Source organism: Rana temporaria, chromosome 5 (assembly GCF_905171775.1).
Source record: "Rana temporaria chromosome 5, aRanTem1.1, whole genome shotgun sequence".
Taxonomy (NCBI): Eukaryota; Metazoa; Chordata; class Amphibia; order Anura; family Ranidae; genus Rana; species Rana temporaria.
The window spans coordinates 141,820,585-142,397,300 of NC_053493.1; the positions used below are offsets into that span (position 1 = coordinate 141,820,585).

Consider the following 576,716-nt stretch of genomic DNA (forward strand, 5'->3'; position numbering starts at 1 on the left):
CGAAGGGAGCCATGTATTCTCCTAGGCAGAAAAAAACTGAACTGCTTGGTGAAGGCTGAGGGGATATAGTCAGTAGGACCGCACCCTGGGTGGGGCTGTTCAGCTTTGAAGTGTTCACACTTTCTGCCTAGTCATTCCTAAAGGAAGGCTATTTCCCACTTTGTGCGTCCATGACCGAAAGAGAAAATAGCACATTGTACAAGAACAAAAAATATGTATCTTTCTTCCAGCCAAATGTCACGCTCATACTTCTTTGATGTCTGAACTCCAAAAAGAATTGTTTCCAGTTTTATGCAAAATCCTATAGTGACATTACACATCTGATACCAAATTTGGTGCAGTATGAGAATACAAAATGGCATTTCATATCAAGAAATCCAGATTTTTTATATAAACTGTAATCTATTGTCACTTACAGTTAGTTCAGAAAGTATGGACAATGCACACCAAAGGATCAGTTACAGGTGATGAAGTGGCCCTTGTAAGGATCTTTACCTGTTGCCACAGTGAATAATACTCTACAACCATTAAAAGGCGGTGTTATACAAACCAAATCTATAAAAAGCAAAAAAATCTTGGGTAATGCACTAGGTGTTTTCACCCCCCGTTTGTGTTATTTTTTTGCAGTGTATGCTTGGATTCTATAAGTGTTCATGGTGTGCTCAAATTAATTTTAATTCAATTAAGTTTTGAGTGCTGCAAGAAAAAGGTGTGTAAAATATATAGAATCATAAAAAAATAGTCTACAATATCTACCATATACTGTAATCAACAATGTCTGCTATAACAAATGAAAAAGCATAACAATAAAGTTTATATACAGGGAGTGCAGAATTATTAGGCACGTTGTATTTTTGAGGATTCATTTTATTATTGAACAACAACCATGTTCTCAATGAACCCAAAAAACTCATTAATATCAAAGCTGAATATTTTTGGAAGTAGTTTTTAGTTTGTTTTTAGTTTTAGCTATTTTAGGGGGATATCTGTGTGTGCAGGTGACTATTACTGTGCAGAATTATTAGGCAACTTAACAAAAAACAAATATATACCCATTTCAATTATTTATTTTTACCAGTGAAACCAATATAACATCTCAACATTCACAAATATACATTTCTGACATTCAAAAACAAAACAAAAACAAATCAGTGACCAATATAGCCACCTTTCTTTGCAAGGACACTCAAAAGCCTGCCATCCATGGATTCTGTCAGTGTTTTGATCTGTTCACCATCAACATTGCGTGCAGCAGCAACCACAGCCTCCCAGACACTGTTCAGAGAGGTGTACTGTTTTCCCTCCTTGTAAATCTCACATTTGATGATGGACCACAGGTTCTCAATGGGGTTCAGATCAGGTGAACAAGGAGGCCATGTCATTAGTTTTTCTTCTTTTATACCCTTTATTGCCAGCCACGCTGTGGAGTACTTGGACGCGTGTGATGGAGCATTGTCCTGCATGAAAATCATGTTTTTCTTGAAGGATGCAGACTTCTTCCTGTACCACTGCTTGAAGAAGTTGTCTTCCAGAAACTGGCAGTAGGACTGGGAGTTGAGCTTGACTCCATCCTCAACCCGAAAAGGCCCCACAAGCTCATCTTTGATGATACCAGCCCAAACCAGTACTCCTCTCCACCTTGCTGGCGTCTGAGTCAGACTGGAGCTCTCTGCCCTTTACCAATCCAGCCACGGGCCCATCCATCTGGCCCATCAAGACTCACTCTCATTTCATCAGTCCATAAAACCTTAGAAAAATCAGTCTTGAGATATTTCTTGGCCCAGTCTTGACGTTTCAGCTTGTGTGTCTTGTTCAGTGGTGGTCGTCTTTCAGCCTTTCTTACCTTGGCCATGTCTCTGAGTATTGCACACCTTGTGCTTTTGGGCACTCCAGTGATGTTGCAGCTCTGAAATATGGCCAAACTGGTGGCAAGTGGCATCTTGGCAGCTGCACGCTTGACTTTTCTCAGTTCATGGGCAGTTATTTTGCGCCTTGGTTTTTCCACACGCTTCTTGCGACCCTGTTGACTATTTTGAATGAAACGCTTGATTGTTCGATGATCACGCTTCAGAAGCTTTGCAATTTTAAGAGTGCTGCATCCCTCTGCAAGATATCTCACTATTTTTGACTTTTCTGAGCCTGTCAAGTCCTTCTTTTGACCCATTTTGCCAAAGGAAAGGAAGTTGACTAATAATTATGCACACCTGATATAGGGTGTTGATGTCATTAGACCACACCCCTTCTCATTACAGAGATGTACATCACCTAATATGCTTAATTGGTAGTAGGCTTTCGAGCCTATACAGCTTGGAGTAAGACAACATGCATAAAGAGGATGATGTGGTCAAAATACTCATTTGCCTAATAATTCTGCACTCCCTGTAGTGCTGTGATTCTTCAACATCGTGATGATTCCTTTAAAGTGCCATTCATGCACAAAACATTATTTAAAAGTGCAATCCATGCAGAACAATATGGCAACAGTGATGGAAGTGCTATGCTCCCCTTTCTCCTTTGCCCTCACTCACCAGCTTTCCATAAAAAGATTGCCTGTACTGGTGAAATAGATCTTTCATAGATGTGTCTTTTTCCTTTTCCACACGTCCCAATTAGTTAGACATACTCATAGGGTAAGAAATATAGCATCCATGACATGATACAGTTTAAAAAGGTTTTATTATAAAATAATATCCACTCACATGTTGGTCTTTCATGACAAGCATATAAAACGCTGTGCAATCCACAGTTTGCTTTCCAAAATCCAAGAACTGATGTCACCAGAAGCCTCCGTACCTAATGCATTTCAATCCACCCCGGGAGCGTGCAAAGTGAAGTGACTTCCCCTGCAAAGTAAACAGCCTAAGTAAAATTAGTAATTCAACCCCTTTATGCTTTACCTCTTGATAAGTTCCTGACCATCAGACTTTTGCAACCAGTGTTTGATGATTGCAACTGCTGCCTAATGCCTCTCATGAGTCAGCTGAATGGATCTTTTGTGCAATTTATAAGGCATAAAAATATATTTCAAACACAAAAATCATGGTCCTACAATTGTACAATTTCAGACTTAACCAGTTAGCTTTCCTAGATGTATTCCTTATTCATGATAATAATGGATACATTTTCAGTGACATGCATTTCAAGCCAATCAGTGGAATATTTTACCTTCATGCCAATAGTTGCCATTACCCAGTTTTTCAGATTATGCAGGTATTATTTCAAGGATCTTGATTACATTTTTGAAGGTCAGCTTCTACTTGCACTAACAAAGAAAGGCTACAAAGAATCGTCTTTGACTGCTTTTAGCAAATATCACCCAGACTTAAACAAGAAAGGGGATCCCTTGTTAAATTCCAATCATGCGGAGGACATAATCATGCTGTGGAACTAGCATTCGATTCTGATCACGGCTTCACAGATTGGCCGTATTTTAGACAAACTTGTGCCTGGACATTGCATTTCCTATAGACTTTCCCACCCTGACAACCAAGCTATAAAGGTAACGTGCAAACCCAAAATTTAACCAGCAGCTCCTTTGGGGGTAGTGCTACATTTATTAAATACGTTCTTCAGCTCTGTGTATACAAAGAATCATTGAGGAGTACATGTCCATAATGGGGATGGTATTGACACAGTCCCATAAGGTCCATAATGGCTCAAAAGTGATATGGTCCAGAAATATTTAGACAGAATCAAGGTGGGTCAAACACCAGGGCCAAATGACATCCACCAACAGATCCTAAAAGAATTGAGCTCTGTAATTTCAAAGACATTGTTTCTGATCTTTAGGGACTCATTAATGACTGGAATAGTACCACTGGATTGGCGTAGGGCCAATGTGGTGCCCATATTTAGAAGGGGATCAAAGTCTTTAACCAAGTAACTCTAGACCTGTTAGTTTATCTTCTATAGTTCTGAAGATACTGGGGAGTTTAAGTAAAGACCACATAGATAAGTTCTTGCTGTAAAAAAATATTTTAAGCACAAGATAGCATACATTAATGAAAGACAGAAGTTGTCATTCAAACCTGATTTATTTGTATGAGGAGGTAAGGTTTCTTCACAGTAAGAGCTGTAAAAATGTGGAATAGACTCTCTCCGAAGGTGGTTCTGGCCAGCTCAGTCGATTGCTTTAAAAAAGGCCTGAATTCTTTCCTAGGTGTACATCAGTGCTTTAACTGGGCCGGAACGCGGCGGTACTCAGTACCGCCACTTCCAAAAATGGCCCTGGAGAGTACCAGCACCTCTCTGTGCGCCCAGTACGTGGGTTTCCCATACCGGAACCAGGCGCGTCGTTAGGCCCGGGCTAAGAAGGCTGGAATGGCCCGAGTGTCCGAGCGCCGCTGAGCAATTTGTCGGAAGAGACACAGCAGGTCCCGCCTATGATGGATGGACGTCACTGCCAGCCACTGTCCAATCCGGGACCGCGGGACGCGTGACACATGACGTCCGTCATAGGTGGGGTAAGCTCAGAAGGCGGGAATTACAAATTTACACTGCCGCCCGGCGCGCCATGATGCGGCTCTCCTCCTCGGCTCCAGGGTCACGGTTGCCCGGGCCAGGCACATTCGGTGCGACAGCGCTGCACCCCACATCCCAGTTTGCTTCATCAGCTCTCCTTTCCTCTGAGCCTCCTCGAGTCCTCTCCTCTGGCTGCATCTCTACCACCACGGGCTGAGGTAGGTCACTCAGTGTTCCAGTGTTTTATCCACCTGTAACTGTAATAGATAGCAATGCTTTGTGTGATCCCGCCTGTAATAGATAGCAGTACCATTTTTTTTACCCAATTTCTGATCTATAGTTGTGCCAGTGTGTTAGAGTGTGCAGAATGACACTTAAATGTTTTCATTGCAGTGTCAGTGTGCATGCTAGTTACGCTATAATATGGAGTTGTACCAGCGTGTTATCAATTCTATTATTTATATTGTATAAAGCTGTGCCAGTGTGTGATCCATACTAATGGTATATAAAGCTGTGCCAGTGTGTGATCCATACTAATGGTATATAAAGCTGTGCCAGTGTCACACTGGCACAGCTTTATATATCATTAGTATGGATCACACACTGGCACAGCTTTATACAATATAAATAATAGAATTGATAACACGCTGGTACAACTCCATATTATAGCGTAACTAGCATGCACACTGACACTGCAATGAAAACATTTAAATGTCATTCTGCACACTCTAACACACTGGCTCAGCTTTATATAATATTTGATGGATAGCACACTGGCACAGCTTTAATTTAGGATGCACACTGGCACAGCTTTAATTTAGGATGCACACTGGCACAGCTTTAATTTAGGATGCACACTGGCACAGCTTTAAATATAGGAATAGCAGCCCACTGGCACAGCTTTAAATACCATTAGTATGGATCACACACTGCCAGTGTGTGATCCATACTAATGGTATATAAAGCTGTGCCAGTGGGCTGCTATTCTTATATTTAAAGCTGTGCCAGTGTGCATCCTAAATTAAAGCTGTGCCAGTGTGCTATCCATCAAATATTATATAAAGCTGAGCCAGTGTGTTAGAGTGCGCAGAATGACACTTAAATGTTTTCATTTGTTCCAGGATCAATGTAATATGAAGAAACTAATGAGATGAATGAGTCTACAATGTAGGTCAGGGTCAGTGATTGTGTATGTAGGTCAGGGTCAGTGATTGTGTATGTAGGTCAGGGTCAGTGATTGTGTATGTAGGTCAGGGTCAGTGATTGTGTATGTAGGTCAGGGTCAGTGATTGTGTATGTAGGTCAGTGATTGTGTATGTAGGTCAGTGATTGTGTATGTAGGTCAGGGTCAGTGATTGTGTATGTAGGTCAGTGATTGTGTATGTAGGTCAGGGTCAGTGATTGTGTATGTAGGTCAGTGATTGTGTATGTAGGTCAGTGCATGGGTGTAGGAACCCTTACAAATCTGGGGGGGACAGCATTTTTACTCGCCACCTACACTGACCCCCGACACCTACCTGACACATACACTGACCCCCGACACCTACCTGACACATACACCTACACTGAAATATGTAAAATGAAGTACAGCGCTAAATGAATAAATAAATGAATGTCAATAGGTGTAATTATTAATCCTCAGGAACCGGATGAATAATTTACTGATTTTCATGATGTTATCCCTCAGGGCTTTCAGCATGTAAGCCTGTGAGGGAGACAGAGCAACCGCCGGTCAGCAGCAGTAAGGCCTCTTTCACACTGAGGAGTTTTTCAGGCGGTACAGCGCTAAAAATAGCGCTGCTATACCGCCTAAAAAACTCCTGCCCAGCCTTCTCAATGTGAAAGCCCGAGGGCTTTCACACTGAGGCGATGCGCTGGCAGGAGAGAAAAAAATCTCCTGCAAGCAGCATCTTTGGAGCGGTATGTATACCGCTCCTTCCCATGTAAAACAATGGGAAACCGCGGTAATACCACCCGCAATGCGCCTCTGCAGAGGCGCATTGCGGGTGGTATTAACCCTTTATCAGCCGCTAGCGGGGGTTATCAGCGCCACGTGTTAATGCACAGATAGTACTGACAGAGACCGTTACATGCCAAAAGCCCCCTCCAAGCCCCCCCTTAGGAATCAGATTAATGATTTACTGAGCTTCATGATGTTATCCCTCAGGGCTTTCAGCATCATGTAAGGGGTTAAATTATTAATCCTGCTAGGTATTTGGCATGTCGAATTCCCTGAGGGATGCATTATATAGCAGGATTAACCCCAAGGGGTTAAATAATCTAGCTATATGATGTATCCCTCAGGGAATTCGACATGCCAAATACCTAGCAGGATTAATAATTTAACCCCTTACATGATGCTGAAAGCCCTGAGGGATAACATCATGAAGCTCAGTAAATCATTAATCTGATTCCTGAGGGGAGGGGACTTTTGGCATGTAACGGTCTCGCTGTCTATACTCTCCTCTCCCTAACTAACTGCTGCTGACCGGCGGTTGCTCTGTCTGCCTCCCTCACAGGCTCACTCGTGACTCACTTTTTGTTGTCCATCGATCTGGTCCCAGATGAAGGCTCTGAGCATTTCCAGGTCCGGTCAGGGAGGAAGGGTGGAGGAGAAGACGGCGGCGGCTTACAGATGCGCGGGCGGGCCTTCGCGCATGCGCCGCCCGTGTTCAAGGACTGGCCAGCCCCGTCGGAGCACCTGATCACATTCGCCCAATCCCAGGGTGCCATCTGCCGCAAAATGGCGGTGACAATAACGATAACGGAGCTTAGAAAAGTGACACAAGTCCTCCTACCTGGGGGGGATTTTACAATACCTGTCCCCCCCCGCATTATTTCCTGGGGGGGATCCGTCCCCCCCGTCCCCCCCGGTTCCTACGCCCATGGGTCAGTGATTGTGTATGTAGGTCAGGGTCAGTGATTGTGTATGTAGGTCAGTGATTGTGTATGTAGGTCAGGGTCAGTGATTGTGTATGTAGGTCAGGGTCAGTGATTGTGTATGTAGGTCAGTGTCAGTGATTGTGTATGTAGGTCAGTGATTGTGTATGTAGGTCGGGGTCAGTGATTGTGTATGTAGGTCAGGGTCAGTGATTGTGTAGCCAGGTCACTGGTCAGTGTAGCCAGGTCACTGGTCAGTGTAGCCAGGTCACTGATCAGTGTAGCCAGGTCACTGGTCAGTGTAGCCAGGTCACTAGTCAGTGTAGACAGGTCACTGCTCAGTGTGTGTGTACTGACACACACTCATGTATGTCACTCTTTCTACAGTAGCTCTTTTTCAGGGTACTTTCTAAGGGTATTTTCATGTTCAGTATTGGGGGGGGGGGGAGCACCGGCGCCTAATAGAGTACCGGCACCTCTTTTGGCCCACTTAAAGCACTGGTGTACATAATATAACTAGATACTAACATTTAGAGGTAAAGTTAATCCAATTGCCTCTCAGGGGATCAGGAAGGATTTTTTCCCCTGCTGTAGCAAATTGGATCATGCTTTGCTTTGGTTTTTTGCCTTCCTCTGGATCAACTGTGGGTGTGGATTGGGTATATGTGATTGTATGTTTTCTTTTTGTGACTAATAGAATGCCTAATAGAATGCTCTTTCTTATTACTAATTTCAGAGGTTTACAACCACTTTTAGAAGGACTGCATTCCTAGTATTTTATCTGATTAACCCATAAACTTCCAAAAGCTTAGTTACTCCAATTAACATTATTGCCATTAGCAGGTACAAAACATTGTTCTCTTCTGTGGCAATCTCTATAACATTCTTTAATACATGTGGGCCCTTTCAATTGGGAAAGTTACATTTTATTTGGTATATATGATTTTATATCACATAGAGAAAAATCAATTTACTAACAATAAAGATAGCATCTTTAAAATGAAACATTTCATACACTGCTTATCTTTTGTGTGTCATTTAGTGTTTGACAAGCTTCTGCGGCCTAAATTATATTGGATGCACACTTTTTACACTTATATTTGGGAAACACAAAAGAAAGATAGCTAATAAAAAAGAAGATCACAGTGCCTGCCTGCTGGTTTACTATGTGCTTTTCAGATGTTGGCATCTTTGCTTTCTTCAAATTGTGATATCTACCGAGGCAGAGTGAACATAGTAATTGTTGCTGTGACTCCACAGAAGGAGGTTTAGCTTGGTTTTATAGCTAATAATAGTCAATTTTTGTAGGTGCAACTTTTATCATTTTATGTATGTTTTACCTGCATCATCCCGTGTGTATTGTTTTGCACTTTTTTTCATGTTATCTGGCCCTTGGATGCTTATAGAGCTTGAAAGGATAAGCATTTTTTGCCTGGGTACTAGCAAAGGGTAACACATTTGAAGATTTCAGTAACATTTTAACTTCTGATAGACAGGTGCACATTTATTCCATGCTCAAAGCCAAATACATTTCCTTAGCTTTGATCTTACTATCCTCTGGACCAGGGGTCTCCAAACTATGGCCCTCCAGTTGTTCATGAACTACAATTCCCATCTTGCCTAGTCGTGGCTGTGAATGCCAGAGTTTTACAATGCCTCATGGGGCCTATAGTTCTGCAACAGCTGGAGGGCTGTAGTTTGGAGATTCCTGCTCTGGACCAACATCATTCCCTGACAGGACATAAGCCAATAAGACCGGGTTCTCTTTTTTGCATGTTTCCTCCATAAAAAATTTAAAAAAAATAAAACATATTTTGTTTCATAATAAAATATATTTGTGCACACTTCTGCCTATCTCTCATCAAACATGTTTTTTTTTTTTTAACATTAAGATTTCTTCTGTGAGTTTAACAAGAGAAAAAAAAAGTAAACAAAGGTAACAAAAACAACAGTATATATTGATTACAGTAAATTTATAATGGGATGGCTGTACATATTTATGACACGTTTTGTAATTTAATTCACTTACAGTATTCAGGAGAGAGGTGGGCATCTGTAGTATATAAAAATACAATAAATGAATCACAACGTAATGACATATATTTTTTCGCACCAGAACACCACAAACAGGCAAAAAGTTCTAGCAAACATGCAAACCCTAATAAAGTCTTTGGGACACAAACATGAAAAATCTAAATTGCTCCTTTTAAAGGCTTATATTTAAGTTATTGCCATAAAAACTGTATGGAGACCTGGGTACTGCCCCAGGGGACATGTATGAATGCAAACAAAGTTTATAAAACAACCATTTTTTCAGGAGCAGTGATTTTAATAATGCTTTAAGTGAAACAATAAGGCTTCATTTCCACTGGCGTTTTTACAGCCACTTGTGTTAGCCTTTTTTACAGCTTAAAAACGCCTGTCCATGTTTATTTTGTAAAAATAAAAACGCAGCGGTAGCGTTTTTGAGCATTTTTGAGCGTTTTTTAACGTCTGGCGTTTTTACAGCTCTACTCTGGAGCTTCAGAACGCCCTGGTCCTGCGTTTTTTTACAGCTCAAAAACGCCTATGCCATTTGAAGCTCAAAAACGCCTATGTGGGCATGATGCCATAGAATAACATGGACAGGCGTTTTTAAGCTGTAAAAAACGCTCAGAAAAGTGGCTGTAAAAACGTCAGTGGAAATGAAGCTTAAAAATGAAATATTCCTTTAAATATCATGCCTGGGGGGGGGTTCCCTTAGTAAAGTGGTGCATGTGTACAATGTGTAGAACAGTGCCGCAGCAAAATTACATTTCTAAAGGAAAAAATGTCTTTTAACCACTTAAGACCCGGACCAAAATGTAGGTAAAGGACCAGGCCCCTTTTGCGATTCAGCACTGCGTCGCTTTAACTGACAATTGCGCGGTCATACGACAGAGCTCCCAAACAAAATTGCCATCCTTTTTCTCCCACAAATAGAGCTTTCTTTTGGTGGTATTTGATCACCTCTGCGGTTTTTATTTTTTGCGCTATAAACAAAAATAGAGCGACAATTTAAAAAAAAAAAAAAATATTTTTTACTTGTTGCTATAATAAATATCACCCAAAAATATATAAAAAAACAATTGTTTTCCTCAGTTTAGGCCGATACGTATTCTTCTACCTATTTTTGGTAAAAAAAATCGCAATAAGCGTTTATCGATTGGTTTGCGCAAAATTTATAGCGTTTACAAAATAGGGGATAGTTTTATTGCATTTTTATAATTTTTTTTTTTTACTACTAATGGCGGCAATCAGCGATTTTTTTTGTGACTGCGACATTATGGCGGACACATCGGACAATTTTGACACATTTTTGGGACCATTGTCATTTTCACACCAAAAAATGCATTAAAAATGCATTGTTTACTGTGAAAATGACAATTGCAGTTTGGGAGTTAACCACAAGGGGGCGCTGAAGGGGTTAAGTGTGACCTCATCTGTGTTTCTAACTGTAGGAGGGTGTGGGTGTAGGTCTGACGTCATTGATTGTGGTTTCCTATATTAGGGAACACACAATCGATGACGGCGCCACAGTGAACAGCTCTCCCCGTTCTTCAGCTCCAGGGACTGATCGCGGGACTCCAGCGACGATCAGGTCCAGGTCACGGAGCTTTGGACCGGGTCGCGGGTGCACGGCGCGGATGCGCGGTGCGGGCGCGCGCCCGCGACCCACAGCTGGACATTTAACAATCACATACAGGTACGTGATTGTGCCCTGCCGTGCCATTCTGCCGAAGTTTATCGGTGTTAGGCGGTCCTTAAGTGGTTAAACTTGCTTGTGGCTGTAATGTATTGCTGCCTCCCGGCAATATAGAAGAAAAATCCCCCCCCCCCCAAATCTATACCAGACCCTTATCTGAGCATGTAGCCTGAAGGTCAGGATAGGGGGGACAAGCGAGCGGCACCCCTCCTGAACCATACCAGGGCACATGCCCTCAACATGGGGAGGGTGCTTTAGGGTCTCCCCAAAGCACCTTGTCACCATTTTGATGGGGACATGAGCCTCATCCTGCCAACCCTGGCTATTGGTAAAAATTGGGAGGAGAAAACGCGCTGAACAAATCAATATATTGTGAAAACTTAAAAAGTGATAGTCAAGCAGCTGGCAAAAAACAGTCAGATGCAGCGTACAAAAAAATCTAATACAAAATATTGCAGCGCTAAAAGTCCATGACAATAATACGATGTGCAAGTGAAAGCCCAAAAAATGTAATCCAAAGAGGTAATGAAGGCAAATAAAGTTCATATATTCGTGCAAAAAGAAATTGTGCATGATCCAGAAATCACCAACTTGCTCCAACACCCAGTGTAAGATGGACTCTTATCAGAAAAGGAGGACTCTATCACGGAGGCAAAAATGCTCAGCAATGTGAATCAGCTGTCACAGATCCTTCCAGGAACAAACACTATTCAAATGATCCCATTAGAGGCAATAAACGTGGGGCAAATGATGTATGTCATAAATAAAGGAGAGCATCCACATAGTGTAATAACGTAACTACTAGTTTATTGCACACATACAGGATAAAAGATACGCACATTTGGAAAATTAAAAGCAGGCATGTATGCAATGAATCATGCATGGAGATATATCAATTAGTGTACACAACAGAGGAAGCGTGGCGACGGCATGTACATAAACTCCGCCCTATATGTTTCGTCACAACTGATGTCATCAGAAGCATGCATGTAAAAATGCCCACTTACATTTAATTGTGCTAAATGTCAGAACCAACATGTAAAGCTTAAATTGAATAAGCACACCTTCCTACCAGACATGGCGTGCATTTCAAATCCCAGTGGTTGGAAACCAGCAGGACCAGATATGATGTCAGTGAAAGATGCACCCCTGGGATTTGAAATGCAAGGCATGGCTAGCAGGATGGCATGCTTATTAGTGTTGCTCAAGAATATTCGTATTGCGAATATTCGTTATGAATATTGCATATTCGAGTATTCGCGAATAACTTGAATATCGCGGCCAAAATTCGCTATTACGAATATTCATATTTTTTCAAATTTATGTTTAAAACAGATCACATCCTAGTGATCTCCATCGACGTCTAAAAGCATTGCTGGTATGATTAGAGACCCTGGGCCGAGTAGCTGAGGCGATCCTTTTATGTTGATGAATATTCGCTTTCGCGAATATTCGTATTGCGAATATTCACAAATACTTTCTCCGCCCTTCTTTTGCATTAGAGCCAATCAGAGTTCTCCTACCACAGTTGTCAGAGGTTAGCAACCTCCATAGCAACCAATAGGAACCTGCCTGCACGACCAGTATATAAGATCACTCCCAGCAGTATTTCAGTGCAGATTCACAAGGTGGCTAGAGAGAGTGGAGTGTTTCTGTGCGTTTTTCCAGTGTATTGCGATCTTAGAGCTTAGAGCATTGTGCTTCCTATAGTGCTTTCAGTTCTGAGTTTCCTGCTTCTATAACCAACTGCTTTTTTCAAAGCAAAAGACCCAACAGCTTTTCTAAAAGCTCAGATTTGTGTTGTTTTGTCCAGGTTAGTGTAGCTTAGTGTTAGATAGATTTCTGTGTAGTTAGTGTAAGTGTACATTTCTTTAAGGTAGCTTAGTTTAGTGTGTGTTTAGTCTCTGTGTTTTGTGTATAAAAAAAAAAAAAAAAAAAAAAAAAAAAAAAATTAGCTTTAGTTTAGTCATATAAGTTTGTGTAAGTAGAGTTAGTGTTTAGTGCATATTAGTTTAGTATTTGTAGTCCTCGTCTTTGTCCTTGTCAGTCAGTGTAAAAAAAAAACAAAAAAAAAACAAAAAAAATTTAGCTTTAGTTTAGTCATATAAGTTTGTGTAAGTAAAGTTAGTGTTTAGTGCATATTAGTTTAGTATTTGTAGTCCTCGTCCTTGTCTGCGTCCTTCAGTCAAAAAAAAAACAAAAAAAAACAAAAAAGTTTTAGCTGTAGTATTTTAGTTCCTGTTTAGTAGCTGTCCGTGTCATAGTCTACGTCTTTGTCCGTGTAAAAAAAAAATAAAAAAAATAAAAAGTTTTAGGTGTAGTAGTTTTATTCTAGTTTAGTAGCTGTCTACGTCTTTGTCTGCGTCTTTGTCTGCGTAGTTGTCTGCGTGCCTGTCTTGCTAAAAAAACAAAAAACACTCCTTTCTCACATTTCCCCCCCAATAAAGTTTACCCCCCCCACATCAGCAAGTATGAGCAGCATACGTGGCCGTGGCAGCAGGGGTAGGGGAGTTACTCCCAGTGCTGGGTCGCTGCCAGCACGGGGTACCTCTCGCGCCCCTACTAGTGGTAGTGGATCAGGTGGAAGGGGAGTCCGCCTCATCCGCAAGTTTTTTCCCTCGGGCAGCCGCCCGATATTGCCTTCTCAGGCTCCAGTAGTGTTGGAGTATATGGGGCACAGCAGTGCCACTGAGTCGTCAGTCCCGACTCCCAGTAGCACCCCCAGTCCCCCCGGTGCCTTTAGGACCCGCCCCCAGCCCCCAAGAGTCCAGCCTCTTACTGTTTGACAGCGACAGTGAGAGGGATATCTTGGGGGAGGCCCTGCATCAGGCAGACATCCAGTTCTGTCCTGATGGCAGGACCTTTTTGAAGGGATGATGGAGGAGGAGGATGGGGTACCTGCTGTCAGTATCCCAGAGACATCCCTTCCAAGTGGTGCTGGTGTTTTTGGGCAGGAAACACCCGCACCTAGTCAGACCCAGGCGTCGGTGAGGGGTCAGCGGAGCCAGGCTAGCGGCTCCATGTCAGCTGTTTCCCTCAGACCACCACATTTCAGCCCTGGGTCTGACATATCTGGGGGCGAAGAGGAGGGTGACCCAACATGGGTGCCACCTGCCTTGTCGGTTCACAGCAGCAGTGACGACGAGGAAGGTAGGCACCCTGGGGAAACGGTGCGCCAGGTCACCAGGGAGACCAGCGTCAGGGTCTCCACTGGTGATGGCAGCAGGAGGTGTCAGCAGCAGCAGCAGCAGGCAGCTCCACCTGTGCGCACCGAGTCCCAGCAGGTGCAAGTCAGCGTCACCCCATCTGACAGGAGGGCGGCGCTGAAGTCACCTGTCTGGGCCTACTTCACCCTGGTAGCAGATAACCAGACCATAGCCATCTGCCATATCTGTCGTGCCAGGGTGAAGAGAGGGAAGTGCTTGGCTCGGGTGGGTACCACAGCTCTGAACCAGCATCTGCGAATCAACCACTGGCGGGAGTATGACCAGATGAAGCGTGGTGGTGGTAGCAGCGCCACCACCACAAGTGTGCAGGGTACAGCAGCCCCTGCCACAGCTTCATCTGTTCCCAGCAGGTCATGCCCCCCCGCTCCCGTACCGGTAGCCAGACCTCTACTTCCACAGCACCCTCCTCTTCTGTGTCCTGCACTGCCGTCCGCCGCCAGGCGTCGCTTTCCGACGCCTTCAAACGCACCACTCCCTTCCCCCCTGGAGACCGACGTGTGCGTTCCCTCAATGGGCTCCTGGCAAGGGTTATTGCCCAACATCTGCTTCCCTTCAACATTGTTGACTGCAACCCCTTCAGGCAGATGTTGGAGCAGGCCCAACCCCAATGGCGTGTCCCCAGCCGCCATTTCTTTGCCAGGACTGGTGTCCCTGCCCTACACCAGCACATTGTGCAGAATGTAACCCTGTCGCTGGATCACGCTGTCAGCGACAGGGTGCATCTCACAATGGATGGCTGGACCAGCAGGCATGGGCAGGGCCGGTACATCAGCTTCACGGCCCATTGGGTTTCCCTCCGAGGCGCCGGGGAGGGATCGGCGGCATCAGATTTTTTGGTGCCGCCCCGGGGTGTCCAGGGGAGAACTGCTGGTCTCCCTCAAGCCACTGTCTCCGCAGCTGCTGAGCCTCACAGCAAGCGCCCCCGTAGCTACTAAAGTGTGGGGCACGTGCGCTGTCAGGCCGTGCTCCAGCTTGTTAGTTTAGGGGACCGGAGACACACTGGACAAGAAGTGCTGACCCACTTCAGGCTCAGGTCCAGAAGTGGCTGACACCCCGAAGGCTCCAGGCAGGTATGGTTGTCTGTGACAACGGCAGCAACCTACTCTCCGCCCTCCAGGCTGGCAGTCTGACCCACGTGCCCTGTCTGGCACATGTCCTCAACCTCGTGGTGCAGAAGTTCCTGCGCACCTATCCCGGGTTGAGTGACATTGTACTAAGGGTACGTAGGATTGCTAGCCACTTCAGGCGCTCCCCAACCGCTACCGCGTCCCTGTCCAAGTTGCAGAGGGACAACAGCCTGCCCCTTCACAGGCTGATTGTGGACAGTGTGAAGCGGTGGAACTCCACCCTCCACATGCTGGAGAGGTTGTGGGAGCAGCGAAGGGCGGTGAAGGAATACCTGCTGGAGCAAGGCACTGCCGGGCCATCACAAACACTCCCGTACATCACCAGTGCGGAGTGGGGGCAGATACACCAGGTCTGCCATGTGTTGGTCCCTTTCGAGCAGGCGACCAAGATGGTCAGCAGGGAGCATGTCGGCCTCAATGACGAGCTCCCTATGTTCCTGCTGGACAGGGCACTAGATCGCCTGCTCGAAGCTGGGGAGAGTGCCTTGGTGGAGCAGGAGGAGGCAACACTGCTCCACCAAGACCAGGCCCAGGACGAGGAGGAGGAGGATGATGATGATGAGGAGGTTACTGGTGATGTCCTGGAGTCAGGGCCTGGTCAGGAGGGAGAGCCGGTGTTGGGGGCACCGATAGTCCGGGGGTTGGGCATCTCTGAGCGCGAGCAGCAGCGCCTCCAGCATGAAGAGTCAGACGTCATGGACCCGGGCAGCCATGAGGAGTCACAGCGGGCTGTGCTCTTCCCCATGGCTGCCCACATGCTGAGATGCCTCAGGAGGGACCCCCAGGTTAAGACTATCAAGGAGAGGGATGAATTTTGGATGGCCACCCTTTTAGATCCAAGATGCAAGGGGAAACTGGAGCAGTTCCTCCCAGCCAGCCGGAGGCATCACCGGATGGAGGAACTGCAGGCACGCATAGTCAGCCGGTTGGAGCAGGCAACTCCCCGGCCTCCAGTTGTCCCCCCTCATCTCACCCAGCAGGTGGCTGCACCCAGCAGCAGCAGCAGCCGAGCAGGGGACCTAATGGGTGAGATGAGGATGTTCTTCCAATCTGAGCGACCCAGTACCAGCAGCAGCAGCAGTCACCACCAGCGGCCGCATGGTGGCAGACTACATAGGGTCCGTTGGTGCTTCTGACAGTATGAGCACCGACGACCCCATGGAGTACTGGGTTGCCAGATTGGACACCTGCCGCGAGCTCGCTCAGTATGCGCTGGAGTTATTGTCTTGCCCCCCTCCAGCGTACTATCTGAGCGGACATTCAGCGCTGCAGGTGGGGTGGTCACGGACAAGAGGACCCGTCTGTCCACAGACTCCATGGACAGACTCACATTCATCAAGATGAATGAGTCCTGGATCGGCGTTGATTTTCTGGCACCCGCCGACGGTTCAGGGCGCTGAAGGGTCCCTTGTCATTCATTCCCTCTCCTTGGCTCTCCCTCCACTCTTGCCCGAGTGATTTGACACTATATTGTCTACTATTACTACTACTGCTGCTGCTCACGACACCTATGTCACAAGTTATTTGCCACTATATACTACTATTACCACTACTGCTGCTGTCAAGTCTTGCCCAAGTGTTTAGATGCTATCTAGTACTATTACCACTACTGCTTGTATATGTTGCCTGTGTGATAATTACATTATATTTTAATACTACTGCTGCTGCCTTCATGCTGAGAATGCTTCATGACCTCTCTGGCACAGCGGATCCACCAACAGCCTCCGCTACAAGCTACCAGACCGGATCGTAACAGCAAGTGTGACTAAAACACTGAACTTTATGTTAAACCCTGGTTTGCGGCCTTTATACTGCAACCATTAGCCTGTCTGCAAGAGCAAATCAGCACTCTCTCTCTCTTTCTCGCTCTCTCTCTCTCTATATCTATATATATATTGTAGCTTTTGTTATAGTAATTTTTAAACAGTTTATGTTGTGTTAGTAGTGTCTGTGTCCGTGTATTTTAGTTTGTCTTAGGTTTGTGTTAAATAAAATAATAGTATAAAATGTTTTTGGTTATTATGAAGTTAGATGTGTTGATGTTGATGTTGATGTGTTAGATGTGAAGTTAGATGTGTTGAAAAACCTAACGATCTCAATAAGAAAGGAAACATTTTAAAAGAATAACATTTTTTATAACAAGAAAAAATTTTTACATATATTTTTGCACGAGCTTGTCAAGCTCAGCCATCGCGTCCAAATTCTTCCTCTGCTGTTGCTCCAGCTGTTGGTTTTGGAGGTCTAATATCCGCATTTTCCGGCGATTTGAGCGGATTTTGTCATTGGTCCTCTGGATGAGACTGTGGTTTTCTTCCATGTTTTTGAAAACTGTTAGGATATAAGAAAAAAAATTAGGATTAAATGCTGTCCATTTTTATATCTACATCTTATTGTTGAAATGTTATTAATCTTTGTGCACATATTTACCCTCCTGCCTGGGGCTCACAGGAACCGTCTCATCCTCCTGCTCCTCTTCTCCATCACCCGATTCACCAGGAGTTTGGGGGGGGACCCGATTCACCAGGAGTTTGGGGGGTTGCAGCTCCTCCTCTTGCTCCTCAACAGGAGCTGGGGGTGGTAAACACTGGGAGGGCCCTGGCTGCTCCTCATCCCTCTCCTCCTGTGCATCCTCCTCCTGCTCCTCCTGTGCATCCTCCTCCTGCTCCTCCTATTCATCCTCCTCCTCCTCCTCCTCGTCTGCGGCATGTCGCCTTGTGCGCTTGGGGCGCACAGATGGTAGAGGAGCTCCTATAATAACACAATGTTCATATATGTAAAAATTATTTCTAATAACGTATGCAAATTCTGTGTACTGTACTGCTGTATTGTATATGAATACAAATTTATTTATATAGACAGTTAACCAATGGGATAATGTTATATTAAAGGGTCTTGCTGGCACTACAGGGGACTGAGTGTGAGCTGGGCTGCCACCATGGTAAAATGAGCTGTTTGTGTTTCCTTTGTATTATTCTGACGATCTCATGTTAAAAAAAGGGCCTGATGGAGTACACGGGATTACTATGATAATCCCACGCCTAGCACATGAATTTAGTGGTAATTGAGTTATAAAATACCACCCCTTCCCCTTTAACCCACCACACCACCACTTTAATTCCATGGTTTAACTTGATGGAATAATGTCTTTTTTCAACAGTACTATGAATACCTTGGATGGTGATATATGTTACCACAACATGGCGTCTGGGTTAACAACATCTGCCCTAAGGTTAATTACATATGACCTTACATAACTGTCACCAATAACTTACCTGGATGAAATTCATCTCGGATCTGTCTGACCCGGGCCATGTGGCGCCTCTTTAGGTCAGACCACTTTTTTAGGATGGCCATGTGGTCATGTGTGCGGCCATGAACTTTACGTAACTCCCGCAATAGGGAGCGGACTATTTTTTTTTTGTCCTGCTGGCTCCGGGTTTGATCATATCCCTGTTGCAGGAACCTCTGCAAGATGAAGAACAAAGTATATTATAATACTTTTGTTTAAACCCTTATGGATATATGACGTAAATGTATGGTATTCAACAATTGGAAGCATTCTCGCCTTATTAATCACTGACAGGGGTAACATGACAGATTTTATGTCTTGCCATTTTGGTCGCCACCTTTTTTGCATAAATATAGCAGCCATTATTAGACATGTGCACAACAAAAATTTTTGTGTCTTTTTGTTCCGTTTTGTATTGTTACGTGGATTCGTAATGATCCGTAAAGTTGTATACCGTCAATTCTCCTATTCGTACTCGTTCGTACTTTCGTAAAAGTTAAATTTCCGTTCATACCGAATGATTCGTAATTCTGTTTAATGTTTTTCGTTTATTCGAAATTCGTAATATTGTTTGATAATATTTTTCGTTTATGGAGATTGCTTTGCCTTTTCGGTTGATACGTAACATTATGTTGTTTCCGTTGATTCGTTATGTTGTTACCGTTCTTAGAATGGATTCGTAATTTTATATTTTCGTAAATACATCGCGGCGCGGACATTCACAATCTGTTATTATTTTGTTGCTATATCCCGTTATCCCGTGCTTTCAATGCATTCGTAATTCCGTAAACACATCGCGGTCAATCACAAACAATCTCGTATTTAAGTTACGTCTTCATGACGCGGCTACGGCTAGACGGTCGGCTATATCCTATCCTGTGCTTCGAATGCATTCGTACTTTTGTAAATACATTGGGGTCATTCGCAATTCGGTTTTAGTTTTGTTTTCATTTTCAACACGCGGCTACTCCCTCCGCCCCTGTACTCTATTTTGTTTGGGTGCACATTGCACAGTGTACACTGGTGTGGAAGGAGCAAGCTCAGTCAGCGAGCAGAGAGAGAGCAGAGACAGTCAGATTTTGCTTTTTGTAGTTGTTGTTGTTTGAATTTGTTTGGTTTGGTGTTTTTTTCTTGCAATTAGAATGTCTGGGAGTGAGAATGGACGTGTGAGTCTTCTGAGTGAGAATGTTGGTGTTAGTGAGTGTGTTGGTATGAGAGTTATTGGTGGTGTGACTGAGAGTGGAGGGGAGCAGAGGAGTGGAGGAGGGGACTCAGAGGAGAGGAGTGGAGGTGAGGGGAGGCGTGGAGGTGAGGGGAGGCGTGGAGGGGAGGGGAGGCGTAGAGGTGAGGGGAAGCGTGGAGGGGAAGGGGGACGTGGAGGGGAAGAGAGTCGTGGAGGGGAGGGGAGGCGTGGAGGGGATGTGAGGCATGGAGGGGAGGACAGGCGTGGAGGGGAGGGGAGGCGTAGAGGGGAGGAGAGTCATGGAGAGGAGGACAGGCGTGGAGGGGAGAGGAGACATGGAGGGGAGGACAGGCGTGGAGGGGAGGGGAGGCGTAGAGGGGAGGAGAGGCTTGGAGAGGAGGACAGGCGTGGAGGGGAGAGGAGGCATGGAGGGGAGGACAGGCGTGGAGGGGAGGGGAGGCGTAGAGGGGAGGAGAGGCTTGGAGTGGATGGCAGGCGTAGAGGAAAGAAGAGGCGTGGAGGGGAGAGTATTGTTGGTTAGAGGAGGAGTGGAGGGGAGAGTAGTGGATGTGAACGGAGGCATTTAGTGGAGCCAAGGCCTCGAAGGGAGTGTGGAGGTGTAGTGGAGCGGAAGCATGGTCAAAAACGGAGACATGTTTCCCCCCCTACATCAGAGAGTGCTGAATCAGACATTCAGCAACCCCACCAAAGCAAGCAAGAAAGATCAAGGGGGCCTGTATATACCCAAGAGGAGAATGCTGCATTGGTTGCTGCAGTTATACTACACAAAGTGACACTCTTCTGCCAAACCGTGCCAACATCCGATAAGGCAGCAGGCTGGGGACGAGTCCGTGACTCCGTGAATGCGGTCTCCAAATTTTGCAGGCCCACCACTGGCGTCAGACACAGGTAAAATTATTTGAATATTCGTATTTTTTTGTTTACAATCTTTTTTATTGTGTACAAAAGGGTGGTACAATTAACGAATTGACATACGTATATGTGGCACTACCCCTGAAGGATCTGCTGTTTTTTTTTGGGTGGCATGTTACCTCTATTCCTTAGCCGTCCAGGGTACTTGATGAGAGCTGAAAAAAAGTTCTATCTCCACGCGTTGCGCTTCTTTACCTTCTTTATTTATCAAACGTTTTAAAAGACCAAATATTGTGGTTGAAGGTTTAAAACTTTATGCGGAAACACTCCTGCTTCCAGCAATGAAGCTTTCATTGCCACGCTAGCCATAGTTGGAATTGTGCGGCTGGATAGGCCCCTTTCACACTGTGGCTGACTGGCTGTATGTGCTTTGTCAGTAGAGCGCCAATAAAAATAGAGGCACTATATCGTTGGAATTGGCGCGGAAATCCACCACTTGCCTTCGAAAAATTGTTAATAATACTGCCCACAATGCACAGAGGCGCATTGATGGCGGTATTACCGCGGTTTCACACACCGCTCCTCTCACTGCTCCAATGATGTTTCTTACAAGAGATTTTTTTCTCACGCCAGCGCATCGCCTCAGTTTTAAAGCCCTCGGTGCTGGGGGTGGACTTTTTCAGGCGGTATTTACTATTTAGGCACTATTTTTAGCGTTACACCGCCTGAAAAACTTCAGTGTGAAAGGGGCCTAACCTACCAGCCACGGCAATTTGTTAAAGTATCTGCCACGACCTTCCCAATTTGTTAAAGATGTATTTGGTCCAGAATCCTCTCAGCATAGGATAAAGCACCCGGATCTCTTCTTTAACAAAATCCTGTGAACTCAGAACTGACAGGCGACTTTCACTCAGACCCTCCGTAATTGTGCGTCCTTCAGTTCCAGGCCTCTCCCCCCTTGGTACTTCATTAACCACTTAACCCCCGGACCATATTGCTGCCCAAAGACCAGAGCACTTTTTGCGATTTGGCACTGCGTCGCTTTAACTGATAATTGTGCGGTCGTGCGACGTGGCTCCCAAACAAAATTGACGTCCTTTTTTTCCCACAAATAGAGCTTTCTTTTGGTGGTATTTGATCACCTCTGCGGTTTTTATTTTTTGCTTTATAAACAAAAATAGAGCGACAATTTTGAAAAAAAATTCATATTTTTTACTTTTTGCTATAATAAATATCCCCCAACAATATATATATATATATAAAAAAAAAATTTCCTCAGTTTAGGTCGATACGTATTCTTCTACATATTTTTCTTAAAAAAAAATCGCAATAAGCGTTTATTGACTGGTTTGCGCAAAAGTTGTAGCGTTTACAAAATAGGGGGTATTTTTATGTCATTTTTATTAATATTTTTTTTTTACTAGTAATGGCGGCGATCGGCGATTCTTTTCGGTACTGCGACATTATGTCGGACACTTTTGATACATTTTTGGGACCATTGGCATTTTTATAGCGATCAGTGCTATAAAAATCCATTGGATTACTATAAAAATGCCACTGGCAGTGAAGGGGTTAACACTAGGGGCGGGGAAGGGGTTAAGTATGTTCCCTGGGTGTGTTCTTACTGTGGGGGGGGAAACACTGATCTTCTGTTCATGCATTGTATGAACAGAGGATCAGCGTTTCCCCCCCTGACAGGACCAGGAGCTGTGTGTTTACACACACAGCTCCCGTTCCCCGCTCTGTAACGAGCAATTGCGGGTGCCCGGCGGCGATTGTGCCCGCCGGGCACCCACACGGGAGTCACGGACGAGCCCCTAGTGGCCACTAAAAGAGCCGACGTAGAGCTACGGGCTCTCGCCCAGGAGAACCGACCTGCCGCCCTAGAATGACGGTGGATGGTCGGCAACTAGTTAAGTGGCTTCCTCCATTTAGGACGGACAGCACAGGACCACCTTGTAAACGTAGACCCAGGCTGACTACTTTTGGCCTAGCTGGTAGATCACGACTCTGGACCAACAAAATATGTAAAACACAACCACAGCCAGGAGGGCCACTCACAGGGGGTTGATGGGACAACTAGCCAGGGACAAACGATGACCCTGAACTAGTGATGTCTGTCCCTTAAGTACTCTTTCCCGGCATGCACAGTGAGGCGATCAACCCCCACTGATTGTCTGCCGAGGAAAAACACACAATATACCACTCTTGGCCTGGGGTGGAACTGACTGAAAACAGTACAGTCAGAAGTTGTGAAATCTCTGACTACCCTATAAATTTAAAGCAGATCCAGGGAAGAGAAATAACAGGCCGCTTCATATAGAAAAATTCCAAAGAGCCATTTTACATAAAAGGACCTTATTCCAAAATTCTTTCACTCTTACAACACACATTTGTAAAAATTACCCCATCTAGTAGTCCCAAAAAAAGGTAACAGTGCAACTTTTCAAAAACAATTTATTTGGCACAGCCATATACAGAAGAGAACATTTAACAACATTTAACAACATACTTTGAAATATAGTAACGTGTATATATATATATATGACATCATTGTCATTTTTCTACAAAATAAATCAGTTTGTTTTCCAATTTATGTAACTAATTTATTTTTTGCATGTGCAGATTCTATGACTGTCGTACAGCAGTCATCAAAAAGATGAAGAAGCAGCTACAGGGAGAGTATATTAGGGGGAAGCCTGTAGAGTTCCGAAAGTGGGAGGCAGAGCTGAGAGATGGCCTTGGCCTTTCGGCAGAGGAAGTCCCTGGAGTCAGCAGCAGGGGTCCACATCAGAGAGCTGGTGGTAAAATGAAATATATTGTTTTATATTGGAGTTATATGGTTGTTTCAAGCTCACTATTATTTTTTATATGACTACGCATGTGAGACTTACGTTTGTCTTTACATTCATGTTTTCCAGATCAAACCACATCATCTGTAGAGCAATCAGCTCCAAGTCCATCCCATCAACATTCTGGTGGTGAGTACCTAACACAAAGACAAAGGATGTATAATGCTGAACTACTATTTAACATTTAAAGCGGGCATCACTAAATGGCTTTACAGTGTGTAAGGGCACTCTCAGCATAAGCAGATAATAGAGGTCTGATGGAGGATCTTCTTACACTTAGGGCTGCACTCACAAAAAAAGCATGTTATTATCATAGTATCATATCATAATAGTATCATAATATCATAATAAAAGTATCATAATATCAATTATCAGAGCTGTGTCATAATCTGCAGTACAGGATACGGGACCATTAAATTCCCTGTAAGCTGCTGAGCGGTTAGCATAAACCAACCAGGCCAGTGATGAACAAATCAACCTCCATCCATCACTGGCCTGGTTGGTTTAATATGCTAACCGCTCACCGGCTTACAGGGAATTAATTTAATGGTCCCGTATCCTGTACTGCAGAGCTCAAACTGATTAAACTCTATATGTCTAGGACTTTCATGCCTGTCGGACCACCTGCATTACCCATGATTCTATGCTTTTACATTTAGCTGATCCTGTAAGTGTTTAAAATTGTTTATGTTGAAAATAAATATCTCTTAATCCTGCCTCTCTTTTTTTGTCTGTTTATCAATACATGGAGGGCCAGATGTGGACCGAGTCACTGTGCCGTCCGCATTCCGGACCACCACAGTGCAGCCATTTAGGTGCCGGTTCTGTCTGCCTCCCTATGCCACTGTCACTATCGCATAGCTGCTGAAAATAGATTCACAGTTTAAACAGCAGGTGATTGGTTGCTATGCGGCCCTACCAACCAATGAACTGCTGGTTAACTTCAGCAACTCCTGCTCCCGCCCATTTGTGTAATGTGAAGGGGACAAGAGTTGTCGTGGCTGTGATGTTAAGGAGGTCGAGTTGCGTGGGGGTTAGTATTTGAAGGGGGAGGGCAGAGGAAACAGGTGTGCTCAGGTCCTATGAAGGTGGGGTAGAATATACCATTGTGAAGGTGGTTCAGATCAGAAGACTACTGTGAGGGGGAAACTTAAATAATAATGGGATTGTGAAATAAAAGAGGAGGCTGTAGTGTAGTATAGTATATGTAAAAGTCTTATCAAAAATGTTCATTGGTAAATTAGTCTAGAAATATAACATCTGTTTTAAGACATCAGCAACTTCACATTAATTTTACAGTTGAAGTGAAAATTAAAGTGGTAATAAACAATGGCAGAAAAAAAAAGAAAGCTGCAACACAATCCCATAATGTGCTAGTATGCATCGCACACTAGCACATTATGAAATACCATAAAACGAGGCCCCAGCTGCCCGACACGGCCAGCGCTAATGGGGCCTGACAAGTTGCCTCGCCGTCTCTTCCGGGGCTGCGGTCTTTGGTGCTGTGAGTGGCTGAAGGTGCGATGAGGTCTCTTCCAGGCATGCGTGTGGGAGTACTGTTTCTGGCGAGGAGCTTTGAATTTTCTGGAGATTCCGTTGGAACTTCAGAGCACATGCAGTCATGCACCACCACTGATGTCTGTGACTGGCTGCATCCGAGGTGGATCTATTTCTTAAACCGTACAGGTTTATGGGATAATCTTTTTCCCTACAGGTAATCCATAGGATTACCTGTAGGTAAAAAAAACACAAAGCGGGGTAGAATTCACTTTAGTTATCCTCAGTGCACTTTTTTACGCTTTGATTATAAAATATGTTGTTGTCGTCCAACATATACTAGTAGTCCAAAAAAATAAATAAAGCTGATAATGACTTTATCTTGGGCATTATTATTACCTTGACTCTCGTCTTTTCTTGCGTCTTAAACAGAAAGCACGATCCATATCGTGGACTGTCCTGAAGGTGAAGCATCATCTTCTGGAAGGACGCAGCGTAACATTACGGCCCAGGGTAAGTAGTCTACATCATCTGTAAAAAAAACAGGACACACCATCATTATTATTCATCGTCTGTAAATCCACAGCAGGCATTATCATCATACGCCTCGTACACACACGCACGCACGGTTTTCTCGGCAGGAAAGCTGCTGTTAGAGCTTTTGGTCCACAAAAACATGCGTGTGTATGCTATATCGTTTGGGAAAAATACTGTGAATCTCGTCTTGAAAAAAAGCAAGATCCTGCTCTCTATTTTTCAGGTCGAGATTCTCTGGAGTGTTTTCCTGCTGAGAAACATGGGCGATCGTCTGTACATTAGCGAGCGAGCGCCATAAGTACCTGCCTCCAAGGAAACCCGCGCATGCTCGAAAAGACTTTGACGCATGCACGGTAGCTTCCAAGGGCAATGTGATGACTTTATCTTGGGCATTACCTTGACTCTCATCTTTTCTTGCTTCTTAAACAGAAAGCACGATCCATATCGTGGACTGTCCTGAAGGTGAAGCATCATCTTCTGGAAGGAAGCAGGGGAACATTACGCCCCAGGGTAAGTAGTCTACATCGTCTGTAAAAAAACAGGACACACCATCATTATTATTCACCTACATACGCCTAATGTATATACCCACAGCAGGCATTATCATCTTAGCCTCGTACATACATGCAAGGTTTTCTCGCCTTCGTCCCCGAGTCAGTGAATAAAGTGGTAGGAGGGACCGTGGAAGTAGTTTAGACAAATACAAGGTAATAATTTCTGATACTAGTGCCTCCAAGGATTGTCAAACAAAATTGTTATGTGTTTGTTCGGTAATATTGGTTTACAGAATTGTTCTTTTTAATAAATGGGCCGAAGAGTAGACAGACATTTTACTATGAATTTTGTGGTTATATTTTTTGTCAATTAGAGTTGGGGCAATAATGGGGATACAGTAATTTATTTCCCACACAAAGAGTGTGCTTTGCTTTGATGTTGGAGTACAACTTTTAAAAGGCAAAAATAAATATCACTGTGTTGACTTTACTGTATCTGTAACATTACCTTGACTTTAACAGAAAGCCTGAGCTGTATCCCTCCAGGTTCATTTGGCATAACACAGTGGCCGAATACTCCTCCAGGAAAAGTACACAAGCTGCCATTAGAATAACAAACAGGACACATCATAATCAGCTACACATTCCACGCAGGTCAGGCATTAACATAAACAAGATAAATCACTCCACCCGGAGTGGGAGTCCCACTCCAGGGGGTTACTTTTTCATGACCATTATTTTAGGGATGCGGCCATTACATTTATTTCATTGAGATTGTGAGTGATCACCTACTCTTTTTTCAGGCATTAGTGATATGTAAAACATATTGCCATGTTATTCCAAATTCATATACACAGCTCATAGTTCAATCATTTCTCCATGAAATAAATTATACTGAGAAGTGTTGTGTTTTAAAGTTGGAAATAATGAACTAAGCCAAAAAATTACATTGAAAAATAATGTTTGTATGTGTAAACTAGAATTGTTTATGAATGATATGATATCATCCAATCTGCTATCTCCTCTATTTCAGATCAACAAGACCAACCTGAGGGGAGAGTGCAGTGCAACCCTCACTCGCCTGTCATTATTTTGGAGGCTATAGAGGTGCACAATGTGGCAGAACTGACCCCTCAAATGGCACATACACCTGCCTTCTCCCCATGGTCAGAGGAGGAGGTCAGGGCCCAAGCTTCTGCTATGCTGGCGCCATCTAATGCTGCCCCCAGTGTGCATGCACTTGCGTCAACACAGCAGTCGCCAGCTCCTGTGCAGGTGCCACGTGCTGTACCGTCTGGCTTAACTGGGCAACTTGAGAGGCTTTTTGGAGAGGTGAGGAGATTAGCAAGGGAAAATAGAAGGCTGGTGCGGACCATACATCTTCTAAACCGACAGCAAAATGACCATTTTGAAATAATGTTGACCCGGGCCAACCAACAGCACCACCAGGCAATGGAACAAATGAGGATTTCATTACTTGAAGCTATCTCCCGACACAGTGCTCCATTGCCTGGGATATCCTCATCCTCAGGTACTTTAAACAGCGGAGAAGATTCTCCCTCTGAAAGTTGATTGTACTCCACCCCAAGACCTAAGCCAGGGGTCGACAAATCCCGGGCGCCAGGTCGCCATGGCGACTAGAAATAGGGTCCTGGCGACTTGGCTTGGAAGGGGGGGCACCATCTGGTGGTGAGCCGTTGGTATTACAAGTTATTACCACCAGATGTGTAAGCTGGCGCCATCTGGTGGTGGCCGTTGGTATTACAAGTTAAGTATTACAAGTTAAACAGCAATTCTAATGTAATTTTTCACTATTTTCACTGCCATCTTCTTCCCTCTAATTAGAACCCCCAAACATTATATATATTTTTTATCCTAACACCCTAGAGAATAAAATGGCGATCGTTGCAATACTTTCTGTCACGCCATATTTGCGCAGCGGTCTTGCAAGTGCACTTTTTTGGGGACAAAATTACACTTTTTTTAATTAAAAAATAAGACAACAGTAAAGTTATCCCCATTTTTTTTAATATTATGAAAGATAATGTTACGCCGAGTAAATTGATACCCAACATGTCACACTTCAAAATTACGTCTGTTCGTGGAATGGCGTCAAACTTTTACCCTTTAAACGTCGCCTATGGAGATTTTAAAAAAAACTCTACAGGTTGCATGTTTTGAGTTACAGAGGAGGTCTAGGGCTAGAATTATTGCTCTCACAATACCAATCGCGGCGTTACCTTACATGTGTGGTTTGAACACCGTTTACATATGCGGTCGCTGCTCATGTATGTGTTCGCTTCTGCGCGCAAGCTCGTCGGGACGGGGCGCGTTTTCTGGCTCCTAACTTTTTTAGCTGGCTCCTAGATTCCAAGCAAATTTGTCAACCCCTGACCTAAGCCATTTCAGTTCACCTTTTCATATACATTAAAACGACTACCAGTCTTGTATATATACCTAACTGTTTGTTATTTGTGTACATTTTTGGTCACTGTACATAAAAATATTTTTGGAGTAATACTTTGACTGTTTGTATTTTTTTTTTTTTTTTTTATACAATACATCACATATCTGGTTAATAACTCATTCTAACACACACACAGGCATATGGTAATCATCATTTATAATTTCTCACAATAGTTAAAGGAACCCGTTTTATTGAAAGTTCCTGAACTATTAATTTAATTTTATTGTGCCTCACTGCTCTTACCGATCTTTTGACATATGTCAATTGATTTTCCAATTTGTTTCAATAAGTGGGGTACAATATATTGGACAAGTACTCATGCAAGGGGCTGTAGTGTTTATTTAACGTTATGAGAGTATGAAATGCATGTTGTTGCATGAATTGAAAGGTACCACTACCAATTGTTAAGGATGTTATTTTTTTTGCATGTTTTAATACAAATATAGTCATATGACATTTTACAACGTAAACACTTGGGATAGTTGAGCAAAATCTGATTTTAGATTTGAGTTGGTCTAATATTCAAAAATGTTTACACACCGATGTAAACTAAAAAAAACAGTGCTCCATTGCCTGGGATATCCTCATCCTCAGGAACTTTAAACAGCGGAGAAGATTCTCCCTCTGAAAGTTGATTGTACTCCACCCCAGGACCTAAGCCAGGGGTCGACAAATCCCGGGCGCCAGGTCGCCATGGCGACTAGAAATAGGGTCCTGGCGACTTGGCTTGGAAGGGGGGGCACCATCTGGTGGTGAGCCGTTGGTATTACAAGTTATTAAACTAAAAAAAATAATAAAACTTTATTAAGTATATATGTAATTAAAGTAATAAAGTTTATAAACTTAATATAAACTATATAAGGTTTATTTTTAATGCACACCCACTGACTAGATCAATCTTGGTGACAGCAGAGAGATAAGGGAAAAAAATCCTTCTGACCTGATCTGCCTTGAGGGAGCCACAGTGCAACTTCCTGATTGGTTGGGAAGACAGTTCCATGCTCCCCCACAGCACTGCATGTCAGAGGGAGGATTTGAGATCTTACTTTTTTCGGGGAGATTTAAAATAATCTACCGGTTTTGGATGGAGTACTTGCAACTTGCCCATGCCCAAGTGCTGACTATTCTGCAGTTATACTATCATTGGTATAGGTGTGTATAATATATATATATATATATATATATATATATATATATATATATATATATATATAATATACACACACCTATATCTATCTATACACATCGATAATAACAGTGGTGTGTACTGGACTTACCTGTGAACTGAAGTACTTGATGACCCATATAGAAGAACCAAACATCAAGAAATAGGGGTATTTTCACTGAACTCTGAAAGAAAGAGACAGAGGTCGATAAACTGAAATAATTATAAATGGAATAAAGTAAAGGGAATAAGGATAAAAAATAATGAGCCACTTACTTGGTTGTGGGTGGATTAGGGCTGATTTGTTCCATTCTTCCATCCAATAGTATGGGGAGAGGTCTGTACCTTCCCCATCCCCCAAATCCGACCGATTTTATCGTAGCTGGTAGCAGGTGCAGTCTTGCCTACAAGTCAGTAGACAGAAAGAGGAGACAATACAAGGGGAATACCACTTTTTGGGGGAGTTTGGGGGAGTATTGGTATCCATCTTGGCAGACTGATAAATCTGAAGTGGTCCGAAATGAACTGCCTGAAGATTTTACTTGTGATGTTTTCCCATACCAAATCCACATCAAAGAAAAGGTGATGAAATAAAGGCCAAAAATATACCATTCTATAAAACATTGAGACTGATCCCAGCTTTCAACTTTCATGATGATAAACAAACATATTCCTTTACTTTTGGGATAGATCATATCATGATGACCTGTCCTGCAGCTATTTTTGGTTTTGATTATGTTGATATTTATATTTGGAATCTAATTTTAGAAGAGGTTGAATTAAAGATAGACTTATGTCACCTAGCTTATGGTTGAAGTTAAAGCCCAAGTAGCAGTTAACTCTCATAGTCTAGGGCAGGGTATCCCAGTTTTGGAAGGTTAACTTTCAAGAATGCCATCTGCTCCATCAGCTGTGGAGCCAGTTGGGATCGTTGCAGGGAGAGAATATTACCAGTGATGGAAAATACCCGCTCACTTTGGACTGATGTTGGGGGGCAGGATAAAAGCTCTTGGGCTACATTGGAGAGGGCAGGCCAAATACCCTTCTTTTCATGCCAATATTGTAATGGCTCGGTAGTAGCAGGCAAATTTGGCTCGGAAAGGTAAGCCTTCACTGTACCTGAGACACCACTTTGTTCCCTGAGGGGTGGTCTCGTGGGTCCAATGAAGCGATGTAATGTCTGTGCCCAAATTGTGTCTGCTCTGGTTGTCTTGGCAGCAGTGTTAATGATATGTGTTGACACAGTATCATCTGCAGGCTCCCCCTCTTCTTCCTCCTCCTCTAATGGCATAAATAATTGTCTTTGCCTGTCACACACCCTCTCAATTAATTTGTCCCTCCAGGTGGTTAGTTGATTGCTGTGCATGGGCATTTTGCCCTTGATGCGAGGATCACATATTGCTGCCAACATCAACTCAGGGCAAGCTTCTTGGAGGTCATTGATCCTTTTGGTTAATTGACCCTTAAGCCTCATTACAAGTGCAGCAATGTCTGCAACTAATGCCCCAGCAGGTAACACCTCTCTATTGCTGAGAATGTCATCCAGTGTAATGCTGAGATTTGTCAATAGGGGAATAACTTGAGACAAGATGGCATTCTCTCGGCTCAAGCTTTCTGTGGCAGCGCGGAAGGGACTGAGCACTGACACCAACTGAGAAATGATTGTCCACTCCTCCCTGGTTAATGCTCTAGGTATGCCTATGTGATGTTCATGTGACATGGCATGAATTGCCTTTTGCTGCTCAAGCATTCTCTCCAGCATTTCTAAAGTGGAATTCCACCGTGTACTTATGTCCTGCTTCAAACGTTGCTGACTAAGGCCAAAATGAATTTGCTCTTTCCGCAATGTGTGGCTGTCTTTCACACTTCGGTGGAAATGGCCTGCTATCTTACGACAGTATTGGAGAATTGTTGACAACTTTGGAATACTGTTGTCATCCAGAGCAGCCTTAATGACAAGGTGCAGGACATGTGCAGAGCAGCGAACCTAACTTTGGGTGCATGCCTGCTTGGTCTCCAAGCCACTCTGCCACCATTTTTTGTAGTGCATGCAAAATATTATGAGCTCTGTGTTGCTCATCTAGAACCTCTGCGTGCAAGAGGAACGATCAGTGCCCCTGCTTGGGAATTACTGCCTCAGCTCCTGTTCTTCTTGACCCTGGTTTTTGATGGATTGGTTCAGAGACATTGGGCTGCCACCAGTGCGCGGTGAGTGACAAAAAGGCATGCTGCCCACTGGGAGCACTCCACAAGTCAGTGGTAAAATGCACAGATTGGCCAGCAGCTCTGCCCAATTCCTCTTTCAATACCCTTACACACGAATTGTACAAAGAGGGTACTACGTTACGGCTAAATGTAGTACGGGAGGGTACAGTATACTGTGGTGCGACAGCCTGCATGAGCTGCTTAAATGCCTGCCCTTCCACCAAATTAAAGGGTGCTCCACCAACAGCAATTAATTGGCCAATAAGGCGGGTAATTTTGCACGACATCTGCCTAGACATCCCCCTTGAATGAAAGCCGCTAAATTGCTGAAGGGTAGGCTGATGACTGGGATGCACAACAGTTGCACAATTGGTTGGATCCCCTTGCCCCTTGTCATGCCTATCAGTGGTAGCACTTGTACTGGTGGTTGCACTCTTTTTTGTAGATGGAGCTGCCACCCCACTTTCCTCTCTCAACAGCAGAGGCTGATGCTGAGAGCGCATATGATGGCCCATGCCAGAATTTGAGAGATGCCCTACATTTCTCCCACGGCTCACTTCTTTGCCACATATTTTGCATTTGGCTATGCGGCCATCCCCAACATATACAAAATGATCCCACAGTTTGGAGCGCAGGTGGCGTTTATTGTTTTCACTGACACTGGGTGGGGAAGAATCTTCTACAATTTTTGGTACTGTGGCACTGGCTTGTCGGGTTATAGGAGAAGATGGTGGCATAACAGTTGTTAATGTTGCAAAAGTTAAATGTTCATCTCCTGAGACAGAAGAGGCATGTGATGGTGGCTTTGACTCCATTTGGTCTGGGAATAACAAAGGAGACAGAGGAGCGCAAACACCAATATCTGTTGCTGCACTAGCAGACAGATATTGATTTTCATCACAGTCCAAACCAAATCCTGTTTCATAATCATCATCACCAAAACCTAAAAAGGTGGGATTTATGTCATCAATTTCATGAATTTGCTCCTCAGCAGCAGGTTCAGGTAGTAACATATTAGCCACTTCAAATCTTTCTGTAGAGCTGCTGCTGCTAGCACTTTTGGTGTTGGCAGTGGCAGATTTACTAAGAAATTCAGCAATATTTTCCTCCTGCATGAGATGACAAATCTCCTTTTTAGGCTGCTTGTAATTGTGGCTACTAGCCACAGCCTTTGCAGGAAATTCCCGAGATCTCTTGTAAAAAAGAGATGGTGTAACAATAGGCCTGCTAGCAACATCTTTGTTAGAAGTTGTTGCTGCTGAAACTTTAACAGACACATTTTGCTCCCTTGCTTGAGCTTTCCTCATGGGGAGAGGAGGAGAAGCATCCATTCTATTAAAGTTATTGTTGGTTTGGTTTTAAAGAATAAAATAACAAATTATGTATTAACCTTAACCTAAACCTTCAAAAATGCAACTGCAATAATAAAAAATCTCAGACAGTTAACCAAAAAAAAGTGCACAGTCAGTCACTGTCCCACAAAACAATAGCATAAAATGTTTTAGAAATGCAGGAATAGGAAAAAACGAATTGCAATCCTTGCTTATTGAAATGCTTAGTGCTTAGTTGATATTAATTTCATTTCCTTTTCATAAATCCTGTACTTACTAAGTTAGAGTAGACACTCAGTCAGACAGACACTCCACTGACTCCCTTAAACAGTCACGAGACCTGACTTGTCTCCTCCTCCTCAACTGAATCTAAGTAGATTCAGGAATGCAGCATGGCATGACTTGTGAGTGTGACTCAGCAAAAAAGATAAGAGGTAAAACAATGATTGGCTAAAATATCAGTAAGAAACTAAGAATGATGACTCACTCAGCTAGCAGTGCACTGCCCATTCAAAAGAACGATTCAGGAAGGTTCCCACATTTACGAACAGAACAGACAGCAAGACACATTTACAAAACATACGAATGAATAACGGAAATACGAATTACGAATGAAGAAGCGAAATTACGAATACAGAAATCAAATAAGAAATTACGAATACAAACAAACAAGCGAACGATTTAAAATACGGGATGCAAATCATTCGTTATAGTTGTCATTTTCGTTCTTTTGCTTTTCTGTTTTAGTCCAATCGTAAGTTCGTATTTTCGAGCGTTCGTTATTTTTCTATTCGTAATTACGTTAATTTCCTATTTTGGTTCTTTCAACCATTCGGATGCTAAGATAGGTACGAATGTACGAATACTAACAAATCCGTACGAAAACCCATTCGTTACGAACGGGAACGCACATATCTAGCCATTATCATTTGCATAATTATGTATATATGAGTAACATCACAGGATACACGTATAGGGGAGAAATGAGTTGCTATTCATCTGACCGCTATAATTATTTTTTGACCCTTATACTGGGCCTGTGCAATAGATTATTTTTCTTTTCATCCCTATCTTTATATATGAACAATAATATGTTTGTTTCTTTTGACTTTTTGATGAATTAATTTTGAATAAATAATGGAGTTGATGTTATTTAAAAACTACAACTACCAGCATGCTCTGATACACCATGTAGCTCACCGTCACCAGCTGTACCACAATTATACTTTAACTCCCAGCATGCCTGGACAGTCAATGGCTGTCCGGTAATACTGGGGAGTTGTTTTGCAACAGCTGTAGGCTCCGTTTAGGAAACAGTGCTGTACCAGACATTTTTCTTTTTTATTGTGGAGGGGAGGGGAGCAATGTAGGGGTATGTGTATATGTTGTGTTTTTTAATTTTTATTTAGTGTGGTGTAGTGTTTTTAGGGTACAGTCAGAGGGGCGTGGGGTTCACAGTAGTTTCCCGCTGAGGGTTTGAGCTGCAGCGCCAAATTTTCTTCAGCTAGAAGCACACTGTAAGCCCCAGCCCATGTGAATGTACCCTGTACATTCACATTGGGGGAGAGGGGGGGTTATTGCAGCCAGTTGCATGCAGGGAGTTGTAGTTTTGCAACAGCTGGAGACACACTGTTTGGGAAATACTAATATCTGATCTTATATCCTAACTTTTAAACTAGTCTAAAATGCAGTTAAAGATAATGAAATAACAGTGGTGAAATTACTTACACTAATCAGCAGTTTTTCCTCACTGGATGAAAAGTTACTCCCCACCATGTTCGCTTCGCTGGGCAGCACAAAATAGCGATCCGAAAATCGACTGGCAAAGATCCAGGAAATGATCTCCGTTTTCGCGTGTTCTTCGCGCGCATGCGCGGACGAGAATTTCGCAATCAATTTCGCATTCGCATTAGTGAAATTTCGCAAAAAAAAATGTTTTGATAAAATATCACGAATATTCGATTTTAACTAATATTTCATGAATATTCGTCTATATATTAGTGAAATATCGCGAAATCGAATATGGCGTATTCCGCTCAACACTAATGCTTATTCAATTTAAGCTTTAAAAGTTGGTGCTGAAATTTGGCACAATTAAATGTTTGTGAGTAAGATGTTGGTAGGCAAATCTGTTGAGCCCTTCTTAACTTAAAAAAATGTACTTTTGTTTCATGGGTTGGTATTTTTATTTATTGAGTTTATTTTATGTTATTTTGATCTTTATGTTAGATTAAACTGCTCTTTTTTGGTTCAAGTCTACCCTTTAAACAAAAAAGTAGTATTTTATGTTATGTTGATAGGACTTTTATTTTTTTATTTGATGTGCAAATTTTACTCCCCTGGTCAAAACAGTCTATTACTTTTTGTCGCTGCTAAAGCTCCACTATTGCGAATTGGATGCGAGTTTCCACTCATCCAATTCACTTGTCCGGAGACTGTGGCTGTGTCTCAATGGAGCCGGTTCACACAGCTCCAGGATGGCTGCAGAATGAATAGCACAGGAGTCCTGTGTGTCTTCTGGTCCATTTTGGGTCTGAATTCAGCCAAAAATTCGGACCGAAATTCGACATTAAACTGAACAAGGACGCATCGGACACAGCAGTGTGAGCCCAATTAAAAAAAAAAAAAACGTTTTTTTTACCAAACTGAAAATAATTATATTGAGGAGCTGATACTGCTGTATATAAGCCAAGCTAAAACAAGTTAAGCCAAGCTAAAAAAAAAAAAATCTTTAGCCAAATATGCCCTGCCAGAGTACGCTGTCATAGATACTGTCTGTAAAAATAATACTGTTCTGTAGCCCCATGCACAGATTTAAGGCAGCCCCTAAACATATTATTTAAAAGATTGAATTTCTAATCTTGATGTAGAAGCCACATGAAAAAACCCTCTACCAACTGTGCATTTTTTTTTGCATTGGAATTCTATGGCAGTGCACAGCTTTGAATGCACTTTTGACAGTAATTTGCTTAATGCACCTAAAAATGCCTGGCATTTAACTACCGGTACATTATTTGACCCTATAGACTTCAAAGTTATTCACCTTTTTGGTCAGTTGTTGAAGGATTCGTCAAGCCCCAAGTCAAATTCAGGTGCTTACACTGCTTGCACTTGAAAGATATGTATTAATAAATACAGTTTCATGAAGGTGTTTCCCTTTTATCTTTCTAAATTTCATATCAATAAATGTAGAAAGTAAATTTATCAGCAGCAAACTCGGATGAGGTAAAAGTTGATACAGCTCTTCCATCCCTCTTTCTGTAATAACATGTCAAAATGTTAGTGATGCTCAGCAAGTGGAAAAGGTCCTTAACAGGATTTGTGTTATAGCAAAAATGTAGTATAGCCTTCCAGAAGAGTAGGTTTTAGTTGATTTAGTAGGTTGTTAAAAAAAAAAAAGGTAGATGTATTTCTTACAGTAAAATTTTTCCTTAAAATTTGCATCACCATGAATCTCTACATGCTGATATTAAATATCCTATTGTTTTATAAAAAAAAAAGGAGGGATAAGGTTGGGACTTTACATGAGGCATATGCTAGAACTACCACAGGCCTCCATCCCTGTACATAGATAGAAGGGGGGGGGGAGGATTTGGGACTTTAGATGAGATGCGTTTTTAGCAGTATGCAATTAAATATACAGTATATATGGAATATAAAAAATGTTTCCATAATAACCAGGCTCAAAGTTACCAACCAAAAAAGAAATAAACCAAATTAACCTGTCTATCTGTATGCATTAAAAACACAGGTTTAGTTTCATGTATTTGCAAATACCTGTGTAAGCTGCAGGCCCCGTCAAGGCACTCCGTGTACTGCAGTCCTAACTATGAATTTTAAAGTCTCCTCAATAGGAGCACAGGAGTGCTAATCAATAGATAAGGGGCAGGTGATCACCTGACCATGCCCCTACCTATAGTTGGTCTAACAAAAGAGAGCACTGAAAAAAAAAAGACCAACTATAGGTAAAAACGCATCTCATCTAAAGTCCCAAATCCTCCCCCCCCCTCTTCTATCCTATTGTTTTATAAGAAAAATGTGTTTTTGCTTTATATGTGTGCACACTGCGATAATGAAAAACACCTGTTTGTGCTGCCACTTAATGCTCAAAAAACATGCAAATGAGGTGAATTGTCAATGTAAAAAAGAGAGAGGGAGAGAAATAATTCCACAGTAGCACACTAATTTAATAAACAAATCTCCTAAATATTAGCATTGTGAAACACAAAACACCCATACATAATGAAAAGTTTCCATATGGCATATCGCCCCTCCCAATTTTTTTATATATATATATATATATATATATATATATATATATATATATATATATATATATATATATTAGGGCTGCGGAAATTAACGATTAATTGGTTGATTAATCGTTAATTTCTTTGATCGATTAAAAAAAAATTGATCGAGGAAGATCCACGGAGTGAGCTCCGCGGTCTCGCCCATAGGAAAGGCCGCGGCTTCAGCCTAGCTCCGGAGCCGCGGCCATCTTGGTCCACCCGGCGGCAGCTGAGTAGCGGCGCGCTGATGTCATCATCACCCGTCTGCCTGCTTGTATCATCTTCCCTTGCGCACCGCACGTGTCCATCAGCTACTCTGCGGTCTGCCTGCCTGATGTATAGTCAGGTAAGAGTGGACAACCATCCTGTGTGTGGTAACATTATGGGGGCAGATGTATATATTCCTGGAGTATGGGGGCAGATGCTTCATTTATACTTATGAGCCGGTGTATGTGTATTCTTGCAGTATGGGGACAGATGTGGATATTAAAGCATGGGGGCAGATGTGTATATTACAGCATGGGGGCAGATGTGTATATTACAGCATGGGGGCAGATGTGTATATTACAGCATGGGGGGCAGATGTGTATATTCTTGCAGTATGGGGGGGAGATGTGGATATTACGGTATGGCAGGGAAGATGTGGATATTACAGTATAGGGGGCAGATGTGGATATTACGGTATGGGGGGGAAGTCATGGATTGTGGAAACCAACTAGTGTCGGGTGATTGTATATAGTGTATACCACATTTACCACTGACTAATGCAGAGTTGCAATGCAAGGAGATCAGCTAAAAGTAGTTGTATCTGTATGTGCGTTAATTAATCGAAATTAGTCGATTAATCGATTAAAAAAAAAACGATTAATCGAACACAAACATTTTAATCAGTAACAGCCCTAATATATATATATATATATATATATATATATATATATATATATATATATATATATATATATATATATATATATTCTCCAACATATGCAAATCAATATGATAATACAGTCCAATTTAAAGTGATGAAAAGACAGTGAAAACAAAATCTTGTTGATCCACCAAAATCCTTCACCAAAAGGATGTGTGCCAATTCCACTCTGTTAAGAATAAAGCTCACCAGATGCTGTTGCATTCACTAGGTGGTGCATGAGTTTTGTCAGGCCTAGGGCAGCACATAACCTAACTACACCACTGATTCATACCCCTTGAAATGTTACACTTTTTGTCATGTTACAACCAAAAACATAAAGGTTTTTTATTGAGAATTTATGTGATAGATCAACACAGTGGCACATAATAGTGAAGTGAAAGGAAAATTATGTTTTACAAATAAACATCTGAAAAGTGTGGCGTGTGTTTGTTTTCAGCCCCCTTTACGCTGATACCTCTAACTAAATCTAGTGGAACCATATGCCTTCAGAAGTCACCTAATTAGTAAAAAGTGTGTAATTTATTCTCAGCCATTCTGTGAAGCTCTCAGAGGTTTTTTAGAGAACCACAGTGAACAAACAGCATAATGAAGGCCAAGGAACACACCAGACAGGTCAGAGATAAAGTTGTGGAGAAGTTTAAAGCAGGGTTAGGTTATAAAAAAAAAACATCCCAAGCTCTGAACATCCCACAGAGCACTGTTCAATCCATCCTCCGAAAATGGAAAGAGTATGGCACAACTGCAAAATCTACCAAGACATGGCCGTCCACCTAAACTGACAGGCCCAGCAAGGAGAGCATTAATCAGACAAGCAGCCAAGAGATCCATGGTACTGTAACTCTGGAGGAAGATGAATATGGGGGACAGGGGGGGGGGCAACTGTATGAATTCTATAACATTTAGTTTAAGAAGTGTGCAAAAGGAACATTTACAGTCCAAGGAGTAAAGGATGCCCATCAGGGAATGATCAGTCCTGAGGTACTCAGATGCTGCTCTGTGGGTTCCACTGGCCGGTCCCCCAGTTGTTAGAATAGTGGATCTTGTCTCTGACTGTCTGTGTAATCCAGAATGACAGAAAGCTCCATGCTGACCAGCCTGGAATGTGGAAGCGAAAGTGACATCACCGGGGCAAGGCGGGCATTAGAGCTGATGATTGTCAAGCAGGCAAGGATACAGGATACAGGTTACATGCTCTGAGCTCACAGCTCCTTCTACTGGCCTAATTCTGTTGAAAGGAGAGCAGTTTAAATACACAGGCATGATGTCCATAGCCGTGGGACTAGAACGGAAAGTGGACCAAAAACAGTTTAAAAACATATGTTTAATAGAAAATGAAAAAAATTGTTAACAAATTATTAAAAAGGATTAAAAAATGCACCATAAACATGTAATGAACACACAGTAAATGCATATTTTCTGGGCTAGATTGGAATATCACAAAAATATACACAGTATTCAATTACGGGGGATGGAGGGAGGGGGTAAAGGAATTAATGCTACTTACTATGCTTGTATGAAACCACCACCCCCAACTTGAGAAGTTTTTTGTTTTTCTTCTATTGACCATGATGATGTCAGAGAACATAGGGAAAAATCTCCTCTGGATGATTTGGGGATCTTGTTTCTGCATGTGTGTCCTGCTGTACCTTCTGGAGCTATTTTAGTAATATCACCATTTTCCCTTTTTCTTATACACTAATTTGGTCTTTGTTCACTCATTTTTTTGGATTCACATTTGTACTGTCGACTGTGCATCAAGTATCTATGGATTTTGTTTGATTATTTATATGTTTATTCAATTCTGTTTTTTTTTTAGCACTGCACTTTGTTCTTTTGGGATTCACTTGATATTACTGCAAAGATTGCAAATAGTAAATAGTGATAGTAAATAGATACCCAACATATCAGAACTTAATTTGTGTGCGCCTGTGAAATGGCAACTAACTTCAGTACCCTATATTTTCTATAGGTGACGCATTAAAAGCCCTTTATAGATCATCAGTTTAGTGTTTCGGAGGAGGTCTTGTGCTAGAATTATTTCTCTCACTCCGGCGTGCTCGACTATATGAAACATGTGTATTGCAATCAATGTTTTCACACATAGGTGCCCCCGACGCATTATTTTACGTTCGTACAAGCGTATATATGGAGGGGGGGTTCAATTTTGGGGGTGGGGGGATTTTATGTGTTTTTGCTTAACTAGTGACAGGTTCTCTTTAACAAAACATACAGGGTCTAAAACACCCTGCGTGTCCCCTGTGGGCTCATTGCAGATTTCATGGCAAAACATCATCTCCCGGCTATGCTAGCCAGGGACACTGAGAAGCTGACCTGAAAGTAACATCATACACGTTGCTTTCTGGGTCTCGGCAAGAAGAGGAGGACAGCATGTGTGTTCGCTCTTCTCCTTCCCCTCCACCTATTGGCAACTACCATGTCAGCCCTGGGCCCACAGATGGACAAGCAGAGGCTGTAATACTTGGTGGGGGCATGTATCGGTACTGGGGGGGGGGTGTGTGGAGGCAATTGGGTGGTAGAAAGGTATTAATATCTTCAGAGGAAGGTTGATGTGTAAGAGGGTCTAGGTTAATTAATGTTGTATAGGTCACTATAATATGAACTGAAGGCATCTGCAATATCTTGAGGGTTTACTTTATTTTCTGTGGTGTGAGGGTGAAACAAATATGCTATTTTGGATTTTTGCCAGGTATCCTTTGAGGCTTCAAGCCAGGGCCTTCCCCGCTTTATTGGAAGGGGATTAGGCTGTAGCCTTTAATTTGCGCTGTATTTTTTTTTGAAGGAGTGTAAGAGTAGAGTTCTGAGCTCTTGTCTCAGGGATAGCAGCTTTGCTGATAATGTCACTTGGAGGTTTGTTTTGTTTTGTCTTTCTAATTTGGATATGTCAGTCATGAGAGAGTCTAGACGCTGCATCCTCTCTTTTTTTATACAAGAGTTCATTTGCATTTAAACACGACTGATAACTGCTTTGTGAGCATTCCATACCATGCCGGGGCCGGGTACCGAACCTACGTTATTGGCAATAAATTCAGGAAGTAGGGTGTTGATTTCCTTAATATATGTTGGTTGCTGTAGCAGAAAGTTATTTTCCCGCCAAAGGCTGGTTTTGGATCAAAGGGGGGTGGGGGGGGGATCTCTGCAATGGAGATGCTAATAGATGCATTGTCTGACCACAACATGGTATGAATGGATGAGGATGTGGCTTTCTAAAGAAGCCATTTGTCTGCAAGAAAGAGATCAATACATGAATATGTTTTATGCAGTTGAGAGAAATATGGAATAGGGATTCCTGTCTCTTGGATGCATTGGAAGCGTCTATGTGAAAGATTGGGATTAAGTCAATTAGGACTCCTCGTTTCTTCGAGGAAAAGGATGCTTGAAAGATGTGTGGATAATGTTTGTTGGAACGTTTTGGTGGTGCGGTGGATGAGAAGTGTGCTTCTTGAACACATAAAATGTGCTAGTTGTCGAATTGGCTGGTTTTCCACAGAGAGTGTCGCTTTGCAGGGTGGTTTATTCCATTTGCATTTATAGAAAGGATGTTGAGTGGCATCGTTGGTTGAGGACGTGTGGTGTTGAGCGTTTAGGCATTCAAAGTTAGTAGCTGCATAGGAAAGCAGACCTGTTGTTCTTCTGTTGCTCTTAGTTGATGCTTCTTGCTGTAAGGGTTTCACAAAACTTCACGTCTAGGCTGAAAAGCTAGATATTAAACACAAGTCAGTAAACTTAAAAGAACAAATGGCAAATTAGTTTGAGCTAAGTAGTGTAGCCTGTGTGGATCAATTCAGCTATGTTTAGCAGATCCGCTGTGGCAATGTTGTCTGTGCCATTTTTTTTAAATCATCAGGGTTGTAGGGTGGCGCCATTTATATTTAATTTTATGGCTGTGAAGTGATTTAGTGACAGAATTTAGTTGTCTGTGCAGTAGAAGGGTATATTTAGAGAGCTCTGTATCTTTTCAAATTGAGTGGGGAGGGTTCCTGCGGTTCTGGCGGACATTAAAAGCATTTATTTTGCTTGGAAGAAGTGTACTCATTAGTGCATCCCTTGGGACAGAGACTGCTAGATGAGGTGGTTTGAAGATCCTGTGGATGTGATCGATAGAGATTTAAAACAGTGTGGCATTAGGGAGGACAGCTTACATTGTCCTCCTGGGATTGAATTCTGGTTATTTTCTGCTTTATGTGTTTGATGTTGGCTCCACCCTGGGACCAGCTGTTTGTAGTCCCTCCACCTGATACTGGGATAACAAGACTACTGGTCAGGAAAGCGGAGGGGCGGTTGTAATTTCCTGGCAGACCTGACATGCATGAGCTCAAGCAAAATGTTTTGGAGGTTAGCAGCTGCTACTGATTCAGGAAGTCCTTGTATTTTCACGTTATTACGGTGAGACCTGTCTTTCAGGTCCGCCAATTTGGCTCTGATCCATAATTGTTTAAAAGATCAAAATATAAAAGAAACAATCAACAATAAAGTGCTGGTGCCGAAATATTCAACATGAAGGTTGTGCAGACAAGGACTTTTATCTGTATTGCCGAGATCCGACAATTCATTATAGCCGCAAGTAGTTTTAAATTACTTTTTTTCCTTTAGAAATGTAATTTTGTGCAGGGACTTTTCTAAGTGCGGGAAACATGCACTACTTTACAGGCATAATATAGACACCCCCAGGTATGAAATTTAAAGGACTATTTCACCCTTTATTGTTTCACTTTAATCAACATTAGAATTAGTGCTCCCTAAAAAACTGACGTTTTTTAAACTTTTTTTGCATTGATACATGTCTCCTGGGGCAGGACCCAGGCCCCCCAAACACTTTTTATGACAATAACTTGCATATTAACCCCCCATAGACTTTTAAAGGCTGTTTCACGGCTTTCAAATTTGCCGCAAACACCCCAAATTATTTGGCGAATGGGCGAACAGCCAATGTTCGGGTCAAACTCATGTTCAAGCCGAACATAAATCTCATCCCTATCAGGCACATATCCTCCATGGGTGAGGTGTCTTGCTGTATAGCTTCAATACATTCATGTTTTGGGGCTACCTAATCCTCCTCATTTGTAAGTCCTAGGAGAGCATTCAAGATTGGGGCTGGGTCTGAGGTGGGGGAGGCATATTTTATTTCCAAATAAGGGTTTAAGAGCAAAATTATCTCATACCCACTCAGCTGCTGTGTGGACATATGTTGGGTGACCTAAGGTGAAAGATGTGGCCATTTTCACAACCATAGTACAGGATGAAAGAGCTCTTTGACACGCCAGCATACCCTGAACTGGCATAGGCACCACTCTTGAGAAAAAAGTTTGCCCCCATGTTCTTGCGCTAGGACTTCTATCATGGTTTTACAGCTGTCCCTAGCAAATAGGTGAAACCCTTTGCTATACTCAAGGAGGCCATTACCAGGAGCTGTTATAGATGTTTTGAGGTGTACAAAAGCATTTTACATTTCATCATTCCATTTTATACAATCTGGCATGTCAGTACCTGTGGTTTGTCTCAAGATGTTATCATAGTAGGAACAGTCAGGTATCCATTGGAGACAGTAACCAATCATGCCAAGGAAGTACAACATATCCTTCTTGGTCTGTGGGTGGGCTAGTTCATCAGGCTTCTTTACAGGATTTATTGGTGTGTTCCATTTATTTCCAGTGATTTCTCTCACTATGCCTTGTTTCAGAAACTTTTCGAACATAGGCAGAATTCCCTCTTCCTTTTCTCTAGAAAGAGGAACTTGTTTATGATAAATGAGTTGGGCTCCAGGTTTCAACATGTCTGCCTTACCTTACAGACTTACTGACAATGGCCCGGATTCACAAAGCACTTACGCCGACTTATCTTGAGATACGCCACGTGTAAATATGTGCCGTCGTATCTATGCGCCGTGCCCACAAAACTAGATAGGCCTGAAAATAGACTTCATCCGACTGACGTAACTTGTCTACACCGGCGTATCGTGGGCGCATATTTACGCTGGACGCATCTGGCGCTCCCATTGATTTTCTATTCAAATATGCAAATGAGGGAGATACGGCGTTTCACAAACGTACGTGCGCCCGGTGCAGGCTACGCGCGATGCGTGTAAGTTCACAGTCCGGCCTAAAGTTATTTCCCATAAAGCAGGTGTAACTCAGCACCAGACGTGCGCAGGTCAGCTGGACAGCAGCTGCAGCAGCACCGTTACGGACGTGCTGAGCAACCACACTTGCAGGACAACACATCTGTATGCCAACATGCCAGGCAGGGCCGCCATCAGGAATTATGGGGCCCCTTACACAGCTTCAGGCATGGGCCTGGGGGGGTGCTGCAGTGAATTGAGAAAGACGAAATTAAGAAAAATATATATAAAAAAAGGAACTAAAAAGAATAAAAAAATAAAAAAATATCAAAAACATTTTTTTTCTTAAAAAAAAAAAAAAAAAAAGTGACTTGCCATCTGGGGTCCTGTGCGAACACATACCACATCCACTTCACATTGGTTTAGCCCAAGTCCACCATGCAGGACTTGGGAGCAGCAATGCCACGCCAAGGCCCCAATGGTGTTGCTGTCTATTCATACCACATTCACACGGTCGTGGGGATAACCTCTCCCCGACAACCCAAGGTGATACGCCTTGCTGGCAGGAATGTCACCCACATTCACACACCAGTCACACTGTAGCCTGCACTACTGACCGTGTGCAGTCTCTCCAAAAAAAAAAAAAGCTCATAACCTGAGCAAACAAAAACAAAAAGCTCATAACCTGAGCAAACAAAAACAAAAAGCTCATAACCTGAGCAAACAAAAAAAAAATCATTTTGCCCTGTCGTGGGCCAGGCTTGGTGCCACGGCTCCGGCTCCTCAGTTGTCTGGGGGGGCCTCGGGTGGGGGGGGGGGCCTCGGGTGGGGGGGGTGGGGCATCAGGAGGAGGATCATCCCCTGCTCTGTCACTCCTGGCAGATGTGGGCTGCCTGCCCTCCAACGCAAGGGAAATGCGGGTGAGGACTGCGTTTGTCTGTGCCTGCATCCGCAGCTGGCGGGTGGTGGTGTGCCGCTGGTGGCACCTGGTCTGCCGCCCCTCCGCCTCGATGGCAGCAGTGTTGGCCTGTATAGCCACTCCCAGGCTCTTCACCTCTGCCACGAGGCCTGTTGTTGTGGCCTGCAGCTCCCCAATGCAGGTCACCATAGCAGCGCAGTTAGCACTGACATCCTGAAGGCTGTCAGAGATTGAGGTGCTCTTCTCGGCCTGCTGTGTATAGGCACTGCTGCACAGTCAGTGTGCATTCAGCCTGGGTCTTGGCTGAAGAGGCCAGGCTGTCTGCCACACGCCGTAGGTCACAGGCAATAGCACCCATGTGGCGCATCTGTTCCCTCGCAAGCCCTTGTTGGAGGGATTCTGGAACACCCCTTGTCTTCTGCAAAGCCTTCCTGCGGCAGGAGAGGCTTGGGCCCGTCTGTACGGGGAGGCCCTTGAGGGGCTTTTCCTGATGGGGGAGGCCCTTGAGGGGCTTTCCCTGATGGGGGAGGCCCTTGAGGGACTTTCCCTGATGGGGGAGGCCCTTGAGGGACTTTCCCTGATGGGGGAGGCCCTTGAGGGGCTTTCCCTGATGGGGGAGGTTAAGGGGCTTCCCCTGATGGGGGAGGAGGTTTGGGAGGGTCCAGGGATGATGTTATCCTCCTGGAGGGAAAACACATCCCTCAAGATCCACATGCTCCTCCTCAACTTTCTCTAGAGGAGAGGTGTGGGAACTCTCCTCCGGGGATGGCATGGGTCGTCCAGCAGCTGACGATGGCCCCGCTCTGCTCCAGCACATCTGTGGATTACACAAAGCATTCACATGTTGGTGGACCCACACACTTGTCACATGTTCCCTTCCACGTCCTTATTGTGCAGGGACTTCTTCTGCGCAGGGATGGAAGTGCTGTGGCATGTTCTATGTAGGTAAGACCAAGCGGCCCTTTTTTCATAGAATCAGGGATCATGTCAAACTGATCACTGCAAAGAAATTTGAAAGTCCAATTAGCTGCCACATGGGCCTGTATCACCAATTTGAAGCAACAAAAATAAGGTTCTTTGCCCTAAAGTATATCCCCCTAAATGAGTGAGGAGGTGATGTGGATAGGCTGTTATTATAGTGAGAAACTAAATGGATTTTTAATTTGTCTGCTACAAAATATCCAGGGCTTAATGAGCTTTAAGCCATTCCTCTAGGATAGCACTATACTTAAGGGGTTTACTGATCATTCATGTGCCTTCCCTTTCTCCTTCTTGCTCTTTCCCTAGAATGTCTTCTGTTCTATACTTTCAAGGTGGGGGGCTAAGTTAAAATACTGGGTGTTGTCATATATTTTGAATTTGTTTGTAATCATCTGGTTGATTAACATTTGGGCCCTCTGATGCGATTGGGTTCTTGTGTGCAAACTTATGAGGTTGGCCTTGACATATAAGATTGTATAAAAAGTATCAGTGAACGTGAACTTGTGTTCAAACAGATAAAAACAGCGCTCAGAGTAGAAGAAATCTAACTCTAATTAGAAAGGTGAAAGAAATCCTAATAATCAGTGATTTGAGGTAGGTGATCGGACTATGGTATATGTGCACCAAATACCTATGGATACACCATCAAGTGTGGATAAATCCCCTGCACGGGTAGGCTTAACACAGCAAGTCACTGAAAAAACTTGCTCTCAAATCAGTAGATCATCCAGGAATGTAGGGGTTAAATAGCTCAAGCGGAGGTACATGAAAGGACAAAAACACAAAGATCTCTCATAGTGTGATAATGTCTTACACTGACCCCGAATAAGTTGGGTGAAGCCCACTAATAAATGCCCGTACAATGTTTAAACTGTGTATAAACAAAATTGAAAAAGGTTTCACCGCCATCACTGTAGACCTCCTGCCCGAAGGGGCCGCGCGAGTGCTGTGGATTCGATGTGTAGATCTTCCTCGCTGACGATGGTGGACGGTGGAGCGCGGTGGAACGCAATTGAGATTTCTGTGTAGCGCTGTCTGTAGCCACGCCCTGACGCGTTTCGTCACTTCCGACTTCAACTGAGGGCGCTACACAGAAATCTCAATTGCGTTCCACCGCGCTCCACCGTCCACCATCGTCAGCGAGGAAGATCTACACATCGAATCCGCAGCACTCGCGCGGCCCCTTCGGGCAGGAGGTCTACAGTGACGGCGGTGAAACCTTTTTCAATTTTGTTTATACACAGTTTAAACATTGTACGGGCATTTATTAGTGGGCTTCACCCAACTTATTCGGGGTCAGTGTAAGACATTATCACACTATGAGAGATCTTTGTGTTTTTGTCCTTTCATGTACCTCCGCTTGAGCTATTTAACCCCTACATTCCTGGATGATCTACTGATTTGAGAGCAAGTTTTTTCAGTGACTTGCTGTGGTAAGCCTACCCGTGCAGGGGATTTATCCACACTTGATGGTGTATCCATAGGTATTTGGTGCACATATACCATAGTCCGATCACCTACCTCAAATCACTGATTATTAGGATTTCTTTCACCTTTCTAATTAGAGTTAGATTTCTTCTACTCTGAGCGCTGTTTTTATCTGTTTGAACACAAGTTCACGTTCACTGATACTTTTTATACTTATTTAAATGGTTTCCATTTAATTTTAAATAGCTGCTCTTTTTTAAACAACACCAATTTCACTCTTTTGGTGTCGTTTTTATATATTATCATATAATTTTATTTATATATTGATAGTTTTTATCCCACCTCACTGTCACTAGGGTGAAGCTGTTATATAGCCACCTGGCGCCGGAAGTGCATTAGTAGGCCTTTTTTCACTGCACCTCTCTTCCATATAAGATTGTATGTTCCTTGCTCTAATAGGGGCTCAATTCTGTTCTACTAGTCCTATTATGGTGAGGATTAGTGTTTCCCATTAGGATTTATGTCCTTATTGAAGGAATTCAAATTCCTTATAGTGCTATGTAATTACTAATTCAGTTCCTATCCATCTTTGTTAAGCGTTGAGGACCAGTCTGAGGTTCCTAATTATGTTGAATAAATTAGTTCTTTACTTAGGCTTTATATATTTAATGGACCAGCTGGGGCTACAAATTTGAAGAAATCAAATATTTTGTGTGTAGTGACTCTTTTATTGAGGGGGAATCCGACAGGATTTCTTACCACCAACTACTTTTTTGTGACTATCGGATTAACTGATTAGTTTTTCTATTTTTAAATGAAGGTGGCAGGCTGTACCATCTTTTGTATGGTTTTTGCAGCTGAAAAGCGCAATTCAGGATGGTCCGTGTTGGGCTGGCACCTACTTGAATTATTGTGGCCAATGTGGGCAGCTGTGGCATCAATTTCTATCTACACAGGAATACTTAAGATGGCCATGGTGGCTTTAACACTTTCTCCACATTTCTAGTAAATTAAACTGTTGTATAAATAACCTAACATTAGCAAATAATCACTTACTATTGTCTTAAAGCCATTATTAAATATATAATAATACTTGTATCACTATGCAGTGACTGCAAAAGGTTAATACCAGTCACCCCTTTCATTTTTGTTCACAAATTTCAGAAGTCTGGGAGCTCCTCTTCTGGAAGAGTTAGAAGCATTTCCCCTTTGAAATATTAGGAAATGGTTAAAACCAATTTTTGTCAGTCCATCTGTGTTCCATTTAAGAGATTTCCCTTGACTTTCTTTCTTGTAGACAGAGTGTAAAGTGAGAGAACATCTCTCCAAAGTGAAAGGAACCCCCATTTACACGGCTATCAATGAAACTAGTGTTTTCAAAGGTTTTCCTCTTTTCTTGTTCTGGTGACAATTTAAAAAGGGGGAATTTTACTCCCTTTTTGTCCAGTGTAAGTGGTCAAGAGGAGTAAAATAAAGAGTAAATATCCCTAGCAGTGAAACAGACAATCCTCATGCTTGTCTGCCCTGCTCTGCTAGATTGGATTACCTTGTTGATGACTTCAGATTGGATATCGAATATTCTCTGAATCCTGCCTGCCTTTTGACTTCGGACATTGACCCTGACTATTCTGAACCTTGCCTGTCTGCCATCTGAGCATACTGAAAAGTTCTAAAAGCCGTTTTGTTTCTATATGGGGACACACTGAACCTGTTATACCTCTATGAGAACCACCACCACAAGGCTGAGATGTCCGGTGCACGGCACTAAAGACCCAGGGTTGGGTTATAAACGACAAGCGCCTATTGATCTCCTATAATTAAGAGATCACATCCATCCGGTAAGCGGAAGTGTGTAGTGGAGGCACTTCTCTATCCTCACTTCTTTTTTGGTGTTTTAGATTACCTGTCAACGTGGATGTTTTACTGATAATTTTGTATGGACCTTTTTTTGGAGATTACAGTCACCATCATTGTGTCGGTTATTGTGGGTTGTTATTTCCTCCCTCCTTCTCCTTTTATTTTCTTTTTCACTTTTTATATGGACTGATTCATGTATTTTTATTATCCACTGATGATGATTATTATTATTTTTAAGTAGTAATTTCATGAAGTTTAATGGTACTGTGTGTTATTTGATATTATTTTCATATTGACAGTATATTTATATTTGCACAATTAGGATATGTATTTTTTTGGTCACTATTCCTTTATTTTATTCATATGTTTTGTTCACATCATTCACACTTATTGACACAATTTTTTTTCATTATTCTTTCTAACTGTGAGTGCATTCATACCAGAATGGTTGGTCAGTGAAGCACAGGTTCATTTATATAGCACAGCTTTTTTCTTTTTATATTCTTTTGGTGTTGTATAACATTTCTAGTTGTAGCTTGATTCACCCACTCAAATAGCACAGTTTCTTATCTTTCCAGACAATCAAATTGAATGGTGTAATGGCACTACTGAAACAGTAAAAAGGTAAACATGTATAAAAACGTATTAAAATACTTTGTTATAGGGCAGTTTAAAGAAGCCTTAATTAAAAATGCAGATGGACCTAGTAATTGAAGACAATACAGAGCTTATTCAAAATACTCATATAATGCAGTGGTTCTCAACCTTCTAGTGCCGTGACCCCTTGATAAACTTTCCCAAGTTGTGGGGACCCCTAACAGTAAAATTATTTTCATAGCTTGGGTTAAAAGCACCCAAGGCAAGACAAGTAATTTGCACCCCTAATCCGCGGACATTTAGTGCTCCCTGAGTGCCTTCCACTCGTACAGTATTAAAACACTTAATAGTACATTTTAGGATGTACCACTCTTTCTCTTTGTTCTCCTTTCTTTCCCTTTCATCTCTCTCTATCCTAATTCCTTGTTTCCCCCCCCCCCCATCCCTCCCTCTAACTGTCTTTCTTGCTCTCTTGTTTTACTTTCTCTCCCCTTTTCTTTGTTCTTCCCCTGCTAATTATCTCCCTTCCTGGGAGAACAGTGTGGGCTTCAGGAAAAGACCAAGATTTGGTGACTCCTGGCAAATCATCATTTGACCCCCGAGGGAGTCCCGAACCCCAGGTTGAGAACCACTGATATAATGGAAAATCTAGGTAATAATGACCACAACATACAGTATGTTTATTTAATTTAAATTTTAAACAACAAGAATATACTAGAAAGGAGAAAACAATTTAGGAGTACACATTTTCCAATGATGAGGGCTGTTCTTAGACCTAAAACTTAGACAGGGAAGAAATATTATATCAAAAGACACTCAAAAGACTGAAATGCTAAAGTTTTTAGTTTACTGTATGTAATCACATTGCAATATTTATTCCCATAGGCAACCAGTTTAAAAACTTAAATATGTCTGACTTCCAGAAGAAGTATACAACAGCTGTAAAATAGAAATAATGGTGGAAAATGCAGATTAGTAGGCAGGTTACTGAAGAGAGTAAGAGAAACCACCAAAAAATATTTTAAATATATTAACAGCAAAAAATGTAGCATTGACATATATATGAAGCAATGAATGCAATCCTCACCAAATATTCACTGAGGGTATATTTTCCAGGTACACATTTCAATTACAGAATATTTAGGCATGGTAGACAGGAGAACTTCTACCATGTTAGCAAAGGAGATTAAGGGTGGATATTATTAACATGTATAATCTCCAAATATGGAAATGCTTCTTCACAGTACGAGCTGTGAAAATGTGGAAGGGACTCCCTCAAGAGCTGGTTCTGGTCAGCTCAGTAGATTGTTTAAAAAAAGGCCTGAATTCTTTCCTAAATGCACATTTTATAAACTGGATATTAATATGTATAGGTAAAGTTAATCCAGGGAATATCTGATTGCCTTTTGGGGTAGCAGGGAGGAATATCCCCCCAGCCCCACTGGAGTAAATTGGATCATGCTTTTGTTTTTTTTGTTTGCCTTCCTCTGGATCAACTCTGGGCATAGAATTGTGTATATGGAGGTTTCCTATTTTGTGTGTGTGTGTGTGTTTTCTGTTAGTTGAACTGGATGCACAAGTGTCTTTTTCCAACCAGATTAACTATGTAACTATGTAACTCAGTTTATCATCCTAGCCATATATTTGATCATTTTATTGACAATTTTCAAGAACAGAAATCTGAAATCAAATAATTGCAGCAAGCGTGGGAATGATCAAATATATAATCTGACATTGTTTTTCAGTACTTTCAACAGTTTAGCTTGAAAATCTAAAATAGCTGAAATTTAGGGAGCACATTGCCATGATTCAAAGCTGACTGATATCTCTTCCCATTGAACCCAGCTTACTGTCTTGCTGCCAAACAATCTTTCTTTATATACGGCCAAGTTTCGACTTTTCCAATATAATCAGTTTCAGAAAATGTAATACATTTTCCTTACATAGACTTGCATATCACAATATAATTGACAATTCTTCCTTTGTTAGTTTTTGTTTCTTTGTAGATTGCAAGCTTTGTGTAGCTTGTCATAGCTTAAAAGAAACAATAGATACTGCAACATAAAAATGATATAAAAAGACATCATATCATATGTAAAGAAAGAGAGATGAAGAAAACTAGATACCTAAAAGGTAGGCAAAATATTAGTTCCTAGTTTAAAATTTTGCAGAAACAGCAGAACCTCTAAAACTACATCTTGATATCCCCTGTTATAAACAATTTGATTTATATAACTGAAAATAGACATATGTTGAAATTTTAAAGATACAAAAAAAAAACATGTGCACATATAATGTATTCATAAATGCTGTTGTACATCATAAAATTAAAAAAACCAAAACCTTAGTTCAACCTCCAGCATATTATACTGTAAAAGGACCCAGACCAATATGTTTCCCAAGTCTAAAAATATATTAAGGGATAAAAAAGAATATGTGTTGGTGATTGGACTTTTTAGGAGATTCCAATTGTTACAACTGTGCAGCAATGGTGCTTACAGATATAAATTTGCACCTCTGCTGTTTCATATCTTTTTTTTTTTTTTTCAAACTGTTTATCTCCTGCTGTCAGTCTTGGAGTAAAATGATAATCTGCAAATATACCAGCTTGGGGTTTGGATTCATCCTCAAAGATTTGTATGGTGAAATGAGTACTGGCAGGGTGCTCATATACACTCAGATTCCAAGGAATGCAACCAATTCAAGCATGATATTGCAGAGAGCTTACAGTTTTTTGGGGAAATAATGTACTTTTGCTGCACTTCCACAGATTACTAAGGGCATTTAGATCACCTATAACCATAGATGCAGTATATTAGTGTTAGCATAGTTTTGTATAAAACAAAGTGTGTTTATTGTGTTTTAAATGTTGGTGACTTATTGCTTTATTTTTATTATTCAGACCCTCTTGCTTAAAGAAAATTTGATCAGGATGTGTACATATTTTTTAATCAATTAAATAAATATAATGCATATAAATATCTTATGTTCTCCTTTTGAAACAGTGGGTGGAAATCTTATCTCCTTTTTTACACTGTAAGCCATCTCAACTTTCAAAGTTTTGTTGTTTACAAATCTCAGTAGTTTAGGCTAAATGGGTGAGAGTAATGATTCATCCCAAAATGAAAGATTAAGGTTTTAATTAAGCAAATCTTGCCTCAAGACAGGCAGCTATCATTGCACTTTACTTTATTTAACACCTAGCTCTCTGAGCAGGGCTGTGGAGTCGGAGTCGGAGTCGAGGAGTCGGAGTCGGGGGAAATTTTGGGTACCTGGAGTCGGAGTCGGCAAACAATGCACCGACTCCGACTCCTACTAAATTTAGATTGGAATAAAAATAAAAAAAAAGCAAGTTTAAATGTCCCAATTCACAAAAAGTTATAATTAATGACTTCTCTACTGTAAGAATAAAGACCAATGCATGCAGTGCCTCACGTAACCGCAAAACGAACACGTTAAGTGACCGTGAAGAAGCATGCTTTTCATGTGCTTCACTATATGGCACGCAACGCACAATTAGGAGCTGCAATACTTATACTTTCCATAGTGTTGTGTTCTGCTTTTACAGGGAACGCATGTTAGAGAACCAGTAAGTGTCCAAATAAAAAAATTCCAACAGGAGTTTTATAAAGCACTAAAAGAAGTTGAAAAGTATGATCGCTCATCAAAACTTACTGTTGAAGAAGCCATCCTTGTTTATCCAGAGATCGTTAGTGATGTGGCCAGAATAGTTACTGCAATGCCACCCACCCAAGTCAGTGTCGAAAGATTATTTTCAGCCCTAAAAATAATAAAGTCTGACTTAAGAGCCTCTATGAAAGAGGATCTGGCAGAGGCAATTCTCTTCCTTAGAACTCTACATGAAAAGGTAACCCATACTGTACCTGGCCTCGCTGCAAAGACCCTCTTAACACATCCCCTTATGTACAACCACTATAGATATTAACTAGACTGACACAAAATGTTGGGAAAAAATTGTCCGTTGTACGGCCCCCTTTATTAAAATAAAATAATTTAACAATAACCAAAAAACCACAAAGTAAAGCATCTTATTATGGCTGCCGATCCCTGGAGGCACTAACTAGCAAACTATTTTCCCTTATATCTGCTTAACCACTACCTGGTCCCTGCCGCATTGCACCGACTCGGGGACGACCACCTTCAGCAGATATATACCATTCCTTTGCCAGTTAATCCACATAACTGGTATTCACCGGGGACCCATACCTGAGATGTGTCCCCACCCATTAAATTCCATAACCTTTTTTACCATGCCTCCAAAGACCCAACCACCTCCCACGTGACCGTACCAAAAGTAAAACAAAATCAAATCAATAAAAAGAAAGATCACAAAAACAGGGGCACCCCATACTCACAAACCAGACTCCGAATAATGTAGGGCGGGTGGGCGGGAACTTTTCTCCTCCTTGTGTGCCGACCTAACGCTGTGCAGCGCGCCGTAACTCCCCCACTGCCCCTCCTACAAATATGAATTGGCCAATCCCCTGCCTGCCACCTTCCTGCCGGAAGGTTAACCCTTTCTAGCCCAGGCTGCTGGGCACCTTTTCATGCCGCCCTGCGCCTATGTCTTTTTTTTTTCTTGCTCCGGGCTTCCTTTGAATTGATTTGCATTTGCTAAGCCTATAACTACATTTCAAGATTCATATAAACCATTTCTAGGTTTTACAGATTTTGTTTTTGGTTCATTATAGATAAGCTTTGTTTTTGTTCTAAAACAACCAAATAATGTGGTTTGTATTTTTGAACTGGTAAAGATCCTGTTCCTGATGTTCTTGCCTGCTGCTACTATCCAGCCACTTGATTGTTTTCATTGTGTTTGTCTTTTGCTTAAACTGTGCAATACAGTAGACTGTTGGCTTCCCAGCCAGTAGTCCTGTGGTAGGTTGCGTTTATTTCCCTCAAGGAATGTATAAAATACATTTGCATATTAATACAGAGGAGTCGGAGTCGGGGAGTCGGAGTCGGAAGTACATAAAACTGAGGAGTCGGAGTCGGAACATTTATCTACCGACTCCACAGCCCTGTCTCTGAGGATGCATTGCAATGTATAAAAACATATTTTTAAATCCAAGATTGCATATATTTCGATAGAGACAAACATATAAAACAGCAATTAAAAAAGTAAAGTAAAAGTAAAGTTTCTCTTAAAAGTAATTTCTTGTTTTACTTTATCCCTTGCTTGGGGATGTCACCCCACTAGCCTGGCAGATTGGGCTGGTTAGTCTGGAGTGGGAGAGAAACACTTTTTTTTAAAGAAGATCTATATTATAATGATTTTGTTGCAGTTTTGTTCCCCGTGGGCAAAGTATACAGTATAAAGTACTTTTAGGTGCTTTCAAACCATAGTTATAGTTATGGGGTCTGACCTGCCCCCCCCCCCTTTTCCTCTCCTCCCATGGTCAATCTGACAACAGGTTTGAAGAAGACAGCTGATTCATGAGTGTAGCTTGTCTCAGCTGTGAGCACTTTTCACAGACAAGCAGCGGCAAGAGGAATGCAGGGTGAGGGGATGTGTCAGCCTATGCATTTCTCTTGCCCCCGTTTGTCTGTAAAAAATGATTACAGCCGAGACAAGCTGCACTTTTGAATCAACTGTTTCCTTCAAAGCTGTTGTCAGATCAGCCATAGCAGTAGGGTAGGAAAGCAGTTCATACTGCATAACAATGATGAGCAAGAACTTTTCAACATGGGGCAAAGTGTAATATCTACTTTGTCCAAAAGGGGACAGAACGGTAACAAAACTTATGACAGCTCTTCTTTATTTTTTGTTTAACTTAAAACATAACAAATAGCCATCCTAGTGCTGAGAATCATGTATGAAGTTTCCGCACCACAGAGAGCTACTGTTGGCAGATTTGCTTGTTGGGGAAATCCTATTCTTCACAGATACTCTATATGAGAGCTACAGCATTCACCTGATGCACATTCATCCAACTGTAAATAAGGTGAGTGTGACTGTTGAATCAATCAATCAATCAATCAATCGGGTCAATCTGAGAAAGGATTCATCTGGTTTGTTTTTTCAGTAAATACTTTGCAAATAGACCCAAAGACTTGTATTGTGAGGAACAGTAGTAAATCAGAACCATTGTCTAACACTGCAAATGAGGAAGCAGAGCCTGTGTGTGCAATGAGCAAACATCATTGCACCCATGTTCATATGCAGTATAATCAAAAAGTATACATAAAAAAAGTTTAAGACGTTAATGGGCAACATTATTTACATCAAGCTACTGTAATTCCTCTGCACTCCATGTGGTAGCACTAGTCAATGCTGTCACATGGAGTGAGTGACATGCTCTTCCAATCCTGGAAGTATAGGGAATTTTCTTCACTCCCATGAAAGTGAATCAAGAAAGATAAATACAGTTAGGTAGATTCACAGAGAGCGGGTGCACATTACGCCGCCGTAGGGCAAACAATGTACGCTACGCCAACGCAGCGCAGAGAGGCAAGCATGGAATTCACCAAGCCAGTGCTCCCAACGCTGCGCTGGGTTTTGAAGGCGTACGCCGGCGTAGGTGGAAGTCGGCGTGAGCCATGCAAATGAGGCGTGACCCCATGCAAATGATGGGCCGAGCGCCAGACAGATACGTATCACGAACTGCGCATGCGCCGAGACGTGGACGCATCCCCCTGCGCATGCTCACAACCACTTCGGAACAACTGCCTAAACTACGCCGGATCACTGCGTACGGCGTGAATGTAACCTACACCCAGCCAGACACGTCCAACATAAAATATGCCGGCTTGTGTTCCATGGTGCAGACCTTTGCATGTCTGCTGCTGGGTTACACCTCCTTTATGGGGAATAACTTTAGGCCGGACGTACAACTTACGCGCACTGTGTCGGGCGCACGTATATTATCGTGAATCGCCGTATTTCACTCATTTGCATATTTGAATGGCTAATCAATGGGAGCGCCACCATGCATCCAGCCTAAATGTGCGCCCCCCCCCCCTACGCCGGCATAGGCAAGTTACGTCAGCGGGATGAAGCCTGTTTTTAGGCGCATCTTAGTTTGTGGGTCCGGCACACAGATACGACGGCGCACATTTGCACTTACTTTGGCGTATCTTGTTATACGTCGGCGTAAGTGCTTTGTGAATCTGGGCCAGTATGTGCTACTAGGGAATCAGGCTTTAACCCTTTTGCTGCCAGAGCCAATTTTATGTTTTTTGCATACATGTTTGAAAAATTGTTTTAACTCTGAAGATTACATAAAACTCACAAACAGTATATGTTTTATGAACACCTTAGAAAATAAAACGGTAGTAATTCCAATTTTTAGTGTTACACAGTATTAAAAGTAAATTTTAGGACACACAAACACAATATACAGTATTTCACAATTTTATGTTAAAATATAAACAATTAAATAGATACCCAGCATGTCTGCGGCAGATTGGCTCTCCTGGGCAAATCGGCATAGGTGTACGTCTGCCGCTTTAAGAGAGATAGGGGCGCGGGCCCATGGTGTGACATCAGAGCCGAGGCACGTGGCCGGAGGCCACGATGTCCTTCGACCATGATGTTCACCGGCTACCCACGATCGCTCCACAGAAAGCCAGAACGGGCATCTGTCAATGTAAACAGACAGTTCCCCATTCTGACAGGGGAGGAGAGAGAGAGAGAGATCTGATGTTCCTAGTGATTAGAAACAGCAATCTCACTCCTCCTCCAGTCAGTCCTATCTTTCCACAGTTAGAAACACCTCCTAGGGAACACATTTAACCCCTTGATTGCCCCCCCTAGTGTTAACCCCTTCCCTGCCAGTGACATTTACACAGTAATCAATATGTTTTTATAGCACTGATCGCTGTATAAATGTCAATGGTCCCAAATATGTGTCAAAAGCGTTCGATCTTTCAACCACAATGTCGCAGTCCCGCTAAAAATCGCAGATCACCGCCATTACTAGTAAAAATATAATAATAAAAATGCCATAAAAACTATCCCCTATTTTGTAGATGCTATCATTTTTGCGCAAACTAACCAATACTGTAGATGACCTTTCTCGGCGAGATTGACCACCTACGAGCCCCGTCGCGGGAGCCAGTGCCGAGCCGGCTTGCCGCGATGGGGAAAAAGCCGTCATAGAAGCGATGGGGATCCGACTTGGATACCAGCCAATTCTAGCCGTCGCGTTTGGTATGAATCATGAGGGGGAACTCCACGCCAAATTTTAAATAAAAAAACGGCATGGGTTCCCCCCAGGGGCATACCAGGCCCTTAGGTCTGGTATGGGTTGTAAGGAGAACCCCCCTACGCCAAAAAAACGGCATGGGGGTCCCCCTACAATCCATACCAGACCCGTATCCAAAGCATGCCGCCCGGCCGGTCAGGAAAGGTGTGGGGACGGGCGAGCACCCCCCCCTCCTGAGCCGTACCAGGCCGCATGCCCTCAACATGGGGGCCCCCCACCCCAAAGCACCCTGTCCCAATGTTGATAAGGACAGGGCCTCTTCCCGACAACCCTGGCCGTTGGTTGTCGGGGTATGTCAGGGTATGCGGGCGGGGGGTTTATCGGAATCTGGGAGCTCTCTTTAATAAGGGGGCCCCCAGATACCGGCCCCCCACCCTAGGTGAATGAATATGGGGTACATCGTACCCCTACCCATTCACCTGGAGGCAAAGTGTCAAAATAAACACACAACACAGGGTTTTAAAATAATTTATTAGTCAGCTCCGGGGGTCTTCACGCTCTCCGGGGGTCTTCTCCGCTCTCCGGGGGGTCTTCCCCACTCTCCGGGGGGTCTTCTTCCATCTTTTCCACTCTCCACTGTCATCTCTGCGCTCCCTGGTTCTTCTCCTGCTCGCTCTCCGGTGCCTTCATTCCGGGCTGGTCGCCGTTATCTTCTTTTTAGTTCATTTACTAGCGGCGGCGCAAGCCCGCTCTTCTTTGCCATCTTCCGCCTTCTTCTTTTCTTCAGATGTTGATGCGTCGCTTCCTCCCACTGTAATGCCAGGTGCCTATATAAATCATCACGCACCGGACACCCGGCATTACAGCGGAAGGAAGTGACGCATCAACATCTGAAGAAAAGAAGAAGGTGGAAAACGCAAAGAAGTGCGGGCTTGCGCCGCCTATTTGTGGGGAAAAAGGACATCAATTTTGTTTGGGTACAACGTTGCATTGTCAGTTAAAGCGACATAGTGGCGTTTCGCAAAAAATGGCCTGGTTATTAAGGAGGCAAATCCTTCTGGTCCTTAAGTGGTTAAAAAGCAACAAACTTTGGTTCTCTATATTTTCCATAGGCAAAGCTTTAAAACGTTCTACAGGTCATCAGTTTGGAGTTAAGCAGGAGCTTTGGTGCTAGAAATATTATTCTCATTTGGGCATGTGTGGCAATATGTAACATGTGCAGGGCAATCAGTGTTTATTTGCTTAAGCGACCCATGCATGTGCATTTACATTCATATTTGCATTTCTGTGGGAGGACCTCAAAAAATTGGGGGGGGGGGGGGTTAAGTGCTTGGCTGTAACTTGTTTTATTTATTTTTTTATTTACTTAACTTTTTTGGTGCCAGGTTCTCTTTAATGAGACACCAGGGGTCTAAAGGACCCCTGATGTCTCACCTGTCCTCCAATGAGACTGGAGAATGCAGGCTGAAAGTGAAGAGGGGAACCATAAGTGATGTTTTACACCGTGCTTCTGAGTCAGCAAAATGAAGCGTAGCGAGAGCAGGTGGATGTCCACTCTGCTCCCTCCGGTCTATCCAGTGGCACCCGCCATGCTGGGCTCGGGCACACTGATGGGCATGTGAAGCCCCAGACACTAGGGGTGGGTGTAAAACTCCCACCTGCTACTGTTTTTTTGCCCCATTATGGACAAGGTACAGATTTGTTTAAAAGAGATCCCATCATCAAAAATGCAGTGAAAAGCATAGAGAAATCACGTATTTTAAATACTTACAGAGGTTTCAGTAATAAGCCTCTGGACTTTAAAGTAAATTTGATTGAGTCAATTCCAGTGAACAGCCCCCTGGCTTTAATAACTTTCTCTTGTTCTAGGAGTATGTAATTACTGTTTATTCAGGACACACATGTCTACAATATGTTAAAGTGATTGTAAAGTTTTTTTTTTCTTTAAAAATAAAATACATGGTATACTTACCTTGTATGTTGCAGTGGATTTGCACAGAGCAGCCCGGATCCTCTTTTTTTCGGGTCCTTTTTTGTGCTCCTGGCCACTCAATCCTTTTAAGTGCTCTCACAGCAAGTAGCTTGCTATGGGGGCATCTGATCTGAGTCACAGCTCTCTGTGTCCGGCCCCGCCCCTTCTCGCCCCTGATTGGGTGAATGAATTTTATTGACAGCAGTGCAAGCCAATGACATCACTGCCGTGCCTCAGCCAATCAGGAAGGAGAGTCTCATACAACTGAGACCTTTGTGGACATCCCTGGACAGAGAGGGGGCTCAAGTAGGTATTGCTGCACACAGAAGGCTTTTTATCTTAAAAATCTAGAATCTATAATCTAGAGTGCATTAACCACTTGACCACCGGGCACGTAAACCCCCTTAACCCCCTGGCGGTATGATTCTGTCTGGAATTACATACCAAAAGCGGTACCATTATTTGCAAGGAAATTTGGCGTTTTATACTGTAGGCCTGTAATTCTTAGAAATAACTCACTTAAATCTGACCAAACAAAAGTCTAATAGGCATCCCGGGTATGACATTTTTTTTAAAAACAAAATTATAAATTATAATATAATAAATAATTATAAATAATTATAACAAATAATAATATAATTCTAATAAAAAATATTCAATAATGTAATCAACTCAAAATCATTGAAATGTGCTCAGTTGCAGAATTGTTGCTGTCATTATTTTATTTTTTTTATGACAAATTTCCCCACAAATCGCTATCGCACAATTCTTCAAGTGATTATAATTTATTATCGCTGTTTTCTAGCTGCTCTAAAACCATTTTTGACATAAAGGGACACTTTTGGTTGCTATGGACAATATACAGTTTGCAGGGAGAAAGAACCGTTTTTATTATATAAAAGAACATGTAGGGCACTGGGCAGACCACTAGGGACAAGGGGGATGTGTATTTTTTACATACAGTACTGTAATCTTTAAGATTACAGTATACTGTATGTATAGTGTTTGTTTACTTTTTTGAATTTGGCGCCGATCTCCGCCCACGTGCGTCGTAACGTCGCAGGGAACGGAGATCGGCAGCACACAGAGGCACTGTGTGAATCGAGCGAGCACCCGCTCGCTCACACAGCGCGGTGGCATCGCTGGATCCAGGAACAAGGTAAGCCAGCGCGTTGCAGGCTCTGCATAGCTAACCCGAGCGTGACTCGGGGATACCGATTTTAGCACAAAAAATCCACCCCGAGTCACGCTCGGTAATACCGCCAGGGGGGTTAATGACCAGACCAATTTTCAGCTTTCGGTGCTCTCACATTTTGAATGACCATAACTCAGTCATACAACACTGTAACCAAATGAAATGTTTGTCCTTTTTTTCCCACAAAGAGAGCTTTCTTTTGGTGGTATTTGATCACCTCTGCGGTTTTTATTTTTTCCGCTATAAATGAAAAAAGAACGAAAAATTTGTAAAAGAAATAATTTTTCTTAATTTCTATTATAAAATTTTGCAAAAAAGTAATTCTTCTTCATAAATTTGGCCTAAAATGTATACTGCTACATATCTTTGGTAAAAAAAATGTGGTTATTATTTAGTCTGGGTGAAAGTTATAGGGTCTACAAGCAATTTGATCACACCAGAAGTACTGACAGCCTCTCTCGTTTCTTGAGACCCTAACATGCCAGAAAAGTAAAAATACCCCCCAAATGACCCTTTTTTGGAAAGAAGACATTCCAAGGTATTTAGAAAAAGGCATTGTGAGTTTTTTGAAGTTGTAATTTTTTCCCACAATTCTTTGCAAAATCAAGATTTTTTATTATTTTTTTCACAAAATTGTCATATTAGCATGTTATTTCTCACACACAGCATATGCATACCACAAATTACACCCCAAAACACATTCTGCTATTCCTCCCGAGTATGGCGATACCACATGTGTGAGACTTTTACATAGCGTGGCCACATACAGAGGCCAACATGCAGGGAGCACCATCAGGCGTTCTGGAACACCCAGACCAATTCTGACATTCCTCTCCTACATGGAAAAATCATCATTTATTTGCTAGAAAATTACATAGAACCCCAAAACATTATATATGCTTTTTTTGAAAAGACCCTAGAGAATACAATGATACAATGGCGGTCGTTGCAACTTTTTATCGCGCACAGTATTTTCGCAGCAATTTTTCGAACACGTTTTTTTGGAAATAAAACAGTTTTGTGCTTTAAAAAAAAAAACATTAAAGTTAGCCCAATGTTTTTGCATAATATGAAAGATGAAGTTACGCCGAGTCAATAGACACCCAACATGTCACCCTTAAAAATTGCACACGCTTGTGGAATGGCGCCAAACTTCGCTACTTCCCCATAGGTGACGCTTTAAATATTTTTACTGGTTACATATTTTTAGTTGGAGAAGAGGTCTAGGGCCAAAATTATTGCTCTCGCTCTAACGTTCGCAGCGATACCTCACATGTGTGGTCTGAACACCGTTTTCATATGTGGGCGGGACTTACGAGTGTGGTCACTTCTATATACGAGCACACGGAAACAGGGGCGCTTTAAATTCTTTTTTTTTATTGTTAATTTTACTTTATTTATTTTAGTTTGACACGTTTTCCCCCAAAAATAAATGTTTTGATCACTTTTATTCCTATTACAAGGAATGTAAACATCCCTTGCAATAGGAATATAGCATGACAGGTCCTCTTTACAGTGAGATATGGGGTCAATAAGACCCCACATCTCACCTCTAGGCTGGGAATCCTGAAAAAAAAATAAAAACGATCCTGGCTTCGATCGTAGCGGTGAGTCGGAAGAAGCCCCGGAGGGAGAAGGGAGGGGGGACGTCCCCTTTCTCCTCCCGTAAGAACAATCAAGAGAAGGAACAGCTGACATGATTGTTCTTATGGTGTAGAGAATCGCCCACTGAAAAAGAGGATATCTGAATGATGCCTGTAGGTGCAGGCATCATTCAGATATCCTTGCACAAAGTCAAGGACGTCATATGATGGCCGGCGGGCAGGAAGTGGTTAAAACTATTTTTTTTCCCAGAGAATTTTCCGGGTATTGCAGAGTATTGTGCGGGGGTATTGCAGAGTATTGTGCGGGGGGTATTGCAGAGTATTGGTGCGGGGGTATTGCAGAGTGTTGGTGCGGGGGTACTGCAGAGTATTGGTGCGGGGGTACTGCAGAGTATTGTGCGGGGGTATTGCAGAGTATTGGTGCGGGGGTATTGCAGAATATTGGTGCGAGGGTATTGCAGAGTATTGGTGCGAGGGTATTGCAGAGTATTGGCGCAGGGGGTATTGCAGAGTATTGGCGCAGGGGGTATTGCAGAGTATTGGCACAGGGGGTATTGCAGAGTATTGGCACAGGGGGTATTGCAGAGTATTGGCGCAGGGGGTATTGCAGAGTATTGGCGCAGGGGGTATTGCAGAGTATTGGTGCATGGGGTATTGCAGAGTACTGGCACAGGGGGTATTGCAGAGTACTGGCGCAGGGGGTATTGCAGAGTACTGGCACAGGGGGTATTGCAGAGTACTGGCGCTGGGGGTATTGCAGAGTATTAGCGCAGGGGGTATTGCAGAGTACTGGCGCAGGGGGTATTGCAGAGTACTGGCGCAGGGAGTATTGCAGAGTACTGGCACAGGGGGTATTGCAGAGTATTAGCGCAGGGGGTATTGCAGAGTATTAGCGCAGGGGGTATTGCAGGGGGTTCTGCAGAGTGTATTGCAGGGGGTATTGCAGAGTGTATTGCAGTGTATTGGGGAGGGGGTTGCAGGGATGGCTGAGCAGGGATGGATGGATCTGTGACTGCAATAGTCACAGATCCAGCCACAGCGCTGCTGACACCTGCGCTCCCCCTCTCACACTGTACCGATCGGTACAGAGAGAGGAGGGAGGAACCGGTGTCATCAAATGATGCCGGTTTGTGTACATGTGATCGCTCCGTCATTGGACGGAGCGATCACGTGGTAAACGGCTGCTATCAGCGGCAATTTACCGCGATCCGTGATGCGCCGGGTCCTCTGGACCCGGCGGTCACGGACACTCCCATGTGCGGTAGCGCGATTCTGGGAGGACGTCCATGGACGTCCTCCCAGAGTTAAGGAACCGCCTTGTAGCCGTATTTCGGCTATAAGGCGGTGATTAAGCGGTTAAGATAAGAAACCTTCTGACTTTACAACCCCTTTAAATACAGATATAATCTTATGTGAAGTTGCTGTTAAAATGAATGGTTTGGCAATAGAGTCACTTTAAATTTGCTGCTGCTACATTTGCAGGAAAGCACTTACAGTTCAAATAATCATTCCAAGCACATTTTCACAACAGGAATCAACAAGAGTCAATGAATATATCTAAAAGTTAAATATAAAAGCCTTTAATTAAGACATCATCACTATCATGTAACTGAAAAGTTGTCAGTTAGCTGTTTCTATTTATGCCACAGAATATCAATAAATGTATGCAGAACATAAGGTCATCTGTTTTACTGAGTATATGAAGAATGAATTTATTGTTCATGGACAGTCCACTGCATGTTTATTACAGGAGGAGAATAATTCTTCTCTCATGACAGAAGAGAATTTTAAATAGGCATTGAAGAGTATTTACATTCAGTACATATAGTTTTAAACTACTCTAGTAATCTAAAACTTCAAAGTTAGTTCACAGCATGACCTTAAAGTATTCATACCCCTTCACATTTTCCACATTTTGTCATGTTATAACCAAAAACGTAAATGTATTTTATTGGGATTTTATGTGATAGACCAACACAAAATGGCACATAATTGTGACTTGGGTGGAAAATGATAAATGGTTTTCCAAACTTTTTACAAATAAATATTTGAAAAGTGTGGCATGCATTTGTATTCAACCCCCTGTACTCTGATTCCCCTAACTAAAATTTAGTGGAACCAATTGCCTTCAGAAGTCACCTAATTAGTAAATAGAGTCCACCTGTGTACAATTTAACCTCAGTATAAATACAGCTGTTCTGTGAAGCCCCCAGAGGTTTGTTAGAGAACCTTAGTGAGCAAACCGCATCATGAAGGCCAAGAAACACACGATACAGGTCAGGTATAAAGCTGTGGAGAAGTTTTAAGCAGGGTTAGGTTTTAAAAAAAATATCCCAAGCTTTGAACATCTCACAGAGCACTGTTCAATCCATCATCTGAAAATGAAAAGAGTATGGCACAACTGCAAACCTACCAAGACATGGTCATCTACCTAAACTGACAAGCCAGGCAAGGAGAGAATTAATCCGGGAAGCAGCCAAGAGGCCCATGGTAACCCTGGAGGATCTGCAGAGATCCACAGCTCAGGTGGGAGAATCTATCCATAGGAAAACTATTAGTCGTTTTGCGAGAAGCCATGTGGGGGACACAGCAAACATGTGGAAGAAGGTGCTCTGGTCAGATGAGACCAAAATTGAACTTTTTGGCTTAAAAGCGAAATGCTATGTGTGGCGGAAAACTAAATTTACCCTGAACACACCATGCTTTTCTTCAGCAGAGACAGGAAAGCTGGTAAGAGTTGATGAGAAGATGGATGGAGCCAAATACAGGGAAATCTTTGAAGAAAACCTGTTAACATCTGCAAAAGACTTGAGACTGGGGTGGAGGTTCACCTTCCAGTAGGACAACGACCATAAACATACAACCAGAGCTATAATGGAATGGTTTAGATCAAAGCATCTTCATTAGAGTTGAGTGGACACCTGGATGTTCGGGTTCGGACCCGAACTTTAAAAAAAACGTTCGGGTTCGGGAACCTGAACCCGAACCCGAACTCCGAACCCCATTGAAGTCAATGGGACACGGACTTTTAGTAAAAAAAAAAAAATGTGTGGAGGTCCCCCCAAATTCAATAACCAGACCCTTTAGGTCTGGTATGGATAATAAGGGGAACCCCGCTATCAATTAAAAAAAAAATGACGTGGGGTTCCCCCTAAATATCCATAACCAGACCCTTCAGGTCTGGTGTGGATTTTAAGGGGAACTCCACCCCAAATAAAAAAAAATGGCGTGGGGTTCCCCCTAAAATCCACACCAGACCCCTTATCCGAGCACATTGACCTGGCCGGCCGCAGAAAAGAGGGGGGGACAGAGTGCGGCCCCCCCTCTCCTGAACTGCACCAGGCCACATGCCTTCAACATTGGGAGGGTGCTTTGGGGTGCCGCCCAAAGCACCTTGTCCCCATGTTGATGGGAACAAGGGTCTCATCCCCACAACCCTTGCCCGGTGGTTGTGGGGGTATGCGGGCAGGGGGCTTATCAGAATCTGGAAGACCCCTTTAACAAAGGGGACCCCCAGATCCTGGCCCCCCCCTGTGTGAAATGGTAATGGGGTACACTGTACCCCTACCATTTAACGAAGGAAGTGTAAATAGTCGTTTTCAGAAAAAAAACACACACACCGTAGAACAAATTACTTTATTAATTAAACCAAATAAAAATCCAGCGGTGAAAATAGACAATCGATGCTGCTCCCTGCTCCAACGTTGTCTCTATCCAGCGCTGGGTGATCTCTCCGGCGACGGACGATTGGTCCAGCGATGAGAACATCCATCCATTCAGAGCACAGCTCAGCGAATGACGCGCCGATGCTTTGACGTTTCTTTTATAGGGGAGGCGGGCCACGCGTCACGTGACCCCGTCCCCTTCTGACGCACACTCTGCTACATCACTGGGACAGCCCAGACATGCCCCTTGCGTCAGAGCGGGACGGGGTCACGTGACACGTGGCCCGCCTCCCCTATAAAAGAAACATCAAAGCATCGGCGCGTCATTCGCTGAGCTGTGCTCTGAATGGATGGATGTTCTCATCGTTGGACCAATCGTCCGTCGCTGGAGACATCACCCGGCGCTGGATAGAGACAACGTTGGAGCAGGGAGCAGCATCGATCGTCTATTTTCACCACTGGATTTTTATTTGGTTTAATAAATAAAGTAATTTGTTCTACGGTGTGTGTGTTTTTTTTCTGAAAACTACTATTTACACTTCCTTTGTGAAATGGTAGGGGTACATTGTACCCCATTATCATTTCACACAGGGGGGGGGGCAGGATCTGGGGGTCCCCTTTGTTAAAGGGGTCTTCCAGATTCTGATAAGCCCCCTGCCCTCATACCCCCACAACCACTGGGCAAGGGTTGTGGGGATGAGACCCTTGTCCCCATCAACATGGGAACAAGGTGCTTTGGGGGGCACCCCAAAGTACCCTCCCAATGTTGAGGGCATGTGGCCTGGTGCGGTTCAGGAGAGGGGGGGCGCACTCTGTCCCCCCCTCTTTTCTGCAGCCGGCCAGGTGAACGTGCTCGGATAAGGGGTCTGGTGTGGATTTTAGGGTGAACTCCACACCATTTAAAAAAAAAAAATTGGGGTGGAGTTCCCCTTAAAATCCACACCAGACCTGAAGGGTCTGGTTATGGATATTTAGGGGGAACCCCACATCATTTTTTTTTTAAATTGATGGTGGGGTTCTCCTTAATATCCTACCAGACCCGAACTCCGAACCCAGACCCGAACTTTCAGCAATTATTCGTGTTCGGGTCCGGGTTTGGGAAAAACCCAAAGTCCGTACCGAACCCGAACTTTACAGTTCGGGTTCGCTCAACTCTAATCTTCATGTGTTAGAATGGCCCAGTCAAAGTCCAGACATGAATCCAATTGAGGATCTGTGGCAAGACTTGAAAATTGCTTTTCAAAGATGCTCTACATCCAATCTGACAGAGCTTGAGCTATTTTACAAAGAAGAATGGGCAAATATGTCACTTTCTAGATGTGCAGAGCAGGTAGAGACATCCCCAAAAAAACTTGCAGCTGTAACTGCAGCAGAAGGTGGTTCTACAAAAGTATTGGCTCAGAGGGGCTGAATAAAATGCACGCTACACTTTTCACAAAATTTTGAACACCATTTATCATTTTCCTTCCCCTTTACAATTATGTGCCACTTTGTGTTGGTCTATCACATAAAATCCAAATACAATACATTCATATTTTTGGTTGTAACATGACAAAATGTGAAACATTTCAAGGGGAATGAATACTTTTTCAAGGCAATGTAAATCTAGGACTTTCAGTTCACTTTAAGGGCTGTTTTAAATACAATATTTTGAAAGCTTCACAGAGTCAATGATGTCAATTTAAGCAACCTGACAAACCAAAAAGAAAAAAAGATATTTCCATATTTAACCCCTTGTTAACCCTGTAAAATGTAAATATTGCTGTGGTCTATAGAGAGAGAGTATAGGTGGGAGAACAAAACGGGTTAATTACCCTTGTAAAGGTTGCATAGCTCTGATGTTGGTTCAACAATTTTTCAATGTTCTGTCTTGCCTTCAGCTGTATAGTTTGGAATATTTGTTGCATAAGGCTAAATTTGGATGCTACAGCTGAAAGATTCATTATTTGATTAACTATATAGCAGACTTATCTGGTATAGACTAGCATGGTACTTTTTAAATATGTTTATTATTTACACCCTATGTATAAAATGTTTGTGAAAAAGAAAAAAAAAAAAGACTTGCTTGTTTGTACATGTCTTGCACTAAAATTGCTGATTAGCTAGAGGAAATTAAAGAGGTACAAGCTGTTGGAATAATATTTAAGGACCATAAAGGATTTGCCCCCTTAATACCAGGCCTTTTTTTTTGCGACACGCCACTGCGTTATTTTAACTGGCAATTGCGCGGTCATTTCGACGGTGTACCCAAACAAAATTTGATCTATTTTCCCCCCCACAAATAGAGCTTTCTTTTGGTGGTATTTGATCACTTCTGCGGTTTTTATTTTTTGCGTTATAAACAAAAAAAGGGACAATTTTGACAAAAACACAATGGGTTAGATTCACAAAGCCTTTACGTCGGCGTATCTATAGATTTACTTGTAGAATATGTAAATGACCTAGATACTCCGATTCACGAACGTACTTGTGCCCGCTACGCCATTTACGTAAGGCTTACGTCCGGCGTAAAGTTTTCCCTGCTATATGAGGCGTTGCCAATGTTAAGGTATGGACATCGGAACAGCCATCAAATTTTACGTCGTTTACGTAAGTGGTACGTGAATGGGGCTGTGCGTAGGTTACGTTCACATCGTAAGCATTGAGCCGACGTTTCTTAGGGAGTATTTGCGACGTGATTCTAAGCATGCGTGCGCATGCGCCGTAAGAACGGCCATTCATTTACATAGGGTCACAGCTAATTTAAATGAGGCACGCCCCCTACCTGCCTATTTTGAATTCGGTGGCCTTACGCCGGCCTATTTACACTACGCCGGCGCAACGTACGGCGCGAGATATTAGAGAATACTGTTCTGGGCTCCCTGATTTATGTCGGCGTAGCACATATGAGATGCGCTACGCCGGCCAAAAGGTACGCCGCTGTACCTGAATCTAGCCCAATATATTTAACTTTGTGCTATAATAAATATCCCCAAAACATGTTTTTATCAGTTTAGGCCAATATGTATTCTTCTACATATTTTTGGTAAAAAAAAAATATCGCAATTGGCATATATTAAGGAAACAGGACCAGGTGAATATAGGGTATTGGCTGCTTGATGCCAACTAACCCATCAATAGTCACAGGTCAAAGAGTGTTGACTAGGATTTTCTAGGCACTGATAACAAAAAACATACAATAATGTAAAAAATATTTATTAACATAAAAAACTATACAATATAAAAAGCATTTTAATCCTAGTATTCTGGATGATGGCACACTGATATATACCATGTATTATTCTTATTATGGCCATAGTCAAAGAATTGGCATATATTGATTGGTTTGTGCAAAAGTTATAGTGTCTACAAAATAGAGGGAAAATGTATGGCATTTTTATTTATTTTTTACTAGTAATGGCTCCGATCTGTGATTTTTAGCAGGACAGCAACATTGCGGCTGACAGTTCAGACACTTTTGACACTTTTTTGGGACCATTGACATTTATAAAGTGATCAGTGTTATAAAAATGCACTGATTACTGTATAAATGTCACTGGCAATCAAGGGGTTAAATGTGTTCCCTGGGAGGTGTTTCTAACTGTGGGGGATGAGACTGACTCGAGGAGGAAATAGATTGCTGTTCACAATAGGAACTGCAGATCTCCCTCTACTCCCCTGTCAGAACAGGGATCTGTCTTTTAACATTGACAGATCACCATTTTGGCTCTATGTGGAGCGATTGTGGGTGGCCAGCGGACATCCCGGCCGCCGGCCGCATGCATTGGCTCCAGCATCATGCTCCCTATCGCTCTTAAACGCCTGACATATACCTATGGCGATTCACTCAGGAGAGCCAACCTGCAGTAGTATAATGACAGTGCCTAGTCCTTAGTTAATAACAGTATTGGAAGTGCAGAAAGGAAGCTTGTATCATTGCTTCTATTTAGAAAAGTAAGAAATGGTCATTTTGTCTTGCAATTTAAATTACAAAAGTGGAATTTCAAGCTCTCAATCAACATTTACTATTTTTAATCCTTATGCTGCTAGCATTAATAAATTAAAAAATATCATATTTACTTGTTTTAAACTTTGTTTACATTTCTTCAGTTACTTCCTGGTATCCTGGAGTAGGCAAATTATGTCATACATCCCAGGAGTCTTCTGGAGGGGAGGAGGGGTTTTCTTAGCTAAGCAGCCAAGAGGAGATAGATTCCAGGAAATAAATGCTCCACGAATCATCTGCACTGGGTAGAAATGCGAGACAGTGTTTTTCAAAGTGATTTATCAGCAAAATAAAGCATGGAGACATGGCTGGATAGGCGAGTTTGCTTTGAATATCAGAAATTAACTAAAAAGCAGTTTTGGTTTGTGATGATCAAATTCAGTGTAGTTCCACTTTGAGAAGCTTACTGGGCATTAAGGCAGGATTTAGATTATTAAAAGATGAAAAAGTAAGAATGACATTCTATCTTGAGTGTAAGTTATCCATTGTGCTATTGGATGATTATCTATGTGACATGAAGTTCTTGAAACATAATTTTAACTAACTAAAAATTTGGTAAAGTATATTTGTGGCTCGTGCTCATGCAAAGGGCAAAAGCCATTTTGAGGCGTATACAATTTCCTTTATCAGAGATATAAAATATTATGTATATCAACTACTACTAGAAGGGGAATTCATATGCCCCAAAACATGTTGGCCAGAAAAACTGTATAAGACATCTATCTACCAGCAAGTAAAATCTTGATTGCTCTTAATTCACAATAAGTTTTCATTCTCCAAGCTGGAGTAGTGGGTGTGCCATTCCAATCATGCTATTAAGGCTACCATGTCTTTAGATGCAATTTTGCCAAAATTCTGAATTATGAAGAATTACTTTTGCTTTTTGGTTTCAATATTTTTCTATACAGTGGGTAAATGGCATTTGAGAACAGGCAATGTGGAACCTACTAAGGAAACTATTAAACTCACCTTAACTTCCGTTTGTGAAAAAATGCTTGGACTTCCATTAGACAAATGTTACACTGTGTCTGATCCTTCATTACAAATATGCAGAGGATAACTTCATCAATATGATAACATGAGTGAAAATCAAATGTATCATTATACAAATAACTTCAACCTTAGATGGACTGTATTATATTTCAAAGAAAGTTGTGCAAGGAATGTTTAACAAATTTCTGGCCATTCATCTATTAAAGTGTTTTTTACCCTAAAAAACAAACAGTTCCTGTTCCCATAAAGTGCTTGTGCTGTGTAATTTGCCCCCCTGTATATGAAATACCTGGCTCATCCTGCCTGGCTATGTCCTCCCCCCTGTAAACTGACCATGGTTTATCATGGCTGCTGAGCCCTGGCACCGTGGTCAGTTTACATGCCTCCATCATCTGCAGCACTCCTCTCTGCTTTCCTATGTCCTCCTTTGTCATCCTCCCCCTCCCCTCCCTGTCTGTCATCTCGTAAAAGTGCTCCCCCCTCCTGCTGGTATCATAAGTTAGTTTTGTTGCTACAATCCCCTCTGTTATAATAAATGCTATGCCCCACTGTACGTGTTTTGTAAATAAAATCAGCTGATAAATACCTTATTTTATAGCCCCTGCTCGGCTCTCACGTGATCGGCTGTCTCTTTCTTCCTCTCCTCTCCTCCTCCTGGCTGACGTCAGTGGGGATTTCTCAGCTCTGTTTGCTATGCTCTCAGACCTGGAGAGGAGAGAGACGGTCAGTCACATGAGTGCAGAGCACTATAAAATACAGTGGGGCACAGCATTTATTATAACAGAGAGGATTGTAGCAACAACACTAACTTATGATACCAGCAGGAGGGGGGAGCGATTTTACGAGCTGACAGACAGGGAGGGGAGGGGGTGGAAATGTAACATGCAGTGTAAGGTACAGGAAAATATGGAAAAGTAGTAATTCAGTTGTGTGGGGATCAGGAACAGGTCCATTAGAAAATATATTATCTCACATACTGTCACATCTAGGGTTGCTGTTCAAATTCGGCTCTGATATGGTTCTGAAAACCTGGAACTAAACATCTGCTATGTGCAAGTGCACTGAATTCAGCACCCCAGCAATAATCTACCCAAGAACTTGCTGCCAGAGGACCTGGTAACTATGATGCAATTTCATTATGCCTTGGCATTTAGTTTTTTATTTTTTCTATCTATTATACCCTGCTGCCCTATAGAACTGATTTTTTCCTGAGCCATGTCTCACTGTGTGCCTTTCAAGAGCCTTCCTCTGATCTCCACTTGTCAGGACCTCCAAACTAGTTTTGCGTAGCCTTCTTTGCTATATAGGCTTCAGCCTCTGGCCTGATCCACTGGGCTGTGTTCTACAATCATATGAAGTACCATGTCAGGACCAGGATCACCTGCTGGTGGCGCTGTGGTTCCCAGAGTGGAATACTGTAGTTCCGGTGGCCACAAGTGGGTGTCTCCCAGTAGCCATCTGATCCCAGTAATCAGTATGACCTGAAGATGGCTGCTAGGAAGGTATATAACTCCTTCCTTAACTTACTTTCTTGGCTCTGTGTTTTACTTGTGTGCCTTCTACCTGGTATTCGATATGCTGCTCCTGACCTAGATCCAGACATCTGTTACGATTCTGTTTTAGGTACCTGCATTCTGTGCCCTGCTACTTCATATCTACTTGTTCTTAAAGCCACTCTGAACTTATTCCTGATTAATCTCCTTGCAACTCCTGTCTTACCCTTTTTATCTGTGTTCCCCATTTTTTATATATTGTACTATAGTTAGGTTGTTTTTTAGGTATTTTGTCAAATGGTTTATGGTTCACATACATCTTCACATCTGTTTGCTGGTGTTGAATGGGTTTTGGTTTATTAGTAATAAATCTTACGTTCCTAAGTACAGCTACACTGCTGTACCTCTGCTATTGCTGGATACCTGCACTTGTTATCCCTTACATACCATCTATACACACCCAGGCCATTTTGTCTTTCCCACAATTACCACTAAACATACTTGTGGTGATCTCCATGCATCATGGGCATTTGCTTACAGTTTCAGTCCTCACTGGGTACATAATTTGTACTTTTTCTCATAGACATTCAGATCCTTGGCTACCCCATTGACATCTTTCAAACACAAGCTTATGCCCTCGAGGGGAGAGGGGACATTACTATTCCTGTGACCTGGGAAGTCAGGACTGATTTTATGATCCTTGTACAGCTCCTCTATGGGCAGCCAAGTGAAAAGCTCACATGCACGTCACTTGTTCATTTACTGTTTGCACCATGCTCAGGTGTTTGGTTTAAACGTTTGCCAACTGCCTGCAAACGAATGACAGCGGCAAAATGGCACTCCTGAGCAAATTGCTGTAGCTGTATGGCAGGCGCTTTAAAGGGTATAGGGGGTGCACGCGGGCCCATCGCGTCCCTAAGGAGCTCATGCCCGGCGGCCGCGATGTTCGTCACATGAGTATTTTTATAGCTCTGATCACTGTATAAATGTCAATGGTCCCAAACATGTGTCAAAAGTGTCTGATCTGTCAGTCGCAACGTCGCAGATAGGCGCCATTACTGGTAAAAAAAGGATAAAAAAATCCATAAATCTATTCCCTATTTTGTAGACGTTATAACTTTTGCGCAAACCAATCAATACACGTGTATTGCGATTTTTTTTTACCAAAAATATGTAGAAAAAAAATATCGGACTAAGCTAATAAAGAATTTTTTTTCAATTTGGAATATTTATTATAGTAAAAAGTAAAAAATATTGTGTTTTTTCTAAATTGTCGCTCTTCTTTTGTTTAAAGCGCAAAAACTAAAGACCGCATAGGTGATCAAATAACACCGAAAGAAAGCTCTATTTGTGGGAAATAAAGGACATCAATTTTGTTTGGGTACAACATTGCACAATGCTGTATCGCAACAAATGGCTTGGTCAGGAAGGGGGTAAATCCTTCCGGGGCTGAAGTGGTTATACTGGATGGGAGGAAGGAAACTGACATTGTTCTCACTGTCCTGTGATGAGATTAGTGTTATTATGACATACACACTTTTTTCTCTGCCAATGCATATTCTGTCAATCCTCTTTCTCTTCCTTTTCACCTCCACTAGCTTTCCACCATAATTTTTCTCTAATGCCTCGTACACACAACCGTTTTTCTCGGCAGGAAAAAAATTATGTTTTTCCTGGCAGGGTTCCTCTCAAGCCTGGCTTGCATACACACGTTCAGGCCAAAACCCACCCGTCCAAAGCGCGTGACGTACACCATGTACAACGGGACTATAAAGGGGAAGTTCCATTCAAATGGCGCCACCCTTTGGGCTGCTTTTGGTGATCCTCATGTTAGTAAAAGTTTGACAAGAGACGATCCACGCTTTTCAGGTTTCATGCTGTTTAGTCCGTTACAGCGTGACGAATCTCCTTTCCGAACACTAGTTTTACCGTAACGAGCGTTTCCATCTCATACTTGATTCTGAGCATGCGCGTTTTTTCCCCTCGGGAAAGCATACACACGACCGAATTTCCCTACGGGAAAATGTCAGCCGGGAATCCCGACAGGAAAAATAAAAACATGTTCTCTTTTTTTTTTCACACAGTTTTCTCATCTGCGGTGGAGCATACACACGGTTGGTTTTCCCGGCCAAAAGCTGTCATGCCAGTTTTCCCGATGGGAAAACTGGCCGTGTGTACGAGGCATCACCCTTTCATATCCTCTTTCTTTCTCTACTTTTTTCCTCTACCCACCTTATTTGTCCATCCCTGTGGTCCTTACCTTAATTCCTCACAATCTCCCTCTTTCCAACCCTCTTCTCCATTTCCATCCCCCCCATTCCTCCACTATTCTTGTCCTTCCTTTTCTTCTACTTCATCCCCCCTTCCCTCCTCTCTTTGTGTCACCCCTTTCCTCTTCCCTCTGACCTTCATACCTTCCCTCTTCCACCCTGTCACTTCTCTTGTCCCCCTTTCCCAACCGCATTGAGGTTGTAGTGTCCATACTGGGCAATCCTTCCTTAATGTAAATCTCTGACTAAGAAGTCAGTTTGTTGATCAAAATCTTCTATATCCTCACAATTCCTCCTAATCTGTATTAGCTGACCCTTCAGTATCCCCCCCTATCCACTTGGTGTAGTCACAACTGTCTATGGGGATATAGCTGTTTCTGTCAGTCTCCTTAAAATACGTATGGGTGGTCAACCTATTTGCCTGTTTAAATACCACAAGATCCAGGAAATTAAATCGTTTTTTATCCCAGGTGCCTGAAAAGGAGATATTATACCAATTCTTATTGATAGTGCTTAAAGCGGAGTTCCACCCTAAAGTGGAACTTCCACTCATCTGATTCCTCCCCCCATCCGTTGCCACAATTGGCACCTTTCGGGGGGAGGGGGGACAGGTATTTGACAGGAATTCTTTCGCACTTCTGGGAGCCTCAGCCGCGGGTAGTGATGTCACGGCTGGGGCGATTTTGTGCCTGTAAACACACTGCATTTGCAATCTGCATTTGGGATGCCATTAACAAAATATTGGCACCCACATGCAGAAGATTACAAGGGTAGTGTGTTCACCTGCTGCATTGGAAATGCACAAACAGCCCAACTTAGCCGTGAACCAGTCCTCAATCAACCTGGTATAATAGGGAGCCCCCCAGACCCCCACAGATGACATGAGCATAACATATACAGTCAACTTTACAATTTACAATCAATCCCTCATACAGCCCATGGATCTCAATGGTCACATGCAGTCTCCTCCAGAGAAGAAGGACAGGACAGGTTGTAAGTGTCCTTGTTGTCTGTCCACTCCAGCATTGTGCCCAGCGGGCGGCGGGTGTGATAATGGGGAGTGTTACAGTCACAAGGCTGTGGTGGCTGTGGCTCCACCTCCTTCCCTAATCTGCCTTCCCCGGAGCCTGTCTGTAGCGATGCAGTCCCTCGTCTGGCTGGGAGGAGGGAGAGGTGGTCGATCCCTGGTGCCCAGAGGGAGCTCTTCAATTAAACAGATCACGAGGCATAAGGCATCTGCCTAAGTTTCCTAATTAGCAATCCCAAGTAGCAATCTCTATATTTGCCAAGCCTAGTGAATAGAGAGTCCACTCCACTTAATATAGGTCACCTTATTGTTATGAATTTTTGGTACTTGATAAATAAATGGCAATCTTGGTGCCTCCGGTATCAAGTATCTAGCTTTTAATTTTGCAGAAGAGCTGACAATCTATCAAGGTACAAAGGATGATAAAGAGGGTGAAGGAGATTACCTATTAGAGTCTGAAAGTGAAAAAACTTGCAATATATTATGCTTTATTTACATCTTTGCATTGATTATGCAGTGTGTTTTTTTTTTCAAATCAGTGTTTATTGAAAGGGGTAGGGAATAACAATCTCTAGTACAAGTCATGCCACTTCACAAGCAAAACAACTTAAAAATATGAAAAACAGATAACAGACTTTCATGCTTTATGGAATTGCTCAGACTTATCATTATCCTGTGCAATCTTCCAATTCAATCATATATGTTCACTTAGGACCACCACCAAGGTAGGTATAACTTGTGATTTCCAATGTCACAGAATGATGTGTCTGACTGCAATTTTTGAAAAAAAAAAGTTGTAGGAGCAAAGCATTTCACCAATTTCTGTAATTTTTGAGAAAACAGTCATATATATAATTAAAAAATTGTGTCCCAGAAAACTCCACCAAATACTGATGTGGATGCTCTCATGCCAATGGCATCACCAACTGGTATTTGATTGAGTCGGGAAGACTCAATTGCACCCGGAGCATGATGGGACTGTGACGTCATAAGAGACCTATAAAACTGCGAGCCGCCGCACACGGCATTACAGCGGGAGGAAGCGACGTGTCAACAGAGAAGAAGAAGGAGAAGAAGGCAGAAGGAGATGGAGAAGGCAGAAGGCGACAGGCTGGGTTCACACTTGTCCGACAAACGGTCTTACATTGGGAGCCTCATGTAGCATGATGTGTGAAAAACAATGTTTCCCTATGAGAGCTGTCTTAACTGGTCCTACACAAGTCGGTCCGACTTTGAAAATGCTCCCTGTACTACTTTTGGTCCTACATTGATCCTACTTCAACCCATTGAATATCATTGAAGTCGGATCAAAGTAGTATCCTGTTCATGAAAGTAGGATGGATGTAGGACCAATGTAGGATAAATGTAGGACCAATGTAGCAGAGCAAAGTAGGATGAAAGTAGTGTAGTAGTGTGAACCCAGCCTGAACCATGCTTTGAGGAGAAATTACTTAAGCAGCCAGGTGAGAGTCGATGGCCTCTTAATCTGAACACATGGGGAGGTAAGCTGACAGACAAACATTACTGCATAACCATGACAATTCTTTGGCACATAATCTGTTATGCTGTGTGATATTTAGATCTAATAGTGTGTAATAATCTTAGTCAAAATACAAATAATAATAGCAAACCATTAGGCTCGTGTACACAGTCTAGACTTTGAACTATGTTTTCCTTATAGTTTTAAGGATAATTTAAAAACTTGAATAAAGATCTATTGCACAGAAAATAAGAAATATGGTAAAAACTCTTTTAGACATACCTCCCCTTGGGGTCACAAGAGTGCACTTACTTGTGCTCTCAGGTGACCCAGAATCAGCTAAAAGAGGGTTATAGACATGTACAGTTTATTTTGCTCCCAATTAAAATTCAGACACATTTTCATTACTTGCGAATTTTCGAAGTAGAATAATACCGAATTGAAACAAATCCGAAAAAAATAAATTTTAATTCGGATGAAATTTGAATAGTTTTCAAATAGTTTTCCAATAGTTTTCCAATTTCCAAAGAGAATAAATATAAAATAAAGAATAGAAAATAAAGGAATAGAATAGAAAAAATATATTTTTGTATTTTCTATTCTATTTTATTATTTTTGGAAATTGGAAAACTATTCAAATTTAAAAACTTTTCAAATTCGAAAATTATTCAAAATGTATTCGAAAACTTTTCGAATCGATTCGAAAACGAAAAAAACGAAACAAGTCCCAAAAACAAATTAAACAAATGAAACAAATCTACCTAAAGGAAATCATGTACATAACAAATGGAAATGAAACAAAACAAAAACATTTTTGTTCTAGTGAGTTAAAGCCTGCTAACAAAAACAAAACTTTTCAAGGCTCTGGAAAGATCTCGTCCATATTATCAGGATTCACCCAGGTGCATGATCAGCAGCTGTCTTAGTCTCTCTGCGTTAGATCCAAAGCCAGTGGCTCCCATCCCTTCCCTGTGCTCCAATGAGTGCCTAAGGGACAGAGCAGACAGCTCAGATCTGACCGAGAATTGAATGATCAGTTCTTGATCTTAGAGCCAGTGAAGGGGAATTGCAGTATCAGACCAATGCTGAGGCATGGAGGGAAGCAGGGTCGATGCCAGCATATAGGCAAGTCAAGCAGCTGCTTAAGAGGGCAAGAAAAAAAAAGTACTCTGGGTAAAAGGAGCCTCTAAGGCCACGTACACACGGTCGATCCAAACCGATGAGAATGGTCCGACGTACCGTTTTCATCGGTTCACCGCTGAAGTGGCCTGATGGTCTGATGTGCGTACACACCATCAGTTCAAAAACCGATCGGGTCAGAACGCGGTGACGTAAAACACACAATGTGCTGAAAAAAACGAAGTTCAATGCTTCCAAGCATGCATCGACTTGATTCTGAGCATGCGCGGGTTTTGAACCAATGCTTTTGTGTACTAACCATCGGTTTGGACCTATCGGGCAGCGGTCCATCGGTTAGATTTTAAAGTTCTAAAAATTTTGACCGAAGGACAACGAACCGATGAGCCGTACACACGGTTGGTTTGAAACTGGACTTCTGGTCGTTTTTATCGGTTTGGACCGACCGTGTGTACGCGGCCTCACTGTTGCATAAAAGCAAGAATGTTTGTTAAAAACAAAAACGAAATTCAGTCAGAAAAGGAGAAGCTATCAAGCATAAAACAAAGCTGTGCGGAAAATGAGTGGTGTGAGTCACAACGGGAGATCTGTTGTCTGTCTTCTCTCCTCCTGATTCAGGCTGTGATCCTGGAGCAATATACCATCTCCTGCACAGCTATGTTTTATGACGGACTGCTTCTCTTTTTGTGATTGCATGTAGATCTTTTATTTTTAGTATAATTTTTTTTTTTTATGCTACACTTGTATCGCACGGGAACATGATGTGTGTTTCTGTGCAATTCACATGCAATACGGGTGAACTGCAGTTTCAGCCCATTCATTTAAAATGAAATTGCACTGCGCTGCACTGCACTGAAAGTAGTGCATGCGCTACATTTGAAAAGGCTCTGCAACTGGATAGCATGGTACTTCTGTACCATGCAGTGGTGTAACTTGGGTTGGTGTCACCTGGTTCACACATATGGATCCCTATATGTTTCCTGCACAGCATTGCAATCATATTGTGCTTTGTGATCTGCTGCGGATGTCAGATCAAAGTTAACAACACCCCAAAAGCAGGTCGCAAACGCAATGCGATCCAGTTCCAGTGTGACTCAAAACAAATGTGTGGAAGGTGTTGGGGGGGTATGTGTATAGATATACAAACACATTATAAATACCTTTTTTTAACTCTTTTTTTATAGTGTTGGGGTAACAAACACTTCAAAAGAGAAGTATTTTTTTTTTCTTTTTTTGATTCATACTTACCTAAGTGGATGCAGCATCGGTCCCCCAGCGCCTCTAACACTGAGTACTGAACGATTGAAAAAAGCTGGTGACTGTCAGTAACAGCCAGTAACAGCTCTCTGCTCTGCCCCTCCTTGCTCACTGGAACACTGGGCTGTGAAGGGGGTGGGAGCGGCCGGCTTAGCCTCTCAGCGGCTTGCTGAGAGGCTGAGCTGGGTGTCAGTCCAGGGATCTGGCGAATCCCAACTCCATGGTCATGATGACACAGAGCCTGGACCGACTGCTGTGATGTCAGCAGAGAGCGGACTTCAATGAAAATGGGTCACATAAGTGCAGAACAAACTGCACTCCTGTGATCCACAGGAGAAGTACTGCCGAATGAGCGGTGGCTGTACTTCTCCTTTAAATTTTTGTAAGGTAGTGAAAGCCTCTAGACACCTTTAATTTGTTACTGCTTTTGTGTTCTTTCTGAAATTTCTCCAAGTTCTTGTTGTAGTGACACAAAGAGAAATCAATATCTTATTATTTGAAAATACTACCACCTTGTACTAAGGCCAAAAGCACGAGTGCAGGATAATTTTTTTTCTGTTTATACCTACAAAGAGAAATCAACCTTTCCGCTTTTTAATTCAGATTTAACATATTATTTCAAAGGACCCCTTCAGAAGGTTCCACTGATTTATTCAATGAACCTTTGCTTGTATTTTACCATAGCTTTAAAGGAAATTACTATTGTTTATTACCGCTAATCTTCAGACTAACCTTTATACCTGTTTAGCTCATGACGTGTAGTTTTCCTTTTTAATATGCATAGTATTGCACATGAAGATCCACTCAAAGTTTTTTTTACTCTATAATGTTAAGCTGGCCATACACTAGCAGATTTTCTAATGAATGGTTGTATGAATATTTATACAAACTATGTTTGATGACTTTAGTTTCAAAGTACTTCAAAAACATTTGCTGTTAACAATCGAGTTTTGGAGCTAGTGGACTTTTCCAAGTGAAAACCATATTTACTTTTAGAATTTTGTTTAGAATTTTCCATCCTGTTCCTTCAAATTTTCTCCCCACTAATAATAAAAAAATTGAACCAGAATTCTTAAAATAGATTTTTTTTTATAGATTTACTAGTTTTACCAGTATGTGGCCAGCTCATTTGCAACTACCTTGAAGACTGCCTGATGTCCTCCTTATCAACCGATGACATTATTGGCTGTTTGAACACTGGCAGTTAGAAGTTTGCAATGGGGCACAATAAAAGTCTTTGTATAACTAAAAGGCAGGCTTGATCCACCTACTGACTTGCATAACATTTTTGGGCAATTTTTAGGCATTTTGCCAAGGCACCCCTGAAGAAGCCTCAAGGCACCCCAGGGTGCATGGGAACCCTGGTTGAAAATGGCTATTATTCTGTATTATTCTCTGATATTTAAAACAAACAGTTCTTATGTTTCCCAGTGGTAATAAAGTTATCAATATATTTCACTTCATCTTCACTTCTTCAAGAGTGATTGATGAACTGACATCCAGTGTTGTCAACCACCTGAAGTGACAATTACTGACAGGAAAGCATATCTTTCCATTCCACAAAGGTCAGGTTAACCACTTACCCCCCGGACCATATTGCTGCCCAAAGACCAGAGTACTTTTTGCGATTCGGGACTGCGTCGCTTTAACAGACAATTGCGCGGTCGTGCGACGTGGCTCCCAAACAAAATTGGCGTCCTTTTTTTCCCACAAATAGAGCTTTCTTTTGGTGGTATTTGATCACCTCTGCGTTTTTTATTTTTTGCGCTATAAACAAAAATAGAACGACAATTTTGAAAAAAATGAATATTTTTTACTTTTTGCTGTAATAAATATCCCCCAAAAATATATAGAAAAACATTTTTTTTCCTCAGTTTAGGCCGATACGTATTCTTCTACATATTTTTCGTAAAAAAAAATCGCAATAAGCGTTTATTGATTGGTTTGCGCAAAAGTTATAGCGTTTACAAAATAGGGGGTATTTTTATGGCATTTTTATTAATATTTTTTTTACTAGTAATGGCGGCGATCAGCGATTTTTTTTTCGGTATTGCGACATTATGGCGGACACTTCGGACATTTTTGACACATTTTTGGGACCATTGGCATTTTTATAGCGATCAGTGCTATAAAAATGCATTAGATTACTATAAAAATGCCACTGGCAGTGAAGGGGTTAACACTAGGGGGCGGGGAAGGGGTTAAGTATGCCTGGGTGCGCCCCTAGTGGCGGCTAATAGGCAGGACGTCCATTTACGTGGTCTCGCCTAGGAGAGCCACCTTGTGGACGTATTTCGGCGGTGCGGCGACGGCAAGTGGTTAATATAACCCATCAGCTCACCTGTGTCCAGCTGGCAAGATTTCCCTTCAATTTCAGTCCCATAGACAATTAGCCACCACAGAAATATAGGGGAAATCCCAGGATCAATAGAATAGAGGTCCCCCCAATTTCTGTTATGTAAAAAAACTGACATAGTTACTAAAGATACAGTAGTGCCAATGCATTGTTCGAATAACACATTTGTTAAAGGAGCTTGCAACAGTTTTTAGTCAAACAAGAGTCCTGTGTGAGATTTTCCCCTTACCACATGTTCCAGTGAAAACTGTTGCAAGACTCCGATATAAAGAAAATGGCAGAGTAATACTAGCAAACATAACATCTCTTTGGTCTGTGCAAGTAGAGTTAGTCATAAGTATAGGCAGGAAAGAGGCGTGGCCTTTTTGCATTCTCAAACTGGACTTTCATGCACATGAAAAATACCCCAAATACCTGTGAAAGAGTAGTGCTAGCAAACATACCATATCTGTCACCTGTGCGAGCAGAGTTCCACAGGCACTTGTTCTGGAGCAGAGCGGTATGGGAAAATCCTTCTTGCTCAAAGTGTGGATGGAAGTGACAAATTGGAAATGGGCGTGTGGTTTTATGGATCCTGAGCGCTGTGGGTGATACATCACTAAAACAACCTTTGCAACCACTGCGCATGCAGTGTGCAATGCTGCCACAATGCTGCCACAATGCGCATGCATGCTGGAGATGGCCAAATATCATTCGGCCATCTCTGGCACTGTACATGTGCAGTGTAAATTCAAAATATTCCTTAACATTTACAGACTGTCCATACATTTACGGACAGTTAGCAACCCTGTGATATAAGATTGGCCTCTACAGGATACATATGAAGTAAAATTAGTTAAAAGTACCATCATCCAGGATTCTAAGTTGAGTAAAGATTGGAATTTGGGTCCCAAACCAAAAACCAGGGGGATTGTGGGCGATTGGACTATTACGGTACGGTAAACGGTAAAGAAAAATACATTTTTTATTAATATTGATGTAAAACAATAAAGTACAAACAAACATGCGATAAAAAAAGTGACACTCCATATGTATCACCACAATAATCGACCCCAGGAAGGGGGAAGGTCATAGTGGGAGTAGAGGTCACTATGAGTTTCTCTACTAGTTTCGCGGGCTTTTCCGCTTCTTCAGGAGAACAGTCTGGAATAAATTAACAAACAAACAATAACTAAACAAGTAACAGGCATAAAGATGAAATCAAGCCTGACTTACATTAGATAAAGGGGGAAACAAGGGTTGAGCTGCTTACCTACGACCCCCATCATCCGCGGGGGCAGGAGTGACCAGGTGAGGTCTCCTGCGGCGACCAACGGGGGACATATGTGTGGATGGACTTAAAATCTAGGCAGGGTAACAAATGGAAGCGTGTAAGATAACCGTGAACATTGTGTGGCAATTAACAAAGGCACTCCAGAGGGAGGTGCACAAAATGGCGACGATCTAGTGCCCGCCCGATTGTGGTTAACAACCCACGCCCCGGGCCTGCGCCCCACTTACTCTGGACTGACAAGGCTACGCCTTGGTTGCAGTACACGGGCGCATGCATGGTTGCGATCACCTCCAGACCACAGCATGTGGGCGGTCAATCCGAGTGACGCTGTGCGCCAACGTAGGCTGCCGTGCACTGACGTCACTCAAGCGAGGGATATTTAAGCAGACACAGTTTGCTCTATGTGTGACGGACGCTGGGTCCCGGATTGCTGCCACTCTACCTAGTGCCCAGTAAGTCATACTTTCTCTATTCTGCGTATCTTTCCATCACATGTTAGCCCTCAACCCGGCTCATGTATTCTGGGGATTAACCCCTCGTTCTCCCCCCATGTATCTAGGTTACCCTGGCTATAAACTCCAGTTCCAGGTACATTTGTTTGTGATATGTATGCACTAAGCAGTACCTTGCTGCCTTCAACCACCATGTTGTCCCAGCACCAGTTCCGGCTGGGTCCCCCTTCCCTGGGGACCCCCTATTCCTGCTACTTACCAGTACAGGTACTCCCCCCCCTTACACATTGCTGTGTTTCCAACATCCACTCCCCCGCCCTCCCTTCCCCTCTCTTTCCTCCCCCCCTTCCCCCTCTCTTCTCCCTCCCCTTCTTTCCTTGCCCCTCCCCCCTCCCCCCTTTCCTGTCCTTATCCCTGGTTTCCCCTTTTCCCCTTTTCCACCCCCCTTCTTGTCCCCGTTCCCTCTTGCGTTTTCCTCCCTTCTATTCCTTCCCCACCCTCTTTTTCCCCCCATTCCCCCTTCCCTTCCTTCTTTCCACCCCTCCTTTCTTTTCTTCTCTTTTTTATTGTCTCACCCTGCACTCTCACCACCCTCACTCACTCATCTTTTTATTGATTATCACCATTTTGTGCACCTCCCTCTAGAGTTCCTTTGTTAATTGCCACACAATGTTCACGGTTATCTTACACGCTTCCATTTGTTACCCTGCCTAGATTTTAAGTCCATCCACACATATGTCCCCTGTTGGTCGCCGCAGGAGACCTCACCTGGTCACTCCTGCCCCCACGGATGATGGGGGTCGTAGGTAAGCAGCTCAACCCTTGTTTCCCCCTTTATCTAATGTAAGTCAGGCTTGATTTAATCTTTATGCCTGTTACTTGTTTAGTTATTGTTTGTTTGTTAATTTATTCCAGACTGTTCTCCTGAAGAAGCGGAAAAGCCCGCAAAACTAGTAGAGAAACTCATAGTGACCTCTACTCCCACTATGACCTTCCCCCTTCCTGGGGTCGATTATTGTGGTGATACATATGGAGTGTCACTTTTTTAATCGCATGTTTGTTTGTACTTTATTTTTTTACATCAATATTAATAAAAATTGTATTTTTCTTTACATGTGCATGTAATAGTCCAATCGCCCACAATCCCCATGGTTTTTGGTTTGGGACCCAAATTCCAATCTTTACTCAGTTAGCAACCCTGCTGACAGCACTCTTTCTTCAAAGTCCTCTGCATTTCATTGTTTATAATGTTTTGTACTTCAAAAACAAAAACATAATAATCTAAAATATTAATTTATTGGTGATAACATTTCCTTGTAAACAGATAGTCCGGTCTGCAAGTCAAAACAGGCCCCTGCATCTGTAATATGACACATTCAACACCTATGCTAAGCAAGACAAACAATAAAGTGATTATAATCACAACTGTCAAGCTCTCCAATCTTTGCCTGTGTGATGTCACACAAACCCCTGTTGGAACACATGGGGAGAAAAAATAGTGTTGATTTTTTTTGGTCTTGAATTTCGATGTGCTAATCTTAGCATCATTTAGGGGCCTTTCACACGGACGGATAGAATGCTTTCCTATGGCCCCATTTACACACAACGTTTAGCTGCGATTTCATTGCATGCGGTTTGGTGCGAATAGAAAAAATTGAATTGAATGCGTCCAGGTGCGATTTAGCACAGCTATATGCACTTAACCGCAGGTAATCGCAGTCTTTTGTGTCAACTGCGGATAGCAGCGTGAGAAAAAAAAAAGAACAACAGGAAGCACATCATAATAAAAACAAATAAAAAGGGTTGCTATGGAAATGACTACCGCAGCTAAACGTGGTCGCATGTAACCGCACGTAATCGCACGTAATCGCAATGTACAAATGCAGCTAATCGCAGTGCCCAGAGCCTTGAATTTCACTGAAAATGTACATGCTTTTAATTGCGGCAAAACTGCCATCCGTCTGAAAGGGGCCTTATAATTTGAGAAGTAACCTGTGCCTTATTATAAATTGGGGATTGGAAACATTAGTTATAGCTACTTTGAAACATTTTTGTGTAGTGTAACAGAATACCAACAATGGTAGAAAATGAAACAATTTCTATGGATTTCTTGCAAGTAGATAGTTGAAATGCTATTGATATTGAAAAAGTACATACTGGCAAAATACAGAGAAAATAAACTGCATGCGAATCCTCACTGAGGATCATCATTCAATTGACTCTGTAAGTACTTAAACTATGGATCCAGTTCAGAAAACAGCTCTGGAAGAGAGACTAACTTACTATAGAAGTTGAGAATCTTTGCTGAACAAATTACAGTTGTGTTAATTTTGCATACTCAGTCAAGAACAGTTGAAATAAATAAACAGGAATTTGCTTTTCACAATATTGTATAATTGAGATGTTTCTTCACACAATTTAATTGACCACTTCAGCCCCGGAAGGTTTTACCCCCTTCCTGACCAGAGCATTTTTTTGCGATTCGCACTGCGTCGCTCTATCTGACGATGCTGCACCCAATCAAAATTGACATCCTTTCTTTCCCACAAATAGAGCTTTCTTTTGATGATATTTGATCACCTCTGCGGTTTTCATTGTTTGCGCTATAAACAAAAAAGAGCGGCAATTTTGAAAAGAAAAAAGCAATATTGTTTACTTTTAGCTATAATAAATATCCCCCCACATAGAGAGACATGAAGATTCGACATAGAGAGACATGAAGATTCGACATAGAGAGACATGAAGATTCGAGTAGCTAAAAACATACGATCGCAGCAAGCGGACATTTTTGGTGAAATGCTCTGCCCATAGGCTATAGAAGAATTCTAATGTTGGTTGACTAGTCATAATAATTTATAAATATAATTATTATTAGTCATACAACATTAGAATTCTTCTATAGCTTGTAGGCGGAACATTCGATGCGGAATCGTACAGTTTCGTTGCTCCTTCAAATCTTTTTTTTTTTTTTAGATTCTGTTGAATCTTTTTTTTTTTTCTTAGAACATTCGACAGACACCATAAGCCTTCAATGACAGATTCGACCTTAATTAATTTGGATTTTCGGACAAATGCATTTTTTTTTCGTAAAACAAAATAAATAAAAACGAATTTCGGTAGTAACTAAATAAATTTATTTTTTGGATGAAAACAAAGTTACGAAACAAAATATTTCAGTGTGCACATGTCTAATGTCTATGAAAGAATGGGTGACACACATCAATCACATTGCAGCGATAGAGGAGCTAATATACATTGCACAAAATAGAATCTCCAGTTTCTCCAATACTTGGGAAGACTGGTTTAAATTCAGAAATTCTGCAGAATACCATGACCTATTACAAAAGACTGGTTGACTGGGATTCCTTAACAGAACTCTGTCTGAATGATATCTGGTACACTGTAACCTAAGAGCGCTCTTTCTCCAATAACGGAAATAGATGGAGAGGGTAGCTGGTGGTATCCCCACCCCCTCTTCAGGCATTCGCCTTCAAGACTCTCCCTCTTCCCCCCTCCTTTTTTTTTCCTTTCGTTCCTAATCTTTATCTCTTCTCTACTTCACCTCTGGTACTTCTTCCCTTTTCCTTTCTTCTTCCATTAATACTTGATTCTGAAGAATGGAGACTTTGGGAAGACGGGTCTACTCTTGGTTGACCTCTCTGCCCATCCTTTCCAGGGTATGCAGGTGTTTAGAGATAGATATAGAAATTAAAACAAAGGCTCTGAGCTAGTGTAACAAAGGCTCTGACTTGTCATTAGTCTTGAAGGGTGTGGAAACATCTGATTACACCCGTAATGACATGATCCTTCACCGATAGCATGATGTATGTCTTTCTTGTTTCATGGGGTGATGTTGTTTAAACTGTATGTTTAGAGTACTTCATGGGTTTTACCACGATTGCATAATGTGAAGCCGGAGCTCCCTTGTCTTTGCGGTTTCTCTTACTCCTGTTAATATTCCTGTAGTATCTGAATTTTTCAATAAAATCTTTAAGAACCAAAAAAAACCCTGCAAACTATGTCAAAACAGGCCCCTTCCATAAATAACATGTATAAAGTCACAGAGTCACTGGTATAAATTTAACTGTACCGTTACACCTTCTTTGCCACAATTCATCCACAATATATCTATTATCAAGCCAATAAACATAATAAAATATTAGGGAAAGCAGGCAAACCAGGAATCAGACCATATCTACCTTGTACTTGCCACCCAACTGTCTCAAAAAGCCCTTCCAATTGCTGGTGTAAATGCTCCACATCAGCAGATGTGTGGCCCTTTATATCTATTTCCTTCCCCTTTCTTCACCCTCTATCCCCTCCCTCCCTGTTTGATGTCTGGTACCATGTATTGGCACTTTAGCTATACATGTTAAAGTGATAATAAAGGATATATATATTTTTTGGCTTAAAATAAAAAAGATTATTCTTACCTGATCTTTGTAGCAATATTGCACATAGTGGTCCCTTACCTCCATTTTGGCAGTCCCCAGCAGACTCTGTCCAATCCTCCTTCATCTTTAACATGTTAAATGCTAAGGGAGCACCTGCATTGCATATTTCCGAGACAGGGTGTTTGTGTCCATAGTGTCACAGTATGAGCTGTGCCACTGTTTAAGGCCGGGTTCCCCGCATCAAATTCACAATAGCAGAAGATTTTGACAGGCTCTCTAAGGAGCCAGTTCACATATCTCCGCTGCAGCTCCAGTTCAAATTTGCACAGGAGCCCTGTGCATATTTTGGTTTGTTTCAGGTCTGAATTCAACCAAAAATGTAGTCTGAAATCAGACCTGAAACTGTGAATGAGGACGCACTGTACCCCTGCTGTGAGACACATGTGAAGATAGTGTGAACCCAGCCTAAAAGTGTGGTTAATGCCATATTGTGTGAGAAGAAAGTACATTAATGGCACAGGTGTGTGCTGGCTTCAAATGAGAGCCAGAGATAGACTGCAGAGCCCTACCCTCCTGAGGGAGTCAGTGTGTGTGAAGGGATCTGTTAGAGGTGCTAGTATGCACCATGGTGTCCAGGTTGTAACCATGAGGGACAAAGCAGCTACTGTAGGAAGCTGTAGAGAGTGTCCATGAGGGACAGAACAGCTTGGAAGGTGTAAGGAAGACACAGAGCTGAAGTGTAGTGAAAAACTGGCATGTGTTTCATGATCGGGAGGACCAACAAGGGAACTGATGGTCAGGAGGACACTGAAGAGGTACTCAAAGCAGTGAAGCTGCCACAAGAGAGCCAGGAGGCTAAATGTTTTGTTTGATTCATTGTGATGGTGAGCACCTCCTGTGTGGGAGGACAGACCTGTATGAATTTTGACTTTCTTTAACCACTTCCCGACGGCCGTACGACTTTGTACGGCCGCAGGTTGGCTCTAATTCTCTGAGTGGCCGTCTTTTTACAGCCTCCACTCCTCCTGGGCATTGGGGGGCGCGCGAGCGCACGCCCCCCGCATCACTGAGATGCCAATGCACGTGCCTGGCGGTCGCGATGTCCGCTAGGCACCCGCGATCGGTGGTTACAGAGACAAGGACATGGATCTGTGTGTGTAAACACACAGATCCATGTCCTGTCAGGGAGAGAGGAGACCGATCTGTGTCCCTTGTACATAGGGACACAGATCGGTCACCTCCCCCAGTCAGTCCCCTTCACACACAGTTAGAACACTATGCAGGGTACACATTTAACCCCTCCCTCACCCCCTAGTGTTAACCCCTTCAATGCCAGTCACATTTATACAGTAATTAGTGCATTTTTGTGGCACTGATCGCAGTATAAATGTGAATGGTGCCAAAAATGTGTCAAAAGTGTCCGATGTGTCCGCCATAATGTCGCAGTCCCAATAAAAATTGCAGATCGCCGCCATTACTAGTAAAAAAAATAATAATAATAAAAAAAAAAAATTCTGTCCCCTATTTTGTAGGTGCTATAACTTTTGCACAAACCAGTCGCTTATTGCGATTTTTTTTTTACCAAACATATGTAGAATACATATAGGCCTAGACTGAGAAAAATAAAATTGGGCTATTTATTATAGCAACAAGTAAAAAATATTTATTTTTTTCAAAATTGTCGCTCTTTTTTTGTTTAAAGCGCAACAAATAAAAACCGCAGAGGTGATCAAATACCACCAAAAGAAATATCTATTTGTGGGAAAAAAAGGACGTCAATTTTGTTTTGGAGCCACGTCGCACGACCGCACAATTATCAGTTATATGTGCCCAGTAAGCAAGTGGTTAAAAATAGTGGTCAGGAAAGCCCTGAAGTTTTCATGTCCAGAGGTCAGGTTTGAACTCATGTTTACTATTTACTATCCACCAGACACACTTTGACGTTCTCTCTCCTTGGCTGCATGATTCATATAAAGTTCCACATGTCTCTCCCTTTCCCAATTCAACAGGGATGGAGGCTACTGTCTATTTACGAACATAGCCTCATTTAAAGTCCCATTTAGTTTAGCCTAGGCCAGTGATGGCGAACCTTGGCACACCAGATGTTTTGGAACTACATTTCCCATGATGCTCCACTACACTGCAGTGTAGCTGAGCATCATGGGAAATGTAGTTCCAAAACAACTGGGGTGCCAAGGTTCGCCATCACTGGCCTAGGCTCTAGCAATTATCAGGTTTAAACTCAGTTCTCTCTATTTTTCCTTCAAGGAGCAGAGAAGGTGTTTTGTGAGTTACTGCTTGATGTTTTATACTATGTTGATTTTTCAACTTTCACACCCCCTTCTTTTTGTTTTCTTGTTTATTTATTTATTTTATTTATTTTTTTCATATATTTCCAACATTTTTACTATCACCATATGTATCCACATATTCTTTGATGGTCCACGTAACATACACATTGTAATGTGTCTCACACATCCCCACCCTTGTACACGCACCTTTTACCAGACTAATAAAGTCTCTTAATCACTTTTGTCTGCCATTGGAGCACTCTTATACTATTTTTATATTAAGTACCTTAATATACACATCAATTCGTGACCATTATTTATTGACCAATTACCCCTTCGGGTCATCAATGAGTAGATCTAATTCAATAAAGAAGAAAAAAGGAAAAAATATTTTTTTTTTTTTGCTTTTTTTTTTTTGTTTTTTTCAGATAAAATTACAAACCTGCTGCCAGTCCCTCTCTTTTTTTATACACATGCCTTACCCACAGATAATCCTACACTTTAGCACAATATGCTATGATTTAATATTTCTAATTCTCTTCAATTACACAGGGCTAACCCATTGGGGGCACTCTGCAGGCACCGGCTCCCCTGATCCTCGGAGGGCGTCCACTGTGCGGCTCCTTGCAACCCCCCTGGGGTCTGTTTTGGTTTCCCTCTCTCCCCCATGGGGTTGTGGGTGGCGCTCCCTTCGGTTTTTCTAACGGCTCTGCACATCTCTGGTTATTACAAAACCCACTTCATTCGTTAACGGTAAACCTTATTCTTGGGTCAATTTATGTGATTTATATTTATACTTTTTTGATCGCAAATTTATGTTATGTATATTTTTGTAGAATCAACCATCCCCCTGAAGAGACCACTTAGAGGTCGAAACGCGTCGGGGAACGCACATCACACAGCATAAAGCAATGTTGTATACATTTGTCCAATATTGTGGAATATGTATCGTATCACCAGATCCGTAAAGGGTTTTCTTTCAATTTGTTATTGCATTTAAAATGTATGTTATTGACAACCATAAAATAAACCATGCTTTATTATATTACATTTGTTACACTTTTATACCTTTGCTGTCCAAAGCCCCGTGGGGTAAATTTCTTTTTCTACACGATGTTTTATACTGGGTATTCTTATCTTGGCATCATGGGCATTTCTGCTTTTAGTAAATCTGGTTCATGCAGGATGTATTAAATAAGGATAAATATATCTATGAGGCCCCGTACTCACGACCAAACATGTCTGCTGAAACTGGTCCGCAGGCCAGTTTCAGCAGACATGTTTGGTCGTGTGTGGGCGCGAGCGGGCCGAATTCCAGCAAACATTTGCCCGCCGGGCCTTTTCCCAGCAGACAAATATTCCTGGACTTGTTTTAAAACAGTCCGCTGGAATTCTGCCCGCTCGGACATGTACGGTCGTCAGTACAGACCTACCGTACATGTCCAGGCGCCCGCCGTCCCTCGCATGCGTCGAATGACTTTGACGCATGCGTGGAAGCATTTTAAAGGCGGGCCGCCCACGTCGCTGCGTCATTGTCGCGGCGACACCGCGTCATCGACGCGGCGACACCGCGGACACGCCCCGCGTATTGTTTACGCGCGGACTTCTGTACGATGGTGTGTACAACCATCGTACAGAAGCCCTCTGGCAGACATGTATGGTGAAAACGGTCCGACGGACCGCTTTCACCATACATGTTTGGTCGTGAGTACCCGGCCTTAGATGAGAAGTAGATGTTTTTTCATACACTTAATGGGCCAGATTCACGTATAGCGGCGTATCTTTTGGCCGGCGTAGCGCATCCCATTTGCACTACGCCGACGTAAGATAGTGAGGCAAGGCCAGTATTCACAAAGCACTTGCTCCCTTTCTGTTCCAACATGCCTGTGTACCAGTGCACAAAGCAAGGTCCATAAGGACATGGATGAGTGAGTTTGGAGTGGAGGAACTTGACTGGCCTGCACAGATTCCTGACCCCAACCTGATAAAATACCTTTGGGATGAGTTAGAGCAGAGACTGTGAGCTAGGTCTTCTCGTCCACATCAGTGCCTGACCTCACAAAAATTCCCATAGACACACTTATAAACCTTGTGGACAGCCTTCCAAGAAGAGTTGAAGCTGTTATAGCTGCAAAGGGTGGGTCAACTCAATATTAAACCCTACCAGCAGGACCCCCCTCTTCCCTAGGGCTTGAACTGCATCCCGGTAGCTACCGGTGCACGATTCCTAGGAGTAGGACGTGTGGCCCATGGGATGTAGATAGGTAGGGCCCCCCGATTTATCGCCGCGACCTGCCAGCTGTTCATCAATCCCCCCCGGACACCAGCTGGACCCCCCTCTTCCCTAGGGCTAGAACTGCATCCCGGCAGCTACCAGCGCATGCTTCCTAGGAGTAGGACGTGTGGCCCACGGGATGTAGATAGGTAGGACCCCATCCCCCCCCTTCATCGCCGCGACCAAGTGGCCCCCCGCTGCTCCCCTCCAGATACCAGCCTGCTACCCCCTTGTAGCTGGGTCACATTCCACCATCTCCTGACTCAATAACTACAAGTTGGCAATCCCCCCCTGCCCCCCCCCCTCGAGGTCACCACCTTGGCTCTTTGCAGCCGGAGTGGTGGTCATCTTGCAACACCCTAGCCCCACCCCCCTTTCTAAAATACCATTTGTACTTGATCCAGGGTTCGCCCGATCGCCTCTCAAGGGGTCAGGAAGGAATTTTTTTCCCTGTCGTAGCATATTGGCATAGCACAACCAGGTTTTTTTTTGCCTTCCTCTGGACCAAGTCAGGACCGAGGATTAAGTTAATCCTTGATAATCCCCCCCTCCCTCCTCCCCTTGGTGTTTGGCGACTATGGTTAATCTGCAATATTCTGCAGAAACCATTGGGGATTTGAGGCAATTTGCCGCAATACTACCAGCCATCACTAAAAAAGCCCTAAGAACTGAGCGACTTTTGAGAATCGATCGACGATCGACTATCAAAAATCTCAGCCGTTTACCCCAGCCTAAGCATATATCATGTGCTTTGATCAACACAAGATCGGCAGTAAAACACCAACTGGAAATTCATGATTTCATTCTACAATACGATTTAGACTGCCTCTTTATTACAGAGAGCTGGCTTACAGCCGACTGCAACACCATTCTAGGAGAACTGGTGCCAGAAAACTATCGTATCATAACTGAAAACAGAATAGGGCAAAGAGGAGGAGGACTGGCGGTGATCCATAAGACTCATCTTGCAATCACTAAACCTGTCATTCAAAACCCTCTTCCATTCATGGAAACCCTTACCCTGCAACTACAAACAAATTCCCAGGAGACCGTCCAGATTCTACTCTGCTATAGGCCACCTGGCCCAAAATCGCAGTTTCTCCCATCATTGACGGACTTTATCTCCACCTATACCCTTAAAAGCAAACACCTTTTGCTGCTCGGGGACTTCAATCTCTGGTCCAACTCCCCGCAAGACCCAGTTGCCGACGCCTGCATTAATCACTTCGAAGGATTAGGGCTACAACAACTAGTATGTGGGCCCACACATGTTTCAGGTCACACACTCGATCTTATTTTCAGACAAGATCTGGAAATAAAAATCTTGGAAAATGAACCATTGCCATGGACAGATCACCATGCAATTAAATTCATTATTTCCGATTTCCCACCCTTAACTAAAACATCAAATCCAGTGATAACACACTGGACTAGATGTCAGAAGAAGCTCCACTCGGAACTCTTCAAAGCCACGTTAAGGAAAAAAATAAATACAATTCAGCCGCATCAAACGGCTGAAAAAACACTGGATTCCATAAACACAGCCCTATTACAGTCAGCCGACTTAATAGCGCCGAAACGTAAAACCCGCATCCGGAAAAATAACTCCAGCTGGTTCAACAACCAACTGGCATTTCTGAAGCAAGAGCGCAGAAGGGCGGAAGCCGCCTGGAAAAGAAGCTCTTCAGATGAGAACCTCACCATCTACAAAGCAACAACAAGAAAATACCACAAAGAAATCTCCAAAGCCAAGAAAAACTATTTTTCCGAGGCTATCAACAGCGCCCTGAATCGCCCACGTGAACTCTTCAAGTTGGTCACTCAGACCATGAATCCAGGATGTTTTGAAGCCCCCAATTCGGACTCACAAGAATTTTGCAGTGAATTGTCGGATTACTTCATTAATAAAATCGAGGGGATCCGACAAAGCATTCAGCAAAATAATTCCCCCCTCAACCCTCCCTGTAATGATTTACACAATACCTGCAGTAATTCACCACAACCAGGTAAGTTCACGCTGGAACCTATCTCTATCCATGCCACAAAAAATATCATCGGTACTCTGCGTAACAGCACCGCGCCGAATGATATCATCCCCACTAAACTGCTGAAGGAATGCGCCGACATCCTGGCACCTCCTATCACGCAGCTTATCAACCAATCCTTCAGGGAAGGCATAGTGCCCTCCCAGTTGAAGGAGGGTATAATTCGACCCATCTTGAAGAAACCCAACCTGGACCCCAAGGACCCACTCCACCGTCGTCCAATAACAGGCCTAAATGTACTCTCAAAGGTAATGGAAAAAGTAGTGGTACAACAGCTGCAACAGCATCTAGATACCCACAACCTACTTGATCCATTTCAATCGGGATTCCGGCCTGGACACGGGACAGAAACCGCATTGCTCAAAATATGGGACGACGCTCTCGAGGCCGCAGATGAAGAAGAATCTTGTCTTCTGGTTCTGTTGGACCTAAGCGCAGCCTTCGACAAAGTAGACCGCAGGCTTTTATTGACTCTGCTAGCTGAAGTAGCCAGAAGGCGATTTATCTTGGTTCTCCTCTTTTTTGGAAAACCGATCGCAAATAGTGAAGTTAGGACCTTTCACTTCTGAGAAACGCACATTATCGTGCGGAGTCCCTCAAGGATCGCCTCTGTCGCCGGTGTTATTCAACATCTATCTTCGCCCTCTTTTTGAGATTATTAGCAGTCAAAAACTGCTCTACCACTCATATGCAGACGACACGCAACTATATTTCCGCATTTGCAATAAAAAGGATCATCACCTCAATCTAGAGACATGCCTCTCTTTGATAGAGGACTGGATGACAAAGAGTTATCTTAAACTCAACGGAGCGAAAACAGAACTTCTCCTGTTTCACACCATACGTATGAATCAACCTGCAACAACTTGGACCCCCCGCCCATTCTGGGCAAAATCATCACCCCTAGCGCCAAAGTCAAAAGTCTTGGGGTCATCTTTGACTCCTACATGACAATGGATGCACAAATAGGGTCAGTAGTCAGCGGATCTCACCATCTGCTGCGCCTACTACGCAGACTTACTCCTTTTATTCCCAAGGAAGACATAGCGGTCGTAGTGGGAGCTATTGTAAACTCAAGATTGGACTATGCAAATGCCCTTTACCTCGGACTCCCCAAGTACCAAATCGCTGGTCTACAAGTCATTCAAAATATGGCCGCTAGACTTGTGACTGGGAAAAAACCTTGGGAATCAATCTCACCTTCACTGAGAACCCTTCACTGGTTACCAGTAAAAGACAGAATCACTTTTAAAGCACTCTGTCTAACGCATAGATGTATCTATGGGAATGCTCTCCATTATCTATGCGAAAAAATAAAAGCTCATAATCCCAATCGCGTTCTGCGATCCACCAATCAAAATCTCCTCCAGATACCAAAAGCCAACTACAAGTCCAAAGGAGAAAGGAGATTCGCGGTCCAAGGGCCTAGACTATGGAACGCTTTACCAACCAGTATTCGGTTGGAGGAGAACCACTTGGCGTTCAGGAGAAAGATCAAGACTCATCTCTTTTGATACCAAAGGAGACAGGAACAACAAGCGCCCAGAGGCGATTAAGTTCGCATGTGTTGCGCTATATAAGTTTTCATTCATTCATACGGACTAAGACTGGGATGCCATTAAAGTTCATGTGCGTGTAACGACAGGCGTCCCAATACGTTTGGTAACATAGTGTACATACACACGCGTTGGACTGGATGGCATGTTGTCTTTATTCAACCTTGTCAAATATGTGTAGCGCCTGTGTACTTTCAGTACAGGTGTTATGTTAAATTTAGAGGGGGATGAGAGAGTTACTCTGCTCTCATCCATGTTGATTTGTTAAATTGGGTTTCTGCCAGGCTGGGCTGTTCTGCGGTTCCATTCTGTGTTCCAAAGATACCGTTCCATCTTTGGATAACAGGTGGTGCCAGAGGGGTCCAGGCGGAGGCGATTTTCTCCAGTAGCCAATCAGAGGAGTGTTTTCCTCGCAGGGCATGCTGGGACACCATTTTGTGGGGTCTTCGCTCGTTTCTGGTTCCAGGTGCGGCACCCACCTTTAGGGTGTGTGCACAGATCACGGGCCTCAGCGAGATGGCCTACCAGGCCGGGGCGCACGTGCTATGCGGGGTTCCTGACTCTGGGCCCTCATGGCCCAGAGCAACTAAAGCTGCAAAGGGGCCCCAGTGACTTACTGGGTCCCCACACTTCATGAGGAAGATCCCAAGCGAGTTATGCTATTCCGTGGGGAGTCCGTCTGAGGTAGCCCGGAGGCAGGTGATTCAACAGGGCTTAGACGATCCATCAGGGATCTGGGTGGCCGGACACTGAGAAGTTGTATGCTGCAACTTGTCAGTCGGTGACCCCAAAACGAAGAAGTCTACCTGAGGTAGATTCAGGCAAATTATATTCACTGAGAGGATTCGCTCTACTATCCATGTTCCTGATTAAAGGGCCTGTGGCAGAGGTTCCACTCCTAATTCTAATTCCATTAGAGCCAAGTCGGTGGCAGAGACTTGTTCCTTCTCAGGAGTTCTAAGTGATACTCTGGCTGCCAGGTAAGTGATACTCTGGCTGCCAGGTCTGTGAGAGAGGCCTGTCCAGGTACACTTTACCCACTCCGGCTGGAGTGGCGACGTGAGTTAAAGTCCCATTGGAGGCAGGACTGCTTCCATTATCCATAAGCCTGAATCTGCAAATTCTCCTTTCACCAACCTATTTCTATCTACCTCAAGTTAACTATGTGCCATGTTGGGCAAGAAATAAAAGCACAGAAAACGACACCCTGCTGTTTGGACATTCCGTCATTGCATCTCATCATCATCATCCCTAGACACATCACAGAGGTAACATAACATGCCATCCCATTTCTAACCAGCGGCTTCTGAGTGGGTAGCGCTACATATGTATGTAACTATGAGTTGATTTGATAAAAGAAAATAGGCTGTTTCCTTTGCAAGAGAATTTTCCCCTGAGTTTAGTGGATGTGGTGTAATTTCACTTTGCAAAGAATATCCAATCATATACAAGGGGGAAAAAAATACAGTATTTTTGCTTGCACATGATTAGATGATGGATTGCAACATGGTTTCACCAAATTTAAGCTCGAGAGAATATTTCCTTGCAAAGTGCAATCTCCCTTGCAAATTAAACATCCTATTTATCTTTAGTAAACTTTCTGCTGTTCAGGAGACAGTGTTGCGTGGCAATTGTATCATATAGGAAATGTTATACTAAAGGTGAATAGGTTTAGTGTTAAAGCCATAATTTATGGTAATAGAAACCAGCACATGATCTGACCAATTTAATATTGATTTTACAAGTTTAAATCCTCTGCAAAAAAACACAGTAAGCCTCGAGTAAGAGTTATGTGTATGGGAGAAAAGGGTTATTTTCTGTGGCATGTTAACATCTCTACACATCTAAAGCCCTGTACACACGATCGGATATCTGATGGAATCTAATCCGATGGATTTTTTCGTCGCATATCTGATGAAGCTGACTTTCACCCGTCTTGCCTACACATCATCGGTCAAAAATCTGACCGTGTCCAACGCAGTGACGTAAAAACACTACGACGTGCTGAGAAAAATTAAGTTCAATGTTTCCGAGCATGAGTAGACTTGATTCTGAGAATGCGTGGATTTTTGACCAATGGACTGCCACACGGACGATCTTTTTTTTCTATCGTTTTTTTAGCCATAGGAAAATTTTAAAGCATGTTCTATTTTTTTTCACCGATGGAAAACAAACCGATTGGGCCCACACACAATCGGTTTGTCTGATGAAAACGGTCCATCGGTCTGTTTTCATCAGACAAACCGATCGTGTGTAAAGGGCTTAAGAGATCTTCCTTAAATAGAGAAGATTGTATAGTAAGAAAAGTTATTTTAATAGTTGTGAAGGTATCCAATTTGGAAACATAAATGAGACTGAAACCTTCACATATAATAAGTGATCCCTGATTTATTGTTTTAATCTTTTTAAACAGGCCATTGAGAAACTGAATTGTCACTGGTTTGGAGCATATATATGGTTGGTTGTTGATTGAGCATATAATATGACATTTTTTTTGTAGCAATAAATACCCCTTTCTGCATGGGCACATTTGCCATGAAGGAAATCCTTGTGTATAAAAGTGGAGATCTTTGTTTTATAAAAAAGTGTCTCTCGTAAAGATAAGACATTGCAGCTAATGTGGCCAGTCAATTTCCAGATTGAATGCCTCTGTGATTTAGCATTAGCATTGATTGAGATAATTTTGAATCCCATACAGTAAGAAGGTGAAAGTCGTTAATGCAATGGCGGTAAAACTATTGATGCTAACCCTTGGACTCTCTTAGAGTATATTGTGCATGGGCAAGTCCTGGACCTGTGGATGATGTAAAAAAAAATATCAGTAAAAATAACAGCAGCATAAACTGGAGGTATAAATCTGTTACAAAGAAGGAGACTCATACGAGGGTATGTGTGCAGTGTAAAACTGTGCAAGATCATGGAGAATACTTATGTGGTAATGTGATGCAATGCACATGCATTTGGGTATGTTTGCAATGTACTTTGGGGTGAAATTCTAAATTAATGGCGCCACAGCACTGATTCTGCATTGCAATACCTCATCAATAATTGTATTTTTTACTGCAATAAATAGATGTAAAGCTGGCCAAAATCGAACAGCCTAAAAATCAGCTTCCTTATTGACCTGTAAATAGAAAACATTGAAAAAAATTCATAGAGAGTTACGCCGGCGTATTAGTAGATACGCCGTAGTAACTCTGAATCTATGCCGTCGTAAATTTAAGCGTATTCTGGAAACCAGATACGCTTAAATTAGGCTAAGATACGAGCGGCGTAAGTCTTCTACGCCGTCGGATCTTAGGGTGCATATTTACGCTGGCCACTAGGTGGCGCTTCCATCGATTTCAGCGTAGAATATGCAAATGAGCTGGATACGCCGATTCAGAAACGTACTTGCGCCCGGCGGAATTTTTTTACGTCGTTAAAGACGTCATTTACGTGGGGTCATGTTTTATTTACATAAAACACGCCCACCTGTTCTCAATTTGAATTTGGCGCGCTTACGCCGGCTGATTTACGCTACGCCGCCACCACTTACGGAGCAAGTGCTTTGTGAATACTGCACTTGCCCGTCTAAGTTGCGGAGGCATAGTGTAAATAGGATACGCTACGCCCGCACAAAATTACGTCCCCCTACCTGAATCTAGCCCGATGTTTTTCAGGCTCTAGAAAAAACAATTTTTTTTTCAAAATGATCATTAAAACGGCCTTGCCTACACACGATCGTGAAAAAAAAATGCTCTAGCAAAACGCGGTGACGTACAACACGTACGACGACACTATAAAGGGGAAGTTCCATTCAGATGACGTCACCCTTTAGCTGATTTCGTGTTAGTAAAAGACGATTTGCGATTTTCTGTCTGTTACAGCGTGATGAAAGTGCTTACTCCATTACGAACGGTAGTTTTACCAGAACGAGCGCTCCCGTCTCATAACTTGCTTCTGAGAATGCGCGGATTTATCACGTCGTTAAAGCCCACACACAACCGGAAAAATGACAACTTTAAAAACGTCGTAAAAAAATAGAGCATGTTCGATTCTTTATTTTTTTTTGCCCGTTTTTCAGAACCCGAAAAATGCTCTGAAGCCCACACACGATCGTTTTTAATGACATAAAAAAAAACTTAATTTTTTACAACCCGAAAAATGATCGTGTGTACGCGGCATCACAGTCAAGGCAGCTGGTTGGAGGAAAGACAGACACCCCCTCTCCTCATAGGAAGAGACTTTCAGCTCTGTCCCTTGAATCATTCATCTCTATGCTAATCTATTTATAGCCTCCTCCCCCAACACAAAACTCTGGCTGCTTTTATCATATGTGACGGAGAACTTGTTAGAAGTTATCAGGCTGATAACAGAAGAACGAAGCAAGAGACAGCTACGGGTCAGTGTGTTAAAGATAGATAACAAAACTCTGCAGATATATGTGCCCAGCTCAAATTTCATGAATCGGGTTTATATCCACTTTAAGCATTTCATTAACCACTTAAGGACCGGACCAATATGCTGCTAAATGACCCAAGGGGTTTTTACAATTCGGCACTGCGTCGCTTTAACAGACAATTGCGCGGTCGTGCGACGTGGCTCCCAAACAAAATTGGCGTCCTTTTTTCCCCACAAATAGAGATTTCTTTTGGTGGTATTTGATCACCTCTGCGTTTTTTTTGCGCTATAAACAAAAATAGAGCGACAATTTAGAAAAAAATGCAATATTTTTTACTTTTTGCTATAATAAATATCCCCCATAACATATATATAAAACAAAATTTTCCTCAGTTTAGGCCGATACGTATACTTCTACCTATTTTTGGTAAAAAAAATCGCAATAAGCGTTTATCGATTGGTTTGCGCAAAATTTATAGCGTTTACAAAATAGGGGATAGTTTTATTGCATTTTTATTTATTTTTTTTTCGTTTTTTTTTCGTGACTGCGACATTATGGCAGACACTTCGGACAATTTTGACACATTTTTGGGACTATTGTCATTTTCACAGCAAAAAATGCATTTAAATTGATTTTTTTTTTTTGTGAAAATGACAGTTGCCGTTTGGGAGTTAACCACAGGGGGCGCTGTAGGAGTTAGTATGCAAAAAGGGGGGGAACTAATGCGCAAACCAACCTAACCCAGGCACAATAAATAGATAAATGAATAAAATAAATACTAAAATTAACTGAGCAGCAGCCACAACTAATAGTGCTCACGCACTGGTAACAGATATAAAATGGGGGGGTGTAGTGGCGCTTGCAAGTAATGAAGAATATGCTGATAACAATTTAAAACCAATAACGACTATAATTCCTAAAACATAAGAGTGCGTCCGTCCCCTGCTGGGGTTAAATAGTGTTCCACTCTAGGTCTTAACCAAAGTTACCACCCAGCATCGATGGCTAGATGTGGAAGGTAATGCGAGTGAATAAATACTGAAATCAAATAGACAGATGTGCCTAGTGACAGCACAATGTAGATGAGATGCTGGCAATCATCATCAATGAGTATCATGTATTAACTAGAACAATAAAATATACTGTGCAATCAAATCCTTAAAGTGCTTCATCCAAAGAAAGTGCAATGTGCAAATAATCAAAAAATAATAATAAATAAGTGAAAATAAAGTCCAAATTCCTGGAAAAATGCTCAATAAAAAGCATGCAGGGGAGATAAAAAAAAACCAAATGAATAGTCCTGCAGTGCAAGTGTCCCATATGAACCAAACACAAGGGTTAAACCAAAAAACGTATTGCGTGTCAATGAAATATAGAAATATGATCTATAAATAAAAATAACTTAAAAATATATATATCCAATATATAGATGAGTAAAGACAAAAATGTGAAATGACAGTAAAAATTAATAAATAGCTGTGTCCAGTGCACAATCGTGCAGTAATGAAAAATAAAAGTCCAAAGTAAATTCAATCATATAAGTGCAAGGTGCATCTGTGCTCCATTCATAAATGAAAAAGTCCACAAGTGGTTACTTCAGTGTAAACTGGTGAGATATGCCCACATGCTTGTACATACAAAAGCCAGGCTTTCCTCAGTGTAAAGATGTTTGTACCAGCCTCTTACCTTGATGAGGCTTTTACCAAGCCTGTAACAGCAGCTGCTCAATAACCGTAATACTCCACTCCAGAACGGCTCACAATCTCTCAGCGCTGGCTCTCAAAATGAAACACAGGGAAGCCTCCATAGCATAAAACCATATGGTAACATTTAATGAAGAAAACAAAAACAATTGCACTCACAAACAGTGCTGTTTGAGACAGCGTGTGTACTAACGTGTGTCTCCGCTCTGCGGCCGCGAGCGGATGACGTCACCAGCAAACCCTCCGAGTCCTCACGCGTATCGTGACAGACCGACGTCACTTAATCATCTAGTGTGTGTTTACAACTGTAGGGGGGTGTGGCTGTAGGACTGACGTCATCGATCGAGTCTCCCTATAAAAGGGATCACTCGATCGATGCGACGCCACAGTGAAGCACGGGGAAGCCGTGTTTACATACGGCTCTCCCCGTTCTTCAGCTCCGGGGAGCGATCGCGACGGAGCGGCTATAAACGAATAGTTCCTGATAGGGGCCCCAGTGACTTACTGGGTTTCCAACTCTACTGAGGAGATCCCAGGCTGTGTGCCGTTCGATGGGGGGTCGGCTTGAGGAGAACCCGGAGGCAAGTTGTCCAACAGGGCTTGAATGAACCATCGGGGATCTGGTGACCGTGACATTGACAGGTACACTTCAGCTGTCACCCGGTGACCTATGCTTAATCTACTGTGAGGATTCGCTCAATCCGTTCACCTCATTCAAGTGTTAGGCCTGTGGCAGAGGCCCTAGAGCCAGGCCTGTGGCAGAGGCCTGTTCCTCCCAGCAACCTAAAGTGACACTTTGGCTGCCAGGCTTGTGGCAGAAGTCTGTCCGGAGGCACTTCAACCACTCTGGCTAGAGTGGCGACGATACTGCAAGGTTCTCTCTCGCTTCATTAACCTTCTTGCTCTACTTTATGTTGATGCTGGCCATGTTGGGCCTGGAAATAAAGCATTTGAAAACCTTTATTCATTGACTGGACATTCGCTCACTACTCTACTCTTCAACTTCACCCCTAGACAACACTGAAAGGTAACTTAATATGCTGGTCCCAAAAACAACCAGCGGCTCCTGCGGGGGTAACGCTACAGATATATTGTATTTCACGTGTATCATTTTTTATGCGTGTGTTTATGTGTGTCTGTATTTCTATAATATTAAAAAAGAAATTACAGATTTGGAGCTTAAAACCAGAATTTTTTTTTTTCAAGTGAAATGCTTTATATGTAAATATTTTTGTAATGCTCTTGCTTTATAAACTCCTACTCTAACTGGTAACATATCAAGTAATGCTTTTCTTAAAATTTGTTTTATTTAGATGGAACAGTTAATCACACTTTGGATTTTATTTGTCATCATCATAATTGGAAATTCAGTAGTCTTGTACTTAACAACGAAGGAGAGGGTTCGAAAGAGGAAATCTCGAATGACATTTTTTGTTATACAGCTTGCTATTACAGGTAGAAATTTATATAAGTTTTATAAAACAGTATATTTCTATTGTTTCTTATGTGTCTCACTTAATATGTATTCTAATTTAAATTTGTCAAAATGATTAGGCAAAAACCATGCTTGGTTAGAGACTCATATCAATGGGTATAACATACCAAGTGTACAATTCTCATAAAAAATATACTGTATATACAAAGCTAATAAAAAGTCACACGAGTGAATAAAGTGCTCGTGCTATAATATAATATTGGTGCTTCACTGTTCAGACAACGTGAACCACATGGATGTGCATTCACCCTGGATGTGGACCACCTATTGCTAGAGTGGTCACTTTCACTTTGTGGGGAAAAGACCCCTAGTTGATATGTTTTGAGGTCAGCTGTTAATGATCCTCCATGGATATGGAATAAAAATGACAGGGGGGTATCCATAGCGTAAAACAGTTAATTTATAAAAAATCCCAGCAAAAGAAAAAATAGACGCACTCACATGCTAAGGTGCCTAGTCCTGGCACCTGGTGTGATCAGCGTGTGTTTAATGTGTTTTAATGGGGTGTAATCCGGCCAATTTCCATTAAACGCTGCTCTATGGCAGTGAGGCTCAATTTGAAGTGCAGTCTTGAACATGCAGTCACTTACAATATATATATATATATATATATATATATGTATATATATATATATATATATATATATATATATATATAATTTCTGCACCAAAAACACTTAGGGCCAGATTCACGTAGAATTGCGGCGGCGTAACTTATCCTAGATAAGTTACACCGCCGCAATTTTTCATCGCAAGTGCCTGATTCATCAAGCACTTGCGATGAAAACTACGCCCGCGGCCTCCGGCGCAAGGCGGGCCAATTCAAATGGGTGTGTGCCATTTAAATTAGGCGCGCTCCCGCGCCGGACCTACTGCGCATGCTCCGTTTCCTAACTCCCGCCGTGCTTTGCGCGCCGTGACGTCATTTTTTTGAACGGCGACGCGCGTAGCGTACTTCCGTATTCCCGGACGGCTTACGCAAACGACGTTGATTTTTAAATTTCGACGCGGGAACGACGCCCATACTTTAGACAGCAATACACTTGCTGACTAAAGTTAAGGCACCAAAAAAAAAGTGTAACTTTGCGACGGGAAACTTGACTAGCGGCGACGTAACGAACGCGAAAAACCATTGTGGATCCGCCGTAACTCCTAATTTGCATACCCGACGCTGGTTTACGACGCAAACTCCCCCCCCCCAGCGGCGGCCGCGGTACTGCATCCTAAGATCGGACAGTGTAAAACAATTACACCTGTCGGATCTTAGGGATGTCTATGCGTAACTGATTCTATGAATCAGTCGCATAGATAGAAACAGAGATACGACGGCGTATCAGGAGAAACGCCGTCGTATCTCATTTGTGAATCTGACCCATAGTTACACATATGTGTCACAAAACATTAATTTAAAGTTTTTTGTTAATTCAAATATTAGTTTTTTTTTAATAATTTTTTGAATAGTTTTTAGATAGAGACATTTCACATTCCAATAGATGTGTTCATTACAAAAAAAAAAAATGGTCCTGAACTCAGCAGTAAGGATTTTCTCCCTTATTAGGGAACATCTATGAATATTAAATGCGCTTAAGCAGATCTTGGAAGATATACATTTTGGGCACGGCGCATAGATACGACGGCGCACATTTACACTAACGCGGCGTATCTGTAGATACGTCGGCGTAAGTGTAAATGTGCGCCATCGTATCTATGCGCCGTGCCCATAGAACTAGATACGCCTGAAAATAGGCTTCCTCCGACTGACGTAACTTTCCTACGCCGGCGTATCTTGGGCGCATATTTACGCTGGCCGCCTCATTGCAAATATGCAAATAAGTTAGATACGCCGATTCGAGGAACGTACTTGCGCCCGGCGCATTCATATACGCGGTTTGCGTAAGGCTTACGTCCAGCGTATAGTTAAGCCTCATAAAGCAGGTGTAAGTCATGTACGTAGTACGTGAATAGGGCTGAGCGTAGGTTACGTTCACGTCATAGGCATTGAGCCGTCGTATCTTAGGGAGTCTATTTGACGTGATTCTGAGCATGCGCACTGGGGAACGTCCACGGGACGGCGCATGCGCCGTTCGTTCGGCCCATCATTTGCATGGGGTCACGCTTCATTTAAATGGATCACGCTCACTTTCACCTACTTTCAATTGGGCCGGCTTTTGCCAAAGAATTTACGTTACGCTGGCGCAACGTTGGGAGCAAGTGCTTTGTGAATACTGTGCTTGCCTCTCTTTGCTACGTCTTATATGCGCTACGCCGGCAGAAATATGCGCCGATGTATCTGAATCTGGCCCTTTGTTTTGAATTTCTCCCAAACAAAAACACTGCACTTCCTGGAATGTTAATGTGCTTAGAGACTCCTGTACCTACAGAGCTATATACTGCAAATTTTGATTGTCATTCTTATTTTTTGTGTGAAAGATGTGATTCACATAGGAGTGCAAGCTGGCTCTGAAAAAAAATAGCAGTTAAAAATGATTGTTGAACAAATACTGTATTAACAGGATATCCCTTGAGGGAATTTGACAGCCCCTTAAGAGCTAGAGGGGCAAAAGGGAAAAATGATATTAGTAAAACATAACAAAATGCACTGTTCTGTCCATGTCACACATGGATCGGGAGACAAACGAGAGAGTGTTTTGTAAAGGGTAGGGAAGCTACCCGGGTCAGGGAGGGCGAGAGTATTTGGACTGCTTTGGTTGTTACTGCCGCCACACAGGGCTACTGGACTTGGTGGAGAGGGCCTCTTTGATGATCCGGAACTCCTGTGGGAACATGCTGTAGGGGGGTACTGGGAGATCGAGGCCAGCTGGAGTAGGAGACGTTCGACATCGAACAATGAAGAGAACCCATAGGTTTTCTATTGAAAAATTAAGCTTACGTGGAAGGCGAAAGACCACCAATAACTAATGGATTTCTGTGTGAAAACCTGGAGAAAGGGCTTTAGGGTATGCCTTTTCTGAATGGCGGTGGGTGAGAGGTCTGCAAACACTTGCACGGGATGTCCTTGGATGGCCAGTGTTCCTAGATAATTGCATGAGAGTGGTGGCTTTTGCTTCATTGGCCTGGGGAGTGGCAAACAGACATCTGCCCCCCCCCCCCGGTTGCTTCACCCCACACCAATCCCCCACAATCGCCGGCTCTTTGCCAATCGATCACCACTTATTCCATCCAGGCCATGGCTGCGGCTTTCCCCCTTTGTCTCCTCCATGACCCGGTGGTCACTGCTTCTCCTCCCGGCCAATTGGGTCTTTGGACTCCCAGTCAATCAGGTCTCAGAACCTGCTTCCTAATTGGCCAGAAGGAGAAACAAGAAGATATTAGCAAATATTAATTTGCTAATGTCACACAACTGGGTGGGCTCGGGGTGCAGTGATCTGCACCACAAACCCACCCTTTTTAAAGGCAATTAGAGCCTCAGGCTCTAATCATGTGCTTAACCACTTCCCGCCCGGTCAATAGACAATTGACGTCCGGGAAGTGGTTGTGAAATCCTGACTGGACGTCTATTGACGTCCAGCAGGATAACATGCCGATGGGTGATGCTGGGTGTCAGTCTGACACCCTGCATCTCTGATCTCGGTAAAGAGCCTCCAGCGGAGGCTCATTACCACTTGTTCAGCCGTGTCCAATAACGGCTGATCACAATGTAAACAGGAAGAGCCGTTGATCGGCTCTTCCTCACTCGCGTCTGCGGCTCTCCTGACAGGGGGGTTCGCGCTGATTGTTTATTAGCGCAGCCCCCCCTCGGATGCCCACACTAGACCACAGGGAAGCCGCCAGGACCACCAGGGAAGGGGGCAACATGTGGATGGCCAGGTACATCCCCCTGGCCATCCACATGTAAAAAAAATAGGCGCAATAAATGCCAATCAGTGCCCACAAATGGGCACTGACTGGCAACATGGGCACTGATTGGCAAAACAGTAAATAAACAAGTGCCACCCCTCAGTGTCCATTATTGCCACCCCTCAGTGTCCATCAGTGCCACTCCTCAGTGCCCATCCAAGCCCAGTGCCCACCTATCAGTGCCCATCTGTGCCACCCATCAGTGCCACCCATATGTTCTCATCAGTGCCACCCATATGTACCCATCAGTGCCACATACCAGCACCGCCTATCAGTGTCCATCAGTGCCACCTATGAGTGCCCATCAGTGCCGCATACCAGCGCCGCCTATCAGTGTCCATCAGTGCTCATTAGTGCTGCCTCATCGGTGCCCATCAGTGCCACCTCATCGGTGCCCATCAGTGCAACCTCATCGGTGCATGTAATTGAAAAAGAAAACGTACTTATTTACAAAAAAATTTAACAGGAAAAATGAAAAGTTTATTTTTTTCAAAATTTTCGGTCTTTTTTTAATTGTGCAAAAAATAAAAATCGCAGAAGTTATCAAATACCACCAAAAGAAATCTCTGTTTGTGGGAACAAAATGATCAAAAAATTGTTTGGGTACAGTGTAGCATGACCGCGCAATTGTCATTCAAAGTGCGACAGTGCTGAAAGCTGAAAATTGGCTTGGGCAGGAAGGTGCGTAAGTGCCTGGTATGGAAGTGGTTAAAAAAAAAAACTGAACCCGATAGGGGTAGGCTGGTACAGGCTACCAAGCACTGTATTGTTATAAGAACAATCTCATGACCCAAGGTAACTCGGTTGGTTACTAAGGATTAATGTGACCATTTTAATCTGTACTGTTAAGTAAATACTTTCAATAAAAATCTATTGTTTAAAAAAAAAAAAACTGAGTAGATGTAGATGAAGATTAGGGGGGCGGTGCGCCTGCACCCCTAATAGATGGGCCGTCACTGTTGCATGACCTCCTCCTTCACCTTGTTAAGGTAAGGCTTAACAACGATATCCGTCAGAAGGCCATCAGGGCGGGGTTGCGTTAGGGCTCTGTGGGCCTTTTCCAATTCCAGGCAGTGACTAGCTGTCTGGAACAAATGTCTGGAAGCATTTTATGAAGGAGCAAACTGCAGAGGAGGGATTAGCCGAACACCCTCCCATTCGGTTCGCACCAGAACCACTGAACGTTCGCGCAAACTTTAGAACCCCATTGAAGTCTATGGGGCTCGAACGTTCAAATTCAAAATTGCTAATTTTAAAGGCTAATTTGCAAGTTATTGTCCTAAAACGGGTTTGGGGACCCGGGTCTTGCCCCAGGGAACATGTACCAATGCAAAAAAAGTTTTAAAAACTAACATTTTTTCGGGAGCAGTGATTTTAATAATGCTTTACGTGAAAAAAAATCCTTTAAATATCGTACCTGCTGGGTGTCTATAGTATGCCTGTGAAGTGGCACATGTTTAGAACTGTCCCTGCACAAAATTACATTACTATAAGAAGAAAGTCATTTAAAACGGCTTGCGGCTTTAATGTAATATCTGGTCCCTGCAATATGGATGAAAATCATTGAGAAAAATTGCATGGGTTTCCCCCCCTCTCCCCAGGTTATTACCAGCCCGTTTGGCCCTATATACTTTGAACAGCAGTATACAGGCGGTGCAAACAAGACCGGGACTGTAGGTTTGTTGTTAAGTAGAGTCTGTTTGTAATTTTGAACCGGTACTTTTTTTTTAAGTGTAGCTCCAGCCAAAAAATCTATTTTTAAGCTTTTCGGAAAATATAGAGAAGGGTTATCACCCCTGTAACATTTGTTTTGCTGTCTGTGCGCATCTGTTCAGAAGATTGAACCTCACTTTCTGTCCCAATGACAAATGATTTTTTGAAAATTTGGTTTTTTTAGTGAAACAAGGATTGGTGATAAAGCATCACTGGACAGGAGACACCTCTTACAGAAGAAGAAAATTTCCCTTCCTAGGGGTAAATTTCCTCTCACTTCCTGTTGTCTCCTTCCGTTTGCAAGTAGGAGTCGTTTGTAAGTTGGATGTTTAAAAGTAGGGGCCTGCCGTATATACTCTGCTGAAATTTGGGCCCTAGGTGTTGGTGTTGCCACAACACTGTAAGCCCTCACAGTTAGTCTTGGTGGGCGCTGGAACGCCCTGCTGTGAACTATTATATCAAGAATTGTAATTACTGTATTTGCCGGTGTATAAGGCTACCAGGCGTATAAGACGACCCTCTAATTTTAAATTTTTTTAAGATTTTTTGCCTGTACTCACTGTATAAGTTGACCCCCCCTTCCGATGCTTCCGATGTTTCATATTTCTTCCGTCTGCAGCCATATTCTTCTTCATTCTTGCTGGAGTTGGAGCCATATTCTTCTTCCTTCTTGCTGGAGTTGGAGCCAATCACGGCAAGCAAAGTATTCTATTAATGAATAGAAAGCCTGCTTGGATTGGCAGAGGCTGTAACATCATCAGCCCACACCTCTCTGACTCTCAAAGTCAATCTGAGCTGGCTACTATATGTAGCCTGCTCAGATTGGCAGAGGTTGTTACTCCAATCCGAGCAGGCTCTGTATTCATTTGAATACATCGCTCACCGGGATTGGCTAAGTGGTATATACTGTATGTAGCCGAAGCTACATCCAGCAGGCATCCGAGCAGCTGACCCGGAGTATAAGACGACCCCTGCTTTTTGGCCATTTTTTTTAAGTGTAAAAGGTAGTCTTATACGCCAGCAAATACAGTACATGCCATTGTTGAACAGTGGTAGAAAAATTGGGCCTTTGGTGCTGGCACTGGTGCCACAACACTGTAAGTCCTCACAGTTACTCTTGGTAGGCGCAGGAATGGGCCCTGCTGTTTAATATTAGATCGAAAATTGTAATTAAATGCCCCTGTTGAACAGGGACAGAAAAATTGGGCCTTTGTTTGTGGTGCTGGTTCCACAACACTGTAAGCCCTCACAGTTACTCTTGGTGGGCACATGAATGGGCCCTATTCTGTAGTTGGGCTTTAAGGAAGGTTTAAAACATCTGTCCGATTTTTTGCTAATAAAAGAGATCTGAAAGCATACCTTTATACCTCTGATTGAAGAAAGTAAATAGGACTTAACACTCCAATTTTCTCACAAAATTCTGAGCATAAGAAATGTAAACATAGTGCAATGTAAAACACTTTTTAAAAATCTACAAACAAGCTATATGGACCTACAGAATTGTAGGGACCAGAATTGTACCACCACTAAAAAGAGATTGTATAAAGAGTCAAGATATAAGAATAAAAATGTGTTTCAATTTGGAATAAAAGTCTTTCCTATGGACTACTTTAAAAATAGTTAAAGCAGAAAAAAATATAAAATATAATATACTCTATTCTTTAGCTCTGGGGTTTTAGAGCTGTCTGGGTCTCAGCTAGGTATTTTACCTTCTCTATATATCTTTGTTTGGTGATCAGTCACTGAGAAAGCGATGAGCAATTCAAAATTTAAAAAGTGTTGAGAAATGCAAAACTTTAGGGTCATTACATGAACAGCCCATGAAGATACATTAACATGTAATGATTAGTCGCACAGGTTGGAAATGCAATGTGCGTCCATAAAAGAGTTCTTTTGAGCTTGGTTAGCTCTGTATGAGAAGAACAGTCCAAGATGACAGGGCAGCCTTGCAAGGGGAGCTGAAGCCACTCTCAACATGGAAAGAGAAAACAAGAACAACAGGCGCCTCTAAAGTAAAGCCCCATACACACAGTCAGACTTTTTGCCAACCAACTTCAAAATCTGCAAGTTTTCTACTTTGTCTGACCGTGTGTACGCTCCATTGGACCAACTTTTTCGGGCTTCATCCAACAAAAAGTTGGGTCTGCAAACAGACCAACTTTTCGGCAACAAAAGTCCGATGGTGCCTTGTCTGACTGTGTGTACAGCAATCCAACCAACTTTTGGACAAAGTGCAAATATGCATGCTCAGAACCAATGTTAAAAGCAACAAACAATAGCAGAAGTTAACCAAAGGGTGGCAGTAAAGAGCAGAAAATAGCAAAAAAAACACGTGATGTTAGGAAAGTTTTAGAAAAGTTTGCAGAAAAGTCTGACTGTGTGTATGCTATGGGTGTGGCCGGACAAATCAATTAGGAAAAAAATCCAAGGGCAATTTTGTTGGATGTCTGACTGTGTGTATGAGCCTTAAGACTGTTTTAAATTTAATCAGCAAGTGCATTAAAGTGTGGCCACACATGGAGGAACAGAGTGAAAAACATTGCTGACAGCCAAGACAGAGATTGAGTACACTGGACTTCACTGTGCCTGTCTAAAGATACTACTATGTAAGTTTTTTAATGCACTTTTTGATTAAATTTAAAACAGTCTTACTTAAGAGGCGCCTGTTGTTCTTTTCTCTTTACATGAAGATACATTACCTGTTTCTCTGTCAACTATCTGAGGAAGGATTCTGCTACTTTGAGATTATCTCCCATTTCCTTTTGCATCTCCAGCGCAGGAAGTAAATGAAGGAAATCACCCCGATGCAACAGATAATATAAAATATACTGACAAATATGTAGCGCAAATAAAATAATCATAAAAAATATTGAAAAATGTACACAAATAAATAAAGGTCCAAACGTCTGATGATCATTAGTCTATCACACTTGCAAATATGTGAAGATTTCTATAAACATCCCAAAATGTTGTGATCTGTCTCCAGCCACCAAGTGCTCACCTCCAAATGTGTACCTCAATATAATATCAAGGTCATAAAAGCTTAAATTATCCACACCAAGGGGGCGTCTCCTCCAGCAGCTCCAAACTCACAGGTAAGGATACATGCAAACACAAAATAAAAATGCAAACCGAGAACTTTACTTGACATATAAATCTGTAATTTTTTTGCTGACTTATGGTGCTGAGGAACATTCCATAAATCCTTACAAACACACTGATGTGATAGCTAGCTCATAAAACAACTGGCCTCACAAGTTTTTATTGCATTCATTTATAGCCATATAAGACAGCATAAGCATTGTTGCTGGTTCATATACTTGTGTCTCTTCATCCACAAGTAGGGAAGACCTTCGGTCAACCCAAACCAGCCTGTTCACAGTTTGGCAAACCACCCAACAAACTGACCATATTTGGCCATAGGTTGCCCTCCTGATTCCCCCGATGCCAAACCACAATAAAATCAATGTGAACCGAAGCTGTCAAATTAAACACATTCTGGGTTAATATGCAAGGGGGCAAAAACGAAAAAAGAAATTGCATAGAATCACTCCAAAATTCATACCAGACCCTTTGAGCATTTTTACTGCAGTATATTGAACTGCCTTAGTGCACTTTTATGGCATGTATATTGAAGTGCATTTTTACTGCACTTTACTGCAGTATATGTAATTGCATCAGTGCAGTTTTACTGTAGTATATTGTAGTATATTGTAGTGTGTCAGTTGATGGTGTCTTTGTCTTTGTGTGCAAGTTAAAGTGCACCAAACATCACTTTCCATTGATTAAAGTGCATCCAAGCACACATTTCCCCTTCTCTCTTACATTTCAGCAATAGGCCCCCCATCATGTCTGGGAGTCCAACAAGAAGAGTTAGACGTCCCTATGGCTTTGTGGGGGGAAGCAGCATCTGTGTCCACAGGCAAAGGAGGACATGGTCTGCCATCAGGTAGGGCACCATTACCTCTGTTTAGTGATTTTGCCCATGCAATCCAGCAGGTTTACTGCACTATATTGAGGTGCATTAGTTCATGTTTACTGCAGTATATTGACAAACGTTAGTGCACGTTTACTGCAGTATATTGAACTGCATTAGCACAGGTTTACTGCAGTATATTGACGTTTGTTAGCGCACGTTTACTGTAGTATATTGAACTGTGTTAGTGTACATGTACTGCAGTACATTGAGGTGCATTAGTGCATGTGTACTGCAGTATATTAACACACGTTAGTGCACATTTACTGCAGTATATTTAATTGTGTTAGTGCATGTGTACTGTAGTATATTGAGGTGTATTAGTGTACGTTTACTGCAGTATATTAACACGCGTTAGTGCACATTTACTGCAGTATATTGATGTGCATTAGTTCATGTTTATTGCAGTATATGGGCGTGCATTAGTGCATGTTTACTGCAGTATATTGACTGTGTTCGTGCACATTTACTGCAGTATACGTCCACAGGTAAAGGTGGACATGATCTGTCCTCAGGCAGGGAACCATTACCTCTGTTTAGTGATTTTTGCCCATGCATCCTCCTTATCCTCTGTCACCCAAGCAGAGACTAATCCACAGTCCGGAGAAAGGAAAGTAGCCGCTCCAGGAAGGAAATGTCTTATGCTGATCCTCCTCACAGAAACCACAGGTTTAATCATAGGCTATGATTAAACAATAGGAATAGTGTGAAACACATCAGCTGCCCAGTTTGCTGTGGCTTGTAGTGCTGTTTTTGATTTTACTTAATAAAGGCAATGATTATTTGAAGTGCGGCTGTCCAGAAAGATACTTTTTCTTTTTCTGCCTTACTAATGCACAGTCCACCACAGCTGCTAAAGTAGCTTATTCTGCCTCCATATCCACAGCTACTCCTGCTACAGCCTAAGCATCATGCATGGAGGAGTCCACTGAGTTATTTGAACACATCAGTGATGCATTTTTTTTAGTCCTCTACACCCAGGGCTTTTAGCACCCACATCCCATCGGCAACGTATGCAACATATGATGGGAGATTATCTAGGGGAAAACCAGACATGGAGAGCTTTCCAATTGATGATCCACTGGGTTACTGGATCATGAGAATAGACAACTGGCCAGAAGCTGCCCAGTATGCAATTGAGCTGCTGGGTTGTCCTGCATCCAGGGTGCTTTCCAAATGGGCATTCAGTGCTGCCAGAGGTTTTGTGGCAGATACAAGAGCGTGTCTGTCCACAGATTGTGTTGACTGACTGACATTTATCAAAATGAATCATTCCGGAATTAGCAGTAGCTATCAGGCCCCTGATGTCGATGTTGTCCATTAAGGCCCAGATTCACGTAGATCGGCTCATCTTTATGCCGGCGTAGCGCATCTCATATGCGTTACGCCGACGTAACTTAGAGAGGCAAGCTCTGTATTCTCAAAGCAAATGCGTCCAATTTTGCGCCGGCGTAACGTAAAATCGTCGGCGTAAGCCGGCGTAATTAAAAGTAGGAAGGACGTGGGCGTGATACATTTAAATGAACCGTGACCCCATGCAAATGAAGGGCCGAAAGAACGGCGAATGCGCCGTGACGTGATCGTATGTTCCGTGCCCCTCTGCGCATGCTCACAACCACGCCTGGCGTAAATCATGAGATACGCCGGCCCACCGTTTACGCCCAGGGCATAAATACGCCCAGACATGCGCCCGTCAAGTGCAAAAGTACATCCGTCTGATTGTTAGTGGTGTAGGTACTTTTGCGCTCTTCCTGTTGACCATGTCTGCTCGGCGTAGTGGAAATAGGAAGAAGAACTTCTCCCCAGAGGAGAAGGCCATCATACTAGCCTCCATGGAGAGATATGACGCTCGCCTCCATGGGGCACGGAGCAAGGATACGAGCAAGGGCAAAAGGGATGAGATCCTGATGAGGATCACCACCCAGGTGAATGCCGTAGGCAATGAGGTGAGGAGGCCCCAGGACATCACAAAAAAAATGAATGACATACGCAGGAGGGTCAAGGAGAAGCTGGCCAATATGAGAAGGCATGCCAGGGGCACTGGTGGTGGACCAGCCCCCTGTATTCAGCTGACTCCTGATGAGCAGGTGGTTGCCCGCTGCATTGAGAGGGAGCAAGTGGAGGGAGTTGAGGGCTATGACTCAGTTGAGCAACCCTGTTTTTTGTTTTTTTGTAGCACGTGAGGGGGTGGAAGGGAACATGTGACAAGTGTGTGGGTCCAACAACATGTGAATGGTTTGTCATCCGCAGGTGTCCAGGAGGAAGCTGGGCCATCTGATGCCTCTGCCCGTCCCACACCTTCATCCCCTGATGATCATGCCCCTGGGAAGCCAAGAGGCATTGGTGGAGGGGAGTGGTGCCCAGACCTCCACTGAAGAGGTGATTGAGGAGGATGCGGAACATCTGGGTGAGGAGGTGTCCCTATATCTTGATGAGACCTCCCTATCGGCTGGTCCATCCCGGACGTCAAGCCTCCTATCATCCAGCCCCTCTGGATCCATCCCCAACCCACCCACGCCCTCAAGTCCCTCCCCCTATGCCAGGCCTCAAGCCTCTCCTGGCCCCAGGAAGGCAACCAGGAAGACCAGGAGGGTTCCTGACTTCCTGCCTGAGAATCTGACCAGTGCCCAGGACTCTCAGACCCGCCATATGGGTGAGATGGCCCAGGAGATGAGGCGAGTGGCCGACAGCCTGGCCTCCACGGGCCACATCAATGATGGGCTGCAAGATGTGGCTGGCAACACTGCAGCTGTGATCACCTGCCTGGGTGAGCTGCAGGCCACAACGGCTACCCTCGTGGCAGAGGTGCGGTCCCTGACTGAGGCTGTCTAGGGACACACAGCTGCCATTGAGGCGGAGGGGAGACAGTCGCGGCAGGTGCAGTCAGAGACTAACACCATCCTGACCCACATTGCCATGGCGTTAGAGGGCAGGCCTCCAGCCATGGAGAGACCGGTGGATGCTCCTCCACCTGATGCCCCCCCCACCTGAGCCTTCAACCAGGCAGTTACGGAGCCGTGGCCGTGGCTGTGGCCGTGGCAGCAGCCAGGGCAACTGATTATTTTAGGTTTGCCTTTTTTTGTGCTCTAGTTAAGAGCGTTTATATTAATTTTGTGCTCTAGTTAACAGTGTTTATATGTATTTTGTGCTCTAGTTAAGAGCGTTATTATTTTGTTTCAAATACTGCACACGGTGAGGCGTGCAGATTACAGTGTGAATGGGGGGGTGACACTCCTGCCAGCAAAGGGGTGTCACCCTCGGTCGTTGGGGAGAAGTTATCCCCACGACCCCTGTGAATGTGGTATGAATGCTCAGCAACATAATTGGAGCCTTGGCGTGGCGTTGCTGCTCCCAAGTCCTGCATGTTGGACTTGGGCTAATCCAATGTTATGTGGATGTGGGGTGTGTGCTAGGGACCACAGTGGTGTGCATTCTCCTTGTGCCATGATGAATGTGTGTGTTTAACGTGCAAAGATGCGTTCCACGAGACAACTTCTGACTGCTGTTCCCTCAGCAGACGGGGTAGCCTCGGGCAGGGGGGGAATGTCTGGTTCGGGGGTCAGGTCATCAGGTATGTCAATCTCCAGGCCCTTTCTCTCAGCAAAGTTGTGCAGAATGCAACATGCCCCGATGATCTGGCACACAAAGTTTGGGGAATACAACAGGGTCCCCCCAGACTTATCCAGGCATCGGAAACGGGACTTCAGGATGCCAAATGTGCGTTCCACCACTGCACGGGTACGTATGTGTGCAGCATTGTAGTTTTGCTCTCCTGTGGTTTTGGGGATCCCAGAATGGAGTCATGAGATGGGGTCCAAGTGCATATGCAGAGTCACCTGGAAGGGAAAAGACAGGAGGATTTTAGTCGTGCATGTGCCCCTCGTGATGTCTGCATCATGGGGTCGGACAGTCATGCCTGACACCCATGTCACTCACCAACCAGCCAGCTGTCCCCATACACGTTCTGTTCAAATTCTGTTGGGATGGTGCTTTGATGGAATATGTAGCTGTCGTGGCTGGACCCTGGGTGTTTGGCACGGATGTGCCATATGAGGCCTTGGGCATCAACTATCACCTGTACGTTGATGTAATGCCAGTGCTTACGATTGCGTTATATGTGCTCTGTGTCACGGGGGGGCCGTAGTGCCACATGGGTGCAATCAATGGTCCCCACGGTGCGTGGGAATCCTGCAATTCTGACAAAATCCGCCATTGCCTTATTCCGCAGGTGCTCCTGGGTGGGTCTGATGAAGTGGTGGGACATGCGTGTGAGGATTGCGGGGACAACCTGGTGCACACATCTGCTCATGCTGGTTTGTGACATCCCAGCCACGACTCCACTTGTACGCTGAAAAGATCCACTGGCGAGGAAATGCAGTGTTGCCAGTACCTTGACCAGTGGCTGCACTGCATGTGAGCGGTGTGTCTGGCTGGTGTCATCATGCAGGGTTGTGGCTATTTCCTGGATGGCATCAGTGTTGAATCTGAAGATGCGATACACCTCCAAATCCCCCATGCCAAAGACGTTCATGCGCGTTCGGTATATCCTCTCCCGTGCCCTCCTCCTTCTACGCTCCTGGGCACACACTAGTATAGTTATGACCATGCCTGCCCCTGGCATGTTGGCATACAGAATTGTTATCCTGCAAGTGTGGTTGCTCAGCTCGTCCGTAACGGTGCTGCTGAAGCTGCTCTCCAGCTGACCTGCACACGTCTGGTGCAAAGTTACCCCTGCTTTATGAGGGGCAAGTTTAGGCCGGATGTACAGCTTACGCGCACCGCGAGTAGCCTGCGTCGGGCGGACGTACGTTCGGGAATCGGCGTATCTCCGTCATTTGCATATTTGAATAGGAAATCAATGGGAGCGCAAAATGCCCCCAGCGTAAATATGCGCTCACGCTGCGCCGGCGTAGAAAAGTTACGGCGGTCGGAAGAAGCCTATTTTCAGGCGTATCTGGTTCTGTGGGTACAGCGCATAGATACGCCGGCGTATATATACACTTACATCACGCATCTCGAGATACGGCGTAACTTCTTTGAGAATCTGGGCCCAAGTGTTTTTGGGATGTGAAATCTGTGCAAGACTGTCTAGGCTGCCTAGCTTTGTGGGTGTTGATTTTATCTTGAAGAAACATTTGATATAGATTTCATGGGCACAATTAACAACCAAGGACCAATTCTTCAATACCTGTTTGACTGGTGCATATCATTAAAAATTTTGACAGCAAGTCAAATTCTTGCTTTCATCAAGAGTACCTCAATAAGGTGACAGATTGATGGGGCCATCAACACCCAAAGCCCAGTTTTTCTGGGCTTTGGCATTCCCAAAGGCATTCCCAGTGGAGGTAGAACTCATTAATGTGCGTTATTTGCCGACGACCTTTTATTATTTATCACGGATCCAAATTCGAGTACATCTCATGTCTGATGGTAAACTACTCTAAATCAGAAGTGTTAGCTATAAATATCTTGGACCAAATGAGGGATGCAGTGCAGCAGTCCTTCCCCTTTAAATGGTGCTTTCAGACGTTCCCATACCTTGGAATCAAACTCACCTCTGATATCTCCACACTGTATCAGGCCAATTATGCCCCCCACCCTTTATACCTCAATAGAACAAGGTCTAAAACAATGACAGGCCTATGATCTTTCCTGGATGGGTACGATAGTGGCTGTTAAGATGACAGTCCTCCCTCAAGTTTTATATTACTTCAGGTCCCTACCAATCCCAATACCATCTACATTTTTCAGGAAACTCCAATCACTGATTTACACATTTATATGAAGCAATGGTGGCTGCAGAGTGGCTCGGTCTATGCTATACACCTCCAGGTGAAGGGGTGGCCTGGGAGTCCCACATTTTCTGTGCGATTACACTCAGTTGGTCCAGCTACATCAAATCTTCTCAAAAACATATCAACTTGACTGGGTTCGGATGGAGGCACTAGTACTGCACTTCCTATCGACCTCTTGATGTGGCTTTCCCCAAAAGGAGCGTTATCCTTCCTCATCCCACTCTCTACATCTTTGGGACACAGTGTGCAAATTATATCCCATGAAAACCCCTCATTCTCTAATGGCTCCTCTTTTTAACAACTCATTTCCCCCCGGGACAGGATCACCAACAATTTGCATGGTAGATTAACAAGGTCCTCTACAGGGGGGGCAGAGCTAGCCGGGATCCGAGATGGCCGCGTGTTAGCCTAGCTCCTACACCAGCGGCGTTAACCCGGCTCACAGCGGACCTCAGAAGGGATTGATTCCCCTGCAATCGCGGCGTTCCAGCTCTGGGAAGTCCAGGGACCATATCCCTGCGATGACGAGGCGTAAAAACGCCAGTAACCGGCCCACCAAACTCACCGAGTTCTTCAGCATGGAGCGCAGACAAGATGGCGCCGGATCTTCCTCCATGCCGCTCACAGGCCTCAAAAACCATTCGGCCACTACAGGGAATCCGCACAAATGGAGCAGCCCTCCCAGATGCATGTTCTCCCAGCCGGCCACCCCCTCATCTGGGAGCCCTGAAAAACACAGATTTAGGATGGACACACCGGAGGCCGCACATGAGGTGAGCACACTATTAGACTCTGAGGAGGACACCAGGGAGCTGCCAGACTCCATAGAGGGGTTCCCCACCACTAACAAACCGGTCATGGACACTGTGCTAAAAGAGATGTTGGTCTCATTGAGGAGCTCTCTCCACTCGGACATGATGTCCTGTGTCCACAAATTTAGCACAGAACTCAGAGGGGTGGCAGACAGGGTGTCTCACATAGAGGACAAGATGGGAGATTTTGCCTCTACCATTAATGACCTAGTGGATGCAAATGATGGCAAGGATGATGATATTGAGGCTATTAAGGCTAAGATGGCAGAAATCGAGGACAGATCTAGGAGAAATAATGTGAAAATGAGAGCTGTTAAACCTCAGGAGCTCCGTAAATATGCCTCCCAATTGTTCTCTGCTATACTGCCTGACCTGTCCGAGCTGGATTGCACTATTGATAGAATACACAGACTTCCCAAACCTGCGTTTCTGGCTGAAGAAGTCCCTAGAGATGTGATCCTGCGCCTACATTTTTATCACGCTAAAGAAAAATTGATGGCTGCATCCAGACAGAGGGATAACTTCCCGCCAGCTTACGCGAATCTCCAATTCTACGCAGATCTCTCGCAGTTTACACTGCAAAAGCGCAGAAATCTCACAACTATCACCAAGGCTCTCAGGAACCATAACCTGATGTACAAATGGGGGTTCCCTACCAAACTTATAGTCACTAAAGACAACCGTGATTATGTGCTGGACTCAGTTGACAAGGGCATGGCCCTACTGAAAGAGTGGGGGATAATCCCCGAACCGCACAATACATCACGGTAGAGAGGGGGAGTAGGAAATGTTGATGCTGGATGGCAAGTGGTGGACCGCAGGAACGCCAAATCCCATAACTGACCCTTCTGGAGGTTCACAATGATGCAACAAGACCGCTGAGGAGGAGTTGCTTCGGCTGGCTTAAATCTCAAGTTTTACTTGAGTTTCCCCGTTCTAGTTTATGAGCGACTATTGATAGTCGCACACAGTTTTCTCTTTAACTTTTTGGCAGCATGCTGGCGGTATGTTGCCCTGTTAATCACCTTGTTTTTTTCTTTTTATTTTGCTGTCTTTTTCGTTTTTTTTTTCATTATGCCCTTCCAAGTAATACTTCTCTCCACACCTGGCTGCTGATGAGGATGGACTCACCTGATCCGAGTGGACTGAGAATGGTTTGGATGCCTGATCACTGGCCAATGGGTATGCCCACTGGATCATCCACTGTGAGTACCTTATTGAAAATCTCAACTACACCCACACATGCCATCTATGTACTAAGATGATACAATTCCTGACTGTTAATGCTAAAGGACTCAATCACCCGGCGAAAAGGCGATCCCTCTGGAAAGAGGCCTTACAACAGAAAGCCGATGTTTTATGTGTCCAGGAGACCCACTTTGATAAAATAGCCCCTCCGAAATGCTCACACCCCAAATACCCATTCACTTTCTTTGCTAACGCAGACACCAAAACAAAAGGGGTGATGATTGCGGTGAGAGACTCTGTTCACTTTTCCCTGCATAAGTCTATCATTGATCCACTGGGAAGATACATAATCTTGTTGTGTGACATTGACCTAGTGTCATATACGGTGGTCGCTCTGTACGCCCCTAATGTGAAACAAACCAGATTCCTACAGAGAGTGACTAAGATCAGGGCGGAACAGAAGGGACTGCTCGTGATATGCGGGGACTTCAATATCATACCTGATCCTGTCATGGATTCCACCTCTTCTCCGAGGCGCACTCCCCCTTCCTTGGCTCCCATTTTGAAAACACACGGACTGTTTGATGCGTGGATATGCATGAATGCTAATGAAAAAGACTATACTTTTTTTTCTTCCAGGCACAGGTCATATAGCAGGATAGATCTTTTTTTGGTTGATAGAAAGATGCTTTTGAAATGTAAATCTGCTCGAATCAATAGTATCACCTGGTCGGATCATGCTTCGGTGGGACTCGGCTCCCAACACTCCGGTTTTCATGTGGAGATCCAATCCTTCGCTATTCAGGAGCGGTCCGACCAGGTCATACATTGAAACAAAGTTAAAGGAATTTTTTGATAACAATGTAGGGTCGGTCACAAGCCCCTTTACCCTTTGGAATGCTCACAAGGCATGCATCAGAGAGATCATGATTCAACAGGGGGCAAGGGTTAAGAGGGAAAGGCAGCAGCGCACATTGCACCTCCTGGCTCAGATAGATGACTTGGAGACGCAGAACAAATCTAAACCATCCCTCCCCCTGACTGAACAGTTGGCACGCCTCCGCACAGACCTCAGGACGTTGTTTCTTGATGAGTATGAAAAGGCCTCTAGGAAATTTAAACTAGCTTTTTTTACTAGTGGCAACAGAGCAGGCAAACTTCTTGCGAGCAGGCTTAAGGGACACAGAATTAAATCTAAGATTCCCTTTATTCATCACCCTGAGACCAAGGTGAAACATTTTCACCCACAAGCAATAGCTGACGCTTTTAGTCACTATTATGGATCGCTCTATAATCTCAAAGATGATCCAACAATAACCCAACCCTCTTCAGACTCTATCAAAGCGTTCCTAGACAAGACTAAACTCCCGACCTTGACCTCTGACCAGCTCCTGGAGCTAAATTCCCCTTTTACTGAAGAGGAGGTGAAGAAGATTATACAGTCACTCCCGTCGAATAAATCCCCAGGCCCTGACGGCTTTATTGGAGAATACTTTAAGACATTCCAGGACGTACTCAGTCCATATTTGGTTCAGGTATATGATGCCGCTGCTGCCTCATCTTCATTCCCAAGGGAAATGTTGAGCGCCACTATTGTGGCTATACCTAAGCCGGGGAAAGATCCGATCACGCCTCAAAATTTCAGGCCTATATCATTGCTGAACAATGATGTCAAAATATACGCTAAACTTCTGGCCGCCAGACTAGTGGACATACTCCCGGGTTTGATTAATGTGGACCAATCAGGATTCACCAGGGGGAGACAAACTGCGGACGCCACTAGGAGGTTGTTAAACATAATACATATCACAGAGCAACGTCGGACGCCTTCTCTGCTCCTTGCGCTGGATGCGGAGAAGGCGTTCGACAGGATTCACTGGAGGTTTTTGGAGCAGGTCCTGGGGAAATTTGGGTTTAGGGGTCACATTTACTCTGCCATTATGGCGTTATATTCCCATCCATCGGCACAAGTGTTCGTGGCAGGCACTCTATCTACTCCATTTGACATAACAAATGGCACGAGGCAGGGGTGCCTCCTGTCGCCTTTAATCTTCAACCTCTTGATGGAGCCTCTGGCGTCACATCTGCGGTTGCATCCCCATATTTCTGGGATCAGGGCGGGAGGGAAAAACCATGTGATTAGCTTATTCGCAGATGACATCATACTGATGGTCACTGATGTAGAAAAATCGGTTTAAGCAATATACTCCTCTCTCAGGGCATTTAATGAAATTTCATACTACAAAGTGAACGAATCGAAATCGCACATTTTAAGCTTGGGAGTCCCTAAAGAAATTAAACGACGAATGGAACAGAAGTTCCCTTTTGTATGGCAGGAAGAAGGCGTTAAATACCTCAGAATTGTCCTGACCCCTAAAGCCAGCGGGTTGATACGGGCCAACTATGCCCCTTTCCTGTCCTCCTTCCAATCTAGACTGGATGCTTTGGCCAAAACTGAACTATCATGGTTGGGCAGGTTGGCGGCCTTTAAGATGCAGGTGCTACCTCAGCTCCTGTATCTTTTCAGAACGTTGCCTATCCCGGTTCCTAATTCTTATTTTAAGCCCCTCCAATCTATGCTAAATAGGTACCTATGGCAGGGGAAAAGGGCTAGATGTGCTTTTAGTAAACTGACTAAACACAGAAAGGCAGGCGGAATTGGGCACGTACACCTCCAGAGCTATTACTTTGCCACCATACTTTCACAGCTGCAATACTGGCTAACACCGGCCTCGGGAACACTGTGGGAAGGCTTAGAACAGTCCCAAATTAAAAGGAGTTACGCTACAAGACTTTCTACTGACCTCTCACATAAACACGACACTGGATCCACACATTGCGCCTACCATTAGGGCTTCCCTGAGGGCTTGGGGACACCTTCGTAACTCTTACAAGTGGACGGGGCCAACGTCTCCGCTCCCTATTACTGCCATAAATAACATTATACCTGATATCAGCCTAGATGAATGGGTCTCCAGGGGTATTCATCACCTCGAGGATATAGTAGTGGGGTCTTCACTAATCTCGTTCAGGGAGATGAGGGACAAGTACAAGATCCCGGCGACTGACCAATACAAATACATTCAGCTGTCACACCTGTTCAAGGGGAAGGCACAACTTTTCACGTCACTTCCCGTCAAGATCTGTCAGTTCTACCAACAACCCAACGTTACCTCCAAAGGAATCTCAATATTGTATATGGGAATACAGGAAAAGCATAAGTTAGTTAAAATGCAACACATGGAGGCCTGGGAAAGGGAGGTTGGGAGGGAATACACTATCCTTCAGTGGGAAAAATCCTTGAGAGTTGTGTACTCTTCTACCAAGAGTACTAACTTAATGGAAACTCACCAAAACCTACTGTTGAGGTGGTACTTAACCCCCTATAGATTATCGAAGGTATTTGGTGGCACTTCTCCTCTGTGTTGGAGACAATGCGGTGAGGTAGGGACACTGGTCCATATCATGTGGTCATGCCCGAAACTGAATCATCTGTGGTCTGGGGTATCGCCAGGGATATTCTGAACTCAATTGTCCCGCTGACACCTGGATTGGCAATCCTCTCATTGGAAATTGACAACGTCCCAATCTTTTGTAGAACTGTAGTGTCGAACCTTGTACTGGCCACAAGGTTGGTAATATTGCGCCACTGGAAGAATGTAGCACCGCCCTCACTCAATGAGATACTTTCTACAATGCATACACAGGGCAAATATGAGATTATGCACTCACATGCGATGGGTTCCTCCGAAGCCATGATAACATCATGGTCCCTTTGGTCACAGTGGTATTCGAACCTTACAGGGTATTGAAATAATCTGAAAAACATATGAGAAGAAAGTATTAGTTAGAGATGGCTAGCAATTGTGGAATGGGCATATGCATTCTGTTAATCTGTTTATCTTTTATTTACTTTTTTTTTATTTTTGTTACTCCGCTCATAATGCTTATCTGCAATATGGATAAGTTTGAGGCACCTGAACTTCCCTGATTTTGTTACTGTTATCTGGTTTAGACCTCTGTATGGACATATATAAGGCGGTTGGGCCCTCCCGTCCGCTCACCAAATGCAGGGGTGGGGGGTCCCGGACGGGATTGCCACTCTGACCAATTGTGAGGGATCGAAGGGGGTGGTCTGGTGCTGGGACCTTCTGCATCCGTGGGCTTATGCAATGTGGTATCACTGATGGGGAAGGGGGGGCTACTAAGCCATGTCTACACTATGTTGATGCATTTCTGGTTGCACAATTGTGACATGCAGGGGTATGTTGTATACTACTGTTCAAATGACTTGTGGTGCTCTCAAGTGTTTTTGCATTCAGTGTATTTTTATCTCTGTTTAATGCACTGTAACCTTTCTAAATTTCTCAATAAAAAACATTGTTCAAAAAAAAAAAAAACAATGTCCTCTACAGGGTATCACATTTTATAGATCATAAAGGGATCATAAAGCTTGTCTATTTCAGAGAAATATTAGAGATGCCCCCTGGTGAAAAATGTTGATTGTGTCAAATTACCCATTTTATTCAGTCTTTCAATAAGGACCAGGTAGACATGGAGACTAGAACCATATTTAAAAATAGATATATACATGGTCCCGAATTAAATATCTCCTTTTCAGAAGCCAAAGTAGTAAACCTTCATATCAACTGGCATGGGAATAGGATCTGGGTGAGCAAATAGAGGAAAAGGTGTGGACGCAGTGGTCAACCCTAGTACATAAAGGAATACTCAATACCTCTATAGTAAATGGGAACTTTAAGGTGTTATTCAGATGGTATCTTGTTCCCGTGAGGTTAGCAAAAATTTTTCCTGGAGCCTCACCCAAATGTTTTCGTGGCTGAGGCCAGGTAGGAGATATGTTCCATGTTTGATGGTTATGTCCAAAGGTCCAAAGATTTTGGATTAGAGTATTCAATCTAATTTATTCTGTGACGGACAGAACATACTAAAAAAAAACCAAGACCGCTCTGTTCGCTGACCTCTCAGGTGAGATCCCCAGGTACCTTCAAACTCTTATCATTTTTATACTTACAGCCGCTAAAATTATGACAGCACGGGCATGGAAATCACTCATGATCAATATCACTCTGGTTAAACAGAAAATATCCAGGATTATGACTAATGAAAAACTGACAAGTATTCTTAGAAACAAACAACCCAAATTTGAGAGGGTGTGGAATCCCTGGATTAGATATCTCCGGGCCCCTTAGAGGCTGAGGCACCGGGTGGTTGGGCAACAGGATCAAGAGGACTGTTGTTAACGTTCCCCCCCCCCCCTTTTCTCTTTTTCCCCCTTTCTTTCTTTTTTCTCTTTCTTCTCTATTTTTTTATCTATCTTTTTTCCCCTTTTCTTAACCACCATTGTTTATATATATATATATATATATATATATATATATATACAGATACATATGGCAGATCTGTAGAGCCTCCCTCATTCCTGATCATTTAGGGAGTAAGGCATTGTGCCGTGCGGTACTGAACGTAATCTCTGTTGTTATAACTCCCATGTTTTTCAGATTGTAGTTGTGTTACCATTTGACCAATTGGCAGATACGTCTTCTATGTCTGTAAAAGGATGACTACTCTCAGAGTTTTTGCTTTTGGTAATAAGATGCTTTATTAAGGGGGCTCAGCCTTCTAGGTTTATTTAAATGGATTCTGTCCATAACACTCGGACTCTTGATTGCATTGGAGGGCAAACCCCTCCTTGATATTTGTCTAACTACATTGGTCTGTCTGTACTTTGTTAAACTTTTAAATAAAAACGTATTACAAAAAAATAAATAAGACCACTATGCATTACATAGCTTCAAAGGCCTGTTTTTTTCCGTGGCTTAAGGGTTTCCCTTGAAATAGAAATTGTGTTGTGCCCAATGAAGGTACTTTTACAATTGGTAAGTCAGGCACAGATTTAATTATGTTTTAATATGGAAAAGTTCTGACCTGTTATCTGGTCTGGTGACATTCCAAATGGGTATGTTAGGGCAAATTATGATTCTGGCTCTTTAATCCTGGATATAGAGTGAATGGGGAATTTACTGATAACACATTAAGCAGGAAGTATCCACAATCATCTGACTCCCTGATTTGGGTGACACAAAAGTCACTAAGCAAGGGGTCCCTAAGCACCGCTGGAAAGGGAAAGGCCATCCAGGAACAGAGCATTACAATAGAGGGGGTGGAGGTTGTATGTGAAACCAGGTGAGGTGGAGGAGTGCAGATCCCACCAGATGTCAACCAAATGATATTAATCTAAAAACCAAAAAATTTGCAGTGAAACTTGTATCCTATCTTTATCCCAAGGTGATTGCAATGCACTGCTGGAGAGGTTGGGGTGGTTGTTTCAAGAGGAGCATGCCCATCTCCTCATAATTAACATGAATGCCTAAGATTAAAGCTTGAAAATAAAGTCAACACTTATGTTTTTTTATCAACCCTGGGGATAACCTAGAAAAAAAACAATAACATGGAGTGACATAATGCATCGAACATAGCTCGGCACCAACTTAGGTCTCCTTTTTATCTACTCTTTGCACACTTCAACGTGTCTAGATACTTGGGTCACGTATCTTTAAAAAAATTGAAAATCCACTTTTCTAAAATACTGTAAATCAGACACTTTCTCCCCCAAACTGACTCTTAAACACAATATAACTTTTTTGTGACTATTGCTGCCCCTTCTTCTGATCACATGCCTGAATGTTAAAAAAAGTGTAAGTGCCTTTTTTTAATTACTTTTCATCAAGTAATACAGCCATTAAATCTGAAATAATAGACTTTCATACAAGTGGAACTATATGATAGCATTCTAAAGCAATTTAATCAGAAATAATAAAAGTTAGTACAAGAAGTGGTCAAAGGTAAGGGCCCTACTGCTGATGAGATCTCAGTTATAACTGTTTAACCAGGCAAAACCTCTTGAGAAAATTATTTTACATTTAAACCTATTTTACCTGAACACCACAAATAAGTTGCTAATTTTATCTGCACAAGAAAATGTGTATTCATTATAAATATGCATGAAGAAAACACTTAAAAGGAAAAGGGCATAGGGAAATATGTTTTACTAAGTGAATCAAATGTAAAGATCTTTTTTAAAAAGGCATTTCTGCAACATTTTCTTTCAGTCTGTGAAGAGATTGCATACATTTTTATTTTATATTTATAATATGGCAGGTGAAAGCATTAAAAATCCAATAGAAAAGTGCGCATGCGCAAGAGCTCCAACATGGACGCCTAGCATCGGAGCTCTGCACTGCTTTGGACCAACGGTGCCCACAGTGCCTAGACCTAGCTACCGGGACCTCTAAAATCGGGGCACAGGACACCCGCAATCATTTCCATGCACCCACGGATGTTGGAGGTGGGCACTCAGAGGGATCTCAGGCCTCAATTCTACTCCCAGGCTCCGGACGGTTATACCAAGATGGCTGCCGCGGCCAGAATAACACAGGCCCTCAGTGCTGAGGCCTCAGGGCTTGCTGAAGTGAGGCACATCATCTCTCCTGCTACCCTCACCTACACCCCCATCTACCAGGTAAAAGGACAGCATCTCCCTGCCCCTTCCCCAGCATCCACAGAATCTCTACTGGGCCACACAATGGAGGACTATAACTTCTCCCCAGCAGGGCCTACCTCATCCTGCCCACCGGAGATCTTCTCCCCAGGTCTAGGAGGCATAGACACTGCCCTCCTTACTGCAGATCTTTTGCGCAAAATGTTGGATTTACTGGACAGGGGCCTAACCAATACAGCTGCTAAAATAACGGGAGACATTAAATTTGACTTTCAAAACTTGGGTGCCACAATGGATGCCATAGAGCAGAAACTGGACAGCACGGTCTCAAGGGCCAATTAGAATTCCGACCACATCCAAGTATTACAAGACCAGCTCGATACGGCTCTTTCCAGATTAGATGACCTTGAGAATAGGTCAAGAATATATAATTTCAGGGTCAGGGTTCTCCCTGAGAAAATTACTGACATCCCAACAGTGATCCAGGACCTCATACAGAACCTGATACTGGGCATCCCCCAGCATCGCCTTGAACTGGACAGAGCCCACAGAGCCCTTGGCCTCCCAGGAAGGACGGATCCCCCAGGGATGTCATAGTCAAGCCCCACTTTTATACCACAAAAGAGGAGGTGAAGCGACAGACTCGAGTCAAAGCCCAGGTGATGTGCCAGGTTTATCAGATCCAAATATTCGTGGATCTTTCTCCCACAACTATTCAAAGAATAAGATCCCTCAAACCCCTCCTGAATGTCCTTTTCCAAAGGGAAATCAAATATTGGTGGGGATTCTTGTTTGCTGTGAAATTCAATTTTAAAGACAAAACATACTGCTTCAAAGACTTCCCAGATGGAGTAAAAACCCTGCTGTACCAGAAACTAATCCCACAAGAATCGGCGATGGATTTTACTAATGCAGCATTCGGAACCTCCAAGCGTCTCCTTCCAGCCAGCCTGGTGGTCCCAGTTTGGAACAAAAAAACACAGATTCAAGACCCCCCTAATCAAAGAACACCAGGGCCTCATAGCCCTTCGCTCTTCCACGTCTACTGGACTCACTTTACCCTCACTATCATCAGGGGCCTGACCCATAGTTGGAGCTTCAGATCTCACCTTTACTGAACTTCACGTTCCTGACACGGTCATCGGACACTTTGACCATAGTTCTTTCTCCCTAGCCCACTGACCGATGCTCCTTCGAACAAGCCTCATGTTCCTGTTACGCTACAGTTTCCAAAAGTGGATTTTTCAACCCATGTTCCCACTGCTATCTCAGGAACTCTGCCCACTTAAACCTATCCTTTTAGTTGGTTGGCGGAATGGGCCTGCCCGGTACTGCCTATCTGGATACAGACAACCCCAATCGAGCAATAAAGGGCAAGGCCGATTACCAACCATGTCCCCTTTTGCCAGTCCAGGTTTTGGGGACTTGGACATACCCTGATAAATGTTTGTTATTGTTTTTGCATTTAAATGATATTGTTGTTTTTCATGAGTTTTAATTGGGGTAGTCCGAGGTGGCCAACATGTGCCTTCCCCTACCCCATAGTTACGGGATTCCAATATTGTGGGATAGGTCGCCAGACCCACCTTCGAAGGCTGGCGCATTTATGTTGTTTAGATTGACAGACACATATCTGCCAATACGAGGAGGTCTATGGAACCTCCTCCTCTTCCTCATTGGTTTCTCCTCTTCCAGCTCTAACCTATTTCTCCTAGCCAACGACCTGGAACGTAATCCTTTTCCATCTTCTTTTTTATTTTTTTATAAATTGTTTATTTATAGATTTTCAAATCAGACAAAGTAATTACATAATCCAGACATTCGAATGATTAAGAGTGCAAGAAATAAACAGTCACACTTTCAGCAGGAAACATACAAGTCTGGTCGTATACAAGTTAGTTATACCATAAAATAGAAATTAAGTGGCGGGTTCAACAAGAACAACTTATCATGGCTCTGCTGAGCAGAAGCAAACAGGTATATCAACAATCTATTACCTATATATAAAAAAGAGAAAAGAAAAAAGGGGAATCATTCTATACAAATCTGTAGGGGATATGGGCAATGGGTAAGCAGTTATGGTGGGGTGGAATGAGGCTCTGTGTTAAAATCAGAAGAGTCCCATCTCTCCCAAATAGCTTTGAATCTGGGTAGAGAATCATCTGTAACAGCTGTAAGACATTCCATCCTTCTAATATCAGCAATTGTCGATAAGAATTGTGCAAAAGTGAGAGGGGAGGTAGCTCTCCAGCGTTGAGGAATGACATGTTTGGCTGCCAGTAAAAGAAAAGCCATCAGTTTGCAGAGATTTTTTGAGATTTTCGGAAGAGGTAAGTTACTAGAACTTTTTTTTAAAGGTTGAAAGGGTAAGTTGATCTCTAGGATCTTCTCCAGGAGATCATGGACTTGTGACCAAAAGGGAGTTATTACCGGACAGTCCCAAAAGATGTGGAGGTGGGTACCCACAGAGGACCCACATCTCCAACATTGGCTATGTGGGGTCAATTTATGTGCTGCTAAAAATTTGGGGGTTCTGTACCAGAACATAAGTATTTTATAAATAGTTTCTTTCTGGGCTACACATCTAGAGATCCTAGAGACAGCGTCCCAAATTTGTCTCCAATCTTCCAATGAGATGGGCTTACGTAGTATGTGGGACCATTTCCTCATATATGAATGGGTGTTTTCAGAGAGGGGAGAAGCTGAATGTAAGATTTTGTAGATAGTGGAGATCCTTTTCCATCTTCTCCCCGGAACGTTCTCCACTCAGCATCCCAATTGGCCTCATCCCGAATAAAACAACAGAGGGTAAGTGTCGGTGGCTTCCTTTGCATTTCATCCCTGATTCCCCATGGCTGACCTACACACCACGATTCCACTGCTCAGGATTGCCTCACACAATACACATGGGCTAAATTCCCCATTTAAACGGAAAAAAAAATTCTTTGACAGATACCGCTCTCGAAAGTTGGATATTGTTCCTATCCAAGAGACCCACTTCCCAGTCCGGTATAATCCCAGTTTCCAACACACCGACTACCCCACTTTCCTCCTTTCTAATGCAGAGGTCAAAACCAGGGGAATTGCTATCCTCTTCTCCAAAAACAGTAATTTTACCTGGCAATCAGATCTCAGAGGGGAGGTTCATCCTGGTCAAGGGCACGATCGAGGGTCACCTATACTCCCTAGTTTCGTATTACGCTCCCAATAAAGAGAAGGTTGATTTCTTTAAATCACTCTTCACAAAGTTACTCCCGCATCTGGAGGGGATGGTATTATTCGGCGGGGACTTCAATGTAGCCTTCGACCAAGGGTTGGATAAATCCAAACCTCTTTCTGCCCGTTTCACTCACCGCACGAGGGCCAGCCTCAGGTTAGCCAAACTTTTACACTCTCACAATCTCGTTGACACTTGGAACTGAACCCTGGCAAACGGGATTACAGCAATTTCTCTAGCCCTCATCAATCATACACCAGAATTTACCACATTCTGATGCACCCCAGTCATATACCTTCCACACAAAGCGCAGCCATAATAGATACTCCCCTATCAGGCCACTCAATAGTAGTCATCTCCCTACTGCCCCTTTCAGCCAAAAGACCCATTTCACACTGACATCTCAACAAATCAATTCTAAGCAACCCTATCCAAACTCAAATTATTGAGAAGGCCCTCAAGGAACACTTTGTGCTAAATTATGTAGACAACATCTCCCTGGAATCTCTATGGGCAGCCCATAAAGCGACAATTAGAGGCAAAATTATTCAGATAGCAACCCAACTCAAGAGAGAGCACCAATCCACCATAGCAAAACTTGAGCAGGCCTTCTCACAAAAGGAACAAAGAGCATAAGGAACACCCAACAAAGGAATCCCTAACACTTTTAGACAAGGCCAGACTAGAGCTTAACTTGGCCCTTACGGTTAAAGCAGAAAAACAGATCCGTTGGAGTGGAGCTAAGTTCTACACAAAGAAGGATCGTATAGGCTCTAGGCTGGCCTCCAAACCTTCTCCCCGACCAAGATCTTACGCCTTTCCCAAAATCAGATTCCATGGGTGCCCCCCACCACCAACCCAAACAAGATTTTGGAAGAGTTCCATGAGTTCTACTGCAAGATCTACAGCTCAAATTCCAGAGACATAGGACCAAGATTTTCTGAATTCATAAAGCATCTCCCTTTGCCCCACTTTTCCCCTACTCATAGAAATTTGCTGCAAGGCCCCTTTATAGTAGAAGAGATTCTAGAGGTCATCAAAGACCTAAAAAAGGGATCTGCCCCTGGCCTCTCAGCCCCGTATTATAAGGTCTTTGCAGAAACCTTAGCCCTATTTATGGCCAAATTGTTAAACTTTAAAATGAAAGGTAACCCCCTAAATCCCGCTCTAAACACTGCCTTCATCACGGTTCTCCCCAAACCAGACAAAAAAACTGAATAAGTTGGTAATTATAGACCCATATCCCTCATTAACAATGACTTGAACATACTCCCAAAGATTTTAGCTCTTTCATAGGTCGCTACATTCATAACGAACAGGTGGGATTTATCCCGAGCAGAGAAGGTCCTGACCAGACCAGAAGGGCCATAGATGTAATTTCCATTCTTCAATCTAACTGGGTGGAGGGCCCTAAACAGAAAGGAATAATACTCTCCCTAGACTTACATAAGTCATTTGATTCCGTGGAGTGGCCTTACATTTTCTCACTATTTGAACACTGGGGTTTCGGTCAACGATTCTTGGGTATCCTCCATGCTCTATATTCCTTCCCTAAAGCTATGATCCACATCCGGGGCCACTATTCTGCTCTGTTAACCATCTCCAGGGGTACTAGACCGGAATGCCCTCTCTACCCCCTGATTTTGAATTGAAACTCTAGCAGTAGCCATCAGACATAACCCAAATATACAATGGGTTTCCTCTGGTCTCCAGACCCACAAATGTGCCTTGTTTGCAGATGACATCCTCATGTTCATTACTTCCCCCTTAACTTCACTCTCCAACCTTTGCAAAGTCCTTGCAGGTTTCTCTGTAATCTCTGGCCTTATAGTCAACCATTCTAAATCCCAGGCCCTCAACATTTCACTGTCTCCAGAAGAAGTACGTCCGCTACAAAATTCCTTTGAGTTTGCTTGGAGCAAATCATCGATCAACTATCTGGGAATAACACTTACAGATAAAATTGAAAACCTATACTCTCCCAACTACCCCCCTATGTACAAAAAAATTAAATCAGACTTTAAAAAATGGTCCAAGGGGTTACTATCCTGGCTAGGCAAAATTCACTTGATTAAGATGACGCTCCTTCCCAGATTGCTGTACTTATTCTAAGCCCTCCCCATTTTAGTCAGGATGGATCATCTATGATCCTTCCAAAGCAAAATAATTTAATTTGTCTGGGGTGGCTCGGGTTGCAGGATTACCTGTAGGACCTTATTTCAACCTAAACTTAAAGGAGGGTTGGGCTTATCCAACCTTCTTTGGTACTTCCAATCAGCTAGATTAGCCCAATTGTCCACAGTATACTCTAAATTTGAAAAACCAGACTGGATCCAACTTGAAAGACAGGCAGTCCCTTCCTTTACTCTTGACTTCCTCCTCTGGATACCACCCAAGAAACGACCACCAATCATATCACAAGCCTTTGCCCTTTGGGACAAATTGAGACCCTCGACCTCCCTAACCTTGGATTACTGCCCACTGGCGCACATTTCTCACAACCCAGACTTTACGCCGGGCCTATACATGAGGTCTTTCAAGTGGTGGCTGGACAAGGGAATGTACCGGATTGGTCACATTTTAAATTCCATGGGCCCTCTCTCCTTGAGCTATTGTGTGAGCACTCTGGAACTACCGGATCTCAGAAAGATTCAGACACAAACAAATCACTAATTTCCTAAACAAAATTTGGACCAACAAACCAACCCCCCCCCACCTTACAGCTTATGAAAGATGGTGCAGTCAGGGGAACTGAGGGGTGAAATCACAGTAATCTACCAGTAGGGATGAGCTTCGAGTTCGAGTCAAAACCATGTTCGACTCGAACATCATCTGTTCGGGCATTCACAGAATTTCGAACATCATGGGCAGTTTGCGCCAAATTTGAGTGGTGCGTCACAGCCCATAATTCACTAAGGCATCGCAGTGCATTGCTGTCTGATGATTGGCCAAGCATGCACTAAGACCCGCATGCTTTGTCCAATCATCAGCCAGCAATGCAGTTTAGCTAGATCCATTGCTGTTATTCTCTTCCTAATATACTGACAGGCAAGCAGGTGATTGTGCTAGCTGCAGTATTTTCACGTAGGCCTCGTACACACGAGAGGATTATCCGCTGGAAACGGTCCTCCGGACCATTTCCGCGGATAAATCCTCTGGCGGATTTTGATCTGATGGTTGTACTAACCATCAGATTAAAATCCGCGCGGAATTCCCTCCGCGGTAACGTGTCGCGACGTGCGCGACACTGTAATATAAGGACTTCCACGCATGCGTCGCATCATTACGACGCATGCGAGGGAGGGAATCGGACGTTTTGATCCGGTGAGTCTGTACAGACCAGCGGATCAATCTGCTGGACTGGATTCCAGCGGATAGATTTCTTAGCATGCTAAGAAATTTTTATCCGCTGGAAATCCATCGGCCCGAAAAATATCCGCGGATAAATATCCGCTGGGTCGTACACACCAGCGGATCTATCCGCTGAAACTGATCCGCAGATAAATTCCAGCGGATAGATCCTCTCGTGTGTACGGGACCTTAGTGTACTGTGTCCTTTGCACAGTGTGCACCTAAAGCTACCTGAATACAATTTCTGGTGTTCTCATACTAATACAGGCAGGGAGCTGCAGTATTTTCATTTAGTATCCTTTGCACAGTGTGCACCTAAAGCTACCTGAATACAGTTGGTGATGTTCTCATACTAATAAAGGCAGGGAGCTGCAGTATTTTCATTTAGTGTCCTGTGTCCTTTGCACAGTGTGCACCTAAAGCTACCTGAATATCATTGCTGGTGTTCTCATACTAATACAGGCAGGGAGCTGTAGTATTCTCATTTAGTGTACTGTGTCCTTTGCACAGTGTGCACCTAAATCTACCTCAATACAATTGCTGGTGTTCTCATACTAATACAGGCAGGGAGCTGCAGTATTTTAATTTAGTGTACTGTGTCCTTTGCACAGTGTGCACCTAAATCTACCTGAATACATTTGCTGGTGTTCTCATACTAATACAGGCAGGGAGCTGCAGTATTTTCATTAAGTGTACTGTGTCCTTTGCACAGTGTGCACCTAAAGCTACCTGAATACAATTTCTGGTGTTCTCATACTAATACAGGCAGGGAGCTGCAGTATTTTCATTTAGTATCCTTTGCACAGTGTGCACCTAAAGCTACCTGAATACAATTGGTGATGTTCTCATACTAACAGAGGCAGGGAGCTGCAGTATTTTCATTTAGTGTCCTGTGTCCTTTGCACAGTGTGCACCTAAAGCTACCTGAATATAATTGCTGGTGTTCTCATACTAATACAGGCATGGAGCTGTAGTATTCTCATTTAGTGTACTGTGTCCTTTGCACAGTGTGCACCTAAATCTACCTCAATACAATTGCTGGTGTTCTCATACTAATACAGGCAGGGAGCTGCAGTATTTTAATTTAGTGTACTGTGTCCTTTGCACAGTGTGCACCTAAATCTACCTGAATACATTTGCTGGTGTTCTCATACTAATACAGGCAGGGAGCTGCAGTATTTTCATTAAGTGTACTGTGTCCTTTGCACAGTGTGCACCTAAAGCTACCTGAATACAATTTCTGGTGTTCTCTTACAAAAAATACTACAGGCAGGCAGTTGATTCTGCTAGCTGCAGTATAATCATTTTATATATATATATATATATATATATATATATATATATATATATATATATACATCCCAGCTTTGTGCAGCTACATCTCCCTGCAGGCCATTAGTATGTCTGGAAGGACAACATGGAGAGGAGATGATAAAAGAGGGCAAGCAGGCTCTGCGTCTAGTGCTGGTCATGGACACGGTACATCCTCATCAGCACGTGGCCGTGGGACATGCTTGTCTTTTTTTCCGGCTGCTGGCCACATTGAGTCGCAACATGCCGAAGACTTGGTAGAGTGGATGACCAAGCCATCCTCATCCTCTCACCCAGGCTCAGGGTACATTGTCTGGCAAACCAGCTTCCAACTCTGCCTCTTCCCTAGGCTCAATGGCATCAGTCACTCCTTCCCTAGCCCCACCATGTACTCCTGAGGAGTCCCCAGAACTGTTTGACCACAGTGTTGGGTACATGCTGCAGGAGGATGCGCAGCATTTTGAAGGCTCCGATGAGGGTACCCACCTAGAGGAAGGCAGTAACGTGAGCCCAGAGAGAGGGGGTGACCAAGAAGGACAGCAATCTGGCAGTCATGTACCCCCAGCTGCAGCATACGGCCAGGTTTGCTACAGTGATGAGGAGGGAGGGGATGATGAGGTCACTGACTCTATGTGGGTGCCTGATAGGAAAGAGGAGAAGGAGGCACATCTCCAACGAGGCACGATGCCCTCCAGGAGCCATCTTAAGGGCAGCACACTGACTGCATCACACCGCAGAGCTCCACATGTGTAGGGCGCTGCTGTCTCTCTGCATTATTCCAAAAGTTCTTTGGTGCAGGCCTTTTTTGAGACGAGTGCATCAGATCGCACCACTGCTATTTGCAACATATATCTCAAGCATATCTCATGTGGCTAAAACATCACCCGCTTGGGCACCACATGCTTGACCAGACATATGTCAACCTGCCATGCATTTCGTTGGCAAGCGTACCTGAAGGACCCACACCAAAGAACAAAGCAGACCTCTCCTTGCTCCTCAACAGCTGGGATCTCTAACCCTACTATACCTTCAGTCCTCTCTGAAGCCTGCACTGAGAGAAAAAGGTGTAGAATTAGGTGTGTCACAGCCAAGTACTTGCGGGCAATCTGCTATCGGTACACCAACGTCAGATTGTACCAGGCAATTTTCCCTGCCCCACCAAAATAAGTTCTCTCCCAGCCATCCACATGCCCAGCGTTTGAATGCTAGCTTGGCTAAATTGCTAGAACTTCAACTGCTGCCTTTTCAGTTGGTAGACTCTTTTCCCTTCCGTGAGTTTGTGGAATGTGCGGTACCTCTGTGGCAGGTTCCCAAACGGCACTTCACAGAAGGCGATTTTGGCTCTCTACCAGCATATGGAAGGCAATGTCCATGCCTCGCTGGACAGGGCGGTCAGTGATAAGTTGCATATTACCACTGACTAATGGTTCAGCAGGCATGGACAGGGACGTTACCTATCTTTCGCAGCGCATTGGGTGACTCTGCTGGCAGCTGGGAAGGATGCATGACAAGGTACAATAGTGTTGGAAGTTGTTTTCCGCCACCACGCCTCCAAAATGCTACTACTGGTGATTGTGACACACCTCTCTTCTCCACCCCCTCATCTTCTTATTCCTCCATGGTCTCTTCCTGTGCTTTGTCCTCAGAAACAGCGGTGCTCCGTAGGTGTTCAAGAGGCTACGCAAGTACGCAGACAAAAAGATGCCATGTGGTGCTTGAGCTGGTGTGCTTGGGGGACAGGAGCCACACTGTGGCAGAGGTTCTGTCAGCTCTGCAGGGGCAGGCTCAGAGGTGGTTGACGCCACACCAGCTTAAGCCAGGAATAGTGGTTTGCAACAATGGCAGAGGATGAAACATCTTCGGGAGGCCTTGCAGAAAGGTCTGTGCAACGCGTTTCCAGAGACTGGGAGGTTAAAAAATACTTGTCCTGGACAACGTGTTGCTGAGGCTTCGGTCAGTCAAAGAAGGAGCTGTGGAGAAGGTGGCCGTCTGACCGATGCATTCAGACAATATTTTAGTCCGCAGCCCCAAGGTATGATCGGTTCCAGCAATAATCGCCAGCTTCTGTTTTACATGATGCAGGAATACCTAGGGGCAAGATCAGACTTGGACACCTTTCCCACCGAAAATCCTCTGGGTTACTGGGTCTTGAGGATGGATCACTGGCCAGAGCTTGCACAGTATGCAATTGAGCTACTGGCCTGTCCTGCATCCAGCGTTCTTTTGGAGCACACATTCAGTGCTGCTGGAGGCTTTGTAACCGATCACAGGGTGCGCCTGTTCACCAATTTGGTCGATCGACTGACCTTCATAAAAATGAATCAGTCTTGGATCACCACCAGCTACCAAGCACCTGATGCTGATGTAACCAATTTTTTTTTTGAAATGTCAGATCCCTTCAAGACTGCCTATGCTGATGCTGAGTGACTATCCTGTTATGCTGAGTGACTATCCTCTTCCTCCTTAATGATCATGCTGAAGAAATGTAAGAAAATGTTTGGTTCTGGGCACCGCCACCAGTGGCTAAGGCCCAATTTTTCTGACAGGGGCATGTAATTACAATGTTTTATGCAATACTTTGTAGCAGGGCTCATTCCTGCACTCCAACTAGAGTATCTGTGAGGGGTTGCAGTTTTGTGGCACCAGCACCAGTGTCTAAAGCCCAATTTTTCACCCTCTGTTTAACAGGGGCCTGTAATTAAAATGTTTGCTGCAATACTTTGCAGCAGGGCTCATTTCTGCTCTCCAACTAGAGTATCTGTGAGGGGTTGCATTGTTTTGGCACCAGTGCCTAAGGCCCAATTTTTCTGCCCCTGTTCAACAGGGGCATATAATTACAATTTGTCAGGTCACCTGTGGCAAGATGACAAGTGCACCCCGTTGGGGTCAGGGATGCACCACAGGGTAGTGAACCCTATAGCCGACTGCTGCTATCAGAGAGGAAGCGTGAACCGAAGATTCCCCAGGGCACGGAGTCTGATGCCGCATTCACGCGATCATTTTTCAGCATGAAAAAAACTTTGTTTTTAAAAAATGTCATTTAAAATGTCATTTCAGGTTCTGAAAAACGACAATTTGTTTTTCGAACATGCTGCTTTTTTTTACGTCGTTTTAAACAATGTCATTTTTCAGGTTGTAAAAAATGATCGTGTGTGGGCTCAAACGACATTAAAAACCTGTGCATGCTCAGAAGCAAGTTATGAGACGAGAGTGCTCGTTTTGATAAAACTACCATTCATAATGGAATAAGCACATTCATCACGCTGTAACAGACAGAAAAGCACGAATCGTCTTTTACTAACACGGAATCGGCTAAAGCAGCCCAAAGGCGAATGGAACTTCCCCTTTATAGTGCCGTTGTACGTGTTGTACGTCACCACGCTTTTCTAGAGCATTTTTTAAAAACAATGGTGTGTGGGCAACGTCTTTTCAATGATGAAGTTGGAAAAACAATTTTTTTTCTACATGCTGAAAAACGCAGTTTTTTTTCATGCTGAAAAATGATCGTGTGTATGCGGCATAAGACCCAGCTTTGTGTTCACCAGAGCCTCTAGTGGTGAGGATGGCCTTCGCCGCAGCTGGATCCAGGTCTCGACCCCTGGGATCCCCTAGGTCACGCTCCGCAGGGAAAGAGGGGAAGCAGCAAGCAGGACAAGCGATAGTAATGGATAAGCCGAGGTCAGGGCAACATGCAGACAAGGGTAACCGAGGGACAGGCAAAAGGTCAGGGTCACAGGCAGACAGGAGAAATCAGGGACGAGCCAAAAACGGTACACAGGAAGGTAATCGTAGCACACTGCAGACAGGAACTTAAGCTAACAACACGGTTGAACAGCACTGCAGACCTGTAGTGCAACAGTTAATATAGACTTCCTGGGATGGCCTGGGCGGGGCCATACAGGAAGGAGAGGTGATAAAAAGGCAACCAGAACAGAGTCAGGCCTCTAATGAACAGATGGAGGCAGGTAAGCTGCCAGGCTTATTGCAAATCCATGACACAATTATTAATTTAATATTTCAAAGCAGGGCCCATTCCTGCGCCCACCAAGAGTAACTGTGAGGGCTTACAGTGTTGTGGCAACACCACCACCAAAGGCCCAATTTTACTGCCCCTGTTCAACAGGTGCATGTAATTACAGTTCTTGATATAATATTTCACAGCAGGGCCCGTTCCAGCGCCCACCAAGAGTAACTGTGAGGGCTTTTAGTGTTTTGGTAACACCAACACCTAAGGCCCAAATTTCTGCACAGTATATACGGCAGGCCCCTACTTTCAAACATCCAACTTACAAACAGCGCCTACTTGCAAACTGAAGGAGACAACAGGAAGTGAGAGGAAATCTACCCCTAGGAAGGGAAATTCTCTCCTGTAAGAGTTAATATGGGAAAACATGTCTCCTCTCCACTGATGCTTTACCACCAATCCTTGTTTCACTAAAAACCCCAAATTTTCAAAAAAACATTTGTCATTGGGTCAGAAAGTGAGGTGAAATCTTTCGAAAAGGTGCATAGACAGCAAAACAAATGTTACAGGGGTAATAACCCTTCCCTATGTTTTCCAAAAAGCTTAAAAATAGATTTTTTGGCTGGAGCTACACTTAAAAAATTTACCAATTCCAAATTACAAACAGATTCCTCTTAAGAACAAACCTACAGTCCCTGTCTTGTTTGCACTGCCTGTATACTGCTGTTCAGAGTATATAGGGCCTGGGGGCCCCACACCTTTCCTTTTTTTATTTGGGTGTGGGGTTCCCCTTAAAATCAATACAAGACCCAAAGGGGCTGGTATCAATGATTTTCATCTTCATTGCCGGGACAAGACATTACATTAAAGCCGCAAGCAGTTTTAAATGACTTTTTTTTCATTTAGAAATTTCATTTTGTGCAGGGACAGTTCTAAACAGGGGAAAATTGTGCCACTTCACAGGCATACTATAGACACCCCCCCCCCCGGTATGATATTTAAAGGAATATTTCACTTTTTTTTCTCTTTAAGCATCATTAAAATCACTGCTCCCGGAAAAACTGCAGTTTTTAAAACTTTATTTTGCATTGATACATACATACATGTTGGGGACCCGGGTCCCCAAACCCCTTTTAAGACAATAACTTGCTTATTAGCCATTAAAATTATCACTTTTGATTTTGAACGTTCGAGTCCCATAGACTTTAACGGGGTTCTAAAGTTTGCGCAAACTTTCGGTCCATTCGCAGGTTCTGGTGCGAACAGAACCGGGGGGGTGTTCGGCTCATCCCTATCTACCAGTCTCTCCCCAGCCCAACTGATAAATCCTCTTACAGCCTAGGAAGATGAACTTCCGTTTCACTGGGATATCGAAAAGTGGCAGAGGGTCCACTCTAGTTCTTATACTGACTTACTAAATATCTCCCTTATTGAGGCTAACCTAAAAGTTATGTCTAGATGGTATCATACTCCTTCAAGGCTGGCTTCCATCTTCCCAACAGCTAATCCCCTATGCTTCCGAGAATGCCACCTTCAGGGTACCATGTCCCACATTTGGTGGGATGCCCTTGTATCAGACAATTTTGGAAAAAGATCTTTAACATCATCTACAAAGTGACTGACTGTTTGCTTCCTAGAACCCCAACCATAGCCCTCTTGATCGACGACTTGCCTAAGACTCACAAACACACCGGTAAATTAATTCTCTTCATCCTGACTGGTTCCAAATATCTATTGCTAAAGCTTGGAAGCAACCCAGGGTCTCACTTGCAGTGGCCATTCGCAAAAGCTCATGGATTATGACCCAAGAAAAATTAGCCAGCATATTAACAGACTCCTCATCCAAATTTGAAGCTATTTGGGATCTCCATTACTACGATCCCCCAGGTTCCCAATTCCTCCCCAATTCCATCCAGGTGATCGACCCATCATCCCTCTCCCCCTCGCTCCCTTATTTTCTTCTTACCTATAACTTTCCTTTCTTTCCAATTTCATCTTGTTCAAACTATTGTTGCCTAATTCGGTTTACTAGGTTCTACAGGACCTGTACTTTCGGATTGGTCTTATTATCTGTAATAGATCCTTCCAGCCAGTCGCAAGGTGTGAGGGAGCCCCCCTAGGGCACAGTATACTCTCATTAGGGGTGCCTCCTGGGGACCTTCCATCTTCTCTAGCCTTCTCTGTTCCTCAAAGTTTTCAGCAAGTGATCCTAAATATGAAGTTGTTAGCTAGATTGTTCCATTTTGTCTCTTGACTTTCTGTTGTACAATATGTGCCTTATGCTTGTTTCAACTGTGTGTTTAATTTCAATAAAAAAAAAAATAAAAAAAATCCAATAGAACAAATAAATCTCAAAAATATTTAAATTTGCATTTAGACCTGTTGATAACCTTGTTCATGTGCTCGTCTATCCATTATAGTCTTTTAACTTTTGTATAGGCTGCTTATATTCTGTACTATTTTTATACAGCATTTGTTTTTTACAATGTTTAACATTTTTACAGGGCCTAGTACAGAGCTATAATATCATACTTGTACAGAAGGAAACATAAAAACAATTCAACATATTGGCAGCATGAGATATATAAAATTGAAAGTAAAGAAGAAAGAAATACTGGAATCCAGGGGTATTCTGCTAACTTCAGAAAATACCTGAGGCTGCATCATCATATCATACGAGCCTCACAGTAGAATTCTGCAGAAAGCATTCTGCATCATTACATTAGCACCACTCTTTGCAGCATTAAGTACCATTTGCTGTTTTCAATAGAAAAGAAGGAGCTTTAAATGGCAAGCTAGGAGTCACAAGCTTAATGTATGTAAAACCTTGGAGATATGAACTGAGTTTGTGCCTATGGAGATAAAAGAGTCCACACATTTGTTTTATTTTGTTAAAAATAAATAAATGTATTAAATACAAATTCTGATGGCAAAAATTAGATAATGCAATGTTCATATATTAAAGTACAGACCTAAGTTAAACTGAAACATGAAATAATATCTGCTACAACTACCTAAAGAATGTAAATAATCATAAGAAAAATCAAAAAGACTAAACTGCATATCTAAATAAACAGTTACCGTAATATATATTTGGAAGGTGTTTTAAGTTACCAAAGGATTTTTATTTATGTTCAGCCAGTCTTGAAATCAATAAAATCAATAAATCCCTGTTAGAGTGCAGCATTAGGTTCATTACATTTTTTTTTAGTTCACAACTACAGCAGCTATACCAGCATTTCCTACCATTCTAGGGGATGGCATGGGGGGGGGGGGTAGGCACACCACTGCCAAGCAGAGTCTGCAAACTATGGGCATTTGCATTGCATCTTTTTACCTGGTGCCATGAGTGCCAATGTCTCTGTTTCTTGCAAAGTTTATTTTCTCTGCAGATTCCAGTGTGGCACCAAATAAGTTTTGGAGATGTGCACTGGACAGGTAGGGGCATGTACATCAAAGAAAAATTCTGTACATTGCAGATGCTAACTGTAAAATACATGGCTGAGGTGAGAGAGTGGTAGAAGTAAAAAATTCAAAAAGTGTAGAGGAAAACCATGGAAGCTGTAGATGAGGGTTGCAGAGATGAGCTGTGGATGAGAGGTGCAGATTTGGACTTTAGAAGATGAAAGTGCAAGGGGTACAAAAATGAGCTGTGGAGGAGGGTGCAATGGTTAGTGGTAGACAAGGGGTGCAGAGGTGAATGATGGATGAGGCGCACCGAAGTACAGTAAGCTGTGGACAGTAAGTGACATTTCCTCAGTTTTTTCAGGTTATAACATTTGTACAGCATGGGTGGGTGTGAATGACAATACAACTGCTTCAAAATTGAAGTTTGACCAAAAAAGCTGGAGAACTACTGTACTATGCCAAGCTATATAGCTTGGTCACTTCCCTGTAACTGGCAAGTGAAAGATCATCAAAATACTCATGAGTGATCAGTTTGCTATATCCCCATGTAAGCGTTTTTTTTTTGGTAGCACAGCTTTATGTAGTGGACCTGAATGGTTAATAGTTCTGTCTCTCTCTCCCAGTATAAGTACTTGTCAGGATCACTTAAGTGCTCCTGCTTCTCATTCCAGCATCTGGGTTTTGGGTATTGCATTCTCCCTGCCTGTGTCCACCTGCTAGGTGATTGATATGGTCAGTCACTTGTTATAAGCAAGCAAATCGCTTAGTCCTTTACTTGTGATAGAGACAGTGATACCTGCATTGTTCCTGTTGGAGCTCCCCCCCCCCCCGTTTATCTGCTTTGCTATACTGGATTTCCCTGTGTATGACCTGGATCGGATATTGGACTATTCCCTGAACTCAGCCTGCCGTTTACCTGGACTGTCATAGAACCATGCTATCTGTCTGTTAACTGCAAGTTGTCTGTTTGTTAGCTCTGTTTGCATCTGCCCTGGCGTGGTGGCCAGGCAATATAGCATTGTGTATAATTCCTGAGGGCAACCAAGTAACGGTAGGCCTGCTTACCTTAAGGGAAAGGGGGCTGCTATAGGTGAAGCACACAATAGCTAGCTATAGTGTCTGACCACCTGCGTTGGGGGTAGATGTGACATTATCACAAGCCTTTAACAAAAAAACTTCTGTGAAGATGAACACTACACAGGCCTGTTTATTTGCTGAGAAAACTGCAAACTGACACGCCAAGTCCAGGAACTGTCTTTGCATGTAAACACACCTCCAGCAGTAATGCAGGAGCCAGAGCCTGCCTGACCGTTTTTCTGGTGACCCCCCATATGTTTTCCAATTATAAAAGTAGTTGTATGCTACACTTTAAGCTTAAAGTGGTACTAAAGGTTCATTTTCTTTTTTTTTAAATAACAAACATGTCATACTTGCCTCCACTTTGCCTCCACTGTGCAGTTCATATTGCACAGAGTGGTCCCAATCGCCCTCTTCTGGGGTCCCACAGTGGCTCTCTCGTCTCCCCCCCACAATATCTAACCCCCTCTGGGAAGCTCTCTCCCGAGGGGGTTACCTTGTGGGCGTGATCCTGTGTCATACACTCGGCGTCCATAGACGCCAAGTGTATGAGTCCGCCCCACCCCCGGCTGCTGCGTCATTGGATTTGATTGACAGCAGTGGGAGCCAATGGCTGCGCTGCTATCAATATATCCAATCAATGCAGAGACTCGATAAGCCCTCCCGCCCACAGACCCCCACAAGGGTAAGGGTTGTGGGGATGAGGCCCTTGTCCCCATCAACATGGGGACATCCTTCCCATGATGAGGGCATGTGGCCTGGTATGCTCTCTTGTCCCCCCTCTTTTCCTGCAGCCTGCCAGGTTGCGTGCTCGGATAAGGGTCTGGTATGGATTTTGGGGGGGGGGCAACGCTTTTTTAATTTTGGTTCAGGGTTCCCCTTAATATTCATACCAGACCCAAAAGGCCTGGTAATGGACTAAGGGGGGAACCCATGCTGTTTTTTTTTCAACGACTTTTATCTGTATTGCCAGGACTCGGCAATTCATTATAGCCGCGAGTAGTTTTAGATGACTTTTTTTCCTTTAGAAATGTCATTTGGTGCATGCGCTAATTTACAGTCATACTATAGACAACCCCCAGGTATGAAATTCACTGCTCCCGAAAAAAACTTTAGTTTTAAAAACTTTTTTTGCATTAATACATGTCCCCTGGGGCAGGACCCGGGTACCCAAACACTTTTTATGACAATAACTTACATATTAGTGCATAAACAAACAATAAGTGAAATAATTGATAGTGACACCAAAATATAAGGAATTGATAAATTAATAAATTAGTATCCAAAAACCCCCCAATGGGAGATTGTGAAAAATATGCAAGTGCAGAAAAAGTATATGAATACCAAAACTACAACTATAAAAATAGAAAGGAATACTGATATATAGGTGATTCATGTAAACCAAACTATTTAAGTGAGCTAATAAGTAATCCTAAAAATAGGACCCCCGGAGAGCGGAGAAGACCCCCCGGAGAACGGAGGAGAACCAGACGGCGGTGAAGAAGAAGCCCCCCCTGCTAAAAGAGCTAAAGAAGACAAGGGGGCCCCCAGATCAGACTAATAAATTATTTTAACCCTGTGTCGTGTGTTTATTTACTTTTACACTTTGCCTCCAGGTGAATGGGTAGGGGTACGATGTACCCCATATTCATTCACTTAGGGTGGGGGGCCGATATCTGGGGGCCCCCTTATTTAAGGGGGCTCCCAGATTCCGATAAGCCCCCACCCGCAGACCCCGACAACCAACGGCCGGGGTTGTCGGAAGAGGCCCTGTCCTTATCAACATGGGGACAGAGCACCCAACCCCCCCATGTTGAGGGCATGCGGCCTGGTATGGCTCAGGAGGGGGGGGCTGCTCGCTCGTCCCCACCCCCATTCCTGACCGGTCGGGCAGCGTGCTTTGGATACTGGTCTGGTATTGATTGTGGTGGGACCCCCACTTCGTTTTTTTGGCATGGGGGGGTCTCCTTACAACCCATACCAGACCTAAGGGCCTGGTATGCTCCTGGGGGGGAACCCATGCCGTTTGTTTATTTAAAATTTGGCGTGGAGTTCCTTTTCAGGATGCATACCAAACGCCGCAGCTAGAATACCAAATACCAAACGCCGCAGCTAGAATCCAAGTCTGATCTCCCGTCGCTTCTATGACGCGCTCGCTGAAATGTGCTTTGTGTATTCCAGCGAGATGTCGGCACCCTGTCCCCGAGAATCAGCGCGATGCTGTCGTGCTGGAAACACATTCTCGGCAACAGGTACAGTAGCTTGAAAGTGAAACTAACCTGCAGGCACATTATATGATTGATTTTTATCTATTTGTAATCATTTTTAAAAGGAATCAATTAACTTTTATGTCTCTATACCCTGTAAACAGTCATTTCAGCAAAAAATGTTTTTTCCTTTAGTGACCCTTTAATGTATATAACATTTTCTCCAGATTACTGTACTAATCTTAGTGAAATTGATTTATGATGCAGGGCTCCACTGTTACATATGTTTTTTTTTAACCACCTCAATACCGCATGCCATCATATGACATCCTGGTATTGAGGTGGGGGATATCTGAATGATGCCTGCAGCTACAGGCATTCAGATATCCTTCTTTTCAGCCAGCGATTCTGTGCACCATAGGAACAATCATAGTGTCAGTTCCTCCGATTGATCTTTCTTATAGGTGGTGGGAGGGGATGTCCCCCCCTCTCACCACCATCCGGTGCAATCTTCGGGCTCTCCTGTGCCATCGGGGGCCCGGAGAACAAATCACCTGGCATCGGCTCACGATGATAGAGAGTTCAGGTGACCAGATGGTCACCGGTCATCTCTATGACCGCCGGAGGCCCGGGTGCGACGTTATGACGTCATACCCGGGAGTAAACAAAGCCGCAATCTCGGCTGTCGGCATGAGATCAGTGAATTTTTTTTCATGTTTTCAAGCCTGGAAAGAGAGATGTGGGGTCTTATTGACCCTGCTTCTCTCCATAAAGAGGACCTGTCACAGTGATTCATACTACAAGGGATGTTTACATTCCTTGTAATAGGAATAAAAGTGATAAAAAAATGAATAAAAGGTGTAAAAAAATAAAATAAAGTAAAATAAAAAATTTAAAACGCCCCTATCCCCGGTAGCTCGCGCTCAGAAGCGAAGACACACGTAAGTCCCGCCCACATATGTAGATGCCGTTCAAACCACACATGTGAAGTATCGCCACGTGGGTTAGAGGGTGGGCAATAATTCTAGCACTAGACATCCTCAGTAACTCTAAACTGGTGACCTGTAAAAAAAATTAAGGCGGCGCCTATGGAGATTTTTAAGTACCGAAGTTTGGCGCCATTCCAATTCTCTGCACAATTTTTAAGCGTGACAAGTTAGGTATCTATTTACTCGCGTAACATCATCTTTCACATTATACAAAACAATTGGGCTAACTTTACTGTTTTGTTGTTTTAAAAAAAAAAAGGCATTTGAAAAATGATTGCGCAAATACCGTGCAAGATAAAAAGTTGCAATGACACTATTCCCTAGGGTGTCTGCTATATATATAATGTTTGGGGGTTCTGAGTAATTTTCTACAAAAAAAAAATATGATTTTTACATGAAGGAGAGAATTGCCAGAATAGGCCCGGTATTGAGGTGGTTAAAAGCAGTATTGAACCCAAAAGCAAACATCTCTAATATTGCAGCTTACCAAATCTTAGGTTTAGTGGCTGCATTAGCTTTCTTTTTTAGGCTTTCTTCTATTTGTATCTGGTGATTCTGCCAGAAAGTCTGTTTAATAAAAAAAAAAAAAAAAAACACACACACGCTCTTTTCCAGATATACAGAGATGAGAAAAACCATGTAAACCCTTTATGCCAAAAAGAGAAAACTGTTTTCAGTAACGAATTATAAACTGTGAGCTGGAGTTTGGTTTCAATATGATAGTGTGTTTAAATCTGCTAATACAGTTACCTCTGCCTAACCCCCCCCCCCCAGACTGACAATGCTGCTATCTGTTGTGCAGTCTGTTCTCATTCATCCAGTGTGGGGTACTCTAATACAGGAGGTGTGTTACTGGTCAGATCACCAGGTTAAAATAAAGGGGAAAAGCCTAAATAGGAAAATGACTGCAACCACTACATCTAATGACCAGTAAGCTGCAATATATTACATTTTTAGTTTTGGGTTTAATAACGCTTCATTTTTTTCTGTTTGTGTTTTGGGGGTTTGTTACACAAATTATTAACAACATGTTATTTTTTATTATTTATTGGTCAATAATAATTGGGTGTTATCTTTTTTTGTGCCAGCTTTAATCAAAGGCCTATAGAACGTATTCCTTTATTTATATTTCTTACTGATCTGACATATGCTAAGAAAAATATGGTTACTTCCACTGATAACCTCTTTTAGTCAATGCTAGTTGCATATTCTGGCTTTAAGAGGCTCACAGAGCAAGCAATTTCACAGAACAAGTATGAAGCTAGTGAAGTCAGATCTCCAGATCTGCATGCTTATAACAGGTTGGCTAATCAGTAATGAAGTTGTTATATCGGCATGACATGAGTGTAACTAGACTTTTCAGAGGGGATGTCTCCATGTTCCTTCAGTCCAGATACTCTGTAATAACATTGAACAAAAAGTAATCAAGTGTAGTAAACTGTAACATTTCCTAAGACATTTACACTCATGTAGTCACACCAAAGAAGGATCATTTTGACTGACTCTAATTAGCTACTGCAAATTGCACATTGATCTTGCTTGTGTATCTAATTAACCACTTAAGCCCCGGACCAATATGCAGCCTAAAGACCCAAGGTGTTTTTACAGTTCGGGACTGCGTCGCTTTAACAGACAATTGCGCGGTCGTGCGACGTGGCTCCCAAACAAAATTGGCGTCCTTTTTTCCCCACAAATAGAGCTTTCTTTTGGTGGTATTTGATCACATCTGCGGTTTTTAGTTTTTGCGCTATAAACAAAAATAGAGCGACAATTTTGAAAAAAAAGCAATATTTTTTACTTTTTGCTGTAATAAATATCCCCCAAAAACATATATAAAAACATTTTTTTTCCTCAGTTTAGGCCGATACGTATTCTTCTACCTATTTTTAGTAAAAAAAATCGCAATAAGCGTTTATCGATTGGTTTGCGCAAAATTTATAGTGTTTACAAAATAGGGGATAGTTTTATTGCATTTTTATTTTTTATTTTTTTTTTACTACTAATGGCGGCGATCAGCAATTTTTTTCATGACTGCGACATTATGGCGGACACTTCGGACAATTTTGACACATTTTTGGGACCATTGTCATTTTCACAGCAAAAAATGCATTTAAATTGCATTCTTTATTGTGAAAATGACAGTTGCAGTTTGGGAGTTAACCACAGGTGGCGCTGTAGGAGTTAGGGTGCACCTAGTATGTGTTTACAACTGTTTGGGGGTGTGGCTGTAGGAATGACGTCATCGATCGTGTCTTCCCTATAAAGGGAATGACGCGATCGATGCGCCGCCATAGTGAAGGACGGGGAAGCCGTGTTTACACACGGCTCTCCTCGTTCTTCAGCTCCGGGGAGCGATCGCGACGGAGCGGCTATAAACAAATAGCCGCGCCGTGGTCCCGGATCGCTCCCCGAGCGGACCCGACCTCCGCATGTAGCGGGGGGGGTCCCGATCGGACCCCCCACCCGCTAATAGGCGAGGACGTACGTGTACGCCCATGTGCCTGTACGTGCCATATTGTGGACGTATATGTACATGCGGGGGTCGGGAAGTGGTTAAGAACTGAAAGTGATAAACCTCTTGCTTGAAGGATACTCCAAGTGCAAGGAAAAGAAGAGAATAGTGAACATGCCTGTATTGAAACAAATTCACAATGTTCCATAAATTATATATAAAATATGTGCATTCATGCATTTATTTAACTTTAATTAAAAGGGTTCCATACTAGTTAGTAGTTACTATGATGCAATATTTTTTTCAGAAAGTATGTATTGTGGGGAGATTGATCATTAGAGATGGCCTGCCGGTTCACCAGGTGGTCGTTTCGCAGCAAACTTTAGTCGTTTGCGGTCCGCCAAACTGTCGGACATCTGGCGATGTTTGCGGTGGTCCGCAATGTTACATGGTTAAGAACTTTGACCTATGACACATCCATCAGGTGGTGCAGGACAGCCAATTGAGACATTTCAGCACATGGACATACCCCCTACCTTATAAATAGACCTCATCTGGCGTCCATCTTACATTCTGCTGTTTGTCAGTATAGGGAAAGGTGCTGTCATGATCTGTGTTGTGACTTCGGTCACCTGCTGGTGGCACTATTACTTCCAGCAACAAAGGGTGCAATTCTGGTGGCCACCAACGGGTGTCTCCCAGTGGATGGACTCTTCATTAATCAAGCTGCACTTGATGTAAGCTGCTGGAGGTATATAAGCCCGCCCTTCACTGAGGTTCAGGGCTTCAGTATTCTCTCTGCTAGTCTTGTTCCTGCCTGACCTGATTTGTTGCCTGAATCTGTTCCTGATCCGCTTCCTGCCCTGTCCTGGAGTCTCTTTCCTGTACCTTGTACCCAGTCCCTGAGCCTTGTGCCCTGATTCCAGCTTCCCCTTGCCACTGCTCCCTCCATCTGGCTGCCTGTTCCCCCTTGTCTCTCATCCCTGCTTGATTATGTATATATGCTCTTGTTTTTGTATATATTAGTTAGTATGATTAGGTGTTTTGAGGGTTGCTGTGTCTTGTATGCTTTGCTTGTTTTGGGGTGAAGTGATAAACCCCTGGACTGCTGGGTGGGCAGACTTGACCTCTGGCCAGAGCTTGCACAATTTGCAATGGAACTGTTGGCTTGCCCCTTATCCAGTGTCCTGTCTGAAAGGACGTTCAGCGCAGCAGGGGGGGTCGTGACCAATAAGCGCACTCGCCAAGCTCACAACAGTGTTGACTACCTCACATTTATAAAAATGAATGAAGCATGGATCTAGGAGGAATTCAAAACATGTGACCAGTAGACCATGTTTCATTCAAATTCTAGTGAACGCCTGTGGGCTAATTTTTGGGGCCTGTAATTGCCGACACTTACTTCTGTATCCGTTGAATGCCTAATGTACCACCAGCCCCAGAATCCAAAGTTGTTTGCTGTCCGGTGAATGCCTGTGGCAGTGAGCTAATTTTTTGGGCCTGTAATGGCCGACACTTACATCTGTAGCCATTGAATGCGTAATGTACCACCAGTCACAGAATACAAAGTTGTTTGCTGTCCGGTGAACGCCTGTGGCCGTGGGCTAATACTATATGTACTCTCAAAGTACCTGAGCTATATTGCCTCTCATACGCAATTAATACTTGTTACTACTAATACTATATGTACTCTCAAAGTACCTGAACTATATTGCCTCTCATATGCAATTAATATTTGTTACTACTAATACTATATGTACTCTCAAAGTACCTGAGCTATATTGCCTCTCATACATTTCTATTAGTTGCCAGTACAACTTGTGTATTATACGTGTATCCTCAAAGTACCTGAGCTACACTATCTCTTGTATGCAATTAATACTTGTTACTACAAATACAATTTACTACGTGCTTGACAGAAGTATAAAGGGCCAGATTCACAAAAGGAATACGACGGCGTTTCTCCTGATACGCCATTGTATCCCTGTTTCTATCTATGCGACTGATTCATAGAATCAGTTACACATAGATAGCCATAAGATCCGACAGGTGTAATTGTTTTACACTGTCAAATATTAAGATGCAATACCGTGGCCGTCGCTGGGGGGAGTTTGCGTCGTAAACCAGCGTCGGGTATGTAAATTAGGAGTTAAGGCGATTCCCGACGGTTTTTCGCGTTCGCTACGCCGCCGCTAGTCTAGTTTCCCGTTGCAAAGTTAGTCTTTTTTTTGGTGCCTTAACTTTACACAGCAATCGTACTGCTGTATAAAGTATGGCCGTCGTTCCTGTGTCGAAATTTAAAAAATAACGTCGTTTGCGTAAGCCGTCCGGGAATACGGAATTACGCTACGCGCGTCGCCTTTCGGAAAAATGACGTCACGGTGCGCAAAGCACGGCGGGAGTTCGGAAACGGAGCATGCGCGGTAGGTCCGGCGCGGGAGCGCGCCTAATTTAAATGCCACACGCCCATTTAATTTGGCCCGCCTTGCGCCGGAGGCCGCCGGCGTAGGTTTTCATCGCAAGTGCTTGGTGAATCAGGCATTTGCGATGAGAAATTGCGGCGGTGTAACGTATCTACGATACGTTACGCCGCCGCTCATCTACGTGAATCTGCCCCAAAATACTTATAGGCCTCATCCTAATTGTTGAACATGTTCGCTCTCACTTTTCTATGCTAAGGGTTGATGCTATTTCATAGCATCTCTCCTAGTGGCCTAAATACATCTCTACATGCTAAGGTTGATATGATGTAGAGAACCCCCAAACTCCTGTTGCTAGGAGTGACGCCTGGGGTCCCTTACTGATAATCACCTGCACGTAGTTGTGTATTGGGATATTGACCTTGAACTAATTTTAAACGCTAAGCCTTGGTCGCATGTTGTAATGTGTCCATGCTTAGTAGCTCAACGCCTTTCTTTATGTGACACAGAGATGATGTATAGATTCCCCAAACTCCTGTTGCGAGTGACGCCTGGGGCCTAATACTGAGTTGTCACATAGAGAATCGCATTGAATTCCTTGCTAACCGCAGTTGTGGTTCACTCCATTCACCAGTGCTGTTACAATGCCTAATGTGCCACCAGCCACAAAATACAAGGTTGTTTGTTGTCAGGTGAACGCCTGTGGCCATGGGCCAATTTTTGGGGCCTGTAATGGCCGACACTTACTTCTGTACCCAGTGAATGCCTAATGTACCACCAGCCACAGAATACAAGGTTGTTTGCTGCCAGGTGAATGCCTGTGGGCTAATTTTTCGGGCTTGTAATGGACAGCACTAACTTATGTATCCGGTTTTTCACTTAAAGCGGAGGTTCACCGAAAATAGCAACTATATTCTATCTTAATCAATGCATCATCTACATCACTGAAAGCCACACAATTTTTTTTTTAAAACATATAAATACCGTATTTTTTCGAATCGCAGTTAGACTTTCGGGATTCGTCTCCTGCGGGAGTAGGCGTTTCCAAGCCTTTCCCCGGGCGCTGCAATATATTCTGGGAGCACAGTTCCAAGATACATTGTGCAACACCATAGGTGAAATCTCTCGAGATTTCGCTGCACTAAGTGACACGTGACACCGCTTTCAGGAAATGATAGCTTGTGGGCTATACAATGCCCACAAGCAAAATGGAAACTCACAGGAACGGATTTTATAAAACTCCTTTTTTCACACAAAAACGGACAGCGGATAATTGCAGGGACCAAAGAAGTGAGTGTACCGTAGTAATGTTAATCCCCATAGAATGCAAAAAAAACGATCTGCCGCAGAACCCCCGCTTTAATACTTCTGGTAGGTCAGTGTCCATGTTATGGGACTATTTGTGCACAGCTAGTAAGTATTTTGTGGCAGCAAATATGACCTGAAGGTTTTTAATATTCGCCTGCCATTAAAGTCAATGGGGCCCACCGCAAACTTGCGGTTCGCGGACATTTGCGATCGTTCGCGGTTAGCGTTCGCAAACCGTCCTGTCGGATGTTCGTCCATTACTATTGATCATGCAGTGTTGTGATCATAGACATATTAGTTCAGTGTTTCTGTGTTCTCTAAAACATAATTCCAACCTCTAGCGTTTGATAATTGTTGGGTAATCATTTTGACTTTGAAGCAAAGTACTAAAGGCTCTATAAATGGCTTCTGAAGTACATAAAGAGCATGACTCCAATTCCATCCATATACATTACAAAAGACACTGGAAAATACATGTAAATTATACTTCAATATATATGTTTTATAATCAAAAAGGGCATTATACTAGATGTTTCTTGGAAAATAATGAAATGGAATAATATATTAATACAATGACTTGGATTATTTTTGGTGTTGGTTTTGCATAACTAAAATATAATAAACACAGCATAAAGCAGATTTGCAAATGTTTTGGCAGTCCAATGCACATTTGTTACTATTAAAGGATAACTGCACTTTTAATGTGATGATTTATAAGGTTTTTTATTGTGTTCATATTTTTTTATTGAGCCCAGTTTGTGAATGGATACCAGTTCCAAAGGACCCAATAATTAGTTTAACCAGGGTAAGTAGCAATTAGGTAATTAGTTTCAGCTAAAGCCCGTTGTACACGGGCAGAATGTCAGGAGACATTTGCCAGTTAAAAACAAAAATGGCCGACATTCTGCCTGTGTGTATGACGGTCTGTCATGCGTGCATGCTGGAAAACCAGCATTCGACTGGCTCCCGTTCAGCGCTCTCCAATGGCAGGGAGCGTTGATCAGAGTGTTCTGGCGAGGGGCCGTCCCCCTGTCACAACACAAGAGCTCAGCGGGAGAGATGGCTGAACTAACCTTCCATGGTTAGTACAGCGACTCCGACCAGAGCTGGGGGTGCGTGCCTCGCGAGTGTGTTCGTGGGTCCCGGGAACTCGATCTTTCCGGGCAGCACGCGATTGCGGTCGGCAAAGGCAGAACAGGGGGATGCCTTTGTGAACAACGGTGCTCCCCGGCATGATCTGTCACCCACCGTGTCCACCAGACATGGCCAAAGACAGATCCCTGTACCGGCCCGCTGCCTGTACCATGTAACCTCTGTGGCCAATCACAGCAGGTCACATGACAGTGGTACACAATGAAAGGCTTTGATTCATGCCTTTCATTGTGTAGAATTGTAATGAGCTCTGTGATTGGTCACAGTCATCACATGGTACAGACAGGGCCAATTACAGCCCATCTGTACCATTTGTTTAACCACTTAAGCCCCGGACCATTTCACTGGCCAAAGACCAGGCCACTTTTTGCGATTCGGCACTGCAATTGCGCGGTGACCAGTGACATGTCACTGGTAGCCACACCCCATAACAGTAAGAATCACTTCCTAGTACTGACTTAACCCCTTCAGCGCCACCTAGTGGTTATCCCCTTCACTGCCAGTGTCATTTTTACAGTAATCAGTGCATTTTTATAGCACTGTTCACTGTAAAAATTACAATGGTCCCAAAATGGTGTCTGATGTGTCCGCCATAATGTCGCAGTCCCAATAAAAATCGCTGATCGCTGCCATTACTAGCAAAAAAAAAATATTAATAAAAATGCATAAAACTACCCCCTATTTTGTAGATGCTATTAGGTAGATTCAGTAAGAGTTAGGCCGATTTATCTACAGATACGCGGCGTAGGTGTAAATGTGCGCCGGCGCGCTTTTGTTCCGTACCCACAGAACAAGATATGCCTGAAAATAGGCTTCCTCCGACCGACGCAACTTTTCTAAGCCGGCCTTACTTGGGCGCATATTTAGGAGCGACGTATCTTCCGCTCGCATTGATTTCCTATTTAAATATGCAAATAAGGGAGATACGCCGATTCGCGAATGTAAGTGCGCCCGACGTAGGCTAAGTCCGGTGCGCGCAAGTGTTACGTCAGGCCTAAAGTTATTCTATCAAAAAGGTGGAATAACTTTGCACCAGACGGACACAGGTCAGCTGGAGAGCAGCTACAGCACCGTTACGGACGAGCTGAGCAAGCTGAGCACCCACACTAGCAGGACAAGGGGATGGTGTCAGCCTCCTGAAGTCCAGTTTCAGATGCCTGGATCAGTCTGGGGGTACCCTGTTTTATTCCCCAAACTTTGTGTGCCAGATCATCGGTGCATGTTGCATGCTGCACAACTTCGCCGTGAGAAGGGGCCTGCAGATTGACATACGTGATGACCTGACCCCCGAACCACACAATCCCCCCCTGCCCGAGGGTACCCCCCGTCTGCTGTGGGAGCAGAAATCAGAAGACGCCTCACAGAAGACATCTTTTCACGTTAAAAACACACATTAATCATGTCACAATGAGAATGCATGCATGCACACCACTGTGGTCCCTAGCACAGACACATCACATCCTCATCGAATTGGATTAGACCAAAGTACACTGCACGGGACTTTGGAGCAGCAACGCCACGCCAAGGCTCCAATTATGTCACTGTACATTCATACACCTTTCACACGGCAGAGGGTGACACCCCTTTGCCAGCAGGAGTGACACCCCCCCATTCACACACCAGTCACACTGTAGCAGATCTGGAGGGGGCTCTTCCGCAGGTGGCCCAGTCCTGGCAGGTGACGCCTGCCTGGCCTCCAAGCCAACGGCTATCCGGCTGAGGAACAGGTTGGTCTGGGCCTGCATCCTCAGCTCGCGGGTGAGGTTTGCCCTCTCAGTCCGCTGCCTCTGTCTCCCCTCCTCCTGTACGGCAGTGGTGTTTTCCTTAACAGCCTCAATAAGGCAATCGACTTTGGTGACCGTCGTGGCAGTGGTGGCCTGCAGGTCAACCACACAGGTGGCTACTGCAGAGCTGTTGCAGCTCACCTCCTGCACTGCCTCCCTTAGTTGTCCAGCATTCTCAGCCATCTTCTGCAGATGCCCGGCGATATCCCCCATATGCCGGGTCTGCTGGCTTTGATCCTGGGCAATCTGGTCCTGTACGTCCACCGCTACACCCCTCGTCTTCCTGGTCGCCTTCCTGGGGCCAGAAGAGGCGACTAAGCGGGTGTATGGGGAGCCCCTTGAGGTGGTTCCCCTGCTGGTGGGTGATGCTGAGGGGCTTCCTATCATGGGGGTGGAGGTGTTAGAGGGCCCAACCATCAACATGGACTCCTCAATGATAAGCCCAATCTGGCCAAGGTCCACTGAGTCATCCAACACCACCTCAATAGGAGAGGTGTGGACAGTCCCCACTACCACAGCATCTTGGGGGTCTTCCTGAGGCTCCTCGGACGATGTGGTGGGATGGCCACCGACACCAGATGTGCCCGCCCCTTCCTGCACATCTGTGGATGACATAAAGCAGTCACATGTTGGGGGACCCACACACTTGTCACATGTTCCCTTCCCCCACCCACACATGCTACACACCAGATAGGAAACATAAAACACACTTACCTGTCCTCAAGACCTCTTCCCGGGAATCAAACCCCTCAACACCCTCCACCTGCTCCCTATGCAGACACCGGGCGATCCGCTTATCCTCCGGGGTCAGCTCTACATCACAGGGTGGTCCACCCCCAGTGCCAGTCCGGTGTTTGTTTATTTTGGCAAGTTTCTCCCGCACACGAAGCCGCATGTAATTGATCTTTTTGGAGATGTCCTTTGCAATGCGGGGGACATTGCCAAGGGCATTGACCCTAGTGGCTATGGTGTCCAGGATCTCCTGCTTCCTGGCACGGGTGGTATTTCGGCTTTCAGGTCCATGGAGGAACTCATCAAACTCATCCATCCCAGAGATGATGATAGCCCTCTCCTGGGCAGTAACATTTTTCTTTCTCTTGCTGACAGGAGCAGCCATCAGACAGAAAAAAAAACAAGCCGGGGGCAAAATTACCACGCTCAGGGGGGGGGGGGAAGCAGGATGTAATTTTGCGTCGGACTGACGCATGTCTGGGCGTATTTATGCGCTCAACGCAAGCCAATAGGCCGGCGTACAACGGGAAGTTCGGCCGACCTAGATACGTGCATGCGCACAAGAAAGCGCTCCGGCTAGCTATATATCTTTTGCGCAAAACAATCAATAGACGCGTTTTGCGATTTTTTTACCAAAAATATGTAGAAGAATACATATCAGCCTAAACTGAGGAAGAAAACATTTTTTTTATATTTTTTGGGGGGGATATTTATTATAGCAAAAAGTAAAAAATATAGCCTTTTTTTTAATTGTCGCTCTACTTTTGTTAAAATGGGTGAAAAATTGATTATTTATTGGTCAGTACCTTTAAATCTTATACACAGAGACACCTTAAAAATATGGATAGGTTCATTAGGTATTAGGCTATTTAACTGCCAGACTGTGATAATTACTGTAGAGAGTCTTGAACATCAGACTGTATTTGAGGGATAAATATAACAGCCATATATACTTTTATGTCTTCTCAATAATGTAGTACTAATTTAGCTGTCAGCACAGCATATAATATAGGGGTACCTGCAAGGGTAAAAGCATTAGAAGGAAAGAAACGCCCAGGTGTCAAGGAAAGGCTGCATTCTGCACTGCTATATATATATATATATATATATATATATATATATATATATATATATATATATATATATATATATATACCTATATTTTAGGTGAAATACTTGTGCCATTTTCAGTTGAAAGAAAATCTTCGGAAATGCTCCCTTCAACTGTACAGAAAGTCAAACAAACGTAGCCCTAAAAAATAAATAAAATGAAAAATGGAACAAAAAGCATGACATGTTTAGAACATGGAGTGCTACAGAATTTAAAGTTTTTATTCATTTGAAGTGAGAATAACGTAAAACTATTTTAGCAAATTAAAAAAGAAAATGATCAGCAGTTGCAGCAGTTGGGTCTGTTCTCACTGCATTTTTTTCACTGCTTATTTTGTGCCCTGCTTTGCTCCCCTTTGGCCATTGGACAACAGCTGATGTGTGCATTAGTAACATTACTTGACTGTCTAAATGGAAAGATGAGCAGACTATCAGAGCTGTACTGTATAAGGCCCCTTTCATACATGCAGACCGTTTATCCATTTTTCATCCATTCGTTGATGGATGAAAAACGGAAATCAATGCATCTCTATGGAAAAAAGGATGTAAATGGATGATCATCCACATTTATGTCCACATCGGTCAACATCCATTTTTTGGGAATTGTTTAAAGTCTTTTTTTTGTTCCGTTAAAAAAAAACAGAACGAACGAAAAACGCATGTAAACTGACAAACTATCTGTTTTTGCATTGGTAGTGGATGTAAAAAAAAAAAAAAAAAATTGATGAGATACTGATGAGATATTGATAAAAAAACTAATGTAAACTTCATCCATTTTTTCTTTGAAAAAAAACATGACTGAACTGATGAAATAAATGGTCTGCATGTATGAAAGGGGCTTAAGTGGGCTACTGTAACATCACCTGAAAGTAATACCAGAGAAACTAATTATATAATACATAAATGAACAGACTCAAACTGTACATTTTAGCCTGGGAACTTTGTAAATGAAAACTAGAATAACAAAAAATATTAATAATTACACACACATAAAAAAAAACTGTAATACATGTGTTCATGCATAAAGAGATTAAAAATAAAATTCCAACGTGAAATTACATTTCTTTTATAAAATGTCATGTTTTTTACCATGATTTTCAGTTTATTTTCAGTACATCAGAATATCAAAAAAAAAATAACAATATTTTATTATATATTAAAGCTCACCAGTCCCTAGATGTGGGGGCTGTATTTGTTTTATATATTTCCAGGCCAATTACATACTCTGCAAATACAGAAAATACCTGTTGCTTTGGACACAAGTGCAGTGTCCTTGTCATTGTCCTTGTCATTTCCTGTGAGCTGAGCTGAAAACCCAAACAAATCGATCTGCCTTCTAAGCATTCAATATTCTATAAACTACAAATACCCCCATTCCCAATGTAACTCAGATAAAGAGAGGACAATGTGTTTTTAGTCCAAAGCAGAAGGTGTCTAGGGTGGCCAGCCTAGTCATCCTAAGATGGAAAGTGTATTACTAGCAGAAAAAGCAGGTGAAAAAAAGTAAAAACAAGAAAACTGATAAAGACAGCCACCACATCTAAGGACTGCTAAGTTTTTTCATTAAGATATACTTTAATCCTATGCCAGGATTCAACATATTATTCAGCATATGTACTCACAGAGAAAGCCTAATGCCGCGTACACACCATCGTTTTCTGCGATGGAAAAATGCGACGCTTTATGTGCTTTAAAAAAACGTCATTTTTCAAACTTCAATTTGAACTACGACGTAGCATACACACCATCGCTTTTTCACAACGCTCTAGCACAGCGCAGTTCCGTCAATCACGCACGACGTCACTATAAAGGGTCGTTTCCAAGCGGAAGACGGCCTCTTTTGCTGATATCGTGTTGCTGCGTGTTAGTAAAAGTTTGGTGAGATACGATTCGTGATTTTCAGTGACTGTGCTTTAAATTTCGTTTTCTTGTCTATAAGCTGAAAAACACCTTAACGAATGTGCTCATTCCATTCTGAACAGTTGTTTTACATGAATGAGCGCTGCCGTCTCCTAACTTGCTTCTGAGCATGCGCGGGCTTAAATCGACGTTTTTACGTACACACGGTCAATGTTTAGAACACAGAAAACGACGTCGGCCAAAAACGACACATAAAATTGAAGCATGCTTCAATTTTTTTCTGTCGTTTTTTAGAAGACATAAAACGACGTTTTTGCCCACACACGGTCAATTAAATTGACGTTTTTGAAAATGACGTTTTTTTCCATCGCAGAAAACGATGGTGTGTACGCGGCATAAGAAGACAACAAGAATATCAATTGTTTGGTCATTTCTTTGAGTGAAACCCAGCTGGCCAGCTCAGTAGATTGCTTTAAGAAAGGCCTGGATTCTTTCCTAAATGTACATAATATAACTGAGTACTAAGGGCCAGATTCACATAGAATCGCGGCGGCGTAACGTATCGTAAATACGTTACACCGCCGCAAGTTTTCATCGCAAGTGCCTGATTCACAAAGCACTTGCAATGAAAACCTACGCTGGCGGCCTCCGGCGTAAGCCCGCGTAATTCAAATAGGCGTGTGCCATTTAAATTAGGCGCGCTCCCGCGCCGGACCTACTGCGCATGCTCCATTTTGAAATATCCGCCGTGCTTTGTGCAAAGTGACGTCATTTTTTCGAACGGCGACGACGTGCGACGTGCGTGGCGTACTTTCGTATTCCCGGACGTTTTACGCAAGACAAAAAAAAAATTACATTTCGATGCGGGAACAACGGCCATACTTTAAACAGCACATACGTGTGCTGTCTAAAGTTAGGGCAGGTCAAACAACGCCTAAAATTGCGATGGGAAACTATACTAGCGACGACGTACCGAACGCGAAAATCCGTCGTGGATCGCCGTAACTGCTAATTTGCATACCCAACGCTGGAATACGACGCAAACTCCCCCCAGCGGCGGCCGCGGTACTGCATCCTAAGATCCGACAGTGTAAAACAATTACACCTGTCGGATCTTAGGGCTATCTATGCGTAACTGATTCTATGAATCAGTCGCATAGATACTCTGAGAGATACGACGGAGTATCTGAGATACTCCGTCGTATCTCCGCTGTAAATCTGGCCCTAAGATCTGTAGGTAGAGTTTAGCCAGGGTAAATCCGATTGCCTCTCGGGGGATCAGGAAGGAATTTTTTCACCTGTTGTAGCAAATTGGATCATGCTCTGCTGGGGTTTTTTGCCTTCCTCTGGATCAGCTGTGGGTATGGAGTTGGGTGTACAGTATGTGATTGTATTTTTATTTTTATTTTGTTTGTTTATTTTTTTATGGTTGAACTGGATGGACTTGTGTCTTTTATCAACCTGACTAACTATGTAACTATGAAACCCATTGGATTGCAACACAAGAGAATATTACATATGACCAAGTTTTTTGTCTTTACCACTTGCTGACCAGCCGCCGCAGCATGGCATGGCTGGGCGAAACAACATGTTACGTTGCTTTGCCCTGTGGCAACTAGGGGTGAGTCCGATGCTCACCCCTGGAGCCGATGCGAGTGCCTGGTGGGTACGATGACCACCGGGCACCCGCGATGGCTCGTGACATAGCGAGAACCGGGATCTGTGTGTGTAAACACACAGATCCCGGTTCTCTGAGGGGAGAAGAGACTGATCGTGTGTTCATACAAAGTATGAACACCTATCTCTCTCTTCCCCTAGCAAGTCCCATCCCCCCCTACAGTTAGAACACAGAGAGGGAACACAGTTAACCCCTTGATTGCCCCCTAGTGTTAACCCCTTCCTTGCAAGTACATTTTTTACAGTAATCAGTGCATTTTTATAGCACTGATTACTTTATAATTGTCAATGGTCCCAAAAATGGGTCAAAAGTGTCTGATCTGTCCGCCGCACTATCGCAGTCACGAAAAAAAATGCAGATCGCCGCCATTAGAGTAAAAAAAATAACAATAATAAAAATTCCATAAATCGATCCCTGCGCTGCACAGTGCATTATGTGACCTGATTGGGAAAAGCTTTGCCCAATCAGGGCACAATGTAAGCTGGTTGTTAAGGAATAGGGATGGGAAGATGGCCGCAGCATTCTTAACAACCGATGAGTCATCAGCTGCCAATGGGTTTCCCCGAAGACAGCTGAATAAAAAAAAGTGTTGGTAAAAAAATAAACGCATCATATGCAAGTGATTGGCCATAAAATGGGCATGGGGGTCTGAGTACTGCCTTGGGGGACATGTATCAATATATAAAAAATATATAGAATTATTTAATATAGCTTACCTGTAAAATCCTTTCCTTGGGAATACATCATGGGACACAGAGCCTTAATTACTTTATGGGTTATGTAGTCACCACAGGTGATTGCACACTGGCAAACCCAATTAGAATTGAGTTCCTCCCCTATATAACCCCTCCCAAATAGAGAGTACCTCAGTTTTGTAGAAAAGCAATAGGTGTCCCACGTTTAACTCCGAAGAGGGGCAGGAGCTTTGTGTCCTGTGATGTATTCCCAAGAAAAGGATTTTACAGGTAAGCTATATTAAAAATCCTATTTTCTTGCTCATACATCACGGGACACAGAGCCTTAATTACTTAATGGGATGTCCCATAGCAATGCTAAAATTGAGGGAAGGGAGACACAGATCAGAAATAAGACCGCCATTGGGCCAGAGGATCTATACCGCTGCCTGCAGTACACTGCGCCCGAAGGCAGCATCCTCGTACCCTCTCACATCTACCTGGTAGAACTTAGTAAATGTATGGACGGAAGACCAAGTACCAGCCTTACAGATCTGAGCCATGGAGGCCTGGTGATGCACTGCCCATGAAGCACCAACTGCTCTAGTAGAGTGCGCTTTCACCATAAAAGGAGGGATCTTCTTTTCGAAACCATAGGCCTGAATAATGACTTGTCGAATCCAACGCGCAATAGTAGATTTCAATGATGCCTGGCCCTTCCTTGGGCCCTGTGGCAGAATAAACAGACAATCAGTCTTCCGTATCTGAGCCGTAGCTTGCAGATACATTTTTACTGCTCTTACAACATCTAGACAGTGTAGACTCCCTTCCTCCGCAGACTGCGGATCTGGAAAAAAGACAGTAGGACTCTATCTTGATTCAGATGAAATCCTAAAACCACCTTAGGTAAAAAAGTCGGGTGAGGACACAGCACCACCCTGTCATCATGAATAATCATATACAGCTCTTTACACGAAAGAGCTGCCAATTCCGATACCCTCCTTACTGAGGATATGGCTACGAGAAAAAAATGATTCTTTGTCAAGCATTGTGTTATGGTTCAAAAGGTAGTTTCTATAAAACAGACAATACCAAATTTAAATCCCATGGGCACACGGGAGACTTAACCGGTGGATTCAAGTGCTCCCTGAACAAATGCCTGGACTAGGGAATGAGAGGCAAGCGGTCTTTGAAAGAATACCGACAAGCCAAGATTTGGACCTTGATAGTGCTCAAGGCCAACTTAATTTTGAAGCCCAACTGAAGAAAGACAAGAATCCAATAATGACATATTTTCTAGGATGCCATCTTCTGGGTTCACACCACGAAACATATGCCTTCCATTTTTTTGTAGTAGATGAGCCTGGAGGCTGGCTTCCTAGTATTAACCAGAGTGGATAGGACTGGGCCTGAGAGCCCACGTTTTATCAGAATGTGGGTCTCAACAGCCAAACCGTCAAACTTGGACTTTGTAAGGCAGGATGGAATATTGGACCCTGTGATAGTAGGTCCGAGCGTAGTGGGAGAACCCAAGGTCTTCCTTCTGCCATCTTTACAATTTCCGTGTACCAGGGTCTCCTGGGCCAAGAAGAGTGACCAAAATCACCGGCTTTCCTGCCCTCTTGACTCTCTGAAGGAATCGTAGAAGAAGCGTGTAACGGTCACCACCGTTTACGATTTTCCATTCCATCGCCCCATGACAGCTTATCCGACAATCCAGCCGACAGGACCCATTCCATTTCCCAGAATAAGGACGAGACAAGCTCTGTTCTCTGAGTCAAACGAATGAATCTTTAATGGTGCACTCTCAGGTTTTTATACAGTTACAAGCATGCTACAGTAGTTACAGGGACAATGAAACTCTCCACCCAAAACATCACACAATGGGTGGTTAACGAGTTCTCCCTCCAATCCATCTTCCAGACAGACATTCTGGCACCGCATTTAGAGGAGGTAATTACTACAGTTGACAAGTCACATTCCACATCTTATCATCAATAGACTTTTCACACAAAACAGTGTCATTAGCATCACACAATGAAAAGGTCTGTAGAAGCAGACCTAATTAGCACCTCAACAGTCTATGTTAAGCATTGAAGGAGACACTTTCTTATTGACCTGTTGTGGACAGAATTAACCACCTGTAATATCTCAAGATATCCTGCAATGCATGAATTATCATTAATGTCCCATCTCATGTAATCCGAGATACCAGTTCTCAGTCATCCTATGCCCAAAAGGGACATAGGATGACCCTAGACCCAAGAGTCATTAGTGAAGCTGGCACAGGAGTACCCCACATCCTTCAAAAGTCTCTGGGTGTCACGGGCCATTCCGTTACAAATCGGATCTGGAGGGAATGCATAAATCAGAGAATATTAATCTCACGAAATTGTCAGGGCATCCAACCCTTGAGCAAAATGATCTCTTGTCCTTGACACAAAGTTGTCCAGTTTTGTGTTGAACCTGGAAACCAACAGGTCCCCATCTGGGGTACCCCATTTCTGACATATGATCTAAAATACAGTACAGACCAAAAGTTTGGACACACCTTCTCATTCAAAGAGTTTTCTTTGTTTTCATGACTATGAAAATTGTAGATTCACACTGAAGGCATCAAAACTATGAATTAACACATGTGGAATTATACATAACAAAAAAGTGTGAAACAACTGAAAATATATTTCATATTCTAGGTTCTTCAAAGTAGCCACCTTTTGCTTTGATTACAGCTTGGCACACTCTTGGCATTCTCTTGATGAGCTTCAAGAGGTAGTCACCTGGCGCAGCACCCCATCACTCTCCTTCTTGGTCAAATAGCCCTTACACAGCCTGGAGGTGTGTTTGGGGTCATTGTCCTGTAGAAAAATAAATGATGGTCCAACTAAACGCAAACCGGATGGAATAGCATGCCGCTGCAAGATGCTGTGGTAGCCATGCTGGTTCAGTATGCCTTCAATTTTGATTAAATCCCCAACAGTGTCACCAGCAAAGCACCCCCACACCATCACACCTCCTCCTCCGTGCTTCACAGTGGGAACCAGGCATGTAGAGTCCATCCGTTCACCTTTTCTGCATCGCACAAAGACATGGGGGTTGGAACCAAAGATCTCAAGTTTGGACTCATCAGACCAAAGCACAGATTTCCACTGGTCTAATGTCCATTCCTTGTGTTCTTTAGCCCAAACAAGTCTCTTCTGCTTGTTGCCTTTCTTTAGCAGTGGTTTCCTAGCAGATATTCTACCATGAAGGCCTGATTCACACAGTCTCCTCTTAACAGTTCTAGAGATGTGTCTGCTGCAAAAGGTGGCTACTTTGAAGAACCTAGAATATGAAATATATTTTCAGTTGTTTCACACTTTTTTGTTATGTATAATTCCACATGTGTTAATTCATAGTTTTTATGCCTTCAGTGTGAATCTACAATTTTCATAGTCATGAAAATAAAGAAAACTCTTTGAATGAGAAGGTGTGTCCAAACTTTTGGTCTGTACTGTATGTCAGGGTGAGGAGACCATTCTCCTGGACTCAGTTGCTGGCGGCTTAAAAAATCCACCTGCCAATTTTCTACAACTTGAAATAAAGACCACAGACAGGCAAGAAATACTAGGATTTTATGCTCACCGTAAAATCTCTTTCTCTGAGTTCATGGATGGACACAGCCTTAATCTTGACTTAGTGGGTATTAGCCTTCCTTTAGGAGTTGACTAGGCAGAAACGTATATAAAAGGTTAACTTATCATACACACCCTATAGCCCTGTGCAGGGGGTGGGCCCTCTGGGTTTAACCCCTCTCTCTGCATCCCGCAGATCAGTTCGTCAAAAAGTAGTACAAACATAAAAAGGAGGGGAGGGTGCTGTGTCCATCCATGAACTCAGAGAAAGAGATTTTACGGTGAGCATAAAATCCTATTTTCTCTTTTCATGGACAGATACAGCCTTAATCTTGACTTAGTGGGACGTCCCAAAGCAGTGTCAAAATGAGGGGTGGGAACAGCAAAAAAAATTAAACTTCACCCCAAAACAGAGCTCCTCAACTGAGGAGTTGTAACGCTAAACAGCCGCCTGCAAAACCGAAGAAGCATCCGAAGATGCACTCACATCAACTTGTAAAGTTTAGTGAAAGTGTGACCGGGCGACCAGGTCACCGCCTTACACACCTAGGAAACAGACACTTGATGAAACCCCAAGAGGCACCATTGCCCTGGTCGAATGCATTGTGATAGGGAGGCGCCCAACCCTTTATGGCGTAAGCCTGATCAGGATCTGTCGGATCCACCTCGAAATGGTGGCCGATGAGACCGATGGGCCCTTGTTGGGACCAGCCACCTAAACAAACAGTGAGTCTGAACTCCGGAACGGAGTAGTAACAGACAAGTATATTCTCGGAGCTCGGACAGCGTCTGAGGCATGCCACGTCGTCTCCTTAGGATTCGACGGATGAGGACACAAGTATGGCAGCACCATCTTATCCTTGTGGAAGATCAGATAGGGAGCCTTTCATGACAAGGCTGCCAGCTCAGAACCCGTCTTAGCTGACATAACAGCCGCTAAAAGGACCACTTTCTGAGAAGTGTCAACAAGGGAACTTCCCTAATGTTCTCAATAGTGGTTCTAAGGCAATACAAAAAATATCAGATATAATCCTAAAATCACTCTAATCCCAGCGCTCAATGGTGTAATCAAATATAACAATGTTTATAAGGTATATAGCAGCTATTATAAAATCAACAATTACTAAAAAATATGTGTTATCAGAGGAAAACTTAATAAAACATTAACAGCGCTTTCAGGTCACTACCGTGACTCATGAGTTCAAAAGAATCTCATAACCTTAGATGAGATGATAAAAAAGCTCTCAGGGTCAAAACACTTGTTTGGCGGCTCCTATCAGTCTCTTTACATAAACAGCTCAGTCAAAATAACCAAACTGTATGTGTGATGAAGTGTCAATTCACATATCACTGCTGAAGCAGAAAATGTGGATAAAATCTTCTCCAAGCACTACAGGACTGTATGCTTCACACTGCTATCTTCCCCCCATAGGTAATGTACTCACCAGATATTAGGTGAAAGACAGCATAATAAATACTGGATCTCAGCTTGTTTCCTCAAAGCACTGGATGGATGTCAGCTGTGGTGGGATCCTGGTGTTGAATCACTCTGCTACAGCTTATCTCTCTGCAGTTGTAAAGAGGTGTTTCCTTGGAATATTGATGCAGCACAACGGACATGCAGGGAGAAAAAGGGAGACTAGATAGTGTAAAACCCTTTTATTTTTAATAATAAACCCCTGCTGCCCACATATGCTTACACGCTTTAAAATCATAAAAGGCTTGTCACTCAAAACTATGGTATCAGCTCACACAGGGAGGATGTTCACAAATCTCTATCCCCTGTTTTGTAAGTCCCGGGTAAATACCAGCCTTGGTGCTAGCGAGCTTGTCGTGTAGTCACGCCCTGACGCGTTTCGTGATTGGCTCACGTCTTCAGAGGGCGTGGCTACACAATACGACTGCTCCTTATTTAAGGGAATGGACAAGTCTAATTGCCCGCCCTTCCCTAAGTGTGATACGTCCCAACATAGTTAGCTCCGCCCCTGTTGGACTCGTCACAGGCTGCCGCTGCCAATCCCGAGCGTCTCAGGATCGTCAGCAACAGCATGCGTCCCGGCCAATCCGCTCCACCTGCTCGTACCCTCGTCACTGGCTTAATCGGCCAATCGCGGGCAACAAAATATTTGCATATGTTGTCAATGCTTGGAAGTCTCGATCAGCTGGGACCTACAATTCATTTATAACAGATGGTAACCTCCGATGCTATAGCGGGTCCATACTTTAATACAGATCCGCTGGCATCATTGTACCATAAGGTAAAGAGGGGGAATGAACTAAAAATACATTATAGAGGAAATCACATCTAGTATAGCGCTAATACATAATCATGACTGACATCCTTTTGTACAAAATCTCAGTGGTATATATTAACAGCCAAAATAATGTGTCATGTGATCCATATCATTTAGCTTATATTCCTCATTTAAATGTCTTGATTTGATAATAACAATGTATACATTTAAAATCCAACATGTGTGTTGTTAAAAGTCTCTATGTACCTTATATTTGTTAAAACAGTATAAAATAAAATCTTCATTAAAAAATGATTACTGTATTGTATAAACATACATAATGGAAACCACATACTAATTAATTAACCTCCTCATTAATTATTAAGAAAAGTAAAATTATATAAGGTGTCATTTTCCTCAGCGATGACAAATATATATATTAAATATGTCCAAACTTATTTATAGACACTGCCATTGGACAAGTTTAGACATATGTTAAGTGAACACAATGGCCTGTAAGGTCAAAAACATGACCAGTGTGTTCAACTTAAATTTATTATGCACATCCTATTGTCTGGTCGTGTGATGTGCACCTCTAGAGGTGGAAATATTGTTTGAATATCACATCACACAAACAGCAATAATAATTGAATATCGACAAAGAACTTAAATCAGAAGAGCTCCCCTTACTCCCCTAGTGGTCACTGATGAAACAATTGAGATCTACATCTATATTGAGGCCATTAGGGCTTAAAGTATTAGTCCAATATAGCCACTGGGTCTCACGTTTGGATATCTCACGGACCATATTAGCCCCCCTCCAGTTACGATCTATACGGTCTATACCCCAAAATTTAAGTCCAATGGGATTTTGTTCGTGTTTGTCCCTGAAATGGAGCGAGACGCTGTGATCTTTGTAACCTATAGTGATGTTATAGATATGCTCCGATACCCTCTTGGTTAGTGTTCTTTTTGTGCGCCCAATATACATTAGGCCACAAGGGCATTCCAGAGCATATACCACATGTGTAGTCTTGCATGTGATACATTCCTTAATCTCGAATTCTTTTCCATTCGCAGTGGATGTAAATCTGGTGAGTCCTCTCAGATGAGTGGATACTTGTTGGCATGACTTACATCTCCTACATGCTGTGAATCCTGCTTTGTCCCAAAACATCTTGACTTTTTTGGGGGGATCCAATACCTTTTTTACTATTTGGTCTCCAAAAGAAGACGTTCTTCTGTATATGAAGCGTGGATTTTCGGGCAATGACATCTTTAGTACTCTATCCAAAGTCAGAATGTTCCAGTGTTTTCTGAATATGGCTTCTATTTCATGATATTGTTCATGATAGGTAGAGATAAAGCCCCATTCATGGGCTTGATTTGGTGCACGTTCTTTTGGTTCCAACATATTTTGCTGTGTGTTCTGTCCCACCTCTTTCATCCAATTATCTAGATGCTCCAAATTATATCCTTTCTCCACGAATCGTTGTTTAATAATGGAGGCTTGGGCCCAATAGTCATCATCTTTAGTACAGTTGCGCCTAATACGTGTAAATTGGCCCTTAGGTATATTTTTGAGCCATAGTGGGTGGTGCCCACTTTGTATTGGTATGTAACTGTTCCTGTCTGTGTCCTTGAAATAAGCTTTAGTGTACAGTTGTCCGGGACCCTTGATCACTGTAACGTCAAGGAAATGGATTTGTAATTGATTCCAATTAAAATCTAGTTTAATGCTGTTCTTATTACTGTTAAGCCAGACTGAAAATGCTATAAGAGATTCCTCCGGACCCTGCCATATCATAAACATATCATCTATATAGCGTTGGTAAAAAATAAGCTCCTTTTTCTTGTTGTTATAGATCCACTTATCCTCCCATTCACTCATGAATAGATTGGCTAGGCTTGGCGCGAACTTTGCGCCCATAGCTACACCAATCTTCTGGGTGTAGTACTGTCCCCCATACCAAAAATAGTTATGGGTAAGACAGTAATCTAATGCCATTTTGAGGATTTTTTTCTGGATGAATGGTAGCTCCTCTCTCTTGCTTAGTGCCCAATTAAGAGCTAAGAGGGCGTCATCGTGTTGAATATTGGTGTACAATGCTGAAACGTCAGCAGTAACTAAAAACACTTCTGATTCTACAGGAAATGTAACTTCCTTTACTTTTTGAATAAAGCTGGTGGTATCTTTCAAGAAGGCTTTTGTGGTGACAACGCTACTTTGCATAAAATGGTCTAAATATTGACCAATCCTGGCTGTAACAGAACCTATTCCGTTCACAATAGGTCTAGCCGGAGGTGCAATTGGATCCTTGTGAATTTTGGGAACTGTATATATAGTGGGTGTCCTGCTGAAGCTTGGGCACAGGTACATTTTTCTTTTTTGGTAATAACCCTCATGTAGTACCCGTAATCCACCAGATTATGCAAATCCACTCTATATTGTTTGGTAGGATCATTCTTTAGAAGTTGATACGTACTTTGATCTTCCAGCATCTCCTGTAGTTGGGTGTGGTAGTATGTCTTATCCATTACCACCACCCCTCCTCCCTTATCTGCTGGTCGGATTATGATGTCTTTTCTTTCTTCAAGAGCTTTTATGCCTTCTTGTATGTGTTTGGGATTAAGACTCTTTTTTATCGGCATTGCTTCTAAATCATTTAGTACCAACTGCTTAAACACCTCCACATGATGGTTACTAGGTTGGGGTGGATTAAATAACGATTTATTTTTGAGTCCACTGTCCAAACCTATTACTTCTTTCTGTTTGTTGTTCCTTAAATTGAAATTATTCGACAAAAAATACTTTTTAATATTGACCTTTCTAATGTATTTTTGAATGTCAATATAGACATTAAATTTGTTTAGGGGTTTTGTGGATGTGCATTTTAATCCAGCATTTAGTATGTTAGTCTCTTTTTGTGTCAATGTGGCAGAAGATAGATTATATATCCCACTTAATCTACCTGTCTTGGCCTTTTTCTGCTGGATTCGTTGCCCTGCTCGGCATCCTCTCCATTGTGGTTTCTGTTGTTCCTGATAGGGCTGTATGTTACTTCTCGTTGTGGGGGGTACCACCATTCCTGGTTGGGGTTGGCATTGTGGGGTTGCTGTCCCCGTCCCCTCCAGGGTCTGTTGCCTCTGCCCCGTCCTCGTGAGTGGTTCTAAGGCACCTAGAGGTCAAGGCGTTAAGCCATTGACTGTAAAGCAGGATGACCTATGGGACCTTGCGACAGCAGATCCTCTCGTAGCGGTAGACGCCAAGGTGCTATTCAAATCCCCACAGAGGTAGTGGAGGACGGACCGGAGGGGCCACCTGCCGAACCCCCTGTAGAAATGTTCTCACTAGAGAGTGAGTCGCCAGGGGTCGCTGAAAGAAAACAGCCAGGGCAGATATCTGTCCCTTAACCAAATAAGTCAGTGGATTCCACTTAATTTCCTCGCAAAGGGCTAAGTAAGCTCTCCAAGTGCGATAATAAATCCTCCTAGAGGATAACTTCCTAGCCTTCCTTATGGTAGGAATCACAAAATCCGACAGGCCCCGGTCTCTATGCACCTGGCTTTCAATAGCCATGCCGTTAAGCCAGCGACTGTAAAGCAGGATGCAGTATAGAACCTTGTGACAGCAGGTCCTCTCTCAGCGGTAGACGCCAAGGGACGTCTGCTACTAGCCGCACTAGATCGGCGTACCAAGGACACCGAGGCCAATCCGGAGCAATTGGGATCATAGGAATCCCGTCTGCCTCCACTCTGCAAAGCAGAAGAGGCAGGAGCTTTAGAGGAGGGAAGGCATAGATTAGCCAGTACTGACTCCACGGCGCATCTGACTAACGCATCTGTCGCATCTGGCCATGGGTCTCCTGACCTGGCCACAAACCTCAATACCTTCCGATTGAGTCGAGACGCCAGGAGATCTACGTCTGGTGTGCCCCATCTTGGGCAAAGGAGCTGAAACACCTCCGGGTGCAGAGACCATTCTCCTTGGTCCAGCATCTGGCAATACAGGTAGTCCGCCTGCCAGTTTTCCACACCCGGAATGCAGTGCCGGTATGCTCCTTTCTGCCCACCTTAGGATGTGAGCGACTTCTGACGCTGCAGCTGAGCTACTTGTTCCTCCTTGATGTTTGACATATTCCACCACCGTGCCGTTGTCCGACTGGATCCTGACTGGATGCCCTCGTAGCCTCTGAGGCCATGTGGAGAGGCACAGCCTGATCGCCCGAAGTTCCAGGACCTTGATCGGCAAATGGGAATCCTCTGGAGATCAGCGACCCTGGGTCGATTGAACCCCCCAGACTCCCCCACCGGTAAGGCTGGCGTCCGTCGTGATGACTATCCAGTAATAAGGGAGGAACGACTTCCTGGACAGAAGTGCCGGTGAGGTCAGCCACCACACCAGGGAGGGCCTTACCAGGTGGCTCACCCGGATCTGATAATCCAGGGATGATGGGCACTTCTCCCATCTGGACAGAATTTTTCTTCTGTAGTACTCGCGTGTGAGATAGCGCCTATGGTACCGCCTCAAAGGAGGCCACAATGAGGCCCAGGACTCACATGCAAAGCGGAGTGATGACCCTTCTGTGATGTCAACTACCGCACCGCAGCCCAAAGGTCTGCAACTTTTCCACAGGGAAGCAAACCTTTGCCACTGAGGAGGCCAGAATCAATCCCAGATACACTAGGCGTTGAGTCGTTACCATTACTGACTTTTGAATGTTCAGTAGCCACCCAAGTGTCTGAGGGTCTGATGTTATAGACATGCTCACCTCTAATTCTGAGGCTGAGACAGCGATGCCATGTTGTCTTAGTAGGGCGAGAATTGGGGCAATCACCTTGGTGAACACCCTTGGTGCCGATGCCAGGCCAAAGGGGAGAACCACAAATTAATAGTGGTCTTCCCCAACCGCAAAGCGCAGAAGTTTCTGATGCTTTGTGCATATGGGGACATGTAGATAGGCATCCCTGATGCCCAAGGATGCCAGAAAGTCCCCCGGCTGGAGGGTAGTAACGACAGAGCGGATTGATGCCATCCGGAATCCTTGTACCTTCACAAAGCAATTGAGGGCCCTAAGGTCCAGGATAGGACAAACACCCTCCTTCATTGGTACAATGAACAGATTGGAGTAAAACCCCTGAAACCGATCCTGTACTAGGACAGGGATAACCACCCCGCGTTCCAGCAGGTCCGACGAGCAGGGAGTAGTTGGAGGTTGGAGGGAAAAAATCTGTTTGGTGGGCAAGATAGGAGCTCTATCTTGTACCCTGATGAGACTACCTCACAAACCCACTGGTCGGGGACATGAGATGTCCACCGGGCCGCGAATTTGCGAAGACGTCCCCCCAACCGGGTGATGGGTGGGGGCGCACCTTCATGCGGACGTGGTCTTGTTAACTGGTTTGTTGGGTTTGCGAAACCAGGGACGTCTCTGTCTCTGAGCAGGCGCTTTATTGGCCTGTGGTTTTCTTCCCGCAGCGCTGGAAGAGGTGCCTGTTGATAAAATCAAGAACTGGTCTTGCTGTCAAAAATTTCAATGATATGCACCTGTCAAACAGGTGTGGAAAAATTGGTCTTTCTTTGGGTGTTATTTGTGCCCATGAAACCTACACCAAAAAAAATTCTTCCAGATGAAATCAACACCCAGAACGCTAGACTGCCTAGAAGTCCTGCAGAGATTCTACATCCCAAAAACACTTATAGCTGGATTCACGTAGGGCGGCGTATGTCTGAGACAGCGTAGCGCATCGTATTTACGCTACGCCGCCGTAAGTTAGAGAGGCAAGTGCTGTATTCACAAAGCACTTGCATCCTAAGTTACGGCGGCGTAGCATAAATGTGCCGGCCTAAGCGCGCCTAATTCAAATTGTGAAGAGGTGGGTGTGTTTTATGCAAATGAATCGTGACCCGACGTGATTGACGTTTTTTACAAACGGCCCCAATGCGCCGTCCGTGGACATTTCCCAGTGCGCATGCTCCAAATTACACCGCAAAGACTTATTGGTTTCAATGTGAACGTAAATTACGCCCAGCCCCATTCACGGACGACTTACGCAAACAACGTAAAAATTTCAAAATTTGACGCGGGACCGACATCCATACCCAACATTGGCTAGGCCAGCTTTTTGTTGGAATAACTTTACGCCTGAAAACGCCTTACGTAAACGGCGTATCTTTACTGTGACGGGCAAGAGTACGTTCGTGAATAGGCGTATCTCGCTGATTTACTCATTCTAGGCGTAAATCAGCGTTCACACCCCTAGCGGCCGGCCTACATGGAAAGCTAAGATATGACGGCGCAGGCCGTCGTATCTTAGCTAGATTTAAGTGTATCTCATTTTGAGAATACACTTAAAGATACGACGGCTTAGATTCAGAGTTACGACGGCGTATCTACTGATACGCCGGCTTAACTCTTTCTGAATCTAGCTAATAATCAGCAACATTGGCATCAGGGGCTTCATAGCTGCTGGTATTCCAAGACTGATTCATTTTGATAAATGTCAGACGGTCCACCCAGTCTGTGAACAGACACACCCAACGGCATACTGGGCAAGTTCTGGCCAGTGGTCTTTTTCTCATGACCCAGTAAGCCAGTGCATAATTGACTGGAAAGCTCTCTATCTCTGTTTTTGCCCCAGGTAAACATCCACCATGTGATGAAGATGCTGCAGATGGGATGTGGAAGCTGGCAGCCCTGGGCAGTGAGGACTTAGGCGGCCACCTTCTCCACCCTCCTCCACTGCTCCTCTCTTGACCAACAGAAGCCTCAAAACTACATAAGCTATCAGAGTCAGGAAACGCATTAGATAAACTCCTCTTTAATTTGTCCTCAAGAGATTTCATCCTCTGCACTCTCTGTGGGGATGCGATGAGTTCTGAGACGTTCCCTTTGCAACAGTGGTCAATGAGGGTTGTCAACCAATAGTGATCCTTCTCCTTTACGGCAGGTACGTATTCCTGGGTCCTTTTTTTTCTGCAGCTTAAAAATGTTTCTCCATGTGTTTCTATGTATCCATGCACACAATAGGCGTTTAGGAGCTTTAAGTGGCATAGGTGTTTTCAAGCTGCAAAAAAAAAACAGGACCAGCGCGTTCTGAAGACCAGAACGTAAAGCTGTACAAACGCCTGACACAGTTGAATGCGTCTTAATGCTGAATACAGTGTTAAGCCACGTTAAGAGTTTTTCTTTTTGACATGTCAAAATGAATGGTTCGCTATGAGAGTCATCTTAACTGATCCAACTTTCAGGATATTGATTTGAATAGAACTCGCATCCAAGTCGGAACATCATGATCTGACTTGTGGCATGCAACTTGTGCTCTGAGAATCTTCAAGGGGAACCCCATTCCCTTTTTTTTTTTCATTTTAGCGTGGGGTTCCCCTTTTAAAAAAGCCTTCCACCCTCAGGAAGCAGCTGTCTGGCCATTTATGTACAATGGCTGGAGAGAAAGGGATTAAGAATGTTTTTTTTTAACTGTGTTATCTTGGTCAGAAAAGAAACATCAGCTCTTTGTCAGTCTGTAAGGCCACCACAAAAGCTGCCAGCTTAAACTAATAGTACTTACAATAATGTCAGGGAAAATGACACAATATCCATGCTGCTAAAGGAGGGTGAAGCTGTCAATTAGCAAAGCCTTTAGCTTCTTTTCATGTAACCCTGACAACAGCTTTGTCTTATGGCAGTTATTATATTAAAGTTATCAGCAATACACTTAGATTGGAGATATGATATCTACAAAGGCTATCACAGAGCCTGACATTTCTGCCCTCACCAACAGAAATTTTAAGTAAATAATAAAATAAAAAGATAATCCCTAGAGGTAAGGATGCACTGTAAATTTGATTTAGACTGTTACAGGTGCCATTTAGTGACTAATCCTTTTTAATGGCACATGGAAATTTTGAGAAGATGACTCCCTTGTGTATGAAGACTATATGAAGAGAAAAGATAGGGAAAAGCACTATGGATAAAAACAGAAGAATACATTGCACTCACATTTTTTGTGGAAGGAAGAGCATGCAAATCATCACAAGTCATATGAGAATGAAAGCAGACACCATGAGCAGTGATGCAAGAATGAACAGTAGCTTCAGAATAATCCTCACTAACAGTCCTGGCAGGCTGGGAAAAGGAGACTAGAATGCATGCTTGTCTGGAAAAACTTCCCTGGCAAGTCACAGTAGATGGTGACACATTTTTACCTCCAACACACATACACTTACTGTATATGCTGTTGGCTTTGGCACGGGGGGTGGGGGTGGGGGGGGGGGGGTATGGTCTGTGTGTTTTAGCTAGATGTAAGCTGAATGTACCTTTGTGTGATTTGAAGCAGGTTCCCAGAACATGACAAAAGCTAAAGTAAAGAAGCCAAACCCCCTTCAAGTCAATAGGAGTCAAGTGTTAAAAAACAGTAATGGACATTTTCTAGGTAATAGGCACTGCCAGTAGTGTATTTAGGTTTTGTGCATCCCAAGGCCTGACTAAACTTGTACACCCCCTAATTTAAATATAACCCACCCCTTTCTGTCAAGGCCACACCCCTTGCTCTTTAAGACCCGCCCTGAAATTTTCTAGTGGGTACATTAGTTCTGAGGGGGGGGTGGCAATGAATTCCCTTAGTTTGCATAGATTTCCTCTCACTTCCTGTTTGGCTATGGGGCAGGAAGTGAAGGGAAATCTCTGCAATGAGTCAGGGATGGTAAAAAAAACTGACAGGGGCTATAACCCTCCCTTACTCTATCCAAAATAAAAAAAAGTGTTGCCTATAGTTCTACTTGAAGCACAAATTTCTGATAATTTTATGGAGAGGACTAAGAAGACATAACCATGCCAAAGGTGCAGCAGAAAACATAGCACAGCGAGGAAGGTTTGTTGTCCAGGGTGATAGGACAGTCAAAATTAGAATCAGCGCCCCCCCCCTACAGTTGCGGAATGCCGGCTGCCTGCACACCGGAAGCAGTGCCGCCGCTTTATGGGGCGCTAGACTAATTTTCCTCTCAGCCCAGTTCGCCCCATAAGACTGGCGCACAGTGTAGCACAAGCCGGCAGGGACTTTTCCGTGCTGTGCCCCTGTAAAGTGCTGCCCTAGGCCTTGTTGGCCTAGGCCAGGATACAGCGTTGGGCACTGCCCTATGGAAAGTGCATCAAACAAATACAATATTTAAAACTCATCGGTTTGCTGAAAGCAGCAATTTTAGCCGCTTCAGTCCATCATGAATGCTGCTGCCAGACTTATTTACCTTACCAACTGTTAAGTGTCTAGTACCCCTCTCTGCCAATCCCTCCACTGGCTTCCGATCACCAAACAAATAAAATTCCAAGTGATAGCAACAACTTACAAAGCCATCCACAACTCTGCCCCCAGCTACATCACTAACCTGGTTTTAAAATCAAATCCAAACTACTTTCTATGGTCCTCCCAAGACCTCATGCTCTCTAGCTTCCTTGTTACCTCTCCCATACTTTCCTCCAGGACTTCTCCCAAGCTTTTCACAATCTTTGGAACTCCCTACCCAATCTGTCCAGCTATCTCCTAATCTATCCATCTTTAGATGATCCCTGAAAACTCTTCTCTTTAACCACTTCAGCCACCGGACCATATTGCTGGTCAAAGACTAGAGCACTTTTTGCGATTCGGCACTGCGTCGATTTAACTGACAATTGTGCGGTCGTGTGACGTGGCTCCCAAACAAAATTGGCGTCCTTTTTTCCCAACAAATAGAGCTTTCTTTTGGTGGTATTTGATCACCTCTGCGGTTTTTCGTTTTTGCTATAATAAATATCCCCCAAAAATATATAAAAAAAAACAATTTTTTTCCTCAGTTTAGGCCGATACTTATTCTTCTACATATTTTTCGCAAAGAATCGCAATAAGTGTTTATTGATTGGTTTGTGCAAAAGTTATAGCGTTTACAAAATAGGGGGTAGTTTTATGGCATTTTTATTATTTTTTTTTTTTACTAGTAATGGCGGCGATCAGCGATTTTTTTTACAGTACTGCGACATTATGGCGGACACTTCGGACACTTTTGACACATTTTTGGGACCATTGGCATTTTTATAGCGATCTGTGCTATAAAAATGCATTGTATTACTATAAAAATGCCACTGGCAGGGAAGGGGTTAACACTAGGGGGCGGGGAAGGGGTTAAGTATGTTCCCTGGGTGTGTTCTAACTGTAGGGGGGTGGACTCACTAGGGGAAATGACTGATCGCGCACCCCTATTGGCTGCCGTATAACTGCGGTGGCTGGTCAGCAAGCAGTTAAAGAAGTCTATCCTGCTTCTAACTAATCCTCTGTGTTTTCACTTACTCCATCAGCTCATCCTTCCACAGTTATTACCTTTTGCATCATTTGACCCTCCCTCTTAGATTATAAGCTCTAATGGGCAAGGTCCTCCGATTCCTCTTGTACCAAATTGTAATGTAACTAATGTCTGATTTCATTTTTTAAAGTGCTGAACAAACTGTTTGCGCTATATAAATGCTGTATAATGATAATAATAATAATAATAATAATAATAATATTAATCTGGAAAGATATATCCAGGTTTTAGAGTAGCATATGCTCCCATCCAGATAACTTCTTTTGCAGTCAAAGGCATTGCATATTTCAGCAGGATAATGCTAAACCACATACTGCTTCTATGACAACAGCATTGCTTTGTAGTAGAGGAGTCCAGGTGATTAACTGGCCTTTCTGCAGTCCTGATCTTTCACCAATTAAAACTATTTAGTGCATCTTTCAAATAAACATATGACAAAGAAATCCCAGAACTGTTGAGCAGTTAGAATCATATATCAGGCGAAAATGGAACAACATTCCCCTCCCCTGTTTCTTAAAAAGTTAGATTTTCTCAGTTTAAACATTTGCAATGTTTTCTATTTTCTTTTGTGAATAAAACATGGGTTTACACCATTTGCAAAATTATTGCATTCTGTTTTTATGTAGATTTTACCATGTCCTAACTTTTTTAGAAATTGTTTTCTACATTGGTATATGGTCACTGATATTCACATTTTGATCTGATAAAAATAAAATACTCAGACCATAGGCATCTAAATCACCTATTATATCTGGTATTTCATTCAGCATTATATCTGGTATCTCATACAGTGTTTCTACATTGCTTATATTCATGTTTGGTTTCTAGTAAGGTGGAGTACTAGCAGATAGCATAGATATGTTGGGTCTCTCTCCTGTATTTTCTGTTTGAATGACACCGACAGTTTTCTGTGGAATTTTGACAATTTAACCAAATTCCTGCACTGTACCATGTCTGCATGGCATACTTCATATTTTAATTTGAGTGCATGTTGTGATATTTCCATAGTTGAATTGGTATTTTCATAATTACTAATATTAGACTTCAGTAGTTCAAGCTAATTTTTAAGATAAATATATAGAACATTCAACGCTTGATACCCAACGCTTGAAGTCCACAAAGCAGAATATAGAGAAAAGTCCTTGGGGAAAAAACAGCCAGAAGAGAGAGTATCCCAGCACCAGCCTTAGGCCCCATACACACGATAGAATCCATCCGCTGAAAAATCTCAGCGAATGGGTTTCAGCGGATAGATCCTATGGTGTGTACACTCCAGCGGATCTGTTTCCGCGGATATTTATCCCCTGGGATGGATTTCCAGCGGATAAATATTTAATGACATGCTATCAAATCTATCCGCTGGAATCCATTCCAACGGATGGATCCGCTGGTCTGTACAGACTCACCGGATCCATCCGTCCCAAGGGATCCCCGCATGCGTCGTAATGAATCGACACATGCGTGGAATTCCTTATATGACAGCGTCGCGCACATCGCAATCGACGGCGCGACACGTCATCGCCAGAGGATTTCGGCGCGGATTTCGATTCGATGGTGAGTACACTCCATCGCATTGGAAATCCGCGCAAATCCTCGAGAGGATTTATATATCCTCTCGTGTGTATGGGGCCTTAGTGTGATAGATGGAACCACACATCACCAGTAATCAACCAATTCTCCTTGCCAGAAGGCGTAGACCCTTATATTGTAGAGAGGTCAAACTTGTTGGATGAACATCAGATGGAACCAGGTTTGCCAACCTCCCGTAGCATTTTTTACTGACAAAGCAAGGAAAATTTACAGACGGAGTACATTTTTTACTGGCAAAATTACAGAACTCCTATTGAAAACTAACACAGTGAATATTTGAACAGTATAAACATGATATCTGAACACTGACAATACCTATAACTAACAAAGTAAATTTCTTTGTTTACACTTAAAAAGTCAACACAGCATGAAATTATCAGCCCCTGATATTTACTGGCAGTTGTAAAAAACACAGGGCCAGATTCACGTAGAATTCCGGCGGCGTAACGTATTGCATTTACGTTACACCGCCGCAAGTTTTATGGGCAAGTGCTTGATTCACAAAGCACTTGCTTGTAAACTTGCGGCGGCGTAGCGTAAATCCGTCCAGCACAAGCCCGCCTAATTCAAATGGGGCGTGTATCATTTAAATTAGGCGCGTTCCCGCGCCGAACGTACTGCGCATGCCCAGTTTTGAAATTTCCTGCCGTGCTTTGCGCGAAATGATGTTGCACCGACGTCATTTTTTGAACGTCGACGTGAGTTACGTCCTTTCCTATTCACGGACGACTTACGCAAAAGAAAAATTTGGAAATTCCACGTGGGAACGACGGCCATACTTTAACATGGCAAGTGTAAAGATAGGCCACGAAATACCAGCTTTAACTATACGCCGGGAAAAGCCGACTAGCGACGACGTAAGAGAATGCGACGGCCGCGCGTACCTTCGTGAATCGCCGTAAACAGCTAATTAGCATAACCGATGCGGAAAACAACGCGATCTCCACCCAAGTGCACCAAAGTATTACACCTACGATCCGAAGGCGTACGAAGCCGTACGCCTGTCGGATCGAAGCCAGAAGCCGTCGTATCTTGGTTTGAGGATTCAAACTAAAGATACGATGCAGCAAATTTGAAAGTACGCCGGAGTATCAGCAGATACTCCGGCGTACTTCTTCTCTGAATCTGGCCCACAGATTTTTACAAACTGTCAGTAAATTTACTGGCGGTTGGCAACCCTGGATGGAACCCTCAATCCAGAGAAGCAGTGACACTTCATATGAGAGACTCCAACAGGGATAATAAACACAGTACCCCAAGGACCACCTCATAGACCTCGAATCTCCAGCAGTCAAGCACGCATCCGCTTCTGATAATAATGCAATTGACCTCATAAGAGCATAAAAAGTACCATAGTGCAATATGTACTAAAAATCAATGATATCTTTATTGTACAAAATGCACACATGTGTAGTACAATCAGTAAGTGCTATGTGTATACAATCATAAAAGCCGTGGCATCCGGCGTGCTTGCATCATGCCTAGGGCCCCAACTTGCGTGTTTCTTCATGAAGTGACATTGTCAGAAGCGTGCCAAGCATTCACAAGCATGCATTAAATAACATGAAGTGACAAAACCGGAAGTTATGTGCAACCACAGATGCGTTCCAAGGTCTGGAAGAGGCACTCTATATACCTCTTGAAATCACGTTCACCAGAGACATCCGAAAGAAAAATCAATCATGATGTTATTAGCTATATAAGAATAATCAATCACTAATGATCAGAAGAAAAGGAAAAGATCAAAAAGTAAAAAATATATATGAATATATAAAAAAAAAAAAAAAATTATAATCTTTATCTCATTCAAGACCTCATAGAGAGAAGATCTTTTTTGTCACCATTTTCTGGATGCAACATAAACTACTTCACCCTTATACAATACATATTAAATAATGACATCAAAATTAAGTAATGGCAAGACAAGAACTGCACACGCTACATACATATACTGCCATTCTTAGGGTTCTGTTCCTGGCTAGCAAACTCATCGCTAGAAAATGGCTCTTTACGGTGGCCCCCACACACACAGAATGGATTGCATCTGTAAATGACTCTCTTATTAGAGAACAACTCACATACAAACATCGATGCAATCCAAGGAAATTTGAGGATGTATGTGGGATCCCTGGTTGGACACCACTGGACTAGCTCCACCACGCCTGGTCCACATTAGGATCCTCTGGGGCAAAACCACATCAGCGAATGCACCACCTTAGAGGTCAGCAATCGGTGAAACTTGCTGGTTTAGAGAGCAGAGGAGAAACTACTCCTGCACTTATATGGCTGCTCCGTTAGGGGGCTATTATGTAAATACTGGGTCCTGCCGAGATGTTTTTCCCATCGGTTAATATATGATAATGCTGCCCACCGCTCCCTGTTGTTTAGGGGATGGTGGTACCCTGTTCTGCCTATGGACCATGGTTGGGTCGGGGGCAGAATGGGGAAAAATGCCATATGGAAGACACTCATGACATACAAAGTGATCAAAGATCTACATCCACAGTTGCCTTATTATACTATCATATATTTGTATCTAAATGTAGTGTTATATTTATTATTGTATGCATAAATGACAGATTAGTCGGTCCTTCAAAATTGAGGCTGCATTCACACCTAGGTGTAGGCGATTTGCAGCGTTTTTTACCGCGAATTGCCGTGACAAATTGCAGCATTTTTTACTCTGCATTTTTTACCGCGATTTTCGCTGGAGGGGTGATTACACATTGTGTAATATGGCCGAACGCCGAAGACGCCTGAAAAAAAGGGTCAGGGACTTGTTTTGAGCTTCAGGCGTTTCGGCATTCGGCGTGGAGATGTGAACCATCTCCATAGCCAACAATGTTAAATCACCCCTCCAGCGTATTGCAGGCTGCAATAGCGGCGGGCGTCGGGCGTGAAAACGCCTAGGTGTGAATGGAGCCTGATACCTAAGTGTCCTCACCAATATTGGATTTGTTTTGTGTAGTGAAATGAAAAAAAGTTGTGTGTTTTTGTTTGTTTTTAGTGTTTGTTCTCAATAAAAAATTATCTGCTAAAAAAAAAAAAAAATAACCTACTAAGATTTTTTTTTACGATAAATAACCACTCTTGTAATTGAATTAAGGCAAAATGATAAAGACAGTAAAAGATAAAAAAAAATATCTAAATATATATGAAAACCCACGAACCTAAAATGAGCTTAGCTGTTATTCTGGAAACAATTAACGTCTCATAGCTAACATCAGGAAGTGCTTTCCTGCCCAGCACCATGCAAAGAATCCTGAGAGTACCATTTTTTTCGCTATAGATAGGTTTACTCCTCATTGGAGGAAGAGCTTTATTTGGCAGGAGATATCTAGGAAGGAAACCCGCTGGATTTATGAGCTCAAGTCCTATGTTCCATTCGGGCTTAAAGTGGATGTTCACCCAAAAACTCAAATTTTAACATTAGATTGAGGCTCGTTTTGTGAAGGGGAATCGGGTGTTTTTTTTTTTAAATCGAAGCAGTACTTACGTTTTAGAGATAGATCTTCTCCGCCGCTTCCGGGTATGGGCTGCAGGACTGGGCTATCCTATTTGATTGACAGGCTTCCGATAGGCTTCCAACGGTCGCATACAGCGCGTCACGATTTTCCGAAAGTAGCCGAACGTCGGTGCGCAGGCGCCGTATAGAGCCGCACCGACGTTCGGCTTCTTTCGGCTACTCGTGACGCGATGTATGCGACCGTCGGAAGCCTGTTGGAAGCCTGTCAATCAAATAGGAACGCCCAGTCCCGAAGACCATACCCGGAAGCGGCGGAGAAGATCTATCTCTAAAACGGTAAGTACTGCTTGGATTTAAAAAAAAACACCCGATTCCCCTTCACAAAACGAGCCTCAATCTAATGTTAAAAATAGTTTTTCGGGTGAACTCCCGGTTTAATGTAGAATGGGACATTAATTGTTTCCTGAATAACAGCTAAACTAATCACACTGAGGTGGGTCTTGGGATACTCTCTCTTCTGGCTGTTTTTTCCCAAGGACTTTTTTCTATATTCTGCTTACAGACTTGTATCAAGCGCTGCATGTTCTATATACTCATTGTTTATTTGTAATCAACAAATATGATGCTAGCTGCTGATTTATACATTTCATGTAGATTTAGCATGGAAAGTTCCTTTGTCTTTGATCATTTTTAATATAATTTCACAGTTGGGAAGATCACAACACTAACATTGCTTGTTTTAACATGGTGATCTCTTAGGTTTTTTTACATTCAACCTGCTGGATTGAACAAAAAAAACTTCTAGTGTGTACCGGACTGTGTATCAGGTTTTAGCTTTGAATTTAGGATGAGCATTAGATATTAGCAGGGATTTGTACTCTTGGTCCCCTCTGTGTCCCTTCCTTCCTTTGTCTACATAGTAGGCTGACCATAGCCTGTTTGCATAAGGTGGATTCTCATTATTTTTCTGCTTTGTTCTATATGCTGTTTTTAAACCTATGTCAAATGAATGTAATACTTTTTTTAATCTATACATTTTTATTTTATCAAATAATATTGTACAACCATATAACAAATGCATAAGGGACAGAGTTGCAGTTCAAACAATATATTGTTGTTATACATATAACATACAATGATACAGCCTGTACTAACTTTAATTAGTATGATAGAGTCAGACTAAAATATAAAAAAATAAAAAATAAACATAATAAACTTAAGGAATTGGTAGATTTATTATTGTTCTACACCTACATACTGCTTAATATCAAGCATAAAGGTTTTCAAACAGTCAAGTGAGAATTCAATTTTACAATCTTTTAGGTAAGAGGAGGCTCTATGGTGGGTAGTGATGTCGCGAACCCAAAATTTTGCGTTCTCGAATGGCGAATGCGAACTTCCGCAAATGTTCGCAAACGGGCGAACCGGGCGAACTGCCATAGACTTCAATGGGCAGGCAAATTTTAAAACCCACAGGGACTCTTTCTGGCCACAATAGTGATGGAAAAGTTGTTTCAAAGGAACTAACACGCAGACTGTGGCATGCTGGAGGGGGATCCATGGCAAAACTCCCATGGAAAATTACGTAGTTGTCGCAGAGTCCGTTTTTAATCCTTAAAGGGCATAAATCACCTAACATTCCTAAATTGTTTGAAATACCGTGCTTTAAAACATCAGGCATGATGTTGTATCGATTCAGGTAGTGTTAGGCCCGGTACACACAGGCAAACATGTACGATGAAACCGGTCCGTCGGACCGTTTTCACCGTACATGTCTGCCAGAGGGCTTCTGTACGATGGCTGTACTAACCATCGTACAGAAGTCCGCGCGTAAACAATACGCGGGGCGTGTCCGCGTCGTCGCCGTGACGATGACGCGGCGACGTGGGCGGGCCTGCCATTTAAAGGCTTCCACGCATGCGTCAAAGTCATTCGACGCATGCGAGGGACGGCGGGCGCTCGGACATGTACGGTAGGTCTGTACTGACGACCGTACATGTCCGAGCGGGCAGGATTCCAGCGGACGGTTTTAAAACACGTCCAGGAATATTTGTCTGCTGGGAAAAGGTCCGCTCGCGCCTACACACGACCGAACATGTATGCTGAAACTGGTCCGCGGACCAGTTTCAGCATACATGTTTGGTCGTGTGTACTGGGCCTAAGGGTTAGAGTTAGGGTTACAGGTAGGGTTAGGGTTACAGACCGGGATGATGGTTAGGGTTACAGACCGGGATGATGGTTAGGGTTACAGACAGGGTTAGGGTTACAGTTAGGGTTAGGGTTACAGACAGGGTTAGGGTTAGGGTTAGGGTTCACAGTGACAGACCAAACTCTGAAAGACCAAACTCCCCGTTTAACGCACCGCAAACAACCGCAAACAGTCCATTTGCACAACCGCAAACTCCCCATTTACACAAGGTTGGATACCAAGCTAGCCATGTCCCGTTCCTTGTCCTCATTGAATGTCTCTTCCTCCACCCAGCCACGTACATTACCAAGGGTCCCTGAAAGGTGACAACAAGCCCCCTGGGATGCCTGCTGTGGTTGGTCTTCCACCTCCTCAAAGCCACCTTCCTCCTCTGACTCCTCTTCTTCAGACTCCTCTCTCTGCATTGCCCCTTTACATTACACAGCCCCCTGCACCTCTGGACACCTTTATATTACACAGCACCTTGCACCTCTGGACCCCTTTACATTACACAGCACCCTGCACCTCTGGGTCCCTTTTTATTACACATCACCCTGCACCTCTGGGCCCCTTTACATTACACAGCACCCTGCACCTCTGGGTCCCTTTTTATTACACAGCACCCTGCACCTCTGGGCCCCTTTACATTACACAGCACCCTGCATCTCTGGACCCCTTTACACTACACAGCCCCCTGCACTACACCCTCCCAGCTTGCACAGAGTGACATTTTTATAATTCAGGGGTAGGTTAACGTAAATATGATATACCTGTTTGATCCAATTGTCTACTGATAGTCAAATTTTACAGTGGTTAATCATTTCTATAGGAAGGTATAATTTGGATATTTTTCTAAATGTCTAGATTTAGAAAGTATGTGTTTCCAAGCATATAATGTGGACTTAATACTTAGTAGATTGGGATTGACTTATTTTGGGAGTACAGCATTAGCTAATGCTAGAGCGTACAAGTCAGAATTCTTGGTGGAATCTTGTTCTATGTTCAACCATAATTTGTCTTTCTGGGGGGACAACCAATACTTCATCTGATCTAGGATGGCTGCATAATAGTAATTCCTGATATCTGGTAAGTTCATACCACCATAAGTTGTAATGGTGGTTAGAATTGAAAATGCGACCCTTGTTTTTTTTTTATTTTTTATTCCAGATAAATTGTTTAAGTTTAGTGTTTAGTTGCTTGAAGAATTTTGCAGGAATTGGTATAGGAAGACATCTAAAATAGTATAGAATTGTCGGTAATGTTTGCATTTTAAATTCAGCTTTTGACAGAACCCACTGTCACTGTGTGTTTTGGAAGGGACTGGAGGCGGGCCTCCAACCGACAGACTATGGGCCAGAAAAGATACTGGGGACCCGGGACATGCTGGCACTGAGAAGGGAGGGGTTACCCCGGGAGACAGACCTGGAACCTTAAGACTACTTTTCCAACATCCTCGAGTTGACCCGTTTGGGGTCCCACTGTGGCTGTTGGACTGTTTCCCAGGGGAAGTATTGTCATGGACCTTGGAATGCAGAAGTGTTCCTCCTTGAAATCTGTTACACAGTGGGGGGTCTTCTGCTCTGTCTTAAGGCTCCAGACGGCTCCATTGTTCTGTGTCTGGCTATTGTGTACATTGATTGCCCCCTGGGGCTTCTGTCTCATTACACATAGCAGTCCTTCTATTCAAGCTATCGGACCTATCCCTGCTGACTCATTTTCAAGTCCTCATTTGCATGGCTAAGAGAACCTGAAGGAGAACTACATGTACTTTACAATTGACCAATAGGAAAGCGGTTGTTGGGGGCGGGATGTTCCAAATTCTGTATAAAAGTGTGTTGTGTGCTTCCAAAAAAGGTCTTCCTGTTTGAACTTACATACAGCCTGCCTGGTGTTTTGTTCTAATCGATTCCGAACGGCACATAGCTGTAGTTTGGATCCCGGAGCCTTGGATGACCGAACCATCAGACGTTGCAATCTGCAATCTGATCCAATAGTAGCAGAGGAGTGTCGGGAGAGCGGAACCGAGCGAGCAAGGGTCTCGTTACACAGCTATTTTCCCGACCCATGATAATTGAGTTTTCTGCATTTTTGATAGGTCGTTACTTATTTGATCTAAGAGGGGAGGGAAGTTAAGTCATATGTTTTGGTTGGCTGTGATGCTAGTCGTATTCCTAAGAATGCTACCGAGGTATTATTCCAGATTAAGCCATACTGTGACTTAAGGCTGTCTATTATTGGAAAAAGAATATTCATGGGTAGTATGTAACATTTATTTTCTTTCAAATCGTTTTTATTGATATTTCAACATATACAGTAGCATAGCAATGCAATGATATGAACAGTATAGACATAACAAGTGGTGGAACCCATCATTAGGAGACGCATAACTAGCTGGGGATGCGTGTTCCGAAGAGAGAGAAATATAACATATCATTCGATAAAATGACACAAGTCGAGTAACAATAAACATCAAACAAACCAGTTGGTATCAGTATATATATATACCATAGGAGGGGAGACGGGAGGGGCGGGGTAGGTGGAGAGAAAGAAAGAAAGAGAGAGGGAGAGAAAGGAAGGGGGATGGAAGAGGAAGAAGAGAAGAAGGAGGGGGGGTGAGAGGAGGAGGGGGAGGGAGGGAGTGGGGGAAGGGGGGGGGAATGGGAGAGCATCAGTCATGGAATATCGGAATATAGTCAAGAGGTGATTAATGGGTGTGAATATTTGTGTACCAAAAGTGCCAGGGGTTCCAGAGGGTTAACAGGTTAGTATAAGTGGGTTTTCCACGCGAAAGGACAGTCTCATAGGTATAGTGAGTGTGTACCAATGCAATTACTTCCGTAAGAGTAGGGGGTTCCGTCATTTTCCATTTTCTTGCTATCAACAATCTTGTTGCCAGGAGAATGTGAGTCGTCACCAGTCGGAGATTGGGCGGTATATCATCAATAGTCAGGTTGAGAATAGCCAGTTGGGGGGTCAGTGTTACAGGGATGCAGAGTACTTCCCGTAGTAGTGACTCAACGTCAGTCCAGAGATGTTGTATGTGTGTGCAGGACCAAAGGATATGTATTAGGGTACCTGATGAATTGCACTGTCTCCAGCAGTCACTCGAGGAGTGGCTATAGAATTTGGCTAATTTGTGTGGTGTCAGATACCAGCGCATCAGTAGTTTTTGAGCAAGTTCCCATAAGGAAGTGCAGGATGTGTATTGGTAGGTAGATTTGATCGCCCTCTGCCATTGCAGGTCTGAGAACGTAGTGTGGAGATCAGTTTCCCAATCAGTGAGGGGTTTGTTTTTTGAAAAGTGTTCTTGTCATGCAGGGTGGAGTATATGACTGAAGTGCCTTTGGTGGTCTGCCTATCTGAGAAGAAATAATTCCAGAGACGTATGGGTAGAGAGCCTTCCAGGGAAGGGTTAGCTAGTAAGCATCTTTGTAGTCTATAGTTAACCGTTCCTGGACTCGTAAGAACGAGTAGTTTGTCGCCACAGTGTGGAGATCGGATGTAAAGGACATATGGTCAATCATCCAAGTCGGTATGCGCAAGTCAGGTGACATTAGTTGTAGCGTCCCAAGGGGAACGGGTATGGGTTTGGTCAGGGGGTCAGTCCATGTAGAGTGATGGATTGTTTTCCAAGCCTTGACAGTGGCCTGAATGGTAGGGGAGTAGATGTGGAGCAGAGTAGGTTTAGCGGTCATATGGAACAACCAGTTAGAAAGGTTCGGTCCGGGTGTCATAGCGTTTTCAATATCGCTCCACAGCGTGCGGAGTGGCGTGGTGAACCAGTCCTTTGTTTGTGCTAGAATAGTCGCTAGGTAGTAGTCCCTGACATCAACTTGGCCCATTCCACCCACTAGCCTATGTTTGATAAGTCTTGTATGACTACATCTAGACTTTTTGCCCTGCCATACAAACCTCGTGACGATGGATTGCAAAGAGGCAAGGTATGAGTGAGAGAGGGGTATAGGTAGCGTCCGAAACAGATAGAGCATTCTGGGCAGTAACATCATTTTAAAAGCCGCCAAACGACCCACCCAGGAGAATTCGTGTTTGGAAATGTTTGTAGTTTCACGTATCAGCATTTGCTTAAGATTCAAGTAGTTATGTGAGAAGAGACCTTTTGGGGATTTAGTAAGTGTAATGCCTAGGTACGATATTCCAGATTCAGCCCATGAGTATTGGTGCGCATTCCTGAGGAGATTACTCGTGATTGCATCCAGACCCAGATCCAGAATATGGGACTTATGACTATTCGCCTTATAGTAGGACACAGCGCTAAATCGTTGCAATAGGAGTTGTACCGAAGCCAGGGAGGAAATTGGGTTTGTGATCATCAATATCACGTCATCCGCGAATAAATTGATTTTGTGGTGTGCAGCACCCACCAGGAAACCTGTAATTGAGGGGTCTGATCTGATATGTTCGGCTAGTGGTTCCATGACTAAATTGAATATGAGCGGGGATAGCGGGCAACCCTGTCGGGTACCATTGGAAATAGAGAATGGTTTAGAAAGTATTTCAGATGTGTACACTTGTGCTGAGGGGGAGGAGTATAAGGCCAATATGGCGGACAGAATATGTCCCCGGAAGCCAAATTTAAGGAGAGTGGCCCTCATATAGTCCCAGTGGACTCTATCGAATGCCTTCTCTGCATCCAGGGAAAGAAGCAGAGAAGGCGTTCGGGTGGACTCGGCAGTATGAATAATATTTAGAATCCTACGAGAAGCATCATATGTTTGTCTCCCCTTCGTGAAACCAGATTGGTCTCTATGAATGAGAAGAGGCATCAAGTCCACTAGCCGATTGGCAATAAGTTTGGCATAGATTTTGGTGTCCAGGTTGAGGAGAGATATTGGTCGGAAATTTTGCGGGCACGTGGGTTCCTTTCCTGGCTTCGACAGTGTGACAATTAGGGCAGACAACATTTCTGGAGGGAGAGAGGAGGACGAGGCAGCATCATTACACACCCTAGTCAGGAAAGGGGAGAGGATCGTACTGAATTTCTTATAATACTCACTAGTGAGTCCGTCCGGACCCGGTGATTTGTTGGGAGGCAATTTAGAGATAGTGGCCATAATTTCTTGGGAGGTGAAAGGGGCATTCAGCGTCTCAAGTTGATCCGCAGATAAGGAGGGGAGGTGAATCTCCTCAAGGAACAAAGCTATATCAGGTAGGGAAGGTTGCGGGATCGAGGCGTCATCCTTCAGGTTGTAGAGATTGTTATAGTAATGTCGGAAGGCATCTGCAATGGCTGATGGGTGAATAAGTTTTTGATTTGAAGTGGGGTGGTAAAGGTGGGAGATCTTAGTTTTAGCGTGATGTCCCTTAATTTTATTGGCCATGGCTCTCCCTGCCTTATTGCCAGTGGAGTATAGTTTGGCTTTGAAATGAGTATGGGCTTTTTCAAAAGAGTCTAACAAGTGGGATCTCAGTTCTTGCCTAAGGAGGCCTAGCTGGGCTTTGGTATCGGGGTTAGGGATGGATTGGTTTTGTCCCTCAAGGGTTTTAATCTCGGACGTAAGGGCATCCAGGCGCTGTGATCTCCTCCTCCTCTCTCTAGCTCCCAATTGAACAAAAATACCCCGTATGAATGCCTTATGGGCATTCCAGAGAACAGAGTTATCCCCCACAGAACCGTCATTAAGGAAGAAAAATTCCTCCAAGCGATCTTTGATGTAGCCCGAGTAAATCGGGGAGTGGATGATAGTGGCATTAGCACGCCAAATCCGCGAAGCGGAGGTAGATAGAGAGTCATTGATAGTTAGTGCGACTGGAGCGTGGTCCGACCATGTAATGTTAGAGATTTCGGAGGCTGATACTGTGGGCAGAGTCCATTTGTCCACTAGGAAGTAGTAAATGCGGGTATATGAGTTATGCTGTGGTGAAAAGTAGGAATAGTCTCTCTCGGTGGTGTGGTGGCAACGCCACACATCATATAAGTCATTGGTTTGTATAAAAGAGCCCATGGGTGACCGAAGTCTACTGGATCTGGACGAAGTATCCATGGAGTTGTCGGGAACTATATTGAAGTCACCGCAGATGACAAGGTGACCTTGTTTGAAACGTGTGATCTTCTTCATGAGCTTGTTTAGGAAACCAATTTGTTTCTTGTTAGGAGCATATACCGTTACAATGGTATACCTGGTATTGTTTAGAGAGCAGTCCAGAGCTAGGTACCGGCCGTCAGCATCGACCATGCTATTACGAAGCGTGAAAGACATTGTGTTTTTGACTGCTATCAAAACCCCATTCTTCTTATCAGGGCCCGATGCCTTGAAAATGTTGGGAAAGGTCCTATTGGTGCAGGAGGGCTCTGCAGCGAGCTTGAAATGGGTCTCTTGTACACAGAGAACGTCGCAAAGGGAGGTTTGCGCTGTCTTCCATAAAGAGGATCTTTTTGCAGGGTGGTTGAGGCCCTTTACGTTTAAGGAGAGGAATTTCGGCATTGTATCTTGTGTGGTGCGGTAGAATAAGGAGTGGTACTACTCACAGTTCGTGGGTGGTAGGTTGTGTTTCAGCAAGGAAGTCTGTGGTACCTCTGGAAGTCCAAGAGCAGGTGAAACTGTGTTACTCGAGAATGTTCGGATCTCAGCAGACTGGAGCTCTCCGTGACACGGACAAGAGGGGAGACAAGATGGAGGGTGACAGTTAATAAAGGAAAACAAAATAAAATGTAAAAGGGAAGCAGGCAGGGTAAGCGTAAGGGATGAGGATCAGTAGTGTGGTAAACGGACTACTGATGTCGTGCCGAGGTATAAGTCCATGGACAATCTGCAACGAGCAGGCACTGACCGGAGTACTTAGTCGAACTTTAGAACAATAAAGCCACTGGCCACACATTCATCTGGCGGTGTTGGTACAGGGTCCAACGTTGGACGTCTGACCCTCATCGGCGTGGGACACCTGCATTGGAGTGGTTCCATCTGGAAGAATTTTCCATTTCTTGAGCAGTTGTATGCCTTCCTCTACGGTATGAATACTGTGTTTCACTCCATTTTTAGTAACCAGAAGTTTGGTCGGGAAGCCCCATTGGTACGGGATCTTGTGGTTGTTCAACGGTTTGGTAATGGTTTGAAGCTGGCGCCGCTGTTGGCGGGTGTATTGGGAGATGTCAGCAAACAGTTGCAGCTTTGTATACGGTGATGGTAAGTGATCCAGGCGCCTTGATTTTGCCAGGAGCATGTCCTTGGCATGGAAAAAATGGATTCTCATGAGTGTATCTCGAGGAACCTCAGCCGGGAGATGCGGGGGTTTCGGTAAGCGGTGGATGCGGTCGATGATAGTCTCCATCGGGGAGAGATCGGGCAGGAGAGTGGAGATCAGCTTCCTGGCATAGGAATTCAGGTCCGCCGGCAAGACCGATTCCGGAATGCCGCGGACTTTGACGTTATTGCGTCTCGAGCGGTCCTCGAGGTCTGCCATCTTGGCGCGCACCCACTGTTGTTCGTCCCTAGTATGGTCATGAGCATCTACTAGATCATTAACTGTAACTGTCATGGCGCCCATCTGTTTTTCAACATGGCTCAATTTAGACCCCATATGCATCATTTCTGATCTGAATGCAGAAAACATTGAGGAAATGTCATTATGCAGTGAACTGTGAAGGGAGATCAGCATCTCCTTTAACATTGTGTCTACGACTGGCTGGTTAGTGGTGTGGAAAACTGCAATGGGGGATGATGCAGGAGCTTGCGTGAGGAGAATGTCCAGAGCAGGCCTTACCTTTGAGGCCTTGTCCTCCGTGTCCAGGCGCATCCGCACTTTCGCTGGGCTGTTCTGGGAGGAAGAGGGATCCGATCCGTGAGAGGGGTTCAGCCCGGTGACATGAGGCAGGACGGGATTTCAGCATCCGTCGGAGCTGTGCAGGGCCTGTCACCTCGCGGTGAGCGGTCGCGGGCGCCATCTTGGCTGTATCCGCCCGGGGCCTGAGAGAAAAAATCTGTCAGTTTTCGCGGCACCCGGTATTCTTTTCGTTTCCGGGAGGACCCGGACTGATTCCCCAGCGTGTGAGGGTCAGGCTGGTGCATCCTGGTTGCGTGGGTCAGCGATGATAGGTCTGGTATCTCCGGTCAGTGCGGGAGCTGAGGACTCAGGCTTCCATTCAGCTCGGCGGTTAGCCACGCCCCCAGTATGTAACATTTATATAGATTGATTTTATAGTATGACACTTCCTTGAATTTTTCTAGTGTTGTAATTACTGATGGTAAGGAAATTCAGGATTGGCTAAAGTCAGTATAATGTCATCAGCATAAAGGCCTAATTTATGTTCATCCTGACCAATTGTAATACCTTTGATATATGGGGAAGAGCATATATATTACGCTAAGGGTTCTATCGCAAGGGAGAATATTAGTGGGGATAAAGGGCAACCCTGTCTGGTCCCGTTAGTTAGTGCAAAATTTCTAGAAAGCACACCTGATGAAAATACCTTAGCAGTGGGATGAGTGTATAATGCCATAATGGCAGAGTGTATAAATCCTTGAAGGCCGAATTTAGATAAAGTTTGTGAAATATATTCCCAGTGCATTCTGTCAAATGCATTTTCAGCATCTAATGTTAAGATCATTATGTATTCTATTAATAATACAGTATTTAACATTCTTCTATTGCTATCGGGAGCTTGTCTACCTTTAACAAAACCTACTTGGTTGGGTCTAATTAATGAGGGGGTGATGTTAACTAATCTATTTGCCAGTATTTTCGCATACATTTTAAGATCGGAGTTTAGTAAAGATATGGGTCTGTAATTCAAGGGAGAGGTAGGGTCCTTATCAGATTTTGTTAGTGTTATTATTACAGCTTCTAGAAGGTCTTTTGAGAAAGTTTTTGAATTTGCTGCTTGGTTGAATAGTCTGGACAAGTATGGGATTAAAATGTCTTTGAAAGACAAGTAATATTCTCCTTATAGGCCATCAGCACCTGGTGCTTTATTTTTTGGAAGATCATGTATGACTTTCAAAATTTCTTCATTGGAGATTGGTTTATTGAGTTTATCTAAGGACAATGGGTCAATGGAGGGTAATTTAACATTATCTAGAAATGCTTTTATTTTAGTAGTACCAGGTTGAGGGGTGTTTATGTCTTCTTTAAGGTTGTATAACGCTTCATAGTACTGTGAGAATGCATCTACAATTTCTTGGGGGTTGAACATCACTTTACCCGAGTTGTGGTGGATTAATTTAAGAATTTTATTTTTTTGTCGATGTTGGCGTAATTGGGAAGCTCATGCCCTGTACACACGATCGGTTCATTCGATGAAAACAGACCGATGGATTTTTTCATCAGATATCTGACTTTCATCAGTTTTGCCTACACACCATTAGTTAAAAAAACTATCGTGTCAGAACGCGGTGACGTAAAACACAACGACGTGCTGAAAAAAATGAAGTTCAATGCTTCCGAGCATGCGTCAACTTGATTCTGAGCATGCATGGATTTTTGACCAATGGATTTCTCCACAGACGATAGTTTTTTTCTATCGTGTTTTTTTCTATCGTTTTTTAACCATCAGATCATTTTAAAACAGGTTCTACGTTTTTTCACCGATGGGGGAAAAAAAACGATGGGGCCCACACACGATCGGTTCGTCTGATGAAAACGGTCCCGTTTTCATCAGACGAACCGATCGTGTGTACGCGGCATAAGAGTTTACCCGCTCTGTTACCTTCGGAGTAATATTTTTAATTACGTTTTTTAAAGTACTTCTCTTGATCAGCTATTAAGATAGATTTGAGTTCCACTCTCAGATTGGAAAATTGACGTTCTAAATTAATGTCTAGAGGATTTTTTTAATGTAACTTCTTGGTTTGCTATTTCTTTTAGTAATGAGTTTATTTTGATGATTCAATTTTTTTTTCTCTGGCGGTTAATTGTATTAAGAGGCCCCTAATATAGGCTTTCTGGGAACACCATAAGGTAGTATCGTTAACATTGTTATTGTCGTTCAGTTAAAAAAATTCTTCAATGTATTTCTTCATCACAGACTGATGTTTCTCCTGAGCAAGAATAAATGTGTTATTCTTCCATAAATAATTGTTGGGGCAGATTTGATTTGAATCGATTTCTATTGTAATTGGTGCATGGTCTGACCACGTTAAATTGTGAATTTTGGTGTTCACTATTTTTGGTAGGAGATTTTTGTCTGTGATGAAGTAATCCAATCTGGAGTATGATTTGTAAACATTAGAAAAAAAGGTGAAGTCTTTCTCTGTAGTGTGTAAGCATCTCCATGGATCATACATATCTTCTGTTGAGAAAATGTCAGCTAGTCCTTTCCTGGGATTTTTCCCTTTTCTTGACGTATCTATGTCTGGGTCCAATGGTGCATTAAAGTCTCCACAAATAATGAGATATCCCTTCTGGATATTCTTTACCTCTTTTTGTTGGGGGCATAAATGTTGACAATTGTATACATTGAATTATCTATTGAGGCCACTTGTATAATATATCTTCCATGGGCATCCATTTTAATGTCTAATTGCTGAAAGGAAACCATATCCTTTATAGCCGTAATCATTCCAATTTTCTTTTTATTGTTGTTGGATACGAATATTTGTGGAAATTTATGGTGTTGAAATTATAAGGGAGACTTATCCTTAGCAAAATTAGATTCTTGGAAACAGATGACGTCGCTACCAAATTTATTGGCATCTGCCCATAAAGCTCTCCTTTTGTATGGGCTATTGAGGCCCTTCACATTCATTGACATGAGTTTAAGAGTCATTGTTGACAAGGGAATGATTGCTGAGGTGTATATTTGTGTATAAGTTGATTGATGAAATGTGGAAAAAGCAGCGTGCAGTTGTAGTTATACTTTTCCTCCAGTAGGTGGAGGTGTTGTATCAGATAAAGTAAAATGGTACAAATAAAATAGTGGAAGTCAAACAACGAAAACATAGAACAAGCGCACCGCTCCGCCCTACGTCCGCTTTGTAAAATATTACTTCTTCCAGGGGCTCCGTAGGGTGGAGCGGCGCGCTGTCGTCACCCAAGAGCTCCAAACGTTCCCCAAGTGGACGGGTGTCTGGTAATTTGTGTTCCGGCCGACACATCAGATTGGAGGCATTTTTGTACTGCATGTTTGTAAGTGCAATACAACTTTTAATAAATTGTTTTACTCATTTAATGCGCTATGTGGAGCTGTTATTGTTTTTTACATGGTGGGCATTGATGTTGGTGAAGTTTAATCACTTGTGGATGAGACCCAATGTTAAGGATCGCATCTGTCTGAACTGCAAGACTGGGAGTGACTACCTGTTATATGCTGTTCATGATCCCCTGTCATAAGGGATCATGGCAACTTGGTAAGGAGCCAATCTATAGTTTAGTGGAGGATACATCACTTTTCTTTGGACACGTTTTCAACTGATTTTGGAACTTGGCACAGAGCACGGGTGTTTGGCATTTCATGTGTTAAACATTTATGGACTTTATTGCTACAATATTTGTTTTATTTATATGTCTATATATATTTTTATTTGGTTAATATTTATTGATCTAATGATATGATCCAAATTTATTTTGATGTTCATTTATCACTGTTTCACTGTTATTGAGGGACTTGAGAGTGCTATATAGTGCCCTCTAGTGGCTATCAACCTCTCTTGTTTTTTTTGGTATATTAGTGATTTATATATACCATCATATACCACATCGTTTCTGATTTATACCAATATATATCACATAGTTTTGTGTGTTTTGTGATTCAAACATTTGTTTCACACGGTTTAGAGTTAGCACGATTTATATTTTTCTCACAATTTAATACTATTGCCTTTCTTGCATAGAAGAGCAACAGGCCCACCTGTGTTCTTCTTTCTATAGGGGCCATGTTTTCCTCTACTAGTCCCAGTAGGCAGACCTCTAGGTCAAGCTAGACTGACGTCACTTTATCGATTACTCTCAAGACCTCTCTCCAGAATCTTCGGACAGGACCAAATTATATGGATACAATTTCCTGGGGTGCCTGCACATCTCAGACAGTTTTGAGGATTTGATGGAAATATTTTGAAAAATGTATACGGTGTGTAATAACTCCTATGTGTTATATTACATTTAATTAATTTGTCTTGAAGTGAGACTAGGGGCCAGATCCACAAAGCAGATGCGCCGACTTAACTCGAGATACGCGGCGTAATTGAAATTTACACGGCGCGTATATTTGCGCCTGATCCTCAAAACGAGATACGCCTTAAAATCAGGTTTTTCCGTCCTACCTAATAAAATTACACCGGTGCTTTTCTGTGCGCAAATTACGCTAGAAACGCCGCTGTTTTGATAGGCAAAAATGCAAATGAGGGAGATAGGGCGATCCACAAAATTAAGTGTGTGCGCCGTAGATTACGCCCTGTGCGCTTCTGTTAGTTTCAATGTGTAAATTTACACATTATAAAAGGTGCCCTAATTTTACACATGCCGTGTAAAGGTCAGCTAAAGCAACACCATTAAGGAAGAGCTGAGCACACACACTTGCTGGACTACAATCTGTATGCCAACATGCCAGGGGCATCCATGCGCATAGCTAGACTAGTGACTTCAGTGACCGAGGGTACCGCCTCTTCTAAGGGAACAGCAGTCAGGAGACGCCTCGCAGAATGCATCTTTGCACAGTAAACACACACATTAATTATGTCACAATGAGAATGCATAAATGCACACCACTGTGGACCCTAGCACAGACATATCACATGCACATCTAATTGGATTAGATCCAAGTACCCCCCCCATTGGTACTTGGGAGCAGTAACGCCACGGCTCCAATTATGTCACTGTGCATTCATACACCATTCAGGGACCTGGGATCACTTCTCCCTGGTCCTGGGGATCCCTTCTCCACCAAAACTGAGGGTGACACCCTTACTTAATCAGGAATGCCACCCCCCACATTCACACATCATTCACACACATAAACCAAATCATAAGTACAGTATACCAAACAAAATCATAAAAAAATCAAAAAAATCAAAATCAAAAGTACCCCTGCAAATTAAAATCGGCGGCGTTTGCTCAGTCTGGGCTGCCCACGGACACGGGCAGGAAATCTGGAGGATCTTCATGGGGGGGGGTGTTAGCAGGGGAGGGAGTATCTTCATGGGGGGGTGAGTGAGCAGGGGAAGGAGGAGCCTCCCCTGGTGTCTGTCCTCCTGCTGGCCTGCCCTCCAAGGCCACTGCTATCCTTGTGAGACAGACAGTGACGGCAGCCATATTGGCCTGGCCAGCCCGGGTATTGTCCTGGACAGCCCGGGTATTGTCCTGCACAGCCTGGGTCAGGGCAGTCACCTCCTGGGCCACGCCTGTTGCGGCGGTCTGCAGCTCACACAAACATGTGATGACCGCCAATGAGTTGGTGGCCACATCACCGAGTGACTCCTTCATTACACCCAGGCTGTGCTCCATCTGGGTCAGAGTGACTTTTATCTGACCCAGAGTGCGGGTCTGCCGGGCATTGTCCTTCTGCAGACTGGCCGGCAGACGCTCGGCCACCCCCCTGGTCTCCTGGGTCGCCATCCTGCCTGCCCCTGAGGCTTGTGGCCTGGGAGGAGGGGGGAGAGTGACCCTTGTGGGTTGCGGCCTGTTGGGGAGGAGTGGGAGGGGCTACCCCTGATGGTGGCCTGACTGCTGCCAGCCTCTGGGGTAGCCTCTGGGGTAGCCTCAGGGGTAGCCTCAAGTGTAGCCTCAAGGGTATCCTCAAAGGTCATCATATCAGAGGCCAAAAGGACTTCCCGGCCAATTTGAAGATCTTCTTCCTCCACCCCCTCATCCTCTTCCCCCTTATCCTCCTCCCCCTCCTCATGAGGGGAGGTTTGGCCACTCCCCTCCCCTGGGGACTCCTCAGCAGCCTCTTGTCCTTGGGGTGGTGCAGCAGCCTGGCCTGATGGGCCAGCAACCTCCTGGCCTGATGGGCCTGCAATCTCATGGTCATCTGTGGAGGACACAAAACAATCACAGGTTTGAGGATCCACACACTTGGCACATCTTCCCTTCCCCCACCCACACATGCTAATCACCAGATAGAAAAACCAAAAACGTACCTGGCCCCACAGAAACACCTGATATCCACGCAGGCCCACCACCTGCTCTGGCTGGAAACACCGGGCCACTGCCCATTCCTCCTCACTCAGACGGATGGGGCAGGGCCCCCCTCCTCCAGTGCCCCTGGCATGGGCATTGATCTTAGCCACCTTGTTCCGGACCACGCTCTTTAGATCGTTGATCTTTTTTTGGATGCCAGCGGGGGTCCTCGTCTCCCCCCCCCCCCCCCGCCGCATTGATCTGATCCGTTATCTTCTTTAGAATCGCCTTCCTTTGGGCCGGGGAGGTGTTCCGGCTCTCAGGCCCATGTAAATAGCGCCCATATAGGACGATGGACCTAGCAAGGATTTGCTTCTCAACCTGATTAAAATTGAGCTTCCTGCGCTTGGGTGCCATCACAGACACCACTCAGCAACAAGAAGAAACTCACAGGACAAACAAACAAAAATACACACACAACAAACAAACAAAAACACTCACAGAAGAAACACACAAAAAGCAAAACACACAAGCAGACAGCTACTACAAATTCAAAAACAAACACGCAAAAAACAAACACAAAATACAATCAGAAAAAAACAAACACAAAATACACTCAGAAAAAAACAAACAGAAAATACACTTAGCAAAAACAAACACCAACTACTATCTAATACTCCTCCAAAACTTCTCTATCACACACAACTCACCAACAAACACCGACAAACATTCAGAGCAGAAGCAACTTGCTCTAGGAAGGGTAACACAGGGAAATACTTTTGCAAGGGAAGTGTGTTTGACTTGGGATATTTATACACAGAGCGATCCTCAAACTAAGTACGCTTGGCCTTTTACCTATCTCACTGATTGCGCCGAGCAAAGTTCTGCACATGCCCAGTGAGAAGCAGATTCGTGCGCGCATGCGCAGTACAGCCGGCCCTTCATTTGCATGGGGTCACGGGTTATTAAAATGAAGCACGCCCACTTCCTTCCCACTTGCAATAACCCCGCCTTACGCCTTGGGATTTAAGTTACGCAAGCGCAATTTTGTGCGCAAATGCGCTGTGGATACGGTAATTACGACACCAACTTATTGCGCCGCAACTTAAATGACATAAGTTTTGAGTAACTTAATTTGCGGCACTGGCTGTGGATCTGGCCCTAGAATCTGAAATGGAAATTTATATATCTTTCCCCAATTTTTCTACTGAATAGTTTTGGGACATCTCTCATTCAACATTCACACAATTTATTCATATCTAACACTTCTGTCTCTAGTAAATAGGTATATAAAATTGAAATTGTCCCTTTTTTCCTTCTCTTTCTCACTATTTGTTCCAAACCTGATTCTATTAACAGTGGGATGCCTTCAGAAAACTGAGCCCACAGGGCATGTGCCAACTGCATACAGTATGTCTAAAAAAGTAGCTCTCATGCACATTCCATTTTTTTCTCATATCTGCAAATGAGGATATTTTCCCCTCATGTATTACTTGTGATATTTTTTTAACTTCATATTTTGTCCATGCTCTAGGATCTTGAATGGAAGCTAAATGTGTAAACTCGGGATTTCTCCATAGTGGAGTGTTTGGAGATATATCTGTTTTTGAGTTACTTTCCCTTGCCATACCGGCTTTCCATGCTTTTACTGTCGTTATCATTGATGGAGTTAGATCTCGCCTATTTTTTAGCCCGCAAAATGGCATTGCCTGCAGTGTCTCCACAGACTGGACCACTGCAGCCTCCACCATTGTAGCGGGGTCATATCCATCGGGCTTCAACCACCTTCCCACTGTCACCAGCTGTGCTGCTAAGTAATATTTATGAAGGTCTGAGAAGGCTAACCCCCCTGTGCCACTGGGCGCATAAGTGTACTTCATTTTATACTAGCTGATTTATTTTGCCATATAAATGATGATAACATACCATGCAGCTGTTTAAAGAAATGTTTTAATAACCATTGCGGCGAGTTTCTAAATAAGTATAACAGCCTTGGAAGAATCTTCATTTTTATTAAATGTATGCATCCTAGTAGTGACAGAGGGAGAGTCTCCCATACCTTTATTTTTTTCTTATATTCCTGCAATACTGGGTCTAAATTCAACCTTTTATATTCTTCCACCTGTCGCGATATTATTATGCCTAAATATTTGAATTATGTTACCGATTTTAATGGCATAGTTGGGTTCGCTGTATCCTGTGCTCCTTGATCAATGGCAAATAACAGTGATTTACCCCAGTTTACTTTAAGTCCTATAAACAATGAAAAGGTGTTCAGTAATTCCAAGGCTCCCTCCAATGATGGACCTGCATCCCCCAAAAACAACAACATATCATCAGCGTACCCTTACCTTCAGCCCCCCACTCGAAGTCCCTGGATCTTATCTTTTGCGAGGTCCTCAGAGTCTCTGGCACTGGCTCTATTGCTACTGCAAGTTATGTTCATAAATAGTCTACGTAGGTTAACATCTGTCGTTCTTTGACCTTAATTCTAAGCTGTCTTTTGTGCTATTCTATCAATTCCTGTTGAAATGCATACATGCACTTCATCATATTGAAGAAATATTAATATTTTTTTTTTAAATAGGCTGTATCTTTGTGCATAAAAATATTTGGCAACAGATCTCTTCATCTCATTATTGTGGATCTGTATTTTATATACACATTCTATATCATATTTAGCATTTAAAATGTACAACTAGAGATATGTATTGCTTAATATATTAACAGTATGCTACCAATTGAATACAATTGCACTACACATTTTCGTATAGCCCATTTCTATATCAAGCATATAGCGCACCCAATGTTCATTGTTAGCATTTAATAGAAAATCATTCTAGTGTGCTTTTGTAAATATTACAACCACAACCACAACCAATATTGCTGAAAAAGACTACCAATTTTTCATCCAATGAGTAGTCGCCATTTGTTAACTAAGTTAGGTGTATGGATGGCTACACTCCAATCTTTATTGGAATATTTTCAGATATACAGCTAGATCTGAATATTCTTGGAAAAAAAGAAGAGGTACTGTAGTTCCAACTGCAATATACAGTAAACATTTTCTTATAATTACATAATATATACAAATTACATACTAAACAGTATTTACAAAAAGTACAGCAGACACATTGGAATATTACACACAAAACCATATTTACAATTCAATGTAGACTACACGTATGGAGGTATTTTACATCTCAGCTTCAGGTCTGGTCATACTGAGTGCTTGTGTGTTCAAAGACTAAGAGAAAGCATTGTCTGGTAACAATTCATTATATCCCCCACTCCTAGGGATGGTTTAATGCTGAAACACACTTAGGCCGCTTACACACGACCGGTCAAAACCGATGAGATTGGACCGAGGTTCAGTTTCATCGGTCCAAACTGACCGTGTGTACGGCCCATCGGTCTTTCGTCCTTCGGACCAAAATTTTAAAACTTGCTTTAAAATCGAACCGATGGACCGCTGACCGATCGGGCCAAACCAATGGTTAGTACACAAAAGCATCGGTTCAAAACCCGCTCATGCTCAGAATCAAGTCGACGCATGCTTGGAAGCATTGAACTTCGTTTTTTTCAGCACGTTGTGTGTTTAACGTCACCGCGTTCTGACCCGATCGGTTTTTGAACTGATGGTGTGTACACACATCAGACCATCAGGCCACTTCAGCGGTGGACCGATGAAAACGGTCCGTTGGACCATTGTCATCAGATGAACCGGTCGTGTGTACAGGGCCTCGTGGTTTAAATATATTCCCATCTAACTAAAATATGTTTCTAATTACAATATTATTTACATCTGTTAATGGAGATTTAACCTACACTCATTATCTAACAATAACTCCCACCACTGGTATTAATACCATTAACCCCCCCATATTGGTGGTCAGTGTCAGTTAAAGTTAACTCCCCCTCTCCTCGCATTGGTGGTCAGTGGCAGTGAATATTAACCACCCCCCCCCGTTTCAGTGGTCATTGCAGTCAAAGTTAGCCCCCCTCCTGTATTGGTGGCCAATAGGAGTGAAAGAAGTTAACCCCCACCCCCTGGTCAGTGACAGTGAAAGTTAAGCAAGCCATACATTATACAATTTTCTTTCCTTCAACCATAAGTTGAAGGAAAGGAAATTGCTCAATTGCCTCATCAGCACAGTCAGTATTGATGGGGGAATCCCTCCCACTGTGCTATTGTACCCAGACAACGGAAGGTTTTCCAGTTATCAGAATGCTATTATTACTACAGCTATAGCCTCCAGCAGTGATCACACAAAAAAAAAAAACACTGACAGGCTGGTTTTACTGAATTTGAATCTAACCAGCCTGTCCATAGACACATTGAAATTTGTCCGGTTCCTGCTGCAGCGGCTGAATTTTGATCCATCTATGGCTGGCCTTAATCGATCCATTGGTGGTTATTACCTGGCTACAGGTTACAATGCCACTCTCCCTCTGAGGGTAGGACTTTACTTGTGCTGTGGGTGGAGAAAACTCTGCCTGACAGACAGTATAGTCTTCCTTTCAGTGCTGGAACACAGAGAGCATTCCAGCATCCTGCTGCCTGAATGGTGCCCAATAGCATGCAGAGGGTTGTGGGCTGGATGTTAAGCACCAGGGCTCTAAAATATGCTGCTTTTTCTTAACAGCATTTCTCTCTATAATAAAAATGGTGTCACTCTCTTTAAACCTCTATTCAGTGTGGGGCTAACAGGTTTTTTTTTTTTTTAACTATAATCCAAATTATTTTCAGTGTAAATGTACACCTAGTGGGGATTTAAACGGATTCTTTTAGATATTGTACTTCTGCTTATTAGGTGACACATACAATAAAAAGTTTGGACATTACAGTATATAGCAAACATACTAAGCAATTAAATGTTTCCAGCTATTACCCATGCATCTAAATTTGAATCTTACATCCTGGGTAATTTTTATAATAAACATTTTCTAATGAACACAATTGAGATTGAAATGTAAGATTGGAAAATTATTGTCCTAATTAGCTAAAAGCACAGAAGGAAAATAATTGGGGCAATTGGATTTAGTTTGCACTACAGTTTGTGAATATATATATTTCTATTCTTTAAAAAAAAAAAAAAACTTGTTCATTTTAGTGGTTAATTTGTTTTAAAAAAGTTGTGTAACTTACTGGACATTTATTAAATACATACTGTATATATTATAGTAGAATATATAAACATGGATACACAAAAATAGAATTATATAGAGACTGAGTATTAAAAATAACTTGTCATAAATACAAGCATGCATATGATAGATACTGATATTGGCCAGTTTTAAAGGGATAACTGCATGTATGGTTGTTTTTCATATGTTAAAGTACTGGTATATACCGGTACTCGAGTATAAGCCAACCCAAATATAAGCCGAGGCACCTAATTTTACCACAAAAAAATGGGAAAACGTATTGACTCGAGTATAAGCCTAGGGTGTCCATCTGCATGCCTCACTGTGCCTCACATTGCCTCACTGCATCCATGTGCATGCCTCACTGAGTCCATACCTCACTGTGTCCATACCTCACTGTGTCCATGTCTCTCTGTGCCCATGCCTCTCTGTGCTCATGCCTCACTATGCCCATGCCTCACTGTGTCCATGACTAGACTGCCGTTTAACATAGGAGTCTATGGAGGGGTGCCCAACTTTGAAAAATCGGTGCTCCCCAGAAGTAGGTTCCCCAAATAACAAACGTTGCACACTTGTAGATGAGAAATGGGGCTACATGTGTGCCAAGTTTGGGGTCCAGTGGACCTATAGTCGGCCGGTACCAGGTCTGCAAATACACCAGAGAAATTACCGTTTAACATGGGAGTCTATGGAAGGAGTGTCCGGTTTGAAAAATCAGTGCTCCCCGGCCGTAGGTCCCCCAGACAACAAACTCTGAGTGGGGCTACATGTGTGCCAAGTTTGGGGTACCGGGTCCCCAAAGTCCGGGAGATCAGGCGCAAAAAGGTGACTCGAGTATAAGCCAAGGGGGGAATTTTCAGCACAAAAAAATGTGCTGAAAAACTCAGCTTTTACTCGAGTATATATGGTATATGTAAATATTAACAATAAACTACAGAACCCCTGCTCTATAAGTTAGGGAGAAGAGAAGTGGGCAAGATTTTTGTATTCCAGTTTTAGGCTGACAATGGTACCATGCAGTTGAGTAAGCATTGTCACATCATTACAAGATGTGGACTACTGAAAAAATCAATTGGTGAAAGTAAAATGAAAAAAGCTTTAACCTCCCTAGCGGTATGATTATTTCAGAAAAAAGGTGCTAAAAAGCGGTACCATTATTTGCAAGGAAATTTGGCGTTTTATATTGTAGGCCTGTAATTCTTAGGATTAACTCACTTAAATATGTCCAAACAAGAGTCTAGTAGGCATCCCGGGTATGAATTTTTTTTTAAAACAAAATTATAATATAATAAATAATTATAAATAATTATAACAAGTAATAATATAATTATAATACAAATTATTCAATAATGTAATCAACTCATAATCACTGAAATTTGCTTAGTTGCAGAATTGTCGCTGTCATTACTTTTATTTTTTATGATGAATTTCCCCACAAATCGCTATCGCACAATTCTGCAAGTGATTATAATTTATTATCGCTGTTTTCTAGCTGCTCTAAAACCATTTTTGACATAAAGGGACACTTTTGGTTGCTATGGACAATCTACAGTTTGCAGGCAGAAAGAACAGTTTTTATTATATAAAAGTACATGTAGGACACTGGGCTGACCACTAGGGACAAGGGGGGTGTGTATTTTTTACATACAGTACTGTAATATATAAGATTACAGTATACTGTATGTAAGGTGTTTGTTTACCTTTTTGAATTTGGCGCCGTTCTCCGCCCCCGTGTGTCGTAACGTCGCAGGGAACGGAGATCGGCGGCACACAGAGGCACTGTGTGAATCGAGCGAGCACCCGCTCGCTCACACAGCGCTGTGGCATCGCTGGATCCAGGGACAAGGTAAGTAAACCAAGCCTGTGGATTCTGCGAGGCGAGCCCGAGTCTGACTCGGGGTTACCGATCGCAGCACAAAAATGTAACCCCGAGTCAGACTCGGGAACACCGCCAGGGGGGTTAACAAAAGAAAACTAGTGCAGCCACCACATTTAGGAGGTCTATTAATGTTTTCACTCAAGATTCACACAAATTTTACTCAGGATTTTTTTTTCTAATTGAATCTTATGTGAAATTCATATTACACAATTAGTGGAATCCTCAAATCAAAAATTAAATACATACAGAATCTTTTTATGGGAGCACCATGTAACTACAACTTACGAGTAGAAACTTTACATAACTAATAATACCTTAAATGTGCTGCCAGGAAAAGAATAATAATCCAATACACAAAGATAATCACAATAAACCGTATGTTTTTATTATACAAATATAATTTAAATACTGTACATGTCCTGTAAAAAACTTGTTTCATGAATATACTGCTTTTTCAAAATTGGGAAGTATAGTAATTGTCCACAATAATACAATCCATCTATTAAAGACAATATACTGTATACCACATAAAAATGACCCTCAGTTAGCACATCCTTAAAAAGTGTACTTATACATATGAAATGATACAATGTCTCAATTTTCATGAAATCAAATTTGTAAACAATATATATATTTTTTAAATACTTTTTATTTCATAAGTCTGCATTTACAAAAATTGACAATATCACATTTCATCATTATCCAGTCCTTTGTTTCTTTCATATTGATCAATGCAAACCAAAAAAGAAGAAAACTCAATATACATTATATTTCACCCTAAAAAAAGAGAGATTTTTTTTTTCAAAGAACAAGAGTAAAGATAACTAATTACCCTGGTTGCAGCGCCCTCTTCCCCTACTTTTCTAAGTTCCATCAAAGTCCACTCCTGTCTATGCCCCGCTTATACATTATTTGTTACCACTTAGGCCCCGTACACACGACCGAACATGTCTGCTGAAACTGGTCCGCGGACCAGTTTCAGCAGACATGTTCGGTCGTGTGTAGGCCCGAGCGGACAGGATTCCAGCGTACATTTGCCCGCCGGGCCTTTTTCCAGCGGGCAAATATTTCCAAACTTGTTTAGAAACAGCCCGCTGGAATCCTGTCCGCTCGGACATGTTCGGTCGTCTGTACAGACCTACCGTACATGTCCGAGCGCCCGCCATCCCTCGCATGCGTTGCATGACTTCGACGCATGCGTGGAAGCATTGAATGTGGTCCTGTCTTATTGTGGTCCCGCGCATATTGTTTATGCGCGGATTTCTGTATGATGGTGAGTACAGCCATCATACAGAAATCCCCGGGCAGACATGTACGGTGAAAATGGTCCGGCGGACCGGTTTCATCGTACATGTTTGCTCGTCTGTACGAGCCATAAGAGTTAATGATGAGTTTAACCACTTCAGCCCCGGAAGAATTTACCCCCTTCCTTACCAGAGCACTTTTTTCAATTCGGCACTTCATCGCTTTAACTGAAAATTGCGCGGTTGTGCGACGTGGCTCCAAAACAAAATTAATGCCCTTTTTTCCCCACAAATAGAGCTTTTTTTTTGGTGGTATTTGATCACCTCTGCGTTTTTTTTTTTTTTTTGCCCTATAAAGAAAAATAGAGCGACACATTTTTTTTTAAAAAAAAGAAAAAATTTTTACTTTTTGCTATAATAAATATCCCCCAAAAATGTATAAAAAAACAAATTTGTTCCAAATTTGTTCCTGTTTTTGGTAAAAAAAAATTGCAATAAGCATATTTGATTGGCAAAACTTATAGCATCTACAAAATGGGGGATAGATTTTTACTATTTTTTTTTCCTAGTAATGGCATTGATCTGATTTTTTTATTGTGACCGTGACATTGCGACGGACATATCGGACATTTTTGACACATTTTTGGGACCATTCACATTTATACAGCGATTAGCGATTAGTGCTATAAAACTGCTCTGATTACTGTATAAATGTGACTGGCAGGGATGGGGGTTAACACTGGGGGCGCTGAAGGGGTTAATATGTTCCCTAGTGAGTGCTTCTAGTGAGTGCTTCCACAGATGGGAGATCCTATCTGTGGAAGTCATATGACCATGGGAGGGTAGGGAAGTGGTTAACCACCCATCCCAGATTCTATGATATTTCTTAGGTATTCCTCTATGCTCATATGTTAGTTTCTCATATGGAAGTATTTGATTTACCGCTTTAAGCCATTGGTCCCTTGAGGGGGGTATTTGTTGCATCCACCCAAGCACAATTTGCTTGTGTGCCTTAAATAAAGTTTCCTGTAGACAGGTTTTGACATATCCAGTCCTAACAAGCAAACTTCTGGAGTGAATGGGATGCATTCTCCCAGTACTGTTGATAATATATCCAAGACCTGTCTCCAGTATCTACTAATGCCTGGACAGGACCACATTAAGTGCTCAAAGTCAGCCCCTGGTAGGTAGCATCTTACACATTTTGCGGTTGCTGTTCGTCCCATTAAACTTAATTTGCGCAGTGTAAGATAGGCTTGATGTATTATATACATTTGTATCAGTCTGTTATTACTTGCAGGTGACACTACCAAATGTGATTTACACGCCTCCTTCCAGGTCTCATTTGTCATAGATGTACAAATCATTTGCCACTTCCTCTTAATCTGTAGCAGGGTATCCCATATCTCAACCTGCATTAGATATGTGTATAATTTACAGTAAATACGAATCCCCTTGATCCCTGAGTTCTTAATATTCCAATAAGAGGCAATTTTGATATATTAACACTTTTATTACCAAATTGAGCATATAGGGCCAGATTCACTTAGACTCGCGCAAAACTGCGGCGGCGTAACGTATGACATTTACGTTACGCCGCCGCAAGTTTTACAGGCAAGTGCTTGATTCACAAAGCACTTGCCTGTAAAGTTGAGGCGGCGTAGCGTAAATCCCCCAGGGGCAAGCCCACCTAATTGAAATGATCCGGGTAGGGGGCGTGGATCATTTAAATTAGGCGCGTTCCTGCGCCGAACGTACTGCACAAAAAATTTCCCGACTTACGCAAACAACGTAAAATTTTCAAATTGTGACGCGGGAACGACGGCCATACTTAACATTGGATACGCCACCTAGGGGGCATGTTTATATTTACGCTGCGTGTCTCTTATGGAAACTGCGTAAATTTACTGCGACGGGCAAGCGTACATTCTTGAATCGGCGTAACGACTCATTTGCATATTCTACGCTGACCGCAATGGAAGCGCCACCTAGCGGCCAGTGTAAATATTGCACCCTAAGATACGACGGCGCAGGTTGTTGTATCTTAGGCATGTTTAAGTGTATCTCAGTTTGAGAATACATTTAAACATACGACGGGCTTAGATTCGGAGTTACGTTGGCGTATCTACTGATACGCCGGCGTAACTCTTTGTGAATCTGGGCCATAGTGCGCGCCTTAACTGTAGGAATCTATAAACGTTTTTATCTGCTAGGTTATATTGTGTTTTTAGAAAGTCAAATGAGCATATCTCCCACTTTGATATACCTGTTTCAGTACTACTATTCCTTTTTGCGTCCAAAATTTATTATCTTGTAGTGTACTTAATTCTTCTAATTGGGGGTTATTCGACATGGGAAGCTCGGATTGGGATATCCCTAAATCCTGTTAGCTTTTTAACCTCCTGCTATACTGATCGTACCAGTGAGAACATGGGGATCTTAACCCTTGGTAATTGTGTACGTCTTGCCTCTAGTCCTATCAATAAATTCTAAGCCTGGAGAATCTTTAACAGGTACTTCTCCACCCCCAGGCTTTGTTCCTGTATGAACGAGTTACGCAAATGTCCTAATTGTCCTGCCAGATAGTACAAGTACATATATGGTAGAGTCAATCCTGCCTCCAATTTTGGGCGCTGTAATGTTGTACGCTTTACTTTGCATCTGCCTTTGGCCCATATAAATTTAGTAAATTGAGAGTTTAAGCTTTTAAAAAAACTTTCTAGGGACTACCACTGGGGATTGTAAAAATATATAAACCTTTTTGGTATTAAAATCATTTTAATTTAATTTATACTACCCACCACCGATAATGGAAGCTTACTCCAGATCCTCAACTTAGATTTAATATATTCCATCACTGGGCCGCCAGTGCATCCAAGGGTTGTCTTGTTATATAGATCCCCAAGTACTTAAAAGAGTCCACTATTTTAAGTGGGGTATCTATAAATTCCTCAGTTTCTACAGTAATTATTGCTGCAGTGTCATAAGAAGGTACTTCTGCCAATTAATCTTAAGCCCTGAGTACTAGACAAAGGTGTCTATTATACTCATTGCTTTCCCCAGAGTGTTCTACGTATCCTGCATGAACAATATAATATAGTCAGCATAAACTCCAATCTGTTCTATATTTTCACCCAGCTCTATTGTAAGGCCAATGACTCTATTGTAATGGCAAATAAAAAAGAGGGTATAGTGGGCATTCCTGCCTCATGCCCCTGAATAAATTTATTGATGGAGTCAGTATTCCATTAATTAGTAACTTTGATTGTGGGTTTGCATATAATATTTTAACCCACTGTTTGAATCCATTACCAAACCCAAACTTCCCCAGTGTTGCCTGCAAAAATCTCCACTCTACAGAGTCAAAGTCAAAAGATGCCAAAGATCCCCTGTCTCTGGAATATACTCCCTCATTTTGTTCTACGAATATTTATTGATGTTGATTTACCTGGTATAAAACTTGTCTGGTCTGTATGAATTATAGATGTTATTATGGTGTTTAATCTTCTGGCCAATATCCTTCCATTTTATAGTCGCAGTTTAACAAGGATATTGGCCTATATGAGGTACATTCATATGAGGTCCTTGTCTGATTTTAAAATTTAAATTAACGTTGCCTCATACATTGAATGTGGAAGTTCCCCCCTAGTGCTGGTCTCTTTGTATACCCTAGTTAATATTGGGGCTATCAGATCTACAGTACATATCAAGGTATCCCATCACCTCTAGGTAACAAAGAGATTGCCTCCCTTACTTCTTCCTCCCTAAATTTTGCATTTTCTCTTGATATTTCTGGATACTCTATCTCCTCCAAATACCCCTCTATATCCTCCTCTATACATGTCAATGAAGTGGCATACATTTTAATGTAATACTTATGAAAGCATTTCAGTTTTTTTTCTATTGTACAGGCTATTGTGCCCCGTTAATTTTGTATTTTGGAAATCACAAGTTGCTGTTTGTTGTTTGGCAATAAATTCCAATAATCTACTAGACTGGTTCCCTTGTTCAAAAAATTCTGCCTCATAAAAAATTGTTTCCGTTTAGCCTTTTTTTCTATTTGAACTTTATATAACTTTATATAACCTATGAAGACTTCCCCATCTTGCCTGGTTCCCTTATCACACAAAAAAGAAGGGAAAGTGGGGAAAAGGGAGCCCCAAGGAAATCAACATCAGAAGAAACACCCCCATATTCCCAAGGTGTAGAACATATATGACCCACCTCATCTCCGATCTCCCCCATTCCCTCTCTCTTCCCCTCCTTCTCCTGCCTCTCTCCCTCTTTCCCTCCAAAGTTAATTTCCATCCTGCTCCCAAATACCCTACCCCCATATTTTATCATTGCTTAAATCCATCTATGGATAAAGTTAGTAAAGTGCAAAAAATATGGAGGTACATAGACTAAGCCTATATATGACTAACATGTGTCTAAAGTGCAGGTGTGCAGTTCAACACATTAAATATACAGTGTTAAATTAAATACATCCAAAATATCAAAACAGTACCACACACCCGCGTCTATGCAATTAGTATGAAAAAAAGGTTTCATAGGAAGAATTGCCTAGAAATTTTTTAAGTGCTATCACTGTGCAAAAAACTGTGCAAAAGACAATAATTGTGCATTAATTAATGCAAAAAAAAAGGGGGGAAAAAAGGGAAGAAAAATCACTTGTGCCTAAAAATTTTAATTAATACCAAAATACTTGTTTTACACGATTAACGTGCATTAAAAACAGCCCCCCCCCCAAAAAAAGGGCGGTTTTCAGTCTAAAGAGATATCATTTTAATATGTACCCTGATTCCTTGGGAGGTGTCCTTTCAATAGTCCGTAACCATTCACAAGCCTCTTCTGCTGTATTAAAAACAAAACCTTCCCTCTATCCTCCACTCTTCACCGAGCTGGGTAAGCCATTGAACACACAGTCCCATTTTCACGTAGCTTCTGCTTGATCTCATTAAAGGTAGCCCGCTGCTTTTGTAGCTCCAGGGAAAAATCTGGGAATATTGAAATTTTAACACTTTTATATTATATTGTATTATGCCCTTTTGACAAGCTTTACGCAAAACTAAATCACGGTCTTTACAGTTCAATAAGCATGCTAGAAGTGGCCTTGGAGGGGTCCCGGGTTGCGGTGGTTTTGTGGGTACTCTGTGTGCTCACTCAGTGGTAAACACACATGAGAATTCAGCATCAGGGAATGTAGCCTTCAACCACCATTCCATAAACTCTCCTGCATTCTGACCTTCTGCTCTTTCTGGTAAAAATATGATTCTGATATTGTTTCGACGCATGCGATTGTCAAAATCATCAAATTTCTGCTGCCACATTGCTAGCTGCTTCTCAGTTATGTGCAGCTTATTGACCATAAGTAAAACACTATCTTCCAGAGCTAGCACTCTATTTTCAGCTTCAGTACTCCGCTCACACATACATTGCATATCCTCTCTCAAGAAGCCAATATCAGTCTTAATTTCTTCCATTTTACCTGATAAAGCCGTGTTGGAAGTTTGTATTGCTGCCAGCAGCTGAGCATTCACCTGTTCCAACATTAATTTGCTCTGTCATTCCACCTTCTCTGTCTTCTCTGTAGTTCCATGTTTAGCAGGGTCAGGAATCACAGCTGATCCTCTGCTCCGAGTGCTTGGGGGACTCCGTCCAGCCCCCTGTCAGAGACTGTGTACATGATACAGGAGATGGTCGAAGACTGCATACATGATACAGGAGATGGTCAGAGACTATGTACATGATACAGGAGATGGCCAGAGACTGCGTACATGATACAGGAGATGGTCAGAAGACTGTGTACATAAAACAGGAGATGGTCAGAGACTGCGGACATGATACAGGAGATGTTTAGAGACTGCAGAAAGGATACAGGAGATGTTTAGAGACTTCAGAAAGCATACAGGAGATGGTCAGAGACTGCGGACAGGATACAAGAGATGATCAGAGACTGCAGACAGGGTACAAGAGATGGTCAGAGACTGCAGAAAAGTACACAGATGGTAGGAGACTGCAGAAATTAAACAGGAGATGGTCAGAGACAGCGGAAAAGTATACAGATGGCCAGAGACAGCGGAAATGATATAGGAGATGGTCAGAGACTGTGAACATGGTAGTTTCCTCCTCTGTCCCCCTTCATATTATAATAATGCTCTACATCAGTGTCCTTCCTCCTGTGCCCCTTTCACTGTGCTGCTGCAATGCACCATGCAGTCCACCTCCACCGTCAGCCTGCTCTGGGAAGGGATTGTTGGCTGGGGTCTGCCTGACTGACTGTCTCTTAGACTGATTTAGAGTCACTCTGTATATCTATCCCCCCTGCCCCCCTTCCGACTCGAGTGACCACACTGAGCAGCAGAGGAGAGCACTGTGACTGTCTGAGTCCTCCTGAGTCTCCCCCGATGCCCAACATCTTTTTGCAAGATTATCCAAGATTATTCTACATAGAGAGAAAAAATTTGGCATAGAGAGAAAAGATTCGACATTATAGAGAGAAAAGATTCAACATTATAGAGAGAAAAGATTCGACATTATAGAGAGAAAAGGTCGCTGCTGGAATTAGGTGGGGGAAGTAAAATAAAAATAATGATGATGATGAATGTTATTGGCTGATTGTAACTTTTTAAAGTCTGACGCGGCGTGGCGGTGTGGCTGACATTATCAATGCGCGGCACCAGCAGGCAGGGGCAGCGTTTGTGGATTGAATCGGATCTTCTCTGCGATTTCCGCAAACTGCACATGCGCAGTTCTGACCCAAGCCGATCACCACCATTTTTACTGGCACTTTTACCTTACTACTGACCTTTACGGACAGGGAAAAAGTGCCTTGTTTTTACAGGCTGCCCGTAAATCTACTGGTGGTTGACAACACTGATACTACCACAGTGAATTACTGGATTCATACTGGGCCACAGTGGCGGAACTACCGCCATAGCGACCCACGCAGGCGCTATGGGGCCCGCAGCCGAGTGGGGCCCGCCGATGGGGAGGCAGATCGGTGCGCTGTGACAGTTACAGAACCGATGCTGTGTTTCTCTCCCTCCTGTCGGCAATATTTCTGTCACAGCGCACCGATCTGCCTCCCTGTTCTAACCACATGTGATCCTCTATGTCCTATAGGTGCCTGGTCTCCCCCCAGCGCTGCCTGTTTTCCTCTCCCTAAAAGCTGGGAGATTCGTCAGGACACTGTGAGAGCGGGGGAGAGCTTGCCTGCCTTAATGCACAGGCACTTCTGTGAACTGCCCAGGGGTCCTAGGTGCATGGGGGGCCTTTGAAGTTTCCTCCCAGCAGGTTCGGGCAGCAGTGGTAAGCGGTCTCCTCACGTTGGCTCTCTTCTGCTACAGTGTACAGGTCAGTTCTGTTATCTGGCTGTGTCTGCAATGCTCTCTCTCCCTGGCATCTTCCTCCCCTCCTCAAACACTATCTGGCCGTCCTGCTCCCTGTCGTCCTCACACAGATCCATTCATCTTTGCCTGTCACACTGCTCCTCTCAGATGCTTGTTATCTCTCCCCCCTCCCCTCCCTGACTTCTCCCTGCAGACACTTTACCTTCACACGTGTGTGTCCCAGGATCTACAAACATTACAAATGTCTGGAACCCCCCCCCCCCCCCCACACCTTGCACACCCCCAACACTTTCTTTACTAGGCAATGGAGATCACTCCCTCTCCCCTTCCTGCCAGACAGCCCATTTACTTTTTATACTATGGCTATTTATTACCAGCTTAGAGTATGCCCCATGCCCATCTCTGATTATCCCTCTCCAGTCTCCTTGACAGCGATCTATCTGCCCCATCTCATACCCACCCCCACTTTTACCCCCCCTTTTTCTCCCCTACCCCATGGTTCTCATTCCCACCACATTTTTTTTTTTAGGGCTTAAGGAAGAACCCCGAGGTGGAGCATCTTACTACTGCTGCTTGTGTGGGTGAGATGTGTACTGTGTACTGCGCCAATCCCTGCTGACCCTCTTCTCCTATTCATCCCATGTGATTGGCGCAGTACATATCCCACCCGCACAAGCAGCAGTAGTAAGATGCCCCACCTCGGGATCCTTCTTTAACCCCTGCAAAGCACCAGAAGAGAGACAGAAACTCTGATGGGGAAGGAAGAGGGGAATTGTCTTTCCTGTTGTATATTAAGCCCAGTTCCCCTGTAAGTTTATAAGTTTTTTTTGTGCTTGTGTATGTTAAAAATGATTTTTGTGGTGTATTGTTAGCAAAAATATTTGTTTTGATATTTTTTTAGGGGGGCCCTGTCAGGTAGGCTGTACGGGGCCCCGTGATTTCTAACAGCAGCCCTGGGCGCTGCGGCAACACAGGGGTGAAAAAATCCTCTCTACTGTCACTTGTCAATACAGAAGCGCTGCTGTATTTACAAGTGACAGCGCTCTCCTCCCGACAGCCGTTTAGAACCCTCTCTGCTCTACAAAACACATTGTCTATCTATCTCTATGTGAAAGCAGAGAGGGGAGGGGGGAAGGGGTGGGGGGGTGTACACAGACAGGAGCTGCTCCACTAGGGTGACCACATTTCCAAACTACCATTCAGGGACACCCCCCCTCCCAAAAATCAGGTGGGATTTATGATTTCTCCAATCACAAGCAGGGGGCGGGGACTGTGCTCCTCCAGGCATTCCCAGCTAGGGCAAGTACCGTCAGTGAGTAAAGCGGTGATGTGACGGCCTTTTTTGGGGTCATAAGATTGGCCGGGGGGGGTAGCTGTGTCAGTTTCATTCCGGGACACTGTATTGTCCTGGAATGAAGGTGCCCGGGACAGACCTGCAAAATGTGGGACTGTCCCGGGCAATCCGGGGCACGTGGTCACCCTATGCTCCACGGACATGCAGTGAGTTACAGCTTCTCTTCTGCAGCCCATCTCTGATGTTAGTTGGGTGACCGGAATGCTCACTACTGAAAGGGGGAAGAAGGGGGGTTGATGCCAGAGGAATGTGTATTGATGGGGAGAGGAGAGCTCTGTACTTGGGAAGGAGGGTACTTGCATGTGCACAGATCACCCCTAAATCCTGCACACCGTACACAGATCACCCTTAAATTCCCCCATACACAGCTCACCCCTCAATCCTTATACATTTTATATGTAGGTCCACCCGTATGATTTTTCCGTGCGCTTTCAGGGTTGGGGGACTTTTAGTTTTTTTTGGGCGGGGGGGGGGCGTCATTGAAGGACCCGGCCTCGGGGGGGGGGGGGGGCCCATACAACATTTTGCTATGGGGCCCTGTGATTTCTAGTTACGCCCCTGCTGGGCCATCATCATGTCAGAATAGTAATAGTGACTTTTGAAATTCATGTTGAATGTATAAAGAAACTGGAAGTGAGAGTAATATAGAGAAAAGATATGTAACAAAAATGTATTTTAGCGAAAACCGAGGACTAGCGAGTGTATAAAAGTTGAATGGCTAGTATATTCACCATCTCAAGGTCGTTTGTACAGCTTTGTGTGTTGCTTACAGTCTGACAAAGAGTCTCCTTTTGCAACATTAGGATTCAATGACTGGAAACATGGTACTGAAGCTGTAGCAAAACATGAGAATGGTAAATGTGAAGGTAGGGATGTTGGCGCTGCCAAAGTGAACACCTGCCTCTGAGGTATCCTATAGGTAATCTACCTGGGACAGTGACAGATATCAGGTAGCCCCAATAAGAAGCTCTGAGCTATATTAAGTTTAGTGGGGCCTATATGATGGTATAGGGGTGGGATGATAGCACTGCCTCACTGGGCTCCAATACACTAGTGTTCATATAAATGGTCGGCCCTAAGAAAGTTGAGGGCAGTAATGTGTAAGGCCCAATGTGAATAATACAATCCCTAGATGAGAAAGAAAAATGTGCAGGCTGCACAGTAGGCAGGTGTGAGTGCCAAATTGTATATCACACTGGCAATCGAGCCACTAAGTGTTAGTGGGCTACAACCTCCCAGGTGGCTAGCTAAAATGCCTTATTCGCGCCAGTAACCACTCTGTGGGGTGGTGTGGCGCCAATGGTTCCCAAATCCAGGGGTCGCTACCCCAATGTGTATGTAGAGTGCCTGGATGGAAGCAATCTCTTATACAATTAAAGTATAACACAACTAAGTCCCACAGATAAAAGTAGATACTTGGGCTAAAGCCCCCTGTGGAGAAAAATATAGCAGAGCAATATATGTCCAACGCCAATTAGCTATTCCTGTGGAAACAGTAATAATCCATATAATGGCATAAACACAGACCCAGTCCAGTGTGCATATATGGGCTGCTGCCCCCTAGAGAAAAGAAATAGCAGTCGTTCTACTTAAAATGTCTGTTATACAGGCAGCAAGCTTGTAGAAAAAATAAAAATAAAAATAAATTGCATATCCAAATACTGATAGTGCTTGATAATTTGGAAAAACAGTTCATCCAGAGCCACTGAGTGACAGTTTATACAGGCATAGGTCTCATCGAAAGTAGTTGGAATCCAGCAAGGAGGGTAGGTGTGGAGGAAGTGGTCCTATAACATAACACGGCGTGATTCCGGTGCTCCCCTCAAGGTTCCCCACTCACCAGATAGAAGCCCCCTCTTGGGGTAACAGGCGTATCTCAGGAACTCCTTAGGTTAATGCTCCACAGATTGGGGGGTCAGCTCCTTGTACGATCCTATGCAGTCCGGTCTCTTTCGTGCCTCAGTAAAAAATAAAAGGAAGGGAGGCTCCGATAGTGTAGTAAATATGACACAAATGTGACATAAAAAATATATATATTTATTAAAAAAATCAATGGATATATAAAAGGATAGTGTGCATCAGCACCTGCATGTACAACAATAGCCCAATGCAGAGTGGCTGAGGTGGCTGATATACCACACTCGCTCCCTAGAGCTTACAGCCAAAAATTAAAAACCATAAGAGAAAACAGTTTAAAAGTATAAATAAAATATATAAGGTCCGTAAATGCTAGTACCAGCGTGTAAGTCACTAACTGGCTAAGCTAGAGCACAGGCGTGTGTTGCTGGTGGTGGCGTGCGTTCCAGCCAAACCACCTGACGTACTCGGAAGTGACGTCACACGTTCAGCCTAGAGGCTGAACGTGTGACGTCACTTCCGGGTACGTCAGGTGGTTTGGCTGGAACGCACGCCACCACCAGCAACACACGCCTGTGCTCTAGCTTAGCCAGTTAGTGACTTACACGCTGGTACTAGCATTTACGGACCTTATATATTTTATTTATACTTTTAAACTGTTTTCTCTTATGGTTTTTCATTTTTGGCTGTAAGCTCTAGGGAGCGAGTGTGGTATATCAGCCATCTCAGCCACTCTGCATTGGGCTATTGTTGTACATGCAGGTGCTGATGCACACTATCCTTTTATATATCCATTGATTTTTTTAATAAATATATATATTTTTTATGTCACATTTGTGTCATATTTACTACACTATCAGAGCCTCCCTTCCTTTTATTTTTTACTGAGGCACGAAAGAGACCGGACTGCATAGGATCGCACAATGAGCTGACCCCCCAATCTGTGGAGCATTAACCTAAGGAGTTCCTGAGATACGCCTGTTACCCCAAGAGGGGGCTTCTATCTGGTGAGTGGGGAACCTTGAGGGGAGCACCGGAATCACGCCGTGTTATGTTATAGGACCACTTCCTCCACACCTACCCTCCTTGCTGGATTCCAACTACTTTCAATGAGACCTATGCCTGTATAAACTGTCACTCAGTGGCTCTGGATGAACTGTTTTTCCAAATTATCAAGCACTATCAGTATTTGGATATGCAATTTATTTTTATTTTTATTTTTTCTACAAGCTTGCTGCCTGTATAACAGACATTTTAAGTAGAACAACTGCTATTTCTTTTCTCTAGGGGGCAGCAGCCAATATATGCACACTGGACTGGGTCTGTGTTTATGCCATTATATGGATTATTACTGTTTCCACAGGAATTGCTAATTGGCGTTGGACATATATTGCTCTGCTATATTTTTCTCCACAGGGGGCTTTAGCCCAAGTATCTACTTTTATCTGTGGGACTTAGTTGTGTTATACTTTAATTGTATAAGAGATTGTTTCCATCCAGGCACTCTACATACACATTGGGGTAGCGACCCCTGAATTTGGGAACCATTGGCGCCACACCACCCAACAGAGTGGTTACTGGCGCGAATAAGGCATTTTAGCTAGCCACCTGGGAGGTTGTAGCCCACTAACACTTAGTGGCTCGATTGCCAGTGTGATATACAATTTGGCACTCACACCTGCCTACTGTGCAGCCTGCACATTTTTCTTTCTCATCTAGGGATTGTATTATTCACATTGGGCCTTACACATTACTGCCCTCAACTTTCTTAGGGCCAACCATTTATAGGAACACTAGTGTATTGGAGCCCAGTGAGGCAGTGCTATCATCCCACCCCTATACCATCATATAGGCCCCACTAAACTTAATATAGCTCACAGCTTCTTATTGGGGCTACCTGATATCTGTCACTGTCCCAGGTAGATTACCTATAGGATACCTCAGAGGCAGGTGTTCACTTTGGCAGCGCCAACATCCCTACCTTCACATTTACTATATATCCTGTCCTTTAGGGGATAGTCTCTAGGGAGGCAGCAGCCTTTAATCTCAGATATCCCAGCTCAGGTTTCTATACAATCAAAACATGAGAATGGAAATGAACATCAGAAATGCATTAGGGCATATTTGATTCGCCAGAAAGAAAGCGGGAGTATAGATTATTTATTACTTGAACAATATCACTCAGAACAGGAGTATTGGCAGAAAGTACTAACATGTGTAGTTTCTCTGATTCGCTTTAGGTATACTAGAGCTATTGATTGAATTTTACCCTTTTTGGAAGAGAATTTGAGACTCTATGGAAACCCTGGAAAGGGGAATCCATCGTATCTATCAGCAAATATTTGTGAGGAATTTATTGACTTGATGGGACAGAAGGTTCTTAGTGTTATTCTTAAAGAAATAAAAGAGTCAAAGTATTACTCAATAAGTGTGGATTCTACTCTTCTACTTCTACACATTGATCAACTAACATTTACAGTTCAGTATATTCAAAGATGTGAGCCTGTGGAACGTATCATTAAATTTATACCAATATTTTCTCATGGAGCAAAAACTCTAGCAGACACGGTCATAGATTTTCTTAATAAAAATGAAATTCCCTTAGCAAACTGCTGTGGTCAATCATGTGACAACGCATCTATCATGGCTGGACGCTATACTGGACTGCAGGCACCGATTCAAGAACTGAATGAGTTTGCTATTTATGTCCCTTGCGCTGGACACAGTCTGAACTTGGTGGGAGTGAAAGCAGTAGAGAGTTCTCTACAATCTGTGAATTTGTTTACTTTATTCAGCGTCTATATTCCTTTTTCTTTTTTTCAACACATTGATGAAATATTCTAGTTTCATCTTTAGGAAAAGATATGGTTGTCAAGTACCTGTCTGGAACAATATGGTCATCGCGTTTTGATGGTGTTCATGCCTTTTGTGTAGGTTTTGAGAAAAATAAACATGCACTTGCAAATGGAGAGGCTAAAGGACTATGCAAGAAAATGGAGAGTCTAGAAATGATCTTTTTGGCCATTCTTTGGAATGACATTCTTGAAAGAGTGAACAAAACAAGCAGTGTTTTACAGTCAGAGGATGTGAATATACTTACTGCCATGAATCTTTTACAGTCTCTGAAAATCTATCTTCAGGAAATTAGGGACACATTTAATGGATACGAATCAAAATCCAGGAGTAGGTGTCCATGACTATAGCTATATAAAAAAAGGGACAAAAGCGAAGTGTCTTACTCAGGGCCGATCCTAGACGGGGTGCACAGGGTGCACTGCACCCAGGCGCCAGAGGGGAGGGGGCGCCAAAGTGTCAGGAGCACTGTTTGTCGGCATTGTGCTTTCCCTTCAGAATCCCGCAGCAGCTGCCCCTGGTTGTGAATAGCACTAAGTGCCAGGGGAACGTCCTAGACGAGTCACGAGCGCATGTCAGCGAGGGCGCCGTCACCTCGTTCATCGCCCCCTACCTCCCCCGCCCACTGACCCGCCTGCTGGCACGCCCGCAGCAGTGTCCACACCCCCAGCCCGGTGCCCGCTGTATCAGTACAAGGAGTCAAGGAGGTAAGTAAGGTAAGTAAGGTCCTCCCCATGTCCCCCCTGTGCCCGCCCACAACCCCTTGTGCAGCCAATCTGTGCCTGGAAAGCAGGCTCTGGATGCCAGGTCAGTGAGAGAGGCCTGTCCAGGTACACTAAACCCACTCCGGCGGTAGTGGCGCAGAGAAAGTGTTACGCTTGGGAGCAGGACTGTTTCCTATTATCACGCCTGAATCCGCTATCATTCACCTCTAGGAATTCGGAGGAGCCATGAGGTAATGTGCCAAAAATCCAGCAGCTCCTCCGGGGGTAGTGCTACATATAAATATATATATATATATTTTTTGTAAGGGGCCGAGAGGTCCCCAAGGCAACCCCCCCCCCAATTCCTGGCACCCCCCACTTCTCAATTTGGCGGCAGCACCCCCCCCCTTGGTTCTCTGCTCCAGGGGGCCCATGCCTAAAGCTGTGTAAGAGGCCCCATAATTCCTGATGGCATCCCTGCTTATGAATAAACACAGTTCTGTGTAAAGAGCATTTTTTGTGTTCCTGTGCACTTCTGTGAGCATGATAAGTTCACTGACATTGAGGGACTGAGCCCACGGAGGAGGAGAAGAGGAGAGGAACACAGATTGTAGCTGAAAGTGCAGCCAAGAACACTGGACAGGAGAGTTACTGGAGGTGAGAAGAGAGCACAGCTTTTCATGTTGCCTCCACTTACTGACTTTAGTCTGATTACAGGTTGCCAAGTAAATGGAGGTACAAGGAAGCATGTGACTTGGTGGTGTGCCCATTCAACAAGCATGGCCACATGTCTGAGGGAAGGAGGGACTGAAAGATGATGTGGATTGCAGGAGTTATATCCACCCCATCTCAACTTTCAAACACAGAATAGACTGTTGGCAAATTCCTGAAACTTCAAGAGCATAAATTAAATTAGAGGACAGAGGAAAGAAAAAAAATGCATGGAAGCATTAGGGTAATTCCCTGTATGTACTATTTATTTTTGCTTTCTCATACTTCTCCTTTAAAGTATAACTAAAGACTTAAAAATGTTTTTGATGTTTTGGATAGAGTGGAGAGAGATTAGAACACCTTTATTGCTACATCTGCCACTGTTAGCGAGATTTACTCTCTCTATTTTTTCTGTTTATCATTATCATTAAAAGTGAAGGAAAAAGCAAATCCCAAATTAGTAAATCTCCCCAATTAGACATAGAAAAAAAAATACAAGCAAATTGACAGGGGATTATATCCCTCCCTTACTCTATCCACAATGAAAAAAAAGTTTTGCATATAGTTCTACTTTAGGTGAAAGAGCTACTGATTCTCACATTGTTATATATAGTTGCTCCCCTACCTATCTGGGAATTATGAGGTTTGACATGTAAAGCTTTGATATGAAGGCCATTGATCTATGCAAGCTTTAATGGTGTAAAATGAGGTAACGCAAAAAATATGGGTCACTTTCTCTTGTTTAATTTCTGGGCAGGAAGCCACCTATTTCTCAATGTTTTTTTTTCTTCTAAGCAACCTAGGATTTATATATTCTTTGTCATGGTAATTTCACTGTAGCATTATAGGGCAGTAATTAGTATGTTCTAAAATATTTTTCTTTTCCCCAAAACAACCCAGACTTTAAATATTCTATGTTATGATAACTTCATGATATTTTGTTGTTAACTTGTTTGTTTGTTTTTTTTGTATTCAAGATGGCCTCACAGGAGTTATAAGTATCATGACTGATATAATATGGAGATATACTGGCAATTTCATGGCTCCCGATATTGTGTGCAGGGTTGTGAGGTATTTGCAGGTGAGTGGAATAAATAATATTGTAAAAACTCTTATTTACATTATTTTTGTACAAATACAGAGACCAGGGTAAAGCTTGTCCCAGATATTAAACAGCAGTTAGAAAATAAATGCAAATATCACCTGCTAGTTAATATTGTAGGAAGCAGATGGATAAGGCCGCCGCCTACTGTAAGTGATGAAATTCAAAACATTTTCAGTCCTTGCCACCCAGGACTGTCAGCTTCTACATCCCATCAGCAGTGTTTGCATCACATGGTGGACGATTATCTAGGGATGAAAACAGAGATAGAGAGCTTTCCAGCCCACTGGCTTACTAGGTCATGAGGATAGACCACTGGTCACAACTTTCCCAGTATGCAATTGAGCTTCTGGGCTGCAATGCATCCAGCGTGCTTTCCGAATGGGCATTCAGTGCTGCTGGAGGTTTTGTTACTGATAATAGAACGCATCTGTTCACAGACTCCGTGAATCGTCTGACATTTATCAAAATGCATCAGTTCTGGATTGCCATCAGCTATGAAGCCCCTGATGCTGATGTCGCTGATTAAGGCCGGTTTCAACTGAGGCGCGGACCCGCGGTGACGGTATAGCCGCGCTACTTGTAGCGCGGCTATACCATCGTGTTTACCACGATATTCGGGCGCTAGCGGTGAGGTTTTAACCCCCGCTAGCGGCCGAAAAAGGGTTAATACCGCCCGCGTTGCGGCGGTATTACCGCGCTTTCCCATTGATTTCAATGGGAAGGCGCGGTATAGGAGCGGTGAACACACTGCTCCTATACCACGGTAAAGATGCGGCTAGCAGGACTTTTGGAGCGCTCCTGCTAGCGCATCGCTTCAATGTGAAAGCCTTCGGGCTTTCACATTGAAGAGTACAGGGCATGATTTTTCATGCGGTATAGCAGCGCTATTTTTTAGCGCTGTACTGCATGAAAAACGTCCCAATGTCAAAGGGGCCTAAGTGTTTATGGGATGTGGAATCTCTGCAGGACTTCTAGCCTGCCTAGCATTGTGGGTGTCAATTTCATCTGGAAGAATTCTTGTTAGTATAGGTTTCATGGATATAATTAACACCAAAAGACAATTTTTTTTCCACACCTAATGACAGATTTGCATATAAGCCTTCAAAATGGGCACATTTCTGGTTTGGATCCCGTAGACTTCAATGGGGTTTGTTATTTGGTTCCGAACTTTCACAATGTTCAAAAGCACTGGTGCGAACAGGGGGTCGTTCGGCCCACCCCTACTTACTATATCCTATTCTCCCATATCCCATTCTCAGGTGCACTTTCTGTTATTGATCTGTTATTGATCTGCATGCTATATTACATCCCTGTAATTTTTGTAGGGGATTTTAATAATTTCACTGATGCTGGGATGAATAAATATTTTGCCTCCCCTTAAAGCCAGCCAGCTGCAGGACTTTTCCCTCCTTTTGCTAGAATTCTAATGAAGGTGGGCCTACAGGATGTGTGGTGTATCAATAACCCACATGCCAGGGTCTACTCTTGCTTTTCGGCCTCATCACAGGAGCCTCTTGATGATAGATTTTGGCCTTTGTTCTGAGGAGATGCTTCCCCTACTCACTGAGAGCCACTTTTGACCACTCTACCTTTTGAATTCAGGTCATGTCCTCGGGCATAGCTAAAAAGTCCTACTGGAAAATTAACCCATTCTGGCTATCCTTATTTCCAGATCCTGATCCCATTACTACTAACTTGTCCAGTTTTATTCATATTAACAGGGATTCAGTGGATTCTGGTATGTTCTGGGATGCCTTAAAGGCCTTTTTGAGGAACCAATTTATTACAACCATCTCCTCCATAAAGACCAAGACCAAATCTTGGGAAAACTTAGTGTTGCAAGAAGCTAGGAAAGAGGAGGCAGTCTATATTCTCCCTTGGAACATACCAAGAGGGTGTGGTTAGAGGCACAGCATGTAGTTAAGCAAGTGACACTAACAAAAGCGGGGGACAAGAGGTTCTTTTTGCAGCAAAAGTGGGGAAAATACAGACCACATGCTGGCTATGCTTGTGAAGTCCCAGAGAGGTACATAGTTTATTTCAGGGTAAAATATTTACACACATTCTGATATACTCCTAAACTTACGTAATTTTTATGCCAATGTGTATTCCTCTAAGGTAGCACCTTCTATAGAAGATATTCATGCCTTTTTGAGTGCTTGCAAACTACCTAAACTTACAAGAACTGATAGAGTTATGTTAAATGCCCCTCTTGCCAGCGATGAGTTGTTAGAAGCATTGGCCCTCTCTCCATCAGGGAAATCATCAGGGGCAGACGGGTTGCCAGTGGAGGTGTATAAGAAATATGCTGATCTCCTTATCCCACATCTGAAGCTGTTTTTACAGATGCATTGGAGCTGGGAAGCCTACTGCCCTTGATGAATGAGGCAGTGGTTATCCCTTTAATTAAACCTGACAAGGGTGATCTACTGCCTGATTCACACAGACCTATATCATTGCTAACATCTGATGTCAAACTTCTGGCTAGAGTCCTAGCTACGCATTTGGTGAAAGTCATCTCTAAAATTGTTCACAGGAACCAGTCTGGATTTATTCCTTCTAGATCCATGGCATTGAACATCAGACGCTTGTTTTTAAATCTCAAGGTTCCTGTAGACAATAGGTAATAGAGCGATACTACCTCTCATAACTGTCAAGGCCTTCGACAGCGTTGAATTGTCTTATCTATGGGAGGTTTTGACATGTTTTTGTCTTGGCATTTGTTTTATCAAATGGGCACAGCAGTTATATTCAGCCCTATGGCTAAATTAAGGAATTAATGGGGATCTGTCTTCTTCCCCTTTATAGGGGTTCCAGACAGGGGAGTCCTTTGTCACCACTGTTATTTGCTTTAGCTCTGGAACCTCTGTCAGCGAAAATTAGAACTTTCTCACAAATTATAGGCTTTCTCAGAGGTCCTTGGGAAGATAAAATCTCGATTTACGCAGACGATACCCTACTTTTTTTAGGGCACACCAAAACTACCTTAATAGATGTAATATCTCTCATAGAGCATTTCCATACCCTTTCTGGTTTCTCCATAAAGTGGTGCAAATCGGTTCTACTTCCCCTAGATAAGTTGAGGTCTTCACTGCCAGACTGTGCCAGTGTTGGTTCTCTGAACTTGGTACTTAGGAGTTCAAGTCTCTTCAGACCCCTCCAAATACCTGGAACTTAATCTACTCCCTTTGTTTAAATGACTGCAAGCCAATTGCAATACGTGGTGTAATCTCCCTTTATCAGTTATAGGCAGAGTTAATCTAATAAAAATGGTCTGGTCCCCTCAATTACTTTATATCCTCCACAATTTCCCACAACGGGCCCCCCATAGATGGTTCATGCATATGGAAACTCTTTCCAGGCATCTTATTTGGAGGAAAAAGGTGGCTAGAGTGCGATTTTCACAGCAGTGCGGTAATGATCGGGGTGGCCTGGCGGTCCCCATTCCTAAACTTTATCTCTTAGAATCCCAGCCCCAGCACCTAAGGGGGTGGGGTCTTCCAGATCTTTCCGTTCTGATTCGCAACATAATGCTGACTAGCGACTAAAGAAACTCCGCTCAGCTATTAAAAACTAGTCTGGGAATCTCAGTTTTTTGAGGGTGGAACGCCCATAATAGCGCATGTACAGTATAGTATATTGAGTTAAACAAATTAGGGGGTTATCAGGTGTGGCAAATGAGAGGTATTTGCTACCTCTCACAATTATACAGTCAGAACATATTAAAATCTCTTTCTGACCTCTAGGATGAATTTGCCCTACCCAGGCAACAATTCTACAAATATTTACAACTGCACCATGCCCTACAAGTATAAGCACATCAGTCTACTTTGGCACTGTCTGACCACCCTCTTATGTGGGAAGTATTTACTGTGTCCCATAAGAAAGGCATATCTTCACAAATCTTTACTACTTTAAGCTCCACCATGCAGAACTCATCCACACTTCTCTGTAAGGCCCCGTACACACGACCAGTTTCCTCGGCAGAATTCAGCTTCCGACCGAGTTTCTGGCTGAATTCTGCCGAGAAACCCGGCCGTGTGTACACTTTCGGCCGAGGAAGCCGACGAGGAGCTCGGCGAGGAAATAGAGAACATGTTCTCTATTTCCTCGTTGTTCTATGGGAGCTCTCGGCCCGCCGAGCTCCTCGGCGGCTTCAGTGCTGAACTGGCCGAGGAACTCGATGTGTATCTTCAATAAAGTGCATATATATGCAATTTGATGTTTGATACAAAAAAGGAGAGGGTAAGGAAAAGGGGAAGGGGGGGGGAGAATGTCCCCTGGTTACTCACAAGTCAGCTATAGGTTCCAAATGGGGTGCTGAGAGCCGAAAGACATGATGGGGGATTCATCTCCAGGAGCTGTGGCAGTGGCCAGCGGCATGAAGACAACACAAGAACTGGTGAATGGTATCCACAAAACAAGATACAACGGCATCTGTGTTAGATCCGACAGGCGTACGCCTTAGTACGCCGTCGGATCTTAGATGCAATTTTTCTCCGGCCGTTAGGTGGCGTTTCCGGCATATTCCACGTCGAGTATGCTATTTTCCGACGATCCACGAACGTACGAGCGCCCGTTGCATTTTTTTACGTTGTTTCCGTTTGGCTTTTTCCAGCATATAGTTAAAGCTGCTATATGGTGGCGTACTCAATGTTAAGTATGGCCGTCGTTCCCGCGTATAATTTAGAAAATTTTACGTCGTTTGCGTAAGTCGTCCGTGAATGGAGCTGGACGCCATTTACGTTCACGTCGAAAACAATGACGTCCTTGCGACGTAATCTGGACGCCCTTTATTTCAATGAAACACGCCCCCTACCCGCCGCATTTGAATTTCTGCACCCTTACGCCGCGAGAGATACACTACGCCGCCGTAACTTACGGCACAAATTCGTTGAGGATTCAAACCAAATCAAAGTAAGTTACAGCGGCGTAGCGTATCTTACATACGCTGAGCCCGGCGCAGATGTATGTGGATCTGCCCCTACATGTCTAATGATATAGTGAGGACTAAAGCCCAAAGCATGGTGTTAGAGTGAACCCAGATGAGGAATCAAAGTAGATAATACCATATAAAATTAAAACATGTAACTCTCACCAAAGGAGTAAGTGGTAGGAAATAAGCACCAAGAAAAAACAGTAAAACAAAACAGTCAAAATGGACAATGTAGCCAAGAGATACCTGAATCTTAGATGTGAGAGCATGATCCAAACAGGTGTGCTGTATAACAACAGAGCTGGAAACCGGAGTGAGTGCTCAACCTGGAAGTGATATAGTGGGGTCACACCGCTAAGCCACTCCCTAATGCCAAGCTGGCATACTCAGCGGGGGTGCAGCATCAATATTTACTCAGCACTCGGCTCCAAGGAGGTCATCCCAGATTAAGAACTCAGGTGAGAAACTGTGCGTCCGGCACCACAAGTGACACCATGTGCACAGCGCGGAAAGGCGTGGCGTCAATGCACATCGAGTGCCCACCAGTCCCCCTGCGCAAGAATAAAATGGAGGGGGAGAGGAAGGACCAAGGTGGGCATCGCAGCTCCCAGAAATGTATGGAAACTTCAATGTCTCCAGCATCCAGTCCCATATGGAAAGGACAGCTGTTAAATGTCGCCTAAAGTGTTTTTTTGCGATTTAAGTCAGAAACATGTATTGATTAGATCTCCTGACCCCCACAAACTGCCAAGTGGCCACCCCTCATGCATGAACTAGGTAAACCATTAAATAAATAGCTGTGTGCCTTTATCCCTGTATACTGGTTGAGAAAGGGGGGTAGGTGGGACTTTAAATGAGGCAGTGACTGGGCAGAGTCCATTAAGGGCACACGGGCAGGTGTTTTACATAGCGAATGAATATTCCCTATTGTAACACTGACTATCCTCCTGGCCAATCAGGATGTGGCCCGTCACCCTATTGGCAGAAGATACAGGTGATTACATTGGACGCTTAAGAGGAGGGGAGGAGAGAGAGGAGAAGCAGGGGAAGCTAGCAGGCTGCCTGTCTGTCGCCCACAGGGAAGCTAGGAGGAGAACCGCCACTGGAGGAGACACGCTGGTCACCCAGAGAGTGTTGCGGCTACTGAGGGGGGGTTGGAGTCTGGCTGTGAAATATTTGCCCCCCCAAAAAATACCACCGGCTGCCACTGGTAGAGTCATATGCCTCCATCCCTGGTATAGATAAAAGAAAGGGGAAATAGCGGGGGACAGAATAGCAGCAAAGATAAGGAAGAAAAAATGGTGGGCACAGATGAGGAGGAAAGAGTGGTGGGCATTAATGAGATAGACAGAATGATGGGCACTGGTGAGGCAGACAGAATGATGGGCACCGATGACAGAAAAAGAACACAGGATGTGATGTTAGTCTGTGCATAAAAAGGCATGCATGAAAACTGATGTCAATGTGCATAAAAACTCACTGAAACGTGCATGAAAACTAATGTAAACTCAAGTCTCTGCAAGTTAAATCTGCATTTTTTTTTTCAATCAGTTTGAATGCATATATGATATAAATGAAGCCTTGTGCATGCCAGCCAGGTTCCTAGTATTCCTTAGACTAGGTCATTGATGAAAACACTGGGGCAGATCCACAGAGCGAGTACGCCGATCTACTGATACGCCGGCGTACTTTCAAATTTCCCGCGTCGTATCGTTGTTTTGAATCCTCAAAACAAGATACGACGGCTTCTGGGTTAGATCCGACAGGTGTACGTCTTTGTTCGCCTTCGGATCTAAGATGCAATTCTTCGGTGTCCGCTGGGTGGCGTTCACGTCGTTTTCCGCGTCGGGTATGCAAATTAGCTATTTCTGCCGATCCGCGAATGTACGAGCGGGCGTCGCATTTTTTTACGGCGTCTCTAGTCGGCTTTTTCCGGCGTATAGTTAAAGCTGGTATTTCGTCGCGTATAGTTAGACTTTCCATGTTAAGCATGGCCGTCGTTCCCGTTTGATTTGATTTTTTTTTTTTTTTTGCGTAAGTCGTCGGTGAATCGGGATGGATGTAATTCACGTCTATGTTAAAAAAAATGACGACCTTGCGACGTCATTTAGCGCAAAGCATGGCGGGAAATTTAGGGACGCCGCATGCGCAGTTTATTCGGCGCGGGGACGCGCTTCATTTAAATGAAACACGCCCCTAATCGCCGATTTGAATTCCGCGCCGTTACGCCGCTTGAGATACACTACGCCGCCGTAACTTACAGCGCAAAATCTTCCTGGATTCAAACTAAAGCCAGGTAAGGTACGGCGGCGTAGCATATCTCATATACGATGCGCCGGGGCAGATCTTTGTGGATCTGCCCCACTGTATTTTTCTCAATAAGTTTTTAATGTTTTTTAAATATTCACAAAGTTTTGAATTGATCTAATATAACTATATATGATATTACATTTCTAAAATATGGCATTGGTAACCTGTTGTTTTTCCTTTTTTAGGTTGTCCTTTTATATGCATCTACCTATGTACTTGTGTCTCTCAGTATAGACAGATACCATGCAATAGTTCATCCGATGAAGTTTCTTCAAGGAGGTAAGATAGACATATACAATTTTTTTATGCATATTTTGAGAGATTTTTGTAAATGAAACACTGTTTAGGTCTATATCACAAACTGAAAATGACCAGTACAGTGGTTTCGTTTTTTTAACTATTTTATATATGCTTTAAAGCGGAGGTTCACCCTAAAACAATTATATACCGTTACATCCAGCTTACTGCTGACATCTACAGTATGCTGGTATTTTTTTTTTCCGCTGTACATACCTTCTTATAGTTCTTTTCACCCGGCTTCCGGGTTCTCACTGCCCCGGGGAGTAGGAGTTCCTATGAAGATGCGTAGATGATTGACGTGCGGGTAAGGCGCGTCACGCGTTCTGAAAATAGACGAACTTGGACTCGGCTTTATATGGCGCCTGCGCAGTCAGCTCTACACGGCAGGTTCAGGTGCCATATAGAGTCGAGTCCTAGTTTGTCTTATTTTCGGAACGCGTGACGAACTAGGACTCAACTCTATACTGACTGCGCAGGCGCCGTATAAAGCCGAGTCCAAGTTCGTCTATTTTCAGAACGCGTGATGCGCCTTACCCGCACGTCAATCATCTACGCCTCTTCATAGGAACGCCTACTCCCCGCGGGAGTGAGAACTCGGAGCCGGGTGAAAAGAACTATAAGACGGTAAGTACAGCGAAAAAAAAAAAAAATACCAGCATACTGTAGATGCCAGCAGTATGCTGGATGTAATGGTATATAGATGATTTTTAGGGTGAACCTCCACTTTAAATGCAATCATATTAAATAAATAATGGATTTTATATAAGCTCTGTACCATAATATATTATTATATAAAAAATCTTCAAAAAACTATTTTAGGTAATTTATTTGTTTGTTAGTAGCATTGTGATAGAGATAATGGGGGAGATTTACTAAAATTGGTGCACACAGAATCTGTTGCAGATGTGCATAGTAACCAATAATTGTTCAGGTTTGATTGTCAAAGCTTAAATGAACAAGCTGAAGTTGGAAGCTGTTTGGTTACTATGCATAGCTGTATCAGATTCTGTGTGCACAGTTTTAGTAAATCTCCTCTGATGTGTACTTTTTTTTATAAGTAACACGACTTCAGAAATGTGAATGCATTTCTTTTTTTTTTCTTCAATATATTTTATTTGTCATTTTTCAAATAGACAAAAAGAAAGCATTACAGTGTAGGATAGCATATAGCATTGTGGCACAGTGTGTTAGATATGAAATAGTTCACATCGACTAATACTCTAACAATTTCAGTTACTTCAACAAAAACAGCTATCGCTGTATATAATATTAAGATTTTCCCAGTAGCATTAGGCAGTCAGAATGAAAACTTTACATAGAAAATAAATAAATAAATAAAACATAGGAATTAATCTACCCGAACACCCCTCATGGGGGTCATAGTGTTCGGGAGCTGTCACCCAACATAACAACCAACCAAAGAGTAATCAAGGCAATGGAGAAAATAAAACTAACAGAATACTGTCACATTTTTGTACCAGATGTTCCAAGGCCCCGAAAGGATTGTGTATTTATGAAGAGAGCCCAAGGATGATGCTAAAATCTTCTCATAAGAATTATGTAAATTTAATAGGTCAATAGCTTCACTAAGAGATAGAGGGTCTGTATTCTTCCATCTTCTTGTGATTGACAACCTAGCCACCAAAAGCAGGTGGATTATCGTTCTACTAAGATCGAATGGAAACCCTTCAATTCCCAATGATAAAAGAGCCAAAGCTGGATCAGGTTCTACCTGTGTATGTGTGAAGTCAGAGATTATATTGAAGACTCCAGCCCAGTAAGCTGCCAACTTAGGACAACTCCACAAGACATGGAATATGTCCCCTTTGGCACGACCCGGGCAAAGTCTCCAACAAATATCAGGGGTTTGTGGATCAAATTTGGATATTACCACCGGTGTAAGATACCAACGCAAAGTGATTTTGGTTGATAGTTCCCACAGAGAGGTACAATTAGTAGCAGATTGGTTGGCCCTACAGGCCAAGCACCACTGTTCAGTCGTAAAAGAACATTTTAGATCTTTTTCCCATAGAAGATGTGAGGCAGACTTAATAAAGATTCTCTTTTGTTTAATTATTTGATAGAACAAGGATATACCCTTTTTTTGTCGTGACGGCAAGGAAAAATAGGTCCAAGCTGAAACATTAATTTGTTTGGTAATATGGCCAAGTTTATAAAGACAATGTACTAATTGTGTATACTGGAGATTGTTGGTGAATGCATTTCTGACAAAAAATGATGAGTATTGTGATATTTTCTATTGTTTGCATGATTTTTAAGAGCAGGCTTTTAGATATTTCTTAATCTGGATCCCTGCAAATGTGTCTTTTGAAAAGTAAAATATTTGTGACAATTAAAAAAGACGGTATTTTGAATTTTTACCTTCACTGACAGCTTTTGAGTCCAATAGATCACTTTAACCACTTGACCACTAGGCACGTAAACCCCCTTAATAACCAGACCAATTTTCAGCTTTCGGTGCTCTCACAATTTGAATGACAATTACTCAGTCATACAACACTGTACCCAAATGAAATTTTCGTCCTTTTTTTCACACAAATAGAGCTTTCTTTTGGTGGTATTTAATCACCGTTGGGTTTTTTATTTTTTGCGCTATAAAAGAAAAAAGACTGAAAATTCTGTAAAAAAAAATAATTTTTCTTTGTTTCTGTTATAAAATTTGGCAAATTTAGTATTTTTTCTTCATTCTTTTGCATAAATGTGAAAGATGAAGTTACGCCGAGTAAATAGATACCCAACATGTCACCCTTCAAAATTGCACACGCTCGTGGAATGGCGCCAAACTTTGCTACTTAAAAATCCCCATAGACGACGTTGCAGGGTATTGCGGAGAATTGTGGGGTATTGTGGGGTATTGCGGAGTATTGTGGGGTATTGCGGAGTATTGCGGGGTATTGCAGGGTATTGCGGAGTATTGCGGGGTATTGCGGGGTATTGTGGGGTATTGCGGAGTATTGCGGGGTATTGTGGGGTATTGCGGAGTATTGCGGGGTATTGCGGGGTATTGCGGAGTATTGCGGGGTATTGCGGAGTATTGTGGGGTATTGTGGGGCATTGCGGAGTATTGCGGGGCATTGCGGAGTATTGCGGGGCATTGCGGAGTATTGCGGGCATTGCAGAGTATTTTGGGGTATTGCAGAGTATTTTGGGGTATTGCACAGTGTGGGGGCATTGCAGAGTGTGGGGGCATTGCAGAGTATTTTGGGGTATTGCACAGTGTGGGGGCATTGCAGAGTGTGGGGGCATTGCAGAGTATTTTGGGGTATTGCACAGTGTGGGGGCATTGCAGAGTGTGGGGGCATTGCAGAGTATGGGGGCATTGCAGAGTATGGCTGGTACTACAGAGTATTGCACAGGGAGGGATCAATGGCTGGATCTGTGACTGCATGTGTCACAGATCCAGCCCGCAGCAGCAGCTGCTGCTGCTTCCGCTCTCTCCCCTCTCCTCTCTCACACTGTACCGTTCGGTACAGAGAGGAGAGGGAGGAACCGGCGTCATCACATGACGCCGGTTTGTTTACTAGTGATCGCTCCGTCATTGGACGGAGGGATCACGTGGTAAACCGCCGCTATCATCGGCGATTTACCGTGATCCATGATCAGCCGGGTCCGGAGGACCCGGCGGTCACGGAGACTCCCGTGTGCGCGCCCCACAGGGCGCGCGGGAGCGCGATTCTAGTAGGACGTACATTGACGCCCTCCTAGAGTTAAGCAACCGCCTTGTAGACGTATTTCGTCTATAGGGCGGTTGCTAACTGTTTAAAAATAGATCATGTTATGGATATTACATTGTTGGTACCCTAATATTGCTAAAATTGTTGGAGAGGGATCACAAAGGCATACTACTTAGAGAACAACTGAGGAAACAAAGATTTCTTGTTCTCACTGATAGTTGGCAGACCAAAAAACAGAGAAAGGTAAAACTTGAAGCAATTGTTCACTGATGTAGAAAAGTTATGTAAAACCTTGTGGTTTTTCACCTTAATGCATTCTATGCATTAAGGTGAAAAACCTTCTATAGTGCAGCACCCCCTCAGACCCCCACCCCTCTTTTACTCACCTGAACACTGTCTTTCCAGTGCCGAGAACAAGCACACCATTGGCTCCCACTGCTGTCAATCAAGTCCAATGATGCAGGAGCTGGGGGCGGAGCCTAGTCCTGCTGTCTGTGTCAATAGACGCAGCAGCAGGACACGGGAGCGCACGTATGACATGTTTGTTATTTAAAAAAACAAAGGTTTAGTTATCCTTTTATATAGGTAAAGAGAATCTATATATAGAGGTTTATCTATGTGTTTATTGTTTTATGTTGGTTGAACTAGATGAACTTGTGTCTCTTTCAACTTGACTAACTATGTATACTTTGAATTATTGATGCAGCAAGGCATTGAACTGTATGTTTTTTCCATTTATTCTATTTGCCTTTAGAAAGAAATGCAATGAAGGAAACATGATTTCTAAAGCAGCTATGTTCCCATGACCTCCAATAGTCTTGAACTATTGTCTATTTTTTTTATAATTATGGATACAATAAATTAACATACCTACCATTTGAAAAGTTCTAAAAGTAACTGCATTGTTGAATAGTAGATAATACATCAGCTTTCTTCTTTTTTTTTTTACAGAAAAACAAGCAAAGGTTTTAATTGTAGTTGCTTGGACACTTTCGTTCCTGTTTTCCATTCCCACATTGATAATTTTTGGAAAGATAGAACTGCCAAATGGAGAAATTCAGTGCTGGGCCCTTTGGCCAGATGATTCTTACTGGAAACCCTATATGACAACCGTGGCCTTGCTGATATATTTTATTCCTTTGATCATTATAAGGTAAATATCTCAATGAACATCTGTAAATGTATACAGTAGAATCCAGACTGTTTATTACAACAGAAGATAGTACAACTAAAAAATACAATGAAAAGAACTTATGTTGCTTGCAGGGGCGGACTGACAACTCATGGGGCCCCCGGGCAATAGAAGAGTATGGGGCCCCTCTGGCTTACAGATGGCCACTACGCCAGGAGGTAGTGCAGAGGCAGGGCAGCTAAAATCTTGGGATATTCACATTAAAAGCATGTCATTTTCAGACATATCAGGGACAGATCTAAAAAAAAAACACAGATTTTTACATACTGTCCCTGGTTTTACTGAGCCTGGCAACCCGGATGGGGCCCCCTAGTGGCATGGGGCCCTCGGGCAGTGCCCGAGTGACTCAATGGTCAGTCCGCCCCTGGTTGCTTGGTAAAATACATTTTTGATTGCTCAGATCATGTATATGTGACAATAATCGACCAAAACACTCAAGTAATTTTCTTTGTGTATGAACAAAAGAAGTAAATATGCCTATCAATACTGACACTTTTTAACATTCAATAAACCATGATGTCTGTTTTTCAAGGTTTTTGCTTGGCACATTCTCCTTCTAAAACACTATTAATTTGCAAATGAAAAAGAATGACTTCTAAAAATGTAAAGTCTACATTTAGGCATTGGCGGCTGGTGCTCCAAATTTTTGGGTGTGGCGCAAACGAAAAAAAAACAAAAAAACAATTGCAGCATTACTGTGCCCAACAAATGCAGCCACTGGTCCCATCAAATGCAGCCACAGTGCCATCAATTGTCACCACTGTGCCATGCCATCAAACGCAGCCACTGTGCCATGCCATCAAACGCAGCCACTGTGCCATCAATTGTCACCACTGTGCCATGCCATCAAACGCAGCCACTGTGCCATCAATTGTCACCACTGTGCCATGCCATCAAACGCAGCCACTGTGCCATGCCATCAAACGCAGCCACTGTGCCCATCAACTGTCGCTACTGTGTCAATTGTCACCACTGTGCCCTTTAATTGTCGCCACTGTGCCAATTGATGACACTGTGCCCATTGTCGCCACTGTGCCCATTGTCGCCACTGTGCTTATTGATGCCACTGTGCCCATTGTCGCCGCTGTGCCCATTGTTGCCACTGTGCCCATTGTCGCCGCTGTGCCCTGTAAAATGCCCATCACCCACCTGGCACTTACCTTTATGGGGGTCAGCCATCCTCCTTCCACGTCCTTCGATGTCTTATCCCGCACTCGATGACGCTTCAGTCAGTCAGGTTACCGGTAACCAGAACCGGTGAACCTGATTGGCTGAGACGCTTGTCAGTCTTATCCAATGAATGCACCCCCCGTACGTCCCTTAGATACGTTTCCGGAAGCTGACCACAGCCTGAGGGCTGTACTCGGAAAGCCTATCAGAGCCGCTGGCTCTGATAGGCACTTCCACACAGCCAACCAGCTGCCATTATTCAGGTGGCCGGCGCTTACCATCCAGCCATCTGAATAGTCTGCGGCAGCGGCAACAATAACATAGATTCATGCAATGCATGAATCTATGTTATTGTAATCAGTAGCGGTGCGAGAGCCAGAGGGGGCGGCGCTCCGGCACACTCTATAGACTATAGACTCTATAGAATTTGGTGCCCTTACGCCCGCCCGCTTTAGGCTACGCCGCCGTAACTAAGCAGGCAAGTACATTGTGAATCATGTACTTGCCTAGCTAACTTACGGCGGCGTAGCCTAAACACGCTAAGCTACGCCACCGTAAGTGTAGGCACATCTACCTGAATCTACCTAAGAGTGTTTTTGCACAGAGTTTAAGTGAGTTTAGCTTTTTTTCCTGACAGAAAACTCCAATCAAAAACGCAAACCAGCAGGTTTTTCATTCCCTGCCTTTAAACGCTGATCTTAAAATATGCCTCTAATCATACTAATGTGCATGGACAAATTGGATAACATTGAGCCGCTTCTACAGGCAAAACACAACACTTCTGTAGAAGCCAATGTGTATGGACCCAAAGCCCCAAGAAGCATGGAGGCTGGCGATTCTGACCTTCTCATCTAAAAATACTAATGCCCTTGCTAGCATGATGGTGAATTATTTTGTCACTTTTCCAAGCCAGTGTCTAACGCCGCATACACACCATCACTTTATGTGATGAAAAAAATGACATTTTCTGTGAAGTAAAAAACGACATTTTTGAAACTTCAATTTTCAAAGACGAAGTTGCCTACACACCATCGTTTTTTCACAATGCTCTAGCAAAGCGAGGTTACGTTCTCACCGCGTTTTTCCATTGAAGCTCGCTTCATAACTAGCTTCTGGGCATGCGCGGGTGTAAAAACGTTGTTTTAAACGTTGTTTTTTGCTACACATGGTCAATTTCTGTGAAGTAAAAAACAACGTTTTGAAAAACGACACATAAAATTGAAGCATGCTTCAATTTTTTGTTGTCGTTTTTCACAAGACATAAAACGACGTTTTCCCCCACACACGGTCATTTAAAGTGACGTTTTTAAAAATGTCGTTTTTTTTTCATCACATAAAGTGATGGTGTGTTCGCGGCATTAGAAAGTACTGCGGAAATAAACAAACAGGCAAATATTATTTTATGCAGGCGATCAGCAAAGAAAGCTAGCATATTTCTTTCTTTACACATATTATGAAAAGCAAACTTGTCATGAGAAAAATATGAGGACTTACCAATTTTAGAAGCAGAGGTCTGCAATGAAAACTGGTTTCCTTTAGGCTTGCTTTGTGCCAATTTTCACACCTTTTATTATGTTCATTTAAAATTTACATTTGTATATAAGTTGAAACAGAACAGTTATGTTAATATGGTAAATGAGTAAACTAAATTGCCTCTTTTTTTAATAAAAGTTAAACTTCTAATTAAGTTTAGATAAAATCTCTGACTCTGTCTCTTTGATGTCCTGTTATGATAATTGAGTATATGAAATTGACATTTTGTTTGTTAAGCCAGTGTAAAATTATTTCTTTATTCAATCATGCCAGTGCATGATCTAGTTATATGTTATCTTCATTAAAACAGCTGTGAAAGTTGTAGTATATAGATAAGTGTGGCATGTCCAAAATTGTAATACAGATCAAAACGTTCTATCTATTCTATTCCATTACTCTTATGCCCTGTACACACCATCGGTCCATCCGATGAAAACAGACTGATGGATTTTATGAGCAGTTATTCGATGAAGCTGACTGATGATCAGTCGTGCTTACACACCATCGGCTAAAAAAACGATCGTGTCGGAACGCGGTCACGTACAGTAAACCACGTACGACGGCACTATAAAGGGGAAGTTCAAATCCAATGGCGCCACCCTTGGGGCTGCTTTAGCTGATTTTGTGTTAGTAAAAGACGATTCACGTTTTTCTGTCTGTTACAGCGTGATGAATGTGCTATCTCCATAACGAACGCTAGTTTTACCAGAACAAGCGCTCCCGTCCCCTAATTTAGTCTGAGCATGTGTGGATTTTTAACCGATGGACGTGCCTACAGACGATCGTTTTTTTTCCTATCGGTTAGTTAACCATCAGATAATTTTAAAACAAGTTCCTAGTTTTTTAACTGATGGATAAAAAAACGATGGGGCCCACACACGATCGGTTCAGACTGATTGCTGTACTTCCACACTCAACTCAGGGTTAAACACCACCATTGGCATTTTCTAAGACCTACTTTGGACTGCTGTTTATTTTGCTACATTATTGTAAAATACATGTGCAATGTGCAAATTATTGAAGGGGGGAGGCTATAAAATATCTGAAGAAATACAAAAACAAAATCTGAAAAAATACTTTTATTTGCAGGATTTGTTCAATGTGTTATGACATTTACAACAATTTACAACATTTTTGTTTTTACTCTTATTAAGGATCTTCCATTCACAGCCAAGAACAAAGTTGTTTTTAACTACTTGCCAACCTGCCGCCGTCGTTTTACGGCGGCAGGTTGGCTCCCCTGTGCGAGAGCACGTAATAAAACGTCGGCTCTCGCGCAGACACACAGCTCCCGGTCCTGTCAGGGAGGGAAATGCTGATCTTCTGTTCATACAATGTATGAACAGAAGATCGGTCATTTCCCCTAGTGAGGCCACCCCCCTACAGTTAGAACACACCCAGGGACATACTTAACCCCTTCCCCGCTCCCTAGTGTCAACCCCTTCACTGTCAGTGGCATTTTTATAGTAATCCAATGCATTTTTATAGCACTGATCCCTATAAAAATGCCAATGGTCCCAAAAATGTGTCAAAAGTGTCCGAAGTGTCCGCCATAATGTTGCAGTACCGAAAAAAAAAATCGCTGATCGCCGCCATTACTAGTAAAAAAAATACCCCCTATTTTGTAAACGCTATAGATTTTGCGCAAACCAATCAATAAACGCTTATTGTGATTTTTTATGAAAAATATGTAGAAGAATACGTATCGGCCTAAACTGAGGAAAATATTTTTTTTTTATGTATATATTTTTGGGGGGTATTTATTATAGCAAAAAGTAAAAAATATTATTTTTTTTCCAAATTGTCACTCTATTTTTGTTTATAGCGCAAAAACTAAAAACCAGAGGTGATCAAATACCACCAAAAAAAGCTCTATTTGTGGGGAAAAAAAGGACGCCAATTTTGTTTGGGAGCCACGTCGCATGACCGCGCAATTGTCAGTTATAACGACGCAGTGCCAAATCGCAAAAAGTGCTCTGGTCTTTGGGCAGCAATATGGTCCGGGGGTTAAGTGGTTAATGTGTTACTAAACCTACAACGGTAAACTCAGTCTGTATACAGTATGTAGTAAAGTGTGCGTGTTATACTCACTGAAAAAAGAAGAAAATTGGTATTGAGAGCTTGGACTTTTTAAGCACGATAAAGCATAATGCACAAAAATATAATTTTATTCATTTTTGCAAAAAATAACGCTTTACTGGCCTGGGAAAAAGATTTAGATGACTCTTACACGGACGACCAGTGGCTAAAAGCACTACAACACACTCACTCGGCCACAAAAAGTGCCAACTTATGGGAGCTTTATCACAAAGTTACTCAGAGGTGGTACCTGACTCCATCTAGACTTGCAAAGTTTGGTCAAGGAGTATCCCCTCTCTGCTGGAGACAGTGCTCACAAGTGGGATCACTGTTCCATATCTTATGGGCATGTGGGAGGTTGGCTAGATTTTGGAGCAGCATTTTTGCAATTATATGCCAGGTCACAGGTCTCTCGATGATTCCCTCCCCTTCTCTAGCTATACTACACTTGGGTATAGAGGATATCCCTGCCCCGTTTAGGAAGGTTATCATTCATCTGTTGCTGGCAGCCAAATTGGTCATACTGAGGCCCCATACTCACGAGCAAACATGTCTGCTGAAACTGGCCCGCAGGCCAGTTTCAGCAGACATGTTTGGTCGTGTGTGGGCGCGAGCGGGCCGAATTCCAGCAAACATTTGCCCGCCGGGCCTTTTCCCAGCAGACAAATATTCCTGGACTTGTTTTAAAACAGCCCGCTGGAATTCTGCCCGCTCGGACATGTACGGTCGTCAGTACAGACCTACCGTACATGTCCAGGCGCCCGCCGTCCCTCGCATGCGTCGAATGACTTCGACGCATGCGTGGAAGCATTTTAAAGGCGGGCCGCCCACGTCGCCGCGTCATTGTCGCGGCGACACCGCGTCATCGACGCGGCGAGACCGCGGACACGCCCCGCGTATTGTTTACGCGCGGACTTCTGTACGATGGTGTGTACAACCATCGTACAGAAGCCCTCTGGCAGACATGTATGGTGAAAACGGACCGACGGACCGCTTTCACCATACATGTTTGGTCGTGAGTACCCGGCCTTAGGCTTTGGAGATCCGGTGAGAGTCCCAAAGTGGGAGAGGTGGTCAGAACCATCTCTCTACACTTTACTTATGAACGTATGTTGGCCTACTCAGAAGGCAGGCATGCCACATTTATTACTCACTGGCAGGCATGGGTGGAGTGGTATGACAATAACAAAACCCTATATTGAGAGGGTTAAATAACCATTGAAATAGATTGTTTAACGGTTATGTGCTTGTTCCTTCTTTTTTTCCTTTTCCTTCTTTATTTTTGGCTTTTTGTTTATGATGTGCAGTATGGAGCATGCAGTTCATGCTCAACATCAAAGTTTAACCCTCCTACCCACATGGAACACACTTATATATGTAATGTACTATCGCATGATATTGCATTATTTCCGAGAACATATGCAGTAGAGGTGACATTGGTTCGGTTCTGGGGGTCACAGTTAGTACCCATGGGGGTGGCCCCTGGAAAAGATGGACCCCCGATATGTTTGTTTATTTCTTTGAAGAGATGAAGAATTGTATTTCCTGTGCTGCATTATTGCTGTATTATCGTGTAGTGGGGATGTCTACTCTTGTTGTTCTTTTGACACCCACTTACATTGATGGATGTATATCTGTGATATGTTTTCCATGTATGTTTATACCTTTTGAAAATAATAAAAAACTATTGAAATTAAAAATATTATTTTATTATAGAAAAGGTAATGTATAGTAAGAAGATGTGAAATGCAGCTAAAAACAAGAAGCAGGGCAGCTGCTGAAGAGTAGAATAGTCCAATCAGAGAGTATAATTTAGATATAGACAATCTAACTCCAAGGTAACTGACAAATATGAGAGGGGAGTGTTTTTCGGGGAGCCAAGGTAAATATGGTTAATGGCAAGAGGGAAACACTCCTAGAATCTTCACAATTTAGTAATTAGAACTGATAATTAGGGGCACAATATATGGCCAAAAAACAGAACCCCCAAACAAACAGAGTACCAGGTCATCTGATACAGGAGCACCTCAAAGATATCCAGCCGCCGCTGCATAGGGACACAAGGGAGATGTTGAAAAAAAAATGGGAGATGTTTTGTCAACATCTTCCTGATGTCTCTATGCAGCAGCGGCTGGATATCCCTGAGGAGCTCATGTGTCAGATCACCTAGTAGTCCGCTTCTTTTGGGGTTCTGTTGTTTGGCCATATATGGTACCCCTAATTATCGTCTTGAATTACTATAATGCGAAGACTCTGGGAGTGATTCCCTCTTGCCATTAACCATCTCTAAACAGAAAAAACGTAACCTAAATAGGTGTAAGAAAATTGCAGCGCTAATAAATATAATACGAAATAAATAAACAATAACATATATACTCAATAACACCACGTGACAAGTGATATAAAGTCCATAAAAAATTGATGAACAAATTTGATGAGAAAATTCCTTTTTCTGTGAATCTTCCACCTCACCACTGTGCTGTGATAACTCCCCTCTGAAAAACCGCAATCACCAGACAAATTTGCCTTTCACTCTCGTGTGAGGCTAAATAACTTGTGTATGATCCCACAAATGGATAAACGAATCTCAGCTGGACCACCGTGATAATCCCTCAATAATGTACATGAAAACAAAAAAAGTGCTCCAATAGTGTAAAATTGTACCACCAGTTTAATTCAAAATCACAGCAACACTTCATTCATTAAACTCACATTGAAAAATTTAAAAGTCAGCTTCAAACAAATCACAGCAAACATCAGTGTTTAGTAGGCTCAGCAGTGCTAGGCGGTCTAAACAGCAGCAGCGTCTCTAGTCAGTGAAGCTAGTAAAACTGTAGCCACGTTCCCGACATGTTTGGCAGTAAATGCTTAGTCATGGGAATGGCATTTACTGCGAAACAGCACTGCAATTTTCTTACACCTATTTAGGTTAAGAATTTTCTGTTTAAATATTCATTCACTAAGCAGCAATTGTAGTTTATTTCACATTTTTTCATTGGCACAGTGGTGATAGAGGTTACCCAGGGCGTTTGTATACTATATCAATCATATATTACCATATCTACATTGTCTCCACAAAAAACTCTCCCCCTCTAATATTTGTCAGTTACCTTGGAGTTAGATTGTCTATATCTAAATTATACTCTCTGACGGAACTATTTAATTCTTCAGCAGCCAGCTTCTTGTTTTAGCTGCATTTCACATCTTCTTACTATACATTACCTTAATGTTCCTGAAGAATCACATGGCGTGTAACATGTAGAGCAAGATCAAGTTTATGATGCAACACTGCATCATAACGGCATTCTGGGATTCACTTCATGAAATACGTTTTTCTCTTGTATTTCATGTAGTTGCATAAGGGTTATATACAGTTGCAATATTTTACCACATCTGGTCTATTAGCGTGGATTTTAATATATGTTTTTTCTTTGATTTTCTACAATAACATTTTATTTTTGTACATTATGTTTTGTCGTGCCTTAAAAGTCCAAGCTCTCTATGCCAATTTTCTCTTCAGACACTGATAGAAGTCACAAGCCTACTGATGAGAAAAGGTATTTATCAGTTTATATTTAGTAAAATAAATTGCATTTCCATGTTCTGTGCACTATGGGAGGCCAGATATAGTGAATGTAGGGTCCTGAGTTTAGTAACACTTAAATCAACCATGTAATATGTCAGTTACAGAAATGTCACATGATGTCCCTATGAAGGGAGGTGTTACACAGTCAGCAGGGTCAGGGATTCACACCTTCAGATATAGAATATTAATAAAGGCATTCAGATCATATAATCATCTTGTTGAACTAAATATCATTTGCACATACTGTATAAATGAGTGTAAACACCGTGGCCCGGATTCAAAGAGAATTGCGCATAAATTACGGAGGCACAGGGCAGCGATTTTGCCCTGCGCCCCCGCAAATTTGCGCCGCTGCCCTCGATTCACGGAGCAGTAGCTCCGTAAATTGCGAGGGCGCGCCGGCAAAATTGCCCGGCGTAAGCGCGCGCAATTTAAATGATCCCGCAGGGGGCGGGAATCATTTAAATTAGGCGCGTTCCCACGCCGATCGTAAAGCGCATGCGCCGTCGGGAAACTTTCCCGACGTGCATTGCGGCAAATGACGTCGCAAGGACGTCATTTGCTTCAAAGTGAACGTGAATGGCGTCCAGCGCCATTCACGTATCACTTACGCAAACGACGTGAAATTCAAATTTCACGACGCGGGAACAGCGGGTATACTTTAGCATTGGCTGCCCCTACTATTAGAAGGGGCAGCCTTACGCTAAAGACGCCGTACGGAAACTCCGTACCTTGCGTACGCAGGGCTCGCGCAACATTGTGAATCGGTGTTAGTATGCAATTTGCATACTATACACTGAGCACAATGGGAGCGCCCCCTAGCGGTCAACGCAAGAATGCAGCCTAAAATCTGCGTGGCATTAGAGCCTTATGCCACGCAGATTTTAGGCTGCAGTCGGCGTTACGATGTTCCTGAATCAGGAGAATTTGTAACGCCGGAGCAAGTCAGCAATTGCGCTGCGTAACTATGGTTACGCAGGCGCAATTGCTCTCTGAATCCGGGCCACCATTGGGATCTTAGAATTATTGAACTCTTTATCTGTAGTTCATGCAACAAAACAATATATGTATAGGATAAAGAAATACCCGTAAGGCTTTCTCTACCTTTGTTTGGAGGGGGAAATCCCCTAGGATAAAACTTTCCAGATAAAATTTACCCAAAACAAGGGTGGAATAGCATTACCAGATCTTAAAAAATACCATCAGTCGACTCTCCTAACTTGGATTGTAGATTGTAATATACACCAAACAGTTAAGGACTGGGTATCATTGGAACATATACAATTCACCCAAGACCTCAATACCCTACCTTGGATCCATTCTAAATACCACTCGAAGATTGTTAAGGCGCATCCTCTCGTTGGACCTACTTTAAGAATCTTCCATAGCACATTTAAACCCACAAATACAACCCCCTGGCTCAGCCCTTTAACAACATTAAGAAATAGTCCAGACTTCCCCCGGGACTTGAGTAAAACGTTTTAATACATCACTGGCCACACGAGCGAATCCTGCCCAAGCACTTTTTTAGAAAAGGGAACATATTGTCTAGAGAGGACCTGAATAATGACATTAAGCCCTTCCTAATTTCACACTGGAACTATATCCAAATCAGGCACTACTTGACCAAGACCGATACGGCACACTACTGGACAAGACCAATTACAAAACTAGAAGACCTACAGTATGCACAAAAGAAACCCCTCACAGTCATGTCATATCGTCTCTGTACAATTCACTGTTCGAAGACAAGACAGATTTCTCCAGTTCCTCATGTCAGAATTGGGAAAGAGATATAGATACCTCTCTAACTGCCGAGAACTGGGAAAAAATCTTTACGTATGCGCATAAAGGGTCACTAAACGTAGCCACACAAGAGTGCAGTTTTAAAATAATCACCAGATGGTACAAAACCCCCTCTATCCTTCACAAATTCTCTCCCCTTATCTCTGACAGATGTTGGAGGTGTAAACAAGAAGAAGGCTAGATGCTCCACATATGGTGGTCCTGCCCATTGATACAACATTTTTGGAAATCAGTCCACAAAACCACTACTTCAATCACATCGGAAAGTCTTAGCTTTGAACCAGCACAATATCTCTTACACTTCAATTCTCTCCCAAGAAAACGGTATTTGAAATTGCTACCAATGTTTATGATCAATGCAGCACGGCAATGTATCCCTGCTCATTGGTGCACAAATATCATTCCTTCCAAAACAGAATGGTTCAGGAGAATAAACAACATAGAGAAAGTAGAGGAACTCATAAGCATTTCCCAGGAAAAAATAACGAAATTCTCAACAACATGGCACAAAGAACAATTATTCAGTAAGAATCAAAGGTATCCCCAGCAAGGCTATAAAATATATCGGTAAAGTGGAAGGAATATAATGGTAAATTATCCTAAGTCAGGAATATCATAATACAATCCCCCCCCCCCCTTTTTTCTTCCCTCCCCCTCTCCCATCCCCCTATTTTCCTCTCTTAAACTTTAGAGAAATATAAAATTGAATAACTTGTCTATTGGTTAAAATAGGTAAAACAAAGGTTCTCTTTGGTGAATTGTACGCTTTATATTATTCACACCTTTCTGATTTTTTTCTTTTATTTTCCGACTGATGACTGTATTATACCACACGATTGTAATTTGTGACATCATCCTTACGGTTATTTCTTGTTAATGTTAAGATATGCAGTTATGTGCTGTATTACTATGATGTTCTGTCTAGGTTTTCATATACACCTAATAAAACTTTATGAAACAAAAAAAAGAAATACCTCCAAACATTTTAATATTATATATCATGTTGTGCCATTGTAACCAACTGCCATGCAGTTCAGTTTATTTCTTTTCTTCTCTTCACCATATACTGAGCTCATTATTCTTGGGAAATTGTATTTTACAGAAGGACAAAATACTGGGAGAAAAATAAAAGGAATTGAAGCATGTGAAACGTGTGCAATGCCTTTACAATAGATAAAGAAAAAACACACACATTATGTCCTATCAGAAATAATACTTTTTTTAGATTGATAAATAGATATGTCACCTGTTCCTATTCACGACTGTATGAATCATTTACCTTGATATTTTCGTGGTTTATGTGCAAGTTATTTATTGATAGAGTAATAAAAGGCAAACATCCTTACAATTATTATAATATTATTATTATTATTTTACAGAGTTTATATGGTGCCAACAGTTTGTGCAGTGCTTTACAACATGTGGGGCAGACAGTACAGTTACCATACAATTCAATACAGGAGGGATCAGAGGGCCCTGCTCATTGGAGCAGGGCCCTCTGGGGGCTGGGCTGAATGACCCCCTGTTTGATTCGCAGAAGAACTTTCAAAAAACCGCAAAAGCTTGAAACCGAATAACAAACCCCATTGAAGTCTATTGGCCCTAAACTGGAACAATTAAAGTGCCCATTTTGAAGGCTTATATGCAAGTAAATGGGCATACAATGGTTATGGGGGTCCAGGTATTGCCCTGGGAGACATGTATCAATCAAAAAAATGAAGCCAGTCTGAATGATGAGGCCACAATTTAGTGCACTCAGAACAAGAGTAGAATTTTTTTTGGATGAATTCTGGTGTCTTTTTCGCAGACTTTGGATAGAAGTAAAAGATGCAGAAAAATTAGCCTTTTGGTGTTGGTGGTGCCTTCACATTGTAACCCTAGAGAGGTACTCTTGATGAAAGCAAGAATTGGCCTTGCGGTCAATATTTGCAATGATATGCACCAGTCAAACAGGTGCAGAAATATCCCTGGGTGTTAATTGGGCCCATGAAACCTACACCAAAAAATGTTTTCCAGATAAAATTGACACCCACAGTTCTAGGCAACCTATACAGTCTTTCAGAGATTCAAGATCAATAAAGCACTTAATCAGCGACAATGGCATCAGGGGCTATGATGCAGACACTGCCGATGGGATGTGGAAGCTAACAGCCCAAGGCGCCAAGGACTAACATATATTTTGAAATGTATCACTGAGGTGGCCCCCCTTCTCCACCGCTCCTCTCTTGACCAACAGAAGCCTCAAAATTATGTTTTCCACCAGACTGTAACCTACAAGAGTCAGGAAAGGCTTTACATAAACTCCTCTTTAAGGTGTCCTCAAGAGATTTCATCTTCTTCTCCCTCTGTGGGGACAGGATGAGTTCCGAGACTTTACCCTTGTAATGGTGGTCAAGGAGGGTTGCCAAACAATACTGATCGTTCTCCTTGATGCCACATATTCTCAGTTTCTTTTGCAGGCTTTAAAGAATGAGGGAGCCAATTCATCACAAGTTTGCAGAGGCATGAGAACCAGACTCCTCGGGGTCACTGAGGATTACAGTATCTGTAACTGCCTCCTCCCAGCCACATACTACTCCCAAGGGTTCTGGGGATGGCAACCATCTATTAAGGGTTTCTGTATGTCTTGCTCTGATTCAATGCCTCCAAAACTGCTAGAATTCTCCTCCTCCTCCCTCTCCTCTTGTGTGTTCTGTGGTGTGGCAAAAATGGTGTCTGCATAAAGCGGGCCTTGAAAGGAAAGGATGTTCTCCTCTTCCTCCCGCTGCTCTGCCTTCGAATGCCCTGTCCATAATTCCATGCAGAGTATGCTCCAACCAGAACACAGCAAGGATTGTGTTAATGATGCATGCATTGTCATGATTTATCCATCCTTGTGATCCTTTATCAGCAGCCATTGGTGTAAAGAAAAAAGCTGAGCCTGTCATTGTGCCATACTGACAGGGGTACTCATTGACAGCCCTCTACTGCATGCGTTGCCATTGTAGCATTGCCAAAGTCGAGTTTCCCCTGCTGGGCATGTCACAATTCAGTCGGTTTGGGCAGGTGGAAATACCGCTCAATTTCAGCCAACAGAGCACTGGCTGTGTGTGACAGCCTGAAATGGCTACAGACTCTTCTGACCTGCAATAGCAGTTCTTCCAACCCTGGGTACCTATTTAAGAAATCCCACACCATCAAATTGAGGACATGTGTCAGGCATGGCACATGTGTCAACTTTCCCTGTCTAAAGGCGGACAGGAGGTTTGTGTCATTATCACACACCACCATTCTTTGCTCCAGCTGGCATGGCGTGAACCACCTCTGGGCTTGCCCCTGCAGAGCTACAAGAATCTATTCTCTGGTGTGGCTCCTGTCCCCTAGACAAGCCAGCTGAAGCACTGCATGGCACCCTTTAGCCTGACTTATGGAATAGCCGCTTGAATGCTTAGGGGGGACTTGTGGGTTATAGGACAATTCGGTAGAGGAGGGCATAGAGGAGGAGGGGTAGAGCTGAAAAATCTCGCATCATCACCACCAGCTGTATAGAGACATGGCGGCACAACAATCTTCAGTACTGAGCCCTGCCCTGCATCCTTTCCGAGTTGCAAGCAGAGTTACTTAGTGTTCTGTGAACAAAATCTATTGTCCCTGACCATGCTTGTTGGACCATGTGTCAGCAGTAACATGGACCTTGTGGCTGACTGTCTTGTCCAACGATGCCACAACATTGCCTTTCATGTGATAGCAGAGAGATGGAATGGCCTTACGTGAAAAGAAATAGCAACTGGGAACCTGCCAGACACTGGATATGTGGGTGGCAGGGACTGTATTTTTATTTTTTTTGCTGCAGCAGATGGGGCAGAGAAATTTTCTTGCTATAGTCTACAGCTGATAGTGTGTTACTGGCAGATGTCCTGCAAGGACATACACCAAAAAGGTGAGGAGTGAGGAGGAGAATCGCATCCGTTTAGTTTGGCTTTCAGGTGCTCTTGCAATGGGCTGAGTGGTGGGAGGTTAAATGTCTTGTCAAGCATGTGGTACCCAAATGGCTGGTGTTTTTGCCACGGTTGATGTGCTTGAGGCAAAGTTTGCAAATTGCAACAGTACAACGGCTTCATATGTGCTAAAAAAGGCCCAAACAGCTGAGCTGTGGGAAGATAACAGCTCCATAATCTGGTGGAATAGGGTGGCTGCTCTCTACTCTTCCATGATTGCTGCCTCTTTGGGGTTGTGCCTTACCCTCACTTTCCTCCTCTGCTCTGTACAACACCCAAGTCACATCAGTGACCTGACCTCATCATCATCATCATCCTGTTCATCCTTATTACCACTGGAGACAACTTGGCAATACGCTGTGGCTGGGAGAACAGAACTGCAAATTTGTTGTTTACCAGTGTTCTCCCTTCTCTGTAGGTGCAAGTGGCTGATGCTGTGTTCAAATAACTCAGCTGACTCCTCCATGCCTGATGCTGGGGCTATAGCAGGAGGACAAGGAGACAGAATAAGCCACTCTAGCAGCTGCAGCTGCAATGGACTGCACACTAGTCTCTGCTAGGGTGGCGGAGGATGAGGAGCATGAGGATTGTTTAGTAGGCCAGTCAAACAACTCCTCTGCATGCAGTGGCTGGATAGCATGGGTAACATCACTAAACAGAGGAAATTATGCCCTGCCTGAGGACATACCCTGTACACCTTTGCCTGTGGACACATATACTGCTGGCCCCCTCACAGTGCCATGGGAATATCTGCCTCTCCTTGTTGGCCTCCCAGGCAGGGGGGGAGCATGTATTACCAAAACGTAGTAAAGATGTAGAAATGGGTACATGGATGCACTTTAATCAATGGAAAGTGGTATTTGATGCACTTTAACTTGAGTACTCACTACACACACACTTCCCTAACACATTACAATATACTGCAGTAAAGCTGCACTGACACAATGCAATATACTGTGGTAAATGTGCACAAACGCACTGAAATATACTGCATTAAATGTGCACTAGCACATTGCAATATACTGTGGAAAACATGCACCAATGCACTGAAATATACTGCATTAAACGTGCACTAGGACACTGCAATATACTGCATTAAAGGTGACGTAATGCACGGAAATATACTGCATTAAACGTGCACTAGGAAACTGCAATATACTGCATTAAAGGTGACGTAATGCACGGAAATATACTGCATTAAACATGCACTAAAATTTACTGCGTTAAACGTGCAGTAACACACTGAAATATACTGTGTGAAATGTAAAGTAATGCACTGAAATATACTGCGTTAAACGTGCACTAATACACTGAAATATCCTGCATTAAATGGGCAGTAACACACTTAAATATACTGTGTTAAACAAGTATGTAACACACTGATATATACTGTGTGAAATGTGCAGTACTACAGTGAAATTTACTGCGTTAAATGTGCATTAACGCACTGAAATATACTGCGTTAAATGTGCAGTAACATACTGAAATATATTGCAGGAAACCTGCCCTGACAAAATTAACTGACACTAAAGTAAAAATGAATGGTCAAACTACACTCAGGCCTCGTACACACGACCGAGGAACTCGTCGTAAATGAAACATCGTTTTCCTCGACGAGGTCCTTGTCAGGCTTGTGGAGAATCTTGACAAGCTTTCTTTGCGTACACACTGTCAAGACCAAATCTCCTCGTTCTCAAACGTGGTGACGTACAACACATACAACGGCAGGGGAAGTTCGATTCCACTGGCACAACCCTTGGGGCTGCTTTTGCTAATCTCATGTTACTGCGTGTTAAGTTAAAGTTTGGTAAGAGACGATTTGCACTTTCCAGACTGTTACAGCGTGACAAATGTGCTATCTCCATTACAAACGCTACTTTTACCGAAGGTGCGCTCCCATCTCATACTTTATTCTGAGAATGTGCGGGTTTCTTAGCATACACACAAACGCGTCTCTCGTCGAAAATCAGCTCGATGAGGAACACGACGAGGAAATTCAGACTCCCGTTGAGGAAAAAGATAACTTGTTCTCTTTTTTTTCTTGTCGAGTTCCTCGACAGTTTTCTCGATGAAAAACATACACACGACCGTTTTCCTCGGCAAAAAAGCTCTGCCACCAAGTTTCTTGATGGATTCTGTCGAGGAAAATGGTCATGTGTACGAGGCCTCACACTGCACTATCAATGTACTGCAATTCTACACTGACAAAAGAATCACAATAGCACACTATAGCACACGAACGCACCTGTAGCACTGAACAGAGCCCTGCGGCAGTGCAGTGCATTGTAATTGTTCAGCGGGCCGAACAAACTTTTCACTTGATATTGTGGTTGACTGTTTATCTATTAGAGAGTATTTTTGATTGAAGAGAGTAGTATATAGTATTTTTTTTTCTTAATTTATAAAACAAAATATAAACCATCTTTCACTTCAAGGTTGTGTTTAGACATCCCTGGAAAGACATCAGTTTTGCAGAAAAAAACAATTGTAGATGAGGCATGAAAACTAGCAGCATATTACTTGACAGTAGGGATGGAGTTCAAATTTGTGGTGACACAGGGTTCAGTGTAAACTTTGGCTGTTCATTGTTTGACCAATGAGTAAACTAAATGGACTGTTCACCCACTGAAGCACGCTTCTAGTTACTGTAGGGAGTAGTCACACATTTAGAGGCAGATTTACCACTACTATTAAATATTACAGCTTCCCTTTGCTGGTAGGGAATCGCCCACCACTCGTTGGTTGTTAGAATGCTGGTGACTGCCTGAATCCTACCTACCAACAAATGAAAACCACATTGTTTCATGTTTGTTGGCCGACAATTATTTGCCGTTTGTATGCAAGACAAGTTCCTGGCCAACGCTCTTCAGACAAAAGTCCTACGCTTTGTCTGCAGAAAATCTGTGTGTGTATGAGGCTTAAGACATCCCTCAAGTGTGCAATTTAAAGGAATTGCACGTTTAAAGCTTTGCCTTATTAAAAATGCTGATCCCAGCTAAACTGTATTTTCAGGACTTTTTTTTAATGGTATATGTCCACCGGGGCAGTCACTGATTTCCAAGCACTTTTGGAAAATCCTTGCCTATTAACTTTGAAAATGGCGTTGTTTGCAAACAGGAGAAAGTTGTCCAGGAAATTTAATTTAGTGGCAAATGGTAATTCTTTTCCTTCTAAATGTCACTTTTGCTTTAGTGCATCCTACAGATGTGCCACTTCATAGACAAATGTAACCCCTTTACTGCCAGGTCTGTATGTTGTATGGATCTGACAGAAAGGGGGTTTTACACACACTCTGACAATCTGACTGCTGGCTGTTAGATGAAATTAATCTGGCAGCTGATTACTTCCAAACCACCAGGTAACCGTGTATCCTGTGCTATACTTGACAATCTGCGAGCTTAGGAGTGACATGGAGGGTGCTGTTTGGTAGAAAGGTGGGATCTGAGCAAACATGCATCCGCTCTCCCCCTTTCTTCTTGCTGACCAGGAAGCTTGGTGTACAACTTCACTTCCCTGTCCCCCGTTCACTTTCCCCCACCCTACTGGCCAGGGAAGCATCTGGTGTGGTATGATCAGCACTGAATTAGATTCATTGGCGGGCAGGTGCGACATCAGGGATCTTTTAGACTCAGATGTCTATTTAAAAATAACTTGTCACCAAAGTCATCACATAGGGCACTTTTTTGTCCCCTATGTGATGAACAGAAGTTAAGTAATTAAAAAAAAAAAAGGTAAACATTTTAAGTTACAGGCAAGCACATAAAATCCCCCCCCTCCGCCAAAAATTTGTATCCCCTCCCCCATCCTCACCCACACATACACGCACAAACACAAAACACTGATTGTGCTTAGGCATGTGCAAAAGAGAAAAATTTGTTTTGTTTCGTTTTAATTCGTTATTTAATTAATTTCGTTAAGTTAGATTCGTTACATGTGTTAAATTCGTTTTCGGAATTCGTTCGTTTTCAACAGAATTTCGAAAAATCCGGTCGGATTCGAAAATATTTCGACCGGATTCGTTAATATTTCAATCGGATTCGAAAACAAATTCTATTCGAATCGAATTCGAAAACAATTCGATTCGAAAACAAATTCGAATGAAAATTGAAAGCAAATTTGAATCAAAATCTAAAAAATATAAATTGATTTCTAAAAAATAATACAATAAAATAGAGTATAAAATAATAAAACAATAGAATGAAAATCAAAGAATAGTAAAGAACATAATGGAATTTAATTGAATGTAATCAAATACAGTAGAATATGACCTGGCTTCTTCTATCTATCTTCTATCTATCTATCTTATATTCATATAGAATGAACTCAAATTAGAATAGAAAAATATTAGAAGAGTAGAATAATAAAAAAAAAATGATATATATATATATATATATATATATATATATATATATATATATATATATATATATATATATATATATTTTTTTTTTTTTTTTTTATTCCACTCTATTCTAATATTTTTCTTTTCGAATTTGAGTTCATTCTATATGAATTTCAAATTTCAGAAGATGGTTATATATATATATATATATATATATATATATATATATATATATATATATATATATATATATATATATAAATGTAATTTTATATATATATATATATATATATATATATATATATATATATATATATATATATATATATATATATATATAAAATTACATTTATATATATATAACCATCTTCTGAAATTCGAAATTCATATAGAATGAATTCAAATTTGAATAGAAAAATATTAGAATAGAGCAGAAAAAAATATAGTTATATATATTTATTTATTTATATATATATATATATATATATATATATATATATATATATATATATATATATATATATATATATATATATATATATATTATTCTACTCTTCTAATATTTTTCTTTTCGAATTTGTTGTTTACCAGTGTTCTCCCTTCTCTGTAGGCGCAAGTGGCTGATGCTGTGTTCAAATAACTCAGCTGACTCCTCCATGCCTGATGCTGGGGCTATAGCAGGAGGACAAGGAGACAGAATAAGCCACTCTAGCAGCTGCAGCTGCAATGGACTGCACACTAGTCTCTGCTAGGGTGACGGAGGATGAGGAGCATGAGGATTGTTTAGTAAGCCAGTCAAACAACTCCTCTGCATGCAGTGGCTGGATAGCATGGGTAACATCACTAAACAGAGGAAATTATTATTATTCTACTCTTCTAATATTTTTCTATTCGAATTTGAGTTCATTCTATATACATTTCGAATTTCAGAAAATGGAAGATAGATAGATAGAAGATAGATAGAAGAAGTCAGGTCATATTCTATTGTATTTGATTACATTCTATTAAATTCCATTCTGTTCTTTACTATTCTTTGATTTTCATTCTATTGTTTTATTATTTTATATTCTATTTTATTGTATTCTTTTTTAGAAATCGATTATTTATATTTTTTAGATTTTGATTCAAATTTGCTTTCAATTTTCATTCAATTTTCTTTTGAATCGAATTGTTTTCAAATTCGATTCGAATAGAATTTGTTTTCTAATTCGAGTCGAATAGAATTTGTTTTCGAATTCGATCGAATTTCGTCAGCGGGTTTTCGATTCGAAAACATTCGTTCGGATCCGGTAATTCGTTAATATTACGATTCGGAACGAAACGAAATGCACATGCCTAATTGTGATACAAATGTTACAGATTGCCACCCAAGCCGCTGTGAGAGCAATAATTTTAGCACCACATCTCCTGTGTAGCTCTAAACTGCTGAGTTGTAGGAGCTTTTAAATTGCTGTCTGTAGAAAATATAGGGTACTAAAGTTTGTCGCCATTTCACAGATACACACAATTTTAGGGTTTGACATATTGGATATCTATTTCCTCTAAGCAACCTCATCTTTTATATTGTACAAAAATTGGTAATTTTGCATTTCCTTTGTACTAATATCGTAATAATCATAAATTGGAACTACCACCATTTTATTTTCTAGTGTGTCTGTTTTCAGAAAATATATAATATTTGGGGGGGTTATGCAATCTTCAGGGCTAAAATACATTTTTAAACATGTGTGAAAAAAAAACGCAAAAACAGCTCTGGTAGCGAAAGGATTAAGGCATCCCCCAAGCACATTATTTAAAGTCATTTGGGCAGATCCACAAAATAATTACGCCGGCGTATCTATTGATACGCCGTGTAATTTCAAATTTCCCGCGTCGTATCTTTGTTTTGTCGGATCTTAGGTGCATTTTTTCGGCGGCCGCTAGGTGGCGTTTCCGTCGAATTCTGCGTCGAGTATGCAAATTAGCTTGTTACGGCAATCCACAAACGTACGTTCGTCCGGCGCATTTTTTTACGTCGTTTCCGGCGTATAGTTACCCCTGCTATTATGAGGCGTAGTCAATGTTAAGTATGGCCGTCGTTCCCACGTCGAATTTTGAATTTTTTACGTTGTTTGCGCAAGTCGTTCGCGATTAGGGATTTGCGAAGAATGATGTCACCGTCGTAAGCATTGGCTTGTCCTGGTTTAATTTCGAGCATGCGCACTGGGATACCCCCACGGACGGCGCATGCGCCGTTAAAAAAAACATTGTTTACGTCGGGTCATGACGTATTCACATAAAACACACCCCCATCACATCCATTTGAATTGTGCGCCCTTAAGCCGCCAAAGATACACTACGCCGCCGTAACTTACGGTGCAAATTCTTTGAGGATCTTAGATACGCTACGCCCGACGCAAATATGCGCCAATGTACGTGAATCTGCCCCATTGTGTTTTTTAAATTCTTTAGTTTAGTTGAAAATAGAGAGACTTTCTTTTCAAAATTTACCTCCAATGGACTTTATTAGTGTTTCATAACAAACAAACTCCTGATTAAGTGAATTTTTTTCATGAAATGTGCTGAGAGTTGTGATACAACTGTCTGTCCAACTGTACATCTTGCAAGTTGACATAATCATTGTTCAAGCTGAAGATTTTGATTGTACACAGAAATTGATGTAAGACGATGTCAGTAAATCAGTGCTTTATGTGAGATTTTTATCATGGTATTGCTTTTTGCATATTAATGTTTAATGAAATTAACATTTGTAGATTGTTTGTATATTATTTATGTGATATACCTCCAAAAAGACTCATGGGAATGTAGTTTTTTTTTTCTTTTGTTGTCTGTATGCATTCAATTTTCTTTAGTTTCTCTTGTTTTACAGATCAATACGTTTACAATTTTAAAATAATGCCGTGGCTTTAATGTTCTGTAATATAGACTCATAGGAGGAGATCCGTTGCAGCTGTGCATGGTAGCCCATCAGCCTCCAACTTCAGCTTGTTCAATTAAGCTTTGACAATAAAACCTGGAGGCTGATTGGTTTCTATGCAGAGCTGCACCAGATTTTGCGCTCTCCAGTTTTAGTAAATCTACCCCATAATGGTAATAATATATTTGTTTTAGTTCAACTTTATTTTGTTTCTATGGATTTGGTTGTCACATCTCAAGCTTCCAAAAAAAGGGAGCATGGAAAAAGACATTTCATAGTTTGGAGATTAGCTAATAGAATCATATGATCTGTTCATGTATTGTGCAAACTCCTATCCAGGACCTGGGCATTTAGTAATTCTTGAAAAACAAAATAGAAGGACATCTGGTAGAGTAAAAGTAGTTTTATTTTACAGAAATATATACAATCTCTTGCATCAAAGTTAATACTGAAGCACTTGTACTAATCTGGATAGCAGTCAGTGGCGTACAGATTAGCAGTGGTGATTGAAGATTAATCAAACAGCTAGCTGGGGTTGTATTTTCCTAGAATGACCCACTTAGATGGTAAATAGTCAATGTCCACAGGAGTTCCAGTTCCCTGATCAGTAAGGCTATGGGAGTTCTGTTCAAGTAAATGCATTTTTGGAGCTCTGTATCCTTTTTCAAGCCTGACAGGAAGGCAGAAGACTAATTTTTCTTCTCCTCCCTTAGTATCAGTTTGCATCCATTATGAGTTCATACTATCTGATTGGGCAATCTGTTAAATAAATCTAAATATGTGCAGGCAAACATGAGATCAAGTTTTGATAATATCACAAAATTCTAATATATATGAGAATTAATAGTATATAATCAGATAAATTAACACATATCATATTTCAGAAATCACATTCATTTCTGCGAGTGAAGAGTTTTTCACTAGCATGTAGTATGTAGTATTTATGATTTATGCTATAGGTAAAATATGTCAGAGTAGTGATGAGCTCAATGTATGCTTGCTGTTTGGATGTTAGTCCAAATGCTGAATGTTTAGGGCGTTCAACGTCCAGCTGTTAATGGTTGCAAGGAAAAAGCAGGTGCCTCCTTGCCAACCATTAGCATCATTCAGCCCAATTGCTTACATGGCCATGAATTCCCAGCCATGTAAATAAATGGGCAGGATTTGGAGGGGTTACATCACTGCCTACAAGAGATGTTTCAACAAGAAAACTGTTTGTTGTTCATTAGGGATGAGCCGAACACCCCCCGGTTTGGGTTCGCAGCAGAACATGCGAACAGGCAAAAAATTTGTTTGAACACGCAAACACTGTTAAAGTCTATGGGACACGAACATGAAAAATCAAAAGTGCTCATTTTAAAGGCTAATATGCAAGTTATTGTCATAAAAAGTGTTTGGGGACCCACGTCCTGCCCCAGGGGACATGTATCAATGCAAAAAAAGTTTTAAAAACTGCAATGATTTTAATAATGCTTAAAGTGAATCAATAAAAGTGAATTATTCCTTTAAATTTCGTACCTGGGGGTATGCCTGTAAAGTAGCGCACGTTTCCTATGCTTGGAAAAGTCCCTGCACAAAATGACATTTCTAAAGGTAAAAAGTAATTTAAAACTACTTGGGGCTATAATGAATTGCCGTGTCCCCGCCAATACAGATAAAAGTCATTGAAAAAAAACAGCATGGGTTCCCACCGTTAGTCCATTACCAGGCCCTTTGGGTCTGGTATGAATATTAAAGCGGATCTCCGCCCCCCAAAAATATATATTTAAAGCCAGCAGCTACAGATACTGCAGCTGCTGACTTTTAATATTAGGACACTTACCTGTCCTGGAGTCCAGCGCCGTCAGCAGCAGAGGACGAGCGATCGCTCATCACTCTGCTGCCCCCACCGCCATCCTCGGTGAGGGAACCAGGAAGTGAAGCATTGGGGCTTCCCTGCTGGTTCCCTACGGCGCATGCGCGAGTCGCACTGCGCCATGCTCACTGGTCCCCGCTGTGTTTTGGGAGCCGTGTGTGGATATACCTGTCTTAAACAGGTGTTCTAACACGCAAACACTGTTAAAGTCTATGGGACACGACCATGAAAAATCAAAAGTGCTAATTTTAAAGGCTAATATGCAAGTTATTGTCATAAAAAGTGTTTGGGGACCCACGTCCTGCCCCAGGGGACATTTATCAATGCAAAAAAAGTTTTAAATGGCAATGATTTTAATAATGCTTAAAGTGAAACAAGAAAAGTGAAATATTCCTTTAAATTTCGTACCTGGGGGGGTGTCTATAGTATGCCTGTAAAGTAGCGCACGTTTCCCATGCTTAGAAAAGTCCCTGCACAAAATGACATTTCAAAAGGAAAAAAGTAATTTAAAACTACTTGGGGCTATAATGAATTGCCTGGCTCCACCAATACAGATAAAAGTCATTGAAAAAAAAAAACAGCATGGGTCTGGTATTAAGGGGAACCCTGAACCAAAATTTAAAAAAAAAAGCGTGAGGGTCCCCCCCAAATTCCATATCAGGCCCTTCAGGTTTGGTATGGATATTAAGGGGAACCCTGCACCATTTATAAAAAATGGCATGGGGTTCTCCCCAAATATCCATACCAGACCCTTAACCCGAGCACACAACCTGGCAGGCCACAGGAAAAGAGGGGAGGATGAGAAAGCATCCCCCCCTGAACCGTACCATGCCCTAAACATGGGGAGGATGTCCCCATGTTGATGGGGACAAGGGCCTCATCCCCACAACCCTTGCCGTGTGATTGCGGGGGTCTGCGGGCGGGGGGCTTAACGGAATCTGGAAGCCCCTTTAACAAAGGGGAACTCCAAATCCTGCCCCCCTGTGTGGCCTGGTATGGTTCAAGAGAGGGGCGTTCTCTCGTCCCCCCTCTTTTCCTGTGGCCTGCCATGCTTTTTTTTTATTTTGGTTCAGGGTTCCCCTTAAAGCGGAGCTCCACCCTAAAGTGGAATTCCGCTCATCGGAACCTTCCCCAATCTGGTGTCACATTTAAAACTTTTATGTGGGGGGGGGGGGTTGCAGATACCTGTCTAAGACAGGTATTTGCACCCACTTTCGGCCACACAGTCTGCGGGTAGACTGTGGGCAGGACTTTAGATCCCCCCCGTTGTGTTCAGGGAAACACACAGCTCCCAGAATGAAGTGCGACTCGCGTATGCGCCATATGGATATGTAAGTGTAGCGCTTAGAGTGATATGTTATATATCAAAATACCATGATATATGTAAAAAATTACACAAAAGATAAATAAATGTGAAACATGAATAAACAGTCTGTGCAACCCTTTAGGAAAAGGGTAAAACCAATGAATGGATAATATAATATACTTGATGTGATATCCAATGAAAACCAAAGTCCAACAAAACTTAGTGTTCAAAATAATTAATATTGTTGAAGTTCATTATCTCCACATTTCATTCAGGTGAGTGAGAAAAAAATGAAGAAGATGTGTGACTTCTAAAACGATAAAATCCCACCACCGATAAAAGTGCAGGCTTACCAGAACTTATTGACCGCTAGTGGCATATGCCAAGAGAGGTCAATCAAGGCTTATTATGACGGATGTCAGAAAACGATCCTTAGCCGGGAATTGTAGACCCAATTGGATGATGTATCCGTGGATGGAATAGGTCCCCAGAGACAGACGGGAAACTGCACTGGTGTAGGACTCTCAAAACCAATTGGTTCGATAAAATGACGGTGCATAGGAAAGAGAAAAGAGAGGTGGCCACATAGCGTAACTCCGTATGGTAAAAATAGCGAAGTTTATTCACAGCTGACAAACTTACATTTGGCTGATGTAAAGATTTCTTGCATGCAAAAATGGGGCGACAGTGGAGTCCTCCCGACGCGTTTCGTGGTCAAAAGCACATCGTCTGGGGTGACCCTCCACTGCAGCCCACTCCAATATATATACAGTTCATGTGTCCATAGCCAATCAAGTAAAGATCTGACTCACCCTCAACACTTAGCACTTACATGCAGCTGTTTGCCTATCCAAGATGGCGCTGCGGCTTGCACTCCAAGCCTCTATATGAAAACTTGTCAATGAAAAAAAGGAAGTTGGTACAATGAAAAATATTGAAAAATATTTTGGCAGTTAAATGAAAGGAAACATGTAAAGATGATCACAATGGCGATGAATGGCCAAATTATTGAAAACTTTATAGTATGTAATCTAACTATGGAGTAAAAATGAAAAGTTGTAATCATCTGCGATCAGTAGCTGGAAAGTGCGCATGCGCAGTATCCAAGCCTCGTTTTCGTAAAACGAAACGAGGAAAACAGCCTCTATATGACGGTCATGGCTGGTAAGATGTTACCGCGCATGCGCGGCAACCAAGCCTCGCTCTCGCGGTAACCAAGCCTCGCTCTCACAATCAACACGCCTCGCTTGGAAGGCTGGGACGTGATGACTTCATGCACGCTCTCAGGCTAGAAAGCGCGCGCGTGCGGGCCAAGCCTCTCTCTGGAGGCGCATGGTCACTGAATGCCTGGAAGTGCGCGTGCGTGTAAATCGGAACGTATTGTACAGGGGACCGCGCTGATTTGGACCTGGAAAGGCTCCCAAACACAGAGGAGGCTGTCCAATAACAATGAGCATGATGAACCATGAACTTGTCCAGAAAAGCTGTCATCAAAAACGAGTGTATTACAGTTGCAGAGCCGATATGGAATAAAGAGTTAAATATAAATATCTATATGGCACTAATAATACCGATCGTAAAAATTAAAAACTTTATAATATAAAAAGTGTCAATTGCGAACCGGAAAGTTATTTATTAACACAGACACCGAATCAAAAAACGATATATATGAGTGTTATAGAACTCATATATAATATTTAAAAATATAGTGATTTTATAAAAAATGAATAAAAAAAGGCAAAAAGTGTCACTGAATGACCTAATGCGATAAAATGACATAAATATAATGTACCTATACGCTCTCCTATATTGAGATTGCTGCCTCATGTTTGATGTGAGCCAGATCATCACTTATAATGGCCTACATAACATCAATATTCATAATGATACCAGATGAAAAAGTAGAGCATTGAGCGCATATATGGTCATTGAACACAATATATAAAATTTCCAAAGACCCAGACTGTATGAGACAACAATATACAAAATGAAAAAATGAAAAAATGAAAATGAGTACTCATGACATATTAATAAAGGAATTTATGTCCCATTCGACATTCATTCCAAACGGGACATATGTCTGGAGCTCGTATATCCAGAAGGTTTCCAAGCGTGAAACACCCCTCGTCATGGCTCCGCCTCTCCATGGGGGGGTATATTTGTCTATAATAACAAATTGTGTTCCCTTGGGATTTCTCTGGTGGAATTCTCTGTAGTGTCGGGGGACTGGATGTTTAGTGTCACCACCTATTATGAGTGCGATGTGTTCACTCACTCTAATCGAAAAGGTGCGGATGGTCCGGCCGACATATTGTTTACCGCAAGGACACGTTAATAAATACACAATGTACTTGGTCGCACATGTACAAAAGGTCTTTATACTGTACTTCTTATTGGTAATATTAGAAGAGAATTCTAGGATTTTTTTTGTAGTTAAAGCATTGTGTTGACACACCTTACATTTCCTGCAAGGGAAAAATCCCACTAAGTTATGGAAGAAGGAGCTCTTAACAGGAGGGTTAATTATATTAGGAGCAATTTTGCTCTGTAAGGAGGGTACTCCTCTAAAAACCACTCTTGCCTGTTCGGGTAATAATGGACCTAGAACTCTATCTCCTCTGAGTATGTTCCAATGTTTGTTAAAAATACTCTTAACTTGTTTATACTGAGTAGAGTAGGTGGTCAACATTGAGAATTTGAAACCCTCGTCTATAGGACGTTTAGTTTTAACAGATATTAGTGAATTCCTACTTAATGAAAGGACTCTTTGTAGTTCTGAGTCTACATCACTGGAGAGGTACCCTTTCTCAAGGAACCTAGTTTTAAGAATCTCTGCTTGGGCAAGATAGGTATTATCATCTGTGCAATTCCGACGGAGTCTCAAGAATTGACTGCGAGGGACCGACCGAAGCCAAGATGGATGATGGCAACTCCCCATGGGGATATATCCATTACGGTCGGTCGGTTTGAAGTATGTTTGAAAATGAAACTTCTTATCGACTATGGTTATCTCCAAATCCAGGAAATGAATCTTGGTTGGACTGAACTCATACGTTAGAGTGATACCTCTATCATTGCTGTTTAAAGAGTCAAAAAATGACTTTAAAGACTCTGGGCTACCATTCCATAAGAGGAGGATATCGTCTATGTATCTTGCCCATAGACCCAAGGACGGGACTGTTTGGGCATAGACGACATCCTCCTCCCATTTGGCCATGAAAAGATTCGCAACGCTTGGTGCGAATTTGGCGCCCATCGCCACTCCCCTTAGTTGTAAAAAGTAGCGTTGATCGAACCAGAAATAGCTATGTTTGGTGGCGAAGTCCAGAAGTTCAATTAAGTAATCACTTTGAAATGAAGCAAGAGTTACCTCACTGTTTAGAAAATGTTTTACTGCTTGTATGCCCAGATGATGAGGAATGCAAGTATATAATGAGGCGACATCAGCAGTGACCATAATGCAACCTTCTTGTATCTCCAGTCCTTCTAACAAGCGAATAGTATCGCCCGTGTCCTTAACGTATGATGGAGTTCGCTTGACCAAGGGCTGGAGATAGAAATCTATGTATCGACCTATACGTGAGGTGACGGAATCAATGCCACTCACGATAGGTCGACCTGGTGGTTGTGTAGGGTGTTTATGGATTTTAGGCAGATAGTATATTGTCGGAATTCTGGGTACTTTGGGAACTAAATACAATTTCTCTTTTTTGTTGAGAATCTTAAGATCAAATCCTTTATTAACCAGAACTTGTAACTGTTTTTTGTATATGGCAGTGGGATTACTGGGAATTTCTTGGTAAGTCCCAGGTTCACTGAGAATACGATTCATTTCTTGTTCGTATTGTGACCTATCTAAAACGACTATCCCTCCGCCCTTGTCAGCCGGCCGAATGATCAAATCCTTGTTGTCACACAAGGAACGAACACCTTGGCTAGACAATGGCTGCGAGAAATGTCGTTTTTCTTTCAATTGAGACAGGTCTTTAAGAACTAGCTCTTTGAAAATTTTGACGGCAGGAGCCACAGCGACAGAGGGGTTAAACAGAGACGGATTTGAAAGTCCTGAATGAACAGTTCCCGAAGTCGCTGCCCTGCTATCTGTTGAAAATGTATTTGAAACCATATAACGCTGGATATTAATTTTGCGTATAAATTTCTGCACGTCTATAAAAGTGCCAAATTTATTTAATGGTTTGGAGGGAGCAAACTTGAGGCCTTTGTCTAACACGGACTGTTCTGCCACAGTCAGAGTTTTAGAACTCAAGTTAAATACTCCTTGGCCAATTATGTTCTCCTTCTCTTTTCTCTTCTGTATACGCCTTCCTGCTCTGCATCCTCTCTTTGGTTTGGACCTTTGGAGTACCAAGGACGGTCTCCGTGAAAACCCTGTTCGCCATGGGCATTAGTATCGCGGGGACCGTAGCGGTGAGGTGATTCCTCATAACCACCGCGTGTTTGTTGTTGTACATAATCTCTATGGTCTCTGAGAGGAGAGAATCTGTTATGAACAGGTACTGCAGGTGAATTATAATATGATTGGTGAAGATGACGGTCATCATATTGTTCTCTATATGGAGCTGGAGATGCCCATCTAGAGTGACCCCTCTGATCACGAGATGGACGTGATCCAGAGTGATGGGAATTACCTCTAATATGCCCCTTCCCCCCACGTTTACCCCTGTTGTTAGCCCTTCCTCTAGCGGGGTAATTAGACGTGCGGGGACTTTGGTATTGTGACCTTTGAGGCATTGGAGGCAATACTTGGGTTGGCAGAATATTCAACGGGGGTAAAGGATTGGCACCAAATTGAGATGCCAAGCTTGTAGTACCACCTATAGGTGTTGATGGCACCGCTGGACCTGCATTGATAGCTGGAGCGGTATCCATTACGTTGGTGGATGTGAGTGTTTTCTGCCACCCAAAAACTGTGTTTGATTTGTAATCACCCACGTCTCTAGCATATTTCTTATGTTTTTTTATTCTCTGGTCCTTGTCCTCCTTCTCAAGATGACTCTGTAGATTGGAGGACAGGGAATTATATTCCAGAGAGTTCTTATGTGACATAAGTTTCTCCTTAAGTACCTTGATTTCTTTGTCTAACACAAGTAATCTATTTCTCTTCCTAGAAATAAGAAAGCCCAGAAAGTTGGTACCGGCCTCATTGAAATATTTATACCATGATTCCAAGTCTGGGTCTCCTTGTTGGGGATGGATCTCCCAACGAAGGCTACGTGGGACCATATGTTCAGAGATGTATTGTTCCAAGAAAATTAAATCCCATTGGAGATGTATCTCTGAAGTCATGACGTTTTTTAACCGCATGAACAAACCACCAAGTTCGGTGTCATTACCCGTAACTGTGAAAACACCATCAAAATTCACAGTGCGGGATGCTCTGTACTCAAATATATCCATATCACTATGGATATTTTGGTAAGGAGGCTGCTGCAGTGTAGATATTGAATAGAGACAAAACCAAAGAAAAGTGAATACCCTGCGCTGCCTATAGTGCGGTAATGGTAGCTGCTAACACAGCTTATTCAAAAAAGCAAAAGTGACAAAAAAGATATGTAAGTGTAGCGCTTAGAGTGATATGTTATATATCAAAATACCATGATATATGTAAAAAATTACACAAAAGATAAATAAATGTGAAACATGAATAAACAGTCTGTGCAACCCTTTAGGAAAAGGGTAAAACCAATGAATGGATAATATAATATACTTGATGTGATATCCAATGAAAACCAAAGTCCAACAAAACTTAGTGTTCAAAATAATAATATTGTTGAAGTTCATTATCTCCACATTTCATTCAGGTGAGTGAGAAAAAAATGAGGAAGATGTGTGACTTCTAAAACGATAAAATCCCACCACCGATAAAAGTGCAGGCTTACCAGAACTTATTGACCGCTAGTGGCATATGCCAAGAGAGGTCAATCAAGGCTTATTATGACGGATGTCAGAAAACGATCCTTAGCCGGGAATTGTAGACCCAATTGGATGATGTATCCGTGGATGGAATAGGTCCCCAGAGACAGACGGGAAACTGCACTGGTGTAGGACTCTCAAAACCAATTGGTTCGATAAAATGACGGTGCATAGGAAAGAGAAAAGAGAGGTGGCCACATAGCGTAACTCCGTATGGTAAAAATAGCGAAGTTTATTCACAGCTGACAAACTTACATTTGGCTGATGTAAAGATTTCTTGCATGCAAAAATGGGGCGACAGTGGAGTCCTCCCGACGCGTTTCGTGGTCAAAAGCACATCGTCTGGGGTGACCCTCCACTGCAGCCCACTCCAATATATATACAGTTCATGTGTCCATAGCCAATCAAGTAAAGATCTGACTCACCCTCAACACTTAGCACTTACATGCAGCTGTTTGCCTATCCAAGATGGCGCTGCGGCTTGCACTCCAAGCCTCTATATGAAAACTTGTCAATGAAAAAAAGAAAGTTGGTACAATGAAAAATATTGAAAAATATTTTGGCAGTTAAATGAAAGGAAACATGTAAAGATGATCACAATGGCGATGAATGGCCAAATTATTGAAAACTTTATAGTATGTAATCTAACTATGGAGTAAAAATGAAAAGTTGTAATCATCTGCGATCAGTAGCTGGAAAGTGCGCATGCGCAGTATCCAAGCCTCGTTTTCGTGAAACGAAACGAGGAAAACAGCCTCTATATGACGGTCATGGCTGGTAAGATGTTACCGCGCATGAGCGAGGCGTGTTGATTGTGAGAGCGAGGCTTGGTTACCGCGAGAGCGAGGCTTGGTTGCCGCGCATGCGCGGTAACATCTTACCAGCCATGACCGTCATATAGAGGCTGTTTTCCTCGTCTCGTTTCACGAAAACGAGGCTTGGATACTGCGCGTGCGCACTTTCCAGCTACTGATCGCAGATGATTACAACTTTTCATTTTTACTCCATAGTTAGATTACATACTATAAAGTTTTCAATAATTTGGCCATTCATCGCCATTGTGATCATCTTTACATGTTTCCTTTCATTTAACTGCCAAAATATTTTTCAATATTTTTCATTGTACCAACTTCCTTTTTTTCATTGACAAGTTTTCATATAGAGGCTTGGAGTGCAAGCCGCAGCGCCATCTTGGATAGGCAAACAGCTGCATGTAAGTGCTAAGTGTTGAGGTGGGTCAGATCTTTACTTGATTGGCTATGGACACATGAACTGTATATATATTGGAGTGGGCTGCAGTGGAGGGTCACCCCAGACGATGTGCTTTTGACCACGAAACGCGTCGGGAGGACTCCACTGTCGCCCCATTTTTGCATGCAAGAAATCTTTACATCAGCCAAATGTAAGTTTGTCAGCTGTGAATAAACTTCGCTATTTTTACCATACGGAGTTACGCTATGTGGCCACCTCTCTTTTCTCTTTCCTATGCACCGTCATTTTATCGAACCAATTGGTTTTGAGAGTCCTACACCAGTGCAGTTTCCCGTCTGTCCCTGGGGACCTATTCCATCCACGGATACATCATCCAATTGGGTCTACAATTCCCGGCTAAGGATCGTTTTCTGACATCCGTCATAATAAGCCTTGATTGACCTCTCTTGGCATATGCCACTAGCGGTCAATAAGTTCTGGTAAGCCTGCACTTTTATCGGTGGTGGGATTTTATCGTTTTAGAAGTCACACATCTTCTTCATTTTTTTCTCACTCACCTGAATGAAATGTGGAGATAATGAACTTCAACAATATTAATTATTTTGAACACTAAGTTTTGTTGGACTTTGGTTTTCATTGGATATCACATCAAGTATATTATATTATCCATTCATTGGTTTTACCCTTTTCCTAAAGGGTTGCACAGACTGTTTATTCATGTTTCACATTTATTTATCTTTTGTGTAATTTTTTACATATATCATGGTATTTTGATATATAACATATCACTCTAAGCGCTACACTTACATATCTTTTTTGTCACTTTTGCTTTTTTGAATAAGCTGTGTTAGCAGCTACCATTACCGCACTATAGGCAGCGCAGGGTATTCACTTTTCTATGCGCCATATGGAACCGGGCAGTGAAGCCGCAATGCTTCACTTCCTGCTTCACTTACTGGTTCCCTCACCGAGGATGGCGGTAGGGGCAGCAGAGTGATGAGCGATTGCTCGTCCTCTGCTGCCGACGGCGCTGGACTCCAGGACAGGTAAGTGTCCTAATATTAGTCAGCAGCTGCAATATTTGTAGCTGCTGGCTTTTAAAAAAAGATTTCAGCGGAGATCCGCTTTAATATTCATACCAGACCCAAAGGGCCTGTTAATGGACAAAGGGGGGAACCCATGCTGTTTTTTTTCAATGACTTTTATCTGTATTGCCGGGACCAGGCAATTCATTATACCCGCAAGTAGTTTAAATGACTTTTTTTCCTTTAGAAATTTCATTTTGTGCAGGTACTTTTCTAAGCACAGGAAACATACGCTACTTTACAGGCATACTATAGACACCCCCCAGGTTCAAAATTAAATAAAGTAATATTTCACTTTTATTGTTTTACTTTAAGCATTATTAAAATCACTGCTCCCGAAAAAATGCCAGTTTTTAAAACTTATTTTTGCATTGATACATGTCCCCTGGGGCAGGACCCAGGTCTAGAGTTGAGCGGACACCTGGATGTTCGGGTTCGATGGGTTCGGCCGAACTTCGGAAAAAAGTCCGGGTTCGGGACCCGAACTTGACCCGAACCCCATTGAAGTCAATGGGGACCCAAACTTTTGAGTACTAAAATGTCTCTAAAAAGGTAATGGAAAGGGCTAGAGGGCTGCAAATGGCAGAAAAATGTTAGTAATAGCATGGCAAGTACTCTGCAAACAAATGTGGATAAGGAAATAACTTAAAATAATATAAAATACCTAAAAATAAAAAATAAATAATCTTGACCTAATAGGACGAGGTCCATATGGAGTAGGAGGTTGAGGTGGTGGTGGATATGGCGGTGTAGGTGGAGGCGGCGGTGGAGGAGGACGAATAGCAAAATAGAACAATAGCTACAGTGTTTATCTCACACGTACAGATATGGAGGAAACACTGCAAACACTGGAGGAAACACTGCAAAATATATATTTTTGCCCTAAATTGGTGTTTTTTGAATAGCAAAATAGAAGAACAGTATCTAAAGTGTTTATCTCACACGTACAGATATGGAGGAAACACTGCAAACACTGGAGGAAACACTGCCATTTTTTTTCCCTAAATGGATGTTTTTTGAATAGGACAATAGAAGAAAAGTATCTAAAGGGTGTATCTCACACGTACAGATATGGTGGAAACACTGCGTTTTTCCCCCTAAATGGATGTTTTTTGAATAGCACAATAGAAGAAAAGTATCTAAAGGGTGTATCTCACAGTAACATATGCAGTGCTGGTTTAATTTGATTTCTGAAGCAGGACTGACTCCTATCTATTTCTCTCCCTAAAACCAAAACCAGGCAGGAACCTTTCCCTAAAGTATCTAAAGCAGATATCTCACAGTAACATATGCAGTGCTGGTATAATTTGATTTCTGAAGCAGGACTGACTCCTATTTCTCTCCCTAAAAGCAAAACCAGGCAGGAACCTTTCCCTAAAGTATCTAAAGCAGATATCTCACAGTAACATATGCAGTGCTGGTGTAATTTGATTTCTGAAGCAGGACTGACTCCTATCTATTTCCCTCCCTAAAAGCAAAACGAGGCAGGAACCTTTCCCTAAATTATCTAAAGCAGAGTGACTTGCACTTATGTAGATCGCTGAGTAATTTGATTTCTGATGCAGGACAATCTGACTCCTATCTAATTCTCTCCCTTAGAGCAGCAGCCGCGCCAGCCTTTCCCTACACTATCCAAAGCAGAGTGACGTGCTGTGCTGTGTGCCTCTAGCTTATATAGAGGCGGGTCACATGCTGCACTTGCCAATCACAGCCATGTCATTAGTAGGCATGGCTGAGATGGCTTCTAGGTCACACGACGAGTTGAACAAATGTTGATTGGCTGCCCTGCAGCGCACCATTACATTGCCGAACACCGAACCCGAACTTACAGCAAATTGTTTGGGTTCGGGTCCGGGTACCAAAAATCCAAAAGTCCCTACCCAGGTCCCCAAACACTTTTTATGACAATAACCTGCATAATAACCTTAAAAATTACCACTTTTGATTTCTCCCATATACTTTGCTGCGAACACCCCAAATTGTTTGCTCTCCGACTCGAACAGGCAATGTTCGAGTCTAACTCATGTTTGACTCGAACAGATAGCCCATCCCTATTGTTCATTAAAAAAAATTATCGAAAATAATTTCGACTTCACACATGAAGAGTAAAATCAAACAGAAATTATGGCTGTGTGGAACAGAGCAGCCTTCCACATCCCTCCTATGAGTGTGTCGTTTCTGCACTTCCCTCTTTACCACTACACCTGCATGGTGAATGCCCCAGTTCTTGTCACTCCCCTGATCCCCAGCCTCACCACTATGCCTGTACACACCTGCATCCTAGCCCACTCTTACCTCCAACTTTCAACACCATGCCTGCACCCTCCTCTCAACTCCATGATTGCACGGCCTCTTCCCTGCTCTCACCACCACAGCACCTGACCATATCCTCCTCCCCCTTTAACTAACCCCCCCCTCCAACTGTGTAGTGGCAGCCCATGAGTTGTCCTACCTTGGAACACCAAGTACAAACAGCAAAAGAGTGCAAGTAGTGTCAGAGGCAGGACCTAGCAAGAACAAAAAAAGGATTAAAACAGACAACAGTAATCAGATGATTGGGTAGTACCTAGAACCAAAAGGATAGCGGTAAAACACAGAAAGACCTGGATATTGTTAATTAGGTAGTAGGGTCAAGTTCAGTTGGAGGTCAAGAGTCAAAATCTAGGGCAGACCAGCTGTAAGCAAAGAAAACAAAATTAGGTCAAGCATTCTCGGCCTTTTGGCTAAGATCAAGTATAGTATCTGTTCTTATCAGTTGCCAGTAGGTGGTGCTATGCTATCCGTCCTGAGTACACGGTGAGGTGGAAAGGGATGGCGGTTGGCGGACGCTAAGCCTGCTGGGGTGGAGGTGGAAGCCTTCTGATATGGACAGAGAGGCATGAGGTCGAAGCTGAGGGGCCGGGGCCCCTGGTCTTTGACTTGGATTCGGTGGTGCCTGCCACGGTCAGTTGTTCGGGAGAGAACACTTGCTCTTCCTTCCCCTTGGGCGGAGCGGTTAGTATTTCCCGAATGTGATTGGGTAGGAGTGATGGGAGTAGGGGGAGAAACCTGCTAAGGTGGGCTCTCCCTAATCTCTCAGAACTCCTACCTTTCTGGCTGGGAAGGGTGCTGCTGGTCCAGGCCGGGGGCCAGGGTCCATTGAAAAGCCTGTGGAGATAGTGCTCCTGGAGTGGCAGTCCAGGGGTGCCATACCTTGCACAAGTGTTTTGAGAGGGACACTTACAAGTGTGGCACCTTGGTCACATCTCCACATACACTTTTTTACCACCTGCCTCTAGGGCCGAGCCTTTTGGCTAGGACCAGGGGAATTTTTGTTTCTTGGCCGGAGGGCCAGCCATCGTATTGCACGATGGTCACTTTCTACTCACATCTCCCACCTTCCTTCTCCCCCACTTTCTTTTTTATTTTACCCTGTGTGTTGTCGCAATTCTGTCTTTTTTTTGTTGGTGCACTTTGTGTACACTTTATGTGTGATTAGTAGGGTGCCGGTCCTTGGGCCAGCCCTGAACGTCTTGGGAGTAGGTGGACATGGCCTTCTGGCTTAGTTCGCCTGCTCTCATGGGGTCTCCCTTCGGGGGAGCCCTACCGAGGAGGGTTCTGTTTCGGCAGACCCTCCAAGGATGTTGGGTCCGTGTCGGCTTTGACTACACGGACCACAGATTACCCCAGTCCCTGCCAGGAGCCTATCGCTCCGGGGGATCAGGGTTGGGCCCTTTTCAGAGGGCCATTTGACGTTTGCACCCATCACAGTTTTTTGTGTATCACTCTTTATGTGTGTGCACATTTTTCCTGCACCGGGTGGAGTTTTTGGGTTGTGTTTTGCACGCCACAGGCTTTTCAATAGAAAAAATAAATTACTCATCTTGCTGTATGATGCCCTAATAGTAGGACCCAGTACCAAAATCATAGATGAAAATAGATGTTGAAAGATCAAATTTCCCAAGTGCTCCACAACACCTGTATCTAAATAGCTTTTAAGTGTCTGTAGAGTCTTTAGTAGTGCCAAACATGAGAAAAAGAAAGAAAGGGCACACCAGCCTAGTGCATTATCCTTCGGATGGATTTTATTGGAACAAATAATAAATCAAAACTACTCACAAGTTTAACTGAAAGGTTCACAATATACAGAGTTTCCACAGGTAGCAGCAATTGGTCAAGCCCAAATGCACTCCAGATGGTCATAGAGGATGTGAAGAGGGCCACTGCTGGCTGACGCATTTCAAAGGACAACCTTCTTCCTCAGAGTTTAGCAGCGTTACCTCCTCGTGCAGCCCCTCTATATGTGTGTACACGCATATATAGGGACTGCACGAGAAGGGAACACTGCTGAGGAAGAAGGTTGTCCTTCGAAATGGTTGTGTAGGTTATCCTCATAATTCATACCAGGGCCTTCAGGTCTTCATTGATTTTTAAGGGGGACCCAAAACTAAAACTAAATAAAATGGCACGAGGCCCCCTTAAATTCTTTTCCATGTTTAAGGGAATTCCACACAAAAATCAAGAAAAATTTGGGTCCCCCAAATTTAAAAAAAACAAACAAATATTTTATACTTACCTGCAGAGAACAAACTCAATCCTTCTCTTCTTGGGTCCCCCTCCAATGCTCCCCCCCACAGAGTGTCCCATAGCAAGCTGCTTGCATAGACAGAGCACAGCTCATCCTTTCCCCTCTTCACCCTCCTCAATGGCTGTGATTGACAGCAGGTGTGTTCCCCTTTATGATCATAGTGGACCCTAACACTGTACCTGATATGGATATTAAATGAAAACACCATACTTTAGTTTTGTAGAGTTCCAAAAATGCATGGTAGTGTACATCAGTCTTGCACTCACTTTCTTTCACATGTGCACGTTTCCGAACACACAGCAACCTGGAAGAAGACGTATGTTTGCGTTTTGAAAAAGAGCAGCAACACATCTCCCACTTGCATTATCATTTATTAGTATCTATGCATTCATGAATGCATGCTGGAATTGTAAGAAACTGCACTCTATGCCGTGCATTTCAAAGCCGAGCAGAAACACGGATCATGCTTGCGTTACCCTTTCTTCACATCTGCACGTAACCAAATCCACGGCAACCCGCGAGAAAACATACGCTTTGCCACGCATTTCAAAAATGCTCATCGCGCTTGCCTTGCCATTACGCCGACACACGTGCGATACATGTTTGCAGCGCATTTATTAACTGCGTTTTCTGTGTGGGTTGCTGCGCATTTGAAAACACGAAGATGCAAATACAGCCTTATGGTTAATGACATCTGCGTGTTTTGCCATATGACAAAACGTGCTACAAATGTGTCAAAACAAACAGTAAAACTTTTGACACCCCATTGAAAATGTTGTAGTGCTACTTTGGGGCATTTGTCATGTGTAAGGCAGTCCCTTCAAATGAATGAGCTGTCCTGTGTGCAACGTACATTTACACTTGAAAAACGTGAAAACAATTGTAAGCAGGAACATAGGTGTGAATGGAATGTACTTAGGAGGACATTTTTAGGCAGCAAGGATGACCTGCAAAGAGAGGTTAAGGTTAAATAAAAAAAAAAAAACACTGATTAAGCCAAAGTGGCATAAGAAGGCTTCTTATCAATAACATTGCTTTAAAGTCACACCTGCTCACAGGGAAGTCATACAGCAAATTTGCACTGGAAATCACACAACTTTCATGCCACGCTAGTGTGAACCAGGACTGATAGTGATCTATTCAATCCCTCCCAGCATCAACACAGCCATCTTTCACAGCAGGCTGTGTATATTATGTGAAGGGGTTTCTTTCTTGAATAATGCTGTGAGGCGGAACTTGGGAGGTTTGGAAGATTTCTATAGGTGTGACTGTGTGAGATTAAATGCTAATTAGGATGTATTCAATCACACCCACCATAAGAGCAGTGAGGGAAATTACGTAATTTACAGAGTCTACAAGACTACAAAGGGAAGTGTATAGACTCTGATCACTGCATGAAGTGTATATGGAAGGAACTGAGTCTATCAGCAACAAGATATACAGAGACACAAAGCCACAACTAAACTCAGAATATCAGGGGATCTGCAGACAACTGAGCTTCATGGTACAGAGGTCTGATCTATGCTAGAATTGATCATTCCATTCAATTCTAGTGAACAGAAATGTGGAATTAACCGTTAACCACAAGCAGACCAGCAGTTTGCTGATTTCTTTCTAAATTTAAAATATACTTAAGGATACATATTTTTCAACTGAATACCAAACAGGCTTAATTAGATCAAAATCTGTTTTTACTACATTATCAACACATGTTGCTAAGTTACAACTTCATAGATGCCGTGATCCTTGATTTTTAACCATGGTAACACAACACTTTTTGGAAAAAAAAGAGTCTTGTCTACTGACTGGGTGTTTTGAAATACTTAACATATTTTGTCTGATGTGAACTCTTATTCGAAAATGAAATACAATTCAGTAAAATGTAATGTTACGGCACTGTGCCGCTTTAACTGACAGTCGTGCGATGCTGTACTCAAACATAATTGATGTCCTTTTTTTCACACAAATAGAGATTTCTTTTGGTGTTATTTGATCATCTCTGTGTTGTTAATTTTTTTGCGCTATAAACAAAAAAGAGCGTAAATTTAAAAAAAAACACAATATTTTGTACTTTTTGCTATAATAAATATCACCATTTAAAAAAAAAAAAGCAATTTTTTTCCTCAGTTTTGGCCGATATGTATTCTTCGACATATTTTTGGTAATAAAAAGCATATATTGATTGGTTTGCGCAAAAGTTATAGCGTCTACAAAGCAGGGGATAGATTTATGGCATTTTTATTATTATTATATTTTTTTACTAGTAATGGCGGTGATCAGTGATTTTTATCGGGGCTGCGACATTATGGCGGACAGATCGGACACTTTTGACACATTTTTGGGACCATTGACAATTATACAGAAATGCTATAAAAATGCACTGATTAAAGGGTTTGTAAAGGTAAAAGTTTTTTTACCTTAATGCATCCTATGCATTAAGGTAAAAAAACATCTGACAGCACCGCCCCCCCCCCCGAGCCCCCGTTTTACTTACCTCACCGTTCGAAAGTCCCGGGCGCGTGCTTGTCATCCTGCTCGGTTCCCAGCCTGGCCGTTGATTGGCTAGGCTGGGCGGATTGATAGCAGCGCAGCCATTGGCTGGCGCTGCTGTCAATCACAGCGGATGACGCCGCGCGCCGGGGGGCGGGGCCGAGTGATACAGTCGGCGGCTATGGCCGCTGCTGTATCACGGGAGCGCGCTCGCAAAAGCTTTCCACCATGCGAGGGAGCTCGCATGAACGTGGAAAGCTTTTGCGAGGAGGAGCCGAGACAGCCGCCGAGGGACCCCAGAAGACACGGATCCGGGTCACTCTGTGCAAAACGATCTGCACAGTGGTGGTAAGTATAACATGTATGTTATTTAAAAAAAAAAATAATTGTACCTTTAGTGTTCCTTTAAGGTGTAAATTTCACTGGCAGGGAAAGGGTTAACACTAGGGGCCGATCAAGGGGTAACTGTGTTACTTCATGTGTGTTCTAACTGTAGGGGGATAGGACTGACTAGTGGAGATGACAGATCGTTCTTCCTAGCTAGTAGGAATGCACAATCTGTCTCTCCTCAGCTTACAGAACAGGGATTTGTGTGTCTATAGTCTGCTTGGCCTCCAGCAGACCATCTCCTGCCCCTCTCACAGGCTCCTTCTTTAAAGGTAAGCCCTGGTGTTTACCAGTTCGCCGCCCGTCCTCCTGCCCTCTGTCCGGGGGTAGATTGCGGCCGTCCTTTTAAGGATAAAGCCGCGGCTTTCCGCCCGGATAGACCCCGTATCCCCCTCCTGTACCCCCACACTACCACCCCTACTCAGGGCACCCCTCCGCCATCTCTCCTCTTCAACTGCCGCCTTTCGGGCGTTTTTTCATACAACCGCATCGGCCTGGAAGGAATCGCGGCAGCCGCGATCTAGGAAAGGCCGCGGCTTCATCCGCGGCCTAGCGGCGCGCCGCTCTCCCCGCTCCCCCCCCGGATACCATCACCAAACGGCCCAATAAAGCCCCCCCTACCCCTGAAGAGCACCTTCTCCTCCCGGCTATCGATCAAATCCTCCCCAACAGCACAGATCCTCTCAATCTGATAGCCCCCACACCATTGAACTTGATCCAGGGTTCGCCCGATCGCCTAATAAGGGGTCAGGAAGGAATTTCTTTTCCCTGTCGTAGCATATTGGTGTAGCACGACCAGGTTTTTTTTTTGCCTTCCTCTGGACCACCAAGCCAGCATCGAGGATTAAGTTAATCCTTGATAATCCTCCCCCCCCCCCCTGGTGTTTTTCGACCATGGCAAATCTGCAATATTCTGCAGAAACCATTGGGGATCTGAGGCGATTTGCCGCTATACTACCAACCATCACCACAAAAGCCCTAAGAACTGAGCGACGCCTGTATTGACCACCTGGAAGGATTAGGGCTAGAACAACTAGTATGTGGGCCCACACATGCTTCAGGTCACACACTCGATCTTATTTTCAGACAAGATCTGGAAATAAAAATTTTGGAAAATGAACCGTTACCATGGACAGATCACCATGCAATTAAATTCATTATTTCCGAACTCCCCCCCTTAACAAAAACATCAAAACCAGTGACAACACACTGGACTAGATGTCAGAAGAAGCTCCACTCGGAACACTTCAAAACCACGTTAAGGAAAAAAATAAAAACAATTCAGCCGCATCAAACGGCTGAAGAAACACTGGATGCCATAAACATAGCTCTATTGCAGTCAGCCGACTTAATAGCGCCGAAACGTAAAATCCACATCCGGAAAAATACCTCCAGCTGGTTCAACAACCAACTGGCGTTACTGAAGCAAGAGCGCAGAAGGGCGGAAGCTGCTTGGAAAAGAAGCACTGCAACAACAAGAAAATACCACAAAGAAATTTTCAAAGCCAAGAAAAACTATTTTTCTGAGGCTATCAACAGCACCCTAAATTGCCCCTGTGAACTCTTCAAGCTGGTCACTCAGACCATGAATCCAGGATGTCTTGAAACCCCCAATTCGGATACCCAAGAATTTTGCAATGAATTATCAGATTACTTCATTAATAAAATCGAGGGAATCCGGGAAAGCATTCAGCAAAACAACACCCCCCTCAACCGCCCCCCGTAATTATCCATACAACACCTGCTGTAATTCACCACAATTAGGTAAGTTCATGCTGGAACCCAACTCTATCAATGCCACAAAGAATATCATTGGTACTTTGCGTAACAGCACAGCGCCGAATGATATCATCCCCACTAAAATGCTGAAGGAATGCGCTGACATCTTGGCGCCTCCTATCACGCAGCTTATTAACCAATTATTCAAGGAAGGCATAGTGCCCTCCCAGTTGAAAGAGGGCATAATCTGACCTATCTTAAAGAAACCCACCCTAGACCCCAAGGACCCAATTCACCGCCGTCCCATAACAGGCCTAAACATTCTCTCAAAGGTAATGGAAAAAGTACTGGTACAACAGCTGCAACAGCATCTAGAAACCCACAACCCATTGACCCATTTCAATCTGGCTTCCGTCCTGGACAGGGGACGGAAACAGCATTGCTCAAAATATGGGACGACGCTCTCGAGGCCGCAGACGAAGGAGAATCTTGTCTTCTGGTTCTGCTGGACCTAAGCGCTGCCTTCGACACCGTAGACCACAAGCTACTTTTGACTCGGCTAGCTGAAGTAGCCAAAGTCGCAGAAGGCGATTTATCTTGGTTCTCCTCTTTTTTGGACAACCGATCGCAAATAGTGAAGTTAGGACCATTCACTTCTGAGAAACGCACATTATCGTGCGGAGTCCCTCAAGGATCGCCTCTGTCGCCGGTGCTATTCAACATCTATCTTCGTCAGCTTTTTGAAATCATCAGCAGCCAAAAACTGCTTTATCATTCATATGCAGATGACACACAACTGTATTTCTGCATTTGCAATAAAAAGGATCACCACCTCAATCTAGAGACATGCCTCTCTTTGATAGAGAACTGGATGACAAAGAGTTATCTTAAACTCAACGGAGCGAAAACAGAACTTCTCCTCTTTCACGCCAAGCGTATGAAGCAACCTGCAACAACTTGGACCCCCCGCCCATTCTGGGCAAAATCATCACCCCTAGCGCCAAAGTCAAAAGTCTTGGGGTCATCTTCGACTCCTACATGACAATGGACGGACAAATAGGGTCAGTAGTCAACGGATCTCACCACCTGCTGCGCCTATTACGCAGACTCACTCCTTTCATTCCCAAAGAAGACATAGCAGTCGTGGTGGGAGCAATTGTAAACTCCAGACTGGATTATGCAAATGCCCTTTATCTCGGACTCCCAAAGTACCAAATCGCTTGTCTGCAAGTCGTTCAAAATACGGCCGCCAGATTTGTGACTGGGAAAAAACCCTGGGAATCAATCTCACCTTCACTGAGAACCCTTAATTGGTTGCCAGTAAAAGACAGAATTGCTTTTAAAGCACTCTGTCTAACCAATAGATGTATCCATAGGAATGCTCTCCATTATCTATGCGAAAAAATAAAAGCTCATAATCCCAATCGCGTATTGCGATCCACCAATCAAAATCTACTCCAGATACCGAAAACCAACCACAAATCCAAAGGAGATAGAAGATTCGCGGTCCAGGGTCCCAGACTATGGAACGCTTTACCAACCAGCATTCGGTTGGAGGAGAACCACTTCGCATTCAGGAGAAAGATCAAAACTCATCTCTTTTGATATCAAAGAAGACAGGAACAACAAGCGCCCAGAGGCGATTTAGTTCGCATGTGCCGCGCTATATACGTTTTCATTCATTCATGTCCCTGTTCTGGCTCTCGTGCCTAAAATCACGCGTGGCCGGCAGTCATCGCGACTGCCGAACATGCGCATTGTTACCCCCGCTGTGCAGCGGGCGCCTGCTATCCCCGCTTAAAGGGACCGACGTACAGCTACGGCGGTTCACGGGAACGTGCCGACCTCCCACAATACAATGATGACGCCTGGTCGGCAAGCGGTTATAGTATAACTGAAGGATAAACTGTTTCTTAAATAGAGTCTTTCAATGGGGACACTAGTTCTGGTGATCCTGGTGACTTCCAGGGATTCCCCTTAATTTGAGGTGATTTCTATTCACTTTCTTTTATGGCTATTGTAAGATTGGGGTGATCAGACTCAAGTAGTAGGTGCTGTTTTAATGAGTGCGCCAGTCCAAAACTGTATTTTTAAGGGCATCACTTTTATTTAAAAGACTGGAAAAGTTCACAAAATGCACCAGTAGCCCATGCAGGGGGTTCCATCATTACTGTAACTGGCACAATCAGAATTGTTCAGCCTCCTGGCTTATTCTCTTGCTTATTCTCTTGCCACATGGCTGCTTCAGGCCTCAAACCGAGGCCTTAGGCCTGCTCCTCAGACCAAAAGACTTCCTTAGAGTCAAGCTCTTTCGTTGCTTTCTCACGATCAGCTCCTTGCTGCTTTGTCACAGACTTAATCTGCCTCCTGCAGACATGCACGCTCTGGCTGCCCCATGAAGCCTCTCTAACTCCTGGAGAGGTTGGGAGTCCACCTGACTTACCTGTACAGACTTCCTGTCTGTTGGGTAGAGCCCTGATCCATGGTCAGGTCACAATGAAAAGCCCAGAACACAGCTGTGCAATCAGCGTGCCTGTCTCTCCAATATCTGGCGTAAACCAGCAATCCTTTGAACCATTTCACACTTAAAGCGCCACTGCTCGTTTTAGCGGTGCTTTTCGGACGCTAGCAGGGCACTTTTAAACCCCCGCTAGTGGGCGAAGAAGGGGTTAAAAATGCCCCTTGTTGTGATGCTTCCGAAGCACTTTCAGGTGCATTCATTGCAGTTGGCAAGGTCAGTTTGAGAGTGCTGTATACAGCGCTCCCAAACCGCCCCAAAGATGCTGCTTGCATCCAACAAGCATCCCACAAGCGCACCGTCTTGGTGTGAAAAAAACTATTGCAATGAATGGGAGGCAGGTTTCAGGTGCTTTACAGGTGCTATTTCTAGAGCTAAAATGCTTGAAAACTGCCTGAGGCTGGGTTCACACTACTACACTACTTTCATCCTACTTTGCTCTGCTACATTGGTCCTACATTTATCCTACATTGGTCCTACATCCATCCTACTTTCATGAACAGGATACTACTTTGGTCCGACTTCAATGATATTCAATGGGCCTGAAGTAGGATCAATGTAGGACCAAAAGTAGTACAGGGAGCATTTTCAAAGTCGGACCGACTTGTGTAGGACGCTACAAGACGCTCTCATAGGGAAACATTGAACACAGAGCAAAGTAGGATGAAAGTAGTGTAGTAGTGTGAACCCAGCCTCGCCGCCTCAACTTTGCTTTGTGAATACTGCACTTGCCTGTGAAAATTGCGGAGGCGTAGCGTAAATAGGATACGTTACGCCCGCACAAAAATATGTGCTCCCTACATGAATCTACCCCATAATGGGATGGATTTACTAAAGGCAAATAGACTGTGCACTTTGCACATGCAGTCACACTCTTTTTTTTACTCAATAAATTTTTATTGAAAAGTATTGTAACATACATACATATATGTTTGTATAGTCAGATAACATTTTTTGTATTTTGTTTAACACTTGCTAATAAAAAGTTTTCAACAATTTCCAGAGATCTATTGCTTAGTGATAGATCTAGTAAGAGGAATTCAACAAAACCAACATTTCTCAGTGTTGCCTCTACTAGTGTTTATGTGGAAACTTTCGGTACATGTAATGAATTGGTGGCTAGAGTGCTGGGTATAAGTGTCAGGATGTCAATTGAGCTACGCGGAGCCCTTGGTTAGTGGTAGGTTGTTGCTAGCGGGTTTCCTGAGGTTGAGGAGAAGGGTCCCCACCCTGAGCACCCCTTTCGGGAGCCATTCTGTGCCCAGGGTAGGTATCTCCCCCCCTCCCTCCATCTAATCCCAAGGCTCAAAAAATAAAAGAACACAAAAAAACTGGGTCAAAGGGGTGAACTGTGGGTATGTCCCTGAGCCGCGTCATTCGTCACTGAAAGGAGTCAGTCATAGAGAAGAGGTGAGCGTGCTTTCTAAGCCCGAGGATCTTGTCCAGTCCGTCCATAGTTGCCATTTCTTAAGGTTTTGTGTTTTATTACCGTGGCGCAAAGCCAGTGTTGTTTCGTAAGTAAAGTGAGTATGTGTGGTGTGAACAACATCACTAATAGTGGGAGGGTCAGGGTCCTTCCACTTCCTAGTAATACTGAGTCGGGCAGCCAAGAGTATGTGAGTGATAATCATCCTCACCGGGTTGGGGAAGCGACTAATATTTAGTGATAGAAGTGCCAGAGATGGTTGTTTGTCTATAGTAACCTTCGTTACATCACAGAGGAGTTGAAACACTAATTGCCAATAATTGGTGAGTTTCGGGCAGTTCCAAAGGGTGTGTAGTAAGTCCCCTTTCGCGCCGCAGTTCCTCCAACATGTATTGTTGAGCGAGGCGCTGAACCTGGATATTCTATCAGGGGTTAGGTACCAGCGGTATGTTATTTTAAACGCAAGTTCCCACAGGGTGGAGCAGCATGTGGCTTTGTACGTGGAGTGGCAGGCTTTTTCCCATTGGTCTACAGTGAATTCCTGTCCCAGGTCCTTTTCCCATCTAGCTATTGCAGGGGAGCTGGTAAATGTAGTTTTGGAGCCTATTATGTTATAAAACATCGAGATCCCTTTTTTTAGGGCCGTGGGAGATCTAAAGTAGAGCCACGCTTTTTGTGGGAGTGCACATGACCACGAGTTTCGTGAGAGAAGACAGTGTCGGGTGCGTTGGTATAGGAATAGGTCAGAGTCTGGAAGGTGGTATTGTGTTTGAAGTTCTGGGAATGTTTTAAGGGTATCTCCCTTAAACAGGTCGGAGATGTGTGTCAGCCCTTTTGTTTTCCATCGGGTGTAGGGTGTGGAGACCATTAGAATTTGCAAAGTTTCTACAGGGATAGGCAGTGTAGACCGTATGTCATGAGTTATGGGCATCTGTGCAAAGTGGGCCCAGACCTTGAGGGTTGCAAGTATAGTCGGGGATGCATGAGAGGGAGCTTTCGCCCCTATCATTGTCGCGAAAAGCCATGCGGATAGGTTATTGTGTGGGACTAATGATTTTTCTATTCTGCCCCATAGTGTACTGGGATGACAGGGCAAGAGCCATTCTTTTGTTTGCGTCAGAATAGCGGCTATGTAATAGTCCCGAAAATTGACGTAACCTACCCCTCCTGCCGAGCGATTTTTTACCAACCTGTTATGGCTGCATCTGGCTTTTTTACCCTTCCATATGTAATGGGAGAGTATCGATTGTAGTGATGTGAAGTATTTATTAGGGATAGGTATGGGGATCGTCCGAAAGAGGTACAATAGTTGGGGAAGGTGGAACATCTTAAATGCTGCTAGACGTCCCAACCACGAGAACTCAAAGGACGCCAGCCTGGTGAGATCCGCTTGCAATTTAGAGCGTATCGGTAGATAGTTAGAGGCAAATAATGCCGTGGTAGAGGGAGTGAGCTGGATCCCAAGATAGGATATGCTATGTTTTGCCCAGGTATAGGGAAAGTTGAGTGTAATCCGATTTTTAGTAGCTTCGTCCAAGCCCAGGTTGAGCATGTAGGATTTCGCTTCGTTCGCTTTGTAGTAAGAGATATTACTGAACCAGGCAAGCGTCCTCTGGATCTCGGGGAGGGAGTGGTCAGGGTCGGTGACCATGAGAATCACATCATCCGCGAATAAGCTGATTTTGTGTTCCTCTTTTGCTATACGTATACCAGAGATGTGTGGGTTAGACCTTATAGTTTCCGCGAGTGGTTCCATTGCTAGGTTGAATATAAGGGGTGAGAGGGGACATCCCTGTCTTGTCCCGTTCGAGATCTGGAAGGGTGTGGAGAGGGTATCTGCCGAGTATACTCGGGCCGAGGGGTTGGAGTACAGAGCCATAATGGTATCATGGATGTGGCCGACGAAACCAAATTTGGTTAAGACCGCTGATATGTACCCCCAGTTGACCCTATCGAACGCCTTCTCTGCGTCCAAAGATAGAAGCAGAGAAGGCGTTCTGGAGACCTCAACGTGGTGTATGATGTCAATCATTCTACGTGTGGCATCAGAGGCTTGGCGCCCTTTGGTGAATCCGGACTGGTCTGGGGAAATAAGAGAAGGGAGAATGTCTTCCAGTCGATTGGCTATAAGTTTGGCATAAATTTTTAGGTCCACATTTAAAAGGGAGATAGGGCGGAAGTTTTTCGGGGAGTTGGGGTCCTTGCCTGGTTTGGGTAGAGTTACCACCATGGCAGAGAGCATTTCAGCAGGGAAGGAGGCTGCACTAGCTGCTAGATTAAAGGTGTGTCGCATAGCTGGGGCCAAGATGTGTTGAAATTGTCGGTAGTATTCCCCAGTGAATCCATCCGGGCCTGGAGATTTGCAGGATGGGAGGTTGTTAATTGCTTTAAGTATTTCTGCTGTTGTAAATGGGTCATTGAGTGTGGCAAGTTGTGTGGGTGTGACAGATGGGAGGTTGACGCTATCTAGGAATGATTGTATCGTGGCGGGAGAGGGTTGGGTTGTGGAGGGGTCGTTCTTGAGGTTGTACAGGTCCTCGTAGTACGTGCTAAAAGCATTTGCTATGGATTGGGGTTTAAGGAGCTTTTCATTGGAATGGGGGTGGAGTAAGTAAGGGATTTTTGTTTTGGTCCTATGTCCTTTGACTCTGAGGGACATGGCTTTACTCGCCTTGTTTCCCGTGGAGTATGAGGTGGCTCTGAGCACTTTATATGCTTTTTCATGCTTCTCGAGAAGTATGGCTCGCAGGTCATGTCGCAAGGTAAATATTTTGGACATTAGGGACGTGGGGGGGCTGGTCTTGTTAAGGTTCTCTGCAGCGGTCAGAGTCTTGGTAATGTCATCTATCATGTGGGTTCTGTGTTTTTTCGCCCTAGCGCCCATTTGGAGGAAAACCCCCCTTACTACAGCTTTGTGGGCATTCCACACCACCAGCGGGTCAGATACAGAGGATTGGTTGATGGAGAAGTATTCTTCCAAGCTGCTTTTAATGGGATCGGAGTAGCGCGGGGTGTTGAGGAGGTAATTGTTGGCTCTCCAAATGTAGGTTTGGGAATGAGAGGGATTGTCAGAAATTGTGAGGCTAATTGGGGCATGGTCTGACCAGGTGGTGGTGTGGATGTCAGAGCTGGAGATTCTCTGTAACAACCAGCGATCAGCTAAAAACAAATCAATTCGCGAGTAGGTGTTGTGACGGGGCGACAAGAATGTAAAATCCCTTTCGCTCGCATGACAACACCTCCACACATCATACATATCATGGGAAGAAATGAAAGTGTCCAGAGTTGAGGCACGCCTCTGGGGTCCAGCTGTGGAGTCCAGTGCATTGTTCGGGACCTTATTAAAGTCCCCGCAGACAAGCAGGTGTCCTGTTTGAAATTTACGGATATCTTTCCACGTTTTTCTGAGATAGGTCATTTGACCCTGATTCGGGACATATAGGGACGTTAAGGTGTATGGCACCTTGTTGATCTCACAGTTCAAAAAAATGTATCTCCCTTCTGGGTCTGTGGTACAATTCTTCAAGTGGAACTGGACAGAGTCTCTGATGGCGATCATCACACCCCGCTGCTTCTTGGAGAAGCGGGCGTGGAAAATGTGTGGGAATTGCTTATGGGTGCATTTAGGAGATGAATTCAGGGCGAAATGGGTCTCCTGGACACATAGAATGTCACAATTGTGGGCCAATGCTGATTTCCATAGGGATGCCCTTTTCACAGGGTGATTCAGGCCCTTGGCGTTCAGGGAGAGAATCTTGACCCCCATGTTGCGTGGTGAGAGAGTGTGTAAAAACGGAAAGTACTTACAGTTGCCGATGGGTTCAGTTCAGATCCGAAAAAGTGGGCGGTAAGGACGGAGAGGGTGGAGTTCGAGCTGGTCGGTTTGTAGGGCAGTGACAAAGTGCTAGAGGTTAGGAGATAAAGGCAGAGGTGAATACCCACAGTTATATAAACAAAGCAGTCTGTGCTTCTGGTGCTGGCAGCAACGGTCACCAGCTTCAGTAGTGACTTTGCTGTGCGTTGTTGACTGTACCGAAAAAAAAAAAAAGAAAATAACAGTTATCTGTATTAAACGAGAAAAACAAAAATGCAGATAAGTCTATAGAAAAGAAAAAAGTAACGTGCGCCCTCCAGAAGGGCTCAATAGTGAGGTCAGCAGCAAACAGCTCTTATCGAGCAGCTGACTAAGGCAGGGGAAAGTTCAGTGAGCAGTTGGAGAATCGCATGTCCAGACCGGACCGGAGTGTTGCTCAGTGTTGCTGGTTCGGGTTGTTCCTAGTGGATTTCCCGTTGTCCATTCCAAAGGTGAACGGGTTGGGGACCCGGGTATGCCCTGGTGCATTGCTAGGGGGTTCAGGCAGGATTCCCCACGCGTGGAGAAGTTTCATTCCTCCTTCCATGGTAGAGATGGCATGGGGTATGCCGTTATGGGTGACCAGAATAGTCGCCGGGTGACGCCATTTGTAGATGAGCTTGTGGTTATGCAGGGCCTTCGTGATGGTTTTAAGTTGCCTCCTCATCTGGAGCGTGTACTGGGACAGATCTGCATATAGCTGGACGTCCGAATATGGGGCCGGGAGGGGGGAGAGCTCTCTCGCCTTCATCAGGATTTGTTCCTTGGCTTGGAAAAAATGGACCCTGAGGAGAACGTCCCGGGGGATATCTGCCTCAAGATGGCGGGGCTTAGGGAGCCTGTGGATACGGTCAATAGTGAGTTCAATAGGTGTGAGCTCCGGGAGCATACTAGAAAACAGGGTGCTGGCGTATGAGTGCAGCTCCTTGGGCTGGACGGACTCAGGGACCCCGCGCATTTTAAGATTATTACGTCTAGAACGGTCCTCAAGGTCCGCGAGCTTTGCTTTAATCCACAGGTTGTCATCTTTTTGCTCAGCATATGCATCTACTAGTTCATTGACCGTTTCAGTGCAATCCGCCATTTTGTGTTCTATGAACTGTACTCTGTTATCCATATGCTTCATTTCTAGGGAGAATGTATTAATCAGTGATGATAGATTGGACATTAGGGAGGACTGTAGGGTCATGAGCATGTCCTTCATTGTGGTGTCTAGCACCGGTTGGCCCGTAGTTGGGAACTGAGCTATGGAGGACTGCAGAGAGGATATGGCTGTGTCATTGTGTAGGCCTGTACTCACTGTGACTGAGGCCTGTGAGGAGTGATCCATCCTCATTTTCGATTTAGCTGGACTCTGTGTTCCCGGTGTGGCAGGTGAGGAGTCAGGAGGGAATTGGTGTTGCTGCACGAGGCCCAGCTCTTGTGGATGTGCTGCGGGGAGGTCTGTGTAGGCCAGCATCTGCCGCGCAGAGCCTCCGTCGGCGCCATCTTGGGTCTTCCGACGGGGCTGGAAGGAGAAGGATTCTAGCCTCCGTGGGCCGCGTTCCTGCGACCGCTTGCGGGTCATCGTGGTGGCGGGGCTCGGATTGTACGGATCCGTGTCAGCGGTGCCGGTAGCAGCGGTGGATTCGCCCGATTGGTCGCTTATTGTCCGGTCTGGATGGCGGAGCTCACTGCTCAAGCGTCCATTCACATGCACGCGCAAGCCACGCCCCCCAGTCACACTCTTCAAGTGCAGTTGCACCAAAGCTTTGTAAATGAGGCTAAGCTTCATTTCGCAAAGGAATACCTAATAACATGCAAGGACAATAATAAAATGACATTTTTGCCTGCACATGATTGAATGATGGAAGTTAGAGTCGAATGCAACTACTCTTACAAAGTGCACAGTCTATTTGCCTTTAGTAAATCCACTGCATTGTCTTCATCATTTTTGCAGTAATGCACACAAGAGACAAAATTAAAGTTTGCACTGTGGTCTTTAGATACATCCGTTATTATGAACTGTACATTTTGTCATCCCTGCTCTTATATTGGTCATTTTAGACTATTGTAAGATGACTGTCCAATAGCAAATACCACCGTTGTACTACTGGATTTGCTTTGCTCAACGACTACATATATCAATGCAAATTGGTAAACCCAATCAAGCAGTATTGCAAATCTCAAAATCATTAAAATATCATTGTCTTATTGGAAAACTTTTGCTACAAAGTTCATGCAATATTTCTGAAAGCCACAGGCTGCACCTGCATAGGAACAGATCTAAATGGGCACATTGTTTTTGCATCTAATACAGTGGCAGCTGGTGTTTTTTTTTTTTTTGAGGGGGGAAGGGTGGCAAACAATCCACCTGCCGTCACCCCCCCCGGTCACGGACGGCAGACCCTCAACCCCCCCCCCCGTGCAGTCAGTCAGCCTGCCGGGTCATATCGGGGCCCTGCACTTACTCGGCCATCTCGCAGGCAGACGGTGGTGGCTTCTCTTCAGGCTGCGAGCTGCTTGTTTGCTGCTCGGTTCCCCTGCATGCATCTTCTCCCTCCTCTATTCTGTGCACAGTGCATCTCCTACTGGTCAATCTGATTGGATATCCTTTCGGCCAATTGGGTGACGGGTCTCATGACCCACTTCCTGGTTGGCCGTCAGGAGATTCAGTGTTACAATAGCAAATATTAATTTGCTATTGTAACACTAACTGTGTGGGCTCAGAGCACAGTGGTCTGTGTCCTGACGCCACCTTTTTTTGAAGCCTATTAGAGCCTCTGGCTCTAATCTAATGCTTCAAATAAACACTCCCCATTGGAATCCATGCATTTGGGTGGCATGATTGAAGATGGATGACATCGTGGGACACTATTTTTTGTTTTTGTTTTATATATATATATATATATATATATATATATATATATATATATATATATATATATATAGGAATTGTCAAATACTGTCTATTGTGGTATTTACTTTTTGGCACAAAAGAGCAAAAGAGGGGGGCTGGGATCTGGGGCCCCCTTGCTAAAGGCGGCTTCCAGATTCCGATAAGCCCCCCACCTACAGATCCCCAGCCAGGATTGTGGGGAGGCCCTTGTCCCCCATTAACATGGGGACAAGGTGCTTTGGGGGGCAAGCGGCCTGGTATGGTTCAGGAGGGGGAGGGGGGGCGCTCGCAGCATGCATCAGCTTACTTGACAATAATTATTTAACTAGTTTGCATACCTAAGTACTATTTATAATTTTAAAGAACACACAGGTGTTTGTTTTCACTGGTCCTACCTTTTAATGCATATCCAATTCTGTTCTGTCTGGCAAGTAATGTGCTTTTTCTGTGTCTGAGATTTTATCTCAGCATCTTGGGTCATGAAGGTGTACTGATTTTGTTAAATACAGGTAGCCACCAGAGAAAGAGTGTGGAATAATTACATTATGGGAAGCTGAGGGGTCTTTTTTTTTAAGTTTTCTCAAAGATTACACAACAAAATTACTGCATGCATGCAAAATAAAAAGGTAATTATAAAAATAAACCTTTTTTTTTCTTACAAGACAGTATGGTAAAAATTCCTTTTTTTTTTTAACAGTGTCATTTATTTCATTGTGATCAGAACCATATGGGCAAAGAGTAAATCACACTCCGTGATCATTTCCAACTGTACTGGTAAGGAAATTGTCTCTTGTATAATTTTTAATAGTTATATTACTTCATGCTTAGAAATGTTTGCCTAATTTTTCTAAACTTTGAGGTGTATTTATCAATAGTTGAAATAATACATTTTATATATTTGTCACCAGAATTTCCCTTTATAACCATGTCAGCTCCGAAAGATTTTACCCTCCTCATTGATGGTATTTGATCACCACTGTTTTTTTTGTTTTTTTTTGCGGTATAAATGAAAAAAGAACACACATTTTGGAAAAAATTAAAATGTTTTACTTTCTGTTATAAAAGATATCCAATCAAAAAAAAAAGTAAACATTTTATTTCTTCATAAATGTTGGCCAAAATGTATTCTGCTACTTTTTTGACAAAAAAAAAAAATCCCAATAAGTACCGTATTTATCTTCATATAACGCGCCCCGGCATAAAAAAAGAAATACTTACAGTTTGGATGCCCCTCGTCGGTGTCTTGCCCGGCGTCCATCGGCAGCCTTGTCCTGTCCGACGTCCTTCGTGGTGTCCTCCCCGCTTTGTTTTTCAGCCGATACCCGCTTCCCGCGCTGTGTTTGAACCACTCCGTCGACATATACCGAGCGCAGTACACACGGGTATACTCGGGCAGGCTCGGCTCCTCTCGCGTAAAGGACATACAGGACGCACAGGACGTGACAGCGAGCAGAGCCGAGCCTGCCCGAGTATACCCGAGTGTACTGCGCTCGGTATATGTTGGCGGAGTGGTTCAAACACAGCGCGGGTAGCGAGTATCGGCGTATATCGCGCACCCACGATTTTGCCCTGATTTTAAGAGCAAAAAAGTGTGCGGTATACGCCGATGAATACGGTATATATTGATTGGTTTGCGTGAGCTTTATAGCATCTACAAACTATGGTATATGTAGGGGAATGTTTATTTTTTTACATTACTAATGGCGGTGATCAATGGCTTATATTGGGACTGTGTGACAGGAAAATCTGACACTAACTGATGCTGGGGAAAGCTGACTGCCACTGACATCACCAGTGACATTAATACAGTGATCAGTGATAATACTATACACTGTCACTGTGCTAATGACAAATCAAGGGATTAAATGTGTAGTTAACGATGTGCAATGTGTGTAAAGTGTGCTGCTTTTACTAATTGATCTCTAATTTTCTCATTCCTGTTTTGCACAGAGATCATTTCCTCTGTACAGAGCTTTGTGTTGATTGTGAACAATGGGCTGTGAATGTACAGCCACAGTGGATGCCGGCGGGGGTGCACATGTACGCGCTCTCAACCTAGAAGTAGGCAGCAATGCACAGGTACATCGCTTTGCCTATAGCGGCCGCTCGCCCTCAGTACATTGCTAGCGAGCAGTAAGTGCTTAACAATTCATACAAGATTGCATTATAACACTGAAAACTTTCATATAAATAGTTACTTCTTATTATGAAATAAACTTTATTATCAACAAGAGAATTATCGCCTCTATCTGTCCAAAATTAAAACATGTTGTCATTCTAAGTGAGTCTGAAAATGTAGCTTTGATGATTATTAATGTTTTTAAATATAATAAAAAAAAAAAAGACAAATAAATACAGTTGCATAATATTTAATTAATTTAAAGAGATTGTAAACCCTTGTGATTCATACACTCGGCAGCTATGGAAAACTGAACCTATAGTATCACTTTCATTTAAAAACGATGGGCCAAATCCACAAAGCAGATGCGCCGACTTAACTCGAGATTTCTAATTTTACACGGCGCGTATCTTTGCGCCTGATCCTCAAAACGAGATACGCATGAAATTCCGGTATTTCCGTCCTACCTAAAATAATTACGCCGGCGCTTCTTTGTGCGCAAATTACGCTAGACACGCCGCTGTATTTGATAGGCAAAGATGCAAATGAGGGAGATAGGACGATCCACAAAATTAAGTGTGTGCGGCGTAGATTACGACCTGTGCGCTTCTGTTAGTTTCCCGGGGGGCAATTTTACACTTTATAAAAGCAGCCCTAATTTTACACATGCCGTGTAAAGGTCAGCTAAAGCAATACCATGAAGGAAGAGCTGACCACACACACTTGCTGGACTACAATCTGTATGCCACCATGCCAGGGGCATCCATGCCCCTATCTATAATAGTGACTTTAGTAACCCAGGGTACCCCCTCTTCTGAGGGAACAGCAGTCAGGAGACGCCTCGCAGAATGCATATTTGCAGAGTAAACGCACATTAATGATGTCACAATGAGAATGCATGAATGCACGCCACTGTGGTCCCTAGCACAGACACATCACATGCACATCGAATTGGATTAGATCCAAGTACCCCCCCCCCCCCTTTGGTACTTGGGAGCAGCAACGCCACGCCACGGCTCGAATTATGTCACTGTGCATTCATACACCATTCAGGAACCTGGGATCACTTCTCCCTGGTCCTGGGGATCCCTTCTCCACCAAAACTGAGGGTGACACCCTTATTTTATCAGGAATGCCACCCCCCCCCCCATTCACACATCATTCACACACATAAATCAAATCATAAGTACAGAATACCAAATGAAATAATAAAAATTAAAAAAAAAACATAAAAATAAAAAAACAAAAGTATTCCTTCTAATTACTTATCGACGGCGATTGCTACGCCTTGGCTGGCCACGGGCACGGCCACGCCCTCGCGGAGGATGTCCATTGGGGGGGGTGAGCTGGGGAAGGAGGAGCCTCCTGGGGGGGGTGAGCAGGGGAAGGAGGAGCCTCCTTGGGGGTGAGCAGGGGAAGGAGGAGCCTCCTGGGGGGGTGAGCAGGGGAAGGAGGAGCCTCCCCTGCTGGCCTGCCCTCCAAGGCCACTGCAATTCTACTGAGACAGGCAGTGAGGGCAGCCGCATTGGCCTGGCCAGACCTAGTATTGTCCTGCACAGCCTGGGTCAGGGCAGTCACCTCCCGGGCCACGCCTGTTGTGGCGGTCTGTAGGTCGTTCATGCATGTAATGACCGCCACTGAGTTGGTGGCCACATCACCGACTGCCTCCATCATTACACCCAGGCTGTGCTCCATCTGGGTCATTTTTTGGAGCATTTTATCCAGAGTGCGGGTCTGCCGGGCATTGTCCCTCAGCAGACTGACCGGCAGACGCTCGGCCACCTCCATGGTATACTGGGTTGCCATCCTGCCTGCCCCTGAGGCTTGTGGCCTGGGAGGAGGGGATAGAGTGACCCTTGTGGGTGGAGGCCTGTTGGGGGAGAAGTGGGAGGGGCTACCCCTGATGGTGGCCTGACTGGTGCCAGCCTCTGGGGTAGCCTCAGGGGAAGACTCAAAGGTCATCATATCAGACGCCAACAGGACTTCCCGGCCAATCTGAATATTTTCTTCCTCCTCCCCCTCATCCTCCTCCCCCTCATCCTCCTCCCCCTCAACCTCCTCATGAGGGGAGGTTTGGCCACTCCCCTCCCCTGGGGATTCCTGCCCTTCTTGGGAGTCATCAGCAGCCTGTCTTGGGGGTGGTGCAGCAGCCTGGCCTGATGGGCCAGAAACCTCCTGGCCTGATGGGCCTGCAACCTCCTGGCCTGATGGGCCTGCAACCTCCTGGCCATCTGTGGAGGACACAAAACAATCACAGGTTTGAGGATCCACACACTTGGCACATCTTCCCTTCCCCCACCCACACATGCTAATCACCAGAGAGAAAAACCAAAAACTTACCTGTCCTCACAGGAACATCTGACTGATAGCCAGGCAGGCCCACCACCTGCTGTGTGTGGAAACACTGGGCCACTGCCCATTCGTCCTCCGTCAGTCTGACTGGGCAGGGCCCCCCTCCTCCAGTGCCCCTGGTATGGGCGTCCATCTTTGCCATCTTATTGCGGACGACGCTCCTAAGGTCGCTAATTTTTTTCTGTATGCCAGCGGGGGTCCTGGTCTCCCCCCCCGCCGCATTGACCTGATCCGTTATCCGTTTAAGGAGCTCCTTCCTCCTGGCCGGGGGGGTGTTCCGGCTCTCAGGGCCATGCAGATATCGCCCATATCGCACGATGCCCCGAGCAAGAACTCGCTTCTCTCCCAGGGTGAAATTAAGCTTCCTGCGCTTGGGGGCCATCACAGACACCACCCAGCACCAAGAAACTCAACCAAAAAACAATCACCAATACACACCCAACAAACAGACAAAAATACACACCCAACAAACAGACAAAAATACACACCCAAAAAACAGACAAAAATACACACCCAACAAACAGACAAAAATACACACCCAACAAACAGACAAAAATATACACCCAAAACACAGACAAAAATCTAAACACACAAGCAGACAGCTACTATAAATTCAAAATAAAACACGAACAAAAAACAAACAAAATACAAGCACAAAAAAAAAACAGCAAAAACAATAACAAACAAATTAACAAAATTCACTTATCAAAAACAAACACCAACTAGACTCTCCAACTCCTCAAACACTTTTCTCACAAACACAACTTAACAACACACCAACAAACGTTAAGAGCAGAAGCAAATTGCTCATGGAAGGGAAACACTGGGATATACTTTTGCAAGGGAAGTGTGTTTGACTGGGGCTTTTTATACACAGGGCGATCCTCAAACTAAGTACGCTTGGCCTTTTACCTATCTCACTGATTGCGCCGAGCAAAGTTCTGCACATGCGCAGTGAGCAGCAGATTCGTGCGCGAATGCGCAGTACGGCCGGCCCTTCATTTGCATGGGGTCACGGCTCATTACAATGAAGCACGCCCACTTCCTTCCCACTTGCAATAACCCCGCCTTACGCCTCGGAATTTAAGTTACGTAAGCGCAATTTTGTGCGCAAATGCACTGTGGATACGGCACTTACGACACCAACTTAGGGCGCCGCAACTTAAATGACATAAGTTTTGAGTAACTTAATTTGCGCCGCTGGCTGTGGATTTGGCCCGATATTCAGTTTATTGAAAGGTTTGATATTACATTTTTTTTCTATTGGTTTTTCAGACTATTGTGAAAAATCATTTTATTAACTTTGTTCTGTTGAATTAATTTTGATCATGTTTAACAGAACTTTATAAATCTTTTTGTTATGGACAGATTACTTTATAAATCTTTTTGTTATGGACAGTTTACATAATAGTAATAATCTATTTCATAGGTAAAAGTCTGCAAGGACCACTAATGCCCCGTACACACGAGCGGTTTTCCTGTCGGAAAAATTCTGATGAGAGCTTTTGGCCGGGAATCCTGACCGTGTGTATGCTCCATCTGAAAAAAACTGCCAGAAAAAGAATGAGAGCAGGTTCTCTATTTTCCCGTCAGAAAAAATCCTAGCGGGAAAACTGTTCGTCTGTATGCAATTTCAACGCGCAAAAAAACATGCATTCTCAGAATTAGGTATGAGATGGGAGCGCTCGTTCTGGTAAAACTAGCATTCGTAATGGAGATAGCACATTCGTCACGCTGCAAATTATTGCATCATTTAATGCAGAACATTCTTTTCTTCTTTATAATGTATGTTTATAAAGTTATTTTGCTGCTGATATTCACACAGTTCTTTATTATTTCTCATGATCTCATGCATATTATTTTTGTTTTTTAAAGCCAGATCTCCATAATAATGTTTAGAGTTATTTTTTATCAAGATCTCCTGTTTTTTGGATTATTTAAAAAATATTTTCTAGTGATCTTCATATATTTTTATTTTTATTTTGGTGTGTCAAGTTACCACAACAACATTATTATCTTGTATTTTGTTAACCTCATAAGGTTGGTTGGTGTACCTAATTTGACATTGTATTTTTTTTAATGTACCTGCCTACTCACAAACAAACTGTAATTTTTTAAGAAAAACACATAGGCAAGTATTTACTGAGAAAATAAATATCCATTTATTCTGGCTCATAACAAAATAAAATGGAAGGCAACGCTGGAGAAACTGCTGGCATTTGCGAAGCCTTTGGACCAAGTCTTATGTACTACAACAGCCTGCGTCTTCTGTCAAACCAGACTGAACCCAGGCCATCACTTTCTTGTCTTCCTTGCAACCTTTCCTGCACTCTTCCTTGCAGCCTTCCCTGCAGCCTTTTCTGCACGCTTCCTTGGAGGCTGTGGATCTGGAGGTGGACTTATGGCAGGAGGAGGAGAAGGAGGAGGAGGAGGATGAGGTGGAGGAGGATGGGCAAACTCATGAAGGTCAGTATTTTGTATTAGTTGGCCCATCAACCCCATATTTAGGGCCTTTAAAATTAGGTTTTCACAGAGGAGGCATTGGCCCTTCTCCATTTCCTGCATCTTGGCAGCGACTAGGCAGGCATAGCCTTATTGAACGGTGGGGGGTTTTCTGAGGGTCGCATTTGCATCCAGAATGAGGGCAAGTGCTGCCTCATCCACGTTCCTAACCCTATTGGGCCTTTTTGTTTGAAGGCGGAGGGGAGGCACCTAGGATTGGGTGAGGCCACTGGGCCCGGGTACCTCCTGGATGCCACTGGGCCTGGCCACCTTCTGGCTGGCACTTCCCCTGCCTCCTCCTGCCTACCACTTTCCAGACTTTCATCCTGGCTGAGCTCTTCCTGGGTATAAAAAAGGGACATAGTTTTAGTTTTTGGTTCATCAATCACACACAATTTTCAGCTCATGACTGTGGCAACTTGAATGTTAATAAATAGAAAAAATAAAAAATAAATTAAATAGTGAACATCACAAACATGAGAAGCATGTGCATGTAAAACAACTTAGTGGTGGGTTTTAAGACTTTATTTGTGTCATTTGTCTTTTTTACCTTATTACGGTCCCACATCTTCCCTCTTCTGGGACTTCTGGGACTCCACCTGGATTGTGTTTAATTTGAACTTTCTGGCACCATTCACATCAACTAAGCTGTTTGGATTTACATGCTTTTCATGTTTGTGATGTTCACTATTTAATTTAATTATAGTGTATGTTAATATTTAATTTATGCTTATTGCTGTTCACCATTACTGACCCACAGACCTCCCACCCTCACTGGTTTTAGCGATTACTCAGTGGTGGGTTTTTGCTATTCACTTCCCTGTGCATCTGCTCTTTCCACTTCCTCACACAGCGCAGTCACCATCATTTATTTCATCTTTGGAAAAATACTATACCTGACTCCAGCTGGGCACATCCACTTCTTCCAGGATGGAAGGCCCAAGTTGGTCCTCGGAAGCCTCAGCTGGGCTGGAGGGAAGGCTGGAGGGAAGGGTGGAGGAAAGGGTAGAAAGTGATGGCCTCACTTCAGTCTGGTTGTCTAGAAAGTGCAATTTGTTGTAGTACCACAGACTGGGTACATACACATCCTCTGCTGCTGCTCCTGACTTCTGTGATTCCAGGACCTTATTGTGCTCCTTCCTGTATGTTCCCCTCAAGTTCCCAATTTTCTTGTCCACAAACTCGATGTCTGCATTGGGGACCTCCGTCTTCACAAATTGCAGCAGTTTCTCCAGCGCTGTCCTCCTTGCTGTTTTAATTTTATGGAGGGGGTGTTTGACTTCCCACAAAACAAACAGCTCCCTGTACCTGCCAAGGAACTTGCTTAAGAATTCTGGGTTCATAAAATCATTCATTATGTCTGCAAGACAAAACACAAGACAAAAATACTAATGTCAGTCTAAACTCTCCTAATGTAATCTGAATATAAGCCTCAATCTAGAAGCAGTATAGGCCACTGATGACCCAAATTAAAATGTTACCTTTGGTCTCAAGTTCGGCGCTTACTCCTTCCTCCACACACAGAACGTAGCTACGACACATGCGAATTAGCTTTATCTACACTGCGCATGCGTGAAAATCTGCACGCATCACCCACCCCTTTCTAGTATATTCCCCGCCGCTTCTCTTTCAGCACGCAGTGGGAGAGACATGGCGGAGACACAGCAGGTGACTGATAATTCCACTAATGACGAGGAAAGCCCAGAGCAAGAATCGTCCGGATCCAGGAGGAGATATAAGACCTCAAATATGTTCTTTGTAGAGATGGCGGAAATGGTGGACATCTTGAGGAGGGCCGACTATGATGGGAAGCATGTACTGTACACCAACCCAAATGTGAGAAAGGCCAAGATCATGTCTATAGAGTCTGCACAGGAAGTTTGGGGTATGGCGATCCAAGGAGCAATTGAGCAAATGCTGGTCAGACCTGAAATTAAAGGAAGCATGACCAGTACAGAAGGATCAAAAAATGCTTAAAAAAAGTAAATATTTGTCCTGTGTTCCTATTGTTATTATTACTTGCATTTTGCTCCATGTGCTTTTCTTTACTGTTGTACAGTTTAAAATGGCATCTTTCAGGTTAGTGGGCACAGTAATCGGTTGTAGTAAACATTGTTCGCCCACTACATACAATGTTTTTGTCAGATACAGGGTTAAATACATTTGGTCATGCCTATTTGTATTAACAAAAAGTTTATTACTATTATTGGTGTCTAGATGTGTTTGTAACTTGAATGAAATGCAAACTTGATTCAGTGTTATGGAGAGGACACTCAGCAGCTGTTTACACATCTGGACTCAGGAGCACTGTGTGGGACACCAGAACAACCTTTTTTAGGGTGTCCCACACAGGTGCTCCAGTGGATACTTGGGGTGTCTCCATGTGTGAAACTTGGCCAAAAAAGGTAAGTTTTCCAGCTTTGGTAAGGGAAAAAATCATGTCTTCAGCTTGGAACTCTGCCAAAACAGACACTTGTACCCCACTTCCAAGCAATGTTTCATAGTCCTATTTCTGGCCTCACCTCAAATATCTGTGTGCTAAGTATACCTTTTTGTTTCATTCTCATAGGGGAGCAAAGACTCAGGACACCTGAGGACACCAGGAACCCCACACCTCCTAATGAAGGGGACCAGAGAGAACCCCAACCTGAGGATATGGAGGAAGGAGAGGTGGAAGAAGTGGTTGAAATTGTCACCACAACAGGTCAGTGTCTGACACTACAGATTCAGGTAAAAGATGCAGGCCTGCATATTTATAATACATGCTTTTTTTTTTTTTTAGGTAATGTGGTGGTTGTGGAAGAAGAAATTCCCTGTCTCACAAGTGCTAGTGCACAAATACTAATCCAGAAAATCATGGTGTGTAGTCAGGAACTAGACATCATGAGGAATAATCTCAATGTTCTTGAACAAAAATTTAAGAACATGATTCATGTATTGGGGCGAATCGAAATAACCACAAAATCCCCCCCCCCTTTGTTTTGCCCTATTTCCACATATTTTTCCACATTTAAAAAGTCACATTTTAAAAGTCTGCAGACGACACAGGCACCCTCAGTCGATCCCCAGACTTCAGATTCTCTTCGCAAATGGTCTCTTGAAGACTCTTATCAATGATGCAGCCAGCGTGGTGACCCTTGGCCCCTACTGATTTTAGACGCACTCTCTAAATTCTATGGGACAGTTGTCTCTCTGAGGCCCCGTACACACGACCGAGTTTCTCGGCAGAATTCAGCCAGAAACTCGGTCGGAGCTGGATTCTGGCGAGAAACTCAGTCGTGTGTACACTTTTCAGCGAGGAAGCCGACGAGGAACTCGTCGGGCCGAAAAGAGAACATGTTCTCTTTTTCCTCGTTGTTCAATGAGGAAAGTCGGCCCGCCGAGCTCCTCGGCGGCTTCCACACTGAACTCGCCGAGGAACTCGATGTGTTTGGCACGTCGAGTTCCTCGGACGTGTGTACGGGACCTGACAGTTTTGGTTTCTTTACCATCCTTATTTATCCAATTTACCTGGGCCATGGTCTTACTTCCTCCTAGCTGATAATTAGATGCGCCTTCATCTTTAACATCAACGAGACACTCTGAGAAGTTCTGAGTACATCCTGCTAATGATTACAATTCTACTTTTGTTCGAGAATATCCATGTTCTAAAATCCTATCCATTATTTTGGATGAAATATTACTAGCTCCCGAAGAAGCGGTCTCCGCGAAACATGTCGAGCTTGTGTGTGATCTACTATGTATGCTAGCCATCACATCTCCCATGAGATTTGATGCTCCCTCTGGATCATTATTGGATAATCATTCTTTGCTGCTTAATACAGTTGTTCTGTGTTAATTAATTTAATTTTTGTTTTGTTATAATGTTTTTATATGTATTTACTATGATGTTGGTCCAATAACCCTTCTGGGAATTGTATCAATAAAACGTATTCATATATTTATAATTGGTGCCTATAAAGTCCATTTTTGTCCACTCCCAACAATTGCTATTCTAACACAAATGGGAGTCCTTCCATGTTGTCTTCATCAGGTGCCAGGCCACCCCTCTGGAGACTACGGGAAAACTCTGTCTGAGCGAAGACTCCACCATCCGACATCCACATAGAGAAACTCATATTGTGCCGACACCACCGCCATCAACACTACACTATTAAATCCCTTATAGTTGTAATAGTATGACCCCGAATGGGGTGGTGGCTTGATGTGGACGTGCTTCCCATCTATTGCACCTCCACGGTTAGAAAAGTCCCACCGCTCTGCAAAATGGGATGACACAGTCTGCCATTCCTGTGGCATTGAAGGAAACTGTGGAGTCAAACCAGAAAAATATAGTACTTTTGCACATAACATTGCAAGCAGATTATCCAAAAACATTCTTGGCAAACATCAGTATAACATTTATTTGAAGGAGTATTTAAAGACAAAAATATAAGGCCCACCTATTTGATTCCTCGCCCCCTCTGATAGCCCATTGTAAAAATGTTAGGGGGAGGGTTCTAGCTGAGTTTGGGTCCCCAAAAAAAGCCTCTGCTACTCTGCCTGAAATTAATGAGAACAAACACATTTGTACACATTTTATATTTTTGGGGGGGGGGGGGGGTAGGGTTCTAGCTGAGTTTGGGCCCACAAAAGAAGCCTCTGCTACTCTGCCTGAAATTAATGAGAACAAAGACATTGTTTACACATTTTAGGGGGGGAGGGCTCTAGCTGAGTTTGGGCCCACAAAAAAATCCTCTGCTACTCTGCCTGAAATTAATAAGAACAAAAACATTTGTACACATTTTATATAAAGATAAGGGGGCAGATCCACATACATCTGCGTGGGCGCAGCGTATGTGAGATACGCTACGCCACTGTAACTTACTTTGCTATTCTTTGAATCCTGAAAGAATTTGCACCGTAAGTTACGGCGGCGTAGGGTATTTCTCGCGGCGTAAGAGCGTGGAATTCAAATGCGGCGAGTAGGGGGCGTGTTTCATTTAAATGAAGCGCGTCCCCGCTCCGAACGAACTGCGCATGCCCCGTCCGTCAAAACTCCCAGGGTGCATTGCTCAAAATGACGTCGCAAGGACGTCATTGTTTTTGACGTGAACGTACATGGCGTCCAGCCCCATTCACGGACGACTTATGCAAACGATGTAACATTTTCAAAATTATATGCGGGAACGACGGCCATACTTAACATTGAGTACGCCACCAGATAGCAGCTTTAATTATACGCCGGAAAAAGCCGAACGGAAACGACGTAAAAGAATGCGACGGCCTCTTGTACGTTTGTGGATCATCGGAAATAGCTAATTTGCATACTCGACGTGGATTACGACGGGAATGCCAACTAGCGGACGTCGAAAAATTGCATCTAAGATCCGAAGGCGTACGAAGACGTACGCCTGTCGGATCTAACCTAGATGCCGTTGTATCTTGTTTTGAGGATTCATACGACTAGATACGACGCGGGAATTTTGAAATTACGCCGGCGTATCAATAGATACGCCGGCGTACTTTCTTTGTGGATCTACCCCCAGTAGTATATAGAGCATGCACTAATATAATTGGATAAATTCAACCACACCTACATCCCTATAAGAAAAATGTATATAGAGGGCCCCGTATCTGGGGTATGGTCTGGGATTTTAAAGGTGTTGGTTGAGTTGTTCTGATAGTTACAATTTTTTCCAAGGACAATTCAGAAAAACATAGTTAATACTGTTAAAACAGCAAAAATGTATTGATAATATCACATAAATAGAAAAACATTACTTTAAAAGAATACACACAGAGAAAAAAGAGCATAAAACAAGATTGCCCTGTTTTCTTAGATGTCTGGTGCTACTAGTCCTACATGTTTCGCCTAATTAAGGCTTCTTCAGGGACGCACGGACATAAGTAAATCTACAGTGGATATAAAGATAATGCTGTAAATATATATATATATATATATATATATATATATATATATATATATACATACACACAAACAAGAAAATTCATCTCACATTAGATAGTAGATCTATACATTTAGATGAAAAACAAAATATATTCACTTAGATAAGTAAATAAATCAACTATTGTCTCATATAAGGACTGGACTAGTGCCTGCGAACATTCAGGAATCCTTGCACAGCTGCAGTGTGCCCCTTCCCAAATGACGGGGGACACTGATGTAGCATATCAGGGTCTCAGAGCAAAAGCACGTCTCACATGTGTCTACGTCTAAAAAGGTCCTATCAAGTATGCAGTTTTAATCTTAGATCACTCTAATAAAGGGTAATCTGTATTTATGTAAATATAGGTAAAATATATTTATATATGTCCTGTAATAGATAGGTATAACAACATAATATAATAAATATCCATATTAATATTATTTCTTTAAATGGTACGGAGTTAGTATACATATAAGTATTGTGAATATTAGTGGGATTAATTATACTCTATATTTACTTTATCATAAGATGTCACTCACATGAACATGACGCCATACACTGCATAGCTTAAGGAGCTGAGGTGCACAATGTGCACAGAAAAACCTCCGGAAAAAAGCCTCCAGGTTGCATACTATATAATGGGGCAAACAAATATATATAAGAGAACAGAGTATAATAAAAATAATAACATAGTAAATGAGAGCTATGCTTTTCATTAGTGCGTTGATTGCCTTTGAGTACCTTGTTGTGCAGGGATAACTTTCTGAAATGAAATCAGACCATGGAGTCCTGAAATAGGAGTCCTCTAATGGCGAGAGTCTATAAATAGATAATAATAATAATAAATGCAGGTAAGTTCAGAAGGGGGCTAAGGTATTGTATAAGTAAACATTTTAAACCTAAGCTGGTATAGGGAACTCCTATGTTTGCCTAAAATACATATAGCCAGATTCAGGTAGAGCCGCCTATCTTTAGGTCGGCGTAGCGCATCCCATTTGCACTACGCCGACGTAAGATAGTGAGGCAAGTACTGTATTCACAAAGCACTTGCCTCCTAAGTTACGTTGGCAAAGCGCAAATGGCCCGGCGTAACCCCGCCTAATTCAAAATAGGCAGGTATGGGGCGTTTTGTATGGTAAAGAATTTTACGATTCATTACCATACATGTAAATGAAGCGCGCGTATGCTCAGTATCACGTCGCAAATACTCCTTGCTTTCGACGTGAATGTAACCTACGCCCAGCCCCATTCTGAATCGGCTTACGCGAACGACGTAAACGGCGTGAAATTCGACGGCTGTCCCGACGTCTATACTTAACATTGGCTGCGCCATCTTTTTGCTTGTTTATCTTTACGCCTGAAAACGCCTTACGTAAACGGCGTATCTTACTGCGACGGCGTTCGTGAATAGGCGTATCTTGCTCATTTGCATATTCTCGGCGTAAATCGCCGTACATGCCCCTAGCGGCCAGCGTAAATATGCAGCTAAGATACGACGGCGTAGGAAACTTACGCCGGTCGTATCTTAGCAACAGAGAAGCGTATCTCAATTTGAGCATATGCTTAAAGATACGACGGCGCGGATTCGGACTTACGACGGCGTATCTACCGATACGCCGTTGTAAGTCTTTGTGAATCTAGCTAATAGTATTTACCTTAAAAGCTCTGTGGCTCCCTCAGTGGACTCCATGACTGCTGACAGCATCACGAGAGTCCTTTTATATCCTGTGTACGATTTTGGGGCACACCTGTGTGACGTAGCAACGTCAAACACGTGATGCAGGCGCGCAGTGGATGACATGGGTGATGTGTTTACCCCGTCTAAGCCACCGCCTCTTGCACATGTGCCGTGGCAAGGCAATGACGCAGCGTGTCATCACGCTGCTTCGGAAGAGGGGCAGTATGCATGTGAGGCCGCCCATTCACTACTGCACCAGCAAGTGATTGGTGGACTCCCATTGCATTGGAACGTCAAAACATCGGACAGCCATAGCCTCCGCTGGGACTTAGCAAAATATATACATAGTGCTGATGGTTATCCCTTACGCGCCCGCAAGGGACCTCCTTTTAGACACATACTATGGGCCAGATTCTCGTAGAATCCGCGGTGGCGTAGCGTAAGCCATTTACACCACGGCGCCGCAATTTACTGGAGCAAGTGCCGTATTCTCAAAGCACTTGCTCCGTAATTTGCGGTGGCGTAGTGTAAATGGGCTGGCGTAAGGCCGCGTAATTCAAAGGGGGCGGCTTGTATTTAAATTAAGCGCGCCCCATGCGGATCGAACTGCGCATGCGCCGGCCGTAAAAATAGTCCAGTGCGCATGCTCCAGCTCACGACAGAAAACCCTATTCACGAACGACTTCGTAAAACTACGTAAACGTCGGAAAAAGACGACGCTGTCCCGACGCCATACTTAACATGGCATACGACGGACCTTCGTAAACGTACCCCTCATATAGCAGGGGTAAGTTTACGCTTACGGAAACGACGTAAACGACGACGAGGCGGCGCAAAAACGTTCGGGAATCGGCGTATCAGGCTCATTTGCATAGACAAATGAGAAATCGTCGTAAACGCCATCTAGCGGCCAGCGTGGAATTACATCTAAGATCCGACGGTGTAAGTGACTTACGCCAGTTAGATCTACGCCGTATCTATGCGTAAATGATTCTAAGAATCACTCGCATAGATACCCGGGCTCAGAAACAGAGATACGACAGTGTATCTGGAGATACACAGTCGTATCTCTTTTGAGAATCTGGCCCTATGTGTGATGCGCAAGTGCATAGGTCTTGTAACTGTATGGCCCATGGATTGGATGTCATGCAATGATGCACAGGCAACAAACATTGCATGTGCAGTACTGGGTGACAGTATCATGCCACATATGCCGATTTTGGAGACACAGAAGCCCGAGGATGTTGTTGAAATATCCAGTCCTATAGAGACAATAAAATAAAATAAAAAATATAGAGACAAAAAAAGCCTCTGCTACTCTGCCTGAAATTAATGAGAACAAAAACATTTGTACACATTTTAGGAGGGGGGGTGGGGTTCTAGCTGAGTTTGGGCCCACAAAAAAAAAGCCTCTGCTACTCTGCCTGAAATTAATGAGAACAAAAACATTTGTACACATTTTAGGGGGTGTTTAAGGGCAAAGCACTGCAATGGAGCTGACAAAATACATTTATAAGTGACTGGGATAGGAGTGTATGGGCCAAGGATAGCATGCTGGAGAGGTTAGTGAAGAGAAATATGCATGTAAGCCAAAAAAGGAGAATTAAAAGCTTACAGCATGCATGGGGACAAAGGGAACATTCACAGCATATTACAATCATGGTAATTAGGGAATGATAAAAGAAATACAATACATTAGCATAGGGGAGATGCCTGTCGTGAACTTGAGGTCCTGTAGACTTCTCCCAATCGCCAAGTACCGCAACGTGGCGACTAGCCTCTGCTCAGGAGTGATGGCTTGCCGCATGCAGGTGTCCCACTTTGTGATATAAGGGGACAGCAAAGCCAACAGATGGTGAAAAACGGGGTCAGTCATCCGGAGATAATTCCTGAAGTCATCAGGATTATTCTTGTGGATCTCCCGCAGCAAAGGCATATGACAGAATTGGTCACGCTGGAGCAACCAATTCTTCGTCCATGAACTTCTCCTCACCCTGTTCATGGACTGAGCTTGGGTCAAAGCAAGAACCCCAACACCAAGCCTATGCAAAGCACAAACTCAATGACAAGTACGTACCCGCAACATAGCTAGAAAACGGTCGGCTGGTCAGAACGAACTAACAAAACACACTGAAGAACAGCAAGGCCTATGAAATCAGAAACGAGCGGAAAAGAACACACTGAAAAACAGATACCAACTCACTACACGCACTGAAAGACAGATACGAACCCAGAAGCACAAACTGAACAGCAGAAAATTGCCTGAAAAGCACGAAGACTGAAAAGCGTGAATCGTCTCTCACCAAACTTTTACTAACACGAGATTAGCAAAAACAGCCCAAAGGGTGGCGCCGTTGGAATGGAACTTCCCCTTTATAGTGCCATCGTACCTGTTGTACGTCACCGCTAGGGATGAGCTTCGTGTTCGTGTCGAACGTATGTTCGACTCGAACATCGTATGTTCGATCGTTCGTCGAAATACGAACAAAACGGGTCGTTTGCGCCAAATTCGAGTTAAGCGCCACGGCCCATAATTCACTGCAGCATTGCACGCTGATGATTGGCCAAGCATGCTGCATGTCCCGCATGCTTGGCCAATCACAGTGCCGTCAGTAAAGAGAGCCGTAATTGGCCAAGGTCAGGGTGGCTTTGGCCAATTATGGCTCAGGGCTTTAGCACACGCCCCGCACTATAAAAGGCTGCCTGCAGGGCAGCCTTGTGTAGTGTGTTCCGGGTTTGTTCCAGATCAGACAGAGAGAGAGAGATTGTCTTTTTTTCGAGCTAGATAGAGCAGGCAGGCTAGACAGTTAAATTTACAGTGTGTAGAGGATATATATACATCCCAGGTGTTGTACATATATTTATACACTGTATAGTTTAGTTAGATTGGTTCTTCCTAATCTGTCAGGCAGTTGATTGTGCTAGCTGCAGTGTTCTCACGTGTTGTATTGCCAGTGTGCTCAGTGCACCTAAACCCACTTGCTGTATACTGCAAGTGTGCTCATTACTTTGCACCTAAACCCACTTGGTGTATAGTGCAAGTGTGCTCATTACTTTGCACCTAAACCCACTTGGTGTATAGTGCAAGTCTGCTAATTACTTTGCACCTAAACAAACTTGGTTTATAGTGCAAGTGTGCTAATTACTTTGCACCTAAACCCACTTGGTTTATAGTGCAAGTGTGTTAGTTACTTTGCACCTAAACCCACTTGGTGTATAGTGCAAGTGTGCTAATTACTTTGCACCTAAAACCACTTGGTTTATAGTGCAAGTGTGCTAATTACTTTGCACCTAAACCCACTTGGTGTATAGTGCAACTGTGCTAATTACTTTGAACCTAAACCCACTTGGTTTATAGTGCAAGTCTGTTAATTACTTTGGGCCAGATTCACAAAGGAGATACGATGGAGTATCTCAGATACTCTGTCATATCTCTCAGAGTATCTATGTGACTGATTCATAGAATCAGTTACGCATAGATAGCCCTAAGATCCGACAGGTGTAATTGTTTTACACTGTCGGATCTTAGGATGCAGTACCGCGGCCGCCGCTGGGGGGAGTTTGCGTCGTAAACCAGCGTCGGGTATGCAAATTAGGAGTTACGGCGATCCACAACGGTTTTTCGCGTTCGCTACGTCGCTGCTAGTCTAGTTTCCCGTCGCAAATTTAGTCATCATTTTGGGTGCCCTAACTTTACACAGCACACAAATGTGCTGTATAAAGTATGGCCGTCGTTCCCGCGTCGAAATTTAAAAATTCCCGTCGTTTGCGTAAGACGTCCGGGAATCCGGAAGTACGCTACGCACGTCGCCGTTCGAAAAAATGACGTCAGTTCGCGCAAAGCACGGCGGGAATTTCAGAACGGACCATGCGTAGTAGGTCCGGCGCGGGAGCGCGCCTAATTTAAATGGCACACGCCCCTTTAAATTACGTGGGCTTACGCCGGAGGCCGCCAGCGTAGGTTTTCATTGCAAGTGCTTTGTGAATCAGGCACTTGCGATGAAAACTTGCGGCGGTGTAACGTATCTACGATACGTTACGCCGCCGCACTTCTACGTGAATCTGGCCCATTGCACCTTAACCCACTTGGTGTATAGTGCAAGTGTGCTAATTACTTTGGGCCAGATCCACAAAAGGGATAGGACGGCGTATCTACTGATACTCCGTCGTATCCCTGTTTCTATCTTTGGAACTGATCCACAGAATCAGTTTCCAAAAGATAGGGAGAAGATCCGACATGTGTAAGGGACTTACACTGTTGGATCTTAGGATGCAGTACCGCAGCCGCCGCTGGGGGCATTTCTCGTCGAAATGCCGCTTCGGGTATGCAAATTAGCACTTACGGAGATCCACAAAGCTTTTACGCTTCGTTTTTTCTCAGTAAATATTAGTTTGCAATCGTAATATTAGGGCTGCTTTTACAAGGCCTAAACTGTTTAGGCCTTGTAAAAGTAGACCCTTCTACCCCGCGTCGCCGTCTTTTTTTTTTCAAATTTTTTTTTTTCCCGCCGCAACTTGTATTTTTTTTTACGCCCGTCGCGATTCTCAAAACCCGTTGCAGCGTAAAACCGCGCAAAGCACGCCTAATTTAAATGGGACTCGCCCCATTTGAATAGGAACGCCTTGCGCCGGTCGGATTTAACTTACACAGCCGAAAATTTCTAGGTAAGTGCTTTGTGGATCGGGCACTTAGGTAGAAATTTTGCGGCAGTGTAACTTAAATGGCAATATTTAAGTTACGGCGGCTGGCTGTGGATCTGGCCCTTTGCACCTAAACCCACTTGGTGTATACTACAAGTGTGCTCATTACTTTGCACCTAAACCCAATTGGTGTATACTACAAGTGTGCACATTACTTTGCACCTAAACCCACTTGGTGTATGGTGCAAGTGTGCCAATTACTTTGCACCTAAACCCACTTGGTGTATACTACAAGTGTGCTCATTACTTTGCACCTAAACCCACTTGGTGTATAGTGCAAGTGTGCTAATTACTTTGCACCTAAACCCACTTGGCTTATAGTGCAAGTGTGCTAATTACTTTGCACCTAAACCCACTTGGTGTATAGTGCAAGTGTGCTAATTACTTTGCACCTAAACCCACTTGGTGTATAGTGCAAGTGTGCTAATGACTTTGCACCTAAACCCACTTGGTTTATAGTGCAAGTGTGCTAATTACTTTGCACCTAAACCTACTTGGTTTATAGTGCAAGTGTGCTAATTACTTTGCACCTAAACCCATTTGTTGTATACTGCAAGTGTGCTCATTACTTTGCACCTAAACCCACTTGGTGTATCGTGCAAGTGTGCTAATTACTTTGCACCTAAACCCACTTGGTGTATACTACAAGTGTGCTCATTACTTTTCACCTAAACCCACTTGGTGTGTACTGCACGTGTCCTCTGCAGGTTGCACCTAAAGCTATGAGGTGTGTGTACTGACTTTGTCCTCTGCAGGCCATTATAATGTCTGGAAGGACAACAAAGAGAGGCAGAGGGTCACAAGGGCAAGCAGGCTCTGTGCCTAGAGGCAACAGTGCTGGTGGTGGACACGGTGCACCCTCTTCAGCACGTGGCCGTTTAACACGCTCGTCCTTGTTTTCAGGAGCTGGCCGTGTTGAGCCTCAACATGCAGACAAATTGGTAGAGTGGATGACCAAGCCGTCCTCATCCTCCTCATCCTCTCTCACCCAGGCTGAGCTTACTTTGTCTGGCAAAGTACCCGCCAAGGCGTCCTCTTCCCTCTGCTCAATGGCATCACTAACTACTTCCCTAGTCCCACCATGTCCTCCTGAGGAGTCCCCCGAACTGTTTGAACACAGTGTTGGGTACATGCTGCATGAAGATGTGCAGCGTTTTGAAGGCTCTGATGATTGAACACAGATAGAGGAAGGCAGTAATGTGAGCCCAGAGAGAGGGGGTGCCCAAGAAGGACAGCAATCTGGCAGTCATGTTCCACCAGCTGCAGCATACTGCCAGGTTTTCGACAGTGATGAGGAGGGAGGGGATGATGAGGTCACTGACTGTACGTGGGTGCCTGATAGGAGGGAGGAGGAGGAGGAGGAGGCACATGCACATCTCCAAAGAGGCAGGATGCCCTCCAGGGGCCAGCTTAAGGGCAGCACACCAACTGCATTACAGCGCAGAGCTACGCCCGTGCAGGGCGCTGCTGTGTCTCAGCGTTACTGCAAAAGTTCTTTGGTGTGGGCCTTTTTTGAGACATGTGCATCAGATTGCACCGTTGCTATTTGCAACATATGTCTCAAGCGTATCTCGCGTTGCAAAAACATCACCCGCATGGGCACCACATTCTTGACCAGACATATGTCGACCTGCCATGCAGTTCATTTGCAAGCATACCTGAAAGACCCAAACCAAAGAACAAAGCAGACCTCCCCTTGCCCCTCATCAGCTGGGATCTCCAACCCCACTATACCCTCAGTTCTCAATTTGGTTCATTTCCAAAGGTCATATAATGCCACTGCTTGGCTGACAGACCTCCAAAGGGAATACAACCTGCCCAAGAACCGCCTAATCTGTGACATGCCCACCAGATGGAACTCTACATTGGCCATGCTGCAGCAGCTGCACACACAGCAGAGGGCCATCAATGAGTACCTGTGCCATTATGGCAGCAGAACTGGATCAAGGGAGCTTTGTTTTTTTTTTCCCACGCCAGTGGGCTTTGATCAGGGATGAATGCACTGTCCTGTCACCATTTGAGAAGGCCACAAGGATGCAGTGACAGTGCAAGCATCAGTGAGACTGTCCCTCGTATTCACATGTTGGAGCACACAGAACAGAGGGAGGAAGAGGAGGACTTCCTTACCTCTCAAGGCCCCCTTTATCCAGACAGTGGTCCTGCTTGCCCACCTAGCACACAGGAAGAGGACAAGGAGGAGGAGGAGGAGGAGGATGATTGTATCAGCAGCATGGAGGTGGAGCCTAGCACTCAGCATCAGCAGCAGCAGTTTTCAAGGGATCATTTACAGTCCCAAGGAACCCATGGACTTTTACGTGGCTGGGATAAGGTGGCTGCAGATCCTGTCATCCTTAGTGACCCAGAGGACTGTGCCCTGAATGCCTCAGCAAACCTACGCTGCATGGCCTCTCTGATCCTGCAAAGCCTGCGTAAGGATCCTCGTATTTGTGGTATCAAGGAGAGGGATCATTACTGGCTGGCAACTCTCCTTGATCCACGTTACAAGAGTAAGGTTGTGGACCTTATCTTGCAGTCGCAGAGGGAGCAGAAGATGAAACATCTTCGGGAGGCCTTGCAGAAAGGTCTGTGAAACGCGTTCCCAGAACCTGGGGGATTACCAAATCCTGGTCCTGGACAACATGTTGCTGAGGCTTCGGTGAGTCACAAAAGGAGCGGTGGAGAAGGTGGCCGTCTGACCGATGCGTTTAGACAATTTTTTAGTCTGCAGCCCCAAGGTATGACCGGTTCCAGCAACCATCGCCAGCGTCTAGTTTACATGGTGCGGAAATACCTAGGGGCAAGATCAGACTTGAACACCTTCCCCACCGAAAATCTTCTGGCTTACTGGGTCTTGAGGATGGATCACTAGCCAGAGCTTACACGGTACGCAATTGAGCTACTGGCATGTCCTGCATCCAGCGTTCTTTCAGAATGCACATTCAGTGCTGCTGGCGGCTTTGTGACCGATCACAGGGTGCGCCTCTCCACCGACTCTGTCGATCGACTGACCTTCATTAAAATGAATCAGGCTTGGATCAACACCAGCTATCAAGCACCTGATGCTGATGTAACTGAATAATTTTTTTGAAATGTCAGATCCCTTGTAGACTGCCTATGCTGATGCTGAGTGACTGTTCTGTTATGCTGACTGAATATCCTTTTCCTCCTCAATGATCTTGCTGATAGCTAGTAAGAACATTGTTGGTTCTGGGCACCGCCACCAGTGCCTAAGGCCCAATTTTTCTGCCCCTGTTTAACAGGGGCATATAATAACAATTTTTGATGCAATTCTTTGCATGTGGCTCTTTGCTGCGCTCCAATTACAGTATCTGTGAGGGGTTGTAGTGCTGTGGCACCGTCAGCAGTGCCCAAGGCCCAATTTTTCTGCCCCTGTTTAACAGGGGCGTGTAATAACAATTTTTGATGCAATACTTTGCATGTGGCCCTTTGCTGCGCTCCAATTACAGTATCTGTGAGGGGTTGCAGTGTTGTGGCACTGCCAGCAGTGCCTAAGGCCCAATTTTTCTGCCCCTGTTTAACCTTCTGAGCGGTATTCCCGAGTCTGACTCGGGGTGAGATTTTTGGGCTAAAATCGGTAACCCAGAGTCAGACTCGGGCTTGCCTCGCTGGATGTACAGGGAGTGTTTACTTACCTTGTCCCTGGATCCAGCGATGCCACCGCGCTGTGTGAGCGAGCGGGACCTCACTCGATTCACACAGCGTCCTCCTGTGCCGCCGATCTCCGTTCCCTGCGACGTTACAACGCACGGGGACGGAGAATGGCGCCAAATTCAAAAACGTAAACAAACACCTTACATACAGTATACTGTAATCTTATAGATTACAGTACTGTATGTAAAAAAAACACACACCCCTTGTCCCTAGTGGTCTGCCCAGTGTCCTGCATGTCATTTTATATAATAAAAACCTTCTTTTCTCCCTGCAAACTGTAGATTGTCCATAGCAACCAAAAGTGTCCCTTTATGTCAAAAATGGTTTTAGATCAACTAAAAAACAGCGATAATAAATTATAATCACTTGCAGAATTGTGCGATAGCGATTTGTGGGGAAATTTGTCATAAAAATAAATAAATAATAACGACAATTCTGCAACTGAGCAAATTTCAGTGATTTTGATTTGATTACATTATTGAATAATTTTTATTATAATTATATTATAATTTGTTATAATTAGTTATGATTATTTATTATATTATAATTTATAATTTTGTTTTTAAAAAAATGTCATACCCGGGATGCCTATTAGAATCTTGTTTGGTCAGATTTAAGTGAGTTATTTCTTAAAATTACAGGCCTACAATATAAAACGCCAAATTTCCTTGCAAATAATGGTACCGCTTTCAGCATGTTTTTTCTGAAAGAATCATACCACCAGGGAGGTTATCAGGGGCGTGTAATTACATACAGACATATTAAAAATGAGCACACCCCCACTGACAGCTCAAAAATAAATATCCTGAAGGTCTATAGATGGTTACTCGCGTGTAATTACAATTTTTGATGCAATGCTTTGCAGCGGGCTCTTTCCTGCACTCCAACTAGAGTATCTGTGGGGGGTTGCAGTGTTGTGGCACCAGCACCAGTGCCTAAAGCCCAATTTTTCTGCCCCTTGTTAACAGGGGCATGTAATTACAATTCTCGATCTAAAAATTTCACAGCAGGGCGTTCCAGCGCCCACCAATACTAACTGTGAGGGCTTACAGTGTTGTGGCAACACCAACACCTAGGGCCCAAATTTATGCAGAGTATATACGGCAGGCCCCTACTTTCAAACATCCAACTTACAAACGACTCCTACTTGCAAACAGAAGGAGACAACAGGAAGTGAGAGGAAATCTACCCCTAGGAAAGGAAATTCTCTTCTGTAAAAGGTGTCTCCTGTCCACTGATGCTTTATCACCAATCCTTGTTTCACCTAAAAAAACAAATTTTCGAAAAATCATTTGTCATTGGGACAGAAAGTGAGGTGCAATCTTCTGAACAGATGCACACAGACAACAAAACAAATGTTACAGGGGTGATATCCCTTCTCTATGTTTTCAGAAAAGCTTAAAAAAAGATGTTATGGCTCAAGCTACACTTTAAAGAAGTACCAGTTGAAAATTACAAACATTACAAACAGATTCTACTTAACAACAAACGTACAGTCCCTGTCTTGTTTGCACCGCCTGTATACTGCTGTTCAAAGTATATATGGCCAAAGGGGCTTGAAATGACCTGGGGGGAGGGGGGCGGGGAAACCCATGCTATTTTTCTCAGTGATTTTCATCCATATTGCAGGGACCAAACATTACATTAAAGCCGCAAGTAGTCTTAAATTACTTTTTTCTTATAGTAATCTTATTTTGTGCAGGGCCAGTTCTAAACACGTGCCACTACTATAGACACCCAGCAGGTACAATATTTAAAGTTTTTAAAACTTTTTTTCCATTGATACATGTTCCCTGGGGCAAGACCCGGGTTCTCAAAGACGTTTTACAACAATAACTTGCATATTAGGCTTTAAAATGAGCACTTTTGAATTTGAACGTTCGAGTCCCATAGACGTCAATGGGGTTCGATATGTTCACGCGAACGTTCGGTCCGTTCGAAGGTTCTGGTGCGAACCGAACAGGGGGGTATTCGGCTCATCCCTAGTCACCGCGTTTTTTGACTGTCGGAATTTGGTGTGACCGGGTGTACGCAAGACAAGCTTGAGCGGAATTCCGCCAGGAAAACCATCAGTTTTTTTTCCCGACTGGAAAACCACTCGTGTGTGCATGGCATAACAATTACATTTTTTTTCAGAAATTACATTTGTTTTCAAGCTTGGTTAGTGACAGTCATTAATTAAAGTATTGACTGATTACAATGTAAGACTACCCGCAGGCATGAATCTCTGGCATATATTGAACACTCTGCACCCTTTGTAGTCATCTCCTAGGTGACCAATCCTAAGTGAAAAGATATAAAGTATCATCTGAAATGGATTTTTACAAATATTCATTGTCGTTTCCCTGACATAAAGCCAGGTACAGGCAATCCCCAAGTTTAGGACTGTAGGTTTGTTTGTAAGTGGAATTTGTTCGTAAGTGTAACTTTCGCCTGTACATTGATGTGGGATTTTCCGGGCACTTGTTATGTTATCTGGGGCTCTTCTTGCCATGCAGTACATGTAGTACTGAAGTGTGGGATGTGTCCGAAGGTGCTCGGAGGTATCCAGGACCAGCGTGGAGCACAAGTGGCTGGCATTTGAGGCCGTTTGTAAGTAGGAGTCATTCGTAACTCGGGGACTGCTTGTATTTCTATTAAATACATAAACTGTAGTTGCACATAAACACATAAACATGCACTGAAGTTGAAGTGAATGTACAGTATATGTTTATGTATAGATCTTGTGGCTGGGTTCACACCTATGTGAATTGGATGCGGTGAACCCACATTCAATTCGCAAAAGCAGGAGAATATGCTCTCTATGGAGCTGGTTCACATATCTCTGCTGTGGCTCCGGTGCGAATCTGCACAGGAGGCCTGTGCATCTTTTTGGTCCATTTCAGATCCAAATTCAGCCGCAAATTTGGGCTGAAATCGACCCTGCTGTAAGCCATGGTGCGATGGTGTGAATCCAGCCTTAAAGGGTTTGTAAAGGATTTTTTTTATCTTAATAGCTTCCTTTACCTTAATGCAGTGCTGTTTTCATGTCCTCATTGTTCCTTTTTTCTCTCAAGTTGCTGTAATTCTTCTCTGATCTCCACACTTCCTGGTTGTCTGTTTCCTGACCACAGTACTGGGAGCTTTCTCTCTGTGGTCACTAATCAAGGAGGTGTGATTACTGTGTGTCTAAAACCCCACAGCACCAATCAGTTTCGTTTTCCAAACCATCACTGCCCTGTATTGGCTCTGTGGCTCTGTACAGCAGAGAAGCAGGAAACATGCAAAAACTAAACTAGAAACTATAGGTACATTATATGATTGATTTTTATCTATTTTAATCGTTTTTAAAAGGAATCAGTTAACTATTATGTCACTATACCCTGAAAACAGTAATTTCAGCAATTTTTTTATTTTTTTTATTTACAACTCCTTTAAAGCATGACATTTTATGTCTAGACCCAATCTGAAGAGAGAACATTTAACTGTACCTTACCAATGAGCTCAGTATATTATATCATGACCATGACTAGCTTATGCTTAAAACTGTAGTAAAAGACATTTTACAGTGGTCTGGTGGGTCTGATTCAGTCATGTCTATATGCTTATAGTGCTCTTCTTTTGTATGTGTTGATATTTGCTGCCACCCCTTTTTTGGGTCTTGTGACCCTTGGGGTTGAACATGTGATTTAGTCTACATTATTTAAAATGTTTTGTGCCACTTTTTTGTTAGCCATGATTAATGCCCCTTTCACACGTGCGGATCCGTTTTTAGACATCCGCTTGCTCAGCGGGGCTTGCTCCGTTGATCCCCGCTGAGCCGGCAGATGACTAGTCCATCTCTGCACACTGTGCAGAAACAGACCTGTCAGATCTCCGCTTTCCTCTCTTAGTTGGATCGGATGAAAATGAACCGTTTGTCCGTTTTCATCCGATCCGACAGACGGATGGAAAATAGGGTTTCCATCCATCTGGATTTAGCGGAGCGGATCGGATTGGGGCGGATCAGATGTCAGCGGACATGTCACCGCTGACATTCGTCGCTCCATAGAGATGTATGGAGCGTCTGTTTAGGTCCGCCTGAAAGTTTTTTCAGGCCGATCTGAACAGCCCGCATGTGTGAAAGGGGCCTAAGGCTTTCTTAACAGCTTTCTTTTTGACAGCTGTTCACATGTGTAGCCCTACCCCCGAAGGAGCTGCTGGATATTTTTGGGTGGCATGTTACCTCTATTTCTTCACCGTCCAGGGTATTAGATGAGAGCTGAAAAAGTTTAATGTCCACACCTTGCACTTCTTTTTCTAAGATTTATTTGCTGAACTTGATAGGAAGATAAAAGAAGTGAATGAAGAGGTGGAAGGGTAACAGGTAAATAGGTTCAGATGCATAGTTTCAATCCGGAAACTCTCCTGCTTCCAGTGACACAGCTTTCATTGCCACTCTAGCCAGAGTGGGTTTTTCACACCCGGATAGGCCTCTCTCACTAGCAGCCAGGGTGACACACGGAAAAACAATGGTACAGTCTCTGCCACAGACCTTCCCACTGATGGAGACACTTTTCGGTCTGAAATCCTCACAGTACAGGATTCAGCACCCGGATCTCTCCAGAGTAACTTCTAGTAGAACTTGAAACTGACAGGCGATCACCATCCAGCCTTTCAGTAAATGGTGCATCCTTCGATGAAGTTCAAGGCCTCTCTTATGGGCAGCAGCCTCGTGCTCGGTCCTCTCCAAGATAGGTCCTTCGTCAAGCGGCTTCCTCCCAAAGGAGGGACAGCACAGGATCACCTTCCAATGTGTAGACCCAATCTGACTACTGGGCCTACTCAGAAGATCACAACACCGGACCAACGTGGTCCCGGAGCCAGGATTACAGGAACACGCACCATCGGCCAGGAGGGCCACACACGGGGGGTGGTGGGACGACAGACTCAGGATCAACGACCCCAGTCCAGTGACGTCTGTCCCTTAAGTACCCCTCCCTAGCATGCACAGCGGGATGGTCAACCCCACTAATTGGCTGCCGAGGGAGAATACTCAAATCACCCTGACCTAGCTGCTGCCACCCTTGGCCTGGAGTAACAACTACACCCCAGGCGAACAATTGTGGTCACTCACAGCGCAGCCATGGCTGGAACAGAAGCCAAATTTACACAAATCACACATGTCTGAGTAAACTAACTCTCAGACTTCCCTCTAAATTTACAACCAGCCTTTAATCCTTTTTTGCATGTCTATAGGTAACTTTTATCTTTCAATATGTTTTACAATTATTCATTTTCAAAGATCAGTTTTATCTAAATAACATATTCATTTATTTATTTATTTATTTAATTTATTTATTTATTTTTTAATGAAGGAGTACATTTTTGTAGGAAATCCTTCTGATGTGATATAGTTGAATTTTGCTGAAGCAGTTGAAGCTGTTCCTCATAATTGTCTAGTGCAGAGGTTAACCTGCCTGGCGGTCTTCCCGAGTCTGACTCGGGGTTAGATTTTCCTGCTGCGAGCGGAAACCCCGAGTCAGACTCGGGCTTGCCTCGCTAGATCCACAGGCACAAGTTACTTACCTTGTCCCTGGATCCAGCGATGCCACCGCGCTGTGTGAGCGAGTGGGACCTCGCTCGATTCACACAGTGCCTCCGTGTGACGCCGATCTCCGTTCCCTGCGACGTTACGACGCACGGGGACGGAGAACGGCGCCAAATTCAAAAAAGTAAACAAACACATTACATACAGTATACTGTAATCTTATAGATTACAGTACTGTATGTAAAAAAAACACACCCCCCTTGTCCCTAGTGGTCTGTCCTGTGTCCTGCATGTCATTTTATATAATAAAAACGTTTCTTTCTCCCTGCAAACTGTAGATTGTCCATAGCAACCAAAAGTGTCCCTTTATGTCAAAAATAGTTTTAGATCAGCTAAAAAACAGCGATAATAAATTATAATCACTTGCAGAATTGTGCGATAGCGATTTGTGGGGAAATTCGTCATAAAAAAAAAAAAATAATGACAGCAACAATTCTGCAACTGAGCAAATTTCAGTGAATTTGATTTGATTACAATATTGAATAATTTTTATTATAATTATATTATTATTTGTTATAATTATTTATAATTATTTATTATATTATAATTTATAATTTTGTTTTTAAAAAAATGTCATACCTGGGATGCCTATTAGAATCTTGTTTGGTCAGATTTAAGTGAGTTATTTCTAAAAATTACAGGCCTACAGTATAAAACGCCAAATTTCCTTGCAAATAATGGTACCGCTTTCAGCATGTTTTTTCTGACAGAATCATACCGCCAGGGAGGTTAAAGTGGTTGTAAAGGTTCACTTTAACCACTTTAGCCCCGGAAGATTTTGCCCCCTTAATGACCAGAGCATTTTTTGTGATTTGACACTGCCGCTTTAACTGACAATTGCGTCGGCGTGCGACATTGTACCCAAAGAAAATTGAGTTTTTTCCCCCCTCATAAATAGAGCTTTCTTTTGGTGGTATTTGATCACCTCTGCAGCTTTTATTTTTTGCGCTATGAACAAAAAAAGAGAGACAGTTTTGAAAAACAAAAGCCAGCCCTGATTTACTATGGCGGTCTTGTGGCCTTTCCAGCAGTCAAAAATTAATGTTAAGGACTAGGTCACATATAAATCTTTGCCCTCGCCAGTACTCCTTAGGCCACGTACACACGGTCGCTCCAAGAGACGGGCCATTTCCATCGGTTCAACGCTGAAGTGGCCTGATGGTCTGATGTGCGTACACACCATCGTTCCAAAAACCGATCGGGTCAGAACGCGGTGACGTCAAACACGCGACGTGATGAATAAAACGAAGTTCAATGCTTCCAAGCATGCGTCGACTTGATTCTGAGCATGCACGGGTTTTGAACCGATGCTTTCTGTACTAACCATCGGTTTGGACCGATCGGGCAGCAGTCCATCGGTTCGATTTTGAAGCATGTTTTAAAATTTTGGACCAAAGGAAAACAGACCGATGGGCTATACACACGGTCGGTTTGGACCGATGAAACTGAACCTCGGTCCATTCTCATCGGTTTTGTCCGACCGTGTGTACGCGACCTTAGGGGTCTTTAGGCACAGCGTTCCTCCAGCAGATCCAGCATAGCATCATGCAGCTAACTCATTACATTGTATTACATGGCTAGGTAAGCACTTAATGCAGTATCCAGTGTTAAAAGCAACTTTACGGGTTGGCCTCATATCTTCTACCAGATGGGGACCTAGTATGATCCGCCAAAAAGTCAACTGATCTGAGAAGCTGCAAGGTGGAGGCCACAGTGGCTGGGTAGCAATTAGTAAATTTGCTAGAAGAGTCTTGGGGAAAAAATAATAATGGGAAAATAAGATAATAAAAGCTAATGGTATTCCATGGTATTCCATGGTCTAAGACTCTGATACTGTGTCCTATAATGTATGATGAGTAATAAATACATTTCTGTCTAAAGCTAGCTTTCACATTACATGAGAGAATGTAGAAGATTAAATAAACTGACAGTAAAGTGTAGACAGAAAAGATTTGAGGAGGTTTTTGCTCTAAGTTTGTCATTGCTGGTTTAAATTACAGTTCCCTTTTAATACCTGTCAGTGCAGTGAATCTGCAGTCTGACATTTCACTCTGCAAAATGGTATATGATAATCAGCTGTAAAACTATACATTTTTACTCTGTTCTAACACAATGCTAGCCAGTTTTATAATTGGATACCTGTCATGACAGGATAACTTTTTAAGCTGACTTAAGAATTGTATTTTGAACTTCAATTATTCTTGTAATAACTCAATTTAAAATAAAAAATAAAACTAAACTGTATCTTTTTGTAAAGGCAAAAGAATAATGAAAACTAATGCAGTTAAAGAAGAAATTGCAGAGACAAAATTGAGCACAGAAATGTGATGTTTACAGTTCAAATAAAAAAAGAATAATATAAAATACTCATGGTTTAGCATTCCTTGGCATGGGCTGAAATCAACCTAGACCACACCAAAAGTAGTGCACGTACTGCTTTAAAAAATGCAGAGCAACTAGATCGCATGGTACTACTGTACTATGTGATCCATTGTAGGCAAACACACTGATTTTGTAGCCTGCGTTTGGGGTGTCATTAAGTTAACACTGACCCCTTCTGCAGATTGCAAGTGTATTTTGAATGCGGTGTGGGAAACATGCACAGAAAAAATAGGATTTTTGTACTCACCATAAAATCCATTTCTCTGAGTTCATGGACGGACACAGCAGCCTTTGACCTTAGGGTATTATATCCTTCCTTCCAGGAGAGATTAGGCAGAAAACAGCACTTTAAGTGTTAAAACTCTTTCCTCAGTACAGCTCCTCCCAGGGGGCGTGGTCCCTTGGGTATAACCCACACTCTGCCTCAGCAGCTCCAGTTCGTAACAAGCAGTACAAACAAAAGGAGGGGTGGGTGCTGTGTCCGTCCATGAACTCAGAGAAATGGATTTTACGGTGAGTACAAGAATCCTATTTTCTCTTCCGTTCATGGACGGACACAGCAGCCTTTGACCTTAGGGACGTGCCCAAGCAGTGTCAAAAAATTTGAGGGGTGGGAAAACAACACAGCAAACCAAGCTACACCCCAAACAAAAACCGGAGTTTCTCAACGGAAGAACTCCAACCTTAAACTGCCGCCTGTAACACCTTGTGGCCGAAGGAGGCATCCAAAGATGCACTCACATCCACCTTGTAAAATTTTGAGAAGGTGTGGATTGACGACCAGGTCGCTGCCTTACACACCTGTAACACAGAGGCTTGATGACGGAAAGCCCAAGAGGCACCGATCGCCCTGGTCGAATGCGCCGTAACCTGAAAGGGAGGCGCCCGCCCCTTCAGGGCATAGGCCTGACGCACAACCTGTCTAATCCACCTAGAAATGGTGGCCGACGAGACCTGCCAGACCTTTTTTAGGACCATTCACCGACACGAACAGTGAGTCCGACTTCTGGAACGGAGCCGTAGCAGATAAGTACACCCGTAGGGCCCGAACCACATCCAGGGAATGCAAAGTGACCTCCTTCGGGTTTTTTGGCCGAGGACACAAGGATGGTAACAAAATGTCCTCATTAATGTGAAAAGCCGAAACGACCTTTGGGAGAAAAGATGGCTGCGGCCGCAGCACCACCTTATCCTCATGAATGACCAAGTAGGGAGTCTTGCAGGACACGGCTGCCAGTTCAGACACCCTTCTGACAGAGGTAATTGCTACCAGAAAAACCACCTTCTGTGACAGAGTCAACAAAGGGATCTTACGAATGTCCTCAAAGGGAGCTTCTTGAAGCACCAAGAGGACTAAATTCAGGTCCCATGGGGGCAGTGGAGGACGCACAGGAGGGGGCACATGCCGGACCCCCTGCACAAACGTACGCACCAAGGAGTGCGCCGCCAAGGGTCGCTGAAAGTAAACAGCTAGAGCCGAAATCTGACTCTTAACTGTACTCAAGGCGAGAGCCTGATCCACTCCACGCTGTAAGAACAGCAGGATCCGGGACACCACGTATGTACGGGGGTACCAATTCATCTCTTCACACATAGAGATGTAGGCCTTCCACGTACGTTGGTAAATCTTTCGTGAAGTAGACTTCCTTGCACGCAGCATGGTAGAGACCACCGAGCCTGACAGGCCCCGGTCCTTCAGTACCTGGCTCTCAACAGCCACGCCGTTAAAGCCAGCGACTGTAAAGCAGGGTGAAAGATCGGACCCTGCGACAGAAGATCTTTTCTCAGGGGTAAACGCCAAGGGACGTCTGCCACCAGACGCACCAGGTCCGCGTACCAGGAGCGGCGCAGCCAATCTGGGGCGATCAGGATTGTTGGAATTCCAATCGGCTTCCACTCTGCGCAGCAAGCGAGGAAGAAGCTTCAGAGGAGTGAAGGCGTAAATTAGGCGATAGTGACCCAAAGGTGACACCAACGCATCTGACGCGTCCGCCCACGAACCGTGGCACCTTCCGATTGAGACGGGACGCTAGAAGGTCCACGTCTGGAGTGCCCCACTTTTGGCATAGACTCTGAAACACCTCCGGGTGGAGTGACAACTCTCCTTGGTCTAGTGTTTGGCGACTTAGGTAGTCAGCTTGCCAATTCTGTACTCCTGGAATGTACACGGCCGTCAGAGCCGGAACGGACCTTTCGGCCCACGGAAGGATGTGCGCGACCTCCATCGCTGCAGCTGAGCTCCGTGTGCCTCCCTGATGATTGATGTATGCCACGGCCGTGGCGTTGTCGGACTGGATCCTGACCAGTCGGTCCTGCAGCTCCATGGAGCACCTGGTAAGGCACAACTTGATTGCTCGGAGCTCCAGTACATTGATTGGAAGGCGGGACTCCTCCTGAGTCCAGCGCCCCTGGGCCGACTGAGTGCCCCAAATGCCCCCCCAACCGGAGAGACTGGTATCCATCGTGACCACTGTCCAATGGCACGGCAGAAACGACTTCCCGGTCCGAAGCCCTGGAGACATCAGCCACCACACCAGGGAGGACTCGACCAGTTGACTCATCTGAATCTGGTAATCCAGAGATGAAGGGAGCTTGTCCCAACGTGACAGAATTTCCTTCTGCAGCACCTGGGTGTGGAATTGGGGATACGGAATTGCCTCGAAAGAGGCCACCATCAGACCCAGAACCCTTATGCAGAATCGAAGAGATGACTACTTCTGGGTCGACAACTGCTGCACCGCAGATTGCAGTGTCTAAAGTTTCTCTGTTGGGAGAAAAACTCTCGCCTCCGCAGAATCCAGGACTAACCCCAGGTATTCCAGTCGCTGAGACGGAACCAACACTGACTTCTGGATATTCAGAAGCCAGCCGAACTCTCGGAGAGTCTGACACGTGATAGACACGTCCTCTTCTAATTCTGAGCTTGAGGAAGCTCTCAGGAGAAGGTCGTCCAGATATCCTACGATAGCGATCCCGCGCTGCCTCAGCAGGGCTAGGATCGGGGCGAGCACCTTGGTGAAAATCCGTGGTGCCGAGGCCAGGCCTAATGGGAGGGTCACAAATTGAAAATGGTCCTCCCCGATCGCAAAGCGCAGAAACCTCTGGTGCTTTGTGCATATGGGAACATGTAGGTATGCGTCCATGATATCCAAGGACGCCATAAAGTCCCCCTGATGGAGCGCTGCCACTACCGAGCGAATCGACTCCATCCTGAATTTTTGCACTTTGACAAAACAATTGAGGGCCTTGAGGTCCAGGATTGGACAGACCCTTTCTTCTTGGGAACTACAAACAGATTGGAGTAAAACCCCTGAAACCATTCCATCGAGGGAACCAGCACAATCACTCCCCTGACCAGAAGATCCTGGACAGCCCCTGACAGATCCTTCCGGCGATCCGGTGGAAGCTGGAGGTTGGAAGGAAAAAATCTGTTTGGTGGACAAGAGAGAAACTATCTTGTACCCCGAGGAAACTACTTCGCAAACCCAACGGTCGGAAAGAAGAGACCTCCACTGAGCCACAAATTCGCGAAGCCGGCCCCCCACCCGAGACACGGGCGGGGGCAGACCTTCATGCAGAAGAAGGTTTGTCCGCAGGCTTGTTAGGCTTGCGGTACCAGGTGCGCTTCTGCCCTGCAGCGGGGGACTTAGCACCTTGAAAACTTTTTCCTGCCGCACTGGGCGGGCGAAAAAAAAACGCTTGGGGGTAGTAAAGGAGGGACTTGCTTACCGCGAGGCTCCTTGCCCTTCCCAGACTGTGGGAGCAGTGTGCTCTTACCACCTGTGGCATCCTTTATGATGTCATCCAGGGATTCCCCAAAAAGCCGTTCACCCTTAAAGGGTAAATCCACCAAGGCCTTCTTAGAGGACTGGTCCGCAGACCAACACTTCAGCCACACAAGGCGACGTAGTACCACCGCGTAGGTGGAGGCCCTGGAGAGCAAAGGGAGCATATCCAGGGCCGACTCACAGACAAACTTCAGACCCTGAACCAACTGTTTAGTCAGGTCCACACATGTCTCAGAAGCACTATGCGCCTCCAGCTCCTGTAGCAAGAACTTTGCCCATTCGGTAAGTGTCTGCGACACCAGAGTCCTGGCCAAAACTGGTCTTACTGCCAAACCCACAACTGTGCACATGGAGTGGGCCACAGCCTCCACTCTCCTTCTGCGGGGTCCTTAAAGGCGGGAGCCCCTTTCCACAGGCAACGTGGTGGCTTTGCTCAATCTGGAAACGGGAGGGTCCACTGACGGAAGAGAGACCCACTTTTTTAAAAAGTCCTCCTCAAAGGGATAACGGGTCGCAAAGTATTTAGGAACAGCAAAAACTTTCTGTGGCGTATCCCATTCTTTGTATAACAATTTGTCCAAATATGGAACACAAGGAAACACTCTTGCGGTGCGGGGTGGCTTGCGGAACCCAAAAGGGACCGGCACATCTGATGCCTTTGCCAAATCCTCAAGTTTCTGAGTATCCCGCACCGCAGAGATAAGAGCTCCAACAAATTCCTTATCATGCACTGACCCTGAAGCAGAGTCATCCTCACTATCCGCGTGGGTTAAGCCTGCATCATCTGACATAATAGAACCAGAGCCAGATGCAATAGCAGGGCCTGATTCTGTGCCAGAGACATCCCCAGAAGCAGGATCAGGGAGGGGCACTTTTTACCCCCCTTCTGGCCACTTGTCGCTTCAATTCTGGCGAGAAACGCCTCAAGGACTGCCGTCATAGCCTCTACAGAGGTGGCAGGGGCATTAAGGGTTAACTCAGGCATTGCTGGGGTAGAAGCTCCTGGTTCAGGCTCCATGTTGCCCCCACCGCTATGCCTCCCTAGCACTGCAAGGCAGAAAAACCCACCGGTCACCTCCCGGCTGAAAAACAGAAGGCATGGGACCCCCCGGGAACTCACCACCCCACCCGGTTGCAGTGTGAGCTGAAGCGCTGAGAAGTGCTGAGAAGTGCTGGCTGCGCTGCGCTGTCCCTCAGGAAGCGATTCACTGGCTTTGTCTGCGCTATTTCAGGCACTAGAGGCCAAGACTTTTCCAAGATGGCCACCATCTGAGGTAAAAAACACCATGCGGGCTACAAGAAAATGGCCGCCGAACTATGCAAACCGCGTCCGCGGCAAAATGGCGGTCATACACAGTTTAAAAACACAGTGACACCACAAAAACACACGGCCAGCACACACAGCAACTCCCAAAACACAAAAAAAACACAGCACCCCACAGCACACGGTCCCCGGTAGCGATAGAACCCCAGGAGCCCCCCCCTTACAGCCGCCACCCAGTATGGGGAAGGAGGGAGAGAGGAAAGCAGGGCGGACCCTCATTCAACCTCTCCAGGGAAACACCAGCCATACCACCTTGCCAGGCCAAGGGGCCTACTTACCCGTCCTGCGACCACCGGCTGGAGGCATTCCGGACAGAACCAACGTCCGCTAAACGGCATGGCTGTCTGCCAGACACACTGTGACAAGGCCATAGAGACCGGTCATATGTGTGCCCTGGAACACGTAGTTCCCCGGCCACCCCTGGATCAATGGGGCATGTCGTGGACGACCCAGAGCTGAGCTGAGGGCCGGCACACGCTCGATGGCCGAACATGAGGGGGACTAGAAGAGTCAAGACCCAGCCTGTCACCCAGTTGGCAGTTGATAGTAGAATCTCAGGATTCAAAAATGCAGGAACAAAACAAAATAAAAGTGAAAAAATCGCAAAATAATTCTAGAGTACAAGGACTCCAGAAGGCCATGTCTCTCCTGACGTTAGGCAGAAAAAAACTGGAGCTGCTGAGGCAGAGTGTGGGTTATACCCAGGGGACCACGCCCCTTGGGAGGAGCTGTACTGAGGAAAGTGTTTTAACACTTAAAGTGCTGTTTTCTGCCTAATCTCTCCTGGAAGGAAGGATATAATACCCTAAGGTAAAAGGCTGCTGTGTCTGTCCATGAACGGAAGAGACATTAAAATAATTCTTCTTGCAATAGAAGACAATGACTATTTACATCTTTGATGGTCAGTGAGTCCAAATCCCTTTGTGTTCCAGCATTGTGGCCTTGGTTAACCAATTCAATACCAGGCACTTTCACCCATTTTCTGCCCAGGCCAAATTTTCAGCTTTCAGGTCTGTTGCACTTTGACAACTGCACAGACATGCAACACTGTACCCAAATTATATGTTTAGTATTTTTTTGAGATGGACAGAGCTTTCTTTTAGTGGTATTTAATCACCACTGGGTTTATTTTATAATTTTTTTTGCAAAACAAATGAAACATTTTGGAAAAAAATAGTTTTTCTTAGTTTCTGTTATAAAATAAGTAATTTGTATTCTTCCCTGATGGGCACTGATGAGGCTGCACTGATGAGGGGGCACTGATGATGCTGCAGTAATGAGGCAGAATTGATGGGCTCTGATTAGCTTCACTGATCTGCACTAATGGGCACTAATTGTCACTGATGGGCTTCACTGTTAATCAGGGCACTGATTATCAGTGCCTTGATTATCAGTGTAAAGGATGTACTCACTGTGCCCTGTCAGCTTTGCCCATTATTAGTTCTCCTTTCCTCAAACAAAGACAGCATGTGAGGATGGGACTGCTGATAACTGGCAAGTCTGTTTACGTGTGACCAGCTATGAATGGACACAGCTGATCACATGGTAAATGGCCACTGTGATTGACCCATTACCGCGATCTGAGATAAGCTGTGTCCAGAGGACACAGCGGTCACAGAGCATGCCTGATACACGCCCCAGGGGGTGAGCAGGAGGCTTCCTTCTGTGGGTACATTGGTGGATGCCCTCCCAAAGCTGTAGAGTCACACTGTAGCCATATTTTGGCTATAGCCCAGGTGGGAAGGGGTTAAGTGTTCAGTATTCAGAACTTCTGGAAGTGTCTGACGTCTACATCCACAGATGTGGTTCTTCCCACATGCCTGTATATTATTACAAGGATATGATGAAAGAAGGGCGCTTCTGGATAACAGATTTACCAGAGGGAATGCTCCCAATGAGAAAATTAAAGGGGTTGTAAAGATTTGTTTTTTATTTTCTAAATAGGTTCATTTAAGCTAGTGCATTGTTGGTTCACTTACCTTTTCCTTCGATTTCCCTTCTTAATGTTTTTTTTCTTTGTCGGAATTTCTCACTTCCTGTTTCTCCTCAGTAAACTTACCACCATCATCCGAGCAGTGGTTAGTCAGCCAGAACAGCTTACTGAGGAGGAACAAGAAGTGAGAAATTCAGACAAAGAAAACAAAGAAAAAATACATTTAGAAGGGAAATCATAGGAAAGGGTAAGTGAACCAACAATGCACTAGCTTAAAGAAACCTATTTAGAAAATAAAAAACAAACCTTTAGAACCCCTTTAATGCAAAAACCGGCTTATGGATGCAGGTTTAAGACACCAAGGCAGCACTTCAAGGAGGAAAGCAAGTACTTAAAACAGTAAAAACTGAAAAAAAGGCACCTCTAAGTTCTGTTTTTAATGTATATTATTACAAAGAACAGTAGTGATAAAGGTGTTAGTGAAAAACGAAAGAAAAAATCCTTTATAAATTAGACAAATTAGTTGACTTCGATGGTAACACAGGTAAGAGGGTTGTGTAATTCAGACTTTCACAGCAGCAAATACAAAGTAACTGCCTGGGTGGCAATTCCCAGATTAAAATGTTTCCATTTATTTTTAAAACTGTGGTTATTATAAAAAGTCATAAAGTTCTTTTTTTTAATCCCATTATTATTTTGCTACTACTACCACCTTTGACAAAGTTTTCCACATTTTTTACCATTCCTACTATATGTCAATCTTGAATGAGCCTCAGATGTGACCTTTATAAACTATTAGATCTGCACATCCGTGAAGCAAAAATGCAGTCATTGAAAATGTCATCCTAAGAGCACAGGGGCAGTTGCACCATATTAATAAATCTTTACCAGACTTTACGTTGTTGTCAACAATAATTTCATATCGAATAATTCACCTTTCAGAGCAACATTTTTTATAGGTCATGTCAACTCAGACAAGCCAATGTAGAGGCCCTCTTGTCTTGGTGCACTAATCCGATGCCGCGTACACACGATCATTTTTCGGGTTGTAAAAAACGCCGTTTTTCAGGCTCTAGAAAAAAACAACGTTTTTTTCAACTTCATCATTAAAACGGCCTTGCCTACACACGATCATTAAAAAAACAGTGATGTACAACACGTAGACGGCACTATAAAGGGGAAGTTCCATTTGGATGACGCCACCCTTTGGGCTGCTTTAGCTGATTTTGTGTTAGTAAAAGACAATTCGCGCTTTTCTGTCTGTTACAGCGTGATGAATGTGCTTACTCCATTGCGAACGGTAGTTTTACCAAAACGAGCACTTCCATCTCATAACTTGCTTCTGAGCATGCCCGGGTTTTTCACGTCATTAAAGCCCACTCACGATCATTTTTTACAACCCGAAAAACGACAACGTTTAAAACGTTGTGAAAAAATAGAGCATTTTTCGAAAAAAAATGTGCCCGTTTTTCAGAACCCGAAAAATGCTTTGAAGCCCACACACGATCGTTTTAAATGACATTTGTAAAAAACGTAATTTTTTACAACCCGAAAAATGATCGCGTTTACGCGGCATAATGATTCTCATTAACTAAAGGAGTCGAATATGTTCACTTTGCTTCACCTCATTCAGTAGAATAGATGACAATACACTTTGAAAATAAGCATACTCTACACCTTTAGTAAATCAATCCCAGGATGTTTAAATTAGTATGTTGTCTATTTTCTTATGGAAAATATAGTTTCCATCAGTTTTACCCAATTTAGGTTGTTTTTCTTCACATTTTTAAAACAATTAATCCAAATAACCATGAAAAGTTTGTTTGTAGATTGACTTAAAGCGGGGGTTCTGCGGGAAATCATTTTTTTTTAAGATGTGCATCTACTGGTTTTAAGATTTTTAAGCGTGTACTCACTTGTCTGTAATTTTTATGCATCCGCAATGTCATTCGGCCGTAAATGATGATTTATAAAATTTCATCCAGGAAAGTTCCATCTTGCTTGTGGGCATTGTGAAGCCCACAAGCAAATACTTTCGGGAATCTGTGAATGCTGATATCCCAGCATTCACCGCTCTAATGGCATTATTTACCTGTTTGCCATTAATTAAAATGGCAGAATTAGATCCACCCTTGTCACATGACGATTAAAATCCCGCAAGATTTCGTCTTTCGGCGTGATTACTAGTCTCCTGGAAAGCATGACGCTGTGGGGAGCATAGCGAAAGACTCCCAGGAAACACTCGGGCACTCAGAAAGGGAAGCGACACGCCCACTCCCGCGGGAGACAGACCCGGAAGTGTCTGCATATAAAACAAGATTAAAAGGTATTTAAATGCTTCAAGAAATTTTGGATAGCAAAATGTTTATCTACATTATTATCTGTTCTGGATAAGCTATACTTTATATTTAGGGTGAACCTCCACTTTAACAAAATGTATAATAACCTTATGTTGCAAAATTTTAGTCCGTAGATTAAACATTACTAAACTCAGTTACTCATTCTTTGTATCTTTCTCTAACCACCTTTTCACATACTGTATATTAAATCTAATAACATTTACAACTCAGGGCAAAATTTGCTAGCAAAGTGGGGGAAATTAATTAAAATGATTGTGCATTTTTTTAAATAAATAAGCCTAATACAGTATGTTTCGTTTTGATGCACAATTGAGCTGACTTTCCTGCCAAAGATTTGTATTTCTCTTCAGCACCTGTCAACATAGCTTGGCCCCTGACCTCACTTTTTGTCACTGCAGTTACAGTAAAGCAATACATTTAAGTCAAAGATGTTTATTTACCATAAACAATAAATATTTACGACCCCTTTAGATGTTCAGTTCCCTTGCATTCATTGTCTTTATGATTGCTTCTGAGTCTGACCAGACCACCTACACGCCACGCTTCTTTCAAATTTGCACTGTTAAATTATATTGGCCCTCAAGGCAGGGGCGTACCTAGAGCATTTGGCACCTGGGGCGGGTCCTATATCTGGCACCCTCCCCCCCCACATTAAAATGTAAAAACACCCCACTGTGCCCCCTGCATACCTCTGCATCCTTTAATATCTCTTTGTCACTACTGTGTACCCCCTCTCCACAGCTGGGCCCCTTTACATTACACAGCTGCCTGCCCCCGTTTTACATTACACAGCACCCTGCACCTCTGGACCCCTTTACATTACACTGCACCCTGCATCTCTGGACTCCTTTACATTACACAGCACCCTGCACCTCTGGACTCCTTTAAACTACACAGCACCCTGCACCTCTTTACATTACACAGCACCCTGCACCTCTGGGCCCCTTTACATTACACAGCCCCCTGCACCTCTGGACCCCTTTACATTTTACAGCCCCCTTCACCCCTTTACATTATACAGAACCCTGCATCTCTGGACCTCTTTACATTACACAGCACCCTGCAACTCTGGACCCCTTTACATTACACAGCCCCCTGCACCTCTGGACCCCTTTACATTTTACAGCCCCCTTCACCCCTTTACATTACACAGCACCCTGCATCTCTGGACCCCTTTACATTACACAGCACCCTGCACCACTGGACCCCTTTACATTACACAGCACCCTGCACCACTGGACCCCTTTACATTACACATCACCCTGCATCTCTGGACCCCTTTACATTACACAGCACCCTGCATCTCTGGACCCCTTTACATTAAACAGCACCCTGCACCACTGGACCCCTTCACATTACACAGCACCCTGCAGCTCTGGACAAAAGCGAACACACCAAATGTTTGTGTAAACTTTAGAACCCCGTTAAAGTCTATGGGACTCGAAAATTTGAAATCTAAAGTGATAATTTTAAAGGCTAATATGCAAGTTATTGTCCTAAAAAGTGTTTGGGGACCTGGGTCCTGTCCCAGGAAACATGTATCAATGCAAAAAAAAGTTTTAATTTTTATAGCACTGAGCACTGTATAGATGTCAATGGTCCCAAAAAAGTGTCAAAAGTGTCTGATCTGTCTACTGCAATGTCACAGTCCAGCTAAAAATCTCAGATCGACGCCATTACTAGTAAAAAAAAAATAATAATAAAAATTCCAAAAATCCAACCCCTATTTTGTAGATGCTATAACTTTTGCTCCAATCAATCAATGTACGCTTTAGATATGTGCACAACAAAAAATTTCATTTTTTTTTTGTTTGGTTTTGTCTCGTTACGTTGATTCGTAAAGATTAGTAATTTCGTAAAACGCGTAAGTTTTCCTATTCAGAACCGTTCATATTTTCTTATTTTCATTGATACTGAATGATTCGTAATTCTGTCTAATTCATTTTCGTTGATTCGAAATTCGTAAGATAATTTGTTAGATAATAATTTTCGTTTATTCGGTACACTATTCGTAATTTAGTATGTTACTTATGTGAGATTTCCTTTTCCGTTGATTCGTAACATTGTTTTATTTTAGTTGATTATTGTCTATTACTGTGCTTCGAATGGTTTCATAATTTTGTACTTTTGTAAATACATTGCGGCGCAGTCATTCGCAATCTGGTAATTTAGTTTCATTTTCAACACGCGGCTAATCCATATTAAGATAGACTTTCTCTTAAGCCCCGTACACAAGTTTTCAAAAAAAATCAGACCGTGTGTACGCTCCATCGGACAAACTCTTTTGGTTTTCATCAGACAAAAGTTCGCTCTGCAAACGGACAAACTTTTCGGCAACAAAAGTCCGGCCAACTCCCTTCGGACAAAAATCCACGAAAAAGTTTGTTTGACTCAGCATAAAAGAGATAAGCTGATTGGCTAAGATATTAAGTAAGATACATCACTCACTAACTACACTGCCCAGTGCCCATTCGAAAGAACGATTTGAGTACACAAACTTACGAACAGACAAAGAAACGGATTTACAAAACGAACATACGAATGAAAATACGAATATACGAAATTACGAACAGACAAAGGCTTTAAAATACGGAATGCAAATCGTTCGTTATAGATTTCATTTTGTTTTGCTCTTTCGGTGTTTCGTATTTTAGTACGTTTGTCCAATCGTAAATTCATATTTTCGCTTGTTCGTTATTTTGCTCATTCGTAATTCTGTAATTTTCGTATTTTAGTACTTTCAGCTATTCGGATGTTCGAATTGATCCGAATGTAAGAATACTAACAAATGTGTACGAAAATCCATTTGTTACGAACCGAAACGCACATGTCTAATACGTTTATTGCAATTTTTTTACCAAAAATATGTAGTAGAAAACATATTGGCCTAAACTGATGAAGACATTAATTTTTTTTTTTTTGGAGGGGATATTTATTATAGCAAAAAGTAAAAAAAATATTATTTTCAAAATTGTTGCTCTTTTCTTGTTTATAGCGCAAAAAATAAAAACTGCAGAGGTAATCAAATACCACCAAAACAAAGCTCTATTTGTGGGAAAAGAGGATTTACATTTTGTTTACAATTGTCAGTTAAAGCGATGCAGTGCCGTATCGAAAATAAATGGCCTGGTCATTAAGGAGGCTATTCCTTCCAGTCCTTGTGGTTAAGCAAAACCAAGTTTCAAATATTGCTTTTTTGACAGATGTGTAAAATGTAAAAAAAAAAAATCTTTGCTTGATGATGCCACCATGCAGTAAACATTTCAATTAACTTTACGGCTACTCTCACACTGGAGCATTGCGGGCGTTGGCGGTAAAGCGCTGCAATTTTTAGTGGGACTTTAGTGTCGTTTTTTGCTGTGATTTTTGGCTGCTAGAGGGGCGCTTTTAACACCCGGTATCGGCCAAAAAAGGGTTAAAAGCGCCGCTGCAGCGGTGCTTTGCTGGCGGTTTGGAGGCGCTACCTATTGATTTCACCGCTCTTACAGTGTCTTAAAGATGTGGCTGGTAGGACTTTTTTTACCGTCTTGCCAGCGCACCGCTCCAGTGTAACTGGAGTGAATGCAGCGGCTCTTTGCAGGTGCTATTTTTAGCGCTATAGTGCCTGCAAAGCGCCCCAGTGTGAACAGAAGTTCTGTTCAGTTTCTTGAACTGTTAAAGTTCATGTAAATGTGCACTACATGGTGGCACTGGTATCATTTTTTTGTTTTTTTTAGAACACAGCAAAACAATTCAGAAGCTACAAGCACACAGCATAGGCACTGTCACTGGCAGTCTGGCACAGCATAATATAACAATACTCAAGGATAATGCTTATTTCTACAATAAGAATCAGTTTATTGTCAGTTTATTATTTCAACAGTTCTAATTCTCAGATACATTCAAAGAAAAAATGCAGTCTACATTAATGCCATCAGTGTGTAGATTATAACCGCTTTTTATCAACTTCTCTCTCTCTCTCTCTCTCTCTCTCTCTCAGCATTCACAATGACAATAAAGGTAAATATCACACTAAAAAGACTACTAGGCAGACCTAATGCTGCCCTTTTTAAAAGTTACTTATCTATTTATTTTTCATTAGTGTGATATTTACCTCTATTGTCAAATCTGTCAATGCTAAGAGAGAGAGGATTTGATAAACAAGTTGTTATAGTTCCACATACTAATGGCATTTGTTGTTGTAGCCTGTGAATGTTTCCGATGAATTTAAATTGACAATTAAAGCTGTTGTTGAAAATATTGATTCTTCCTATCGCAATAAGCACAACCCACACGTATTCGGTATGCTTCTTATGCTGGAAATAGAAATACCTGGATAATAAAAACACTTCCATTTGTTTCAAATTAATTTTAAGAAAAGCATTTTATGCCAACATGACCCTTGCTCTATTTTGCCGGCCTTTAGAGAGGTCACCTGTGACACTGAATACCCTCTGTGTGTGTGGGGGGCAATGTGGATTTTGTGGCATACTCCTCTTTCTTTTTTTAAGCAGTTCCTGAATATCCTCATCCGCCACATTTCACAGACAGAGCTGACAAAACAAGCAGCTGCTGCAATTGGCGAGAACACATCAATTGGATATAAGAATGATGCAAAACGCTGGTTTACATTCCCATTCATTTTCTGTGCAATTGTGGCAAGGTCTTGGTAGCTGATGTTCTGTTGAACCACTTCAGCCCCGGAAGTATTTACCCCCTTAATGACCAGGCCATTTTTTGCAATACAACACTGTATCACTTTAACTGACAATTGTGCGATCATGCGACGTTGTACACAAACAAAATTGATATCCTTCTTTCCCACAAATAGACCTTTCTTTTGGTGTTATTTGATCACCTCTGTATTTTTTATTTTTTTTTGCTCTATAAACAAAAAAAGACTGACAATTTTGAAAAAAAAAAAACTATATTTTTTACTTTTTGCCATAATAAATATCCCCCCAGAAAAGTAAGAACAAATCTTCATCAGTTTATACCAATATGTATTCTTCTACATTATTTTGGTAATAAAATAAAAAAAAAAGTGTATATTTGCACAAAAGTTATCATGGCTACAAAAAAGGAGATTGATTTAGGCATTGACTTGGGCTCAGCTTGGGCGGCCTGCTATTAATCTTAAAGAGACCAACGCACAGCTTCAGCAATTTGCGCAGCTGTGTCAACCTGCTGCAGTATAATGATGGTGTCTGGTCGGCAAGTGGTTAAAGTCCTTAAGGTGACTAAGTAGATCAAAAAGGGCAGGGTCACTCTGGAGGGTTTTGGTATGTTCCGCTTAAAGCAGCAGTAGGTCATGCAATGATATGAGCTTATACCATTCACTGTAATGCTGCACAGTGCTCTGGACAGTGATCTGAGAAGGCCTGTAATGCTGCCCAGTGCTCTGGACAGTGGTCTGAGGAGGCTTGTAATGCTACACAGTGGTCTGAGGTGCCCTGTAATGCTGCACAGTGCTCTGGATGGTGGTCTGAGGAGGTCTTTAATGCTGCACAGTGCTCTGGACAGTGGCTGCAATACTACACACAATGCTCTGGACAGTGGCCTGAGCTGAGGAGACCTGTAATGCTTCACAGTGATCTGGATGGTGGTCTGAGGAGGCCTGTAATGCTTCACAGTGCTCTGGACGGTGGCTGTAATGCTACACAGTGTAATGCACAGTGCTCTGGATCCAGGTCCTGTGGTCTGATGAGACCAAGATATACGTATTTGGTTCAAATGGTGTCAAGCGTGTGTTGTAACAACCAGGTGAGGAGTACAAAGACAAGTGTGTCTTGCCTGCAGTCAAGAATAGTGGTGGAAGTGTCATGGTCTGGGGCTGCATGAGTTCTGCCGGCACTGGGGAGCTATAGTTCATTGAGGGAATCATGAATGCCAACATGTATTGTGACATACTGAAACAGAGCATGATCACTTCTCTTTGGAGACTGGGCAGTAGGGCAGTATTCCAACATGGGAATTCATGAAACTAAGAAAAGAGAAAAGAACGGAGGGCGCACCGACCTAGTATGATACCGCTTAATGAATTTGATTAAAAATAAATAATACAATTCATTTAGCGGTATCACACTAGGTCGGTGTGCCCTCCGTTCTTTTCTCTTTTCTTAGTTTCATTACCGACCTATAAGCTCACTTATGAGGCTAGAGGATGCCCTCGTAAATTTGATAAAGTATGGGGCCCCTGGTTAAAACTATTTGAAACATGTACAGTACATTGCCTGAAAATTAAGATGATATTTTCATATATAGAAAAGAAAATTAACTACTCATATTTAGATGTGGATCATACGTTTTTCTATCTATGTTAATGTATAGCCATGCTCATTGAACCAGATTGCCTATTGTATACATTTCTTTGTGTAGGTGTTTTGTTTATTTCAGTTAAGTTTTGTTCTTTACTATAAAGCCCTGTACACACGATCGGTTCGTATGATGAAAACGGACCGATGGACCGTTTTCATCTGACGAACCTATCCTGTGTGGGCCCCATCGTTTTTTTATCCATTGGTGAAGAAAAATAGAATCTGTTTTAAATTTTTCTTATGGTTAAAAAAACAATAGAAAAAAAAAGATCGTCTTTGGGGAAATCCATCGTTCAAAAATCCACACATTCTCAGAATCAAGTTGACGCATGCTCAGAAGCATTGACGTTTTTGAAAAACAAAGTTTTTTTCATGCTGAAAAATGATCGTGTGTACGCGGCATAAGACTTAATATCATTGACCTTATAATAAGAGATTATACAGTGTTAGAGATTATAGAGTGTTAAACAATTGAAAGGTGTCACGTATCGCAGCCGGGAAAGTACATGGATTGGTTATCATGAAAATCACATCATCAGCAAAAAGGCTGATTTTGTGTTCTCTTGCGTCAATTTGAAAAACCAGAGGTACCATGAACAAGTTAAAGATAATTGGAGAGAGAGAGCATCAATGCTGGGTTCTATTTATTTTAAAGGGTTTGGAAAGCATTTCAGCAAAGTGAACTTGGGCTAATAGGCATGTGTATAAGGCATTTATGGCTGAGAATATTTAGCCATGGAAACCAAATTTGCATTGCATTTGGCTTCTATTGACTGTTGATGTTCTGCAAACCTGCCTTGAATCAAACAAAAGTACATTTGGCTCATCACTATTGTTGAGGTTTTCTGCGTTATCAATGCAGATAAGGGACTTTTTTTAAAAAATGTTGTTTATTTTTATTTGCAGCACAACAAATACAGTAGGAACAATTCAAGATATAGTTACAAATAACTGCAGTACAATCATTGTTCCATGCAAATAAATTTACATCCTAAGCCCTGTACACATGATCGGATATCTGATGGAATCTAATCCGATGGATTTTTTCATCAGATATCCGATGAAGCTGACTTTCATCAGGCTTGCCTACACACCATTGGTTAAAAATCCGATCGTGTCCAACACAGTGACGTAAAACACTACGACGTGCTGAGAAAATGAAGTTCAATGCTTCTGAGCATGCGTCGACTTGATTCTGAGAATGCGTGGATTTTTGAACGATGGATTTCCCCAAAGACGATCTTTTTTTTTCTATTGTTTTTTTAACCGTAAGAAAAATTTAAAACAGATTCTATTTTTCTTCACCAATGGATAAAAAAACGATGGGGCCCACACAGGATAGGTTCGTCAGATGAAAACGGTCCATCGGTCCGTTTTCATCATACGAACCGATCGTGTGTACAGGGCTTTATAGTAAAGAACAAAACTTAACTGAAATAAACAAAACACCTACACAAAGAAATGTATACAATAGGCAATCTTGTTCAATGAGCATGGCTATACATTAACATAGATAGAAAAACGTATGATCCACATCTAAATATGAGTAGTTAATTTTCTTTTCTATATATGAAAATATCATCTTAATTTTCAGGCAATGTACTGTACATGTTTAAAATAGTTTTAACCAGGGGCCCCATACTTTATCAAATTTATGAATGCATCCTCTAGCCTCATAAGTGAGCTTATAGGTCGGTAATGAAACTAAGAAAAGAGAAAAGAACGGAGGGCGCACCGACCTAGTGTGATACCGCTAAATGAATTGTATTATTTATTTTTCATAAAATTCATTTAGCGGTATCACACTAGGTCGGTGCGCCCTCCGTTCTTTTCTCTTTTCTTAGTTTCATGAATTCCCACGATTCTGAGGAGGGCTGCAAGACTCTGGAAATACCTCTTAATTGAACTACACCACCCCAATGCACCTTTCAAAAAATACCGGAGCGCGGGAGATTTGTCTTTGTTTATAGGTCGGTAATACCTGATTGATCAAAGACTTCCACTGATTAAGGGGCACTACCGTTGATTGTATCCAATGCAATACCACAGTTTTCCTAGCATAAAACAATAGGAAACACAGGAATTGTTTTTGATATGAACTTAAATCTATAGGGCCAAATTCTCAAAAAGCTGTGCAAATTTAGTATTACCTAACTTATGTCATTTAAGTTACAGCGCCCTAAGTTGGTGTCGTAAGTGCCGTATCCACAGCGCATTTGCGCACAAAATTGCACCATCCGTAACCTAAATTCCGAGGCGTAAGGCGTGGTTATGGCAAGTGGGAAGGAAGTGGGCGTGCTTCATTGTAATGAGCCGTGACCCCATGCAAATGAAGGGCCGGCCGTACTGCGCATGCGCGCACGAATCTGGACCTCAGTGGGCATGTGCAGAACTTTGCTCATCGCAATCAGTGAGATAGGTAAAAGGCCAAGCGTACTTAGTTTGAGGATCACCCTATGTCTAAATAGCCCCAGTCACTTCCCTTGCAAAAGTATTTCCCTGTGTTCCCTTCCTAAAGCAAGTTGCTTCTGCTTTGAACGTTTGTCAGTGTTTGTTGGTAAGATTTGTTTGTGAGAAAAGTTGTTGCGGAGATGGTGTATAGTTGGTGTTTGTTTTTGATAATTTGTTATTTGTTTTGATTTTTTGCCTGTTTGTTTTTGATAAGTGTTTGTTTTTTGGTGTGTGATTGTTTTTTGTTTCCCTTTTTTGCCTGTTTGTTTTTGAATTTATAGTAGCTGTCTGTTTGTGTTTTATTTTTTTTTGCTGTGATTTTTTTTCTTTGTTGTGTGTGTATTGTTGATTGTTTTTTGGGTGAGTTTCCAGTTGCTGGGTGGTGTCTGTGATGGCCACCAAGCGCAGGAAGCTACATTTTTCAGTGGCAGAGAAGCATATTCTTGCTCAGGGCATCATAAAATATGGTCGTTTTCTACATGGCCCTGAGAGCCAGAACACCACCCCGGCCAGGAGGAAGGAGATCCTTAAAAAGATCACCGATCGGATCAATGCGTCGGGGGGGGGGAGACCAGGACCATCGCTGGAATCCAAAAATAAAAATAAACGATTTAAAGAGCGTGTCCCGGAACAAGCTGGCAACGCTGCATGCCCATACCAGGGGCACTGGAGGAGGGGGACCCTGCCCAGTCAGGATGAGTGAGGAGGAATGGGCAGTGGCCCAGTGTTTCTACCCACAGCAGGTGGTGGGCCTGCCTGGCTTTGACTATGATGCTCCTGTGAGGACAGGTAAGTTTTTTAATTTTTCTATCTGGTGATTAGCATGTGTGGGTGGGGGAAGGGAAGATGTGCCAAGTGTGTGGATCCACCAACCTGTGATTGTTTTGTGTCCTCCCCAGATGGCCAGGAGGTGGCAGCCCCATCAGCCCAGGAGGTTGCTGGGTCATCAGCCCAGGAGGTGGCAGCCCCATCAGCCCAGGAGGTGGCAGCCCCATCAGCCCAGAAGGTTGCTGGGTCATCAGCCCAGGAGGTGGCAGCCCCATCAGCCCAGGAGGTGGCAGCCCCATCAGCCCAGGAGGTGGCAGCCCCATCAGGGCAGGAGGTTGCTGCCCCATCAGGGCAGGAGGTTGCTGGCCCATGAGGGCAGGCTGCTGCACCACCCCCAAGACAGGCTGATGCTGAGTACCAAGAAGGGCAGGATTCGCCATGGGAGGGGAGTGCCCACAACTCCCCTAATTTGGATGTTGAGTGGGAGGAGGATGAGGGGGAGGAAGATGAAAATATTGTTATTGGCCGGCAAATCCTGATGGGCCAAGATAGGACCTTTGAGTCATCCCCTGAGGGTACCCCAGAGGCTCCCAGCAATCAGGCCACCATCAGGGGTGGCCCCTCCCAACCCTCCTCCAACATGCAGCAGCCCCCATGGGTCACTCCAACCCCTCCTCCAAGGCCACAAGCCTCAGGGGCAAGTAGGAGGCCGACCCCGGAAACCAGGGGGGGGTTTGAGCGTCTGCCGGTCAGTCTGCTGAGGGACAATGCCCGGCAGACCCGCAGTCTGGGTGAAATTAAAAAAACAATGACCAAGGTGGAGCACAGCCTGGGTTTAATGAGGGATTCACTGGGTGATGTGGCCACCAACTCAGTGGGGGTCATCACCTGTTTGTGGGACCTGAAGAACGCCACAACAGGCGTGGCCCAGGAGGTGACTGCCCTGACCCAGGCTGTGCAGGACAATACCCGGGCTGTGCAGGACAATACCCGGGCTGGCCAGGCTAATACGGCTGACATCACTGCCTGTCTGACAAGGATAGCCGTGGCCTTGGAGGGCAGGCCAGCAGGAGGACAGACACCAGGGGAGGCTCCTTCTTCCCCTGCACAGACCCCCCGTGAAGATACTCCCTCCCCTGCACAGACCCCCCCGTGAAGATCCTCCAGTTGGCCGTGGCCGTGGCCATGCCCGTGCCCGTGCCCGTGGTCAGCCCAGAAGGAGCACTCGGCAACATCACTAAGTTGCAGGGGTACTTTTTTTTTTTTTTATTATACTGTACTTATGATTTGGTTTATGTGTGTGAATGATGTGTGAATGTGGGGGGGTGGCATTCCTGATAACATAAGGGTGTCACCCTCAGTTTTGGTGGAGTAGGGATCCCCAGGACCAGGGAGAAGTCATCCCAGGTCCCTGAATGGTGTATGAATGCACAGTGACATAATTGGAGCCGTGGCGGGGCGTTACTGCTCCCAAGTACCAAAGGGGGGGGGTACTTGGATCTAATCCAATTCGATGTGCATGTGATGTGTCTGTGCTAGGGACCACAGTGGTGTGCATTCATGCATTCTCATTGTGAGATAATTAATGTGCGTTTTCTGTGAAAAAATACATTCTCATTGTCATATAATTAATGTGCATTTACTGTGCAAAGAAAAATTTTAAATGTCACATAATATCTGTGCGTTTATGGTGTAAAACCAAACAATAAAGTGAGATAATGAAGGTCCATTTACTGGGAAAAGATGCCTTCAGCAAGTCGTCTCCTTATTGCTGTGCCCTCAGCAGACCGGGTAGAGGTGGTTGGGGGGGGGGGGGGGGTTGCCTGGGTGGGGGGTCAGGTCAGGACATAACTCAATATGCAGGCCCCTTCTCATTGCAAAATTGTGTAGTATGCAACATGCCCCAATTATTTGACAGACAAAGTCTGGGGAATACAAGAGTGTACCCCCAGTCTTGTCAAGGCATCTGAAGCGGGACTTGAGAAGCCCGAATGTCCGCTCTACAATTGACCGGGTGCGAATGTGCACCTCATTATATTTGTGTAGGGGGGTGTCTGCACTGTAGGGGGGCTGCACTGTAGTGGGGACTGCACTGTAAGGGGTTCTGTACTGAATGGGGCCTGTCTGTCTGTTTAACATGCAAGAGGTCCAGAACTGTTAGGGGGGATGTATGTGTAACATACAGGTGTCCAGAGCTGTGGGGGTCTGTGTAATGTAAAGGGGTCCAGAGGTGCAGGGTGCTGTGTAATGTAAAGGGGTCTAGAGGTGAAGGGTGCAGTGTAATGTAAAGGGGTCCAGAGGTGCAGGGTGCTGTGTAATGTAAAGGGGTACAGGGGTGCAGGGTGCTGTGTAATGTAAAGGGATCCAGAGGTGCAGGGTGCTGTGTAATGTAAAGGGGTCCAGAGGTGCAGGGTGCTGTGTAATGTAAAGGGGGTCCAGAGGTGCAGGGTGCTGTGTAATGTAAAGGGGTCCAGAGGTGCAGGGTGCTGAGTAATGTAAAGGGGTCTAGAGGTGAAAGGTGCTGTGTAATGTAAAGGGGTCCAGAGTGCTGTGTAATGTAAAGGGGTCTAGAGGTGCAGGGTGCTGTGTAATGTAAAGGGGTCCATGGTGCTGTGTAATGTAAAGGGGTCTAGAGGTGCAGGGTGCTGTGTAATGTAAAGGGGTCCAGAGGTGCTGTGTAATGTAAAGGGGTCCAGAGGTGCAGGGTGCTGTGTAGTGTAAAGGGGTCCAGAGGTGCAGGGTGCTGTGTAATGTAAAGGGGTCCAGAGGTGCTGTTTAATGTAAAGGGGTCCAGAGGTGCAGGGTGCTGTGTAGTGTAAAGGGGTCCAGTGATGCAGGGTGCTGTGTAATGTAAAGGGGTCCAGAGGTGCAGGGTGCTGTGTAATGTAAAGGGGTTCAGAGGTGCTGTGTAATGTACACAATAATGATAAAGAGATATTTAAGGATGAAGAGGTATGCAGGTGGCACAGTGGAGTGTTTTTACATTTTAAGGTGGGGGGTGCCAGATATAGGATCCGCCCCGGGTGCCAAATGCACTAGGTACGCCCCTGGTGGAGATTAAGCCCATATGTTCTGGTTGTAGGATAGAATTTTGAAAATAGACCTCTCTGTGGACTAGTTGCGCTCCAGCTGCATGTTTTAACTGGAAGATCCCAAACTCTTGTTGCAGTGTGAAAAGAGTTTTGAATTGGCCCTGGTCATACAATTGCACATATTTCAGTCCCTTCCTTACCTGTAAGCAAGCTTCAGGGAGATTAGAAAACTGTGGAAGGGACAGATCGAACCAGAAGAGGATGATTAGGAGAGATGACATTTGAAGTATTTTCCTCCTTCTTTGTGCCTGTAAAGTGGCGAGTGCCATTACAATCATTGATGTGCCGGGCATTTTGGCAGTCAGATTGTTGTCCTGCAGAGATGTGTTGTCAGCTCTACCTCTATTCAATTGCTTGAGCAGACCCTTACACGGCATGTGTAAAATTAGGTCTGCTTTTATAATGTGTAAATTTGCCCAGGGAAACTAACAGGTGCGCACAGGGCGTAATCTACGGCGCACACACTTAATTTTGTGGATCGCCCTATCTCCCTCATTTGCATCTTTGCCTATCAAAAACAGCGGCGTGACTAGCGTAATTTGCGTCCGGGGATGCGCAGGTGTAATTTTAGGTAGGACGGAAAATCCGGAAATCTAGGCTTAACTCGTTTTGAAGATCGGGCGCAAAGATACGCGCCGTGTAAATTTAGAAAACTTTAGTTAAGTCCGCGTATCTCTTTTGAGAATTTGGCCCTTATTTCTTACATCACTCCCTATATGCACCACTTTGGGCTACACACATAAGGAAGAGCAAAATTTGGTGCTATAAAATGAGCAACATTGGACCAAAATTGTCGTATTCTTTCACAATTCGACAACATATGAAGTAAATTTCCCTCACATCCATGGCACTTATGACAGACTAAAATGTCCTGCTTGCGCATCTGGAAGCGCCAAAGTGGCGTATAGTCAATTCTGTGAAACATTTATAATTGGATCATTCTTTCTCTAGCTGAGATAGTAGTAACAAGATAAGTATCAAGAAGCTCCTCTCAGTTTTCCTCAGAGAGGTCTGGAATATCTGACAATCAGCGCTCTCTCAAAGATTGCAATCAAGTAGGTTTGTGTTGTACTAGAGTACTATGGTATGTAGAGAATTCAGTGGCGTACTAAGTGGGGGGCGGGGCGCCCCGGGTGCCACACACTGGGGGGGGGTGTCAGGCCGGCGCCACCCCCCATGACTGAAACGGAGACTGTGGGCGGCTGGGGGTTTAAGCAGCGCAGTGACAGGCAGCGCCGCGGCAGGTAAGAACAACGCAGCCAGTACCACACACAAGGAGAGCCTGTAGCTGTAGGGGGTGTTCGCCGTGCTCGAGTGACACCTGTCTATCTTGGTCCCGCTGCCCCTCTGTCTTATCTGTCTCGGCAGAGCCAGAGTAAAGCCACCGCCTCCCCCTCCTCCGTGTAGACTATACATGCCATGTGCATCATGTCCCGCACTGATCATCTGAGCCGAGGTGACAGGCAGGAGGTCTGAAGGGGGGGTCTGTAGTGTATTGTAAGAGTCTGCACTGTAGGGGGGTGTCTGCACTGTGGGGGGGGGGGTTCTGCACTGTGGGGGGGTGTCTGCACTGTAGGGGGGTGTCTGCACTGTAGGGGGGCTGCACTGTAGTGGGGACTGCACTGTAAGGGGTTCTGTACTGAATGGGGCCTGTCTGTCTGTTTAACATGCAAGAGGTCCAGAACTGTTAGGGGGGATGTATGTGTAACATACAGGTGTCCAGAGCTGTGGGGGTCTGTGTAATGTAAAGGGGTCCAGAGGTGCAGGGTGCTGTGTAATGTAAAGGGGTCTAGAGGTGAAGGGTGCAGTGTAATGTAAAGGGATCCAGAGGTGCAGGGTGCTGTGTAATGTAAAGGGGTACAGGGGTGCAGGGTGCTGTGTAATGTAAAGGGATCAAGAGGTGCAGGGTGCTGTGTAATGTAAAGGGATCCAGAGGTGCAGGGTGCTGTGTAATGTAAAGGGGTCCAGAGGTGCAGGGTGCTGTGTAATGTAAAGGGGGTCCAGAGGTGCAGGGTGCTGTGTAATGTAAAGGGGTCCAGATGTGCAGGGTGCTGAGTAATGTAAAGGGGTCTAGAGGTGAAAGGTGCTGTGTAATGTAAAGGGGTCCAGAGTGCTGTGTAATGTAAAGGGGTCTAGAGGTGCAGGGTGCTGTGTAATGTAAAGGGGTCCATGGTGCTGTGTAATGTAAAGGGGTCTAGAGGTGCAGGGTGCTGTGTAATGTAAAGGGGTCCAGAGGTGCTGTGTAGTGTAAAGGGGTCCAGAGGTGCAGGGTGCTGTGTAGTGTAAAGGGGTCCAGAGGTGCAGGGTGCTGTGTAATGTAAAGGGGTCCAGAGGTGCTGTTTAATGTAAAGGGGTCCAGAGGTGCAGGGTGCTGTGTAGTGTAAAGGGGTCCAGTGATGCAGGGTGCTGTGTAATGTAAAGGGGTCCAGAGGTGCAGGGTGCTGTGTAATGTAAAGGGGTTCAGAGGTGCTGTGTAATGTACACAATAATGACAAAGAGATATTTAAGGATGAAGAGGTATGCAGGTGGCACAGTGGAGTGTTTTTACATTTTAAGGTGGGGGGTGCCATTTATAGGATCCGCCCCGGGTGCCAAATGCACTAGGTACGCCCCTGGTGGAGATTAAGCCCATATGTTCTGGTTGTAGGATAGAATTTTGAAAATAGACCTCTCTGTGGACTAGTTGCGCTCCAGCTGCATGTTTTAACTGGAAGATCCCAAACTCTTGTTGCAGTGTGAAAAGAGTTTTGAATTGGCCCTGGTCATACAATTGCACATATTTCAGTCCCTTCCTTACCCGTAAGCAAGCTTCAGGGAGATTAGAAAACTGTGGAAGGGACAGATCGAACCAGAAGAGGATGATTAGGAGAGATGACATTTGAAGTATTTTCAGGGAATCTTTAATCGTGTCCATACCCTCAGTGACATGTACCTTTTTCTGGTAAATTAAGTTAGTCAGAGCCTCATAGAAAAAGAGCAATGCTGCTTCAGCTGCATTAGCTGCGTTATTCAGTTGGGAAAAAAGCCACCAATGTACATAGAGTAATTGTGCGGAATAATAGTATGGTCTTAGGTTCGGTAGAGCTAATCCGCCCTGAGACACAGACAACTGCAGTGTCTCTAAGGAAATTCTAGGGTGCTTGGGGTACCACAGAAAGGATGATAGGAGAGAGAAAACCTACTGAAAGCTCCCTTTAGGTATATACATCTGGCAATTAGATAAAATATACAAAAATTTGGGCAGAAAAAACATTCTAAAAAGAGATTAATTGTCCCAACAGTGTCAATGGTAATGTAGCCCAACTAGTTAATTTATGACTAAAAGAGGCTGTGCAAGATTGAAGGTTGTTTGCAATATAAGTACAAACTGGTAATTGTACTGTAATGCCTAAATGCTTTGAAGAAGCAATTTGGAGGGGGGCAATTTGGAGGAAGATCAAATGGAATGGAGAATTCTGCACAGAAAGCATTAGACTTTGTCCAGACTGACCTTCGACAAGTCTGACCTTACAAGCCTGCCATAGTCAGTCATTGCCTAATGTTTTCAGTCAACCACTCCCAAGTGAGCTTAGTCCCAGTCTTTTTTTTTTTTTAGCAAAGCAGTTAAAGGCATTGTAAAGTCAAGTTTTTTACCTTAAAGCGGATCTCCCACGCCAAATCGTTTTTTTTTTAATTGGCTATTTTAATGTGTAATAGCACTGCTGTGCTAAACTCACGTTTCGGGTGTCCGACCGCCGCTCCGCTGTAAATCCGTCCAGAATAAATACTTATATTCTTGTTTTCCTTCCGTCGCCATCTTTGCTTTGGGCGTTCGATTCCCACAAGCAGGCACTTCCTATTTGCGGTGGATGCTGTCCCAGCATCCACCGCTCGATCTCGCGTATGCGCACTGGCAAAGGTGACCGGCGGCGTGAGCGTCTCTGTTGTCATCGCAACGGCAGGCAAAACGAAGTCGCGCAATGTTTGTGCTAACAGAGCGGAATATTATAATTAGGGAGCTCTGACACAGGCTCCCAGCAGACACAGCGCGGGACAGGAAGCTGGAGAAAACCCGTCGAAAACCCGAGGGGGGGGGGCAGACCGGAAGCTTGACTTATTAATAAGGTACACGAACACTAAATTAAATGAAAACAGCCGATTCCTCATTATCTAGGAGCAGTAGTAATATTGAGCTGCAGTTGAATTGAGGGTGGAGATCCGCTTTAATGCATTTTTTGCAATAAGGTTAAAAACCTTCTGTGCTGCAGCTGCCCCCAGTGCCCCCCTTTTTCTTACCTGAGCCCATCTGTTACAGTGATGTGCACAAGCTCCAGCCACTGTCTCTGTCCTCATTGGGTAGATTGATAGTAGCGGGAGCCATTAGCTCCTGCTGCTGTCAATCAAATCCAGTGACACGGGAGCAGGGTCAGGTCCAAGTCCCACTGTCTGTGTCAAGGGATGCAGCAAGTGGACTCGGGCGCGTACCCCCACAGGTGTCCCCATGGAAAGTGGGAGCACCCGATGAAGGGGAGGAGCCAGGAGCGCCAGTGGAGCACCCGAGAAGGGGAGTATTGGTGCCGCTCTGTGCAAGACCCTTGCACGGAGCAGGTAAGTATAGCATGTTCGTTATTTTATTTTTTGTTTTGGATCCTTTACAACCCCTTTAAGATTAACCTGGTTAGCATATGAAAAGGGGTCTCTAACTGTTTGACGTTTCAAATATTTATAGGTTACATTTTACAGTACAGCCGACTTCTAAATAAAAAAGTCATGCTTTATTCCTGATTATAATAATTTAGTACATTCTCTTTACGTATTCCTTTCAAATTGAATGTACTTTACTTATGATTTGTTTTATTAATCTTTCTTGTAAGGCCGTGGAGGAATACCCCTCCCCATGGGGCCATTAAAGAATACTTTGGTAGTACTAATAGCAGGTCCAAAGGTGCTATCTTAATGGAACAAATGCAATAGGATCCAAAGGACTGCACACTTAAAAAATTGCATCCACTTTATTGATTATCGTTAAAGCACCATAACAGTCTTTGGGGTAGATCCACAAAGAAATTACGCCGTAATTAAAAAATTCCTGCGTCGTAACTTTGTTTTGAATCCTCAAAACAAGATACGACGGCATCTCGGCTAGATCCGAGAGGCGTACGTCTTCGTACACCTTCGGATCTTAGATGCAATTTTTCGGCGGCCGCAAGGTGGCGTTCCTGTCGTAATCCGCATCGAGTATGCAAATTAGCTATTTCCGACGATCCACGAACGTACGAGCGGCCGTCGCTATTTTTTCTGTCGTTTCCGTTCGGCTTTTTCCGACGTATAGTTAAAGCTGCTATATGGTGGCGTACTCAATGTTAAGTATGGCCGTCGTTCCCGCGTATAATTTTGAACATTTTACGTTGTTTGCGTAAGTCGTCCGTGAATGGGGCTGGATGCCATTTACCTTCACGTCAAAACCAATGACGTCCTTGTGACGTCATTTAGCGCAATGCGCGGCGGGAAATTTTAGGGACGGCGCATGCACAGTTCGTTCCGGCGGGGACGCGCTTCTTTTAAATGAAACACGCCCCCTACCCACCGCATTTGAATTCCGCGCCCTTACGCCGCGAGAGATACACTACGCCACCGTAACTTACGTCGCAAATTCGTTGAGGATTCAAACCAACTCAAAGTAAGTTACATCGGCATAGCGTATCTTACATACGCTGCGCCCGGCGCGGATGTATGTGGATCTGCCCCAATATGCTTTGCACTGCTAATGCTTATTCATGGTGTACAGAACACAGGAGAGACTGCTCTTTAAGGCTCCATTCACGTTACCTCATCTCCAAAGTCGCACGATTTACAGTGTGACTTTGGAGCGCACCTTTGATGCATTTCGTATCCAACTTTACACTCAATGGATCTAAGTAGCACCAACGTAGGCACTTTTTCAAAGTCGCTAAGACTTAAACCTCACTGATTTGAACGGGTGACATTAAAAAAATTGGTGTTGGACTTATCATGCAACTTTGATGTCCACAAGTGTAAATGGAGCCTCAAAAGCTGTGTCCTCAGCACATTCACTAGTGGCAGCTTTGACTGGGTCCTCCTGGCTTCACTTCCTTCTATGCATAATTTGTGCACAAACTACAAACAGTATATACATATAAAACTTGAACTTTACCTGAAAACAAGTTAAGCCCAAATGTTACAAAAGAGTCAACAGATCCAATTGCATGGTATAAATAATAAATAAAAAAACAACTTTATCCCTCTTCACTCTTGATTTCTTCACCAATGTGTTACCAAAAAACCAACAGCACAAATCCTATACAGGTCTCGGAACTTACTATGATGCCGCGTACACACGATCGGAAATTCTGACAAGAAAAGTCTGATGTGAGCTTTTGGATGGAAATTCCGACCATGTGTATGCTCCATCGGACTTTTGCTATCGGAATTTTTGCCAACAAAAAATTGAGAGCAGGTTCTCTATTTTTCAGATGGAAAAAGTTCCTATGGGAAAATCAGCTTGTCTGTATGGAATTCCGACACGCAAAAAAAAACATGCATGCTCAGAATCAAGCAGAAGAGCCAAACTGCCTATTGAACTTCAATGATCTCGGCTCGTCGTATGTCTTGTACTTCACCGCGTTCTTGACGGTCAGAATATCCAACAAGATTTGTGTGACCGTGTGTATGCAACACAAGTTTGAGCCAACATTCCGTCAGAAAAAAATCCAAATTTTTCTTGTCGCAATTTCCGATTGTGTTTATGCAGCATTAGACTAGATTGCTAGATACAGAAGTACACATCTCGTGCAAAAAAAAACAATAAATACATAAAATAAACAACACACAACAGACAGTAATCAAGCAATCTCCCCCTAGTGAGTATTAAAATCTTTACGTTTTTGCCCAGAAGTCAAAAAGTCACAGGACTCACTGGATAAAGAAGCACAAAAAAATCTATAAAGGAAATCAAATATTTTACATATATTAAAAGGGTAACATGTTTGATTTAACAACAATGCTGTTGCTGTTGTAGTATGTATTGATGTTTTGTCTTTTGTTTTTTATTTATAACGTGCTACTGGATCTGTTGACTAATTTGTCACATTTTTAATTAAAGCCAGTGGGACATGGAAGTGAGGGGAGGGAAGAGCTGCAGATGTACATGGCTCTGGTTCGAATGAGGGTTCAGGTGGGCTGAGAGGGCCAAAATTGCTGGTCAAAGACCAGAGCACTTTTTGCGATTCGGCACTGCGTCGCTTTAACTGACAATTGCGCGGTCGTGCGACGTGGCTCCCAAACAAATTTGGCGTCCTTTTTCCCCACAAATAGAGCTTTCTTTTGGTGGTATTTGATCACCTCTGTGGTTTTTAGTTTTTGCGCTATAAACAAAATTAGAGCGACAATTTTGAAAAAAATGAATATTTTTAACTTTTTGCTATAATAAATATCCCCCAAAAATATATAAAAAAAAAAAATTTTTCCTCAGTTTAGGCCGATACGTATTCTTCTACATATTTTTCGTAAAAAAAAAATCGCAATAAGTGTTTATTGATTGCGTTGCGCAACAGTTATAGTGTTTACAAAATAGGGGGTATTTTTATGGCATTTTTATTAATATATATTTTTTTTACTAGTAATGGCGGCGATCAGCGATTTTTTTTTTTTGGTACTGCGACCTTATGGCGGACACTTCGGACACTTTTGACACATTTTTGGGACCATTGCCATTTTTATAGTGATCAGTGCTATAAAAATGCATTGGATTACTATAAAAATTCCAGTGAAGGGGTTAACACTAGGGGGCGGGGAAGGGGTTAAGTATGTTCCCTGGGTGTGTTCTAACTGTAGGGGGGGTGGACTCACTAGGGGAAATGACTGATCTTCTGTTCATACATTGTATGAACAGAAGATCAGCATTTCTCTCCCTGACAGGACCGGGAGCTGTGTGTTTACACACACAGCTCCCGGTCCCTGCTCTGTAACGAGCGATCGCCTGTGCCTGAAGTCGGGCGCACGCGCCCCTAGTGGCCTGAGTGAGAGCCGACGTATAGCTATGGGCTCTCGCGCAGGGGAGCCGACCTGCCACCATAAAATTACGGCGGCTGGTCGGCAAGTAGTTAAAGTGGATGTAAACCCACTCTCATCCTTTCTAAACTACTGACATAGTGCTGATAAGGATATACTTGCCTCCTGCATGTATCCTTACCTGTCAAATGTTTCTCTTCTGTCTGTTATAAGAACTGAAAAACTGCAGATTCTGTGGGTGGGTCTGTTGTCTGGAGCTCTGTGGGTGGAGTCATGATGTCAGTAGACTCCTCGCCCTCCTCTACACTCCCCTTACACTGAATTCTACTATGATCACTAACATCCAGTCAAAATCCAGAAAAGTAACCACATGACTTCAGAAAAGGAGTGGGGTTGGGAATTAAAAAATAATGCCCGTCTCCAGGCTAGTGCATGAGATATGTAAATAACCTGTCACACACAGCAAGAGGGCGCAACGGACTAAGGTTTTTCTCTGTAAGTCCTTTTTATTTCACTGAACAATAAAAGAGGATTGCTCAGAGCTGGATTAACTCTGTGTGGCAAGACTGGGCACAGATCATAGGAAATCTTATACTCTACATTGTGACATAAGAAAAGAATGCATTAGGTAACAAATGTAGGCTTTAGAACCATTTTAACTTATTTTCAGGTTAAGACCATGTTTTATTTGTATATATGTAGTTTGTGCACACATTATGCAAAAAAGGAAGTGGAGCCAGGAGGGATCAGTCACAGCTGCTGCTACTGAAGGTGCTGAGAATACAGCTTTTTGAAAAGCGGTTTCTCCTGTGCTCTGTGAATCATGAATATGTGCCAGCAGCACAAAATGACTGTATTTCCTTGCTCCCACAGTATCTACTGTTTGCTGTATAGGGCGGTTTAAAGATTATCAATAAAGTGGAAGCAGTTTTCAAGTGTGCAGCCCTTTGGATCCCATTGCATTTGTTCCACATGACTGAATGAGCAGTGCTTTCACCTGAACACACTAGAGGTGAAAGGAACTGTGTGGCGGACCCAGCTGGAGCAGAAGCATACACATTGAGTGTTATTTTGGTAGTTGGAGTTTATTTTCTGTACCATCAATAATATGACCAACTATTTGTTCTTGTTCTTTAAACAATTTGCTGATTTTGTTTTATCTAGATGGAAAGTTCTGTGCAAGTTACAATCATCGAGGCCTCATATCAAAGGCAAAAATGAAAGCTATAAAATATAGCATTGTGGTCATCCTTGGTAAGTAACTACAAATCATCTAGCGTTAAAAATTATTTAAACCAAGCAGCTAAATACTGTATCTCACAAAAGTGAGTACACCCCTCACATTTTTGTAAATATTTTATTATATCTTTTCTTCAGACATCACTGAAGAAATTACGCTTTGCTACAATTTAAAGTAGTGAATGTACAGCTTGTATAACAGTGTAAATGTATGACCTTTGCTAAAGAAGCTGAGGTAAAAGGTGATGGACTGGCCACACATGTCTCCAGACCTAAACCTTATTGAGCATCTGTGGGGCTCCCTCAAACGTAAGGTGGAGGAGCGCAAGGTCTCTATCATCCACCAGCTCTGTGATGTCTACAGTGGCAGGAGTGGAAGATGACTACAGTGGCAACCTGTAAAGCTCTGGTGAACTCCATGCCCAAGAGGGTTAAGTCAGTGCTGGAAAATAATGGTGGCCACACAAAATGTTGTCACTTTGGGCCCAATTTGGAAATTTTCACTTAGGGGTGTACTTTCTTTTGTTGCCAGTGGTTTAAGCATTAATGGCTGTGTTGAGTTATTTTGAGGGGACAGCAAATTTACACTGTGTAACCTGGGGGATAGGTAGCAGGTACAAAAGCTCCCTGGGATGAGCAGGCACAGATACCAAGTCCATAGGATAAGTGAAAACAGTGGAGTGTTTATTGGTGCTATATACAAAGTCTTATTTACAGGTGCTGTACAGTATGCAGGAAAACAAACAGAACAAAAATAGTTAAACAAAACCTAGCCGTGTCTCGGCTCTACTCTAACTATACGGTCTATTTACAGGCCCTCACTACCAGACTGAACAAGCCTACAGCTTGTCAGCTTCCACCTAAACTGCTGAACAGTTTTTACCAACCTTCTTGCTCTCACAGACGAACACTATCTGTTACGTACCTGGTATGTTTAGAGTCTGGTTGTAGGAGGCCTCTCTTACGGCTCTGGTTCACGAGCCACTGAAGTGGGAACAGCGGACTCGGAGCACAGCGGGGTAGGAGTGCCGATGCAGTGATGAATAGATGTAGGTGGCTGAGTCTCTCTGGCGGGAAGGTGCAGACGGCACTGAGGCAGAAGAGGGGGTCAGCGACCCTGACAGGTGATACGACTGCAATGGCAACAAGCTGATGAAGAAAGCAGATAAATAGGAAGCAAGAAACAGCAGGGTCAGGCAAGCCGGGTCACAACGGATAATCAGATGGTTCAGATGCAGGTAACTGAATCATAGTCGTGGTGCAAGCAGGTGGGTCTGGCAACGGTGGGTCCAATCAGAAGGGTAGTCAAACAAGCCGGAGTCAGGGATTAGAGAGATACGGATAGTCAACAAGCCGGGTCAAGGTTCAGTCAGTAATTCAGGATCAGGTTTCAGGATCAGGTTTCAAGTGTAAGTTCACTCCAAAACTGCAGATCAGGCAGCAATGTGTTTGAGTCCAGCAATGGCTTTTAAAGTGTGCTTTGGCGCCAAAAACGTGCACACACACGGTCCCGCTATCGTGCGCGCGCGCCCCCGTTGTGCACGCGCGCGCCCCCGTTGCGCACGCGCAGGCGTGCGGGAAGTGCTGCGGTGTGTCAACATGGAGGAACCATGTTGTTTCCTCAGAAACAAGGATGGATGAGGCTGAGAGGTAAGTCCCTGACATTGCCCCCCCCAAGGGGCAGCCTCCAGATGCCCAGTCGGGCCTTTTTGTCTGGGTGAGCAAGAAAAAAGGCACGTAATAACTTCTTGGCGTGTAGATTACCTTCAGGTTTCCAAGAGTTATCTTCTGGGCCATACCTCTTCCACTTGACCAGAAACTGGTTTTGTCCTTGTCGCTTTCTGCAGTCCAATATAGTTTCCACTACGTACTCTTCACAACCATCGATCTGGACAGGTTCAGGAGGCTTGGATCCTCTGTCAGGGAAGGGATCAGGGGCTGCAGGTTTGAGTAGAGAAACATGAAATACAGGATGTATTTTCAGGGAATTAGGTAGAGACAGTTCATATGAGGCTAAATTAATTTTCCTCTTAACCGGGAAGGGTCCCATAAACTTAGGTGCCAACTTCTTAGACGGGCAAGGTAATCTTAGGTTATTCGTGGACAGCCATACCTGATCATCCGGTTTGAGATCCAACTCTCCCCTTCTTCCCTTGTCGAAGAATCTCTTGCCGTCAGCTTGAGCCTTGGTTATTGCTTCGCGTAATACCTGGTTGTTATGTTTAAAAAATTCCAAGATATCTTGAACCGCTGGAACTGCTGATTCTGAAAAGAAATCTGGCAAAAATGTTAAATTAAAACCATAATTAGAGAAAAAAGGGGATTGCCCGGTAGCTGAGTGTTTCGCATTGTTGTATGCAAATTCTGCTAGAGGTAGCAGCGAGACCCAATCATCTTGAGAAAAAGTTGTAAAGCATCTGATATATTGTTCTAAGGTTTGGTTTGTTCTTTCGTTTTGCCCATTGGTTTGGGGATGGTAGGCTGAAGACAGAGAAAGCTTAATTTGTAACTTCTCGCAAAGGGCTTTCCAGAACCGAGAGGTAAACTGGACCCCTCTGTCGGAGACAATATTGGAAGGTACTCCATGTTTACAATACGTGGGAAGAACGACAAGAAAATTGAGAATACGTATTAATGAGCATTTAGCCAATATACGCAATGACGTTCCGAACCATAGCGTATCAAGGCATTTCACCAGCCACCACAACAGTGATCCTACGGTGTGTACATTTTATGGGATAGATAAAGTGTCTAAACACTGGAGAGGAACACATATGACCCGGAGTATTTCACAAAACGAAACCATGTGGATACATAAATTACAGACTATGCACCCCACAGGGTTAAATATCGAATTGGATCTCAACTGTTTTCTGTCCAACGAATAATGATCCTTTTAATGTATCCCTATATACAACCTCTATTAATGTTTACTGATGATTATCAGTCTATTCTGGTAATCATCATGGATTTATTGAAATCTGTTGTATACCAAGATTCATCATATTTGCAAGATACTTATCTGATTATTACATCAATTAATAATAGCATGATTTTTACATAGAAAAATCTAGGAACAATATATATTTCCTCCACAAGATGGCAGTAACATCTATCAACGTAACACTCTTTGTAATTAATATAATTTCTCATTAAGAATTCATTTCTCAATATTTACCCATATTAATTTCTTACTGATTTTTTAACAAATTTTTTAACAGTTTTAGAATATTTTATTATCATGATCTTTGGTAAGATGTAATCGGCCAATAATATACCATTAGACAGTAGCGTTATGCCAAGGTCTAAAATAACCAAAGAATACTAACTAATAATATATATAGTAATGACAGCTGAACAATTGTGACTTAAGCATGTTTTTAACGTTTCTAATGTCCGTGTTCCTGGCAACTGATGTCCACACTTAATAAATATATGTAATGTGAGGGAGTGTAGGTAAGGTGCCGCGCGGTGCTAGGATTGCATTCGTCGGAAGTACACGCCCACTAACCGTCTCATTGGCTTCCTTAAGCCTACATATACCAGAATTCTCGGCGGTCAGACACGCCCCCCTGATGACGTGGTAGACCACGAAACATATGTCGGAGGCAGTCTGACTTTCCTGCTCCCCAGCTGATCCCGCACATAGACGCTACAGCTGGCAATAGGACTCCCCGCACAGCGGACGATTTCTGCAGTCGCAAAGCCAGAGTCATATCCAGCGCATGCCATCCTAGTGCCGGGCTGGCACCTACCAAGTAAGGGGCCATTCAGCCACTTTGTTTTTATGTATTTTAATAAACGATAATGCACTATCAGTTCCCTTTTGTTTTTGAATCCTGAGATACGATTGAGCCAATCACAGCAGTCTGAATAGATGGTGTCCAAGTGTGCAGGCACATTAACCTGTTCAGCTCAACAGACCATCCTTTTTAATTAAAGGGGTCCACACCCTCTGGTAAGAGTTTTGCAAATCAGAACACATCGGGTGAAGCTGTAATTAGTTGGTGATGGCTGTATGATTTCTCACCGCGTATCGTATGATCACTCATTTCATCGGGAAATTACACCTTATGGACTGCACTAATTAGAGTGCCAAAGAGAGACACTTTATTTATTTTTCGTTCATAGCATTTTTGTGCACATTCACGGGATCGTGAAATATTTATATTTTTTCAGCATTTAATTCACAATATTTAGCACTCTATTGTCTTTATATAGTTATCTATCGCATTGTGTTTTTTTATTCTTTTTGTCACAGGAGTGTTTAATATAGTTAATATATCAGACCTACTGAGAGGTCCCCCTTTTTCGTGTGAGGGTATCTTCATCAGTGAGTCCACCAGTCCCTAGCGCCCTCTTTCACACCTACACTCCATGTAGCCTGACGATTTCTTTGATAAAAACGCGAGCAGTTTCAGCAGCAGAAGGTGTATTTTTCAAAGGAAGGAAGTGAGCCATCTTGGTAAAACGATCTACAATCACAAAGATTGCTGTACATCCTTCGGAACAGGGAAGTTCCACAATAAAGTCCATTGCAATCATTTCCCAAGGTCTATTGGGCACGGGTAGAGGTTTTAATAGACCCCAGGCTTGTTTTCTGGATGTCTTGTTCCGATTGCAGATGGGGCAAGAGTTGATATATTTCTTACAAAAGTCCTCTAAGTCAGGCCACCAGAAAGTGCGTCGCACTAATTCGAGGGTTTTACGAACTCCGAAGTGCCCCGCTAACGGGTGGTCATGGAGAAATTTTAGAACTTCCACTCGGGTATTCTCCGGTACAAAAACTTGACTCCCTCTCCAAAATAAGCCGTCTCTGGAAGTTAACGAGATATTGGGGGGTTTGGAAGATTCGGAAGATGCTTCTCTGATCGTGGAAAGCAGATCGGTATGCAAAAGTAGAAAGTTGCCATCCGGAAGGATGGTGTCTGGAATGGATGTGTCCTTCGGGTTGTTATGCATTCGGGATAATGCGTCTGGTTTAACATTCTTGGATCCAGGTCGATAAGTAATATGAAAACAAAAGCGAGAAAAGAAGAGAGCCCAACGGGCTTGTCGAGGTTTTAGCCGTTTAGCTGTCCTTAGATACTCCAAATTTTTGTGATCTGTGTAGATCAATACAGGATGAGCAGCGCCTTCAAGTAAGTATCTCCACTCCTCTAAGGCGGTTTTGATGGCCAACAGTTCTCGATCCCCCACGTCGTAATTCCTCTCTGCGGGGGAGAGCTTTCGGGAATAGAATCCTACTGGATGCATTAAATCCTTGTCCCCCGAGCGTTGTGAGATGACAGCCCCTACCGCCACTTCAGAGGCATCTACCTCAAGGAGGAAAGGCAACGCTGGATTGGGATGACTTAGGATTGGAGCGGATGTAAAGAGTCCCTTCAGGGTATCAAAGGCCTTTTGAGCTTCAGGATTCCATCGGAAACGAAGATTCTGCTTAGTGAGTTGAGTAATGGGAGCCACTATCGTAGAGAAGTTTTTAATAAATTTCCTATAAAAATTTGCGAACCCAATAAAACGTTGTACCCCTTTTTTATCCAAGGGTGTTGGCCAGTCTAGGATGGCGGATACTTTTTTCGGATCCATTTCAATTCCGGTTGGAGAAATCACTAGACCTAAGAATTGGATAGTTAGTCGCTCGAACTCGCATTTCTCTACTTTTGCATACAAGCTGTGCAGGCGGAGACGATTCAGGACCTTGCAGACGTGCACCCGGTGCTCTTCCAGGGAACAGGAAAAAACAGGATATCGTCCAAATAAACAATGACAAAGATGTCTAAGAAGTCTCTAAATTTGTCGTTAACAAAGTGTTAAAACGTAGCAGGTGCATTACATAGGCCAAAGGGCATTACCAAGTACTCATAGTGTCCATATCTTGTGCGGAACGCTGTCTTCCATTCATCGCCGTCCCTGATGCGATAAGTTATACGCTCCCCTCAGGTCCAGTTTAGTGAAAATAACGGCAGATCGTAATTTTTGAAAAAGTTCGGGTATTAGGGGCAGGGGATAGCGATTCTTTACAGTGATGTCGTTTAGTTCCCGATAATCAACACAGGGACGAAGAGTTTGGTCTTTTTTTGTGACAAAAAATATTCCGGCGCCTGCTGGCGAAGTGGACGGACGGATGAATCCTTTATCCAAATTTTCATCAAGATACATTTTTAAGGCGTCCTGTTCCTTCTCGGAAAGTGGAAAAATCCGCCCAAAGGGGATCTCAGCCCCAGGAAGGAGCTCAACCGGACAGTCATATGGCCGATGAGGCGGAAGAGAATCAGCTCTTTTCTTGCTAAACACATCAAGGAATCCATGATATGGTTTTGGAACGGACTGAAGCAGACTGGGATCGGCATTTAAACACATCAGGGTAGGAGATGGGTTGGACGGTCTGGGCAGGCAGTGTTCCTGACAGTAGTAAGAAGGGAAGGTGATTCTTCCAGATATCCAGTCAATTTGGGGGTTGTGTGCCCGGAGCCAAGGTATGCCTAAAATTACTGGGAACAAAGGAGATGAAATGACATCCAAAATTAACAGTTCCTTGTGTTGGAGAGAAGTAGTAGCAGGTAGGGGAAGCGTCTCTTGTGTTACCTGACCATACTTGATGTGTGAGCCGTCGGCCAAAAAGACAGAAAGTCTAAAGTCCTTTTTACGTAAAGGTATATTATGGAGATCAGCAAAAGTGGAATCAATAAAACAGCTGCATGCGCCTGAATCAACGATAGCGTTGACCAACACCGTCTTTTCCGGAAGCTGTAACGAAAGGGAGAGAGCAAGGTGGGTGGTGTTGGCAGAAATGGCTGAAATATTAATAGGAGCTGAAGACTTGAACTTACGTATCTTGACGGGGCAGTTATACACGTAATGGCCGGCCTCGCCGCAGTAGAGACACAGGTTCAACTGGCGACGACGTGTGCATTCTTCCGGAGTGAGAGTAGGTCGCATCACACCTAATTGCATTGGTTCGGAAGTGTCCATAGACGGATCAGTAGAATTCGGAGGAGTAGGTGGTCGGTAACGAGAAGCGGGTAAGGGGGCCCGAGCAGTGACCCATACTGGGCGACCTTGTTGGGAAGAACGCTCTGCCCGGCGTTCCCTTAGTCGCCGATCAATTTGCATGGCCTTAGTGATAAGTTTGTCTAGGGTTTCAGGTACCCCAATGCGGGCTAGTTCATCCTTCAGGGGTTCTGACAAGCCTAAGCGGAATTGGTGGCGCAGAGCTGCGCTGTTCCATTGAGTATCTGCACTCCAACGACGAAAATCGGTTACATAATCCTCGACCGCTCGGCGGCCTTGTTGAAGTGCAAGTAAAGCGGTTTCAGCCGTGGCAGTCCTCTGGGGATCGTCGTAAAGTTGGGCCATGGTCTGGAAGAAGTTCAGCAAAGTCTCTGTCTGAGGGCCATTATCCTCTAGCAACCGATGTGCCCATTTTTGGGGTTCCCCTTGAAGCAGGGAAACGACAAACCCCACTTTCGTGGCCTCTAGTGAGAATGTTCGGGGTTGCAGGGCAAAATATAACTGACATGCGTTTCGAAAGTCCCGGAATTTAGAGCGATCCCCTGTGAATCGTTCGGGCATAGGAACCCTGGGTTCAGGTGGTAACATTACCACAGACGGAGCAGCAGCGGCTGATGAAGACCTAGTGGAAGGTGCTGGGGCATCTCCAGGAACGGCTAGGTTCTGGACCTGTCCTTCCAATCTCAGGTAGCCATCTTGCAAGTTTTTAACCGCTTGAGTGAGGGATGATAGATGCTTGCATATCTCCTCCATCGCTGGGGCAACTCCTGCAGACTCTGTCATGGCTGCCTGATACTGTTACGTACCTGGTATGTTTAGAGTCTGGTTGTAGGAGGCCTCTCTTACGGCTCTGGTTCACGAGCCACTGAAGTGGGAACAGCGGACTCGGAGCACAGCGGGGTAGGAGTGCCGATGCAGTGATGAATAGATGTAGGTGGCTGAGTCTCGCTGGCAGGAAGGTGCAGACGGCACTGAGGGAGAAGAGGGGGTCAGCGACCCTGACAGGTGATACGACTGCAATGGCAACATGAGCCGGCAGCAAAGAGGAAATATCACAATAAGGGATACGAAGACAAGTACGTCTCAGCTGACCAACAAGTACCGACCATAACAGGGGAAGCTGTAAAGAGCCATCTCAGCTGTGCGGTTCATACTACAAACAGCAGCACTAAGACGGACTCGTTCCATACACTCTACCCACCATGGTCTGGTAAAGTATTGACCTTCCCTTAATTGGGATAATTTGCCATACACTCCAATTCATACTGGCTTCTTATACTGGACTTGGTGTTTAGTTTCAGTACATGTATTGTCTGAAATATGTTTACACTTGCTGCTGGTACACCCTGATACAGTCTGTTACTATATGCTGTACAGCCATACTTTGCCTTAAAGCAACAGCGAAACACTTGCTTATATAAAGTAAGCCATCCGTACCATCTTGAACAATTAAATGATCAGAGATCAACATCAATAGGTCCTTTTTCCCTAAAACGCTGGGACTTTATTGTGACTCTTGAACAACCACAGGACTAACTACTAATAGGTGCTCAAGCCTACCTACTATTAAAATATAGTCCCATTACTAACAATCTAGGAATAACCATCCCCACCTCTTCCCTCCCCCTCCTAGCCCATGTTCAGCCCCTTCATCTTATATCGACACCCCATTGGCTAGATGCAAACAGTCTAGGGACTATACTTGTCCGTATGTACTTTATTGTTATTATACTTTTGCATCCAATCTATTACAATATATTTTTTCCGAGTGTCGATACATGATCGGTCTGAACAGAACGTGTCCGGATCACGTTAATTGTTAAATGTTTGTCTATGTCCTGTCCTTATTTATTGCGCATGTTTCTTGTATTCTTTCTTTGAAGGTAGCCATGAACAACAATTTTTTTGGCCACCACTGATATACAGTACTTTTATAAAACTTGTAACCTTTAATGCCTTAAACAATTTTGATACTAATAAATAATTTAAACGTATCATTGTCTCCTCCCACTGATCATAACAGTGTTGCTAAAAGTAATCCTCTTTAAGCCAACTGGCTGATTTTCTACCTTTTCTTTTTTCTTCCTCTCTAAATCCAATCCCTTCCTCCCTTTTTCCCCCCCCCTCTCCCTCTCCCTCCTTCTTTCCTTCTTTCCGTTTCCCACCTGACATTTTTTTGTGCAATGGCAACAAGCTGATGAAGAAAGCAGATAAATAGGAAGCAAGAAACAGCAGGGTCAGGCAAGCCGGGTCACAACAGATAATCAGATGGTTCAGATGCAGGTAACTGAATCGTAGTCGTGGTGCAAGCAGGTGGGTCTGGCAACGGTGGGTCCAATCAGAAGGGTAGTCAAACAAGCCGGAGTCAGGGATTAGAGAGATACGGATAGTCAACAAGCCGGGTCAAGGTTCAGTCAGTAATTCAGGATCAGGTTTCAGGATCAGGTTTCAAGTGTAAGTTAACTCCAAAACTGCAGATCAGGCAGGAATGTGTTTGAGTCCAGCAATGGCTTTTAAAGTGTGCTTTGGCGCCAAAAACGTGCACACACACGGTCCCGCTATCGTGCGCGCGCGCCCCCGTTGTGCACGCGCGCGCCCCCGTTGCGCACGCGCAGGCGTGCGGGAAGTGCTGTGGTGTGTCAACATGGAGGAACCATGTTGTTTCCTCAGAAACAAGGATGGATGAGGCTGGGAGGTAAGTCCCTGACACTATCTGTGTTTCCCAGGCAGAGCAAAGGCTCTCTGCTCAGGTGAGCTTAAATGGACCTGGGAGAGAGGAACACCTGAACTGGATCAGAGCCCCCTGAACGTGTAAGAGAGGAGACTGGGAGAGGTATAAACCTCAAACAGGACTTTCCCAGGCTCTCTCTGGGATGCTCTGCTACAACTGTTATACAAGCTGTACACTCACTACTTTACATTGTAGAAAAGTGTAATTTCTTCAGTTTTGTCACATGAAAAGATATAATAAAATATTTACAAAAATGAGAGGGGTGTACTCAATTTTGTGAGATACTGTACACACTTGAAAAATTATTTTTAGACCTTTCTGCTTTCTAAAGGATCTGTAAGATCTGTTGAGTCAGTTTTGTGGTTCTTACCTCTCTATCACACTACTCACCAAGATGGGGAAGCTAGGAAGGATCTTTGGGTTTGGGTCGGTTTGAGCCTGATTTAAACTTGCTCTATAAATGAGTGATAAAACTGGCCATATTTTGCCAGTTCACCTGCGGGAACACCTGGTTGATGTTTGTTTACTATGATGTTTAAATCATAAAAACCCTTAAAAACATAGGGCCAGATTCTCGTAGATCGGCGTATTTTTGTGCGGGCGTAACGTATCCTATTTACGTTACGCCTCCGCAACTTTTAGATGGGTAGTGCTGTATTCTCAAAGCACTTGCTCCGTAAGTTGCGGCTGCGTAGCGTAAATAGGCCGGCGTGAGCCCGCCTAATTCAAATTTGGATCAGGGGGGCGTGTTTTATGTAAATAACATGGGACCGTCCGTGGAATATCCCAGTGCGCATTGCTCCAAAGTACGCCGCAAGGACGTATTGGTTTCGACGTGAACGTAAATGACGTCCAGCCCCATTCATGGACGACTTACGCGAACGATATAAAATATTCAAAATTCGACGCGGGAACGACGTCCATACTTAACATTGGTACGCCGCATGTACGCCTCATATAGCAGGGGTAACTTTACGCCGGGAAAAGCCTAACGTAAACGGCGTATCTGTACTGCGTCGGCCGGGCGTATGTTCGTGAATTCGCGTATCTAGCTGATTTACATATTTCTAGGCGTAAATCAGTGTACACACCCCTAGCGGCCAGCGTAAATATGCAGCTAAGATCCGACGGCGTAACAGACTTACGCCGGTCGGATCTAATAGAAATCTATGCGTAACTGATTCTAAGAATCAGGCGCATAGATATGACCGCCCAGACTCAGAGATACGCCGGCGTATCTGGAGATACGCCGTCGTATCTCCTTTGAGAATCTGGCCCATATACTCCGGTTACTTACACAAATATGATGTGGTACAATAAAATGTATATCAAAAATAAATTTAGGGGATATAAATAACGTTCCTGTGCATGTCCATCAATGTCAATCAATATAAGGCCTAAGATATTTAATCTATCAACATAAAATCTCAGTTGACTATAAATCCACTGGTGTATGGACCAACACCCATCAGATAGGACACTCACTGGACTCACTGCTACAACATGTGTAGCCCATATAGCACGATCTCATAAAAAAGCATGTTCTCATAAATAAAAATGTCAGCTTTAATATGGAATCTAGGAACTTACAGCAATGCCTCACCAAGCTATCATAGAAAAGGCTCTCAAAAGAGCAAGCCAAATGTATTCATAGTGTAGCCATTTTTGTTAAAATATATTCCATTAAATCTGCAGTAGATATTAAAAATACAGCTGCATAACTTACTTAACCACTTGACCACTGGGCACGAAAACCCCCTTAATCACCAGACCAATTTTCAGCTTTCGGTGCTCTCACAATTTGAATGACAATTACTCAGTCATACAACATTGTACCCATCTGAAATTTTTGTCCTTTTTTTCCCACAAATAGAGCTTTCTTTTGGTGGTATTTGATCACCTCTGCGGTTTTTATTTTTTGCGCTATAAAAGAAAAAAGACTGAAAATTCTGTAAAAAAAAAAAAAAAATCTAGTTTCTGTCATATTAGCAGGTTATTTCTCACACACAGCATATGCATACTACAAATTACACCCCAAAACACATTCTGCTATTCCTCCCGAGTATAGCGATACCACATGTGTGCGACTTTTACACAGCGTGGCCACATAGAGAGGCCCAACATGCAGGGAGCACCTTCAGGCGTTCTGGAGCACCCAGGCCAATTCTGACATTTCTCTCCTACATGTAAAAATCATCATTTATTTGCTAAAAAAATTACATAGAAACCCAAAACATTATATATGCTTTTTTTTCAAAGACCCTAGAGAATACAATGGCGGTTGTTGCAACTTTTTATCTTGCACGGTATTTTCGCAGCAATTTTTTGAACGCGTGTTTTTAAAAAAAAAACAGTTTTGTGCTTAAAAAAAAAAAAAACAGTAAAGTTAGCCCAATGTTTTTGCATAATATGAAAGATGAAGTTACGCCGAGTAAATAGATACCCAACATGTCACCCTTCAAAATTGCACACGCTCGTGAAATTGCGCCAAACGTTGCTACTTAAAAATCCCCATAGGCGACGTATTGCAAGGTATTGGAGTATTGAGGGTATTGCGGAGTATTGGGGGGGTATTGCAGAGTATGGGGGGGTATTGCAGAGTATGGGGGGGGGTATTGCAGAGTATGGGGGGGGGTATTGCAGAGTATGGGGGGGTATTGCAGAGTATGGGGGGGGGTATTGCAGAGTATGGGGGGGGTATTGCAGAGTATGGGGGGGGTATTGCAGAGTATGGGGGGGGGTATTGCAGAGTATGGGGGGGGGGTATTGCAGAGTATGGGGGGGGGTATTGCAGAGTATGGGTGGGTATTGCAGAGTATGGGGGGGGGGGTATTGCAGAGTATGGGTGGGTGGGTATTGCAGAGTATGGGTGGGTGGGTATTGCAGAGTATGGGGGGGTGGGTATTGCAGAGTAAAATAAAAAAAATGATGAGTGCAATACTCTGCAATACCCCACCCCATACTCTGCAATACCCCACCCCATACTCTGCAATACCCCACCCCATACTCTGCAATACCCACCCCCCCAGGGTGGGTATTGCAGAGTATGGGGTGGGGTATTGCAGAGTATGGGGTGGGGTATTGCAGAGTATTGCACTCATCATCATTTTTATTTTGCAGAGTATTGCGCAGGGATGGCTGGATCTGTGACTGCAATTGTCACAGATCCAGCCCACAGTGCGGCGGCTGCTGCTGCCGCCCGACCCCCCCCCCCCTCCCTCTCCTCTCACACTGTACCGAACGGTACAGAGAGGAGAGGGAGGAACCGGCGTCATTACATGACGCCGGTTTGTTTACAAGTGATCGCGCCGTCATTGGACGGCGCGATCACGTGGTAAGGAGCCGCTTCCATTGGCTCCTTACCGCGAGTGCTGTTGCTGCGGGTCCCGTAGACCCGGCGAGCACCGGCGATCGCGTGTGCGCGCCCGCTCGGGCGCGCACAACGCAGTCTCTGGGAGGACGTACATTGACGCCCTCCTAGAGTACAGGAACCGCTCTGTAGCCGTATTTTGGCTATAGGGCGGTTACCAACTGGTTAAGTAAAGCAAAAGTCTGCAGAAATGTGGTGTTAGCGTGTAGGCTCCCTGACGATGTCCCATTGGATGCAATGCATCAGGGCAGGGTCTACATGCTGATGTCACGCCACTGCATGTTTTTGTGTTAAATGTCTCATAGTGATAAATATTGACTTCTTCATGTCTAATGCAGTAAAAGAAGAAGCAATGCTATCTTTGGACAATGCAGATAGACACCTTTATATTGGATCAATACAGTAATTACAAATGCACTTACAATGTTGCTATTATATTGGCACATATCACAAGGCAAAATAATCACATCTAGCATCAGGTCATACAGAAGCTGAAATATCTAGGGTAGCCAGCAGGAGGAGAGATATAGCGATAGAATGTAATACTGTTGCAGTAAACATGATTGGATGTTTTATCCAATCATGTGCAGATGAAAAAAGTAGTAATAAAAATACTTTTTACATGACTGCATAACTTAACAAATTTATTGTGTAAAGCTTCTTACCTGAAGAGCTAAAACATCAACTCATCCAGAATTAATATTCAAAATACAGGCACTGATGGCCCACATACATGTCAGTGGAGGTATGGTCTGACTCCATGCTGCCATCTCTGTCCATATATTGGGGATTTCACTTGTAGATGAGTTAATGCTGGAGAGTTATTTTAGCATGTGGTAACTGCATGCTGATAATTACATGATTACTTTCACCAAGTGTTAACAATGCCATACTGCTTTCTTCTATGGGTTAGCTCCTCTCATGGCTGGAGGCCAAATTGCTTCACCAGGCTCCACATTAGAGGGATAATGTATTTTCATTTGCTAGTGACACCTGTCCTGACAATTTTGATAGCTACTGCATTCTCCCCACCAGCACTTTCTCACTCTTCACTATCCAGAAGATTAACATGAAGGTTTATAATTTGTTCCCCATCCCCATTCACTGTAGGGCATATTCTTATTGTCTCCAAGTAAAACAGACTGGACAATTCACTTAAAGTCAGATTTTTTTTTTATCTTAATGCATTCTATGCATTAAATTAGAAAGCCTTCAGTGTGCAGCAGCCCCCCTCAGCCCCCCTAATACTTACCTGAGTCCCATCTCTGTCCAGCGATGTCCACAAGTGTCTCGACCATCTGGGACTCTCCTAATTGGCTGAGACACAGCAGCAGCACTATTAGCTCCCAGTGCTGTCAAAGTCAGTTAACCAATCAGGAGACAGAGGGGGCAGAGCCAAACCACAGCTCTGTGTCTGAATGGACACAGAGAGCTGCAGCTCAACTTGGGTGCCCCTATAGAAAGTTGCTTGCTGTGGGGGCACTCAACAGGAGGGAGGGGCCAGGAGCACCAAATAGGGACCAGAGAAGGGGAGGATCTGGGCTGCTCTGTGCAACTCCACTGCACAGAGCAGGTAAGCATAAAATGTTTGTTATTTTAATAGAAAAAAACAAAAAAACAAGACTTTACAATAACTTCAAAGCGGAGTTCCACCCAAAAATTGAACTTCTGCTTTTCAGAATCCCCCCCCTCCGGTGTCACATTTGACACCTTTTAGCAGGGAGGAGGGAGCAGATACCTGTGTAAACCAGGTATTTGCTCCCACTTCGGGGCATAGGTCATCATGGAGACCTACTCCACGTCCGGCACCTTCTCCGCCCTCTCATTGTCTTCTGGGAGACACACAGGTCCCAGAAGACAGCAGGGACCAGTGGGATCACACCGAAGACGGCGGCGGCAGCACCCGGGAGTCGAGGGACAGAACGGCTTTGGGTGCCAACATCACGGGGAGCCCAGGACAGATAAGTGTCCATATATTAAAAGTCAGCAGCTGCAGTATTTGTTGCTGCTGACTTTTAATAATTTTCTTGGGCGGAACTCCACTTTAACCAGTAACTTCTTTTACTCAAGAATTTAGTTGTTCATACAGTACATTGTTTACATTTCAGCAAAACTTACAGAATAGTACAATTCAGGCAGACAATAATTCAGGCTGTGATGTGCTGTTAAATACCTTTTTGAATAACTTTATTTGTGACCTCACCAGGTAGTTAAGCTAGTGTTTACATGGTACCCCCAGTTTAGTAAACTGATTATATCTCACATGTATGGTTCTGATCCAATTTCCCACCACTATAAAAAGAAACATGAGGTCTGGCTTCCTCCTACATTATTTTCTTCAAACAAGAAGAGACACACACACAGTGGGAAGCTATACCACAGCACAAATGAATCCCTGAATAACCACACTACAACAATGTCAATAAAGCATCTGCCTACAAATAGACCTGCATCCTTATGACCCGATACTTAACAGGAATTTTTGTGCCTGTTGATATGCTCTGATCAAGTCTTCACTTAGCGAGTGCAATGTAATCCTTATGTATGCTATAAACAATACAGCAGTGTTCTCTGCTTGCTTTTCTTTTTTAACTATTATCGTATATCGCCTTCAGATGTACAATACGTGGAGCTAAAAAAGAATAGCAGTTTGTCTACTCTCCAGTGAAGCGGAGTAAATATGAAGATTCTAACTTCTAAAGCAATATATAGCATTTGCATTAAGCTTCTAACAAATGTTGCTTTTGGATCATTCTGTAACCTAAATAAAGAACAGATCCAGAACATTCTTAATGAAGTATAAAAAAATTCAAAAGGTTAACCCCACTGTTGTTCTAAGAATGTGAATTTGGTGCTTTCCTTTGTTAGCACATACTCAGAGAAGAAAACTACAGTACATTATGCACTGGGAATTTTTTTTAAAGTTCTACTTTACTCTTATACATTTGCATACTGTAAGCTTCCAAAAAAAGCAAAGGGTATACTAATGAAAATTTGAATCACTTAGATCAATTTAAAACACATTAGAAGCAAATTCCCCTAAAAGTAATTTGGAATGAATGAAAACAAAGCCATAAAAATAGCACATTATAAAGGTCCTGTTTAGTTTCAAATGTTATGCCCCGTACACACCATCACTTTATGTGATGAAAAAAAACGACATTTTCTGTGAATTAAAAAATGACGTTTTTGAAACTTCAATTTTCAAAGACGAAGTTGCCTACACACCATCGTTTTTCTCACAATGTTCTAGCAAAGCGAGGTTACATTCACCACGTTTTTCCATTGAAGCTTGCTTCATAAGTAGCTTCTGGGCATGCGCGGGTGAAAAAACGTTGTTTTAAACGACGTTTTTTACTACACACGGTCAATTTCTGTGAAGTAAAAGTTGACGTTTTGAAAAACGACACATAAAATTGAAGCATGCTTCAATTTTTTTTGGTCGTTTTTTAGAAGACATAAAACAACGTTTTCCCCCACACACGGTCAATTAAAGTGACGTTTTTAAAAACGTCATTTTTTTTCATCACATAAAGTGATGGTGTGTACGCGGCATTTGACTTATATAGATGATTTTTAGATTACTGCTGTAACTACAGCACAGCACAGCATGCATCATGGCTTAATTTAACTGCTCATTCTTTGTCTGTTCCTCTTTAGTTTTATCTGTATGAATTCTGTCTTTTGGATAGTAATTCCTCTTCTCTATGTGATTGCTGATTGCATTTAGTATGTTTTTTTTTTTTACTATCTTGACTTCTAGTCCCTCTTGTTGTTCTTAATATCATATTCCTGTGTCCTATAAATCTGTCTGTTTTCCAGTCTCAGTCTGAAGTTGCCTTTTTCATTGTATTTATTTGTGGGTTATTATTGTAGCGCCTGTGTACTTTATGATACCGGTGCTTGTTAAATTTAAGGGTAGATCAGAGTGTAGTTAAAGTGGAGGTTCACCCGCAAAAAAAATTTTAAGATTAGATTCATGCTCATTTTGTCTAGGGGAATCGGTTAGTTTTTTTTTAAAACGAAGCAGTACTTACCGTTTTAGAGAGCGATGTTCTCCACCGCTTCGGGGTATGGTCTTCGGGTCTTGGCATTCCTTCTTGATTGACAAGCTTCCGACAGGCTTCCGACGGTCGCATCTATCGCGTCACGATTTTCCAAAAGTAGCCGAACGTCGGTGCGCAGGCGCCGTATAGAGTAGCACCGACGTTCGGCTTCTTTCGGCTACTCGTGACGCGATAGATGCGACCGTTGGAAGCCTGTCGGAAGCCTGTCAATCAAGAAAGAACGCCCAGACCCGAAGACCATACCTGGAAACGGCGGAGAAGATCGCTCTCTAAAACGGTAAGTACTGCTTTGTTTTTTAAAAAAACTAGCTGATTCCCCTAGACAAAATGAGCATGAATCTAATCTTAAAAATGTTCTTGCGGGTGAACTCCCGCTTTAAACACTGATCCAGATTGTTAAGTGCAAAACAGGGTCTCTGTCTCAGCTTGGCTGTGCTGTGGGCTTATTCTGTTGCGCTGGGGTGTTCTTCCAACCCTGGTGCTGCAGGTGGCAGCAGTGGAGTCAAGGTTTGGGTGCTCTTTCCCAGCAGCCAATCAGGAGGGTTTGACCTCCCTGTGCATGCTGGGGAGGGGTATTTATGAGGCAGACGCCATTGGTTCTGGGTCTTCTTCTTCTTCTTCGAGTGTGGCACCCACCTTTAGGGTGACCACATCATGGTGCTCCGGCGTTATGGCCTACCTGGTCGGGGCGTGCGTGCCACGCAGTGTTCCTCTTTCCGGGACCATGTTGGCCCGGAGCATCTGAACAGCGACGGGGACCCAGTGAGTGACTGGGTTCCCACCTTTGAGGATCCCAAATTGTACTGCCGTTTGGTGGGGAGTCCATCTGAGGAGCGCCATTGCGAGGCTGGCGATCCAAAAGGGTCTCGACAAACCACCGGGGATCAAGGTAGCCGGACACCGAGGGATTGATCACCTGTCAGTCGGTACCTGGGCGACAAGTTGAAGGAGATCCAGGCATAATTCATCTAAGGAGGATTATCTCTGTGATTACAATTCAGAGAGGGCCTGTGGCAGAGGTATCTTTCTGAGGTTCACCAAGGAGGGTCAGTGGCAGAGACTTGTCCTACAATTTTCCGAGTGATTTTCCTGGCTGCCAGGTCAGTGAGAGAGGCCTGTCCGGGTACACTAAACCCACTCAGGCAGGAGTGGCGCAGAGAAGTGTTGGGAGCAGGACTTTTTCCCTCTCATTAAGCCTGAATTTGCTGTTCTCTCTTCTTCAACTTTACTTTCCTCACCACAAGTTTATTGTTTTACCCGGCTGGGTAATAAAGAGCACAGCAAAGAACACCTGTTGCGGACATTCCTTTACTTCTACCTAATGCAATATGCATCATTCACCCCTAGGAATTCGGGGGAGCCATGAGGTAAATGTGCCACCCAAACAACCAGCAGCTCCTCCGGGGGTAATGCTATATTATTGTCATTATAATGTGTGTTTTTTTCTCTTCAAAGTCTGCTGGTTAGTTTGTATCATATCCCTAATCTGAGTTTATATGGCTGGTCATTGCTTGTCACCCTCTTTAAGCTGCCGGTCCCCTATATTCTTTCCTGTCTTACTGCCACACTTCTTTAAATAGATTATTTTTATTATCTATTTCAGGAAGGTTGTCCCCAGTCTCATTTCTGCATCTAGTATTGAGATTTCCATTGTCCTCCTAATGTTATCTTTTTCCAAATTCTAACACCCTCACTCAGAAAAAGGAGTGGCGCTTATAAGGCAAATGATCTTGGAAACGCTTAACATAATTGCTCTTAAGGTACATATAACTACCTGTGGTTGGATATTAAGTCAGCCATTTCCACTGAAATCCTTTTACACCCCAACAAAATAATATCAGCACTAGTATCAATATAGCAAGGGGGCCAGAAGTGTGAAGTCCATCTTGTGTCTTAACTTGTATATTTGTGAGTATTAGGTGAAACTTTAAAAAAGGACCCAAATCCAATAGTGATAAAAGTTAGGTCCAAACACAGGTTTTGAACAAACTTTGTCTTTGCCTTTGCCTTGCTGTTTGGGCATTTATCTGAATGCCAAGTATAGTAGCTTAATATATGACGGCCTCCTGTCAATGGTTGTAAAGGAAGTTAGGGTGCTGGCACCTGCCATGTCTGTAGCAATCAGTGACATTTCCCAGCCCCAGTCTTTGACTAGCAGGGAATCCCCAGGCATGTAAACAAAAAGCCAGGGATAGTGTTGACATCACTGAGCAAATATTTGATCGATGACACCATCTAGGAGACCCCACATTTTTGTTTACAGTTAGCAGTGGGGACCAAGAAATGTAATTTGCGCTGAGTGAAGTAGCAGGACCCCCCCCCCCCCCCCGGGCATAGCATTATGGTATTGAAAATGGGGGGAAATCCATGCCTGTTTTTTTTTTCATGTGGTGTCCCTCTTGACATCAATACCAGGCAGGGGTCAAGTCCTAGGAAAAAAAGTGTGGGAACTCACCCAAGATTCCCCACCTCCAAAAATACAAAAGAAGTGTGCGTGTGTATATATATCAGGGCCGGCCCAAGACATTGTACTGCCTGGGCCCAGGAATGAAGTGCTGCCCCCCCTCCAAAAAAAAAATCTTGGCCACCAAAAGGCCCCCACATTAATTATTTTATATCATTACAAATAAAACCTGAATTCAATTTATGAGTAAGTCAGATTTACATGCAACAATGATAGTGGGGTTCAGACACAGGCAACGGTGGTGGTGGTGGTGGTGGGGGGGGGTTTCACTCACAGGCAGCGGTGGTGGTGGGGGGGTTCAGACACAGGCAGCGGTGGTGGTGGTGGGGGGGTTCAGACACAGGCAGCGGTGGTGGTGGGGGGGTTCAGACACAGGCAGCGGTGGTGGGGTTCAGACACAGGCAGCGTGGTGGTGGGGGGGGGGTTCAGACACAGGCAGCAGTGGTGGTGGGGGGGGGTTCAGACACAGGCAGTGGTGGTATGGGGGTTTAGACACAGGCAGCGGTGGTAGGGAGGGGGTAAGACACAGGCAGGGGTGGTAGGGAGGGTGTAAGACACAGGCAGGGGTGGTAGGGAGGGTGTAAGACACAGGCAGGGGTGCTAGGGAGGGGATAAGACAGGGGTTGTAGGGGGTGTTAGACAGAGACGGGGGTAGTAGGGAGGGGGTTAGACACAGCCAGGGGTGGTTAGACACAGCCAGGGGTGGTAGGGAAGGGTTTAGACACAGCCAGGGGTGCTAGGGGGGGTTAGACACAGCCAGGGGTGGTATTGAGGGGGGTTAGGGGGCAGTGTGTCAGGTGGAGGGGAGCAGTGTGACACAGCTGGGGGACTAGTGTTCAGGGGGAGCAGTTTCTTGGGGGGGGCAGTGTGTCAGGTGGGGGGGAGCAGTGTGACCAGTAACATATAATGAAAAAGCTGCACTCAGCTCACCCCAAATCACACACACACACAGCTCTCTGTGCACCAGCCTCACCTTCCCCCAAGCAGCTGCAGCACTGCCTCGCACAGCTCTTCCTCCACCTCTTCACAGCTCAGGCTCAGCTTCCCGTTCTGACATCTTGGGTGTCCCTCTGGGGCAGCCAGGTCCCGCAGCACCACCACCAGCAGATTCCCCCTGCCAGTGACCTCCTGCTCCAGCCGACCAGTGTAAGAAACCCGGAAGTAGCACGGAGCTGGGTGCTGAGAGAGAAGGAGGAGGATGGTGTTCACCACCAGCAGATTCCTCCCTGCCACCTCCGTCTCTTGCCGACCACAGTGTGAGGAAACCCCGCGGAGCTGGGCGCTGAGAGAGGAGGAAGGTGTCAGGTGGAGGGGAGCAGTGTGACGGGGAGCAGTGTTACAGCTGGGGGAGTAGTGTTCAGGGGGAGCAGTTTAGGCTCTGATCGGCACGGGTGGCTCTAGTCCTGCAACGGGAACAACGTTCCTGCTGTGAAAAAAGTGCAGGGACATCGTTCCCACGCGTTCCCACAGGACTCGAGCCCTGATACCAGGCCCACGTCAAGGTTAAAACATTGGCATGTGTTTTAGGGGGATTTCTACACCATTTTTGTTTTATTTTAGTTGCTTTACAACATGAGGGCAGATACAATACAATTCAATACCAAAAGAATCAGAGGGCCCTGCTCATTAGAGCTTACAATCTAGGAGGGAGGGTCAAGTGATACAAAAGTTAATAAGTGTGAGGGATGAGCTGATGGTAAAAATAAAAGTAGAGTTGTTAGGTGTGGGCAGGATAGGCTTCTCTGAAGAGGAGGGTTTTTTAGGGATCATCAAAAATCAGAGTAGGAGATAATCTGAAAGATTGGGGTAGGGCGTTCTATAGGATGGGAGAGGCTCGGGAGAAGTCCAGAAGGCAAGCATGGGAGGAGGTGACAAGGGTACTGGAGAGCAGGAATTCTTGGGAGGAACAAAGAGAATGATTTGGTTGGCATTTTAAAAACTAGGTTAGTGATGTAGCTGGGGGAAGCTTTACATAGCCTATGTAAAGGTAAGCCAATGAGAAGGGAGTTACCTTATTCAAGGCTAGAGATGACCAGGGAGGGAAATAGGAGTTTTGTGGTGACATTGGTTAGAAAAGGGAGTATATTGGAGATGTTACGGAGGTTGAGGTGGCAAGTTTTGTACAGTGATTGGATGTGGGGCCTAAAGGACAGATCAGAGTCCAGGGTTACACCTAGAACATTGGCATGTGGGGATGAGCTGATAGTTGTGTCATCGATCTTGACAGAGAGATTAGGGAAAGGGGTATGTGGAGGAGGAAACATTGAAAACTGAAGTGTGTTCTCTAGTCTAAATTACTATGGTATGTTTCAGCTGTGTGCCATCCTCCCAGAAACTGAAATATTGCTGTCTGCTTTGCTTATGTCTATTTAATAATACTGGCATGGTATTTTTGCTTAACCTTCTGTAGACCTGTCCACATTACAATGCTTTATTATATCCCTTGTCTTACCCAAAATCATGGCCCATTAATTTTATTGCCCTCTTGCTGATCTGTTTCTGAAGTAAGAATTTTGCCCTGTTGATCAGTAAACTTTTATTACCTCCTGATTAGATAATTGAAATGCACCCACCCACTATCACCATTAGTATAAATATATGCATCCTTTTGGGGAAGGCATAAGCAGGGGGCTCATTGCATCTGGGGCTCTTTCTCCAAGTGGGGCTATTTCTATAAGTGGAAGCACTTCTGACTCTGCACTTCAGCGATTGCACAAAGCGAAGGAACACAAAAGACCTTGCTATTTACAATACAGGTATACTTTTTCACCTTTTTTGCTTTTCCTCCCCTTTCTAAAATGCAATGTCTACCACTCCTTCTCACAGCTGTGTCTTCTTTCCTTAAACTGTCTTTCCTTCACCCCTCTTCTCCACCCCACACCCTATATATATCACCCTCACTTTTGTCCTCTCCTTATTACTGCACTTACCAACTCATACTAATTCTAAATTCAAACGCCCAATACTCCAAATCCCTGGGGCATGTCCCCTCATATAAATCACATTCCCCACATTACCTCCCTCACCCTTCTGCTTCTCCTATCCTCTGGTGATGTATCCCCAAACCCTGGCCCTCCTTCATCTAACTGTGCTCAACGCACCCATTACCCTACACCCTCTGACTGCAGCCGCAATGCACACAATCTAGTTCCCATTTCTCTTCTTCCCAAGACCAGACTCCCTTTCTCTTGTGCCCTTTGGAATGCTTGCTCTGTCTGTAACAAACTCACCTCCCTCCGCGATCTCTACATTGCTAACTCATTTAATCTACTCGCCATTACTGAAACCTGGCTTCACGAATCCGACACTGCATCTTCTGCTGCTCTATCCCATGGTGGTCTTCTTTGGACTCACTCCCCCAGACCCAGTGGACGCAAAGAAGGTGGTGTTGGAATCCTATTAGCCCCACATAGCACCTTTCAGGTACTTCACCCACCTCCCTCTCTTTCACTCTGCTCATTTGAGGCACATTGCATTTGTCTCTTCTTCCCAGTTTCTCTAAGGATAGCTGTGATCTATCCTCCTTTCTTGATGACATCTCTGCCTGGCTACCCTACTTTCTCTCTTCTGAAATCCCCCACAATCATTCTTGCCGTTCGAAGAGCTTGGATTAAAAGGGGAGCAAGGAAATATGGCATAGGTTGTTAAGATTGGTGGGGTCCAGTGAGGGATTTTTAAGTATAGGGCTGACTAGTGCATGTTTTAGAGTTTGGGGAAGATACCAGAAGAGAGGGAGAAATTTAAGATGTGAGTTACAGAGTTAGAGTGTAGAATTTATACCGGTAACTGGCTGTTGGAGGGAGAGGAGGTGGAGGAGAGGGAGAACGTGAAACTAATAATGTAGTGATCAGAGAGAGGGAAAGGATCATTGGAGAGGTTACCCTGAGTGAATAGGTGGGAGAAAACAAGGCCAAGGGTATTTCAGTCAGAGTGAGTAGAAGTATGTATCCATTGCTTCATGTCAAATGAGGAGGTTAGACTGAGAAGGTTGTAAATAGCAGAAGAGTTAGTATTAACAGGGATGAGTCATCGAGAACGATTGTGAGGATTTTAGAAGAGAGAAAGTAGGGTAGTCAGGCGGAGAAGTCCTCAAGAAAGATAATACCAGTCCAGGGGGCCAGTAGATCACAGTGATCCTTAAAGAAACTGGAGAGAAGACAAATACAAGAGTGACAGAGAGGGAGGTTGGTGAAGTACCTGAAAGGTGCTCTGTGAGGATAGGATTCCCACTCCCCCTCCCTTCCACTGGGACTGGGGGAGTGAGTCCAGAGAAGGCCACCATGGTAGAGGGCAGCAGAAGACGCAGCGTGGGATTCATGAAGCCAGGATTTAGTAATGGCAAATAGAGTAAATGAGTTATGCCCTGTACACATGATCGGTTCATCCGATGAAAACGGACTGATGGGTTTTTTCATCAGATATCCGATGAAGCTGACTTTCATCAGTCGTACCTACACACCATCAGTTAAAAAAACAATCGTGTCAGAACGCGGTGACGTAAAACACAACGATGTGCTGAGAAAAATGGAGTTCAATGCTTTCAAGCATGCGTCGACTTGATTCTGAGCATGCATGGATTTTTAACCGATGGACGTGCCCACAGACGATCGTTTTTTTCTATAGTTTTTTTAACCATCAGATAATTTTAAAACAAGTTCTAAGTTTTTTCACCGATGGATAAAAAAACGATGGGGCCCACACACGATCGGTTCGTCTGATGAAAACAGTCCTTCTGACTGTTTTCATCAGACGAACCAATCATGTGTACGTGGCATTAAAGATAAAGAGGTCGGGAAGAGAGGTGAGTTTGCTACAGATAGAACCGACATTCCAAAGGGCACTTCTTGGGAAGAAGAGGCATCAGAACTAAATTGTGCAAATTGCGGCTGTTGTCAGAGGGGGCCGTGTGATGAGTGCGTTGGGTACAGTTAAATGATGGAGGCCCAGGGTTGGGGAATATCAAACCCTCATCTTGGTATAAATGAATAGAATCTCAAACCACTTTATTTAAAAAATTAAGTAAGTGTCTGAAGCTGTCATTTCCTGGAACTGTAAACTCCACAGGCATGATACTTAAATTACCTTGTTTGCCAATGGTACATGGTTTCCCAGGGCAATGCAGCCCCCCCCCCCCATGCCATTTGTTTCATACCTATTGACCTATAAACAGTTATTTTTTTTTTCATAACTAAACTTTTTGTTTTAGCATTCAGCTTACAAGGAATTCAATGGGTTTTGGATTTGGCATGCAAACTTTGGTAAACTTTGCTGAACTTTGGCTTAACTCTTGTTGGCATTTCTACAGTGAGGGGGCCGTATTTACAGCTATTGTACTTGATATCAGCTATGTGCTGGAAATTCTATAATTAAAAAAAAAGCAAAAAAACAAGTAAAACTAAAAGGTCAGGTTAAATTGACAACAGAACTCCTGTACATCTTTAAACCCAGTGAATTTGTGTGCTGATGTTTGGTGAAAATAAATTATAACAATATAGTATAGACAATAATTAAGGAACATAAAACGTAGAAAAAAATGGAATTGCAATAAAGAAAATAAACATACCAGAGATAAGAAGGGAAAATAAAGAAATAATAATAGACAGCTAAAAAAGTTAAATCGGCATTAAATGCTGTTTGGCCAAGTCAACAGGGGTACTGTCAGTGGATCATTCATTGCAGAGCTACACAAGGAAAGGTACAGTTTATTGCGGGGATACATCACTATCCATCTCCTGTGTTTGATCATGTGGCATCAGAGCAGTTATGAATGTAACTGCTTCAACTACTGTTCTTTAGTCAGTATTTACAGAACAAACACCTATGTCAGTCATGGAAAGAACGTACTTTGGACAATGACATTACAAGGAACTTCTCTCCTCAAGTTCCATGGACATTCAAAGGATGAGGTAAATCCTCATCATTTAGCCCTGGTTCACATTTATGTGATCTGGCATGCAATTTGACATGTCAAATTGCATGCCTAATCTGTGGCAATTGCTGGCAATGGTAGCGTCCGAATCAGTACGATGCTGCATTTGCAGCGCCACATCGATTCCCAGAAGTATTTTTTGTACTACTTTTAGCGATTTCCGGGTGCGATTTTCATTGACATCTGTGCAGAGACCCGCACAAATGTCGCTGAAATTGCCCCCAAAGTCGGGACTGACATGCGGGAATGAAATTGTGCGAGTTTAGCTGAACTTGCACAATTTTATTCCCACAGTCAGTGTGAACCTAGGCTTAAAGGGGTTGTAAAGGTTCATGTTTTTTCACCTTAATGCATCCTATGCGACTATGGACGCAGAATGTATGACATGGGAGCGTGCCTGCAAGGTAACCCCCTTGGGAGAGAGCTTCCCAGAGGGGGTTAGCTATTGTAGGTAGGAGCCGAGAGAGCTGCCGAGGGACCACAGAAGACAGTGTTCGGGTCCACTTTATGCAAAATGAGCTGCACAGTGGAGGTAAGTATAACATGTTTGTTGTTTTTAAAAATAATATTTGAACCTTTAGTATCACTTTAGTTTGAGTATTATGAAAAGGGAATCCTGTGCCCTTTCCTCCCAACCAGCACTGGCTAAGATTTGACAAGCACCTTCAGGCATTTCTGGGGCGTAAAACGTAAAATATAGTAAAAAAAATATTTTAGAAGGGGCATTTTATAAGTGTTGAGTTTTTGTCTACTTTTGTTTGCTTGTAAACGCCACAGGAACTGGTTAGGTGTCCAAGATACCACTAAAATTGGTTCACATGGAAGGGGGTTAATGACCTAATTGCTAGTTGGTACATAAGTGCCCCCCCTCACCTTCCCCCATAACAGACAAAAGAGATTATAATTAGTCCAGTAGTCACCGGCATAAGGTAGCTTTAGGAGGATGAACTTAGACAGAAATAAAGCGTCCATTTTTCTAACCTAAACAAATAAAACATCCTGGTTTTAAGAATTGTTAAATGGGTTTGTACAACCCAAACCTTAATGTAATAATTTAACACTGAAATTATCATGTTTTAAAGACATTGCTTTGTGTTTCTTTATACAGCTTTTATATTGTGTTGGAGCCCCTATTTTCTTTTTGACATTCTGGATAACTTTGAGATGTTACCAAAGACTCAAGCGCGAAACTATGCATCTGTAATTATTCAGAATCTGCCAGTTTTAAACAGTGCTGTCAACCCAATAATTTACTGCATATTTAGCAACAGACACTGCAGATTATCCAGGTAAGAAATTAATTAAAGCAATTTATCCTAAAGAGTCAGTGAGTAAATGCTAAAAACTTGCTGGCTTCAAAACAAAATACATTTTCAGTAAATCACTATGAAATATTGTGTTTTGTATATTATTGCTTTAATTGTCAGCACTAACTTTTATACAGCCATGCATATATTAAAAACTGAAGTTTAATTAAAAAAATTCCCTACAGCTTTAAGCACATCACTTACCTGTTATGAATCGCAGAAGAACTGGCACATCTGCCAACACTTAGCAAGGCCACACTAATTTGCGCAGAAATGGGTGCAAACATTTCATGTGGGTGCTTGGGCACACGACCATGTGAATGCGCATACAATGGCTACAGGCGTGTGCAATGCGTTATAGATCCTGGTGCCTAGTGGCCTATTTAAAGGCAGCTGGATGACTGTCAGACCACCCTCTTCCTGTGCTCTTTAGTTTTCTAATTTTGCATTCCCTGTTACTGACCCAGCTTGCCTTTGACCTGTCCAGTCTTCATCCCTGACTCTGACCCCTGGATTGTTCTACTGACTCTGGTGCTACGTCATTACCTGTCACTGGCCTTGGTCTTGCGCTTCCGACTCTGCTGCTGCATGGTCACCTGTGTATGACCCTGGCTTGTTCCTGATTCTGCTTCTGGTTTCCTCCCATGCATGGCTGCTAACCTGGCTCCTGACCCTGCTTCCTGTCTCACCCTTCTGTTAAAGTGTATGTAAACCCAATTCTGGAAATTTGAGCTTGGCACATATCTGCAGTATTTTGTTCTCACTCTCTTTTAAAGAGCCAAGTCCCGTAGCTCTCTCCTGAACTGTTCCTCTGTTCTCAGCCTGATAACTCCTGACAAATTCTCTGACACATCAGATAAAACCAGCCTGAAATTTCTGCCAGGGAAGGTTGCTAAAATAGATTAACAGGGAGCTGGCCCTATTACAAAACACCTCTGATGCCGCGTACACACCATCACTTTCTGCAATGAAAAAAAACGACGTTTTGAAAAACGTCAATTTAATTGATCGTGTGTGGGCAAAAACGTCGTTTTATGTCTTCTAAAAAACGACCAAAAAAAATTGAAGCATGCTTCAATTTTATGTGTCGTTTTTGGCCGACGTCGCTTTCTGTGTTCTAAACATTGACCGTGTGTACGTAAAAACGTCGTTTTAAGCACGCGCATGCTCAGAAGCAAGTTAGGAGACGGCAGCGCTCATTCATGTAAAACGACTGTTCAGAATGGAATAAGCACATTCGTTAGGTCTTTTTCAGCTTATATACAAGAAAAGAAAGCGCTTCTTTAACCCCTGCTTTTAACTGCTACCCAGAAATGGACGTTTGTTGCGGCTGATCTTGTTACATAGTTATGACAAGCTTTTAAGTAGTTTCTTTCTTGTTTGATAATGTTTATGTTTGTGTTCTGTTATTTAGTTGTATCTTCCATCTTCAAAATTTTAAATATATATATTGGGCAACCTTTTTTTTTTTTGATTTTTATTTTGTCACCAATTTTATTTGAAATCTCTATTTTGTGTTGATTTGGGAGTGTGTGAAGTGGCTGCAACAACATAATTTTTTGTGGAACTCACCCACAAGCATGTTTTTTGACCTTGTTAATGTTTCCAAAAACTTTTCGGGAATGGGTCTGCCCACTCACTAATGATCTCTCAAATCTACAAAAAAGAAACATGGTCAAATTTGGCTGAAAAATTAAAAGTGCATTTATTCTGCCCAAAAATTTACAAAAAAAATGGTGACAACCCAAAAACACAACATAATAAAAACAAAGATGCCAAGGAAGGCAGCACTTTAGAGCGTGCTTGAACTTTGCTGAAAACAAGGGTCCCCGAAGCCACCAATTCAGCCTGTGAGTCAACATTAAAATTCCATCAGGGGCACCGTTTTATTTTTTGGGCTTTTTCTTCCCAGCAGCCTTCCCTGCAGTCTTCCCTGTAGCCCGAGTCCTTGGGGGCTGGGTTCCTGGAGGAGATGAAGTGCCAGGAGCCAGAGCAGCCTCATGAAGAGGAGGAGCAGGAGCAGGAGCAGGAGGAGCAGCAAGGACAGGAGGAGCAATCCGCACAATGTCGGTGTCGTCATCGAGCTGCCCCAGGGATGCCATGCTTATGGCTTTGAAGATGAGTTGTTCGCCGCAGCGCACACGCTGGCTCTGCTCCAGATTGTAGAGCTTGGCTGCAATGAGTGCTGCGAACCCCTCAACTTCACTGGGTGGCTCTCGGATGGCCGCAGTAGCTTGGCGAAGCAGGCCCTGGGTCTCCTCCTCCATTTGGCGCAGACTCCTGAGCCGTTTAGCGGGATTGCGGAATGGAGGGATCCGGGAGATGGTATCCCGCCGGCGTGCCTCCTGGGTCCCACTGGGGCCTGCCACCTCCTGGCTCCCAGTGGGTTCTGCCACCTCCTGCCTTGCAGTTGGCCCTGGCTCCTCCTGGCTCCCTGTGGGCCCTGGCTCCCCCTGGCTCCCTGTGGGCCCTGGCTCTTCCTGGCTCACTGTGGGCCCTGGCTCTTCCTGGCTTTGGTCTGCCTGTGTATCAAAAAAAGGAACATAGTTTATTTGTGTTTGTCATTAATCACACACATTTTTAAAATCATGAGCGATGCAAATTGAATGTCAATATATATTACACACAGGGTTGCCATCCCTAATTATGTGGCCCCTTACACACCTTCAGACATGGTCCCCCTGGAATTATGTGGGTTGTTGCAGGCCTAATTGTGGAAATAAGTGGCCTTTTCCCCCAAAAATTAAGTAGTAAATTTCGTGTCAACTAGATTGTACTCAAAAAGGGTGTTTTCCATCTGGGACCCCTTGCAGGTGTATTGCGTTACCCCCCCCCCCCCCTACTGGCCTCTCTGAAAATGCCACCCACTCCTTCAGGAACATTATTAATCGGCCAATTTTGGCCCCATCCTGTTTTGCCACTACTGACTATTGATCTTATCCCAAAACTTTGGAGATTCACTTAGAATGTCGAACAATAGTAACAGAAATTTAACATTATTACTAGACTTGTCATATACTAACTAAATTCATACAAAAAACACATACCATGCTCCATGGGTCACAATTGGGGTCCTCCAGGAACTCGTGCTCTTCCTCCGAGCTTGCCTGCTCTTGTCTGCAGAGAAGACTGGAGGATTGGCTGCTGGGAAGCTGGGAGCTACCTCTTGGGGGAAGGGTAGACATGGATGCCCTGGTCTCAATGTGGTCGTCCAGGAACTGCAGCTGACTGTAGTACCACAGGGTTGGTTTGTAGATGGAGTCAGCTGCAGCCCCAGACCTCATTGAGGCCAGGACCTGGACCCATTGGGCCCTGTAGGTGCCCCTGATGGAATTAATTTTGCTCTTCACTGTGGCTTTTGTGGCGTTGGGGACCCTTGTTTTCATAAATTCAAGCATGCTCTCTTTTGCTTTTTCCCTGGCATCTTTGTTTTTATTGATGGTATTTTTGGTTTGCCACAGAACAGGATGTTCCTTCCATTTTTGGATAAATTCTGTCAGGAACTCCGCATCCTTGAAGGGATCCATTCTTTCTGCACATGAAACAGAAGCCAAAACCTAATGTAATTAAAGCCACTAGCTTACTTCCCCTAACTAGTCCACAAACTCATTCCCTCTTCACTATAATAAAGTCGTAAAAAATAACTTACGTATCGTCGTTAGCAAAGATCGTGACTTCCGCCTTCTTCAACAGACTATGCACGCCGTTTACAAACACGTCCGATCCCTTTTTACACTACGCACGCGTGACGCTCCGCATGACACCCCGCCCCTGACGTTCGGTATCGTCCTTTCCACGCCCCTTCTCTGTCGTTTGGGGAGGGAGAAAAGATGGACAACATGGAGGTCTATTCCAGCTCAAGCCAGGAGGCAGGCCAGGCCCAAACACGCCGCAGATTCAGATGCAGAGCCTCCAACATGTCATTCAATGAAATGGTGGAGATGGTCACCATATTGAGGAGGGAGGACTATGATGCCAAGCATGGCCCCTACATGCATCCAAATAAAGTTAAGGCAAAAATAATGGAGAAGGTTATCCGTAGGCTCCAGCGGAAGTTTGGAAGACGCAGGAGCAGAGAGCACCTGCGCAAAAGGTGGTCAGATTTAAAGAAGAGGGAACCCCACCAACTTGCCAAAATAAATAGGGTGATTCGAAGAAGAAGTAAGTTTTTTCCATGTGTATTAATTATTTGGGTGTGTTCTTTGTGCCATGTGTTGCTTTTTTGCAGGTTGACCAGAATTAATATTATGAATGTGGACGCATGATTCAGTCGTCGTAGTCGTCGTTCATTCGCTGACTTTCAATAATCCAATACCATATTATTGCGAAATGGCATCATGCCTAGTTTGCATGTGCAAAGGGGAGTTGAAGCACTGTATCATAAATAAAAACGTAATTGTACGAATTGGGGGCGAATGAACGACGACTCCTAGGACCAATTATTCGCCACAAATATGAAAGTTGTGACATTTTTTGGGCTTAAAGGTGTCTTCAATTCTGGTATTGATGTAAATGTGTTTCTGCTTATTTTTGCACAAACTTAAATACCTTGAGATTCCGAAAAAGGAGCGTTTGCTCATCATTTTTTTATTGAACATGTGTACTCACAACCTATGTTGGGTGACACACAGGGGTGAGCAGATCCAGGGGATACTTGGTTAGCTTACATATAGAAAAATACACCAATTGTACCCAGATTTTAAATTACTTTGTGAATGGATTAAATACTGGTCTATCTTCTTTGAACGCTTTTTAAAAACAACAATATTGCCCTCTTTTATTTTCTTTAAAATATTTTTGGGTCCTTTCAGGCCGCTCTAATGTTTTAACATCCTGTTTTCCCTTTCTTCAATCTTGTAGGGCACAATGAAGCAGCAAGGCAGGAGGCACAAGCCAACCAAGCCACACCCCCGAGGGATGTAGATGAAGGGGAACCTGCCGCAACATCCGGTAAAGTAACATATTACCACATATACCTTTTATTTTGTACTAATTTAAAAAAAGACAAAAAAAAAAAATATTCTATTTTGTACTAATTAAAAAAAAGACAAAAAAATATAAGAAAAAGATTCTATTTTGTACTAATTAAAAAAAAGACAAAAAAAATAACAAAAAAATTCTATTTTGTACTAATTAAAAAAAAAACAAAAAAATAAGAAAAAGATTCTATTTTGTACTAATTAAAAAAAATATATATATATAAGAAAAAGATTCTATTTTGTACTAATTAAAAAAAATAAATAAAATGTACTCCAAAAAATGTGTGTGTAGTTATTGGTATCAATGCTGACTCATTAAATTACTCAGGCATATTTGTAGAGTTATTAAGATTTACACTCATGGGAATTTAGGACATCCCAAACACATGGCTGGATGAGAACCTAGGAAAAAGAAACAATACACAAAATAAAAAAAAAAAAAAGATACAAAATAAATTTACACTGTTTAATCAAGAAAAAAGAATATTTTATTATTTAATGAAGATCGGGCATTGCAATGGCCCCCCTCCCCATAAAATAGTCCACATAGGATTGACGCACTGCACGTGCGGTTTGGGGGGCCAAGCCTCTATGGCTAGCCTCACGTCCCGGCTCAGGAGCCACAACATCTGCCTCATCAGGCAATACTGTGAGGTAATTGTGGGAATGTCTTTTTAAAAAATTGTGGAGAATGCAACAACATAAAATAACGTGATTCCACTTGTATTCCGCAAGGTTGATTGCTGTTAAAAACAATCGGAATCGGCTGGCCATGATTCCAAAGGCATTCTCTACCACACGTCTTGCTCTGGCCAGCCGATAATTATAAACCCTCCTCTCATGGGTGAGGGTGCGTAGGGGAAATGGCCTCATGAGGTGGGGACCCAAAGCAAAAGCCTCATCTGCAACAAACACGAAGGGCAGACCCTCTTCGTTCTCCTCCGCAGGTGGCAAGGCAAGGTCCTCCGACTGAAGCCGTTGGGCGAACTCCGTCTCCGCAAAGACACCGCCGTCCGACATCCGGCCATTTTTCCCAACATCCACATACATAAACTCGTAGTTGGCAGAGACCACCGCCATCAAAACAACGCTGTGGAACCCCTTGTAGTTGTAGAAATGGGATCCATTATGGGGTGGGGGCACAATGCGGATGTGCTTGCCATCAATGGCTCCTCCGCAGTTCGGAAAGTTCCAACGCTGGGAGAAGTCCGCTGCCACAGTCTGCCATTCCTGTGGCGTGGTGGGGAACTGGATAGAAAGATAAGAAAAAATCCATTCAAACAAACATTGTGAACAGAATATATCTACAATTTCAAGGGATCCCCCCAAAAAATAAACAAAAAAGGTTAAGATTAAAAAATAACATGTGAACACTAAGCATATTAATCACCCCCTCTGATGTTCAAAAAATATAATTAGGGGGAGGGGGGGCCCAAGATGAGTTTGTCACCTGAGAAACCACCCCCCAAAAAAATAACAAAAAAATAATAAAACTAAATATTACTATGTAGTCAAACAATCTGGGGGGGGGGGGGGTTTGGACAATGGAGGCCACAAATAAACGGGGATATAGGGACACACAAAATGCAGCACTACAATGGAGGCCACAAATAAACGGGGATATAGGGACACACAAAATGCAGCACTACAATGGAGGCCACAAATAAACGGGGATATAGGGACACACAAAATGCAGCACTACAATGGAGGCCACAACTAAACGGGGATATAGGGACTATGCTAGGTGGGTTTGGCCACAACATAGAATGATGGACAGGTTGGCTAAATACAATAAACATGTAGGGCTTTACAAATTGTGTAGAACAGCATACATGGAGACAAAGTGAACATTCTGAGCATATTAGAAACAGGTTAATTTTTTTTTGGAGGGCCATAGTTTGACCATTGAAAGAACACCACTTACCTTAACATAGTCCTCCTGAAGAACCTGAATGATGGCCGAACAGGTATCCGGGATTATGAGGCCCAGAGCCTGGGGGGAGATGCCCGTCGAGAACTTCAAGTCCTGCAGACTTCTCCCTGTTGCAAGGTAGCGCAACGTAGCAACTAGCCTCTGCTCAGCAGTGATGGCTTCCCGCATAACGGTGTCCTGCCTGGTGATATATGGCGACACCGAAGCCAAAAGCTGCTGAAATACGGGGTCAGACATCCTAAGAAAATTCCTGAAATCATCAGGGTTATTTTCTTGGATCTCCCGCAGCAGAGGCATATGAGAGAACTGGTCCCTGCATAGCAACCAGTTCTTGGTCCACAACCTCCTCCTCACCCTGTTCATGGACCGTCGCCGGGATGCAGCACACATCCTAACAACAAGCACAGCACGATCTCGGCGACGAGTTCGTACCCGCAACATGGCTAGAAAACGGTCGTCAAATCAGATCAGACTAAAAATTACGCCCTGAAGTAGAGAATGGCCTCTGAAGAACGACCTGCTAAACAGCACCGTGCACACAAAACGTAATGCCAAAACAAATACGTCCTTAGTACAAGCACTGTATCACAGATCCGACGACAAATAGACAAACTGTACGACAGAAAACGAAATTTAAAGCACAAACACTGAAAATCACGAATCGTCTCTCACCAAACTTTTACTAACACGCAGCAACACGATATCAGCAAAAGAGGCCGTCTTCCGCATGGAAACGACCCTTTATAGTGACGTTGTGCGTGATTGACGGAACTGCGCTTTGCTAGAGCGTTGTGAAAAAGTGATGGTGTGTATGCTACGTCGTTGTTCAAATTGAAGTTTGAAAAATGTTGTTTTTTTCAATCACATAAACCGTCGCATTTTTTCATCGCAAAAAAGTGATGGTGTGTACGCGGCATGAGAGTCTTTGCCTATGTGTGTGCCTTTCCTCCAATCATCAATTTTAGCTATCTTGGCTGAATGTCAGACATCACACTCTGGGTTAACCATGAAGAGATTTTATGTAATTATTAAACAATTTTTTGATATCATATTAATGTGCCTACAAAGTTCATATTTTTGAAAAGAATATTATCAATAATGTTTTTTTCCCCAACCCATTAACCATGAAGAGAAAATTTCCTAACATGATCTGAACTGTCTAAACAGTATATCAATGTGAAGACAGCAGATATGTAAAATGTATGTGTCCCTGTGCATCATCTGGGGCTGTTCACTTCACTGGTTGTGTGGAGGGTTTACATCCACTTTAAATATAGCTTGGTACTTCTGAGAGACACCTGTCCTGCAGCTCATTCTGCTCATATGGCCATATGGCCATTATCTGGTGAACATCATCTCAGCCCTTCAGGTTACCACTGCCACAGGTAACCACAGCTGGCAACTCATGCTTCTTTGGACGTAGCTGTCAGAAACCATGAATCAGACCGAGACAGAAGTACAGTTAAATCACACTTGTTTAATAATAAAAAGGTAAACAGAGTAAGCGTAGTCAAAACAAGCCAGAGTTAAGTAACCGGATCAGGTAGTCAGCCAAGCCAATGTCCAAAAGCCAGCGATAAAGGTAGACATACAGCAAGCAGGATCTATAACCAGAGGGAACGTCACTCAAGCAGGTCTTCAACAGGAACGCAGGATAAAGTCTTTTGTGATGTTAACACAGGTGAAGGCAAAGAGTAAATTACCTGGAAGGCTTTAACCACTTCTTTACTGGGCACTTAAACCCCCTTCCTGCCCAGAGGACTTTTTGCGATTCGGCACTGCGCCGCTTTAACTGACAATTGCGCGGTCGTGAGACGTGGCTCCCAAACAAAATTGGCGTCCTTTTTTTCCCACAAATAGAGCTTTCTTTTGGTGGTATTTGATCACCTCTGCGGTTTTTATTTTTTGCGCTATAAACAAAAATAAAGCGACAATTTTGAAAAACAAATATTTTTTTACTTGTTGCTATAATAATATTAATAATAATAATTAATAATATTTTTTTTATCCTCAGTCTAGGCCGATACGTATTCCACATATTTTTAGTAAAAAAAAAAAAAAATCGCAATAAGCCACTGGTTTGCGCAAAAGTTATAGCGCCTACAAAATAAGGGACAAAATTATTATTTGTTATTATTATTTTTTTACTAGTAATGGCGGCGATCTGCGATTTTTATTGCGACTGCGACATTATGGCGGACACATCGGACACTTTTGACACATTTTTGGCACCATTCACATTTATACTGCAATCAGTGCTATAAATATGCACTAATTACTGTATAAATGTGACTGGCAGGGAAGGGGTTAACACTAGGGGGTGAGGGAGGGGTTAAATGTATTCCCTATATAGTGTTCTAACTGTGGGGGAAGGGGTGACTGGGGGAGGTGACCGATCTGTGTCTCTATGTACAAGAGACACAGATCGGTCTCGTCTCTCCCTGACAGCACCGCTGTCTGTGAGAGCCGGCAATGAGAAATGATCTCATATGTAAACATATGAGATCATCTCTCATTGGCCGCACAGATCGCCTAGCAAACGGCCACTCCGATTGGCATTTCACGGCGATCTGTGATTGGCTGTGTCCAAAGGACACGGGCAGCACATAAGTTCCCCGATGCATGCTCGGGAGCGTGCGCGGGGGAACGCGGAAAGGGGCGGACGTCAAATGACGGCGCCCCAGAAAAGTAGAACCACCCTGCGGCCGTATATAGTCGTACGGCCGTCGGGAAGTGGTTAAGTAGGCAGAGCTGATAAGCAGGATCATCAACAGGTGGATCACTGTGGAGAGATGGAAGCTGGAAATTAGCTGACAGCTGAACTGCCAGCACAGAGAAGCCAGACAGTAGCATTTCCTGTTAGCACCTTCAGGGGTGCTCTGCACTAAGCCACAAGGGGAACCCTCTCAGCACTCTGGCCTCTGACCAGGTATGTGATATCCTGTCTCTGAACTTTTGGCTTCAATATAGATTAGTGATGCGATTTAAACTGTATGATTTTTTTAGTTGAACTTAGAAAAGAGGATTCTGAAAACAGTTGTATCTATCCATTTTTTTTTTTGTTTGTTGTTGTTGTTTTCAGTGTCATAAAGCAAGGTTTTTCCTTACTGTTGTGCTAGAACCATATACAGTATTCTGCTTGGGTAGCATGGGGCCTGTACTGGGGTGATAACAGGGAGCCGTCATAGACAACAATAATATTTTTTTGACATGTGTTCCAGTTTTTATGAACAGAATTTAATTAGGAGGGGAATATAGGCTGGCTTTAGGCAGGCCATGTAGAATCCGCCTGGAGGATCGGGTTGGATAGTGGCGGATGTCAGCGGACATGTGTCCGCTGACATCCGCAGCTCCATAGAGGAGACTTCAAGGTCCAATCAGGTCCGCCTTAAAACCTAAAGACGGACTTGATCAGACAGCCTGTGTGAAATGGCCCTTACCCAAGTGGGACATTAAACATACAGTGCCTTGAAAAAGTATTCATACCCCTTGAAATCTTCCACATTTTGTCACGTTACAACCAAAAACTTAAATGTATTTTATTGGGATTTAATAACACAAAGTGGCACATAATTATCAAGGGGAAGGAAAATTACAAATTGTTTAAGGTTTGTTTTTTTTTGTGCAAATTAATATTTGAAAAGTGTAGCATGAATTTGTATTCAGCCCCCCTGAGTCAATACTTTGTAGATCCACCTTTTGCTGCAAGTCTTGTTTTGGGTATGTCTCTACCAGCTTTGCACATCTATAGAGTGACATTTTTGCCCTTTCTTCTTTGCAAAATAGCTCAAGCTCTGTCAGATTGGATGGAGAGCATCTGTGAACAGCAATTTTCAAGTCTTGTCACAGATTCTCAATTGGATTTAGGTCTGGACTTTGTGTGGGCCATTCTAACACATGAATATGCTTTGATCTAAACCATTCCATTGTAGCTCTGGCTGTATGTTTATGGTCGTTGCACTGCTGGAAGGTGAACCTCCACCTCAGTCTCAAGTCTTTTGCAGACTCTAATGTCACGTACACATGATCGAAAATTCCGACAAGAAAACCGTAGATTTTTTCTGACGGAATGTTGGCTCAAACTTGCGTTGCATACACACGGTCACACAAATCTTGACAGAAATTCCGAACGTGGTGATGTACGATGAGCCGAGATCAATGAAGTTCAATATGCAGTTTAGCTCTTCTGCTTGATTCTGAGCATGCATGTTTTTTTTGCGTGTTGGAATTGCATACAGACGAGTGGATTTTCCGGTAGGATTGTATTTTGTCAGAAAAATAGAGAACCTGCTCTCAATCTTTTATTGGCGGAAATTCCGACAGCAAAAGTCCGATGGAGCATACACGCAGTCAGAATTTCTGACCAAAAGCTCACATCGGACTTTTGTTGTTGGAATTTCCGATCGTGTGTACGTGGCATCACAGGTTTTCTTCTAATCAACTCTGACCAGCTTCCCTGTCTCTGCTGAAGAAATGCATCCGCACAAGATGATGCTATCACCACTATGTTTCACGGTGGGGATGGTGTGTTTAGAATGATGTGCAGTGTTCGATTTCGCCACACAATTTTGGTCTCATCTGACCAGAGCACCTTCTTCCGCATTTTTGCTGTGTCCCCCACATGGCTTCTCGCAAGCTGAAAATGGGACTTCTCATGGCTTTCTTTCAACACTGGCTTTCTTTTTGCCACTATTCCATAAAGACCAGATTCATAGAGTGCAGGACTAATCGTCATCCTGTGGACAGATTCTCCCACCTGAGCTAGGTTTGTAGTTGTGCCATACTAATTTTCAGATGATGGAACAGTGCTTCGTTAGATATTCAAAGCTTGGGATATTTTTTTTATAACCTAAACCTGCTTTAACTTCGACAACTTTATCCCTGACCTGTATGGTGTGTTCATTGGCCTTCATAATGCTGTTTGTTCACATACTAATTAGGTGACTTCTGAAGGCAATTGGTTCCACTAGATTTTAGTTAGGGGTATCAGAATAAAGAAGGCTGAATACAAATGCATGCCAGACTTTTCACATATTTATTTGTAAAACATTTTGAAAACTATTTATCATTTACCTTCCACTTCACAATTATGTGCCACTTTGTGTTGGTCTATCACATAAAATACATTCAAATTTTTGGTTGTAACGTGACAAAATGTAGAAAATGTCAAGGGGTATGAATACTTTTTCAAGGCACTGTATATTCCTCTCTTATCCTCTGAAGGAAGAAAATGCGGTAGGAGGATAAGATGTTTACAAAAGGAAGATAACATTGTTTGTGCTTTCAGTGCAGCTGAAAAGAATCTATAATGCCCCGTACACATGATCACTTTTTGTGATGAAATAAAATGACATTTTTAAAAATGTCATTTAAAATGATAGTGTGTGGGCAAAATGTCATTTTATGTCTTCTAAAAAATGACAAAAAAAAATTCGAACATGCTTGAATTTTTTATGTCATTTTTTAAAATGTAATTTTTTGTGTCATAAAAAATGATGGTGTGTGGGCAAAAATGACGTTTTAAACCCGCACATGCCCAGAAGCAAGTTTTGAGACGGGAGGTAAAACTATCATTCATAATGGAGTAAGCACATTCATTACGCTGTAACAGACAAAAAAGCGTGAATCATCTTTTACTAACAAGTAACCAGCTAAAAGCAGCCTCAAGGGGAATAGAACTTCCCTTTTAGAGTGCCGTCACTTTGTTCATCATTTTTCAAAAACAATGGTGTGTGGGCAACATCATTTTTAATGATGAAGTTGGAAAAATGTCATTTTTTTTTCATGATAAAAAATGACATTTTTTTTCATCACAAAAAGTGATCGTGTGTATGGGGCATAATGCCCTGTACACACGATCTGTTTTTGTGATGAAATAAAATGACATTTTTAAAAATGTCATTTAAAATGATTGTGTGTGGGCAAAACATAATTTTTTGTCTTCTGAAAAATGACCAAAAAAAATTATGCCCCATACACACGATCACTTTTTGTGATAAAAAAAAAGTCATTTTTTATCATGAAAAAAAATGACATTTTTCCAACTTCATCATTAAAAATGATGTTGCCCACACACCATCGTTTTTGAAAAATGATGAACAAAGTGACGGCACTCTAATGCCCCATACAGACGGTCATTTTTTGTGATGAAAAAAAAATGACGTTTGAAGTGATGAAAAAAAACGACATTTTTGAAACTTCATTTTCAAAAACGATGTAGCATACACACCATCATTTTGAAAAATGATGAACAAAGTGACGGCACTCTAAAGGGGAAGTTCTATTCGCCTTGAGGCTGCTTTTAGCTGGTTACTTGTTAGTTAAAGATGATTCGTGCTTTTTTGTCTGTTACAGCGTGATGAATGTGCTTACTCCATTATGAATGGTAGTTTTACCTCCCGTCTCAAAACTTGCTTCTGGGCATGTGCGGGTTTAAAAACGTCGTTTTGCCCACACACTATCATTTTCATTGACACAAAAAATGACATTTTGAAAAACGACACAAAAAATTCGAGCATGTTCGAATTTTTTTTTTGTCATTTTTCAGAAGACATAAAATGACATTTTGCCCACACACGATCATTTTAATTGACATTTTTAAAAATGTCATTTTATTTCATCACAAAAAATGACCGTCTGTACGCGGCATTAAGGGGAATTTCTATTCGCCTTGAGGCTGCTTTTAGCTGATTCCTTGTTAGTAAAAGACGATTCGTGCTTTTTTGTCTGTAATGCCGCGTACAGACGGTCATTTTTTGTGATGAAATAAAATGACATTTTTAAAAATGTCAATTAAAATGATCGTGTGTGGGCAAAATGTCATTTTATGTCTTCTGAAAAATGACAAAAAAAAATTCGAACATGCTCGAATTTTTTGTGTCGTTTTTCAAAATGTCATTTTTTGTGTCAATGAAAATGATAGTGTGTGGGCAAAACGACGTTTTTAAACCCGCACATGCCCAGAAGCAAGTTTTGAGACGGGAGGTAAAACTACCATTCATAATGGAGTAAGCACATTCATCACGCTGTAACAGACAAAAAAGCACGAATCATCTTTTACTAACAAGTAACCAGCTAAAAGCAGCCTCAAGGCTAATAGTACTTCCCCTTTAGAGTGCCGTCACTTTGTTCATCATTTTTCAAAATGATGGTGTGTATGCTACATCGTTTTTGAAAATGAAGTTTCAAAAATGTCGTTTTTTTTCATCACTTCAAACGTCATTTTTTTTTCATCACAAAAAATGACCGTCTGTATGGGGCATAACAGCGTGATGAATGTGCTTACTCCATTATGAATGGTAGTTTTACCTCCCATCTCATAACTTGCTTCTGGGCCTGTGCAGGTTTAAAACGTCATTTTTGCCCACACACGATCATTTTTTATGACACAAAAAATGACATTTTAAAAAATTACATAAAAAATTGAAGCATGTTCTAATTTTTTTTTGGTCGTTTTTCAGAAGACAAAAAATGATGTTTTGCCCACACACGATCATTTTAAATGACATTTTTAATGTCATTTTATTTCATCACAAAAAGTGATCATGTGTACAGGGCACTTTTTGCCCTGTGTACAGACGGTCGTTTTTTGGGATAAAAAAAAACGACGTTTTAAATCATGAAATAAAACAACGTTTTTGAAACTTCATTTTGAAAAACGACGTTGCCTACACACCATCGTTTTTTCAAAATGCTCTAGCAAAGCGCGGTTACGTTCAGCACTCTTTTCCATTAAAGCTAGCTTCATAACTTGCTTCTGAGCATGTGCGGGTTTAAAAACGTTGTTTTAAACGTCATTTTGCCCACACACGATCATTTTAATTGACACAAAAAACGACGTTTTGAAAAACGACACAAAAAATTCAAGCATGTTCGAATTTATTTTTTGTCGTTTTTCAGAAGACATAAAACAACGTTTTCCCCACACACGGTCATTTTAAATGACGTTTTCAAAAACAATGTTTTTTTTCATCACAAAAAACGACCGTCTGTACGCGGTATTAGAACATGCTTCAATTTTTTTGTCATTTTTTAAAATTTCATTTTTTGTGTCATAAAAAATGATCGTGTGTGGGCAAAAATGACGTTTTAAACCCGCACATGCCCAGAAGCAAGTTTTGAGACGGGAGGTAAAACTACCATTCATAATGGAGTAAGCACATTCATCACGCTGTAACAGACAAAAAAGCACGAATCGTCTTTTACTAACAAGTAACCAGCTAAAAGCAGCCTCAAGGCGAATAGAACTTCCCCTTTAGAGTTCCGTCGCTTTGTTCATCATTTTTCAAAAACGATGGTGTGTGGGCAACATCATTTTTAATGATGAAGTTGGAAAAATTTCATTTTTTTTCATGATAAAAAATTTAATTTTTTTTCATCACAAAAAGTGATCGTGTGTACGGGGCATAAGGCTTGCAATTCTAGCAAGTTCAACATGTATTTTATGTGCTTGCTGAAAATGTAATTAGCCTAAAAAATGAAAACTAATACAGACACCATGACTGATCAGCTGAAATATATAACATTTCTGTTCATGGGTTTAGATATAGTTTAAGAGTTTAATTTTTTATTTTTTTTCCCCTACAGGGACCGAAGCTCAGGAAAATTTCAAGGCACCCTCAGAGACAAAACTGAAGGAGTAGAAATGCAAATTGTGTCCAAGCCAGAGTACATCTAATGCATGGGCTGTCATCAAGACGATAGATATAACAAAGTTAATATTCAAATGAGCATACGTTGGCTCCTTTGATTACAGCACACAATGAGATGCAAATTGTACACACAGGGCATTTGTGATGTTAATAGTTTTTATAGTTTTGACATTGTTTCTTACCAGATTTTAAATATACTGTGTCTACTTTGTTAGTTACAGGGTTGTAAACACATTACTCTGATTGCTGACAAATATAGGCTATAAATTACAATAGTTTAATGGTTATTTAAATGCAGATTAGTGACTTTACTATATTTAGTCAGCCACAGAACCTGTAAAGTTTATATGTATTGATAACCGTGTCAAATCTGGGCAATTTAACCTGAGTCTGATGAAAAATGTCTAAGCAGATGCTTCCTAAAGCTGATGTTTTCTCTGCTTATATTTTACCCTCCCTGATTCAGCTGCCCCCTCCCTCCATCTTCACCTCCATTATCATGCAAATAATTTTTTTAAATAAAACCTGTTTTTATTACATATTATAATTTAGACCCATTTGTGTCATCAGTAGGTACCTGTGTTTCTCTATGCATTGCAGCCAGATTATGTCTGGTGGAAAATATCAGCAGGGTGCTGTTAAAGGGGTTGTAAACCCTTGTGTTTTTTCACCTTAACTGAGCCCCGAATTTCTGTGGGCGCGATCTCGCGTTACTCTTCCCATGGCTTCTCTGCTCTTCATTGGATAGATTGAAAGCAGTGCAGCCATTGGCTCCCACTGCTGTCAATCAAATCCAATGATGCGGCCACCAGGGGGCAGGGCCATGTACCACAAGCTTCAAGTTCGAGTCGAACATGAGCTCGACGCGAACATTGACTGTTTGCCAGTTTGGCGAACCGGAACAATTTGGGGTGTTCGCAGGAAATTCGAACAAAAGTCTATGGAAGAATTCTAAAGTGCTAATTTTAAATGGTTTCGAGTTATTGTCCTCAAAAGTGTTTGGGGACCTGGGTCCTGCCCCAGGGGACATGTATCAATGCAAAAAAAGTTAAAACAATAAAGTGAAACAATAAAAGTGAAATATTCCTTTAAATTTCGCACCTGGGAGGTGTCTAAAGTATGCATGTAAAGTAGCGCATGTTTCCCGTGCTTAGAATTGTCCCTGCACAAAGTGTAATTTCTGAAGGGAAAAAAAATAATTTAAAACTACTAGCGGCTATACATGAATTGTCGGTCCCGGCAATACAGCCCCCCCCCCCCAGTCCATTACCAGGCCCTTTGGGTCTGGTATGAATATTAAGGGGAACCCCTGCCATTTTTTTTCAATATATTTTATCTGTATTGCCGGGACTGACAATTCATAATTAAGGCAGTATTTTTTAATTACTTTTTTTCATTCAAAAATGACATTTTGTGCAGGGAACCAAAATGGTATGGATTTTAAGGGGAACCCTGTGTAATTAAAAAAAAAAAATATGTTGGGTTCTCCCAAAAGATCCATATCAGACCCTTTAGGTCAGGTATGGATTTTAAGGGGAACTCTGCGGCGAACAAAAATGACGTAGGGGTCCCCCAAAAAATCCATACCAGACCCTTTATCCGAGCACACAACCTGGCAGGCCGCATGAAAAGAGGGGGGGCCAGAGAGTGCCCCCTCTTCCTGATCCGTACCAGGCCACATGCCCTCAACATGGGGAGGATGCTTTGGGAGTCTGTGACCCCTCAAAACACCTTGTCCCCATGTTGATGGGGACAAGGGCCTCATCCCCACAACCCTTGCCTGGTGGTTGTGGGGGTCTGGGGGCAGGGGGCTTATCGGAATCTGGAAGGCTCCTTTAACAGAGGGGTCCCCAGATCCTGCCCCCCCCCATGTGAAGTGATAAGGGGTACATTGTACCCCTATCATTTCACACACAAAAAAGAGTCAAATTGACCGGATTGGATGGCCCTTTTTAAAACAATCATTGATGCAAATAGGTCTGGGCCCAAATCTACTTCATAAGATTTTGGCGTTATATACTAAACCTGAGGCTAGAATAAAGATTAATGGATCGTTGTCAACAAGTTTCACTATACAAAATGGTACTCGACAAGGATGCCGACTATCACCTTTACTTTACGTCCTGGTAATGGAGCATCTAGCAATAGAAATTAGACAGAACCCTTCCATTGCTGGCATACAGATAAATCAAATGGAAATAAAATTAGCCTTGTTTGCCGATGATCTATTGCTTTATGTCACTAACCCACATGTTTCCATACCTTCTATCTTATCTGAATTTAAACATTTCGGTACCCTTAGTAACTTTGAAGTAAATATATCAAAATCAGTAATTCTCAATGGGTCACTTAGTCCACAACAAGTGATGGCAGTGAAAAATAATTTCTCATTCAAAATTTGCTCTTCGGTATTAAAATATTTAGGTACTGTATTTTTATTCCTTCCGACCCGAACCATTTATATCTAACAAACTATATTCCTCTTATGCAACGAACCTTACAGGATCTTAAAAAATATGATCACAATCAATATTCGTGGTTTGGGAGGATTAATATATAAAAAATGGACATAATACCTCGGTTTCTATCTATTTCAAACCATGCCTGTCTATATTCCTAGATCTTATTTTTCTACTTTACAGTCGGCCTTTACAAAATTTATCTGGGGCCATAGAAAACATAGATTAAATAAGAAATTACTATCATCGCCCAAAGTGAAAGGAGGAGCGGGTGCACCTAATCTTTACCATTACTATGTAGCGGCAGTATTAACAAGGATAGTGAACTGGTTCCACTCTTCCAACACTAAACAATGGGTACTAATAGAGCAATGGTTAAATTAATTCGATCTTACCGCTCTTCCTTGATTAGATTTTGAGAATAGTGATACCTATCGAGATTCATTTATTACTATGCCCTCTCTAACATCCCACCTATTAAAAATTTGGACTAAAACAGTCTTACAATTAGAACTTTCCTCACAAGTAGGACCTATGACACCTTTATTTGGTAACCCACGATTTCCGCCGGCTTTAAATCGTAAAGATTTCCTTTTTTGGAACAAAGAATCGCATCGAAGAGTGTGCCAGATTACCTGCCAGGCAACATTCCCACCTATATTAAACTTAATTTTTACACAGAAACCTTCACTTACGCAATGGTTGGAATATCGGCAATTATTATCCTTCTTGTCCTCTATTCCCTCAAATACATTTTTGTATAGAGACGCAATGCAGTTTGAACTCCTGTTGCTACAAGACTCAAAACCAAAACATGTCCTATCCTCAATCTATAAGATACTTGCCATAAAAAAACAACCTGAACCTCCTGAATATATAAGGAAATGGGCGAATGAGTTAAATGTTCAAATTAAAGATGTAGAGTGGAAGAAATCATTTACAGTGACACAGTGTATGTCACTAACAATTAAAGCACAAGAGACAAATTACAAACTTCTTTCCAGGTGGTACTGGAGCCCAATGTCATTAAAGCGTATATACCCAGACAAATCAGACATATGCTGGTGGTGCCATGCATCCAAAGGCTCATTGCTCCACATCAAATCTTAAATTTTTGGGAAAAAATTATGCAAATATATACTTTAGTTACCGGGGAACCAATATCAAACACACCACAGATCACTTTGCTTTCAATTCTACCAGGATCATATCAAAATATTAAAAGGGGTCTCTTGAGACATTGGTTGACAGCAGCAAGACTAGTTCTACCACGGCACTGGCGCTCAACACAAACTCCATCAGTTAAGGAATGGGTCAGTGAAATGGATTGTATAGAGAAGATGGAATCACTCTTAGAACTTGAATTGGATACACATGAGGAGCACCAGCGGACCTGGGTCTCCTGGAGGGTATATAGAGAAATAACAATAATTTAGAAAGCACTTGTGGAAATAAAACAAATTAGTCGCGAGTGGTGGGGGCCTTTGCTGCCATTCCTTAACCCCGTCCCATTCCCCCCCCTTTTTGTCTTGTCTTGTCTTGTCTTGTCTCTTTGAATAATACATGGAAACAAAAAATATATCCGAAATTGACTAGATTAAATAATTGTATTACTTATATGAACACATCAATGTTTGTACCATATCCTATAATGTAATGTCATAATATAATAAAATAAGAATGAACTATAAAAACACCTTGTCCCCATGTTGATGGGGACAAGGGCCTCATCCCCACAACCCTTGCCTGGTGGTTGTGGGGGTCTGCGGGCAGGGGGCTTATCGGAATCTGGAAGCCTCCTTTAACAGAGGGGACCCCAGATCCCGCCCCCCCATGTGAAGTGATAAGGGGTACATTGTACCCCTATCATTTCACACACAAAAAAGAGTCAGATTGTTAAAAACCACACAGACACAGCTTTACAAGTCCTGTTTAAAAAAGAAAAAACATTAAAAAGAAAAAAAGATTCCAGCGATGTCTCGATCTCCACTCCAGCGAATGACCGCGGCCAGCCTGACAGCTCCTATGTAGCTGAGAGCGGGGCCATCCGTCACGTGACCCCGGCCACCCGTCACGTGACCCCGTCCCCTCTGACGCAAGGGGAAACCCCGGGCTTTCCCATTGACTGTGGTTTTCGTTGCATCAAAGGGGGGTGGGGTCACCCATCCACCTCACTGGGAAAGCCCAGTGTTTCCCCTTGCGTCTTAGGGTTGTGGGGGTGAGGCCCTTGTCCCCATCAACATGGGGACAAGGTGCTTTGAGGGGTCACACATGGGACCCCACACCATTTTTTGGGGGTACCCCACGTCTTTTTTTTTAATTAAGCGGGGTTTACCTTAATATCCACACCAGACCTGAAGGGCCTGGTATGGAATTTGAGGGGAACCCCACACATTTATTTATTTTTTAATTTTGGTTCCCTGCACAAAATGTATTTTTTGAAGGAAAAAAAACGTAAATTAAAATTATTCCTGCTATTAATGAATTGTCAGGTCCCGGCAATACAGATACAAGTCATTGAAAAAAATGTCAGGGGTTCCCCTTAATATTCATACCAGACCCGAAGGGCCTGGTAATGGACTGGGGGGGTTGTAATTTTTTTAAATTTTAAAAAGTTACGTCGTTTGTGTAAGTCGTCCGTGAATGGGGCTGGACGTCATTTACGTTCACGTCGAAACCAATGACGTCCTTGCGACGTCATTTGGAGCAATGCACACTGGGAAATTTTAGGGACGGCGCATGCACAGTTCGTTCGGCGCGGGGACGCGCTTCATTTAAATGATACGCGCTCCCTACCCGCCGAATTTGAATTCCGCCGGGTGATTTACGCTACGCCGCCGCAATTTTACAGGCAAGTGCTTTGTGAATAAAGCACTTGCCTGAAAAACTTGCTGCGTCGTAACGTAAATCGGATATGTTACGCCGCCGCACAGATACGCCAGCTGTACCTGAATATGGCCCATTCACTCTATACGAGTTTTAGGGATCAACACATTGGCGATTGGATTTTCAGTGACCACCCTTAGGCAGCGCCACTACCCCTATACCATACTATTTTAATACCATACTCCTCCTTAGGGAGGTTTACCAGGGGGGCAGCAGCCCATATACCCATACCGTAGCGCGGAATCCACATCTAACAGTGTATAGCCATCAGGGCTACTTTTAGAAATCAGGAGGGGGAGGGGGGCTTTGGTGAAATATCAGGGGTCTCAACAGACTCCTGATGTCTCTCTTTTTTTAGACAAAGAAAGAGGCTGAGAGCATATATCCACACTCCTTTCTCTGCAGCCTCAGTTACACTGCATAATGAATAAACAGAATGCACTCCCTGTTCATTACCACATGGAAGCATAGGAACCATTTACTATGCGTCAGTTATGAATGAACGTATTGAAAAATAACCCCCCTTTGTGCCCACAGCAGCTGACATCCAACCAAAGGGAGAGAAGGAGAAGCTGGCAGCACTGCAAGGGAACTCAGGGGGATCAGCTGTGCTGCAGGGAGGAAGGAGGCACTGTGCTGTGATCTGCAGCTTTTGGAACTGCTTGTAGCATAAAGTTGACCTGGCCTTCCTGTTGAACTGATATGGCCTTGACCCCATACAGGAGGGCAGCTGCTACCCATTTATTCACAGATCAACTTCAGTGCTTCTCTCAAGATCCCTCAGCCCCTGATACAAGAAGGTAGCTGGCTTTTGGAAGGTGTTTTGTAAATATTAAAATGTCTTGATGTGAGTTTGAAGAAGTGGGAGTTTCTAGAGACTGACCTAGCTAATGCCAACAGGTGATGCCGAGCCTCTAAAGAACTGAAATTGAAACGTATCTGAAAATAAGTAAAAAAAAAAACACACATGAATATTGTAGACCACTTACAGTTAGAGTGGGCAAAATAATGTTAGACATCCTATAACCAGGGAATGAGATGGTCTCTATTTGACTAAAGCCAGCTATAGACAGTTCAAAAACTGTCTGGTTCAGCAGGAACCGGACGAATTTTGATCCCTCTATGGGTAGGCTTGTTGTACTGAAGTTAATCGAGCAATTTTAGTACACTAAGCCTGTTGAGTTTTTTTCCGTACAATCGCTGCCACTGGCTATAACTGGCAGCAGTGATCATTGTATTCTGACAGCCGGAAAACCTCCTACTGTCATAATACAACAGCATAGCGAGAGCGATTTTCTTTCCTTCAACCCATAGTTGAAGAAAAGAAATTAGCATAATGTATGGCCAGCCTTACTGCTGCTTTCAATGCACAAAGTGGCATTTAAGGAAATATTTGGAATGTGATGTATTAAGTTATATTTGGATGCTTTTAAGGAAAAAGTTTAGCCTTACATATTAATTCAGTTGCTAGTATATTTTAGTTTTATAATTGTATCTATTTATTTACCATGTATTTTTCCCAGAGGATAACCCATTTTTTGTATCTCCACCTTAATTTGGATTGCTCACGTTTGTGCTAAGTTTGCTATTAGATGAGTCTTCAGCCCTGTTTAGTAATAATATGTAAATTGTAAAGTAACCTTTATTCCAGGAATAGTTTTTTGGGTATTTTTTTTTTTTTTTAATGGCACATTTGTTAACTGCTTGCCGACCAGCCGCCGGCACTGCTGGGCGAGAGCACGTAGCTATACGTCACATCGCCGAGCAGCTCCCGGTCCTGTCAGAGGGGGAAATGACCTATCATCTGTTCATACAATGTATGAACAGCGATTTGTCATTTCCCCATGTCAGTCCACCCCCCCCCTTCAGTTATAACACACCCAGGGAACATGATTAACCCCTTTCTCGTCCCTAGTGTTAACCCCTTCACTGCCAGTGGCATTTTTATCGTAATCAATGCATTTTTATAGCACTGATCGCTATAAAAATCCCAATGGTCCCAAAAATGTGTCAAAAGTGTCCCGAAGTGTCTGCCATAATGTCACAGTACTGATAAAAATCGCTGATCGCCACCATTACTAGTAAAAAAAAATATTAAGAAAAATGCCATAAAACTATCCCCTATTTTGTAAACTTTTTCGCAAACCAATCAATAAACGCTTATTGCGATTTTTTTTTTTCAAAATTTTTTTGTTTATAGTGCAAAAACTAAAAACCGCAGAGGTGATCAAATACCACCAAAGGAAAGCTCTATTTGTGGGAAAAAAAGGATGCCAATTTTGTTTGGGAGCCACGTTGCACGACCGCGCAATTGTCAGTTAAAGCGAAGCAGTGCCGAATCGCAAAAAGTGGCCTGGTCTTTGACCAGCAATATGGTCCGGGGGTTAAGTGGTTAAAAGGCCATACATTAAATGCAAAAATAAGAATCACAGTAAAAAAAAAAAAGAAATACGTTTGATTCTATCAGAATTCTCCATAGTTTATGGCTGCTTTATTCTGTGCAGCTGGTCTTTATATGATCTTTTTTTTTTAAATTGTTTATTTATAGATTTTCAAATCAGACAAAGTAATCACAAAATCCAGACATTTGAATGGTGAAAAAAATGCGAGGGATATACAGTCACATTTATAACAGGACACAGACAAGTCTGGTTGTATACAAGTTAGTTATATCATAAAATTGAAAATAAGTGGTGAGTTCAACATGAACAACTTATCATGGCTCTGCTGAGCAGAAGTATATATCAACAATCTCTGACCTATGTAGAGAAAGAAGGGGGGAGAAAATAAATACAATAAAATAAAAAGGGGGACATCATCCTATACAAAACTGTAGGGGATATGGGCAATGGGTATGCAGCTATGGTAGAGTGGAATGAGGCTCCGTGTTAAATTCAGAAGAATCCCATCTCTCCCAGATAGCTTCAAATTTGGGTAAAGAGTCATCTATAACCGCTGTAAGACGTTCCATCCTTCTAATGTCCGCAACTGTCGATAAAAATTGTGCAAAAGTGGGAGGGGAGGTAGTTCTCCAGCGTTGAGGTATGACACGTTTGGCTGCCAGTAAAAGAAACGTCATTAGTTTGCCAAGATTTTTGGGGATTTTCGAGAGTGGTAAGCCCAATAACATATGTAAAGGCTGAAAGGGCACGTCTATTTCTAGAATCTTCACCAGGAGATTATGGACTTGTGACCAAAAGGGAGTAATTACCGGACAGTCCCAAAAGATGTGGAGGTGTGTACCTACAGAGGAACCACATCTCCAGCATTGGCTGTGCGGGGACAACTTATGTGCTGCTAAAAATTCAGGGGTTCTATACCAGAACATAAGTATTTTATATGTAGTTTCTTTCTGAGCTACACATCTAGAGGCCCTAGAGGAAGCGTCCCAAATTCGTCTCCACTCTGTCAATGTGATGGGCTTGCACAATATGTGGGACCATCTCCTCATGTATGAGTGAGTATTTTCAGAGAGGGGAGAGGTTGAATGTAAAATTTTGTAGATAGTGGAGATTTGGTGAAGTTCGTGAGGTCCTCTAGAACATATCAGTTCAAAGTCAGTAGGGACGCTAAGGGTCAGTTGGGGGGACCGGGAAGCGAAGAAATGTCTAATCTGTAGGAAGGAATAAAAAAGGGCTTTCGGGATATTATGTTTTGATTGTAGGTCTGTGAAAGATAATAATGTACGCGATATTGGGTGCACTAGGTGACGAAGTTGAAATATGTTTGCATGGGTCCAGGGTAACATTGAGTCGTAGGATAAGCTATCAGGAATTTCAGGGTTAAAGAGGATATTTATTAGGGGTGGGCAAGGGGACGATAAAGAAAATTTACTAGAACAGCGTCTCCAAATTAAGAGAGTAAATAGCATCGGATTCAGACAGACCTTTTGTATATGAGCAAAGGATTTGTCGGGTGAGGGCCACAACAGTGAGCATGGATGGGCAGGGACTGTAATTCCCATCTCTATTTCAGACCATCTGTTTGGGGCAAGTCTAGACGTCCATGAGTTTATAGCTTTTAAGTGGGTGGCATAATAGTACTTGACTATATCGGGAGCACCTAAGCCACCCTGTGAGCGGGGGGCCATGAGGACTGAGCCGGTTATTCTATGGGAGGCGTTATTCCAGATAAAGTTTAGAAAGTTCCTATGTAATGCTTTCAGTTGGGTCATGGGAATCTGTACGGGAAGAGTTTCAAAGAAGTACAATAGTTTAGGGAGTATAGACATTTTGAGGACATTTATCCTTCCGATGAGAGACAACGGAAGCTTCGTCCACAATTTTAGTAATCTACCTATTTCAATAAATAAAGGAGGGAAATTAACCTGGTATAGGGTAGAATAAAGGTTGGACAGACGTACCCCTAAATATTTCAGGGATTGGTTGCACCAGCGATAATTGAAATTACTTTGCAGAGAGGCGAGTGCATCCGCCGGGATGTTTATAGGGAGGGCCTCCGTTTTGGTTGAGTTAATCTTAAAACCGGAGAGGCTACTAAATAAGTCTAGAGTAATGTGGAGGGAAGGAAGGGAGATATGTGGGCGAGTGATTGTTAGCAATATGTCATCCGCAAAGAGCGAGAGTTTGTACTCCTCCTGTCTCAGCGCCACCCCCCTTATATCTGGATGGGATCTAATAGCCGCAGCCAAGGGCTCCAGACTTAAAATAAATAAAAGAGGAGACAGGGGACAACCCTGTCTTGTACCGTTACTCAAGGGGAATGGCGATGAGACGTAGGAAGCCAATCGAACCTGGGAAGTGGGTATGGAGTACAGCGCCTTTAAGGCCTGCATAAATGGGCCTGAAAAAAACATATTTTGTCAAGGTGGCAAACATAAAGGACCAATTTAGACGGTCAAAAGCTTTTTGAGCATCTAAGCTCAACACGATAGCAGGTCTCCCGGTCTTGGTCAGAAGGTCAATAAGATCAATGGTTCGTCTTGTATTATCCCCTGCGTGTCTAGTAGGCACAAAACCCACCTGATCCCTATGTATCAAAGATGGAAGAAGAAGGGAGAGTCTGTTTGCCAATATTTTTGTGAATATTTTATAGTCGGAGTTTAAAAGAGCTATAGGGCGGTAGTTGTCAGGAATTGATGGGTTTTTATCCGGTTTCGGGATGACTGTTATATATGCATGTAGGAATTGAGTGCAGGGTACAGTCCCTTTTAACAGGGATGCAAATAAAGATACCATATGGGGCAGTAATTCTGGGAGAAATTTCTTATAATATGAGTAAGGGAGTCCATCAGGGCCTGGGGATTTATGAGATGGAAGTTCTTTAATGACCCTGGAAATCTCCTCAGCAGTGATATGTGCATTAAGTCCAGAACGGTCACCTGGGGATAATTTGGGAAGATTAAGAGTGTCAACAAAAGCGTCAAATTTCTCCTGAGAGAACTGTGACTCAGAGTCCTTTGATAGACAGTTGTATAAGTCTTGGTAGAATTGTCCAAAAATTTTAGTCATACCCTGGGGGCAATAAGTGGGGATTCCGTCTGGCTGGAAAATGAAATCAGGTAGAGAGGCATGGGGGCGAGGCTTTAACCTATTGACTAACATTCTGTGAGGTTTGTTAGCGAATTCATAAAACTTTTGCTTCGACCAGAGCATAGATTTATCAATTCTGTTCAAGTCTAGGGATTTGATACGGTTTCTCAGGGAGGTCACAATGCGGAGGCGGTCCACCGTGGGAAAACTAAGAAGATTCCTCTCAGCTTTAGTTAAGTCGGCTAATAGAGTCGTGCGTTGAAGAGCACGATCTCTCTTAAGGCGAGATCCAGCGGCAATGCATTCACCCCTAAAAAAGGCCTTGTGAGCTTCCCACAGGGTAGAGACCTCAGACACCGAGCCCTCGTTGAGTTGAAAAAATTCAGATAGTTGGTGTTGTAAGTGTAGGTGAACAGCAGGGGTATTAAGAAGGGACTCATTGAGACGCCAATGACATGTTCGAGATGGTGCAGACAGGAGGAGCTCGGGTGAGATGGGCGCATGATCTGACCATGTAATCGGGTGAACATTAGAGTCAGTTAAATAAGACAACAGTGGAGCGGTAATGAAAAAATTATTTAATCTCGTGTATAATTTGCATGAGGGTGAGAAAAAGGTAAATTGTCTAGCGATCGGATGTTTTACTCTCCAAGCGTCAAACAAGTTATGGGCTCTAATTGTCCTTCGAAATGAGGCAGAAGATTTCTGTGCCTGTCCAGGGGGAGTTTTATGGAGCAAAGAAAATCTATCCTTACAGGGGGACATACACAAATTGAAATCTCCTCCAATGATCATGAAGGGTTGGGAGAAGGCCGCAAGTTTTTCAAAAAAACCCTCAAGAAACCCAATCTGACCCGAGTTGGGGGCATACACATTCGCTAAAGTGAAAGACGTGTGACGGGAATCAGCTGCTCTTCCATCATCGCAAAATTTGGCAGATTGCCATGTCGGTTGGCAAGGCTCCGTCCCCCCACTCTCACACACCCCTTTGGGATAATCCCCAACTGCCTGAACTGGCCATGGTCCCTGACCACGGCATTTGGGTTAGGAGCGGAATTATTTATCTTACGCAAGTCGTTGCACACGGTTCGGTCAGGTCCTTTCAATCTCTTAAAGATACCCATGCCCTAGCAAATCACATGTTTTTCCGCTACCTCCAGCTTCGCCACGCACTTACCACGCAATTTGGTACTACCATCCCACTTCTCGAGACCCCACTCCCTGTTGACATCGTCCTGGGCTCGGACCCTAAGAAACTGACTTCTCAATTCTACTCATACCTCCTGGCTCCCTCGGCGGCTGTCACTCTCCAGCAGGCGAAAACTCGTTGGGAACCTGACTTGGGGGTGCTGTCGTCGGAGGATTGGGACGAAGTCCTCGTTAATTGCAGATTAGTCTCTCCCAAGATTTCCGACCGCCTCACCCAGCTATACATACTGCATCGGTCATACCTAACGCCCCGTCGCATTTTAAAGTTTAGGCCGGACGGCAACCCTAACTGCCCGGGCTGTGACTCTCCTGATCCTACCTTCTATCACCTCATCTGGGAATGCCCCTGCGTGCAGGACTACTGGACCCAGGTGGTCCGATTTCTTCACGACCGCATGGGCTCCCCCCTCTCTCTTAGCCCACGACAATGCTTGTTCGGACTGTTTTCGCTGTCTGAGGCCGAAAAGTACCTTAATATATTTTTGCAAGAGACGTTGTTCCTTGCTCGGCTTCAGATAGCGAAAACCTGGCTTAGGGGCTCTCCCTCTACCCTGCAACAGTGGACTAAAGCTGTTAATGACACCCTACCCTTTAAAAAGCTTCTTTATGTCCACAGGGGTTGCCCCGGTAAATATAACAAGATCTGGGATAGATGGTTGGGAGAGGCCTCCACATGTGCTATTTCCACAGATTAGCGCCCCCCCCCTTTTTTTTTTCCTTTTTCTTTTTTTTTTTTTTTTTTGCACCTTTTGGGCTTTATTGGGCCGCGGCCCTCACACCTAACATGTCCCATCCCCACATGTTGTACTGCATATTCATGTGTTACTTACTCTACCTGTATTATGTCTGTCATGTCTGCATATTTGACATTGAAATGTATCCTTGCTTGTGGTGCATGTTGCACCGATTATTGCATTCTTTGTAACCATTTGATTTTCATGCTCATTAAACGACGTTCTGATTTAAAAAAAAAAAAAAAAGTGAAAGACGTGTTCATGTGGTCACAGTTCAGGAGAATAAAGCGACCACGAGGGTCCAGAAATGAAGATTTAACACGTATGGCAGTGGAACGTTTAAAGAGAATAGCCACTCCAGCTTTACCGGAGGGATCAGAGGCAATAAATGTAGTAGGAAAGTGTTTAGATGCAAATTTAAATGAACCGTTGGCTTTAAAATGTGTCTCCTGAACCATGACCACGTCAGCATCAAAGGACCTGAACTCTTTCAACGCCAGCCAACGCTTACGGATGGAACCCAGGCCTTTGACATTGTAAGACAGTATATTAATAGCCATTACTAAGCATTGTAAGTATATCTTGCATTGCGTACAAAAAACATATAATCAGCAGAGACCATGATGTAGAAAAACTAGTGATTGTAGTAATAAGTGCAAATAGAAAAAGTTGGCACAAGGTAGTGGAAACACAGCCGTGTTTCTGAAACGGGTCAAAAAAGGACCCTAAAAAAAAACAACAACAAAAAAAAAAACATGGGTAATATGTGGGAGTTCCAGGAGCATTTGAAAAGGAAGTCAGAGATCAAGACGGCCCCTAGGATCTCCATTGCTTGAAGGAAAGAAGTTATGAAACATGAAAGAAACACAACATGAACAAAAAAGGAAAAAAAATACCTATCAGGTATGAAGCCTAAGGGGGGTGATCCCCTCAGGAGGTCACGGTCGTACTTCAGGACCATGACAGTGACAAAGGGGGGGCATGCCAGCCCGTAAGAGCCAGTTTATTGGCCTCAATACATTCCAAGAAAGCTGCAATGAAAAGATAATAAACAATCAAGGGATTTTTATCAAACAGGTGTTCAGAGGGTAAAAACCCAGCTGCATGGAGCAGACAGAAAAGAAAAGTTAGATCTGGGGATCAGAGCACTCAGGCACAAAAGGTGAAGATCAGGGTCACCGTGTAAAGAGCAACAAAAAGAAAATAAGGCAAAGTCAGGTGTGACCCTTAGATGATGTAGCCCTTTGAGGAGTGGAGACGGCATTCCGAGATCTATGACGAACCGGAGTCCATATCTTGCCCGGAGTAGAGAGGGGTCTGGGCACTGGAGGTTGTGCCTGTAGATCCTCCTCCGGGATGGGAGGAAGACCTAGGTTCTTGGTGAAAGAGTCACATTCCTGAATATCCCTCATGGAGTGCTGCATCCCATCTTTGGTTACTGATAAGCGAAATGGAAAGCCCCAACGGTATGTGACTTGGTGCTGCTGTAGGTGTGCTGTAACAGGCCTCAAAGCGCGCCGTTTGGCTAGAGTAATGGGAGATAGATCGCTAAAAAGTTGAATCTTTGTGCCTTTAAATTCAATTCTCGATCTGTTGCGTGTGATGGAGGTCAAAGCTTCTTTGCTTTCGTAGAAGTGGAAGCGGACAATGATATCTCTGGGATTGGCTCCCTGAGGAGGCTTAGGAGCTAGCGATCTATGTGCCCGATCAAGGCGCCAATCTATATCTGGGATATCGGGTGCAAGATAAATGAAGAGAGCCAGCAGGTAGGGCCGAATTTCCTTATCGGGAATTGACTCAGGGACCCCGCGGATCCGTAGGTTTTGTCGGCGCTCTCTGTTCTCGAGATCTTCTTGTTGTATTTGGAGTTGTGTCACAGCATTTTTAAGGGTAGCATTTTCATCTTCTAAAGCATGGACATATTGGACCATATCATCAAATTTAGTCTCAAGGTTATCAGTGCGCTCCCCCAATTGATCTATCTCCCCTCTAAGTTCGTGTGCTAGTTTGTTTACCTCTTTAGCGATGTTGTTGGTGAGGTTCAGCAGCAGAGCTTGTAGCTTTTGGTCGAGTACCGTCTCTGTCACCGGTGCCGCCATTGCTGAAAGGGTAGAAGCTGATGGCTGAGATGCGGTCTGTACAGTAAAAAGAGAAGGATCAGTCAGCGGGTCCGCGTCAGGTGGGGCTGTGACAGCAGTCGCAGAGCCTGGGGCCGGAGATTGGGGCCTGAGCACAAAGCGGTCCATAAGAGGGGATGGCTGAGTCGTGGTCTGCGATGCGGGTTTTTTGTAAATGCGACGTTGGTCTCCGACCTTCCCCATATAAAACGTCTGTTGAGCAGTTCTTGGAGCTAGTGAAATGGCTCTCGGGGCTGTAAAAGCTGGTGATGCAGAGCGGGAGCCACTGAGGAATAAAGTGAGGCCAAGGTTATGATTCTAAATTTCCTCCATTTCACAGGCTGTACATGCGCCCCCCTCCCGTCTTTAAACTTTCGTTAGATGCATTAACCAGCTGAAAAAAACAACTTCTTTGACAGCTGCAGGGAACAATAGCATAACTATTGTTAATTTGAGGGTCCAGGACAGATGGCAGCAGTTCAGGGAGTCCTCTACGTTCCCTAGGGGGTTTCAGGTGTCCGGAGGGACAAAAACTGATTGAGGCAGGCAGTTAGGGTGCACCAAGATGGCCGCCGACCTCCGGGACTAGGCCGAAGCCGCGGCCTCGCCTAGATCTGCAGTCCAGCGGAGGTGTGTCTGGCCGCGGGATTTCGGGATCAAACCACCGCGATTCCGCAGGTGAGGACTTGCTTCAGCCCAGCCGGGGTTACCGCTGATGGGGAGGGACGATGCCACGGTCCCTCGTCCCGCAGGCTGATGGATCGGGAGCGGGAGGTCTCGTAGGCCCCAAGATGGCGCCCAGTCCCAGCTTAGTGGAGCTCTCCCGGAGTGCGGCGGATCAGCAGCCAGCCGGCCGGACCGGGTCCCCGTTGTATTCCGGATGGTGTTTAGGGGGAGTCTAGATGCCAGGGGAAGCTGCAAACCAGCGTGGGGAGGTCGCTGGTCGGGAAGGCCTCAAGATGGCGACCGGAGCGTGGAGAAGCCTGGATGGTGGGGCTAACGGGGAGCCGGATTTTGGAGGTAGCTGAACAATGGGGATCCCGGTGTAGACCGAACACTGACCTGGTGTATCCAGTAGAGGGGATCGTAGCTGTGAATCGCGGAGGGTTCAGAAACCGCATAGGCCCAAGATGGCGGCTGGGCTGTGGAGGAGGGTGCCGGCCAGGAGCCGGATCATGGCTGATGCTGCCCAATCTGCATCCTGAGATTAGCAGATGGTTTCCCGGAGGGACGTAGGAGGCAGGTAATGTAGGTTTTTGGCGAGAATACTGATCTATGGTGGCTGATGCCTATGGGTTTGATCCGGGCCTGCAGAGCTCAGCCAAAGTGCGTCCTTCTCCTATCGCCGTCGGACACGCCCCCCGTCTTTATATGATCTTACAATTATTCATTTATGATGTTTCAATCTCTTTTGACAGATGTCTAAACTCTAGTTGAGCTTTATTTGTTGGCTGATCACCATTACAATTATTGTTGCAATTTACTGTAGGGCTTTTGTAGATAATACAATATATAAAACGGAATGGATGCCACTAATTCCTGCTCCCTTCCTCCACTTTTATTTCATCAACTAGAGCAAACACTTCTGTCTCATTATCATTTGAAATTATATGTCATGTGCAGAGAAAAAAAGTTATAAGGGAGGGATTTGCAAGATAATATATAGCAGAGATAAAACTTTTTTTTTTAGCAATTATTCAGATTTGCACGTAATGTTTTTGTTTTTAAAAGTTAACTGTGCTACTTCCAAAAATAAGGAATCCTTAACCACTTCAGCCCTGGAAGGATTTACCCACTTCCTGACCAGGCCATTTTCTGCAATACGGCACTGCGTCACTTTAACTAACAATTGCGCGGTTGTGCGACGCTGTACCCAAAAAAAACTGATGTCCTTTTTTTCCCAACAAATAGAGTTTTTTTTGGTTGGATCTGATCACCTTTGCGGTTTATATTTTTTGCCCTAAAACAAAAAGAGCGACAATTTTGAAAAAAAAAACCTAATATTTTTTAACTTTTTGCGATAATAAATATCCCCAAAAAAAACAAAAACCCTGGGCCAGATTCTCAAAGGGCTTACGACTGCGCCGTCGTAAGTCCTAATCTGACCCGGCGTATCTATGCGACTGATTCTTAGAATCAGTTATGCATAGATATCCATTAGATCTGACAGGCGTAAGGCTCTTACGCTGTCAGCTCTTAGATGCAATTTTTTTTTCCCGCCGACGTCGTTTTCCCCGTCGTCTTTGCAAATTAGCTAATTACGCGAATTCCCTAACTTTTTGCGATAATAAATATCCCCAAAAAAACAAAAACAAAGGGCCAGATTCACAAAGGTGATACGACGGAGTATCTCAGATACTCCGTCGTATTTCTCAGAGTATCTATGCGACTGATTCATAGAATCAGTTACGCATAGATATCCCTAAGATCCGACAGGTGTAATTGTTTTACACTGTCGGATCCTAGGATGCAGTACCGCGGCCGCCGCTGGGGGGAGTTTGCGTCGTAAACCAGCGTCGGGTATGCAAATTAGGAGTTACGGCGATCCACGACGGATTTTCGCGTTCGCTACGTCGCCGCTAGTCTAGTTTCCCGTCGCAAAGTTAGTCGTCGTTTTTGGTGCCTTAACTTTACACAGCAATCGTATTGCTGTATAAAGTATGTCCGTCGTTCCCGCGTCGAAATTTAAAAATTCACGTAGTTTGCGTAAGCCGTCCGGGAATACGGAATTACGCTACGCGCGTCGCCGTTCGAAAAAATTACATCACTTCGCGCAAAGCACGGCAGGAGTTAAGAAACGGAGCATGCGCAGTAGGTCCGGCGCGGGAGCACGCCTAATTTAAATGGCACACGCCCATTGAAATTACGCGGGCTTACGCCGGAGGCCGCCGGCGTAGGTTTTCATCGCAAGTGCTTTGTGAATCAGGCACTTGCGATGAAAACTTGCGGCGGTGTAACGTATCTACGATCCGTTACGCCGCCGCACTTCTACCTGAATCTGGCCCAAAGTCTTTATCCGTTTAGGCCAATATGTATTCTTCTACATATAAAAAGTATATTGATTGGTTTTCACAAAACTAATAGCATCTACAAAATAGGGGATCTACAGTATTTATGGCATTTTATTATTTAATTTTTTTACTAGTAATGGCAGCGAACAGAGCTAAAAATAGCCACTGATTACTGTATAAATATCACTGGTAGGGAGGGGGGTTAACAATAGGGGGCGATCAAAGGGTTAAGTGTGACAGGGAGTAGAGAGATATTGCTGTTTCTGATGACTAGGAACAGCAGATCTCTCTACTTCCCTGACAGAACGGGGATCTGTGTTTACACTGACACATTCCCATTCTGGTTCTCTCAGGAGCGATTACGGGTCGCCGGCGGATATCACAGGCCGCCAGCCATGTGCATCGGCTTCAGCGCTGTGCCACGGTGCACGTCCCCTATAGCTATGGCAATTCAAGCAAGGGAGCCAACCTGCCGCGGTTTAACGATGGCAGTTGGTTGGCAAGTAGTTAAACTTAATCTTTACATATAAACATTTAAAGATAACCTACCAGCTAAAATTAAAATATTTCTTAACCCAAACTTTAAATGCACCCTTAACCATTTGGTGCTGGGCGCACACAAACATGCGGCCTCTCAGCAGGTGGGCCTTGGCGCAGAGCGGCCTCATATTTGTGTAAATAATATGGAAAAGTTACCGGTGGCTAACGGAAAGCTCCCAATCGCTACTTGCGATTTGCAAGCTTTCCAAACATGTGATCACCATGACAGACAATCACGGCGGTCACATGATCATAAATCCTGCCCCACCACCCGGCATTCTAAATCCCTTACAGGGTGGAAGGCACCGGCACCAAGAGATTAAAAAGACCATGTCACCCTGTCCATTCAAAGCAAAGTGACAGGGTATGTTTAATGCTCAATCCCCAGCCACCTTATGCTTACTTAAACAGTGCTCTCCTGTTACATTTTTCATTGTTACTGCTACAAAATACCCAGTGTCAGAGATTAAAAGGGTCAATGAGATCACTCACTCTATTATGTACAGTGCATGAGACTAGCAATTGCATCATGGAAGTCAGATGTCCCCACCCTGTGAAAGTGTGGGCTTTAACCTGAACCCTGAATGGGCAAGGTGAAAGGGTCTCCCCAACCTAATCTTAACATAAGCACTTAACAACTTAAGGGGTATTACCACTTTTGCAGCCAACTTGGAATAACGCATACTTTGATTTGTTACATGTTCCAATTCACGTAGCATAGCTTACCTTTTATGTTCTTTTTTTTGTACCCTCCAGCATAGAAAATCCTACTAATTATATTTTAATGAGTGGGCTGAGCAGCTGTTTCTCATAATTAACCATGACTGACCTGTACAGGTAGAGCTTTGTTATCAATTGTAACTAGACTTAAACACTATCCATCACAACCATGGGTGTCCGCTGAACTTTTTTCAGGGGGGGGGGGGCATCATTTTAAGGTCATCCATGCTCGGTCCCATTTTGACAATGTCATGAAGGGGAGGGGCTTAGTCATGCTCACATAAAAGAGCAGGCATGCAAAGGTTTGAGAAACCTGATGCAACTATCAAGCAACTAGCAACTTTGAATAACAATATCATAAAAAATGGAGCCCCCCCCACCCCAAGGAAATAACAACCCCCTCCCCCTCTCTGTCAGCTGGAGCTAGAAGAGAGAGAGCGGCTCTAATTGGATTCGCCGTGCCGCCGCCTTGCTTCCTGCCCGCTGTTTTTCTCACCGATGATCATGGCACTGATTTCTAGGGGGGGCAAGCGCCCTCCCTTGCCCTATGGAGCGGACGCCCATGATCACAACAAAAGTAAAGGTTTAGAGACTGGGCTTCTTGCATTGTATGTTAATAAGGAAAGAATTGGGACAAGCTCACTCTGACATTGCTTAAAATTACTTTGCAGTGTGCCATGACACCTTTGCCTCTAAAAGGTAAGATATATATATATATATATATATATATATATATATATATATAAAGAAAGGCGATTTTTTTTTGTTTAGGTGTTCTGTGAAAATAGGAACATATAAAAAATAAAGGGGGTTTTCTTAAATTTGACTGCAAAAGTGGAAATACGATTTAAACCTTTACTCCAAGACCTGCCTGCATGGAATTAGATTTTACAGATAACTAAACCCTAAAAGTATTCTAAATGTTTAAAATTTAATAATTCCTAACACTTATCTTTAACCTTAAAGTGGTTGTAAATATCAGACATGAAATAAGAACAAATCATAGCCTTCTTTAGTATACTTGTCTCAATAAAGAACACCAAGTGTGATTTCTATCTGCTGCTTTGTTCCTCTGCTATTATCATTAATCAACTTTGACAAGTGTAGCGCCACCCAGGGGGAGCCCCTTGGTGATTTTGGGTTCTCTGATCTCTGCCTCAACTCCAAGAATGGCCCCAGCCCCTCTGGCACACCTGGTTAGCTAAATTCTATTAAAACACTTAAGGACACAAGTAGAACATTTTGTTAGCCTGGTTGTGGATTGTTACCAGAAACAGACAGAGATACCAGTAAAGATAAACAAGTTGAATATATTATCATGGTTAAAATTATGATACTTACAACACTGTTAAACCTTACTGCATATCAATACAATAGAAGTAACAACCTTCAATATTTAGCAATTGTAAGTATATAAAATCGGAGAGAAGGTTTATCAACTTCTCACCTCCTTCTGGGCTGTGAACACTGTTGAAATGTAAACAACAAAAATGGATTAAACAAGTACGGTGAACCGAGTTCTGTAGTATTACAGGTCCTGGGTTGAAGAGTACTAGTGTAGCACCCTCTATCTTAGGTAGGTGCTAAGTGTAGGGTTTTTGTGTGAGCTGCCAGTGCAGGTAAATTTAAGCAGGCATATGCTGCAAGCTAGGCCTGTTTGTTTTTGATCTGGGGGCAGGGGGGTGGTCTAGGGAGAATGTTCTGGAAAAGGGGCAGGGCTAAGAGCTAAACTGACATGGGGTACATATGAGGAGCTCTGACCAATCCCCAACTAGGATTGGTAGGGGCAGGCCTCCTACATATACCCATGGTCAGCCTGCTGGGGGGGGAGTTGTCGGCTGGGTGAGCTGAAGGGTGAAGTGCTAGACTATCAGGCAGGAGGGACACCCCCATTTGGGGGGGTGTAACTCAGGCAGAGAAGCTCGGGAGCTGGGAGGGAGCCTCTTCTTACACAGTCATGGAGAGGTGTCATGGAACAGGAGCTGGAGGAGGCAGTTGGTCCGCATGTCTGGAGTAAGTCCTTCAGGAAGGATCCAGGTCAGGTGTCAGTGAGTGAAAGCACAGTGGAGAGATCTGGAAGAGGCATGCCAGGGGAGCTGGATGCAGAGCCAGAGGGAGAGACTGTGGAGTTTGCTTCAAATCGATGTAGCCTTGAGGGCAGGCAGGATTTGCAAGTCAGACTTGCTGGTATCAGTAGTCTATCACCATTTAATAATCTCAAGTAAACGATTGCAGACTGTGGCCTACAAAGTGTCATCAACTAAATTAACTGGGACTTATTCAGAGTGAGGGCTAGTCAAGAAGTTCTGATGGTGTGACAGGATTACTAAGTTTAGGGTCAGCCATCTTGTCCTTTCTGAGAAGTTTGACACATTTACTATAATCTTCAAAGTACTAATTTTTCTTTGGGCATCCCATGTCCCTTTCCCCAACCAAGTTCAATCCCCTAATAAAATAACAAAAACAACAAGCAAGAGACTGTTCATTGACTAAAGGAGTGTGTTTAATGAATGTCTGGCAGCAGGGTGGAATATAAGGTGGAATGTGTGAATGTTGCAACTCGTAGCAACCAACCGCTACACTAGTGTCTTCTGCTAGCAAACATTGGGGCCCTTTGTAAAGAAGGTGGCTCAATCAAGCAAAATTGAGACAGTAATCATCTAGGATATTCTGTTAGGTAGTAGTTTGTAAGAACAGACTGGCTAAAGGTGGCAGCTCTAAACAAGCATCCTCTGACACCAGAAAGGGAAATAGGAGGTCTGCATGCAGTGTCTGTACTGTGCTAAGAAGGATGTTTGGGTTTTCACCTGCGCACCAATCCTCTGTGCGAATTCAGGCTCCTGGCAATGTTGTAGGGAACCGGATCCCCTCCTGTCAGCTGATCAGGAAGGCTGGAAGATAAACTGGCAAGGTGACTGGACAGCAGCCGATTGGACACCTGGATGGGTATTGCGATCCCTGAAGCGGTTTTGGGTCGTCACCCACCCCCCCATGTTAAGGGTATGTGCCCTGGTATGGTTCTCGTCCCCCCTCATTTCCTGTGGCCTGCCAAATTGCGTGCTCTAATAAGGGTCTTGTATGGATTTTTGGGGGTTCCCCTACGCCACCTTTTTTTTATTTTTGCGCAGAGTTCCCCTTCCCCCTGAAGGGCCTGGTGTGGAATTTTTGGTTCAGGGTTCCCCTTAATATTCATACCAGACCCAAAGGGTTCATGCTGTTTTTACAATGACTTTAATCTGTATTGCCGAGACCCGAAAATTCATTATAGCTGCGAATAGTTTTAAACTACCTTTTTCCCCCTTTAGAAATGTCATTTTGCTGCAATACTGTTCCACACACATGAAAAATGCGCCACTTTACAGGCATACTATAGACACACCCCCCCCCCCAGGTATCAAATTTAAAGGAATATTTCACTTTTATTGTTTCCCTTTAAGCATTATTAAACTCACTGCTCCCGAAAAAAACTGCAATTTTTTAAACTTTTTTTTACATTGATACATGTCCCCTGGGGCAGGACCCAGGTCCACAAACACTTTTTATGACAATACCATGAATATAAGCCTTTCAGGACCCAGGTCCACAAACACTTTTTATGACAATACCATGAATATAAGCCTTTCAAATGAGCACTTTTGTTTTTTCATGTATGTGTCCTATAGAATTTAACTGTGTTCGAACAAATTTTTTGCCTGTTCGCAAGTTCTGGTGCGAACCGAACCGGTGGGTGTTCAGCTCTTCCTTATTGGTCTTTAGTTGGGAATGCCAGGGAATACCACCAGAACATTTCCCTGTCCACTCGAGTCAGGCTCCAGACACAGAAGGTCAATACACACTATGTAAGGGCTTACCTTGGTTGGATAATGCAGAGTTGTATTCTCACCCTTGCAAATACACACAGCCCACGGTAACAAGATAAGAAGCTACCTGGGCTGTGAGTCTGTGCTCGGGGGCTTGATAGGGATTTGCCAAAAGATAGTCGAAGTAAGGCCGTGGTCAGGGATTCCAGAATTCAGAATAAACGATCAACATAGCCAGGGTCAGAAGCCAGAGTCAGTCTTGTAGCTGTACTGTAGCTCAAACTGAATACAGGCACCTTTAGCAATGGCAGAACAGAACAATGAACTGACAAATCTCTCAGAGTGAGGCAGTGTTTTATACCCTAGTTGTTTTATACCCTAGCATACGTACAGTCAGGTGGAAGAACTTCACTTGGGGACACAGGAACCAGAACTACAGTTGGGGGACACAGGAACCAGAACTACAGCTTGGAAGGTAGGTACATCTGACTGGAAATCAGGCACAGCAAGCTGAAGAACAGGTGCATCGGACTGGACAGTAGTCACTGGAATGTCAAATTGGGGCAAAGGAACTTCAAGCTGCATAGCAGCTCCCAATAGTACACACCTGAAGAACCTTTGGCTGAGGAGGGCGAGTTGGGCAAAGAGATATAAAATGCCCTCTTACACCACAGTAAAAACAAAGTCCATAGCCTCTCCTCCACTCTCTTTCTACCTTAGATAGCCTGGATCGGATGGCCCTGATCTCCATGGGTTCCACATCTTCCAAGGTAGGTGTGTGTACATCCACAGGAGCGTCAAGGCTTTGTAGTGTTAGAGCTTTATGGCTGGGCACATACAGAGCTTCATAGCTTGGCACATACTGGGCTGGCTTGGTGTTGTGTCTGTACAGAGTATTTCTGTCCCTGGATACCCATAGGCCACGTGAACAGAGAGCAGACTTGGCAGCACTGGTTTTCTTGGAAACAGGAATGTGAGAGTCCAGAGCAAACATGAAGGTTTTCCAGCTGTCCAAGTCCGGACTATTTTCCTGCAACAGCTGATGAGCCCATGATTTGATTTGCCCTGTAAGCAGGTAGATGAAAGTGCGAACCTTAACATAGTCCGTGGCATAGGTCTTAGTTTTTTTTTTTAGGTCTTAGGTTTAAGAGCATACAACAGCTCACAATCCTTCCTAAAACACAAGAAGGATGCATGGCTACGGTCAAACTTCTCTGGCATCAGAAGAAATGGCTCAGGACATGCTGGTTCCAGGGCTGGGCCTACTGTCCCTTTTAAGTAATTAAACTTCTTGCTGTAGTTCCAAAATGGTATGGCCCAGGCTGGAGCCAGGGAGGTGAGCATTTTGTACATCTCTGCGGACTCCATGTTGGTCAGTTCATTATGTACTGTAGTATATTTGAGGGTTTACAACCACTCTAACTTTAGCTAAGAAGGATGTGTGGTATCTCTTAATTTGCACTCTTTTAAACTCTACAATGTTTGAAACTGATACCTGCAAGCTTCATACTGCATCATCAGTATCGGCTATGGGTATCTTTTGGATAAAGCTAACAAAGACCCTTATAACGCTTTTCCTTTCCTGAACTAAAGATACATCATGATTCATGTCTCCATTAAAAGTTAATTTTTATGTGGCTAATGCAGGTATCTATGACTACATCACAAGGAAGAGATGTGTAAAAATAGAGCTGTTTAGAATGTGCCATTAAACTAAAAGTATTTTATTGCACATAATGTGTCTGAGAAAAAAAACTTGTGTTCTTTTTTTATATGCTCAAGACTATGGGAGATTCTCCAATTTGAACAGTAGCATATGATAAAAGCATATAACAATTTAATGACTGTTTCCTTGTGCATGTCCCATTATTCTGGAGGTCATTGCATTATCTGTAAGGCTACATGTGCAAGGACATAATTAGGCACAAAATATTCCTAGTATCAAAAACACATCAAAAACACATCAAAAACACATAAAAGGAGCTGCAAGTGGGGTGTACAGCTGGCCATACAAATAAATGGCTGTACACCCTTGTACGTGTGTAAATGCTGATATTTCTTTTGCATGAGCATTTACCCCAGCATGAAGTGTGGCATTAGGGGAAATTAAATCTATATCACATGCATGGGTAAATGACAAGGCACAACTGCATTTTTATTAGTGCAGGGCAATACAGCCATTTATTTCTATGACTGGCTGTGTGCCCCACCTGCAGCTCTCTGCCAGACATATTTTATGCCTAATCACATCAGTGTGCATGAGTCCTGATTGTTTTAATCTACCTTTATATTCTTTTATTATGCATGTGTCAAAGATATCTTGGTGCTATCTAATAAGCTGCTTATGAGACTTTGTATGTTTCACTTTAACTATTTAAAATTTCACTTGACCTATTTAAAGCTATTGATGGAGTCTATTCCACATTTTCACAGCTCTTACTGTGAAGAAACCTTTCTGTATTTGGAGATGAAATCTCTTTTCCTCTAGACATAAAGAGTGCCCCCTTTTCCTCTGTGATGACCTTAAAGTGGTTGTAAACCCTTACATACCACTTTTACCTACAGGTAAGCCTATAATAAGGCTTACCTGTAGGTACTGTAAATATCTCTTAAACCTGCACGGTTTAGGAGATATTTAACACAGGGCTCAAAATTTCAAGTCCTGAGCTACTAGCCAGGCCTCAAGAGTTACTCGCCACCAGTTGCCCCACCTAATTCATACACTGCCCTGCGCCTAATTGCACCCGTAAACACGCCCTCGTCGATTATCTCATGGAATGACAATGTTTTATGCAGAATCAAGTTACAAAATTAAATATTACCAACAACAACTTTAACAAAATGGGACAGGGCACTGGGGGCAGACCAGAGGGACAGGGCACTGGGGGCAGACCAGAGGGACAGGACACTGAGGGCAGACCAGAGGGACAGGACACTGGGGGCAGACCAGAGGGACAGGGCACTGGGGGCAGACCAGTGGGACAGGGCACTAGAACTGGGTCTCTTCCCCATTCTCTTGCTGTTTCCTCTGCAACTCCCATCCATCCTCTCTCTCTCTCCCATTCATCTCATCATCAGGAGCCTGTGTGTTCGGCTCCACGCTTGCATGTTCCCACTTCCCCCTTTTATTCAGGCTGGCAGAGAGGAGAGGAGCTGCAGCACAGCAGGAGGGAGTACAATCCAGCGCTGAGATCCACACAACTGCACAGCCATTGACACCATAGCACAGCGCACACTGACAGCGCACAGCACACATTGAGACCAGTCTGTTCACAGTGCTCAGGCTAAACTGTTGGACACTTACATAGAGCCCAAGGAGAAAAAAACTGCACAAACCAGAAGGCTGCCGCTCTCATGTCAGGGCAACTTTGAGTGAGCGCTGCACCGGAGTGATAATTTTTGCAATCCTCCACCTCACTCATTACTTTCTGCTCTCCAGCTACATTGGTCGGGGCCCGGGGGAGGGGGGCAGGCTCAGAGAGGTCATACTGTTAGGTCCCATGGCTTAATGAGAATTGTAAGGAGAGCACCTGTGTACTGCTCTGCCTGTGCGCGGCTCAACAGACTACTTTTCCCGAGCATGCACCTTTCCTCTTCGGCCGCCAATCTCATCGGGACTCTAAGTGTAGGCACAGATTGGAGGGAGATTGGTCATGCAGCCCTGTCATCACTCGCCCCCAGCTTAAATCCACTCGCCAAATGCTAGTAGGCGAGTGGAAATTTTGAGGGCTGATTTAACATATACACTTGCACCAATGTCATCAGAGCATGCGCACTAAAGAAAGAGCAGGATCACGTAGTTTCTAAAGGCCCCGATACGTGACCGTCGGCTCCCGTGCACGCAAAAGTGACATCACAGGACTCCGGACATTCACACCAGCGGGGACATTGCAGACTTTGTTTGCAGGTAAGTGGCACATAATGGGCCAGTATGCAATGCATACTAGCCCATTATGCTTTTACTTTGCAGGGAACAAAAGAGGAAGTAAAACCCATCAGGATTTACTTCCTCTAAAGTGAAAAACTCTAGATTCGCTACATGGACCCCTTATGTGTTTGTACATATTGATCATATCCCCCTTGATCTCCTCTTCTCAAGAGAGAATAAATTAAGTTCCTCCAGTCTTTCCTCATAGCTGAGCTCCTCCATGCCTCTTATCAGTTTGGTTGCCCTTCTCTGCACTTTCTCCAGTTCCCCGATATCCTTTTTGAGAACTGGTGCCCAAAACTGAACTGCATATTCCAGATGAGGTCTTAATAATAATTTGTACAGGGGCAAAATTGTATCTCTCTCTCTGGAGTCCATACCTTGCTTAAAGAAGAACTGCAGTCTGCTCACATAATTTGTAATAAAAAACATTGGTGCCATTATGAAGCTTTCCTCAAACTACTTTGCATATTATTTTATATATACTGTGATTCTGTACTTGTCAAATATGCTGCATAAATCTCCCTCTACTGAGTCTGGTTGCAATCATTTTAATTGTGGGCATCTAAAGCTACTGCCTGTTCACTTTCTGGATTACACAGACACACACATCCAGCTCTGCAGCTCTCATTGGCCCTCTTATGGCTCACCCCCCTCTCTTCCTGGCAAACTCTCACGAGAGTGAGAGAGAGAACTGTGCATGATGTCATAAGCCTAGGCTTTTTACGAGACAAGAAAGAGGAAGTGGGCTGTATAAGGTATTTACTGGCAGAATTTTTTTTTTACTATCTAAAGTTAAAACAATAAGAACAGAAGATGTAATAGATAGAAAGATGAAAAAATTACTGAAGGTGTATTTTTTAAATTCAAGCAGTGTGAGTACCTGAATTGTCCTGGTATCAGCACCTTGCAGTCAATGAGCTGAAAAAACATAGAAGAGCGATGACTGAAGAAAGACCAATTGGTCCATCAAGTCTCCCCCATTATTTTTTTACATTCTTTTTACATGGATTTTTTTTTTTTTTTCACAATAATTTTTATTGAAATTTTTTTTTTTCAGATATAAACAGAAATAGAACACAAAAACATACAATCGTTCCCATAAGAAAACAGTAGGGAAGCCTGTACCATGTTGACCAGTCTAAACATAGCAAGTTCCAAGCTCATTATGATCAAGGACAACAGTAAGAGAAGATAACACAATAAAATGAGGCGAGTGTCAGGTTCGCCACTTATTCCTATCAGACAACCAGCAAATAGTGGGTAGGCAGGCTGGAGAAGTTAAGTTGAGTGGGAAAAGTTGTGGAGAAAGAGAGGGGTAAGGGGGGGGGGATGGGGAAGGGATGGATACCTCTGAAAACATTATAAATGTAAATTTACTTATGCAGTTGCTTAAAACAATCAAAAAAGAACATGACACATAGAAGACAATTCAATTAAATTCAATTTTGCTGTGTTTGGAGCCAGTCAGTCCATTGTTTCCACTGTGCATCAAACCTTGCTCTTCTACCCTCTCTGTTGGCCAGCAAAGACTCAAAGGTGTAGTTGTTACGTGTGATCTCGAGGACTTCGGTAGTATTGGGTACCTTATTGGATTTCCAATTCCTAGTTAGCAGAAGTCTGGCCGCCAGGAGGATATGTGTAACTACAATACGGGAGTCTGGGGGGAATCTCTCTATACCCAGGTTCAATAATGCCAGTTCAGGGTTAGGAGGTGTCAATATGCCTGTTATACGTGAAATACATCTGAACACACCTCTCCAGAAGCTCGTGAGGCTCTTGCATAGCCAGAGGATATGGTAAATGTTGCCCACAGCTCCACAGTCTCTCCAGCAAAGCGGAGAGGCGGAGGAGTAGAACTGTGCTATGCGATATGGGGTGAGGTACCACCTCAGAGCAATCTTCTGGGAGAGCTCCCAGTGGTTGATACACCTAGAAGCTTTATATATAAGTTTAAACGAGTACTGCCATTGGGGCGGTGAAAATGTTTTGCCCAAATCTATTTCCCATTTACTAAGAGGGGAGGAAGTTTTAAAGAGTAATTTGTCTTGGAAAAGGTTATAGAAGAGGGAGACTCCTTTAGGGGTAGGAGTCGCTTTAGTGTAGAATTGCCAAATGGAATCCTGTATTAGCACGCGACGGGTTTGTAAAGATCTAAGATAGTGGGAAGCTTGAGTGTGTTTAAAATAATCTGTAACTGCCAGACCATATTCCTCTGCAAGCGTATCAAATGGTTTGAGCTCATTATTTCTATATAGATTTTCGATTGAGGTGATACCTCTAGTGGCCCAGTCGGAAAAGGAGGTATATGGTATGGCATATGACAGAGTCTCAATGGGAATGGGAACGGAAATGCTATTAGATACTGTGCGTGCCAAACTACACAATTCCCTCCATGCTAGTATTGAGGCCTGGAACGTTAATGGGAGATGGCGTAAGGAGAGAGGCTGCCAGGAGTCAAGGACCAGGACGCTATATAGGTCTTTAGATGGACCAAGGGCTCGTTCTATGCCACACCAAAGGATGTCGGGGGAAGGGGATAACCAGTACCTGAGTTGGGTAAGTATAGCTGCTCGGTGATAGTCCTTTATGTCGATCATGCCCATACCTCCCACCGATCGGTGTTTAATCAGGAGAGATTTTGCACATCTAGGGCGTTTGGTGCCCCATATATAACGGTTAAGAATGTTGTTTAAGGATTGAAGATGGCATTTTTTTAACGGGATGGGAAGAGTGCGGAAGACATACAAGATTTGGGGGAGAAGCAGCATTTTAAAAGAGGCTAGGCGACCTGACCACGTCAATTCGACCCCGGCCAGGCGAGCAGCCTCCTTGGATATCTTATCTATCAGTGGGATATAATTAGCATCAGCTATCTTGGAGAGGTCTGTAGTGATCTGGATCCCCAGGTATTGTATGCTAGAGGCGGCCCAGGAGTAAGGAAAGGAGGTTTGTAAGTGGGATTGTAAGGAAGGGGGGAGGTTGAGACCTAATATAAAAGATTTGGTGTAATTTATTTTATAATAGGATACACGGCTAAATTCTGCAAGAATATTATGTGCTTGGGACAGGGAGGACTGTGGGGAGGTTAGAAAAAGAATAATGTCGTCCGCAAACAGACTTATATTATGGGACCGACCAGACAATAGAAAACCAGGGACTCCAGTGTGTGATCTAATCTTCTCTGCTAGAGGTTCAACGAGTAGGTTGAAAATGGAAGGGGATAAAGGGCATCCCTGCCTGGTCCCATTAGTTATATTGAAAGTGGATGAGAGCATTCCCGAGGTGTAAACCTGCGCACAAGGCGAGGAGTACAATGCCAGGATTGCCGACAGGATGGGGCCAGAGAACCCAAATTTTTCCAGTACCCGGACCATGTAGCCCCAATGAACCCTGTCGAACGCCTTCTCCGCGTCCAAAGAGAGGAGCAGAGAAGGCGTCCGAGAGGCCCCAGCATAATGTACCAAGTCACTCACTCTTCTAGTCGCATCAGACGACTGCCTGCCTGAGGTGAAACCTGTCTGATCCGGGTTGATCAGGGATGGGAGTATAGGGAGCAGTCTAAACGCCAAAATCTTTGCATACAACTTCACATCTGTATTCAACAGAGAGATAGGACGGAAATTGGCAGGCACAGTGGGTGTCTTCCCTGGTTTCGGGATTGTCACAATATAGGCATTGAGCATTTCACTTGGGAGAGAGGCAGAGAGCATTGCTTCCGAAAACACTGTGCCCAACATGGGGGCCAAGAGGGAATCAAAAGCCTTGTAGTAGCTGTTGGGAAGGCCATCTGGACCCGGGGTCTTCCCAGTAGGGAGAGACTTGATTGCTCGGAGGATCTCGGGCTCTGTGATCAGCATGTTAAGGGATTCTAGTTGGGAACCGGATAGGGTAGGTAATGCCAGATCAGCTAGGAAGGATCGGATAACCTCGTCTACAGGTTGGGGGGTGGATGGGTCCTCTCGTAGATTGTAGAGAGAGGAATAAAACTCAGCGAAGGAGTTAGCTATGTCTTGCGGATTGTAGATTTTACTACCATCTGAGGTTTTGACGAGGAAGGGGATAGTGGCTTTAACCCTACGACTCTTTAGTCGTCTAGCCAGAACTTTACCTGCCCGGTTGCCGGACGCATAGTGGGTCAATTTAAGAGATTGAACATGTTTGTCATAGCGTTCGAGCAGCAGTCTCCTGAGGTCACCGCGCAGCTTACACAATTTGACAGCTGTCGAGGTGTCGGGAGACTGCTTGTTCCGTGATTCCAGGGAGCTAATGTCAGCAAGCAAGGAGTCTAATTGCTGTGCTCTCTGCCTCCGTACCCGTGCCCCAAGCTGAATTAGTATACCTCTAATATAGGCCTTATGGGCACACCAGATAGAGAAGGGATTAGACACAGATCCAGAGTTCACAGAGAAAAACTCCCTCAGGTGGGAGGACAAGTAAGCAATGTGGGAGGGTTGTTGGAGTAGGTAGGAATCTGCTCTCCAAATAAAGGATGAGGAAATCGGGGCCCCTCCATCCACCACCACCGACACCGGAGCGTGGTCGAACCACGTGATGTCGTGGATGGCGGACGAAGAGACCTTTTGGAGCAAAATCTTGTCAACCAGAATTAAGTCTATGCGTGAGTATGAGTTATGCCTAGGTGAATGAAAAGAATAGTCTCTTTCGCTAGCATGTTGGCACCTCCAAGCATCGAACACACTCTCAGAGTGCAGCAGGGAATGTAGATCAGGTTGGGACCTCCTGGACTTAGATGTAGTGTCCATCTCGAAGTTGACTGTCAGATTGTAGTCCCCACACATGACTAGGGCTCCTTTCCGAATTTTATTGATTTTGCAAAAAAGTTTCTTCAGGAAACGGAGTTGATGAGTGTTGGGCGCGTAGAGATTAACCAGTGTGTACAGCTTGTTGTTGAAGGACCCAACTAGGACCAGGAACCTACCATCAGGGTCAGCTAATGAGTCTTGAAGGGAAAAGAATCTTTGATGGCAATTAGGACTCCCTTTTGTTTTTTGGGGGCAGACGCCCGAAAGATGTGGGGAAATTTAGGGTGATGGAAGGGGGGTGCTCCAGTTGCTGTCAGGTGAGTCTCTTGAAGGCAGAGTACATCTGAGTGCAGCTTTAGGGCCTCTCTCCAGACAGAGGTTCGTTTGACCGGGTGGTTTAGACCCCGGACATTAAAGGAAGTTATCGTAAGTGCCATGAGTGGAGGTGTAGGAGGAATGGTAACAGTACCTTATGATGTAGCAGTCGATCATCCGGGCACAGCAAAGACCAGGCAGCAGGTGTGGACGGTGAACGGTTTGTCTTCAATGAGAGCAGGAGGGTATCCATCTCAAACAAGGTAGGGAGAAGGGGAGACGTTGAGAAAGGTAAAAAAACAAAAGTCATAACAAAAGTGACAAACAGAGTATATAAAAAGGGAGATCCCATCCGGGATCTGAATGCAGGGTAGCTGCACATAGCTCAAGGAGGGGGAAATCGTGGAAGAGGAGCTCCAGCATAGTCGGGGGACAATGAGGTAAAGAAAGCAATGTTCCTGAGGCTGTGGGGTCTTATGATTTCTTTTTGTTGTTGCGCCTGTGTGACACCAGTGTCCAGTCATCCTGAGTTTGAACTCTGGAGGTGGAGGGAGAAGTTGTTCCGGCTGGGGGGAGTTCAGGCAGAATGTCCCATTTGCGTAAGAGAGCAAGGCCCTCCTCCAGATTTGCTACTACAGATGAAGCCCCATCTTTGGTTATGGAGAGCTTGGTAGGTTGGCCCCACTTGTAGGTGATGTTATGGTTGCGGAGTGCTTTTGTGATGGGCAAAGGGGACCTGCGCCTCTGCATAGTGTATTGCGAGAGGTCAGCAAACACTTGTAGGTCAGCATAGCGGTCAGATGATTGGGGTTTTTTTCGAAAGGCCAACATGAATTGATCCTTTACGTGATAAAAATGAACCCTCATTAGAACATCTCTAGGGATCTTTTCAGGGAGGTGTGCAGGTTTGGGCAGACGATGGATCCTATCAACCACCAGTTCAGACTCAGGCGCAGAGGGCAGAAGTGACCCCATTAGCTCACGGGCATATTGGTGGAGCTGAGCAGGGAGGACAGACTCAGGAACACCCCGCAGCTTGACGTTATTCCTGCGAGATCTGTCCTCGAGGTCTGCGACTTTGGCTTTGAGCCATGCGACTTCATCTGACTGCTCGTTATGGGAGTCTACTAAAGAGTTGTAGGACGAGGCATATTCCCCCATTTTCTTTTCCACGTGGTCTACCCTGTCGCCCAACTCCCCCATCTCCATTTTAAAGCTCCTCATGCATTCCATCATATCTGAGTGTAAGGAGCTGCGCAGGGAGACCAGCATGTCCTTTAAAGTAGTATCTGAGACAGGCATATTGGAAGTGGGGAAGGAGTTAATAGGAGCAGAGAGCTCACGCGTATCCTCCATTGAGGCCTGCAGTGCACTGACCTGGGAGCCATGCGACTCAGCTGACAGTCGGGGTTTTGATTTCACCGGGCTGCAGGAGAGGGGGGTAGAAGCCTCTGGGGAGCGGTGTTGTGTTCCATCTCTCGATCCCGGGCTTGGTGTGGATGTGGATGATCCCCCTATGGAGGCCGGAGATCCGCCGCCGGCGCCATCTTGGGACGCGCTGTTAGGTCTGGGGGAGAAAAAATCTTCTAATTTCGCCGGGTGAGCGGCTGTTTTCCGTTTTTTCGTCATCTCCGGGTGTGGAGCGGGGTCTAGGCTTGTCACCCTGGTGGTTTAGATCAGCCCACGGAGCCTCAGGACGCAGAAATCCCCGACGCTGGAGCGGAGCTCCTGACTCAAGCGTCCATGCTGTTGCGTGGTAGCCACGCCCCCTTTTTACATGTATTTTTGTTAACTTCTGAGTACAAGAAGAGAAAGTAGAGTGACAGAAAGATGGGTGCATCACTGTGCTGCTTCTGCTTGTCTTCTTCAATCACAGGATGGGGCAGATTCAGGACAGCCGGGCTCAAAGGGAGTGGGCTGAATGATGCTGGCTACAAAAACTCAAAACAGTGTCCTGAATGGAATAGCTTTCAAATAAAGTTTTTATCCATCTATGTTTATTCAATCCTATTTTTTTATTTTATATCTGTATTAATTTCAGAAAAAAACTATAAAACATATGAAATATAGTTCTCCACAAAATATGAAGAACTTACCCACATTACACAGTTTGATTCCTTGAATTTCTAGAGATTAAAAAGTTACATCTAATTAGCCAATATGGGGCTATACCTACCAAAAAACATATTTATTATTCAATTCAACCAATTCCAGATCAGTTATCGGGACAATGGCACGTAACTGATTTTGGGTGGACAAGATATGTTTGCCTGAAGCTTAGCGTCCCTATTTATTGCGGCTAACAGCCATGTGTACTGTACTTACCTTTATATTTTTTTATTGGTGGATTTGTTTGATTTTAATGTAATACTTTAATCTGGTATTATTTTATGTTGTTTTTTCATATAGATGGTAGACATGTGCACAACAACATTTTTTTTTTTTCGTTTTGTCTCGTTCCGTAGATTCGTAAAGATTTGTAAATTCGTAAAACGCAAGTTTTCCTATTCGGACCCGTTCATATTTTCGTAACAGTTTTATTTCCGTTGATACTGAATGATTCGTAATTCTGTCTAATTTATTTTCATTGGTTTGAAATTTGTAATTTTGTTAGATAACAATTTTTGTTTAATGGATTCGTAATTTTGTACTTTCGTAAATACATTGCGGCGCGGTCATTCGCAATCTCGTATTTTAGTTTCATTTTCAACACGCGGCTAATCCATATTAAGATAGACTTTCTCTTAAGCCCCGTACACACGGTCTGACTTTTTGCCAACAAACTTCAAAATGAGCAAGTTTTCCAAAAAATCTGACCATGTGTACGTTCCATCGGACAAACTTTTTCGGTTTTCATCGGACAAAAGTTCGCTCTGCAAACAGACAAACTTTTCGGCAACAAAAGTCCGGCCAGCACCTTTCGGAACAAAAAACACGGAAACGTTTTTGATCGTGTGTAAGAGGCTTTACACTGTCCAATGTGACTCAGCGCAAAAGAGATAAGCCGATTGGCTAAGATATTAAGTAAGATACATCGCTCACTAACTACACTGCCCAGTGCCCATTCGAAAGAAAGAGTCTAAGCTCTAATCTATTGGTAGCTTATTTTCTGATTCTTGGAATGTCATTATTATTCCATGGTATTATAGCATTATTAGGATGAGCTTTCCATAAACAACTTTGTGTGCTACCTATCTAGTCTCTTTATACTCCGGTGCTTGCCCAGGGGGAACCTCCATATCTTCTATGCACACACATGCAAGCTGTTTGTTGCACAACCTTATTTTAAACTAAGGAATGAAAAGATATATTGTATGAAGCCTATGTAGTTTATGTATGTACTATATATATTTTTTCTCTTTTTTGGCACATGTCTTGTTACTGCTGCCAAACTCCCATGCACCTTGAAGAAGCAGAAACAAGAAGCACATTGACTCATGAGGACTCATGGCCACACCGTACATCGTTATAAGACATACAATTAGAGTGTTATTACCTAAGAATTTAAGAGGTCTTGTCATTGATTTGGCAGATGGTTTTATTACTGTGTGAATTATTGTATCTTGTTTTTAATGGCTTCTAGCCTTGCATATTTTAATCTTTTGTAAAAAAAAAAGCCTTACTTACTGTTACATGAATATTTGTGTGTTCCCCTTTTAAGGCCAGTAAAGTTAATTGATTTTGATGACATGTTTGTATAATAATTTTGGATGTGGTATATTATTTTTACTTTTTTTTCTTTTAGTATGCATTATCTTGGTGCTATCTAATAAGCTGCTTGTGATATTTTGTATGTTTTGCTTTAACTATTTAAAGCTTCACTTGACCTATATAAAGCTGTACTATTGGAAGATATAAAAACACAAATTAATTCAGTTGTTTAAGTGTTAATGCATCATTACACATATTTTTTAAAGGCAAGCAGTGTGAATACCTGAAATAGACCTGATATTAGCTCCTTGAAGTCCCTGTGCAGTAGGCCTGGAGTGTTAGGCCTCGTACACACGACAGAGTTTCTCGGCAGAATTCACCGAGAAACTCGGTCAAAACCCGGATTCTGCCGAGAAACTCTGTCGTCTGTACACTTTTGGCTCGATGGAGCCGTCGAGGAGCTCGTCGAGAAAATAGAGAACATTCTATTTTCTCGTTGTTCTATGGGAGAAGGCGGCCCGCCGAGCTCCTCGGCGGCTTCATGCCAGAACTCGACGAGGAACTCGACGTGCTTGGCACGTCGAGTTCCTCGGCCGTGTGTACGGGGCCTTAGAGGAAGAAGCAGAGCCAGGAACCAATCAGTTCACATGAGCTGAAAGGCATGCTACTGATATAAACATAGAAACCAGTGGTGTATTTAGGTTTTGTGCTGCCCTATGCCTGACTAAACTGGTGCACCCCCTAATTTAAATATGACCCACCCCTTCCTATCAAGGCCACACCCCTTTCTGTATAAGACCCGCCTTGAACTAGTGGGGGCACTAGTTATGTGGGCAGCCCTAAACTAGTGGGGACACTAGTTATGAGGGCCTGGGGAGATGGATTCCACTAATTTGCATATATTTCCTCTCACTTCCTGTTTGGCTATGGGGCAGGAAGTGAAGGGAAATCTCTGCAATGGGACAGGGATGGTAAAAAATAAATTGACATGGGGCTATAACCCTCCCTTTCTCTATCCAAAATGAAAAAAAAGTGTTTGCCTCTAGTTCTATTTTAAGCACAGATTTCTGATAATTTTATGGAGAGGATATATAACCATGCCAATGATGCAGCAGAAAACATATAGCACAGTGAGGAAGGTTTGTGGTCCAGGATGATAGGACAGTCAAAATTAGAAGAAGCCCCCCACACAGTTGAGGAATGCCGGCAGCCTGCATACTGGAAGCAGTGTGGCCGCTTAATGGGGGTGCTAGACACATTTGCCTCTCAGCCCAGTCCGCCCCATAAGACTGGTGCTACACTAACAGGCCTGGGCCTTGTTGGCCTAGGCCAGGATACAGCGTTGATAGAAACATAGAAGAAGTGATGGTAGAAAAAAAGACCAAGTGGTGCATCAAGTCTAGTTAATTGTTACATGTGTTTTTGTTAACTTTTTTTTTGTCTGGAAGAGAAAGCAGAGTGACAGAAAGATGGGCTTGTCACTGTGTTGCTTCTGCTTGTCTTATCCAATAACAGAATGGAGCAGATTGAGGAAATATGGGCTCAGAGGAAGTGGGTTAAATGATGCTGGCTACAAAAAGCCAAAACAGTATCACAGATGAAATAGCTTAGGTTATTGTGTATGAAAAATAGGGATGAGCTTCAGGTTCAGAACCCAAACTGTTTTTGGTTTGGGAAAATGGTTTAACTGTTGCATACAATTACCAACAATGCACAATGTTCTGAATAAACACAGTCCATATAAATGAATGCACATAGTAGTCCATGGTAAATAAAAATAAACTTCACAACAAGAGTGGCAGCATCCCCGTAGAGCAAACTAAACTCTGTGGGGCAGATCCTCAAAGAAATTACGCCGGCGTATCTCTTGATACGTCGCGTAATTTAAAAATTTGCGCGTCGTATCTTTGTTTTGGTATCCACAAAACAAGATACAACGGCATCTGTGTTAGATCCGACGCCGTCGGATCTTAGATGCAATTTTTTCGGCAAGGTGGCGTTCCCGTCGTTATCCACGTCGAGTATGCAAATTAGCTATTTCCGACGATCCACGAACGTACGACCGGCCGTCGCGTTTCCGTTCTGCTTTTTCCGGCGTATAGTTAAAGCTGCTATATGGTGGCATACTCAATGTTAAGTATGGCTGTCGTTCCTGCGTCTAATTTTGTAAATTTTACATCATTTGCGTAAGTCGTCTGTTAATGGGGCTGGACGCCATTTACGTTCACGTTGAAAACAATGACGTCCTTGCGACGTCATTTGAAGCAATGCACCCTGGGAGTTTTTACGGACGGCGCAGGCGCAGTTCGTTCGGCGCAGGGACACGCTTCATTTAAATGAAACACGCCCCCTACCCGCCCAATTTGAATTCCGCGCCCTTACGCCGCGAGAGATACACTACGCCGCCGTAACTTACGGCGTGAATTCGTTGAGGATTCAAACCAAAGCCAAGTAAGTTACAGCGGTGTAGCGTATCTTACATCTGCGCCGGGCGCAGCGTATGTATGTGGATCTGCCCCTGTAAGTATACAAAACAAGAACACAAGAAGCACCAACTAAAATCAGTTTTATTATTAAAATACCAACACATATGAATAAGTCAGAGTGTTAACATGCCAGCTTGTTGGACATCATAAGGGGATAGTAATGGTCAAAGGAGTTAAAATTATTAAAATTGTCTAATAAAAATCCACATAGTCCATGTTAAAGAACTGTAGAGGAAGCCCAGTGGAAAGTAAGAAGCAACTTCTGGAACAGCTGGGAATAAAGCACAGGCGCCAATCTAAGTGTAGTATAGGAGTGAATGTATTGGACAAATTAATATAGGTACTCACAAGAGTAAAGTAATCACAAGCATTGGGTACAAATGGCAGCGTGTCCATGGGTAGGGTACATCCGTGAGGCTTCTCGCAGATGGCTCAGAGCGGGTTGCACCGATGGTTGCTGACGCTTCCTTGATCTGAAATGCACTGGAAGCCAGGGGATGACTTCATTTGAGATGTGGTGGACCACTAGGCGACGCTTTTATGGAGCATGCGCTCCTTCTTCAGGCCTAACAGGGGCCATGTTGGATGTGGGCTTTTAAACACTATTACTGGGTCTTAAAGTTCCGGGGCTATTAACCATATTTATTGCTGGTCATGAAAGTTCATAAAAGTACACAGAGCTACCTAATTGATTAACTTCAATAAAAACATTGGGCCAGATTCACAGTGGAGATACGACGGCGTATCTGCTGATACGCCGTCGTATCTCTGTTTCTATCTATGCGACTGATTCATAGAATCAGGTACGCATAGATAGCCAGAAGATCCGACAGGTGTAATTGTTTTACACTGTCGGATCTTAGGATGCAATACCGCGGCCGCCGCTGGGGGGAGTTAGCGTCTTAAACCAGCGTCGGGTATGCAAATTAGGAGTTACGGCGATTCACGACGGATTTTCGCATTCGCTACGTCGCCGCTAGTCTAGTTTCCCGTCGCAAAGTTAGTCGTCGTTTTAGGTGCCCTGGGCCAGATTCACATAGAAGAGCGGCGGCGTAACGTATCGTAGATACGTTACACCGCCGCAATTTTTCATCGCAAGTGCCTGTTTCACCAAGCACTTGGGATGAAAACCTATGCTGGCGGGCCAATTTAAATGGGCGTGTGCCATTTAAATTAGGCGCGCTCCCGCGCCGGACCTACCGCGCATGCTCCGTTTCCGAACTCCCGTCGTGGATTGCGCGCCGTGACGTCATTTTTTCGAACGGCGACGTTTCGTACTCCCGGACGGCTTACGCAAACGAAGTTGATTTTTAAATTTCGACGCGGGAACGACGGCCATACTTTAGACAGCAATACGCTTGCTGACTAAAGTTAGGGCAACTAAAGCGACGACTAACTTTGCGACGGGAAACTAGACTAGCGGCGACGTAGCGAACGCGAAAATCCATCGTGAATCGCCGTAACTCCTAATTTGCATACCCGACGCTGGTTTACGATGCAAACTCCCCCCAGCGGCAGCCGCGGTATTGCATCCTAAGATCCGACAGTGTAAAACAATTACACCTGTCGGATCTTCTGGTTATCTATGGATAACTGATTCCTTTGAATCAGTCGCATAGATAGAAACAGAGATACGACGGCGTATCAGCAGATACGCCGTCGTATCTCCACTGTGAATCTGGCCCCCTAACTTTAGTCAGCAAGCGTATTGCTGTCTAAAGTATGGCCGTCGTTCCCACGTCGAAATTTAAAAATCAACGTCGTTTGCGTAAGCCGTCTGGGAATACGGAATTACGCTACGCGCGTCGCCGTTCGAAAAAATGACGTCACGGCGCGCAATGCACGACGGGAGTTCGGAAACGGAGCATGCGCGGTAGGTCCGGCGCGGGAGCGCGCCTAATTTAAATTGCACACGCCCATTTAAATTGGCCCGCCTTGCACCGGAGGCCGCCGGCGTAGGTTTTCATCGCAAGTGCTTGGTGAATCAGGCACTTGCGATGAAAAATTGCGGCTGTGTAACGTATCTACGATACGTTACGCCGCCGCTCTTCTATGTGAATCTGGCCCATTGTACAAAACTTTGTTAAAACCATTTTGGAAAACATTTAAAAAAACTTTTAAAAACATTACAGATACTTGAAAAATATGAGATTGACCAGAAGTGAAAGAAAATTATATGTAAGTGTATAATGAATCATGAGTTAATAATGAAATTAAGTAAAACACGTTAATGATGAGATTAATTATAATAATGGGCTCATAAATTAATAAAGAAATTACGTTTTTTTTATAATTAATAAATAATAAAGATGAAAAAAATGTGTAAAAAAATATGAATTGAAAAATAAAAACAATGAAAAAATGAGAAATAAACAATAAAAAAATAACAAACAAGTGAAAAACAGAAAATTTGAAATGAAAAATGGAAAATGAAGAATGAAAAATAAAAATAAATGTAAATAAAAATAACAATACAAATAAATGTAAATAAAAATGAGTGGACCACAACCAAACGGGAGATATTCTATATTATATGATATAGTGTTGTAACAATTAACTGATAATTATTACTATATGATTATACCTCAGACAGGAGGCTCATATCTTATGCATTATCTTTCTTTAATAATGCCCATAGCAGAAATACAGTAAACATTTATTGTAACTTAAAAGAAAAAATTCAAAGAACTACCCTTCCCAGCAGTCCCTGGGCCAGCGTAGCCCCTCCCAGACCGTAATCTATATAAGGGACTGTCTGAGGTAACCTATTCCTCTTTCTTTCTGCTCATGGCAGAGCACACAAGATAAGTATTTCATGTACCTTTATTATTTACAAGATAGGTATTTCATGTACCTTTATTATTTACAGGATAGGTACTTCTTGTATCTTTATTATTTACAAGATAGGTGTTTCATGTACCTTTATTGTTTGATTGTATATATGGTCTCTGATACCGAGTGCCCCGGTGTCGGGTGATTTTGTTCAGTCTTGACTGATATGTTTGAGGTATTGTGGAACATGGGGAGTTTCCCTGGAATTCCTCCCTGATACCGAATGCCCCGGTGTCAGGTATTTTGTCGGAATTGATTGTTCTGTAGTTTTTGGAAGATATGGAATACTGGGGGTTCTCCCTGCTATCCCCCGTTTCTGCGCTTTATTTCTGTCTGCCTGACACCGGAGCGGTGTCAGGCAGATATGTTTGAGAGGCCACGTTTGTTTGTTTCCAATTCTTTGCTCGGGTTTTTTCCCTTTCTTTGACGCCTGAGCACTGCGGCGTCCGTGCGGGATCCGCGCTGTTTTTCATTCGCTCCCTCGGCGGGCGCCATGCCTGGGCAACTGTCCCCCCCTCTCCCTCCCCACGCTCCCCTTCGCGCGCTCAGGTGGGGGGCGGGGTCTCCGCCGCGGCAGCTCCTCTCCTCCTCTCCTCTCTTTCGGTGCCTCTCTCGGTATCGAGAGCGAGACGGGGGAGAACGGTTCTCATCGACCGTTCCGTCCCTCACAACCTCGGGCCAATAAGAACTCCAGAGGCCGTAGTCCCCCTCACACCGCAGGATGTCCTTCCCAGCGGTGTCGTAGCCAGGAACCTGCTGCTGTTTCACCATGTTTTCAACCACTAGATGGCAGTACATCTTTTCAGATATATATATATAAATATATATATTTCATTCCAATGAATCAATATCTAATAAATAAATAAATAAATAAATTAAATTAAATAATTTAAATAACCGAATCTACAATAAATAATTCAATATATACTCAAATTATATTTCTGGGGAATTTATTCCCTAGAACATATACCTTATTTATCCTAATAAATAATCAATATGTAGATAGATCAATAAATCAATAAATTAAATAAAGAAATTATAGCATGTTTATCTCCGGGGAATTTATTCCCTACAACATACTCCTAATAAATAATGTATTAAATAACTATCTAAGGATTGAATGAATAAATACATTTATTATTAATGATATTATTATTAATATATATTATTACTTATAATATATAACTAAATGCATTATTCAATTTTACAAATAATAAATTATAGATGGATTATACAAATTATATATTCATTATATAAATAAATTATACAAATATGTATAAAAAATTGTATTGAATTGTACAAAGATTCTACAATTTAATGAATATAATGGCATTGTTCATGCCGGTACCCCGGATAGGGTGGACACAGTCCTAGGAGGCCAAATCTCAACAGTGTTACACAGTTGCCAAAACTGATCGGTAGACCAATCTTTACGACCATGGCGTCGGTTACCCCCGCCTGCACACCATATGCCCGGACCATCCGGCAACGGTCTACCGCCCCTGAGAAGGGCTGGGCGTTCCAAAACGCTGCCACGTTTCTGTGGCCCTTGACTCCCCGACAGGGGAAGTAAATAATATGTCCCAGGCAGTACCCTACCCGGACTGCCGACCCACTGCCCTCCCAGACTCCGACCGACCCCCGAGCCTCGGGGAGATGCACATGCAGAGGCAGCGATCCGTTAGACGGACTAAGCCAGACCCATTTGTGGACTCTTCCAGAGTTGTCCGCGGAGTCTGAGGCGGCTAACACCTTGAGTCTGAGGTTGTAGATGATGAGAATGATGATGAGTGTTAGGGCAGTGGGCACATGGCGCTCTATGACGACGCCAACCCTGTTCCCAGGGTGACACTCTATGGATTCTCGTAGAGAGCCATTATAGATCCGGGGGCGATATGCCATCCACACTCCGATGACTGGGCACCTCCGCCCGAGGTGATCCAATATATCACATAATGGACCCGGAGATCGGTCGAAAAACTCACCGAATCATTTTCAGGGCGTAACCCCCTTCCTTTACCATTTATGTCTGTGCACACTCCCGAGGTGAACCCCATACCCTGGGGGTATCCCACCATATACGGGAAATCCCCCAAGCTGGGAATAGAGAGGTCCTTCGGATCATACAGACCAGGGCCTTGGATCTTTGGGACCTATCACCATCATCCCACACCTTAGTGAGCAGGCCACGCCGCTGAACAGCCGACTGACCTGTCCCAAATCGGGGCTGGGCCCAACGGGCGGTCGCCTCCTGGGATGCGTGGACACTACGGGTCCGACTGGACACCGCCGCTCGAATCTTAACGTGGCTTGTTCCCCAGCTGTCTCACCTAGCCAAATCAGACCCCGGTCCGACCACCGAGGGCAGGCTAGTCGGGATCACGCTGATTAAGATATTCCAAGACGGTAGGGCTCTATTCCATCCTGGATGAGCCCAAACATCATCAAAGTCTAACACGGTACAGTGCCGGTCTATCAGGATTATAGGACCGGAGATGGACCTAGTCCCTCTTTCCTCGGTCTTCAGACCTGAACACCGCCCTAATAGACAACGAATTGCAGGGCCTCTGGTTCACCCAAACGATAGTGGAGACGGACCCGCTCTCCCCGGGTTTCCCCAACAACGTCTTCCTGGTCAGGAAAGGAGGGCGGTTATCGCCCGGTAGTAACTTGAGAAATCTCTCGTAATTACCGTATACAGTGACGACATTCTGCGACACAGAGGGTGAGGTTGATTATCTACTTGGATGACCTACTCTTAATGGCTCGTACCCCTTGCCTGGCGAACGAACACGCCTCCGGGACAGTCCCCCATAGATCACAGGGGGTCTATCCTCTCCCCATCTCAGGAGGTAGAGTTTTAGGGTTCTTGGTGGACACCAACCTAGTGCTCCTTCGGCTACCCATGACCACTTGGCTGCCATCTGCACGAGGTCAGTATCGTGCTGGGCTAACGACGGGTATCCTTACGTGGACTGGCTCGCCTGGTCGGCCTGTTTCTGGCGTTAATCCAGGCCATTTGTCCAGCTTCTTTTCACTATCGAGACCTTCAGAGTCTCAGTCCCTACGTCTTTGCCAGGGGCTTCACTGTGCAGACGTCGTCACTCTTGACACGGAAGCCATAATTGAACTACGGTGGTGGCTACGTCAGGTCGACAGATGGCACGGCAGGTCCACCTGCAACTCCACGACGGATTCATCTTGGAATAGGTTGCCAACCACCTCGGTTGGGGTACTCGATGCGGTCCCTCGTCCACAGGAGGGGCGTGGCCCACAGCGGAGTCTCTGCTGCACGTTCACACGTGGAAATCCTGACGACCGCCTTGCCATCAGGACTCTAATGCCCCACACGTCCACCTACGGTGTGTTCTTGCGTATGGACACCGTATCCGCGGTCCAGTACGACCTTCGCTTGGGGGGTCCTTGACCCAAAATCCTAACGGATCTAGCAAGATCTCTGATATTTCTGCCTGGAATGCGACATCGTTCCAGCTGTGAAATGTACCCCAGGCACTTCCTATCAGGACCTGTACTCACCGAGACCGAGATGCTGAGGGCGGCTCACCTTTGCGACCCTGTGCAGACCACTCCCTGGAGTTGGGACAGAGGAGGGACGGCACAAGGAGGCACCGGTGCCGGGAGCTGGTAGGCAGACCTGGTGCAGCTGACAGAAGCAGGGCAGGTGCATAAGACTGGAGACAAGCGTTGGTCAGGCAGGAACTGGTAGGTAAGTCTGGTAGGGTCCACAGGAGACAGAGGCAAATCCAAGTCACAGGCCGAGGGTCAAGAGCAGGAGAGTTCAGAGGGAGTCCGTGAGAGCAAGCCAAGGTCAAGGGGCAGGAGACAACAGCAATCCGGGTCACGTTAGCCAAAGGGTCAGAGGTTCCAGGTGAGAGGAAAGTCGTCAGGAATTCCGGGTCAAAACAGGCAGGTACGGCAACAGGTAAACACATAGGAGCTGAAGACAAGCCAGCAACTTGTTCAGGGGATGAGACCAGTTTAAATAGGAGAGTCAGTCCTCTGATTGGCCACAGAGCTGTCACGTGCACGCTCGTGCGCGCGTCCACACACACGGCGTGCCGCTGTACCGCGCATGCGCGTGCGCGCGCACATATTGCGCCCAGACGAGCGCCAGTGCCCAGTTGCCCCGCGCATGCGCGGGAGCTCAATGGAGCCGGGAATGGAGCCCTGACAGTGCCCCCTCCCAAGGGGCGGGCTCTGGACACCCAAACTGTCCATCACCTCAGGGTGCTCCGCATGAAAGGCCCGAATCAGACGAGGGGCATGGAGATTTCAGGAAGGCTCCCAGGAGTTGTCTTCAGGGGGATACCCCTTCCATTTGATGAGGTATTGTAATTGTCTTCCTCTCTTCCTACAATTCAAGATGGCTTTCACCTCAAATTCCTTTTCCCCCTCAATCTCCACTGGTGGTGGCGGCAGTTCTTCTCTACCGTTGAAGGGATCAGACACAACGGGCTTAAGCAGGGAGGCGTGAAACACAGGATGGATCCTGTAGGACCTGGGTAAAGCCAACTCAAAAGCTACTGGGTTGATTTCTCGCCTGATCTCAAATGGCCCGATGAACCTCGGACCCAGCTTCCGAGAGGGAATAGGTAACTTGAGGTTGATGGCAGATAGCCAGACCTTCTCACCCACTTTGAAGACAGGGCAATCCTTCCTCCCCTTGTCATGGAACCTCTTATAGTCCTGCTGAGCTTGCTGCATGTTTTCCTGTAACTTCTGAAAGTTTTGCTGGATGCAGGTCACACGTTCCTGGACCGCTGGCACAGATGTTTCCGGGATGGAGTCCGGCAAAAAGGAAGGGTGGAAACCGAAGTTAGCCCAGAACGGGGTTTGGTTTGTGGAAGAATGTATGGAATTATTGTAAGCGAACTCGGCTGTAGATAACAAGGAGGACCAATCATCTTGGGAGACTGAGCAAAAGCATCGTAGATACTGTTCTAGTGTTTGATTAGTGCGCTCTGTCTGGCCATTACTTTGAGGGTGATAGGCCGAGGACAGACAGATCGCCACTTCCAAAGCTCTGCAAAGTTCCTTCCAAAATTTGGATGTGAATTGCGTACCTCTATCAGATACTATGCTTTTGGGCACTCCATGGAGCTTGATAATTTCTTTAAAAAAGACTTTGGCTGTGTCTGCCGCGGAGGGCGTACCCACCATGGGCAAAAAGTGCGCCATCTTGGACAGACGGTCCACCACGACAAGGATCGTGGTAAACCCGGCAGAAGGAGGCAGATCGACAATAAAGTCCATGGAGATGTCAATCCAGGGCCGTTCTGGGATAGGAAGGGGTTTCAGCAGCCCCCAGGTCTTCGTGTTTGGCCCCTTACTCCGCTGGCAGCGAATACAGGAAGAGACATAATCCTTGCAGTCGGACCTCCATTTAGGCCACCAGAAGGAGCGAGAGATCAGTTCGGAAGTTTTACGAGCACCAAAATGGCCAGCCAATTTACGATCATGGAAGGTACTGAGAATTAACTGTCTTGCCTCTGTTGGAACAAAAATCTTCCCACGAGACCACAGCAGGTCGTCCTTTTTCTCCAAGGAGGAAACCTCATGATCAGGGCACTGTTGGCATGCAGTCTTTAGAGCAGTCAACAAATCTGTTTGAGGGAGAAGCAAGAAATTTTGAGGTGACAGGATAGTGCTGGGCTCGGAAGTATCGGGCGTCTCCGGAAACATCCTGGAGAGGGCATCAGCTTTTCCATTTTTTGCGCCAGGACGATAGGTAATATGGAAATTGAAGCGAACAAAAAAAAGAGCCCAACGGGCTTGTCTGGGCCTAAGGCGTTTTGCCGACCGTAAGTATTCCAGGTTCCTGTGGTCCGTGAAAATGATAATGGGATGCGCTGCCCCCTCCAGCAGGTACCTCCACTCCTCCAGTGCAAATTTTATGGCCAGTAGTTCTCTATCGCCTACGTCGTAATTGCGCTCAGGAGGACTTAGTTTCCGAGAGGCGTAGGCAACTGGGTGAAGAAGCGACTTCGGTCCCTGTCTCTGGGAAAGAATAGCGCCTGTAGCAGATTCCGAGGCGTCCACTTCTAGGACAAAAGGTAGCGTCGAATCCGGATGACAAAGTATAGGTGCCGAGATAAAGGCCGCTTTGAGTTTGATAAAGGCCTCCTGAGCCTCTTGTGGCCACTGAAAGCGGTGCCCCTGGCGGGTCAACTTGGTGATGGGAGAAACAATCGATGAAAAACCGATGATGAATCGTCTATAAAAATTGGCGAAGCCAATAAAGCGTTGAACGCCCTTTTTGTCTGTTGGAGGTGCCCACTCCTGAATAGCACTGATTTTCTGGGGATCCATGGCTACCCCATTCACAGAAATGATGAATCCTAAAAATTGCACTGATGTCTTTTCGAACTCGCATTTTTCTGATTTGAGATAAAGCCTGTGTTGTCTCAAGATGGTGAGAACCTGCCTGACATGTTGCCGATGTAATTCTTTTGTGGCTGAAAAGATGAGAATATCGTCTAAGTAGACTACGAGGAAGTCATCCAAAAATTGTCGAAAAATGTCATTGACTAGATGCTGGAAGGTGGCGGGCGCATTACAAAGCCCAAAGGGCATGACCAGATACTCGAAGTGCCCGAATCTGGACCTGAACGCAGTCTTCCACTCATCTCCTGCCCTTATTCGGACCAAATTGTAGGCGCCCCGGAGGTCCAATTTAGAAAAAACCTGAGCTGATCGGAACCTTTGAAAGAGCTCGGGGATTAGAGGCAGCGGGTATCGGTTCTTGATGGTAATTTTGTTTAACTCCCTATAATCAATGCAGGGTCTAAGCGATCCATCTTTTTTCTCGACAAAGAAGATCCCCGCCCCCGCTGGCGAGGAGGAGGGACGGATGAACTTCTTTCTTAAATTTTCTTCAATATAGGCCTTGAGGGCCTTCAACTCAGTCTCTGACAAGGGGAATATGCGCCCAAAGGGAATTTCAGATCCGGGCAAGAGGTCAATGGGGCAGTCATATGACCGATGTGGTGGGAGACAATCGGCTTGTTTTTTGTCAAAGACATCCTGGAAGTCTAGGTAGGCTGGAGGAACATGCTGTAGGTCTTCAGGTGGAGTAGCTAACGTGGAGCAGGAGACTGGAACGGGTGCAAGGCAGTGCTGGGAACAGTAGGTGGAAGAAAAGCTGACTTCTTTCTTGAGCCAATCAATGCAGGGCAGATGAACTTGTAGCCAAGGGAGACCCAGAATGATAGGGAACATGGGGGACGGAATCAAGTCCAAACAGAGGAACTCCCGGTGCCCAGAATCTGAGATGGCACAAAGAGGAAGGGTTTCCTGGGTAATCAATCCGGAACGGGGAAGGGAGCCGTCAGCCAGATGAACTTGCAGCTGAAAATCCTTGGTACGGCAGGGGATACGCAGCTTTTGGGCCAAGGATGAGTCCAAGAAGCAGCTGCAGGCCCCGGAATCAATTATCGCCGGCAGCCGTGTTGCCCCTTCCGGGAGCTGTAGGGAAAGAAAGAGGATAACATAAGTCTGAGGCAAACTGGTAACAGGGAAATTGATAGCAGATGGAGGTTTCGACTTACAAGGCCTTACTGGGCAGGTGCGCAAAAAGTGTCCGGCGGCTCCGCAGTACAGACAGAGGTTAGATTGACGCCTCCGGAGTCTCTCTTCTGGAGTCAGAGGGGCCCGTACTATACCAAGCTGCATCGGCTCTGGTTCGGGTAATGAGGCGTTTGGTGGAGCTGGGTGAGGCGGAGGTACTGGAGCATATCTTGGTGGAACCCAATTAGGCCGGTTGGACTGGAACCTCTGCGAACGACGTTCTCGAAGGCGCCTATCCAGCTGAGTGGCGGTTTGGATTAAATCCTCCAGAGAAGCAGGGGGTGCCGACCTTGCGAGCTCATCCTTTAGGTTCTCAGAGAGGCCCTGACGGTATTGGTACCTGAGGGCCAACTCATTCCAGCCTGTGTCAGCAGACCACTTTCTAAATTCGGCGGTGTAGTCTTCCACCGGCCGTCTCCCTTGACTCAAGTTGTGCAGAGTACCCTCTGCTGTGGCTGCACATAGAGGATCGTCGTATAATTTCCCCATGTGGGTGAAGAAGGTGTCAATAGTGTCAAGTATTGGACTGCGTTGTTCCATTAAGGAGTGTGCCCATGCTTGAGGCTCATCAGAAAGGAGAGAGATTACAAATCCGACCTTAACAGCTTCGGTCACAAAAATTCTAGGTTGCAAGGCCAGATAAAGAGAACAGGCATTCTTGAAAGCCCGGTATTTCCGGCGGTCACCTGAGAATCGCTCGGGCATGGAGACCCGAGGTTCGGGATTACTCCCCATCATGGCAGGGCTTGCAGGAGCTTGGGCAGCAGAAGGTCCGGGTGAAGAGGCTTGGGCTGCAGCGGATGGACCTGGGGAACCGGCCAGTAGTTGGAGGTAGCCTTCCTGAAGCTTCTGGACTGCCTCTGTTAAGGCGGAGACCTGTTGGCACAGCGTCTCAAAGGGTGAGCGCGCCCTGTCGGTCTCAGACATCTGGCTGGCTTGTACTATCAGGACCTGTACTCACCAAAACTGAGATGCTGAGGGCGGCTCACCTTTGCGACCCTGTGCAGACCACTCCCTGGAGTTGGGACAGAGGAGGGACGGCACAAGGAGGCACCGGTGCCGGGAGCCGGTAGGCAGACCTGGTGCAGCTGACAGAAGCAGGGCAGGTGCATAAGACTGGAGACAAGCGTTGGTCAGGCAGGAACTGGTAGGTAAGTCTGGTAGGGTCCACAGGAGACAGAGGCAAATCCGAGTCACAGGCCGAGGGTCAAGAGCAGGAGAGTTCAGAGGGAGTCCGTGAGAGCAAGCCAAGGTCAAGGGGCAGGAGACAACAGCAATCCGTTAGCCAAAGGGTCAGAGGTTCCAGGTGAGAGGAGAGTCGTCAGGAATTCCGGGTCAAAACAGGCAGGTACGGCAACAGGTAAACACATAGGAGCTGAAGACAAGCCAGCAACTTGTTCAGGGGATGAGGCCAGTTTAAATAGGAGAGTCAGTCCTCTGATTGGCCACAAAGCTGTCACGTGCACGCTCGTGCGCGCGTCCACGCACACGGCGCGCCGCTGTACCGCGCATGCGCGTGCGCATGCGCGCGCACATATTGCGCCCGGACGAGCGCCAGTGCCCAGTTGCCCCGCGCATGCGTGGGAGCTCAATGGAGCCGGGAATGGAGCCCTGACACTTCCGCTATGGTGTTAGATTGGAATTCTCGTTACCCGCCCAATTCCATCGACTGACGACTGCACCGGTCAGTGTTCCTGGCCCTTGCTCCCTTATGGGATCCTTTCTCTCCCCAGTCTGTACGGGGATCTGCACCCTCTATTCACGACGCACGTCCTACTTCTCTTCGCATGGTTGGGTTTTCGGGGTGTCGGTCACGGACAGCGACCTTTTCTTTTATAACGGGGGTTCCACTTGCCTTGATCTAGGCCTTGGGACTAGATATACATTTCGATCATCCGGAGGACTCTGGGTTAGTTGGTGATCAACGACAAGTTAACCTCATGAAGGCGTTCGTCTGAGATGACCAACTACCTGGTGGACTCGTTTGAGTCCGGGAGGTCCTATAGCTCCCCTGCGCCTTCCGCGCTGCGAACTCGGACTACCGCTCCCTTGTAGACTTACTACCGGTGGGATAACACCCATGGTGTACCGACTTAGTAAGCGTTAAGTTTCAACGCCCATCACACCCAGGGTATCAACGCTCTTGGGAGGTGATCAGTGGTCCTGACCACGCGCCAGGACTGGGGGGACAATCTCACTCTGTCGGAGGTTATTGTCGTTTGAGCTACTGCCCCCTCGTGTCTGATTCCGTCAGACGCATATCGGGTGTCACGACGTTGGCCATTCCAGGCGTCGGATCCCGCCTCGGAGAGTCGGGGTTTTTCCGTCGTGAGTAGGACAGCGGCGGGACTTCATCGGTTTTTTCTACCCGTTCTTCCCCGCACATCGTACTCCGTTGTCTACGGATTTCTTAGTCCTTCACGGTCCCACTGCGATCTTCGCATCTCTTCCTACTCCTCATTCCTACGCTAAACCTCAGTTTCCGGTTTCCTCAGCTACGCTAGCCAGGGGGGTACGATCAATCATGGAAATGGCAGGGTCTTACGTAACCCCGTTGGGCGCCCACCCCTCCAGAGGATCGGTGGCTCTTAGGTCATCACCCCGGGCGGCTCCCTATAGGATTTACGGCTAGCTGCGGACTGGTAACCACGATTGCTTTCTGCCAATTCTGCTCGGATCGGAGGAACACATATCTATATCAATTTTGTAGTTGTTTCATTTGTTATCATCTATATATGCATTGTTATAGCTTTGAACTTGCATAAGATATGAGCCTCCTGTCTGAGGTATAATTCGAGATTTTCCTAGCTTGTGACGGAAAATATTGATTATATGAAGACAGGAGGCGAGTATCTTCCCTCCCGACCCAACCCTGTCACGAGGTTGTCTCTCTCTCGTTCTAGACTGTTGAACCACACACCCTGCAAGTCGGAGGCTGGTACGCCCCGGCAGTTCGTTTTCACTAACCCCGTCGGGATTGCTGTTCCGTTTCGATCCATGGGTTTAGTTCACCGCAGATGGAGGCTCCTACTACGTTCCAGATCCGGAGTCGGGATGCCTGTGACTGAATCCGTTGGTCCATGTTCCTGAAGACGACTGACCGGTCGGCTCCGAAGGGTTTTGGTTTTCCTATAGTCCCCGTTGGGATGAAGTTGGTCCGGATGAAGTTTGTCCGTGTTGGTATTGTCCTTTCGTTTCCTCCAGATTCAGATGTTGTGTTCCGGTCGGAAGGTTCCCAGCAGCCGCGGAGATGTCTAATTGGACTTTCGGTTCCTGTTTACACTAATTTGCATGAAGAAAGAGGAATAGGTTACCTCAGACAGTCCCTTATATAGATTACGGTCTGGGAGGGGCTACGCTGGCCCAGGGACTGCTGGGAAGGGTAGTTCTTTGAATTTTTTCTTTTAAGTTACAATAAATGTTTACTGTATTTCTGCTATGGGCATTATTAAAGAAAGATAATGCATAAGATACTCGCCTCCTGTCTTCATATAATCAATATTTTCAGTCACAAGCTAGGAAAATCTCAAATTATTACTGTAACTATGAGTACTTACTTTAGTTAATGTGTAAACTGAAAAGAGGGGAGGGGGATTCCTGAATGAAAAATGTAATTATGATTATAATAATAATAATGATCCAAAGATTGATTTTATATTCCTACAAAGAGTATGTGAACATATGAATCCACATGCTCACATACGCCAACATACCTCATATCAAAAATGCATATAAATTATAATGACACTATATGTACATAACCACACCATCTAATGGAAACACAGGGGAAAAGGGGAGATTCATGTAAATTGTAAATTAGTGTGTGGACACACACTGGTAACCCCACATGTATGCACGTATATGCACAGGGGGGGTCCAAAGGAAGTGGGGAAAATGGCCCAAAATGGCCCAATGCTGTATCTGATCAATGTTGTAGTTTCAGATCAAAACTATTGCCCTCAATTTCCTCATTTAAACCTCCAGGCACAAAAGAGTTCAAGGTATATATCCAATACATTTCCCCCTGGCAGAGATGTTTAAAATGCTTTGCCTGTGGAAACGTACCAGGATTGGGCTCTATGAAATGTTGGGACACACTGTATTTATCTTGTCCTCCCTCCACAAAGCGTCAATGTTCTCCAAATCTCTTCCTCAAAGTCCTTTCAACAATGTGTATTGGTGAATATGAATATTGGAAGAAGTCTGATGAGGCTGCACTAATGGACACTAATATGCAGCACTGATTGGCACTGATAAACAGCACTGATAGGTGGAACTAAAAGGCAGCACTGATGGGCACTGATGGGCAGCATTGGTGGGCACTTATAGGCAGCACTTATGGACATTGATAGGTGGCACAAATAGACAGCAATGCTAGGCACTGATAGGCAACACTGATACGCACTTGTAGACGGCACTGATAGGTGGCACTGATAGTTGTCACCAATGAGAAGGAACTGATGGGCACTGACAGGCATCACTGATGGGCACTGAAAAGGCATCACTGATGGGCACTGACAGGCAGCACTATTGCACATTGATTGGCAGCACTGGTGTGCACTGCTGGGGCTACACTGATGATCAGAACACTAATTATCAGTGCCCTGATTGTCAGTGTGGATGTCCCTGCTGAGTAATGCCACTTACCAGCTCTCCTTTCCTCATGGGCTGTCAGCGTGAGGAGAGGAATTCCGATAACCGGCATTTCCTGTTTACACTGTGATCAGCTGTGATTTGACACAGCTGATCACATTGTAAAAAGCCTACGTCATTGTCAGGGAAATTCCCATGTTGCACGCAGTATTGGCCGCCTTGGCGCATTGTGCACACTGATGTGCGTGCTCCTGCGCACGCTGGTGTGCGTGCCAGTCTGCAGGCGTGTGCGCCTGTGTGCGGTGGTGTGCCTGTGCGCATGGGTGCTTGGCGCCAATCAGTCTATTTAAACTGCCAGTGCACTCCAGTCAGACACGCAAGGGAGACCTTCCTCTGCTCCATTGGGCTCGTTGGTCCGGTACGTGCAAGTCTGACAGTCATAGGCTCTTTACCATGATTGGTGATGCCTTGTGTCCCAGCACTGCGAGAATGCGAGGACGTCATTTGATGTCCTCTTAGAACAAGAATGCTCCCAAATGTCCATCATTTTACTATACGGCGGGCGGGAAGCAGTTAAATGCTGCCTGGTGTATGCCTTGGTAAACTGTGGATTGGACTAATAAATGCTATGACATATTTATTGATTCTTCTATGAAATAACCCCTTGCCGACCGCTGCACGACTATATACGTCGGCAGAATGGCACGGCTGGACATATAGACGTATGGGTACGTCCCCTTTAAGACACAGCATTGTGAGCATGCAGGCCCCGCCCGACAGCTAGGGTTGCCAACTCATCCCTTTAAAACAGAACACATATTAATTACACAGGTTCTGTGGCTGATTAAGAAGGTAATTAAACTCACTTGGTGCCTTATTTGCATTAAATTAGCCTCAGAACCTGTGTAATTCATATGTGTTCTGTTTTAAAGGGATGAGTTGGCAACCCTACCGACAGCACTCACGCCCGTGGCGAACTCCGTGAGTGTGACCGCGGGTCCCGTGGACTGGATGTCCCCCATGATCGTCTCAGGCCCCGTACACACGTCCGAGGAACTCGACGTGCCAAACACATCGAGTTCCTCGGCGAGTTCAGTGTGGAAGCCGCCGAGGATCTCGGCGGGCCGACTTTCCTCATTGAACAAAGAGGAAATAGGCCCCATACACACGACCGAGTTTCTCAGCAGAATTCAGCCAGAAACTCGGTCGGAGCTGGATTCTGCCGAGAAACTCGGTCGTGTGTACACTTTTCAGCGAGGAAGCCGACGAGGAACTCGTCGGGCCGAATAGAGAACATGTTCTCTATTTCCTCATTGTTCAATGAGGAAAGTCGGCCCGCCGAGATCCTCGGCGGCTTCCACACTGAACTCGCCGAGGAACTTGATGTGTTTGGCACGTTGAGTTCCTCTGACGTGTGTACGGGGCCATAGAGAACATGTTCTCTATTCGGCCCGACGAGTTCCTCGTCGGCATCCTCGCTGAAAAGTGTACACACGACCGAGTTTCTCGGCAGAATCCAGCTCCGACCGAGTTTCTGGCTGAATTCTGCCGAGAAACTCGGTCGTGTGTATGGGGCCTCACAGAGAGGCTGAACAGGGAAATGCTGATGTAAACAAGCATTTCCCTGTTCTGCCTAGTGAGAGGACACTGAACACTGCTCCCTGTGATCACAGTGTCATGTCACACGTAGCCCATCCCCCCACAGTTAGAATACATCCCTAGGACACACTTAACCCCCTTCAGCGACCCCTACAGGTTACCCCTTCACTGCTAGCCACATTTATACAGTAATTTTTACAGCACTGATCGCTGTATAAATGTGAATGTTCCAAAAAAAGTTTCAAAATTGTTCCATGTGTCCACCATAATGTCGCAGTCATGATAAAAATCGCTGATCGCCGCCATAACTAGTACAAAAAAATTATTAATAAAAATTACATAAAACTATCCCCTATTTTGTAGACACTAAGGGGTAGATCCACAAAGAAAAAACGCCGGCGTATCTATTGATACTCCGGCGTAATTTCAAAATTCCCGCGTCGTATCTTTGTTTTGAATCCTCAAAACAAGATACGACGGCATCTGGGTTAGATCCGACTGGCGTACGTCTTCGTACGCCTTCGGATCTTAGATGCATTTTTTCGACGTCCGCTAGGTGGCATTCCTGTCGTAATCCGCGACGAGTATGCAAATTAGCTATTTCCGACGATCCACGAATGTACTACCGGCCGTCGCGTTTCCGTTCGGCTTTTTCTGGCGTATAGTTAAAGCTGCTATCTGGTGGCGTACTCAGTGTTAGGTATGGCCGTCCTTCCCGCGTATAATTTTGAAAATTTTACGTTGTTTGCGTAAGTCATCCGTGAATGGGGCTGGACGCCATTTACGTCCACGTCGAAAACAATGACGTCCTTGCGACGTCATTTGGAGCAATGCACCCTGGGTGTTTTGATGGACGGGGCATGCGCAGTTCGTTGGATGCGGGGACGCGCTTCATTTAAATGAAACACGCCCCCTACCCGCCCAATTTGAATTCCGCGCACTTACGCCGCAAGAGATACACTACGCTGCCGTAACTTACGGCGCAAATTCTTTCAGGATTCAAAGAAAAGAAAAGCAAGTTACAGCGGCGTAGCGTTTCTCACATACGCTGCGCCCACGCAGATGTATGTGGATCTGCCCCTATAACTATTGCGCAAACCAATCAATAAACGCTTATTGCAATTTTTTTTTACCAAAAATATGTAGAAGAATACGTTTTGACCTAAACTGAGGGAAAAAAAGTTTTTTATATATATTTTTGGGGATATTATAGCAAAAAGCAATATTGCTTTTTTTCAAAATTGTCAAAAAAAAATTGTTTTATAGCACAAAAAAAAAAAACGCAGAAGTGATCAAATACCACCAAAAGTAAGCTCTATTTGTGGGGGAAAAAAGGAAGTCAATTTTATTTGGGAGCCACGTTGCACGACCACGCAATTGTCAGTTAAAGCGACATGGTGCAGAAACGCAAAACATGCTCTGGTCTTTGGGCAACCAAATGGTCTGGGGCTGAAGTGGTTAATTATAAACCTCTCCGATTTCTTCCTCTTAAATTTGGGCTTTCGTTTTATTTTATCTATATATTTGTATAACATTATTTTTATTTTCAACATTACTTTAACTTTGTGTTAGTTGCACCACCTTAAGCAATTGTTGCTCACAGTCTGTTACAAAGCTGCCTTTATTCCCCCAGCACCCCAATTAATTATTTTAAACTCCCAAAAATATAAAACACTGTACATTTAAAACACATTCTCACCCCAGTTAATAAAATATAGCTAATAGATTGTGAGAATCTTGCGAGCTACCTAATACAATATATATATAAAGAATAAGTGATAACAGATGACAGCTGCTAGCACTAATCACGTCTCATAAAACCATTTGAAACCAATAAGAATTAAATGAATGTGCTGCGCTATCTCATACAAAATCTCCCAACATAAAAATACAATTAAAATTAAAATTCAATCATTGATGTCTGTGAGACATAATCTGTGATAAGTGTCACACTCCACAATAAATATATGTTTTACTTTATATATAGAGGTAAAATTAAAATGCAAAATTATAGTAAATAAAATTATTAATCAAAAGGTATATCTGGTGCCACAAACATGAATATAATAAATAAAATACTAGAAAAAAACTATTTATATAAATGTTATAGTGCCACAAATGTGAATCATAGAGTGCTATAGTGCATGAAACAGTGACATTCTGATCAGAGATAGGAATCTATCCAGTATAGCTGATTTATAGTCCTTGTTAACCACTTAACCCCCGGACCATATTGCTGCCCAAAGACCAGAGCACTTTTTGCGATTCGGGACTGCGCCGCTTTAACTGACAATTGCGCGGTCGTGCGACGTGGCTCCCAAACAAAATTGGTGTCCTTTTTTTCCCACAAATAGAGCTTTATTTTGGTGGTATTTGATCACCTTTGCGGTTTTTATTTTTTGCGCTATAAACAAAAATAGAGCGACAATTTTGAAAAAAAATAATATTTTTTACTTTTTACCATAATAAATATCCCCCAAAAATATATAAAAAAACATTTTTTTTCCTCAGTTTAGGCCGATACGTATTCTTCTACATATTTTTCGTAAAAAAAAATCGCAATAATCGTTTATTGATTGGTTTGCGCAAAAGTTATAGCGTTTACAAAATAGGGGGTATTTTTATGGCATTTTTATTAATATATATTTTTTACTAGTAATGGCGGCGATCAGCGATTTTTTTTTTTTTTTTTTTTTTGGTACTGCGACATTATGGCGGACACTTCGGACACTTTTGACACATTTTTGGGACCATTGGCATTTTTATAGCGATCAGGGCTATAAAAATGCATTGGATTACTATAAAAATGCCACTGGCAGTGAAGGGGTTAACACTAGGGGGCGGGGAAGGGGTTAAGTATGTCCCTGGGTGTGTTCTTACTGTGGAGGGAGTGGCCTCACTAGGGGTAACACTGATCCTCTGTTCATACATTGTATGAACAGAAGATCAGCATTTCCCCCGCTGACAGGACCGAGAGCTGTGTGTTTACACACACAGCTCCCGGTCCCCGCTCTGTAACGAGCAATCGCGGGTGCCCGGCGGCGATCGAGCCCGCCGGGCACACGCACGGGAGTCGGGGGCGAGCGCACGCGCCCCTAGTGGCCACTCAAAGAGCCGCCGTATAGCTACGGGCTCTTGCCCAGGAGAGCCGACCTGCCGCCGTATAATGACGGTGGCTGGTCGGCTAGTAGTTAAATATATAGTAGTGACTTCATAGGAATGTAAAAAACTACTTGTTGCAGTGTCCACACTCTGGTGCTCCCCACCCTCAGGTAATAGCCGCTCACCTCAGAGTGTGTGACCTCACAACTAAGTTTGGTCAAACACATTTATGAACCACCTTAAGGATTCTAGGTTAGCTGTCTGGTTCAAAGCTGCTCACTGATGCTTTCTGCTAATGACAGCCCATCTCTCCTCTGGACAGTTCTATACACCGCTCTGTCCGACCTCCTACACTCTGTGTCTGGCCAGCTGAAGATGATAACTCTGGGACAAACTGCTCCAGTAGCACCCGGAAGTAAAGCCGCTGTCTGAGCCTGTCTTGCTGGCGGTTCTCTCTCTATGATCCGAAACACTGTTGGAAAAAGGAGGAGAGAAACTCCTCCTCGATACCAAGCCAGGGTCAAGAAAGATTTAAGCCACAACTGCCACAGGAACTGTTTGGGATACAAAGAAAAACCCACAGGTAACCTCAGGAGAAATACAGGCTTCTCTGGAAAAAGATGGCGTGGTTGTTTTTAAGAAGTATACAATGTTTTAAGTATACAATGATACTTGAACAAAAAAGAGCTGCATGGTCAAGTTGCCAGAAAGAAGCCTTCAGTGGCGGTGCGTCTATAAGGGGTGCACAAGCTCCGCCCCCTCTCTCCAGCCACTTCTCTATCACCATAGATAGATTCATGCATTGCATGCATGAGCATCTTAGCAAACACATTATACAAGGATATGGGAACCACAAGTTAAACTGGATGGACGTGTGTCTGTCTTTTTATTTCCCACTTTGTCAACTATGTAACTATGACTATGGATTTATAGCAGAAGGAGGAATGCAATCAACCTGGTCTGCTGGAAGATGTTCCGTTCCGCCATCTGCCTTACACTAGCGGCAGCAAAATGTTTAAAATGTATGCAATTTGTATATGCTAATTATTTAATATTTTTCTTGTTGGAGGAAATATAAATATGTTTGAAAAACAATAACATACATTGACCAGATTATTTCATCTGATCAAGCGGATATTATATACATAAAAAAAGTGACGGCAGAAAAAGACTGAGTAGTTCATCGAGCCTGCCCATTTTTTTTTTTTTTTTTTTCAATCAACCTTGTTGTCTGATTATAGATAGTGATGGACAAACATCCGATGGGACGGTTCGCGAACGCCAACCGCGAACGATCGCAAATGTCCGCGAACCGCAAGTTTGTGGCGGGCCCCATTGACTTTAATGGCAGGCAAATATTAAAAACCTTCAGGTCATATTTGCAGCCACAAAATACTTACTAGCTGTGCACAAATAGTCCCACAACATGGACACTGACCTACCAGAAGTATTAAGTAAAAAACCGGATACATAAGTAAGTGCCGGCCATTACAAGTCCCAAAAATTAGCCGACAGGCGTTCACCTGACAGCAAACAACTTTGTATTCTGTGGCTGGAGGTACATTAGGCCATTCACTGGATACAAAAGTAAGTGTCGGCCATTACAGGCCCTAACAATTAGCCCACAAGCGTTCACCTGACAGCAAACAACTTTGTATTCTGTGGCTGGTGGTACATTAGGCATTCAACGGATACAGAAGTAAGTGTCGGTCATTACAGGCCCCACAAATTAGCCCACGGCCACAGGTGTTCACCGGACAGCAAACAATTTTGTATTCTGTGGCTGGTGGTACATTAGGCATTCACCGGATACAGAATAAAGTGTCGGCCAGTACAGGCCCAAAAGATTGACCCACAGGCGTTCACCAGAATTTGAATGAAACATGGTCTACTGGTCACATGTTTTGAATTCCTCCGAGATCCATGCTTCATTCATTTTTATAAATGTGAGGTAGTCAACACTGTTGTGAGCTAGGCGAGTGCGATTATCGGTCACGACCCCCCCTGGTGCGCTGAACGTCCTTTCGGACAGGATACTGGATGAGGGGCAAGCCAACAGTTCCATTAAAAATTGTGCAAGCTCTGGCCAGAGGTCAAGCCTGCCCACCCAGTAGTACAGGGGTTCATCACTTCTCAGTGCGTCCACATCGGTCGTTAACCCGATGTAGACGGACACCTGTCGGTCTAGGTGTTCCCTGATGCTGGACCCGGAGGACAGCTGGCGATGGGTCGGCTGAAAGAACGATCTCATATCATTAGTGACTAAGACATCTTCAAAAGCCCTCTTCTTGGACGCAAAAGCAGAATGCAGCATTTCTCGAAGCAAGGCCTGGAAGTGCTGCATTCTGATAGCCCTCTGTGATGGTGGTAACATTTCCGCCATGTTTTGTTTGTCCCGGGGGTCCAAGTATGTTGCCACCCAGTACCGGTCTTTGCCCTTTATGCTTTTTATACGGGGGTCACACTTAAAACACTTGAGCATGAAGGCCCCATTTGCACTAAACTGGAAGCGCTGTACCGGCCTGGCTCCTGCTCATCATCCAGGATAATGCCATCCTTGTTCTCCTCCCCCCCCATCCACAGACAACACCAGGGATCACAGAAAGGTTTAAAGCATACTCTTCTTGCTCCTCCGCCCCGGCACCATCCTCCTCTGACTCCTCTTCAGACTCCTGTTGTTGACTTGTCTCAGGTGGAGTAGCACCCCCTGGGAATTCATACAGCATTGCGACTTCCTTATCTTCCTGCTCCTGCTCCTCGACGGCTTGATCAATGACAGAATGCAATGCACGCTCCAGAAAGAAGGCATAAGGTACGATGTCGCTGATGGCACCCTGGCTGCGACTGACCAGTTTGGTGATCTCATCAAATGGCCGCAGAAGTCTGGATGAGTCGCGCATGAGCAGCCACTGGCGCTATGCAAAAAACCAAGCTCCCCAGAACCTGTCCTGCCGCAGAGTTCATACAGGTAGTCGTTAACTGCACGTTTCTGCTGGAGCAGCCTATCAAGCATATACAATGTTGAGTTCCATCGCGTCGGGCATTTACAAATAAGACGTCTGACGGGCAGGTTGTGTCGCCGCTGAATGTCAACAAGGCGAGCCATGGCCGTGTAAGATATTCTGAAATGGGCCATGATTTTCCTGGCATGCCGCAAGACATCCTGGAGCCCAGGGTATTTGGCAACGAATCGATGCACGAGTAAGTTCAGGCGCACTCAACAGATTGGTACCGTTGTCGCACACCACTTTACCAACTGTCAAATTGAGCGGTGTTAGCCACTGATCTGCCTGTAAACGCAAAGCTGAAAGGAGTGCAGGACCAGTGTGGCTCTTGTCTTCCAGGCACAACAGACACAGCACAGCATGGCAACGTCTCACCTGGCATGTCGAATAGGTTCTGGGGATCTTGGGCGGCGCAGCGGAAGAGACAGTAGCATCGGAAAATGAGGAGTCAGCCGAGGAGGAGAGGGAGGATGGAGTAGGAGGAGGAGAAGAAAAGGCAGGCCTGCATGTAATCCGTGGCGGTAAAACCAAATCTACATGGGTGCCACGGGTTACATGCATGACAGCCGTCAAAAGGTTCACCCAGTAGGCAGTGAAAGTTTTATACCTTCCCTGTCCATGTTTGCTAGACCACGTGTCTGTGGTCAGATGTATCTTGGCACCGACACTGTGTGCCAGAGATACATTCACTTGCCATATACCTCTGGGATGCCCTTCTGTGAAAAAAATGTCCTTCCTGGGACCTTCCATTGTGGCATTACAATGGGCACAAATTTTCAAAAAGGCCTCTGACTCCACCAGTTTATATTGCAGTAGTTGGCGGGCTATCAGTTCCGACAAGCCAGCGGTCAACCGTTGGGCAAGAGGGTTATCCGGCGTCATCGTTTTTTTACGATCGAACATTTGGGCCACAGAAGCCTGCCTTTTTGCAGAAAAACATGAGAAAGGCATGATGGAAGGTGAAGTGGAGGACAATTGTAAGCATAAAGGGGAAGGAGAAGGAGAATGAGAAGAGGCTGGACGGTGAGAGCCTGGAGTGTGGCTTTGTGGGTTTCCGATGGCGTTTCTCCCACTGGGCTCGGTGATGGGAGGCCAGGTGCCTTCTTAAGGCGGTTGTCCCTAGGTGAGTGTTGGGCTTACCGCGACTTATGTGTTGACTGCAAAGGCTGCAGATGGCAGCACTATTGTCTGCAGCGGACACATTAAAGCCCACACTGCGGAGCCATGGGCCGGCGTCCTGGGAGTGCCAGATGTGACCGTACATGGTTGATGGCTCGCTCCTGATACATTAGGGGTCTGGTTTGTCCCTCCTGTGCAATGTAAGTTCGGCTTGCTTCTCTTCCCTATCTGTTGGTCCATCTCTCCCTCTGAACTCCCCTCCTCTTCCTCTCTTGTGGGCACCCACGTGACGTCTGTAGACACGTCATCATCGACGTCACCTTCCCCATCACTAACATGAGAGATCTCGGAGTAGGCAGCAACAGCGGGCACCAACCTCCTTAGGCTGATCTTTTGCTACCTCCTCTTCCTGATCCAATGCCAAGAATGGCTGCGCATCCAAAATGTCTTCTTCTGATGGATCGGAACATAATTCCTGTGACTCAAGCAGAGGGTATACGGTGGTGGTGGTGGTGTTGGTGGCGAGCCACTCAACCAAGTCTGGTGCGTCCTTTGACGTAATCGAACGAACATTGTGCCACTTTCCACTTTGGCTCCGGCCTGATGCTCCTGCCCTACTCCTACCACCCATGCGGAAGGGCCTGCCTCTTCCTCTGCCTGTCATTTTTTAAATGACCCTGTGACAAAAGTCTCTAGAGAAGCACAATATATGTGGAAGAAAGGTTTATAACAAAATCTGTAGTTTTGGGGGGCCACTGGTTTATTTCACCAGTTATGAAACTTTTTTTTCAGGATTTTTTTTTAATGTGTGTAGCAGAGGACACGGCCAGTCACAATGCTGCACAATACATATCCACTATAATATGCGTTCTATATTCGAAAGTATATTATAAGTGTATATTACACCTATATACTGCTGTGCACAGCAAGTAGCACGCCAAAAAGTATATGAATGTATTAGACACCTATATACTAGAGCAAGTAACACACCTATACCAGTGATTGAAAGGACTTTTGTGGACCTGTTAGGTAGCGATTTGTGTCGCTAAAGTCTGTCCCTGATGGAAACGCCAACCTCTCCCTAAACTGACTAAAAGTATATTAATGTTTTAGACACCTATATACTAGAGCAAGACGCACACCTATACCAGTCCTTAAAAGGACTTTTGTGGACCTTTTAGATAGCTATTTGAATGAATACAGCCTGTCCCTGCTCCAAACACAGCACCCTTTTTCTATACTGACAAACAGTAGAATGTAAGATGGACGCCAGATCAGGTCTATTTATAAGGTAGGGAGGATGTCCATGTGCTGAAATGTCTAAATTGGCTGTCCTGCACCACCTGATGGATGTGTCATAGGTCAAAGTTCTTACCCATGTAACATTGCGGACCGCCACGAACATCGCCAGATGTCCGACGGTTTGGCGGACCGTTTGGCGGACCGTGAACGACCAAAGTTCGCCGTGAAACGACCGCCTGGTGAAACTCAAATTATAGATCTATGTTTATCCCAAGCATGTTTGAAGCCATTTTCTGTTGACTGTCTCACTACATCTGTTGGTAGTTTATTCCAATCAGTAACCATTTTTAAGAGGGTATGAATGATAACACAACTTTTTCCACTCATGGTAAGTGTTTGGCTGAAGCCATTTATTATCAATTAACTGTTTTTACTCTTTTTAAATCATAATCACAACATAAACTACCCAAATGACCCTGATTAAAAGTTTACCTACCCTGGGTGATTTTGGCCTGATAACATGCACACAAGTTGACACAAAGGGGGTTTGAATGGCTATTAAAAGTAACCACCCTCGCCTGTGATCTGTTTGCTTGTAATTATTTGGTGTTTATAAAAGGTCAATGAGTTTCGGACCTCCTGACAGACCCATGCATCTTTCATCCAGTGCTCCACTGACGTTTCTGGATTCTGAGTCATGGGGAAAGCAAAAGAAATGTCAAAGGATCTGCGGGAAAAGGTAGTTGAACTGTACAAAACAGGAAAGGGATACAAAAAGATATCAAAGGAATTGAGAATGCCAATCGGCTGTGTTCAAACTCTAATCAAGAAGTGGAAAATGAGGGGTTCTGTTGAAACCAAACCACGGGCAGGTAGACCAACAAAAATTTCAGCCACAACTGCCAGGTAAATTGTTTGGGATGCAAATAAAAAAAAAACTTCTTTCAGGTCAAATACAGGACTCTCTGAAAAACATGTGGTGTGGCTGCTTCAATATGCACAATAAGCAGGCCCTTGAAGAAAGATGGGCTGCATGGTCGAGTCGACAGAAGAAAGCCATTACTACGCAAATTCCACAAAGTATCCTGCTTACAATACGCCAAACAGCACAGAGACAAGCCTCAAACCTTCTGGCACAAATTAATTTGGAGTGATGAGACCAAAAGTTTGCTTTTTGGCCACAACCATAAACGCTACATTTAGAGAGGAGTCAACAAAACCTATGATGAAAGGTACACCATTCCTACTGTGAAACACGGAGGTGAATTGCTGATGTTTTGGGGATGTGTAAGCTACAAAGGCACAGGAAATTTGGTAAAAATGCATGGCAAGATGAATGCAGTATGTTATCAAAAATTACTGGGGGAACATTTGCATTCATCAGCCAGAGAGCTGCGCATGGGTAGTACTTGGACATTCCAACATGAAAATTATCCAAAACACAAGGCCAAGTCGACTTGTCATTGGCTACAGCAGAATAAAGTGAAGGCTCTGGAGTGGTCATCTCAGTCTCCTAACCTCAATATCATTAAGCCATTCTGGGGAGATGTCAAACGTGCAGTTCATGCAAGAAAGCGCAAGGATTGGAGACTTTTTGCCAAAAGGAATGGGCAGCTTTACCATCTGAGAAGATAAAGAGCCTCATCCACAAATACCACAAAAGCTGTCATTGATGTTAAAGGGGGCAATACACGGTATTAAGAACTAGGGTATGTAAACTTTTGATCAGGGTCATTTAGGTAGTTTCTGTTGTGATTATGATTTAAAAAGAGTAAACACAGTCGTTTTATAATAAATGGCTTCAGCCAAACACTAACCATGAGTGAAAGAAACATTTTTGTGTTATCATTCATATTCTCTGGAAAATGGCCAAGAAAACGAATTCTGCCAGGGTATGTAAACTTATGAGCACGACTGTGTGTGTGTGTGTGTGTGTTATATATATATATATATATATATATATATATATATATATATATATATATATATATATATACACACAGTATCTACTGTAAATTATAGAATTGACTATACCACATTTTTAAAGAAACTAGCAGTGAGAGAAATATGGGAGCTTCTCATGTGCCTGCTTATTCTTTTTTAGTGGCTTAGAAAGCATTGAAGCCAAAGGTCAGTATTAAAGCCAGACGACTACATTTTTGAGAAGAAAAGGTCAGTAATATTAGCCTAGTTACCTTTCTAATAAAATGCTTAACTAAAATATATTTTCATGACTTTAAAATACATTAAACTGACATTTAATACCTGCTATGGATTACAGCAACTTGCACATAGTCATCGCATCATCCTATTAATTAACATCCTTATTAGTTAAGACTAATGCCGCATACACTTGATCGGAATTTCCGATCGAAAAAGTCAGATGGACTTTTTTTATCGGATTTTCCAATCGTGTGTCGCCCCATCAGAGTTTTTTCATCGAAAATTCCGATGAATTCCATCGGAGTTTAGATATAGAACATGTTCTATTTTTTTCCAATGGAATTCAGATGTGATTTTGCCGGGCATAAGTGAAATTGGTATAAATCAGTAAATTTGATATTCACCAAGCATTCACTGCATGTTTTAAATGACAATGACAGATTTCCCATTTGTGAATGTTTGGTCACATTTACTGCTTAATGCCCTTTTACACTGCCTAATATTTAACTTGGAATCCTAAGTTGTCCATTGAAATCCAAAGGACAGTTAACATGCTGTTAATACTCAGCAAAGAAATGTGAATAAGAAATTTAGAGATAAAATATTTGTATTTGCAAGCTATGTTCATGAATTTATACATAAAGCCCCTTAATAGCCCTTGTTTGCAGATGTGTGCAGATGAATATTTATTCCTGTATGCTTGCAGATGAATTTACACAGCACAATCAAATATTAACAGCAAACATTGTACTTGAATGGACTCCAATGCATTTATGCTTTAGAACTTGATATTTTTAAAAAGTGAATGATTTTATGCTTTAATGTTCTTTGTTGTAATGTTGGGCTTTTTCAGGAAGCAAGGTTAGACTATAAAAGGCAAAATAGATCTCACAATGTTCACAAAAAATCTATTGGTTTTATGATCCCTGCTTTTTGTTGTTTGATGATGATGAAAGCAAGAAGCGTAGGCTATAGAGTGCTTTAAAGTCAAGCAAATGTAACTTGTTATGAAAAAATATAAAGTAATACAGTAATTCATTTTAGAATGTAAATTCCGTAGAAAAGTATATACTATGTATGTGATTTGCAGGGCAGCCATCAGAAATGTTGGGGCCCCTCACACAGCTTAGGCCCCATACACACCATAGAATCCATCCGCAGATAAATCCCAGCAAATGGGTTTCAGCGGATAGATCCTATGGTGTGTACACGCCAGCGGATCTTTATCCGCGGATAAATCTCCCCTGGGATGGATTTCCAGCAGATGAATATTTGCTGACATGCTCAACAAATCCATCTGCTGAAGTCCATCCCAACGGATGGATCCGCTGGTCTGTACAGACTCACCGAATCCATCCATCCGAAGGGATCCCCCGCATGCGTCGCAATGATTCAACGCATGCGTGGAATTCCTTATATGACAGCGTCGCGCCCGTCGCCGCGTCATAATCGCGGCGACGGCGCGACACGTCATCGCCAGAGGATTTCGGCGCGGATTTCAATGCGATGGTGAGTACACGCCATCGCATTAAAATCTGCTGAAATCCTCGAGAGGATTTATCCGCGGAAACGGTCCGCTGGACCGTATCCGCGGATAAATCCTCCCGTGTGTATGGGGCCTAAGGCATGGGCCCCCTGGAGCAGAGAACCGGGGGGGGGTGCCGCGTATTGAGAACCGGGGGTGCTGGGGTTTCCCAAAATCGCTGTCACTCGCCGCGACATGAGAGGGAAGGGGGGGCTACAGAAATTAAAGTTTTCTCCTCTCAGCCGAGGAGAAGGGAACATTCGGGCACATTCGGGCCCCTTACTGGTGTAATGTCTGTACTCCCATGATGGCAGCCCTGGTGATTTGTATGATTAATAACATTTTTATAGAACAATTTATTTATTTTATGATTATTAACTCTCTTTGAATTGTTTTAATTGCTACTGGTTAGGAATACCTTAGATCCAGAATAAAGACCAAAGAATCAGCACCTGCCAACACTTACGACCCATTTACACTTGTGTGTTGCAGCAGAAATAGGTAACAATGACTCCCCAACACATTGTGCAGTAGAATACAGAGCACAAAAAGGGTCATATACATTTTTTCATCCAAAGTGTTGTGTTGGCAGCCTGTTCTTAAAGTGTTACTAAACCCACAACAATAAAATCAGTCTGTATATCCAGTAAAGAATGCTTGCTATACTCACTGTGGTACCTAAGGGGTTAATCCTCTGAATTGCGTAAAAAGGCTGTTTGATCCTGTCTTTTTTGATCCTCCCCTGCTTGCATTGTCCCCAAACCATCTTCAGGTAAGACAGAGTTAGTGGTGTCAGCCTGCACATGCTCAGTTTGATGTGTATTGCTAGAGAGTATTTTTTTCTTGGGAGAGTGCATGTGATCAGCACAGGGCCAATCAGCACTGTCCAGACAGAGGGTCATGGGTTCTGCAACCTCATAAGACAGTCAGAGGAGAATGAAAACTTCTCCTATAAGCTTTAGCCAGACACTGATAAAAGTCACAACACTGCTCTAACTGCTGATGGGAAAAGGTAATTAGCAGTGTATATTTACAAAAATCATTTCATTTCCACGTTCTGTGTGCTGTGGAAGACCATATATAGCAAATGTAGGGTCCTAGGTTTAGTAACACTTTAATGAATGGGCTGCCATAATGCAACACACATTATCACTCAAAGTAATGCATGTTAATACACACACATTAACACATTGCAACAGATTGCAAAAGTGTAAATCATCCCTGAAGGTCAAAGTTGTAGTTCACTTGTTTATTGGCACATATAAACAGTATTTTGCAGCATGAATCAATGGCAGTTGTCAGCAGCTTTTCCACTTTTCGCTGCCTTGGCCAACTGTAAAAGGAAAGGTGATGGGCCTAACATGACTATAACCACAGTTTCTCAGCTTTAATCCAATAGATGTAAGTGAATTTGCCACCCTTAAATTGCATTTAAATGTTTACCAAACCATTCATTATGTTTTAACTAATTTAAGGTTCAAACTTTATTCTGTTGTATTCAATTTACTATAGGAGTAGAACCCCTCCACTCCACTTTTTCCTATGCACACCGTGTCCTGTTTTCCTGGACTGTATGTGCAATGACTAACCAATTGTCCCAGGACCACTTCTTAGCAGTGAGCATTATAGAATCACATGTAAAAAAATATCAGTATCTATTGCATGCCATAAAAATCATTAATCTGTAATATGCACCACAATAAATCACCATGATTAGTGTGTGAAAACATATAATGTATGTAATACATAATTTAATATACGATCTGAAAAAGAACGAACAGACATGATAGACTTTCACGGTACCAGAGAGGAACTTGTGACAAATTAATTTACTAAATATTTGTATTAACACAAGTTAAAAATGTATTACATTCATAAAATAATTAAATGGTAAGTACATATCATGACATTTTAAAGGGGCTCTATTACTGGAATTGTCAAGTGGTTGACACGTTTCACATTCTTGCTTCTTCAGAGTCTTAAATTCTTGACTAACAGCATAGACCTTAGTCAAAAATAGAGACACATATAGATATAATTACAGATTATATTCTCCATGGATATAGCAAAGCCTTTTGTACAGCCTATCATCTCATCAGATGTTATAAAGCAGTAAACCAATTTAATTTTCATTTGGATTGTTATACTTTATTATCACTGGGAATGGTGGATAGCACACCCAGTTGGTGGACTATCAATGGAATAATTTTTGATACACATGGACACTTGTTTATTGAACGCTTTATTTATCACCAGTTGATACACTGTGTTATCATTTTTTGATAAGAGTTTTCTTTGTTTATGAGACAGCACAACCATTTATATTTTCATGTTTTTTCCATTATCTCCTTGTATCCAAGGAGTGGTAAAAGTGCAACAGTCTACACTTATAGACATGGGCAAAGAGGAGGAGGCCTGGCAGTGATTTACAAGTCTCACATTGCACTCACCAAACCAGACCTACAGAGTTCATTGCCGTTCATAGAAACGCTTACTCTGCAACTATAAACAACGCCCCAGGACACCGTTCACATACTACTGTGCTATAGACCGCCAGGACCAAAGACGCATCTCCTTGCATCACTAATGGAATTTATCTCGACGTATACATTGAACACCAAACACCTCCTGCTACTCAGAGACTTCAAGCTCTGGGCTAATTCCCCACAGGATCCCATTGCCAAGGCCTGCATTGACCAATTAGAAGGACTAGGTCTGCAGCAACTGATAGGTGCACCCACGCATGTATCAGGTCACACCCTTGATCTTATCTTCAAACAAGATATAGACATTAACATAATGGAGAATAGACCATTACCCTGGACTGATCACCATGCAATCAACTTCAAAATAACCAACATTACCGTCTTTCAAAAAACCGACAAACCCGCTAACATCACACTGGGCAAGATCCCAGAAGAAACTCCACTCAGAACTCTTCAAAACCACATTAGAAAATGAAATAACGACAATAAACCAAAATCAATCGACAGTGGAAATTAACATTAACAAAGCTTTACTACAGACTGCAGACGAAATCGCTCAGAAACGCAGAACGCTCAATCGAAAAAACAACTCAGGTTAGTTCAATGATGCCCTCACACTATTGAAGCAAGAATACAGAAGAGCGGAAGGCACCTGGAGAAGAAACCCAACTACTGAAACCCACAAAATCTACAAATTAATCATGAAGAAATATCATAAAGAAATCTTCAACACAAAAAAAAATACACTTCTCAATCATCCTCGCAAAAGCCCTGAATCGTCCCTGTGAGCTCTTCAACTTAGTCGCCCAAACCATGAACCCAGCCTGCCTAGAGGCTCCGAATCATGATACTCAAAAGTTTTGCAATGAATTTTTTCATTAACAAAATCGAAAATATCCGTGAAACAATTCAGCAAAACAAAACCACCAACCCTGTCCCTATAAATCCAAATCAAAAAGGTGCCAAAAATACAAAGATACCTCAATCTATAAAATTTAAACTTCAGCCCACACCACCAAAAATATCATCGGTAACCTGCGGGATAGTACAGCGCCGAATGACATCATCCCCACAAAACTGCTGAAAGAATGTGCCGAGACATTGGCACCCGTGGTCTCGCACCTTATAAACCAATCATTTAAGGAAGGCATGGTGCCGACTTCCCTAAAACAAGGTGTAATAAAACCCATTTAAAAAAAAACAACCTCGACCCGAAGGACCCAAACCACCGTCGACCTATAACCGCTCTCAGCGTCTTCTTCAAGGTCATGGAGAAAGCTGTAGTACAACAGCTACAACATCCTTTAGACACCCACAAACTACTGGACCCACTACAATTGGGTTTCTGGCCAGGTCACGGCACGGAAACAGCACTCTTCAAAATATGGGATGACGCTCTCGAAGCAGCAGACGAAGGAGAATCTTGACTTCTGATACTGCTGGACCTTAGTGCGATGTTTGACACAGTAGATCACAAAATGTTGCTGACTCGGCTCACAGAAGTAGCCAGAGTCACAGACTCAGAACCACCCTGGTTGGCATAATTTCTGTGAAATCGATCCCAGACAGTGAAACTAGGACCTTTTACTTCCGAAGCACGGACTCTGACATGTGGAGTGCCGCAAGGGTCCCCCCTGTCACCCGTGCTATTCAATATTTATCTTCGCCCACTCCTTAAAATCATCAGTAAGCAGGATCTTCTCTACCATTCCTACGCCGATGATACTCAGCTCTACTTTCGTATAAACAGCAAAAAGGACCATTACCCCGGGTTAGACAAATCCCTCACTTTGATAGATAACTTTATGACGGAGAGTCACCTCAAACTCAATGGATCAAAAACAGAACTCCTTCTGGTCCATGCAAACACAAAGAGATGGGCCAGGACGAAATGGTCGCCCCGCCCATATTTGGACAGACCATTACCCCCAGCACCAAAGTCAAAAGTCTAGGATTCATTTTTGACTCCGACATGACAATGGATGCTCAAATTGGGTCAGTAGTAAGCGGGTCTCACCATCTCCTGCGTCTACTACGAAGACTCGTGCCCTTCATTCCAGAAAAAGACACGGCAGTAGTGGTGGGAACACTAATAAACTCCAAGCTCGACTATGCTAATTTCCTGTACCTAGGTCTCCCCAAATACCAGATTGCCCCTCTACAAGTCATCCAGAATACGGCAGCACGACTGGTAACAGGGAAAAAACCCTGGCAATCAATTTCCCCCTCTCTGAGGTCCCTCCATTGACTGCCTGTCAAGGACCGAATTACATTCAAGACCCTCTGCCTAACACACAAATGTGTACAAGGCATCGTCCCCCAATATCTATGCGAGAAAATAAAATACCACAACCCCAAACGCGTTCTCCGCTCAGCTAACCAAAATCTACTACACATCCCCAAGGCCCACTACAAAAGCAAAGGAGAACGAAGATTTGCAGTCCAAGGACCTCGACTGTGGAACTCATTACCAACTCATATCCGAACGGAAGAGAATTACCAGGCCTTCAGAAAAAAACTCAAGACCCATTTTTTCTGAAGGCTAAATAGAAGGAAAATGGATGCCAAGCTCCTTGAGGCGATTCAGTTCGCATTTGTAGCGCTATATAAGTTATTTACTCACTCACTCACTCACTTATAATTAGCGCAAGATTTTTACGCATATTTCTATATTATTATTGTGGTTTGTCTGAAAGGAGCAAGTTTCTCTATTACAATGTTGTAAACCAGTTTTTGGTTAGTGTGGGGGCATAAGCATTAACAATTGTTAGAGTACAGGCATTCAAAATTAGGAATCTACCATCAGGATTAACTTTAGAATAAAGCAGTTTATAGGAGACTGAGGAGCATATGTCAATTAGGACCCCAGGTTTTTTCTTAAGGGAGTTGGCAAAAAAACTGAGTGGGAATTGTTTGTGAGAGCAGGTAGGGGGTTTATGGGAGTTACAATGGTTCTCCTGAATACCTAACATGTCAGAGTTGAGCCTGAGAGCTTCTTTCCACAGTAATCTCCTTTAAATGGAGAGTTTAGATAGTTAGCATTGAGAGATGTGATATTGATGGGCATGATGGGTCATAGTCGTGTTAGGCCGCATATACACGATCGGTTAAACCGATGAGAATGGTCTGACGGACCGTTTTCATCGGTCAAAACCGATCGTGTGTGGGCCCCATAGGTTATTTAACCTTCGGTTAAAAAATAAGCAAACTTGCTTTAAAATTTAACCAATGGATTGCTAACTGATAGGTCAAAACCGATCGTTAGTATGCTAAACAATCGGTTAAAAACCCACGCATGCTCAGAATCAAGTCGACGCATGTTTGGAAGCATTGAACTTTTTTTCAGGGGGGGGGGAGAATATAAGAAACACTGTCTGAGCAAAGCTCAGTTAGGTCCCTCATGGTGCCAAAAAGAAACTTGAATAATTTTGAGATAACATCATGGGCACCTGGTAGTGCTGTTCAGGACCACAGTAAGCTTTGAGTGTGTAAGGGAGTGGAGTTGTAGCCCCTATAGCCTTGATTATGTGTGGGAAGACGTTGCTGTTGTGGATCAGATGGAAGCGAGGTGAGGAGGCCCCAGTTTACCAATCTTTTGATGCCTTCCTTTGAGTGAAAATGTTGATGGACTGATTTTGGTAAGTTACCACCAACTTAGTAAGGAAACCCCACTTGTAGTAGATATTATTCTCTCTGAGGAAAGTAGTGACTCTGGAAAATTCTTAATGTTTTTTGGCTGTTGCTGCAGAGATATCTGTGTAAAGAGTTACTGCAGTAAAGAGTAATGATCAGGCAGTGAGGAAATGCTTTGGATTGCAACCATAATGCTATCCTTGATGTGAAAAAAATGGATGTGTGCTAATACATCACAAGGGACTGATGCAGGTACATTACTGGTACACGACAAGACCCCTGCTATAGAGCCTTTAGCCCAACTTACTGTATATATCTCCATCCTGACATTTCAGGCCCTGAAATTACTATCAACAAAAACTCAGCCTTTTTGCTCACAATATTATGATGTTCAGCACCATTTCTACTGTCACTCTCCCATACCTTACAACTCTTGTGTCCTATTTTAGTGGTTCTTCTGGTCTCCATATCAACCATGCCAAATCTAAGATCCTAAAAATTTCCATACCACCACATTTAGTCTTTTCATTGTGTACCTCTTTCCCCTACTCGTGGGAAACAAAATGCCTCCCCTATCTAGGAATTACAGTAATCTCACTCCCTCACACAACATGTTATATGAGTCTAATTACCCAACCCTCTTTCATGAACTAAAAAACTTGTTAACTGCTGGGTCCACCTTTCCTCTATCCTGGTTAGGTTGTATTATGGCAAATAAAATGACCTACTTGCTGAGGTTATTATTTCTTTTCTAGGTCCTGCCCCTGTGCATCCCATCACATGTTGTACATACACAAAAATACAGGTCTTTTGATTCATCTGGTACCACAGCGAACCCAAAATACTGTAACTAGCTATACTCTTTATCGCAGCAGACCCCAGGGCAGACCAGTGGTTTTGCACCTTCAGAAGTATTTTCAAGCTGCTCAGTTGACATCTCTTACTAAATATCACGTGACTACTGAATTCCTCTTTGGAATGGCTCCTACCAAGGGACAGAACTTGTATACAAAACCTGATCACATTGCACTCTTTGAAAACTTTGGGATGACCTTTAATACCCTGGGCATCTCCAACCTCCTGTCTTTGCTGTCATTTCTACATGACCCAAGATATTTTGCTATTTGCACATAAAACATTATGTAATTTCTTATGTAAATTCAATAGTCAATTTCATAAGACAGCCCTCACTTCTTTAAAGTGTAATGCACTGGGTATAGATTTATTGCTGTATAGCCTAATCCTGGTAAGAACTTATTTCCCCCTATAATGCTTATACATCCAAATTATCATTAGGCCTCAACATTAGAATAAATCCAGAGCAATGGTCTCAGATCTAGGATACAATAAAGCTATGCTCCCGGAATGCTTTGGCTCTGGAGTCTAACTACAAACTATTGTATTGTTGGTATCTGGTCCCAATTAGAATCACAAAGTACACCCTGGGATATACAGGGACCTGCTTTTAACCACTTCCATACAGGGCACGTATACACCTTCACGCCCAGACCAATTTTTAGCTTTCAGTGCTGTTGCACTTTGAATGACAATTGTGCGGTCATGCTACACTGTACCCAAACTAAATTTTTATAATTTTGTACCCATAAATAGAGCTTTCTTTTGGTGGTATTTGATCACCTCTGGGATATTTATTTTCTGCAAAAAAAAAAATGACCGAAAATTTTGAAAAAATAAGTATTTTTTTGTTTCTGTTATAAAACATTGTAAATAAGTATGTTTTCTCCTTCACTGATGGGCACTGATGGTACTGCACTGACGGGCACTGATAAGGTGGCACTGATGGGCACCGATGAGGTGGCACTGATGTGGTGGCATTGATGGGCACTAATATGCGGCACTGATGGGCGGCACGGATGGGCACTGATAGGCGACACGGATAGGCGGCATGGATGGGCTTGGATAGGCAGCACGGATGGGCATGGATAGGTGGCACAGATGGGCAAAGATAGGCGGCACGGCTGGGCAGGGATAGGCGGCACGGACGGGCACAGATAGGCGGCACGGATGGGCACTGATAGGCAGCATGGATGGGCACTGATAGGCGGCATGGATGGGCACTGATAGGTGGCACAGATGGGCATAGATGGGCACTAGTGTATGTGTTGTACTAATGGATGCCAATCAGTGCCAAACAATGCCTGCCAATCAGTGATGCCCATTGTGGGCACTGATTGGCATCCATTGCGGCACTGATTGGAATCCATTTTGTGTGTCCTCCTCATCCCTGGTGGTCTAGGGTGGCATCCTTTTTTTTTTCACTTCTGGTCCATTTGCCCATCCCTGGTGGTCCAGTGGGCATCCCTGGTGGTCCAGTGGGCATCCTCGGGGGGGCTGTGCTGATGATCGGTCAGCTGAAACCCCCCCTGTCACAGGAGCAGCCGACCGGCTCTCCTCTACTCGCGTCTGACAGACGCGAGTGAGGAAAAGCCGATTACCGGCTTTTCCTATTTACATCGTAATCAGCCGTGATTGGACACGGCTGATCACGTGGTAAAGAGTCTCCGTGAGAGACTCTTTACCTTGATCGGTGTTGCAGGGTGTCAGACTGACACCCTTGCAACAACGATCGCCGCGATGCTCGCCCCCGGGGGCGCGCAGCGGCTCAGAATCCTGAGGACGTCATATGACGTCCAGTCAGGATTCTACAACCACTTTGCCGACGTCAATATGTCATTGGCGGGCGGCAAGTGGTTAAAGATGCTCAGATCTGGGGACATTGCTCCACATATGTTGGACTTGCCTGGTAGTACAGCAACTATGGACACAGGTCTGGATGAAGTCTGCCAAGGCCCTGTTCAGTTTAAAATTGAATAGAGCTCTAAAACATCAATTAAAATTAATGACCCATGTCCTAACAGCTATCAAACAAACCATAGCGCAAGCTTGGCTATCTGATACCCTCCCATTAACAGCAGTAAAACATAGGCTCATTGACCCTTATTAATGAAAAACTAAACGTGAGACTGATCGATAAAATTTCAATGTTCCACCAGGTATGGGACCCATGGGTCACACACGTTATGCTGTCAGATTTTGACCGTAGGCTGGTTGACCTGTAATGCCTTTGCTTTGGAGATTCCTATGTGATGTAAAGTTTCCTGCTCCTCTCTTTTTCTCCCTCCTTTCTCTCCTCCTCTTTCTTTCTTTCTATCTTTCTTCTTTTCCCTTTCTTTTTTTTTCTACCTAGTTTTTCAGTGTCAGAATACATATTATAAAAGACTAAATGATATGCGGACAGTATGTTTGTCACTCCACGTGTTTCATTGACTCTTGCTGTTTTCTGTACAGCAAGTACATTGCAGATACTGACAACTTATTACTGCTCGGTAATGATGCTGTTTCCTATTGTATTTGTGGCATTTTATTTATGTTTTGTTTAATAAGAAACCAAGCAGCATAAGTGTCTAGCACAAGTAAGATGTGTGAATTATCAGCTGTACTTACTGTGGAAAAAACACCTGCTCTTGAAGGTGATTAAAAAAGAGGACAAGGGAGTGAGAGACAAGTTTTTTTATTATATGGAATAAGAACATTTTACTTAAACACATTCTGTTATTAAAAATAGAAAGACACGTTTGCTTACTGTATTAGATAAACACATTTGGGGGATTTATTAAAACTGATGCACGCAGAATCTGGTGCAGCTGTGCATAGTAACCAATCAGCTTCTATGTTTTAGCCCCTGTTCACATTGGCGTGATTTTACATGTCATTTTGCTGGCAATGGAACTTTGCAGCGCCGCACTGATTTCCAAAAGTAGTTCCTGCACTACTTTTGGTGACTTCCGGGGGGGCGATTTCAATAAACATCTGTGCATGAACCCGCACAGATGTCTTTCATATCATCCCCAAACTCGCACTGAAATATGGGTTTGAAATTGTGCGAGTTCAGCTAAATTCGCACAATTTCAAACCTGCGTTCAGTGTGAGGCTGGGTTCACACTTGTCCGACAAACACTCCGACATTGGGAGCTCATTTCGCATGACATGTGAAAATCAATGTTTCCCTATCAGAGCTGTCTTAACTGGTCCGACACAAGTCGGTCCGACTTTGAAAATGCTCCCTGTACTACTTTGGTCGGACATTGATCCTACTTCAGCCCATTGAATATCATTGAAGTTGGATCAAAGTAGGAGCCTTGTCCTTACCATCTGACTTTTGACATCAAACATGTGATTACAGCAGCAGTAAAAGGAATTTATCTCACTCTGGGATTGTTTTGATTGGTCAAAGAACAAGTCAGACCATCACAAAGTCGGATCAAAGTAGTATCCTGTTCATGAAAGTCGGATGGATGTAGAACCAATGTAGGACCAATGTAGGACCAATGTCGCCGAGCAAAGTAGGATGAAAGTCGTGTAGTATAGTGTGAACCCAGCCTGAGATTTCAATGCAGCAGAGTGTTTTCACCTAAAACAGGTGATTAGGAGCTCAATAGATTTCTGGCAGATCAATTCTTTTTCTGTGCACATGAAAAAGCAAAGCAAGTTGGAAAGCTGTATTCTTTAATCCTTTAAAAATCCACCTTTTATTAGTAATGAAGCTGTACAAAGCAGCATAAAATCAGCCGAAGAGTACAACAGGGAGAGAGGGGTTAACACATTTTGTGGTACTCTGCACTGGTTAAAGAGGAACTGCAGTCTATTCACATAATTTGTAATAAAAACATCTTTGCCATTCTGAAGCTTCCCAAAAAAACACTTTGTATATTATTTTATGTATACTGTGATTTTGTACTTGCCAAATATGCTGCAGGAATCTCCCTCCACTGAGTCTGACTGCATCCATTTTAACTGTACCAACTGAACCTGCTGCATGTTCACTTCCTGGATTTACACAAACATACAGAAGCACACCTCCAGCTCTGCAGCTCTCACTGACCCTCGTATGACTCACCCCCTCCCTTCCTGGCAAAAGCTAACGAGAGTGTGAGAGAGAGAGAGAGAGAGAGAGAGAGAGCTGTGCATGATGTCATAAGCCTATGCTTTTTTCCAGACAAGAAACAGGAAGTGGGCAGTATAAGGTATTTACTAGCAAAAAAATGTTTTACTATGCAAAGTTAAAACAACAACAAGAGCAAAATATTTAATAGATGGAAAGATGAAAAAATTACTGAAGTTCCGCTTTAAGCATGGAGAGTATCAGAATTGGAGAAGAGCAGGGAGGCAGGAATTTCTTGGTACCGTCGAAAGACATTACAAGGTTTGTTAAAATCAATACAATTTATTTACATACAAATACAATATAAAAAAAAAAGGTCCATCAGGGCCAAAAAGTATAAACAATTTCCTCTAGAGGGTTCCTACACCCCTGCCAGGCTGTTTGTTGGCTAAAAATTCCAGTTTATATACCATAGTTTGCAGACACTATAACATTTACGTAAACAGATCAATATACGCTTATCGAGATTTCTTTTTTACCAAAAATATGTAGCAGAATACATATTGGCCTAAATTTATGAAGAAATTTGTTTTTGTTTTTTCAATTTTTTTATTGAATATGTTTTATAGCAACATCTGAGTGAGTGAGTAACTTATATAGCGCTACAAATGCGAACTAAATCGCCTCAAGGCGCTGTAGCCAATGTGGTCGTCCAGCCATGCTTCAGAATAGATGAGTCTTAAGTTTTTTTCTGAAGGCCCGATGATTTTCCTCCATCCGAATGTCCGTGGGTAGAGTGTTCCATAACCATGGTCCTTGGACAGCGAATCTAAGTTCTCCTTTCGTTTTGTAGCGAGATTTGGGGATGTGGAGGAGGTTCTGATTAGTTAATCGGAGGACCCGATTTGGGGCGTAGTGTTTTATTTTTTCACATAGGTATTGCGACGCGTTTCCTTGCGTGCATTTTGGGTGAGGCAGAGGGTCTTGAACATCACCCAGTTCTTTACGGCTAGCCAGTGGAGAGTCCTCATGGCCGGGGAGATTGGTTCCCATGTTTTTTTACCCGCTACCAGTCTGGCTGGCGTGTTCTGGACAATTTGTAGACAAGCAATATGGTATTTCGGTAGTCCTAGGTAGAGGGAGTTTGCGTAGTCGAGTCTGGAATTGATTAGTGTTCCAACTACTACTGCTGTGTCTTCTTTTGGGATAAAGGGGATGAGTCTGCGCAGCAAGCGGAGAAGATAATGAGATCTGCTGACCACTGATCCTATTTTTGCGTCCATAGACATGTCTGAGTCAAAGATAAAGATAACATCTGCAAAATACCAACCTAATCATTCTCTTCATTCTTCTCAAGGCCTCCTGCTCTCTAGCTCCGTTGTCACCTTCTCCCATACTCGTCTCCAGGACTTCTCCAGAGCCTCTCCAATCCTACGGAACTCCATACCCCAATCTGTCTGATTTATCTCCTATTCAACCCTCTTGAGCTTGGCAATGCCAAGGTGGCTACCTTGGGAAGCGAGAGAAAAAGAAAAACCGACCCACTCCGAAAAAACAAAAGCCTACAGCACCTAGTATTCCCAGACAGTCTCCCATCCAGGCCCGACCCTGCTTAGCCTCTGAGATCAGGGGCTTTCAGGTTGATGTGGCCATAGGTGGTCGCTGTTGGTGCCTTCAACCCTCTTGAGCTTCCTTGATCCCTGAAAAAAAATTCTCTTCAGTCTAACGACTGTATTTTAATTTTCTCCATCTGATCATCCCCCACATCTTTTTGTTCCACTTGACCCTCCCCTCTAGATTGTAAGCTCTAACGCGCAGGGCCCTCTGATCCCTCCTGTATTGAATTGTATTGTCTGTCCTCATGTTTTAAAGCGCTGCGCAAACTGTTGGCGCTACATAAATTCTGTATAATATTAATAATAATATAAGGTGCTGTGGACAGGAGACTATATGAGTTATGTGGGGATTCTAGGAAGTTTCATCAGCTTCTTCCTCTTATCACAAGTTCTGTATGACCCCTTTCACACAGGCGATCCGATCAGGTCCAAGTCCTGTCAGTTTTTTAGATGGACACTGCAATTTCCTATGGAGCGGCACGTGTCCACTGACACCCACTGCCATCTAATCTGATCCTGTCCGCCAAAAACAGACGGACGGAGGTCCTATTGTCTGGTGGATTGGATGGCATCAGATGGAAACAGAGAAGTGGTCCATTTCCAGGACCAGGACTGTGTCCGTGTCCACTTTGATAGTGGAGCAGACACATCTGTCATTCACCAGCTTAGAGGGGATCCGCAGAAACACCCCCCCCCCCGAAAAAGCGGATTCCATTCCCAGTGGCACCCCTGTGAAAGGGACCTAAAGGAGTTCCCAAGTCATGTGCACAGCTGTGTGGTAGTGCAGGTGTTTTGCATTCAGGCACTCCATGCATTGCGGGTGGACTCCATCTATGCACATCTATACATGTCTGTGAGACTCTTGTGGCACAGCAATCTAAGCTTATTTTACAGATACAAGAAAGCTTTTGATTTTTGTTAACACAATCTGGCCATACCCACTGTTCACTGTGGCATGCATAGCATGCCGCATTACTGCCCTCCTTGGGCACCAAAGGTCTTTTACAATCCTATAGTTTATACTACAAAAAAAGCTGTGCACCGCTAAAGTGTAGTACCGGATACCAACGGGCCCAGGACGATACCCTGGGATTGGACTGCAGCCCTCAGCATGCTGAGCAGGAGGGGGAAGAGGAGAAGGGGAGAGAGAATGGTGAGAGGAGAAGAGAGACCACAAGGCTGTCCACGAGGTATGAATACTTTTTCAAGGCAGTGTGTGTGTGTGTATATGTATATATGTATGTGTGTGTATATATATATATATATATATATATATATATATATATATATATATATATATATATATATATACACACACACGCACATATATATATAATTTCGTTTTACAGTTAGTCCCCCCTACCTTTGTCCCTGTTCCCCCCATGTGCCCCCCCTAAATATAAAAGCTGGAGTTGCCACTGCCATGCAAGAGGCTGGTATCTTGGGAGAAGGCCTGGAAACTTCATCAAAGGATGCACCATACACTAAGAGGCTCGACGGTGATCGTCTGTCAGATCTGAGTTTAACAGAAGTGAATCTGGAGAGATCCGGGTGCTGAATCCTGTGTTAGGGGATTCTGGACCGAAAGTGTCTCATCATAAGGGAAGGTCTAATTTGACACCTCACTTGAGAATACATGTTGGAGGAAATGTGGTAAAAAAGGTGACTTGCTAAATACTTTATGGGACTGCCCTAGACTTACTCTCTTTTGGCAATCAGTGTTTCAACTCCTTTTTGACGTTACAAAAATGACAATAGACAGACAACTGTCCTTGGCACTGCTTTCTTTGAATATAGAACGTTTCCCCAACCCAACGAGGACGATCATAATCCATATACTCTTAGTCGCACGCCTTAGTATTACTAAGAAATGGAAGAACCTAGATCCCCCCCCACTCTCCATGACGTAATCCACACCACACATACTCATTTCACACATGATACAACTCTAGCATTACGTCACGGTAACAAAACGCAAAATCTCAGAACCTGGCGACAATGGACTGACTGGATTAGCTCTCCAGGCCTAGTCGAATCATTCACTTCTCATCTTTGAATGAAACATTTACATGACCCACAACACTGCACTGTGTGTTACCCTCCGCCCTATCTATACCCTAATTGTATCTCGGAGACGGAAATGTGGGGAGGGAGGAGGCACTTCTGAATGGGCACAGATTGGCACCCCGATAGGGGTGCTCAGGAGGAGGTGCCCCCACTTCACCCTCATAGGATGTGCATATACCTATCTGACAGTCTCTGAGTACCATGTTATGCTATGTTGACTATATGATTCTCAATTTATTTGTTATAATCCCTATTCCGTTGTCTGTGCCGTGTACTGCCTTCTCCGTCACATGGTGGGATGTTTCCCTGTACTATCTTATTGTTAATTCTGTTCTTAAAACGAACAACGTAAGAAAACGTTATGTATGTGTACCTTTTGATTCTGTACCTTGTAACATCTATCAATAAAAATCTATTGAGATTAAAAAAAAAAAGTTGCAGCGACTTCAGTAGTGTGTATTAAGACGGCTCCATTCACTTACATTAATTTTCTCGACCGCGCGACTTGGGGCAACTTGGGGCGTCTTGAAGTCGGATCCCAGGTCGCCCCAGTGTGAACCGGCTCTAATGCCCCATACAGACGGTCATTTTTTGTGATGAAAAAAAAATGACGTTTGAAGTGATGAAAAAAAACGACATTTTTGAAACTTCATTTTCAAAAACGATGTAGCATACACACCATCATTTTGAAAAATGATGAACAAAGTGACGGCACTCTAAAGGGGAAGTTCTATTCGCCTTGAGGCTGCTTTTAGCTGGTTACTTGTTAGTAAAAGATGATTCGTGCTTTTTTGTCTGTTACAGCGTGATGAATGTGCTTACTCCATTATGAATGGTAGTTTTACCTCCCGTCTCAAAACTTGCTTCTGGGCATGTGCGGGTTTAAAAACGTCGTTTTGCCCACACACTATCATTTTCATTGACACAAAAAATGACATTTTGAAAAACGACACAAAAAATTCGAGCATGTTCGAATTTTTTTTTTGTCATTTTTCAGAAGACATAAAATGACATTTTGCCCACACACGATCATTTTAATTGACGTTTTTAAAAATGTCATTTTATTTCATCACAAAAAATGACCGTCTGTACGCGGCATAATTGTCAACTGGAACGAAAATGATAAATGATTTTCATTCTTATTTTACAAATAAATATCTGAAAAGTGTGGCTCACTTCTGCATAGAAACGAATGAGCTTCTTACCCCAGCTTGTTCAATTAAGCTTTGCTAATAAAACCTGAAAGCTCATTGGTTTCTATGCAGAAGTGAGCCAGATTTTGAACTTTCCAGCTTTAGTAAATAAACCCCATTGTGTACTTAAAAGTGGGGTATGCCTGTATAAATACAGCTGGTCTATGAAGCCTTCAGAGGTTTGTTAGAGAACCTTAATGAACAAACAGCATCATGAAAGCCAAGAAAGACACCAGAAAATGGAAAGAGCGTGGCACAACTGCAAAGCTACCAAGACATGGTCGTCCACCTAAACTGGCAGGCCGGGCAAGGAGAACATTAATCAGAGAAGCATCCAAGAGGCCCGTGGTAACTCTGGAGGAGCTGCAGAGATCCACAGTTAAGGTGGGAAAATCTTTCCACATGACATGACTATTTGCTGTGCACTCCACAAATCTGGCCTTTGTGGAAAAATGGCAAGAGGAAAGCCATTGTTGAAAGAAAGCCATACAAAGTCTCATTTGCAGTTGGCGAAAAAGCCATGTGGGGGACACAGCTACCATGTGGAAGAAGGTGCGCTGGTCAGATGAGACCGAAATTTAACTTTTTGGCTTAAAAAAAAAATGCTATGTGTGGCAGAAAAACACTGGACATCACCCTGAAAACACCATCCCCACTGTGAAAAATGGTGGTGGCAGCATCATATTGTAGGGATGCTTTTCTTCAGCAGGGACAGGGAAGCTGGTCAGAGTTGATGGGAAGATGGATGGAGCCAAATACAGGGCAATCTTAGAAGAAAACCTGTTAGGGTCTGCAAAAGACGTGAGACAGGGGCGGAGGTTCACCTTCCAGCAGGATAAAGACCCTAAACCTAAAGCCAGAAATACAATGGGATGGTTTAGATCAAAGCATATTCATGGCCCACTCTAATGCCCCGTACACACGGTCGCTTTATGTGATGTAAAAAAGCGACATTTTTAAAAACGTCATTTTAACCTCCCTGGCGGTATGATTCTTTCAGAAAAAAAGATGCTGAAAGCGGTACCATTATTTGCAAGGAAATTTGGCGTTTTATACTGTAGGCATGTAATTCTTAGGAATAACTCACTTAAATCTGACCAAACCAGAGTCTAATAGGCATCCCGGGTATGACATTTTTTTAAAAACAAAATTATAAATTATAATATAATAAATAATTATAACAAATAATAATATAATTCTAATAAAAATTATTCAATAATGTAATCAACTCAAAATCACAGAAATTTGCTCAGTTGCAGAATTGTCGCTGTCATTATTTTTTTTTTTTTTTTATGACGAATTTCCCCACAAATCGCTATCGCTCAATTCTGCAAGTGATTATAATTTATTATCGCTGTTTTCTAGCTGCTCTAAAACCATTTTTGACATAAAGGGACACTTTTGGTTGCTATGGACAATATATAAGATTACAGTATACTGTATGTATAGTGTTTGTTTACCTTTTTGAATTTGGCACCGATCTCCGCCCCCGTGCGTCATAACGTCGCAGGGAACGGAGATCGGCGGCACAGGAGGACACTGTGTGAATCGAGCGAGGTCCCGCTCGCTCACACAGTGCGGTGGCATCGCTGGATTAAAGGAACAAGGTAAGCCAGCGCGTGCTGCAGGCTCTGCATAGCTACCCCGAGCGTGACTCGGGGATACCGATTTTGGCACAAAAAATCCACCCCGAGTCACGCTCGGGAATAGCGCCAGGAGGGTTAAATGACCGTGTGTGGGGAAAACGTTGTTTTATGTCTTTTGAAAAACGACCCAAAAAATGTGTGTCGTTTTTTAAAACGTTGTTTTTTGTGTCATAAAAAATGACCGTGTGTAGGCTAAAACGACGTTTAAAACGACGTTTTTAAACCCGCGCATGCTCAGAAGCAAGTTAGGACGCGAGTTTGAATGGAACAGAGTGCCGTCGTACGTGCTGAACGTAACCGCGCTTTGCTAGAGCTTTTGGAAAAAAGGATGGTGTGTATTCTACATCGTTTTTGAAAATGAAGTTTGAAAAACTTTGTTTTTTTTTCCATCATAGAAAAAAACGATGTTTTATATCACAAAAAACGACCGTCTGTACGTGGCAAAAGTCCAGACCTAAATCCAATTGAGAATCTGTGGCAAGACTTGAAAATTATAAAGTAAATGGTGGTATTTGCTCTGTATATAACAAAGAGAGTATGCTAGGGGATAATAGGCGATTGCAGATAAAATAGGAACATGCATGAACTACATCAAATATTGCAATCAATACTGAGAAAAAGCAATACAAATGAAAAAAATAAATTATCCAGTAGAAGAGTCTGTTTCACAATACAATATGTGACAATTATCCAACAAATATCCATGAGTGAAGAAAATAAATTAACAAAAATCTGTGAACATTTTTTTTAAATGATCTAGTAGAAAAGTTTGTGTCAAAATGGGAATAAGTGACATAAATCCAACAAAAGTCTGTGCTCAAGTATATAAAATGGATCCCATCACCAGAAAATATTGATAAGATAAGTGCTAAGAGAGCATAAATCTACAGTGGTCACACCAGTGCATCTGAAGGCTATTGTGTGTATAACAGAGAGTATGCTAGGGGAATGTAGTAATAGGTAGTAGCAGATAAATAGGAACATACATGAACTACATCAAATAATGTGATGAATACAAAATACTGAGTGAAAGCAAAACATGAAAATAAAAATTGATCCAGTAGAAAGGTCAGTTTTACAATACAATATGTGACAATTATCCAACAAGAATCCGTGAGTAAATTTTTTTTATTGAAATCGTCTAGTAGAAAAGTCTGTGTCAAAATGGCAATATGTGACAGAAATCCAACAAAAGTCTGTGCTCAAGTATATAAAATGGATCCCATCACCAGAAAATATTGATAAGGTAGATACTTATAGAGCATAAATCTACAGTGGTCAGGCTAGTGTATCCGCAGGCCGCTCACCTTACTGCCGTAAGGTATACAGCATAAATTAGTCACAGGTGTCCAATGTAGTTAATTTCCTCCTGGTTGTCCTAATCTTGATTTTTTTACATATCTCAGTAGCAGATGAAACATGAGAAAAAAGACATAGGCCCCCTACACACGACCGAGTTTCTCGGCAGAATTCAGCCAGAAACTCGGTCGGAGCTGGATTCTGCCGAGAAACTCGGTCGTGTGTACACTTTTCAGCGAGGAAGCCGACGAGGAACTCGTCGGGCCGAAAAGAGAACATGTTCTCTATTTCCTCGTTGTTCAATGAGGAAAGTCGGCCCGCCGAGATCTCGGCGGCTTCCACACTGAACTCGACGAGGAACTCGATGTGTTTGGCACGTCGAGTTCCTCAGACGTGTGTACGGGCCATAGAAACACTCATGGTGTAATACCGTCAAATAAGGAGGGAGGGGGGTAGGTAACAGCAGACCCAACAGTGATGCACTCAGTCTTTAAATATAAAACATAGGCATCAATCCACGAACGCCGAGTTCGTAAGCCTCTGTATATGATCCTGGCACTGTCTTAAGTCCAAAGTCCCTCAGATAGGTCCGATGTATAAAATTTGAAAAGAAAGGTGCCCATAGTGTGATCCCATATGATAAAACCCATTTATTTAGACAATAACAATAAGAAACAAACTCACATTTAGTGCTGTGTCAAAATTGCATTAAACCACGAGCACCGGGCTCGTATCCTTTCCTCAGCTGTGAATGATACCTAATGCTCCAATCCCGACTAGTATCGTCACTTCATGTGACTTCATCAGGGGGTGACACTAGGTACAAGGCATGTCTTTAAATAGCGTCTGTAATTAGATGGCCGGCCACACGGAGGCTTTTTCTCTCCTCTGGGCGATGGGAAAATGGCCAATGTCCAATCACAGACCTTCTGTGTTATCATTTTCTCATAGCCCGCCATAGAGATAACACAGAAGGTTTGTGATTGGACAGGCTGTGGCCATTTTCCCATCGACCAGAGGAGAAAAAAAGCCTCTGTGTCAAATAACACATAGGGTCGGCCATTTTATTGGTGGTAAAAGATGCTGCACTAATGCAAAAAGTCTCTATATAAGTGGAAAGATATGGACGTCATGACAGAAAAAAAAAAATTATCTTTAAAAGTAAACAAAGAACACAATACTGAGTTAAAGCGGGGGTTCACCCTAAAAAAATTATTTTTTTCTAGCATGCCATCAAGCATACTAGCGCGAGCTACAGTATGCCTTTATTTTATTTTTTGGCGCCGTACTCACAGTTTAATGCCGTAGTGAAGTTTCAGACTCCCCGCGGGTAATGGGCGTTCCTATGCAGAGGGAAGATGATTGACAGTTCCCATTAGGCCGTGATGTAGCAAGAATGAATGCGCACTGCAAACCAGGAAGTCAGTGAGAATAATGATTCAGGAGTGACGGAGGTGAATAAAACAGCTCGATTTTAACAGGTATCAAACTAGTTATAATGCAAAACATTACTTTTTACTTCATCAGCTACTGTCAGACTTTAATTTAAGAGGAAAATATTTTTGTCTTTACAACCCCTTTAAGAAGGGGATGGAAATGAATTAAAAAGTGGCATGCCAGCATAGCTCCCGGTCATGGAAGAAATAAAATATAGGGAGATAAAATATATTAAATAAAAAAAATAAAGTTTATAATAAAAGGACTAATGGTGATAACTAAAAAAAAGAGAGAGAGAGAACAAATGGAGCCTCAGGGTCATCACAATGACATGGATATGATGCCTAACATTCATAACATAGAGCAAGGGAATAAGGAATAAAATGAAAACTTATTATTAAAATACAGTGTATGGTGTATACAAAAGGGGGAAGGAACCAAAGTACATTCTCACCCTAATACGCCTCCTAGGGGTGATATATGATAAAGTAAAAAATATAAGAATATATAAAAATACAAAAAAGGTGGCAGATAAAGACAGAGGGCCAGATTCACAGTGGAGATACGATGGCGTATCTGCTGATACGCCGTCGTATCTCTGTTTCTATCTATGCGACTGATTCATAGAATCAGTTACGCATAGATAGCCAGAAGATCCGACAGGTGTAATTGTTTAACACTGTCGGATCTTAGGATGCAATACCACGGCCGCCGCTGGGGGGAGTTTGCGTCGTAATACAGCGTCGGGTATGCAAATTAGGAGTTACGGCGATTCAGGACGGATTTTCGCGTTCGCTACGTCGCCGCTAGTCTAGTTTCCCGTCGCAAAGTTAGTCGTCGTTTTAGCTGCCCTAACTTTAGTCAGCAAGTGTATTGCTGTCTAAAGTATGGCCGTCGTTCCCGCGTCGAAATTTAAAAATCAACGTCATTTGCGTAAGCCGTCCGGGAATACGGAATTACGCTACGCGCGTCGCCGTTTGAAAAAATGACGTCACGGCACGCAATGCACGACGGGAGTTCCGAAACGGAGCATGCTCAGTAGGTCCAGCGCGGGAGCGCGCCTAATTTAAATGGCACACGCCCATTTAAATTGGCCCGCCTTGCGCCGGAGGCCGCCGGCGTAGGTTTTCATCGCAAGTGCTTGGTGAATCAGGCACTTGCGATGAAAAATTGCGGCCGTGTACTACAATACGTTACGCCGCCGCTCTCCACTGTGAATCTGGCCCAGAGATCTTGCTGATATACTAGCCAACTTGAACAAGAAGAAAGTGGGTAATGGTAATTAAAAGTCGCTGAGGAAACAGTTCAAATCAAACTCAATGTTCAGTCCATTGGGGGCAAAAGTGTCCATAGAAAATATCCATTTGGACTCAAGTTGGCTAAGAGTTCTCACCTTGTGGCTGCCTCGCCCAGGTCTAGTTTATGGTAAAATCCCCCAAAATTTGAGATGGGTGGGATCCCTATTGTGGTGTTTGGCAAAATGCCTAGACACACTGTTTATTATAGCCATTTTGGATGTTTTGAACATATTCTTTAAGGCGGATTCTCAAAAGTCTTTTGTTGCGACCAATATACTGAAGGCCGCAGCTACACTCTCAAGCGTCGTACACACGCTCAGTTTACTCGGCGAGACCCAGCAAGGAAACTGCTGGCAAAGCTTTCTTGCCGAGTATACGAGCGTGTGTACGAGGCTTTCAGGTTTCTCGTCAAGAAAACTGCCTAAAATCTCGACGAGAAAAATAGAGAACATGTTCTCTATTTTCTCGTTGTGATTCTCGGCACTATTTTCCTGACGAGAAACCCGAGAGTGTGTAAACTAACCTGTCACCGTGGAAACACGCGCATGCTCGAAATGACTTTGACGCATGCGCGGTAGCTTCCTAGGCATGGGTAGGGTGCAGCAAGATGGCGGCGACGGCATCGAATGTGACTAGCGCATGCTCGTCATACGCAATGACGTCACCGCGTTCTTGCCTTTCAAATGAACCGCGTTTTTTTCGACAGGAGTCTCTGTACACTCAGGCGGCAAGAGATTCTTACCAAGAATCTCGTCAGGGAAAACAACGTTTTTTTCCTGACGAGATTTTCGCCCGTGTGTATAGGGCGTAAGACGTACACTGCTCTTTCAGTATTACACCCAATGAATTATTTTATGTCATATTAAGTACCATTACTATTGGATTTAAAGCAGAGTTTCTTCTCATTAGGGCGTTTTGTACGGGTGCATGTGTAACACCTCTTACAAGGGTAAAACTCTTTACCAGTGAAGAAAGTGAAACCCTTCTTTGAAGGGTCAATCACACTTTTCACTAATTGGTCATGGAGAGTGGGGGCTCTCCTGTATATAAATCTTGGTCTCGCTGGTAGCACATCTCTGAGTAATCTATCTGATTTCAAAATGTGCCAGTATCGTTCTATGATCTTCTCTATTTTCCTGTACTGGATATTGTAATCTAGTATCACAGGGACCAGATCTTGTTGACAGACAGATTTCTTATCTTCTATTAAGACTTCCCTCTGCATATGCATTACTTGTTCAATTTAATTTTTAATGAATTCCTTATCATATCCTTTCTGTATGAATCTTTCGCCAATCTTAGGAACAGTGCAGCAGTGCCCCCTCCCTTTACCTTGCATTCCCTTAGACAGCGTAGCAGTCATTCATTTATACTTGAAGACTTGAAAATTGCTGTTCACAGATGCTCTCCATCCAATCTGAGCTTGAGCTATTTTGCAAAGAAGAATGAACAAAAAATGTCACTCTCTAGATGTGAAAAGATGGTAGAGACATCCCCAAAAGGACTTGCAGCTGTAATTGCAGTGTTCTATAAAGTATTGACTCTGGGCTGAATACAAATGCACGCCACATTCTTCATATATTTATTTGTAAAAAAAAATGAAAACCCTTTATCATTTTCCTTTCACTTCACAATTATGTGCCACTTTGTGTTGGTCTATCACGTAAAAGCCCAATAAAATACATTTATGTTTTTGGTTGTAACATGATAAAATGTGAAACATTCAAGGGGTATGAATACTTTTTCAAGGCACTGTAAGTGAACTTTGTGGTTGTATTCACTTCTAAAAAGATTTATTGTATTATTCTAATTAGGTATATACAGTATTTAGGAATTGTCACAGATTTCACTTTACATTTTTGTAGAACATTTTGTTTATTGATGAATTGTTAAACATACAGGGGCAGATCCACAAAGAAGTTACGCTGGCGTATCTATTGATACACCGCGTAACTTCTAGTTTGCTCCGGCGTATCTATGTTTTGTATTCACAAAACAAGATACGCCTGAAGCTGGGCTAGATCCGACTGGCGTACGTCTTAGTACGCCGTCGGATCTAAAGTGCATATTTACTCTGGCCGCTAGGTGGCGTTTCCGTAGATTTCCGCATCGAGTATGCAAATTAGCTAGATACGGCGATCCACTAACGTACGTCCGGCCGGCGCATTTTTTAACGTCATTTTCGTAAGGCTTTTTTCGGCTTATAGTTACCCCTGCTATATGAGGCGTATCCTATGTTAAGTATGGCCGTCGTTCCCGCGTTGAATTTAGAATTTTTTACGTCGTTTGCGTAAGTCGTTCGCGAATAGGGCTTTGCGTAGAATGACGTTCACGTCGTAAGCATTGGCTTGTTGCGGGTTAATTTCGAGCATGCGCACTGGGATACCCCCACAGCATGCGTCGGGTCAAGTAAAATTAACAGAAAACACGCCCACATCTTTAACATTTGAATTCCGCGCCCTTACGCCAGCAGAATTACGCTACGCCGCCGTAACTTTAGAGGCAAGTGCTTTGTGAATACAGGACTTGCCTCTCAAAGTTACGGCGGCATATCGAAATTAAGATACGTTACGCCAGAATAAAAATACGATCCGCTACATGGATCTGCCCCACAATGTATTATGTACATGGATTTGGATTAATGCACTTCTTCCTTTCAAGTGATTGTAAAGCTTTATTTTTTATTTTTTTTAATAACAAACATGTCATACTTACCTGCTATGTGCAATGGTTTTGCAAAGAGTATCCCCGATCTTCCTCTTCTGGGGTCCCCCACCAGCGTTCCTGGCCCTTCCCCCACCAGAGGAACCCCCTATTCAGACACACATCCTGGCTCAGCCTCACACCCCTGCTTTCTTCTCACTGCTGTCAGCCAAGCCTGTGAAAGTGGGGAGAAGAGCTGCTGCAAACATGTTCAGGTAAATATTTAAGGGGGGGGGAGTGTGTGCTATTGTTAAAAGGTTTTTTACCTTAACGGGGTGGTAAAGGTTCATTTTTTTTTCTAAATAGGTTCCTTCAAGCTAGTGCATTGTTGGTTCACTTACCTTCTACTTTGATTAATTTCTCACTTCCTGTTTCTCCTCAGTAAGCTTTCCACCATAATCCGAGCGGTGGAAAGTCAGTCAGAACAGCTTACTGAACACCTTACTGAGGAGGAACAGGAAGGGAAAAAGTCAGACAAAGAAAACACAGAAAAAAAAACCTTTAGAAGAAAACCTTCACAACCCCTTTAATGCAGAAACCTTTTACCTTTACTTCCACTTTAATGTTGAATTATTGATTTGTTTGAATATTTAACCGTTTGCCACCAGCGTATGTATGTAAAACGTCCTGTGGCTATACTAGGATCATGGCTGCTGGTATAATTTTTCAGAGCCAGTGATTGACTTTTATGTACACTTAGGCCCAGATTCACGTAGATGGGCGCAAAATTGTGCGGGCGTATCGTATCTCATTTACGTTATGCCGCCGCAAGTTTTTCAGGCAAGTGCTTTATTCACAAAGCACTTGCCTGTAAAGTTGCGGCGGCGTAGCGTAAATCACCCGGCGGAATTTAAATTCGGCGGGTAGGGGGCATGTTTCATTTAAATGAAGCGCGTCCCCGCGCCGAACGAACTGCGCATGCGCTGTCCCTAAAATATCCCAGTGTGCATTGCTCCAAATGACGTCGCAAGGACGTCATTGGTTTCGACCTGAACGTAAATGATGTCCAGCCCCATTCACGGACGACTTACGCAAACAACGTAACTTTTTAAAATTTCGTCACAGGAACGACGGACTTAACATTGGCTGCGCCTCATATAGCAGGGGCAACTTTACGCCGGGAAAAGCCTAGCGTAAACGTTGTAACTTTACTGCGTCGGCCGCGCGTACGTTCGGGAATTCGCGTATCTAGCTAATTTGCATACTCGACGGGGAAATCGACGGAAGCGCCACCTAGCGGGCAAAAAAAAAATTGCAGTTTAGATCCGACGGCGTAAGAGACTTACGCCTGTCGGATCTAATGGATATCTATGCGTAACTGATTCTAAGAATCAGTCGCATAGATACGACGGCCCAGATTAGGACTTACAACGGCGTACATGGCGCTGCGCCGTCGTACGTCCTTTGAGAATCTGGGCCTTAATTTACAGAGCTGCAGGGACCCCCCTTGCTGCCATCCACTGCCATTCCTGAGCTCTCTTGTAGCTTTGGGGACCCCAGGACTGTGGTAAGCAGTTGGGTCAGCCTCCCACAAAGAAGATGGAGGAACATTTAAACCCCAATCTCTTCTGTGATGAATGAAGTCAGAAGCGACACAGATTTGATCATCTCTGGTTTCCCTATATTTTAAAGCCAGTAAAGTAACTGTATAGTAGACCCATGATGTCTCCATTAAAAGTATCTGTCACCACTCAAAGCTATCAAAAGGGGGCTTGTTTGTGCCTGTGTAATAGAAATAAATTTAAATGGGAAAAAAAATAAAAACAATAAAAAGTGTACCTGCTCACACGCAAATACAAACGTGATGGTAGATCTGCCACGTATATTATTTACCACACATGTGAGGTATCACTATGAATGTTGGAGTGAGAGAAATACCGTATTTATCGGCGTATAACAAGCACAGGCCTATAACACGCACCCTAACTTTTAGAGGAAAGTTTCAGGAAAAAACTTTCCACAGCCCCCTGCGTATAACACGCAGGCACAGTTTACCCTCTGTTTTCATGGTAAAAAAGTGAGTGTTATACGCCAATAAATACAGTAATTCCAACACTATACTTCACAGTTAACTCTAAACTGATAACCTGTAAAGGCTTTTCAAGTGTCACCAATTGACAATTTCAGGTATATAATTTGTCGCCATTTTACAGGACTTTTGCCATTTTAAATATGTTTAGTATCTATTTACTTGATGCAACATCATATTTATTATTTTACCATTTACATATGTTACATATTTACATGTGTTAAATCAAAGACATAACATTAGCAGAGCTTAATAATACATTCAACCCTGTGTGTCAATATTCACATATATTTTTTAAATGTTCATAGTTCAGTCATATAGTTAAAGCTGCTATTTCGTGGCGTATAGTTAAACCTGCGATGTTAAGTATGGCCGTTGTTCCCGCGTTTAATTTTAATTTTTTTTTTCGTTTGCGTAAGTCGCCCGTGTAATTTACGTCCACGTCAAAACAATGACGTCCTTGTGACGTCATTTAGCGCAATGCACGGTGGGAAATTTAGAAACGGAGCATGCGCAGTTCGTTCGGCGCGGGGACGCGCTTCATTTAAATGAAACACGTCCCCTACTCGCAGCATTTGAATTCTGCGCCGTTACGCCACTTGAGATACACTACGCCACCGTAACTTACGGCGCAAAATCTTTATGGATTCGAACCAAAGCCAGGTAAGGTACGGCGGCGTAGCGTATCTCAGATACGATGTGCCGGGGCAGATCTTTGTGGATCTGCCCCAATGTGTATGCACATAACGTAATTCTGTTTAAATAGATTTATTAAAAACCATTCCCCCTTACAATATTGCACTTACAAGATCCACAATATTCAAAACATTAAAATCATGATCCTGTACCGCTAGCTTTTAAATCTCTCACCGCTCTGTCGATCACTCAGAGAGCGGTGTACCCGAGTCGAGAAAACAGCTGCTTGACAGTCCAGGTAACTGCGTGGGCAAGTGATTTTTAAATGGAACTATGCTGTTTGCATACATTGTTTAACGTGAGTGAAATTTAGATGGAACGACAGTCTTTCTGGTGAGTTCATAACCATAGTGGAGAGGTCCCACGGGGTGTGGTGATGGGAACCCTGATTGGATTTATGCTGTATATGAACCGCAAGGATGGACTGTTTTATGTTTCATGACTGAACTATGAACATTTAACGCTAGCGGTATAGGATCATGATTTAAAATATATGTGAATATTGACACACAGGGTTGAATATATTATTAAGTGCTGCTAATGTTATGGCTTTGATTTAACATATATGTGACGATTTGTGCCAATTGAAACCTATTCATATGAGATATAATTCTATGTGCGCTGGGAACCTCAAAATAGCACCCTCTGAATATATATATATATATATATATATATATATATATATATATATATATATATTTTTTTTTTTAAAGAGACGATTTTGTTGCAATAGAAAAATAAAATAAAACATTTAACCTAAAATAATAAACAATATAGAGCAAACATAAATAAAAATCCACAAATACCACCCCCCATGAAATAAAAGCAATTTTTTTTAAAAAGGTTGATTGATCAAAGATCTAGAAATCATAATTCAAGTACAGTTTCCCCACTGGCCCTAATCTCTCCCTATGCAGTTTTTCAACTTTCTCTATTATTTTCCTACAGTCATTTCCAATATACTAACACTATGGCTGCTTTACACTCCCCTTTTATAATGAGGGGGCTGGCTATCCAAAACCCCATTTCTTGGTCCTCTTAAAGAATATGCAATCCCTTACCTTGTAAAACAACCCATTCCTTTTAAAATAGAAATTAAAGGCAAAACATTTGTATTTGTGTATATATATATATATATATATATATATATATATATATATATATAATTAGGGCTATGGAAATTAAATATACATTTCTTGATTAATTGTTAATTTTTTGGATTGATCAAAATTATTTTGATTGGTACTAGTGGTGCCATGGATCGTAAAAGATCCGTGATCCAAACATTTAACCATATACGGCCATCTGCTGCCTCGGCCATAGGAAAGGACACGGCTTTGGCCTAGCTCCCGGAGCGGCGGCCATCTTGGTCCACCCGGCGGCGGCCTAGGTGAGCATAGAGCCGTGCACTGATGTCATCACCCGGCCTCAACTGCCTGTGTTCGGCCGGCTTCTCTGGTAAGCAAGCACTAATCTTCCTACACACTGTGGGAGATGTGGACCATATTACAGTGGGGAGATGTCTGGAGATGGGGAGATGTCTGTGGATTACAGTGGGGAGATGTCTGTGGATATTACAGTGGGGGAGATGTCTGTGAATATTACAGTGGGGGAGATGTCTGTGGGTATTACAGTGGGGGAGATGTCTGTGGATATTACAGTGGGGGAGATGTCTGTGGATATTACAGTAGGGGAGATGTCTGTGGATATTACAGTGGAGATGTCTGTGGATATTACAGTGGGGAGATGCCTGTGGATATTACAGTGGGGGAGATGTCTGTGGATATTACAGTGGGGGAGATGTATGTGGATATTACAGTGGGGGAGATGTATGTGGATATTACAGTGGGGGAGATGTATGTGGATATTACAGTGGGGGAGATGTATGTGGATATTACAGTGGGGGAGATGTCTGTGGATATTACAGTGGGGGATTACGAAAATTGTAATCAGTAAAAGGCCTAACTATATATATATATATATATATATATATATATATAATTATATATATATATATATATACAAAAAACATTATAACTAACTTTTTCCTCTTTTTTAGAAGTGATCACATAATCTTTGTTCTAAGCTGCACCTCTAGTCATAAAAAAAGAAAAAGAAAACAAATTGCAAAACCAAATATGTACTTTGTACACACAGTAACACTTACTATTATAAAACTAATATTGGATAGAACTGAAAAAAAAAAAGTTTTTTTTAACATCTTTTTGTCTTGGAAATATATAGAAAATAAAATAGATCTTGAGAGAAAAGAAAAATATTTTGGCACAAAAAACAATATATGTGTTACTTTGTTGTCTTAAAATAGGAAAGTTATTGCCAATCAATAGGCCCCCAACTTAAATGTAAACATTATTCCCCTCCATAAAGGGTAAACAGATGTAGGAACCAAAGTGGTTGAAGGTGACTACAGTCATTTTCATAGAAAATGCACAAAGACTTCTAGTCAGAGATTTTTTTTTTTTCATCTGTAATTGATTTGTAGTAATTTGTTTGCAAAAGTGTCTGTGTGGTTCAGAATATATAGGACAAATCAGCTTCTCCATTCATAGAACAAGGAATGAAAAGTGATTTATTTTTACAACCTTAGAAAATGATTTGTCCATTTATCCATAACACTAACCATGAAACAAGTTTTAAAAGTACAGGGACTTGTTTTGTGGTTGCAGGAAACAAACTCAAGGCAGATATATATATATATATATAAAAACAATAAATACAGTTACATATTATTAAAAAGCAATGTAGGCATTTAAATGCAACTATACTTTAGTATAATGTCTAAATGTCATTTGTCATCATTTTTTATCTACCTGTACAGCAGCACTCAGACTGGAAAGGGGAGGGCAGTACTTGGGGCCATTCAGGTGTTTTGTGGGGAGAACAATCACCTCAACAGTCTATGCTGTTTCTTCAATATCTTGACTGGAGTCAAAGAGGTGACCTAGTCGCCTTGCTTAACCACTTAAGACCATTATGCAGGTAAAGGACCTGGCCAGTTTTTGCGATTCGGCACTGCGTCGTTTTAACTGACAATTGTGCGGTCGTGCGATGTGGCTGCCAAACATAATTGGCGTCCTTTTTTTCCCACAAATAGAGCTTTCTTTTGGTGGTATTTGATCACCTCTGCGGTTTTTATTTTTCGCGTTATAAGGCTTCATTTCCATGGACGTTTTTTTTTAGCCTTTTTTACAGCTTAAAAACGCCTGTCCATGTTTGTTTTTTGAGCTGAAGCTCAAAAACGCAGCGGTAGCGTTTTTGAGCTTTTTTGTGCGTTTTTGAGCGTTTTTTAACATCTGGCGTTTTTACAGCTCTAACGCTGGAGCTTCAGAACGCACTGGTCCTGTTTTTTTTTTGCAGCTTAAAAACAGGTCAGCTATCTACAGCTCATAGACTAACATTGAGAGACACTTTTAAGCTGCAAAAAACACTCAGAAAAGTGACTGTAAAAACGTCCATGGAAATGAAGCCTTAACAAAAATAGAGCGACAATTTTGAAAAAAAAAACAATATTTTTTACTTTTTGCTATAATAAATACCCCCAAAAAAGATATTTTAAAAAAAAAAATTCTCAGTTTAGGCCGATACCTATTCTTCTACATATTTTTGGTAAAAAAAAAAATCGCAATAAGCGTTTAACGATTGATTTGCAAGAAATGTATAGCGTTTACAAAATAGGGGATAGTTTTATGGCATTTTTATAAATATATATTTTTTTACTAGTAATGGCGGCGATCAGCTTTTTTTTTCATGACTGCGACATTATGGCGGACACATCGGACAATTTTGACACATTTTTGGGACATTGTCATTTTCACAGCAAAAAATGCTATAAAAATGCATTGTTTACTGTGAAAATTACAATTGCAGTTTATGAGTTAACCACAAGGGGAGGCTGTAGGGGTTATGTGTGACCTCATATGTGTTTCTAACTGTAGGGGGGTGGGGCTGGACGTGTGACGTCACTGATCGCCTTTCCCTATATAAAGGAACACTGGGGCGAAGGGGAACAGATTCAATTATCTACACTGATTCAAGGAACTTTGGATACTGAAAAAGACGCTAAAAATGTATCTCTCAGATGTAAGTTGCAAGATGATCTTCTAACTCAAGCTTTTATGGTACAGGACCTAGCTCTAAATAAGCTACATGTATCTGGTTCTCATACCCATATTCCTCTTAGGAAAAATATGAACCTTGCAGAATTGAAAGCGTTTGTTACCCCAACACTTCATATTCCTAATATGTGATTGCTGTACCATGTACTTGTATAAAGAAGTATCCTGTTCTCTTTGTATTGCTTAGTTTATGTGAAGTCTCTGTTGATCCTGCCAGTTCCTCTGTTTTTCTATTAAAAACTGACCACATAAAGCAAGGGGGCACAGCATGGTAAGTTCTCTCTATGCTGGGAACTCAGTATGCTCTTCCCCAATGATCAAACTTGTCCTGACATGCACCCACTGCACAGCTATTCACTGGAAAGCTCAGGCCGCGTACACACGATCAGTCCATCCGATGAGAACAGTCTGAAGGACCGTTGTCATCGGTTAACCGATGAAGCTGACTGATGGTCTGATGTGCCTACACACCATCGGTTAATGAACTGATCGTGTCAGAACGCAGTGACGTAAAACACAACGACGTGCTGAAAAAAAACGAAGTTCAATGCTTCCAAGCATGCGTCGACTTGATTCTGAGCATGCATGGATTTTTAACCGATGGACGTGCCTATAAACAATCGTTTTTCTAAACGGTGTGGAGTGTCATGCTCGCCCCCTCCCTTGGACTACTGGAGAGTCAGGATGCCCACTAACACACAGCTCCTTTCTCTATCTGCAACGACTCTCCTGTAGTCCAAGGGAGGGGGCGAGCATGCCACTCCACACTAGGGAGAAAGTCTCACATTACTGTGTGTAGTTACAGACAGAAGAACAGGACGTGAGGATTTCTCAGAAGAAATAAGGACATTTAAAAGCAAAATCGAAGGATGAGGTAAGTGAAGGAGGACTGCACTAAGGTAAAGGAAGCTATTTAGGGGAAACAATTGTACCTTTACAACCCCTTTAATCCAAATTGTAGACACACTAAGATAGAAGTTTTATAATAAAAAAAAGTCTGAAATTCTCTCTAACACTTCACCTTTATTTATCCTTCATACAAACGTCATCACAAACAGTGCAGGGTACAGTAAAAGTTGACACGTTTCACGCTGTGATTAGCGCTTATTCATAACCAGAAGGCTATAAGTAAGCTCTTAGGCCCCGTACACACGAGGAGACATGTTCGATGAAAATGGTCCGTTTTCATCGGACCTGTCTGCTGGGAGCTTTTGGTCTGATGTGTGTACACACCATCAGACCAAAATCCCCGTGGACAGAGAACGCGGTGACGTAGAAGACACCGACATTCTCAAACACGGAAGTGCAATGCTTCCACACATGCGTCGAATCAATTTGACGCATTCGCGGGATTTCAGGACGCTGGTTACACATCATAACCAGCGGACATGTCCGATTAGGTGTACTACATTTTTTTTCCTCAGTTTAGGCAGATACGTATTCTTCTACATATTTTTGGTAAAAAAAAAATCGCAATAAGCGTTTATCGGTTGGGTTGCGCAAAATTTATAGCGTTTACAAAATAGGGGATAGTTTTATTGCTTTTCTATTAATTATTATTTTTTTACTACTAATGGCGGCGATCAGCGATATTTTTCGTGACTGCGACATTATGGCGGACACTTCGGACAATTTTTGGGACCATTGTCATTTTCACAGCAAAAAATGCATTTAAATTGCATTGTTTATTGTGAAAATGACAGTTGCAGTTTGGGAGTTAACCACAGGGGGCGCTGAAGGAGTTATGTTTCACCCAGTGTGTGTTTACAACTGTAGGGGGGTGTGGCTGTAGGTCTGACGTCATCGATTGTGTCTCCCTATAAAAAGGGATGACACGATCGATGCAGCCGCCACAGTGAAGCACGGGGAAGCCGTGTTTATATACGGCTCTCCCCGTTCTTCAGCTCCAGAGAACGATCGCGAGGGGGTGGCTAGAAACGAATAGTCGCCCCCTCATCCCGGATCGCTCCCACACAATTAACGACCGCCGTATGTACCGGGGGGGTCCCGATCGGACCCCCGACCCACGTCTAGGCAGCGACGTGCGGGCACGTCGTTCTGCCTGCCGTGCCATTCTGCCGACGTATATGTACATGCGGCGGTCGTTAAGTGGTTAAAGGAATTGGAGTGTATGTACATAATCCAGGGGTTGCAACCTATCTACCATATACAAGTTTAAAATACATATAGCGTTTGCCTTAACTTGATTTATTAATTTTTTTTTTGGAAGATTTCAGTTAGGAAAACGTTTCTTTATTAATAAAAATAAAAATACAGGTGAAACTCGAATAATTTGAATATCGTGCAAAAGTTAATTTATTTCACTAATGCAGACTTAAAAGGTGAAACTAATATATGAGAGAGACTCATTACATGCAAAGCAAGATAGTTCAAGCCGTGATTTGTCCATAATTGTGATGATTATGACTTACAGCTCATGAAAACCCCAAATGCACAATCTCGGAAAATTAGATTACATGCAATCAATAAAACGAGGATTGTACATAGAACAATATCGGACCTCTGAAAAGTATAAGCATGCATATGTACTCAGTACTTGGTCTGGGCCCCTTTTGCAGAAATTCCTGCCTCAATGCGGCGTGGCATGGAAGCTATCAGCCTATGGCACTGCTGAGGTGTTATGGAAGACCAGGATGCTTCAATAGCGGCCTTCAGCTCTTCTGCATTGTTCGGTCTCATGCATCTCATCTTTCTCTTGGCAATGCCCCATAGATACTCTATGGGGTTCAGGTCAGGCGAGTTTGCTGGCCAATCAAGCACAGTAATCCCACGGTCATTGAACCAGGTTTTGGTGCTTTTGGCAGTGTGGGCAGGTGCCAAGTCCTGCTGGAAAATGAAGTTAGCATCCCCATAGAGCTTGTCTGCAGGAGGAAGCATAAGTGTTTCAAAATCTCCTGGTAGATGGCGGCAGGGACCCTGAACTTAATGAAGCACAGTGGACCAACACCAGCAGATGATATGGCTCCCCAAATCAACACAGACTGTGGAAACTTCACACTGGACTTCAATCATCTTGCAGTGTGCCTCTCCATTCTTACTCCATACTCTGGGTCCTTGGTTTCCAAATGAGATACTAAAATTTGCTCTTATCAGAAAAGAGGACTTCGGACCACTGAGCAACAGACCAGGACTGTTTTTCTTTAGCCCGGTAAGCGCTTCTGACGTTGTTTGTTGTTCAGGAGCTTGACAAGAGGAATACGACATTTGAAGCCCATGTCCAGGATCCGTCTGTGTGTGGTGGCTCTTGATGCACTGACTCCAGCCACAGTCCACTCCTTGTGAAAGTCCCCAACACTTTTGAATGGCCTTTTCCTGACAATCCTCTCCAGGCTGCTGTCATCCGTGCTGCTTGTGCTCCTTTTTCTTCCACATTTTTCCCTTCGGCCCGGTACACACGAGCAAACATGTACGATGAAACCGGTCCGTCGGACCGTTTTCACCGTACATGCCTGCCAGAGGGCTTCTGTACGATGGTTGTACTAACCATCGTACAGAAGTCCGCGCATAAACAATACGCGGGGCGTGTCAGCGCCGTCGCCGCGACGATGACGCGGCGATGACGTGGGCGGGCCTGCCATTTAAAGGCTTCCACGCATGCGTCAAAGTCATTCGACGCATGCGAGGGACGGCGGGCGCTCGGACATGTACGGTAGGTCTGTACTGATGACCGTACATGTCCGAGCGGGCAGGATTCCAGCAGACGGTTTTTAAACACGTCCAGGAATATTTGTCTGCTGGGAAAAGGCCCGGCGGGCAAATGTTTGCTGGAATTCGGCCCGCTCGCGCCTACACACGACCGAACATGTATGCTGAAACTGGCCCGCGGACCAGTTTCAGCATACATGTTTGGTCGTGTGTACGGGGCCTTCCACATAACTTTCTATTAATGTGCTTTGATATGTCAGAGAAACAATCTGTCCAGCCGATTTAGCCGTATTGCTGCACGCATGCGCGGCGGTACGGCGCTTAGGCACACGCGCATTCGCGGCCCAACTGAATGGCGCGCACGCATGGGCACTAGTGAACGCTCAACGTGACTTCCTGGCTGGCCTGTAAAAGGTTCCCAGACAAATTGCTGGTTTGTCTTCAGCTTCCTGTGTGTGTGTGTTAGTACCTGTTTCAGGCATCTGATTACCTGCTTTTGACCCAGATTGACCCTGACTACTCTGCTCTTATCCTGGATCTGATCCTTGGCCTGCTTAACGGACTTTGCTCTTGTCTCCAGTGTTTGACCCTCTGCCTGTGACCTGGACATTGTCTCTTGTCTCCTTGCCTTGACCCTCTGCTTGTGACCTGGATTTGCCTCTTGTCTCCTGAACCTGGAACCTCAGCCTGTAATCTGGAATTGCCTCGTCTCCATTGTTTGACCCTCAGCCTAACCTGGACTTTCTTCTTGGTCCCTCCAATTGGGCCTTAGTACCTGCCAGTACCTGCAGGGCCACCAGCCCTACAGGGTTCTCCACGCATGTCCTGACCTGCCTGCTGGTAGCCTGTGCCTCTTTGTGACATCCTCTCCCTGTATCACCTCCAGGGGGCGGAGTGCGCTTAGATGCAAGGGTGAACCACTCTTGACATTTTGGCCTCGGTAAGTACGCTTTCTGACAATACAGCATTGTGGTAAAATCCAACTTCTTTTGAAATTACCTTTTGAGGCTTTCCCTCCTTGTGAAGGGTGTCAATGATGGTTTTCTGCACACCTGTCAGGTCAGCAGTCTTTCCCACGGTTGTGATTCCTACTGAACCAGACTGAGAGACCATTTAACCACTTGCCGTCGCCGCACCGTCATAATACGTCCACAAGGTGGCTCTCCTAGGCGAGATCACGTATTATGACGTCCTACCTTTTAGCCGCCACTAGGGGCGCATGCGCGCCGCCGGAGGCGCGCGCACGCGCGCCGCCGGAGGCGCGCGCACGCGCCCCCCGCTCGCCCCCGACTCCCGTGCGTGTGCCCGGCGGGCGCGATCGCCGCCGGGCACACGCGATCGCTCGGTACAGAGCGGGGAACGGGAGCTGTGTGTGTAAACACACAGCTCTCGTTCCTGTCAGCAGGGGAAATGCTTTTCTTCGGTTCATACACTGTATGAACCGAGGATCAGTGTTTCCCCTAGTGAGGCCACCCCCCCCCCCCCCACAGTAAGAACACACCCAGGCATACTTAACCCCTTCCCCGCCCCCTAGTGTTAACCCCTTCACTGCCAGTGGCATTTTTATAGTAATCTAATGCATTTTTATAGCACTGATCGCTATAAAAATGCCAATGGTCCCAAAAATGTGTCAAAAATGTCCGAAGTGTCCGCCATAATGTCGCAATACCAAAAAAAAAAAATCGCTGATCGCCGCCATTACTAGTAAAAAAAATATTAATAAAAATGCCATAAAAATACCCCCTATTTTGTAAACGCTATAACTTTTGCGCAAACCAATCAATAAACGCTTATTGCGATTTTTTTTTACGAAAAATATGTAGAAGAATACGTATCGGCCTAAACTGAGGAAAAAAAATGTTTTTTTATATATTTTTGGGGGATATTTATTACAGCAAAAAGTAAAAAATATTCATTTTTTTCAAAATTGTCGTTCTATTTTTGTTTATAGCGCAAAAAATAAAAACCGCAGAGGTGATCAAATACCACCAAAAGAAAGCTCTATTTGTGGGAAAAAAAGGACGCCAATTTTGTTTGGGAGCCACGTCGCACGACCGCGCAATTGTCTGTTAAAGCGACGCAGTCCCGAATCGCAAAAAGTACTCTGGTCTTTGGGCAGCAATATGGTCCGGGGGGTAAGTGGTTAAAGGCTCAGGAACCCTTTGCAGGTGTTATGGCTTAATTAGCTGATTAGAGTGGGACAATTTGAGCCTAGAATATTGCACATTTTCTGAGATTGTGGATTTGGGGTTTTCATGAGCTGTAAGCCATAATCATTACAATTATGACAAATCACAGCTTGAACTATCTTGCATTGCATGTAATGAGTCTGTCTCATATATTAGTTTCACCTTTTAAGTTGTAAATTAACTTTTGCACAATATTATATTTTTTGGAGTTTCACCTGTACTACTACTTATATTCTTCTGTGTTAAACTGCTTTGCTGGGATGCATACATACCTTTATTGGTCTTTTTTACATACTTATCCAGAAAGTGTTTGTGCATATTTGTGTAATAAATAAATACAGCTAATAGCAAAATGGACAAATACAAAGGGAAACACTGACTAGCAGCCTTGTCTCATGCTGCTTCCTTTCTGCCAGGACTTCAGTCAGTTACTCTGTATAAAGCAGTAGCTAAAAGGGTATTACTGCATTATTCTCACTTTGTAAATACCTTTATAAATGCTCTTTTTTTTGTGTAATCAGTATTTATTAAAGGAATAAATAGAAGAAAAAGAAAAGGACATTTAAAACACAGGACAGACATGTCCAACAGGGCATAACGTGCTAAGCTTGAGGCCTCGCAGGGCCGCCCTGCAGCCAAAAATAAATCATAAACTGATCGCACCGTATAGGCATAGAGAAACAATAATAAGTGTAATTAGTAGTACAGTTACATTCCCATGGGTCCTCGCAATGGCCAGCATCCAGACGAACACCAGCAGCCACGGCGACGGGGCATACAGGAGGGCAATAGTCTAAGGGGGGTGTACGGAAAAGTTTTATCAGGATGGAGCCTGAAAGGGGGGAGAAAAACCAGGGTAGCCGTCAAACTACCTGAACCTGGGTATGAACCAGGCAGGTGCTCGTACGAGTGCCGTGGCAAAGGATAAATGATCTTTTAATATAATATAATTTTGTTAATGTAATCCCTGCAAAGTGAGGCAAATTCTCCTCCTAAACAGTTGTCACCACTGAAAAATTTGTTCTCACCTCTTGCCCCATTGACAACATTTTGGTTTTCCTATCACCATCTGTTTTTCTGACAATAGCCAACATGACAAATAAAGAGGTTGAATACAGACAACAATAAAAAACTGTCCCTGTCTAATCTGTCCACAATCTATCCAATCTAAAAAAAATGGTTCTGATTATACCGTACACATACTTTAAGGCCTTGTACACACGAGCGGATATCCGATGAAAACGGTCCGCCGAACCGTTTCACTCAGACATTTCTGCTCCGGATTTTTGATCTGATGGCTGTACACACCATCAGATCAAAATCCCCGCGGAAAACATACGCGGTGACGTGGCCACGCCGTCGCCGCGACGATGACGCGGCGACGTGTGCGACCCTGGAAGGTAAATACTTCCACGCATGCGTCTAATCACTTGGACGCATGCGAGGGATGGGGATCGGTCGGACTTATCTGGTGAGTCTGTACAGACGACCAGATAAGTCCGACGGACAGGTTTCCAGCGGATAGATTTCTTAGCATGCTAAGAAATTTTTATCCGCTTGAAAACGGTCGGCTGGACAAATGTCTGCCGAAAAATGTCCGCTAGGCCGTACACACGACCGGATTTGTCTGCTGGAACTGATCCGCGGATAAATCCCAGCGGACAGATGCGGTCGTGTGTACGGGGCCTTAAAGAAAAAACAATTTGGTTAGGAATATTAAATAAATATTTGTAGAAACAGGGATTATTGACCAATGACCACAGTAGTTCATTATGTAACTTAGTAAATGCAAATGCTGATTTACAAAAGATGCTGAGAAATAAATGAATAAGTGAATACTTACGTCACTTCAATTATCCAGTCACATGAAAAGCATCTCCGTACTCTAACAAAAAAAAGTTTTGGCTATTGTAAGATTGGGGTGATCAGACTCCAGCAGTAGGTGCGTTTTTTAGTGAGTACGCCAGTTCAGAACGGAATTTTTAAGGGCCTGGTAGCCCACTTTTATTTAAAAGCATAACAAGTTCACAAATACATCAGTAGCCCTCACAGGGGGTTCCACCAGTACTGTATCTTGCATACACAATACTTTAGCCTCCTGGCTTTCATTCCTGCCATCCGGCTGTTTCAGGCCTTTAGCCTATACCTTAGCTCTGCTCCTCAGAACAGACAGTTTCCTTGAGTTAAGCTCTCTCCTAGCTTACTCCCGATCAGTGCCTTGTTGCTCAATCACCAATGACATCTGCCTCCTGCAGACATACATGCTCTGGCTGCACCCATGCAGCGTCTGACTTTCTCTCAGAGGGATGGGAGTCCACATGCACAGACTTCCTGTCTGTTGGGTGTAGCCCTGAGCCATAGTCAGGTCAGAACTAAATAGCCCAACACACAGCTGTGCAATCAGCGTGCTTTTCTCTACAAAATCTGCCGTAAACCAACACTCTTTGAGGTTGCACAGGGTCCCACCGCCACACTATATATAAACTTTAACCACTTGCCTACCAGGCACTTTTACTGCCTTGCTGCCCAGGACAAATTTCAGTGCAACACTTTACCCAATTTTTTTTTCATACAACATTTTTGGTTTCCAAAAACATTTTGAGAACAATTCAGTGATTTTTGCTGATGATAATACACTGATGGGTACTGATAGACTGCACTGATGACACTCATAGGTGGCACTGATGGGCACTGATGGGGTCACTCTGATAATCAGGGCACTGATGGGCAGAGATTAGCACCGATGGTGGCGCACTTATTATCGGGCACTAATGATCAGTACGATGATTATCAGTGTAAATTATGCGCTGATAGGCTTGCTGATTAATAGTTCTCCTTTCCTACCACAGACACAGCGTGAGAGGAAAGAATTGCTGATAACCGGCAAGTCTGTTTACATGTGATCAGCTGTGATTGGACGCAGCTGATCACATGGTAAAGGGCAGCTGTGATTGACCTTTTACCCTGATCTGTGATCAGCTGTGTCTAAAGGACATAGCGATCACAGAGTGTGCCTGATGTGCACTGCAGGACATGCTTAGGGAGGGTGTTCTGGGAGGACCTCTATTAATGCCCTACCAGAAATGGACGACCATGCTGCAGCCATCTTTCAGCTATAGCATGGTTGGCAAGTGCTTACAATACAATACATTGTATTTCCTGATTATCATCTAATGATGAAAGTAAAACAAGATCTGGGTCTACCACATGAATGGACATCAATCTCTTTATTCATACAATAAGACCTTTAACCCCTTGACCACTGGGCACTTAAAGCGGAGCTCCACCCTAAAGTTGAACTCCCACTGATCAGAACCCTCCCCCCTCTGGTGTCACATTTGACACCTTTCAGGGGGGTGCAGATACTTGTCTAAAGACAGGTATTTGCACCCACTTCCGGCCACACAGTCTCGGGCAGACTGCGGGCATGATGTCACCTCCCGTCCCCCCCCGTTGTGTTCTGGGAACACTTGGCTCCCAGTACACAGCGGGAGCCAATCGGCAGGCGTAGCGTGACTCACGCATGCGCCGTAGGGAACCGGGCAGTGAAGCCGGAGCGCTTCACTTCCTGGTTCCCTCACCGAGGATGGCGGGGGGGGCCGCAGAGTGACGTGTGATCGCTCGTCCTCTGCTGTGGACGGCGCTGGACTCCAGGACAGGTAAGTGTCCTCATATTAAAAGTCAGCAGCTGAAGTATTTGTAGCTGCTGGCTTTTAATATTTGTTTTTCAGCGGAGCTCCGCTTTAAACTCCTGTCCTAACCAGACCAATTTTCAGCTTTCAGTGCTCTCACATTCTGAATGACAATTACTTATTCATGCAACACGGTACCCATAGGAAATGTTTGGCCTTTTTTTCACACAAATAGAGCTTTCTTTTGGTGTTATTTAATCACAGCAGGGTTTTTTATTTTTTGTGCTATAAATGAACAAATACTTTCTTTGTTTCTGTTATAAAATTTAGCAAATTGGTAATTTTTTTTCATACATTTTGGCCATAATTTATACTGCTACAAATCTTTGGTAAAAATTACCAAAATTGGTGTATATCATTTGGTCTTTGTGAAAGTTATAGAGTCCACAAGATATGGTGCCAATCACTAAAAAATTATCACATCTCATTTCTTGAGACCCTAACAAGTCAGGACAACACACATAACCTCAAAATGACCCCTTTTTGGAAATGTATTTAGTAAGAGGCATGGTGAGTTTTTTGAAGTTGTAATTATTTCCCACAATTATTTGCAAAATCAAGATTTGTTTTATTTTTTTTTTCACTAAATTGTCATATTAGCAGGTTATTTCTCACAAACAGCATATGCATACCAAAAATTACACCCCAAAACACATTCTGCTATTCTTCCTAAGTATGGCGATACCACATGTGTGAGACTTTTACACAGCGTGTCCACATACAGAGGCCCAACATGCAGAGAGCACCATCAGATGTTCTCGGGGCATACTGTACATTTCTCAAATCTAATTTGACTACCAATTACACTTTTGTGAGGCACTGTAGTGGCATGGATGAGCATGAATGGGGATAGATGAGCCATGGATGGGGATGGCTAAGCACTGTTGAGCCATAAATGTGGATGGCTGGGTATGGCTGGGTATGGCTGGGTATGGCTGGGTATGGCTGGGTACGGCTGGGTACGGCTGGGTATTGCTGGGTATTGCTGAGTATGGCTGGGTATTGCCAAATATGGCTGGGTACTGCTTAGCATGGCTGGGTACTGCTTAGCATGGCTGGGTATTTCTGAGTATGGCTGGGTACTGCTGAGCATGGCTGGGTATGGCTGGGTATTGCTGAGTATGGCTGAGCATGGATGGATGGATCTGGCTGTGGGCACTACAGATCCAGCCCACAGTGCTGCTGCAACTGATATCTCGAGGAACTGGATATGACACCAGTTTATTTACAAGTGATTGCTCCATCATTTGATGGAGCGATCACGTGGTAAACGGCTGCTGTCAGTGCCCATTTACCGTGATCCGTGATGGGCCAGGTCCTCTGGACCCGGCGCTCACAGATATTCCCGTGTGCAAGCCCCAGGGGGCACGCAGGAGTGCGATTCAGGGAGGACGTCAATATAAGCCCTCCCAGAGTTATCGAGCCACGCTGTAGCCATCATTCGGCTATGGTTGCGGTCGGTAAGTGGATAAATAAAAAGCCTTCTACTCTGGAGAAAATAATAATAATATTAATAATAATAAATATATTTAATTTTAAATTATTTTAAACATAGTGAAACATACTGTTTTAGATAAACTACATATTATATTTGATTACAGCACTGTGTAACCTTTAATTGAATGGTGCATTTCTAATAACTATATGTGTTTACTGTCTTAGCAAGGTTTTTCATTAAATTCGGATTAGTGTAATTACAAGTAAGCCTATTTACTTCATTATAATAATGCAAAACACTCTTTGGCATAAAATATTATTGTGCAATGAAGGGGAACATAATGGTACTTGATTCATTTGACATTTTACATGTTTACAAATATATACACTGATGTTTTTCATATATTTTTTCAATCATCTGTGCAAAATATTTTACTTTGTTATTAAGAAAAAAAAATGTTTTCAAATAAGCATTTTTGGCAGCTTACATTTATAATAGATGTCTTGCAAAGCATGCTGGGCTTTTTGCTATGAAATTCTTTTTTCTGCCTGCATATTTTTGGAAGTGCTTGCGAATTATTAAAATGTATCATCTGCTAGAACAGTGTTTCTCAAAATTTTTGTCTCGTGGCGAACAAAAAAGATGTAAAAAAAAATTGCGGCACACCTGAAAAGATTTGCTATGCAGCCTCACCAGTGTCCGCGGCTGTGCCCCCTGCTACAGTGATGGCACACCCACAAATGTGCCCTGGCACACTAGTGTGCTGGGGCACACAGTTTGAGAAACACTATGCTAGAAGATAGGGAGGGTGTTGTATTGTGTAGCTATATTTTGAACACAAAGGTTAGACAGAATAAGAAAACTAAAAGGAACCAAAAAGGTCTCCACTGCACCAATATAAAAAGCACAGTAGAGCCTTCTTAAAGTGTATGTAAAGCCCAAAAATGTATTCAAGTTACGTTTTGCTGCCTATCTTTCATGAAATATGCCTTAGGCCCCGTACACACGATAGAATCCATCCGCTGAAAAATCCCAGCAAATGGGTTTCAGCGGATAGATCCTATGGTGTGTACACTCCAGCGGATCTGTTTCCGCGGATATTTCTCCCCTGGGATGGATTCCAGCAGATCGAATATTTGCTGACATGCCAAACAAATCCATCTGCTGGAATCCATCCCAAAGGATGGATCTGCTGGTCTGTATAGACTCACCGGATCCATCCGTCCGAAGGGATCCCCCGCATGCGTCGTAATGATTCGACGCATGCGTGGAATTCCTTATATGACAGCGTCGCGCACGTCGCCGCGTCATAATCGCGGCGACGGCGCGACACGTCATCGCCAGAGGATTTCGGCGCGGATTTCAATGCGATGGTGAGTACACTCCATCGCATTAAAATCTGCTGAAATCCTCGAGAGGATTTATCCGCGGAAACGGTGCGCTGGACCGTATCCGCAGATATGTCTTAAAATCTATCCGCTGGAATCCATCCCAACGGATTGATCCGCTGGTCTGTACAGACTCACCGGATCAATCCGTCCGAAGGGATCCCCCGCATGCATCGTAATGATTCGACGCATGCGTGGAATTCCTTATATGACTGCGTCGCGCACGTCGCCGCGTCATCATCGCAGCGACGGCGCGACACGTCATCGCCAGAGGATTTCGGCGCGGATTTCGATTCGATGGTGAGTACACTCCATCGCATGGAAATCCGCGCAAATCCTCGAGAGGATTTATCTGCGGATACGGTCCGCTGGACCATATCCGCGGATAAATCCTCTCGTGTGTATGGGGCCTAACAGTATATATAACCCCTCACTTTGCAAAATAACCCATGTGGTTTGAAATAAAAAACATTTGTGTATACTTAACAAAAAACATTATAAATACCTTTTTATAGGTGATTGCAAAACCTCTGTTCTCAGCAGCATAATGATCTTAGAGAGGTGGGTGAGGAGAAGCCAGCAGCTCACTGGTCTTCCCAGTGAATGGCTGTACAGGAGGGGGGGGGGTGTCAGTAGACATCTGATTACTGAAGGTGAGCTGGCTGAGATCTCAGCACAGCTAGAAACATGCTGTTCTCTCATGGCTAGTGTAGTAATATTTTAATAGGAACTCAGAGGGACTAAGAGGATCACCAGGTATTTCACACAAAGAAAGCAAAAGATAGAGAACAGAATACTTTTTCATACAAGTACATGGTACAGCAGGCATATATCAGGAGTATGACATTTTGGGTTGACATGTTCTTTAACTTCCTGTGAAGACATTGTCCAAATATGACCATGTGGTCATATTAGGTCCACAATGTCACCAGAATTCCTACCCCTTTGTTAGGTGTGGCTGCACGATGTGCATTGTATTACAAATCCAAACATTCTGCATTTTTTTCTAATTTTAGAATTTGCATGGCCCAACCCACTATTCTAAATTAGAGAATGATCATTACTTTTTAGATATGTAATGCATGATATGCAGGAAATATTAAACAGGGGTCTGCCACAAAGACTTATGCCCCGTACACACGATCGGTTCTTCCGTCGGCATAAACTCAGATGGGTTTTTCCGACGGAATTACGCTCAAGCTGTCTTGCATACTGTTTTTTCTCAGTCGGAGTTCCATACGGACGAACCGAATTTCCGAATGTCGGAATTTTCGATGGAAAAAGTCAGATGGGGCATACACACGTTCGGAATATCCGATGAAAAAATTCTATCTGACTTTTTTCATCGGAAATTCCGATCGTGTGCACAAGGCATTAAAGTACCTCCATCTACTTGAATATTCACGTGAAGAAATTTTGTGATTATGTATTGAAATGTAAAAATGTTTAATTTATTATGTTCTGGTCCTTTTCTTTTAAACATATATTCGCAATAAATTGGGTGAATTGTATAGCTTATACATATATTTTTTGTGTAACCGCCATAAAAATCCCAGGGGCAATTGTTTTGTTTTTTTTATTTTTATGTATGACATGCAGATACCTTCTGTTTTAATTAATTGTAAACAGGGGTTAATGTCAGGTGATAAGCAGCTGTTGTGTGCAAATACATTTAAAGTGGTTGTAAACCCTTACAGACCACTTTGATCTACAGGTAAGCCTAGATTAAGGCTTACCTGTAGGTCCAAGAAATATCTCCTTAACCACTTAACCCCCGGACCATATTGCTGCCCAAAGACCAGAGCACTTTTTGCGATTCGGGACTGCGTCGCTTTACCTGACATTTGCGCGGTCGTGCGACGTGGCTCCCAAAATAAAATTGGCGTCCTTTTTTTCCCACAAATAGAGCTTTCTTTTGGTGGTATTTGATCACCTCTACGGTTTTTATTTTTTGCGCTATAAACAAAAATAGAGCGACAATTTTGAAAAAAAATGAATATTTTTTACTTTTTGCTGTAATAAAAATCCCCCAAAAATATATATAAAAAAAAAAAATTTCCTCAGTTTAGGCCGATACGTATTCTTCTACATATTTTTCGTAAAAAAAATCGCAATAAGCGTTTATTGATTGGTTTGCGCAAAAGTTATAGCGTTTACAAAATAGGGGGTATTTTTAATTTTTTTTTATTAATATTTTTTTTTTACTAGTAATGGCGGCACAGCTCCCGGTCCCCACTCTGTAACGAGCAATCGCGGGTGCCCGGCGGCAATCGCGCCGGGCCAGGCACCCGCACGGGAGTCACGGACAAGCAGGGGGCGCGCACCTCCAGCGGCTCGCACGCGCCCCTAGTGGCCGCTAAGAGAGCGGACGTCAATGTACGCCCAGGAGAGCCGACCTGCCACCGTAAAATGACGGCGGCTGGTCGGCAAGCAGTTAACCTACACGGTTAAGGAGATATTTCCAAGAAGGAAAGCGCAGATGTCTATGGCGCATGCGCCGTAGACAACAGCGTGCAGGCGCACTGAGTGCGCCGCTTCTAACGGCATCATGCCATTAGTGGCGGCTCCCATGCAGAGCAACGATACCCGGAAGTCACTCCGGGTATCATGGCGGCAACCGAGGATGTGTCCAAGGACCGCTGTGGGGGCTCAGGCAAGTTATTCATAATTAACTAGTATGCTCTTCATACTAGCTCATTATGCCTTTGTCTTGCAGGTTGTTGTTTTTTTAATATAGGGTTTATTTCCTCTTTAAGCTTTAATATCATCGGAAAACCAATTCACGACCATATTGTCCTATAGTTTTAATATTTCTATCAATAATTCTACCAAACACCAAAGTCCACAATAAATAAGTTGTTAAAAATGATAGTAACTATCTGTTTTTTGCACAAAATCATAGCAATACCAACGTGTTTCACAGCGTAGTAAAAGAGGTCTATCTGGAGAAAATTTAATATTCTATAGAGTTTTATATTCAAGTATGTGATACCACAAATATAATTTATATTTTGGAGTGACCTCGTGGGCTTCACAAATTAAAGACAAGGATTTGAAGTATGTACAATACCCACAGTCTGTCTGAACATTACAGACACATTCAGGGAAGAAATCCTGTGGGTTTAAAAGTACATGAAATAGAAATGTTAACTATAATTGGAGGAGTGGGGATGCATTAAAGCCCTTTTTTTTAAAAAAAAGAGGCAAAGTGGATCTTTTACATTATTATACTTTGCACTCAAAAGACTGAATGTAGGGAAAGACGTGAAATGCTTTGTAAAGGAGGATGAATTTAGACTTATCAAAATGGAGAAATACAGTAGGTATAGTTGCTTATAAAAGACAATGTTTCTAACTATTGTTGGAGGGATAATATTTATATACCCTTTGTTTAATATTATATGCATGTATGTATTTCTTTACAACATTGTGTCCTAAACTGAACCCCTTCTTTGCCCACTTTGCCCATGTCTTCTACCTTTCCTTTGTTCCAGCCCTGAAGCCGATGTTTGGCATTGAATACACGTGTGCAATTCATTTACTGTATTTATTGGCATATAACACTCACTTTTTACCCTGAAAATAGAGGGTAAACTGTGCCCGCATGTTATACAGAGGGGGCTGTGGAAATTTTTTTCCAGAAACTTCCCTCTTAAAGTTAGGGTGCGTGTTTTACGCCTGTGAGTCTTATATGCCGATAAATACGGTAATTACAAATCTATTTTTGTACGAAAGGTAATTATTTGGGCATTCGGATGTAAGCAATAACGAATAGATCCACATTTCGCTCCATTAATTTCATTCAGATGAACATGGCACTAGTTGAAATTCCAATCAGCTCATGTAATTTCTTTTGGTGGGTTGGACTAGCAGGAGCATGTGAGGAAAAGGGGAATAGGTGTTTCAAGGCCCCCCTTTTCCTCATGGGATAACAGCGACAGGGGTTTGAAGTCTCCCCTCAGGTCAGGGGTTTCTTGGCCTGTTTGGGGAGCCTTGTAACTGCCTATAAGAGGGAGCCTTGAAAATGAAATCGAAGGTTCCAGAACCCTTAGAGGCCCCTATATAAAGGGGGTGTGAACAGGGTCAGATGCCAGTCGGATGGTAGACCTTGCTTCTGCAGCTTCTCGAGTGGGCCGAAGCGGAAGGCACAGGAGGCTGGATCCGAAGATGCCTTTCCTTAACTCCGGACGAAGAAGCTCCAGAAGATGGCGACGGGGGTCCCTTCAGGGATTAAGCCGCAGCCAAAGAAGGTGAAGTGGATGTCAGCAGTGCAGCGGAGTCCCCTCGGGAAGAAGATGTGGAGGCGCCGGAGTTCCTGGTTCCAGACAAAGAGTTGGGAGTGAAGATGCAGCTGGCTCCGCCCGCAAGAAGAGAGCCAGCGGCGTCAGCCCAAAAGGGGCAGAGCCTCATCGGGACAGGCTACGCCCATTGGGGCAGATTGGCCGCCCATTGTCAAGACAGCCTGCAACACCAGGGCGGCTGTCTGAAGCACCCTGAGCAGCTAGGGGGTTCTAACCCAGGCTTAGTCACAGCAGCGAGATCCTCAGCTTCAGTCTCAGCTGATTCTGAGTAAGGTCCTATGATACCTAATGTACAAGCTACCAATAGTGCTGGAGAGTCTGATCAAATTAACCTTTTGCCATCTTTGTCTTCTACTCTTTTACAGTTAGTTCTAGCCTGTCTGCTATTTCACCTCACTAAACAGCCCATCATTCGCCTCTTATTTACTGGTGAACATTCACCCTATGAATCAAGCCACCGTAATGTAAATTCATCCAAGATTTACTTGATTTAAATTACATCTTCTGAAATTCTTCAATAGAAAACCATCTGTATTGTAACCTAAATCCATAGTAAGGAAAGCGTGGGTATATTTAGGCAATGATGTCACTGCTTTCCCTGCCCCTCTTCTTATGTTGCTGAGAATTCCAAGCCACATAAGTGAATGGCTGGGTGATGTCAGTGGTTGGTAAGGATGAGGTGGATGCAAGCAGCCTTAGCAACCATTGACAGCAGGAAGCTGTCATAAATGTCCATCCCGGATGCCATAAACATTTGTTTGGATGAATGTCCACAGATTCAGCTCATCCCTAATGCTCAGGTTGAATCTCAGAGAATGGGTATGTAACTTTGCATTTTTTATGTCAGTACAAATGTAAGACTGAGAATGTGAATTTTTTGGCACCAAAGGGACTTTAAATAGTCCTCCTTTTCCCTCTAACAGTGTGCAGAACAATTCGCTCTCTCCCAGGGAGCTATCTTGAGATTTAAACACTTCTAATAAGTATATTTTTCTCTGTTTTATTGTTTTATATCTCAATTATCTTGTCCTTAGAGGATCTTTAATAATATAGCTCATGTTTGCAGCTTCATTTTAGAATGAAACATGGCTCTAAGTAAGGCTTACCCCTATGCCTGGATCTAGCTGAATTTTTTTGTTTGCTTGATGTCCTGGATTGGATGATCGTTTTTGGAGTCATTCTTTGCCTTCCATGCTCTGCCCGCTGATTGAGGCTAAACACGAGTACTTTTAGGAGCCAGTATATATATATACTTTTTTTATTATTATACATGTCTTTATTGCTGCTCTATCATAGTGAATGCCTATGGATAATTTGGGCTATGGTTTCATTGATTCTAGCTGGTTCCCTCTGACTGTGTGCTTTGAGAATTGCTCTGTCTTTATGAGCCAACCCTTTTCCTCTATTGGACCAATAAATGTCTTTAACTGCACGTCAAGATTAATTCTTCTGCAAGGTACATAATCTGTGTTCATGTCCACGCATGTCTTGATTTTTTTGACTGAACAGAATGGTGCTTCAAAAAGTGTATGTTGTCTTTTCAGTTATAAATATTCTGTTTTGTTTTTAGATAGTGAGATCTGTTTTCCTTGTTATTGAAACCAATGAATCCCTAATGTATCCTGTCAAAGCTTAATAGCGAAACGCGTTGATACACCTGGGCTCATATCATATATCATATATTCTTTATGTATATATTTTTTTAAATGTTTTCTTTATGTCTTTTGTATACCATGTTTTAATAAAGGTTATATATTTTTTGATATCCCTATTGTTTACTATGTCGTTAAAGTCCGACTTGGAGTTACCCTTTTGGTCCCCTCTTTTTCCAATATTATTTATGGATGAGGCAATGGGAGTGCTTTTTCTGTTGTTTTTTTTTTTTTTTTTTTCAATTAATCTTTTTTTATTTTTTCTATAAAAAAAAAAGGATAAGAGGAAAAGAAAAGCAAATGTGAACAACCTTATTGTCACAATTACAATTCATCAAATTTATATATATTTACACTTGCTCTTTCCCCTACCCGCCTTAATACATTTTAAGTCAACTTGATAGTCCCTCATAATTATACCAATACATTTAATTCTCTTTACATGCTTTTCTTATTATTTTCCTTCTCAACCTATACTACTAACCAGCAGGGATATTAATTGGTGGACTGTCCTTCTTTTCCCCTTTACCCCCTGCACAGGGTACACCTCCCTCTCCAATATATGACTCCCATTTAGTATTCCTCATTCTTATACTGTCCCTTTCAATAGTCTCTTTCCTTCTTCTGAATTCCTAAATAGATTCCAGCTCCTCCATGTTTGGTCATATTGGTCTTTCTTGTTCTTTGCTGAGAGGACCAAGTCCTTCATGGCCTCTATCTATCTCACCCTGCTTTGGCTGCATTAATCATGTGACACAGTATTGATTTATTATAAGTCTGAACCGGGATCTGCAAGCAATGAAGGAGAAAGAATGCAGGATCATCAGGTAACTGTAATTCGGTAAATTTTTGTATAATTCTTTGGATCTTCACCCAATATTGTCTTATTTTTTTACAAGACCAAAATATATGTAACAATGTCCCGCATTCTTCTCCACATCTCCAACATCTATCCAAGTTTTCTATTGAAAAGCCATACTGGAGTGTAGTACCACTGCAGCAACAGTTTATAGTTAGATTCCTGAGTTTGTGTACAGACTGAGGAATTTAGGGTCAGGTAGATAATCTGTTTACATTGAAGTGGGGTAAAAATCCTATCTGGGTCCTTCTCCCACTTGTTAATGCATGGCATCTCAAAGTCATCCGTGGGTTTGTTTAATATTCCATACATTTTAGAGATCCCCCGAGAGAGTATTTTTTTTTTTCATCACAGTATGACTCGAAAGTGGTTAATTGTCGTTTGAAATGTCGGTCGGCAAGTGGTTAAGGAGCACTGTTATTTTCATGTTAGCTAAATCTATGGCATATATCTACTCTTTAATTGGTTTTCCTTCTCTAATCTGACCCTCTTCTATGCACTGTTTGTATTCCATCAATCGATCATGTTTTACTAGACAGGGCTGGAGTGTCTTAAAAAAAAATTCAACTTTCGAAACATCTTATATTTTACCCCAATATTGAGGGTGTAGAATATTATGAATGCACAGGTCCTCATGCCCACCCCCTCCCCCCTTGATCCCCACTGTGACAGCAGACTAGGGTAAGAGGTACGAGGTATAAGCAAGCCAATACACTGACATATCTGCAAGAGACCTGCATGGCATCAGTGATCTGCTCCCAAAACAAAAAATAATAAATGTTATTTTTTTTTTGTCAAATGGTGAACGTATCCTTTAATAAAACTGCCTCCACATCTGTACATCTAATCTGCCAGCTTTAGCTATATTAGTCTCTTTTGATTCATGATGCCATTGATTTATGGGTTTTACTACTCGTTGTTCATATTTTTATATCATCATATCTTTCCAAGCCATAGTCCCTCTTTTGCACTTGTGTGGCCCAGACACACCTGGCTATCTCTTAGTGCACTTATTACCAATAAAGCTTGAAAAGGCTGTCACACAGTCAGCTTACCTGTTGACACCATTTCTTGGGTACTAAGTATGGGAAACGATTCTCCCTTTCCGTGAGGCTTAGATTGTTTTGATAGAATTTAGACAGTAACTATGAAACCCCCCCAAAAAAAACATAAGACATACAAAAACTCATCTCAATCAGGTTCTTAGGACGAGGCTTGACATGTCAACCAAGTCAGAGGAAGATCATTTAAGAAACAAGGGCAGCAATAAAGTAAGCAAAAAGAGCTTACTTGTCAGTAGAGGATTTTCCCATTGTCCCAAGATGTTCTTTCTGCTCCTCCCAGGTTTCAGGAAAACAGATTATCGGTCTGTGTCTCTATATGGTGCCACATCCAAAAGAAGAATAAAAAGAAAACAATGGGTCCCCTGACTGGACTTTAAGGCACAAGGGTATAAACCACATGGTATATAATTGTTTGTAAAAAAGAAAAGATATTGTTTATTATATGAGTACAAAACAGAATATATTGGAATATTCACATAATATGGAATGAATACAGACTAGAATATAATTGAGTTCAAAGTGCAAACAAGCATTGTGGAACGTGATTCTTCAAAGTGTACCCGACGTTTCCGAGAGATGCCTCTTTTTCCTCAGGGGTGTGGAGAAGAATCAGCCATTTGTCTATAATGTGTATAACAAATAGTCAGCATAAGCCATATATCATTTTTTCAAAGTATACATAATAATAACGAAGTAGTAACTTCTCAATACTCACAACTTTGACGCTATTCTATCGATAGATCATTCCATTCATGCGTTAAAAGCAAAGAAGATGAGCAGCGTTGTGATCTGGGTTCACTGGTGTAACCAAACGTGAATAGAAATAATTCAGATGTCTCCTGACCGATACCTCAGGCCCCCACAGTGCTACTGGAACCGACCTCCACTGGGCCCTGTGAAAATAGTGTGTGATGGTAAATATGTAATTGCCCCTCCAAGAGGGAATTAATATTGTCTTGTTAATTGTTTTGTTATATATCAAATTACTTTGATTCACAAATTCTTAGATCTTACCAGATTATTAACAGTGAGGAATTCCACTGCTGTGTCTTGTAACCTCTGCAAATACAAATTAAAATAGTGCAGAGGTTAATTATCTGTAGTGTGAGGATTGGTAGATTGTTGCAAAATTTAATTAGATATGGATGGTCTGCCTGTTTGTTTAAACAGTTCTTAATTATAAAGATTTGTATTCTTTGGGGGAAAACTCTCAACATAGAATTTACTTAAATAATAATATATATTATTTTAGTGATGTAACCAAAGTTTTAACAATGACCTGCCACATGGTGGCATGCATATCGGGTTTATTAGTGTGTGGTATTCAAATCCCTTTGCAGGGTTTCAGCATCAGCTGTAAGAGATTTTCTCAGTCAGTGGACACAAATGATGACTATAGTATTACAATTGCTATAGAATAAAGAGACACCTGCACACTAATATGTATATAACAGCTACTCTTAGGCCGCATACACATGACCGGTTCATCCGATGAGAATTGTCCGATGGACCGTTTTCCCCGGTCCACCGCTGAAGTGGCCTGATGTGTGTACACACCATCAGTTCAAAATCCGATCGGGTCAGAATGCGGTGACGTAAAACACACGACGTGCTGAAAAAAACGAAGTTCAATGCTTCCAAACATGCGTCGACTTGATTCTGAGCATGCGCGGGTTTTGAACCGATGCTTTTGTGTACTAACCATCGGTTTGGACCGATCGGTCAGTGGTCCATCGGTTCGATTTTAAAGCAAGTTTTAAAATTTGGTCCAAAGGACCAAAGACCGATGGGCCGTACACACGGTCGGTTTGGAACGATGAAACTGAACTTCGGTCCATTCTCATCGGTTTTGACTGACCGTGTGTACGCGGCCTCAGTTATTGAAGATGGATAAGAAAGGTAGTGGATATGTCTTGAGTAACTCAATACAACAGAAGCAAGTACATGGCTTCATACACAATAGAAGTCCACGGTTACATACACAATTGGTGACAACAAAAGGAAAGTCAGTTAAGGGTTCAGATGTGGTTTCCCCCCGCTGCTTGGCTGTAGAGAAAGGGACTGGGGAATCTCATCATCCCCAGTCTTCATTCCCTTTCTCTTTCTCTAAAGTAAGATATTTCACCAAAGTCCACTAATGGAGCTCCCAAAAAATAGTAAAAAAAAAAAAATATTAAAAATGCTTGAAAGAAAATATTGTAAAAATAACTGACACCATCTGTGCTCTATGAACACAACCTCTGCCCTACTTCCCTATATATATTTACACACATATGAGCTTTAGGGGCGCACACCCTAATGCAATAGGCTGCACACACCTATGTTTCCATCACAATTACATATAATCCAGCTTGGTTTTCTGATTCAAAAGTTTTTGAAATACCTGTTAACTTAGCTTGTGTCAATTGCATATAACAGGAAAAACAAGTCACAAAAATAATCTTCAAGATATAACGTGGAGACTAGCTAACAAAATGGCTGCACTTCAGCTAAAGCTTGAACTCTCTTCCTCTCCAGTACATACAGTAGTTAGTCAGCTTTCTAGTTATTTAAGACACACATTTTTTTTGGAAGGAAAATAATGTTTGGATTATTTGATTATATACAAGTGTGCACTCATCCATTCCACATAAATTATGTGTAATGGTGGTCACTTTTTACTTGGATCTCTTTCTTATGACAGTATGTGCTACCTCCTGAAATGTGGGGCCGTGATTGGAGCTAAGCTTTCTATTTCCCACACCAATCTATACATTGAATAGTGGGAACGGTGCTTACATTTTGGAGGTAGTAACTATTATATATTTTACATTAACATTTATATATAGTATATTGATGATGTATTGTTTATTGCCATGGGAGCATCTAATATTTTTTTTTCTTTTTTGGCATATTTGAATAATAGTGAAATACATTTTGGTTTTACTAGGCAGATAAAGATGCAAGTAATTTTGTGTTTGGATATCATTTTGAAAATAGTTTACAATTCAGTTCCATTTGGATTGTATAGAAAATCTTCATCTGGAGATTTCTTGTTGTTTGGAGATTCTGGGCATTCTATGAATAATGTTAAGAGCATTCCTATTGAATACTTCATCAAATGTTGTCAAATCTGTAGCAATGATAATATATTTGAGAATAAAGCCAAGGTAATACATGGTATTATAATATTGTATTGGATTAGAAGGAGCTGACGTCATCGTCTTGTGATCCCGAGTGGATGGGTGTTCGCAAGCTGGCCAGCTTTTTGCCTTGATGTTTTACTTTTCACTTCTCGTAAGTGTAATTTTCTATTTTTAATAAACCTGTGTGTTACGATTTACACTATGGCGGGCTCCTTTCTTTTTTGGGTAAACTGCCTGGCCTATGTCCATGTTGATTGGCGAGTTTTGCTGCTATCATATCAAGTACCTGTCTGTGAGCTGCCATCTCAATACTTCCTGGATAAAGGCCCTGGCTGGGTTGATAGCCGTAAGCTTTTGTTAGCTTGCCTTCCGATAAGCATGCACTTTATGTGATGGAGTTTCACGAGTCTGTAGTGGTGTTGAAAGATGTTTTAAGATCACCAAGATTATTCACATTCATCTGTGCTTTATGGACTAATTTTTGTTTATCATTATTTCGTTTTTTCCATTTATTTAGCGCAGCTCCCTCTAATCCAATTTTTTATTCTGTGTGTGTATTTCACTTTAAGCTGCTGCATATTTATGTAAATTTTTATCACTTAGCGTGGTATTCTCCAATTTTTGTATTATATTATTGTACTTGGAATTAGAGAGGAAGTCTGCAATGACATGGCTACATTTTAAATGTATTCATAGGTTTGATTCAACTAGGTGTCCATGTTGTGTATACAGTATCTCACAAAAATGAGTACACCCCTCACATTTTTGTAAAGTTTTTATTATATCTTTTAATGTGACAACACTGAAAAAATTATACTTTGCTACAATGTAAAGTAGTGAGTGTACTGTTTTGTATAACAGTGTAAATTTGCTGTCCCCTCAAAATAACTCAGCACACAGCCATTGATGTCTAAACCGCTAGTAACAAAAGTGAGTACACTACTAAGTGAAAATGTCCAAATTGGGCCCAATTAGCAATTTTCCCTGGTGTGAATGGGGAGCAGGTGTGTTAACCGCTTGCCGACCAGCCGCCGTTTTACGGCGGCAGGTCGGCTCGGCTGCGCGAGATCACGTAGCTATACGCGATCTCGCAAATCAGCCAATAAAAGCGCGTACGTACCGCCAAAAGCACGCGCGCTCGGCCCCCGATCGACCCCGGTCCCGGCGTGTGTGCCCGGCTGGCACGATCACCGCCGGGCACCAGCGATTGCTCGTTACAGAGCGAGAACCAGGAGCTGTGTGTGTAAACACACAGCTCCCGCTCCTGTCAGTGGGAGAAATGCCTGATTATCTGTTCATACAATGTATGAACAGCGATCAGTCATTTCCCCAAGTCAGTCCACCCACTCTTCAGTTAGAACACACCCAGGGAACATACTTAACCCCTTCCTCGCCCCCTAGTGGTAACCCCTTCCCTGCCAGTGTCATTTGTATAGTAATCAATGCATTTTTATAGCACTGATCGCTATAAAAATGCCAATGGTCCAAAAAATGTGTCAAAAGTGTCCGAAGTATCCTCCATAATGTCGCAGTACCGATAAAAATCGCTGATCGCCACCATTATTAGTAAAAAAAATATATTAATAAAAATGCCATAAAACTATGCCCTATTTTGTAGACACTATAACTTTTGCGCAAACCAATCAATTAACGCTTATTGCGATTTTTTTTACGAAATATGTAGAAGAATACGTATCGGCCTAAACTGAGGGAAAAAATAGTTTTTTTATATATATTTTTGGGGATATTTATTACAGCAAAAAGTAAAAAATATTCATATTTTTTTCAAAATTGACGCTCTATTTTTGTTTATAGCGCAAAAAATAAAAACCGCAGAGGTGATCAAATACCACCAAAAGAAAGCTCTATTTGTGGGAAAAAAAGGACGCCAATTTTGTTTGGGAGCCACGTCGCACAACCACGCAATTGTCAGTTAAAGCGACGCAGTGCCGAATCGCAAAAAGGGGCCCGGTCATTGAGCAGCAATATGGTCCAGGGCTGAAGTGATTAAATTTGGTGTTATCGCTCTCACTCTCTCATACTGGTCACTGGAAGTTCAACATGGCACCTCATTGCAAAGAACTTTCTGACGATATGAAAATAAATAATTGATCTACATAAAGATGGCCTAGACTATGAGAAGATTGCCAAGACCCTGAAACTGAGCTGCAGAAAAAACATCAGTCAAACACTCTCCACGAGTGCTAAAACATCACCACAATGCCTTGCCTTGCCTAGGCAAAGCCTAGCCTGATGTTTTTTTTCCGATACGCCTGTGTAACTAATCTTTGCTGTAAGTAGACTTGCTATTAAAAATATTGTGCTTTTAATTGAATGCTGCGCAACGAGTTTGTTTTCTCTTCTTTCTGGAATATCGCATGATCGGATCTGAGGCTCCAATGAGACCATTATATACATCACTGGAGTCCCTTAACAGGCTGAACAGTAAAGCTGGCATATACCCGAAGTGAGGGGTGATTAATCACTAATGCGCATTTAGGCCTTAAAAGGTCTTAATATCTGTTAATGCTGGCCATACACTATACGAAAATTTGTCCGACATTCGGTCGTTAACCACTTGCTTACTGGGCACTTAAACCCCCTTCGTTCCCGGAGCAATTTTCAGCTTTCAGCGCTCTCATACTTTGAATGTTAATTACTCAGTCATACAACATTGTATCCAAATGAATTTTTTGTCCTTTTTTTCATACAAACAGAGCTTTCTTTTGGTGGTATTTGATCACCTCTGGACTTTTTATTTTTTGCGCTATAAATGAAAAAAGGCGGAATTTTTTTAAAAAAAATGAATTTTTCTTAGTTTATGCGATAAAATTTAGCAAAATATTAATTTTTCTTCATAAATTTTGGCCACAATTTATACTGCTACATGTCTTTGGTAAAAATAACCCAAATTAGTGGATATTATTTGCTCTTTGTGAAAGTTAGAGAGTCTACAAGCTATGGTGCAAATCATAAAAAAATTATCACACCTGTTGTACCGGTGCCTATCTCATTTCTTGGGGCCCTGAACACGCCAGGAAAGTACAAATACCCCCCAAATGACCCCTTTTTAGAAAGTAGACATTCCAAGGTATTTAGTAAGATGCATGATGAGGTTTTTGTTGTAATTTTTCCCACAATTCTTTGCAAAATTAATATTTTTTTTATTTTTTTTCCCCCTCACAAAATTGTCATTGTAATAGGTTATTTCTCTCACATGGCATGTGTATACCACAAATGACACCCGAAAATACATTCTGCTACTCCTCCTGAGTATGGCGATACCACATATGTGGGACTTTTTCACAGCCTGGCCACATACAGAGCCCCAATATACAGGGATCACCATCAGGTGTTCTAGGAGCATAAATTACACATCTAACTGGTTGACTACCTATTACACTTTTGAAGGCCCTGGAGCACCTGGACAATGGAAATGCCCACAAAGTGACCCCATTTTGGAAAGCTAACACCCCAACGTATAATCTATGAGGCATAATGAGTCTTTTGAACGATTCATTTTTTTCCAAACGTTTTTGGAAAATGTGGAAAAAAAATGAAAACGCAATTTTTTTACGCAAAGTTGTCCATTTATAAGATATTGCCAACACATAGCCTGTACATAGCAAACATTACACCCCAACATACATTCTGCTACTCCTCCTGAGTATGGCGATACCACATGTGTGGGACTTTTTCACAGCCTGACCACATACAGAGCCCCAACATGCAAGGAACACCAACAGGTGTTCTAGGGACACATAGCATGCACATGACAAGAATTACACCCCAAAATACATTATGCTAAGCAAAGGGTAAACAAAAAAATGTACCTGTGGTTTTAGTAGCGCAGTTGTCCACGGGACGATAGCACTGGTCCAGGCAGCAGGCAGGGACTTGGTCAGCAAAAGAAAATGCAATTGTCCAGGCAACAGGCATGATGGCATAGGTCCTACAGGCAGCAGGCAGAAGTAGGGCCTCGTTCAGGACAGAATGGGGACAGGGGTAGAGGCTTCTCCCACCCAAATCTCTTTGAAGCCTCCGGGCAACCAGACCCTAATCTAGAATGAGAAAACAAACAATAGTTTTCTTCATCCAGAAAAACAATTCTGGAGCCCCTCACATGTGAGACCCCTGTGCTATGAATCCCACTAGTCCACTGGCAGGGTAAAAGATCAGTTCAAGAGGCAGGCAAAAAGAATGGTCAAACAGTCCAAGGTCAGTTCCAGATCGGGCAGAGGTATAAACAGAATCAGTAGGCATAAGCGTGGTCAAATAACAGTCCAGGGTCAGTTCCATATCAGGCAGAAGTATAAACAGAATCGGTAGGCATAAGCGTGGTCAAATAACAGTCCAGGGTCAGTTCCAGATCAGGCAGAGGTATAAACAAAATCGGTAGGCAGAATCGTGGTCAAATAACAAGCCAGGGTCATAAGCAGAGGTATAAGGGGTGTGAAGGTAAATGGCAGGAAGGGACTAATGATTTAGAAGGGTATGGTAACGGCTGAAACAACCAACTACGCAGAGGCCTGGTTTGGAAGGGCATTGGGGACAATAAAAAGTGGTGTCTCTTCTAACTCCTTCTTTGGAGCACACCCGGCATCTTTTTTGGGATTTTTGGCCTGTTGGTCTGGGAGGGATTTTATCTGGGAAGTGGCGCTCGTGAAGTCGCCTAACCACATCGGATCTAATGTTTGCTGGTGGGTTGCTGGGGTATAAAAGGGAAGTGGTGATTTCCTCCTGGAAGTAAAGGTAGGATTTGGGTCTTCGAGTGGATTTTCGATATATCACATAAGTATTGTACATGGCCAAATTGAACAAGTAGATAGAAACTTTCTTGTACCACTGGTATGATTTTCTTGTTGAAAGGTACGGTTCAGCATTTGGTCATTCAAATCGACCCCCCCCCCATGAACTTATTGTATTCGTGGATACATCTTGGTTTCTGGATTCGCCCATTCCTCCTCGTTCTGGTCTCAACTAATGTGTTGTTGTGGATGGTAGAAAGAACGTACACATCCCTTTTGTCCCTCCATTTCACGGCCAGAACTTCCTCATTCCGTAAACTCGCCGTCTCCCCTTTTTTTAATTTTTTGGTGACAAGGCTTTGAGGAAAGCCCTTCCGGTTCGACTGTACGGTGCCGCATGCTGGTGTCTTTTTTCTATACAGGTTTCGGAACAGGGGCAAACTTGTATAGAAATTGTCCACATACAAATGGTATCCTTTCTCCATTAGTGGGTTTAGGAGTTCCCAAACAATTTTCCCACTGGTCCCAATGTAGTCTGGACAATTAGGGGGGTGTAGCTGGCTGTCCTTTCCTTCATATACGTTGAAGGCATACGTATATCCGGTGGCTCGGTCGCATAATTTATAGAGCTTCACCCCATAGCGGGCCCTTTTGGAGGGAATAAATTGCTTTATGCCGAGCCTGCCAGAAAACTTTGCAAGTGACTCGTCAACACATATGTTTTGGTCCGGAGTAAACAACTGGGGGAAAATTTGGGATAAATAGTCAAGTAGTGGCCGAATTTTATAAAGTTTGTCAAAATTTGGGTCATCTCGGGGAGGGCACTGGGTATTGTCACTGTAGTGGAGGAATCTCATTATACTTTGATATCTGGACCTGGGCATTTTTGAGGAAAAGATGGGCATGTGGTAGATGGGGCGGTTTGACCAATAGGAATGTACTTGGCATTTATGGTTTAGTCCCATACAAAATACGAGGCCTAAAAATGTTTTGAACTCCTCCACTGTTGCGGGTCTCCACTGGAAGGGACGGGCATAATAGGACGTGGGGTTACTTGATATGAATTGATCCGCATACAGATTGGACTGGGAAACAATTGAGGCAAGCATGCCGTCCGTAAAAATCAAATTGAAAAAGTAAATCGGGGCGAAATTTTCTGTGTCCATTTGGACTCCTGGCTGAGCCGTGAAAGGGGGAATGTTGGCTTCTCCTGAATTAGGAGGAAGCCACAAGGGGTACTGAAGGGAATAGGGAAGGCTGGCATGGGACCTAACCCTTTGGGACTGAGGTGCCACCCCACTGGTACGTAACCTTGCTTGCCGAGGTATTGCGGTGCTGGTGGATGGCACTGCGGTGCTGGTGGATGGCACTGCCTCCTTAGCAATACGCCTTCGTCTGGCGGAGGGACCCTCCTCCTCCTCCTCTTCTTCTTCCTCTTCTTCCTCCTCCTCCTCTTCTTCTTCCTCCTCTTCTTCCTCCTCTTCTTCCTCCTCTTCTTCCTCCTCCTCCAGGGGTTGTCTCTGCTCCACTGCTAACTACCGGCTTATAGTTAACGTCAGATTCGTTGTCTGAATTTGCAGGGGAATCCGAATCGCAGAGCTCCCCGTTGCTCTCGTCGGCCGCAATAATTTCAAACGCCTCCTCGAGTGAAAATTATCTTTTAGCCATTGTTGGCACTGATGACACTGACAGGTGGCACTGACGGCAAATGGGACGGGCAGATGGCACGGGCAGATGGCACGGGCAGATGGCATGGGCAGATGGCACTGATGGCATGTAGCACTAATGGCAGGTAGCACTAATGGCAGGTAGCAAATGGCAGGTAGCACTGATGGCAGATGGCACGGGCAGATGGCACGGGCAGATGGCACTGATGGCAGGTAGCACTAATGGCAGGTAGCACTAATGGCAGGTAGAAAATGGCAGGTAGCACTGATGGCAGATGGCACAGGTAGATGGCACGGGCAGATGGCACTGATGGCAGATGGCACTGATGGCACTGATGGCAGATGGCACAGGCAGATGGCACGGACATATGGCACAGGCAGATGGCACGGGCAGATGGCACAGGCAGATGGCACGGGCAGATGGCACAGGCAGATGGCACGGGCACTGATGGCAGATGGCACTGGCAGATGGCACTGATGACAGATTGCACTGGCAGGTAGCACTGGTGGCAGATTGCACTGATGGCAGATTGCACTGGCAGGTGGCACGGGCAGATGGCAGGTGGCAGTGATGGCAGGGGCAGGTGGCATTGATGGCAGGGGCAGGTGGCACTGATGGCAGGGGCAGATGGCACTGATGGCAGAGGCAGGTGGCACTGATGACAGGGGCACTGATGTGATTTACACTGGCAGGTGGCACTGGCTGATTTCACTGGCAAGGTGGCACTGGCAGGGACTGTGGGCACTTTTTTTTTGTGTTTTTACAATCTATGCAAACTCACTGAAACCGTTAGAACGATTCTCTCCTCACACGCTGTCTGTGTTTGAGGAGAGAAAGCCGGCGATGAGAGATGATCTCATTTGTTTACATTTGAGATCATCTCTCATTGGACGGCTAGATCGAGTGCTGAATGGCCGCTGTGATTGGCCATTCAGCACGATCTGTGATTGGCTGTGTCCGAGGGACACGGCCAACACAGTTTTTCTCCGATGCGCGCTCGCGGGGACACGCAGGGAGGCGAAAAAGAAATGATGTCCACTGAACGATTTATTGATCATTACATGATGGCACTATAGTTTGCGCTCACGAATGAACTTTCGTTTTTCGAAAGTTCGTTCGGACGATTTTTCATGGAGTGTATGGCCAGCATTAGAAGATATTTTTGTCTATCCCTTGGGGAGCATGAGGTGTCACACCTATTTTTAATTGGAAGGAAACTATCCTTTTTCACCTAAGGACTTTTAGCTTGTGTTTTCTTTTGGACACTTATATCACCTTAAAAGGTATTCAATGTTTATTTGGAGTATGTGATGGACTTTAATGTTTCTCTTTTATCTTTTGATAATATTTATTAACCACTTCCCTACCGCGTCATTGTGAAATGACGGCGGCAGGAACCCCTCCTCGATTCGGGTGGACGTCATGTGACGTCCTGGGCTTTGTGGGGGGATATCTGAATGATGCCTGCAGCTAGAGGCATCATTCAGATATCCTTCTCTTCTGCCGGCGATTCTGCACAACGTAAGAACGATCATAGTGGTGATTCCGCCGCTAGATCGTTCTTACAGGCGGCGGGAGGGGACATTCCCCCCTCCCGCCGCCATCCGGTGCTTCTCCGGGCTCTCCCGTGCCATCGGGGGCCCGGAGAACGAATCGTCCGGCGCTTGCAGGAAGCATAGAGATGACTGGTGACCAGATGGTCACCAGTCATCTCTATGACCGTCGAAAGGACCCGGGCGCGATGTGATGACGTCACGCCCGGGTCCCTGTAAGTAAACAAAGCCGCAATTGCGGCTGCTAAGCAACAGCAAGCATGAGATTGGTGAATTTTTTTCACCGATTTCATGCTTTCCAGCCTGGAGGAGAGATGTGTGGTCTTATTGACCCCGCATCTCTCCATAAAGAGGACCTGTCACACACATTCCTATTACAAGGGATGTTTACATTCCTTGTAATAGGAATAAAAGTGATAATAAAAAAAGAAAATAAAAAAAAAAGTGTAAAAAAAGAAATAAATATGTAAAAAAAAAAAGAAATAAAAAATATTTTTTTTAACGCCCCTGTCCCCGGTAGCTCCCGCGCAGAAGCGAACGCACACGCAAGTCCTGCCGACATATGTAAACACTGTTTAAACCACATATGTGAGGTATCGCCGCGTGCGTTAGAGTGCCAGAAACAATTCTAGCACTAGATCTCCTCTGTAAATCTAAACTGGTAACCTGTAAAAAAATTCAAAGCGTTGCCTATGGAGATTTTTAAGTACCGAAGTTTGGCGCCATTCCATGAGTGTGCGCAATTTTAAAGCGTGACATGTTATGTATCTATTTACTCGGTGTAACATCATATTTCATATTTTACTAAAAAATTGGGCTAACTTTACTGTTTTGTTATTTTTTTAATTCATGAAACAATTTTTTTCCAAAAAAAAGGCTTTTGAAAAATTATTGCGCAAATAGCGTGCAAGATAAAACGTTTCAATGACCGTCGTTTTATTCCCTAGGGTGTCTGCTAAAAAAAAATATATAATGTTTGGGGGTTCTGCGTAATTTTCTAGCAAAAAAATTATGATTTGTACATGTAGGAGAGAAGTGCCAGAATAGGCCTGGTATGGATGTGTGTATAACAGCCCTGTATGGAAGTGGTTAAGGAAGGACATACCACATTATATCACTTTTTTGGCAGCGTAACACTTTCTTTATTATATTTGCTTAAATGGTGTGTACATATTTGTGAGTGCTGCTGTTGTGTCATATAATCAACTTGTTTATCTATCTAAGCGCAATTTGTCTCATATATAGATTCTGTGGTAGTGAACCCTTTTAGAATGCCAACCTAGGGTTCCCCAGGGCAGAGAGTCTAAGCCCCAACCTGCTTCTTCACTAGGGCCACTGATGCTAGGGATGAACTTGCAGCGAGCTGGAAGCAGACCACTGCCCTCATGTACGTCCAGCTGACAAAACAGAGATCACTTGCTTATTTAGAGTATAGATGGCAAAACACAGCAAAGGATCTGGGAAAAGAGTCAAGGTCAGGGCAGGTAGCAGACAAGCATAGACAGAAAATTAAGCTGGGGTCGATACACGGAAAGTCAGACATGAAATACACAAAACACTAGGCAAACACGAGCTCAGAGAACTAAGAAGTTGTGAGCTGCACTGAGCATGTCTTATATGATGATCTGATGATCATGTGCCCGGCGGAGCGGAGGGAATATTTCTTCAGTTTCGGGTGCATGCCCATTCCGTACCGCTCGCATTTTCTTCTGCCTTGGCTCAGTCCCGGTCAGCCGCCTGCCTGCTTATCTCCTTGCCTTCCCTGGCGGAGTGATCTTCCACCGCTCCCCACCCAGTAGTAGCCGGGGCCCGGAGAGTAAGGCCAGGTACACACGATCGGTAAAATCGGACACTGATAGGGGACACTCTGATGGGAGATACTCCGATGCAATGGAGAACACTGATGGGGGAAAATCTGATGCAATGGGGACACACTGATGCAAGGGGGGAAACCCTGATGCAATGGGGGGCACTCTGATACAATGGGGGGCAGTCTGATGCAGGGGGGACACTCTGATGCAATGGGGGACACTCTGATGTAAGGGGGGGACACTCTGATGCAAGGGGGGACACTCTGATGCAAGGGGGGCACTCTGAAGCATGGGGGCACTCTGATGCAAGGGGAACACTCTGATGCAAGGTAGGACACTCTTATGCAAGGGGGGGCACTGGTGGGGGACACTCCGATGCAAAGGGGGTGGTCTGCGGATACCTATAAGATTTGGTGATTTATCTGGAGGTTGGACCTGACTGGGAATTGTTTGCTGACATGCTTTGTGACTCTTACGGGTCGAAGCAATGAGGTGAGAGTCCATCTTGACCTTGGTGGCGGATTTTCCTCTGGTGTCTCCTCTTCACCTTCACCCCTTGCCGGATTTATTTGTGTGATTTTCTTCACTTAAAGGACATTATTTTTGGACACTTGGACATTTATTCATTGGCATTTTATTTTTATTTTTATTTTTATTTCACTTATATGTGTTAACATTTTCGTTTGCGCCGCACTTTTCTTTTTTCACTTATGCTTTGGGAATATTTTTATGAATTTATTCTTAGTGCTGGCTAGCATATATCTTTTATTATTGTTTGTATTTCCCAGCACTGAATTTTCATATTTTTTTATAAAGGGGGGGACACACTGATAGGGGACACTTTGATGGGGAACACTCTGATGGGAGAAACTCTGATGGGAGACACTCAGATGCAATGGGGAACACTGATGGGGGAAAATCTGATGCAATAGGGGACACTCTGATGCAAAGGGGGAAAACCCTGATGGGGGACACTATGATGCAAGGGGGGACACGCTGATGCAGGGGAGGACACTATGATGCAGGGGGGACACTCTGATGCAATGGGAGACACTCTAATGCAAGGGGGGACACTCTAATGCAAGGGGGGCACTGGTGGGGGACACTCTGATGCAAGGGGGGCTCTCTGATGCAAGGGGGGGCACTCTGATACAAGGGGGGCTCTCTGATGCAAGGGGGGGGCACTCTGATACAAGGGGGGCTCTGATGGTGGACACTCTCATGGGGGACACTCTCATGGGGAACACTCTGATGCAAGGGGGACTCTCTGATGCAAGATGGACACTGATGCAATAGGGACTCTGACGGGGGACACGCTAATGCAAGGGGGACACTGTGATGAGGGACACTCAAAATTAAAGTGGGCCGGTCTGGATGAAGTCCAGGGCCAAATTTTTGTCACAGTCCAGCCCTGCCAGCAATTCTGCCCTACAGGTATGCTTTTTGTATTGCCAGTACAGATTTGTATGTGAAAGGGCCAAATAAAACACTCAAACATTATAGCTAAATTATTATCTAGTCTGAAATCAGGCTTTAGCTGTTCAGCTGGCTGTCAGCACTAAGCCTCTATTTTTCTCAACATAATATGTACTTATTTTAAACCACAAGATCTATTTGAAATTGTTTCTGTACAATGAAAGTAGAATCTTTAAAGATGTTCTGAATTATTTTCTTTTAATACCACAATAAAAAGATTGTGAAGAATGCATTTCGTTTGACTAAATCATTGAATGTCAGGAATTAGTACGCTATAGGCATCAGGTGTTTAAGAACATGGTCAATAAATAACTTTTCTTAATCTTCCTTAAATATTTTCTTGTTTTGTTATATTTTATTATTACATTTGTGTATTGGTCTACTTTATTGTCCCCATTATTAGGTTGAAGTTATAAAAATTAACTTACAAAACTAGGATTATATAACTGACATGTTTTTTTCATCTGTCAAGACATCATTTGTTTACCTTGCACTATAATTTTTCTTTTCAGGTCTGTTTCTTATATATAGATATAATATACATGACCAGTATAGTCAAGATAGTAGTCCAATATACTTATTACCACCCATTTAAACCCCACAACTCCCCACACTCACATTTCCATACCACCATCAAATGATAAGACCAGACAAGAGTTTGGAGTATAAATGGCCATGGCAGCCTTTTTATTAGCCAAAATATTTTAATAATTTCCAAATAACCTTTGTAACGACCACTTTAAACATACAGCCTGTTGGTCTTTGACAGCACCCCGAACTTAACATTTTCCACCACTACACTGCGGGACCTTTTTCCATACCAGGCCTCCAGCCATATCACCAGCTCGGAGACAACCCCTTTCCTGCAGTGCAACCAATACCGTATTCCAGCAGACACCGTTCCACTGGAATACCCCCAGAGGGGCCCATACCATGGATGAGCCCCCCACCACTTCCATCACATCTGTTTTCAGCCACCATCAAAGACCAAAGACACCGCCGTTACACCACTGCCATGACAATCCGAAATCCATTGATCCTAAAATAAAGAAAACAAATGAAAAACACACAAAGACACAACAATAGGGAGGGTGGGTGGGAAACTGCCACCTTCTGTCTTTCTCACCAACTGCTCCCGGAAGTCCCCCGCCTCCACCTTTTGTACAGCTCCTCCCCGTTCAGCCCTTTTACTCCTGAATCCTCCCCTTCAACTGTCGAACTTAACCCTTGGCTGACTCTCCTTTCCACCTAGTCATGCCCGGCCCTCCACTACTTGTTCCTTTGTATTTTTCCCTGTAAATGTGAACCATACCTCACCAATAATTTGTTCCTTTTAAACTTGTTCCTTCTTTGATCTATTTTTACAGTGCTTTATACATCTCTTGATTAAACCTATTGAAGCATACATATACTTTACACAGTAAAACAGGCACAATCACTCTGTATTTTTAGGGTAAAACACTCTGCAAAGAGATGACATATCACTTCATCACCACCTGTCAAATGCTCCTGAAAAAGCGACCCACCATGGATCGATTTTCAAATGAGTGAAAAGGGCTGCCACATCTAAAACAAGTTCTGTATGTCTGGTGGTCTAAAGCCCTGTACACACGGTCGGTTTGTCTGATGAAAACTGACTGATGGACCGTTCAAAATAGAACATGTTTTAAAATTTTGCTATGGATAAAAAACCGATAGAAAAAAAAACAATCGTCTGTGTGGAAGTCCATCGGTCAAAAATCCACACATGCTCAGAATCAAGTCGATGCATGCTCGGAAGCATTGAACTTCATTTTCCTCAGCACATCGTAGTCTTTTACGTCACTGTGTTTGGACACGGTCAGATTTTTGACCGATGGTGTGTAGGCAAGACTGATGAAAGTCAGCTTCATCGGATATCTGATGAAAAAATCCATCGGATTAGATTCCATCAGATATCCGATCGTGTGTACAGGGCTTAACAGGCAGGGCCGCTGATAAGGCAGTACAACCGGCCTTCCTGTAGGAGGCCCGGGCAACTGCAGGAGAGGAGAGTCAACTGTACTGCCTTGTGACTCCTGTGAAACCCCTGCAGTGCTGCTGGCTTTCTCCCTCCTGGCTGCTCTGCAGGGAATCAATGCTACTTACTTGTCCACAGTTTCTATATTTAGCAAGCTGTCCCATGCTGGATTTGTTCTCAGGCTGTGTACAAAGTTCTGAATTCAGAAAGGGGGAAAACATGGCAGGAGACAGCCTAGAACTGCAGGTAGACACTGGCTACCACTGCAGTGTTGTTGCTAGGGGCCAGTGAATACACCTCTCCCTCTACCTGACAGACATCTCTGCCCAGCCATTTCTATATGCCACCCCTGAGGCCCCATTCACACTTTGCTTAGAGGGAATGCATGTTCCTTTGTGTATTTTATGTTAAGTCCTATTTTTCACACAAAGGGCAGTCCATCCACTTGAATGGACTGCCCTACTTATGACAAACGCACCATAGAATGTTCTTTTCAGTCGTGCAGCTTTGCAAGTTTGCCAAATGACAAAACGCAAGTCTGCTAAGTGTTTTTGGGACACCATTGACAATTAACATTAACAATTTATGGCACTACAAGTGGTATGTGAGTTTGCAGTGCATTTAAAAATGCACTACAAAGTGTGCATTTCCCATGCGCTTTGTCACATATTTTGGAAATGCTAAGTGTGAAAGCGGCCTAAGGACTCTTTCACATGGGCTGCTGAGCCATGGGTTTAGAGCCATCCTTGGCTGGGCACCCAAATCCTAAAAATATATCCAGACAGGGCTGTATATATGCTGTGGCTGCAATGTTTTACTACACAGCTGTGGCATTTTTAATGCAGGCTGCAGAGTGTGATAGGCAGCACCACCTATCAAACTCCCCATTGAGTTCAGTGGGGCCGCTCTTTAACTGCCAGTCAAACACTTGGCTCACAGTTGCAGTGCGATCTCACAATGTAAAATTACCATTCGGCAATTTACAGAGGTATAACAAAAAATTAGGGGATGGCTGCAGAACTGTTATAATTGCTGCTATGGCTGCAAAACAGCATTGCAACCATCTCATTTTAGCAAAAATGTCAGTATATATTTTCAGGAGGGGGGAGTCAGGTAGGCTGTACGGGCCCTGTGATTTCTAACAGCAGCCCTGCTAACAGGGATTCATTGGCACAGTTTATTGTCACAAGGCAAACTGGTAAAAAAGAGTGCCTTTAGCATGTTATTCCCAATTAGACGTAGCAGAGGACTTCTGCATATATGACAGTGCCTAGGCACACTCTGACTCACAGGATCTTGGGAGTTTAAAAGGGGCATCCCACATTCTCCTTCTTATGATTACTGGATCACATTGATTGTGTCATTGGTGGACAGGGATTAAAAAGTGGGCATGGGTAAATTAACAATTGCAGAATGACTACTGTAAGGGCTATATCAGGGGTATGCAATTAGCGGACCTCCAGCTGTTGCAAAACTACAAGTCCCATCATGTCTCTGACTCTTGCTATGCCTCATGGGAATCGTAGTTCTGCAACAGCTGGAGGTCCACTAATTGCATATTCCCGGGCTATATCATTCACCTGCCGACTTGTCTCACACTGTCTGAAGGATAACGTTTCTTGAGTCTACATGTCCTTTAACATTTTTGACAAAAAAATCTGAAGCTGGTACGGCTGCTGTTAACACAATTTTCTAATAATATCCACAATAATGTGTGTCTACCACACCTATTGCATCATCTTCAATAACCTTTTATGCTCTTTTATTCAGATCTACTGAGATCATTTGTAACACATGGGTTATATTTTTTGAATTCTTCCATATTTTTTCCATATAATTGTTCCTGTTTGACTACCATGAAAATGCATACAGAGAATATGTTTTCACAGATAGAGTAGTTATTTTCAGAAATGCCATCAAAGTTGTTATGTGAGGCCAATTTGGATACAAAATGTAATCTCTCCAATGGGTACAAATGTGTTTCCTTCCCTAATTTGATTATATAACCTCACTTGTTGTTTCTATTCCTATCAGGAAGTGCTGTAACTTTGACAGAATGGCCTGGTATCTGACTGTAAAAGGACCCGCCGAAGGCAGTTGCTGGAATCCCTAAATGCCTGCACTTTATACCTGCAGCATGTCTTTTAAAAGAATCACTATTGCAATGTTAAATATACTTGTCCTGGCTTCGCCCCCCATCTTCCCGGAGTCTATGGGTGGCTATACAGGCAGATGTCTTTTTTCTGCGCACACAATAATAGACTACCGTTTCTTGTCTGTGTCTTTTATTGGCATGTTGCAGATTTTAATATATGTGTGAATGACACGTGATATGCGGTAAAACTGAAAACAACAAGAATAATATAACATTACAATACAATAGTAAACATCACATAAAATAGTAACTGAAAATACTAATTCCTTTTCCTAATGGCCTGTGGAGGAGGAAAGGGAAGATTGTTTACTTCCGATGCCATGGATGGGGAGAGATAGCATCTAGGCTGCTGCCATGAGATTGAACACGCTGATCCCTATGGCTGTTTCATTTCCTGACTAAAGAGGATGTGATGATCTTTACATCACATCCTTAAGTGGCTGGATGGCTTTGTTATAAACGATATTAATGTTTGTGGAAAAGAGAAAGTGTGGCGCTCAAAATATTACTCTCGGTATGCTCAAAAGATATTAATGTACATATAACCTCCGTGTTATACTTAATTAATTTATTAAATTGCACACATACTATGAAAACTATGCAAATGATTAATAAAAGTGATAATATAACACAATCATTGGACATAATCCCAAAAGAATGTAGGTTAAAAATGCACCAAATATAGTGAATAAATAACCAATATTATATAAATACATATAATAACTACAAAGTGAAGCACCAAAGATGAAAATAAACCAAAAAAGTGCTAGTGAACAAATGAAATATAAAGTCCAAAATCGATCCACTGTGATAAAAGTGACTCTGTATATAGTTGTCTGTAGGCAATCCACCACCATGAAGATCAAAGGCTTATATTCCACTATATTGACATCAATGTGTATCCACCATAGGTTTATGCAACGTTACTTCATACACAAATCCTCCCAGTGTAACATATGTTAGGGAGAGAAATTGGGCCACATAGTATAATTCCGTTTAAAAAGTGGTAATTTATTTAAAAAAATATATAAAATGGTCACTCATTTGAGAAGACAAGTAAAAACAAATAGGTTCAAAATAACACAGTGGCATCAGCAGACCCCTTCCCGACGCGTTTCTCCTAATAAGGCATCATCTGGGGTGATGCCCTCTCTTTTGAAACTTCACCCAAACAGATGTTGATTACCCCCATGGGTAACTGGAAACTGTTTTGCTTTTGTGGACTAGACTGCACCACAATAATATAATAATACAAAATATTCTACTGTAATATATTAATAATATAATAAAATAATAATACACAGTAATAATAATACAACTTGCTTAGAGGTTATTGTATACGACAAGCATCATATATTTAAAAAGAGAAACAAAAATTACAGCGAGAACTAGAAAATGAGTTTAATAAATGCCATAGTATTTTTCAATCTAACCCTACTCCAACCACAAAGTCACAACTAGATAAAGATAGCTTAAAACTTGACCTCTTCTTATCAGAATCAGTGACAAGACACTATGTAAATCTAAACAACAATTTTATTTTAAAGCAAATAAACCAGGTATCCACCTTGCCCGAGCACTCAAAAAACTAAGGGCCTAATCCTCAAAAACCCGGCGCAAAGTAACTTTTGGCATTTAAGTTACACCGCCGCAAAATCTCTACCTAAGTGCCCGATCCACAAAGCACTTACCTAGAAATTTTGAGCGGTGTAACTTAAATCCGTCCGGCGCAAGGCGTTCCTAATTTAATGGGACGTGTCCCATTTAAATTAGGCGCGCTCCCACGCCGGACGTACTGCGCATGCTCCCGACGTCATTTTCCCGACATGCTTTGCGCGGTTTTACGTTGCGCCGGGTTTTGAGAATCGCGACGGGCGTAAAAAAAAAAACGAGTTGCGGCGAAAAAAAAAAGACAGCGACGCGGGATAGAAGGGTCTACTTTTACAAGGTGTAAACAGTTTAGGCCTTGTAAAAGCAGCCCTAATATTGCGACGGCAAACTAATACTTACGGAGAAAAAACAAAGCTTAAAAGCTTTGTGGATCTCCGTAAGTGCTAATTTGCATACCCGAAGCGGCATTTCGACGAGAAATGCCCCCAGCGGCGGATGCGGTACTGCATCCTAAGATCCGACAGTGTAAGTCCCTTACACATGTCGGATCTTCTGCCTATCTATGTGAAACTGATTCTGTGGATCAGTTCCATAGATAGAAACAGGGATACGACGGCCGGCGTATCCCTTTTGTGGATTACCCCCCAAATAACCCTTTTAAGCCAATTAGACTAAAAATCTCTCAAGATAGATACACAAGTAATCATGTAAAAATATTACACACCTTCCATAAACATCTCACCCCTCTCTATAAAAAAGAAGGATCTTTTGACCAATCCATCGCAGAATCATTTTTCTCACAATTAAATCTCCCAACTCTATCTCAGATACAATACGACAGTCTTGAAAATCCCATTACCCCTAGTGAAATTAAACTGGCAATCAAATCCCTCAAACCAAACAAATGTCCAGGACATGACGGGTTCTCAGCCCTCTACTACAAAAAATCCTCCCATGTATTAACTCCCATGCTGACAGAAGCATTCAACTCCCTTCTCAACAATCAATCTTTTAGATCAGAAACCCTTACAGCAATAATAACAATGATCCCTAAACCTCAGTCAGATGACTCAGCCTGTGCAAATTATAGGCCAATATCTTTATTAAATTTAGACATAAAACTACTAGCGAAAGTTATGGCATTTCTGCTGAATAATATAATTGGTTCCCTAATCAACAAAGATCAAGTAGGTTTTATCCCTTTGCGCCAAGCTTCAGATAATGTCCGTAGAGCAGCATAATTGATCCAAGCAGCTAAAACTAGACGAATACCTACATGCCTTGCATCACTAGACATCAAAAAAGCGTTTGACACGGTATCATGGTCATATTTACATTTCGCTCTACAAAAATTGGGTTTTGGCCCCCACTTTCTAAGCTGGGTTTCATCATTATATAATAAACCCAAAGCTTATGCTAAATATGCAGGATATGAATCTGACATGTTTGTTATCAATAGAGGTACACGCCAGGGATGTTCTCCCCCCACTCCTATTTGCCCTATTAATTGAACCCCTTGCCCAATCCATTCGTGCAGATCCCTCAATCAAAGGTATAGAATTAGCAGGTCATCAACATAAGCTTTGCTTATTTGCTGATGACATCTTAATTTTTATGACTTCCCCACATATTACTGCCCCTAATCTTATCAACAAATTAGACCAATTTGCCCAAATATCAGGTTTAAAAATAAATTCACAAAAATCTACAGCTCTAAATATTTCTTTATCTCCAGATACATTACAGCAAGCGAAAACATCCCTCCCTTTTACTTGGTCATCTACTCACTTATCTAGGTATTACTCTCACTCCTGATCTCACCGACATTCTCTGCTAACTATCCCCCACTATTACGAAAAATTACTAATTATCTAAAACAATGGTCTACTCTCCCAATATCATGGATAGGCAAAATAAATGTCATAAAAATTACTATACTTCCAAAAATATTATACCTTTTTCATGTTTTACCCATTCCAATACCCTCATACTTCTTGAGAAATCTTCAACGCAAAGCACAAGCATTTATAAGGAACTCTCTAAAATCCGGCTTACCCTCACACACTCTATATCTCCCAAAATTGAAAGGTGGACTAGGCTTTCCCAATTTTACCACCTATTTCCATGCCGCACAAATAGCGAATATCCCCAAATATCATACAAACCATGAAATCCCTCTTTGGGTAGCAATTGAAACAATTGATAGCAACCCAACATCTTTACCTAATCTAATATGGTCTACCTCTTCTGATCATAAAATAATTGAAAATAATTGAAAATAAAATAACCAAACATACAATTACCATTTGGGATAAATTTAAAATAACCAAAGGTTTGCAATCTCCACATACACCTTTAATATCATTTATCAGAAACCCCAAATTTTACCCAGCCCACATATACCCTAATACTTTCAAAAAATGGACTTCTGCTGGCCTAACACAATTAGCTGATTTTTTAACATTAATCTCATTCAAAACGTTCCCTGAAATATGTGAACATCACAAACTCCCGGCTTCTGAACTCTTTCGCTACTTACAAATCAAAAATATTTCTGAACCTTATTTACATGATACTAATCAATTAAGTAATATGTCACAATTCGAACGTATATGTAAACAAGACCCTCATACCAAAGGTCTTATTTCAATGTTATAAAATCACTACTTCTGAGGCCCCATACACACCATAGAATCTATCCGCAGATAAATCCCATCAAATGGGTTTCTGCGGATAGATCCTATGGTGTGTACACGCCAACGGATATTTATCCGCAGATAAATCTCCCCTGGAATGGATTTCCAGCAGATAAATATTTGTCGACATGCACAGAATATCTATCTGCTGGAATCCATTCCAACGGATGGATCCGCTCGTCTGTACAGACTTACCGGATCCATCCGTCCAAAGGGATTCCCCGCACGCGCCGTAATGAATAGACGCATGCGTGGAATTCCTTATATGACAGCGTCGCGCCCGTCGCCGCGTCATAATAGCGGCGACGGCGCGACACGTCATCGGCAGAGGATTTCAGCGCGGATTTCAATGCGATGGTGTGTACACGCCATCGCATAGAAATCCTCTGAAATCTTAGAGAGGATAAATTCGCGGATAAATTCTATCGTGTGTATGGGGCCTGACTCAAAGCTACCTTCATATGTGGAAAAATGGGAGAAAGAACTTGGAACTAAAATCGACATTTCCGACTGAAATAAAGTCTAGGCCAATACAAAATATAATTGCTTTGGAAACAAACTATAAAATAATCATGCACTGGTACTTGGTTCCTGTTAAAATTGCAAAATATGCTCCTCAATGCTCCCCATTCTGTTTTCGTGGCTGTGGTGGTCTGGGAACACACTTACATACATTCTAGAGTGAAATTTTCCTCATGGTATCTAAAATATTTAAGATAGCCATCATTCCAGACACGACTATTGCGCTTTTAAATATAAAACCAGTTCATATTTCTTGAACTCAATTTAGACTCTTTCTCCAGATCACCACAGCCGCAAAGCAAACCATTGCCAAAGCTTGGAAAACCAATACATTAATGATCTCTGAAGCTAAAAACAGAATAAACCAAGCAATGATCCTTTCCAAATCAGAAGCCATAACCAACGATACTATACAAAATTTTGAGAAAATATGGAATCCTTGGATGACGTATTTTCTTCCTATGATCCCTGACAATTCCCTATTAAGGCCTTGATATACTATAATACTATACTATTATACAACAATATGAGTGGAAACAAGAACTAAACATGAACATTTGTCTTCTGTACTAACTTAATAATATTCTTACAATATAGATGCTCCGGAGAACTTTCTTACCCTAGACTTATTTCTCTCTTTCTTACCTTCATTCTTTCCCTTTTACTATTAATCTGTCCTTTTTTTCTATTTCCCTATTTTTTTGTATTACCATATTCAAATGGTACTGTATTATACATAAATACTATATTTAGTTATTACTTACAATAATTATACATTTTTGAAGTTTTTATTGAATTAGTTGATTTCGAATTAGCTTTCTTTCCATAGTGACTATATATTAATTGAATATGCTTGGAACTAAGTGTATGAGCACATATTTACATTAGGGTTGTCCCGATACCACTTTTTTAAGACCGAGTACAAGTACTGATACTTTTTTTCAAGTAATCGCCGATATCGAATACCGATACTTTTTTTAATCTCATGTGACCGCAGCACATGTGTCAGTAGTTTTTTTTAACATTTTTTTTTACAAGATTTTTTTTACAATTTTTTTTTATTTATAATGCTTTCTTTTTTTTAAGGGGGGGGGCCGTGTCAGTGTGTTTTTTCTTTTGTTTTTTTATTATTTTTTACAATAATTTTTTATTCTTTTTTTTTTTTTACTATTCTTTTTTTTTTTTTTTCAGGGGTGAGATATCAGGGGTCTTAACAGACCTCTGACATCTCCCCTTTGAGACAGAGAAAGGGACTAGGGAAACATGTTCCCCAGTCTCTTTCTCAGCAGCATTAGCTGCGCTGAAAATGAATTGGGTGAAGACAGCGTCTTCTCTTCATTCATAAACTGAAACATTGTAATCACAGTTTACGATGTTTCAGTTATGTGAATGGACAGAGTCAGTGTCCATTCGGAGCAGTAAGGAGCTGGATTTACCGGCTCCTACCCCACTCTCCATCCTGACAGTTCCAGAGGGTGGAGGAGGAGCACAGAAGGGGAGAGAAACCTGGCGGGATACACGGAGGAATACACGGAAGAATACATGGCGGGAATACACAGAGGAATACACGGAGGAATACACGGCGGGAATACGCGGCGGGAATACACGGCGGGAATACACTATATAGCGGTGATTGGTGCCTGTAACTTCCCCATGCACTGATCACCCCTGACAGTACAAGTATCGGGTGAAGCATTGGGAGCATTTGCCTGAGTACAAGTACTCGGGCAAATGCTTGGTATCGGTCCCGATACCGATACTAGTATCGGTATCGGGACAACCCTAATTTACATATTACATTTCTCAATTGTTTATATTAACTTAACATTTCATGTTCGAGTTGATTACCTGTTTATGTAAAATATCTAATCTTCAGATATGTATAATTCCATCCAATTTATTATCATATACTTAAAGGGTCACTAAAGGATTTTTTTTTTTTTTTTAGCTAAATAGCTTACTTTACCTTTCTGCGGTCCTGGTTTCATGTCCTCATTGTTCGTTTTTGCTTTGAAGTAGCTGTAATCCTTCTCTGATCTCCACACTTTCTGCTTGTCTGGCTCCTTATGAAAAAACTCATGCAAGCTTCTCACTGTGGTCCATGATCAAGAAGGTGTGATTACTGTGTGTCTAAAACTCCTCAGAACCAATCAGATTATTTTTAAAAACAAACACTGCCCTGTGTTTGTTTGTTTTTGTTCTGTGTGTCTCTGTACTTCACAGAAACATGAAACTACCGTATTTATCGGCGTATAACACGCACCGGCGTATAACGCGCACCCTAATTTTAAGAGGGAAGTTTCAGGAAAAAAACTTTCAACAGCCCCTTTTATATTCCAAAGCCCCCCCCCCCCCTGCACATTACACAGATCTCATCACATTACATATAGATACCAGCACATTACACATAGATACCAGCACATTACACATAGATACCAGCACATTACACATAGATACCAGCACATTACATAGCTATCAGCACATTACACATAGATACCAGCACATTACACATAGATACCAGCACATTACACATAGATACCAGCACATTACACATATATATCAGCACATTGCATAGATATCAGCACATTACACATAGATACCAGCACATTACACATAGATATCAGCACATTGCATAGATATCACCACATTGCATAGATACCAGCACATTACACATAGATACCAGCACATTACACATAGATACCAGCACATTACACATAGATATCAGCACATTGCATAGATATCAGCACATTGCATAGATACCAGCACATTACACATAGATACCAGCACATTACACATAGATACCAGCACATTACACATAGATATCAGCACATTGCATAGATATCAGCACATTACACATAGATACCAACACATTGCATAGATATCAGCACATTACACATAGATATCAACACATTGCATAGATCTCAGCACATTGCATAGATCTCAGCACACTACGTAGCCCCCCCCCCCCCATACACTACACAGCATTGTCTCCCTGCACAGTACAGCTCATTTACATTACACAGCTTTTAAAAATAAAGCACTGCCAGTCCCTTCTACATACCGTAGCCTGTGTTCAAGCACGGACAGTTCCTTCTCATTCATACTGTGTTCCCCGGCTGGTCACATGATCGCTCTCCTCTCATGTGACCGCTCTCCTCCTCCAATCTGAAGCTACACTCGGAGGGGGAGGAGGAGCAAGAAGAGGAGAGAAGGGACGAGCGATTCAGTACGCTGGCGTCCCAGGACCAGGAGAGGTAGGAATCTGGCCGGCAAGATACCCCCGCCCAATCCCCGCTCCCCTCCCCATTGGTAAAAAAATGACATCGGCATATAACGCGCACCCCCGATTTCCCCCTGATTTTAGGGGGAAAAAAGTGCGCATTATACGCCGATAAATACGGTAGTTTAAAAACTAAACTAAACTGCAGGCACATTATATGATTGATTTTTATCTATTTTTAATCATTTTTAAAAGGAATCAGTTAACTAGTATGTCTCTATACCCTGTAAACAGTCATTTCAGCAAAAAAAAAAATCCTTTACTGCTCCTTTAACCACTTGAGATCCGCGCTATGGTCGAAAGACATCCATAGCGCGGCTCTCAAGTGCCGGGAGGACGTCCACAGACGTCCTGCCGTTGTTGTTCCCTGTGCGCGCCGCTGGGGGCGCGCAGCGGGGAAACAACGTGCCCGGCGCATCGCTCGGGAGCCGATGCGAGTGCCTCGCGGCCGCGATGTCCGCCAGACACTCGCGATCGTCGGGAACACAGCTTGTAACTATTTATTACTAATTGTAACTTTCTTTATTATTTAATATTCAATAAACAAAATTGACAAAGAAAAATTTATAAATAATACAACTTGCTGCCGACACCATAAAAAATAATTACTAAAAGATACAAACGAAATTAAAAACACAAATGAATCAGATCTAAAGGACATAAAATGCAAAATAGCTTAAAAAAATAACACCAGACAACAACCTTAACCCCTCTATGCCTAAGCCTTATTTGGAATGCTGGTGCCTGCCTTCTCTGCTGCCTTCTCTGCTGTGACCTGTTGAGAACCTGAGGCCTCGTACACACGATAGGTTAACCAGCATGTCGTTCTGTTTTACGTCACTGCGTTCTGACACGATCGTTTTTTTAACCGATGGTGTGTAGGCGCGACGGACCATCAGTCAGCTTCATCGGACCGTTCTCATCGGATGGACTGATCGTGTGTACGAGGCTTAACAGACTCTGTTGCCATAATGCAGTGATAGAATATACAACGTGATTATCTAAATTTTAACTTAGCAGCATAATGGAGAGATGTAAATTTTCTAGTATTATCTTCTGACAATCTAAAAGAAAGCAAAATAGTTTAGGATTTATTTTCTACACAATACAGAGAGAATGTACTGCTTCAATATAGCAATGAGGCAAAATCGAGACAATTATGGCTTACAACAAGAACATTTGTCTGTAGTTGTTCATTGGAAAGCAATGTTTCATTGTTTTTGTCATAGAATTGCAATGGCTTGCTTTTTTCTCCTGCATCCCTGCTGAGTTTGAAACCATAAATACCTTAAGCTAACTTAGAAATTTGCAGAAAAAGCAATAAGCCAGTAGAAACATTCCTCAAGGTGTTTTAAGTAAAAAGCAGGGCTTTTTTTCAGGAGGAACTTGGGGGAACTCAGGGGGTAATCCACAAAGGTCTGGCATAACTTAATTTTTCCCATTTAAGTTACACTGCCTTAAAATTTCTACCTAAGTGCCCGATCCACAAAGCACTTACCTAGAAATTTTTGGCTGTGTAACTTAAATTCCGCCGGCGCAAGGCGTTCCTATTTTCATGGGGGCGATTCCCATTTAAATTAGGCGCGCTCCCGCGCCGGCCGTACTGCGCATGCTCGTGACGTCATTTTGCCGACGTGCACACCGCGAAATTACGTTACGCCGAGCTTTGTGGATTGCGACGGGTCAATAAAGTTGCGTCGGGAAAAAAAAAAGATACGGCGCGAAAAAAAATTTCAAATAAAAAAAAAAATCGCGTCGCTTCACAGAAGGGTCTGCTTTTACATGGTGTAAACAGTTTACACTTTGTAAAAGCAGCCCTAATTTTGCGTTTGCAAACTAAAACTTACGGAGAAAAAACTAAGCTGAAAAGCTTTGTGGATCTCCGTAAGTGCTAATTTGCATACCCGAGGCGGCATTTCGACACAAAATGCCCCCAGCGGCGGATGCGGTACTGCATCCTAAGATCCGGCAGTGTATATATATATATATATATATATATATATATATATATATATATATATATATATATATATATATATATATATATATATATGTATAGGGGTAGATCCATAGTCAGCGGCGCATTATTCCGCCCGGCGTAGCGTATCTAAGATACACTACGCCGCCGTAACTTACTTTTTTTTTTGAATCCTCAAAGAATCTGTATCTTTGGCGGCGTAAGGGCGCGCAATTCAAATCGTTGTGATGGGGGCGTGTTTTATGTAAATACGTTGTGACCCGACGTAAATGAAGTTTTTTTTTAACTGCGCATGCACCGTCCGTGGGGGTATCCCAGTGCGCATGCTCGAAATTAAACTGGAACAAGCCAATGCGTACGACGGTGACGTCATTCTACGCAAATCCCTATTCGCGAACGACTTACGCAAACGACGTAAAATTTTTTAATTTCGACGCGGGAACGACGGCCATACTTAACATTGAGTATGCCACCATATAGCAGCTTTAACTATACGCCGGAAAAAGCCGAATGCAAACAACGTAAAAAAAATGCGCCGGCCGGACGTACGTTCGTGGATCGCCGTTACTAGCTAATTTGCATACTCAACGCGGAATACGACGGAAATGCCACCTAGCGGCCGGAGGAAAAATGCACCTAAGATCCGACGGCGTACGCCTGTCGGATCGATCCCAGATGCAGTCGTATCTTGTTTTGTAGATACAAAACAAAGATACAACACGGGAACTTTAAAATTACGTGGCGTATCAATAGATACCCTGGCGTAATTCTTTTGTGGATCTGCCCCATAGTTTTTTACTTACTTTTTTACCTTTTACCAGAGATTTTTTTCTCAGAAAATAGGTGCAGGAGAGTGGAGAAGACCCCCCCGGAGAGTGGAGAAGACCCCTGGAGATCGGAGAAGACCCACGGAGCTGACCCCATATTCATTCACCTAGGGTAGGGGGCGGGTATCTGGGGGCCCCCTTATTAAAGGGGCACCCAGATTTCGATAAGCCCCCCCCCGCAGACCCCGACAACCAACGGCCAGGGTTGTCGGGAAGAGGCCCTGTCCATATCAACATGTGGACAGGGTGCTTTGGGGTGGGGGGCCTGCAGGGTGTCCCCCTGCCCCAGAGCACCCAACCCCCCCATGTTGAGGGCATGCCGCCTGGTACGGCTCAGGAGGGGGGGCACTCGCTCGTCCCCACTCCTTTCCTGACCAGTCGGGCAGCGTGCTTGGATACGGGTCTGGTATGGATTGTGGGGGGACCCCACGCTGTTTTTTCGGCGTAGGGGGGGTCTCCTTGCAATCCATATCAGACCTAAGGGCCTGGTATGCCCCCTGGGGGGGAACCCATGCCGTTTTTTTATTTAAAATTTGGCGTGGAGTTCTCCCTCATGATTCATACCAAACGCCGCGGCTAGAATTGGCGGGAATCCAAGTCGGATCCCCGTCGCTTCTATGACGGCTTTTTCCCCATCGCGGTGAGCTGGCTCGGCGCTGGCTCCCGCGACGGGGCTCGTAGGTGGTCAATTTTTCAGAGAAAGGGAGCGAGATTAACACAATATCGCGATCACCTACAGTAGTTACTTGGTAAAGACTTTGTTCCCTTTTAAATATGGGCACCACATTGCCTCTGCGCCAATCCAGTGGTACTATTCCTGTCATTAATGAGTCCCTAAATATTAAAAACAGTGGATTTGAAATTACAGAGCTCAATTCTTTTAGGATCCGTGGGTGGATGCCATCTGGTCCAGGTGCTTTATCCACCTTTATTCTGTCTAAATATTTCTGGACCATATCACTTTTGAGCCATTGTGGATTTGGGGCTGTGTCACTACCATCCCCATTATGGACATGAGCTCCCCCATGCTCCATTGTATACACAGAGCTGAAAAAAGCATTTAGTAAATTTGCCTTCTCTTTGTCCTCAGTCACCCACTCTAGATTATTTTGTAAGGGGCCTACATGCTCAGACTTGACCTTTTTACTATTAATATATTTAAAGCATTTTTTGGGGTTTGTCCTACTATCTTTTGCAATCTGTCGTTCATTTTGAATTTTTGCATCCTTGATTTCCTTTTCACATATCCTGTTATATTCTTTGTAACATTTAAACGACACTAGTGTTCCTTCATTTTTATATTTTTTAAAAGCTATTTTCTTATTGTTTATAACTTTTTTTTAACTTTGATCGTGAGCCACATAGGTTTTATTTTTAGCCTTTTAAACTTATTGCCCATGGTAATATACTTTGCAGTGAGGTTCCAAACAGTCTTTTTGAAGAATTTCCATTTCTGTTCTGTGTTCATCGGTGCCAATATTCCCTCCCAGTCTAAGGCCTCGTACACACGGCCGAGGAACTCGACGTGCCAAACACATCGAGTTCCTCGGCCAGTTCAGCACTGAAGCCGCCGAGGAGCTCGGCGGGCCGAGAGCTCCCATAGAACAACGAGGAAATAGAGAACATGTTCTCTATTTCCTCGTCGAGCTCCTCGTCGGCTTCCTCGGCCGAAAGTGTACACACGGCCGGGTTTCTCGGCAGAATTCAGCCAGAAACTCGGTCGGAAGCTGAATTCTGCCGAGGAAACTGGTCGTGTGTACGGGGCCTAAGTCCTGGAGAGCAGCCCTCATCCTTGGAAAATTTGCTCTCTTGAAATTGAGTGTTTTTATCTTTCCTGTATGTATTTCTTGCTTATAGTTAACATTAAATGAAATCATGTTATGATCACTGCTACCCAGGTGTTCCTTTATCTGAACATTATTAATAAGCTCTGCATGGTTTGAGATTACCAGGTCCATCAGAGCATCATTCCTAGTTGGGGCCTCAATAAACTGGACCATAAAATTGTCCTGCAATAGGTTTTTACATTTCTGTCCTTTAACCGTCCCAGCAATGCCATTATTCAGTCAATTTCTGGGTAGTTAAAATCCCACATTATTATCACTGTCCCAGCCCTTGCAGCCCTTTCCATCTGTGCAAGGAGCTGAGTCTCCACCTCCTCATTAACATTGGGTGGTTTATAACAAACTCCAATGATTAACTTTGAACTGCGCACATCTGTATGCATTTTCACCCATAATGCTTCAGCCTCATCACACTCTCCATCAACCAGGTCCTCTTTCACGCTTGCTTAGAGGTCACTTCTCACATAGAGACAGACCCCTCCACCTTTCCTTTTTACCCTGTCTTTCCGAAAGAGAGCATAGCCAGGAATATTGATAGCCCAGTCATGTGAGGACTGAAGCCAAGTTTCCGCAATACTGATTATATCATAGCTCTCCTCATGCACCAGATCTTCCAACTCACCTGTTTTGCTAGGCAGACTTCTGGCATTGGTGAACAAACACTTAAATGTATTGTTGCATTTTTCTCTGGTGTTTTTCATATAATTTTTAGTAGTACAAATGGCACTATAATTTCCAATGGCTGTTTGCAACATGGGAACTTTCTTGTCACCTACCATAGCCCTCCCCCCATCTATCCCCATTCCACTCTCCATTAATGTCTGACCCCTAACTGACCTGTGTGCCTGATGTAATTCTAGTTTACCCTCCCCCTCAAGTCTAGTTTAAATACTCCTCCAGCATTCCCATAAACCTTTCCCCCATAGGTATTTGTGCACTTGCACTGCTGAAGTGAGTTTTGTCTTCCACAACATCCACATCACCTAAAATATATAAAACACAACATGTATTAGAAATATGCAGCCATCCATCTATTACGTCAAGCTGTGGTCTCAGACACTGACCTGTGGTCGACACAGTTTCAAGAACTTCACACAGTACTTCCTGCACATCAGCATCAACATCTTCTTCAGGGTGTCTGGTGAGTTGACTTTATGGATCTTCAGGAGGTGCTGGATTACTGGTGTCCACACACAGCTCAGACGTTCCTCTTAATTTCTCCCCTATGTGAATCCAAAAAAGGTATACTTAGCTGACAGATATGTTAGGCTAGAAATAGTAATATGAAACATTGTTTTGAAGTGTCTTTCAATTGTCTGTTTTGGCAGAGATCCAAGCTGAATGCATATATTTTTCCCTTTCCAAAGCAGGAATACTTATCTGTTTTGTGCAAGTTTCACACAAACTCATCTAGACAATCTAATGAACTTATGTTACATCAAAATAGGCCAGAAGGCTGAGGCCACAGCTCCTGAGGTCCACCCTGGTCCTTCTACACAGGAAGAAGATGTGGAGGAGCCCAGCTTGACAGATGTACAGTATTGTTGAACATATTTGTATCCAAAAAAATTGAATGATTAGAAGAATAACTAGGGGTGAGTTGTTGGACTTTTCAGGCACTATTAGCTGATCAGAGTATAGTCACAAAAATAGAATGATGTTAACTAGACACTGCGTCGCTTTAACTGACAATTGCGCGGTCGTGCGACGTGGCTCCCAAACAAAATTGGCGTTCTTTTTTTCCCCACAAATAGAGATTTCTTTTGGTGGTATTTGATCACCTCTGCGGTTTTTATTTTTTGCGCTATAAACAAAAATAGAGTGACAATTTTGAAAAAAATTCAATATTTTTTACTTTTTTCTATAATAAATATCCCCCAAAAATATATAAAAACATTTTTTTCCTCAGTTTAGGCCGATACGTATTCTTCTACCTATTTTTGGTAAAAAAATCGCAATAAGCGTTTATCCACTTGTACGCTGAAATGATCCACTGGCGAAAAATGCAGTGTTGCCAGTACCTTGACCAGTGGTTCCACTGCATGTGAGTGTTGTGTCTTGCTGGTGATGTCATCATGCAGGGTTGTGGCTAATTCCAGGATGGCAGAAGGGCTGAATCTGAAGATGCGAAACACCTCCGAATCACCCATGCCAAAGACGTTCATGCGCGTTCGGTATATCCTCTCCCGTGCCCTCCTACGTGCCGGTGGACACAGTAGTAGTGCTATGACCATGGCTGCCCCTGGCATGTTGGCATACAGATGTGTTGTCCTGCAAGTGGGGTTGCTCAGCTCGTTCGTAACACTGCTGCTGTAGCTGCTCTCCAGCTGACCTGTGCACGTCTGTTGCTGAGTGACCCCTGCTTTATGAGGGGTAACTTTAGGCCGGTAGTACAACTTACGCGCACCGTGCGTAGCCTGCGCCGGCCAAACGTACTTTCTGAATCGGCGTATCTCCCTCATTTGTATATTTGAATAGGAAATTAATGGGTGCGCCAGATGCGTTCAGCGTAAATATGCGCCTACGATACGCCGGCGTAGGAAAGTTACGTCGGTCGGAGGAAGTCTATTTTCAGGCATATCTAGTTCTGTGGGTACGGCGCAAAGATACGACGGCGCACATTTTGACTTACGCGGCGTATTTCGAGATACGTCGGCGTAAGTCCTACGTGAATCTAGCTCTATGAGTTAGATTCACGTAGCTCAGCGTATCTTTTGGCCGGCATATCGCATTTCATTTGCGCTATGCCGACGTAAAACAGGGAGCCCAGAACAGTATTCTGAAAGATCCCGTGCCGTACGTTGCGCTGGCGTAGTGTAAATAGGCCGGCGTAAGCCCGCCTAATTCAAAATAGGCAGGTAGGGGGCGTGCTTCATTTAAATTACCGTGACCCCATGTAAATGAATTGCCGTTCGTACGGCGCATGCGCGCGCATGCTCAGAATCATGTCGCATATACTCTCTAAGAAATGTTGGCGCAATGCTTTCGACGTGAACGTAACCTACGCACAGCCCCATTCACGTACCACTTACATAAACAACGTAAAATTTGACGGCTGTTCGGATGTCCATACCTTAACATTGGCTCATATAGCAGGGGTAACGTTACGCCGGACGTAAGCCTTGCGTAAATGGCATAGTGGGCGCAAGTACGTTTGTGAATCGGCGTATCTAGCTCATTTACATATTCTACGCGTAAATCTACGGAAGCGCCCCTAGCGGCCAGCATAAATATGCACCCTAGATACGACGGCGTACTAAGACTTACGTTGGTCGGATGAAGCACGAATTCAGGCGTATCTAGTTCCCTGAATAGCGCGCATATATACGACGGCGTATCTTTCAACTTTCGCTGCGTATCTATAGATATGCCGACGTAAGGGGTACCTGAATCTAGCTCTATGTGTTTTACTTCAAATGACAGTTTGGGAGTAGGCAGGTACATTTCAAAAATACAATGTAAAATTAACAAGAGACACCAACCTTGTTTATTCTTGATATCACAAAAAAAAAATATTTTTAAATACGTTTAAAATCTGTCAGTATGACCAGCAAATCAGCTTCATTATTATACCATTATAAAGAAGAAGAGAATGTGCATTGCATTTCGTGATTTCATAATTTGCTGCGTCACAAATGTGATATCTCCATTACGAACGCTAGTTTTACAAGACCAACCGCTTCCTGCTCGTCCTTGCTTCTGAGCATGTGTGTTTGTACTTTGGACTTTTGTCTGACGGATTTCTGTACACACGCTCGAAAAATCTGACAACAGCCCGTTGTCCACGGAATGTTTTAAAGCCTGCCATCCAACATTTGTCCGTGGAAAATCCAACAACAACTGTCCGATGGAGCATACAAATGGTCAGATTTCCCGCCAACAGCCTGTCATCACACAATTCCTATCGGAAAATCTGATTGTGTTTAGTGTCATTTATGTCTGCTGCCTTCGTCCCTCTGCTCTAAGCATGAGTAATTTTTGACCAGTTTTCTTGATACCAGGAGAAAAATGGTTTCAGGGGAGGGATCTTCAGCTGATTGACAGCCTTAACTCTGTTTCTTTGTAATGTGTGAAGCTCAGCTCCACTGAGCTCTCCTCACTGATGTAACTTCAGCTCTCCACCCTCTGCTTTTCTTGTGTTCCTGTGTAAATTTGGCTGTAGATAAACAGGTCATACTACAGGCAGTCCCCGAGTTACGAACGTGTTAGGGACTGTAGGTTTGTTCTTAAATTGAATATGTTCGTAAGTCGGAACAGCATGCGTAGAATGGCAGATATGTTGTTTTCCGATGTTCCGTTGAATGTGCCCGCCATCGAAAAGTGTCCGTACATGCGCAGGACGGCAGATACGTCGTTTTCCGATGTTCCATCGCAAAAAGGTTCCGTCGAATGTGCCCGCTGTCGAACAGGTCCCGTCTAATGTGCCCGCCATCTAAAAGGTCCAGTCGAATGTGCCTGTCGCTGAAAAGTGCCCACGCAGCCTCCCGTTCATAAGTAGGATTCGTTCGCAAGTCTTTTCTAAGGATTCCATAAAAAGTAAATCAAATAAGCAAGACTCTGGGGGTTATTTACGAAAGGCAAATCCACTGTGCGCTACAAGTGCACTGCAAGTGCACTTGAAAGTGCACTGAAAGTGCAATTGGAAGTGCAGTTGCTGTAAATCTGAGGGGGACATGCAAGGAAAATAAAAAACATAATTTTAGTTTGCACAAAAATAGTGCAACGTGGATTTGCCTCTTGTAAATAACCCCCAATGTCGCCAAAATAAAGCCTCATTTGTCCTAAAAAAATAAATGGGTATTGCTTTTATTTATCTTATGTAATTATTACAATACAAATATATTCCCACACTGCTCAAAACCTTCTCAGCAATCTGTAACCTCTGGAAAACATGCTCTTGCCCCTGTTTTATCACCAACTCAAAAAAAATCTATGTAATCAATAGTGTTGTGCTTTTCTTTAATAAATATATTAAAATATAAATACATCTCACTAATAATTAATTGCTATAACCACACAAATAAATAAATAAACTTATGTGCATTCTAATCTTATAAATCCCACATACAGCACCAGTCCTCTTCTTCTTGGGTTCCCTGTTGGCGCTCTGGGCCCCTCCCCCTTGTTAAGTGCCCCCACAGTAAGCCGTTTGCTGTGGGGGCACCCATGCGTGCTTGCTCATGATCCGGCTCTCTGCGTCCATAAAACACAGAGAGAATGGTTCAGGGCTGCCCCTGCTCCAGCCTTACTTGCTGTGATTGAAAGCAGTGGGAGCCAATGGCTCCTGCTGCTGCATCTCAGCCAATCAGAAGAGAGAGACCAGGGAAAGCCTCAGGTCTCATTCACATTGCTGGATTGAGAGTGGGCTTAGGTAAGTATTAAGGGGATGGGGAGGGGGAGCTGAGGGGGGAGTTGCACACTGAGTTTTACCTTCATGAATAGATACAAAACCTTCAGCCTTTACAGCCACTTTGACCACTTTCCTCCTGCCATATAGCAGAATGACAGGCGCATCACAGCGATTGTTGGTGTGGTTTGTCAGTCTGACACACCCCATCATCGATCTCGGTAAAGAGCCTCTGACGTAGGCTCTTTCCCATGTGATCAGCTGTATCACAGCTGATCACAGCATAAACAGGAAGAGATGTTTAGCGGCTTTTCCTTCACTCGCACTGACAGACACAAGTAGAGGAGAGCCGATCAGCTGCTCTCTTGACAGTAGGGTCTGCGCTGATTGATTGTCAGTGCAGCCACCCCGAGGATGCTAACCCATGGCCACTAGGAATACCCACCCAGGACCACCAGGTATGCCCACCTCATTAGTGCAATCTCATCAGTGCCCATCAGTGCTGCCTTATCAGTGCCCATTAGTGCAGCCTCATAAGTGCCCTTCAGTGAAGGAGAAAACTTACGTATTTACAAAATGTTATAACAGAAACAAAATAATATATATATTTTTTTTAAAAATCGGTCTTTTTTTTTCCATTTGTTTAGTGAAAAATAAAAACCCCAGTGGTGATCAAATACCACCAAAAGAAAGCTCTATTTGTGGAAACAAAATGATAAAATGTTTGTTTGGGTACAGGGTTGAATGACCGTGCAATTGTCATTTAAAATGTTACAGTGCTGAAAGCTAGAAATTAGCATGGGCAGGAAGGGGGAAGTGCCCTGTAATAAAGTGGTTAATATACAGTACATTTCTGCAAGCTATATGTTTCTAACTAAATTTAGCCTTTTTACATAAAAGCACTCAATTAAGTGTATTTTTCGATGGGGTGGTAACAGTATACTGTAAAGCCCACTTAATTCATTAGCTTAACTTCACAGCCTTAATTATTGCAAGATAAAATGTGTCAAATAAATCAAATCTACTTAAAATTGTTAATTGGAGCTCATTCATGAGCCTTTTAAACATAATTTCAACTAGCTTTTACTATACATTTGAATACTTTAGATAATGAACTGAACTGAGTGGATTTTCAACAATTATCCTATGATGTATTTAAAATCCACCGTGACTCATTTTTCCCTAAAGAGATCGTTCATTTACTAAATGCAAAAGCTACACAAATGCTTAGTTTTCTTCATTGTGCGCTAGAGCAAAAATATCAATGCAATCAGAACCATAATTAACATTTTTATGTCAAGTACAGGTCAATTTATTTTTATGAACTAAATGAAGGTAGAAAAGAGCAAATCCATATCTTACTGTAAGTAGAATAGTGCTTCTAGTAACTCCCTTAAAGTTAACTTCCACAGTATTGATCAAATACTGTCTTACCAGTAACTAATTTTAGCTGAATTTGTATAAAAATACATGCTATGTAAGCACTGTTTTTGTGCACTTGTCATAGTTATAAATAAAACTGAAGCGACAACTGCGTAGCTCAATTGCTAAATGTGCAAAAAAAATACTCCCAAGGGCCTATAGGCAGCTAGAAAAAATTGGACTCAATAGAATATATATAAAAAAGTTCTTTATTGCATACAAATCTATGAAAAAAAAGCACACAAATTAAAAACTACACGAGCTCTGGTATGCATGGTATCCAAACATGAGATGTTAATGTAACAAATGTAAATAGTCACTGGAGCAAAACTTGGCTGTATGCTGAAGCTGGGGGAACATGACTTCTAGTTTCTTGTCCTTCTGTGGCAGCCCCGCTCTCTAGGCTCACGTTACTCCCTTCCTCAACCTGGGAACCAACATTGGAGCCTTCAAATTGCTGTGCATCCTCCAGCACCATGTAACCAACACTGTGGTCGAATAATTCTGGTGACTCCTCCGTGCATGGTGTTGGGGCTTGCGGAAGGAGTAACTGAGAACAAGGAGCCAGTGGAATAGTCCACTTTGCCAGCTGCGTTGGAAGGCAAACTAGTATGAGCCTGGGTGACAGAGGATGAGGACGGCTTAGTTATCCACTCCAACATCTCTTCTGCATGTTGTGGCTCAATAACATGGCCAGCAGCACAAAAAAAGGATAAGCATGCCCAGACTGCAGAGGATGTATCATGTTCGTTACCGCCACTTTTCACTGTAGAAACAGAGGCTGCTTGCCCTCTTTTAGTGGCCTGTGAGCATCTGCCTCTCCTTGGTGGCCTTCCGGACATAATGGGGATTTTTTTTAACACCGCACTACCCTGTATGATTGTCAGGCTAGAAGCCCCTTTCTTCCCTCCTTTCCTTCCCTTCTCCTCCACCCTACCTTCTCCCCCCCACCCCCCCCCTTCTCTCCCCCCCTTCTCCCCCTCCCCTTTTTTCATTAATGCCCTCCACTTTAATTCTCATCTATACTATGCCCCCCTTAGAGATCTTCGTACATCCCCCCTGTCCACCGCATGGGACCTATGGCTCGGACGGCTTGATGCCGCACATAGCCACCTTAAATTGGGTAAGCCAATCGTTATCTTCATTCTTATTAACTTTTATGCTGATGTTCTTTATTTGGAATTTTAAATGTGAGTTTACTGCGTTTTAATAAAAGTTTGTTATTGCGATTTCACACTATTGTGAGCGTTTCCTCCTTTATATGCACCCTATGAGAGCCATTGGTTTGAGGAAGGAGGGATTACTGGTTAAATTGCTACTGGTGTGGAACTACAAGTGACCTGCACATGGAATAGGGAAGAGAAGCTGTGGCCATTGTGATCATAATAAGGCTTATTGTAAGCCTCCTAGAGGTGAGAGGCTAGCACTACTGGTCATTCTGAGTGGAGCACGTTTTTTGGATTTGTTTTCCCCGAGCACTGCACTTTGGAAATTATCGTGTGGACATTAATTATCTTTGGGCTGCATGTTTGGGATTCTGCCCTGGATTTACATTGCACATTTGCATGAGAGACTTTTTTTCACCATTTCTAGGTTATGGACAATTTATTGATCATTCTATCTACGTATCTATGCACTTTATCATACTGTTCTGATGCACTTGATCAGCACATATTAATGTATGCACTTTAATTAATCATTATTGCTGCACTTTGTTCACAAAATTGTGTGATCTATTTATTGCTAATTCAATGTTGATGTTATCATTAATATTCTAATGAGCACATTGCACTTTTTATTGATCAATTAGTTATACGTTTAATATATACCTTTTTCTATATACTGGTAAGCGCCCCAACACCCCCCATCCTTCATAAAAAAAACACATATCAAACTTTTATTCTTATGCAGGTCTCATGGCTATACTTACGGCTACCCGCCAACCCCAAGTGAGAGAGAGAGAAAACAGAGGACCAACCTATGGAATATACATAGTAAACGAATTAGCCATAGTATTGGAACAATCATACATTAGAATCTTAATTTTAAATTGGAAAGAGTAGCTAAATGGACGATAATACTAGTGGTCATATTAGAGGATGGTAGATATTTCTAGATATTCTAACATGTGAGAAAAAAAGGAAGACATGTTTGGGAGCCCATTGGGTCTAGTAACAGCTGATTTTGTTCCCCCACTTTCATTATTGGAATCGGATTGGAGTGAGTTATCTGGTAGCTGATCCATACAGTCTTTGTCTGCGAGGATCAACATTTAACAGGAGTGTAAAGCTTGACCACAGCAGATACCAGACTGGGCAATCAGCCTTCCATGCATGTATGACCCACCACCGTACGGTGTTGTTTGGGTCCACCTTATCCTGTAAGGGTATTCCATCCATTTCTTTGTTTCTGGAGGGATCAAGGTTTTGAAAGGGAACTTTCTATGTTGATACTACAGGGATCACTTTTATCACCTGGATTTCTTTCACTTTATGGACATTTATATTACAAATTTATATACCACTATAAGTTGTAAATTTATTGTCACTTTGATGATTGTGGAATTGATTTTTCACTTTTTGTTCACCATTTAGAACTCCCACCATTGAGAGTTCCTTATAGGCGCTGCACTTTTGTTTATTATCTTTGCTACAATTTATCCTTTGTTGTGTTGGCTGCCCACTATAGTCATTTTGGGGAAGTGCAGTATACATAGTTTTTTAATGTAAATATGTATGTATAAGAATACATATCGGCCTAAATTGGGGAAAAAATATGTTTTTTATATATTTTTGGGGGATATTTATTATAGCAAAAAGTAAAAAATATAGCTTTTTTTTTTAATTGTTGTTTTTGTTTATAGCGCAAAAAATAAAAACCGCAGAGGTGATCAAATACCACCAAAAAAGAGCTCTATATGCGGGTAAAAAAGGATGTAAATTTTGTTTGGGTACCATGTCGCACGACCCTGCAATTGTCAGTTAAAGCAACACAGTGCTGAATCGCAAAAAGTGCTCTGGTCAGGAAGGCGGTATATTCTTCTGGGGCTGAAGTGGTTAAAGAGTACCTAAATGTAACTACATTGACCCATCTTCTTACCCGATAATCATGACTTGCCCCTCCACCCTCCACATCAACCCTACTAACCACCTGCTCAGGACACCTCTCCTATCCCATTTGCTCTTATCTATCTATATTCTTTAACTTTCCTAGCGCCCTTTTTCTCGTTGTATTCTTGAAATGTTGTGATTACTATCCTTACGGGGTCTTTTAGACTGTTTGATCTCCTGGACCCTGGTTTCTTTATTTTGATTTGATATTCATCAAACTATAGTTTGTGTACTCTGGAAAACTGTAATAATAATTTGTGTTTTATTGTCAAATTGTCAAATTGTGCAAAAAACATTTATCAAACAAAAAAAAAAAAGAACATTCATTTGATTTTATAATTGTTACTGGGTTCAAATTAACATTTTCATTTTTTTACCACAGATACAGAAAAATTCAAAAGACCTGGAGGGAAACATTTTTTTCTAACAGTGAACTTTCTTCAAGAAAGTACATTCACTTTCAATTTAAACTTTAAAAGCAAATGGTTTTTGAAGCACTTTCAAAGTACATTTATTAAGTCATCGAATGAGGAAAGAAAAGGGTACGAGGAATGTAGGGTTTTAGTTTTGATATATATATATATACAGAGCTGTTTTCCTCAGAAAATAGGTGCAGGAACTCAACCACGACCCCGTTCAGATTTCAAAAACAGTAGAAGGGTCTTAAAGGGGCATTAAATACCAGGATTGCATTACATACATAGTGCAGAGTTAAGGGGGTTACACACAGAGTGCAAAGCTGTCACTTGTAAACACAGAAACCAGACTTCTGCGTTTACAAGTGATTGTGGTGAGTAGGCACCAATGGGTCCGAGCCAGAGGTGGTGGAACCGAGTTCCCCCAAGTTCCCCCTGAAAAAAAGCCCTGTATATATATATATATATATATATATATATATATATATATATATATATATATATATATATATATATATATATTATATGTATAACTGAAGCATTAAAGGGGTTTAAAAGGAAAAAACGTTTTTTCATAATAAGCATCCTTTACCTGCAGACATTCCCCTTTTCACTTCCTCATTGTTTGTTTTTGCTCAGAAGTTGCTCTATTTCTTCTCTGTTCTGTTCGCTTCCTGCTTGTCTGATTGTTACTGACCACCGTGAAGGGAGGCTTTACTGCGGTGGTCAGTGATGTGCTCGCCCCCTCCTGGGAACTACATCTGTGCGGCAAGATGCTTTCTACGTGTTAGAGACTTCAAGGAGGTGTGAATTACTGGGTGTGCTGCAATGCATACTGGGAAATGTAGTTCTTACATGAACGAGCGTCGCAAACCAGGAAGTGAATGAGAGAACAGAAACCAGAACGCCAGAGGTGATATAGATGAAGGAATTTAATAGGTATTTACTCGTTTTTTAACAGAATCATTACACTATTCTGTCTGTCTACCTTGCAGACATTAATTTTAGGCAAAATGATTTTTTCCTTTACAACTCCTTTAAAACAACTACCCTTCCCTTATAAAGAACATCTCTATCTAAAAAAATCCAAGTATGTTGATGTTACACTTTTGAATAAAATCAGTAGATTGTGGATTGATATCTTTTCTCAGGTGCTTAGTATCATGGTAATAACCTTGCTAACAATCGTTTTATTTGCAACACTGAAATTAATATGTTGATCATTAAGCAATGTGAACATGAGTTTAATCATGCTGCCAAGCAATAACTTATGTAGCTTAGGGGCAGATCCACATACATCGGCGCAGGGCACAGCGTATGTAAGATATGCTATGCCGCTGTAACTTACTTTGCAGTTGTTTGAATCTTCAACGAATTTGCGCCGTAAGTTACGGCGGCGTAGTGTATCTCTCGCGGCGTAAGGGGTAGGGGGCGTGTTTCATTTAAATGAAGCGCGTCCCCGCGCCGAACGAACTGCGCATGCACGTCCGTAAAAACTCCCAGGGTGCATTGCTCCAAATGACGTCGCAAGGACGTCATTGTTTTCGACGTGAACGTAAATGGCGTCCAGCCCTATTCACGGACGACTTACGCAAACAACGTAAAATTTTCAAAAATATACGCGGGAACGATGGCCATACTTAACATTGAGTACGCCACCATATAGCAAATGCGACGGCCGCTCGTATGTTCGTGGATCGTCGGAAATAGCTTATTTGCATACTCAACGCGGAATACAACGGAAACGCCACCTAGCGGCCGCCAGAAAATTCCATCTAAGATCCGACGGCATACTAAGGCGTACGCCTGTCGGTTCTAACCCAGATGCCGTTGTATCTTGTTTTGTGGATACCAAAACATAGATACGACGCGCAAAATTTGAAATTACGCGGCGTATCAAGAGATACGCCGGCGTAATTTCTTTGGGGATCTGCCCCTTAATCTTTAGAATGGTGGTCTTATTAATTTAAACCATAATGCTTCATTATCTGGATAACTGAGTCAGGAATGTGACCCATTCCACTGATCTGACTTCAGCCATTTTTTTTTTAAAGGCTTACCTTTGCTTCTATTCTCTTTTTTGAAATGTTGGTACTGAATCATCTTGTGTGCCTTCTAACTCATCAGGAGTCCAACATTTTTACCTTTCTCTGTGTTACACTTGAAAAATAAATCTTCCTTCCTTGCTGGTATGTGCAGTTATTATTGCAGATTAACTGTTTGGTGCTTCATCATCAAAGAGGACAGGAATCCAGATCCAGCTGTCAAATACAAAGAATATCACATATTGTCATAAATGTATGCTGTCAGATCTCAGAACTTTTTCTGTTTCAGGCCTTTTGCACTATTTATCTATTTCAAAAAATATATATATTTTTTTTATACTGGTATTTTATTTTTTGTTGGTGATTTATGTTTGACATATGTTTTGCAATTTTTGCATAAACTTCCCAGTGGGAAATGTATTATGCAATAAAAGTCACTCTTAAATATACAGTGGAAAATTTACAATGCAATTTAAGTCACTCAAAACAAATTTAATAACAGTATATTAGCATGAAGTAGCACAAATAATGTTACTAGATTAACAGTTAAAAGCATTGCAATCAGACTGTTATTTTATTCCACCAGTGTGTTTGTTTGGTATACACATATATTTATGTGTGTAGGTGTATAAAAATATTACACCTTCATTCTTTAAGTCTTTATCGTCATCAACACTGAGACTAAGCAACAGTTTAGTCTCTAATTTCAAATCTTCCTACGAACTATCAAAATGTAAAGTCAGTCCATAGAATGCAATAACAGGACCTCAATAACTTTTATACACCAGATAAATCAGGTCATATGCTCAGTTGGGAACAGGATCTCAATTGCTCCTTTACAACAAATATGTGGCATTCTATGTCAGACAACCTTTGCAAAAGTAACAGAGCCATCTCCTTTAGAGAAACCCCAATTAAACTCTCCTCCAGATGGTACCTGACCCCTTCTAAACTTCACACATACTACCCATCAATCTGCCCAAACTGCTTCAGGGGGTGCACTGAGCCTGGCATAATCGTGCATATATTTTGGAGTTGCAAACACCTAAGCCAAATCTGGCACAAAGCAATATAAATAATTGAAAACTCCTCCAAACAAAAAATCACACCCACTCCACAGATATGTCTCCTGTACGCTAATATACCTAATATTCCTTTACCATGCATGCGGCTTTTCCACACATTATGTAGCTCCATCCAATGGATGATCGCTTTCAATTGGAAATCCAATAACGTACAGTGGCCCCAAGTACTGGCTCAAATAGATATGACTAAGCTTTCAGAGAGAGTCTATCACACCCTTAACGATTCCATCCATATCTATGAAAAATGGTCCTATTGGAACACAATCTAACCTATGCCCTTTGTGTCTAAACTGATTTACCTGTACTGTATACCTCCTCACTCTAATTCTACCCAGTATGCCACTTTATGACCATCACTTAAAATATTTTTGTATCTTGTACCTTTTTTTGTAAATAATACTGTATGTAACCATATATTACCTGTTCCAGACATAGATTTTATGTTAATTCTCATTATTAACACTGTTCTTTTATTGTACACTTGAACTTCTAAATAAACTTTTGTAAAAAAAAAAAAAAAAACAATGCAATAACAGGTGAGAAAAGAAGCAGCACCCTCCTTTATAGTCTCTTCCTTGGTTATCTCTTTGTACTCTTTCTAGAGGATGCTAACCTTCAGATTTTTTTGTGTTGCTGTTGTGAATTGCACACTCATTCTACAGGTTTACAGACAGCCTTGTTCTAAAGACTTTTTTCAACTCTCTTGTCAATTGAGTATAGCATAGGATCTTGCTTCCTGTATGTTGATGTGGGCTTTCGGGTCCGGATTTACTTTTTACATTGTATGCTATAACACTGTTGTGAACCTGTACTGTCGGTTTATATGACAATAAAACTTTTGTAAAAGAAAAGAAGCAGCACAACAGCTTATTTGTAAATATTCAGATCAGGAACCTGTACTATTTCCCCATCAGCCCCGCAAAGGTAATAGACAATTCCTAGTCTCTGCATCCATCTTCCTTGATTTTAGAAACTTTAGCCAAAGAGACTAAAGCCCATGTCACCACCTGACTCCCCCAAGCTTTTCCATCTCTTCATTTGGAACAACTCCATCACCAGTTGCAGGAACAGGGGCAGCACCAGTAGTCAAGGCTCCGCAGCCAGCTTGCATGCGGTAGACCAGACCTACCATTGGTTAGATTGGAGTGAGGCCTGGTGAATAGGCCAAGCCAGGCTCGATACTGACTCCTGCTAGTACGACTATCTTGGCTCCCGTGATGGTGACATCACCATCGCAGGCCATGGGAGAGGAGTAAATGCTGGAGAGGTCAGCAATAAAGGTCATAGTCAAGCACAAGGGGCACTCTTAAGATTGTGGATGGTAGAGGAAAGGAGCGCTAGACAACAGAGGGGCACCTGTCTTTAACCTCACTGTGGGACCGAACACTTTAATCTGCCACCATACCTCTGTGATGGAACAAGCTTCTCCTTATAAAGCCATTATATGTTTTATCCTTTAAAAACACTCTACAATAGCAAGAGCCAGACTGCTTAAGGGTACATGCCAAATATTGTAGAAGGTGAAAACTAAAGCTGAACATAGGTTAAAGCATTGATGGTAACATTTCATGTGAAATAAAATGAATATTTTTGTGTTATGATTAGAGCCACTGAAATGAAGTGTATATTGTGATTTTTTTTTAAAGTTATGAGGCCAGTATTATACAAGAACAGAAGCAACTCCATCCCCTCACTCACTCCGTGTCCCCCCTCCCTCCTGGATTCCTCAGTTGTAACAGGAAAAGCCTTCCCATCCCCCTCCTTCTCACTCAGAACGCTTGGAAGGAAAATGTGCAGAGCTGAATGAACTTTTTTCTACACTGGATGATGTGGGCAGCATGCCCAAACATGGACTTTGGCTTCCCCTTCTACACACTCAGAGGAACTTGAAAGGAAACCATTAATTTCTGTGACTTTAAGAAACTGCTCTGATTGGACTGTTCTAACTTTTCGATGTATTTGGATATGAACTGTCCAATGACAGCCTTACAAGGGGGCGTGTATGTATGTTGTGTGATATTTCTGTTTTTTAAATAAAAGAACCAGCAGGGTTTTTGCCCTTCCTGTTGGGATCGAAGCTGAGAGGTGAGCATCATGTAGTCTGATTTTGATTGCATTGGTTTCACCCATAGCCATTTTAAAATCAGCCGGCAGAAATGTTTACCCCTGAGTTTGTCAGGATATCAATTAAGTAATGATTCTTCATCACCTCTTGCTCCTGGTGTTGCCTAGTAACCATGGAAACAATCTGGCACCATGTTAGCGCGCTGATTCCACATGACATCTTTTCCTCTCGCTGGTCTTTGCTCCCTCAGTGTGCAGTGCTGTAGTCCTGCCCCACCTCCTCTGGTGCCAAGTTTCTCCCACTCTCTTAATTTGAATAAATACACAGTAAACAGTACTGGCGCTCATGTCAGAGATGACCCATGGGGAGAAGTTCAAAACCATACAAAAAGCTGTTCCATCCTTAAGGGGTTAATTCATTATAAATAGCACCACCTTGTGGCTCTCAGATCAGTGGGTACTGAATACTGTAGAAACACAAATGGAGAAGAGAGCACACAGGCTCTGGTGCAAAGATCTTTTTAATTAATGGATTTAAAAAAACGGATACAAATTATACACTCAAACATGTGCAGGTACTGTACAAGCATGGAAGAAAAAACTAGAGAACATTCCCAGCTTAACTCACCAACTAGTCTGCTTACCAACTTAATTAACCTGTTCAACAGTCTGCACTAAAAACAGGGGTTTAGTTAGCACGCATTTGCAAATGCATGCGTAAGCTGCAAGGCCTCTTTGCGGTTTATTGCTTGCAGTCCTAACAGTTCTGAATTTATGAGTGTCTCCACAGTGGGAGCACATGCATTCTAATGGATAGATGAGGGGCAGGTGAGCCTGGAGATACCCCAATCCTCCTTAAAGTGGATGTAAACCCATCATTTATGATTCTCAACTATTGCCATATTTTTTATGTATAGATGTACAGTATACATGCCTCCTGCATGTATCTCTACCTTTTTAAAATCACCCCCTTCTGCACACCAAACCCCGCAAATCTCCGAAATCCATGGGCGGGTCTATGCTCCAGAGCTGGGTGGAGTCATAAAACCACTAGACTCCCCACCCACCTCTACACTCCCCTTTGGCCAGGCAGCGTCGCAAAGAAAGAAGAGCACGCACACGGACCCATGTGGCTCCTGCGCGCATGTGCTACACAGCACAGACTGTAGTAATAGCTGTGAGATGCTAAGTGAGGGGGATGATAATGCTGGGAAAGTCTCTCTCATGCTAGTGCTTGAGATAAGGAAATGAGCTGTCACTCATAACAAGGTGGAAGAACAGACTGGTATTTTTCTTGTTCATTTGTATCTTACTGAAAAAAGATAAGAGATTGCTCAAGATTAACTCTTTGTGGCAAGACTGGGCGCAGATGACATGAAATCATATGCTGTATCAGGTACAAGCCGTAATTTAAAAAAAAATGTTTGGGTTTACATCCACTTTAAAAGTACAGGGGGCACACTAGACACCCAGCATATAGCGCAATGGCAGCAAAGGTGCCCAGTGTGTCCCCTGACTACATTTACACCAGTAACAAAGAGATGACCCCTGCTCCCACCTATAACTGGCCTTCACAGCAAGGAGCACAAGAAAGGACAAATGCACGAAAGACAAAACCAGAGAACATTCCCAGCTCATCTCACCAACCAGTCTGCCTGTCCAACCGGCTGCGTTAATAACAGGGGTTTAGTTAGCACGGATTTGCAAATGAATGCGTAAGCTGCAATGCCTCGTCACAGCACGCTGTGTATTGCTTGCAGTCCTAACACTGCTGAATTTGTGAGCCTCTCCACAGTGGGAGCACATGCATTCTAATAGATAGATAAGGGGCAGGTGGGCCTGGAGCTATCCCAATCCTCCTTAAAGGCACAGGGGGCACATTGGACACCCAACACATAGCACAGTGGCAGCAAATGTGCCCAGTGTGTCCCCTGACCGCATTTACACAAGTAACAAAGAGATGGCCCCTGCACCACACCTATAACTGCCCTTCACAGCAAGGAGCATATGGAAGGGCAAGCACATGGAAAACAAAACCAGAGAACATTTCCAGGAGGATTGGGCTACCTCTAGGCCCACCTGCCCCTCATCTATCCATTAGAATGCATGTGCTACTACTGTGGAGATGCTCTTAAACTCAGTAGTATTAGGACTGCAAGCAATACACAGGGTGCCACAAAGAGGTCTTGCACCTTGTGCATGCATTTGCAAATGCTTGCTAACTAAACCCCTGTTTTTAATGCAGACTGTTGGACAGGTTAATTTGGGTGGTAAGAAGACTGGTTGGTAAGTTGAGCTGGGAACATTCTATGGTTTTGTCTTTCATGCATTTGTCCTTCCATGTACTCCTTGCTGTGAAGGCCAGTTATTAGGTGGGGCAGGGGCCATCTCTCTGCTACGTACAGTAAAAAGGTAGGAATACATGCAGGAGGCATGTATACTGTACATCTATACATAATAAATATGGCAATAGTTGAGAATCATGAGTGGAGGGTTTACATCCACTTTGAGGATTGGGGTATCTCCAGGCTCACCTGCCCCTCATCTATCCATTAGAATGCATGTGCTCCCACTGTGGAGACACTCATAAATTCATCATGTCATCCACTAATCCCTGTCCTCAGCATGGTATGTTCAGTAAATTATGCTGACACAATTAGACGCTGCATACTGACAGGTCTCGCTATCGAGAGACACCGCTGGCCACTGGGGAAGCCGGCATGTACATATGAGGGCTGGCAGCTGATTGGATGCGCGGTTAGTTGCTATGGCCATTCGGAGAAGGTTAACTCTTTTTTGTCTGCTGGAAAAAGCACCTTGTTCTGGTAGCTTTTTCCTCAGGCAAAGCTCCATGTTCACAGCAAATAAGTACGGCAGTAACCCTCTACCACATGTACATGTACATGTACCGGACAGTCCACAGATCAAACCCAAATCTGCAATCAGTTGCTATTGGCAATGGCATCATATACTGTAGAGATATCCCAGAATGAGCCCACACAAGTAGCGCTACCCCCATAAGGGCTGCTGGTAATAACTGTTTTTTTACGCAATAGTACAGAAGCTGCCCACCACGGCAAGAACCAGTTCATTCACACCAGCTCCAGTAACACAGTCTTTTAAGATTTATTGCTTAAAGAAACTTTAATAGGAGAGGGGTTAGGGCATGGTATACTCCAAAATGATTAGCACATAGCAATTAGAGAACAATCTTCTCCTTGAGTAAACATGAATGTTGGACAGTCTAACTCTAACCCTTACAGCTGAAGACCGTGAGGTAGCATTCTGAGCATGCAAAGACCTCACAGCTAAGGACCATGAGGCAGTTTTCTTTGGAATCTGGTTACCTTGCACCTATGCACAACTTCTGGTATCCAATGTAATTTCCAGAACACTGCACAGCCAAAGGGATCATTTCATGGTCGTTTACTCACAAATCAACAGGACAGCTGCCACCATCCAGCTTCTTCAGTACGCAGTCCAGTATGAGACAGTCCTTCTCCAGACCAGATCACATTCTAAGCAGATCCACCCAGGCCTTCAGACCTGACACCACTGAGGCCTTTAGAACAGCTACACAGTTCATGGGCTGTCTGAGGTCAGCAACTCCTCAGGCTGAAGAACCCTCTTGGGGAGAGAGAACCCAGCTATTCAGTGCGTCAGACTATGCATCACCTTTCCAGCCCCCTTCTGGACACTCCTCTCCAGGGCTGATAAATATCCAGGCTTGTTATTTACATCTCCCACTCTAAGCCCTGAAATCTCCTTCCAGAAGCAAGGGGAAGCAATCAAACCCCCAGCCTATTAAACCCTGAAAGGGCCAGGCCAAACAATCACTGCCCCCTTGATTACAAAAGGAGCCAAAAACAAAATTGACATAGCATCCTTACCTATGTGCCACTATCTTACTTTTAGAGGAGATTTTACCCTCTGACTGCATGATCAGCACTTGCCTCTGGTGCTGTCCATGCTCACAGGCTATACCTGTAAAGATATAGTTGTGCTCATAAGTTTATATACCCTTGCAGAATTTATGATTTATTGGCCATGTTTCAGAGAATATTAATGATAACACAAACACTTTTCTTTCACTCATGGTTAGTGTTTGGCTGACCCTGGTCAAAAGTTTACATACCCCAGTTTTTAATACCATGTGTAGTGCCTGGTTACTTCCAAGTACCGGTGCTATTGAAATTTAGAGGGCGATCAGAGTATTAGTAGACTCTGATCCAAATTGTTATGTTCAAAACAGGGTCTCTGTCTCAGCTTGGCTGTGCTGTGGGCTCATGCTGTTGTTGCAGGGGTGATGTTCCACCCCAGGACGATAGGTGGCAGCAGTGGTGTCGAGACTTGGGTGCTTTTTCCTAGCAGCCAATCAGGAGGGAGTTTCCTCGCTGGGCATGCTGGGAGTGGGTATTTATGGGACAGACGCCATTGAGTCTGGGTCTTCTTCCAGTGTGGCACCCACCTTTAGGGTGACCACATCACAGCGCCCCGGCATTATGACCTACCTGGCCAGTGCGTGCGTGCCACGTGGTGTTCCTGGTTACGGGATTATGTTGGTCCAAGACATTTGAGCAGCGGCGGGGACCCAGTAATCGACTGGGTTCCCATTCTTGAAGATCCCAAGCGGTATAGCTGTTCGGTGGGGAGTCTGCAGAGAGCCAATGAGAGGCTGACGATCCAAGAGGATTACGTCAAACCACCGGGGATCAAGGTAGCCAGACACTGAAGGATTGATCATCTGTCAGTCGGTACCTGGGCGACTATAAGAAGGAGATCCAGGCGCAATTCTTCAAGGAGGGTCGTCTCCATAATTGTAATCAGTGAGGGCCTGTGGCAGAGGTTTCTCCCTGAGTCCATTCCAGGAGGGTCTGTGGCAGAAACTTTTCCTCAAGTTCAAGTCCATACAAGGAGGGTCTGTGGCAGAGACTTTTTCCCAGAAAAAGGTTTGAGTGATACTCCGCCTGCCAGGTCAGTGAGAGAGGCCTGTCCGGGTACGCTAAGCCCACTCAGGCAGGAGTGGTGCCGAAAGTGTTACATATAGGAGTAGAACTGTTTTCAAATACTACGCCTGAATCTGCTGTTCTCCTTCTTCCTTCAACTCTATCCTTTCATCACCAGTTTATTGTTTTTACCCGGCTGTGTAATAAAGAGCACAGCAAAAGACACCTTTTGCGGACATTCCTTTACTACTGATATATGCACCATACACCTCTAGGAATTTGGAGAGCCACAAGGTAAATGTGCCACCCAAAACAAACCAGCAGCTCCTCCGGGGGTAGTGCTACACATGTATTAGCCCCTTTAACATTAATGACAGCTTGAATTCTTTGTGGTATTTGTGGCTGAGGCTCTTTATCTTCTCAGATGGTAAAGCTGTCCATTCCTCTTGGCAAAAAGTCTCCAGTTCCTGTAAATCTTATGCTCTAGCTCCCAGTGGGATCCGTGTTGGTGCTCCAGTGGGCCTGCTTTACTGAACCACCCATAATTTCATCTGCAGCAGTCAGCCATAGGGTCCACTACCTTAGTGGGGCACTCCTGACCCCAACAGTGTGCATCTGTCACCTGGCCTCAGGTGACCTGACGATCTCTGCAGCTCCTCCAGATTTACAATAGGCCTTTTGGCTGCTTCTCTGATTAATGCTTTCCTTGCCTGGCCTGTCAGTTTAGGTGGACAGCCATGTCTTGGTAGGTTTGCAATTGTGCCATACTCTTTCCATTTTCGGGTGATGGATTGAACAGTTCTCTGTGAGATGTTCAAATCTTGGGATCTTTTTTATAACCTAATCCAGCTTTAAACGTATCCATAACTTTATCCCTGACCTGTCTGGTGTGTTCCTTGGCCTTCATGATAAGGTTTGTTCACTAAAATTTTGTAACAAATCTCTGAGGGCTTCACATAACAGTTGTATTTACACTGAGATGAAATTATATGCAGGTGGACTCTATTTACTAATTAGATTCCTTCTGAAGGCAATTGGTTCCACTAGACTTTAGTTAGAGGTATCAGAGTAAAGGGGGCTGAATACAAATGCACGCCACACTTTTCATATATTTATTTGTAAATAATTGGAAAACTATTTATCATTTTCTTTCCACTTCACAATTATGTGCCACTTTGTGTTGGTCTATCACATACCATCCCAATAAAATACATTTATGTTTTTGGTTATACTATGACAAAATGTGGAAAATTTCAAGGGGTATGAAAACTTTTTTAAGGCACTGTATGTTATATAGAATAAAATACTTATGTAGTTTACTACAGTCATTTACACGGACAAAAATAAACACTGTACATATAAAATGTATGTTTGTAGTAGCTCCGGGCTAATGTTACCCAAAATATACTGTATGTTACTCACTCACTTACTGCTTAATCGGAAGATTACCTTATGAAGCACCTGTTAATTTGTCAAATCTCTAGACCAATTATCACTGGCATTGGTTACTGTAATGCATTCATTTCTTGTTTTGACTCTGTCTTTTGGTTTTTCTTTAGACCAATGTTTTAATATGTATCATTCATTTTAAACCTTTTAATAAAATGTTTAAACAAGAAAAAAAAATGTTGTAGGTGTGGTTTATTTAATCTTCAGAAACAGTTCATACATGTAATCACATAACGTGAGATGTGGCAACGTACTTTCATTGGAACCTCACCCAATTGGAGTATTTATAAGAATGAATTCACATATATGATCTTGAGATGTACAGTATGTCATTTTCTTTTCCAGAAACACAAACACCCTTTATTTATGTCACTCAATAACATTGGTTAAATTTTATTTCTGATTTTAAAATGCTCACCTCATCACTAAGAGAGAACATATTCTCATTACAGTACATCTGCAGGTCTTCACCCAATACAGTTCAATATTTTTCCCTGTCAGTTGTTTTGTGCATGTTTTCTATTCATCTCAGCAATCTTTTCAGTCACAGAATGCTTACATCCCCCACATTTTACAAGCCATCTTGGTAAAGACAGAGAAATTGCATTAATTGCATGCTTAAATGCAAGAAAGAAACATATTATATTACTTACAGTCAAAAATATATGAAAAATAGATGTCTCTATAGCTACCATAAACTGATCCATTCTATGAACATAGCTAGAAATCTGAAAATGTATTATACTGTGTATTTGTCTATTATTTGCATGAAAGGCACAAATTCATCTACAGTTTCTTGAAATATGTCACATCAGCTGAAAAATCGGTTCCAGGTAACTTTGAATGCATTCCCAACAGTAATATAAGAGGGTACATTTTTAAACCTGTGGGAAGACTAGAAGTAAAAAAAATCACATTATTGTATTTCTTTTTAAAATGAAGCATCATGTTAAATATTAGTGAAAAGGCTAGAGGGTCTAAACCCAAGCAAAAAGTGGTTGTAAAGGCTTCAGTTTTTTTACCCTAATGCTTTCTCTGCATTAGGGTTAAAAAAAAACGAAGCCTTACCTTGATCCAGTGCTGTGCCCAGAGCAGCGGCACTGCTCTCCCTCCTCACTGTACTCAGTGAAAGCAGAGGGAACTATTGGCTCCTGCTGCTGTTAATAAAATCCAATGATGGCGGGGGTGGGGTAGACCCACACTGTGGGTGTCAAAGACACCCACAGCGTGGCTCGGGATCGGGTCTTCATATGTGCCACCATAAGAAGCGGATTACAATAGTGTCAAACAGAGAAGAGGAGGACTCTGTTGTACCGGTGGGTGACCCCAGAAGAGGAAGATTGGGGCCACTATGTGCAAAATAATTGCACTAGGCAGGTAAGTTTACCATGTATGTTATTTAAAAAAAGAACCTTTCACTTTAATATATTGCAGCTGTTTTTTTTTTACTAGTGATCTTACCAGTAAAAAAACTTCCTGTCTGCCACCCTTGGCCTGGGATGGTAATAACACCCCCAGGTCCTGGAGAGGATAATGCAAGAGGCTGGTATCTTGGGAGAAGGCCTGGAAACTTCATCGAAGGATGCACCATACTCTGAGGCCCCATACACACGACCGAGTTTCTCATCAGAATTCAGCCAGAAACTCGATCGGAGCTGGATTCTGCCGAGAAACTCGGTCGTGTGTACACTTTTCAGCGAGGAAGCCGACGAGGAACTCGTCGGGCCGAATAGAGAACATGTTCTCTATTTCCTCGTTGTTCAATGAGGAAAGTTGGCCCGCCGAGATCTCGGCGGCTTCCACACTGAACTCGACGAGGAACTCGATGTGTTTGGCACGTCGAGTTCCTCGGGAGGTGTGTACGGGGCCTGAGGCCCCATACACACGACCGAGTTTCTCGTCAGAATTCAGCCAGAAACTCGGTCGGAGCTGGATTCTGCCGAGAAACTCGGTCGTGTGTACACTTTTCAGTGAGGAAGCCGATGAGGAACTCGTCGGGCCGAATAGAGAACATGTTCTCTATTTCCTCGTTGTTCAATGAGGAAAGTCGGCCCGCCGAGATCTCGGCGGCTTCCACACTGAACTCGACGAGGAACTCGATGTGTTTGGCACGTCGAGTTCCTCGGGAGGTGTGTACGGGGCCTGAGGCCCCATACACACGACCGAGTTTCTCGGCAGAATTCAGCCAGAAACTCGATCGGACCTGGATTCTGCAGAGAAACTCGGTCGTGTGTACACTTTTCAGCGAGGAAGCCGACGAGGAACTTGTCGGGCCAAATAGAGAACATGTTCTCTATTTCCTCATTGTTCAATGAGGAAAGTCGGCCCGCCAAGATCTCGGCGGCTTCCACACTGAACTCGACGAGGAACTCGATGTGTTTGGCACGTCGAGTTCCTCGGACGTGTGTACGGGGCCTGAGAGGCTCGGCGGTGGTCGCCTGTCAGATCTAAGTTCTACAAAAGTTAATCTGAAAAGATCGGGTGCTGAATCCTGTGGCATGGGATTCTGGACCAAAAGTGTCTCCTCATAAAGGAAGGTCTGTGGCGGAGACTGTACTTTATTCCGTGTGCCATTCCGGCTGCTGGGACAGTGGGAGAAACCTATCCGGGGTGGGCAATACCCACTCTGGCTAGAGTGGCGACGAGAACTGTATGCTGGAAGCAGGAGTGTTTCCTATTTGTGATTATACACCTGAACCTACCTGTCTACTTACCCTTCCACCCCTCCAACTTATTTTCTACTAAGTTCTGCAAACAAATCCCTGAAAAAGAAGTATATTGTGTGGACACTGGAATTCTTCAAACTCTCTTTAAATAATTCAATTAAATTACAATTATTTATCAGCTCCTTCGGGGGTAGTGCTATATATATATATGTAGTGCTACCCCCTCAGGAGCCGCTGATTTGTTGTTAGTATCAGCGTATTACGTTACCTTGGTGTTGTCTAGGGGTGCAGTTGGAGAACAGAGTATTGAGCGAATGTCCAGACAGTGAATAAAGATTTTTTCAATGCTTTATTTCCAGGCCAACACGGCCAACATCAACATCAAATGGGAAAGAAAGGTTGATGAAGCAAGAAAGGGAAAACTTTGCAGTATCAGGCCTGGATATGAACCGAGCAATCCTGCTCTCAGTAGTATAAATTTCAGTTCGTCGTTACTCTAGCCAGAGTGGGTGAAGTGCCCCCGGACAGACTCCCGCCACAAGCCTGGCAGCCAAAGCCAAGCCAAGCCTGGGAGGAACAGGTCTCTCACACAGACCTGGCTCTAGGGCCTCTGCCACAGGCCTATTACTTTGAATGAGCTAAATGGATGAATGGAGAGAATCCTCCCAGTAGGTTTTAGCAGAGGTCACCGGATGACAGCAAAGTGTACCTGTCAGCATTCCGGTCACCAGATCCCCGATTGGTTCGTTCAAGCCCAGTCAGACAACCTGCCTCCAGGTTCTCCTCAAGCCGACCCCCCAATCGAACGCCACCCAGCCTGGTATTCTTTCAATAGAACTGGGGACCCAGTAATTCACTGGGGCCCCTCTCAGGAACATGGAACTCCGCGTAGAATGTGACCCCGGCCTGGTAGGCCATCGCCGGGGTCCGTTGGATGCGCACACCCTGAAGGTGGGTGCCGCACCTGGAACCCGGAACCCGCGAAGGACTTAGAAAAATTGCGTCTGTCACAGATATACTCTCCCCCAGCATGCTCCGTGAGGGAAAACTCCTCTAATTGGCTGCTGTGGAGAAGTGGCTCTGCCAGAACCCCTCTAGCGCCACCTGTCGCCCAGGGGTGGGAACAGTACCCCTGGAGCGCAGACTGACCTACAGGACAGTTCAGGAATGACAGCAGCCCAAATTTTAGAAAATTGTGAATGGGAGCAAAATAACTCTCCCATTCCCCACTAACTTTAGCGTAGTGCCCATACTGAAAGTAAGGGGGCACTACATATATATAATGTATATGTATATATATATATATATATATATATATATATATATATATATATACACACAGTAAAAGCAATTTCTTTCTTACAATATCTCAGCTTTGCTATACAAGGACTAGGGGAGACTAATACCATATTAGATTCAGATATTTACTCTACTGCTTGCGTGTAAAACTAATATGTTTAATTATACTCCAGTTTACATTATTTGCACTTTATATCTACAGTATATGCTGTTCAGCTTTAAAGTCATTAATATTTTTCTAATTTAACAAAAATAATTATGTCTTTAAAAAACGTTATTTATATTTTCATGTTTGGCAAGGTACTTTGAAAACAAACCTCAATCAAATTTCCCTTGAGTTCAAGCAGCAAGACACATTTTTGTTCCAACATGACCTATATTGCAAGTAACCATTTATAGGATTATCCATTTATTTTCTGCTTCTGTGCAGTTTTAGAATAACACCTAGTTTTTCCTTAATTCATCTGCTAAACATGTTCCCAATGGAGACATTTTATCTTCAACTAATAACTGAATGTTCTAAATGCAGCAGATTACAAAAATAACTGTAACTTTTAATGTTCTATTCCTGCAGTCATTTTTTTTTCTACAGCTTTCAACTATGATCTCGTACCTGCGGCGCAGCGTAACGTAACCCGTTTAAAAATTCAAAAGCGACGCGGGAAAGACGGGCATACTTTAACATGGTGGAGTAATTTTACACCATGTTAAAGCAGCCCTATCTTTGCGACGGGAATCTAAGACTAGCGCCGACGTAACGACGGGAAAAACCTTTGTGGATCGCCGTAAGTGCTAATTTGCATACCCGACGCTGGTTTACGACGCAAACTTCCCCCAGCGGCGGCTGAAGTATTGCATCCTAGGATCCGACAGTGTAATTCAATTACACCTGCCGGATCTTAGGGCTAGCTATGCGTAACTGATTCTATGAATCAGTCGCATAGTTAGAACGGCCCTAAAACAGAGATACGACGGCGTATCAGGAGATACGCCGTCGTATCTCTTTTGTGAATCTGGCCCCACATTTCTATCATGCATTTTTCACATTGGGAGGGGGGAGGGTAGTGGTATATGACAATTTGACAAATAAACTGATCATCAGCCATCGTTTCTTTTGAATCAAACACTTTTGCATGTCATTGTTTAGTATATGTATACCTTTAAATAAATAAAAAGGCTACAAAATTCTGGTCTTTTGGTTTATATAACTTCTCTGTTTCTGTTTTTTTTTTTTACATGCACAACACCAGCAGAATCCAAGTTAAAGAGAGTTGAAGTAAGTAGGATACTGGGGTCTACTAGTTAATAATTTTAATACTTCAGACACAGAGGGTGAATGTCATTGGTGTAGGCGTTTAGTGTGATTTAAATTAAAGCTTTCAAAACATTATAAATCTGCATGAGTAATTCCCTGCAATGCCACGATCAACATCAGCATAAAGCAATATAAAGCTGCCTGCAAGAAGCTCAATTCAAATGGTTTTACTAGGGTTGAGGTGATTTAATTGGATACCAGTCATAAATGTTCAGCAGGTTATTTATAGGGTAGACAAGTGGTACCTCCTCTACATTCCCCTCCTTGTTGGGCACCAAGTATGAGTCACAAATGATGCCTACCCCAGGGGCCTACCTTCTGGCCTATGCTAGTGAGTAGAATTTTAGGGGTTTGATAATGTTGAGTTTTTATATATATATATATATATATATATATATATATATATATATATATATATATATATATATATATATATATATATATATATATATATATATATATAGCGGCCTGCTACTTTTATAGCTGGCGCTGCCTTAAATTTAGAGGGTAGTCAGAGATTTAACTACCTCTGACTGTATTGTTTTGCCAAATTTGGGCTTCTGTTCCAGCCGTGGCTGTACTGTGAGGCCTCGTACACACGACCGAACATGTCCGCTGAAACTGGTCAGAGGACCAGTTTCCACGGACATGTCCGACCGTGTGTAGGGCCTAGCGGACAGTTTTCCGGCCGAGCGGACAGGTTTCCAGCGGACAAAAGTTTCTTAGCATGCTAAGAAACTTGTCTGGTGGAAACCTGTCCGTCGGACATGTCCGATGGTTAGTACACCTAACCATCGGACCGAAATCCCCTGCATACGTCGAAGTGATTCGACGCATGCGTGGAAGCATTGAACTTCCTGGTTCGCGCACGTCGCCGCGTCATCATTGCCGCAACGTCGCCACCACGTCACCGCGTTTTCTGTCCACGGGGAATTTGGTCTGATGGTGTGTACACACATCAGACCAAAACCTCCCAGCAGACATGTCCGATGAAAACGGTCCGCGGAACGTTTTCATCGGACATGTCTGGTCGTTTGTACAAGGCCTAAGTGACCACTATTGTTGTCTGGGGTGTTGGTACCACCCCAGGCCAAGGGTGGCAGCAGTCGAGTCAGGGCGTATTGGGTGTTTTTCCTCGTCAGCCAATCAGTGAGGGTTGATCACCTTGCTGTGCATGCTGGGGGAGAGTACTTAAGGGACAGACGTCATTAGTTCTGGGTTGTCGTGGTCCATTCCTGGTCAGTCGTCCCACCACCCCCAGGTGTGGCCCTCATGGCCAGGGGTGCGTGTTCAAGTATTCCTGGCTCTGGGACCACGTTGGTCCAGAGCTGTGATCTACCAAGTAGGCCCGGTAGTTAGGCTGGGTCTGTGCTTGCAGAGTGGTCCTGTGCTGTCCGTCCTAGAGGGAGGAAGCCACTTGATGAAGCACCTGTTCTGGAGAGCACCGAGCGGAAGGCTGGTACACTCAGGAGAGGCCTTGAACTTCATTGAAGGACAAACTAATACTGAGAGGCCAAGTGAAGGTGGCCTGTCAGTTCTGAGTTCACAAGAGTTTATTCAAGAGAGATCCGATGCTTAATCCTATGCTGAGAGGATTCTGGACCGAATATATCTCCAGCTTTTGGTGAGGTCTGTGATAGAGACTTTGCTAAAGTTTCTGTGTGACAATACCCACTCTGGCTAGAGTGGCGACGAAAGCTACGTTGCTGGAAGCAGGAGTGTTTCCAAACAAAATTATACATCTGAACCTACTACCTATTACCCTTCCACCTCTTCAACTCCTACTTTTATTCTTTTACCACGTTTGGTAAATAAAGCATAGAAAAAGAAGAGCAACACGTGGGCATTGAACATTTTTTTCAGCTCTCATAAAGTACCCTGGACGGCAAAGGAATAGAGGTAACATGCCACCCAAAAGAAACCAGCAGCTCCTTCGGGGGTAGTGCTACATATATAAATATAGACGTTCACTTTAATTCACTAATAGCAGGAATTTCAATCCCGGTATGACACTGGCGATTCAGACTCCAGCAACAGCTCCGAGCAGCACATCTCTCTAGTCCCAGCCCCCACTTTTCAGCGCAGACACCCTGTTATATTTATACCACACAGAACCAGTGGGTTGGACACAGAAAAGCCTAGGGCAATACCTGTAGCTGCCAAGGAACAGCAAAGCAGTGGTGTTTGAACACACCACATCAGGCCCCCTTCTTGCTCTTCCCTAGTCACAACTATGTGTAGAGGGAAACAGAACAGTGAGGGAGAAATGGGATTATAAGTATAAGCAGTTTTGGCCCTGGATTTTAAAGTGAACCTGTTGCATAGTCAATGCACAAGTTTACTTTAAAGCGAATCGTGCACTGCTACTTTACATTCTCCAGGTTTTGCTGGAAGGAGGAGGGTGTAACCCTTGTCTAAGAACCATGGGTAGGAGCTGGGGGGAAAGGTGAGTATATTATCTTATTTTTTTTCCCTACAAATATATTTTTTTCTTTTAGGCTTTTGGCAAGGGGAGCAGGGACACATTTTAAAAGGCCCACTTTAACTTGCTTAACATTTTCTGTTTGTACACATAAAGTATAATACATCTTCTATTGTAAGTCTTCTATAAAAATAAAGTTTTCATGAAATTAGAGTTCCAATGTCTCCTGTGTCCTGGCCAACCAGAATCTACATCTCCAGGCATCCTAACAACTATGTAGCGAGTTGCAACATACAATCTAAAAAAACATGCCATAACATACAGTGCCTATTATGGGAAAAAAAACATACAGTGCCTTGAAAAAATATTCATTCCCCTTGACATTTTCTAAACTTTATCATGTTACAACCTAAAAAGGTAAATGCATTTTATTGGGATTTATGTGATAGACCAACACAAAGCAGTACATAATTGTGAAGTGGAAGGAAAATGATAACTGGTTTTCTTTTTTTTTTAAAGTGTATTTTTGTGCGTGTACTCGAGAGAGGAGCCAGACTGCAGGAGTTGGGAGTAGGCAGGCCTCCCCCAGAGGCAATCTGCCACCTTTCTCCATGCCCCGGGTGGCAATGGTGGGTGTGTGAGGGGGTCCTTCCACACAGCCCGCCCTACCTGCTCCGCTTTGAAGCCCAACGGGGCAGAGGGACTCCCTATATGGGAGTGAGAGGTTCTAGCCCGCTCAACCAGCCCCGTTAGTCCTTCGCCTCTCTTTTTAGAGACCGCGTGGTCAAAGTGCGTGCATGTTAACCCAATTTCAAGTGCGTGTAAGTGTGGTGGTTTTTGTGGGAGGGGGGTGGGCGTACTAGGCACAGGCTTACCTCGCATAGCACACCCACCGGGAGCCGGGCTGAGACCACCAAACTCAATACACATGTAGCTGAGACCGGGATCCGAACCCCTATCTGCAGAGGTGAATGGCTTGTCAGCGCAGTGCCAATCGCGTTGAGCCACTGCAGCTCCTATGATAACTGGTTTTCAACATGTTTAACAAATAAATATCTGAAAAGTGTGGCGTGCATTTGTATTCAGCTCCCTTTACTCTGATACTGTTAACTAAACTCTAGTTAAGACAATTGCCCTCAGAAGTCACCTAATTAGTAAATAGAGTCCACCTATGTGTAATTTAATCTCTGTATAAAAACAGATTTTCTGTGAAGCCCTCAGAGGTTCGTTGGAGAACCTTTGTGAACAAACAGCATCATGAAGGCAAATGAACACACCAGATGGGTCAGAAATAAGTTGTGGAGAAATTTAAAGCAGGTTTAGGTTATGAAAAAAAATATCCCAAGCTTTGAACATCTCATTAAAGCGGGGGTTCACCCTTAGAGGGCACTTTTTCCCCTTAGATTCCTGCTCGATTTCTCTAGGGGAATCGGCTATTTGTTTTAAAATATGTGCAGTACTTACCCGTTTACGAGATGCATCCTCTCCGTCGCTTCCGGGTATGGGCTGCGGGAATGGGCGTTCCTTCTTGATTGACAGGCTTCCGAGAGGCTTCCGACGGTCGCATCCATCGCGTCACGATTTTCCGAAAGAAGCCGAACGTCGGTGCGCAGGCGCAGTATAGAGCCGCACCGACGTTCGGCTTCTTTCGGCTACGAGTGACGCGATGGATGCGACCGTCGGAAGCCTCTCGGAAGACTGTCAATCAAGAAGGAACGCCCGCTCCCGAAGACCCATACCCGGAAGCGACGGAAGAAGATGGAGCTCGAAAACGGGTAAGTACTGCTCATATTTTAATACAAATAGCCGATTCCCCTAGACCGA

The 576,716-nt window shown here is 43.3% G+C and overlaps 1 protein-coding gene and 1 pseudogene across 1 annotated transcript; both read left to right on the top strand.

Annotated features, from left to right (window-relative positions):
* Positions 1-104,644: 104,644 nt before the first annotated feature.
* NPSR1 (neuropeptide S receptor 1) lies at positions 104,645-396,238 on the top strand. Its single transcript, XM_040353188.1, has 8 exons — positions 104,645-104,823; positions 225,930-226,033; positions 233,489-233,582; positions 238,250-238,451; positions 291,828-291,904; positions 353,222-353,311; positions 379,980-380,160; positions 395,677-396,238. Exons 1-8 carry the CDS (start codon positions 104,682-104,684, stop codon positions 395,765-395,767), a joined length of 981 nt encoding a protein of 326 aa, XP_040209122.1. The 5' UTR covers positions 104,645-104,681; the 3' UTR covers positions 395,768-396,238.
* Positions 273,996-274,124, top strand: LOC120942247 (annotated as a pseudogene).
* Positions 396,239-576,716: the final 180,478 nt, after the last annotated feature.

Excerpts from the sequence above, each read along its gene's own strand:
- NPSR1 (XM_040353188.1), top strand. The coding sequence starts at position 104,682 with ATGGAACAGTTAATCACACTTTGGATTTTATTTGTCATCATCATAATT. Across the intron at positions 238,452-291,827 it reads ATTCCTTTGATCATTATAAG|TGTCATTTATTTCATTGTGA; the intron begins GTAAATATCTCA and ends TTTTTTTAACAG. Across the intron at positions 353,312-379,979 it reads TAGCATTGTGGTCATCCTTG|CTTTTATATTGTGTTGGAGC; the intron begins GTAAGTAACTAC and ends TTCTTTATACAG.